General features: G+C 41.4%; 7 protein-coding genes, 3 long non-coding RNA genes and 5 other non-coding genes across 32 annotated transcripts; 9 read left to right on the plus strand and 6 right to left on the minus strand.

The window, feature by feature from the left end:
- Nucleotides 1–24,610: 24,610 nt before the first annotated feature.
- LOC139620084 (uncharacterized) lies at nt 24,611–31,667 on the minus strand. Its single transcript, XR_011690738.1, has 2 exons — nt 31,223–31,667; nt 24,611–30,407 (listed from the first exon to the last, which is right to left on the minus strand). It is a non-coding gene; the product is annotated as an uncharacterized lncRNA (long non-coding RNA).
- An 8,858-nt stretch (nt 31,668–40,525) lies between these two features.
- LOC139620085 (hyaluronidase-2) lies at nt 40,526–60,265 on the plus strand. 3 transcript variants are annotated; one of them, XM_071475254.1, is made up of 7 exons: nt 40,526–41,525; nt 52,108–52,806; nt 54,400–54,648; nt 55,903–56,049; nt 56,570–56,656; nt 56,951–57,145; nt 58,364–60,265. In XM_071475254.1, the coding sequence occupies exons 2-7, from the start codon at nt 52,165–52,167 to the stop codon at nt 58,736–58,738; spliced, it is 1,695 nt and encodes a 564-aa protein (XP_071331355.1). In that variant the 5' UTR covers nt 40,526–41,525; nt 52,108–52,164; the 3' UTR covers nt 58,739–60,265. The 3 variants fall into 3 exon arrangements, with proteins under 3 accessions (XP_071331355.1, XP_071331357.1, XP_071331356.1); XM_071475256.1 differs by lacking the exon at nt 40,526–41,525 and adding an exon at nt 41,560–46,125; XM_071475255.1 differs by lacking the exon at nt 40,526–41,525 and having other exon boundaries at nt 51,837–52,806.
- Nucleotides 60,202–69,959, minus strand: borcs6 (BLOC-1 related complex subunit 6). Its single transcript, XM_071475257.1, has 7 exons — nt 69,885–69,959; nt 67,762–68,387; nt 67,169–67,358; nt 66,795–66,977; nt 64,107–64,270; nt 63,819–63,902; nt 60,202–63,039 (listed from the first exon to the last, which is right to left on the minus strand). The coding sequence occupies exons 2-7, from the start codon at nt 68,374–68,376 to the stop codon at nt 62,914–62,916; spliced, it is 1,362 nt and encodes a 453-aa protein (XP_071331358.1). The 5' UTR covers nt 68,377–68,387; nt 69,885–69,959; the 3' UTR covers nt 60,202–62,913.
- Nucleotides 69,960–76,585: 6,626 nt separating this feature from the next.
- On the minus strand, nt 76,586–146,304 carry sema3h (sema domain, immunoglobulin domain (Ig), short basic domain, secreted, (semaphorin) 3H). 7 transcript variants are annotated; one of them, XM_071475264.1, is made up of 22 exons: nt 146,205–146,304; nt 145,344–145,502; nt 145,125–145,173; nt 144,505–144,542; nt 142,458–143,125; nt 115,466–115,620; nt 110,905–110,967; nt 110,012–110,131; nt 108,407–108,500; nt 107,750–107,869; nt 106,059–106,204; nt 105,047–105,161; nt 90,647–90,716; nt 87,453–87,597; nt 86,852–86,941; nt 86,541–86,670; nt 86,348–86,436; nt 85,110–85,151; nt 84,191–84,345; nt 83,603–83,664; nt 82,814–82,956; nt 76,586–82,049 (listed from the first exon to the last, which is right to left on the minus strand). In XM_071475264.1, exons 5-22 carry the CDS (start codon nt 142,555–142,557, stop codon nt 81,579–81,581), a joined length of 2,310 nt encoding a protein of 769 aa, XP_071331365.1. In that variant the 5' UTR covers nt 142,558–143,125; nt 144,505–144,542; nt 145,125–145,173; nt 145,344–145,502; nt 146,205–146,304; the 3' UTR covers nt 76,586–81,578. The 7 variants fall into 7 exon arrangements, with proteins under 7 accessions (XP_071331365.1, XP_071331361.1, XP_071331363.1 ...); XM_071475260.1 differs by having other exon boundaries at nt 84,191–84,348; XM_071475262.1 differs by having other exon boundaries at nt 84,191–84,348; nt 142,458–143,157.
- Nucleotides 103,285–103,357, plus strand: trnar-ccu (transfer RNA arginine (anticodon CCU)). The gene has a single exon. It is a non-coding gene; the product is annotated as a tRNA-Arg (tRNA).
- trnar-ccu (transfer RNA arginine (anticodon CCU)) lies at nt 106,674–106,746 on the plus strand. The gene has a single exon. It is a non-coding gene; the product is annotated as a tRNA-Arg (tRNA).
- On the plus strand, nt 136,606–136,677 carry trnam-cau (transfer RNA methionine (anticodon CAU)). Its single transcript has one exon. It is a non-coding gene; the product is annotated as a tRNA-Met (tRNA).
- Nucleotides 138,292–138,364, plus strand: trnar-ccu (transfer RNA arginine (anticodon CCU)). The gene has a single exon. It is a non-coding gene; the product is annotated as a tRNA-Arg (tRNA).
- On the plus strand, nt 138,371–138,442 carry trnam-cau (transfer RNA methionine (anticodon CAU)). The gene has a single exon. It is a non-coding gene; the product is annotated as a tRNA-Met (tRNA).
- Nucleotides 146,305–152,251: 5,947 nt separating the features above from the next.
- rhoab (ras homolog gene family, member Ab) lies at nt 152,252–166,322 on the minus strand. Its single transcript, XM_071475270.1, has 5 exons — nt 166,184–166,322; nt 158,896–159,053; nt 156,991–157,111; nt 155,727–155,857; nt 152,252–155,213 (listed from the first exon to the last, which is right to left on the minus strand). Exons 2-5 carry the CDS (start codon nt 159,049–159,051, stop codon nt 155,040–155,042), a joined length of 582 nt encoding a protein of 193 aa, XP_071331371.1. The 5' UTR covers nt 159,052–159,053; nt 166,184–166,322; the 3' UTR covers nt 152,252–155,039.
- A 4,930-nt stretch (nt 166,323–171,252) lies between these two features.
- On the minus strand, nt 171,253–178,837 carry tmem115 (transmembrane protein 115). 2 transcript variants are annotated; one of them, XM_071475268.1, is made up of 4 exons: nt 177,289–177,931; nt 174,764–175,128; nt 171,634–171,983; nt 171,253–171,363 (listed from the first exon to the last, which is right to left on the minus strand). In XM_071475268.1, exons 1-3 carry the CDS (start codon nt 177,778–177,780, stop codon nt 171,683–171,685), a joined length of 1,158 nt encoding a protein of 385 aa, XP_071331369.1. In that variant the 5' UTR covers nt 177,781–177,931; the 3' UTR covers nt 171,253–171,363; nt 171,634–171,682. The 2 variants fall into 2 exon arrangements, with proteins under 2 accessions (XP_071331369.1, XP_071331368.1); XM_071475267.1 differs by having other exon boundaries at nt 171,253–171,983; nt 177,289–178,837.
- Nucleotides 178,838–181,130: 2,293 nt separating this feature from the next.
- Nucleotides 181,131–262,107, minus strand: LOC139620090 (helicase ARIP4-like). Of its 5 annotated transcripts, XM_071475271.1 has the most exons (24): nt 261,996–262,107; nt 261,346–261,545; nt 236,457–236,619; nt 200,235–200,478; nt 198,769–198,902; nt 198,276–198,449; nt 194,314–194,534; nt 193,828–194,010; nt 193,377–193,510; nt 192,373–192,569; nt 192,065–192,268; nt 191,789–191,927; nt 191,507–191,684; nt 190,108–190,326; nt 189,836–189,954; nt 189,588–189,712; nt 188,840–188,939; nt 188,539–188,744; nt 187,685–187,860; nt 186,647–186,843; nt 186,119–186,318; nt 185,868–185,957; nt 185,563–185,658; nt 181,131–185,346 (listed from the first exon to the last, which is right to left on the minus strand). In XM_071475271.1, exons 3-24 carry the CDS (start codon nt 236,569–236,571, stop codon nt 184,259–184,261), a joined length of 4,539 nt encoding a protein of 1,512 aa, XP_071331372.1. In that variant the 5' UTR covers nt 236,572–236,619; nt 261,346–261,545; nt 261,996–262,107; the 3' UTR covers nt 181,131–184,258. The 5 variants fall into 5 exon arrangements, with proteins under 5 accessions (XP_071331372.1, XP_071331373.1, XP_071331375.1 ...); XM_071475272.1 differs by lacking the exons at nt 261,346–261,545; nt 261,996–262,107 and adding an exon at nt 240,505–240,621; XM_071475274.1 differs by lacking the exons at nt 236,457–236,619; nt 261,346–261,545; nt 261,996–262,107 and adding an exon at nt 221,208–221,478.
- On the plus strand, nt 215,215–218,422 carry LOC139620092 (uncharacterized). Its single transcript, XR_011690741.1, has 4 exons — nt 215,215–215,764; nt 215,887–215,991; nt 216,910–216,943; nt 218,186–218,422. It is a non-coding gene; the product is annotated as an uncharacterized lncRNA (long non-coding RNA).
- On the plus strand, nt 261,135–263,144 carry LOC139620091 (uncharacterized). 2 transcript variants are annotated; one of them, XR_011690739.1, is made up of 2 exons: nt 261,135–261,528; nt 262,873–263,144. It is a non-coding gene; the product is annotated as an uncharacterized lncRNA (long non-coding RNA). The 2 variants fall into 2 exon arrangements; XR_011690740.1 differs by having other exon boundaries at nt 261,425–261,565.
- Nucleotides 263,145–276,333: 13,189 nt separating this feature from the next.
- bsna (bassoon presynaptic cytomatrix protein a) lies at nt 276,334–435,565 on the plus strand. Of its 4 annotated transcripts, none has more exons than XM_071475277.1 (18): nt 276,334–276,813; nt 313,441–314,209; nt 349,156–350,430; nt 398,060–398,500; nt 402,981–408,326; nt 409,168–409,209; nt 409,789–409,959; nt 410,428–410,684; nt 411,236–412,172; nt 417,136–419,644; nt 420,564–421,061; nt 422,371–422,723; nt 425,452–425,545; nt 426,839–426,970; nt 427,551–427,606; nt 429,510–429,650; nt 430,499–430,592; nt 434,991–435,565. In XM_071475277.1, the coding sequence occupies exons 1-15, from the start codon at nt 276,626–276,628 to the stop codon at nt 427,589–427,591; spliced, it is 13,053 nt and encodes a 4,350-aa protein (XP_071331378.1). In that variant the 5' UTR covers nt 276,334–276,625; the 3' UTR covers nt 427,592–427,606; nt 429,510–429,650; nt 430,499–430,592; nt 434,991–435,565. The 4 variants fall into 4 exon arrangements, with proteins under 4 accessions (XP_071331378.1, XP_071331380.1, XP_071331381.1 ...); XM_071475279.1 differs by having other exon boundaries at nt 417,136–418,804; nt 420,501–421,061; XM_071475280.1 differs by having other exon boundaries at nt 417,136–418,804.
- The last annotated feature ends 871 nt before the right edge of the window (nt 435,566–436,436 follow it).

Below are 436,436 nucleotides of genomic sequence, written 5' to 3' on the forward strand. Positions count from 1 at the left end.
AGGCAGTTTAGTGCTACATTTTTACATTTTGCCTTGGTTAACAAGCGAGGCAGAAATAGCTCGCATTCATTTAGAACCAGGCTATTTTTGTTGAGTCAAAATCCATGCTTATCCTGTTATTACCTGCACAGCGCTGCTTCCCTCCGAAATCGTCAGGGTGGAAAAGCCTCTGAAACAGCATGTAGACCGTCAGACATCAGACAAGTCTCAGCTGAAACTAATAGTAATGAGGTTCTCTCAGGTGGGTTGGCAGTGACTCAAGGTGAAGTGACACATCGATTCTAGTGGTGCTGTACAAATATATTTCATGTGACACAATCAGATTTAAAACTGCTCCCAAGTTAGATGAAAGAAGTGATATTAAAGCATGCCTTTGTGCAGGAACCCTGGGGAAATAGCTTGTTGCCATTTTGAGCCTCCTGTAGTCATACAGCTTCTGAATCCACTTCTGCTGCAGCAACAAATGTAGGCTAACGTGTATATATATATATATATATATACATTTCTTCTTTGTTTCTTTCTTTTCTTGTGTTTTTGTTTATTTGTTCTTTAAAGATTAAATATAATAAAAAATATGCCATATGCAGTACTGATGCAGAAGAACACTGTGCTATGTGTAATAGAGGGTATTCAAGAGACAACAACAATCTCTGGTGGTCTTATTATACGTTTTCAGTTATAAGGAAACAGTGTGAAGAGCTGACTGTGCTTCTCAACAGACTTCAGTCGACATCTCTGTGCAGTTTGCGACTTGATAAATAATAAATGTGTTTTATGATGCTTGTTAGCTACTTTGGCTAACCACAAGCAGTTTTTAAAAAAGAATCAATGCACCAGAACCTGAAATAGTCTTTTGTTTTTTTTGTTTTTTTTTCTATTATTATTCCATAAATGCATTTTCCTTGTCAAACCCTGGTGCCTACTTTACCCAAAATGCAACTTCACTGTTGGTATTTCTGTCTGAGATTCTGGTTTGTGATGCTAGGAGCGGCTAATGCAGCTTTTAGCTCCAAGCCTCAAGCAGAGCTGAGGAGTGGGCTTCAGAGGTCTGGTTAGACTCTGCTCTCTAACTCCACAGCCTGAGAGTGACATCACTTGAGGCAGGTCTTCTCACAGCTTCCCCGGTGCCACAAAAGTTGTAGAAAAACTTTTATTCTCACATAAGTAGTGACGCTCCCCTTCACCTGTTTGTTGTTGGAGTTCCCCTTTCATGGGGTTACAGAGCCAGAAAGAGATTATTAAGGGAATAATCATCTATTTCATGATCTATTTATATTTTCTGACTGGCTACCGTTGTTCGATTGATGGCCTGTGGATCTAATCAAATTTATTGTTCAAAGTCTGAGTGAATTTCAATCTGTATTTTGTCTAGTTTCACTCCAAGAGGAGTAAACTCTAATTGCAACTGTATAAAGGCTGCAGACTTGTTAGCTAGGTAGACTACGTTTTTACATTGGATGCTTTGATAAATTAACCTGCCTAACCTGTTGGTGGCTGCTAACACCGCTAATATACAGCATGTTCAAACAATGTACTACGACACTGTAACACAAAGCTGGAGGTAAATGTTAAAGAAAAATATAGGAGATTACGAACTGCAAAGGCTCTGCAGCTAATAGGGTTTATCCACTGCAGATTTAAAGGTCAGAATATTTCCTGTGGTGAGATTCAAAGCATTTATAGCTTATTTAAAACTATATCCCAGCACGATGGACATGTGGGGAATAATCAGTTGTGAGTGAAGCAGAAAAGCATCTCTGGGGGCGACAAGTTAGAAAACAAATGGGGCTTCCTGGTGGTTTTGGTGTATCCGTGCAGATGTGTGTGTCAGTGGGTTTGGTTCCAGTCTCGTGCTGAGCTGTCGCGTCTCTCTGCCCCATTTCCTGTCTCTCTGCTCAGTGGGCTGTCGCAGGGCCTGCAGGAGGGGATGTGGATATGAAGGGAGGTGGGATGCCCGCTCTGCTTTAAAATGAAAGAGACGTAACATGAATCAGTGGTTCATGATGAGGGGAGGGAGGGGTTGAATCAGCTCAGTAATCGCAGAGACGACAGCCCAGCAGTGTACAGTTTTTCATCGGGGTTGTAACCCATTGACAAAATAAAATATATCCCTTAGCAGAATTAGTGCTGTATGGTAAGTCTTTTGATATTTTCAGAGAGTGATAATTAGGCAGTCATTATACTTTGGTGGCGAAAGTGAGGCCATCCTCTTAAGACCATCTCGAGGCTGCGATTCAGGCAGAAACTCCAAAAGTAAAAAAAAAAAAATACAGTAAAAACAGAATACATCAAATCGGGTCTGTCTTTGATGAAAAGGACCACTGAAAAGGAAAGAGGAGGAAAAGATAAAAGGAGAGAAAGGGGAGGGAAGGGAGGAAAGTTGGAGGGAGACTGTAGAAAGAATTCGGACAAATAAAATGTGCATACTGTGTCGATATGTCATGAAAAAAAAAAGAAGCGATGTCCCCCAATGTCACAAAAAAATCAAGTTCATATGCATCTGTGTTTTTATCAGCACCCAGGAACAACAAGGCCACAAGTAACAACAAATTTCCTGTGATTACATTTAATGGCAACATTAAGTGTCTTCACAGGAAACTGGGTGACATTGAAATGATGTAACAGAAAGTGAGGGTGCTAGTTTTTGTTTTCAACAATAGCAAATCAGGCAAGTTTGAAGGTGAAATTTTATTTGACCGTGATTGATGTGCAACATTATCCAAGTTTTAGTTTTTAGATTTATTTTTCACATACAATACGAACATCCTGTTTGATATAATCATATGTAATCTGCAAGTTATATATATAGTCAATTCCTATGTAATTGTTTATATGATTGTAATGTAGTTACATTTGGATTTAATTTGTAGAAAAAAGTGAACACAGTGCAAAATAAGGCATAAAAAAGTTGGATATTTATTGAAATAATCTCAGTAAACCAAGAAAAACTAAAACTGAATTTCTTCAAACGCAGCAGGAACGTCTCAAACAGGGAACCTCAGAACAAAGTGAGCAGAGTAAGAAGGAATTTAAGGAAAGAAACTGTGAACCAGCACGAGAAACGACTGCAGTGTAACAGCGAGATGAGCCTGCAGGAGAGGAGAGGGAGACAACAAGCAGCGAAACATTAAACGAAGGACTTTTAACTGGAAACCGAAGCAGAGGAATAGACAGGGCAATGTGAAGTAAAAAAAAAGAAAAGAATAAGGAACTGGAGGGATGAAAGACATGAAACAAGAGGAGGAGTAGCGTGCATGTATGTGTGTATGTATATGTGTGTGTGTGTGTGATCTCGTATGAGCCGTGTGGAGTGCGGGCTGCATGGCTGAGCAATTCCTGTCCAGTTGGCTGGTTGTGTGAGTGTGTACGGTAGGGGGTCCCAGGGAGCGCTTTGATCATTACCGAGTGTGACAGAAGAGTTCTGACAGAGAGGTAACCCCCCAACACACACACACACACAAACGTACCAGCAACAACATCACCATGACCACTAATGTTACTCCCATACATGGGTAGAGGCAGAGATGTAGCAGAGGGTGAAGCTGAAAGTCAGTTTATCAGCTTTTTAAATGGTTGGAAATCACGCTATTTGCTGTTTTTGCTTGATGTAGGTTTTTTAGATTAAATTAGGGCTGAAACGAACAAGAGTCATTGTCATTTAAAATAAGATGTGACTTCAATTAACTTATTTTGACTGATTTGTCTGGGTTGGGTTTTACCATAGACTGTATATAAAGATGGATGTAGCCTCTGTGTCGTCACCCACAGGTTTCTGAGGAGCGGTTCTGAAGCTCAGAGTGGGCTGCTCCGCTGTCGCCATCTTGGCAGTGCCTGACTCCGCCCAACTCCCGGCTAATCCAAAAATGGGCAAAGAGGTGGGTCAAGTGTGGAGCCGAGACTTCGGTGCATACCAGTTTGTGGCAAGCACATGTTCACCCACCTGTCACTCAAAGCGACTCGCTCTCAATTACGAAGAATTTTAAGCCTTGATGAAATTGAAATGGGTGACTCAAATAGCAAACTGAAACACCCTGGTTCCTGGTGCCACGGCCCAAGTCTGGCCCATATTCTCCTACATCAAGGTAGATTCTGGCTGTTTTCCCCCGGTGTTGGCTGACAGCCAGGAGAAGTTCTGTGTGTGAGCCAGAATTGGTCCATATGTGGAAGTAGCATCTGAAAATCATGCTGTATCTGGGCCAGGCTTGGGCCGTGGAACCAGGGTTTATACTGGGCCAGAGGAAACACAAGCATGTGACCCAAGTAAAGGCCTGATGAAGCTTGGTATCCAGGGAGTCATAGAAAAATTCCCCCCCTGTAGAGTTGTCATGAAGGAGGAAGTTAGCTATAGAGACCACGGCGAGCCTGTTTTTTCTATGTCTATGAGGATGGAATCGCTTTTGGAGCCAGATTCAAGAAGCCTTTCAAGGAACTGCACTTTTTAACACTTCCATGTTGGCTTCATCTTTCAGCCCTGGAGTTTGCCACATGAGTTTTACCCATCTTACTTCTCTCACACACACACACACACACACACACACACACACACACACACACACACACACACACACACATACACACACTGCATTGTTATCATCTGTACAACAAGAATAAGCCGTGTAAACAGACAAACTCACACTCTACAATACAGATGTCATAAACATGATTCTACACAGACACAGCTGCACCCTAATGTGCTATGTCTAATATAAGTGTAAACAAACCCTCACTAAGGAACACAAATGACGACCAGTGGGTCAGAAAATTAAAATAGGCCATCGCTCTTTAAAATGAATAAAATCCTAGACAAATTAAAAATGGGCATAAATTCACCTGCACAGCCTGAAGCAGCATCTTTTTTTCACTGCTGTTTACAATTTGGCATATAGAAATTTTAAACTGAGGAAATCTTAGACTCATGAGCTCAGTATTTATTTGCCAATATGCAGCGATTATTTTTCATGGCCCCTGCAAAGGACCAGAAGTGACCCTAAAGGCAATCAAATCATCAAACACTGTGAAAATACCAGCCCACACACACACTCTCTGTCCAATAATAGAACGTTAATTTCCCAATTTATTTTGTCTCTAGTTGCCAGCCTGCTAGTCCTTCAGGTGTTTTCATTGAGGTTCAGGTTTCTCAGACACTCCGTGAACTGGTAATTAGTTTCTCCTGGCTTTCTGTCTCACAGCTCCTGTGAGTGTGTGTGTGTGTGTGTATGTGGGCGTGTGAGTCCCATCCAGACAGAAATCAATTTCAGGCAGAGATCTATCAGCTTTTGTAGCCAGCGATCCAATCATCAAATAATGCATCTGATATCACGCTGTCGAGGTGGTCTGTTCAGGGAATGATTCACTCTCTCCCTTTCTCTTGTTCACTTTCTCATTCTCTCTCTGACCGTCCAATTCTTCCCTCCACCACCCACACACCTGCAGCATCTCACACACACACACACACACACAGCAAGGTGATGGATAGTATTTGGAAACACGACTTCACCTCAGTATCATCAGAGGAAAAACCCTCCTTCAGATTCTTTTACACCGTTAGATATCATCAGTCTGAGACGTTCACAGCACATTAGGAGATATTTTCAGATGAAGTGTGGTTTACTTTTTCTTTCTTCTAAAACTACTTCGTCTGTGTCTAATTCAGTGAGTGATTTTCTACATTTCCCAGCATGTAGGTTTAGTTTAAAGGTGAGAGCTGCACCTCCACTCATTTTAACAACTCCTGCTGCTGCTGTATAGATTTTTGGTTCGTTAAGACGACTGTTGATGCAGAAAATGTATATGCCTACCTCTCGTATGATGGATGTAGAGGCTCGTGTCCATGGTATGAAAATTATATTCTCCACAGTCCATTGTATGATTAAAAATACAGGACATTCAGCGATGTCAAGCGCTTAACAGTTTAGCAAGATACCAACCGAGGTTATGGTCAGTGCTGTCGCCTCACAGCAAGAAGCTTCTGGGTTCGAACCCCCGGGCCTGGGGCCTTTCTGTGTGGAGTTTGCATGTTTTGCACGTGTCAGCGTGGGTTCCCTCCAGGTACTCTGCCTTCCTCCCACAGTCCAAAGACAGGCACGTTAGGTTAATGGAGATTGTAATTTGCCCATAGGTGTGAGCGTGTCTATATGTCAGCCCTGTGATAGACTGGTGACCTGTCCAGGGTGTACCCCGCCCTCACCCAGTGTGAGCTGGGATTGGCTCCAGCCCCCCCACTGACCCAGTATGGATAAGCAGTATAGATAATGGGTGGAACCTCTGGAACCAAGGCTCCCCAGAACATGGTAAGAAACTGTGTGGCAGTGCTCAGTGTATCAGATAATTAAATCTGAAATGAATTCTATTCACTATTCTATTCAGTTAGCCCACATATTAGAAACAATTACCAAATTAACCAATAAAAACTGGCAGTTTAGCTTAGTGCTAATAAATATCTTTCCTCTTGCATCATGCAGGAAAACAGTCTTCACCACTGTCTTGTCCTGTTTCTTGGAGAGAACTGACTGGGTCTATCACGCTGATTGAGAGAGACTACTCTCATCTTGCACTGTGTGGATGACCTTGCCAATCACCTGTGAGTTTTGTGGGGCTTACTCATCTCCAATCAACATGATATCTCCCATAGCAGAAGTTGCAGGATGCTTTCCATCGGTTGCCTTGTCTTTAAGAACAAATTCGACAGTGTGTGTCTCAACACGAAGAGCACGCTGCAGCCTCTTTAAGGCTGATACTCTGTCTACTGTTGTTTTGTGTCTGTTTTCTCTTAAGCTGCAGGAGCATTGACCATAGCACATCCTTTCACCTCAGGGTCAGCTGCTGTACCATCCTCTTCCCTTCGGGATTCTTTAGCCATTTGTCAGCAGAGGAAGTCAGGTGCGAAGATCCACACTTGGTTTTGCATCAAGGTGCTGAACCCAAGATGCATTATCTGCAGGATTCATTTGGGAGTTTACGTGGTGCCACTGAGGGACTGTGGGTCTGCAGGATAGCTGACACCCTGTTACTTACAAATGTGTGAAACCCGGTTGTCTCATTGCCAATTTATTCAGGCACTGCTGTGCTATCTGTCCAGTATATGGTTTCCTCCAGAGGAAGCACCACATGTGCTGCCAAGCTAGCTGCAGTGAGCTCCAGGTGAGGGATGCTCATGGGCTTCAGTGGGGAAACTTTCCTAACACAAAGGCACAGTGAATTTGACCACAGCTGGATCAGGTGTGTTACTGTCCTATAGCCCATCTCTGTAGCATCTGCAAAATGATGCAGCCGAGCAGATGTATGTTGTCCAAAACTTTCTGGCTTGAAAACACTGGTTGACTCTAAAGTCAGTAAACTGGTGCAAATCTTGTACCTATCTGTACCACTGCTGGACAAGATGTTCTGGTAGAGCCTGATCCAATCCAATTCTCATCCTGCAGAGCTCTTGCAAAGTTTTTCCATGCAGGTAAAATCACAGGGACAGGGTTTCCCAGTGCATCATACCGCAATCTCAGCATGAACAGGATGTCTCTTCTAGCAGGGGGGCTGTTTTAGATGACAGCCCTGAACTTGAATTTAATCCATTGGTAGCAACAAACAAAATGTTGCTGCAGACCTTAAATCCTGCTTTTTTTCTTGGACATGCCTTTGCATACCTTTCCACTGTGTGCTAATCTATGTGCAAAGTCCATGTCAAGATGGTTTCTGACTGATGCAGAGGCAGATTCGTTCGTATTATACAGTCCACAGTCCGTCGTATGGTTAAAAACAACACAGTATTGAGGTCCTGTGCTTTACAGCACAACAGCTACACCATTCATTAACGGCCTGACCCCCCACCTCTGCTCACAGGTGTAGCCAAAGTCGCAGATCTCTCAAAGTGCTAGTATTCAGCAGGTGCAAATAGAATTAATTTTAACTTGTAAATTCAATAATAAATTAAATGTTAATATCTGGAGAGCACAAAAATAAATTATATATCTATAATCTATTAAACCTAAATGAATTCTATTAGTTCTAATGAATGTAAATGCTCATAATAAACATTTTGGTTTATGGACTAAATGCTGAATAAACTGAGTGTTGGTGCTGGAAACATGGATTTTATTCTGATAGTTTTGGCCATTATTTCTGTGTATTACTAAGATTGATCTTGCCAAGTCAATTTGTGAGATCTGAAAACACACTGACTTTGCTAAAAAGAAGTCAGATGGGAAAATAAACCGAATCAGCGAGACAATCAGACGGCCTGTAAACAACCACCACACAATTATGAGCATGCTAAAATGCTAAATCTTACACACCTACACTTTAATTGCTGCTAAATTAAGATTTAAACATTGTGAGTTGGGCAAATTTTTTGAAAATTGTTTTGCCATTTCTTCTTGGAGTACTTCCCTTGTTTGGGAAAAGCTGGGATGTATTCCATGTTTCTGATCACTGTGTGTGTGTGTGTGTGTGTGTGTGTGTGTGTGTGTGTGTGTGTGCGTGTGTGTGTGTGTGTGATACAGATCCATACACAGATTAAAGAAATTTTCCATAATTATGTAAAACAAATAATTTAGAGAATTGATGTACGTGCTCTCTAGTTAATGAAACATGATTCGCAAACATGTAAAAAATTACACACACACACACACACACACACTCCCTCAGAGCACTTGAGAGACTAGCACGCTTCCCTCAGAGAGTGTTAACAGGTTTTCTTCCCACTCCACAAGAGTGTGTGTGAGTGTGTCACGGTAAGAGCTGTGTGTGTTTCTCTGCTTCAGGCTGGAGTTCCACACACCTGCAGTTTGGCATCATGTGTATTTTAATGCAGCCTTGATGCAGGATTTGTGTGTGTAGCCAGAGGCAGCTGTGTGTGTTTACCTGTATTCTCTAACAGTGACAGAATGTTTGCTGTATATAATGTGTGTGTGTGTGTGTGTGTGTGTGTGTGTGTGTGTGTGTGTGTGTGTGTGTGTGTGTTCTGGGGGTTAAACATTGATGTCATAATGCATTGAGACAGACAGCCTCTCCTACTGTGATGTCGTCATGGTTACCACATGAAGACACAATGCTGTAAATATCTCTCTTTACCATCACCACACACACACAATGGTGGACATATGGTATGCGTACACACGTACGATCACACCACCTTTTCTCTCGTTCTCACACATTTTACCAAGCGTGATACACAACACACATGAATACATTAACACGCAATCATTTTCGCACATATGTTCAAAAACAGAAGCAGACACACACACACACTCATTCACTACACCACCTACCTCAACATACTCTTTATATAAGCACATCTCAGTGTAAGGACACACAAAGAATTCTTTTCCACTAAATTGTCATTCAGTCATTTACACATCCTTCCCTCTCTCGCTTCATTTTCTGCTGCCACCCCTCTCTCTCTCCCTCTCTCTCCCTCTCTCTCTCCCTCTCTCTCTCTCTCTCCTGCAGGAGAAAGGTCATCTCTCACCAGGAGACCCACCAGCCTGTCAGAGAGAAGGGGAGGAATGATGGAACACAGTCCACGCTCAGCTAAATTTAAAAAGTCATTTACGTGTAAAAATGATGCGATTTCATGTCATATTCATAAACATTTTCAAACAGACTAAACAACAGGAAAACGGCTTAAGACCTTCTTTATTTGCCTGATTTCATCTGGTAAACAACAAAGCTGCACATCACAGCCGCACGTGGTAAAGAGGAGGACAGTTGCTCTGGTAGATAAACCTCTGTCTCCTCCTGCTCTCTGTGGTGTTTGAGTATGGCTGACGTCACAGTTCACGTCTTCTCATTCACACGTTTGTCTGTTGCTGCTGTCAAACAGCTGAACAGTATGAAATATTTTATCACGGGTCATGAACACTGCCTGTTAGCCGGGCGAACAGTGGTAGTTCAATATAGATGCAGGCATTTAAAATGACTGATGACGGAGCTGGTTAGAGCCAACAGAATATTCTTCTCCTTACAGTCTGGACTGTGACTGAGAAGACTTAAATCATCACTTTCTAAAATGTGTTTCAACATATTTTTTGTTGTGCTCATGTGGGTAAACTGTATCCATGATTAGGCCTGTGATTAATTATTTTTGTGCTGGAGAAAAAGACGATCACCATGAGTTCAGATGTATCAGGCAGAAGTATGTATTATAAGGAGAAAATGATGAGCATTAATTAGTGATTTGTTCTAAAACGACATCAGGAAGTGATGACAAGTGCATGTCAGGCCAATGTAATGGAAGGATTCACATTACAGTTAAACAGTTAGTTGATTGTACTGTGATGGTTCTTTTCTGTTGATGAAATTTGGTGGGACTAATTCCTCTGTTTCTAACTCGTCACTGCTCAGAAAACTAAAACTGAGAACAAACTGCGAAATGCATCACTTCCAGCAGCCAGCCCCCCTGAAATCACTGCTCTTCAAACATCATCATCTTGAACAACTTTCAGAGAAAATGCTGCTGTGTAAATGAATTCTGTGAGCGTGAAATGAATTACAATCATTTTACCCAACAGAACTCCACCACACAGCTACTAATTACCAGTTGTAAAGGTCTGTGTGTTCATCTTCACCCGCTTTACTGGTGAGTCATAGCCTACGTGGCTCTTTGCCAACTGCTTTTAAATGTAGGGAGGGTCATCAAAAACAGATCAGGTTGTTTTTATTCTTTATGAACAGAGACTTTGTTGGCTGTACCCAAATTGTAATTGATATAAACCAAAGCAAACAGAGTGGAAAACTGCAGCGTGAACGGTGATGCACACACTGATTTTATGCAAGTGAAAGCGAGATGTGAGACTGCGGTTACTGCTTCACGACAAACGTGAAACTCCTCGCTGCTACAGAAAACAATAGTTGATCAGCCACAGTAACTAGACAATAAAACTGGATCGAGTGCAACGTGAGGAGGAGGAGGGCGTCGCTCGCAGTGACCCCACAGAGTTTCACATGAATGTGCAGCTCGTCTCTGCTCTCTGGAGCTCTGCAGTGAGTTACAGCTCATTGTCCGGCCTGCGACTTCACAGCTGTGGTTCGCTCTCGCTGCTGTCATGGTGTCGCTTTCTGCCACATCCGCAGATGTTTTCAGCAAAAAAGCTCTAAAATACGGTGGCTCTGAGAGCTCAATGCACTACGGCTTAAGGAAACACGTGTAAATAGACAAAACACGAGCAAATAAAAATCATCAATTTGACAACACGTGCTGCAAATATTCACAACACAACAGAAGTGTTTCCAGCAGACACTAAAAAAAGTGATGAATCTGGCTGGGACACAGTTGTTAATTGATTTGTGACTTTTGAAGTTAAAAACATTGAACAACAAGTGTGCACGGATGTATTATGATGCATCCATACATGTGCGTCATAGGCAGGTTCATGACTTTTTAGAAATTATTTAAGATGATGGAGACAGGGAAGAGAGAGAGAGAGAAGATGGCATACAGCAAAGAGCCACAGGTCGGACTTGAACCCAGAACAACTGCAGTTAGGACGTCTTCATGGTCCGCGCTGTTCCAAATGAGCCGCAGGGACAGCCCCCCCTCATCACTTATTTGTTGTCCGCTGGCTTTGTGAGTATTTGGTTGTGTTGTGAGTATATGCAGCGAAGATGTTTTCTGAATGTGCTTGTGTCTCCTCTATTTGCATGTGTTTTCTCAAGATGCAGTGCACTGAGCTCTCCGGGCCACCGTACTAAAAACCCACTGTTCACTACCTGCAGCAGCAGACAGACACAGTCAGCAACAAGCTGCTGAACATAGCAGAGCATTTAGCAGCTACGCAGCCAGATGTTTCCCTCAGGAGTCGGTACAGATAAAAAACAGAGCAACAGGAACAGTGAATGTTGGACCTAGATCCATCGGACAGAAACACGACACTAAATGAACACTAATGCTGTTCAGTCACTGGTGGATGTGAAGCACACAACTGTTTGCTGAGAGGTTCAACATTTCAACTGAAAAGGTGATTTGTTGGTGTTGTGTTAACAGCTCCCTCCAAGTGGAAAAAATTATCTATTGTAGGTTTAAGTACTGAAAAGCCAAATTTATTTCTAAATACGACGCCTTTGATTTTGTGAATTGAATTTTGATGGTAACACAAAGTCAAATGGAGACATTTCCATCATAGTGGCTGTACTGATTGATTTTTAAGCAAATTTAAAACTATATATGTGGCCAACAAAATATGGAGAAATTGGAAAGTTCATTCTTGATCTCAGGATAATAATCTAAGCTCAAAGGTCCACTTCCCGTTGGAGATTTCAGCTTCATATCACAGTCTTTATTCAGTGGACGGAGCCTGCTCTGGTTTCATTATGAGTGTGGAACTATTATTTAACTACTATCACCTGTTACCATGTGTCATTGAAAGCTCTGAAAGCTCATACGTGGGCAGTTTTTGTTGCATATCTCCACGGCCTTCTCAAAAAATGGTATCTCACTGGAAAACAAAAGTGCTCAAGGTAAAAAAACTTTCCCTGAGTGACCTCTCACTCTGCTCTGCCTCTTTGATGCCAACAGAAGTATGTAACAGTGCGTCTTAATAGAAAAGAAAAATAATGAAATAACACTGGTGATACCCTTTAAAGCTGCGAGGAACATTGACTGTCCTCTACAGAGAACAGTTTTTTCCTCTTTTTTCCATCCTGCTTTTTTTCTTACATTTCACCTTGTCCTTGCCTGTTACATGTTCTGCTTTTAGTCTTCAGGGGAAAGTAAGACACGTAATGCAATTTTGTGTCAGTGTGCAGATATCAAATGTATGTCTGCTGATTGTGCTTTGTGAACAGAATTTATATGAGTTTTCCTTTTTTTTTTTTTCATCTCTTTCCGTCGGTGTAAACAACAAAATCTGAAGTAAACACACACAGATCATTACACTCAGTCACCCAAAAACAAACGGCACAGAGAGAAGAAGAGCGGCGAGAAGAAGAGGACCTTGAGTCAGAGAGGGAATAAGAAGAATAAAAAGATGAATTTGAAGGTGGATTTGATTCCCTCAGACAACTCCAAGGAGACTGACACAGGTGGAATATGAATGAGGGAAATGTGTGTGAGTGTGTGTGTGTGTGTGTGTGTGTGTGTGTGTGTGTGTGTGAGATGGGGGCTGAGGAGAGCGAGTGGTGGCAGGGAGATCCAGAGAGTGAAAGAAGAAAGAGAAAGAGAGAAATGCCAGTGAGCGAGGGAGTGAGGAGAAAAGGAGCAGAAAAAGTGGAGTGAAAAGAGGGGAAGGAGGGTCAAGGAGCCCTGAAAGAAAAACTGATGAAAGGCGGGAGAGACGGACTGGTAAGCTAATGGCAGAAGACAATAAGCGAGAGACAAAAGGAAATGATAGATAAAAGGTTAAGAAATTGCGCGGGCATTAAAGAGAAGGGAGAGTGAAGGAGAGAATTACAAGACAAAAATGGTGAGAAGGTCATAGAGAGAAAAAGAGAAAAAGGGTGGAACTAGAACATCATACACACAACAGCACACATGAAGTTGAAAGGACATTTTTTTTACATTTGAAACTGTTTTTTTTAAGGCTTTACAAAAGTGGTTTAATGCTACAGTGCTGCAGGAAAAATTTAGCTTCTGGAAAATTGTGACATATGTCGTGATGAATTGTCGTGGCCTTTGTGCCTTTTTGCCAGCAACATTCAGAGGCCAGATTTCTGTCACGTCTGATAAGAGATGGAAAAGTTCAGCGCAGCGTAGTGGAGAAAGCAGAAGGGGTCGTAGACGGGAAGAAACCGAGGCCGGTGGTGTCACAGAGAGCAATGGGAAATAAAAGGAGAAATTGAGGAAGGTTAAATTAAAAAGGGGGAAAAAAAAGGGAAACGGGAATGGACAGAAAAGAGAAGGAGAAAAGGGGATGTAAGATGACAAGAGAACAGGAACAAAAGCAAAAGACAGAGAGAAGAAGGCAGACAGATTAGAATAAGAATGAGAGAGAGTGAAAAAAAAATGGCAGACAATCAGGAACAGAGTGAGACTGACAGATCAACGGGAGGGAAGGAGGAGGAAGTTGGTCTGGGGATCAAACCAGTCTCAGAGATCATTTGACAAGAGATGAAAAAAGGAGGAGATGAGGAGTGAAACAGTGCAGATGAACAGAGAGGGAAGAAGAATGCCGACGAGTGGTGGAGGTGATGAGATGAAAGAAATACTGCAGGAAAAAAAAAAAAAACAGTGGTGGAAGACTTAAGCACCTGTGGTGTCACCTTTGTTGATGCATGACGCCACCGCTCTGCAATATTGTGAATGGAGACGACGTGAGCGGCTTCGAATCCCAAAATTTCACCTGTACTATATATAGATGGATGTGGTTTTGTTTTTGTGTTTGTGCGTCATTAAAGGCTCAGTTTTAGTGCGGAGAAGGAGACAAAGAGACCGAAACAGGAAGAGGATGAAAGTGAACACTGTTCAAAAAGAAGCAGAGGCGCAATTTCACCTCGTGTCACCGACGAGTTTGATTATCTGACCTAATAATGCGCAACACAACTGGCGTGATGAAACTTTGATCACAGGTTTAATCTGACACCATCTTTGATTTTTCAGCCGCGCCATGTGCTGCATTTCATCATCAATAAATCATTACCTCATTCATTCTGAGACGTTTCAGTAATTACTCCACGAAACCACCAACGGCAACATCAGTGAGAGGATTACAAGCGTGTGAGGAGCTCGAAAATGCATTTTAAACAGTCGGATTTGGAACAAAATGTGATTCTTTTATGAAACAAAAGACAATTGAGGGTTCGGACAAGCAAAGTTTTTCATTTCCTGTGACAACAGATGGTGGAAATTGTTACAAGGAGATCAGAAAACAAATCACTTCAGCCTGTAAAATAGATGAAAAAGCAAAAAGGTACGTGCAAACTTGAGAGGAGCAGTGGCGGTGAGAGTCAGAGGGCTCCAAAGAGCAGCCATAGATTTGGAGCGGAGGTGGAAACGGTGAAGAAATCTGTTTCTGACAGGACGTTTTTCGCAGTCTGGAGTTTGGGTGTATTGTATCAAAGGTCAGGAGACAGGAAATCTATACTTTGGGTGGCGGAGCAGAGCTGACGCAGCAACCGCTAAGGCAGAGTGACATTAGCTGAGACGCTGAGTTTTTATGTTTTTATGGGAATTCTGATCTAATTCTCTCACGTCAAAGAAAACAACTGGAGTCTGATCAACCGCCAATCATTTGTGAAGGGAAATTACACTGGTGAAGAAATGGTAACTGTCTGGTTTGAATATCAAACAATGTAAATCATCACATTGGTGTTTCTGAGACATTTTTATTGGGAAATGTCTCTGGACTGACTCTTTCTCCTCACGCATGGTACGCAACACAAACTAATCAGCCAACATCATCAAAGCAGTTACATGACATGATCCCTCACATGCTTTCCCAGCACGAACGCTGCCAACCCAAACACGGCATGCAGTAGTTGTCGTTTCTCATGTCTTGCTTTGTTTGCAATCAAAAAAATAACGATTTCCTTGTCTCGACATAATGACTTTTCTTTGTTTTGACAGCTTGTTACATCAAGGTTGTGATGATTACTGAATGAGAAAGGAAAACACTCATTTTCAAAAATAATACCTCTCTGGCCTTGTGTTGTGTACTGTTGACTGCTTTATGCTGGTTTTCCATACAGTTTGTTTGTATGTAGGTGGAGGCAAAGAAAAAGACACATGGAAAGCAGCGACTTTGAGCAGAAAAATGAGCAGAGACACATTAAGTGGGCTGGAACCAAGTCATGACATGGTACTGGCCTTGAACCACTGACACACTCTGATACAAAGCTCGTTCGTTTTTTGACACAGTCAGTGTCATTTTGTAATCACACCATCGTCGAGGTGTGAAGGATGCGACAACGTCAGCAGACATCGACACAGCACGTGTCGGTAGGAGCCAAACAGGACGCTGCCAAAATGGATTTTCAACATATCTGCGTTTCGAATTGGGCACAATGACCTTCTCTGCCCTCGCCGCTGTTGACATAAGAGCAGCTACATTCAATGCTGAAACAAAATTAACACAACAAAAAAGGGAAACAACAGCCTTTCTTCAGTAGGTGACAAAAAAAACTGCTGCTGCCGAAGAGAAAACTTCACATTTCACATTCTTCAGATTTCTTCGATTTTCTCTTTTCTTCTGGAGTTCTTTTTATGTGATGTTTTATGGGTAGTGCAAGTTTTCTAACCCCGAGGCCTGCAAAATCCATTCAGTATCTTTAATACGATTTCAAAGATCCATAGTCATCAATCTTAAAATGAGCCTGCCTCTAAATTTCAGAAAAATTGACTCTTTGAAAGTGCAGCAAACAGCAGCAGAAGAGAGAAGGTGTTGACCTCTGCAGACACACAAAGGAGTAGCTCATCGCTCTTCCCACCAATTCAATTTAGGAGACAGCAGGAGAAAGACTCCTCTTACTTCCCATTCATTTAACATTTGCTAAGGATGAATTCTGCTGATAACTATATCATTATGAGCCTCCGTCGACGGAGTGGCCCGTCTGTGCTGTAACGGACTGAAGGTCAAACATTGTCACCCACAGAAACTCAGATCAGTCGGTGTAGAGGCCACAAAGTACTGATTCAAGAGGTAGTCAAACTGTGAAGGAGGCAAAGTTACAGCTCTTTGTCTGTCAGTTATCGGGACGTTTCACATACCTGTTTATGAATTATTGTGGCCACGCACCATAGAGCAAGCCATTAGTTCAGATCCAGAAATTTTGTAATGTTTTTTGGATACTGTAGCTATTTTCTCATGAAAAAAAAGACACAAACACAAAGTTACAAATTGAGGCGAGTAGCCAGCTTTGAAAGAGACAGATGTGTGGTCAGGAATTAAAGGAAGTGTTTAGCCAGAGAGGAGCTTTAAAGCACCTTGTTAGAGATTCATGTCTCTTGATCTCCACCGGAGAAATGAACATAACTCTTGCAGAAGATGTTTCTTCATGACCATAACTGGATTTACACAACTTTCATCCTCATCAAACTATTTACTGATGGTTTGATGCTTCACGCCTCAATGTTTGCATCTACATTTAATGTCTCGACTCATTTATTCTGATTGTCTATTGATGTGTTACCCATCTGCAGGTGGACCTGAGCTTTGGAGCTGAAACATCTGGTTGATTAGTCTGAATCCTCAGATCTTATCTCCAGATGTCAATACACAGGATTTATGGGTATTCAATGGCTGAAATGAATAAAATAGCTACTATAGCTGTGGTTTACAACAAGCTCAATATGTTAGCACAGTTGCTGTTGTGCTCTGTGCAACAAAGGGCTCCAGTGAAAGCGGACAACCCAGTAGAAAAATAAGATCCCCTATTTCATCTGCAGGTAACTCCTGTATTATCATTTATAATTTTCTGTCAAAAAATAAAATAACAAGCCATAGTAATGTCATAGACATGAAAAAATATAAATATATGACACTTTAGAGACATTTTCTGTAAAAAAATAAATCTGAATCAATTAAAAATGAAGAGAAATCCAACATTCAAGTATCCTGCAAACTCGATGTAAGCAGATAGAGCTGCAGTAGCAGCGAACACACGTGTTTTTCTGCAGCAGATCAGCAACGGCAGCTGCGACGCACACGCCACACATCCAGTGTTTTCTCAGTGTGAGGTTCTGCTAACTCCTGGATTTCTTCTGGTAAAACTATTCATGGATTTGTTTACGCGGGGAAGTAATTTCAGGTTCAGTTCAGCGATAAGTTAAACTCTAACTTTGACACATGAATTTGTGCAGTTTACTGACATACAGTCGTGTTAACAATGCTAACCTTTGAGGGAACAGAAAACCAGAGAGTCCAGAATACAGGAAGCTTGTTACCTGTGTCGCACCTTTCACTCTCATTTTACCTGCTTTGTTGGAATAAAAACTATTTTTATTGCTGAGAAATGTGTTTTTTCAATAAACTGAGTGAACTTATTGTTCCATTTGCAACTGAGCTAAGCTAATGCGCTAATAAGTTTACTAAATGAGCATTTACCAGCAGAGAGGTTTACTGTCCCTGTTCAATGACTGTTCATTGAATGAAATAGTTTGCAGTGTTGTGCAAAATGGAGAGCTAGCTACAGCAGCTACAACAAACAACCCTGTGAGTATAGACACAATGTTACAGATACTAAATTCATCCTATTCCACATGGATGTCACTTTGTGCTGTGACTAGGTTAACAAATGATTTACATACCTAAATCAAAACCTGCAGCTCCAATAGAGAACGGTTGCCTACTCTCACTGATGAGGAAGCTGCAGCTTCACACTAGATGTCGGCTATGATCATTGGTGGGAAAACTCACAGTCTTCTTAAAAAAGAAACCTGGGCTCACCAGTGTCAGATCTTTTTTCCCTTGAGTGAGTCCCTTTGGTTTTGTTTGGAATAACGAATCACAGAATAGTCACATTGATAAACATGAGGGTGCTGTTTGTGTCACCTCGGGTTGTTACCTGGTGCTTCCATTCAGGGCTGAACAAACTGTGCTCTGTTTTCATCCTCTCTCTAAATCCCAGTGTCGGTTTTGATAAAACTCTTGCTGAGAAACTTACGACAGGTAAAAGAAAAAAAGAGAAGAAAAGGGTTTGTGGACAAACAATAAAGAAATGTCTGACTAAGTTATTGGGAAGTCTTGTTAGTGTGAACTTGAACAACTTAAAGGTCCCACCACTTTTGCGGTGTTTTATGTAAAGCGTTGACGTCCATAAAAAGATATATTTGTGGTTTTAAGCTCCAAAATCCATCTTAATATAGTTTTACACCTCTTCTCTCAGACTTCTCTCTAACAACAACAGGTTGGTGAGCCAATCGGAAAAGAGGCTCAGAGCCTCTCATCTGATTGGTTGATGTTTTCTGGATGACGCGCAGCCAGGCCAACCACAGGTAACAGAGCCTACTGCTGTAGCTTGGTAAAAACTCTGATGGCGATGGTCAGTCAGCGCTGAAATGAGCCTGACAGATGATCAAATTTGGACTATAAGGTTTCGGCTGGATTTGGTGTGGACCTGAGCACCGGAGCCTCAGGCCTGATTCTGGTGCAAACCCCCAAACATCTGGCATCGAGGCCAGCGGAGTGTGAATGACCACAGAATCCAAGACCATCAGGGACTTTAGGGAGGGGATGACTGGGCTGCTGGGATGGAAAGAGTAGATTAAGAGAAGGAGAAGGAGCAGTCTACCCTTAAGTCAGCAGACCAGACGAGCTGAAGGTGAGCGAATGGCGTATAAGGGGAAATTATAGTGAAAATATTCTTTGCGACAAAGTCGTCAAGCAGCTTATACATATTTCAGAGCTCCGACTCCAGGCAGTGGATATTGTCCCTTAACTGTGAGTAGGCAAGTTTATGGTCCATACACACAGCTTCAATAATAGCTGGTTATCAGTCCAAGTGTAGAGCATAAAACAACACCAAAGGTCATTCAAGGAGCGGTAGTATAGTAAAAAAAATTAAAAGCTAAAAAAATAATTGGAGAGGCCGAACAAATATAGATATATAGATATTAAACAAAAATATAGCAAATTTCAGGTAAACAAACCAAAGAAACCAAATCCTGAAAGGTTGGGCTGTCCTGGGGGCGTGGCTGAGAGTGGTGACTGCTTTGTTATGACATCACAAATTTGTAAAAGTCCTGACGGCTGGTTTTGAGGCTCAGTTTCTTAGTACAAGCTGTGTGCATTTCTCTGTGGACTGAGCACTTTGATACTTTCACAGTATTAATATAGAACCAAAACCAACAATACGTCAGTCTGCTCGTAAAAACTTTCCAACCTCTGTACCCCCCCCCGCCATCAGCTGCAAGACCATTAACTAATACACACATCAATATTTAAAAACAAGTCACAAATATAAAGTTTTAGTTTTAAAAAAGGGCTCAACTAGTTTCCTACAACAGCTTTTCAAGAATAAATAGTGCACTTTGTTATTTCTATTATTGCTATTTTCAGTGGTGGATGAATATACATTTGGTGCTTCAGTGAATATTTACGGCAGCAGGATGTCGGGACAACAGAGTGATGGAGAGAGTCGCTGAGGGAGGAGAGCAGGGTGGGGTGGGGAGAGAAGGGAGCAAGAGGGGGAAGAGGAGGAGGAGTGGAGGGCGAGTAAAGGGAGTAACGGTCGTCTCCATGGTGAAGCAGTGGTCGTCATGGTTACCCACAGAGCCCGGGTCAGCGGCTCCAGGAATGTGCATGCTGTTTGCACACACACACACACACACACACACACACACACACACACTGGTCATTATTTTCTCCCCCTCTGTTGTGTGTGTGTGTGTGTGTGTGTGTGTGATGACAGATGAGCCCTGTTGTCACAGTCACCGAGGGGTGTGAATGTCTACACTTCAGGAGGTAAGAAAAGAGGTGTGTGTGTTTTTAGTGTGTGTCAGAATGAGTGTGTGTGATTTCATCCTTTTTAGGGACACAAATACACGTCCGCATGTGGTGTGCGTTACTGTTTGTGTGTTTTGTTTGTGTGTGTAGGTGTGTGTGGTCGGGTCAAATAGGTTCATAGCAAGGAGGGGTGACAAGACAACTGTCACTTAACTGAAGCCGCCACATACAGGCACCTGGCTGTGTGTGTGTGTGTGAGTGTAACACAGCAAGGAGTACGAGTTAACCAACGTGCACTGCTGTGCTGCCATTTCTGTATCACAAAACATCCAAATCTTCTTGAGAGTGGTGGTTTAGGACATGCAGACACACACACACACACACACACACACACACACACACACAGACACACAGACACACACACACACACGTCTCCACCTCCAGACACGCTCACCCGAGCACAAAATCAGAAGTTCAAGCAAGAAATTCACTCACTACTTTCCCAGTGTCTTTCCACTACATTTAGGTTTTAACCACGATTCACATGGTTACCATGACACGCAGGCACGCCGCAAACATGCCACACCGCACTGCCCTAACGTGCCCTAATGTGTTTGGATGCATGTGACTGTTTGTGTCTTATTGATGTGGCTCCCATTTGAACCAGCGTGCCCACCTGCTCTAAAACCCCTGCACCCACTGAACCGTGTGACCATCTATAAATACAGCCCAGACTGTGGACGGCCCAGGATTTAATGACCACAAACAGTTTAGTCTACAAAAAACTGTAATAAGCACAATTTTCACACTCGAGTAACAGCAGGATAATGGTATGATAAATGTGCTCACGCCTAATTGGCTAATTATAGGCACGTTAACTTGCTAATGTCAGGTCTAGCTTCCTAATAGTAACATGTCACCATGGCAGCATTAACATTAGCACGAGACACAGTTCCAACACATTTACAGTTTATCAGCGTGTTAACATAATAACAGCCTCCGAACAGCTGAGACTGGGTTTGACAGCACAGAGATAAGCCTGACGAGCTAAATCTGATATATGTCCTGAAACGTCCGTCGTACAGAGGATTAATTATTTTCTGATTCAGATAACGACATGGCCGCACATCTCGCACTCAGGCCAAACTTTTTTTTTATTTTTTAGGATCTAAGTGAAACAAGGTCATCTCTCCATTTCCCATCCATCCAGCTGTTTATTTTGTGATGTATAATGAGTATTACAGCTTCATGTGGCTACTAGCATAGACATTTATAGCAGAACTTTCTTTTTTTAAGTTATTTTTTGGGGCATTTGTAAGTCTTTATTTATAGGACAGTGGACAATGGGACAGACAGCAGGGGTATGGCACGCAGGAAAGAGTCTGCCCGGTCGGGAGTCGAACCTGGGACCTGCCTGCTCAATCGGGTCGTCCCAGCAGCATGTCTTCGTAGCAGACTGTGGATTTATTTTGCGAAATCCGTGCAAGGCGACAATGTGTGGTTAATGTATGTATAGTTAGCTTCAGGCAGCTACTGTAAAACAACTTAGTGAAGGTTGGCGATTAATTGGTGCCGGGGTTAAAGCCAACACTGACTGCTGGTACAAGATGTGATGAGAACCAGGGCCAAGAAAAAGCAGTCGACAATCATGCTGTTCACTTTACTATATTAACATCAGCACTTCCTTGATTGTACTGAATGTTAGCACTGGACGCAACATGTGCACTGCAGAACTCATTAATTAATACTCATTCCTGAGCTGAACCATCCAAAGGAAGGTACTGTGTACTGCTTGAATGTTGTTATGGCACCTTATAGCAAGCAGTGTAACAGTACCAGAGCGCTCTTGTTAAAATGCGCCGCCTCAAGGTAAAAAAGCTGCATATTGCTGCTCTGAGTGACACATGAACAGCTCAAGTGATGAGCAGCAGGACGCAGCGAGCCTGACAATCAAAGGAGGTGTGATTGAGCTTTGTTACACAGAAGTTCACCCTCGCTGACGAGCGCCTGATGAAGACCCTGATGTCGGACCCCTCAGTGGATGGAGAGTTGAAAAAGAAGGAGAATGTCCCTTTAATACATTATCTCGCTATGTTCTGTCTGTGCCCTGGAAAATCAGTTCATCTACGCTAACAGGTTTCATGACCCAGGGGCAAAGCAGACCTATTGAAAAGGCTTTCTGAAAGGTCATAAATTCACAGACATCAACAGAGGGACTGGAGCAGGTTCCCTGGTTCCTGGATAGTCTTATGCAGGTCTGAGGTGTTTTGAAGGTCACTGACAATACACAGCACGCCTGTTTGAGCCAGCCAGAGTACAACTAGTACTCAAGCTGCTGCCCTTTCCAGCTCTGACTGAACATTCAGGAGGGATTTCTACTCCAGTAAGTGTTTTAAGTGTTGCACTGTTCACTCACTTTCACCTTGTTTCACACATCAGACCTTGTGAGTTTCTTTGAGCACTGAAATTATTTCAAAACAGCCAAAGAAGAAGAAGACAGAAAAAAAATCAAGTGAAAAATTTAACTGTTGTCTGCTTTTGTAAGAAGTATGAAATTAGTTTTTTCTGTCCCATTCCCCTGATGAAGTGTAAAAATGATCAGAGCTTCAATTTGCAATTTTCTTGTTACTTACTGAAAGTCACAATTTTCAATGAAATAAAAACAATATAATGTTTCATGCAATTTTCATCAGAAAGTTTTAACATTTTCTTGTCTGTGACTTTGCCAGATTTACATTGGCGTAACGATAAAACTCATATTTAACATTGTTGAAAGGCAGTAACAATGAAAACTGCAGACAAATTGAGGATCCATATGTGCCCGTGTGATGAATCCAAATCCCTGAAGTCCACATCGCATTTTCCAGACGGGAAAGACTGACAATCAAATACTGCATTAAATTCTGATTACATCTGAACCACAGGGGTATGTGGTCGTTATTGTACAGATTTATAGTGAATGTGGCTTCACAGATGTGACATACAGAGACCAGTGCGCACCAAGAACCAGTTCACTGATGCTCACCAGACCTGCACTAACACTTCTGGACCCTCGACTGGAGAGCTCAGCTGAGAGCGCAATTTGTCAAATGATTCAATGAGATCAGAACTGCTTTCGATGGGTTTTGATGACAGTGAATGTTTCACGAATGTTTCATGTTGTCACCGTGAGAGTTTATGCATTAAGGACAGCGTCTTTTATTTATCCCTGTCCGGTTTTGACATCACTGTCAGATCATGTTCATATCGAATCTGATGAGCAACTGTGCAAGTTTGTGCTACGCTATAAACAATTTCAACACACATTCTTATTGGTGTTTTCATTTTCTAACCATCAAAGTCACAGTTAAACTTGAACTCTGGGGATCTTGACATTGACCCTGCTCTGACACGCGACTCTTTGGCCCTACAAATGACCTTTGACCCCTGTGACATCATTCATCATCAAACCCAACCGCTTGAGCGTGTTGTGAAAGGCCTTTGAAAGGACCTGAATGGACCTCCCACTTCACCTTTATTGTCAGTCTATTCAGTCTTGATCTGGTCTCTCAATGGTACGTCGGGCCCCATCTGTGAATGCGTTAGGCTACAGTGCATGATGGACACTGAAAGGAACTAAATACATCAACATAGACATCAAGAGTCTTCATAAAAAAACACTCTGGTTGCTCTATAATGCCACTTGAGGCTCCTTCAGTTAAATTTTGGACAAGGAACTCAAACCTAATGTTTCTCGTGGCGCCAAGATGGCCCCTCTGCCAGCTTTTTCACATTTACAAGGTCATGCCGCCTGTGTTCATTGACATTGTGAACTATCAAACATGTCAAGCTTGATGTCCACAGTCTTTGACATGAAAGAGAAAGTCAGGGATTTCAGTTAAATGTCACTTGTGGCGCCAAGATGACTCCACCTGGCCTTCGCCTGTCCTCAATGGAAGATAGAAAAACAAAAATGCATCAATGTCACAACTGCCCAAATGCAAATATATTGCATTTACATATCTTACCTTTTCATATATGAAATATATTTAAATATGAAATGAAAACATATATGTAAAAATTATATCGAAATTAGAAATTAGAACAATTTCATACATTGACATATATGTCAAGCCTATACAAATATGTATGTTTATGTATGTATGTTTATATAGTAGACATATGCAAATACTGTATATATCCACCCCAAAGCCTGTGAATATATGTAGATTTTATATACAGTGGGTTCCAAAAGTCTGAAACCACTTTCCCAGATGGGAAGGTATTCATAAGAAATGAATTAAAAACAAACAAACAAACATATATAAGTATAACAAACTTTTATTACCTTTTATATATATTGGTAACATAAATGTTAAACCATATAAAAAGTCATCATATAGATATGTTTATTATATGAACACATTCAAATTTTATTGTGGTTATCTTCATATCTGAGTATTTATGTATATATATGATAATAATATATATCTATATAATATAGGTGACATACATGGCAACATCACTCTTGATATAGGGACACGTGTCATATATTACATTTCAATTATTTACAGTCAATCCCAAATTAAACTGTCAGGCACAGTCTGGCTTAGTTTGTAGTAACTGGGCCACATTTTCAGCAGCACACACAGTACCAAAAAGGAGTAAATATACATCAATGTATAATAATACTGTTCACATTTTGTGCCGCCAAAATGACTCCACTGTTGGCTGTGTTCATTTAATGTGACTGATCTTCAGCTGAAGTCGGCTAAGTCACTGATGACTACACCAACGCCACGTTCCCAGAGTTAGATCTGAACCTATTCTGTTGCTGTCACACTTGGTTTACTTTTGTTCCGTCTGGTACAGAATCAAATAAATTATATTCTATCTCGAGGTATCAATGAGATTGTTTTACCTCAGCATGTCTCACCCTTGAAGAGAATTACCTGATTCTCAGACTGGAGCTTCAGTATTTTGATCTTTTTTTTTCTCTGTGGGGCAGCATGCTGCGTTTGAGGTAAACAACATTCCAGTCCATTTTCAGCCCTGGGAGGAGGGCAAGAACCATTAGCTTCCAGAAGCCAGTCCATTCCTCCACTGTCTGTCGGCCTGAGAGCAGAGAGCTGGCAGGCAGGCAGGCAGGATAGCTGCCTTCCTGGTTCATTGGCTGGATGGCTGGCTGTTACACTCTGCTGGACAGAGATGCCAAAAAGAAGGCATGGAAAAGCCTCAGGGGGCTAGAGAATAACAAATGACATAAAAAAAACGGACCTTGTAATTTAAATGCAATTGTGAGTTTTTCTGTTTTGTCTGAAATATGCTGCTGCACAGAAATAACAACACAAAGTGAGGTTTGTCTTCAGGGGGTAATGACTCGTGTGTTTTTGCATTTGAGAGCCACAAATCACTCATAGATGCAAAGATAGTCTGAAAGCTGTGCTATGCTTTGGAAACTGCGTTATCATTTGTTTCAGCACTTTACTGAAATAAAAGATTTCATTACATTGCGAGACATTTTGTTTGTTTTATTTCTGTCGCACACAACTTGTCCTTGGCTGCGTTAATACAGAATCAGATAAATTGGATTTTTTTTTTTAACCAACTGGTGGAGGAAGTGTAAGATTTCAAGGTAATGTGCTTGAGAGAGGCAGAGATGAGCAGGATTTAAACAGCCGGAGAAAATACACTTTCTAACCCTGAGCATCACAGATGTGAGCATTTCACTGCTGTGTAATTAGGGAAAAGTCAGACAGTGTGTGTCTGATGATGGAAGAAATGCAGGTTTTGCTAACCTCTTATTGCTCTGCAGTTAACCTTGCATTTATGAGCACATTTTATGAGTAGGCGATGTATTTTTTTCTCACTTTGTGCCATCATGCTGAAATACTTTACTATATATTTACTTGAAATGCAATATATTTCAAATACAGCTAGAACAGTTGTAGCTGTGATGTTTAAACTGAGAAATGTATCATAGAGGAAGTACAGAGACCAGTCTGCCCCTTTAACATACTCAACAACCAAACACTGCTGGACCGGTGCAACATCCTCTCTGGACCCGACAAAGTTTTGGCTGCACACACACAGTGTTTTCCTCCATAACATCTCCACGGTTGGATGTGTGGCCCTCCAGCCAGCCAGCTGGCACAGAGACACAAGTTACTGAGCAACATCCACAGAGCAGGACTTTATAGCTAAGATGGCTGCCACGTAATACTACAAAGGCCAAAATGTGGGCGCTTACACTGGTTGGCACGATGAGTGCCAGTCTGCATTCTGGCACCAGACTGGACTGTTTGTAATTAGAGGATTTTGGCCCAGACTGGACTCTGGCCACTCTGGACTGAGCACTAAAGAGCAACAAAGCATTTGACTGTTGCCAAAGTCCAAAGCAACATTTTCTGTCTCTACACCAGGATGGAAATGACTCTTCTTCATATCTGCAGCTTTTCTCTTTATTCACCAACAAGTGGATTCAAACAATTTGACATATTTCATCTTCACATCTTCATATCAGTCCCAGCTGCTCATAAAGGGCTCCATTACTCCAGCACTTCCTTTTTCTTAAACAGAGGCGTGATTGGTTAGCTGTAGCCTGTAATAATTCACTAAGAAACACAGATGATAACAGCTCAGTCCTGCACCTATTGCACAAACAGCATACAGATGAACTCAAGGTGAGGCTGAGTAGAACTTGGAAAAAAAGTATAACTATAATACTGTGTCTCTGGGTTCCTGTGAGGAGGAATTTGTAGTCCATAGTGCCTCCATGTTCCACAGGGAGAGAAGTGCTGCCGAGCCATGAATTCGATGACTTAGACAAGACTTGACAAGAAAAGGAAAACAGATTTGCAGTTCAACTTTGACGTCAACACCAATAACTAGTGATGATTTCACTTGGTCCTGAGTTGTTGGGCTTGGAAGACAGACCCACAGCAGACTGTGTTACAGTCACAGTGTCGATGCCTCAGGCGCTGATTTCTGTTCAGCTGAGAGTTTCACCTGTTGACTGCTGTAGCATCACTGCGCTGCAGGGAGGGGAAGTTTGCATTGGAAATGGTTTTGCTAGATCTCAAAATATAGCCACAGCTCACTATCATCACTGAACAAGAGAAGACTAGTGATACTAGTTTCAACTTATTTATGTTGTCTTTACTATCAACAGACATACAGTGTAAAACAGCTGCCTTCCATAAAAGACAGAACCAATCAGAGCACTGGGAATGAACCAAAACAGTTAAGTTTCAGACTGGAGAACCAAAACAAGAGATGCAGAGATGATGCACGGATGATTCTCCGTGGGTTCTTCGCTACGACTGATCCTTGTCACAAGTAATGGTTATTGATTTCAGGAAGAAGCCTCCGCCAGGTTCCCCTGTTTTTATCTATGGCCAGCAGTACAAATATCTAGGGACAATTATTGACAACAACCTGACATTTGATGCCAGTACAGATGCGATGTGTGCTAAGACCCACCAGTGTATGTATTTTTACCAGAAATTGAGAAGTTTTAATGCTGACAGGTCTTTTATGAAAATGTTTTATTCTTGTTTTATTGAGTCGGTTTTGAAATTCTCTTTTATTTGTTGGTTTGAGTCCCTCACTTTAAAAAATAAGCACAGACTAAGTAGCATCGTAAAGATGCGTGGCAAATTGCCCCTCGGGGATGATAAAGTTTGTTTTTTGACTCTTGACTCTAGACTCATACAAGTAATCATGTGGTCCATTGGTAAATAAAATTAATATTCATCGCCGTGTTGCTCTGATGCACGGAGCGTCCTACAGACTGAACGCAGGTCGATATTTGCTTGTTTGTCCACACATCACTGTACCTAGAACTGGACACAAAACATGACTAGGACAGACGAGCGATAGTGCACTCAGTGTGTGTGAGGAAGAAGGTCTCTTGGAATGAATAAATTTCCTTGCCAGCTGGCAGCTTAACAGATGCAGAACTGACCTGTGGAACCTCAATCAAGGTTCCCATGTGTGGCCTTTCGGGTGCTTCAAACACAATAAAAGACCACTGTATTGTTCACAGATAAGTGGTTTCTGTCTGACAACAGAGACGACCACTGTGGCCAAAGCTGCGAATAGCAGCAGAGGAAGGGAAACTGGCCAAACAAGCACTTTGGAGCTGAACGCTGCTCAGGCTTCATGCTACTTACTGTGAGTGAAGCTTAAGATTGTTTATTTCACTGTGGAGGAAACATTTTGTGCTAAATATTACTATCTATTAAAAATAATATGACATTGGTGCCACCTTTAATAAAAGCTCTTTCAACATATTTTTGTACGTCAATGTGAATTAGAAACACAGACACAGTTACAGAGCTCCCCGGTCTGCCTCTTTAATTTGTCTTCCTCTGAGCGTACATCAATATTAGAGCACTTCAACAAGTTAAATTAAAGTGCTGCTAGCAAACAGCGTGTGTCAGAAAGTTGTGCCGTGCCTGGTTTCAGTCTGCTGCTGCTGCTAAGCCCCTGACTGAAACACACAGATGGGTCATCATTCGTCTCCGTCTTCAAGTGTTTGTTTCTTAAAAGCCGCACTGCCTCTCAAAAATCTCTCGGATCAGCTGCTGTCGAAACCAGTGGCTCTCTCTTCAGCTCATCTCGTCCTCTCTCTCTCTCTGAAACTTTTTTTCTTTTGCTTTTTCTCTTTTTTACTGTGAGTAAATTTGACAAAGTGCATTTTAGACACCTCATCTCACAGATCTGTGGTGTTAAGACAGGAAAGGTCATGAAGCAGCTAATTACAGTTATAATATGCTACTTTTCCACATTTAAATGTCTAAAAATGACCAGACTATGTTAGAAATCTTTTTGAATTGTGTACTTATAATATCCCAAATGTTTCCAGCAACTCTAAAACCAGAGAAATCCATGATTTTAATCATTTAATCATTTAATTTGGTCGCCTGCCCATGACATTATATCCCGTATGCTCATGTGTTTTGTGGTTGCCTGCCTGAAGCTTGAAAAATGGCCTTTTACCCAGTTTTAAGTCACATTTTTAAGATACACCTGGGTTGTTTTTATCTATATTTTTTACTGGGATGAAGGATTTTAGTCATTGGATGTCTGGATCTTAAATTATCAGAGAAACAAGCTGAGCAAATGCTCTCCACTCTGAGACATCCTGTGTCCGCAGGAGAGCGATTTTTAAAGTGAAACTGCTTTATTCTGTGTTTCTACTGGTTTTAATCCACTGGTCCGTTAGTCATGGAGAGGAGGACTCCTCTGTGGATAATTTGGCTCCCACTAAAAACCTCCTGAACATCTGGTTCATAAGTTACCAGAGAAACAATCGAGACAAAGGTTAGCAGCAGTCTCACGCCTATTTCATTCAGTGCTTTTAACAGTTATAATCACCTGGGGCCAGATGCATAAATGATGCGTAAATTATGCGTACGCCATTTCCCACAGATGAATTTCGATTTATGGACACAGAAAACTGTGCACACCCCACCCAAAGCCATCTTCTGTTGTGGTTTTGACTGAGAGGAAGTTACATACTGTACGTTTAACAATTTCAGACAACTTCTTTTCATCTGATGCCTCATTGGTCTCGTCTGCAGTCACACCGGTAGACAGTTTGACTTCTTGGGTCACAGCCACAGTGGATCAGTTCACTTTACTGTGTTTGCGTTTTTAGTTTGTTCAGGCTCAGTCACACAATTACTAGCAAACCAGGGGTGTATTCAACAAGAAAATATTATTCCAGTTGAGTGTTTTCTCCCACTGGTAAACAACATTTCGAGGCAGCCTGTTTGCTCCCATTCAGTGGGAGTGTCAGGAGTGAAAAACCAATACATCTTCCTGTGGAAACCCGTCGGAGCAGTGATGTATGGAAACACCACAGTGTTCCCCATGGCAGCTACTGCATGAGGCACATTTTACACCATCAGGGAAAATATGTGAAGTACTGTCGCTGAAGTATTGAAGATGCTGCACATACAGCCCCATTAATCTGCAGGTATATCAACACTATGCAACTGCTCATCTGATCCACTGAAAGTTTACACAAGGCCTGCACACAAAACAGAAGAGACTGACATTTTATTTTATGGTACTGGATATTTCTGTTGGATATACTGATGAATATGTGCCAAGCTGAGGATGTCATTCAGTCATTCTGTGTTTCAACCACTTTAGTTCAGACTGAAATGTGTCAGCGACTATTGGAGGAAATGTTCCTCAGAGGATGAACCTTAAATATTTTGGTGATCCCTTGACTTTTCATTAGAGCGTCACCAACAGGTCAAAGTTTCCATTCATCCTTTGAAATATCCTCACATCCACCAATGGACCGGCAGAAAACTTTGTACAGACATTCATTGTTGACTCAGATCCAAGAACTTTGTTGAACTCATAAGCAACATTCACACTGAAATCATGTCTGTTGTTGTTTTTTGTACTGTGTATGTTGTGTTCATTTTTATTATTGTATTTATTGTTTGTGAGTCACAATGATGTGTTTTAACCAACCTGTGAAGCCAAAGGCAAATTTCCAATAAATATTATTATTATTATTATTATTATTATTATTATTAACCTCTGTTGACACTATAAGGTTCACATTTTGTGTTTTTGAGTGAAATATTGAATGAATTGCCATGAATCTACTCTCTAATCTAAGTACAGACGTCCATGCCTCCCCTGACTTTCCATCAACAGGTCAAATTTTACTTATTCTTTAGTTTATGATTAAATCCAAATTACAGCTCAAGTAATGGCCCCACTTTGTGTTCACTGCTAGCAAAACAAAGATTTCAACATTAAACCTGTGAAACATCAGCCTGTTAGCTTTGTCATTATGAGTGTGTTAGCATGTTAACTTCAGTATTCAGCTCAATCCACCGCTGTACCTCAGGGCAGCTCACAGAGCTGCCAGCATGGCTGTAGACTCCTAGTCCTGGTAATAACACCAGGCTACATAATCACGGTTGCTACCCAGCTGTAGTATTAAAGTTCAGAGTGGAAACGTGTCAGACAATCTTGTTATCCCGGACGAAGTGCAGCTAAAGTGTGACAGTGTCACTTTTCTTACTATTTCAAATAAACAAAACCAAAACTAAATTCCCCAGGTTCAAGCTACACGCTCCTCCTCTGATTTAATTCATTAAATTGATGTAAACAGTGTAAATGATGAACCTCTCCACATTCACTCCAAACATGTTCGGCCTATTCAGTGTTAATCCTTTTGCATTTTTTTTCTCTCCGTTTCTGTCTGCGTCTCTCTCCGTCTGTCACTTTCTCAATTTAATTCTCAGCTTGAATCGCTGCACTGGCACGACTGTTAACTAGACAAAACACTGCCAAAGTGGTTTATGAAATGTAAAATTTCTGCCAGTCTTTCTCTCTCTCAGTGTCTCGGTGTGTCTCCTCTCCCTCCTGTTTACCCCCTGCCAGCTTCGCCCTCCTCCCCCTCACCCCCTGCCGTCCCGTCTTGAAGACAGCGTTGCGTTGCGGCTCTGTGCTCCTAAAGAGTTGAAACTGTCGGCCGGGGAAGCGGTGAAATGGAAAAATTTAATCGCATTAAGAGAAAAACCTTCTCTTTTCATTTGTAAATTCCAGGGACACGCTTTTTTTTTCCCACCCTCTTTTTTTTCCCTTTTACACCTACCTCTCTCTCTCTGTGTCCTTACCCCGACACGGCTGCTGAGCTCAGAAAACATCCGCCTAGGCCTCAACACACACACACACACACACACACACACACATACAGTACATGTAAGAACACACACACACTCAAACAAAAGTCCTCACTTTACTTCAGCTGCGGATTTGACAAACCAGGATGGAGGTCTACTGGATGGGTTTACACACACACACGCTCACACTCACACACACACACATTGTAATTCCTTTCCTTTTCCCCCTTAAACGACACAGAGATCAAAGACTGTTTCACTGACTCCTCCTCTTCCCTCCCTCCATCTTGCTTTCCCTCCTCCAAATCGACCAGTGTACCTTAACGGTTTTTCCTTCCTCTGTTCTCACTCCTGTTTCGCCTCCTTTCCTCTTTTTTTCTCCCTCTTCTTTTCTCCTTTTGCTTCTCCTCTACTCCTTTTGTCCTTCCTCCCTCTTTCCCTAACCCTACATCTCTCCTTCTTCCACTGCTACTGTTCCCTCATTTTCTTTCTTCTCTTACAGAGTTATCTCTGTCAGAAAATGAAACTATTCAGGGATTAGGAGTTTAAGGTATTTGACTTACAACTATCCTCTTTCACAGTGCAATCAGCGCCGTTTTCTCCTTCTTCAAATTATGATTTGCAGCTTTTCTTCGCATTAAATTCAAAGAAAACCTTCCTGAGGGATTGTATTTGAAAGCACTGGGTTTTCACAGAGCAGAATATAAAGTAAAGTAAAACATGTTGCTGTTAATCTGTTCTTGGTACAGTTGTGATTTCTTTTGTAAATTAGTTTGAGGTAACAACGCACAAGCTGCAGTCCCCCCCCCCCCCTCCTTTCTGTCTTTTCTCGCTTTTTTTTTTTTTTTGTATGTCAGCTCTAAACTCTGCGGCTGGTGTCCCCGCTGAACTCGATCATATCTATTGTGTGTAAAAAAGACCAGTTAGCTTCACATTCCTGCTGGATACTGTCACACTAAAAAGCACAATAGAGGTGCTTTCACACTGCAAATCTTTTAGTTCAGAGCCGCAACGTCAGCCAAACTGTAATACCACTCACTCTGGTGTGTGTGTGTGTGTGTGTGTGTGTGTGTGTGTGTCCCTGCTCTTTCATTTGCTCTCTCTGCCCCTGTCTCGCTCTCTCGCCATCAGAGGGAGCTCTCTCTCTGCAACCAGACAAATCTGCCTCAACGTTATTTATATCTTGATGGAAACAGAAATCATCACAAAGACGCCGCCATGTGTGTCTTTACTGTCAGTTCTGCATAAAGTATGTATGTAATGTACTGTATGTGTGTGTTGGCTCTCTGCACAGTAACTGCTCTGTAATGGTTCTATCTAAACATGACAGGACCCTGATGGTCAGAGCTGCAATGCACAGACGATATTTGGTACCTGATGCATGAGAGAGAGAGAGTGCATCAGCGCAGGAGGAGAATCATCTGAAAGAAGAAGAGCGTTCGCTCCTCGTTTGCAGCCTGCATCAGTGACGGTTTCTTACATTTTGCAGTTTGTTGAGTGTTCATCTCCAAAGCTTAATTAACGACCATCGCCAGCGTCAGGGATGCTCGCCACAGCTTCTCACCTGTCTAATCAACGCTGATAAATTTTCCCATTTGTGTCATCACTTATTAGATAAACTATAATTCGGCTCCCTACTCGTCTTCAACCCATAGCTGCCCAAACATAGTTAAAAATAACAAGACGTCAGGTCTGAATGTGAAGAGTTTGGCTGGATATTTAAACTCGGAGCAGTTTGTAGCTGGCGTGACTGAAAGCTGGAAGGGAGACTGATGGTCTGATGATTCTTGTGGCTTTAGTTTCCCTCAAGTTTTATAAAACAGATCTGACATTGGAAAAGTCTCCTCTACGACTTAATTAAAAACTTAATTAAACTGAATTAAAAACATTTCTTTATACATAAAATGTGGTCGTTAAATGTCAACTTAAAACAAGACCTGATTATTGAATCTGGCATTGTTGTCTTTACATTCCTGTGACAGCATCTCACTCCTGAGCCGTGCTCAAAGTGTTACAGAAACGTTTTGTAACGCTCAATTAAGGTCACCAGCACGGCTTTGAAGCAAAAGGGACTCAGGGGCTTATTCAGGTTGTAATATCGCAACACGTTTATGAACAGAGCTACAGACTGAAATCTGGGCATATAAAGTGAAGTGAAAGTGAACAGTCTCACCCACTGCAGAGGTGAAGGCTCCTTTACTCTGTAGCGAGCAAAACTCCTCATGCACAGCCAGTATTAGTGATTATCTCAGTAGAATTTCAAGATACATAGACCCAACATAGACCTGTGTTTATGTATGTATCACACCTGTGAATTTATTTCAGGTGGCTCGGTTGAGTTTGAAGAATGAGACAAAGACTATTCCTATCTTCAGGATCTCTACAATTAAACACACAGGGTTTTTGTTAATGCAGACAGGTTTTAAGACTATGAAACATTTTCATTTTGTCTGATGTTCTGGAGGGAACATCTGCAAACATCTATAAAACCACCAGTCTTTGTCATATTTTACAAACTGTAGGTAGAAAAGTACTGAACCAACCAACAATAATGGCCGAGCCAAGGTTTGAGGTCTGACAGCTGGATTGAAGCACTGCAATCACCTCCCACAGTGACAGCGCTACAAGTGCCTGCAAATCACTGAACACACTCAGACTGAGGTCACACTGAGAAACCTGCTACAATGGAAGTGAATAATTGTAAAGATTGAGTGTTTCAGAAGGGAAACATTCACACTGACTGAGAATCACCATCTCATCAACAACTGGGCTGCCAGAAAGACTCTGACGAGAACATACGAGGAAGTTCATACATTTCATAAGAGGCTCATTAAGACAGTTTTACAGCACCAGGTTTCTTCTCAGGCTGCACTGGGTACACATCAGCAGTAAGAAGATTTTCTTAGCAGGTGAGTCACCGGTTGACTCCCGACCGGCCCGACTCTTTCCTGCGTGTCATTCCCCCTCTCTCTGCCCCTTTCCTGTCACTCTCTACTGTCCTATCCAATAAAGGCAAAATGCCCCAAAATATATATATAAATAATAAAAGATTTTCTTAGATTTTCTTTGTGTCTGAGTTGATATTTTCAACATGCTTTCCATATTCTACTAATACCAATGGAAGCAAGATGTTCAGGTTACCCCTCATAGGCATTGTCCAAAATGGTGACATAGTATGACAGCCCTGAATCAGAGCCAGAAAAGCTGGCAATCGATAGTGGAGGAGCTTGTTTAAAGAGGCCTTTTGTAAGTTTTGTTTTCTCTGCCGCTGAACATGGTTTCTTACCGGGAGCGAGTGATGGGTATTGTCACTTAACAAGAGCTTTGGCCAACACATGTCCACTGAGCAGCGCTACATCCTCAGGGCAGATTGGAGGCTACAGTCAGTCACTATTGGAAAGCGATGAGATGGGCCGGGGCTAGCTGGTTATTGTGCTAACTTCAGTAGAAGAAAAGACGTGATGGAAACAAGAGTTATTCCACCGCTGGAAACAGCCCCCCAGAAACAAAAGTTTGATGATCACCTCAAAACGTTTCTTCTAGCCTGATAGGTAATCAGCTCTTAATGCTAACACTGGTTATCTAGCAATAGCAAACATTACACAGAGCTCCTTTGAAGGTAAATGATGTGTACTCTATAATAATAATACAACTCTATATTCTCAGAGGTGAAGAGCTTTTTGTTTGGGTTTAGGTTGAGGTTCATTTCAGAGGTTACGTAACCACTGTTACACACATCAGTCAACTGTGATCACATGATCAAACGTTAGACTGACTTAATGAGCAGAAATGAAATAAAGAAACTGTCAGAGAGTGAATGATGGATGACAGGATGTTTTCGGCCTTTTCATCTTTACTCATTAACGATTGAATTCACTGTGCAGCTCAGAGGCCACCGGCAGCTAACAGCAACTTTTAAGGCGGAATGTTTTTTTTTGTGTTACCAATGCACGATTGATGTTTGATTGATGAAATCAATCAGTACACCTTAAACATCAATATGACAACTTTGACCTTGCCACTTTGTTTTAATTAGCTCTCTTGAATGACGTGTGTGGATATTTCGTTTCATCACTTGGAGAAATAAAGTGGTGGAGCGTCGTTCTGGTGCGCTCCAGCAGCACTACGCCTGTGTTTTCTCCTAATGACATCAGTGCTTCAGCAATGACATGCACAGGCTAAAACAGAAGTCTGAACTTCATGGGGAACTCAGCCTGATTCTGGCTTCCACAGGTGTTCAAATGCCACATAAAAAGACTCAGACGCCCTATCTGTGCAGCATACATGTTACTATTAAACAGACTCAAATATCAGAGTACGATCCCAAACGCTGATATGTCATCGTCCAGCAAGGTGTGAACTGATTTCACATTTTTTTGTACAAAAACCTTTTGCAAACCTTCCTCCTCGCTGTCCCATGCCTCCTAGTTCCTTATCTGTCTCCTTCCCTCATGTCTGTTTCCTGCCTCTTTATCTGCTTCCTGTCCCCTTATCTCCTCCCAGTGTGTCCTATTTCCATCCCAATACGGCGGCTTGCGAGATCACCATCATCATCATCATCCCCTCACTGATCTGTTTCCAGGGAAACATGGCCTCAGAGAAAAGAGGATGATCTGAGGGTATTGAATACATATAATCTGACTTGTGCACTGGTGTGTATGTGTGTCTATGATGGCACGTGTGTTTAACCTGAAGGTATTGTTGGCGACCTCCTTATAATCCGTGTACTCCGTCTGCTCCGTGTGAAGAGGGCAGAGGACCTCCTCACGCCACAGATACACACCACATCCTTTACAAGTAATAACACCTGTACCTGCAACAAACACACAACAAGACCAGCATCAAAACCTAAGTAACACACAGAGCACAAAGATGTCCATACAAACACACAGATGTGTTATGCACACGGCCAAAAGAACAGACTGTACTGGACAGCTTCCATGTGTGAATATGTAGCAAGTTGTATCTAGAAAAGAGCGTTTACACTTGATCATATGAGCTATGGAAACAGAATATAACTGCAAGTCAACCTGATGCACAAATGTAAGCAGAGTGATATGTGCAATATATCTGAAGAGCAATGCAACATATACAAAGACACGGATGGATGCAGAGGAGACGAAACAGAGGAGACGAAACAAAGACAACAACTAGAGACACGCAAACACACAGATACAACACAAAAGCTAACATAAAGATACCCTGTGTATCCATGTGTAGTCTGTCACTTAGCGTGGGGCGGATGCTTTTATCCTGAACCCCCTGTAGTGTGATGCATGTATTTTTAGTGCACGAGGCCTCAGTGGGAATAAAATAAGAGGCTGGAAAATGTAAGATCCATGAGCATTAGCTCCTGTGAGGAATCCACTGAACTCCACAAACCTACACACAGCCGATACACACAGTGACTCTGAGAATGACACTTACATGTTAGTATAAGGCTGCATATGCAACATTTTGTAATGTTAAGTGTAAAGTAAATCATGTGAAGTGTAATAAATCACTGCCACATTGGTGCCCTTAAGTTATTGTTTAAACCTACAACAACTGGGTGTGTTACTAAAAGGACTGGGATGTAATTTGTGTAAACTACATTTTAATAAATATATTACAATACCAGATTTTATGGAAAATTTTCAGAACTGCCCAACAGCAAAAAATAGGAACAGATCAGTGTGAAAGTTAAGGTTGCAGAATTTAATCCTGATAGTTTATTCCTGGGGGGTTTGGATGGAAGGATGCAGCAGATATTGTGCTTAGAATAATAGTTGTTTATTTTAAAAAATATAAAATGCTACATAGAGCACGAAGAGAAACAGAAACTGTTCAAGTTAAAATCTAAAGAAAAGACCAGCAGCGAGAGGAGGGAGAAAAAAGAGGGAATTTATAGAAAAAGCACGAGAACACAGGTGTGATTCTTTGACCAGGTTATTAGCTATTGTGTGCAGTGACAGCTCTAATGGAAAAAAAAAGACAAATAACTTAGAAGAGACAGGTGGAATGTGAAAGGTAAGGAGCCTAAATAAAGAACTGGGATAGAAATATGTGAGGAGAAATGAAAAAAGACAAAAACAATGAAGAAAAAGATGATGTAGGGAGGAAGCAAATATAGGCGGAAATGAGTGTGGTAAATGGAGAATATAAATATGTAATTTGTTGCAAAAAAGCCAAAAGAAAAAAAAAAAAAAAAAAACACGGTGAAGCTGCACTATTCTATATTTGATGCAAGTTTCATCACAAATATAAGTCTTATAATGTAAGACTGGCTCAGTCCTCCATCAACACTGCAGCATTATAAATGATAGTAAACTACATGCATGAGAGAAGATAACAGTTTGTAAAATAACACAGCAGAAAACCAGTTTTTGTCAGTGACAAAATACATTTGCTGAAATATTTTTGTCAATCTGAAACAAAAGTAACATCCTGTCTTTAATTAGCAAAGACTTTTCTCTGCATTGGTGAAGGAGAAAAGGAAGAACACACTGCTGCCAACCTCAAGTACTTTGTTTACATTCCCAAATCCATTACTTTCTCAAAAATTCCCACAATCAAAGTCATTTTCACATCTCTAATCTGAGGCACTGCATTGTGGGATTGTTGGCAGAAAGACAATGCAACGCCTGCAATTTGGTAATTACACTTGCGTCAGTGATGATGCAAAATGAAGGATGATCCTGAAGTGCTCACAGCGGAGTAAGTGGTCTTTATTAAACAGGGACCAGTGACTGAGTGAATGATGGACTGATTTCAGACACATCTCACTACAGCTTCGTATTGTACTGTATTCAATAAGCCACGCCCACTTTGAGCAGAGCGTAGTTCAGTGCACCTTAGAATGAATATTTTTATGTGCACTTTGTTTATTTGTCTGTATGAGTGCTCATACAGATTTTAATTCTGTTGAAAATAGACACATGAAATATACATGTGTAAACACTGCGTTTCTCTGACTACACTGACTAACTGATAGAAAATTTTTTTAAAATATCGAAAGCACCTCAACTGCCGCAAGTTATTAATTAGGTGAATGTTTCACACAGTTCGACAAACTACATTTTCTCTCTGAGCATCCAAGAGCGTCATGTGTGATGTTGTTCTCAGGACAGATCCAGAAAAACCATTTGTTGGGCATCTGGGCCATCGGAGACCTTTATTCCATACTTGAGAATTTAATCCAAGTATTATACAGGCTCACGAAATTAGCCATTAAAATATATTTTCAAAAACTAGAACTATCGAGCTCTCCTCAAGTGAAGTCATCCCCTCACTGTGTAATAGTTTTACTGAAGAAAAATGTTCCTTGTTAGAGAAAGGGTGAAAATTAAGAAAGACAGGGGTTGCCTTCGGCCCCTACATTATAATACAACTATAATAAAGGCATAAAAAGCCCCAAAAAGAAATTTAAAAAAAAAGAAAAAAAAGATTTTCTTTCATTAAACCCAGAAAAAAAGATCTGACTTGTGGTTAGTCAGCCATTACATTAATGTCTCACTGATACCTATGAAACTGTTAGCTGCCTCATTTGCAACTGCTATGGCTAAAAAGCAAGCTAGCCAAGTATTGCCCCGTCCCTGGTGCTTTGCCCGGGCTCCGGGGGCTGTGCTGACTCTGACTCTGCTGTTTTTATCTCTGCTCTAGTTGAGCTCACGCTGGTAGCGACAGCAGCACCAAAGGAAAGGTCAGTAATTTTGAGGCGCTTTGCTGCACCTGCCTGGAGCGACTTCTTTTTCTTCTCTCTTAACTTCTCAGCTCCACCTTTGCATTTTATAGCATGTTTCTTATCTATGTTTTTTATGCACTGATACACGAGCTAAAGGTTAGATTCAGGTTTCAACTGTTTCATCAGATTCTGAGTAAACCCACGTGGACCAAATTTAACTAGCTTCAAGGTATGTGAAACTATTTGGTAAACCATAGCCAATCATATTTAACCCCTGTCTGGCCCAGTAACCACACAACACAGTCACATCGATTTCCAACTGCAGTTTTTTCGTCTTTATTTTGATGATTATCGGCCCAGTTGTCCAGCGAATCACTGGGAAAACTCCTGATGGCCAGTTGGTTGACTGGACAGTCAGTCTGCTGTTTCATCGGTTCATCTCAACATGGACGGAGTGCCACGAAATCTGGTAGATTTGTGTGAGGCTGACAATTCATTGTTTATCCTCTGAGTTTTTATCTAGTGCCACCAACAGGTCACAACTGCCATTAATTTCATTCTTTAATTCATGAAAAAATATTGTAGACATCCTCTCAGGGGTGCGAGTGTGGCTCTAGACTTTCAAAACCCACTTTCATTAGAAACCACGGGGCTTTCTAAAGGCACATAAACACAGTATGCAAATGTGTTCGACAACAGTGTGAAAGATTCACTTCAGAGACAAAGATGGTGGCCGCTGTCTTCACTGAAAAGGAACCAAACTGTGCTTAATCCTTTTAAATCTGAGAAAGAAGTAAAAATGGCAGAATAAAGGGAAAGAAAATAACACAGGAGAAAAAACATATTAGTGATTAAACACCAAGGAGAGAAGGCAGAAGCAGAGAGAAGCAGAAGGAGAACGAGGGAGCAGTGGTTTATTGCTGTGTCATACCAACCCAGACGATGCTGGTGTTTTTTGTGGCTGCTGAATCCTTGAAAGAAAGGTCACCATAAAACAACAGAGAGTCAAGTGTGGAAGAAAAGAGATTAGGGAGCAAGGGATTTGAGAGGGAGGAACAGAGCTGGGGTGGGGGGAGGACGAAGAGGAGGAGGAGGAGGGAAGTTAAAGAAATTAAAAATGTACAGGTGATTGAAAAGGATCAGAGATGAGGGAGGGGAGCAAAGTGACTGAGAGGAAGAGGAAGATGAGAAGGGAGTGGGAGGAGGAAGAGGAAAAGGAGGACAGGTGTGATCCTCCACAGCTCGGGTGTTTGTTTAGCCAAGAGTGGCAGCAGTAGAGCAGAGGATTATGGGATTACGGTCAGTGTCGCTGGTCATGTGAGTCAGCGGGGTCAACACTGACCCTGCTTACCTTCTCTTAGTAAGGAAGCTTACCCTGGCTGTGAAGGTGAGGTCTCTCTCTCTCTCTCTCTCACACACACACACACACACACACACACACACACACACACACACACACACACACACACACACACACACACACACACACACACACCTGCCCACCCATCTTTCTATCTCCTGAACAGACGCTCAGCGCCTCCTCCACCTCTTTGGCTTTTTCTTTTTTTCTTTACCTTTTTTGTGTCTTTTGTGTCTCATTTCCCTCCCTCTCTTCCTCCCCTGGCACATTTTATCTCTCTTTTTAATTCTCTCGTCTATTTCTGTCTCTTCATCTCCCTCCCTCCCTGCCTTTCTCTATCTCTCCTTCCGGATGTCAGGCTCCTTTTTGCTGCATGTTATACATGCACAGCTTATCCATGCCCTCACAAATCCAGCAGGATTCCTTGTCTTTTCTATCTGGAAGAATAAAGAATAAAACCAAAGACAGAGGAATAAAATATCTTAATGTCAGGAGCAGAAACTTGGACGATGTCCACACTGTGAGGAGTAAACACAGGAACAACCCTGGCCTCGGTAAGTTTCAACTACCCTGACTTGGTTTGACAGTAGCCAGAGCAGCATTTATCCAGTTTTAGTGCTTTAGTATTTTTGGTTTGTTTTCATTTAATTCATTCAATTTAATGGAAAATGTGTAGGTAAAGTAATAAAGTCAATGACAAGTACTGTATATAAATACTCCTATTCAGTATAAGATATAAAATGTCAAATTAAAACCCATAAATATGTTTACAGTTGAATATGCTGGTGGAACAGGTAGTAGATGGCCACAAACAAGCACAAGTCTGTGATCGAATCGATGCAATGACACTGTGGTTCTGTTTTATTCAGGACATCTGGTCATGATAATTAGACTGATCTGACTCTGTTTGATGATGCAGTTTAATGTTCAGAGGTCTGTAACCAGGTCAGTCAGTGCCACGTAAAAAAATAATAATTTTATCTAAATAACATGGGCACAATGGTAAAGTTAATGTTTTTGTTTTATCAGTGGCCTCAGTAATGATTGTCTCCAACATGGACTCATTTTCTCAAGTCCAGAATAAAATCATCTCTAACTGGTGGCTTGATGAGTTGTCTTCAGAAAAAAAATGTAATGTTTGGTAGAAAGTAGTTTCAGGTAAAAAATGTTGAAGGTCAACTCACTGACTTCAGCATCAAAGATGAAATTCCATTTACCTCCATTGCTGTGGCTGCAACTGTAAAACCTCAGCTCACAAAACTGCTACAAACCCAGTGAAGGGTGAGAAGGATGGTAAACTGTTTCCTTCAAATACAAAGGCAGATAACTATTCTACATCATTGTACTGACTTACTGTGTAGGATTTTCTGCTTCTAAAGAGCAGCACTACTACAAATCATAATTTAAAAAATTGAATAAAATCTAAAAGTTAATGTCTTGAAAACCAAGTCATCATAAAAGTATAAAATAGAATAGTTTTAAGTTAGTTAAGTTTTATTAAAACACAAAAACGTGCACGTCTACATATCACACACATCTTATTCATATGCAGAAAACATTACAGCAGGTAAAAAGGTATAAGGCTTAAAGAAATGTAAAAACTGTTACAGCAAGAAACACCTGTGTGAAATTCGTAAATATCACGTTCAATTTTTATGCTAAATTTTGGTTGAGGATGGATCAGAGGGCTTCTGATTCAACTGTGGTTGTTTTTGAGGCTGTAGATTCAGGTGTTTTATTGAATCTGATAAATATATTGTTGAAACTATAGAATACTGTTTGTTGTTTGGTATCGTTCATACAATCACAGTGCAACATGTCACTGAAATCAGAACCAGAGTTTAAATTAGTGCCAGAAAAACACGTTCTGATAACTACTCGATTCAGTGCACAATGTGTTTTGTGAAACTGATTTTGTTCTGTGGACCGACGCATCCTCCTGGTGCTGACAGTACAGGAAAGGTCAGAGGGCCACAAAAACACAATCTGGACTCCATCACCGGGGGCCATGAAATGTCACAGCGAGTTTTATGACAGCAAGAAAAGACGAGAGGAAATTATGACCTGAGGGTGACGCAACAAGTGACTGACACTGTCAAACTTTTTGGTGCAAAAATTTTGTTTCAACGAGCGGAAAATTTGAATACTACAGTTCTGAGTCCTCCCGGCTGTTTTAATGTCATTTAATGCTATCTATGGGCTTTACTGGCGATGACAGCAGAGCTGAAGGTGAAGCTGAAGGTTTTAGGCTTTTATTATTTGATAGGCAAGTGTAGAAAGACGGGAAATGGGACAGAGAGAAGGGGAATGACATGCAGAGTCAGAGGGATTCAGACGGGGGCCCAGGCACCCTAACCACTCACCCCCCAAACATACGTTTTCTAAACAAACAGAAACACCTATCATCTCCTTAACTACACTCACCGGCCACTTTATTAGGTACACCTTGCTAGTACAGGGTTGGACCCCTTTTGCCTTCAGAACTGCTTTAATTCTTCGTGGCATAGATTCAACAAGGTGCTGGAAACATTCCTCAGAGATTTTGGTCCATATTGACATGATAGCATCAGACAGTCGCTGCAGATTTGTCGGCTGCACATCCATGATGTGAATCTCCTGTTCCACCACCCAAAGGTGCTTTATTGGATTGAGATCTGGTGACTGTGCAGGCCATGTGAGTACAGTGAACTCACTGTCATGTTCAAGAAACCAGTTTGAGAGTGATTGAGCTTTGTGACGTGGAACATTGCCCTGCTGGAAGCAGCTGTGGGTTCAGTGTGGTCATAAAGGGATGGACATGGATGGACAACTGGTACTACGGGGTCCAAAGTGTGCCAAGAAAATATCCCCCACATTATTACACCACCACCAGCCTGAACCGTTGATACAAGGCAGGATGGATCAATGCTTTCATGTTGTTGATGACAAATTCTGACCCTACCCTAACATCGCAGCAGAAACCGAGACTCATCAGACCAGGCAACGTTTTTCTAATCTTCTGTTGTCCAGTTTTGATGAGCCTTTGTGATTTGCAGCCTCAGTTTCCTGTTCTTAGCTGACAGGAGTGGCCCCCGGTGTGGTCTTCTGCTGCTGTAGCTCATCTGCTTCAAGGTTTCAGAGATGCTCTCCTGCAAACCTCGGTTGTAACAAGTGGTTATTTGAGTTACTGTTGCCTTCCCATGAACTCAAAGCAGTCTGGTCATTCTCCTCTGACCTCTGACATCAACAAGGCATTTTCTCCCAGAGAACTGATGTTCACTGGATATTTTCTCCTTTTCAGACCATTCTCTATAAACCCCAGAGATGGTTGTGAAGGAAAATCCCAGTAGACCAGCAGTTTCTGAAATACTCAGACCAGCAACCATGCTGTGTTCAAAGTCACTTAAATCTGCTTTCCTCCCCGTTCTGAAGCTCGGTTTGAACTTCAGCAGGTCGTCTTGACCATGTCTACATGCATTGAGCTGCTGCCATGTGATTGGCTGATTAGATATTTGCGTTAACGAGGAAGGGAAGTCTGCTGCGTCATACCAGTGCTGCAGAACAACAAAAACACAGCAATAAGTTTGTCAGATGCTTTAAAAACAATAATGGCTGCTGAACAACAGTTTGAGAAAAGTGTAATCTGGACTTTGAGGACTTGATTTCTTTGTAAATGTACAAAAACTCTGTCCTAAACACCAGTGGCCTGTCAGCTGAACAGTGACTTGCTGCTGCCCGGCTGCACCAGTTCTTTTCTGGGCATCAGATTGGAGTGACGCATGTGTTCGTCCTAATCTCAGCTGATTTCACATCCTGATTGGATCCTACCGCTGTTTCCTCTCGGTTCATTGAGCAGCAACACAAACGACAGGACGGCCAGAGAACACGAGAAGGTGAAATAACGGCTTAATTTACCCACAATAAGGAGAAATCAATCTGCTCTGCCACTTAAAGGGTTCACAATTTCTAAGAAACAGTGTTCCCTTAATTTTATTCCCAAAAAGTTTGGAGGAAAATACACAGCAGAGTTTTCTGAAGTCCAGGAAAAGAGTCACACTAAATATAAAAAGATAAGGAAAAACTGTTGCACTGCACTGTGGCCAATGTTTAGTTCTCAATGTCAAACATCTAAGGCAGCAGCATATGTGGCGCTAAGCTCACAGCGTCTGGTTGCCAGGTTTACAAACCAGATCTCAAGCTCTAAATTCAACATTGTAAGCAGGTGTGTGTGAGGTTTTTTTCCCCCTATAATTAATACTTTTCTCCTCAAGTGCAAAATTAGATTTTTTAACAGTTTGATGATGACAAGATCAAATAGTCCCAGCAGGTTAAAATAACAGATTCCCACAGCGTGGTGGCATTTATGGGAGACGAGCAGACAAATAAACTGTGAGATGAAAATGAACTAAAGAAACACATTAGAAAATGAAATAAAAAATTAGAAATGCTGGATTTACAAATCCATAAATTCCTCCTTGGCTGGCCATAATGAATAAATGAATTACTGACATGTTTAATAACTAGGAGTGTATTTTTGTACCTGTGTTAAACTCTAAACTGATAGGTAATATACAGGCTAACACATTAGAGGCTCCATAATATGTAACCATTCAGGCTGTGGTGTCTTTTTTTGCTTTGAGCTGTGGAGGCGTTGGGCTCAGGATCAGCCTGTGCTCAGACAGACGAGTAAACACAGACCAGAGGCTTAGTCTGACCAGATTAGCCAGTTATCACGTTTACCATTCACTACTACCAGTAGGTGCAGGATTACATGCAGTACGATGGGATTACAGCTATTGGAATTTAAAAAAAAGGTGTTGTCTATTAATAGCGATGATGTGAAGGTGATGAAAAAAACTCCGCTGACACCGTCTTGCTTGTATATAAAGAGGTTTATTACAAAGAAATCCAGCATCAAATGAAGCACCCTGGGTTGCCTGAGAGGGGATTCAAAGCCAATATGATTCTCCTCTGAATATCAGCTCTAACTACCTGCTTACATAGGTTGGTTGTTGTCATGAAGCTGAGACAAGATATATGGTCCATATCTAAATGGACCTCATTTCCTAAGACAAAGCAGCACTCATCTCCCATGTCCTTTTGACCTAGGGCCCCTAACTGAATGTACCAGACCCAGGAAGTCACATAACATATGGAACTTCGGACACTACAAAGGTAACAGTTAAAAAACACTTTTGAAAAAGCAGACAATGATTATAATAACTTGAAACAGCCTAATAATATGTGATGTCTGATGGTGGTTGTAGACGCCTACAGTAAAACATCAGGTTAATAGTGGAAAAGTCTAGAGTAGGACACTTGAAATCATACAGCACTTCACACATCAAGCTTTCAATTTTTTTTAACTTTAGGAAGATATTTTAAAAGCACTTTGTTTACACTTTAGATTACAGCCCCCAAATTGTTGTGCAATTATTTTGTACCAAGGAAAAACGTACTGGGGACCTACAGGACACAAGGGGGTACCAGCAGGTACAGACAGGAGAACAGCGGACTTCACCTAACATATGGCATGTAAACTTAAAAAAATGTTATATTATATATATAATACACTTTAATACATGCCATAACTACATACCACACTGTCATCACTGTAGCTGTAAAGTCACACCCTTCCTCACAGGCTAAACCTAATGTTTTGTTCCCCAGCATATGAACTCTACTTTATTGATACTCTGTATTTACTATATACAGTCTACGGTATTTACACAGTAACTTGTGGGCTGTAATCCAAAGCTTTACCAGTACAGTTTCATGTTGTTTTACTTTTTTTTAAACTTTTTATTCAACCTGTTTATTTATTATATGTATATCAAAAATGTTTTAGGCCTAAAAGGTAAATTTCCATTCAATATTCAGGGAAAAATAAAAGTGAATCATAAAATCTCTCTTGCTTCACCTTACTTCAGATTCTGCAGTTAAACAAGAAAAAAAAAGCATTCTCTCCCTCGTGCATTCTTTACGATAGGAGTAGAAACAGGGATATCTGCAGGACACTATGCATTCTGTGTGACCTTTGACCTGCATAGTATAAGTGGCTTATAATGGTGGAGATCTGGGAGCTTATTTAACTGTTCTTATCCAGTCACAGTGGATAAGAACATCAGTTCAATGCTTAGAACGTACTGAGGTTGGGCAACCTGATGGTCGAATGATGTGGGCGCAAACGCACTGAGCAGCGAGTCCCAGGTTCAATTCCTGGTCGGTTGGGAAAAAAAGTACTGAGCTGGCAACGTGATGGATCGGTGTAAATTTCAATTTTAGTCTGCAGTGAGGTGGAATATATTTTAGTGTAACCCTTTTTCCAAACGGATAAATATAAAGCTGTATAAAACTCTTCTCATTTTCCCGCTGAAAGCTTGTGTTTTATTTGCAGACAGGGAATTTAATGTTAGAGAAATCCCTCTGCATCCTGCCTCCACCAGACAACAGTCACACAGTGGAACATTTAATGGCTCATTAGAGAACATGCAGCTTTCTGTGCTGCTCAGAGAAGCTCACACAGCTGACAAACAATTGCCTTTTTCACCAAAAGGTGACAAGTTCCTGCTGAAGAAAAATAATCTGGAAAACATGAACTGCTGCAGACCTTTGTTACTCCAGAGGAGCAGGACACAACATGATACAAACATGACTGTAGCTAATACAGTCATGTTAAATAATTACAGACTGTAATGCACAGAAAAGGTACAACCTGGATAAATGAGGGGAGACACATAACAAGCACCGGCGCTTCTCAACAGGAAGATAAGGACTGAAGCATTGAATAGTTGATGTGTGTAAATTAAAATAATGTGAATCATAGGCCCTAGAGGCAGTTTAGGTATTTAAGCTGCTTCTTCATGGAGTCATAACTCAGTCAAATCGAACACTCGAGGACACCATCACCTCTGATGTCCATCGCGATTAAAGGTCCAAGAATCAGCTCAGAAATTACAGAAACTAGACCGAGAATCATCACATTTTAAAGTTTCCTTCAGTATCAAACTTGTCTGCTCATTGCTGGGTAAATGCTCATTCAACATACTTTTAATTGATACTTCCTTTTAATTGTTCCAATTTGCCAAAATGTAAACAAATACAGAAAATGAGCAACACTGTGGGCCACAATTAAAGCCCCAATGTTGCAAAGCTTAAAACTTTAAATTCCAAAACTTAAAACAAAACCATCCCCCAAAACAGATGTAAGACAAAGAATAATAATAGGATAGACAAAATCAACTTGAATAAACTTTTTTTTTTACGCTGCATTATCACTGTTTTTGTTGACATGACTCATATTTGTTCATATCAAACAAAACACAAAAACACAATCGTGCTTATCTGCAGGAATCAGCAGATCCATGTCTCTGCATGTATGAAATGGCTGCAGGAGTTTGTGTTTTACATGTTGCACAAAGTTACAAGACCTCACAGCTTCACAGTCAGTTTTTCTCCGTCAGATTTGTCTAGTCAGTCAATATTAATTCACACGGTTAATGAAGCTGGTTTCTTCTTGGAACTTTTTCTCTTTAGCAACCTCGTATTCTTCTCCTGCACAGTGATTTTTAGCTGCTCTGTCTCTCCCATCAACCCACGATATACAGCTACAGGCAACACAACAAAACTGCCAAACTCCCATCCTGAAAAAAGCAGTTTGTCTGTCAATCTTTTTTTCCTGTCTGTGGTTTCTTCAGATTTGGCAAGAAGCATTGCAAGATGATGTTTTCACCTTCTTTCCTCCAAAAACATTTTACATCAAAGAGACACCTAAACATTCAGAATCTTTTTTTATTATTCATCATGATTCTTCAGACAAATTGCGCCCCATCTGTCTCGATGCTTCTATCACTGCATTTGCATGTTTCCCATCATCTCTCATCTGCACAGACTCAAGCTTCGCGAAGACACACAGGCAGAGCTCAGCTTCAAAGTCAGTTTCCCTGCCTCCGCTGTTGTCTGAGTGATGAATTATTGATGCATTAAAAGTTGCAGGTGGTCTAAGTAACTAATTGTTGTTTTGTTTAAGCTCCAGAAGCACATCGTATTTTACAAACTGCATGTTGCGTGTTTTGCACGTAAAACTGTACTTTTAGCTTCATGTAGTGGAATAAGAATTGGAATATGTCACACTGAAACTGTAGTGTGGTTTCACACAGTATAGAAACTTCAGATTTTCAGTAGCAGTATTTTAAAGCTGTACATTAGTGCAGTACTTCAACAAATACATCTGTGACTTTCAACCTCAGTTTTCTCTCCAGCTCCAGGAACTGGCCTGATCCTGCTGCTGACATTTATTAGCACTGTATCCATTATTATCCTAATTAGCTGAGTGACGCACAACAGTGGTCATCTGTGTGTCAGACTCAGAGCACAGAGTGGAAACTCAAAGGTGACTCATCAAGTTAATTATTAGAAAATAAGTGTTATATGTGTGAGTCTCTGTTCACATTAGTGTTTCCCACTGAGAGAAACACATGTAGGAAAGTAACAATGCAGTAAAAACAGCTCAATAAGTGAGTTATTTAATTTGTATGAGGCTGATTTATGGAGTGAATTTAAGAGTGAAATAAAGGAATCAATATAAAATTACACTGCAGAAAAATCAGAATTCACTCCTTTAGGATAAAAAGCTAATTTTTAAAACTACAAACAACTAAAAGGAAATATCGTCAGTAGGTATGTTTCTAGTAGGGCGCTATTACTTTAACAGTGTGTATTTAATTATTCAGCCAGCCTTTACACTCTGCAGGTGTGGCTACTTAAGCCAGCAAGCTAACATGTGGAAACATATTTATTTAGGAAAACAAATCATCTTTGGATGTTGCTCAAAAGATGCTCTGGGTTTGGTGACAGATTCTTTTAATTATGAAAAAATAAACATCCATTTGTCAGGAGAAGCCACAGAGTAAACACAGGCTTCTGACATATGGTGTCGACAGACAGTGTTTACATTCAGGATGATAAAATAAGGACATGGAAAAGGAGAATTATGTTGTTTTGAATTTTAATGAGCAGAGTTGAGTTGAGGTATTTTACTACTTCATATTTAAACCTGATAGTTTGAAAGAGGGAAAGCGTGTTTGTTCTTTGTGTCATATTAATGATACAGAAAATTAGTTTGATGATCCTCAATTTATTTGAAATTTTGCACAAAAACATGAAAGTATACAGAAAAATATATAATATAATGATATAACCGCTGTTTTTCTTTTGGTTGTGTAATCCCATATGGGACAGGCCAGATGTTTGGCATCATTCTTTGATCATTCTCTGTTTTCTACTCTTACAATCTAAGCAGGCGTGTGTTGTTTTCTTCTTGTGTAACAGAAAAACTGCCAGTCACTGGTGTTGTGGCAGATTAGTGTGAAAAGCAGGGAGGAGAATACAGATGAGCTGCCGTCTTTGTCAACATATGAAACATTGTGTAATTGTCTTAGATGTCAGGGCAGTGAATGAGGATTTGTGTAAAACACGTGGAGTGGGAGTCACTGGTACTTCCCTCATATTTATTCTGCTTAAACAGTGTGTACAGTTTTATTACTGTGCACTGTGTAAGCACTGCATCTACTGAATCCTGCATCAGTCAGTGTATAAAATATTAACTACACCAGCTTTCTACATGACATTCATAACTAAGGTAACCCAGGAGAAATCTATGATCTGTCAGTGATTTTACTACAACCACTTAAAACAATAGAGATGAAGTCATGTGAAGAAAAAGACTTTAAAATAAGCAATGAAGATGCAAAAGAAACAAAAGGACTGAAGTAAATATCAGGAGATACTCATCAACTCTTGTAGAAGCCAACAGTCAGCGGCAACAAATGATGGGGCTTCAACAGTTGTGTCTGTGGCATCATGCACTGATCAATCTCAAATGGACAGCAGATATCAAATACAATATGAGGGAGCTGTGATTGATGGCAGCCTGAGCAGAAATAGTATCCACTTTGAAAGTTAAATGAGACAGTGAGAGAGTCAGAGATAGTGAGCATGTCCACAAGAATACAGTGGAAATTGTCATAAATGTGAGTAACAAAGCAAAACTGCAAAGGACAGTAAAGTCGGAGTGGAGTCCCAGGTGCAACCAAACAGATTTAGATGTATATTGTGTAAACTGTAATGAACCCAGAGGAGTGATACGGGCAAGTCATTCCTGCTCATTGCAGTAAGAATACTGCCGGAATGGGCTCTGCTGCCTCAGCTCTTATAAACTGTGTCTTGCACCCAGACACTTGTTTGAACTGATTTCTTGATAAGTGTCTCTGTCTTTTATAATCGTGTTGTTTGCTGATGCTGTTTCTTGACGTCAGTCTTGTCTGTCCACATCAGTTGTGTTGTGTGGTGAAGCCAAAGACAAGTTACACACTGTGGACAGTAAAGTAAACAAACGAGTTCATGAGTGACCGATACTGTATTGTAGATAGAGTACAGTTTATGTGAAGGACCAGTTTACTCAATTTTCTCAAAATTCCTTCCAACTTGTGGAAGGAATTTTGCTGGTGCTGGTAGTTTTACAAGCTGAGGTTTGAGATTGGGGCTGTAATTATATTATCAAAATATCAATAGAAAATATGAAAAAGAAATAATGCTATCAGTCAAATTAATCTAAAACTTTCTTTTTTGGCAAATGACTTGACTCAAATACAAGTGTAGGGAGGCAGAGAGAGAGTCTGTTACCATAACTGCGCAAAAAGAACAATTACACCTAATGGAGAGTGAAAAGGCAACAAGATGAACTAATAAACAAAAAACCACAAGGCCTAACCTCTGCCATCATGATATTATCATATGCATATTATCAACATGATATAATTATTTCATTTTTTAAATATCTTAATATAACTCCTTGCATTTATTAAATAGATTTAGTACTTAGTACTTATGCAAAGGTCTCCTACTGCTCTGAAGCTTTAGTGTCCTCATTTTTAAGTCGCTGTGGATAAAACCATCTGCCAAATGAGTAAATGTAAATATCAGGGTTATCGTCATTGCAACGTCCCTGGTCTGTCCTGACAAAACGTCCCAGTTACTCAGGACAATCCACAAATCTCCCTCTGAACAGTTCACACAGGGACTGTTCATCATAACGTTGTTTAGAGACCGTGTCACGTTACAGACTGATGAAGGTTCGACTTCTGCCGTGTTTTACAGGAACATGATTGGCTGTGAGGGCCTGAAGGGGTGAGAGCCTGACAGGTGGTCGCTCCAATGGCGTGGACCGAGCCATGGTCGCATCTAGACCCTGAGCCAGAACCAGAACCAGAACCAGAATCAGAATCAAAACTTACACCTTACAGTCCAAGGACTCAAACATCAGCCACAACTTTTTCATCAAACACTCCTCAAGTCCAGCCTCCGGTTTTACTGCCCGTCCTCGTCCTCCTGCTCACTGCCTTTGCTGACCTTTGTACGGCCGGACCACCCCAGCCAGCCCGCCCCCCTCTCCTGTCTGGACAGCCTTTTATTATCTTTTGGGGGATCCCTGACTCTTCCTGCTCCAGTCGGCCAGATATCAGATCTTTCGGGATGGAACGCGAGGGCCGCGTGGCTGTCTTCTACGAGGACACACTGGGGAACTACCCATATTTTGTAGACAAGGACACTCCGGTCAACGGGGGGGTTCCGCAGTACACGCGCCTAGACAACCACCTCCAGAAAACACAGCAGGACTTGGAGGCAGCTTTACCCGCCCCGAGGTATCTTGGGTTGGGGGTGCTGCGCTGGGCAGAGTGGGCCCCCCAGTGGTCTAGGAACCGAGAGAAGCAGGCGATGTATCTGGAGGCATCAAGGAACCTGCTGAAGGCTTTCTTCCCTAACTGGACCCCGGAGGAGGTGGAGAGGTGGTCAAAGGTAAGAAAAGTTCAGGTTAAGAGGGAATAAAAATGGTACGTGGTAGAAGGAGGCAACAGCTGTGGCAAGAGGAGATGAGGGGAAAACACAAGTCTGCAAGAGAAAAGAAGGCAGGCAGTGGACCAAAGATGAAAACATGAACTATAAGGGAAAGGTTGAGGCAGCAAGGGTGGAGATGGAGAAAAAAAACAGTCAAAGTTACTGGCAGATGGTGGAGCATACAAGATGCTCATACTTCCACAAGAAAATCTTTGAGGGAAAAATTAAGATATCCGCTGGACTTAGTCACATTCAAGTATCGTAATGATGTTGGCCGTGATATCTCAAAGTTATGACGTGGCCACCTTTAAAAGGCACCAGGAAATGGAAAAGCTATGTAACAGGGCTCCACCGCAGTGACGGAGGAAGACTTACAGTATACAATTACTTTCTGTGATGACTCACCATGACATCGTGGTGCTTGGCATGATTTATTTCAGTAGAAACATTACGGCATCAAAGTTACATCAAAGACTTAGGGTTAGGGTTGTACCTGGATTCCAACCAGTCAATTTAGTCAGTGTGGAAGTGTTTCATAAAATCATTATATAAGTGTATATATAAGTTGACCCACTTACTGTATAAGCTGCATAAATATGCAAAGAAAAAGCTCATAATCAATGTGAATTCAGATGAATTGTGATATAAAGTGTAGATTGAGGCTGTTGATCTGTGGTCTGACTGAACTAGTTTATGGTAGAGGAAGAAAACACAGATAAAATGTTCTATCAGAGAATATATATTACGTATATACAGTGTTAATATCATATCTAATGTATATGTTCTATACATATTATTTGCAAGAAATTCTGTTGACAAATTGTTTATGAATAAATTAACCAGATGGGAATTGTTTGCTCAGCTTGTTTTGGCTAATCCAGTAAATTAAAGGAAAAGTTCAACATTTTTGGAAAACATGTTATTTCACTTTCTTGCTGGGAGTTAGATGAAAAGAAAATTACATTTGTACAGTAAGTATGAAGCTAATGCCAGTAGCTGGTTATCTTAGCATAATGACTTGAAACAGGGGCAAACAGCTAGCCTAGCTCTGTGCAAAGGTAACAAAAGCTAATTAATTAGCATGCTGTATCTGTCTTGTTTAATGTGCACTGAAAAAGCAGTCATCACTGGGAGATTCTCAGGCAATCAGCGACTCCACAAACTGACTGTTACACATCAAAACATCAGCAATGAGATATAACATGTTAATCTGTAAGATTTAGAGATGCTGAGAGGCAGAGAGAATATACAGATATATAGAGTGGTATTGTTGTTCTCCTCTAACTATTCTTTTATATTTCTGACAAATTAAGCTACTTCAGCATATTGATTTAAAAATCCTATAAATCTAATTGTGCCTTAAGCAGTCATGCTCACTGATGTGTGACATCATCCACAATGATCTAATAAAACCCGAGCGATTAAAATGATGGCTACCTCACTAGAAACAGTTTGGCAACTTTCTATCGTCTTTCTATCTCTAAGTGTGTTGATTTGGTCATTTCAAATGTCTCGGAGGTTGGACTCAAAGGTGGAGTATTGATCTTGTCACAGGTGGACTTCGAGGCAGCAGCCCAGTCAGTAATGATGGAGACTCTTCGGGAGGTCAAAAGATTACGGCCCAAAGCATTATGGGGCGTCTCCCCTTACCCCAGCTGCAATAATGGCGACCCCGCCCAAACCATGTTAGCCAATTACACCGGCCAGTGCCCCGCTGCAGAGATGGCCCTGAACGACGAGCTTCTGTGGCTCTGGAAACGATGCTCTGCCCTCTACCCTCTCCTCACCCTGGAGAAGCTGCAGGTGGGTGAAGCTGCTGTTTGTTGTGTATCTCTCTTTTGGGTGGAAAAATGTATAAGAATCTTTCAGTTTGTCTTGCTTGTATGAACTCTTTACCCCCTCTCCTCTGGAAGATGATACAGGACAAATGCAGAACAGACTAAGACTACGTCCACACTGCTGCGATCTCTGTCCAGGACCATTTTACCCAAAACAATCTCCGTCCATACTAACACACCTGAAAACACACACATACATGACCATTCATGTAGACTGGGAATGTGCAGGCCGGTGTAAACAGGAAGCAGATTGTCTACTCTCAGTTGTGCTCAGCTGATTAGTTGCAGAAAATACTATGGACGAGGAAAGCAAAGGCAGTTGTAGCGTTTACCTGCAGAACTTCACTGCACAAAAGCTGCTAGCAAAGACAACAAGGTCAATAACACTTGTATTTTGTTACTGTTGCTTTAAGGCTGATAAGACCCAATCAGGGAGCAACCAGGTGTGACTACGTCATTGTTTCCAAAGGTTTCCGTTTTTGGCCCAAAGTTTTCAAAACTCTCTGTTTTCGGGGCTGAAAACTCCAGAGTGTGGACGGGAGGTGAAAACAAAGCAAAACAGATGCATCTTAAAACAAAAATGTAGTTGTGTGGACGAAGCCTAAAAACCAGCTTCTTCCCAAAGGCTGTCACCACTGTGTCCCCGCCCTTCCCCACCTCCACTGACTGAGAGGTGTAACCCACACACACTCACACACATGCACTTTGTCACTTTGTTGTGTGCCTTTAAATCTGTGGTTTTATTGTGCTGCTACTGTGTTTTTTATGCTGTTTCTCCTGCACATTGATGAAGAGCTGTTAATCTGACTTTCATTAACAATGACAATAAAGATCTATTTTAACAATCTAAACGTGTAGATGACTTGTCAGACTTGTCCCCTGAGCAGTTTTTACCAACATCTGAATGACAGCAGACAACTCCCAATATATAAACAAAAATCAAGTGAAATGAAAAATGCATTGTCTGGTTTACTGGTGAGGTTTTGTAAAAAGTTAGAAAACTTTTCCTTGTCAAGGCCAATGCATACCAGCATCTCGCCCCGAGACCCAAAGAAAAACCTCACTTTCTTCCATCCTGGCTCAGGAAAAGGTTGTGAGAGGAGCTTTAATGGACAAAATAAAAATCCTTTAGTTTACAGCTGTTTAAGCTCTTCATTGTGTAACGGTATTAACCTTGGTTTATAGTTAAAATGTGTGCAATATGTCCCCTTTTTTACAGGGTGGGACCACTGGAGCCAGTCTTTATTTATCCAGTCTAATAAGAGAAGCACTACGAGTATCGTCTCTGACTGGGATGGCCTTTGATCTTCCTGTGTTCCCGCTGGTCAAGAGCGTCTACGCCTCAACTAATACTTTCCTGTCACAGGTGAGATGTAACATCTGATGCGTCTGATATGTCGAGGATTTGATCCAGGTGCACCGCAAACGTATTTCAACTCAGAAATGTTGAAAAGGATCAATCATAAATCAGAACAAGAGGCGATGAGGGACAGAAGAAGATTCCTGTTGTATTATAGCACCAATTATTTCCTCACTCTAAAATTTTATTCAGAAAAGAGAATAATTAAAGTAAATGTGTTATTATTACTGTTGGTCTGCAACCTAATTAAAAAGTGTAGGACTTGTGAAGCAGAGACTTCGTATGATGAGTGTAATTGTGTATAGACTGTCTTTCTACAGTGCTGTGAAGCTCCACAGATTACAGCTGAGACTTGGCACTTTAACGTAGTATCCATCACTGGATTTCAAACTGAATGTATTAAAGCACACAGCCTGAAGAACAAAAGATGTGTAACCGTCCACAAACTTGGGCTGTGTAACAATCATAAAGTTGAAAATGAGCGTGCTGTGCTGTGAGTCTGTGGTTGTGTATCTTCTCTCTGCAGACAGACCTGGTCAGCACCATAGGAGAAAGTGCTGCCATGGGAACAGCTGGAGTTATCATCTGGGAGAGAAGTGAGACTAAGACCGAGGTACACACATACACTGTTCCATAAAGTGCACCCACCCACATATGTGTCTGCATGTTTATTGTTATTTATACATGTGATAATTGCAAAGATTTCAACAACAATTTATAAAAATCGCCCTGCTTCATTTAAAAGAAAAAGCTTTTTGTTTTCTTCTTCAACAAGTGCAACATGACATGTTTTAAGAAAAAACACATGAACTTTATAAAGGAAATAAACTGTCTTCTGTATGTGTCTAGCCATCCTGCTGTTCTTGCTTCCTGTTTAAATCGAGCTGTCTGCCTCTTCCTTTCCCAGAGAGAGTGTCAGGACCTGGCAGAGTTTGTCCGCAAGGTTCTGGGACCCTACTCCATCAACGTAACCACGGCAACCCGACTCTGCTCTGCATCTCTGTGCCAGGGAAAGGGCCGATGTGTCCGTCAAAATCCAGACAGCTCCGCCTATCTCCACCTCCCGCCCCCAGCTGAAGTAGTGGAGAAGGCGACAGAAAAGGTGATAAAATGTAAATTTAAGTAGATTTATTTGTGCTGGAGTTATAAAGCTCTACTCGTGCACTGAAGTCCAGCTGTCACTAAGTCTGTGCACAAGCATGAGCTTGATGCCTGCTATAGATGTTGACAAAGGCCTGTTAAAGCTTGTTCAGATGTAAACCAGACTCATTCCATCCTTGGTCTGGCACTGGCAGCATCATCAAAGCAGCTCTGACGCACTGCAGTACGTGTGGTGACAGATGAAACAGGTCCAACTTACTCTGAGTTTCTCGATAAGTTGCTACATAATGTTCGGTTTTGTTGAAAATTGTGTCGATTCAGGTGTGTGGTCATGTTGAGGGCTGCAGTTTGTGGTGCTTTTAATATTTAATCTGCTCTCATTGATATAAATTGAACAAAACTGAAGTTTTAGGATCATATATAAAGTAAAGAAGTAAAGAACCTTGTATATGTGACAGTGTGATTTAGTCTTCAAGTTCCTGCTTTAATTTCAGGACAAACTGTGCAGTAGCCACAGTGAAATCGTGCGCACAAAAAGGCTAACAAACACATATGAGACCAGGAAGATAAAGTGCAGTGCTCTTGAAAGAAAGCCCTGATTGCCTCTTTGACTTTCATACTTTTCTGACAATAAACAGTTGAATCATAAAAACCTTTGCACATGTAGTGAAGGGCACATGTAAAGACAAACTATTTCTTGACTTACATTGCATCTGTGCGCAAAGCTGGAAACAGAACAACTCAGTTTGAGTCACGACTGATAAAGACAACCAGGCGTGACTTTATATATATATATATATATATATATATATATATATATATATATATATATGTGTGTAAAGCTGCAGGGAGTCCAGCTGCCTGAGGATCTGTGGTGTTTAAAAAGTAAGAAAGCAGAGAGAAAAACAGCAGCTGAGACACAACAGAGGATGATTCGGGGGAGTTTGATCCTCCACCAGTGAAAACAGGAACACTCTGTTTCTCTGTGAACACTCATCACTTTTTGCAAATCTCTAGATGGGGTGTTAGTAATCTTCATAAAAAGTACAACAGAATATTAAGTATGAATATCACTGTAAATGCAGAACACTATAAATTTCTTCTTGAATTTCAGTTGTATTATTTCATCTTCAGTTTTCAAACTGTTTTATTGTTTTCTGTGAATATTAAGACAGCATTGTTTGCTAATGTTAACCATGTTTTCTATCATCCTTTTCAGTCAGAGGCAGCAAAAGCCACAGATCAGCCGGACACTGACACCAAACCACCTGAACCAGACCCAGCTGAGATATGGAAGAAAGATTTCCAGTGCCAGTGGTACAAGACTGCAGACGGGGACGTCGCAGACCAACAGTCCCCCAAAGATGGAGCGTCTGTTGGGGGAATAGTAGAAGAAAACGCTGGAGATGAAGTGGGAACTACAACCTCTTCCACAACAAAAGGTGCCTCTGTGACTGAGTTAAGAGGAAGCAGTTCACCAGGTACTAACAGTCTACTGGAAGGACCTACAGACGGTGGTACAAATCCACTGAGTGCCCCAAAGCTGGCTGTTCTGCTGTTGCTGGTGGCTGGGAGTCTTTGCCTGGATCCTTAAAATGTGAAATAAACCCGCCTTCACCCTGAAGGTCTGGGCTATAACGGCCCTCCTTAAGTGCCCTTGAGCAAGACACTGAAGCCTGTTGGCTGCAGGCGTGCTGCTTTGTAGCTGAACACGACCTGAATAGAGAATTAAAGGAGAACAAACTATTTTCCGAACCTCTCACTGGATGTGCCAAGAGACAGTGGTACAAGCCACTGTCACTGACTATTGTCAGCTTCTGCTGGCTGTCTTTCAACCTTCCCGATGAAAGGAGAAATTACTTACTAGATTAAAACTGACCTGTCAGTGTGCTGCTATCAGGGTCACTGTCATATCACATCAGCTTGACAGTCGTCCAACCACAGAAACACAAAAGTGTTCTGTAAAAGCTGCAATGAGGTTTTATTGTCTTTGCACATTTTGTTTCTCCATTTACTTGTCAGTGCTTTGTTATGTGGAAATGATTCCTTCATTTTAACACCTCATGTAGTGAGGAGTTTCTCTGTGCAATAAATAGAACAAACAAAGGAAAAAAGATGCAGTCAACATCTCAGGGACTATTTCTTCAGTCGTAAGTGGTTTCAAAGGAAACTACTAACACTGAGGTGTTGAGATTAACCAAAGTAACTGTGACAGTTTTTAATTTTGTTTTCAATTCTGTGTGCAACAAATATAATATCCCTTCCACTTTCATTTAATTGGCATGTCAGCAGAAATCTCTGAAACAATACATCAAAATCTGGAAAAATCAAACCAAAATCTATCTAAAATCTATTTTATGTTCTTTTGTCATCTGAATGAACCAACTGTTTAATCTACCAAAGAGCTGCTGCCCATAAAATCATTTAATATGTGCATCGAGTTTCAGTTAGTTTGAGATGTGTGTAAACTTTGGCCTACAAACGTCAAATGTTGCATATGGTCAAAAACATCCAGACTTTACATTGTTGGTTTCTATCACGTCAGTAACTGCATATGGCCTGTCTGCTGAGCTGCAGCAGGATGAACTGGAGCTCTCTGGCATCCTCTGCCTGAGCTCTGTGAAACTGCAACACTCAACACAGTCCTCTCTGCACTGTAAACAATAAAATTAATGACGGCTGAATTCCATTTAGCTTCTTCAGTTTCTGGGTCCTGGTGTTGTGCATGCTGCCTCACTATCATGGCGAAATGGGACACTTAAAAATAAAAAGGCTCATCATTAATGTTAGTGACATCTGAGCTTTTCCTACTTTGACAAGTCAAAATGTCTTAGTCTGTAATAAACTGTAATTAAGGTCCCTTTAAATGAATGTGGTTGTTGTTAATGCAGTATCTGTTCATTTGAAGGACATACCTCTGAAGAAATTTAGAAAACACATCAGTCCATATTAGACAACCTGTGCATATGTATATATTTTTATAAGTTTCCGTCCCAATCCACTTCCTTCAGTGCTCCCTGAGGCAGTATGATGTAAAAAAAAAAAAAGATTGAAACATTTGTTTTTGCAGCTCATGTAAATTTATTTGTTATTTTTCATTAAAATATACACTCAAGACGAAGGGTATCTAAATCATTTTTAGTTACAGAAAGAGATCATATGTACACAGGTGCATCTGATTGTACAACACAAAATTAATGAATCATACATTAATATATATTATGAACACGAAAACGACATTTCCTGTCTCATCTCCCACGTCGAGGATCCTCTCTCACCTCTCAGACTCCCAAATGTCCATTCTCTGGACATTTTCACCTTCATTTGCAAAAGATAATTGACTCTTTACAGCCTTGGACATGTTTCAGTATCATTGAGGGAACTTTTGAAGCTTTTTAATGACGCTTCCACTTCTCTTTGAATTTTCCCCCAGACAAACGCTGAGGAAAGTGACGAGGAGACAAAGAGCAGATGTTACATTGAATGCAATCCGAGCTTTCTGTGCTGCCAATAACATGATCTTTTCCCGCTGTAGCGCAGTCACATTATTAAAACAGGTGCAGAGCTGCATGTAGACACAGTTTAGACGACGCAGACTCACACTGCTGCTCCAAGTTCCACCTCTAAAAGGCGACACAAGATGCTCAAAGATGATGCGTTTTTATCGTAGATTTAAGCATCAATATTATGGTCAAGATTAAAACATGTACTTACTTTGCTTGCAGTATTGCTCTGATTATGTAAAGGTCTGAAGTGTCCCAGGTAAGAGAGCTTTGACAACACCACTGACACCACTCAAGCCAAATGACATATTGCCTGCCATCAGTAATAGGTACACGTACGAAAGTCTAGTACACGTACTATGATCTACTACCAGTGCAATGACAGAAGTACCACAGTCTCTTCATTAAATAAAGTACAAGTCTCCATGAGAGCACATGGCTTTAGGTTGGTAAAGACAGAGCCAGGCGACACCTGTCCTCAGTGACTTTTAAACTAATAAATACTCACTTTGCCATCAATTAAAAGTTATTCAGGTCCACGTCAGTTCACATCCAAAGGCTTTGTCTCGACTCCGTCCAGCGACAGCTCCCAGGTTTAACTCTCCTTTGTTCCATCTTTTCCATATTGATGAAAAACAAAAGCTAGGGCACGCTGCACAGCAACTTCACTGTTGTTTGTGTATTTTCTCCGTGACTCTTCAGTATAATCAGAGGCAAACTTTAAGCGATCTGAGTTTAATTTACAGAATTTTCCAACATTCAATTACACATATAGTCAATGCAGAATATTGAGTTTTGTTCCAAATTTAAAGGCATCAACCATTTCACAGGAGTAAAACCTCCAGTTACAGCCAAAACCCCAAACTAATTCATAAACGGTTGAAGATTAGCAGCTAATTTAAAGTCATTGGCTGGCAAAGTGCTGACAACCATTCTTCAAGAAGAATTTAATGGATTAAAAATGCGTTTTGAAATTGAGCTCTTCTAACACATGTATTATTCCTTTAAACTGGCTGAATTGAAACTGAACCAACACAATCCAATTTATGAGATTATTTTGTTAGTTAGAAAATGAAAAAAGCCGGGAGATGAAAAGATTTTCAGTGGCTTCAAATTCCATGAAAAACCTTCAGGTTGGCTGCAGCTACCAGCCTTGCATAAGGTGTTTCCACTTTTGATGACATCTAAAAGTCAGATCCTAAGTACCTGAAGCTCAAATCTTTAAAGCTGCTGTGAAGGCTACAAAAAAAAAAAAACATCTTGGATTGCACTGACACAGACAAGAAAAGTGACGCATGGTGCCAACTTTAAATTAGAGGCAGCCAAGTGATTTAAAAGTACAGATGCCAGTTTTTTAAAATTGACAGTCTGAGAGAATCTGAGTGGAGAAAACAACACTCATTACTCTTGACAACCAGCCTCAAGAAGCATTTGGGCTTAGACTCCAAATGCTCCAGTGTGGCTGGTCGATGGAAGAATCTGGCTGTACTGGTCAGCTCCCAGTGACACAGAGAAGCACTGTTTTGGAAAAAGTATGCATGCTGAGAAAACTGAATAAATAAACATAAAAAACAGACAAACAGACAAACAGATGTGATGCTCCACTCCCTTCATGTAGCCTACAGTGAAAGAATCTGTTCTTTGTTGCATAAGATTAAAAAATAGACTTTCTGTTCCTTTGCAAAAGTCACTGTCTTCTGTTGAGCAGTTTTCACCGGTCTCCCCAAATGCACAAAGAGACAGAGCGAGAAACAAGAAACATCGCCCCCATGTGGGGAGGAGAGGTTAGTGCAATCTGAACCGAGCAGGCTGGACGGAAAACGACACGCGATTCCTCCTGTGAAGTGAGGAGAGAGGGCGCCTGCCCTCGCATCTTCAAGGTTCTGTTTGTGTGTGTGTGTGTGTGTGTTCAGGGCACTTGGCCAAGCGTCTCCAAAAATAGTTAATTTGAGAGATTTTGTCAGAGGAAGTAAGGTTGCTTGAAAAGAAAAAAAAAAAGAGAGGAGAAAAAGCTCAGACCCGAGCGCGGCTCAAGCACAAGTCTGAGATCTCACAACACAAACATGGTCACCTTCAAACAACGAACAAGCGGAGGGACTATGAGCGCCAATCATCCAGCATGCCTAGTAGCAAATGTTTCCAGGACTCCAGAGGTGCACTTAATCTTCGCTGCAGTGTGTGTGTGGTACCTGCAGAGGGGTGGAGCTACTTGCAGACAGCCTGGATCTTTGCAGCTGGGATGTGTTTTTGTACCAGACATGCAGGATTACTTGCAGATCGCCTCCAGAGCGTCCAGGGTGCGTTTGATGTCACGGATCTGTGCAGCCAGGGTGTGTATGGGCTGCATGGAACGATCCAACTCCTCGCAGCGAGCCATCAGCGTGTACATGCCCTGGGGGAGCAAAAATACAAGGCAGGCAATGACGAAGCTGAAGCTTTAATACAGACCGCAGCCACATCAGTGGATTAAATTATGAAAACATGACGAGAACTCCAATTTTATAAGAGTTAGTTCACACTGAAGTCTCAGTGACTGTGATGTCAATTTTACTGCAACCGACCCAAATCTAAACATCTGTGTGCAAAGATGATATTGGACACCAAAATCTGCACTGTCACATGTTCTTAACTTATTCATATTACAGGAGTCTTGTCCTTTTCCCTGCTTAGCTGATCCTCGACTATAACTAGATTCGAACAATATCTCCTAAGTTTGTGCTTTCCATCTTATTTTGAATACCCCAGCTGTGGAGCTGTGGCTCCATTTAGACACAAACAGTCAAAATAGAAACTAAACAGTGAAACACTGCGCATCAACACAGCTCAGGTTTTAATGACCTAAACCAGAGGAGGAACAGTGGAAGTGAAGAAAATCTCCTTCACAGCAACATGTGTGTAGGATCAAAAACTCTTGAAATTGTGGGGCGGTCCGGTAGTAAGATGCTCTCAGCAGGCAGTCGCCGGTTCGACTCTCTCCTGCATGTCATTCCCCTCTCTCTACCCCCTTTCCTGTCAGTCTACACTATACTATAATAAAGGTACAAAAGCCCCCCCCCCCCCCCAAAAAAAACACTTTGAAATGGAAAGAAAACAAAGAGTTGTCCATCACTTGTCCTGGATTTACTGGAAACACCATTAATGAAGAGTGAAACAAGAACCACTATGTGTCACCTTTATACTCATGTCCACTGACTCTCCCAGGCTGTCAACAGAGTCTCTGTAGGTCTGGATGTAGCCCACACTCAGCGCTGTCATCTGGATGAACAGACAGAATCAATCAATTACAACAGACGGACACAAAATACATGTGACAACAAGATCTCTCTGAATGAGTCAGTCAGACTCAGCTGTGTGGAGAGTACATCTGCATCCACAGCATCAAAATACACACAGTGAAGTGATGGAGCTCAGTACAGTGTGTCCAGTCTGCACCATGAACCAGGTCATCTGAAGACTCACATTCTGGATGGTTCCATTGAGGCTCCGCATCATCATCTCCACACTGTGTGCCACTTCCTGCGTGTGTCTCTGCAGGTCCAAGAGGACAGCGGGATCAATAGGTGGGATATCGGCCGGTCTCCGAGACAACCCCCGACTTCGGTAGATGGGACCTGAACAGTCCGCTGGGAGGAAAGAATTATGAAATTCGAGGGATAATATACAATAACAAGGCTGCAACTAATACTTATCTTATATTCATTTTTCTTTTAGCTCAGCCATTAATTGTAAAATCTATCAAATGTTAAACAAAATGGTGAAAGATTCCCATCACAAGAGCTTAGTTTGTTTGAATAATAAAACCAACACTCAAAGATATTTCATGTGTAATGATTTAAAACAGATAAAAGCAGCAGATTCTCACATTTTTAAAGCTGGAACCATTTTCACTTGAATTAATGACAAATGGCTGATTGATATTCAATTTTCTGTTGATTAAATAATTGACAAATTATTTCAGTATAACACACAAATTCATACAGACCACACAGAGAGGCACAGAAACAGAGAAGCTGTGTTGAAACGCAGACAAAATGAAACACACGTTATACAGAAGAGCAACTGAAGAATTGTTCCTATTTGAGGAAACACCTGTTCCTACAAAAGACTGCCTGCACAAATTTAAATAAATTATGGCATTTAACCAACAGAACATTTGGGCCTTGAGTCGTTAAATCTTGGGATAAACAAAACACGGGCGGCCGGCGGAGCACAGACACAAGTCTCCGTCCCTGAAAAAGATTCCTTTCAGGGTGCAGCAGGACCTCAGTAATAAATCCCTCCAGTCTAAACAAAGTCTGTGAGTCATCCATCGTAATTGAATCAGCAGGTAGAGGGAATGAGCTGCCGCAGAGGGCGTACGGATCACAGGCCTGTGTTTAAATTGAGTGGCTAGTTTAGCTGACGCTCTAATCCAGAGGGATTTTTCTCTGAATGAAGGGCAGCGGTTCATTGTCTTTCTCCTGGAAAATTTGACAAGACGGATGGCTGCTAATGGACAGGCCGGACTCAGTCAACCTGCTGAACCTACAGAGATTATTTCATTTATGAAAGAGCTGTACATATGCGACCTTTTGAAAAAAGAAATATATATATCCATTTCAATTTCTGGGGTCGAGTCAATGCAGCCTCATTAAAACACAATCTGCAGCTAATTTAATTAGCCTGGAACGAGAAGGAAGATGGAGAGTGCAGGAGAAAAGTGTCATCTCATTTCATTATTTCACCCAGTGATGACTCTATAAATGAGTAAACTCTTTACTCGTTCCCAAACTGCACCGCACACAGGACAACCTGCTAACACTCACAATCATCAGGGACAGTAAAAGTTCAGAGAAAGACGGCACAAACAGTATAAGCCTGACATCAGATAACCCCTCACACAGCTGTCTGATGGTTATCAAACAGGTTGCTGAGCCACATTGTGATGCTTCTTTTGCTGCTGCCATCGTTTGTGTCCTTGCTGCTACGTCCCCTGTGTGGGACAGATGCCTGAGCAGATAGTGAGAAACCTGGAGAAGGTGTTTATGTGCCCTGCATGTTCTATATTCACTACTAGTATTATATCAGCAGCACATTTTACTGCCTACATCCCTTCACTATTATTTGCTGCAACAACCTCATTTCACAACTGTGTTTGTCAAAGTTTTCATCCGTTCTGACTTCTCTCTCTGAACTACTGAAGACTTGAATTTTGTAACTGTAGAGTCAAGACTTTTCTTCACTGTTTATATTGTATGTGAACTGTAGTCATGTTTTCAGGGCCTCCTCATTCTGCCATAAATCAAGAAGCTGCTGGTGCAAAGAGAGAGAGAGAATGAAAGAGTACACACAATTGTGAAACAGCGTTTGAAATGGATGAACACAAAATGATGCAAACCTGATGAAAAACGATTTTAAAATGAGGTACATCTCGCTCAGATCGGGGGAACTTGACGATGCCGCTGCTGCTGCACTGTGAAAACTGATTCATTCATGCAGGCCTCCATCAGTTCATTGTAAACCAATAAAACACAGCAATTCATTTGCTTAATACGGTGCATTGATTCTCCATTACTTCTTATGGTTTGAACATGACCAAAGCCATGCATAAATGATGAGTGATGGCTGACGGGGTGTGTTGGTCCCTGCAGGGGAAAACTGGCTGTGACTGTGACTGAGAGTCAGACGCCCTGCACTGCAGCTTCAGCACCACTGACTATAAATATGTCATTAAGGTGCTGGAAAGCCATTTCTGACACCTGCTTCAGCGAAGGAAAACACTAACACTTCCTCTGTTAGTAGTCAAATATAAAGTCATGAAAGCAGCCTTCATCCCTGCACTGTTTGCACATCCTCAACATCAGTACATACTCTATACCATATGCACACACTTCTTCTGCATGACAAATACAACACAAAACACACAACACACCAAGAGATAGTCACACATACTTCACATGAAATATACACGCAACTTCTCTGATGTAAACCCAGAAATACAAGCCCACTTCCCTGTAAATGTCTCTGTTTAAGGTTAGGTGTAAATTAAAGTTTAATTAACTTTAAACTGTCACATAAAACTTCTACTAACTGGGTTGTGAATTGCAGTAATAAAAGAAGTCACTTCGTTGGTTTAAATAAAATCTTGTGAAGTTTGCTTCTACTCACAGTCACTGCAGTCCAGGCTGGGCTTCGAGCTCATCTTTATCTTCTGCTCCAGGTTTTTGGTGATGAAGTTAGTCAGGTCTCCCTCATGGCTGACCGTCCCCTCTAGCTCCAGAGCCGAGGAGATTGTGGCGCGTCGGCCCTCTGACTGGCCACTTCTGCCCCCTCCCCTGGCACCTGGACCGCCTGTGGAGAAAATCCCAACATCAGCTAAACGGGGTTATAAACCACAGCCACTAATCACTGACTCATTTAAATATAAAAGCCCTTCATAATATAGTTAAAATTCCCACTACCCTTCTTTGACCTTATTACTTTACTGAGTGAAGTTTTACATGTTATCAGTTCAGGAAAATGAGGAGAAGACAGATATTTACCTCCACACGCTTGGCTGATTTCATCCAGGCTCTTGCTATCCTGCATCCCCCGGACGTTGCGAACCCAGACCTGGGCCATGACGTGGGGAGGGCAGGGGGCATCATCTGAGGGAAGGAGAGGAGGTGGGGGAGAGGAGGAGGAGGAGGAGGTGCTACGACCAGGGGCTGAGGATGAATAGTGTCGTGAAGACTGAAATGTAGGAACAAGAGGAAGTGAAAAAGAGAAGTTAAATTACTGCTTCATACATGACGCTGACAAGTCATTGTGAAACCAAGCCAAGAGCTGCACATTGCTCTTGCTGTTTATTACACCCCCACCCCCACCCCACCCTTCTCTTTGATGGACAGCTTCTTGCCCCACTTTCAACTTTGCCATCTGGAAAGCGTGACTGGCTGTCAGACATAGTCTATTCAAAAACAGTTAAACCCTGATTGCTCTGCAACATTTTCTTGCATTGACTTTAGTTCAGTTCATGTTCATTATATCTGTTGACTGTTATTCTCTCTTATTCCCATGATGCCCTCTGCTCTACCTGGTATTCACACTCTAATAAAGATGAAATGCCAGTAAAATAATCCCACAGCTCCCTCACCTCCATCTGTGTTCTCCCTCCTGCGTACTGATGCCTCCACTCGTTTTCAGTCTTCTCAGCGTCTTCCTCATCCTGTTTCTCCTTCTCTCCATCTTCCTCCTCCTCCTCCTCCTCCTCTCGGCTGTCAGCGCCTCCGTCTACAGTCTCTGCCTCTGCCTGCTGTCTGTCTGTGGTGACAGGGCCCGCTCGCTGAGATGAGTCTTTGGTGTGTGCCGAGTCCCGCTGCAGAGCTGCACCGGGAGGCTCGACAGCGTTAGAGGCCTCAGGAATGTCTCTGATGATGGATCCTGATTCTGAGTTTCCTGTGCATGTGGCACCGGGGAGGGAGGGGTCAGTTATCCAAGGGGTGTGCAATGATAAATTAGACGTTCTCTCATTAATGGACATCTCTGTGTCCATGCGGCCTTCGCTACTGTACACTTTGTTTTCCACATCTACATGGTTCTCTGTGTGTCTGAGAGAGCCGTCCTCGGATGCCTCCCCAGGACAGGGCGCTCTGCTCCCACCACATTTCACAGAGACTGAAACATGAGGGCCGTTCTCCGAAGCGACAGGTATCACAACCCCGTTGGCTGTTTCTGGCACTTCTGTGCCGATCACAGGGGAGAGACTCATCCCTCCACCTGCTGGTGAAGGAAGAGAACATGTTAGAGGATGAGGTTCTGCTTTTTAAAGGTAAATTTATTCTGTGACTCATGTAGAGTGATTGACCATATGCCAAAGGGATGCTGACATGTGCCACTGCTAACTAGGGCCAGACATCATTGGAAAAGTCTCAGTAGCAGACTAGTACCAACATGATACCTGGGTTTTGCTACCGATACCAAGACAAAGCTTTTTTATACCTCGGTTTGGGGAATATAAACAAATTTTAACCCCTTCTCCTTGCTCAAAGCATCAACGTTAAACAATGGACTTTACCTAAATAAAATATTGTCTGAAGCTAAAAAAAAAAAAGCTTTCAAATTTAAATCATGAAATATCTGACAGTTTTCATAAGTCAGTGCTCCAGACACATTTAGGTTGGTACTCATACGTTTGGAGGCTTGACACACAGTTATAGTGTGGCATGGATAAAACCGTTTTATTATGGTACATGTAATTTTATGTTGCACAATTTATACATTTTGTGGTGTAGTCAATTGGTCTGGAATTATTATTCAATTATGAAAACTATTAATGGGATACAAGCAATACAAGATGGGAATGTAGTGAAGTCAAGTGCATATTTCCAAAATCAAGGTACATAACCACAATGAAGTAAAAATCCTGTAGACTGCAGTTTGTCACAAAGCAGTTCTGTGCCCTGATTTGCCAACAATAGTCTGAAAACACCACCAAAGATAATAAAGGGAGCGCTGCAGTGGTGTAAGCTGTGGTTTCTCATCAAAGCCACAATAAATAAGAAGACTCTTGGGCTCTTGAAGGAAGTTTAAGAAGTCATCATGAAAATCAGAAACCTAATATTCTGAGGAGGGTACTGTGGTGACGACTGGGATTTTAACAGATGAGTAACAACATTTTCAAGCTGCAGGTCAAGATTTGTCATTCCACTGGTTTGTTTGCTGGACATTTACTCTTCAGACGCCTATGAATCCTTTTGTTTTCTTCTTGGTCAGCATTGTTGGATCATACCAGCTGTTGAGCCACTTATAAGCTACAGATATTTTCTCATAAATGTGAAATGACGTAATAATGGGCTGCTTAGCTTAGCACTAGCTTACTCTAAGCTAACTTGGTGTTAACACTAGCTTGCATTCTCCAGACTTTATGCGAACAACGCCTGTTAAGGGTGAACACAAGTCCGTGGACGTTGTGTAACAGACAACCCGCAACACACATGACATGAATAAGTGCCTGTCAGCGGTGAGGAAGCCGATGTGCAGCTGTCTTTAGCCGCCTTGCTAACTCACTGTCAACGGTGAATGTTGTTTAATGCTGTTAGAGCTGCGCGGCTAACGTTAGCTGCCCAGGCCTTTAAACCACAGCGTTTTCACGGACCGCTTTTTATTGCCTGACGGTGGGACATGACAAAATATATTTTGTGTTAAAATGTGTGTTTATCTATCGTTAAAGGCATAGAACAGCATAACAGAACTCAATATAATGAAGAAAACACTCACCGGAGCAGTTTCTATGCTGAAAGATGTAAGCAACAACCGAGTCCGATCTAAAAATCCTTCCCCCCCAGATCCCAACACAACAGTTCCGCCTTCCAATGCTGAAGGCGTTATAGACGATTTTATTAAAATGTTAATGATGTACGCTCTTTTCCAGCAATGTAGCATTATATAATGGAGTGAAGTGTTAACGGAAATAATAATAATAATAATAATAATAATAATAATAAAACCTCACACAGGTACTGGGGTACTTGCTTTTAAAAAATACTTAAGTATTCAAAAGTACATTTTTTTTGTCAGTTCATTGTTGCATTGTTCCTTAATGACTCTGAGACAATCTACTGAATGCACTGACTCACTGTAGAACCTGTAGAATAAAAAGCTTGAAGGTTATGCTTGTTACGCCTGTAGAAATGGCCATAAAAACATGATTGAATCAACAAAGGGGGCCACTGTCATTTTTTATATTTCTTATTTTTTAGGCAGCGAGGAAGTTTGGTCAAAGTAAACACAGCAAACATTTAAAGTGAAAGGAATCTTTCTTTATTTCTAAAACTTCAAACATGTACTAAAGATAAGGCCGTGACGCTCCGGTGAGGAATCTTCTTCATCTTTATCTAACGTAGCCATCATTAGGTCACTAAGTTCAAAGTGAGCTGCTCAAAAATGCAGCAGCACAAGATGACTGACAGTGTAGGAGTTTGCTGTGTCTGTTTTTTCACAGTGTATGGGTTATCAGATTTTCAAAATAAAAGAAAAAATCATTCCACTGTCTAAAAGCTCTGCTTCAAAGAAACAAGTACTTCAAAGAAATGTAGTGGAGTCAAGAGCACAATATCTGTCTTTTAAATGTGATGAAGCAAAAGTAATATGTTTCTTTAAAAAATAATACTCAAGTAAAGTACAGATACTCTAAAAATATACTTAAGTCCAGTATTCAAGTAAGTGTGTTTCATTACTGTCCACCCCTGCACATCGCCATGGTTACCCCTGCATGTATCCCTGTTCTCCTACAGATGGAGACAAACACCACAGCCTGTCAGGCTACCTCCTGGCAAAGTTCACTAGTGGCATCTTGATGCAAAATGTATAAAGGAGGAGGGTCCAGATGACTGAACACATGAAGACCAAGGTTCAGCATCCTGTGTCGTCAGGTTAGCCTGAAGATCTAGACACATCCAACCTCCTGGTGAGGACAATAATGAAGCAACAGAAGAATTTTTACAGAAACACCTGAAGCTGTTTCTTTTGTACAACTTCCAATCTTATGAGACCAAAGAGTCAGTGTGTCCTGGTTTGACTTTGTGCTTATATGATCTTTAGTTACCGACCTTCAACAGCCACTTTGCACTTCGTAGCAGGTAAAACATAAGTATTTCATCTGAACATATGAATATCAGAAAACCTGGAGGGAACTGATTTCATGCTGTCTGGTTGACTCTTAAGAGTATGTGAGGTATTAGGACCATTCAAAACTAAATGTCACTGATCAAAGATGAAGCAGAGTTGAAATGAAACAAAATTAGATTTAAGTTAATTAGGTTTAAGCACTGAAATACTGGATAAACAGACCAGTAAGTCATTTGCTGTGGCAATACGAGTCAAAACAAAAGCTTCAGTTTTGGAAATCATAATGATATCATTATCAATGATATAAACAAGAGATTCCTTCCTATGACACAGTGCTTGCAGAATTAGCTTTGAAATACACGTCTTATTATTCCCATCAACTGCAGTCCTCAGCAAAATAAGTTCCCTGTGTGAAAAAGGTCAATCCGTACAAATTTCGCATGGCTGTGCCTCTTTTAATTACCTGCAAAACTGCTGTGCTTCTTTTGCCTCATAAAGCATCGATTTATTTGAGAAATGTGTTTGAAATTGTTTAAACTGATGGTGAAACGACTGGAGAGGAGGCTTAAATAATGGCAAGGCCTTGGTTTAGCCCGTTTGCCTCCACAGTGGAAGCTGGGCCAGCGTCTGTGGCATTTCAAACCCCTGAATGTGGTCAGAAATGACAAACACTGCTGCAGAGGAGGAGAGAGGATTCAAAACCACACTGTCACCACATCTAAAGATCTTGTAAAATTTCTAATCTACCTCATGCATCCAGGCCAGCTGCTCCCGCGCTCTCGACGGGTGTACGGTTGTTTTATCCCATTTGCTGCCCCTCCTTTTATGCAAGCATCAAAGCCTGAAACATTTACCTAAAGACAATTAGACTTCTGAAATAACCCAATCGTTTCCAGAGGTTCCCAGTAGAACACCAATAACCACAATGACCCTTACCAGATTTTATTAGGGCTTTTGAGGAAGTTACTGTCAGAGAGAAGCTATTTTAACAGACATGCAGCAGCCACAATAGAGGCAACATTTAGGAAAACGAGGGATCCAAAGCAAATCTAAAGCACACGCCTTTACACAGATTTGTTTTTTTTCCATAATAAAAGCTGGAGACTGCATGTTGCACACTGGCAACCAAATTGACACAGATGGCCCATAAATCACAATTTATTAATTGCATTCCAGTTCAGGGGCAAGCGACCGTGTCCTTCAGAGGACTTGAACTGAACCCCCCCCCTCCTCCCCCTCCTCCTCCTCCTCACTGACAGAGACAGTTCATGCTCAGAGAAACCAAAACAAATGCTCCATTCTGGTGCTGCTCGTTCACTGACAACACCAGGGAATTTCCTTCAAATGAGGAAATACTGCAAAGGTGAAAAGGGAATGCAGCACAAACTCCCCTGTGTTCTTTTTATTTTAAATTCAGTGGATCAGCACATCCTGCCTTCTTCAGACAAAGCAATACACTCAAGTAGCATGATAACTGACAGTGTGACTGAATTTGCTCTCAGTTTAAAAAATGGCAAATAACGTAGTAAGTTAAAAAAAACTGACTTTTTCCATTGAAATACTCACATGCCATAAGTGTGTTGAAGGAGTTATTGTTGGCTGTGATCGCCCTGACTGTGAAGTAAACTCTTCCCAAAATGAGGCTTGAGTCTAACATATCTGCACACGTCTGCCAGGACAAAGAAACCTGTTTGGTTTGTCTAAAAGTCAGACTGCTCCAGCCTCGTAAAAGCTTCGCCTTGGCTCTGGTTCATGGGGATCAGGAATGAACGTAGCAACCAATAACTCTGTCATTGTAGGTACTGTATTAAGACTGACATGACAAAAATATAATCCTTTAATTTCCATTTCACCCTGCCATGAACATATCCAGGATGCTAAGAAATAGTCATTGCTTCAAAGTAAATTCTCACCAGACTGGGCAAAACTCGATGAGACCAAAATAGACTGGATTAGATTACACTAGACTTGATGTTTTATTCCTGATCCTCAAAGTCAATATTTAACTTTGAATTTATTTCCCTGTCTGTTTTATGAAAATGTACTTGGTGTTGGCACTAGGAAGGCTACAGCAGGTGCAAAACCAATCTTCAGCAGGAACATTTACAGATATTTGTGTTCTATAATGGTACTCTCTGGAAGGAAATCTCTGTGATTTTTTTTGGTAGGTTGTCATGGCACGTTAAGAAGAAAATTCATTGGTCAACCAGCAGATCTGGTGGTCAGAGGAAAGGATATCAACAATTAGAGGCGTCTGTGGAAATATGTGCATGCTCAACAACTGTGGTGTCCTTAAACGTCCACAGGAATTAGTCTGAGACTCACAAAAACCATCTGAGGCAGTTAGCTGTAAAATTCAATCTGAAGCATGAGCAGACATTTTTATCCAGCATGAGAACGTCACTGAGAGGGATACTGTGGTGAGGCGCACAAGCCTCTTATTACACCTAAAAGGCACTTTTATGAGCAAATGGTGAAAAAAAGTCTTTCTGCTTGACTGAGCAGCGGGGGAAAAGTAAAATGGGTAGATGAGTCATTCTGTGTGGCAAATGCCAAAAGTGTCTCCTCCTGAGTGCATATTTCCGATGCACAAGTGCTCTGTTGAATTGTTTGGTGCATTTTCCAACATTGCTGAAAGTTTTTATTGAATCCTTTGAAGGGGGGCAGACAATACAAATAAATCTAAAGCCATTTTGAGTCACCAGTTTAGTTATTCTGACGAGTTGTCATCGTGTTGGAACTAAATTTCCTTTATTTTGGTTGTCTGATACCTCCAGACGTGGTTGGGTAAAGCGAATCGGTCTTGTTGTAAGAGGGAATACACATCTGGTGACAAGTGTTGAAATGGTGGCTGTGGCCTGTACCAATGCCCAGGCCCCTCTGGGTTTTATTCAAGATCTGTTGCAGTTTGTGGTTTGAATCACCAGCTCATTTTTTCACAAGGTGCGAGGCTGGTGTGGAAAACAGCTGCCTGACCCTGCAAGATTTGTAGCGAGGAACAAACAGATTTTTTATGAAGCAATCTCAAAGATTGTTGTACAAATAATGAGATTTTTTTTTCTCCAGTTTTCATCAAAATCATTTATGGCCCCACATTTATTCACCCTGATGCTAATTTTGCATGTTCTCTGTGAAAGTATTTGAGAAGCTACGACTGCTTTCGCTGCTGCGTTAAACTGCACTGAGGCACAGTGGTGGTTTGGGCTAAATGCTAAAGTCAGCATGCTAACATGCCAACATTGACACTGTAAACATTCAGTTTAGCAAGTAATGTTTACAATGTCCACCAGCTAAGTTTAATGTGTTAGCAATGAGCTAATTTGCTGATCAGCACTAAACACAAAGTAGAGCTGTGGCTGCACAGAGTCAAATTCTGATTAAGCTGAAAAGCTTAAATGAACTATTCATTTTGTAGAAGGGAAGAGATTTCACTGGATAAGTGAAAACTTTAACCTGCTGGTGGCGCCACAGGAAAGGTCGCGGGATCACCAGAGTCTGCAAGATTAAACCTCTGGTTCCAATGAATGTCTGCACTAAACTTCACAGCAGTACGATCAGGATTTGCTCTGATACTTCTGTCTGAACCAGTGTGGTGTACTGACCAATCAAACACTTCCATCCCTTCGCTCAAGAAAACTTGAAGCATCCTTGAAGGTAACCAAACCGATAACATGCTGTTACAGTACGAGGTCAGGTTGGTGAGGTCAAACCAAAATTACCCGGTGCCCCTGCAGGGTTTTGGTATCAGAGTTCTCAGTGCTCAGTGCTCAGTCCACATGTACAAGAGCATCAAGATGTTTCTGTCCTTGATGGGCGTATGAAAAGATGAATCATACTCAGTGTTTATGAGTTTCCACTGCTCACACGCCAAAACTGAAATAACTTGTTTTTAATTTCCCCACCAGACAGTATGTAATATATTTTGTGCAGCCTCAGTGGGTAAACTGACACCAATCAGTGAAAAAGACTGTTTCTATTTACTGACGTGAGGTTCAGGTGGTTACAGGGCCTGATGATACCATTTGGATACATTACAGTATGATAGTAAAGTCTATACAATGTAATTATGGTATCACTTGACCTCTATACTTTGTTAGACAGTTGAGCCTGCAGGAAACACTGGAGAAGGAATGTCTCACTCTTAACAAAATATACCACAGCAATACACTAATTTACTTCAAATGCGTGGTTTTCTGTTTTGCTGTGATATCCTGTTTCTCAGACAGGAATACTATCAGTCCAATAATTACCTTGAGGATATTCTTGTCCTTGATTATGCTCACTAAGTGCATCTCAGCAGTAAAAAACATGAAGCCACAGTTGCTCTTGTTTGACCAGATCCTCTCAGGTTTGAAAACTAGCGTGGATACGAACATAACTATATACACAAACCACAGTAAACACTGAAGTTTTGCTGACCTTCTCGTTACCTCCAGGGTTTGGATCCAGTAAAGATGTAAACTGAAGACTGCTGGGTATCCAGCACGATTGGAACGCGTCTTTCAGCCATCAGATTGCTGAGCAGGCCGGACCAGTTGTTTAACATTTAATGAGAAAGTACTGCATGTGGTCACTTTGGCAGAGAGGAATGGTGGTTTGGTATTGAATGGTATGTTACTGTTTTGGAATGATGACAGTGATGGACGGTGTGCATGAAAAATTACGTGGCTGAAGTGGAATGAATCCCTGTAATAGAGCTCTGCAATGATTTGTGTCCGAAGCTGATTGCATGCATGTGCATCCTTAAAAAAATGCTGAGTATGTGAGCTGGTCCACTTCGCTGAAAGCCATCTTCAAAAGTCTCCCTTTTTATAAAGTACGAAAACCAGCTACGTGGCCTGAATATGGACTGAGGGTTTACATTATTTTGAATTACATTGCATTGAATCCTCACTCAGCCTTGACAAAATGTACAAAAAAGCACAAAGCCTCACAATTCTGCTCTCAGTGCAACAACTAGTTTTGTAAAACCGAACAGTAAAATTTAAAAAAGGTAAAAAGAAATATATTTATTTGTGCTTCTGTGAGTTTGGTTCAATTACAGACAAAAAAAAAGTTTGAGAACACAACAAAATGTGGGCGTCATTTTCTGGGTTGTTCACAAAAAAAGAGTCTGGTTTTTAAGCTTTGTGACGATGGGTTTTTTTAAAGAATCCAAAGTGGTTTTAAGGTTTCTAAGAGCTAAAAGGTTGGAGAATTGTCTTAAACCATGAAAAACCCTAAAATAGTTCAACTTAACTAACAACATTAATATTGTTTTCATTTGACGCTGTTGCCTACTGTGCTTGTGTATAGTTCAGCATCTGGAAATATTTCTTATAGGGATAATAAAACCACTAAATACAAACATAATATTTTGAAAGCAGACCTTTATACATATTTACAGAAAGAAAAACAAAGTCTCCGTACATTAAAGATCATCTGATGACAGTTTTGTTCCGTCTGCAAAGAAGTCGTTCTGGAAAAATCACGAGAGACGAATATTGGCACTGAGATGTAAATACAGCATAACAAAGTGAAACACATGAGGCCTTAGTAATGAGTGAGGAGCAGCTCTGCACTAAGTCTTTGAGGGAAACACTTAATGTTTAAAATGGTCCACGACAAAAATGACTCATAGGAGCTCTGCCTCCTACTCGTGTGGTGTTTGGATCTGCACAAATATACATGCTTTACACACTCATATACACACAATTACCACAAGCTGGAGTCTACTGATTATTTTTAGATTTTTGGATCTGATGCATACGTATGAGAGAGTAGAGACAAAATAGAAACGTTCAAACTGGCAACGTTCTCCAAATGAAATCAACATTGGTGTGTTTGCACAGGCAAAATAGAGGTTTGGGGCCTAACGCGTTACTTTTGGCTTCGTTTGGCTATATTTTCCATTTATCAAGACAAGGTCAACAACATGATACGATTGGTTTTAAGACAAACTTAGAAAAGCCAAAGTTGCGCCACCTCTTCTAGCTAGCCTCTACTGCTAGCTTCTGTGATGTTATGGAGCTTTCTTTATCTGTCTTCCTGCAAAGTGAAGTGTCCCTCTGGGCCCATTTTAAAGGAGTAGTTCAACATGCTAACTGCATCGTCCCTGTTTTCAAGCCAGGCTAACACGCTGGGTCGCAAAATCCTCCTGGCCACATATTTGTGTTTCATCTGGTTCCTCGGCCCAAGTCTGGCCCACATACAGGATGACTGTCGGGGCGTTTTCACACCCACAGTTCACCTCCTCACAGCGGCCTCAGTGTGATTGTTTTGGTCCACACCTGAGTGCCATTACTGTTTTCACACCTGCCCAAACGAATTGCATCGAGGGGGAAAATGAACCAGGGTCCGATTTAACCAGACTGAAAAGTGCAGGTGTGAAGTCACCCCCAGATGTTACTTCCACATCTGGACTAATTCTGGCGCACACACGGAAAATCTTCTGACTCTCTGTCAGCGCTCGAATGTAACAGCCCAGATTGTGGAAGTATAGTCTGAGGATTCAGAAATTTCATCTTGCTATCTGACCACACAGATATGAGAGTGATGGCAATCTACTCACGTGGAACTCAGCAAGAGCGCAAATGTATTTCTAAAAATGCTGAACTACTCCTTTAAGTTAGATTTTCTACTTACCTGCACTGGACAGTACAACAACACAATAACCATTTATCTTGAGTAAGGACAGAAATCCTCAGTTTCAAAGAACGCTACCATTAAAGACTAGTATGCAGCTAAGAGAGGAGACTGGATTTTGATTCTCTAAACCAGTTTATACTGTATAGTACTAAATGTGTGCACTTAGCATTTTGAGGAAGATATAACAGCAAAAATATCCGATGCTTATATCATTAGCATTTGAACATAAACAGAGGAACGAGTTTCAGTTTTAAGAGACTGTTTGAAGAACAAACTTGTTTCACATGCTCATACAGTGACTCACAGCCGTTATCTGAACACACACCTGTTGTGTGTTGTTTTCTTGTATTTGCCTTAAATCCTGTAATCGACAGCAGCATGAAAACACACCAAATCTTGATTTCATTCGGATTACACTGCCAGCTTCACACTCACCCACGCACGCCCTTTCGTTTTTGAGACTTTCAACATTCATCAGCTACTCAGAGTCACATACTCCCTTATAAACTTTCTCTTAACTCAAACACTCGCTTTCAGAGGTAACTCAGCACTGGTTAGGTCTTTCATGTGGCCAGAGCCAAGAAGCCAAGAAGCCAAGCCCATGTTAATGTTCTGCAGGCTGTGTCTGCTCTGAGTCGGTCTGGTTTATTTTTCTTACACCATCAAAAGTGTCTCTGATCCATTGCTGAATTTTCCTGTTTGGCAGATTTATTGGCTTGGCCTCAGAAACTCAGAAAAGATGCAGAATTACATACAGAAATACATAGAGCCAGAGGAGCAAAGGGACTGGGACCCTCCAGGGCCCATCATGGGATATATTTACTCCAACACAGGCAGGATTGCATGCTCAGCATCATCAGTGTGGGATGAAATGAAATATATAAAAACATGACAGGCTGCTATGATCAGCCTTAACCATGCATGTAAATGCATCCTCTTCCAGTAAACCATACAAAAAAGTTTGAAGTTTTAATTTAGCTAGTTTGTCTGTTAGTCTCCGTCTCCATTCTCTCACATGAATTTTTTATGCGTCAGTAACATTAGATGTTTTCATCCCAACATCAACAACACTCTCCCTGGGTTATTGTTCTGGGAAACAACATAAACTCTCAGACAAACAGAAAAACAAAGCATCAAATTTTAAATACACTTTCAGTTCCCGCAGCCTCCAGGCATATCAGTTTCTCCTTTACATACCTGGAGGATGGGAAACCTCACAAAAACAATGAAAAAAGAGATGTGTGCAGACTTCTATGTGTGGGCACACAAACACACAGTACATGCATACAAAGACAGACCAACAAACACATTTACATGTTAAATAAGCGTCTGGTTTGGGACCCGATGGAGAGCTTGAAGCATTTCCCAAAAAATCTGACCTCACAACATCTCAAAGAAGCATTTTCACTCCAGATTAAACAAATAAATACCACTAAGCAGAAAGTTAAATAGAGGTGGAACTAGTTGTGTTGGTTTTAACATTATTTTAACATTAAGAACAATTTACTGCTTTAATCACAATTTACTGCTTTGCAAAGCCACTGAAATCACTGAGATCCATTTGACGCCAGTCCTGTTTTTCTCGAGCTCCGACTCTGTATAATAAAAGCTTCTTTATTATACAGCCGGCCTGCTCCATAATTTACAGCTATATGTCTTTACCAACTGGAGCTGCAGGATTAGTGATGTATCATTCCATTCAAAGTCACCAACGGCCCATGTTGGGTCCTGCGACAGTTTAAGAAGCATGCATATTCTGTACAGAGTCTTTTGGCAGTTCAGTTTATAGGTTGGTCCTCTTTGAAACGTTCTTTGTCGTCCATGTTGTATCAAACATTACTGAGAATCTTTTTAATAGCCACAACAAAGTTACAGTAAAAGTTTTTTTGTCCAATAGATATGGAGCCACAAAATACTCAGGTTTATTTGCTAGAAATATGACTTTAAACACCAAGAATAATAAAAAAAAATCCATGGTTTGCCAAAATTGTCTGGTGCTGACCCTGATTATAACTCTTTAGACTCATTAAAACTAGTTAAAACACATTCAATCATGAATGTCAAGAGGAATTTTTTTTTCTTTTTACTTTTTACAATAAAGGCTTAATTGTGCCTCATATAATAGCAGCAACACCATTTCGTCTTCTTAACATGTTTCTCTAAATCTGTACACTGCACTCATGTGAGACTCGAGGCAAACCAAACCACACTCGAAATAGGACTGAGTATTTCTTCTGACGTTATAAGACAAACCAGATCCACCTTCGTTTTGTTCACTTTTCTTCCCACACCTACACTAAACAGCTCTCTGCTGCGTGGCATGGAGTCGGTGCCAGCTATGTCTGTAAAGCTCACCAGCTAACATTACTGAGCCAAACGCTGAGGAGAACATCTCCTGCAGTGTGTTTGTGCGGCTGCAACGCAGAGCACTAATGACCTGGGAAAGTAGATCTGCAACCTCATCAAAGCCGCCATCGTGCTTTTCTCTGCCTTTCATCTGTGCGGTCGCGGTCAGACCCCTCCTATCTGCAGAAACCAACAAAACTCACTTTAGGTGAACTGCTTGAAGGATTTCATCCCAACATGTTACACATCCATCAGGGGAAGAAAAAGAAATTAAACTCATCAGTGCTATTTACGGCTATTCACAACCTAAATAATTACTTTCTTAAATTTGCTGTTGTTAAACAATTACCTTGAGAGCTGATAACTTCATTTTGAAGGTTGTAGCCCTTTAATTATCAATCACTGCAAATAATTTCCCAAAACATCCTGTATGTTTTTAGCTCAATAGACACTCACAGGGAATATTTATATACCTTTCTTTTTTGTTTAGCTGTTGTTGCATTACAAACACTTTGACAGCTGATCATACAATAACCAAATCCTTAGTCATCTTATTGTTTACTTCCCAACACCATGTCTCGGCAACAAAATGCTTTTTAGCAGTTGACCCTCAGTTAGAGTCCTTTCCAAAGGAAAGTCTGAAAAAAGTTATTTGCAACTGCAAAAACATGACTACAAAAAAAAAAAAAAAAAAGGGGGCAACACTTCAAGAATTTTCCATGTTTCTGCGTGATGATTTTAACAACATTTAATGGAAACAGTGTCTGCCTGGAAGGTAGGGAATCAATCTAAAAACATCTGCTGTGTTTTGGAGAATAACTGGCAGTATGTGATTGTAATTAATGGGCGAAAACATGCAGGAGTATGGTTGTCCTTTAAGACAGCAATCAGTTCAGATGGGTTGGATGATTTTTTTTTAATGCTCAACTTTTGGAACTAGACATCTATTTTCTTTTTCTGTAGAGGCTCCAAATTCAAAACATCCCTTTAAAAGTCAGACGGAGTGATCCGGACATGCTGTTCATCCTTCATTCAGCATGCTCTCCAACCTAATGTGCTCTACTTTTCTATTTTATTCACAGAGTCTTTGTCCATGTGAAGCAGTCTTTGCTGTTCACATCCTCCTGTACATACTTCAGTTGTTCTTGTGTAGCTTAGTTTCAGAGTTTGTCGCGATAATGAAAGGATGCCTTTTTTTGTTTGATAAGTGCATGCGCATGTCGTAGTCTCTGTACATACAGTATGTGTGTGTCTCAGTGTATAAGTTAAGTGTGTGTGTGTGTGTGTAGATGTGTGCATTAGTGTGGATGTTTACATAAATGTGTGTGTGTTTAAGTCACTGAAAACCCGCCCTCCTGCCCTGCAACACATTCAAGCGCTCCTTGGTGCCCTCTGCTGGGGCTTGCTCCTGCTCTTCCTCCCTGCTGCTCTTCCTCCTCCTCCTCCTCCTCCCCCTCCTCCTGCTCTTCCTCCCCCGTGCTTGTGCCTCTCCCCTCTCTCTTTCTCCTTGCTCGGTGCCACCATGTTGTCACCGTGGCGACGGTGGTTGCGCGGTGGGCGGTATCCCAGGGCCTTGCAGTGCTGGCCGAGGTTGCCTGGGTGAATCAGAGCCATCACGTCCTCGTACCAGGGCTGGGTTCCTGTGCTTTGATAGGGCGAGCTGGACAAGGAGGCAAGGAGGCGATTGGCCGAGGGGCTCCAGACGGCCAGGCGGACGGTGACGGCTGTCCAGTGATAGCCGTGCTCCTCCACCTGGCAGTGATAGACGCCGCCGTGAGATAGCTCTGCTCGACGAATCAGGACACCCCGCTCAATAACCACCAGCTGGTCACCTGTTACCACCTGGAGAGGAAGAGAGATCAGATGAGTGTTGTTTATCTGTCTGGGTCATGGCCATAAATTAGCGATGAAGGGTTTGTGGTACTTGAATATTACTCGGCTCTGTCTCTGTAATTATTTGCAGTTGCTGTTTTGAAAAAAGCAGAGCTGCCTGCATCCTTTATCAAGGCATTAGAACAATCACATGTTGGACAAACTTAAAGCTACACCATACACGTTCTGGTGATCAAGCTACCGCTAACGTACAAGCACTTGGCTCCTCCTACCCCTCCCTCTCCCTGCTCCGTTCCACTCCACTCAACCCTTCACCTGCATCTTCGTTGTGTTCACTGACTCAGTTAATGTAGGAATCATGAGCTTCCTAGCCTGTGAATCAGCCATAGCGGCGTCCTCCAGCAGCTAATACTAGCTTGAAGTCTCGGTGTGAGAGGAGTAGTAGACCAGTAGTGCATTCACGTATAGATCAACAGCCTTGAGCTCCCACCCCTGACTTTGGCCTTCTCTGATTGGTTGAAAGGGTGAAGCTTGCTCAAAACCTGTAGAAGGGAATATCTCTACACTGCTGCCAGGCTGTTCAAAGAGTCCGGCTCACAGAATCCTTTGACAGCACCTTTCTCTGTTTTGGAGCTTTTAACTAAAAGATATTAGAATAAAGTTTCACACTGCAGCTTTATTATCCTCCTGTATTTATGTTCTGTAATATTTGAAAAGTTTAAAACCCAAAAAAAAAAGTATTACAGACAAATGTGGTGCGTGTGTGTGTTTACCTGGTTTAGTTCAGGGCTGTTCTCTCCAGCCTGTTTGTACCAGGTAACAGCAGCGTGTCTGGATCGAGGCAGACACTCCAGGTAGGTGCTGTTGCCCTCGGCAACCATCATCACCCTCTGCTCCGCCTCCACCTGCAGCGCAGCTGAAAGAGATCGAGACAAATGTGTGACAGGTTAGTGGATCGTGTAAACACCAGGGACAACGATGGAACTAAGTCCAGGAATTTACTGTTGTATCGTTGTCGTACTATTTCTGCAGATGTGCTGGCAAGTGATCAGTAAACCCAACCTGGTTTTCGTTAAACTTTAATTCTGTAGACTTTCTTTCATTTGCATGTCATCATCTCTGTTCTTATTCCTCACTCTCGTTTTTTTTGTTGTTTTTTTTACATCAATTTACGTAATACAGAATATTTGTTGTTTTTCTCTTTTCACATTCAGTCTATTTTACTAATTTGTGGAGTTTGAGGTTCTATGTATGCTGCATCATTGACATGGATGCCCATTACTTTTGCATATCTTGCATATATACTGTGATTCAGTATTTTCTACTGGGTGTGTACCTCATGTACTATTCATATACAAGACAGGAAAGACCTTAAACATAAAAAACTGTACATGTTAACAAAATATAGAAATATAATACATTTAAAACTTACTGCAGCTTAAGTAATTGTTAAAAGTCATCGTTGTCTGCCAAATGCAACATCATCTATCCTATAAACAACTGATACACTGTATGTAAAGAATTGATGAACATGCATGTAGTCCAGTGACCTTGCTCCTCACCTCCCTGTCTGACACACTGAGTTAGTGGATCCTCCTCCTCCCCTAAATGGCGAGCATTCCTCCTGTAGAGGGAAAGTCATACAAGGTTTGTTACATCCTGTAATGTGAAAGTGTTGCATACTTGAACAGAAGCGAGGATAACGATGTAAAGTTTGTCCTGACGGTGGTGGTTCAGAAAAGGTCATGTGGTAATGAAATTAAAAAGATTCACTTCACTTGGGAAAATCAATTTGTTCAATGAATTTCATGCCAATCTACGTTTTACATTATTAGATTTTGTGTGTAAAGTGGGTATTTTAGCTGATGGTGATGATGGTAGCAGTAGGGGAAAGGTCAGGACATCATGTTTTGTATTAGAACAAGTGGAAAACATACTTTAAATGTAATCAGAAAGATCTGAGTTAAAATGTAATTTGGGCCACATGTCAAAATATCAACAAATCTGCTTTTAAATCTGGATTCAGAAGATGGATTCCATGTGTGTCCTATACACACATGAAAATATCTCACTTGTAAGTGATATCTTGTTTACAATGATCAGATTAGTGTTCTCTGATAAACATAAGCAGATTTACAGTAATTCATTACCTGCGCACAGTGGGCATGTAGGGGCTGCAGGCATGTCCATCCCAGGTGCAGTAGGGATCTCTGGCCAGGCAGCACTCGGCACAGGCCTGACCGTACAGCTCACACTGGTACAGGGCCAGCTGGGACACACCCTCCCTGGAGCCCACAAACAACCACTGCTGAAGGAGGAGGAGGAGAGGGGGCATGAAAGATAGAAATAGAAGAAGCCAATGGTTGAAAACAGGGAGAGGGAGGAGGTAGAGGGAAGGATAGTTGACGAAGAGGGAGGGAGGAATGGAAGCAGGGTTAGGAAAAAGGAAGTAGCGGGGAGGAGGAGAGTAATAAATAAGGGAGAGAAAACGGGCATTCAGATTGCTCCCATAAAACAGAGACACACTGACAATAAACAGCTAAACCAGATTCAATCGCTGAGTCACACACCAACTCACAGTGCAACAATGTCACAAACAATGACATGTTTGGCCATGGAGAGAGTGTGTGTGTGTGTGTGTGTGTGTGTGTGTGTGTGTCTGTGTGTGTGTGTTTGTGTTACAGAGAGAGAGAGAGATGTGGTAATGCTTGCTTTTTATAATGTTGATGTGTGTGTCTGGTTGTGTGGGCGTTAAATATTTTTTTCATGAAATCCAGACTATTTTAATAATGCAAGGTGTATTTCTCTGTGTGTGTGTGTGTGTGTGTGGTATCTCTTCATTACTGCTCTGACTGAGGTGGGGTAACCATAGCAACTGGTGATGAAGCTGTCCTTGGGGATACAAGGTGGAGATTTGAGTGATAAGCGTGATGTAGTGCGTGTGTGTGCCTGTGTGTGTGTGTGTGTGTGTGTGTGTGTGTGTGTCTGTGTGTGTGTGTGTGTGTGTGTGTGTGTGGGAGAGTTTGGAAGTTTGAAAGTGAGTTTCTGTCTCTCTTTTTCATCTGTTACCTTTTTCTTTGAGAGTGTCATGGCTGTCACAGGTGATTTGTGCTGTGAGGAAGAGAAAAGAAAAATTGAGAAACACATCGAGTTTAAAATGAAACAGATGATAGATAGATTGATAGATTGATAGATCGATAGATCGATAGATCAATAGATCAATAGAACATATTGGATTAATTTTGAAGAAAATAATGAGATTGCTTGAAAATCTTTGGGAGTGGCTGCAAACCACAATACTCTTAGGCCATTTTAAATGATCTAGAGAACTGATCTCACAGTCTGGTGATCTGACATCTCTCCATATCACTTGAAAGGGGTTTCACAAAGCAGATACTTAACAATACAGTGCAGAGAAAACAAAGCCATGACCAGACCACATTCAGACAAAGAGAGCTCAACCACATCAGTCACAGTAAACATAGAGTTTTTCTTGTATTTTGAATCTGAGCCTTCAGTGGAATTCATAATAAGCTGAACTGTGAATATTGTGAACTGTAGTTGAAAGGTTTTTTTTACACTCTGACATGAGAACTGGGTCCAGCTGCTGTAGTTTTTGTGTTAAATGTATTTATAGTTGTGCTACAGTAATAATCTTTAGATAGAAGTGATATTTCATATGTAATGATTTACATTAGTGGACATGTGAAGCACCTGTGTTGTAAACCTTTGGTTCAACTTTAGGACACCACTAAGCATGATGCAGGATTTGCTTCCTTTACGTATTTAATAATCACCTTCATGACAAGTTGTGCATACTTTACATTCCTGCTGACAATTTACAAATGCATGTTGTAGTGTTTGATCTTTTTTCTTTCATTCCTTTCATTAATATCTGTGTGGAATGAAAAACAGACTCAGAAAAACAGATCTATTACACTGAACATAAAGCTGACATGAATTTCTGTCACATTTTGGGCAAGTTTCATTGTGGATGTGCAGCTATGTTTAGTGCAGACAGCTTTGAAGTCTGTGCTGCATTAGTACTTCACAATAATGTACCTGATAATAATAGATCTTAAATGAAGACTACATGCAGACTTCATCATCAGTGTGATGGATTACACAAGTCATGCCAGTTTTAAAGTCCATTAGTTGATGTTCAAACTGTACACAAATGACTAAACATCTGAATAGCAACATAAATTGCAAAAAGGTTGGCTGTTATAAATAGTAACGTGTACAGTAGTTTGTGGTAAAATCTATGACACAACATTGTGTTTTTGCACAGTAAGTGTTTTCTGTACCTGAAAGACCTGCAGCTGCTCCAGAGTGACCTCTTGACTCTGACCGTGTTCTCTGGGCAGATGGATGGCCTTCAGAACCAGACCAGAGTCTGTCAACACATTTAAAAGCTTTTATTGTGAAAACCTCAGGGTTAAAGCACAATCCTACACTTTTGTAAACGTACAGAGAAAGTCCACCACACACACACTCTACCTGTGCCGATGAACAGGACATCGTAGGTGCCGTCCACGGCCTCCACTCTGTCCACCAGCAGTTTACTGAACTTGTAGTGAGCACCCACTCTGACCAGGAGGGGGCGTTCTCCCAGTGGTAGCACATTTTCCTAAAGCAGTAAAAACATTTAGGGTTCTGAATTTTATAATCAATTAACGCTGGTGTGGTGGCCCTTTGAAGACTTTGGATAAATAGAGAAAATGTGCATCTCTCTGTGAAATCTCATCTCAAGGCCACAATCTCATTGAATTACACAAGTGTTGTTTATTAAAGTGAAATATGAGTTGAACCTGCAGCAGCGGGTGTGTCCTGCTGAAGAAGATGACGTCGTCAGGATACTCTCTGGTCGAACTGTAGCTTCCATATGTGCTGCTGGGACACTGAGAGAAACACAGAGGGAAAAACAGATATAAGAACGAATGGGAGACAGGGGCCAGTTGCACAAAACACCTTAAAGTTAAGATTTTCCTTTAAGTGTGAGTTAAGATTTCCTTAAAATAAAAATGGTTGCACAAAACACCCTTAATGTTTCTCCTTAAAGTTTCCTTAAAATGTTCACTTAAGTATAAACTTATTTACTTCAGGAAACCTTTGAAGAGATTCTGTGCAACACCCTCAAGTAACTGCATCAGCTAAGGGGAAATTAAACCTGAAGTATTTACTTATGTAGAAACCTTGAGGTTTTGCAGCTGCACCCAGATTTTTATTCATTACTCTATTGAAATTTTAATTCTTATACGAAAATAGGGCGATGTCAGTGTGTCTGTTTGTCTTTTTTGAAGCTGAAATCCTTTATTTACTTGACAGTCACCTCACGAGTTTATGAGGGTATTTACCAATTTAGAAAAAAAGAAACAATGCCCAAGGGAGAGATTTTGAATATGAACTTACAGTTCCTGGTCGTGGGTAGGGCACTTTGCCCGTAAACTCTGCCCACTTATACTGAGGACCCTCCTTATGCAGGAAATTTCCCTTGAAAGCCCGAACGACATCCTCCATTCGGTAAACGCACACTGCTGAACCATTCAGAATATCACTGAGGATTAATAAAACAGAAGGAAGGAGAGTTGTCATTCATCATAGTCAGACTCAAATCATCTTTCCAGCTGTTGTTACTAAAGCACGAGCTGAGCATGCCTTTGATGATTTCACTTAATGGGTTTGGTCTTTAAGCAGTGAGTTAAATAAGAAAGTGCTGTACTGTATGAAGAGCTGTGAGTCATTGTGGCTTTTCAGCTTGAACGCACCAATTCACTGAATCTGCTCTAACCCAACGTCCAGCTTAGATGAATGCTGCTTTTAGCACATCAGTCCCCACCACAACACATCCCATCCACAGCAGTTAAGATCATGGTTAAGATTTTTGGCAACGTGTGTCAGAGTTAAAGATTCCAGCAGTTTGATGGGCAGAGCTGCTAGAAACAGAGCACATAGAACCGCTGTGTTGTGAGCATGAATCACGGTGGTTATGTTCGGTCTAAATTTCCTCTGGTGGGAAGATCTCTTCTCTCTCTTTCACAGAAAGATCAGTGAGGAAGTTACATGTCATGTTCACAACAAATCACTTAGAACATCATAATTAGCAGCCAAGACGGAAAAAACATTCATGTCAGCCTCCGAGTTGTTGTCCGATATCAGGAATTTCTGACAGATTTCATCATAATAAACCACAAAAAGCAAATATTGCTGATAGTAGCATGCAAAATAAAATCCAATGCTACTGTAACACAAATACAATCCTTAGTTTATACAGAATTTGCTTGTATCTGGTTTCGCTTCTTAACAAACTGGTCTAAATAAAGCAAAAGTGGCTAATTCAGGTGATTTAAATGAAGCGACCACGAGGTGAGTGGTGGAGGTTACCATCTTGGAATAATGCATGATCACTCCCAAGTAAGAATACAAAAAGGTTTTCCTGTTCCCCCTGTTCTGCCGACATCGTATGAATGGTGCAAGAGTCCCTTTCACTGCTATGGATTTCAGTGTCTTCTTCAAAATCACTTCAGCAAAAGTTCCTCATTGTTCCTGCTAAAGTACTTTTTCCCACGTACTATGAAATCCTAGTGAATTTTAATGTAGCCTGTGGAACAATTTTCCAGTATGAAATATAGTGCCCACAGACAGTGTAGTTATAAACTCTTTAAAACAGTGTTTAGATGCTTCATTTCCCCAAGTTACTTCAGTAAAAATGATTAAATGAAAAGTAAAATAATAAAAGCAGAAATCATCACAGGACTTGATTTCATCACAGGAGACAAAAGCCTGTGTATGTGAAATCATGGCCGTACCAGAGAGAGAAGTTTCCATTCAGAGAGAACGACCTTTCTGCACTCTGCAGTTCTGTGGTTGGGACCCCACCCTGGGTGATGCTTTGGATTTCTGTCCGTTCCCCGCTGAGATTCCAGACACTTTCCAAAACCCAAAAAACAGACCAACTCCCTGCTCCTCCATGCCAAATGTTGTCATACTTTAGCTGCTACTGTAGAGCTCTGGCGTCCACCTCTGAAACTGGGTTATTCTCCGAGCATGTGGTGCCGTCAGTACATTTGGAGAAAATGACAAATTGCAGGCTTTTTAGTTTTTTACTCACTCGCTCATTTGTTCTCGCTGTTTCTCCACTTATTTTTTTATGTCTGTTTTATTCTTATCTGTGTTTGTACTGCATCTGTTCACCTGTTATCTGTCTTTCACAGCATCAGTCCAAATGAGAGTCTCTCTTTCTGAATATCAGCCTTTTTTCCACTCATCTGTCTGTCTGCCTTCTTTCGTGCAGTTTTATTCATTTGTGTCACTGCTCTGTCCCAGATGGAGAAGAAAAATGTTTCTCTCTTCCTCTCTGTGTTAGTAAGGAATGTCTCTTACTAACATGCGAGCAAATTCCCCTTTTGCAGATACAAACACAAAGCATATTGTCTATGGACTCTGATCAAGCCCATTTCAGTGCTGCTTCATATTTTTCGTGTTTTGTCATGGTTTTTAAGTTTGCAGTTCCACAGCATGTAAATGTTGTGTTTTGGCCTCTCTACATAAAGAGGTGGTATGGAGTGTGTCTCTAAATGAGAGGCCTGGAGTGTCTTTGATTGTGTGAGGAAAATATGATACGGGTCAAACTCTAAACTCTCCCATCACACACTGAAACACACACACACACACACTGAAACACACACACACACACACTGAAACACACACACACACACACACACACACAGGGTTGCAACACTGATGATGAAATGATGGCTGAATGTATTCCATTCACGGGTCACAGTGACAGAGGACCCTCCACCCTGGGTGTAAGTCACAGTATGTGATAGCGTCATCTGTGTGTCACACATCACGCTGTGACATGGAGCTTTCACATCACGTCACAGAACTTCCATTGTAATGATACAAAACACAGGACCAAGAGGCGGCTGATTTGTTCAGCATTTGGTGAAGGAAAATTCACTTTTTCCAACTTCATAATCAAAACATAAACCAGCTTCATGTGAAGTTCATAAAAAGCAATGTCTACATTTTATGTGTGATCCATCTTTTTTTCATCTTGAAAAGAAAAAATCTCATAATTACCTCCACTGTGATCTGCAGTTTAATTTATAGCTGTGTTGATTTATCTATAAGCATTTCATTTAAACCGCTACAGGACCTCCTGCTGCCTCTGTGGGCTGCAGGTTTCTGCTGTTTGGTTTTAATTGATCAAGTTCATTTACAGGATGATCATATCTATCACATTTACACCAATATTAACCCTCTAGTAGTCCAGCTGGAGCTGTTTGTTCTTAGGTCTGTTCTCTTCCACTCTTTTCTACTCTACATTTCTATTTGATACTCGGCTTCAGTAACACAGCTGAGTCTAAATATATCTGCAGGGGCTGATGGGGTTGTCAATCAATACCCATGATTCAGTGCTTTTTTCAGTATGAGCAATAGGAACAACATTTCTCCACCCAGTGGAAATTCAAGACTCTCCCAGTCACTCCCACCCACCACCCGACTGGCATTTTCAACATTTACACCGAGGTGCATAGATTTCAAACAAAAAATTAAAGTTACTCTACTCCCATGTTTTCTGTTGCAGAGGTACGTACCTTGAAGTGGTAAACAGGCCGTAGATGAGAGGGTTCTTCTTGTCTTTTCCCTGGAGGATGAAGATGTCCTCTGGATGGAAAGAATAAGGAAAGGAGGGAGAGATGAGGAGAATGAAAAGAGAGAAAGACATAAAGACATAAAGTTAAATTACAACGTTACTGGAGAAGCGTTAAATGTGTTGTTACACAGGTTTGCATAAACTTTGTATGTGTGCAGCGTTTGTGCATTGGTAGGGTGGTATTTTGTATTCATTATGTGAATGCCTGTGTGTGTGTGTGTCTATCTATCAGTCTGACTGTGTGACTAATAGAGTCGGGCATGCTGGCAGCATGGCTGACTGGCTGATTGTAATGAATCTGTAGCCATTAATAACCAGCCACAGTGGGAGAGCTGAGCGCCGAGTCCGCCACAGGAGAACAACACCTGCTGTCACGCACACTAACACCACGCCTCAGCCTTCGCTCTTTATTTCAAACACAGCGGATCACATTTGATACGTTTGGTGTGGCCCCGACTGTGGTCCCTCACACTGCGCAATCAGGTGGAGTGTGGATTTTCCCTCTTTCCATCTGTCTCTTTAAAACCTGACAACTAACAACCCACTGGTCCAACTATTTGACTAAACCGTGGATTTTTTAAATGTGTTCTTGCATTTGAACAAGATATCATCAGACATTAAGTTTCTGATGTTGACAAATTATAAAGAGATGATGCATCTCTGAATTGTGGCTTTGATAAATGACACTAATTAAAGCTTTATTTGCCAACTTGGCACAAGAGCAACACTCTGGACTGTAGGTCAGAACCAATCAACTGTAATACTGGTAAAAATGAATTTACTATAAACAAAAAATACATCACTCAGAGGTTTAATTAAAGGTATCCTGCAGAGTTTTGACCACTACTGACACTATGGAGTAATGCTTTGGTGAGCATGTCCCATCTTGTAATGTCTGAGCTTCAATGCAAGTCCATCAATTTCAAACTGACTCTAATTAATGTTGGTAGACTTGGATAAAAACAGCAAAAGTGGTGTCTGAGATAAAAACAGCTATTGTTACACATACAGTGGCTTCTCTCCTCAGGATAATCAATGTCATTTTTGATTGATAAAAATTATAGTGGCAACAAAGCATGTCACAAATAGATGAAAATATCAATGAGCAGACTGACAGGAAAACAGACAAACAAACAAACAGATGGCAACTCAAGAAACCAACAAATGTCCTCTAACTGTCTCTAAACTACTAACTAACTAAATTAATTAATAATAAAGCATATGCAACTGTGGTTGTTTACAATAAAACTCCATATTGTGTGGTTCAGTATTCCTGTCTTCCAAAATAGTGTTGGTCAGTTGGTAAAAACCCCAATGATAACAGCAAAATTCAGCATTTTAAAATCAGTCATGAGACATATATGATAGACTGTACGAGACACCTGTTGTGTGGGTGTGATGCATTTAGAGTTTAAAAACATGCACCAATACTCAAGGTTAAAATGTCAGATTTTTAGCTCACGGTCATGACAGTTAATCCCATTTCCAGCATTTTTGCCTCCATGTTTCTCGTCTTGCTCATGGTTGTGTAATTCAGTTGTCTGCTGTCACAGCTCGACCTCGGTTTATTTGAATCACAATATATTCAAGATTTTCTGTTTTGCACTTTTGTCTGAGATAAGAGTTGGGAATGTTTTTATCATCCAGTCACAACGGTAGAGAAGAGAGGCCTTTGTTTCCTGTGTGGTGCGCTGTGATAAACTATAAATACATGACTTGACTTGGCTCCCTGGGTACGGTTGACAAGTAACTTTAAAAGTCTTAGAAACTCTATAAAAAGGGTTTTAACTGAAAGTGCTCAGGTTGATACTGACATATAAAGAGTCTGGCAACCTTTGCAACAATAAACGTTAAAAAGGATGTTTAAAGCAAGGTCTGGATGTGTCTATACTTTTAATCTCCTCTATTTTCTTTTCTTCTCTTTCCTACTCTCATCTTCTCTGCTTTATTCCTCCTCCCCTCTCCCACGCTGAGACAGAGATGTTGCTGTGGTGACAGAGACGACGAAGCACATCACTATTCCCACATTCCTGTCGTTCCTGCTGCTTCAGGTGGCCTCCATGGAACTACAACCCCGCAGTGCAAGACTAATATCATCACACACACACACATGCACACACACACACACACAAGCACACACTTGCCACACACAGTGACAGACATCAAACTAAGAGAAAGAAAAGCAAGTGCGGCCACACACATGCACTCACACTCACCAACACACACCAAAATGTAAAATTGCATTGACCAAAGTGTACAGATGAACATACACTGTACTGTATATATATTCACACAAGCGCACACACACAATCAGCAAGCCCCTCACGGCAGAGAAAAGAGGACTATGGGTAGTCTGAAGCCTGCAGCGTACACATTGCTCACTCCTTCCATCCTTTATTTAATATATCACTCCCTCATTATTCAATTTTCTTTAGTGCTTCATTTTTTCCCCCCTCTTTCTGCTTTTAAATTACAATGGAGATGTCTTGTTTGTGCAGTTATCTCTGTCCTCTACCGCCCCATCCGTATATCATCCCTCCACCTTTTCTCACTCCTCCTCTTATTTCTCTTATCATTTCTAGTTTTCTTTCCAGCTAACATCTTCCAAAGAGTAACCCACTATTCCTCAACTTCGTTCATTAATCACAACTTTTATCATCTCTCCGTTTTCTTTTTTTCCTCTCCCTTTCTACTTGTCTTAAAGTGTTTTTTTTTTAATGGCAGGTCTCTGCTTTATTACTCTGGATGACATATATGCTGTTTGGTGAACGCTTTCATCCAAAGCACCTCAAAGTTTTTTCAAGGAAGAGATGAGCCAGAGTCAAAAGAAGGGCACTGGAAGATTTATATTTAAACCTGCAGAGCAGAGTTTTATAGCCATGCAGCCAGCCTGGTGGAAGCCATTTCAGCACAGATGAAAGAGAGACTCCCTTTAAACCTGGTGGGAACATGTTTACTGGGTGATCAGATTGCGATTAAATAAACAAAGAAACAGATAAAACCCATTTGTAAGTGCACCCAAATATGTGCCCGACCTCTAATCATCCAAAGAAGATCTGCAGAGGTGGTTCAGAACCATATTTGGCCATGTTAACGACAATAGTTGACAAGGTTGCTCTGCAGGAGATATGATTGAGCTGTGGAGAAGTACATAAACTTTTTATGTGCAGACAAGAAGAAGGAAACAGGCCAACAAGTGACAGACAGTATAGACAGACACTTATTACACTGCTTTTAAAATGACTGCAAAAGAACACAAATTTCACAGAAGTGCATTAGACCAAGTAAGTGGTGATTTTCAGGTCGAGGATGTCCAGCCATGTAAGTAAATTTGGTTGAAACTTTTGTTAAATGTGTTGTTTACATATAATGTTTGGCAGACGTCTTTACTCAGAGCTATTCACACCAAGACACAAACATCAAATGAAACTATTAGTGATTAGCTGAACTATCTTTTATAATAAAGCAGAACAGGACAGACCTCCATTTATAAGTACATAAAGGTTTGTCACAGTATACTGAAAAGACAGAGTCTGGCCTTATTCTAAAAAAAAAAAATCTTAGCCAAATGCTAGAAACAGTGAGTAAACCAGTTTATATACAATACATTCTAAGTTTAACACTTCACCATAGCATCTTCTATAGGAGATATAAAGGCATTAAAAGTACTGAATGAACAGAACTACTTTTTAGGGGCTTGTTTGCTTTTGTCTAATAGTTTATAGCAGGGGCAGCCGCTGAATGGAGAACGTGGGATGACATGGAACAGAAGAGTGCCTGAGACACCTGCACAGGTAATGAAGACCCTGATCAGAAACTGTAACAGGCCACAATATCTTTAAAAAAAACCCTGCGTAGTATATTTAGTTTTTTCAGGTTTCAGATGTTTATACGCAAAAACATATTAACAAGACTAAGAGTCTACAAACACAGTAGTGGGTCTGTAATGTTGTACTTTGGCAGTGCTTTGACCTAAATGCTAACACGGGTAGAACTAATATTCTCAAAATAACAAGACTAACAAGCTGATGTTTAACAGTTATAATGTTACATATAAAGTTAGTGGGATTTATCCTCTGGAGACAATCCATCAAGTGGTTGTTGAGATATTTCAGTGTGGACCAAAGTGCCACACTGCTAGCATGGCTAAAAAATACCCCGAAAACCAAGTAATTATCTGGTGCGTATGTCACAGTGCTCCACTCGCTGGCAAAGGAAAGAGATATCTCATTTTGCAGTGTTGGGTTTTAAAGTCAGGTAGAAAGGAGGCCACATATCGTGCAGAAGTAAACACACTCAGTTCAATATTGAAAAAGTCGTGTGTAAACTCAATACAAACTTTGGTAATCTCTGTAGGGAAAAACTCTGAGCCCCTGCCGTCTGTTTCAAAGTTAGTCAGGCTCTCTTTCTTCTCAACACCTCACAGTGGATTCAGCTCCTCATGAAAACATAGTTAGTCATAGATGCAGCCAAAACAACATTTTTCTTTTTACAGACTTTGAAGACGATGTTTCAGTTATTTACAGCTCAGGCTGGCAAAAATTCAGTCTTATCGCTCCGTGACAAGTTTAAATCATGACAGATTTAATGCCGTTCCACCTTGCTTCTATATCTCTGTTTGATTCATTGAACTGTAGTGTCTTTAATGTCATGATACTTTAACGGGAGGAAAAGCAAAAACACACACATTCATCCCAAACACTGAGTGCAGGAAATATGAGGTCAGCCTGCTTCTGTCTGCAAAATTATCTGAGCAGCCAAGTCAAGGTGAACGTTTGAGCAGGAGGGAGCTCTGATTTAGAGTTTTAAAATATGTAAATACTCATGTTGCAGTTAAAGGAAACATCACGTCTTCTTTCTTTTTATCTTTCTAACCACATCTTCTTTCTCTTTCACTGTCAGACAGCTGGCCACCATCTTAAACTAACAGTAATCCTTCATTCTGAGCAGCTTTTCTTTGTCTCTTTCTGAATCTTCTTCTCTCCTTTTCTTTCGCTCTTATCTTTTCTTCAGGTGCTCAGCCCCCGTCCCTTTCTGCTCCAATCTACCTGGACTTCCCAGGATCCCTCTAGGCATCTCTCCGTCTCTTTGTGTCTCAAATTTGCCATCCCTCCCAGTCTCTACCTCTCCTCCCCACTATCTATCCTTCCCTCCATCTCCCTGTCCATCTGTCTGTCTGGCCTATTTTCTCTGGAGGATTTTTCTTGTGTCTTCTTCTCTAAACAAAAAGAGGCTGTTTCCCCCTGAGGGAAGATAGTCTTGTCTCGCCCGCAGACCTGCAGCCGCAGCCCCTATCTCTCTCCTCCACTCCTCCTCCTCCTCCTCCTCCTCCTAATTGTCTGGCTATAGCCCCCAGGCGGACTCCCCTAACCTCCTCATTTCTCTGCTGTTCCCTCCTTCCCTGCCCAGCCACCCTGAATGCCAACATCTACCTCCTCTCCTCCTCCTCATTGTCACCTTTCTGACCACACTCCCCCTCTTAATTTTCTCCTTGCCATCCACAGTAATTTGCCAATAATAGCCCTGCCTCCATCCTGTCTGGTCCTTTAACCCCCTCGGCTATTGGCCTTATTGCTTTTGCTGCCCCATCTATTTTTCCCATGACACATATTTTCCTCTCTAGCTGCTGCTGTTATCTCCATATTGATGTCTCCCTCTCTCTTTGTGTTAATATTTATATCCACACCGAGATATCCATTTGGAAGATGCCTGCTCTTGCAAGGCAGCAATGAAGATGATTTGACTGTGTGGACACCTTTTCTTGAATTTTTCTTTTTTCTGAGACAAAATCATTTGTATAACATCTGTAGTAACAGGACACTTTCAGTTTTTATGATGTTCATTTGAAAATAAATGCTTTCCATCAATGTAGAAAAAACATTACATGTAATTCTGCTTTTAATAACTTTAAGACTGGGAATCAAGCCAGCACTAATATGGCCCTTGGCCAAACCAATAATTTACATTACGTAGACGATAGCTTTTAGAAAGTCTCAGTCAGCTTTACGATGTGAAACGTGTAAAGTCGTCTGCCCACTGTGGCTCCTCAGGGAACTCTACATTTTCTGCATGTCTCATCCTTGTTATTTTCCCCTCTCCTCTCCTCCCACTCTTCACCTTACAGTCTGCTCCATCCTTCCCCATTAACCCCATTCCCCTCCTTCCCTCCCTCCCCGTCTCCATCCCATCACCCTTCACACCCTTTTAGCTTCACTTCACCTCACTCATCCCCTCCATGTCGTATGATGGAAAAAGCCTTTCGTCTGGCCTGTGGCATTTTCTTGTTCATAAATATCACATCTCTTTTGTCCTCCTCCCCTTCTGTCTATCTATTATGACATTTAATTTTTTTTCTTCCCGACTCCTTGGTAGTACAAACAAATGTTTGACACCGTCGAGAGATGTATGGAAGACGCACTGCTGATGATCTTTGACGACCTTTCTTACTTTTAAAACTTACTTCTTCATGTCTTTTCTCTTGGATTTCCACACTAATTAGCCTTTTCCCCTCTATGTAGTGAAAATGTGTCTTCAGTTGTGTCACTTTCAGGGTACAGTAGCTCAAGGGGAATATAAAACTGGTGTTAGAGGGGAAGCTGTACCACACATTTGCATAACAGCAGGCAAATTCTGCCTATGCTAATGTAATTACCACTTCAGATGTCTTAAATAACCTTTAAAAGCCACATTTGAAATATTCTTTTCATATTTCCTTTTTCGTCTCTTCCTGAGGTACAGCATCTTTCTTTTGGCCAGAGCTCCTCTGCCTCCAATGTTTCTTCATCATCCACTTCATCCTCCATTTCTAACTTTACTTTAATTTACTTTTCCTACCCTGCAGCAAAATTTCTATCCAGTCCTCCCTTTAATCAGTCTTTCCCTCTCTTCTCCTCCTCCACCTTCTCTTTCACCATGTGAGAGTAACACTTTGATAACAGCATCTATTCTCCTCCTCACATTTTCTTTCCTTTCTCCACTAACCACTGGTCTCCATCTCCATCCCCTCCTCCGTCCTTCCCCTCTGGTCAACACTTTGTACCATAACCTCAGCCCTCTTCTTACTTGTCCTCCTTCATCATCATTCCCCCCCCCCCTCCCCTTTCTTTAAGACCTCCTCCTTCGGGCAGCAGCCCCTCTACTCCCTCCTCTCCCCCTCTATCTTTCTCCTCTGCTTCTCCTTCTGATAAACTGGGCTTCCATTCAAGTTTTTTTCACACAAGCGATGATGGATTAGAAAGGCTGAATGGAGGCGTCAAAACATGATTAATTTTCTTCAGTATCACAAAACATGTTTGCTTACCCACTTTAAATAGAATGTGTTTTTGTTGATGAGGTAATTAAGCAGTAAACAGTGGAAATGCATTTGTCAGACTAATCTGACAGGGTTGGGGCGTCCTGGTGGCTCAGTCACATATTTAACAGCTCTATCCTCAGCTCACACTGAAACATAATCTTACCCTTCACTCGCTTGTTTGAACTTTTTGGTCTCTCACAATAATTCACTGAAGCCAAACAGACCCAAAGACAATGCGAGAGAGGTTCAAGTTTGGAGTAAACGAGTTCAAAAGTGGCTTTGGATAAGAAATGTTACCCATAAAACATCAGCTTCCCTGAAATGTCACATCTGCTGTTCCTGAATTTAGCTCACATCTGTCATGGCTGTAGAGTCAATAACTGGAACATTACAGAGATACCACGAGCAAGAAAAACAGTAAATATGACATAATCAAATATTACTGAGACTGAATACAAGAATGTGCCCAATACTAATATAATCTGTTTTAAAAATTCAATTTCTCACATTGGTGGCCAATTGATTCCCAACAACCCAGATTAGTGTCATATTCAGCTGTTAAACCTTTCTTTTTTTCTTAAAACAAATCAAACAATGTACCATCCAGTTAGGGTTCCATGTGTTTTTCCTGCAATCAGAAATCCTCTGGTAATTAGTGCATATTAAAGCATCAGTAGAGAAAATGAGTGTCAGTTATACAGAAGCCTTACAGCAAAGTTACCACACCGACAGCAGGTGAAATTATCTCTGGCAGATTTCATTTCTACTTCTAATTCTTCTATAATTTTATGACTCAAGAATATACCAAATGATTAATATTATTACTTTATTTAAACACATTGGAACACATTTTTGTGGAATTTAAATGTATTTTCAGTTATTTGCATCCAAACAGTCTGAGGGTAAATACAACTGCTGTCCATCTCACGTGGTTCATGAGTTTGTCTTGTGGTATCTCCATTCCCTGTGTGACCCTCATCCATACTTCATCCCCTCTACTTCCACTTTTCTTGCTAAGTCTCTGATTTTTCTACCAAATTCTTTCTTTCAGACCATCCGACCATCATACAGAGGGGTAAAGAAGATGATAATCCTTTTCCTCATCTTCCCTCCATCCATTTTTCATATGAAGCTGTAAAACATACTCAGTATTATTCTTCTTTCTCTCCACATCATTTTTATTCAGATGAAACACTTATCCGTCAGTGACATCCTTCCAAACAGACTTTTTCTTTGTCACATATACTTTACTTCCCTTGTTTTCCAACATTAGTAGATACTGTAGTAGCATGGCTATGGCTGCTGCCTTATGTCTGGAACATTGAATCATACATATACAGACAAAAATAGATGACGAAAATGCCTGAAAATACCCTGTTGTCCCTAGTGTCATGATACTAAGTCCAGCCACAGAGGGCTGTCTGTCTCCAGCTCTAAAACCTCATTGCATGCCTGTCCTCCACAACCACAACAACCCCAACAGCAGTAAACAGCAGAGAATCCTTCCTGTGAATTGAACTTTTCACCAGAGAAGAATCAGAGGAGTTGTTCCAGCTTGTATGAGCAGCAGGAGGAATGTCTGTCCTCCTCTAGTTAGAAAACAGTGAACATAAACCACTTCCACACAACTATTTGTTTTTTTAATAATGATGGTTAAATGAGGCTTGAAGTACAATTTCACACAACAAGTGGCATTGACAGCAGGAGTCAGACACGTTAACAGTTAGCCTTATGAATGTAAACGCAGCCTTGCAGCCCTGGACAGCAGCCTCGAAGCAATCCTGTCTCATGAGTCAGTCCATCACGGACCAGATGCTCTGTTCAAAACAACTGTAAGTGCGTTCAAAAACTTCATCTAACACGTGATTAAACAACTACAAACAGACACTAAAGGAAACAGAAGTGCAGAAGCCACAGAAGCATTTTCTGATCTGATGCCTTTAACAGTGGGACAATACTATTTGATTGTTTTATTATGTGACAGTGCTATGGTTACAACTTGGTCATGTTTGGGCAGAAAAACCACAAGGCAAAAATCATGGTTTGGCTTAAAATATGTCCTAAGTTAAGGTTAGACACTGTGATCTGAGTTAAAATGACAACTTCGTTAAGGTTGGGAAGATTGGATGTCATGTTGACAATAATGACCAAGTTGTTAAGGTTATAGAATGATCATTGTACAGTCTGTCAGTGGGGAAAAAACTTGGTTTCCAGGGTTCAATTGACCTAACATAGACACTGTCATTTTGAGACACTCACTGAAATGATTGATGTTGTCTTTTTTTCTTGGCGGACAGTCTCATTATTTAATGAAATGCCTGGAACTGTGTGAGCCAGGGTTGGCTCCTCTCTCTAATTATTTACATTTAATAATTGGAGCATTTGCTATCTCTGAAAATCAGCAAGGATCATCAAACTACCCAACCACTTCCCTGTGTTAGGTTTACATAGTTTGCATTGACTGTAACAGAAAAGGTCTGAATAAAGCATGTTTTTTGTTGCTTTGTTTTATTCCCACGCATACACACAGGCTCAAATCTATAAATCAATTTATAAGTCATTGGAGCATCCTTAGAGCATAACATGTAAGCAACGCAGAAAGGTCCTGGCTCCCGGATGATTCGAATCCAGGACCAACTTGCTGTAGAAGGAGTCGGGTACACAGCTAGTGACATACGACCACTAGAAGGCACCATGATGAGAATTTTTGAAATCAGACAGATGGTGGCTATAACATATTCATTTAGCAATATGCTGTGATTACCCATAATAAATAGGCATTCAATGTTTATTTTTAAAGTGCTGTAATACATTAATCATACTTTATCTGAGGGTTGTTTACTTTTGTTCACTGTCAAGCTGTGACATCTACTGTTTTATTTGCACGGAATAAGATGGATTTGTCCCACATGGTATCAAATATAATTCATCTGTTATAACACCAACAGTGTCACAGCAGACAGAGAGTGAACCCAAATACTCCTGTGCTTTGTGTGTTTTTGTGTATTTTGTACATATACACACAAAGGACAAGTACTGTAAATGTGAGTGCAACAGGTACCAGCAAAGTCCCTGGTGTTTCATTTGAACGTCGGTGATTGATTTCCTTCATGTTTTTTGTAACTGAGCACCCTCAAAACTTTATCCCTGTTTTACACACACACACACACACACACACACACACACACACACACACACACACACACACACACACACACACACACACACACACACACACAGAGCCAGGTGGTATTCACAGCTTTGCTGCTATGGGGGCCCCGCAGACCGTCAAGGTTTTATGGGATTTGTAGTGTTTTGGTGTGGCAGAGCGTGGCATAAACACAACACTGACAGCATTCTTAACCTGATGGGTTAATCTCCTGTATATGGGTTTGTGGTTTTGAGTGTGTGAGCGTGTGTATGTGTGTGTTCTGCTGAAGAGAGTTCACAAACAAATTTGTATGCACCCTTATCAGATGTGTAAAATGTGGCCACAGGCATGTTGGCTAGAAATGTTTATGCTCCTGACAAGTCAGAACTGTCTTGTGTACACAGACAGGCTGAAGCTCGAATACGTGTGTTAACAACTGAGCTATGTGTATGCATGTGTGTGTGGGTGTGCATGTTCAAATTTTTCTTATTTTGCATGTGTGTCTGTGCAAGAGTTAGGGAGAAACTGTGCAAGATTTGATTTACTGTATATGTCAATGTATATATGTTCATAAAAAAGTAATTCTGTATTTTGCTGTGTGTGTGAGTGTGTGTGTTTATTCAGCAAACAGAGGAGTCATGTCGTTTATTCTGAGATTCATCTGTTTACAAAAACAAGAGCGATAAGAAACCAGTCCTGTCTCCACGAAGGCTTTCTCTCTGTCTCCCTCTGCTCTTTCTGCATGTGTCAAATGCTTTTTGTCAGTGAGAACAACCTGAAGCCACTGTGGCCATCTGGGGTGACTATTTGTTTTCCTGTTTGTCTGCTTGCACAATATCAAAAAGAAGACAAAAGGTCAGATACAAAATTATGACAAGTTAAAACACAGTACACACTGCACGCTTTTTGATTTAGGAATAGTCAAAAAGCTAAAAGCTTATCATATGGCTCCAGGTTTCAACATCACATCAACAATCAAGACTCATGCTTTCATCTGTGCAAACCAGAACATACAACATTATTCAGAACAGAAAGGTGCTAAAAGTTGAATGGAATAAATTGCCATAAAACTTTTATTTACATGTACTTACATATTACTTAGATTTTTGGTTTGAATGTTTGAATTATCATGAAATGAGAATTGTAATTGTAGATATCAGGAAAACAGTCTATACTGGTTCACTACTATCTTTATCGACAATTACGACTTCCTGCTGAATGTTACTGGTGCCCCAGTGGCCTAATGGATAAGGCACTGGCCTCCTAAGCCAGGGATTGTAGGTTTAAGTCCCATCCAGGGTGACTTACAGCAGAGTGGCGCAGCGGAAGCGTGCTGGGCCCATAACCCAGAGGTCGATGGATCGAAACCATCCTCTGCTAAGACAGTTTTATAGCATGGATGCTGCAAGTGCAATAACAACTGATTTGTGCAACCACCAGACAGTACTCAAGGCTACTTTGTCTGATTGTGCTTCTCATGCTGTGGTTTTGTATTGGAACTTATTGTATGTCCACAGAAGTGGTCATTATACCAACAGAGCCCCACTGGCCAAATGGATAAGACACTGGCCTTTGTGAGGCCAGCCAAAACATCTTATCCATGGCCTCCCCAAGTCCTTCCCACACCCAAGTTTCAGCATCAGCAGACATTGTAGCCGGAACTGTAAAAGTTGACCCATGCTGGTGGCTAAAGACAGGTTATGGAGGTTATGGACAGGTAACAACTTTTCGTCATTTGTTGTGTTATTGAAAACTAATGTTTGTCCCTCCACTTTGTATGTAGTGGGCCTCACTGTACCTTAACAGAAGTTGTGGATCGAAACCATTCTCTCCTAACAATGTCTTATCAACAAATGGTTGATAAGCTGGTCGTTCACCACAACAATATCTAATGTTGAGATTTGTGTATTCAGGGAGTACTATCTGCAGTGGAACAAAGTGCTACAAAAGTGAGCAGAATTGTGTTGAGAGCAGTCAGTACCATGTGGTGGAAAAACACTATTGAAGAGGTGCTTTTGACTCCTGTTCTCCCTGTTTTCATTGCTTTGCAATACAAGGTTTGCTACCTGCTGTTAGTGTGCCTATCTTTATCATAAATTTGTCTTTCTGTCAGTCACATATCAATCACACCAACGCCCCAGTGGCCTAATGGATAAGGCACTGGCCTCCTAAGCCAGGGATTGTGGGTTCAAGTCCCATCTGGGGTGATTTACAGCAGAGTGGCGCAGCGGAAGCGTGCTGGGCCCATAACCCAGAGGTCGATGGATCGAAACCATCCTCTGCTAACAACATTTTACCAACAGCTGGCAGTTCAGCAGCCCTTCGATCTCTACTGTTGAAGATGACATCACAAAAGCTTTGTGTATCATCACTGTAGCATTCAGGGAGTGCTGTCTGCAGTGGAAAAAGAAGAATCTGCTACAAAAAGTGACTAGAGTTTTGTTGAGGTGAGTCCATACCATGTGGTGGAAAAACACTACTGAAGAGGTACCCCAGCTCTTCGAACAGCGTCGACACTTATATTCTATACGATGCTGACTCTAGTATTGCTTCTATTTCTATCACTTCTTTTCTTCTACAGATGTTAACATGCTAACCACCTAGCCCCAATCCGGCCAGACCATTTCATCATTTTCCGATAGCGAGTCACTCTAGTGTCCAGTTGGCCTTGAAGAAGTAGCACTACAATTCACAGTTTAATAACGCTGGAAGAATGAGACATCCTGACTTTAATCAGCAGCATGGATCAATTCCATACACTGGATCTCACAATCACCATAAACCTTAAATTATACTGTACATTAATTGTTCTAGAGACACGTTAGGAAGGAATACCACATATCTAACTATTCCCCCTGCACCTGCATATTCCAGCCTGCTCTACTGGTTAAAATGTTTGCAAAGTAAGAGTTCATGCATGTTGTGGTGCCATCCCATGGAGCAGAGAGTTTCAGAGGATCAACATTTGTGATCAAAACTGATCTTCATAATCAGCAACACCAACATAAAGTAACACACTGAGGTAACCATCTGTGGTGCCATCTTAATACAAGAATCTTACAGCTCATGACTGCAGCCTGCAGTGTTGTTCCTCTTCATATTAAGTGCCATAAAGCAATACAGCAGATCTGAAGATTAATTCCCAGCACTCAGTAACACGCAAGTCACATGTTCATCACTACTGATGTGTGTGAGGATACTGACTGCCAAGACTGTAGCAACAGTTCACAACTGAATGCAGAAAAATTCATCTACATCTGTAGATATAGGTTCAGACTGACAAACACAAACAGCAAACAGACAGAGGCTGACATCCTTCTTCACTCAAAATACACTTCAAAGACTCACACCTACATAAACCTGCTCCTGAATGCACACACACACACACACACACACACACACACACACACACACACACACACACACACACACACACACACACACACACACACACACACACACAATCAGAGGATACTGGCGCAAATCCTCAATAATGAATAAACCCACAGCAACTTAATGTTGAGACCAGTTGCCGTGGTTACCAAGGCTGAGGCATGAAGACAACCCAAGGTGACCGTCAGGGCTGTTGATCACCGTGGTAACAGTGGAGCCATGCAGACACACTTCGTTACACTGAGGATGTGGTTGGCACTTATAAGTTTCTTCAGCCTGCGAACTATCCTTCATCACCTCAAAATATTTGAGCATTCGCACTCGTAAACACACACACACTGGCTGAGAATCTGGACTCTGTCCCTTCTGTCACTTCCTTTTATGAAGCATTCAGTGGCAGAGCTCCAGCTGTTGATGTGACCAGTGGGTGAGGTCTGTCGGATGTGATTAGTTTTGCTGTGCATGTAATGCATTTGTCATTTGATGTTTGTGTGTGTACTCACGCAGCTGGTCAAAATGTGTCTGTAGGCCGTCAGGTCCTGGGACTGAACACACCATACGAGCCTTCTGGAAGGTACTCCACTTATTAACTAAGCTCCTCTGGCCTCCAATGTCATTCTACACAAAAAATAAAAAGACAGAATAAAGATATCAATCACCTCTTCAAGGAAACTAAAAGAATGTGAAACCTTGTGAAACCTTGAAAACTAGCCACCACATGAAAGGCAATGAAAATCCAAACTAGAATGGCACTCAGTAGAGCACATACCTCCAGCAAGGCCAAACAATCCAATCTTACAGTCCTACAATTAATAAATTATTTCCTACATTTTTTTATCATTTCTCTTAACATTGCGAGATACAGCATTTTTCAACCTTTTCATGAATTTCTGAGGAAATAATGTATGGATCTTATGAATTACTGTTTTATGATAAATAAATAATTTATGTTATTAGACTACTTTCTTTTCCTTGAATTTTTCTCTTATAAGAGATAGACAGACATGACTAGTATTGTCCGGCCTTGGTGGAGGTATGCACTCTACTGAGTACCATTCTAGTTTATTGTACAAAATATTTAATGAAATTCTCCACCAAAAAGTTACGACTGATGTGTTTTCAACACATTTTCCCACAACACAGACAGGACAACAAATATTCATGCAAACACACAAACACACTCATGCATGTCTACACATATCCACATAAAGAGGCATGCAGTACAAACATGAACAGGTTATCACAGTGTAGCAGAAGATACAGCAAAGACACAGTGATAGTGACAAACAAATAAACAGTCCCTTAAAAAGCATATCTATACAAGCTGCTGGAACATCCAATCACACAGCTGGTTTTTATGTAAACACACACCTCAGACACACGCGCTGACCAGCACGTACAAATTCTACCTGTTCAGGCAAACATTTACGTAAACTACATGGAGACAGTTTCTGATATGAGCGCACAAACACATGAACCAGGATTCAATCTTTTTCTAACAAACATACTCCATACCTTGCACACACGTGCCACCCTGGAGTAAAGAACCTTCCCAGCAGCCCCTTCTGCCTCCTGAGCGCGCTCAGTGAAGAACACGTAGACCTTATCATCTTCTGGATTATCAGTTTCAGACAGCGGCGCTACCCGCACAAACTGGGCATCTGGAGAGGGAGAGATGCACATACACACAAACACAAAAAGATGGGTAATTGTAAGTCAACTGTAACATAACCCTACTCTGCTGAAAGGCACGTAACATGCATGTAAGAGTGCGCAAGAGATGGAGCAAAAGGACGACAGAGGCACAACTGAGTTTTTGAACAGCAGAGAAAATCAACATGTATCTTGTTGTTATCAGTAGCAGACGACAACACACCGGCCTGATAAAACACCAACAGGGTTTGTAGGAGATGGTTTTAGAAATGCTGTTTTGGAGCAATAGACATTCAATTTAAGTAAAGAGAAAGGTGGTTGTTCCTGGATAATTTATTTGATCATTACATCATTGCTTTTCTCTCATGTTCCCCATGTTTTCATTGCTTTGCAATACAAGGTTTGCTACCTGCTGTTAGTGTGCCTATCTTTATCATAAATTTGTCTTTCTTTCAGTCACATATCAATCACACCAACGCCCCAGTGGCCTAATGGATAAGGCACTGGCCTCCTAAGCCAGGGATTGTGGGTTCAAGTCCCATCTGGGGTGATTTACAGCAGAGTGGCGCAGCGGAAGCGTGCTGGGCCCATAACCCAGAGGTCGATGGATCGAAACCATCCTCTGCTAACAACATTTTACCAACAGCTGGCTGTTCTGTACCATGTGGTGGAAAAACACTATTAATGAGATACCCCAGCTCTGTGTTATCTCCATGAATCTGGGAAGTAGACCAGTACCGTTCAAACTGCAAAACCACTGGACTTTTCAATTCCAATATACTTTTCAGGAGCTATTTGTAAGCTTTGTTATTGCTATATGGCCAACGTTAGCATTAACTGATCAGTATAGAAGAAACATTACGAGTTCAGTATCACACTTCATTACTTCACAAGAGCTGTCTCCAGCAGTGGAGAGCAATGCCAGTGTTGTCTGTTGCTTTGCTTCCATTTCTATCATTTCTACCTAAGTTAGCATACTAGCCAGCTAACCCCAGTCCAGCCAGACAATCTCATCACCATCCAATAGCGAGTTGGTCAAGTGTCCAGTTTGCCCTGAAGAAGTAGCTCTACAGTTCACAGTTCAATAACTTTGGAATAATGAGATATCCTGACTTTAAACTCCAGCAATCACCAGAGATTTTTTTAGAAATGCTTTTTTGGAGCAAAAGATATTCAGTTTAGTTCGGGATATTCAGTTTAGAAAACAAGGAGTAAATAGAAAAATGGCTGTTACTGGATAATTGATTGGATTGAATTTTACTTCCAAAGTGCCACTGAATTGAGCTGTTAGCAGTGCAACACATGTTCTGGTTCTAACACACTCACAGTTTAGTTAAGATTGGTTAACATGCACATGTGATAAAGAAGGTAATCAAGGCAAATCCTGGGTATATTCAAGGTCTAAATGAAAAACTATTACCAAAAAATGAAATATCAATATTTACTGATTTCTAAAAGGACTAAAAGCACCAGCTATCTCAGAAATCCTGCAGTGGGAAAGCAGAGACTTCTGCTTTCTTTTTGTTCTCGTTGACATTTTTTTTTGTACTTACCCTGCAGCCAGGTAGAGTCGTACTGTTCAGTGCGGATGACATGGCGGCTGCCCAGACTACGAAAGAAGGCAGAGTCCCTGCTCATGAAGTCTGAGGTGATCCCCGCATACAGCTCTCCATCTTCACAGAATAACCACAGGTTGAAGTATTTTCAGTTAAAACAGAATGGACAATGTTTCTGACAATATGAATTTCACGCTTCTTTCAACATATTCTCACAGAGACGGAAAGAAAGTTAAGAAAAAGAGTTCATTTACAAATTCTCAAATGGAAAAATGAATAATGTAATAATAAATTCAGGTATCAAAATAAATATAGAAATAACGTTCAGTTGCCACACTATGATGGTGTTATGAGAAAAAAAACATCTAATTTTTCAAATTGATCATATTCTTAACAAAGCCAGTAATGTGCTGATTTTGCAGCAGAGGGTGTTGTACAGAGCTACAACAAACCCACATTTTGCTTAGTTGTTTGTCTGATTGCACGACTGATTACACACATTCAGATGATTCTTTTCTGCCCACAGGTTGTGTTTTTCTCAGGAGAAACTAGAGCATACGGTCATCCACACCTAGATAAAACCTCACAGACTTGTTGTAGCTGTTCTTGTTTTGTAATTCACAGGTGATATCAGGAAACAGACGGTCAACCTACCGACGACAGTGGAGGCTGTTTTCTGGAACGGATCGTAGGGACATTTCCCCTTCCCACACTCTGTCTGGCTGTAGGACAGAGTCTGATGCTCTGACTGGCAAAGAAAACAGAAACAGAGGTCATTCAGACAGACTGGACATCAGAAAGCAGACTGACAGGAATTGACTTTTTAATTATTTATTTAATTCACAAATTCTTTTATTCATCCACTGATTCTGTCAAATACGCAGAAAGACTTTTTTGAGCCAGCTGAACCTGTCTGCCACACACAGACACACACACAGTGAGCGACTAATTTAGGGTAATCAGGCTAAGTGGAGGGATTTTAAAATGTGTGAAGTCCAGTCTTAAACCAGTCAGCACCACCAGCTCCTCTAAGCACCACGTCTGAACCTTTGCTCTGATCTCACCCGCTCTTTCATGGGATTAACCATTAGCTGGCACACACACACACACACACACACACACACACACACACACACACACACACACACACACACACACAACTGAAAGGCACGCTTGCAACCTCCAAAACGACAAATGCAGGAATGCACATACCCACATATATAAAATCCCACACTCACACAACTGGAACAGGTTTAGGTTTAAACCTCACACTATTTCACAGACACATATGGAGACAGACGCAGACAGACAGACACACACACACACACACACAATTGGGGGAATTTGGAATCATTAACCTATTTCTGACAAAATGATAACCCACATGTGCCTAAATGATGAGACATTCCAATTAATCAGTGTTGTATAAGGCTGACACACTGGGGCTCTAGAATTACATTTACATTACATTTGACACAAAAATGTCAAATAAAAATATCGACAGTGTCCAGTTGCCCCCAGACTGCAGCCTCAATGACAAAAGGTACATTGTGTATATTATGGACAGATGGCACAGGGTAAACCCTGGTAGATATATGGGCATAGGGGCAGACACCACACATATGATATTTCAGCTGCTGATAGGCCTGTGTATGGGGGCTGTGGCTTCGAGTCAGAACACACATCCTCAGGACAGTGGGTGGTAGGAGCAGCAGTGTGATCTGCAATCAACTTTTTTGTATTTCATTGTTTTATTCATTTAAATTTGGTTTATATGCATTTATTCATTTATTATTTAAATGTCCCTGCTGGACCAATGTTATACTTGGAGGTGCAGTAGGGGAGATAAAAACAGTGTGCATCAAAAATATTCTTCAATCTTAAATTACAAGGTGAATCTATATTAGAAATATAATCTGACACAAAACCATATATGATGCACTTGCATAACTAATTTTGTTCAGGCTTTGATGGTGTGGTCCACTTTACCACCAAACCTACCTTTCCTCTTACTTTCGCTCTACTGCTTATTCGTTCTTCACTGACAGTGAGCTGAAATCATGTCGGCCACTATGAGTGTTATATGACTGTGCCTACATGTGTAAATATAAAGTGCTGCTAAACATTAAGAAACACAATGCTGTTACTTTGGTTCAGTGATTCCCCTTCCAGTCACTGTGACAGAAGGACAACTTTCTACCAAATGAAGTGCCTCAGGAAAATGATTATTTATGTGCTTATGTGTGTTTGCAGTAATACCCGTTGGAAGACGGCGGTAGCTATGAAAGTGCAGCGGGGGTTGAAGGCTCCAGTGCCACACACGTACAGGTGAGTCTGATTAAAAGGCTGCAGAACTCGCAGGAAGTTAGCACACTCCAACTGGACAAAGAGAGAGGGAGACACAAACACAGAGAGTAAGACAATGTGAGAAATAATGCAGGATGTTTAGTATATTGTATAATTGTTTTCTTATTTATATTAATTGGTTGAATTTATAATACCAGCAAATAATATTAGAAAAGTAATAACAAAAGGAGCCAGGTTGAATAAAATCATTAAAAACATGAACTGCATGTTTTTCAGTAGATTGTTGTGTAAGTGAAAGATAAACTTTCTGCTAAAGAGACAAAGGACATCTTCATATGTTTGCCCGATAAGCACATGTATCTCTTTTCTTCCCTGTCTGTCCATTTTGTACTGGACATGTCTTTTTGTTGTCTGCAACAATCTAGGTAACCTGAATCTTGATATTCTCACCAGCACCTCTGTTTGTTTATTGTTCCCAAACGAATCAGATTAATTCAACTTTAGTTCCGCTCTAGATTGTTATCTATCATGCGACTGTCTTGCTTTATTGTTTCAGAACTCCTACTGTGTGGCAGGAGCCACTGATCAATATCTGTGCAGGACTCTGTGTAAATATACTTCCTTCCCTATTTGACTTTTAAACTGATTACCTCCATTCATACGCACAGTACTTGCTGTGGTAGATGTTGCTTTGCTTATGCAACCTAGCGTGTTTGTCTGTGTATCTGTGTGTGTGTGTGTGTGTGTGTGTGTGTGTGTGTGTGTGTGTGTGTGTGTGTGTGTGTGTGTGTGTGTGTGTGTGTGTGTGTGTGTGTGTGTGTGTGTGTGTGTGTGTCTTGAATCACCTCTGGATCTTTCCCAGCCATGAGACATTCCTGGACACGGTCTGGACTGGCTGGCCAGTACAGCTGCAGAGAGAGTGTGAAAAGAGATAAAGAAAACAAAGAGGGAGAGAAAGAGATTATGGAACTGTTTTTATTCTTCACCCTGAATTTCCGATAAAAGGCTTTTGGCACTGGCAGGTGCTTTACGAGTAAGCGGGGCAGGGATAGATGGCGAAACATGACTAATCTGGAAGGAAGAGGCCAGGAGGAGAAGAGGGAGATTTTAATGCCTCATGTTTAGTTTCTGAACAGTGAGGCAGCAAGGAGAAAATAAAAAGCAAATGGTGATGACGAGCCAAGCTGTCAGAGCAGCAGTCCCAATATCCACATGACTAATCAATCCACCATTTGATTTGGTCTTCGTCATTACTTTGTATAAAGCAATCAGAGGATTTCTTTGTCAAATGAAATAGCAAATCCCTGGTTACATTTATTGTACATGTAAACCATAATCATAAGATACAATTGTTTGTGTGATTACACAAATTCCAGCTGTGCCAACAGTTTTGTTTTGCTATTTGACTGTGGTGATACTGAACGGTCCGTGGTTATGATGCTATTTAATCCTGGTCACGAAGAACATTAGAGGGAACCACATTTATGGATCCAACCATTGGTTCCTGCTCCAGTCATGCTTCTCTAACTCAGTACTGGGTCATTTCAGATTTTCTTTCTAATAAACACTAAGTTTTTATTGGACTTGACAGGACCTAAGAAGAATTATGTTTTGCCCCCATTATGCTAAAAGAGCAGCAAAGTAAAAATGTTGGATAATTTGTTTTGGTTCGACAGTTTACCCACACAGAAGCCTCCATACATGACTCATGTCCGTTTTCTGACATCAGCCAACCCACAGGCCCAGTTCATTATACTTTATATGTTCTTTCTTTTTCATTGTATATGGGTTCTTTGTCATCACTGCCAAAGAGTTAGATTAATGACACTGCTCCAAAATACAATTCTTCCATCCTCTGTAATGCGGAAATGAGAGAAGCAATAGGATCTGTCAAAAGTTATAAGCAGAGTGGAGGCTGTTCCAGCTATGGCTCAGGGGCAGCTATGAAGAAGTTAAGTCTTTCTTGAAGGCCTGAAACAGATTAGAGGCCAAACATTACTGATTGCCACGTGTTTGTCCACAACTGTCTGAATCACTGTGTCTGAATCAGATCCACAGGTTGTTTCAGAATCAGGTTGTTTTTGCTTTGGGTTGTTTGTTGAGGTTTGGTTACAGTGGGTTTTTCAAACAGATGAGTTCATCCTGGGTTCAGGTAAAATAATCATCATACTCTCCATCATGAAAATCTGAATCTAATCAGAAAATAGATGACTTCACTAGAGGACTAATTTCTCAAAACGTGACTAATAGCCTATTGGAACTAATGTAATTAAAACAACGCAATTCTCACATTTGTTGCTTTAATCACAACAAACTGCATTGATTGAGTGCATGTAAATTTAATCAGTGTATAATAAGAACACTACAAAAATGGGGCTTATTTCACTGCTTTCATGTGAAGCCAACAGACGAGGAAATAACAAAAGCACAGAAAACGAGGGAGAGACAGTCAGAGACAGTCAGAGGGAGAGAGGTGAGGCTGAGTGTGAGATGGCAGCTACATGACTAATCTAAATATTTCCCTGAGTCAGTCATTCCATCAGAGACCACAATGGTGAAGCAGAGATTGAATTGATATGTTAAGTGATTGTCCTCACTTATCTCTACATACCACAGAAACTGCAAAGTTTACTGAAGAAAATGCAGGAACTTTGCCTTTGTTTTAGTTCACGTGACTTTAAACTGAAAGGTGGAAAAATGTCATTCAAATAGAAACTCAAAGACCAATAATAAGAAATAAGACACATGATCTGTGCATTGGTGTTGGTCCTCAGAGAAAACTCTTTTTTTTTTTTTTTGCCCTACAAGTCTGACTGTGCTTTAATCTAGAAAATGTGACACCAGCTATTCGATTGTGATTAATAACAAACGATGGTGTGTTCAGGAAACAATTTCTGGATGGCCAGTAATTGCTCCCTGATGTAGTCATTCCTGCAGAGCCGAGACGATCAGATTAGATTAGAGACCACGTTCCTCCTTATCTCCAAATACCAACTGACAGGAACGTGGACCACCAATAAAGGATTCTCACCAGGTAAAGACTTTGGTTAATGGAAATCTACCCCTCTGTGAAAGGTATGCTGGTTGTTTATACAGTTTATACAACATATAAGGAGCATGTGGGTTTCTGCAAAAAGGGACTAATCTAAATCGAAGAAGGAAAGAAATATGTTAGAAATGTTAAATTTCTCTGCTTTGACAGTGAATACCAGTGAAGAAAATGGAAATGATGAATAAGGAACAAATACACAACAAATGCCTTAAACACACACTCAAACCCTCGGCGACCCTTTGTGTAATGTGGGTTGCCAGCTGTAGACTCACTCAGAAGGAATGTCTCAGGGGCTTTTGGCCTGATCAAAGAAAAATGTGACTGATGACAAAAGGGTCGCTTTCGGCTCTCTGCCCTGAACTGGAGTGGACTGCAGGAGCTGGCTATGTGTTCATCTCTATAAGTATGCGTTAAGTTTTAGGCTGTGTGACGATGAAATGAATAAAAGTAGGCATCACTTGGTCTCGAGCAGCGCTGATAAGAAGCTCTGGATGTCAGTATCAGAGAAAATAAACAGAAATGAAGGGAATATGGCAGCACGAGTGGTTTTAACACCACACAGGAAAAAACTGCATAAACAGACTATAAATACTGTATGTTCAAATATATAACTTTACAGCCCGCACAGAGCTGAGTTATGAGTCGACTATCTATCCTTTTGTTGGCTGACTGCCTGGCTGAGTGGGTGGCTGGCCAGCTTGACTGCTGCCTGTCTGTCTGTCTGTCTGTTTCACTGGCAGTTTGTCTGTTTCCTTACCTGTTTGGCTGTCTAATAGCTTGCGTGTACATCTGACTGATGAGAGTATTGATTTGATCCGGCAGGGCAGAGTTATGAAAAGGCAGCACTGTTGCTGTCCTTGCTCTGACCCTGAACTCAACCTGACTGGCTGACAAACCATCATCATGTCTGTCTGGCTGCCTGGATAGTGTGTTAAAGCTGCAGCATGAAAGCGAATACTGCAAAATAAAAACCTGTAACCTCTATGAAATAGCCACTGCTGAATTTTTTGAAAGAAGAAGCAGGTTTAAACTGATTTCCACCCAGATTTATATTCCCATGCATCTGAAGCTTGTTGTGTTTCCTGCTGCAAATCTCGGTTCAGGCTCCTGTGCGTATTTATTTTGTTTACACCAATGTTAGACATGTTTTGTTGCACCATTGTTGTGTACCATTGCAGACATTTGCTGCATAGCTCAGCCTCATTAGGATGAGTGACGTGCACTGAGTGGGAAAATGACCAGCTGAATCAAGACAGGGCAGAGCTGACAGTGCGCTTCCTGCCTCAGGGTTTTAAGCATCATATCATTAAACTTCTCATTACTGTTGCCATGTGAAATCCCTGGTTCTGAAAGTGTTGATATGAAAAGAATATGATTCATCCTCTAAATAAGAGAAAAAAATAAACAAGTTACATAGAACAAAATTTCGTATTTACAGGCTGCACACAGGTAGCTGTGTTTACTAATGATTCAAAAATGTGGAGGTCATTTGTCCCTGCCTTTATTCAAAACCCAATCCAGATTTCAGCTGTTCTTCTCTAACAGCTCTCCAGCACCAATAGTTCTTCTGTTTGGCAGTGAACCTGGATAGTGGTAGAAGTAGGAATGTGAATTATGTGCAGAAAATAATTTGTGGTCTGACTGGAAGCTAATATGTTTCTATCTGTTTGTCCATTTAAGAAAGTTTTTACGACACTCAGGTTGTTCAAATTGAGCTTTTTAGAGGACCCTAACCCTAGTTTTTATTAGTTAGTTAAACATATTAGTGAATTCAACAACTAACACTGGCTTGTTTAGCTTTTCAAATCTCTCCAAGTATCAGTGGATAAACTAAATATTAAATAATGATCAGACCAAAGTCAAGTTCCTTTTTCATAAAAGGTTGACATTTTGAAGATGTTTTGAACAATGAGAATACTCCAGCTTTATCTACAAGGCTGGCAGGAAAGACAGCCCAGTTGGAACAAGGTGAAAGATGAGACTGTGGAAGATGCTGTAATTCTACAGTTAAAACACCGTGATTCAGTCTATGTGGAAATGGGAGATTAAAAGAGAGTTCATGACGGTAGGAAGCAGAGATAGATATGTATTTCTGTAATGAGTGTAAGGAATTAGAGAAAGCTAGGTGATCAGAGGGGATATTAGTCAGAGGGGTGTGACTTTCCTCTTCCTCATATTACCAGTAATTAGTCCCATTAAAGCCCTGACACATCAGTTATCTGAATCTACTGTCATTTGTCTGTGTGTATTTCACAGTTATCTCCATGCATCCATCAACTTCCATGTGTATGTCTGTATCGTACCTTGCCTCAGATGGTATGTGAATGTGTGTGTTTGCATCCTCCATCTCTAACCTTGCGTGGGTTCTGTGTTATGTCATCGAGACTCGTAGACAGCAGGTTATCTTTCATGGCCACGTACAGACGCCTCCCGTCTTCGTCAGGCAGCAGGGAGTGCAGGTCTCCGGCCACAAGGGGCAGCGTGAGTAGGCGGCCGTTCTGGATCAGCTCTGACAAAGGAGGAGAAGAAAGACATGCAGTGAGTTTGATTTTTGTTTGATGTTAGCTCTTTTTTTTCCCAAAGGATTTTAACAAACTATAACATCAACAATACATTTCCTACAACAACCAATTTAATGGAGTTTTAAAGGCGATATTTGTATGTTTTCTTTCCCACCAAACGTGGTTTCTCGCCAAGAGTGGGTTATTGTGATTTTCGTTGACAAGAGTTTTCGCCATCGTTGTCTTTATAATACAAGAAATTTAAAGACATCCTCAGAGCAGCCCTACATTATAGAGCACACACTGGATTAGTGACAAGATGGGCCACAGCTAGCTGGTTAGCATGCTAACTTCCGTAGAAGAAAGAACATGATAGAGACAAGACTGGCGTCTACCTCTGGAGACAGCTGTCAGAGGGTAAAGGAATGAAGTCTGTTACTGAACTCACATCATTTCTTCTAGACTGGTTAGTAAACAGCTGTTAATGCTAACGTTGGCTATGTAGCAGTAGTAAAACTTACAAATAGCTCCTTTAAAAGAAAAGTTCGACATACTGGGAAAGACATTTATTTGCTTAGTTTTGTGGAGGGTGATATGAAAGTAAACCATGGTTGATATCGCTCTCATGTCTGCGTATTAACTATGGAGCTAAAGCCAGAAGCTAATCAGCTAAGCCTAGCAAAGACTGGAAACAGTTAACCTGGCTCCCTCCGGTGTTCAAAAATACACATTCCCAATGGTCTCATTGGGTTAATACATACATAATGTAAAATCTACAATGACAAAGTGTTGTTTGATTAAAAACCAGGCTAGCTGCTTCCCCCTGCTGTCTTTATGCTAAGTTAAGCTAATTGAGTCCTGGCTCTAGCTCCATAAGGGAGACTAGAGTTTTGCTGTTCCCATTGGGCTTTTTGTTTTAAGCACAGACATGGGTATGAGGATCAAGAATAAATACATATAAAACGCCATCTGTGAGCATCTGTTAATTTAATAAATGGTCAGAGTTTGAGGCCAGGAATGAAGCAAATTATTTTATTAAACAAAAAAACAAACACTCAGATAAACTGACATATTAAACAAAGACACAAACTTTCCCACACCTGTGGTATCTATTGCACGCACTTGTCAGTTGTTTGTCTTCACTTCTCTTATCACACTGGATACTCAGGTCAAACTAAATAATCTGCAATGTATCTTTTGTGGATAAACAAACACAGACACTCACACTTAAACACAGACACAGTGTTCCTGAACTACATCTCCAGACAGATTGTATGATAACGACTGATTCTGAAAGCACAGATAACGAACGACAGATTAAATGTTTCTTAAATGATTACACTCTTTCACCATGTAAACTATGAAAACTATGGTGCGGGAGATGGGCCGATAGCTGAGCGAGGACATGAATTGCACGTCCGTCTGTCTTGTGTTAACTTTCATATTTTAACTGCCAAGTGTTCTTTGGTGGATTGGACTTGGCATCGGCTCACAAAGCTAAAAGCATAAACATATATAGGCTTTAAAGCAGCAGCAGGCATAACTTCACACGTTGGCAGCTCCAAATAGCAGTGAGAGGCAGAAAGAGCTTATAAAAACGTTTGAACGTCAAAACCCACAAAATTTGGCACCATAATGTTAATAAAATGCACAAAGTATGTTGTTCATAAGCAACCTGTCCATTTTACAGGGCTTTATACTAAATGATACCAAAGGGACAAGAGGCAGAGGAGCAAACTTTCCTGGTATGTGAATAAACCAGGGTTTAATTTACGTACATTCTTGCCCAGTGAAGCTTTAACACACAATATTGGTTCACTCAGGGAAAGATTTAAAGTAGAAATTAATCATTTATCAGTTTTCACTGTAGCAGAAAACTCAGATTTTAATGGAAAGCACTTGTGTAGTTTCGGTCTGTACAAGTGGCAGCCGCTCGAGTGGATGATGTGATGGATAACACCTCTCAAACGCACATCGTGTGTCTTCATGCAGCTGAATCTGAACTGACACACAGATCTAACATGTATCAGACAGTAAATGATCTGACTAATATTCCTTTCAGTATCACGAGGGTGTGAATTTCTAGCTTGGGTGGTTTCTGTGCAAATCAAGCATTCAAACCTGGCAGTTCTACCTAACTAAAGTACACTGGAAGCAGTTCATTCTGAAGTAAATCCTTATAAGATATTTTCTGATCAAGTTCTACCAATGTAAACATAGATAGGAAGCCAACTGATTTGTCCTTTTGTTTGTGCAGACAGGCCTGCTGACGAATCTGTCTCCATCAGATTTCAATGCAATCTGATAACGGTGAAACCTGTTCAACCTCTTCTTGAAAGATTTATTCATCACTGACTGTATTTCTCAACTTTGATTCAGATCAAAATGACATAGAAATCTGTAATTAGTGAACTTTACGACATCACCACATTTACACTCCAAAACAACTCAAAAAGCACAAATCTACCCTTTGATTTGTTTGATGACACATCTCTGTGGCTGCTCATTATTCTTTACATTTTGCCTGGACAGCCTTCCCTGAAGAACACATAGCAATCATCTAAACTACAGCAGACTGGGGCGGACGCAGAACCTAAGAAAAAAAAGTGATGAATGACTGAAAACCCTCTGCACTCTGCTGTATCTGTTCTTTGTGTGCTATACATCATCTTAGTTGGCATGTGGGTTTAATAGAAGAAGAAAAAAGGGACATCATTCACAAAGAGTTAAGAAAAGATAGGAGATAGAAGATAGAAGAAACTTCTAGATGTATGAAATGTATTGAGGAGTGAAGACAAAGAGGAAGGGAGTGAAAACAAAAAAAATACTGACAGACATGAGGAGAAGTGGGACACTGCTGAGACGCCTAAGATCGAGCTGCACGACTGAAAAAGAAATGAGACGAGACCACTGAGAAAGAGGATGAAATGATGACAGACTGGATATAAAATGCAAGGATAGATGAAGAGATGAGAAGCGACAGAGTGGGGTGAGAGAAAGGCCATAATCACCCTGAGAATATTTGTAGCAGTTAGCTCAAATTAATATGTGTTTAATCAGGTCAGAACGAGACAATTATTGCTGTGGTGCAAAATAACCACACTGACCTGCTGCAAAAACAACTTCATGTGCTCTTCTGCGATAACTCTTTCTGCAGATTGTTGGTACAATCTGACCAAACACGGCAAGAAACACGGCTACAATACCAAGGTTTGCAGATGGATGTTGATGTCTTATGTTTGCCAGTCCAGCTGAAGGTTGCATTATGAACAGCATGATGTTAAAATATGTATGGAGTTAATGAAGTTGTAAAGGTCCTAAGTTGCCGGCTCCAAGAAAACTCTTTATTGTATTGAACTGACGGGGAAATCTCTTCTCTTTCACAGTTGAATCTGAACATGATGCCTCCCAGAATCCTCTCTGTGAAGTTATTCTGGGCATGTCCAACTAGGAGGAAACCAGAGGGCAGACCCACAGCATACTGGAGGGATGACATATTCTGCCTGATCTGGAAACCTCCACCTCAGCATCTCCCAAGAAAAGGTGGAAGACGCAGCTGGGTAGATGTCCCATCCACCACAACCACAACCCACTATTGAATTAAAAAGGCATTACACAGTCTCTAAAAGTCTGTGACATTTTTTGGTGCTCGGGTCTCTTGAGCTATTACACTCAGGCATGGCAGGTGCTGCTTGCTCACGCTATTTCAACTCCACATAGTTGCACAAATATGAATTTTCTTGCTCTAGTAACTTAAGATGCCGGTGAACAGTGAGCCCCAAGCTTCAGACGTCTCGGTTAACTAATTTACAGAGACCTGAACAACAAGTCTTGACATATCTAACACTGCAGAATGACAGGCTCCCACAACTCTGCCCAATTAACAAGCTCCATGCTGTGAGCCCATGTGACTTTTGCTTACAGTTCCTGGTTGGCATGTAATTATGTGATCCCAACGTAAGAAAATATTACAAAATGGGCAGGACTAAAATAAAACAAATAGGAGTTTGTTGAATTTGATTTCTTTCATTTTTGCGTCCCTGCAAGTTTGTAAACACTTAATATCTTTATTTCCCACTGTGCACATGAACCATAAACTCAATGAGAGAGGCTGGGTAAAACAGCAGACAGATAAAGTCAAAAAAAGAGGGAGGAGGGGAAGATGGGGGAAGCGGAGCGGCAGGGAGAGAAGATGAGAAAAATGACATGGCAAAGTGACAACAAGATGAAAACGGTCTGATGGGTGAAGACAGTTACGAGATGAAAATGGAAAAAAATGTCAAAACATGACACGATGATAGACAGGTGAAGAGGGGAGGGGGTGGGAGAGCAGAATGGAAGGAATCCTGATGGAGGAAATTAATAAACATTGATGGATGACGATGAGGATGAGCGGGAAGAAAAAGAATGGGACAAGACAGGTTGGGATTGGGCAGGAAAGGTCGATAAGGATAGAAGAGAGAGTACCTGTAAAAATCGCCTTCCAATGACAGGGTGGGGAGGGGGGTGGGGGGTGATAGGCATATGGGTGGATTGAGCAGGAAGTGGAACCAAGTGAGAAAGGAGGATGAGTAGCCGAGAGCCTGAGGTAAAATTGTAGTGTAATAACACAGTAAAAAAATGACGGATAGATAGGTAGACTGAAGAGGAGGAGGAGGGTGAGAAAGGCAGATGAAAAAAGGTGAGATGAGAGAGAGAGAAAGAGGAAAAATTATCTGATGACAGGGTGAAAAATGATGATTGGATGGATGACGAACAAGAGAAGACAGAGCAATTGTGGGAGAAGAGAGGAGTAAACAAAGTGACAGAGAGAGGGAGGGGAAATGAGAGGTAGAGACACATGGAAACAGAGAAAAAAAAAGCTTAGAAATCAGGTTGAAGAAGAGGAAGAGGAGGAGGAGGAGGAGGAGGAGAGAGAAGAACAACCGATGCTGGAGACAGAAATGAGAGGAACCACAACACGCTGACAGTCAGGCAAAAACACAAGAGATGGATGAGCAGAGGGGAAATGAGGGGAGAAAAGTGAGGGAGACGTGACTCAATGGAAATGGAGAGGTAATCTGAAACAGAGAAACACCTCACAGTAGGAGAGGGAAGTTCTGCACACTAAAGGCAGATAGCAGAATCTTGTATTCAGCTCAGTGGGAAATCTCTGCTTATCACCCACTGGGTACTTTGTTAATATTCAGCAAACGGTCAGAAAGGGAAATTGTTTTGCTTCACGCTGATCTTGGTTTCATTAATCTCAGCGGGTGCATCAGCAGCAGAATGAATTCAACAAAATAGTGACTTTTCTGTTTGTTTTGTTCAAGGTTTATGGTTTATTCGGCCTCAGTTACAAATAATTCATGCAGAGTTTTCTTCCAAACATGTCCTGTGCAGCAGCAGCAGCACAGATAAGAAAAACTGGACAGACTTCTCCTTTGTTTTCATCTCTGACTAAGCAGCTATGATCAAATCACCTGCCACATAAACGTCACAGTAAAGCTGTGTCAAGCAGAGTCACCATATCTACACATCTCAGAGAGGAATTATTACAGCAAAATGTTAATAACGCCTGTGCTCTTTTTGCATTGAGTTCCAGTTTTCTGTTTTCCATTTAAATTAATGTGATATTTATGGTGGCGCCAGGTTTAAGTGTCTACTCTTTACTCATTCCAAACCAAACCAAACCAAAAAAAACCAAAAACAAACACAAAATCATTTAACATTTTTGAGGGAGAACAAAACAATATCCATTAATGTTGTTTCCCAACAGTGTTTTGACAGCTTAAAGTACTTGAATCCCACATCATGTACTCAGCTTCTCGTGTTGAAACTAGAGCCTCACGACTTCCATTTGCAGGCAAGACGTTACTGAGAGCCACCCTCTTCACAGGGAATCTAACCCTGGTGGAGTTCATGCCTCGCCCTGCCTACTCAAGCATCCAGCACTTCATCTGAATTACACAGTGTCTGCCACAAGAGCGCTATGACCTTGCTTAATTCAATACAAAGTGAAAAGCTCAGCTTAATTGATTGTGAAACCACCTCTGCAGTGGAAACACCAGCGACAATCAGCATCTGTGACCGTCACAAGATCCCATTGGGTCAGACAGACTGAAATCCAGCTCACATCCTCACTTTAGACTCAGATCTGCTGGAGGGAACTGAAAGTAGCTTTGTCAACACATAAGCAGAGAGATACATCTCCAAAGATAGAAAGTGGGTGTGATCAGTGAGTCAGCAACAAACAAATAAAAAAAGATATGTTTGACATCCAAAAACATATCCACACACCAACAATCTCTGTGTTTGGTTACAACTCTGTTTTGCTGTCTTTATCCTTCACACACCTTCTCAAACACACACACACACACACACACACACACACTTTTTTGGAAAATTGTGCTAGTCAAACAGTTCCTATCTTGACCTCACAACGATGAATGGCTCTTATTCAGTAGGAAAAAAAACGCATTCTTTTCTCCACCACGCACCACACACGTGCACACACACACACACATCCCTGACTCAGTTGTGAAACACCAGCTGCACCCACCCCACCCTTACTCTTGGGACAGTTGCCTTGGCGACAGCAACCATGCCGACATAATTTGTGAGGGGGTGTGTGTGTGTGTGTGTGTGTGTGTGGTGTGTCGAGGGGTGTCTCTTGGCCTTGCCTCCTTAACCCCCCCAGCCCCCACGCTCACCATGTCTCACAACCACACACACACACACACATACTTGTACTTCTATCTTTGTGAGGACACTCACTGACATAATGCATTCCCTAGCCCCTTACCCTAACCTTAACCATCACAACTGAGTGCCTAACCCTAACCCTCACCCTAACCTTAACCTAAACCTAATTCTAACCATAACTCTAAAACCAAGTCTTAACCCTCAAAATGTGATTTTAAGGTGTCTAAAAAAGTGAGGACCGGCCAAAATGTCCTCACTCTGTTAGTAAAATACTTTTTTGGTCCTTACTATGTAGCAAGTACAAGTACACACACACACACACACACACACAGATGAATGATTTGGCCCACACCTCTCGTCAACATTTTGGCTAAAACGCAGAGGGCAGTTTGGAATAATGGAGTGTTTTTCCAAGACATCAAAGGCATTTAGTTAATGGAAAGGTACACACACACATACACACACGCACACATTCATGATACCATCAATCACATACATTTACAGATATTTCAGGATACAGAAAGCGTCATCTGTGGCCCGCAGCCTGTCTGTCTGTCCCTGCCAACATTCAACAGTATGTTCACACACTCACCTGCCAAGACAAAATTAAATCTTCAGTCATTATTAACCCAACACAGTCTAAAAAAGGTCAAACAATTCCCCTCACGCTCTACAATAACTTCTGAATAGATGCTTTGAGAAGTCTCAGTGAAATCGTTAGTGAAAGTTTCAGCACTCGTCTGTGGCGGTTTGTGATGCTTTTATCGACCCAGAGGCAATCTGCTTTCCAACCCTGCAGCCTTTTTAGAAACTCTGAATTAAAATTGATTTTTTTAAAAATAACTCTGAGCTCCCAAATGCCTTCAAACTGCACTGAAAGCTAGAAGAGCAATCTTACAACAAAACAGCGAGTTGTCATGCAGCACACAGAAGGAGACACAAAGCAAAGAATATCAGCAAAATATCAGCAGACATTTTATATTGTGGGGAGCTGGTTTAGGAGTGAAATTGGACTATAATTACATTCTGTGAAGAGGCTGGGCAATATATGGTGACTTCACTGTGCAATATTTCTTTAGAACTGATTGTTTCATCCTCAGACAGATCCTGCAGTTTGTAATTTTACTGGGTTTGACACAGACCATGTAATAACTTCTATAATATTCCCTGACTTTCATATTCCTGCCAGTTATCCATAACACAGATGTCACTGTTACAATATGCTGAATACTAGTTAGCATGGTGCTAAATTGTCACTTTGCAAAGAAAAGTTTCTACATTTCTACCATTTAACATGTTCTCTTCTGGAACCACTGTGATCTGAAAGCACCAGGTAACATACACCTGTTTGTCTAATGTCATCATAAAGTTCATCAGACCACGACTTCTGTCCAGGGTGTCACTATTGTGCCAGAATGGCCTCTGAAAAAAAAATGGAGCTCACATAAGCTCGACCTTTGTGTATGGCAGTGTGATGGGGAACATGGCTTTTAGTTATTATCTTCCATCAGATATTAAATATGCTGCATATAGAGTGTTATCATTGGCCTATGAGGTGAACACAGGTGTGGAAATGAAATGCGGCCTTTGTTACTGGCAGGACTCCGGGACGGATTTAATTTCATAAATTTTCATTGTTAATTTTCACTCATGTTAGGCAGTCAGGAAATTAAATGCATGGCAGGTATTAGATACAACTGTACAACTACATGTGTACTTTACTTTCATAAATGGTGAATTGTAACAACTTTTAGTTACCAGGAGGTTTAACCACACACCTATGACCTCGGTCGGTTTGCCATTATAAATGAATGCACCAGAATTGAACTGCAGGCAAAGGTAGCTGCAGCTGAGACTCAGATACAGAGCTTGGAGCTGGGGTTATATTAACAGCCACATACAACAACTGAAAAAAAAAAAAATTCTGGTTAATGGTTGGAGACAGAGGCAGCCTGTGTATGAGAGAGTGTTATGTATCATTATCTCCTCTCTACAGACAGTGTTAACGATACTGTTCAGCTATTTTCTGTCCTAGAGATCGACAGCAGTCAATGAAATCTCATCAGGATTATAAGACTCCTGGCCTTGCAAGCCCCTTCCTGTTCAGCTAGATGTTGCAGAGAAAAGCAAACGACAGAAATTCTGAGGCTCAATAACTACATTTTATGATGTTTAAAATCAGAAAGCTGGATTAAAATTAATCAGGTGTGTAAATTAATGTCTGATATTTTTAGTTCTCATGCCATTTTGTTGGCAAGTGGCCATGATATAAGCCCTTCAAGTTTGTACGTTCCAAGACTGGAGGGGGGTAAGGAACACCCGACACTGCGTCATCCTTTAAAATCATGGAACGTACGGTTTGTTGGGTTTTATCTGTTACTTGTCCCATAGAACTTCAATCATAAAAGCCAAAAGATATTAATTGATCTTATTCAGTCATTGAAGCCAAAGGATAAAAAGCTACAAGAGAAAAAGATACGATAGAGTACAGAAATGTGAAATTGGTAATTATAGCAGGAAAATAACTTGCTTGTTCTGAGCTATGAAAGCAGCATGATCTGATCTTTCTCTACACACTCACGCCTGCTAAGCACAGCCATTCTTATCAGCATCAAGTTGACAGCGGGGTCAACGAGGGTCACGACCTCTGATCCAAGCCAATTGGCCTTTGACTCCTGTCACTGGGAATCAAAGACAAAAAAGGTTAAGACGTAAAAGAACAGAAGACGCTAAGACATAATCCTAGCAGTACATGCACACACCCACACACACTGAACATGTCTGTGTGTGAAAGGTTTCTTTATAACCTGCCCACATTTGCCTATTGGAGTATCTGTTTTTGTGGATACACTGTTTGTGTATTTATATGTGTGTTGTGTTAGTGGGTAGGTATTTTTATCCATGCTGAACATTAGATTAAAGGCTGCTGGTCATGGGAGCTCTGATGGACCTCAATGTGATTAGAGCAAATGTGTGGCGTGTGATACAGCTAAGAACATTCCTGCATTGCAACACATACTCTCTTCTTGCTCTCTCTCTCTCTCTTTCTCTCTCCCTCCCTCACACACACACACACACACACACACACACTAATGCATCTGTTTCCTGGCATGTTCATGAACAAACACACCTGAACATAAGCAAAACAACCTCAAAAGACTTCATGCAACAGTGCATGTAAATACTACTTGACGTCAGTCTGATGCAGCTTCTGTTAGCTATTTTTCAAATGTTCTTCAGACATTAGTTTTTTTTTTATTTGTTTGTTTTCTTGGTACACCTGCTATGGAGTCATTGTCTTTTAGTCATAAGACAGTTAATCAAAATTTAAGCTAGAGCTGTTTGGTAAAAAACCAACCAGGCTGCTATATGCAACTTTTTCACATAAATACTGTAAATAAAGATGTAAAATGTTGAGCAAGTGTGTCATTCTCTCAGGTGAAGGCAAAACAAGGCTGATTTTAAATTAATGATGAGCTCCGGGTGCATTATCTCATTTACTACATGGCGTGCAGACGTTAATCATATGATACAAAACGGTGACTTTCAAATGGATTCATTACAGGCTAATGTAATATACATAAATAGCTCAGCAGCTACATGTGCTCCAGTCCTCAGAGGTGGTTCAGATGGAAAGTCACTGAAAGACAAAGAGCAGGTTCTTTTTGACACGTGTTTCAGATAAAGGTAACAAACACTGCTAATAAACTGTTTGTCAAGACGAATCAAATGAGGTTGCACAAAAAAGGTCAAGGCACAGAATCTCACAGAGTGTGCTTATTAGTACTCATTGAAAAACAATGTGCACTCTCACTCACTGGTTCAATTACCCACTTGCATGTAGCACTTCAAGAAGTTACAGCTCGTAAGTCTGGGTGTTTTTAAAAGTTGAATCAGGATTTAACAACTTTGGGACAAACTGTTGCTTTTTAATTGATAAAATCCATCCATTATCTATAGCGCTTATTCTTACAGGGTCGCAGGGGGGGCAGAGCCAATCCCACCTGACATTGGGTGAGAGCAGGATACACACTGGACAGGTCACCAGTCCCAGTAAGTGATAAAAAAAATGTTGACAAGTAATGAGAAGCAGCAGGTTTGTTACCCAGAAATAACTTCAGAATTAAGTATTCACCAATGGTTGGCAAAGTCTGGGTCCCAACTAGGTGCTTTTAAAGTCTCTTTTCAGTGACGTTTGAGCTGTCTTCTTACAGGCATGACCAGCTTTGAGCTCAGCTGTGACGTCGGCACTGCTTTTCTATGCTGGCATCACAAGAACACATCGGGGTGACATGACGACCTGACCCTTACACTGCTGGACAGGTAGGATGTTTTCACAGTTCATTAGCAAACAGGCAGCACTGGGTTATTCCACAGTTTATAAACAGAAGGGAAAAATTCCCAACTGAGTGCAAGAGCTCCTGTTAGCCTTGCAGGAATTGCAGTAGTACAGTGAAATCTGAGTGATGTACAAGATACGAATAAAAAAAAAGGATGATGAAAGAATCAAGTCTCTCTTTCAAACATTATCTCACTCAGTGGAGTCTAACGTTGTTATTTTCCTTGTGTTTTACAGTGAGTTCTCCTTGTTTCTACATCCAGACACACACAAGCTACACTTATCATTAATCTATCCAATTATTCTCTCACAGCCTGCAGAATTGTCCATTTGAGTGTGTTTGTCAGCTACCCATGTGTGTAGTTTTGTTTCTGTGTCTGTGTGTGTGTGTGTCTGTCTTCATCCATCTGTTAGTCTACTCGCTGAGCCCCAGGGAACTTTAGCTGTCTGGTGCAACGTTCCCAGGGGGAGGACTTTGTTAGCTGCGCCATCAGAAAGGGGTGGTGGCGGCGGAGGCGAGGAAACCGGGGCACATTTCCTGTGGAAATGGGGTTATCACTTCACCAATTACTGGTGCAATTACAGCGGCAGGCCTGCAGAAGTCTGGGAATAAAGCCTATAGGCACACAGATGGGCACTCATGTGAAGACATGCACAAGTATAGGCACATAGACAAAGTCATTCCTAACACACATGTCCACATACATACATGCAGGACACAGTCTCTTAGGCTGAAATCAGACTACATACATTAACTTTCAAATAGGGCTCAAGAAACTCGATTAACTCAATTCATAAAAGCCATCGAGGCAAATTCTTTGCAACGAAGCTTCATTTAATCCATATGACAGCTCAATAGTCACCATTACAGATGAAATGATTACTGGTTTCACGCTAAATCACAGTAAAAATGCCAGACGGTTAGTATGACCGTTTAAATTTGAATTATCACTATAACTGTGGCGGATTACTGCGGTTAATTTAACTCACAACAGGTTCTGTAGCATCAACCAGCAACAGCCGCACGCACGCCAAGCAACATGGGTTTGTAATGTGTCAGTCAAAACATGGTGGAAGACAGTGACAGCGATCCTCCGGAGATTTTCGGCCTTTTAAAACCTTTTTACACTGAGGTTAGTGTGTATAAGTGGGTTTTTTTGTCTTCTTTTACACTGCCAGACGTGTTTACCTTCCTGTTCGGCACAATGTCATCACATGCACACACCAGACGCAGGAGATAAACAGTGAGCTGGGTTTAGTTTAGCCATTGTTTTTTAATGTCTTATTCTTTAGTAAGACAAAAGTTGTTCTTATTCGATTACTCGATTAATCAATGGAATAATCGGTAGAATACTTGATTACCAAAATAACTGACAGCAGCAGCCCTACTTTGGGCTGTATGTGTATGATTGTTTTAGATCAGGGGTTCTTGGTTTGGTTAGATTCCTGCTGTGACACTTCAAAACACACATTGAACAATCACAGCGTTCGAAATCCTGACCTGCTTGTCATTTGATTTGGGCCTCATGAGGTGTCCCTGATGCAAAGTCAGGTATCTACTACTATAACACACTGAAGTACATGGTGTAAAACAACAGTCTGTCATGCCCAGTGCTCAGTTTTGTTCAGATCAGCTCATCAATGTGCAGATATCACACAGTCTCCCTGACACATTATCACTCAGTTGATCATTTAAAATCCAACTTGAAACTTTTTTTTTTAATAATGTCAATTACCTGTCAAATCTATCTGGTCCTGCTCCATGTTGGGAACCACTGTTCTATGGTTATGTATCTGTTCCTATAGTATAAAAAATAAATATGCACATAAATTCATTAACACATTATTCACATACACATCTCTTCTCATTGCATCTCACTATTCCACATGGACTCAAATCTTCTCACATATTCAAACATCAGCACCCACACGCACATACCACAGCAAAATTATAGCCAAACACACAGGCACACTACGTCTGGACTGTGTCACCGACAGACCAGACCCACGTGGACAGCTTGACCTTCGACCTCTGTGTGTATGATTATTCATCATAATCAGGCTGTTGACTGTGTCGCTGCTGGGCGCTGCTACATACACACATTATGGTCCAGTCTCTGTTTACTTTTTAATCTAAATCATCTTTTAATCTTTATTTATCCAAGAGAAGGTTCACTGTTTTCTCTGCTTCTCGTTCACACAGTTACATACAGTCTCCTGCGGGAGCTGCTCTGTGCAGAATAATGTTACTGGTTAAATCCTTGCTCACAGCTGTACAGCTTTTGATGAGCAGCTATAGCTAAGTCACTTTTCTCATGCTGAGCTTTCAAATTGATTTCACAATCCTAAAGAGAATGAAGACTCTGAAGAGAAAAACCACAGGTGGCTGCAGTTCACGTCTTGTTGCCTCCTACCAGCAGTCGGTTTGAGTTTCCTTAAACCATGGAGGTAAATTTTTTCCAGCATTAATCAAGAGGACCGCCAATGCCAACTATCATATACGACAAAAACCTCCCCAAACAATAATTACAGTAGCAACAAAAACACTGTATCATCTCACACCAGCATTTTCAGGGTTTGAAAAAAACATTCTGCTGCTCCTAAGCCCAAGGAAAATGTATCCATCAAACTTTATTTGTTCATAATGACCAAATGTAAAACATAAGCTCTTTCATAAAATGGCCCTAAATCAGACTGTTATTTGGTGATTTATTCTTTTTTTCCATCCAAATACACGAAAATAAATTTGACTTCATAGTTTTAGATTTAGTTGAGTCAGTACCACATCTGTCTGCTGTGCTGCTGAGGCTGAGACTTGAGGTTTATAACTCTGAACTGGACTCATCCCAAGAGGAAACAATAACCCTCAGTGGCCTGGGGTGGTGACAGATACTCAAGAAAATCACTACTGTTGTCCTTCACAGGCCAGTGACTAAAATCATCAGCATGAATTTAACCACACAAGAGTTAAGTCAACACTTCTCAAGAGATTCTGTACGTCCACACCCATCAGAGTGAAAAATCACTGCAGTCTTTAAATTGTCTGCAGCTTCCACTTTTTGGCTCAGCCTCAAAGTGTGTTAGACGTACGGTATGCTTCGTGGACATTTGCTCTGGCAAATGGGCAATAAGTGTATCTTTACATCATAAAAATTGGGCGAACATAAAAAAAAAAAAAAAGGAGCTGTCCTGTGAAGATTATGGATAGTCACGATGTCCGCAAAGAGTTCAGGTTTAAATTTACGATCAGCTGTGAGGCTCAAATTTATCACAAATCTCTGCCTTAAAGCCCAGCCAGACGATAAAAACCACTATCAGTCACCATACATCCTCTCTGTTTTCTGATAAGTCTCGGCTCTATTTAAACAGGAAAAGGAAGTCCGACTTCCAACCTTTTGTGGCACTTTGTCTCATCTTCCCATCACTGACAAAACAAGGAGAATCAAATTCTTGTGGTTTCTTCTTGTTTACACAGCCCTGGGAATGTCAGATCGGTAACACCGAGGGTTAAAGGTGAGATGTTTTGTGTAAGTGTATATGTAGCGCTAATCTGAGGCTTTGCTGGCGTCTACTACCTGCCACTTTGTATTTTTGTATTATTCAATCAATCAGGAAAGAACATTTTATTGCTTTTTAGTTAAACGCCTGCTGTTCAACCTGAGAACCAAGGTTCAAACCCGAGTGACAGCAAGAATAAACACATCTACGGTGCCTTTGAGTGAGATATTGGATTCCTGACGGATGCAAAGGGAGTGCTTCACTAACAGAGATCACAGCTTGGGAACTTGGGACTTCAAATGTTACCTCTCTTCTTTTTCTGTTTCTGCTGGTTCGCCCACACAGAAATGCCATGAAAATAACACTGAAAGTGCTTGTTGGTTGAAAAAGCACTCTACCTGCTTATTTTGGAATTTTTCAGTTTGTTCTCCAGAATATAAAAAACTGTTTCTCTTTCATATAAAGTACGGCTGCTAACTTTTCCATTTGAAAACCATAAAATCAACCCTAAAAATGGCTGGACCCTCTGACATACATCTATCTCGCAGACAAAGATCACTGTATGAGGAATAACCTTAGGTAAAACACAAATATACATTTTCTGCAGCATTCCTTGTGGGAGAGTAGATGACTAATACATCTATACGCCACTGTTGTGCATCTCCAGCCGGCCTTAATCTACAGCTAATAACGAGGTAAACTATTAGTTAGAGTTAGTCTTAGCGTTGCTGATCCTGTCTACTTCTGGCTCCATGTGGCCAACAAGTCAAGTGGGCCTTTGCGGATTAAATTGGAGCTGAAGTGAGAGGAATGCGGTGAGAAATAAAAAAACTTCTGAAACAACCTCAGACATCCAGATCTGAGGAATTAAAACTTTTTCCAGCCGAAATGATGTAAATATATGCTACATTTGTTTTTCTTTAGCTCATTATAAAAAACTTTAAGCCACTTGTTCTGGTCCCATTTCGGCATTTCTTTAGTTTCCGTTGTGTTTGACTTAGAGTCAACAGTACACTGAAGTCAAATCCCTTCATTGACTAAAAGGAGTAAAAATCTTCCTTGCAGTTCTTGAATGTTATAATATAGGAATGAAATGCTGACACACAGTGAGAGGCAGAGAGGTGAGAATGTCAGCTCAACTCAGCTCTAGATTATTGACAGCAGGGCAGATTGGAGCAAATTAATACTTAAGGGAAATGGAAGAAATATGAAGCTTGTGGTTTTTTTTGCTTAATTATAAGGCTTCAGGCTAAAGATAGCCACTGATATTAACACTAGAAACCTCTCAAGGGTAAATTTACAGCACAGCCACTGTTGTCAGGGGCTGTTGTTGCCAAAGCAAGGATGTAATTAGACTCCTTCCACCGTCTCTTTCCAGAGAGAGGGGAAAAACCCTTAAGCACAGATCCCCCTTATCAGGATTTTTTTATGTCTTAGTAAAGACCTAAAGTTTGGTTGCAAGAACATCTAATCAGGTCCTCCAAAATATTCTGGAAAAGTGAACAGTCTTTTCAAGATCCTTGGTCATAGCTTTTAAAATTTACATTTTGCCAAATTTAAACACCCTGCAAAGTCTCTTCCAGAGGAAACGACTGTCCTATTTGAGGTTTTATTCTAGTTTTTCTGAAGTGTGGGGTGAGTAAACATCTGCCGTTTGACTTCAGTAGTCATGCAATGGTAGTGCCACTGTTGGGGGCTGCTGCTGTTAAAATTAATAATAGAGAATATCCTGATTCTGTACCAGATAACCATCCCAGTGAAATCCACATCTCAGCAACATCCCCAGCCCAGAGCCTAGAAAGCACTGGCCTAGATAGAAACAGATCTGAAAGAATAAATGAATAATGAAATATCTCTTGATTTTTAATATCTCTCTGAAGGCTTTTGTGCTCTATTAGTACACAGTGGGAAGAGAAAGGTGAGGTTACAGAAGGAGGAGGAGGATACAGTACGACATACACCAAGAACCAGGTTTCATTTCTGAACTATATAAACAGACAATAGATAAAACCAGCTCTTTGAATCACTCAATCCAAAATACCGTATCATTACAGCTGCTAATGTACAACTACATAATGTTGTGATCCTGAGATGCTGAAGATAGATAAAAATTTCTAGTTTATGCTTTAAAAATGTGAAAAATCTACAAAATACATTTTATATAAATACACTTAGTAATGTATTGTTAAATGCATGTTTTTAACAGTAACATAACATTTGAATTTCATATGAAATATGAAATGCAAAATTGTTGCTAATTTGCCATTTTAAGTTGTTGAATTTAGAAATAATTACATGTGTTTCATGTTTCTCTGAGCAGGATGTTTAAAAATACACTAAGGCTGTGTCTGAAATCACCCCCTTGTTCACTTATTCACTACCCCCGTTTATATAACAGGCACAAAATAGTTTACTCAACAGTGAGGAGCAAAGATCTTGGACACTTACTAGTCATCATCATTGTGTTGTCACAAACATATGTAGAGATGCACAACAATAAAGTTTCCCTCAATAAAATGTGGAGCACTATAGAGCTGTTATAAGGAAGTCAGCATGTCAGCATGTTATGCACTATGGCACTACTTTCTTAAGCCATGGATAAATCTTTGAGTGGATACAGGATATACAGATTTAAAAAGCTGGGACAACAACAGCTGCCATTCATTGTGAATATTCATTGCTTAGCAGCCCTGTGCCCCCACTGAGTACGACAGATTCAAAAAGCACCAAGCTACATTACAGGGGAAAGTCATGAGAGGCAAAACGTTATGCAAAGATCCTCGGATGCAGTGTAAGCAAAACCTACGTAGAGAAATCTTATTGATTCCGGTGGAAACAGAAGCACAAAGGTGTTTATAACTACACTCCACTACCTGAAGGAACTTTAAACTTTTTTAACTTTAAACAAAATAGAGAGAAAGCTGATTGTTGCAGCCTCTGGCTTCAGAATTTTCTGCAAGAGAGATAAAGAAGAAAAACGACGTGTGGAAACAATTCAGAAAACAGCTATCCAGTTGGAGCAGAGTATATAAATTATGCACACAACACACCTCCAGAACTACAGGCCAGATACTGCCAGCACTTTGTATCTGTATGTGTGAACTCACTGAAAAAAATACCTTTAACAGGTAATTTACCAGGTTGATCTTTTCTTTTTACAATATAATTAATCCTGTTGACAGTGAAGGGGATTAAAGTTGTATCATTTGAGTCCAACAATGGCCAAATCAGCTGACAGCTGCTGGTTTGTGTGTCTGTAAGTGTGTTAGCTACTTTATTAAAACACAGTCAGCTCATCTGGATTTTGTACAGACGCAGCTGTTTATGGCTACTTAAATTTCTTCAACATTTTTGTTGCAACAGTTCACTGAGCAACATCTTTATCCTTTGTAAAATCACAACTCTCAGATAAGCCTGGAAGCATTTGAGGACTTTTACTGAAAAGCAGCTTCTATATGTGCAACATATTTTTTTTCTCTGACAAAACGTAAATTGAATTTTACAAACATGCACATGAGCAAACATCCATCTGAACATTGACAAACTCATCTGTGAAGTATAACCAAGTAATTTGCATGCCAATAGCATGAAATTGAAAAAGACTCATTTACATTTACATTATAATTTGGGCATTTGTCCAGAAGGATACAGCAGGATGCGTCTAAATGCCTGCAATTAATTCATCACAAGCAATCAGCAGTGTAAAGGTCAAAGGTCAAAGCCAGTGTGCCAACTCATATGATTCAATTCAAATATTCTCCAGTGACTGATTAACATTAAATGTCTATGTGCAAACCAATTCACTAAGTGAATGCTGTATGAATAAATCATGATTCAGCCTCCATGTGAAGAAGTAGATTCACACTGACTTAATAAACCATCCAAATCTCCTCTGAGGCGTTTATGGAGTTTTATACTGTGATTGTGACGATGCATCTCCATATTCTCAAGTGACTGTACTTGCTTGTCTCGGTGTGTCTGTGTGTGTGTGTGTGTGTTTGCGTTACAGCAGTCTTTTCAATGTTCTTACCTTTGTGTAATTGCGTCCAGGTGTACAATGCTTGTGTATTCTTCCACATGATGTATCTAGTTCTGTGTGCAGTGGACTATATATATTTCACCTAATACTTTGCAAGAAAATGTGTTGTCTGCATGTGTGTGTGTGTGTGTGTGTGTGTGTGTGTGTGTGGTATAGAGACAGTATCTCTAACTGCCATCTATCATCAAGTAAATCACACTACCATTCACTGAATGGCTGGGATAATGGACTCATTACATTTGTGTGTGTGTGTGTGTGTGTGTGTGTGTGTTGCATGTGGGTGACATGAAGTTTGAGTGAATAACTGGGATAATTTAGTAATTAAGAGAGAGATGGGGGGGGGGGCTGGAGGTAATCAGGCATGTATTTAAGTATTTAAAGCTGTCTGGTCGGTCAGTCTGATTACACTATACTAATCAGAAAAAATCTCTCAGATAGTGAAAGGAACTCTCTCTCTCTCTGTATCAGACGAACAGCTCTCAATGTTAAGTATGTTGGACATTTAACTGGTAGGTCAAGCTGGTTTTGATTTCAGATTCATATAGACTGTCAGAATGTGTCTAGAACTATCTACTAATCTGTGCTCACTGTTTTTGCAGTTAGTATACATAAAAAAATATCGTCCTTTACTTTTTTGTACTAACATGAATACAGTGAACTTTTAGTTAGTTTCAGATGGAACTCACTATATGTTAACAGAAATATGCCTTGTTCCCAATATCAATCAATCTTAGTGGTTAAGAGTGTTTTGTAAGTGTGTTTGTAAGTTTTTTAAAAGTGCCATTCATTACTTTCTGATTTAAACCTTATCACCTATTTTACACTGATCCAAAACCATCCTGTGTTATGTGAGGTTTGCAACAGAGCATCCTGCAGTACAACAGGGACACGTTAAATGCTTGATGACAGGTTGATCTGCATAAATTATATCAAGTACTCAAAGGGACCAAAATGTGACCAATTAAATTGGTAATAGAAAATAAAAATGGCCTCTCTCTGTAGAGAAACAAGTAGTTTGTTCATGAGCTAAAGCGAGCTCTATTGTCTTCTTGTCATTTTAGTAATTTGTCACAGGTTTTGTCTCGTGTCCTATGTTGTGTTGGGGCATTACTGAAACTCCATGTGTCTCCTCATCTTTATGTTCCTCTGTATCTCTTCATTGTTCTTGTTCTGGCACTATCACAATAGCCATATCAACAACGGCCAGTGTTGTGTCATTTGACATTTCAACGCAGATTGTGCTTCAAATGTTGTCGCTTTGGAACTTACTGTGTGTCTACAGAACTCAACTTTTATGAAAACTGAGCCAGGGCCTAATGGATAAGGCACTGGCCTCCTAAGCCAGGAATTGTGGGTTCGAGTCCCATCTGGGGTGATTTACAGCAGAGTGGCGCAGCGGAAGCGTGCTGGGCCCATAACCCAGAGGTCGATGGATCGAAACCATTCTCTGCTAACTGTGTTTTATCAACAGCTGGCTATTCGGTACCAAGTGGTGGAAAAACACTATGAAAGAGATACCCCAGCTCTGTGGTACAGCATCTCCATAAATCTGGAGAGTGGGCCAGTATGGTTCAAACTGCAAAAACATTGGACCTTTCAATTCCAATATACTTAACAGGAACTATTTGTAAGCTTTGCCATTGCTATATGGCCAACATTAGCATTAACTGTTGTTCAGTCTAGAAGATACATTGCGAGTTCATTATCAAACTTCATTCTTTCCCTTTCTAAGAGCTGTCTTCAGCAGTGGCGAGCAATGCCAATGTTGACTGTTGCTCTGCTTCCATTTATATCATTTCTTCTACTGAAGTTAGCATGCCAACCAGCTAGCCCCGGTCTGGAATGGATAAGGCACTGGCCTCCTAAACCAGCGATTGTGGGTTCAAGTCCCAGCTGGAGGGATTAACAGCAGAGTGGCGCAGCGGAAGCGTGCTGGGCCCATAACCCAGAGGTCGATGGATCGAAACCATTCTCTGCTAACTGTGTTTTATCAATAGCTGGCTATTCGGTACCAAGTGGTGGAAAAACACTATGAAAGAGATACCCCAGCTCTGTGGTACAGCATCTCCATAAATCTGGAGAGTGGGCCAGTATGGTTCAAACTGCAAAAACATTGGACCTTTCAATTCCAATATACTTAACAGGAACTATTTGTAAGCTTTGCCATTGCTATATGGCCAACATTAGCATTAACTGTTGTTCAGTCTAGAAGATACATTGCGAGTTCATTATCAAACTTCATTCTTTCCCTTTCTAAGAGCTGTCTTCAGCAGTGGCGAGCAATGCCAATGTTGACTGTTGCTCTGCTTCCATTTATATCATTTCTTCTACTGAAGTTAGCATGCCAACCAGCTAGCCCCGGTCTGGAATGGATAAGGCACTGGCCTCCTAAACCAGCGATTGTGGGTTCAAGTCCCAGCTGGAGGGATTAACAGCAGAGTGGCGCAGCGGAAGCGTGCTGGGCTCATAACCCAGAGGTCGATGGATCGAAACCATTCTCTGCTAACTGTGTTTTATCAACAGCTGGCTATTCGGTACCAAGTGGTGGAAAAACACTATGAAAGAGATACCCCAGCTCTGTGGTACAGCATCTCCATAAATCTGGAGAGTGGGCCAGTATGGTTCAAACTGCAAAAACATTGGACCTTTCAATTCCAATATACTTAACAGGAACTATTTGTAAGCTTTGCTATTGCTATATGGCCAATGTTAGCATTAACTGTTGTTCAGTCTAGAAGATACATTGCGAGTTCATTATCAAACTTCATTCTTTCCCTTTCTAAGAGCTGTCTTCAGCAGTGGCGAGCAATGCCAATGTTCAATTCAATTCAATTCAATTTTATTTGTATAGCGCCAAATCATAATATACATTATCTCAAGGCACTTTACAGGGTAAGGTCAAGACCTTACTTTGTTACAGAATAAACCCAACAGTTCCCACAAAGAGCAAGCGCTTGGCGACAGGGGGGAGGAAAAACTCCCTTTTAACAGGAAGAAACCTCCAACAGAACCGGGCTCGGGGTGGGCGGCCGTCTGCCTCGACCGGTTGGGTTTAGGAGAAGATAGAAACAGGGGGAGGGGGAGGAGAGGGGAGAAAAGAGAGAGAGAGAGAGAGACCAGGAACAGCTGTGTCGGTAATGGTGTTATCAATAATAATGACAGGTAACAGTGGTTAATAGTAAAGATGAGTAGTGGTGGATCTGGATCCTGTTGCTCCCAGGGCAGAGATACCTGCAGAATGTTGACTGTTGCTCTGCTTCCATTTATATCATTTCTTCTACTAAAGTTAGCATGCCAACCAGCTAGCCCCGGTCTGGAATGGATAAGGCACTGGCCTCCTAAACCAGCGATTGTGGGTTCAAGTCCCAGCTGGAGGGATTAACAGCAGAGTGGTGCAGCTGGGCCCATAACCCAGAGGGCGATGGATCAAAACCCTCCTCTGTTAAGAGAACTTTAATCCTTTAACACCGGAGCCTCAAAATGCCCGCCCGGTGAAATTACCGTAATGACACCTATATCCCTAAAGCGCAAGGTCTTAGCTTTCAGAAACCGTTGGAATTTTCCGATTGCTCAAACCGTGACAGAGTTACGGTAAGCCGAAGTGTGCCTGCGCGAATGTGTCGTCGACAACACACTTGTTTTTAAAGGGTTAACCTATTACATCCTTTAGATGTCCTCCATTCTTCATGTATGTGGCACATTAATGATGTCATCACAAAAAGCTGTGTCCATCATCACTATAGTAACAACACCAACAACACCATGTGGTACCACTTTCCGATAGCGAGTCACTCTAGTGTGCAGTCTGTCCTGAAGAAACAGCGCTACTCAAAGGGTGTTTTACAACCTCTTGTGTCTTAAGTGCAATGATGGCTGAAGCTGTTGGCAAGCCACCATCACCAACATCCACTCTGGGAATAAACCTTGTTTGGTCTGCACTGGCCTCGTAGCCAGGGATTGTGCGTTTAAGTCCCATCTGGGGACAAAGACTGCTGAGCACTAGCATTGTTGGTTCACTACATCATTGCATTTGTCTCATGTTCCCCGTGTTTTCATTGCATTCCATCACCATGTTTGCTCCCTTGCTGTCTTTATTGTCAATTTTGCTACATCATGAACACCCCAGTGGCCTAATGGATAAGGCACTGGCCTCCTAAGCCAGGGATTGTGGGTTCGAATCCCATCTGGGGTGATTTACAGCAGAGTGGCGCAGCGGAAGCGTGCTGGGCCCATAACCCAGAGGTCGATGGATCGAAACCATCCTCTGCTAACTGAACTTTAGACTCAAAGATACTCCAGCACTTTAGTCAGTCAGCCCCAGTTGAACTCTTCAAGAATAAGATGATATTCGTCAAGTTATGTCACTTAAATCAGACCTCTCGAGATAAAGAAGACATTGTACAAGTGTTTTCAAGGGCTGTGAAAGTACTCTGTGTGACTGTTCTCCACGATCCCTCCATTTTCTAAATAATCTTTCTCACCATGCTTCACAGTTTCTTTGAGATTTTTCCAGCTGTGAGCTGCTCCTCCATTTCTGTTGCACATTGCATTCTGGGGCAAACTGTTACAAATACAGGTTTTTATTCAGCTCACTGACATCTTACTAAATAAGCCTGAGACCAATTTCACTTTCATCTCAACTGGAAACAAAAGTTTATTTTGTCTAATAAACAGTGCCCATTCAAAATATGCCCGTCAGTAGAGGCCAATTGTTTGGCCTGTGGTAATGCAGCTTGCAGCCTTCCAGACACCATCATCCAAACAACTTTACACTGCACTTCCTTGGATCGTGAGCAATACACCCTGTAGTGTGTGTGCGGTCAGTCATTTTCAGTTGGCTGCTCCGCACTGCTCAGATAGCCTCCGGGTGACGGCGTAGAAAGTGCCGTCACAGTTGAGTTCTGCCTTTCTTAAAACCCTGGCATGTGCATGCTGTAAACTGCCCAGATGTTGCACTGCTCTTGTGGTGTAGTTCCACCTTATTCTTGACGTCAAGTAAGAAATGTTTCAAGCTTTCTTAAGAACCACTCATCCAAAAAACTTCACAGTTGTCACTGCACTTCCAGGGGTCTGTGGCAATACACCCGCCAAGTTTGAAGTTTGTTAGATGAGCCATTGTTGAGAAAATTGAAATACAGTCAGACAGAGATCCTGCATTAATAGTTAGACTTTGTATATTTTACAGCGTAATAACAGATTTATTGAATTACTGATCTCAAAAAGCACATATCCCATAAGTTGATTAGTAAATTGTCATATTGTCTTGTTTAATTTTTTCATCTTCTTTAGCTGTCCTCTCATTGTCGTCTGTTTTTCTTGCTTTAATTCATTTATATTTTACTGCTGTAAAACTCCAGTTAAATCAATTGGATGTCTTGGGTTTCTGCCTCACAGCCCTTTATATGAGGCAATTTTCTTCAATCACCGGGTGAAGTACTTCACTTAAATGTCAGACTCTACTGTTTTTTCAGTTATTTGTCAGCTATTAGCTCCACAGATGAAGAAAAATCTAAATGTATGGTGTCTCATAACTGCCAAACAATCAAAAAGTCAATGTGCTTCAGTGGAGCTGAAACCCTTTTCTAATTACAGCATTTCTACGACAAACATTTCTCCCAGCTATCTGAGGAAAAACCTCCATGGTGATGAGAAGAGAGATGACCACGGCATGAAGCTCCCACGGAGAGAGAAAAAAAGAGCTCACACAAACACACGCAAGCACATAATGATGGTGGACACAGAGCCCATCACAAACCTTCCATGCATCACACATTTTTTTGGTTCTTTTTCCAGAGACGAGCATACCGGCCACTGTAGATATGAAAGACACACAAGCCTGTGTAGTTCAAAGACATGAGGATGCTCCTCAGCAGAATACACAACAAGAGTGAGGTGGACAGAGATCCTGCAGCTGAAACAGCTCTATTTATGTATGCACACAAACACTCGCATCTTCAAGGCGACATGCATGCACATGCAACCACACACCAATACACACTCAATGACATACAAACATGTAGTTCACGTGTCCTCAAAAGGACACACAGCCACTTTAGCAGCTCTTCACATTTTTACATTTAGATTTCATTAGTGCTAAATTCCCACCTGGGACAATCCAACCAAGGGTTTTCTTATCCTTCTCTCTGTACTTTCTAGGTCACAATTGGGCGACTTCAGCCTTATCACATCTACTTCGCAGATCCTTTGTGTTTCGGCTTATGTAAGAATGTGTAATCAGTAGGTTTTTTACTCCAGAGTGTCTCTGGTCTCTGGTAAACATGATTAAAGGGAGTAGAGTTTATCTCGCCTTAACTAAAGACCTGGACGCCACAAAAAAAGCTTTTAATTTGGAAGGGATTCACCGTAAATAGAGCTGAGAGGGTGAAAGATTGAATCCCAAATCCTGTTTTAATTAGAAGATGCAGATCTTTGCTTTCTCATTATTTTTGACCGTCATGTTTGTTTCCCCCAAACAACACAACATCAAACATGGGTCACAGTGTTAATTCCTGCCCTATTTGGAGGACCAGACTGCCTCAGGACATAGAGTGTCCTCAGAGTGCATCACATACAGTGTCCGTCAAACAACCATTATGATTCAAATCTTCTCTCTGCATTCTACAGTGAGGCAAACCCCACCCCACTGCTGCTCCCACAAGGTTAAAACAAATGCCAACAACCATTAGAGGCATGTGCAGCGCCACTGCACCCTTTAAGAGGACCCGTCGACTCCAATTCAACCATGAATCAACCCACTCTCGACAGAGCCTGTGCTCCTCGTCAGCACTGGCATGTTGATTCAACAACATGTGTTTATGCAACGTGCTGCACAGAAGTGCATGAATAAAAAGGGAAAAAAGAGGGCAAAATACACCAGAATACCAATGCATGATCCAGTTTTCCACCACAGTTTGTGTGCTAAATAAATCATATTATACTTCAAAGGAGTTTTAACTTTCCTTTCCCCTTTTTAAGGAGGTCAAATGTTGTGTCCATCTGCAGCTTTTTCCAGCAACCTCTGCATGGATTTCACTGTGGTGGACAGATCGGCCCAGGGCCAAGAAATAATTAAGTTGGTGGTGATCTGGATCTGGGACTTCTGCCACCAGACAATAATTTCTTTGTTAGCCATAACTGAAACTAACAGACATAGACACTTAATTTCTAGTCCTAAGGGGGTGTTTGTGCTGTCAAGAAGTCAGATTATGCCAGGGAGGTTGTCTATGGGGTTAAGCTTAATTGGTAATTGAAAAATTTGCATCTGCTTCAGTCAAACATTGTTGTTGATAATGATAACACATTTCAGCCAATTAATTTCTGCCAAAGAAGCTGTGAGTACGAGTTTTAAAGGATCTTTTTTTTTTTTTTTAAGGGTCTTATCTTAATTTTTTGGTCTTATTTTCATTCTTATCACTGATCTGAGAACGTGGTAAAAAATAAGTCCAATGGGGCTAAAAACACAAACAGCCAGACAATAATACAGATTTTAAACACACCCCCAAGGATAGAAACATAGGTGAACACTAAAATAATTGCCCAACTGTCAGGAGTAAACATCCACCACCATATGTCATTTTAGGATGAGGGTTAGAGGGTGGTTCAACTGGTTCAACACTGACCTACTGTACTTTCTGTCATTGTGTTTGCACAGCTTCCCTGTGCAGTATGAGATTCTTAGTGGCACTTCAGGTGTTCTCACCTTTTTTATCTCTAAATTTTACATACTGTAATCTGGCTGAACTGTTGGCTTGTTTGCAACCTGTCTCAGCAACTTTCACAGCTGCCTTCAATGTGCTGCAACCAATTTTAAATGCTGAACACGTAATTTAGGAATAAAACTCACATTATAACAGCATTGGAGAGTCAAAATAAGAACTTAATTTAAGCGACTACTGCCAAGAACTCACGTTGAGACGGGAAAGTAAGGTGGGTGGGGGCTAAGACAAGGCTTTCACATTCAAACTGGACTACTGCAAGAAGAATTTAATGCAGGTGATTACAGGGATGGAGGAAATGTGAGAAAGAAGAAGGTGGAGAGACAGAGAGTCAAAGGTATACCTTGTGCTCCACATATTGCATAACAGTGTGTGGGCATTAACAGAAGAGAAAAGAAAGAAAAGTGAAAAACGAGAAGCGGTGTGATTCCCGTCACCTGCATGTGTGTGTGTGTGTGTGTGTGTGTGTGTGTGCATCTGAAGAATGACAGCACGACACGTATTAGACATTAAGAGCAAAAAGGACTTGAAGAACTGAAAACAAAAAGAGAAAGAAATGTTGCCTCTTACCAGAGTGTGTGAACTGTAGTCTTGGCTGAGATGCTCTCCATGCCCCCGTTAAGGTGGCCCCGAGGTGGGCTACCAGGACCACTGTCACTGGCCAACACATCTTTCTCCACACACACACACACGTGTGAGTCCAAGCTTATAAATTCAGGCAACTAACAAGTGTCAAAGCGGTTTCAGTTTCAGTCAAGATCTCAGAGTTGCATTTAGGTCAAGTGCTGAATCCCAACACACAGGGATACACACTCTTGTTCCAAGTGTTGAGCTGTTTAAAACGCAATTTGAATCTAATTTCAGTGTAAGTCCAAGTCACAAAGATGCACAAAGATGTTAGAGTCCAAGTGTGTCAGGCTTGAGTAAGTCCAGATCCTTCAAATAATTCACCACTCCTTATATGACGGTAACAGCAGCACTCACACACTTCACCATGAGTGTGTTTGCAAGTTTATATGTTTTTGTGTGTGTGCGTGGGCTTCAGAGATGGAGGGGAAAATGTCTTCCAAGAAAAAACTAAGTCGTCTCTCCGCTGCCTCCTCGCAGCTTGACAGCTCTCTTCTGCTCTGTCTCTCGTCCCAGCTCCTCTCCGCATGTGACTGCGCTCTCTCTCTCTCTCTCTCTCTCTCTCTTTCTAGGAGGCGGAGGGAGCAAGATCCCCGATCATTGTGGCTACTCTGTACACACACACACACAGAGGCACACACGTCTATTCACTGCTCCAGGAAAACCTTGTTAAAGTTAAGAAATAAGAGACAAATGAGCTTTCATCTTTTTCCCATCTCTCACACTCTCATTTTTCAGTCTCTCTTTTTGTACTTACCCTCTCACTCACTTTTTCTGCCCAATACTTCCTTTTTATCTTAACACACTCTACTTCCTTTTCTGAACACATAATACATAAAACTTATCTATCTTAGTGATTACCACAGGCTTTACAAAAGGCTCACAAGCAATGAAACAAAACAATGTTTTTTATTATTCTGTTAAAATAAAGATATAAAAAGCCTTAGAACGAGAGTGGGCTTTCAGATGCTGTTGAAAATAGTATATTGATTTTCTCAAAGCTGAGTTTGTCAGGCAGATCAGAGGTGAGGTGCCCAACGGCAGAAATGTTCAGCAACCGTTACTCTTAAGTCGTACTATGAGAAAAGCCAATAGGCTACAACATCAAGACCTCAGACTGTGAGCAGTAGATAAGTGGAGAGTAACTCTGGAGATATTATCTGGGGACAAGCCATGAAGTACATTAAAAGTAGGATTAAAAGTAACATCTTACAAACAAACTTTCACCTTCTCTTTCTTTCTGTACCAAATTCTCTTAAGTTTCTTTCCTCCTTCTCATTATTTCCTCCATCTCCACTCCTAACCCAAATGCAATCATTAGAGCCTGTGCCGTCTTCCTTGCTCTGTTATTTTCATTAGACAGCAGCTCACTGGGGTGCAGCAGCACAGGCTAAATTTTTCACCAGCTCAAGTTCAATCACAGGCTAGCAGGGACAATTTATTCATTCTCTGGGATAAATAATGAATTTAGGTTGCGTGCAAATGAACAAGTATATACTCCCTCCCAGGATTTCTGATTCGTAAATGATTTATTCTCCACACTTGTTTGTTGTTGTATAATTACTGCAGATTTTTTTAAATGTAACGCACAATTTTAATTATATAATTAGATATCCTCTAACCTGGTGTTTACACAACCTCATACAGCTTTTAATTTGATGAAGCCAAATCTGGTCAAACCCGCTTGATAATTAACTTATCTAACTATCTAACCGTCGCCTTGTGGTTATACAGGCTGACTAATCCTGCTGCTATGATGGCACGATGCCCTGCTGGACTGACCTTGAGCAAGATGCTACTGAAACTCGTGACTTAATAATTAGCATTAAATGATTCTGTTGATAGTACTGGAAAACCACCTTAATTGCTTAATTAGTGAAACTCAATCATCCCTTTAAGGTGGCATACTTTTGCACAATTTAATTAGCAACACGTCCATTATTTTTAGATACTACTAGCAGTGGCAGATGTTACCATCTTTACTGCTTACCTCTTACTGCTGCAGCGTCCCTGCCAAGCCAGGATCACCTGTCAATCAGACAGTACAGGTCGCACTGTGACTTTGTTCACTTGAATTTTCTGCTAAAGAAGTTCCTGCAGGGAGCGCTCTTTTCTTTGTTACTGTTATCACTGCCAATACTAAACATTCAGGCCAGTTCTTGTATGTATTTTAGCATTAGTATTTTAACAGAGGAATATACCAAGAATGACCTATTAATACATTTAAAACTCTAAATGTGAATGTTTCATGTGTATACAGGATGAATTATCAGTTGGTGATAAGGGAGTTCATTTAAGATATATTATTGTAGATTCCTCTGAGGTAAAGTCAAAGGTTTACAGAAGTTCTTTTAAAATGTTGACATCTGCAATTTAAGAAAAACTGACTGTGAAGCATAAAGGTTAAAATTGTAAAAGTTAGCGTTGATATTTTGCAACATCAGTACAGTCATTTGAACATGTGAGCTCAGCTGACGAATCACCATCGGCTGCCTCTTGATACATGGGTGCTCGAGTAAGAATCTCATTAAGTTTGCATTTGATCTGTTAGCAAGGACCTGTGCTATAAGAGCCAAACAAAAATGTTCTCCAGCCTTTTAAAGGTACTACCTCAGATGCAGGTTCTTTTAGGTGGGCTGGATCTGTGGCCATCACATCTCTGGGAAGAAAAGATGGGAAAAAAAACAGGCAGACAGACATCAAGCACCGTCTTGTCGGTTTAAAAACTCCAAATGTCACTTCCACCTTTATCGCTTTAAAGTCTCGCAATAAAATTGACTTACTTGGACCGTGTCAACTCATAATTACAAGCTCCTCAGCCAAACATACCTGATCAGTCAGCTTGTTAATTACAACTAATGACCTCCCAGCTAGCTTGAACAAAAAGCCTCTGATTTCTCTTTGGCAAGTGATGTCAATTAGTTAAATGGCCTGTGAACTCTAGCTGCTGAGATCATTACTGGTCTCTGATCCTCCCGCTGCTATTCTCTATAAAGCACACAGACACACAAACACAAACACACACATCCATTAACTCAGGCACATTCCCCGTGTTTCATGAGTTGAGTGAGAATGCATCAGTTAATGAGCTGTTTGTTTCGTTTCATAATGTTTATGCCCTCTTTTTAGGCTGATATGAAGCCTAAAGTCGCTAACTGTGTATGCTAGTGACGGTTATCACTTTGAATAAATCAATATGAAGACAAACTTGCATCAAATCAGCTGTTTCTTGACACATAAGTGAGGTTTTAAGAAAATAGAGGTGGCTTGGATTTAACTGGGATTCAAAACTGAAGCCTCAGTCTGGGTTGGGTGGAGGCAGAGGAGTTTTTCTTAAGTTTTAAATAAAAAACTGTTGTTTGTTGTTAGCTTAAACCCACTCCCACAACCTGGGCCACACTAAATTTTATATTAATGGCTTGAAAATACCCTCAACACCGCCATTTTTTACACAGTATGAATCCACAAAACCCAAATAACATATTCCTTTAAAAGATATATGTATATATATGAAATTACTGGGGGAGATAGGAGACCTCTGTGAAACTGTTAGCTAGTACAGGTGTAATTTTACTTCATATTTTTTAACGGTTGAGGTTTAACAGGTGCACAGTGACAGAAATTTACCCAAAAATAAAAACAGATGGGACAAACTAAATCTTAACAAAATGTGGCGTTGACCATTTGTACCTTCAACCGAAAACCAAACTTCCTGGGAGGCAGATTCCTTCTTCACAGGTAACACTGTGCTGCCATCTTACGTTTCTTCCCGCCGTTTACCTGATCCCTCAAAATCTCGTGAGACTACGGGAGAATACGTTTCTAACGAGACTTGGTCCGCGCACTTTATTAGCGACCAGCATCGACCAGGAAGAGCAGCAACCGGGTGTGTAACGACATGTTTACACCGCTGGAGGTCGGTGTTAGATTGGGTAAATTCAATGCCCTATAATTTACCGGCGAGAGGAGAGATTACTGTAGTTTAAATACAGAATAAATATTAACTTAAAGAAAATAACTCCAGCTGAATGTAGACCTATGACCCACTTTTTGCTCCCTGCCTGCTGTGAACCACACAGGCCAAAACAAAGATTTTTGCCAAATACATCGATGAGAATAAAGACACTGAGAGGTTAGATTTTTATTTTTTTATATCTAATAAAAGAGGAAGTGACAAATCACCTTAATCCACCCATTCAGCTAATGAGTTTATTATGAGATGTTTATATGTTTTTCCGTCTCCTGTGGTAATTATTACAATATTAACACAGAATCTCATGCAAAGTTTACTGTTGTACAGTGGTACCATCGTGAACAGTCAGATATAATTATGCGTTTGCTTTAATATCAGATCTGGTGGAATCATTTTTCTTTTTCTTTGCTTTACTCACAAATATGTGGATTATTGTCAGTGAATGTGACGGAGCCGCGTTCAGTCAGGTTTATTCCCACAGATGGTTTGAGTGAAATTGTTAGACAGCTGTGCTGGAGTTTATGACAGGGTGGAGCGAGCATTTTGGAGGGAGGGGGTTTGACCGTCCTGCGCGCTCCCGTCATGATGTGCTGGAACCTTTTGTGTGGGGGCGCGGCTGGCGGGAGCGCGCTCGGTGCTGAATGGTAGAATAAGAAAGAACATCACCGGGATGATTTAACAGGTTCAGTGATGAGCTGGTTCTGTGGGAAAAACAAGCCTTCAGGGGTTTTTTTTTGTTTTTTTTTTGGTGAAATGTGTCACAGAGATGAACTCTTGTCCCCCCAGAGCAACAGACACACATGGGACACTGGGCGTTGTGTGTCGGTGCAGCCTGGCTAAAAATAAAACTTTGGGAAACAACAGAATAGGTGGGTGTCCGGATGACTCACGATCTCGGGGCAGTCCTTGTCATAGCCATCTTCTAAAGTCATAACAAGAAAATACACCCAGACAGAGACAGAGACAGAGGAGCCAGTCCCAGTCACCACCAAAGATCGTCTAACGGAAAGATGAACAGCACAGTGGGTAAAAGGCGTCACCGCTGCTTCACTACATGCACCAGCAACAGCATCAAGCCCGGTGGACTTGTGGATTCACTCATTTTCAAAAATGAGGCCCCTATCTAAACACACCAGACCCATAAAGTCACACATCCTATAGAACTTCAGACACTATGTATAATTATTTATTATAATTACGTGGTCAACCGTGAAAAAAAAAGTGAGTGCATCTTGTGTCAGTCTTCAGTAAAATACGTGTCATAGTCAGAGATAGCCCACTCACCCACTCATCTTAACTTAGCCCACAGTTCATTTTGGGGAAGGAGGAGGCCACAAACGTTTGTAAGAGCCTTTAACGTTGGATGGACTTTTCTGTCGAAGGATGACTAAATATAATTTAACAAAGTGTTCTTCTGACTCTCTACAGTCAAAAGTTTGTGGTACCGCAAAAAACCGGCAGAGTGAGACGTCTCTTCTGCCTGTCCCCGCCCCCTCTCTCCTCTCCCGCCTTCCCATTGGACGGATCCGTTCCTCTCCCTGTCTTCCCATTGGACGGGGCGTGCGGGCGATGAGCTCATATTGGTTAAAAATAGTTGGACTCACTCGGGGCTAAAAATAGAGCGGTATATAAACCGGCTGAGAGCTGGAGAGCGGTACTGCTCTCCAGCTCTCAGCCGGAGGAGAGGGGGGGGGGGGGGGGAGAGAGAGAGAGAGGGGGGGGAGATAGAGGGAGGGAGAGAGAGGGAGAGATAGGGAGGGGAGAGAGAGAGGGAGAGAGGGGGGGTGGAGGCAGAGAGAGGGAGAGAGAGAGAGAGGGAGAGATAGGGAGGGGAGAGAGAGAGGGAGAGAGAGGGGGGGGAGATAGAGGGAGGGGAGAGAGAGGGGGGAGAGAGAGGGGGGGAGAGAGAGAGAAAGGGAGAGATAGGGAGGGGAGAGAGAGGGGGGGTAGGGAGGGGGGAGAGAGAGAGGGGGAGAGAGAGAGAAAGGGAGAGATAGGGAGGGAGAGAGATAGAGGGAGAGGAGAGAGAGAGAGGGAGGGAGGGAGAGAGAGAGGGAGGAGAGGGGGGGAGAGAGAGAGGGAGGGAGAGAGAGAGAGAAAGAGAGGGAGAGAGAGAGAGGGAGAGATAGGGAGGGAGAGAGAGAGAGAGAGAGAGGAAGAGAGGGAGAGAGAGAGGGAGAGGGGGGTGGAGGCAGAGAGAGGGAGAGAGAGAGAGGGAGAGAGAGAGAGAGAGAAAGGGAGAGATAGGGAGGGAGAGAGATAGAGGGAGAGGAGAGAGAGAGAGAGAGAGAGAGGGAGGGAGAGAGAGAGACAGAGAGAGAGAGGGAGAGAGAGAGGGAGAGAGGGAGGGAGAGAGAGAGACAGAGAGAGAGAGGGAGAGAGGGAGGGAGGGAGGGAGGGAGGGAGAGAGAGAGAGGGAGAGAGAGAGGGAGGGGGGGTGGAGGCAGAGAGAGGGAGAGAGAGACAGAGAGAGAAAGGGAGGGAGAGAGAGAGAGAGGGAGAGAGAGAGAGGGAGAGAGAGAGAGAGGGAGGAGAGAGAGAGAGGGAGAGAGGAGAGGGAGAGAGAGAGAGGGAGAGGGAGAGAGAGGGAGGAGAGAGAGAGAGGGAGAGAGAGAGGGAGAGAGGAGAGGGAGAGAGAGAGAGGGAGAGAGAGGGAGGAGAGAGAGAGGGAGAGGGAGAGAGAGAGAGGGAGAGAGGAGAGGGAGAGAGAGAGAGGGAGAGAGAGAGAGAGGGAGGAGAGAGAGAGAGGGAGAGAGGAGAGAGAGAGAGAGAGAGAGAGAGCTGCCTCCCTCCAACTCATTCCTCCACGAGTGCTGCACCAGAGGCAGGGTTGTGTCTTACATGACGCCGGCCACCAGTCTGGGTGGAGTAGCAATGACGAACTTCCTTCCTTCCTCCCTTCCTTCCTTCCTTTCTCACTCTTTGGTTTCGACCTGAATGCCTCTCCAGAGATCCCCGCTCTGAGGCAGGCCGTGAAATGTGCTCTGGGCTCAGCTGTTCTGATGAAGTGATGGATGATCGTGCTGTGAACTGGCCCCTGCGGTTCCAACGAGTTGCCCCCACTGTCAGAGTCTCCTCCTGAGAACCCAGTGAAGTGCTGCTGTGGCCGACCTGGCTGCGCTCGGTCATTTCTGTCCTGGTCTTTGTGCCATTAAGTGTAGAAGGAGCTGTAGTATCTGTTCCTGACGGGGGTTTGGGTGTTGACTTGTGTGCAGCAACACGGAGAGGAGCGCTTTCAGCCAGTATGCTGCTGCTCAAGCACTGAAATGCACCCACCACTTCCAAAAAAACAAGAACCTTTGGTGGCGACAAGCGATGTCCCTGTCTGACATGAACAGACAGTGAGACCTGAAGCTCTGCTACAACCATGGTTTTGTTTTTTGGTTCTATTTGTAATAAACTGGAACTTGGAAGTCGCAGTGTTTTTACTGTCCCTCTTCTATCATCATAAAAACAATAAGAAACACCACAGATTTCCTTTGAAATCCACTCGAGGCTTAACAACATACAGTGACTGGCTACCGGCCGGTGATCTGCAGTAAGGTTAAAAAAGTCCTAATCATTTGCAGGGATTCATTCTCAGTGAGAGAAACACAAGCTGACTTCTTGTTCCCTCTCTCATCCACCCACTCTGCCTCTTATGATCCATCACTGGAGGCCTCCTCCTACTATCCATCCTTCAATACCGATTCATCCCACCTCCTCTTCCTCTTCACAAAAATCTCCTATATAAGCTGCCAAAGGTCTCTCCAGGCATTTCTCTGATGCAATAAGGTTTGAACTCCAGTGCAACCTGTGACCTGAAGGCTGTGTAATGAGAGGAATGTACATCTTTTATTTAGACTGCAGCTGAATTACTTCCTCTAGCTGATGCTTGCAGTGGCAGTAAAGGAGGCATCTTGTTTGAAATACCCCTCTGTCAGTGGCAGCAAACTGATGACTGCTGCCTTTGGACATTTATTGCTCTGGATGCACAAACAAATGATGATTTCAGTATTCAGTTAAAGTGGCAGGTAGCTGAGAACAGACTCAGACATGGTGAGATTGTTTCCTCCATTTCAGTCCACATCACATTATACCACTCCTCAGAAAGCATTAGACGTGTGCTGCATGCCAGGCTAAATATTCCTATATGAACAGGTTAGTGTAAACACATTCATCCATTTTATTCCTGGACCTCCACTCCTCCATGCTGCCACCGTAGTTCTCCTCTCTGCACACACTCGCAGCTTCTCGACATTACTCCACAACATCCAGCATCATCCCACACAGGCCGAGGCTGCCTCACCTCAGCATCCCACACTCTGCTCTCTCTGCAGCGCTGAGGCCGCAGGCTCGTCTCCGAGCGCCGTGGCGTTCCCCTCTGCTCTTCAGCCAGAGGAAAGAATCTTGACATGGCTTTGTCTCTGGTGACTGGAGGAGAGTGAATGAGAGATTGTTTCTCCTCCTTTAAAGCGAAAATAGCCACGCTGCAGTCACAGGATGACACATTGGATTTCCATGTGTTTCTGACAAAGTACACTGTGTTTACTTAATAAAGTACAATAAAGGTAAATGAAATGTTTGTTTGTGGCAGATTAAAACAGAGTAACACAACTGAAGCTGAAGTTATTCAGTAATATCTAGCTATAGTTTGCTAACATTAGCCACCATTAGCTACTGTTTAAGTTGCTTTAAAAAAAATAGTGTGTTTTATTGCTTATAAAAGCAATTCAGAATATTTCTTCTTCTTCCAGAGAGTTAGATTTTCTGGCACATGCACAGCTGAGAAAACTGGTTTAATTGTTTAAAATGATAACATGCAGCATTATTCAATATTATATGAAATAATTTATCAAATTAAAAAAAAAGACTTTTTGAGAAGCAGCTAACAAGAAGAAAAACCATCTGGCAGCTCCACACTCAGTCGCGCCGTGGGGAAGCCTGCTGGTGTGCTGCTTTGATTTTTAGCTGGAACCTAGAAAAGCAGTTCTCATTCTCAGTGATATTAGTGGGTGTGGATGACATTCAGCGCGCCACTGTGCTCGCTGGCCCTGGTTTATGATCAGATGAGGCTCTGCATGGGATTCTCAGCCAATCAATAGGGTCTGCTCAGGGATTTTTTTATTGCTGCAATGAACTGAGGCCCTGCACCAGACAGATTTAAAACCCACCAGGCCACAGACAGTGCATCAGTAATAAAGTATATTTACTGCTATATAGTGATCAACAGAATCCACCATCCGCTGCCGAGTTGATGGATGTGGAGCTGGTTTTTGAAGGTTTGGATTTGGTGGTGAAGGTTTATTGTGCGATGACAACACTAATTAAAATGTAGTTGACTTAAAGTTGTAATATTCTGAGGGCAGATCTGTAGTTTATGCTACATCCTGAATTTCATTCATTCTCATGAACCACAGCTCGACAGACACCAAAAATAAATAAAACTTTTTTATAGAAACAATTACATTAAAGGAGGAAACTGTAAGAATGGTCAGACTTACAGTTTGTTGCATTAACAAAACATGCAAAATGTAGACGGGTCAAGAACAACTGCAACTTATGTTTTTGTTATTGATTCTTTCAGAAAAACTGTGCATTTCTTCAGATTTTCTTACATTTGGAAGTTTGTGTTACTTATGTCACCATCAGCTCATCATCAGAGGGAGGATTGTAACCCACCGGTTCATAAAACCATAACTCCATTCATATTACATATGTATTGATTGTACTTAAGAGCTCTTCCCCGTCCACCCTCCCGAGACCGTAATGAATAGAAGCTGGGTGTTATAGAAAGTAATTTATTACACAAACCAAAGCTAGTTTACAAATACAGTTTCCAGTCCTGTGCGTGTGTATGGTCTAGTATGAACAAACCCACATTTCATATTTACAGACTTTGCATACAGCTTGGTTTTCCTGTTCCTTTGTTTACATCACTGCTTCAGCATCCAAAATTAGGATTAAAAATACAATAAAAACGAGAAATAAAAATGATTTGTACATAATAAGGAGACTCAATTTGTTTTTCCTTTTGTCTTTTCAGCCATGTTTGTGTTCAAAACAAACAAACAGAAAAAGAGCCAGCACACATGGTCCTAGTGATGCTCTAGACAGGCAGCCGAGAGGCCAGCCTTTCTCCTGACTGCCTAACAACAGCATTTGGCAGGGATGATTGACGGGTCGTTACAACCAATTGTAAATCATCAGAAAAATTCAGGTAAAGCACAAAAGAAGAATAAACTAAAGCGACAACACATAAGCAGTGCCCTAGTCTTCCACCTCCTATTTTTAAATACTGATAGACAACATATTTATGACTTTTTTTTTTTTTAAAAGCAGGAAATAAAGTATAAAAACAACAACACAAAACTAGGTTTCTGGAACAGGCTCCTCCCTGTAGGCCAGGAAGAAGAACAGGAGGGTACAACACTGTCAAGAGAGCCTCAATCTGGCTTTAAAAACACACAGAAAAGTCAGGGAAGGTTGGTGGCTCATAAAATCCCAAACATGAATGGTTACCTTTACCATTTCTAAAAATAAGAGACCTTTAAAAAAGACCCCAAAAATGAAGGTTTTTAACACACAGCAGGTGGTTAATTGTCACTCTGCTTGTTAGTGAAGTAGATTACCTGCATGCTTTACTCTAAATCTATCCGACAGCCCAACCTGACAATTCTGGCATTTTCCATGCACAGTATTCTGGATAAAAAGGTCATGTTTGTCTTTTTAACTGTTGAAGCAGGTCGCAACAGTTAACCAGTAAAAGGCAGACATGTAAATGGTGGACAACATGGTACATCACAGGCACCTGTTTTTCCCCTCAAACATTAACTAGTTCTGGTTTTGGTACATTTGACTTTTATACATGCCTACACACACACAAAAAAAAAAAAATTAATAGTCGTTCATCCCAAATAAGGAGATCAGTGGTGTGCATGTAAACAATACTCTCCTCTCCTTGTTCTTTGTCCTGGTCTAAAACCAGGGGAAGATGAGCACCAGCGGTCAGCTATGGGGAACAGGAAGGGATGGGAGCCCAGCCACGGGCAGTTTTGCTCAAGTTGTACGATGCAGGGCAGGAAGCTACCTTTGTCAAACGGTGGGACCACAGTTCACCTGCCACTTCCACTGATTCAGTCTAAAGACTTTATTAAATGCTAAAGAACCTTCAGGCGAGAGCTGGTCACCTCCTGAAGTAGACAAATCAAATACAGTAAAGAGTCACCGACATGTTAACGTCTAGTCCTGACACTGGGGGAGTCACACTGCTGCTCCTCCAGAAGTGAGTAAACTTGACACTGCCCTGGACAGCACTGCGGTGGAAAGATGCCTTATATTAAAAGCAGGCTGTGATTAGAGCCACTCTGGATTACAAGATCACTAACTTTAATTTAATCAGCGCTGAGGGCAATTTCCTTTCAATTCAACCTGTCCACCAGCTGCAGTTTATCTGAAAATCACAGAGCATTCACTAGTGGGTGATTGAAACAGATAATCTCAGCAAGAGCAGGGCTCAATGTGTTTGTCACTGCGAGTCTGTAAGAACAGGATTAGCCACAGGGAGACTAAATGGCACTGAGCTGAACATGTGAGCCTATAACTCCACGCCTCTGATAATTCAACACACAAGACCTCAGCACCTGACAGCACATGACCACATGTGGACACAACAACCTTCTCATGACGAACTTTTCTAATTGTCTAATTTAACAAGAGGCATATCTTCCTTTTAGGTTCTTGTCTTGAACAGCAGGCTATTCACCCCCAGACCTGTTGAAAGCACCATTTTGAGGAGCATGTGATTAATAGAGTTCACTCACTGGTGATTTGTCTACTTTGTGAGCTGTTGAACTAACCTGTTCAGTAACTAAAGCATATAACAATTAAGCTGAATGTATGGATCTATGCCTTGGATTGGTGTTTACAGCCTCATGGTCACACCCACATACTGTGCTTCATTCCTCCCATCCCTTCATCTGTCGAGCTCAGCACCACTCCAGCCATAATTCCAGGTACCAACACCTGGGGATAAATAATCCCCTGATGGCTGTTCACATTTACTGCGCTCTCTGTCCTTCCATCTGACAAGTCACCTAAATCTTTTTTGTTGCTCACACTGAGCACAGTCACTGGAACGTCCCATAATTCTCCAGCACCTCTATCAGTTTTCCCAGTCAACTAGATTTTTAGAAAGGACCAGGATCTGCTAATGTTCTTCATCAGTGTAAGTGGCTTGTGACACTTGACAAGGCTGGTGCAAATTTCCCACCTCGATTGTTAAGCCCACGGGTAAAGAGCCCAGTGGTTTACAGCGGTAGTCATTCACTGCGCTTCCTCGTCCCCCATCCATCCATCCTTCCATCCATCCATCCACCCAAACCTGTCAAAGCTTCCCAAACCCAAGTCCCAGGGTAAATTCAGTCCAACAAACAGCCATTTTACAGCGGTAGTAGTTTACTGCTTTTCCTCCCCTCCCTCCCTCTCCCATCTAGTAATCCCTCAGTCCCTCCCGAGTCCTAGCCCCATGTACAGTAGCCCAGGATGAAAACAGTCCAAATATGTCGGCCATTTTACAGCAGTACACATTTATTGCTCTTCTTTCCGCGGCGGGCCTGCAGTGCTGCCCTGGTGGCCATCTCAAACACCTCCCGCACGCCGTCCTTGGTCTTAGCAGAGCACTCCATGTAACCGAATGCTGCAATTCGTCCGGCCATGTCCCGACCCTCCTCCGACTTCACTGGCTCCTATTGGATGAAGAGAAAAACAAGAATGTGGTTAAGGAGCACCCTCGCTGATCAACATTCCTAAGTCTATAAAATACAAATCTATAAAGCTAAGCATTGTTATAAATACCAGTGAAAGCAGTGACCTTTCCTCATTTTACCAACTGCTCTGTGCTTCATGACAGATGAAGAGGGGAAAGGTATTTCTGTTTTGATGCATGCATGAAATAATAGAAGGTAATACTGTAAGGTCATCTGTGTGCATTAGAGAGGGAGCTGTGCATTTGTCTAAGCCTAAGAACATTGAGTGTGAGATGTTTTTTTTATTCATATTCAACAATTAAAGATTTCCACTTCTGCTTACTGCAGTTGTCGTGGTCCTGTTTTAACCTCTCGTGAACCAGTCTAGAATATATTTTGAGGTCTCTAATTGACATTATTTGAAGTTCAACAAGTGAAAATGTAAACACTCCACTTCATTCAACATATCTAAATAGTAATTTGACCCCAGAAGAAGAAGAATAATTCAGGTACCTGCTTCATCTTGGCCAGCTCTCGGCGTGTGTGCTCGTCATTACGCAGGTCTTTCTTGTTTCCTACCAGGATGATGGGAACGTTAGGACAGAAGTGTTTGACTTCTGGGGTCCACTTCTCTGGAATGTTTTCTGTGGAGGAAAGAACAGATCAATAATCACTGGCCAGACACTGAAATTTTATTTTGTGTGTAAATGCAAATGTCATAGGTAACTTTGGTTGTCAGACTAAAATTCAGTGCCAGGTCCATTCCAAGAGAAGTGATGAATCTTCACTATATTTACATTTTTCCAGCTGTGGGATAAACTTTCTAATGGGAGACGAATGCAGCTGAATAAAGGAAAAATTGAAACAACTGTTAAGCCAGTATTTGCATATTTTCCGGTGCTATGTGGACTGCACTAGAATTGATTCTGCTCTGTGATAGACATCTTACTTAGAGAAAACAGAAAATGCTAATCACTAAGGAAATAATCGTAAAATGTAATCTGAAAAAAAAAAAAAACACTGAAAATTACAGTGGAACCTTTCCATAAAAGCCATTTGATGGCGCAGCAGTAATGCTTATCTTTAAATTAGTTAACAGTTAAATCAGAGGATGCCAGCAATTTGATTAATCTAACATTTACAAAGTAATTTAATCTAAAATGTGAGTCACTGCAGAGACAATTCTGCCTCTAAAGAATAGAACAAAAATCACAAATAAGAGCGAGGCTCCAAATCTCCACTGAGCATCAAGTGTTGATGCTGTCTTACTTGGTCAGCAAAAATGCTGCTTCAAACAGAAATGTAATGTTTGAAGACTTGTCATGTAAAACAACCATACAAAGCCAACTTTGGAACAATAAGCCTTTGTTTTATTATAACTGTAACATCCTCTCATTTAATTCTGCTTAATTAATGTGTGGCACTTCAATCATCTGCAGCTTTTATCGCCTTATTTTATGAAAAGCCATTTCCATATGATCAGGGAAGTGCAGTTCATAATCATTATGAGAGAACGTGTTCCAGTTTTATAGCATGGCTGCATGCCACTGCGTGACAAATGATTTGTTGGTGCGTGTTGATGTGTATAAGCAAATGTAAGCAGTTCCCCTACAAGTGGTCACAACAGGATGAAAACAACATCTATAGGCCCAGAAATAACCTCTTGTGAAAACAGAAAGACGGGTGAGTGCATAGGAAGGACGGAGATGTGGTATTTTATGTTGTGCATGAATGCATGAGGTGTACATCTGTGTGTGTGCGCGCGCTTTGTACTCACCCAAGCTGTCAGGGCTGTCTATGGAGAAACACATGAGGATGACGTCAGTGTCTGGATAGGAAAGAGGTCTCAGCCTGTCATAGTCCTCCTGACCCGCCGTGTCCCAGAGAGCCAACTCCACCTGACACACACACACACACACACACACAGAAAGTAAAGAGGGCGGGGAGACAGACAAAGGAGTGTGGAGAAAAGAGGAAGGAGAAAGAAGTGGAAGACAAAAGGGAGGGAGAGAAGTTAATAAACCTTGTCCAATCGTCAACATGACTTTCACGCTGAAGACGGCAAATAATCGAGATAAAGGTCCGCAGCAGACCTCATCCTGACCAGGAACTATAAAAAGAACAGATTTATTTTCTTATTCCACAGAATGAGATTAGTGCATCATAACAGCAAAAGAGTTGTGTCTACAAACTGGTAAGCAAAAAAATTAAACATAAATTTCAGGGTGAATAGAAAATGTTAAGTGTTTTGGCAACCTTAAAGTAGTCCTATTTTATGATTTTTAAATATAGGATTTTCTTTCATTATTCACATCTTAATACAACTGAATGAAAGTACTGTTCAAATCTAAGCTCTGAATGTAAAGCTGTATCTCTGCCGTCAGACTTTGGCAGTTTTTGACCTGGAAAATCTCACTTTAGTAGGTTGCAGAGCTGGCAACATCAGACAGTTTGGGCCAGGATCCTGCCTTGGGAAGACCTCCTTTTAAATTCACACAAATACTACTACATCACCAATTTGCTACACAAAAGCAATTTTTGAGTCTTTTGCACTTTTATAGTTTGAAAGTAATTTGTCTAACTAGCAACATGAAAAAAACCTACCATTGTATTTCCTTATATTTCAGCATTTTAAAGTTTTGTGCCTTCATTTAAATTAAGATTCTCACAAAAATGCATGAAAGTAAAATCTGATATGGTTGAGAAAATACAGATGTCTAAACTTTGTTCATTCCTAATAAATAATCTTAACTGCATAATTCTTTACTTTTATTACCAACAAACTATATTTATTGGGACTCAATTACCATGTGGGCTCTGTGATAGTGGATACATAAAGACCTCTCTGAGCAGACTGCATGGCTTAACAGGGAAAGGAAACCAGATCAAGACATTTAGAAAAGTGTGACACGTAATGAGAAGTAGCCCGAGACCTCCCCAGGAGCACAGAGGGTTAGAAATCAACGTGCCAATAAAGACTCAATGTCCCAGAATCCCATTAACCGAAAATGAGGTCGGGATGTGTGGGTTTGTGACTGATGAGTTGGGCTGGGTGCTGCAGTTATCCAGAGCGACACACATACAGTACATCACAAACCAGGGAGTCACAAGGAGTTAAACTTAATATCCTTCTAATTTCTGAGTTAAAGTAGATTTTTAAAAGTGTCAAACACAATTCCGACCCTGTAATGTGCCGTTTTATTTTTAATTAATTTGAAGTCCTATGACTAAGCTCAACCAAAGCAATATGTAAAAATAAAACAGATGACTGCTGCAATGTGAGGGAGGATGTGGAAAAGGAACAGTACAGTTTTATCAACACTTGCTCACTTGGCCCTGAAGGTAGAATTAAAGCGCTGAGCATGATTAAACAACCAGGGAACAAAATTAGTCCTGATACTGGCACAAAAACCATTTCTGAGACTAAACGAGGCAGGGTCATGTTGTGACAGGTAGGAAACCTAAGTAGATCTCTTAATAGTGTCAGAAAAAGGGTGTAAATTCTCTGTGGATTCTTGTATATCTATTTAAAGTATTCAGCTTAGAGTCATTAAAACGCGGCACTTAACAAGTAGAGCAGCTTTGAACGTGACTCAGGTTTGGATCAATCCATCTACCCCAAGGCACCACTCTGACATGACATTAGATGGTAAAGACTGATGAGTAGTGACAGTTGTCTCACCTGTTTGCCATCCACTTCTATGTCAGCAACGTAGTTCTCAAACACGGTGGGGACGTAGACCTCAGGGAACTGGTCCTTGCTGAAGACAATCAGAAGACAGGTCTTCCCACAAGCTCCATCCCCCACAATCACCAACTTCTTACGGATGGCTGCCATCCCTGGAGGAAGACACAGTGAAGGAGGGAAAAGTTATAAATCAAGGAGCTTAAGGGAAAGCACGAAATAAAGCAGAATCAGAACTACTACAGCGTTTGACTATCCAAGGCCACCCATATTTGTCATCATTTGGGGACAGACATAATAACCCAAATACATCAAATGTGCACAAAGAAAATGAATCTCACTTATTTGTATTTGTATGCCTCAACCATCCAGTCAAGTTGAGTTTACATCCATGTCTGTCCAGAATATAATATAATATATGTAATTAAGACCCGAGAAGAATTTAATAAAGGATATTAAGTGTATTTTGTCATAATTAGCATATAACTCGTGACTCACACTTTGTGAGGTCACAGTGACCTTGACCGTTGACCACCAAATCACAATCAGTATAGCACCAAATCTGAAGACATTGCCTTAAGGCGTCCCTGAGCTATCATGTTCATGAGGATGGCACGGACAGACAAGCCAACAACACAATGCGTCCGGCCACAGCTGTTACCAGAGAGGCATAACAAGAAAACATGAAAGTAACGGGTGCCATTTGTTGCATGAAAGCAAGAGTGTGTAGTGATGCGTCGTGCAGATGCACCATGCAACACTATGTTTCACACATTTAACCACGTAGCTGGAAAGCAGCTTTCTACCCAAGGTACAGAGCCCCTCAGGGGGTTTTGAGATGATTAATGGAACAAAAGTTTCCAGGGTCGAAATGAACTTCATATTTGTGCATTGTAGAAGTGACCTGACAATAGCAGGAAACACTTTGTACTTGGGGGCTTGTTAGTCAAAAAGCCTAACCTGAAATCACATAAAAATCCCACAGGTTAGTTGTATTTTATGTAAATGATAATACAAGTGTAAGAGATACTGCTGACTCAAGACAAAAACTGCACATCCAAACCAGTCTAAATACGAAATGTGTCAAAAACCAGTAGTGCAAAATTTTAAAGCTGCTAGCCTTGATTATCCCTCGTCTTGATTGCGTCCATGCGTGTGTGGGTGTTTGTGTACAACTATATTAACAACAGGATAAGATGTTGGTGCAATTGGGGAAGAGTGCAGTGTTAAGATTGCCCCTCAAATCTCTGTGCATGTCCCTGATGTAGGTTCCTGCCCTGTCCTTAGACAAGCCTGAACATATAGGAATCATAAATGGCACAGCACAAGATGTGAGCTACCAGGAAGTACAATTCTGCCATAGTTCCAGTAATTCATGACAGTAAAAGACCAACAGACAGTGTGGGTGTGAGAGAACAAGCTTGCCAAATTGAGTTAAGGGAAGTTGGGGTAAATGAGTGACATGTAGTCTTGTGTCACTGCCTGAGAACAGCTTGGATCTCACCATATTGGGGAATGACATTCACCAGAAAGTCACAAACACAGGAAATGTGAAAATGTTGTGGATTTTCTATTCAATAGGACGGATAACATTACATTACTACATTTTACAAACAACGGTGTGATCAAAACACAAAACAGGAAAATGGCAATTTCCCTTTATACATGAACAGGAACTGAGTCCTAAAAGCTGTAGTTGTTGGGTGTGGAAAAGCAGGCACAATCACTTTATTCACCAAATACACATCAAACACACCTCATCTGTCATGATGGCACCACTGCAGCGATAACTTTCACACTAACACAGTACATGTACTGTGAACATACCATCTGGACAAGGACAACAGGACCTCACATAGCGACAGTAATAAATCATAGCCTTGAATGGTTATTTCCTCCCTGATCCTAGAAGGTGCAGCAATGTGTACTGTCAATCACATTTCTCCACCCTACAATCTACATCACAGTGAGTCAGCCGGAGGTGTGGTGGAGAGCAAACTTCCTCACACCTCTCCTTTCTGAATCCATCAGCCGAGCTGCAGTTTTGAACTGCACCAGTTCTGAAGTTGTAGCCACAGCCAAGGTTAGAGGTTCAATTTTCTGTGTCACTTTTGCTTTGATCAGAGATCTGAGTTGCTAGAGTTGTTCTGGGGATCATTGAACTATGAAACAATTTGATTGATGGCATATTGCTGTAAAAAAAATATATATATATATTCTTGCACAGGCAAGAAGACTGTCTCTGGTCCAAACCAGACTTCCTTCCTCTTCAGTCTTTTTGTTTGATTTTTCATGTCCATACGGTAGTCTGTGGGTGGCTGGCCATTTCAGCTACTGTAAACCGTGTGCTGCCTATATTTTCTTCAGCTTCCAACTGCGAATGCTGCCCATTTCTGATCAAAAGCCAGCCTTTTTCTAAACCACCCCACATTTGGCCACACTTCCCTGAGTAATGTTCCCAAACGAGACACCTGCTGTCTCTCACTGGGCACACTAGTTGCATTCACATGTTAAAGTGTTACAACTCAAGGAGCTGACTGGAGCAGACAAAAGTACCTTAACAATTCTTGTCAGTTACTGCTTCCTTATAAAATTGTCTTTAATGTTCAGCCCTTTATTGCCATGGGTCCCATTAGTTTCTGACCCTGAAATGCACCACAGCGCTGAGAGGTGCTGCAAGCATCCTATAAATGTTAGATGAATACTCTAAGTAGGACAGCAGTGTCAAAAAAGATTAAACCACTGCCTCTATGACTCGGAAAAAAAGACAAAAATGGGGGCAGCTTTAGCCTGGAGGTGGGTGTATGGTCAATGTTTGACCACCAGCTATAATGGCAATAACAGTGTGCCCTCGTTTCAACAAATGCCACCAAGGTGCCTGTGAGCAAGTCATTAGAGTCACTAATTGTTCCTTTAAAGCTGCTTAACAGCCAATAAGACCGGTAAACAAAGCAGCTTCTAGGTATCAATGTCAGTAGCAGAAATTAAATTTCCATGTTGAAAAAGAGATATACAGGAAAACACTTACCAGGGGCATTATCAAGATATAACACAAGAGGGGCAAACTGTGCATAAAAGGGCAACAACAGGAAAATCACCATTAGCAGTGAAGAATGTTATGTCTGAATGCGTTTCAAAAAAGCAGGGGGGCACATCATGGTGAGATCACAGAACGTACTCTGATGCAAATATAATGGCAGTGTGGTAATAATTAGTGAAGTGATCAACAGGTAGTGGGTCCATAACTCTGAACTCAGCAAACTGAGCCAGGATAAACTCACACCAATTCATTGCTTGAGTAGACCGCTCGACTCTTGTGCCAAGGCGATGTCAACTAATGAGTGCAGGAAAATTCATAAAGAAGCCACTGTATCACAGCAAAACTACATAACACATCAATAAAGGAAACAACATGATCAGCAGTACTAGAGGCCATGTTCATGATTTTTTTTTTTTACTACTGGCAAAAGTAAATATAGTCAAAAAAAATTAATTAACATTGTCCATCACACCCAAGCTTGGAAAAAAACCCTGAGACTGTTTCTTTTTTGGCCATATCACAAAGCCTTCTACATGCCAACTCTGAGCCTAGTATGCAAATTACCCGCTCAACACTGAACACGCCCGCGAGCGTCAAGCTTCAGAGAGGCCAGAGAGAGTCAGCCACTTAAACAATGTGTGAACAGGAGGTAATACAAAAGTCTGGATGAAAATGGCTTGGATTCAAAATATATAATGAAATATGGGTGATAATCACAAACCATGAGCTGCATCTACATGGCAGCAACAAACCGAATGTAAAAATACCACCAACCACGCATCATCATCTTGGGTTGTTGCCGATACATTAGACATACCTGCCAGTCCCTTTGAGCTGGCTGCTTGCCAGCTCAGATTTCATAGTCATACTAAAATTGGACAGGTTTATAAAGCATTTCAGGTGGTGCATGTATGAAGTGACAAAAGCCGTGTAACAACAATTACAGCCTGCGGACAACCTAGTATTATGGCTGATTCCAAACTGTCTTGTTTTGGGGCATAGATTGAAACCGTTTACATACACCAAGGAAAGAAAAGACTGGTTATGCAGGCTATGTTGGTGGCTGCAGTAACAACTAAATTGAGTGCACGTGAGATCTGCTCCCCCAATCAATTATAATCCTGAAAGTTTATAAGGACCAGGCTGCATGTGCAAATCACTGCCCTCCCCTGCATGTTAGAAAACAAGAGACCATGAGATGAAATAAAAAAAAAAAAGACAGATAACGGAAAAAGTAACGAGGAGAACCCGAACAGGAAGACATTTAAAGGACAGAGACAGAGAGCAACAAACCACACTCCTTTGTTAAATGCCATCAGTGCAAATAAAAGGATGCTGACTGGCAGCAGGGGAAGACCTTCTTGTCTCACTGACTTTTCCAACAGGAATGTTTGATTTATGCCACACACACACTAGCTAAATAACTAAATGAGCTTTGTTTTTAAAACAAAAACCATGCTTGATGGGTCCTGTCTTTCAATTAAGTGTCCACCTTTGGGATGGGGTAGTAGAAAACATGATAAATCATGTAAACTGTCATCCTACCAAACAATATTTTTGACAGCAGACCTGCCCGTCAAACCCACTCACGTTCGCACACTTGTGATCACTCAAATATTGAATCAAACACCAGTCATTCTGCATCATCTCATTGTATGACACAGCTTTAACTGCATCATTAAAATGGTTACTGTGCACTTTATGATTCATCAGTCGGCACTTTAGAAAACCCCACACAGTTCCATCTAAAGCCTGTGTGTGTTTATGCTTAGAAATACCCCACGCAGTCTGCAGGGTGGAAAATTAGACCCTGCTTAATGATGGTTAACTGACTGCTGGCTGATGAATATTTCAGTTTCGGACAGAAACTTGGCAGGTGCTTTTCTTCTGCCACCTGACATGCATTTCTCTTGGCAGTGAAATTTTGAATGAACCCACTACTGTCAAGGGAACAGAAAAATAATTGTTATTTACCAGTGACTGCAGCACAAACAGCATGAAAAAAAATACACTGCGAAAATATCTCCCTTGTCAACACTGGATAGTGATCTATGCTCCCTACTGGCTGTTGGCTAAATGCAACAATCTGTCTCAAATACACATTGTGGATGGCAGCTACAGCATGCATGGCCTCAAGAACGCATCATGGAGCTTGAATTAATAGATCAGCCAGTTTATTATCATCATCTTTATCATTTTAGCTTAACTGCACTGAATCCTCTGACGTAAACACACATTTCCACCAAGAGATTTTCAAACCACAAATGTAATGATTAGCATCACATTTGAGGCCTCATTGAACAGATCCTTTTTAATAAACAATTATTTGATATTATTATGTGCTGAGACTGTAATCCTTATAATCAAAAAGAAAAAAGACTTGTGCTTAATTAGGCGAACCATTAAGACTATGGTGAGCACCTTATCGACTACAAAACGCTGCTAATACAAAAATATTTAAAATTACGACCCATCTGAAGAAAGCACACAAGTATCCATTTTTCAAGTGAGCTGAAAGATGCTGCCTTTTTCAATTAAAAACTGAACCACCTCTTTAGCACAACCCCCCCCCGGGAAAAAATAAACAGAACAACACAGAAAGATGAGGTCATTAATATCCGTATTAGATAATAACCACCAACCAGTCAAACTCTAGTCAGCCATAGGTTTGCCCTTCTCACGGTGACTGACATATACATGTATTGGGAATAAGCCTGTGATCATTGGGAGATGTGTGGCTAAATTTATCAATTGGGCATTAAATGAAATAGTATTATAATCAGCCAATTGTATATTTCTCCATTACAGTGAAGGATAAGATTTCATTTCTTTATTATTATTTTATTATAGTACCAAATGCTATTCCGGAGGATTTCCACATTGGCAAATATCACAAAATAAGTAAAGAATATAATTATAAAAAAAGATTTCACTGAGTCCCTATGCAAAAATATTAAATCTTAAATAATATGCATGTTTGCACAAGTTTGCTTGCTAAAATTCACCCATGTGTGAATGTTATATCTCGACAGGGGATACGGGAGAAGATACTATCTGGAATGTTACTTATCAATGTGTAGCTTATGAGCAGCCTTGCCCTGCATGACACAGTAAAATTTTCTTTATACCACTCAGAAAAATGGATTAACAATCATGTACATCACTGCTATTGGCCTAGAATTACTAATGTATGAAAACACAAACACTCCCTGGTATAATTATGTCATGTCATTAATAGCCATGGTCAATAAACATGTGATGATAGATCACCAAGTAAAGGCGGCCGAATATATTACACTTATGTGGCTGGCTAGAAAATTGACTGAAGCTTCGTGTAGTCTACTAGACGCCGGAGGCAACACACAGAAGAAGTTGTGTGTCTTGCCTGAGAGAGAGCTCCCAGTGTTCAGTCAAACATTGTTTTTAAACCAGCAGCCACTGGGTGGGTCACCAGAAAGATGGCGTCACCACGGAGGCAACAGATGGCTAGTGTGTCCGCAGTGGAAGAATGGGTGGGTGGCCCCGAGCCAAACTAAACAGCGAGACCGGCACATACATGCATATGACTTCTGAGTGCAAAAGACCGATAATGAAAAAACCTCACATAAGAAAAGCGTTAAACTTAAAATCCCTTGTGAAGTAGAGACTGTGTGCCTTACTGGCGCTGACCCGTTTAAAAACCTTCAAAACGACGGAAAATACGACTTTGGTGTTGAAATAAAGTATATTATTGGTTTATTTAATATGTGTAGTGTTTAGCATGTTACTGGGTCATTACCATTTAACAGCCACCACTGGCAGCCATTCATGAAGTAACGCTCAGCCGTTAGGAAGCTGCCTGGTCAGCCGAGGCAAGTCAGGAGAAGAGCCTCATTGTTTGGCTACGGCTGGCTCGCCAATTTAGGCTAGTCTGTACGGTCCGGTTTACAGGGCCTACTGAAGTTACCACAGTGTACCGACAGTCCTCGGTAAAGTCTGCTCAGTGTGTTCCTGCACTCGGGGCACAGCAGTTTCCTCCTCAGCACAACTGTGTGGCAAGTGCGGAAGCGGCGACGAGATTGAGGTCGGTTAGAGGAAAAGCTAACTTGGCTACCGTTGGCTAACCCCGCTAGCTTTTAGCTTTGCTAGCACGGCCTTTCAAAGCTCCGGGCAACTTTAAAAAAAACACCCATGTCGGCTTTTAAACTGAACAATACGGTAAGAGTATCGCTTTACAGTCGTCGGGTATTCAAGAAAGTAGTTTACCTGCAGTTTATGTGGCAAGCAGTCGGGTTTTTCAGTGTTTTCGGGCAGAGCTGGTGTGCCGACCAGTCGAGTGGCTCGCTGCTTCCTCTCGTCTCAGTCTGATACAATGAATTACTTCACGGGAGCGCGCAGCCCGGGCTTGTAGTTTGTAGCTGAGGGGGAGGGTTGACGGGGACGAGCGTAAGAGCCACACCTGCGCGGGCACGACGCGTATGAGCGCTCCTGTCTCATCAGCTGCAGGGAAACCTGCAGCAGCAGCGCAGACATGTCGAGCCAGAAACTGTCTGCCTCCAGATTCTGGTTTTTCACCTACTAAGACTGAGAGCTGCAGTGCTACAGGTTTATAATTACAAGTGCTCTAAATGATTATTTCTTAAACTAGTACCTGGGATCCGAAATGAGTCTCTGAGGAGTATTTACTTTTATCTAAAGCACCAGCTCATTTTAGCTTTTAGGCAAACAAATGCTAACTAACATTTAATGGGCACTATACTGGTCCAGTATAAAATAAATGCTAGGATTATGTCCCCAAGTAATAATATACTTGGCTTTGAGCCAAGTATATTATTCCCCCAATTAGAGTTAATTAAGCACATTACAGCTCAACGAAAACTGAGGCTGTAACTTTATTTCACTGCAGCTGCCTGTGACCCAGGGTTTAACTATTAGTCTGTACTTACTGCTCCACCTGGCGGCCAGCTTGGGTAACTAACCACATTAAGAGAGGGGGGGGGGACACATCATGTGAAAATGAAATAAAGCTAAAAAATAAAGTTTTATGTTTTTTATTTATGGAGTTTGCTTAGTTGTCACTGAACTGTAGATGTTTGCAATGAAGGCCGTGTTGAAAGTTGAAGCTTTATAAAACAACCTCACCACGGTCTGTGTAAGTGTGTAGCCTTTAAGTATTTTTGTGAGTGTATTCTGTGGTCACTGCGACAAATCTGTCATCAGTTGTTGACACTGTATTATACTGAATTATTTGTGGACATGTAAAGACAGAGCAGAATTGAAGAAGCCATTCGAGCAACCTACCTACAGGTTCTCTGTTAAGGAGGGATCAGGATGACTTTTCACTTCAGCTAGGTTCAATTTGACCTTATTTTCTCTTGCAGGAACAGGTCACCACTTGGACTATATCAGTCAACTGCAGAGGGGCTGGTTGGTAGCCAGTGTGTATTTATATTGATATTGTCACTGTAAACATATTATATTGGTATTTTATTGTCATTGTCCTCAAAATAGCTACTTTTATAGCTTTTCTGAAGATTGAGGTCAACTTTGACTTGGGTAGGATATTCTGTTCTTCTTTCCAACGCTCTCAATTACACATTATTTTGCATCATATCATAACACTGTGGCAGTCCCTGATGCAACATACTTTATGTTAGAAAAATGAAGAGAGCGAGTTAAAAGGTGACTCTCTAGATCCTCTGATTCATTGTGTAATGTCTGGTAATATCCCACCTGTAAATACCAAGAACATGTGTGTGAATCAGTTTACCTGGGTTAATCTAAAAACCACTTTAAATAACCACTTCATAAAAATGCCTTTTTTATAAATATGCAGGATGTAGTTATTTTCCTGTTATAAATAATTCAGCAGGGTATGTGGTTGTTGTAGAATCTGACAGGTGAGTCTCTCCGCCTCCTCCAGGCCCCGTCTTCATGGTAAACTCACATGTAGACCCACAGCAGGACAGAAAATATCAAAACAGTAACGCAGCAAAGACTGAAACACTTTAATTTCATACAATCGTCTTTTATTTCATATAGAGATAAAGAAATATATCTGAAAGCTAAAACAGAAAAGTCTGTGGAACAGCCACAGTACAGCGAAAGAAAGAGACTGTCATTAGTGTGAACAAGATCCATTGGTGCAAAAGTAGAGACGTGGGAAATGAAACTACTGAAAACTATTAAAAAAAGAAAACATTGTTGTGAATTTCCATCTTTGCCAACAGGATAATAACACAGAGCAGAACCATCTGTTATCTGTCCTTCATTTTAGGGCGGGAAAACACACTTCATCTACAAATCATGGACGCTGGTGTTACCCCACAGCCAGAATTTTACCAATTAGACTTGAAAAAACTTAAAAAACAAATGTACCTGCCTGTGGTAAATCTGCTTTAATAACGAGATACCAGTGTTCGGGAAAATAGACTCATGAACGGGATGTCACCAAATTGCAATGATAGCATTTTGGCGCTTGTATATTGGCCACTGTCGCTTGAGGCCGCTGCAATGTAATAACCACTGCTTGTGAACATCACTGACATCATTCATGAGCTTCTCATGTAGCTTTTCTTCTCTGTCTACACCAACTATACCTTGGCATAATTCATACAGACAGTATGTGATTGCACTCCTCTCTTTTCCTCGAGGATGTTTGGAACAAGAACAAATGGAAATAAAGAGAAAAAAAGACCAAACAGGAACGGAGAGTGGTGGATTGGCTCAAAATCAGATTAGCCGGGGTCAATCTAAAACCTCAGATTCCCAACTACAATGTTCCATTTCTCACAGATGAAATTACACAACTTGACCATTTCACACAACTTCACAGTTATCTGCAGGCGGCCATGTTAGAATGTGTTTTGCTGCATTGCTGATATTTATTTTATGATGCAAGCTGAGTTGTGCCATTTCCAGGGTAACTTACACTGAACTGTGATTGCACTGTTACTATCAGTAATCACCATTAGTTCTGATACCTTCCCTCCGTTTCTACTGTGAGTATGTTTGATGGTAGAAAGCAGTTTGGGATTTCAGATCTCTGACTGCAGCTCAGCCTTCTCCACACTGAAGCTGGATTTGAACCAGCTCTGGCGCCTCTCATCCCTGTGTCCATTCATCCATGTAAATACTATCATTCATTCACATACAATTAAAGAATGGCCCCCCACTCATCCAACGTAAACATCGACTTGTCAAAATAAGAGCACAGAGAAATGAGCAGAAGGAACAAGGAGAAACACAGGATAGAACCCACAGAATTTCATCACACTAATATGGCTTATCACTTCCCTTAAACACCACGTTTCCATCAGGTAAAAAGCACCTGTTGCTCATTGTTTGGACTTTATGAGTCAAAACTCAAACACAAGATATCTAATCTGAATTTGGAGTATTTGATCTGGAACATGCTCCCAGTTTAGAACAGAAGCATGGTGGAGTCTGGGGGGGACAAAGTTTCAATAACAGACTGGTGATGTGATCTTTTTAAAAATTAAAACGGGTAATACATTTTTCTCAGGAGCACGTTTTACTGAACCAGTGACATGATAGACACATGGACATCATTTCAGGGTCCCTATGTATGTTTTGGTTTTTCTTTTGTACTATTACATGTGAGTAAAGTTTAACTCCAGACACCGAGCCTCTTGGTTTCCACAGAACCTCATGGTGATCAGGACTCCATCTCACATAACCTTTTCAATGTAACCACAATTATTTTTGTGGCATTTTTTTCTTAGGTTGTCTCAGAAATGTTAAAGGCATTGGCTGCCCGCAAAGACGAAACAGCTGTCAGACCAGGAACAATCTACAGCCTGATTTACTGAGCTTGTTTTTTTTTTGTTTTTTTTTTTTTTTTAAATAGGAAACCATCAAAGATTTCATCGACATTTAAACAGTGAGGGATGGTGATGGTGTTACCTTTACCTTCAAAACCATGAAATATGTACAGCAGAGGTGGAAGCTTCACTTTCTTAAATACTTGGAAGTTCTCATTTAAATTAAAATAAGACATTTCTAAGCTTGTGATCACAGGCTCACAAGTTTAAAAATAATCGCTGTGATCACAACATTTGAAATAATTTATTGGCTGCAAATTACTTTAACCAACAGGGACAGGTGGAAAATTCAGAATTCACTGATTTAATTGTTACTATAGCAGAATGCGACATCTGCAGTGATGATGGTCTACGCGATGAATGAATCACTGACCTTTTGCTGTGCACAGAATTTATGACACAATTAAACAATTCAGCTGCTCATCAACCTGCCTAGTGTTATTCAGCATGGCCCTCAGCTTTGAGCTGTGATTTTAGAAATGACAGATGTTACACATGCAAAGGATGCGACTGGGAAACGTGTCAAACTGACGACTGATCAATGCAGGCACCCTCTGTCTATGAAATCATTTCTCCTGAGTCAGTGTCTGACACATCACAGACACAACCTCTAAATCTGCAACTCATAAATCATCGTGATTCGAATCCTAAGAGTCCCTGAACAGTCTGTGTATACGCAGCAAGGCTGTTCTCTGGCTCTGCCCTTCTCCTGCACTTAATCACTCCTCTGTGTTTGTAATGGAGCCAAGTGACTAATACAAACATGACAGACACTGACCACCTCTCTGTGTCATGCACTCATATACAAAACTGAATAGCTATTGCTGATTCTTGTATCATTTCAGATGCCTGACAGCGGGGGTGTAAAAGGGTGCAGGATGGTGCCCCAGGATCAGAACTGAAATCAACCTAAGAATATAATAAACTTATAAATGGTGAAACAAGAAGAACCACAGATCTCTGTGTGAGTGTAATTCTCTTAGCATGTCTTGTTAGTGCAGGGAAACAAAGTTTGGTTGTTTTTTTGATTTTGTTTAGTGATGATCAGACCAAGAAGAAAAAATAAAAATACCGAACTGTTCTCCACTGAGCGACAATCTGGGGAATAAAAAATAAAAAGGGTACACAGTCCATTTCTCTGCCTGCTGTTCCAGGCAGCAACTGATCCTGGACAGGAAAAATTCTTTCACCTGGCACTTCTTCAAATCTTAAAGTTTTGTATCATAGTTCATCAGCAGGTCAGACCTGCAGCAGCTTCTTTTGTCTGGTCCAGCAGTCGATGCTTCTCGTACTTCCTCTGTTACTCACACCAAAAGCCTACGTCACTTGCAGCCATTTTTTTTTTTTAGCACTTATCAAACCGGTGCACCTAGAGCGGGCCTTTTCATCAAGAATCAAGAATTCAGCGCGAGTCTCTGTCATCGACGGCTTTCTAGTGGCAGGCAATCAGAGAACAAGTATGGCTGCTCTGAAAATGATTTACAAAAAGAATATTGTACACCCATTTTGTTATTTATTTAGAAACCAAGAGAAAGAGAGACATATGAAGCAGTGGACAGAGCTCTGCGAGTTGGGATTAGCTCCACAGAAGACAGGATTTCTCTGTATGCAGAAAGAAAAAGAAGAGTTAAGTGTCCAATTTGCCCAACTACACTGCGCATTCACAACCAAAATGTCTGAACTGAAAGCACTGTACAGTTACCACCCTCTGGGCTTCACAATGACATTGACAGAGTGTTTGTGAGCGCACGGTTGTGTGTATGAACTGGTCAAAGATGTGTGTGTTGGTGTGTGTGGTACTGAGTGTATGCCTAATCACTGTCACTGAATATATTAGTATACTAGCCAGAGACGCTGAATGCTAGTACTCGCCAGTGACACCGAACGGAGCGTGCGCATCTGTACACGTGCGTTCTGTCTGTTACGATCTAGAAGGTGCATCCTCGAAGCTGATGATGCTGGACTCCGGGTGCTGCGCTCCGCTTGGGGACGGCACTCCGCCGCTCTGTGACATTGAGGATGAGGAGGTGAGGGAGGCGCCGACAAGCCCCCCTGCTGGTCTCAACGTGGAGGAGGAGGGGTCACGCCCACCTGGGAGGAGTGGCTGTGTGTCAGTTCTGACTTCGTCCTCGTCATCGTCTTCCTCGTCGTCCATGCTGGGCCAGGCGGACTGGTCCTCCACGCGCTTTAGACGCTCGTTCAGAGCTTTGAGGGCCAGTTGTCTGGAAGGAAGAGGGAATAACAGAGCTGTGAAACAGGCTGGGGGGAGGGGTGGCGGTGGGGGTGCTTTTTGACTGAGTAGCTCTGGGGGTTCAGTGCCTTGGCCAAGGATGCGTAGCTAACAGCCACAGTAGATTTAACTAGAAGAAATGTAGTATCAGTTGAAACATATCTGCGATTTCCCTGACTTAGATGTCAATGTTCAAATGTTCAGTCTGAACTTACAATAAAAAAAAAAAATAAATACATTTTTTTTAAAAAGTACAGCTGTGGCTTGCCGACAGTGACAGTGCTGGTCTGTGATTGTCTGATCTCCTGATGCTTTCGTAACTTAGGTGAGCTTTAAAATGGTCTGTGGATTTCTTGATGAAACAAGTTGGGGAGCACAGCCCTGTCAGCGACTGAAGGTGACGCCTCTTTATTTTAAATGACATAATCAAGTTCCTTTAAATACCAAACCTCGAATTCAATCATTTGTCATGTGCTGCAATAAAGTTTTGTGGAATAAATGCCGTCCTTATGCAGTGAACAGAGAATCAGATGGTGGGATCTTAGGTGGACTACTGCTGGAGAACAATGGAACAACACTTCACCAGTTTTTTTCTCCAAGTGATGAAATAAAATAACCACAGTTCACATAAGGTAGCTGAAATTTATATACATATGTAAAAGCTTGAAGATCCCATCATCACTAAAGTGTATGTCATGAAGAGAACTGATACAAACAAATGAAAAGGTCAAAGATGTCATGTTGACATTTAAGGTGTACTGATTGATTTCCAAATGTCAATCATGCATTGAGTAACATGCAAGAAAACATTCCGCCTTAAAAGCTGCTGCTAGCTGGTGGTAGCCTGACATTTCTTTATTTGTGAAGTGTTGTGAAGCAGAAACATGAGAAAGTCAGCCTGTTACACTGCTGTTACACAGCCATTGTGCTGCTGCAAACGAAGGCTAGCTTAGCCACGTTTTCATAGCCTAGCCTGTTAGCTTAGCTTGACCTCTGCCTGCACCGCAGCTTCTCCTTTGAATGGATGTTTCCAATGTGGCTTCATGTGCTTGACACAAGTAAATGTCACTGTAAGAACAGTGGTTACATGAGCTTAGGAACAAGCCGCAACTTAATGATGCACAAACAGCACTACACCTCTGGGTGGGACATATCATTATGCAGCTGGATTACCAGACCTGCTGCTGAAGGAATGGGAGTCATACTTGGATAATAATAATAATAATAATAATGAGGTGTATCCAGCCAGGTAGAGCTGACCCAGGGCTGCTTTGTTAAGTGTCTTAGTCCTACATCATTAAAACTGACTGGTAAATGTGTGAATTCACAATGAACGTTCACAGTTAGTTAGTTGGTAGTAAAAAAAAAAAAAAAAAAAAAAATCCTGTTTTTAATTATTGGAGTGAAACAGATGATTTGTTGATTAAATCTCCCACTTATCCTGGAGAAGGACCCATTATTTTTAAATTCATCAGCATGAGGTTAATTCCCTTTCAGCAAACTGCAGGCCTCTCAATCAGCAGCTAATCATCAATCAAGCTTTCAACTGTGGCCTGTAGCCGTGCTTGATGTGTGTCAGACTGGAAGAAGGAAACTCTTAACAGAAGATGAGTCGTGATGCAGACCGAAATATGATCATACTAGTTTACTGTTGTTGCTGTTTCTGTGGAACTGAGCAGCTGAACATGTGCAGCTGTGTGAGTATTCAAGAGACCTACCCTGGAAAACAAATGACCATGTTTCAATGTTCTTAATATGTTTCTAATTATAAAGTATAAAACATTTTTTTCACACACTGACCGTTTGACAATGACAAGATCACATGTCTGTGTGTGTGTGTGTGTGTGTGTGTGTGTGAGCAGCAGCATCTATCTGTAACTGAATCTGTGTGACAGCTGTGAGGTGTGACCATCAGACACTGGAACAGGAGGAAAAATTATCCCTGACAGCTTGAAAGTAGGAGTTAGTGAGTGTGACAAAGAGAGAGAGTGTGTGTGTGTGTGTGTGTGTGTGTGTGTGTGTGTGTGTGTGTGTTGTAGAGCGAAGACGTGTGAACTGTTTGAGGAGGATGGCTGAGAGAGCACAGAGGCTCAGCAAACTTTCCCTGAGTAAATAAAAACTAAAAAAATAACACAGCCCTGTTTTTGTGTTTCTCTGCTGCTTATTGACTGTAAGGGTGTGTGTGTGTGCATTTTATTTCAGCCTGCTGATTCACAGCTCTGATACTTTCATATGTTCTGAACTAGCCAATTTGGGCTTTTAATGACAGTGGTTTGATATTATTGGACAGTATTTTGCTGAAGCTCCAGATTAGTTACAACATTTACATTTAATATTTTAATTGACGACTCGTGATTTGCTGAAGTCTCAAATATGCAGCATTTCCTCTGGGATATTCATGTTTGGGTGAAAAAGCACATCACATGCAGTATTTAGACTTATTCTTTCAATGGAACCACAACAGTAAAATATTCTTCTGGATTTTTTCCTTGCACATTTTAAAGGCTGAGGGACCAACTCCACATATCTAAAGGTTCAGATGGTAGGTAAGCAATGAATTTACAAATTATACTGAACCGTTTAATGAAATATAAATGTAAAGACAAAATAGAAGTCTACCAGATGCTTCTGTGCAACAGGTCCAAGAGGAACCTGTGTCACATGATAAGACATTTAGTGACAAGGCACACTTATATCAGACCTCAGTATCAGTGTAAGCATGTGTGCATGCAGGTGTAAATGTTTAACTCCTCCTCCTTCGCTCTGACTCACCTCCTCCTCTCGGCGTCCTGTGGGTCTGTCCCTGGCAGGCTGATGGTGATGGAGGACGGCGCCCCCACGTCGTATCTCTTTACCATCTTCCTGCACACTTTCATCTTCACCAGAGCAGAGTGGACCAGTCCTGCCAGCAGCCCCACGGCTGGCTGCAGCGCCTCAGGGAAGAAACTCGCAAAGGCAAAGTGGTCTGACATGTCCCCGCGGCCCCGGCTGTGCCTCTGATAGAAGCGCAGGTAGACCCAGCCGGACAGGGCGCCGTAGCTGTACGCAGCCAGCGGGGCAGAGCTGTCGAGCAGCCCAGACAGGCGCAGTAAGGCCAGGAGGAGGAGGACCAAAGCTGGTGCTGCTTTGAGTCTCACCTGCGATGGGAGAGGGAGACAGAATTTTAGCTTGTGAAGAAGAATGATCAGCCAAAGAGGCAGCTACTAGTTTGCAGCTGCCAGTTCCCACAATTCACTCAAGTCAGCTAGATTCAGGAATGGGAACACCAAACAATAGCTGGTGACATGCCAGGGTGGCAGGCAGGAGTCACCATCAACATTCATTCGATGAACATTTCCTGATCTGCTCAGCTGAGATGAGCGAGATTGATTCAAGTTTTAGTATTTTTAAGTATTAGGTTTTTTAAGTTTTTTGGGGGGGATATTTTTGGCTTCATTATGACAGAGACAGTGAGAGTGACACAGGAAAGTTAGGGATGAGAGAGAGGGGATGACGACAGAGCATCAGAGAGCCTGGGTCAGATTCCAGGCTGCTGCATTAAGGACTGAGCCTAAATAATAGGCAGTCTACTGGGTGAGAGTAGCCTGGTAGTTAAAGAGACACATTAGGACACTGCATCTAATGTGTGCTTAAGCAAAAACAATAAACCCTTATCTGACAGTGTACACTGCTCTGCAGAAAGGCATCAGATCTAATCTTAGAATACAAATGAACAGATCACACTGTTGTCAATATTTAGAAGAGAATCACACGTCTGAACCAGAGGATGCAGGCCAAGAGCAAACATTCAGCAGCTCAAACACAGCCCTGTACACCCCTGGCTTATATGACTTCAATAAAATAACATGATCAGTCAGAACACAGTGACCCCCCTTTGTTGGAATCACAGCTTGTAAACACTTTTTGCAGCAGCTATAAGTCTTTCTTTTCTTAATTTAGGGAAATTTCATCCACTCTTCCTGCACATCACTTCAAATATCTGCAATATTTTTAGGTCGTCTTGCCCACACAGCATGTTTATGATCTACCCACAGATTTTAAATGATGTCCAGGTCAGGAGGGGACTGTGAGGGCCGCACCAAAAGCTTGAGCTTGTGTTTCTTGAAGTAGTTCATTGTGCATTTTGAGGTCTGCTTTGGATCACTGTCCTGCTGTAGAAGCCTCTTTTCAGTTTCACTTTCTAACTGACTGCAGGACATTTGATCCAGAATTTGCTGATATTTAGTAGAATCCACTCCTCACTCATCCAATGCTGCTCCTCCTTTCCTCAAAACACACCTTTGGTGATTGTCGCCAACTGCCTTGACTTCCAAAGTTCCCCTTAATGACATTTGAGATGGTGGAAGTTTTATACTGGAAGCACTTTGATGTCTTTTTATAGCCTGTCCTGCTTTGTTTGCATCAATTAGCTTCATTGCCAGATGCTCAGTCACTTGCTTAGAGGAGATAATGGTTGCTGAGTGTTACCACCAAGGCTCGAAGGGTCAGAGAATTTTGCAATATTGGAACTGTTGCAATAATTGCAACAACATCAACAGGGACAACACGTTTGTGGACATTTTCAGCCAACAGGCATTTCAATGTTAATGCTTTGCAAACTGCAACACAACATATGTTGTTTACAGGCTTGAATGTGAATGTTGCTGCTTTTACCTCACTGATTAAGACTCTTCTAGTCAAAACACATTGATTGTTTTCTGAATCATCCACGACTGAATAAAGGATTTTGAATTTTCTTCAAATATTAAGCTGAACAGTCTTTGTTTTATTATTTTCACTTGCTCTATTCTCAAAAAGCACCTGATTTTTTATTTCAATGTCGCCAGTGATACTGTTTTTGACCTAGTGCAGCATCCATCCTTTTTCTTTACATATACAAATACTTTCTTGGTTTAAGCAGAGCAACAAGTGGTGTGCACCTCAAGGCAAACTAGCACTTTGTCTTTACACTGGGAATTCCTGCCCTCAGTCTACGTCTATCCATTGTGAAAATCTATGTTTGTTTAAACTAACAAAGCCAAGTGCATTTCATTTTATTTTCCCAAAAGGACCGGGGACATCCTGGATGTGAGCTGGCCTTATTCTGAGACAGGCTTTTTTATGTACACATCTCAAGGCAAGTTTTTTAGGTTTCCAGTGCAGTTTACATTCTTGTTAGGGTACATTTCACTGTGGTGTCCCACCCCTCACTCGTATAGTGGTCTGGTATTATTTACAGACTTGAAAGAGGAGCATGACTCTTGCCAAACGGAATCAATTAAGAAACAGAAATGACTTCTGTTACTTGTTAGCCTCACCTGTGGCACTCTGAGCACTGTAGTATCCCCCATCGTCTGCTTCAGTGCTACCAGGACACCTCCAAGAAACCCAGCTGCTCCGTGGACCCGTACAGCAAACAGGAAGTCCAGGTCAAAGGTGGCCACATAGGTGAGGAGGTAGGAGAGGCCTGCCAGGAGGCCTGCAGACACATTAACCACTGCAAAAAAGATCAGGAGCTCCAGAGCACCCCATAGAGGCTCCAGCAGGCGCCCACACGCCATAACTGTCCCCACATTGGCCGCCACGCCCCAGACATGCTGCTCCACCATCCCGTGGGTCGCCAGTGTCCACACCCAGAAGTTGGGTGGAAAGAGGTAGCCCGGCGTCACCCCCAGTGTGTATGGAGTGTTGACGGCCCATGACAACAGATAGAGGAGGACCACCACAGCACTTATTGTTTTTACCACCACACTGGTGCTGGCGAGAGCAGCCAGGAAGTGCTGTCGTGCCACCGGCAGGTAACGATTCATTGTAGTCTGTTCTGAAGAGGATCCTTCTTGAGCAAATCAGCTCAAGAGAGCGCAACTGCAGATCGGTTGCTTGTGGTGCAGCAGATGTTGGATGCTGGTGTGAGCTTAACAATGCCAAGCAGAACAGGTGACACCTGTGAGTCCTGTCAGCATCAAAATCCACACTTCTCTGTGAGCCTTCATCCGGGACACCGTCTTTCAGCTGGGTAAGGATAGCTCTGGTAGTCAACGCAGTAAAGCTCTGTTCCTTCTGGTCAAGTCTGTTGGTCTTTGTATCAAAAATCAATAGGCAACTTTAAACCGTGACCATAGGTCTAACTTTCTGTGACATTCAAAGAGTTCAGGACAGTGGAGTGGAGACAAAGCATGTAGGCTAATCCTCACAAGGTAACAAACTTTGCGCTGCAGCAGATAAGCCTGGAGATGTGATAACCTTAGCTAAGAGACCTCCTGATCTCGCAGCCGAGCTCGGCGACCTTCAGTCGGCCTGGACAACTTTACAAATCGCCACCAGCTAGCAGGCAGGTGCCGGGGGCCAAATATGCAAACCCTAACTGAACCGAATACACCTAAGTGCCTCCTCCTCCAGAGGACCTCCGCTGGGTTAGCTTGTAAACACAGGAGAGCTAACGTTAGCTAGCTGTCAAACTGAAATCGTCTTGAGTTACACTGATTTATTTCCGCCACTGAGCAGCAGGAGGTGTTACGTCTTCGTGTGACGGTGAGACAGAGCAGCTAGCGGCAGCAAAACCTGATCGGCCACACCGCCCCACGGAGCTCCGGTCCCGGTCCTCCCTCGGCCCGGTGTCTACCGGGCTAGCCCGAGGATTTCCCGTAGTTAGCAACAGGCCTCCAAAACAGTGTTAGAGACGTTTCAGGACCAGCGTCAGTTGGAGAACAGCCCAGAGATTTTCCAAACTACCTCAGCTTCATTCGATGGTTTTATTGTTCTTCTGTATTTTCGGAGCAGGTCACCGGAGAGAATGATATTATCTTAGCGGGCACTCCTCCTCCCAGTAACAGCACTCAGCTCCTGACCTGCGCCGTCTGCCACCGTCATCAACCAGCAGGGGAAACGTCAAGTCACGTAACTTTCCGGCACCAGAGGACGCTGGGAAATCGAGTTCTCAGCAAAGGACGCGTGTAACTCATGGTGTAGCTGCTTCGTCCTCCACGCAGGCGACAAAATGTAGCTCAAGCCAGGTCAGAAATGAGTCTGTTCAGACTCGGGCTTTATAGTGGAGCCCTGTGCAGATAAGTACATTCACACAAGTACTGTACTTTCAGCTCCACCACAGCTCAGAGAGAAATATTTGACTCTATTTTATTCTGCATGAGTACTTATTTTCACACATCGAGTAGGGTTTACTAATAACTCTTGTGTACCTGTGTACAAAACCATGAATGCAGGACTGAATGAAGTGTTTCTCCACCACAGTACACTGTATATAGAATCTGAAGGAATGGGCTGGTAAAGGATCTAATTCTTCAATATTGCATATTGATCAGTTGATAGTTAATGACCCTGCTCTACACTGCAGTGGAAATACTTTTATTTCTAGGGGATATTAGGTCACATATTTCCCATAGTTTTGCTTTGCTGTTATCATTATTACATGGGATTGCTGGAAAGGCAACCTGTCAGGTAAAAAGAATTACTTATTAGGTGGGATTTCTTTCACAGCAATCCCACTTTATGTTCTTCTCTATGTGACACATGGAATAATGTCAATTTAAATAACATCTGGAAAAATTGAGATGTTCTAAAACTTTTGATGTGAAGTGCATATACAGCACCTTTGTACATACCATGTACAAACAACCTGCTCTCAAAATGAGTTTACATAACCAGCTCTGCTGTTCTGTTCACCAGTCAAACACTGATTTATTCCTGTGTGTCTAATAACTTAAAGTATTCTGGTTTATAATTTTAATTTGAAAGCGTGTTGTAGTTCTGAAATCCTAGTTCTGTGGTAATAGTGGATGTGAATCATTGTGGCTGGTAAATGACAGTAATTATGGCCTAAATGAGATCTAATGAAATTTGCAGGAGTACATTCAAAACAAAAACAGGTTCTGTGAGTTATTATCCATGTACTTAGCTTGTGAACTGGATTAGTTCATTCATTTGTCTTTGCAAAGCCAAGGCTGTGTGTTCACGACATGAATCAAATGAAACAATATAATCCTTGTTATCAATCAAACATTTTACGCCTCTCGCTGGAAATGGAGGTCAGTGCACCCATTATATCCTCTGTTGCTATATACGACACCACCAACAGGACAGAAACTCAAGTAAAATAAAGGCTGGTGAATTTTGGGATTGGTCAGGAGACAAATCTGTTGGTGTTTGCCCTATTTGGATTTAAAGGCTTTTAATTTGACAGGTACAAATTCTGTAAATAAACGCTTATCAGCAGAGGTCTCCTGCACCATGTCAACAACCATTCATTAAAGTAGGACATGGAAGGCAGCCAGTAGAAAACAAACCCAGATTTTACCCCCGATGCAATATCCCATCGATCTTCCCACCACATTACATGAACTGGATGATCATGATACTGCCCAAAGCAGTGACATTGATCATACGGACATCAACGAATAAATAAAATAGTTACTAAATTCAGCTCAACTTGAAATTTCTGCTTTAAATAGTGTATATGTTTTAAAAAAGAGAAAGCTCTTCCTAAAAAGTTGGTGATCATTTTGTAATTTTTTCAGGCATATGGCTTAGATCCATGTTTCTGTTCTTTTTTCCCCTACCCTGCTTTAAAGGAGCAGGTATTACATGTGTGTGATTCCTTTAGTGTCAATGGTCATCTCTTTTCCAACAGACAAACGTGTAAAATATTATTAAAACCATGTAATATTAGGTTTTTATGTAAAACCAAAAAAATGTTCTTATAAAGAAATGAACAGAATAAAGTTCTCAAGTTTAATTTCTGTCCAGAGTTGAACCAGATTCAGTTCTTTGTTATAAGTATTCAATAATTTATCTGAAAGACAGAGAAAAACTGAAGGCAAAAATGGACCGAGAGGTTTTAGGTACATCAGACATCCAGTACAGTTACTGTGCTGCACAGACTATGGGTGAATTTTGAGATTACACCTGTACCTGACAAATACAATATGCTGTCGAGTACAGTGCACAAATTTGAGATTGGTTATATTTCCTAGGTTTGTGGTTGAGAGCAAGTTATATTCTTGTCATGTAAAAGTCGTTCATTCTCTAGAAGCAGAACACATTTGTTCTTATCTTTACATCAGTTGCCTGTGCGTGTTTGTGTATATGAGGGACAGACAAAGGAACATCGGCTACTATTATTAATATAAAGAAATTAGGAAAAGTGTTATTTAGAACATGTTTCTTTTTATTTACAAACTTCCAAAAAAAGCAAAAAAAAAAAAAGGATCTATAAGTAATCCAAGATCATACACATTATCCATCAATAAACTACACAACAGGCTTCAACTAGAGCCAATCCTCAAAGACAGCAGCTTTAATCTTCTCCTCGGCTAAAATGGAATTCAGAGAGTCGGCTTGGCTCGTCCGACCGGATCGATTTGTATAAATAAATATGTAAATTCAAGTAGAAAGCTGTGAAAGAAAAGAGCAGTCAGTCAGAGCTGACAATCAAACAGTTCAACACTGAGGAAACTCGCTTGTTTGCCACCACAGTCATGACACAGATGAACATTTCGGATGATATGGTAATGAACGACAAAAGAAAAAAAAAAAAGGAAAGAAAAGCACTTGATATAATTCTTTCTTCTCTGCTAATGAGTGGTCGGACTGCCTTGGTTTCTGACTCATTACCTGTGAATGATCTTCACTTACATGCACACAAATGGCTCATATTATTCAAATTAAATACTTAGACTTAGATATCCCAAATGTGGCTTGTAAAACATGCAGATGTTCTGATGACGGATTCTGAGCTCCTCACGGTGAATATCAACACATCCCTGATGTCCTTTTTTTTCTTCTCATAATCAACAGTTGTTCATAGTTGTCGTAAACAGGATATGATATTTACTCAATCCTTCTTAAAGTTGCTGTCCTGGATATTAATGTGCACAGTGCTGCACCAATTGGTTTGAACATGCAAGTTCTGCACAAGTTCACATGTACTGGGTCAGACTGGCAGATCGTCACTACTTTAATAATAAAAAAAAAAAAAAAACACTAAACACAAAAGACCAAAGCGTTTTCCACCTGTAGTAACAACAATAGTAATATGACCATAAAAATTTTACAAACAAGATAAAGAAAAGCAACAAAAAGGAAATCAAAAAACATTGTACAAAAATAAAAATGAATAAATATGCACCGTCATAAATAAATTAATTTGGTAAATTCAAACATTGTAAAAAGAGGAGAACAAAAAATGAAACATGAGTAAACCAACAATTTCAGTATGAAGAACAAATACATGGAAGTGAAAGAACAGGAAATGCTTCGTCTTTGCTCGACGACGTTAAGAGTTTTGTTTTCGACCAAAGAGCCAGTGGGTTTTAAAGCTCCTGCTGCAGCCGTTTTTTGGAGGAAAGGATTTTCTACATGAGGACAGTGCCGAACGGATCTGATCGGTTTGTGTGATCAGAGGGGATCGATTGGAACAGCAGAACGATGGTTTGTGGTTTCTCTGAGGGGAACTTGGTCACACGATGAAGCTTTCCCAGCGTTCACCCGGTCTACAGACGTATACAGATTTGTGTCTCTTTTACAGTGCAGTGCAGTGTGCAGCGTTACCCGCAGGGTCGTACAGAGAGATGGAGATGTACGTCTCATCTGTGGCTGTGAGGATGCTGCAGAGAGAGAGCGCATTTTCATTTCTGCTCTAAACTGTTGACATTATTTGGTCTCTTAAGACACAATCCTCTTCAGTGGAGGTTGTTGATGTGCTTGTGCATTTCTTGTTTTTTGGCAAAGCTACACCATCTCTCACAAAAAAAAAAAAAAAAAATCAGTTTGGTTTCACAATGACCTCTGTTCACAAAATATGATGAGACAGAGAGAGAGAGAGAAAAAACACAAGAGCAGAGGTGGAATCTGTGTCAGAACGAGTTACCAAACCGAGTAACACAAGTTTCTATTTACTTATTTTCTTCAAACGATTCCTTTTGTAACCCTTAAGAACAACAACGCACAGACACGAACAAAGGAACGACACAAGCGAAACCAAAACTCGGGGGGGGTTGCGAGCTCAATTCCTCTGGGGGTTTGTACGAATACATATATAGGCTTGAGTGAGTGTTTTGCATCGTTTTTCTCTAGGCTACAGTAAGACTGTGGGTGAGATTCAGAGAGCCGCAGTGACCGTCTGTCTCTCTTTACCTCTCCTCTCTCACAGTTAACATTCAGAAAGATGGAGGCAAAAAGGCATTTTCTGTTGGTTTCTCCGCTACGAGGAGGACACCTCACTAGAACACAGTTTTTTTTCTCATTTTCACCTGGCTGTTTTTTAGGCAATCGTTTTTCTTTAAAAAGTAAAAGATTACATAAATAGAAAATACACACACACACACACACACACACACAAAGAAAAATCAGATCTTCCCACGTCTGATGCCTAAATAGGAGTCTTTTCAAAAAGGCCTGGTATAAAGGCATTTGATTAAGCATACATTCTTTCATTAGAGTTTTAAGGTTTCAGTAATTGACTTTAACCTTAACCTCAATAAGCCTCAAATGCTCCTGTGATGATTCAAGATGATCCCCTTTCTTTCTTTATCGTTCAAGAACAGAAACGTACAATACCCCTGTCCTGGCAGTGAATTATTAACTTCAATCGAAATGCTTCTGTTTGATCTTTTAACCTTTACCATTATAAGAAATATTCAGTAGCAATATTTGACAAGTGACAAACAATACCATTTCAGTTACTGATATTTAACAAACGTTTCTACCAGCTAACTTAATTATCAAACCTTTTTTTTTTTTTTTTTTTTTTTTTTTAAGCGATTCCATCCTAAAGTCATTGTTTGATTAGCTGAATAAAGCAAAGGAGTCTTGACATTTAGCAAAGCTGCAGAACTAGAATCTCTAAAGTCAACAGTACAACTAGTGGCCGTTTGTGATCACTGCAGGCCCACAATCAGCAGTACTAAGTCCAGTGATTAGTATCTCAATGCCAGTATTCAACAAAAAAAACTTGGAAGCCCAAAGTCCTCTGATTTTCATTTTCTTCGTCCCTCTGGTGCTTTTTTCTTCCTCAAGTTTCATCTTCTGATATTCAGCATCACACTGTGTCCAGACTGTGTCCAGACTCCACTCGGACTGGTTTTCCAAGCCAGAACAGACCAAACATTTTTAGCAGGGGCTCAGTTGTCATCACTTTAAATGTCTTTGTCCATTTCCCTCGCGGCCTCGACCACAGGCCCTGTGAAGCCTGCATCCTGGCAGACAGGACCTCATCTTATTCTGATGGTTATTAAATTGAATCAAGCTTTCTCAAGCGGCCACGTCGTTCATCTGTCACTGTCTCCTCACCTCAATTACATCATCGTCGTCATCCGAGCTGCTGGCGCTGCTCACATTCCCGCCATTCATCAGAACTGGACCCCGGTGGCTCTCAGACCGTGCTGAGGGGGAGAAGGAGGAAGGGGAGGACGAGGAGGAACTGCAGGCAGCAGTGGGAGGGTACTGGGAGAGGAAGCTGGCTCCAGCTGGGCCAGGAGTGGCAGCCGGCCCTGGCAGCCCGCCCGGGAGCATCGACCCTGTGTAGAGGCTAGCCAGAGACTGACTGTAAGAGAGGGGGAAGCCTGGGGGGAGCATCCCCGCCATGCTGGGGCTCAGCATGAATGGCGGCAGGGCCCCTGGAGCCAAACTGGCAGCTTTGACTGATGCGGAAGATGAGGATGGTGAGGAAGATGAGATGGCGGTGGTTGTCGTTGATGAGGTGGAGGAGGAGGAGGTGGGGACTGCGCTGGCTCCGCCCAAACCAAACAGATCTGCATACATGTAACTCGGATCACCCAGCTGAGCGTGGGGGGGCTGGAAGTAAGGCGAACCTGCCCCCGCAAATAGCGGGTGCCCAAGTGACCCGCTCATCATGGTGGGGTTGAGGCCCAGCGGAGGGAGGCCATATCCCCCGGTGAAGGGGAAGCCTTGTGAGGCCAGAGGGGCTGAGGAGTGTTTGCCAGCTGAGGGCTGCTTGCTGGGCCGCTCGCCCAAAGGCGGGCTGGAGGCTTTGCGCTTGGAGGCTGTTCTCAGGTCTTGGGCGGCAGTGGGCTCAGTGCTGGGCTGGATAGTCACAGAGGCATCAAGGTGGCTCATGTTTCCACTGGGAAAACTGCTCCTGCTGCTGCCATTGGTCAGCAGGAGTTTGGTGGACGGCAGATTGTCCACGCCGCTCCCTGCCGCCCTCTGCAGGTGAGCTCCGGAGCCTGTGGTGGCCCCGGCTCCTGTGGCAGCTGTGTAGCGCTGCAGCTCGTTGATGATCTCTGGGCTGTCAGGTGAGAGAGGGCGGGGCACACTCTTGGAGGGTACCTGCTGCTTCTTGTCAGGTGACAGACAAGCGTTACTGCCATTGGTCGAAACCTCCACTGGTGGAGCCTGCGAGTCTGAGAAGAAGAAACAAACAATTACATAATATACTTAGGAAAATAATGAAATCTTTACATTGGCTGGTTTTACTCAATAATACAGTGTCAATAAAATGTTCTTCACTTAATTTTTATCACAAGTTGTTATGAAAATGTGATAAAGAGCAAGATTTTGACATCTCTGTGAGTCTAACCAGAGCTCTACTCTTAGCTGTGGTGAGTGACTCATCATACCTTTGGGTGGCGCTGTAGTACTCTCCTCTGCAGTCTTGGCCTTATTAGCTGCTCTGATGGCAAAGATTCGACCATCAGACGTCCTGATGTAAGTCCCTAAAACAGATGAGGGAAAAAATCAGTTCACAAACTGGTTGACAAGTCCCAAACACATAGATCATCAGAAAAGCAGCAAATGCTCATGTTTGAGAAGCTGGAGACTGGAAATGCTTCAACAATTAACTGATGATTGTGCCCCTCAACCCCTCAACAGACTCCCAGAGCATAATAAAGACCTTTTGTGTTAGTGTGCAGTGGTTTGTTACCTTTGGTGCCCCTGATGACGTGGATGCTCTCTCCAGCTGTGATCCTGGCCTGAACATCTGTTGAGCTGTTGGTGCCTGGAATCACTATGTCTGAGAGACAAAGGAGGACAATTAAAAAAATTAAAAACAAACATTATCTGTTCTTTAACTAATATCACGATGGAAGAAGATTGTGGGCTGAGGGATAAGTAGGATGAGGGGGAGGTTAAAAAAAAGCAGAGCTAATTGGAGTGCATGTAAAGTTTACATACCAGTAGTGGTGACGATCTTCTGTACAAACACCCCAGCTTTTTGCAGGCAGTTAACTGGGAACCCTCCAAGGCTGGATCCGGATGAATTGTTGACTGGGGTAGAGCCTGCAGACGCCTGGCGGGGCATCATGGGAACCGGGGTGGACTGGACCGGCCGGACACTGGCCACCGGCTTCTCTTCAGTGCGAGGGGGAGGCCGCCTGAGCAGAGAGTTTAGTTTATGGCTAATGTTCATTTTTAAAGTAGGTTTACATATTACACACTCTTGTTAATCATCTGTGAAGACCTTTATAAAAAAATGAAAGATTTCTTTCTCCTGGATTGAGTCAGTCATTGTTTTAACTTTGCACAAGTTAAGTTGTTAAACTTCCTGAAACTTTTGTGACACACAAGTATAATCTAAATCTTTAAACACAAACGGAACTTATTATCCTTCTGTGTCACTTGTGTCCATTACTTAAGAGCTATTTGAAAGACATAACGACGAGATGAGCATTTTTCCATCCTTTTTTGCTGTGAATCACTGACCAGTTTCTCTGGCTGAAGGCCGGGATGTTGGTGAGGCTCTGGTCACTGGCGGGGTAGTAGTGAGCGTAGGAAGGGCGGGTGTACGGCACTGAGGCCCTCTTCTCCTCTTCATAACCCTTCTTAGCAGCTGTTTTCTCAGCTCTGCTCAGCTTCAGCTCCCTGCGGTCAATCAGCAGGGACTCATGGGGGAACGGTTGCTGAGTGGGAGGGAAAAAAAAAGATGTGAGATGAGCACAATTACATCTTCTTGCTCACACATGGCGTCCTTAACTTGTTTTAACTCATTTAAAATGACTCATTTTAATTGATCATGTGTATGTCTATTTCCTTACACCAGTGAATTTACTTAAGTAAAACACATGTAAGAGCCAAGCGGGAGATTCCGACTAAAGCACTAAAGCCCATTTCAAACAGAAATCTCTCTGTACAGCCACTAAGAGGAGCCTTCACTGTGCCATATAGAGAATGGCGACGTGGAATAAAGGCCCAACATTTCCACCATTTACTGTCATATGCACAGTAAAAACAGGTGTTTGCACCATATAATGAAATTCTTACTTTGCTCGTCTCTCACTGACACGATTGAAGAATATGTATAATATAATATAAGATGTAAAAAAAGTTGGTGTGCATTTTGTGCAAAGAACAGTCATAAAGTGAATTGTGCATTGTTTTACCAGGACGCACATTAAATTTTGTATTTGCAAATATTGCTAATATTCGGAGGAGTATATGTGTGTTAAATAGGCTTATGAGAGTTGAGTCTGGACACCATGCACCAAGAGTCCAGCAGGTTTATTATGAGGTGACTCACCACCTCTCAAACTCCAGAACCTCAGGCTCAGTGTAGTTCTCACCTCAGATTTATTCCAATTATGGATTTTAATAGGTAATTGAGAAGAAATTTGAAGAAGTCTGATACAGCCTGATTAAGATGACACCAGTCATTAGCAAATTTGTTGTTCGCCTACTACTTTTAACCTTCCCTCAGGGGCAAATAGAGGCTGTGTTTCTCCTCATCCTCCTCTGGTCATCTACCTTGGTAATTAGTTGAGGATAGAGGTGCAGCGCCTTTCTGAGGACGCTCTCCATGCTGTCCTGGGGCTGCAGCTGGACCTGGGAGGGGTCCGGCTCCTCCTCCACGAAGTGAAGAAGAGACTCCACCTCCCTCCTGGTGAAGGTCAGCACAGGGTTCAGGTCGTCCACCACGCGGTCTGATGGACAGAGAAGTGGAGGGGAGGGGTTGAGAGGACCGGGATGGTTGGAAACAAATTGTAAAAAACTGTAAGAGGCTGATTGCTCTTCAAATCATCAGCGGCCTCAATGTGTCTGTCTCACCAGTCAGAGCTTACAGAAAACACTTGAGACAGTTTACTCCGTCAGACAAGAGCCTCTTAGCAGAAGAGCTCAGGTTTTAACACAAAGCTGATTATTTAGTCTTGGGGGGTCTGTTCACACGGAGGAGCTGGACTGGGGTTTTCAGTAAGTCTGATTACTGACAGATGTTTGTTGTCAGCTGGAGGCAGTGAAATTTACATGGATTGAACACGGTGTGCTTTAATACATTTTAACTGCCTCCCTCTTTTATTGTTTCCATTTGTTTTTCTCTGTTTTTTTCCTCAAGGTCAATTCAAAATGTAGAAAATGAACCAAAGTGTAGCTGCTGTGCGTTAGGTACTGAACTGCTCATGGGCTGTTTTCTTTGTATGCAAAAAATGACAGAAATCAGATCGTGCTTTTGAGGATTTAAAATATTTTAATTTTTAGTACCTATAACCTTGTCATGCACACACTTTTTGCATGAGTTTAGAGATAGTTATTTGACTATAGGAGTGTCCACAGAGGTAATAATCAGCAGTGCTGCTCCAGGTACCCCCCACCTCCCAGCTCACCTGACATGCCCTGTTTGGAAATCTGGCGGTCGTAGATCTTCTTCTCCAGCGTGAAGTCACACACGAGTCGGTAGATGTGACACGGCTTCCTCTGACCGTAGCGGTAGACCCGGCACACGGCCTGGGCGTCATGGCACGGGTTCCAGGAGGCGTCAAACACCACCACCCGGTTCGCTCCGATCAGGTTCACGCCCAGACAACCCGCCCTGAGGACCACGGAGGTGTGTGATCAAGTAGCTGGTTTTAACTTTGAAATTCATTTTCTACCGTTAATATTTTTGCCGTTGAGTCAAAGTGTTACCTGGTTGACAGCAAGAAGACCCACGCCGAGGTGTTGGATGGATCGTTGAATTGGTTTATCAGTCTCTCTCTCTCCGAGGCTGTTGTGCTTCCATCCAGTCCTTCAACACATCACACAACCAGTGCAGATTTAAAACAAGCAGCTGTGGAAAATTCTGTTCATTTTATCTTATTCTGAAGTTTTCATCTCTTTTCTCTCTCAATTTATAGTTTTAATTGTGTCATTTATTTGCCTGCTCACTTATTTATAGCTACAAAATCAAGCACAGTGTTATGAAATCTTAAAATAGTCGTGACTAACTATATTGGCCTCACTATATTTGTACAACTTCACTGCTGTTGATTTGAATCAATGGGTCAAATACAACAAAAAGATGTACATAGGAATAAAAAATTAACATTTACGAAAAATAAGATAAGAACAGACATTTCTGACTAATGCAAAGATAATTCTTTATATCCCTGAAATACACAAACACTGTGTAGCCTGTGCAGAACCATAAACCAAAGTCTGGATGTTATAAAGAAAGACCAGCAGGTGGCAGCACTCATTGTAAGTCAATGAGAGAACCACTGACATACACTCACTGCCAGGTTCATTAGTATGTAACATCAGTTTAGCATAGTGGGAAGAAAAAGTGTTCGAATCACCTAATAAACAACTTCCACTAAACTGCACCACGTGTGTCACCAAAAAAACTGATCGAACTGTCTGGATCTCTAGACATGTTCAATAAAGAACCACTTACTGTAGTAGTTGAGGTTGCGGACCCAGTTCTGATTGGGTCTGTCTCTGTTGGACATGTTGGGCGAGGGAGGCACCGCTCTCTTGGCCAAGAAATCCTCAATCACAGTCAGCGTGGACAAACTCTGGCTGCAGGAGGGGGTCGCAGAGAGATTAGCTCACAAATCAGAAAATAAAGCAGAGGAAAACCTTTTCTCTTCCCAATTAGTTCCACAATTTCTTTTTTTCAGTCAGTTTTGTCTGATCTTTTACCTGAAGACGAGCAGTTTGTCTCCCTTCCTGACGCTCTCCTCTATCAGGTGGAACAGCATCACCATCTTTGCCGAGTTCTCCAGGATGCCGGGTTTGTAATCACACATGATGTCCTTCGCCTGAACATGTGCAAAGACAAGCGACGGTTAGAAGTCACTTCGTCATCAAACGTCACCTTTAAATTCATGGTTCAGCTGATTAGATGTTGGGTCACTGTAACACAGCTTTATGTTACAGGAAGCAAAAACAAAAATACTACAGTATTAACGTACCCATTCATAAGTGATGACCTGGTTGGCTTTCTCCTGCAGCTGGTTGAGACTCAGCCCACCAATGGGGTTAGGATTCTCCAGGGGCTTGGACTTTTGATTGGGTGTGGCTGAACATCGGGCAGGTCCTGTGGAGGTCATGTCATCGAGGTCCAAGTCCTGGTCACTGGCCATGTTTTCCTTTTGCAAGGCCTCGTACAGCACGTCTGGATGGTTCCAGATCTGAAGAATAACAGGAAATCAGTGATATGAAAACACTTCCTCAAGGTGACTTCGATGGATTTGCCAAGTAAAATAAATATAAGGGATTTATCTTCATGTTGACTTAGATGTTGACTTGTGTAACGGCACTACAAGGACAGAAGGAAACTCATGCAGAGCAATTGTAGAAGTTACTGAAAGGTTTATCCTCTAATTGCAGATACAGTGACCTTGATCAATTTGATCAATTGCACCAATCACCAGGAAAAATTCCTTGTATGTGAAAGCATACTTGGCAATAAAACTGATTCTGATTCTGATTCTGATTCTGATTCTGATTGTGGACATTTTTAAATAAAAAACATTGGTAAAAGTATCTATGACAGATAATTATTAGAGATAATGACACATGAAGTGACCAGGAAGTATCTGAGCGGCAGCCATGATCAGAGCTGTTTGGATTCTCTAAGTGATAAGGAAAGGAGCTTCAGTGCTTCCTATCTGATCTCCTTTAGCATAGGAAACACTGGCCCTTCCTTTACGAAAGGAATGGAGAACGTGCCATCCCACAATTCCTTGCTTGCAGCGACATTTAAAGCGACGCACCACAGGAGACCAAAGCCACATAAACATAGGAACAACAGAGCAGCTGTTTTATGCTTGTGACACGATCCAAAACCTATGAAAATCCTCGTCTGATCGACTGAGCTCCAAATCCATAAATACAGACTTTCAAATCTGTCCAGTGAGGAGTCATCTTCAAGAACAACACATCAACAATATCATCATCATAACAAAATACTACTGTACATACATAAATGTCATTTCACTAAATCTCCTCCCATTTTCTCTACTTAACAAATGTAGGCTATAAAAATGTCAAGAGCCCCCACGCCAGGGAACTCTGTAAAGTCTGAATATAATTTATTCTGATCCCCTGCTCACTTCCTTATTTTTATTTAACTATTATTTTAATGGCTCAACTTTCTCTACTTGTGTATTCCTTTCATATTATCTCATTTCAACATTTCAATCCTGTTTGTTTTGTTTTTGTGTTTAGGAAAGGACGAGTAAGTAAAATTATCTCCTAATTCCTCATGAGTTCTCCTTCACATCTTTCCTTGACCTTGTGATGTTTTCAGTTGAGGTCAAGGACAAGTGTTCAGGAAAGGAGACCGTTTTGACTTGCCCTCCTCCTCACCTTGCAGCAGACACAGAAAGCCTTGAGCGGGTTGAGGCTGAGCCAGCCGGTGTTTCCTGCCTCTCTGAAGCGGTTCATGAACTCTGTGTAGAGCGCCCTCTGCAGGGGAGACAGACGGACCAGGATCACGTGCTCCTCCTTCGAGGGCAGCTGGTCTCTTAGAACATCATGGCCTCGTCTGGAATAAAGACAAGTGACAGTAAATATGTGTAAACTGTGATGGGAGGTGGAGTTTTGTTTTCTGGACAGCGGCTGTGGGTTTTATAAAGGGAACTGTCTCACCTCTGTACGAAGCCCTCGAGCAGGCTGTGCAGGACGTGGCTCCTGTACCTCATCAGCTGGATGTCCTGAGGCGTGCTGTCCACACACTGCCCGTTCAGAATGGGACGCTCAAACATGTTGCTGAACTCCTGCCGCGTACCTGAAATACACACAAGACGTAAAAACTGTAGTTAGGCTTTTGATTGGGGGAAAAAAAAAGAAAGGAATAAAAGATTCAGCGGGTGTCTGATTTTGGAAAAACATCCCCTAGAAAAAAATGCACATCTTGCTCCTTACCTAGGAAGTCAGGTCGGACAAAATCGACCATGCACCAGTACTCAATCAAGTTGTTCTGGAGCGGGTAGCCGGTCAGGACCACGCGGCGTCGAGTTCGGATGTTCTTCAGAGCCTGGGACGTGCTGGCGTGGCAGTTCTTGATGCGATGGCCTTCGTCACAGATCACCACGTCTGGACCAGGTCGGGCTAAGGCCCTCTCGATACCTGGAGGAAGACGACAATCGCTATGATACTCACACTCTTAAGACCTCGTCTCCTCCCATCCTAACCTCTATCACCCTTGCTCTCTATTCTCTGTCCTCTCACACCTTTGAGGAGTTCCTGCTGCCTGTCCTCTTCGTCCAGGTCGATGACGACGGGTCCTGCTGTTTTCTTGCTCTTCTTCTTCCTCCCGGTCACGAAGCTCTTCTTCAGCGACAGGAGGCGGTACATCTCGTAGCCCATCAGCAGCACTCCTCCGTCCCGTGCCCAGTCCTCCACCACCTTGGCCCTGGTAGCTGTGTTCCTGGGCAGCATAAGAGAGGATACATTTTTGCTTGTGTTTCTCAAAACTGAGAAAATAATTTCCTGTCTCAGAGGAGATTTTGCTTTTTTTTCATGTTTCATTTGACTTTATTTTGAATCTCTGGAATCATTTGCTCCATTCGCTCAGACAGAACAACACCCTCTCCCTCTTTGAACCCCCTTTGTGCCCTAAAGAAATACAGGAGGTAGAACAAAAGCAGTGCAAAAAACTAACAATGCAATAAACCATCCCAGTGGCACATGATGTAAAAGGCAATGTTGGATCTGTTTGTTCTTTCAGCAGTGGATTAAAAAGTGATTTGCAGCACCTAAAAGCAGAACTAGAAACAGTATGAAAAGTCTGATTAAATGTGAAGAGGAAGTGGGAGGTGGAAGAGAAGAAAAAATAATAATAAAAAGCGTCATTTCACTGCACTGTTTTTCCATGATTAAACTGCCTAGTACTTACAAAATGAGTAACAATCATTTCAGAGTAGTGAACAAATGCTGGGTAATTTTGTAAATTTTCTACAGTCACACTACTAAGTTCTTTTTCCACTGAAACGAGAGACGGACAGAATGAGGTCACTGTGTCACTTCCAGACGAGGATGTAACATGGATTTGCACACTCATGTTTCAGCATGTCTTCCATCCTTACACCCTTAGGATGCATCCTTACACACACACCCACACACACTTGTCAAGGTGACTGTGTTAAAATTTACGAACTCTAATCAAAGCAGCTGGTTGGATGAAAGGATTCAGGCTTTAGACAGGAAGAGCTGAAAGCGCTCTTGTTCCTCTTACTTGTGTTCGTCGTTGAGGATGTGGACCTTGAAGGTGCGAGGTGTCACCAGTGCCGGGTCGGTATCTGGAGGTAACACCTCTGGGGGCGGGACCCACATGTTGAACTCTGACAGCCAGTTCTGCAGCGTGTTCACCTGACAGAGAGAAGAGAGAGAGAGAGAGGTGGAGGGATGTTAGGCCTTTGCTGAAATGATCAATTCACCAGTTTATCGTCTGAATATTTTACTATTCAAACCCATTTTCAACTTTTAAAGAGTAAAATCACCATTTATGGCTTCAAAATACTCAATTAGAACGTAAACTGCAGCTAATTTTAACACTTCCTTTATAAAAATTCACTGTTATTCACACATCCATCACGATTAAAAGATGTCCCTGCACTTGTTTCTTTTATTCATTCATTCATTCTGTCCTTCTGAGTTCCTCTTATCCCAACATTAAAGGTTCTTACAGGTACGATGGCGAGCACGGTGTGAGCCTGGGTGTGTCTGAAGAGGACGTCGATGAAGGAGATGACCTGCAGGGTTTTGCCCAGGCCCATGCTGTGAGCGAGGATGCAGCCGAACCCGCTGCTGCTGTGAAAGCGCTCCATCGACTCCACCAGGTTGTCGTACAGGAAACGGATTCCACCGATCTGAGGAGGAGGAGACGTTTAAAGAAGAGATGGAGAATGAAGTGATGGAATGAAGATGGGGAAAAAAAAGGGTAAAGGAGGGAAGAGAAGAGAGGGAAGATGGTGATCCACGAGAAAGAAAAGAGAGCAGAGTGGAAAAGAAAGGAGGAAGGAATAAAGTGAGGAGGATGAAGGAGGAGGAGGAGCGAGGGAAAGGTGAGAGAGATGAAAAGGGTGAGAAGAAGAGAAGATTTAGAAAAAAAATCATTTTCCTTGTTTTGATATTTTGATAAATTTCAGTAAATTTGAGTGACAGTGTCATACCTGGTGAGGTTTGACTGCTCGTGCCAGCTGAGGCGACAGGAAGACGTCCGTCTCCTCAGCGGGGTGGTTCAGGTTGACCAGCACCCGGCCCTGGGCGTCCGGTTGGTTGAGGGCGTCGTTGGCGTGGGCGCCGCTTGGCTCGCTCTCTTCTTCCTCGTTGGTGGACTCGCTGCTGATGTGGACGATGGCGTCGTCCTCGCCCGAGCTCAGATCGATCACGTCTGCACAGAGGAGACGAGGAGGGTGGAGGTGAAATATCAAGATGGAATCATTTTTCAATAATCACACTGCAGCTCTTCCAAACTGTTCAGACAACACTTCTTCATCTCAGACTGACAACTGCATACATTTTATTTTCTTGCATTAACGCTCAGGCCCACTGCAAGCCAGGAGTGGGAGTCTGCTGAAGTTAGCAAAAAACTAAACAAAACAGCTAGGACAAGAGGAGGAGTGTTTATGGTTCCCTCCCCCCAAGTTTCCCACAGAAATAATGAAGAAGTAGAACAGAAAAGACATACAGACTATTTCTTTGTAACGTGGTTTTAAGGATGAACAGTGAAAAAAAAAGGAATTGAATCAATCTTGTAAACTTATTAACACCAGATTAAGGAAATCAAACTTGACCACTGCACACTGTGATGACTTCACTGTGATTTTTACTGAGAGCGAACAACGTGTTGCACGTGTTGGCCTGTTTTTCCTGAGTGAAGGCCTGAAGCCTTTATATGCTCGGTGCTCTTTGTCTGGATGAATCTTGCCTGATGAAGACCCAGAACGTCGTCTTCATAATGTGAGCTCAGGTGACGGGCAGTCTCCCGGACTCTTTGGTTTTCTTTTCAAGTTGAGAGTTTTGGATCCTGTGCATCTGTCACTAAGACTTTACAGTGTTCAAGAATTTTTTTGAAATCAGAAAATGCAGATTAACAAAAAAATCAGATGCAGCTTTTCCCATGAAAACAATTCCTGTTATATTTGTACTGGTCTTGATACATTAAACTGACACGTGGCTCCATCACCAGCACAACTGGTGCGATGTTACTTCAGTCACGGACGTCACTGAGTGTGCGTCTGGAGCGGAAAGACCAAAATCCATATCTGATAAAAAAGGACGTCAGCGGTATCAAGTGGTGAAAGTTACACAAGCTGGCAAACTGCAAGGGCATGACGGGTAGAGTGTGTGTCAGTGTGTTAGTGTGTGTGAAAGAGAGAGAGAGAGAGAGAGAGTGATCTTATGTAACTGCAGTGAATGGCTGGTTATACAAGTAGGATTAGAGTGGAGGGGGAGACTGGTTATGCAACCCCAACTAGAAATGTCACTGTGCTACTGTGGTGTGAGCGTGTGTGTGTTCGTTATGTGTGTGCGTATAACTGTGTGTTCTGGCTCATAACCAGGATTAGCCAGCTTTATTGCTCCACAGACCTGCTCTGATCTGCCCCACAGACACTCGCTCCTTTCATCTCTCTTCCTCTCTCCATGTTTCTGTCTTTCCTTCGCTTTTGTCTTTCTCAGCTCCCAAATCTACAAATTCTCTCTTTGTTCACTGCTTCATCCCCTCAGCCTCTCTCTCTATTCCCATTCCTCCCACCCTCTCACTTCTGGGTGTGTTTGTGTTGCAGGTGTGTGTGTGTCTGCAGTTTGCCTCAGTGCTGAAATACTTGTGTTTATCCCTAACTGAGTGTGCGTTACAGTGTGCGTTTATCCTTGACTGTTTGAGTGGCTTTGGTTGTATGTGTCTGATGTCTCTGTGTGTGTGTGTGTGTGTGTGTGTGTGTGTGTGTGTGCGCACTCAGGCAATAAGGGAACGGTACATGATGTACCCTGTGAAGGTTTTAAATATTCTGATGCACATGGCAGCTAATCTGCAAACACACACACACACACACACACACACACACACACACACACACACACGGACTTTTAGCTTTTAGTAATTGGGTTTATATGTTTCCTGGAGTCAGTTCATCCTGAAAGAGTTTAAAGAAATCTGCATATACTGAACATTTTATGTGTGAACATAATTGCAACTTTTAGTTTGAAATAAAAACACAACACTTCCTTTACATTGTGTTTGCTGAGACAACAGGAAGGCTGGAGTGAGTGTCGAAGCAGCAGGACTCAGACAGATCCAGCGGTTGGCGTTTTTGTGACACTAAGCCGTATTTGAGGAGATAATGTTGAACATAATCACCAATATTCCTTTTAAACAAATCATCCTTGTATCCGCTGCTTGGAGAAGATTTAAGAGGAGTGCCCACACAGGCACATCTGCTGTGCTGTGGCTTCGGAGGAAAAAAAAAAACCTGGCCTCTAATTTAGTCTAGAAATCCAAGCTGATTTGGTCTTTTAATGTGCAGACTTCTCAGACCCCTGGGCTCAGATGGCAATTTGAAGAAGAGTGTGTAATTTAATAAACACATGGCTGTCATGAAGCTATTAAGGCTTAAGATTTCAACCAGACACTGGCAAACTCCTGGAATTGTTGAAGTGATATTTCCTTTTGATAGATCATCCCCTCAGTGACTGCCAAATGTGCTCTTGGGCAAGGTATCTGACCTCAAACTGCACCTGTGGTTTGGCTTTCTGGCCTGTGGTTGCACTGGGCTGCTGCAAGGTGTGAATGTATGCAGCTATGATGAATGTCAACTACGATGAGAAGCATTTATGACCTTTCCAGAGCAAAACATGTTTCAAAATGTTACCGGTAAAGACATGATATGAGGGTCAGTGCGCTGTAAAAGCAAAATGAGGGGGTGTACACTGCAGCTTCACTTTTCTAAACCTAGACTGTTATCAAATGTTTTTATAATTTAATAATTGTGCAACCCCCTCGATGACTTCAGTGCTGAGATTCACAACCCAATGCGATGATTGATAACACCGACAAAAACCCTGGACTTTCAAACATTTTACTTCACTCCATGAATGTGCTGAAAAGAGCGATCCTACAGCTTTGGTAACGTAAATGTGACAGTATAATTATCATTTATTATGGGCACAGAAAATAACGTTTAAAATCCTGTGAAAGGGCCCAAATATAAAACATCCAGGAGGTTCCTCTCACATGAAATGATGAAAATATTTTAATTGTGGATGTTTGTCACTCATCTCTCCAACCAAAGATTTTTTACTTTCATTCATACTGTTTATATATATCTGTTTATCAAAACTCTGAGGAAACCCTGTGAGCTTCATGCTCTTTGAGGGTCTCAATATTTGTACTGTTGGACCTGACAGAAAAACAGTCAACCAACATTTGATTTCTAAAACTCGAACTAAAACTTCTTCCAAATGCTCGACGTCTCCAATAAAGCTCGTCACACGTTGTACCAGAGCTCACACTGTGCTGATTAGGCATCTTAAGTATTAGCATCTAGCTTACTTAAGGCTTTGCCCTGCTATGCGCACAGCTCAGAATATACAACTGGATGACGGGTAATAAATAAACTTCACAGCTCCGTGTCCCTATCTGCTTTCATGACCTCCCGCAGCCGTCTGCCTTACTAGCCCAGTTACATAATCAAAAAAAAAAAAAGGTCAAAGGGCAATCTGGGCTGGAGACATGCTGAGACTGAGCGAAGGCCTTTTCTCTCAGCATCACCCCTCCCTGCCACGTTATCCTGAAGTTGATCTAGAAGTTTATCCAGACCCTGACTTCATGCATCATGTATTAAAGTGAATTTTTCTGCATGTACACCTTTCAGTTCAGTTTTGTTTTTCTCCTCCTTCGTCAAGTCATCCACACAAGATTAGCGAGGTAATCGGTTATTATCATATTTGAAATATTCTTATAAACACTGAAAGGGAAACAAGTTTGCTGACAAAAACACGCTCAAGGATTCACTTAAAACACAAAATAAAAGACTTCATGCATTTCAAGGTAATGACACTTGAGTTAAAACGAGAGAAGTTGCTCTGGTTGCCTCTTCGTATGGGTTGTGAGAACAAACTGAGTGTGTCTCACCTGTTTTGTGTCTGCGCTCTGCGGTCACAGAGGTGGCTACGTTGGTCTTGCTGCCGTCGTCGCTGATGCCAGTGCTGCTGGAGTCCAGGCAGATCACTTCCTGTCTGGCTGACTTCACTTCTTGCTGTGATGCTGTTGATGCCGATGATGAAGACACATGCTTTGTCACGTCGCCTGGAGAGAGGGAGAGCAGTGATACGGCAGATTAGGAGAGGGAAGAAAGAGGAAAGAAAGAAGATTGGGAAGATATTAGGGACAGAAAGGCAAAAAGGTCAAAGTGATGATGAAAGAAAAAGTCAAACCTAGTCTGACTGGATAAAATGTTTCTGTTAAGATGCTCTCAAGATGTTTGATGGGGGATTTTTGGCGTTTAGCTAATAGCTAGGATTAGGATCTTAGGCTGACATACAGGTTAGAGAGTTAGTGTCTGATGGACCAGTGGTTGCTGTTAGTATCTGGAGGCATTTTTGTGAATTTGAATACACACTCTCACCTGTTGTGTATTCAGGCAGCAGTGGTACGGGGAAATCCTGCTTTCTCTGCTGGTCCAGACGTCGCCTCCTCTCCAGCTCCTCCTGCTGGACGGCTTTGGTCACTGCCTCCAGCTGATGCTCCCTCAGTAGCTTCCTGCACAGACACAGAATAAAACACCATCAATCTGACGAACGACTGTCAGGATTTGTTAAAGACTGGGAGATGCATGTTTTCCCCTGAAGTCCATTATAACCAGTCATATTAAACAGTGCTTTCTCTACCGCCATGTTAATCATTAATTATTAAATATTAACAAGAAATCAAATTAGTCTGTGTATTGAGAAATGTGTGACTCGTAGCTATGAATCCACAGAGAGTAATCGGCTCACTCTGCAGCTCTGGGGAGCTTACTAGCCTCTTTCAGCTAATTGTTTAGGCACATTTACTTTTTGGCTCAGTCTTCACAAAAAAAAAAAAAAATCAGAAACCCATAAAACCCCTTATTCAGTACCTGGCCTGCACCAAACTGCTGACGGCTAAAGTTAGCAACTAGCTGGTGAATAAACAGCAAAAAATGCAGCTGCTTAAGAGAAACATATGTTTCTCAGGAGCTGGTGGAGACCAAACCAGAGCTAAAAAGAGAGTGAACGTTGGACTTCTGGACAGAAAACATGACTCCAAATGAAAGCTAATGTTGCTAAGGATGTGTAAATGTGTTTGCTAACCTATTAGTCATACACATGTAATGTCAGAGCTTTCTATTAGCTTGTATTTTTTTCTGCTGCTCCCTAGTGACTAAAAAAATAAATAAAATTTATAATTATACTTTATACTTATTAATTCAGTAAAAAGCTAGACAACGTCACATTTCTGTTTTTCATATGTAAACATTGGCATAAAAGAATTTGCATTATACATTCACCGCTTTAGAAGAAAGGTTATTGATCACTTCTTGTAATAGTGATGGGCAAGAACCACTTAACTCTTTTTTTACACTTAAATACAGCCAGAGCTCGCATCTCTGAGACACTGTTACGTAAAAGCAACAGCATACTTGAGGTCGAGCTATATGATGGTTATTGGCAGCCGGAGGAATGAAGCCGCAGACTGAACATATGTGTAAACACTGAAAGATTTTATCATAACTTGACTCATCCTTCAGTTCTTCATTCGAAATCCTATTATCCAGCCAACAATGGGTGTTATTAGAAATACAATATGTTTTCAATGAGCTGAGTGTGTGTTAGTCTACTCTGCACCTGAGCAGTAACACACTCAGGAGATTGCTTGATAAGCAGAAGTCAACCTTAAGAACAAGGGACACAAAGAGTCAGACTCATTTTTTAAAATGGAATGTTTCTTCTTACGTGTTGTGAGTTGAACTCTACATATAAAGTTTTAATCAGCAGAAGAACACAGAATAAACTAGTTGTTGTCCATTTGACCTCTTTGACTAAGAGCACTGGGGTGGGTGGAGTTCAGTACCTGATGTTGCGTCTCATGTGCGCCGGTTTGGAGCTCCTCTTCTTGGTTCCTGTAAGGGTGGAGGGAGGGGAGGGGCTTTGGCTGGCTGGCCTGGAGTGGGGTCTAGATGCAGGCTGGGAGGGGGGAGGGTGGGCCGGCGTCTCTCCCGAAGGTGAGGTAGATGGGGGAGGAGTGCACTGCCACACAGCGGGGTCACCTCCCTGAGCCTCATTCTCGGAGCTGAAGGGGGCGCTGTGGGACTGGTCTGTGAGAGGACGACAGGGGGAGAAGAAGTAATGGTTATTTCATGTGTAATAAAAAAAGGGAATTAGTTAACGGAACCTGAGATACACACAGAACCTGATATCTGTTAATAATTATTATTGTTATCCTCAAATCTGAGCTGTCAAAAGTCCAAAAATTCATACTTGTGCAATAAAATGTGGGTGTTGTCGATACATAACTAATTTAAACTAGTCCGGTCGTCATTGAAGGCAAATGTTTGGATTCATATTGTGTTTAATGATAACAGCTCTGAGCTAACACAGGAAGGATTTAATCATGTTTTACTGCAAGGTTACCGAACTGATCTTCATGACAGTTTAGTTATTTGAAGAAACTTATTATTGGCAGTCTTCTGCAAATAATCTGAATAATGCAGCCCTGAGACAAACTGTAAAAATGCAACATACCAAAGTTAAACCAACAATGAAAATTCCCAAACATTTCTACCTCACTGTCCTGACTTTGATGCACATTTAGTGATTATCCGATGTCTGAATTACTGAACACACGATGTGAACATTCTTCAGTACAAATCCACAATTTTATGATTCACCTCCCACTGCTTCTGAACCGATTTAGGTTTCAGGGTCTGAAAAGTACCTGTGGCTGAATGGCTTTCATAACCAGGTGTTTTATAATAGTTGGTCTTTAAACAGCTTTTCATTCAATCAAAAATCATTACAATAAGTAAGAGGCTCCTCTGCTCAGTGGCACCTCACCTCCTGTAAACTGCCCTGAGCACTGATTACACTTCAAGTCACAAACCTAAAAGACATAAATTATATAAAACAATCGTTAGGGGACGGGAACAATCCCAAGTCAAACATGCAGATCCTTTCAGCCAAGCATGCAGCCAGTTTTACCGGATCAGCACTGTGTAATTTTTCCATTATGATTTGCTCATTGTTCATTTCTGTGCTGGTAAAGACTATTGTCCACGTTCAGACGGCTGTGCCAGAGGTGTGGATGAGACACTCCTCTTTTAAACAATATATGTCTGGACCGCCCATGGTCAGATCCTGATTTTATAACTGCGAGGTTGTCTGTAAAAAAAAAAAGTCACCAAACACATACAATAAAAACAAAGAGACAGAATAGCTTTCTTATTTTCTCTCTCACAAAGAGCACATCCTACGTCTGAGATCCACAATAGTTTATCCTTTATTTACCTCAACTACAAAACATAACAGACTTTATTAGAGGCAGGTCTTTATTTCTAACTCCCTCTGTTTGATCTGTATAATTGGTCATAGCTGCATTTCAGTGCGAAACCTCGTTTTCAGTCGCTCCCGTTTAAAGTTACAGTATCACATGTTACTACAAACTCGACACTTCCAGTAATCATTTCAAATTTTAAGCCCTCAAGCGTTTCAGTGAGCAGAAACCTTTTATTTCTTTACAGGGCTTTTATTGCCGTGCTGCTGCTGTTTCGTTTCTGGTTGCTGGTGTTTCTGTTAATGACACACAACATGTTATCGATGGCCTCTCTCTCTCCCTCCCTCTCTCCTGCTCTCTCTGCTCAGTGTGTCTTATGTTTAGTTCTTCCTGTGTCTCCTTTAGTAATAATCATACATGTAATGAAAGTAGTTTATTTATATGTATGAAAGCGCCCCTCTGCTTCCCTGTAGCCCCCTCAGACATACACGGTCCAGCCATTTACCAGGTTTATCCCCAGACTGTTTGAAAAAAAAAAAAGTCTCTAAACGTCTAACACTTGGAAACGCTGCAGACTGTAAACGCCACAAACTCAGTGACAAGATACTTGGCTGAGCACTGGTGGAAATACAAGTATGATCACTCACTCAGTCAGTCAGTCAGTCAGTCAGTCAGTCAGTCAGTCAGTCAGTCGGCCCCCGGCTTTGCGGTCCAGCCAAAAACAACACAGGACAACTTGGCAAAACATGTGCACACAATAGACGGATCAACAGCAGCCAAGTACAACCAAATATTTAGATGTGAATTCTTCTTTTACTGAAAGTCAGCTGTGCAGTTTATGAATCTTGGGGACGAAGCACAATCCTTCTTTGTAAGTGGTAAAGAGACAAAATAAAGTGACCTCTTATTAAAAAAAAGTTCAGCCCAATAAAAAGGCAGAAACTCACAAACCTAAACTCACCAACACTGCCAGTTAGAAAATGTAAAGCAGGATATTCACTGACCAGTTTGTCTCAAGTCCAGCGTTTGATCAAAGATTTACTTAAAGAATTGAGATTATCTAAACTATAAAATGTTATTTTATCCACATTGTATTCCTTGTATTTATCGGCCTTGGTTTGAAGCTGTTGACATCTCTCTAACTGTGCCTGTTTACTGTGTTTGAAATGGAAACTTCCATTAAACTGCTGACTCATCTCAGCTGCTGTTTTCAGCCACAGCCTGTGAGGATTCAAGTTTTCAAATTTATACAAATTAACATTTAACTAAACGACATTTGCAAAACAGCACAGCCAAAGAATACTTCAATACAAAATCATGAAAGCTGCAGCGTGCAGCACCTTTAACTCTCTTCTGTTTGTCTTATTTTTATTCTTCAGTGTTTTTCTCAACTTGTCCTCATTTCTAGTTCCCTCTCTCTTTCTCCCTCAATCTGCCTGGATTTCACTTTCACCTTTCTTCTTCTTCTCCTCGTCTCCTCCTCCTCCTCCTCGCTCTCTCAGTTGTTCTGCCAGAGACACACTGAACCAGATCTGAGGCTTATGTAAGAGCTGGATCATAAATATGGACGACTTACGAAACACAAGACAGGACACAAACACCGACACACACGCACACACACACATTCCAGAGGACAAATGTTCACATCAGAATATAAATCATCACATAAATAACTAACACACACACACACACACACACACACACACACACACACAAACACACACATAAATATGTGGACTGCTCCAGCCAAGAATCTGCCTGGGATAACTGGACAAACAAGGACACACTGCCAACACAAACGATTTTCACACACAAACACACACACACACACACAGAAATGCATACAAGATATGTTCACTGCACGACTCCTGGCAAACCTGTGTTTCAGTTTCCACACTATGAGAATGTGCACATGTGTGCGCACACACACAGAGACACACATCTCTGACACACTGGAGCATGGAGGCTGGTGATGAGCTTACCGCCAGTTATAAAAACAAATTACATAAAAACGCCCCGTCAGTAGACTACTGTTTCAGAACAGTCCATTGGCGATGATTGTGATATCAGATTAATTAATGCCTAAGACAAGAAACGAGTGAACAAAGTCAATTAAATCACAGACATATCAGGAAATACTTCATCTCCTCACAAGATGCACTACCCTCTAATTCTGGCATGTTAGTGACAGAAAAAGCTTTGAAATGTTCAGTCAGCACCTGAGTTACCTTTAAAACATAATGTAGAAAAGAGGTTCATAAATCCTGACCCAGTCCAGATCAGGTCTTTCAGGCCTAATAGTCTTTTTTTGCTGATATGAATTTACACACCTTGGTATGGATCATTCACGGTTCATTTTGGATTATGTCCAAGATTTTTAGTCTTTTTCTCTAGTTGCGTGACTCTACGCCAGCAGGGTCAGTCAGCCCAGTCCACCACTTAGGTCCAGGCCGGAGTAACTACAGGACAGATTGCCTTGAAAGACATTGCTCCTCACAACTCGAAGCCTAACTAGACAATGCAATTTCTGGAGGAATTATATATATTTCTATCAAAATAAAAGTTCAAAGTTAAATAAAGTTTAGCAGCAGGTGTTGAGCAGGATCACGGGGAGGTGGTTTACAGTTGCAGATCCAGACTCTACAGCTCTGGAGGCAGGAAGACCTCCCACTTGTTTTCCTAGTGACTGTTGCCATAGCGCCACCAGCAGGTCAACATCTTCACCTTAAAATATCTCTCCTCGATAGATTGGCACAAAACTTTGCATTTTCCACAAGCAGAGCTTCAAGACTAACATCACTTCCTTTACCTTGATTGTGAAGCCTCTTCAGACAAATTGTGATTTATGATATTAGGGTATATAAATAAACATCTCCCTCATGATGAACTGTAACTCTGGTGACCATCTAGTGTCATCGATGGGTTAAAACTTTACTTTTTCCAATACTTTGACTGATGACTTGAATTTAAATCTCTAAGGACAGATGGAAGAATATTCCCACTGTGTTTCTTCACAGTTTCAGATTTCTCTTTAATGTGAAGTTGCTGCTTTAAAAGCTCAAGATGTGAAACAAGTTTCTGATGATAAGTAAACAAAGAGAAAAACAGGCCATGAGATCTTATCACTTGTTCAGTACAGTGACGTCTTTAGCTTTTGCTCTCATGCTGACCACCTAGTTCTTCTAAAACAGGAAACATAAAAACACAATATCCTGTGCACCACGTTTGCTTTTTTCCAGGAGTGAGCCGCCGGACTTTGTGCATCTGGAACAGCAAAAAAGGAAAAAGCTTTCATCAATCTGAATGAGTCTCACAGTCAGAGATATCAGTGAGAGATAAGAGCGGCAAAGACGAGATGTTCTCTCATAAGAAGATGTCACAGCTTTGAATTAAACATTCACTCAATCACTGCATCTCCCCCCAACTTTGTTTGTCCCTCACCTCCCTCCAACTCTACCTTACAGAACAGTTATATAACGATTCCTGAAATTCACAGAGCCTCAGCATCACTACACAAACACACACACACGCACGCACGCACACACACACACACACACACACACACACACACACAGTTACGACTCAGAAGAGACACTGAGGGCGCGCAGACAGGAAGGGAAAGAGGAGAGGGGGAGACATGAAAGCAAGGTCATCATTCAAAGAGAGAGAGAGAGAGAGAGATGCACTTCAGAGTGAGAGGGGGTGGACACACACACACACACACACACACACACACACACACACACACACACACACACACAGACGTAGATTCTGGGAAAGAGAGAGAGAGAGAGAGAGAGAGAGAGAAATGAATCTATGTTACCAAATATGATTTTATAAGTTATCAAATAAACCTTGTGACCACATCCCCGCACACATATGATCTGTTTATTTGCAAATAAAGTCCCCGTATGTCTTTATCATTTTTGGTAATAACAATACATAAATAATAAAAACAGAATTAACTATGAGAGGTAATAATATTTGTGCTATTTTCTCTGTACAGTGTTTCCAGCGAAGATTAAATGAGAAAATGAGAGTGGGATGTGGAGGGAGAGGCCATTAGCAGACTGGCCACAGAGTCCGAGTGTTTAACAGCCTCTTTAATGGTTTTACCAGAGAAATGTATGAGCTTTAGAGAAGATAAGGACGTCCCTCTGGCTGTGAGAGAGGAGCTGGAGGAGGAGACGAACTGAGCGTCAGGCTGACCATGTTGTTTGTGTCCATGTATCTTTCTATGAGCTGGATCACATTCACTTTATGGATATTGGTGCTAAAACGATTAGCTATATATCATTGGTGTTGATTATATTCAAAATTCTTTCCCATATTCTGCAGCTTATGGTGTAAATCAATGTCAAAGTGACTTTTTATAACATATATTACACCTATTTACTTTTACCAGACATATTACATGAGCAGCACAATCCCAGATTCACTTATTATATATAAAGGATGAAGTGAAAATGAAAAACACATAAAGAACATGTAACTGGAGGACATCACCTTGGGGAATTGTAGAGGCAGCTTTTCACTTTTCTATTGATAACAAAATAACACGAGATAATTTAAAAAATAACTGATAATGAAAATTCTTGTTATGTATTAAGTAAAGAAATGTCTTGGGTTTTTATATAAATGTGTTCGACAAACTGGCGTCAGTTCCACAGGCTTATGTAACATTTGTCACTTTGAATACAAGCTGGCTTCCAGCCAATCACTTGTTTCTGTTCCAGGGTATGAAACACTACTGTTTAAGGACCCGGAGAGGAATCACACAGAAAAACAACTTTCATAACCTCCCAGATACACATGTACCATGTACCCATCTATCCATTTATCCATGTTATACCCCTGCATCTGCTCATCCTGCCACTGTTAAATAAAAGTGTCGTCTTTCCAGGTGCTCAGAGGATTTAACTCCAATTAGAGGAGATGTCAAGATGAAGGCGGAGCTGGGATTCGAGCGTGAACAGACATCAGTGCATTCACAACAGAACAGCTGTGACTTTGTGTTTCACAGAGCAGTAAAGAAGCTGTCAAGATGAAGTGCCTCACACACACACACACACACACACACACACACACACACACACACACACACACACACACACACACACACACACACACACACGTATGAATCAGTATAACACACACCTTGAGGAGAATCCCACTGCATTATGACCAGACAGTGGGGACGGGTTATACAACACACACATTGAAATGAACAAAGTATGTTATATAACTAATCAAGTGTTCAACACTCCTCACTGAGGACCCAGGAAACTGAAAATCTCTCGAGTCAGGCTAAACACACACACACACACACACACACACACACACACACACACACACACACACACACACACGTACTTCTATCTTTGTGAGGACACTCATTGACATAATACATTCCCTAGCCCCTTACCCTAACCTTAACCATCACAGCTGAGTGCCTAACCCTAACCCTGACCCTAACCTTAACCTAAACCTAATTCTAACCATAACTCTAAAACCAAGTCTTAACCCTCAAAATGTGATTTGAAGGCGTCTCAAAAAGTGAGGACCGGCCAAAATGTCCTCACTTTCCCAAAATGTCCTCACTCTGTTAGTAAAATACTTTTTTTGGTCCTTACTATGAAGCAAGTACAAGTACACACACACACACACACACACACACACACACACACACACACACACACCAGGTGCTGTGCAAATGATACTGAGGCGCAACAAAAGCAGCGCTCCAATGAAAATAGCTGATATAGCAGATAAAAGGGAGTCACTGGCTGTATGATGTTAAACACAGACGCATCACATCATGTCATGTGGATCAAAACCGAATCAAATCCTCCACAGACACAAAAGTCATCAGGATCATTTGACAGATTCTACAATTACATAAAAATGATAAACGTGACTTGGTCTTAAAAGGCTGCTTGTGAATCTGTGTTATCGCCCGGCTCTGAGACAAAAGCAACTAAAGGAAGACGCACGCAGATGTAACTAAAACAAAGGGATTTTATTCAACAAGAATAAAGTTTGGTTTAATTAGGATAACTAAAGATAACAGAAGTAAATGAACCAAAAATCTGAACTCCAACAAAGGGAAAAGAAAGGAGGAGAAGGGAGCCTCCTTAGTGCCAGAATGTGAGGGCTTGAATGATCTAGGTGGAGGACAGTGGCCGGTTGCCTCCACTTCCCTGATGGCCTCCAGCTCCACCCAACCAGGAACCTGCATGAAAACACACAACACAGCACAAACCCTGGTGGAGGCCATGGAGCTGGTGTCAACTCGCTCTGAAGTGAACACACTGCAGACGTTTCTACTGATGTCGTGACACTTGGCTCCCGCCGAGGAAACTGCTCAGATTGTGGATGATGATACGAAACCAAAGCTGCTCTCTCTGAGAGAGGAGCAGAAAACAAACTGAGTTAGCTTATCTTAGCTCAGCTTCCTCCACCAGCCCAGAAGAACAAGACAAAACCACAAGCTGCTCGTCGTTCAGGTCAGGTGAGGTGACTTTGTGTGATCTCTGCGAAATACAGATTTAAACCAGAACGTTTTGTTTTTCAGTGTCATCAAAAGAGCACTTTACCGCCGCAGTTCTAACTTCAGTGGAAACAAAGGGGCCGGCAGAACAATTCCTTGGATTGAATTCAAAACGTATGAGTTCATGATGTCCTGTTGCTGAACAGCGAACTGCCTGTTGATTTAAAGTCAGGCCAGGGTCTAAATTCAGCTTCTGACGCCCCCCCACCCAATCGAGAAACACCCCCTTGTGTACGACTCCAGCGGAGGCATCCTCTTAAGGTGAAAATTAGAGCTGGAGTGGTGATTGTTGCTAAGCGACCAAATCAAACTCAAACAATGTGCTGCGAGTGATGATGATGAGGAAGCAGGAAGCCCAACGATCGTGATCCGGGACAAAGTGTGAACGCGGGTGAAACTTCGACCTCTGTCAGGGAAACTGAGAATGCCACCGAGCGTCTTGACGAAATGCTGACTCATCAGCAGTGAGTGAGTGACGCGGGGTAAACAGCCCCCACAGCTCATCTGTTCTGTTACACACTCCCAGTGGATTACAGACTCACTGCTCCTCACAGGAGCAACACAACGCCAAAGAATGTGAAAACATCAGGACCAAAATCATTGTTAGTGTCTAATTGTGTGTGTGTGTGTGTGTCTCTCTGAGGGGGGGCGGGGGCCGGGGGGTTGCAGGGGGGAAATGTCTTCTGCAACCACAGGGTTATGTAACCATAACTACGTATATGCTGAGTGTTTACATAACTCCTCAGACTGTGCTGACAAACACAACACCGCAACCATGCAACAGCACTGTGTGTGTGTGTGTGTGTGTGTGTGTGTGTGTGTGTGTGTGTGTGTGTGTGTGTGTGTATGTGTGTTTCAAATAGATGGCATTCCCTCCAGTGCGTCAAGAGATAGAGGAGAAGAACGACTAAGTGAGACCACAGGAAAGATTTAAAACACAAAAGTTTTGGCAGCTGTAGAACTATTTAACATGAAAACATCGACTCCTGTGTTTTACACACTGGATACAATCAAACCTGCGCAGGCTGTTTTTCTTGGCTCTGAAAAACCTCACAAGTTCGGTGATACAAGTTTTCACCTGACGACGCTGAAAGCAGCTTCAGGCTGCACAGAATATGTTTTTCTTGTGAGCTGTGGTGGTTGCTCTTCATGGATCTTCTGTGGAACAGATGGGTAAATGTCTGCCCTCCAGTTCAAAGCACGACTAAAAACTATAATCTGTCGAGTCGTCCAATAACATTTCTCTGAGCTGCTCCATGAATAATTACTACAGACTGTGACAGAACTGACTGTGACCTCTGATCTGAAAATTTGTGGGTTTTTTTATTTTTATAAACCTAAAATGCTGCAGCTTTGGTCGGTTTAGCTGCGTGATGAATGATTTACAAAGTGATTTCTGAACTTTTACTGGGTGTTTAACTGCTGTGGGTAACTTGTAACCAAAAAAAAAAGTTTTTCCAAGTTTTTCTTTACATTTTGGACACTCGTCTTATATTTCATCTAAAATCTACCTTTTGTTAACTGAACATCCCACATGTCGAGGTTTATTACAAGTTTACATAAATGAAATGGTGCAGAAATTTTTCTTGAGGTGTGGAGTGTGGTGTGGCTGGGAGTCAATCAGGCCACGATAATTGGAGCAATGAGAGCGTTTGGAATATACTGATTGCTTCAAGTGTTTGGACGTGAAGTTTTTCCTGCTGTGAAGCAAACTCAAACTTTACGCAGCCACTCTCCGTCTACAGATTTTTGGTGCAGTATCACTTTAAGACTTGTTTGTGTCTTTTTCTGAAACCAAAGACAAACTCGGTCGGATTTTGTTTCATGATAAAACACAAAATAGTGGCTGTAAAGTGAAATCCCAACATGAATCTATCAGAAACCCGTCTGCAGCTCGACTGAGGCCATTTACTTATTCATTTTGAAAAAAAAACACTAGAGATGTGATTTATTTGCATCCATTAATCATGAACTCAGACAGCTGAGGCCAAGCTGGGGACACACTCGGGCAGGAAATATGAGATGCAGCTCTTGACCTACATACAGGTTCTGTTTGGTCACTTATACCACACTGACGAGCACAGACACACAAACAGCCAGTGGTGGTGAGACACACCAAACTACTGAACCAAGGATCCACTGTTTTCAGTGGCTAGTGTGTGTGTTTTTCTTCACAAACCAACTCTTAATGTCGAAACTTTCTGTCCTTACAGCCGCTGCTCCTCTTCCCTGTGAATCACTGACCTACAAACTCTAAAAAAAATAAATCCAAATATATAAATAAAACGACGGCAGTGGGCAGTCTGTGTCCCTCCCTCCTGTCCTCTGCCTGCTGTCTACGTAAGCAGATTACAGATGACGCAGATATTTACTACTACGCAACGGAGAATCCACGCACATGCACACACACACACACACACACACACACACACACACACACACACACACACACACACACACACACACACACACACACACACACAGGTTATTCAACACAGATGGGGATTCCAGGAAGTAGACAGGAAACAGAGGGATACAGAATTCACTGAAACGCAGCGTGGAAATTTTTATCATTTCATCCGAGAACCACCCTGAGACTCTCGGCTGGAGAAAAATGGATCAATTTTGTGCCCTTTCTGCCCGACCCATAAATAGATCCATTCTCTCATAGTTATTCAACATGTTTTGGAAAAGTTAAATGTGAATTGTGTAACGTCTGACGTTTGAAAAGCCAATCAGAGGGCACCTTTGTTGCAAAACGAGAGTGAAGCAGAGATCCTGATGGAGTAAATGGTCGATGGAAAGCAGTTCTCTAGTCGTATCGACCCCTCACACACACATTTATACAGCGCTTTTCTATCACACACACGCTGGAGGCAATTTGAGGTTCGGTATTTTGAAGGAGGAGCCAGGGATCGAACCACCAACCCTCCGATTAGTAGACGACCTTCTCTACTGCTGCAAATAATCAGTGATCAATAACCCTATAGACCCCCTCTTATGTCAAGAGCATGAGTTTTTTTTTTATTATTATGTCTCTGGTGTTTTCTGTTCGGATTTTTCAAAATAAAAACTGTTAAAAAATTGAAATTATTCTTTAAAGTCATATTTCTTGAATAAAAAATAAATAAAAATGGGTTAAAATGATGTAAACAGTAAATAACAAAAGATTTACAGTCCCTGACAATCCAATCTGACCCTGTCCTCCTCTGTCTTCTCACCTGTCCTCCTCATCCTCCCTCCTCTTCGTCTCAGTCATCTCCCACTTGCTCCGTTCCCTCCTCCGCTTCCTGTCTTTCCTCACCTGTCCCCGACTCTCCCAGTTTCATCTTCCTCCTGCTCAATTATCTTCACTGCGCCTCTCTGAATTTCAACTCCCTCCTCCTCCTCTTTGATTTTTCCTTTCCACCTCTCCTCTCCGTTCATCTGCCAATTACCTAACTCCTGCCCGTCTTCTCACTCCTCTCCTCTCACCATTTTATGTGTTATTTCCCTCATTTTCTTCCTCTCCCATGTCGCACCTTGCCTCTCTTTCCCTTCCGTCGTTGTACAGGTACGTGTTTGAGCACGCTCACTGGGCCGTCGTGTCCTCCTTGTTACATAATCCCCTCCCGCTAGTGTTCGGTTATAAAACACAAAATCACACCTCCCAGAGCAGGAAGTTTTCCTCCAGACATCCGACTCCCTGCCGTCATTAAACGATGTATATCTAACGTACAGTATGTTCTTTGGCAAATGTCAGCTGTGGTAATTACCTGAATCATACTACAGAGAATATGTTTAAGCATAACTTCATCCTGGGGGGAGATATTCTGTTTTCTGTGGATGCAGTTCATCTCTTAAGAACAATATTTAATAAGTATGCCTATTTTTATGTGGATCAAAATGCACATAATTACAGACGATCACAGGATCCTGTCATTCAGATAAGTAGTTACTGAAAAAATAGTGAGATTTTATCTCGTAACTAAATAATTCACCAGCCTATGCCAAAAAACAAACTCTCTCATTTCCTGGTCTGTGACTTTATTTTCCACCAAATTTCACTGAAAATGTATACAATTTTTTAACATTACTTGCTAATTACTAGCCTGGAATCCAGACCAATCAGCGAGCTCCAACAGATGGGTCCAACCCCCGTCCAGAAACGGGTCAGACCATTTATCTAAAATGGTTGTGATTGGTGGGTTTGATATGATGACTGACACATTAACAACAGGCTGATGTGAAGAGGTTTGTTGAATCCTCGATCGCCACAGCATTTCCACTGTAGCCTTTATATCTTTCTGTCAGTCTGTGCTACATCACGTTTCATTGCTCTGGTTGGTTGGTGTGCAGCCGCTGATGACGCCGCTCGGGAATCGGAAATTAACCGAGAGGTTCCAGACACATTCACACCTGACATTGGACTAGCTAACAGGATGAAAACCAAATAGGAGGTAATGAGCAGTCTTGTACTTATAACTGACGCTTCTATAGATGAAGGTGCATCATACTGTTAAATATGAGTAAAACTGAACCTTTAAAACACATAATAAACTGAAAGATTAATGGGAAAAATGAGATTTCATGACAGAATTGTGATGAAAATCTGATTAGGTTTTCAACCGCAGACAACCAGAACTACAAAAAAACCCAAACACATCACTCCCTTTCATCATGAGCTGAACTGATTCCTCTTATCTCCCTGCAAAAATAAACTAAGGCTCGAAAAGAAAGTCTGGATTTCAGCATTTATGTAAATTAATCATTAAATGGGATTTAACCCTGGTTTATGGCCAAACTGTCCTGATTACCTGGAAATTCACTTTTAATTTGATGACAAATGACAAACAATCTTTGTTGAGCTTTAACTGGACTAAAATGTGACAGAAAAACACAGAGGTCAGATGTTTTTTTGAGAAATCAGCAGTGTCTGATTCAACAAAAGTGTTTGTGTGAAGATATAAGAAGGAGGGAGGGGAGGGGTCAAAATGTCACCGTGACAGAAACGGAGACGTGTCATGGATCAGTGTGAACAAGGTCAGTGGGTTGTGTTAAGAGTCGAGGTCAACATGCAACACACAACTTCTTCGATTCTCTCTTTTATTTGCTGCTGTGCACAATACAACGTCCTGCTTTAATAAGAGCTCACACACACACACACACACACAGTCTCAGTCTCACTCAAGACAGAAAGTTGCTCTCGAACAGACAGACAGGCCACCGACGCTGAGGCTGGTCGGACGAGAGGGGACGCTTATGTAACCGCTGCCTCTGGCTGTTATACAACCACCACGCTCACAAGAACCTCACGTCCTGTACGCACACACACGCACACGCGCGCACACACACTCACACGTACCAGCTCACAGTCACACAGTCACACTGGCAGGAGCAGGCAGACCCAGACCAACACACTGACGTTCAAAAGAAGATCTAGACTTTGAGACACACACACTCTCAAACAGACACACACTGGCACCTACTGCACGCCATGATGAGTGCGTCTGCCCCGTGTGAGCGCAGGCATGTGTATGTGTGAGTGTGCGACAGTGCGTGCGTGTGTGTGGTCAACGTCTGGATTTTCTGCCACTCTCACACTGTTCCTCTTATTTTTACAACTGTTTTCCAAACTGCAGCGGCTGTAAAAATGACGGGGTGATTTCAGGTGGAGGGAGCAGACAGACGAGAGTGATGGAGGTGGACACGCTGTGGCGCTGATCAGGAGATAAACTGAAACACAACACATCCATACATCAGATCAATACATCAGTCAGTGAACTCCGGCCACACAACTTCAGCAGAAATGTCACTTTTTCATTTTTCAACACACAATCAATCTTTGATTTCCTGGATGTCTGATGTCACAAGCCTTCTGTTTCTCTTGCACACCTAATGCCAAACAAATTGGAAACATTACTGATTACTGATCTGTGATTTGTGTAGACTTTATAGGGTCAGCCAAGTTTCCTAGAACTCAAGGTGATTTCCTGAAACAGCCTTTTCTGTCTAACATCTGGTCCACATGCCCTCTGCACTAACATATCACAACGATCAGGCAGGGACAAAAAAACAAAAAAAAAAACCCAAAACCATAAAAAAAAAAAAAAAAAAAAACCAAAGAAGAAATATTTGTGGAAAATCAGTCGTGGTTTCCTTCCAAACACAGACAAAGATTTAACCGAGCTACAGAACTTATATAACAGAGAGAGGCCAAAAAAATGATCTTAAGAATGCTGCTGCTCTCAACATGACAAAAAAAGCACGCGCACACACACACACACACACAAAGTGACACACACACCTCTCTTATATAACAGACTGCCCTAAATGAGATATTAAGGCTGCTTTATTAGAGTGAGGCAGGTGAGTTATGAAACCCTCCTGCTGGCTGTGTGTGTGTGTGTGTGTGTGTGTGTGTGTGTGTGTGTGTGTGTGTGTGTGTGTGTGTGTGCAGGACAAACATGAAGAGAAAGACTTGAGTGTGATAGAGAGAGAGAGAGAGAGAGCAGCGGAGGGGTGATGGGTGATAGAACAAGTTGTTTGTAGGCCAGTGTGTCACTGCTGCTGGGGAGGAAGAGGAGGAGGAGGAGGAGGAGGAGGAGGAGGAGGAGAGGACACACACACACACACACACGTCTAGATGCTGCATCACATCATAACTGTGCCGCTCATACTACAGCCTGTTACATAAACCGTCGTTGGCAGCGCTCAGAACGCAGTGTCACTGTCAGACTCACCGACTCAGAGCCGCCGCCGGTCCCCGGTGCTCACACTGGTCTGCGTCAGTGCCGTTGCCCCACCTGTGCTCTGACCCCAGGTGAGTGTACTGTAAAACTGACGTGTTTAACCCCTTTGACCTCAGTGATGAGTTTGACAGTGGCCCACGTGGGCGGGGTCAGAAAAAGCGACTATGACTCTATAAACCTGAGGAACTGATTCAAATTAACCAAGTAATTTCACCTCTACCTGCAAATTAAGTTTGTTCAAACCAAAACTAACGCACAGATTTTCTTGTGTTCTCAACCACACAGGTCGGTCTTTTCAACCCCCACAGTGGCAGGCGCACTGTACCTTGGTTGTCATGGTTACAATAATAAACATGCCAACTGGTTCGGTTTAGGAAAAGATGGTAAATTAAGGTTAAAGTACTCCCTCAACATTAGACGATCTTTGTTGTCATGGTTACAATAATAACAACACGGTTAACCCATCCATCCATCTGGACTTTGTCGCTCTATAAACTACGTCACTGCACTTTTCCCTTTGCTCCTGTCATCATTACCACGACCTCCAGATGTCGCCTAGCAACAAAACCTAACTATGGGTCATGGTCATAATAACCTGCTGACAGACAACCTGTAAGATCGTTTCCTTACAGGAGGACAGACTATGTGTAATGGATGATACACACTAGTTGCTGGCATGTGATTCAACTTTAGTGATTCAAATAACAGTAAAGAGCTTTTCCTCTGCGTCTCTGAGGGCTCTCTCTCCAACACCAGGGGAAATATTGGTTCACAAGCCTTTAAATGACTGGAAGCGACTACAGAGTGTGGAGTCAAACATGTGGCAGAGGGTGAAGCACTTTAACTAATGTGACTGTTCATTTAAACAACCCTGTCATTACTGTGAGTTTATACACATATCCAACATGTGCACATAATGTGAGTACTGAGCGTAAAGTTCAAGTCTTTTTAGGTCGTCGTTGTGCAGCTGCCTCCTGACAGGAGTCGGGTCCGCGTCGGCTCCTCTGCAACCTGTGATGACCCACGATGCCCTTCTCTGACGTCAGCGTGTTAGGAAGTAAGTTAGCGGTTGCTCAGGAATGTCATTCAGCTGTTAATACACGTCAGTAAGATGCGCCGCCGCGTCCATGGTTTTGGACGTGTTTCAACATCATTTCAGAAACTTCACGTTCACAGTGAACACGTGGTGAGTCACACCTTTAAACTTCAGCTACACTAATAAAAGATAATCAGGTGATCACAGGAACATTAACTCAATCATTATTCAGGCTCTTGAGGTCTGGCTGTAATCCTGAAGTATTTGGTTCCAGTGTGAAATAATGTGACCTTTTCTGGCTTGACGCGGTCACTGTCCACATGATGTTCACTCTCTGGTCACAAGACTGTTGTAACAGGAGACAGCCATTCAGAGAGAGAGAGAGAGAGAGAGAGAGAGAGAGAGAGAGAGATAAGGCGAGACAAGGACAGCGGGAGTTTATTGATGTGAGAAAAAAAAACAGCATTAAGAGTGAAGCCTGTATAATCTATAAGACTGAGTGTGTGGAGCGAGGGACAAACAGAAAGAGCAGAAAAAGAGGCAGGGAGGGGAAGGTGGAGGTTGGGTGAATGGGTCTGTGCAGCGGCGAGGTGAAAATAAAAAAAACAGAAAGAGAAGTTAAAAGGAGGAAATTTACATTGATGGAGAACAAAGATCTGGGAGCAGGAAGCAGGGCGATAAAAAAAAAAAAAAAGACGACATCAGGGGAGTGGGAATGAGAGCCGTGTGGCCGGCCCAGCCGAGCCTACATCCTCCATGCTGTGGCATTATGAAAGCAGCCAGACTGCACGTGCTCCCGGCGTTTGGCCCGGACCCTGGCTCCGGTCTGAACAGGACAGGTTGTCCCTGCCTGGCGCGAGGGTGAAAGAGGATCAGTCAAACCAGCTCCTTCCTGCTGTATTGTACCACAGCTGCTTTTATTTTTCTTTTCACAGTAAGCAGCTCGTCACTGATGGGCAGATTGTACTCACAGGTATGTATGTCTGCAGAAACACACACACACACACACACACATACATACATACATACACGCAGCCTCCACAAAGGATATGAGATAGAACAGTGTGTTCTTTCAGCCTTTATCGCCCCTCCACATGCCACATTCGCAGCGATGACAAGGCATCTAGTGTCTCTTCTCACAGAGGGCCAAACACCCAGAGCCACACTAAATTACAAGCAGTAGACATTAGTTATTGCTCCACGAAGGATCCTTGTGAACACGTTTCTAAATAAACGCCAGCGCAGAGAGAGGCAGATGCAGCGGAGCATGGCGACCCCCGAGCAAAACCAAAACAAAAGTTGTGAGGTTTAAATGGGATTTAAAGTCTTAATCCTCAGCTGGTCAGTTCAGAGATCCTGAATAATGACCCAACGATCAGACACATTTCTGTTTGAACTAATCTCAGTTCAAATATTCAGCAGCAGCTCAGCTCTTTTCATGTGTAGTTTAGGGATAAATGAACTTTCAGAGCGTTTCAACCTCTGGGTTGATAAAACCCTTCACACGAACACGGTCTCTCGCTTTCTAATGTCAGAGACGAGCAGATGAACAGTGAGGACAGTAACACGTTTCTCATTGTTTGGTGTTTGTACCTCACAGCATTGGATTTAAATTAAAACACTGGTGGTGAAGTTTGAGTGATTCACAGAGAGACCCCCACTGCCACTGACCCCCCCACCCCCCCTCACATTTTGCACAGTGCGCATATTTGTATTGTGTATATTTAAATTTTCTTTTCATATCTTTATTGCACAATAGTTTTAGTGCTAAATTTTTCTGTTTATATCTCAGTGATCTGACCTGCAGAACTTTTATCTTTGTTTCCATCTTTGTTTATCTTTGTTTACATTTTATTGTATTGTTTACTGTTTCGCACCAAGACAAATTCCTCGTACGTGAAAACCTCCTTGGCAAAAAACTAATTTTGATTCTGATTCCGATTCATTTTCACACGAGGCAGCCCTACCTGACCTCAGTCCAGCTGATCCAGCTCCTCCTCTGAAAGCCGGTGTCTGTGAGCTGGAGACTTCGGTTAAGTTTATATGAACTTGTACTTTAGTGTCACTAAAATTGGGCTGATTAAACTCCACACGCTGTTCATCAGATATGGATGGAAACACCTGAATAAAGCTCATTATTAACCTCACGCTCACTGTTGCATTTCAAATCCAATGTGCAGCGACAACACAAGAAACTTCTCTGTCCTGTTTTCAGACTGCTCCCGCAGAGTCGCACACTGCGTTTGAAGATGATTCAAGTGGAATCTTAGAAAATGAACTTTTTGCACATAAGCCTGTTAATCAGGCCTGAAAAGGCTCATTTTAATAAATAAACACTTTGAGTCTTATTAGAGTTTCAGTTGAAGTTTGGCAAAATGACAGATTTAAACTGTGTGAATTTGCATGAGTTCCTGAGCCTCCTGCCTTTGCTGAGTAAATACAGAAGGAAATTACACCCTGTGTGAGAAAAAGACTCCTGCCAGATTTTACCTCTCTCCACCCAGACAAGCTGCAGACTGCGGCGGCGCTCTGTCCCCGCCTGCTGCCTCATGCGTTTACCCCCCTAACCCACTGGTCTGATGAACCATATGTTTTCCTGCCTCCACATGCTCACACTTCCAGCATGGCCCAATCCTACTCGGATCCGCCTATCACGAAGCGGCATTGGTTTAGGTAACCGTAGAAACAACCAATGAGAGGACGGGCCTGAAACGACAACACGAGAGAACGGCGGCCGGCACGCGTGTAGAGAGACCGGCTGAGAGATGGAGGGAGGACTGACCGAGGAGAGGAAAGGGGAGGAATTGAACAGAGGGAGCGAGAAAGGAGGAAAGTGACTGAAAAGATCTGAAACATGAAGAGATAAAAGAGTAGAGAGAGAAAACAGAGAGAAAAGAGGAGAGAGAGCCGGTGCATGCATAAGTAGGTATGGATCCAGTGTTACACAACAACGTTAAGTAACTTAACAAGCGTCAATCAACTACTGCCACACACTCTCCTCACTTCTGAGACAGCTGTAACTAATGTCTGCTCGTCAGATCTGTGCGGGTTCTCGTTTTCCCTCCCTTTCATCTCCTTTCTGGCTTCATTCATGCTGCTTTTCTTCAAACAGGATGCAGCTGGGAGGCACCTCCGCAGCCGAGGAGCTCAATATCTCATCAGCTGAACCACTGAGCATCTGTGCAGCATTTCTTCCTGTTCTCAAAAGCATCGCCCCGTCTCCAACCTTTCTGCACCCCCACCCCCTCCTTCGATTTCCTCTCTTTGCTGCTGCTTTCCTCGAGGTCCGGGATTCAACCCTTTGCTAACCCTGCCTCGGGGGTCAGGGTGATGATGTCACCTACCTGTGAATGACTCTGTTTCGTCCAGGAGCAACATGGTTATCGAGCGGAGAGAAGAGCTGGTCTCCTCTGCTTTCCTTCGTCCTCTCCTCTCTGATCTCTTGGTCTCTAACTCCCTGTCAAACTCCCTCAACCACCTCCTCTTGTGGGAAGAAAAACTTTGACAAGAAGTGAACAGGAGGTGTGTTTCTCCTCCTCTGAGCCTTGTTTACACTCGACTGGTCTTTAATCTACTGCCTCAGTGACTGACTGACTCACTGACTACTGGGCAACCGGTCTGTGTGCTCCTCTGGAGTCAATAACAATGTGAATGTGAGGCAAAGGCAGGCAGGAGGGCTGGCAGCTGAAAAACTTACATAACCCTCATGCTGGAGCTGGGGCCCCCCTGAGGGGGGACTCATACGGCTGATTGTCGCTCATTACCCAACCCCCTTCAAAAAAAAAACCACTCCTCCATAACACACGCAGGAATACAGAGCATGTACGGAAGCAGCCGCCCACATGCTCATGCTGTCCGTTTATGTGTTTGTTGGTCAGTAAAAAAAAATAACAATGTTTGTCATTTGTTGGTTAAATGAAACTGAAAACTGACAGAAAAAAAGAGAAGACACAGAAATACAAACAAAGTAAACACTCATGTTTCCTCTTCATAGACAACTTCTCACCTGGAAATTCATTTGAGATTGTTTCAAGAGCTTTGTTAAAAAATAAAAACTTTCTTACTTTCACACATGAGCCAGAGCCCTATTGACCCAGACAGCTTGTCTGTGTGTGTCTGTGGGTGTGTGTGTGTGTGTGTGTGTGTGTGTGTGTCAGAATAAAAGGGCACAGAGGAGGAATTTAGCAAATCTGTGTTGAGCTCTGGGACACACCAACAAACCAACACCAAAAAACTCTCAGAAGTCACATGATTCATGATCCACAAGAAAAATCCTCATGTATGTAGGAACGTAAACAGTAATCCACACACATACACTCAGTCAAAGACTTTCATGTCATTATGAAAAGTATTTTAAAAGATCATTTACACTGAATGTTAATATTAATATTTCAGCTCAAAACTCTTGATAAAAACCTCTCACACCACTGTTTCATCAGGAGTGACTTTCGCACCAGACTACACCCACAGAATGGGTAAAACTACTTCTACACCTCCCTGTGTCCAGTTAATAAAAGTCCCATGTAACAGTGCTGTGTTTTACGTGCAGTTGTTAAAACGAATGCCGTAGAACAAGCAGTTACATTCTGCTAAGTGGCAATCCATCCATTTATAGAAAGCACAATGTGTCCAGAAGCAAATTTGTCCAACTTCTGAGGCTAATCATTCCAATTTGTTACAGTTTTTTTTCCACAGACCTGAAGGAACACCGTTACAAAAACTTACAGGACACACTTCACCCTGATTAAATGGCTCATTACCCTGAGACTGGAGGCAACTATTATTTGCAAAAACTGATTTTGAGCGAGAGATTAAACTAAATTCAGACTTCTTCTACGAACAGCAAATCTAATTTCTGCTTCAGAAAGTGGCCAATTTAACCACAGAGAAAAAAGAGTCATAGCCAAACAAATCAACACTGAAGTCCATGGAAATTAAAAATAGGATCCTGTTTTTGGTAACAAGGACGACTCCTGCATCTATTTCATAATGCGCCTTATGAAACCTCTGAGCTCTGATCTGCTTGAGTGGCCCGGTCAAAGACTTGGCACTGCGGCACATATAGGTCAGTGTGATAGAAACCCCCCCACCTCCCTTTGTGCCTGCATGTATACACTGATAAAAAGACATACAGCAGACAAACAGGACGGGCAGAGAGATTAGAAGAAACAGACTGATTGATGTGTGAAAAAGAAACAACTACAGCTCGTCAGTCAAAAGAAATTCCTGCTACTCACCCATGTCATGTGGTTCAAAGTTTTTTGGTTTTTTTTGTCTCCTACTCTGGTGAGAGATCCATGTCGCCTCCTTTAGCACTTTCACTCTTAGAAACTTACTCCAGCTGCTGTGTGTTCGTCCTTCATACTGCTGACACACTTCCACACTGTCCTGTCTGGACCCAGCGATGTCAAAGTGTGTGTGTGTGCGTGAGTGTGTGAGAATGTGTGTGTGTGTGTGTGTGAGAGGCTCTTAACATCTAGCTGTAGCCTCGTCTCGCAGCTTTACCGGCGCTCCAGTGAGGACAGAAGGCCATTGGGACAATTACAAAACAATGAGTCGCTGAAAGCTGCCCTGGCCTGTCGTGTGTAGGAAACCGCCCCACCACCACCACTTGTGCTGCTTTTCCTGTCTACATCCTCCTCCTCCCTTACTCTCCTTCCCCCCTCCCCCTCCAGCCAACTGACACAGGAGCAAGTGTGATGTCAGCAAGCCCCGCCCACTCCAGAGAGGCTGCCTTAGGTAACAGGGGTAATGGGGTTCAACTGGGGGAAGAGGGCGAGAGAATAAAGAAGAGAAAAGAGGAGGAGAGATTAGTTGTCATTTATCTGAAATCTTGTGAAAATCACGATGTTTGAACAATGACTAGAGTTCAGAATGAAACTTAATCTGTCACGAATGACGACATGAAATGTAAGATGATGAAGATAAAACGAAGGGAATGAGGATGAAAAAGATTTGTCAGTATATATATATATTTTGTAATTTTTGTTACCAAAAATCTGAATCTCAACATTAATCACTATCATTAGTTTGGACGGACTGAGTCATATGTAAACTTCTGTTAAGGCTGTTTTATATACTGCAAGATGTTCCTGTTATTTTGTCCACATCTGGATATTTTGCAAACTTGGTTCACTGTCAGACTGCAGTGAATGTACATTTTGCCAAAAACCAATAAATTAAAATCAACTTTATCACATTTTGGGGGTCTTAAATTGCAATGAACTGATATGTCCTGATTGCTAATATGCAACAATAACTTTTGCCAGTTACGACAAACCACAGTGTGATTACAAGCTGTGCAATTAGGCCTCGCTGTGATTGTTCATAGGGGGAATGAAGTAATCAAAATAGGCAGAGAAAGAGGTGGAGAACAAGGAAAGAAATCAAGAACATAATTTAAAAAAAAACAAGGAGGAGAATTAAAAAAAGAGGAAAAAGAAGGTGGAGATGAATAAAGTCATGTGCTATCTATTTCTGGTCAACGTTGGAAAATTCTCCTCTGGCCTCACAGGACGGTATCGCACGTCGTAAAGACCAATAAACACGTTGTTAACGCTCTTATTGCCACAGACAGTAAATTTCAGCAACACGTAAACACAAAAACCATCAATGGAGAGAATGACAAGACAAACTGTGGAGTCTTATGGAGTGTATTTCCAACAGAAATGAAAACACTGGGGTTAATAGAGACGAGAAACAGTAGACGATGAAGGAAAAGAGAAGTGTTGTGACGGAGGTCTGGAAAGAGAAAAACATGAAAGCTGCAGAGAAAAAAAAAGAGAAGTGATGAACATGTAAGAACGAGAAATGAAGGCAGGAAAAGAAAATAGTTTGTGAAAGAAAAAGTAATCTGAGGACAGAAAGCGTGGAACAGATGGAAGTGATGAAGTCAATGAGAGAGAAAAGAGGGAAGGGGCTGTTTCAAAACAATCCTCTGAACCCAAGGACCCTTTCAAAGCCATGTTGGTGGTGTGAGATCTCACACACACACACACACACACACACACACACACACAGAGTGGAGGAAGGTGAGAGCACAGTCTAAAACGGCTACATACACTAACCCACATAGCTACTGAGCCTGGGGGAGGGGTGGTGGAGCGAGGAACAGTGAGGTGGGGGAGGAGAGACGAGGAGGAGGAGAAGTGGAGGACTGCCTGCCTAGCAACATATAAACGTGCTCACACACACACATTCACCTTTGCCACACTACCACAGTTCTGGTATCCAGCCACGCCTCCTGTGAGGAAGGAAAGCTGGCATTTCACTGTTTACATAACCTAGATTGACCAATGGGGGAGATGGGGGGGGGGGGGGGGGGGGGTTTACAGCTTTTTGAGTCCCAGTGTTTTTTTTTATTTCAGTGCACCACTTTGCCGAGGCCTGGAGGGAGAATTCAGACCCTCTATTCAGTTAGAGTAACAAACCTCAGCTTAAAGGTGAAAGTCCTGCACTCAAACACGTTTGCACTAAAATATACTTAATATCAAAAGCAAAAGCACTCAAAATGGCCCATTTTGTCAATTTGCCAGAGCTGGACTCCAAAGCCTCTTTCCCCACTGGTCAAAAAACAGACCTGTCACCTGCACGGTGCTGTTGAACCAGAAACACTCCGGCTACGCTGTGAAAGGGGAAGAAAGAGTGAGCACAGCTTCAAAATACTTTTAAAAACACGCAGTCACCGATCAAAGCATCTCACACTTTCACAGCAGCACCAACCTCAGGATGAGATGAGACAGGCCTGTTTTACCAGTTTCCAAGGCAGCTGCTTCTGTGTTTGGGTCTGTCCGAACAGAGAGGCAGTGGAAACGGGGTCAATCGGCTTTCATTAGCAGGTTTATCCACGTTTAAAAATCCTAATCACTAATTTTGGAGAAAAAAGGGAAGTTCTTGTCAGTTAAAGCAAACAGGATGCACTTGACCACAGTTTGAGCTGCTACAGCTTATGGCAATAGCAACAAAACCTAACTATGGGTCATTATAACCTGCCGACAGACGACCTGTGGGCTCGTCGGTTACAGGACAGTGTTTCTGTTACAGAGGGAAACGTAATATTAAACCTGTTATTGATGTTACACAGTTTGAGTTGTGATTATCCATCCAAACTACAAACTTTCACATGACTGAGGCAGCAAGAATAAGGAGGCTGAAAGTGTGAAGCTCAGAACGACAAGGGGGGTGTTTCTTATTCATAATGAGTTTAACCATGACTAAAAGCCGGACCCGACCTCAGTCACAGCCGTTTGTGTTGTGTTCGTTTTAGTGCTGGGTTCACATTCACCAACGATGAAGATAATTCACTTTGAGTCATCCACTTGAGAAACTTTAAGAGCTGTGCTGGAGCTGCTGTTTTTGTTTCTCAGGGACTTCTCATGCATGTAAGCTTCAAAAAACTCTGAGGGTCAGAGTTCATCTGCTGATAAAGATGATCAAAAGCTCCGGAACATCTACTAAATGGACCTTGTGCCGAGACCGTTTCCTCAACTGCTGTTGTCAAGGGTCAAGACTGAAATAAATCTTGAAGGTCAGCACGTGTTACACAGCGTGGCTGCCGGGTCATGTTCGTACCTGGAGCAGGGGTCTCCAACAGGTGGCTCACCCACGGTTCAGAGAATATAATCTGTACACACCATGGACGCGTAGTACAGACTTTAAGCAACACAACCTTGAGCAACACAACTTCACTTCAGCTTCAGTAAACCTACTCCAAATACAACTAAATAAAAACACACAGACAGACCCCCCCCTCCCCAGACCCCCCCTTCAACACCAGATCATTATTTGTCAGTTGTCAGTCAAATGAGTTACACTGTCAGGTTTGTTTACATCAGCTGTGCTGAAGGCGACATGCAGTGATAACACAACAGATATAAACTAAACTTTCCCAACAAACAGGAAACCTGTTGCAGTGGATTAAGTGAGTTAAGCCCACGTCTGTTTACATTTTAGAAAATGAAGTTTACCTGTTTTATCTTCCTGTTTGTTCTGTACCATCGGATGCACTGACAACCATCACTGAATAAAGCAGCTCCTCAGTCCACTGACTGAGGAGCTGCTTTATTCTCTGATTTTAAGCAGATTTATGGACATTTATTTGCAGTGGTGTTAATCATGTCTGTGTTCAGGTTTGACTGAATCATGACTCAGATTTCTGACACAAAAACTGACACTGATGTGAGTTTTTGGCAAAAAACGTGGGTTTTGGATATTGATAATAGAGGACTTGTTAAATTATCTTATTCATCTGATTTGGTTTGGAGATCAGTTTGAGTGTTTTGATGCAATATGTGAATAAATGTAATAATGATACAAGACGTGAGGAGCTCTAAGCCTCTTCTATTTTATCCCTGACCTTGAACATACAGAAACAATTGGTGCCTGGTCTTTAAAAAGCGAGGAATCTAGTGTGACTGGTGTCATTTACGAGACATACTACAATTTCAACAGCTGACCTCCCTGTGTTTACTTTTTTTTTTTTTTTTTTTACTTCTTATTGTGTTTATTCACTGTTGTACTTTTCTTTCTTCTCTTGAAGTTTTGAAAAAAATAACCTGAACTAGTTTATACTACTTCCCACAGATCCAGAAAATCCTGTCGAGGATGTGAATTTAGGAAAAAATTCAGCAAGGCCTTTTTTTTATTTTTATTTTTTTAAATTATGGCTTTTAAACAGCTTGATTATTAAATATTTCAACATGGCACCTAAATTGATTTTGTATCTTTGCCTGAAGATCGACTCTTCTCATCCTGAGGAAACCAACTGATGGAGCAACGCGCTGACACAGCTATAGATTTAAAAGGATTTCATGTGGATTGTGTTGCATAAAAACATGATCGTGAACAGAAAACACAAGTTCACAAAGCAAGACAACAAAGAGACAGGCTTCAGGGACTTCATCTAATCAAATAGCTAATATTAGTGAAATTATTGGATGTCGTGTGATTATAATTGTATGACCTCATCTAACCTCTATGTAAACTGGATCCAGGATTGATCTGATGAGTCTGTGGGTTAACGGGGATCCTCTGTTCCTGACCGCTGCTAAAAAGGGCCGGTCACCATCCGAGTATAAATAAACCCATGTTAGTGACATGAGTGTGACTCCACAGTGGGAGAGCTGAAACTGTGAAAGCGATGAGTCCAGATGATAACAGCTCTGAGTCCACGGCTCACACACGATTCAGAACGAGATGGCAGGTGGTTTTACTGATGAGTTATTCTGACTCATAATCACTTTGACAACGAGCCAGAGTGTTACCTGATCTGAAGGCTGCTCGCACACAAAACCTCATCTGTTTCTCCGTCTCTCTCTCTCTCACACACACACACACACACACACACACAAACACACACACACACAGCGGGATCTGGCAGTCCAGTGTATCAGTATGTAGACCAGCTGGTGTTACTGTATCACCTCCTACACTTCACTTTGTGCAACCCCTAATCAGGTCACACACACACACACACACACACACACACACACACACACACGCGCACGTTATGAAATGTGTTTTGACTTTGCTTCTGTTGTTCTACCAAACTTAACTGAATCTGATTCTCCAGGTTATTTTTTATCTAAAAACATGATTAATCATAGTTAAACATCATTAAAAATGTAAATTGACACTGTTGTTTAGTTTATTCTGACACTATGCTCATAAACTACTAAACCAAAACAGTTGTTGGTGTCAACATAATTGCTGTCTGGTTTATATTCAGAGGAAACTTCAGTGTTACACTGGTTAAAGTAGAGATGAAGCACAGAACAAGGTGTGTTGTTCAAGTTATGGTCCTGCAATCAAACCTGAAATTCAACTGGTTCTGCTGGAAAATGAAACAGTTATTCTTTTTTTTTTTTTTTTTTTTTACCACAGCCAGAGTGTGACGTCACCGGGAGCGGTTCTGCGTTTGTCTCTGGGGTTGCTGTCAGGTCGTTTGGCACTAGGTGTGGTCGTTAAATATCACATTAGACTCACATGAGTACTACCTCAGAAAAGAGAGTATCCGGTTCCATTCATTCATTTGAATGTGCACGACCGGCATTCATACAGAAATCGACACTTTCTGGGTTACAGGCTCATAATGTTGGGTCTTACCTCTGTTTTCGCTCTCATTGGCTCAAAACCAAACACATTTGTGTCTCTGACTCAGTTTGTGGGTCTTTCCAGTTCATCACAACTTTAAACTTCCATTGTAACAACACATAACTAGCCTGTAGTTCAGTGTTGTACTCAGCTTCCTACTAAACAACCATTCTTGTGACGTGACCCCCGACAAAAGCAAAAACGGCAACATGCTACAAATACAACATACAACATACAAGTGTTTTTTCTTACTTTTATAGTGTTATTTATATTGTGGTACATCTTAATAATTCACTGACGCTATAAATGGGTGTTTATGTCCCTTTAACGCCAGGCAGCAAACCCTCCAACGCAAACCACTTCAGGTGGCTCGTCCTGACCGTCGGGTACGGCACGAATCGGCAGGCGTTCCAGACCGGTTAACGTTGTCAGGTGGTCGCAGGTTGGTTAGGTTTAGGAAAAATTGTGTTTTGAGGAACAGTCATGGATAAATATAAAACACTGATGTTTCACAGCAAAAACAAACAACAGTCCTGCGAAAGTCCTGTGTCCTAACTACTACAGTCACCGAACAATTAAACATAACTGGGGGTCGTAATTGGGTTCGAGTGGCGCCTGCAGACACTGTGAACTTCTAAACATAAGAATTTAAACCACAAAAAGCGTAATAATGCTTACTTCACGTTATTTCTAGGAGACATGGTTACAAAACCCACTGCCTTTCAATTACTGCTCCATCACAGCTCAGAACAGGCCTTAATGCCTCAGCAGAGGAACACAAACTGGACATGCACTTCATTCACAAACCAACCCAATGATTAGTGCCTTGGAAAAGTTGTTGGAAAAGTTGTGCATAATCTGTTAGAAAAAAACCTAATTACACATCCAGCTGATACAAAGAAACATTAGTATTCATCTGGAGTTGTTCCTCTATTCCTCCTCTGTTCAGCTGTAGCTCTCATCTCCACTAACTCCTGAGGAAAATATCTGGCTCTTTAGCTGCCAAGAGCTGCGCTACGTTCCCCAGCTAGTCACTAACGTTCTCTGGTTTACCTGAGCTCGTTCTCCTGAAATAGCCGCTGCTGCTGCTGGAAACACGGCGGGTGAGAAAGCTGATGGGAGGCTAAAAAGCTCTGCAGAGCTGCAGCGATGGGTGACATTTCCACCAGCAACCTCTTTTCACTTCACATGCTCAACTCAAGGTTTTAATCAAAGCTGTCACCCTTAAATAAAACATTGTGGACATCCTTGAATAAAAACATTATGTGCTGAGAACATAATGGCACCACTGTTGTTAATTTCTGTCTGGAAGTGAAAAGCATAACATTAATAATCTCCCTTGCAAAAGTAACAACCTGGTGTTGCACCGGTCTGATTTTGACTGAAGTTGGCAAGGTGATGCATCTTGATTACACCACCAGGTGTCTTAACATTCGTGGGAGGAAACATGTTTACTTGTTTTTCTTCAGAGTGTACTGTGCTTACCCACGCCTCCACACAGGCAGGGGAGCAACAGGCTAATTAACAGACTATTACTCTCCTGCTCTCTGGAGTCAGTGTGTGTCTATGTACATATGTATGTATGTGTGTGTGTGTGTGTGTGTATATGTGTGTGTGTGTGTGTGTGTATGTATATGTGTGTGTGTGTGTGTGTTATGAAAGATGTGATTAAACCTTATGACAGCATCATCTGAGCTGCAGAGCGCCAATAACATGCAGCACACACCCCTCAATCTGTTCACATACAGACTCGCACACACCCACGCATGCACTAAGAACCCTGAGGTACACAGTGAGAAAGTGGACACACACACACACACACACACACAAACACACACCTGACCCAGAACAGGCATCCCAACAGCACTGTGAAGCTGAAGAGGATGATTTTATTTTAGGAGACTGGTCCCACCTCCCCAAGTCCATTTCTCAATGTCACTCTTTGAAGAATGGCCTCGCTTCTTCTCACACACACACACACACACACACACACACACATTGTTTCTTCTGGGCTGAGTCTGAGTGTGTGTGTGTGTGTGTGTGTGTTCCCTGTATTTTTCTGGGTCAGTTGGTGTTTTCCATTGTGGCCCTTCCCACCTGCTTAAGACTCAGAATGTGTTTCTGCTTTTTTAACAGATGTTTGTTAAATAAAAGTGATTTTGACACAGATTCTGTGGCTCCTGCATCCAAGATCTTAATGTTGAATTCTGTTAAAACAAATTTAAAAAAACACTGACCGGTCTTTTATCATAATATACTTAATGTTATATCATGAAATCAATAACTACGTATTCAGGAGGGGGCAGGTATATCTGATGCAGCCCTGCTGTGGTTTTCAATAGACAGTATTTGTTTCTGGGCTCTTTAGCCCTGCTAACATGTCGAGTGCCCCAAGGTTCAACTCTAGATCCAGTCTTATTTTCCTTGTATGTTTCCATAGGCAGACATGATTGTTCCCTGTAGTCAACAACTGTGCATTGTTTGATCCTGGCCTCAATGTAATAATCATATCAGCTCTTCTCATCTTGTTTTACTGTCTGATTTTGAGTTTTAAAGATGCAGATTAAGTTGTTACACTTTGTTTCCTCACGACTGGACGACTACAATGATGTGAAAGTAGTAAAACCAGGGAAAGTGAACATATCACTCCACTTTTAGCATCAATATACTGCTTACATATTTCTTTTAAGATTGGTTTTAAGGCTTTTTAGATTTCTTTAGTGGCCATTATTTTCACTAAAACTAATTTATATCAGTTAGCCTAGATTATTTAAAATCTGTTTTACTGATTTCTGCCATGTTAATTTATTCCTGTGTCTTTTTATCACTTGCTTGAATGTTCTGAGAAGTGCTATACAAATCGCACATCATAATCATAATATTAATTGATGCAATTGATTCAAAAATCCTTTAAATCTAAGTCCAGTTCATTGATTTGCAGTTATAATTAGTCAAACCTATAAAGGTTATTTTAACATATATATTTCTTCCATGTAACTGTGAATATACATAGAAGACAAGACAGAAATGTCTCTCTGTACCTGTCTGTTTACCTGCTCTCTCTATCTCCAGTTTATTATGGAAAAGGAAAGTCTCCAACGTTTCCATTGCATCAGCTTTTTTGTGCAATTTTCCCCCCTAAATTACTCCGGAAAAAAAAAAGAAAACAGGTGGGAAAGCAGTAACATTAAAACACACACATACACACCAGGCTCCCATCACCGTCACATACAGTAAACTGCCTTCATGAGGCACCAGCTTATGTGACGACTTTTCCAAACACGTTTTCTAAAAACACCTGCACTTAGCAACAGAACGTGTCACTTCCCACGTGTGTGTGTGTGTGTGTGTGTGTGTGTGTGTGTGTGTGTGTGTGTGTGTGTGTTTGTGTGTGTGTGTGTGATGTATGTATGAGTGTTGAATGGGGTGCCAGTGGTCACCATGACAACCCCAAACCTTTCCAGTGCAAAAACTGTGATGATGAGAAACTACTAATTATCAAACTTTCAGAAACCTGACCTTTTACAACTGGAAAAAAAAGCAAAGCAAAAATATATAAAAAAGTCTCCTTTTCTGAGAATTTATAATTGGAATGAGGCACCAGACAGAAAACAGATGTAGAATAATTGGTTATAATGTTATTACAATTTGTTTGTTTTTTACATGTTTCACAAAACTATGGTTTTCTTGGTGGAAATAAACTTTTTTTGTCAATCCTGATAAATATTTAATCCATACGTCACACATTTTTGTTTAGGATGATTGTGTCACATGAATATTAAACTCCCACTCACTATCATGATTTTCTTTGTTCTCCTATTGTACTTTTCGACTCTAAATGGTATTTGGTGCTGAAACATACTCGCTAATGTTGACAGAGGAGGTGACGAACAGAAATTAAACTGAAAGAACTCAAAGCAGATATGAAAGTAATTTACAGGAACATTTAAATCAAGTAAATTGACAGATGTTTGGACATAAACATTACAGTACAGAGTTAAAATGAGATATATAAATAAAAAATGTAGGGACTGAAAGGACACAATGAATGGAGAGGAATGAAGGTAAGTCAATGAAGAAGAGGACAGAGAGAAGTATAAAGAGAAGAAGAGAAAAAATAAAAAGAAGTGGGAAAGAATGGGAGATGTGGATGAGAAGAACAAATGGGAGAAAACAGTAGAAAAGGGGGGATGTTTAACCTGGAGGAGGAAACTGTCACAACTCTGAGGGGGCTGGCGTCCTGGTGACTGTTGTTATGGCAACGGTGGGATAGACGCAGGAGACGGCAGGGGGTGATGATGTCACGAGAGCAAAATAGACCGGCAGAGCGAGGACGATAAACATGTAAATGTGTTTTTTCTTTTTAATGCTTCCATCACTGGCCAAGATGACTGACTTTCAGCTCTGCGTGCTCTGAAAGAACAGAGTCTTCCTCCTGAACTGGGCTGGGAATCAGTACAGAAGTACTGAAGTACAGAGTTTTTTTTTTCTTTTGCATGTATTCAGGGGCCCAACATGAAGCATGCAGTGAAGCTAAGTGGATAAATATTCCAGCAACAACTTTGCTCAGCAATTTTTAAAGTGTTGTTCAGAGCAACACAATTTGAAATTCCATTTAAATCATGTAAAGCAAAGAAATAAATTCAGTTTTAAAGGTACAGTTATCAAAAAGCAAAAAACAAGGGAAAGTTTACTAAGAAAATAGTGAGATTCTATCTATTCTATATTCTACATTACTGCAAAGCTGCAAATTCAAAAGCATGAGTTGTATTTCCAACTAGTTTCTGTTAATTCAGTAATGCATGAAAATGAAAATGTTTTTTTTTTTTTTTTTAATTTCCTCTATTTAAATGCATTTAAGATTGCAAGATTTAAAATTCAGCAGCCAAACATCAGCTTTAAGAAACTGTCAAACTGGTGTATTTTTTGTTAGTTTGCTTGTTAATTGTACCATGTAATCTAACTCTGACCACGGATGTACTCAGCTTTGTTTAATAAACGTGTTTTCTATGTCACTAGAATGTTAAGCAATTACAAATCCTATCTATTTAATACAATTTTATTTCCTTTTAGCCAAGGCCAAAGAAGAAATAAGCCAATTAATTTGAAAAATATAATAATATAATAATAAAATAATAATAATAATATAATATAATGAAAGGACTGTATTTAGGAACCAACTGCACAAAAGTCAGTGCACCCTTCATTGTAACCTTTTTACACTAAAATTGGTGAGTATAAGCACATTTAAAACCCGCTAATAAAAGCGGATTGACCCCTTTTCCACTGTCAGGCGAGTTTGCCTTTCTGTCCGAACTGAGGACACGACTGCAAGGAGCGATGTCATCACATGCACTAACAGAGCAAACAGACAGAAACAGTGTTAGCCAGCGTGAAAACTGTTAAAATCCTGTAAAACTGTCAGAGCGTCTGTGATTGTTTGTTTTTAAAACTTATTTCGGGGCTGCGCTCACTCTTTCGTCTTCGAGCGAAGTGCAGCTGCAGTGTTTCTGGTTTAACAGCACCGTGTTGGGCAGGTGACAGGTCTCTACAGAGTCTGTGCTCTGAACGATGTTACAGCAGGAAAAGGGGGGAAAATGAGTGTGATCAGAGTCAGAGCTGATAAACACCTGCGTCTACTGCAGAGTCATTCGACCCAGGTGTGAATGCTGATTGTACCTTTTTCCATTGCAGATAAAAGCCAGGTTTAGTGGGTTTTTTGACCAATGGAAAAGGGTCTTGAGTGACGTTCCATTCTTTTATTTTAACATATTGTATGTATACCTTTACTTTTGATGACACATTCGATTGTCCAGGGCATGTTTGGAGCCAGTCTAACACAAATCTGCTGTTTTCTGGAGGGTTTTTGTTGCGCCAACTTCTGCTTTAAAACAGAAGTGTTCTACTGGATTCAACTATGGTGACATACTTGGCCAGGTCATGGTGTGCCTGTGTGAGTTTAGCAGTGTGTTTGGGATCACTGCCATGTTGGAAAATTCCTCTCCTGCCAAGCTTCTTGAGACTGGGAGTCATCTTTTGATTCAGTATTTGTACATAAACGTGTATTCCCGGTGCCATCTATAAATCTTATCTCCTCCACACCTTTTGGACTCTTGCAGCCCCATATCAGCACATTCCCACAGTCGTCACAGTGCAGCCCGTGTGGTAGTCCTGGCCAGGTCCACACCGAACATGCTGAACCCCATCTGATCCAAACACATTTATTTTGGTTTCATCTGGCCAAATAATGAGCTGCCAACATTCATCAAGCCTCTTTTCGTGTTTGGAAAAGTTTGATCTTTTTGTGTGTGTTGTTTTGCGAGCACGGATTGATTGTCCTACAGACTGACTCCATGCATTATCCTTCACACGGTCCTGATCAGTCGAGGAAATTTCCACAGATAAATCTTGTGCCAAGTCAGAAGTGCTCTGTGTAAATAGCAAATTTTATGACCCTTCATTTTTTACAGATGGACAATGTGCCTTCTGTTAATGGCAGTGTGGCTCTTCCTATACATGCCCTCTCATCACTGCTGCAGGTTAGATTATCCTCTAGCAATGTGGTTTCTAACTTGTTTGATTTTAATGATATACAAGATAAAAAACTCTACATTTCACCTTAAAAATAATACAATTATTCTACGATGACACACTTTTTAATCTGCTATGACCCAGCTGCTGTGCTGGGTCAGTTATACAAAGGGTTGCACAACTGTTGTGGCAAACATGTTTTATAAGCCTGACGAGTAAGCAGGAAGGCACGCGGACCTGAACCCAGTTTTGTTGAATGATTAATGACTCATCATCATGTCTCTCTCTCCCTCTCTCTCTCTCTCTCACACACACACACACACACACACACACACTCTCTCTCACACACACTGTATATGTTGTCCTAAATACAGCAGTAGCACCCTGTTTGATGCCATGTAACTGTAATGGTGGCTATGCAGGCTCTCAAAGTGTGTATGTGTGTGTACATGTGAGGGAGGGACTGTGTGAGATGAGAGTGAGGAGGTTTGCTTGGCCACTCCCCTTTCTGTGATGTCACAGGAAGCACTGGCTAATTGATGGATTTATTTATGAGTTTATCAAGAGCAGTTGTGTAGCCGAGAAGCATTTTCTTTATAGACCGCCAGTACAAAGGAGACAGAACATCTCAAACTGCAAATGAGGTCAGTGACAAAATCATCACCACATTAAAAAACAGACATGGGGCACTCCGAGTTTAGCCCAGCTTTAGTTTCCTGTGTCTGTTATTACTGTGACTTTGACTGCCTGGATCCACTGCTGTTGATAGTCATGTGTGGCTGAACAACACAGAAGTGATTGATCAGCAGTTGCATATTGTCTTGGTGCTCCTTGCCTTTAAAGAAACAGTTCAACATTCTGGGCGATGGTCTTCATTTGCTTTCTTCCACAGAACAAGCTGCGAAGAACGATGCCACTCTCAGTTAAATCTGTCTGTTAAGCATCTTATTTTATTTCGTTCATACAAAAACAGAAATGTAATTAGCACCTTGCAGTTGTGTGCCTCTGCCAACCAGTCAAGTTGCAGGAAATATGGTCACGAACTAACTCACTGACTAAAGGCCAGGAGTTTGTGACGGTCACAGTGACCTTGACCTTTGACCTCTCACCACCAAATTCTAATCAGTTCATCCTTGAGTTTAAGTGTATGTTGAATCCTATCCCTAACCCAAAATGTCAACATCTAAAACTCAAGTTAGCTCTCACAAGCTCTGCTGAAGAAAAGGCAAGAAGCAGATTTAAGGACATTTCTCGTTCCTGTGGTTAAATCTCTCGTTCTTTGTCTCTCTTATTAATTGACGCTTGAATATTTCAGAAGCTGGGACTTTTATTCCTCTGCAAATCCACTGAAAAATCATTCCAAGCATGAGGAAAAAGTTAATACAGTATGTTTAGTTTATGAAATACAAGACAAGGAGTTAACAAGGTGCTTTCCAGTCATGTCGCCCCTCCTACCCCCATCTCTCATTTCAAATCCTAAAAACAATAAATACTAAAAACCACAGGATTTTTTTCTTTCTCCAAAATGAGATCAAAGGACTGGTGTCATTTAAGTTCTCCAACTGAAGTTTAAGTCTTACCTCCTCCACACAAAAACACACTGACACAGACACATCTCCCCACACACACAAACACAAACGACGCAGCATCTAATAGAACTAATGGGTGATTCACTGGGTTATGTAACACATACTGGCAACAGAAGAAATGAGGAGAGGAGGAGACGAGAGAGTTTAGAGAAGTTTTGTTTCCCCGAGGGAGGACACGAGGCCATAGGAAAGTCAGTCTGGTCACACATGAGGACGGCACAGCTCCCGGATCAGTTTGTTCTGCAACATCTTTAAAACCTTGTCCGCAAATTCAATTTCAAATAGTAAGTACCTTTCAGAACATAGGTGACAGAGTGCTTCACAAAAGAGTAAAAGGTTAAAAGAACAGAAAAAAGCAACATTAAATGAGAAAAACACCAAAACGTGTGCATAATAACTCAAGCGCAATAACAAAGATGGGTCTTCAGCTTCGACCTAAAACACCCACAAGAGTTTGCCGACCTGACTCTTGGCAGAAGAAGAAATAGAGAAAATTAGAAACTGTAGCTTGTTCTGGAAGTAGAAGCAAACAATGAAAAAAGAAAACTGTAAACCAAACTATGTGGGAGTGAGTCCTCGCTTCATTTTTATCATGCTCGCCAGATGTCAACATCTGCCTCAAACCTTTGTATTTCAGTTGTTTGCTTATTCGGATTCGGTTCCCTCTGTTGACACTTAGCGATTGTAATCTAATACTTTTTTAAAATCAAATTCAGTTAACATCTCCTTGTGGTCTGGTAGCAGTCTCTTCTGTGTGGGGGGGGCAGGGGGCAGTGGGAGCGAGAGGCTGTAAATCTGGCAGACGCTAACGGATAGCGCCGATTTAATGATTACCACAGGAAGGAGAGGGAGCAGTCTACCCTTCCATCACTGTGTGGTCCAGTGGTCAAAAAATGTGGCAGTGTATTTGGATGAGCCAAAGTTATGTTAGGTTTTTAAACATGATAAATCATTTCCTATAATATAGTATAATAGTATAATTATGTATTATATAAAAATATACTGTTTTCCAAAATTACAGTATTTCAGAAATGACACAAAATGCAATAAATGAATTGAATACACTGCAACACACATGCAGATTTGAACTTGTACTGGAGGTTTCATGTTACGACTGATTTACACAGTATTTTATTTGGATGTAATTAGTAGGTTTTTGTGCATATTGTTCATATCTGTGCTCTGCAGTGTCTCACTTGGCTGCAGTACACCTTTCAGATGTAGTGCCTCTGGTTCTGGCTTCTAGGATAAATGTTAAAGGTAAAGCTGACTCACCAGGCACCCCCTCATCTTCATCATCTCCATCATTGTCTTCGTCTTCAACACTGACGTAGCAGATCGCCTTCTCCCTCCTCCCCCTGTTCAGCCGTTTCTCTTCTTCATCCGACATCCTGACCTGCAGGCTGCTGCTACCTCAGCATGGCCGCTCTGCACACACCTGACGCACAGAGCACAGATCAGAGCGAATCAATGAATCAACAAGTGCAGACAAAATCAATTCAATGACTCCTCCCTGTCAGGAGCCTCACAGTCCTTAATCCCCAACATTTATCTGACCTTAACCTAGAGGAGCATCATTAATACAACACACACACACACACACACACACACACACACTAAAATATTATCAACATGTCATAATCAACTTCCATGATGCTGAATATAAATTGATTTTCATTTTTAATTACATTATTTAGCTTTGTGATGAGATGATAACCAGCTCAAACACAAATTTACTACAACTGTAAGCAAGTAATTTGATTGGACTAGAGGTGTTTCATGAGTGCTGATACAGAGTAAAGCAGCGCTGGGCCTTTTAACTACATGTATCACTCAGGTTTACAGGTGTTATATTAACTGTTAATGAGCGTTACATTAACAATCGTTATCTTAGATTGTAACAAACTCTGCACCACAAAGATGAAAATATTTCCAGAATTAACATTTGAATTAAATTATGTATGTTCTTCAGAAGACCACCTCCAGGGGCGACATCAGCCGACCTCGACCTCAGCGTGAGGTAACGTGTCGACAGCGTAGCAAGAAGGTTAGGAAAATGTTTATGTGTTGCTTAGCAACAGCCCAGCACCAGTCCAGTTGCAGAACTATTTGTGTTTAATGATGAAATAAACAAACAAATGATGATCAGCAGTTATTTATGACTGTTGGTATGGTGCTCGTAGAGCTGCTGTATAGAAGTAACATCAGACTCAAGGTCGTGACGTTGTCTTGAATATCAGCGCAGATGTGAGTCAGTCGTATTTTCATTGCACAGTGTAAATATTCATACAGTATATATTTATATATTTTTCTATATTTTTTGCACTACATTCCCCACATCTTTATTATTATTGTAAATATTCCACATCTTTGTTGTAAATATTTCATTTAAATTTTTAACTTTTGATATTACCTTTAATTTTACTCGAAGTTTATTTATGTTACTGTTTTGCACCAAACACCAGCACAAATTCCATGTATGTGAAAACATACATATGAGAACATTTCTACAGGACAACTACAGTGAAATAAGAATTCCTTCTAAGTTGATGCCTGAATCCATCGTTTCTTTTTTTTTTCAATGCAGGGTAAAAACTATCAAAGGACCGGGGAGGGGGGGGGGGGTTCCCAAAATACAGGAGGTAGTCTGGTCAATTTTTAATCTTTGATCAGGTGAAGATAATCATCAACAATCAGACACACAAAGGGACGGATGAAAAGGCCACAGGACATCACTCTGCTGTGAATATTAACCACGTAGTGAACAAACAAACTCTCATATTCATATAGATTGTGTATTCTCTCCCTGAGGGAGGGAAATGCATCAGATTCTTTTGTTCCTGCTGCGCTGTAGGTAAAGTTCACCTCCAGGGTTTTGCTTTTACTTTACAGGAGTATTTCAAAAGCCATCTGTGAGAAAGTAAGAGACATAACCAACACTGTGACCTGAAGATGAAAGGCAGAGCTGCAGAATAGATGGACAGAGGGAAATGTACCAGAGAGAGACACAATGAGAGAGGTGAAGAGCTCTCAGAAGTTTCTAAGATGCTTTTAAAGCTGCGTCTCTCAGCAGCGGCAAAATAACACTCACATCACTCACAGGCTTTTCTCTGCACCAGAGTGAAACAATCAGGAACTGAAACCACACGCTAGCACTGTGTCCTTCATTACCAGCTGTGGTTGGATAAAAGCAAAGTTTTGTTCCTTTTTTTGTTTTACAGCGCCATAAATCTGTGATGTATACAAGAGTCGTGATCATTATTTAAGTTTCAGACAGTTACAAAGGCAGAAAGATTCTCTATGAAAAAATTGTATGAATCACATTAATTCACTGACGTCAGCGAAATGTTTCCTTGGCCGACATCTACCTACATGAACTAGAATTATGGCTAAAATAAAAAGCTTTTAATAATGTGCACTGAGGCTGAACACACAGAAGTATCACACCTTGCATAACATTACACAGCGGATTACACAACAGGTAGCTCCGGCCAAGTTGACTTATTGGTCCGACATGGTGGTTTTACAAGCCTCATAAATCCAACCAAGCTAAACTTCATGGACCGGCTGCTTGGCTGAAAACCAGCAACCAAGGACCTGGTGAACTCTGATGTTCTGCTTTCCCAAAACACAGATGTGTGTGTAACCACAGGACCTGTTTAAATGGATTTCTGATTTTTTTTCTATGTTAATAATCTCATAGGAGAAATATTTGTCAGATATGGCTCAGTACAGAACTGTAAACCTGCAGAATACTACAGTGTAGTTGGGATGATGGCAGCAAGGTGGCAAGCAGAACAATCATCAGGCTCTCATTGCATCTCATTTTGCTACACTCATGTTCAAGCGAGTGAAATAAAAGCTACTTCAAATCAGCTCTAGGATGATGAAAAGGGCCCCAGACCATATGCTGGCAATCGCTGCTACAGCGCTGATCCTCGTCAAGACCATATACTGTTTATAAAAACAGACACAGACTCCGGGTCTGAGAAGTGAAGCCAATGTTGAAGAGCTTCAAACCTGCATTCTATCTAATGACCATCAGGGGGCGACTCCACTGGTTGTAAAAAGAAGTCTGATTGTACTGAAGTCTATGTGAAAGTATCTCTACTTCTCACTGATTTATTCCCTCAGTAAAGGTTTTCCTGATGAGTTTATGTCTCAGTCTCTAGTTTCAAGTCTTCTTCAATACAACATGATGTTCATTTTTTAAATTATGGTCCATTTAGAGGAAAATAGACCATAAAGCAGGGGATGCATTTTACTGTGTGATTGACAGACTGTACCACACACAGTGACCTAGAGGACAGAGCAGGTCAGCTCTACCCCTCTCCTCCTCAGCTCCACCTTCTCCTCCAAATATGGTTTCTTCAAGATGGCGACGGACAAATTATAAACTCGAGGCTTCAAAACAGCAGCTCACAAACCGATGGGTGACGTCACATTGACACTCGGTCCAGACAAAACTGTTGTAGTCTACCAAAGGTTAGGGAAGGTTCAGCAAGATGGTTAAAAAAGTTACTATGGACTTTCTGTGGTGATACAACCATGTCACATTATTTCTGCTACTAAACATAAAAACACCGTTTGCTTGTTCAACAAATGGTGTTTTTCTGTCTTCACAAACGACAACAACAATCAGAGAACCTCACTGTAAAAAAATCCATTTTGTTTTCAAAAACAGAAATAGAAAATATTAAATGTTTTCCTTTTTAGACTCTATCATAGTGTAAGTTCTCTTATACAAAATACCTTATGTGATCTAATACTGTATGTGAGCATAAAATTAAATCAAGCTAATTATGTAAAGAGGACCAAGAGTCTACAGCCACAGCAGCTCTATAAATGCTAACATCACAACGTTACAGTGACAATGTTAACACACTGATGTATAGCAGGTAATATTCATTTTAATTACCATTATAGTTCAGCATGTTAACATGCTGCCATTTGCTAATTAGCACAAAAACAAAGTTTGGCAATAAACTGAAGTACAGGACTAAATAAAAAAAAACATGGTGACACAAAGCAGAAAGTTAAGAGGAACGAGGTGAATGTGACAATAAAACTTCATGGGGAGCAATCCGATCGTTGTCGAGATATTTCTCTCTGAGCCACAAAAGTCAAAGTTGTGGAGGCGCAAGAAGAAGAAAGTCACTGGGATTCATCCTCTGGGGCCATGAACATCCTGACAAATCTAATGTGAATTTCCAGAAAATAATTGTTGAGATATTAATCTCTAGAAAACTGCCATCCCCTGCTGCTGGCACTGCTAAAAAAAACAAAAAAAACAAAGCGGGATGGGGAGGGGCTTGAAACAAACCTGCTGCTGGGACAGAAATCCTGTGTCTTGCTCAAGGACACTTCAGTAGGATGGCTGTTTAATCCCACACTGCTGATTTAAAAACTCTGTAACACTCCGTTGCCCCCAACAATCAGGAACCGTGACACAGTTACCGACCACAGACGAACCACGGCTAGGAAACTGCACTACTGCAAACTGGGAACAGGCACATACAGTACTTGGATCAGTGACCTCCTTATGTAACATTACATGCCAGGGAAGTGGTGAGTGCAGATTTTGGCTGGGAGGTCTTTGGACTTTCTGCGCGTGTGAACACACTGTGCACTGATGTCCAAGTTCTGCCATTCAAAGCCAAACATAATAACCACGCGAGAAAGGACATGGAAAAACCTGTCGTCGAGAGGTCACACTGTTTTACCGGTAGCTGCAAGAGTGGACAGGACTGGCAGGAATTAGGAAATCTGTAACTCTGAAGTTCTGAGCATTTTAAAAAGGAAAATCTGGTGTAAATGGAGCTCATGAAGTTATGAGATGAAAAATAGGTTCTACGTTTTCTACGTGATGAAGCATCTGTCTAAAAAAAAAAAACACATAACCTGGCTCCACTTACACTACACATGTTGAAAAGTAGGTCGCATGAATCTTCCACAGACAGCCTGTACAGCCTGTTATTATCCTACATAACTTGGAAGTCACATCCTCCCAAAAACAACTTGGATTCATTGCAATCAAGCTGCGTGTAACTTTATCTGCCGGAGGACAGCAGGCCTGTTCTGGTCACGTCAGGCCTTCTGTGAGATGACTGTTATATAACGTACAGTGCATGTGTGCTGCTCCGAGCAGCTGCAGGTGAACATGGCGCGTGAACACCTGTGCAAAATAATGCACTCAGATGCAATAATTGTGTGAAAGTAACAACTTTTCTCAAGACTGTTTACTGATTGATTGTTATGAAGGACGTCCACCGGGTGTTCAACATTATACAAACACATTAAAATGTAATGAAACCATTCACCACAAATTACAGCCTGTACCTAATCCAGCATAAATCCTTGACAGTTTTTACAAGAGCTTTGCAGAGGTTAGATTTATTGCAGGGCTGTTGCTCTGGATTGCATTATACTGTGCAGGTGTTAGCGTTGTTGAATCCACTCTTTGCGAAAGCTTTTTCTGAGCTCCTTTACAAATGTCACCATGTGTTGCCTTCAGCTCGGCACTGATCTGACACTGTACCTGCTCCACGGGGAGTGGCACAGGTGAATCTTATTGTTTTGACTTTGAACAAGACAGTTAACATGTGGAGTCAGTGAAAACTAAAATGAGACAAGAGGAACGTTCATGTTGTTTTTGAAAGAAATAAAAAAGACATTCAGATAATAAGAAACAACTGAAAGCTGAGAAGAATTGAAGCTGAGCCCTTTTTTAAATCTAAATGAAGCTTTTGTTCACAACACAACACTAACACCACAGGCAGCGCAGCAGCTCGCACAGGTTTTTTAACCAAGCATCCATTCAACCTTGGACTGACGGCAGATATTCATCTTGGAGAAAAGACGTTTGGTTGAGAGATACTGTCATTAAACCCATTTTCATGTCTAACCAGACCAGTGCTAAAGGGATAATTTGGGTGATTTGAGGCGGAGATGTGTGAGGTAGTCACACATAGTCAGCGTGTTACCTGCAGTAGATTCAGATCAGCACCAGTTAGGAGAGGCAGCAGGGAACATGGCGCATTAGCAGAGTGATGTGCTGCTGTGAACGGGGTCATTTAAATGTTCACTTCATTTACAATATTTTCAGCACTTTACCTTCCCTTCCGCACTACATTTTCCTCAACTGCTGAACTACTGTATTCCTACGCACAAGCACACCTACGGCGCTCACTGTATTACGCCGCAGTCACAGGTCAGTGAACCAGAAAGAGCTAAACTTCACTTTGTTTTGTTGTTTTTTTTTAACATGTTTTTATTTGAAGAAATGAACATTCATCACAGATTTCAACATCCATCATTTTTCTTATATATATATATATATATATATATATATATATATATATATATATATATATATATATATATATATATATATATATATATATATATATAAATAAAAGAAAGAAAAAAATAATAATAAAAAATAATAATAAAATAAAATAAAAATAAATAAAATAAAATAACAGAAGAAGTGGATATGGAATTATGCCTGCTTAATTTTCAGTCTTGTGGGAGGACTTCAAGTTTCTCAAAATAAGATAGTAGAGGGGCCCATGTTTCAAAGAATTTTTGGGTTGACCCTCTAATGCAATATTTTATCTTTTCCAACTTTAGGAATAAAATCAGGTCTTTCATCCAGGAGGAGGATTTGGGTGGATGTGCTGATTTCCACTCCAACAGGATTCTCCTCTGAGAGTTGAAAAAGCAAGCACATTTTTAATTTTATTTGTCATAGATGAACCTTCCCCTGGGACTCCAAATATAGCCATTTCAGCACTAGGTTGGATATCTCTGCCAAAAGCTTCAGATAAAGTTTGAAATATCGAGGTCCAGAAATTATACAGTTTATTACAGGACCAGAACATATGGGCCAAATCAGCTTTAGCTATATGACAACATTCACATGTTTAACTTCACTTTGTTTTGACAGGAAGATGAAGCGCTGAAAATATTCTAAATGAAGCAAACATTTTAACGGGTAATAGATTGTTTCGGTGGGCGTCTTTTAAAAGTGTTTTTTTCTGCTGACCCCGTCCACAGCAGCACACCGCTCAGCTTCTGTCCTGGTGCTCCTGACCACTTCTCTAAACTGGAAGTTTGTGAGGTCACAGTGACCTTGACCTTTGACCTCTGACCACCAAAATCTAATCAGTTCAACCTTGAGTCCTTATGAATGTTTGTGCCAAATTTGAAGAAAGTCCCTCAAGGCGTTACTGAGACATTGCGCTCACATGGCCAAAACAGTGTTTTTTGAGGTCACTGTGACCTTGACGTTTGACCTCTGACCAACAAAATCTAATCACATCATCCTTGAGTCCTAGTGAATGTCAACGTCAAATTTGAATTAGATTCATCACGGTGTTACTGAGATATCACTTTCACAAGAACGAACAAGAACCTGATAAATCCTCCGTCTCTTTCTGTCGCCGTCGTGTCGACGTAAAAACACAGACGACCGGAGAACCTGAAAAACCTTTTCAGCTTGTGGGCTCGGTGAGCTCCCTCTCATCAGCAGTATCCACTTCTCTTAAGACATCATGAACAAGGACATGGGACCTGTATTATTAAACACACTTGCTGTTACCACAGTAACCACAAAATCTCAAGAATATCAACGACAACGGCACTTTATAAACACAAGACAAGCATCATTTCATCATTTCAATCATTCAGCTGCTTTTTGCTGGTATTTCGTTTCATTTCATAATGAGAAACACAAGAGACTCCAGCAGTGGGAGACGAATGAATCAGACCCTCAAATTCAATATGCACAGAAAAGAGCTTTTACTTGTGCTGAAGCACCAACCAGAAACTTAAAAAACATTCAAACTATCATGAAAAAAGTCTCACACAGGGAGTTGAACTCTTAATATAAAAATGAAAAAGAAGAAGAAACCATTCCTGCTTTTCCCCCCACATCACCTTACCTTACGTAACCTCACACAGGAGGCCAGGGAGGCACTCCACAGACGTCTGATTCAGCCAACATTACTTCTGACTGGGCCAGACAGAACGAGAGGCTCTTTAAATTTAGGGAATATGGAAACAGGATGCTGATGAGGGCAAAATATAAAAAGCACAGATGAGGGGGAGGGGGTTAAAATAAAAAAAGGGGGGGGGGGTGTGTATGAAGGATGATGGGGGAGATGGACAAAGACAGGAGGTGTAGGAGGGGGGAGGTGTATGGGGAGGTGGGGGAGGGGAGCAGTCTGGTCTGTTTGGTGTCCTAAAACCAGCCCCCTGACCACGGCGGGAGGGGGGCGGATAACCTAAATTTCTCTAGTAAAAAATAGGACACTGTATCTGGAGCCAGCAGGAGATGAGTGCACACATGTGGTATCTCCTCCCAGAGGAGCTGGAGATGGACGCAGCAGCTAAAGCTGTTTGCATTTCTGCAAATTACATTGATGTGTCTCAGTTGTTTAAAATCCACTGTGGCTTTATTCTGATTGTGTGTATCTGAATTAGTGCCGCAGAAAGTGTCGCAGCTCCAGGTTTTCCTGGCGTTTCCCTGTTCTCTCCCTCGAGTCTCCGCCTCTGTGGTGTGGGCGTGGCTCCCCTGCACCTGGCTCCTGGTTCACTTCCACGCCTTTCACCAATAAAACCATCAACCTCGTGGTGTGAGAACCCAGACTCTTCAGTGGGTTCCCAGAGCCCAGCTTCCCATCACTTCCCATCAGCCACTTCACCCAACCAGCCGGTGACAAAAAAAAAATAAAATAAAATAAAATCTACAGTCAGTTCCTGTTGCCTGAATGTTCTCCAGTGATGGTGTAACTGCAGCTGTTTTACAACATGCTGTGCTCTTGACTCAAACACAACATTTAGATTAAGTGGGGTGAACATCCAGACTCTACACTTTCCCCTGTGTCACAGCCCGGCTGGTGATTCAGGTAAATAATACAGGTGCACGCTTACAGATATGTTCCAAACTGAGGGCTTAATGGACAAAATACAGAAGACTTTCTGCTTCACATATGCACCCACAGACACCATGTAATTACCTCTTAAAAGCTCCAGAGAATGAGAGAGGGGGAGAGAGAGAGAGAGAGAGAAATAAAAACGAATGATAAAGGAGGAGGGCAGTGAGAAGACAGCTGCTTGCATAAGCTGTGTTATGTAAGATCTGCCTAATATGCCACTGTTCTGCTTACTACAAAAAATAAAGTTATACAAAATATATGCCAAGATGCAATGACAATGTACACACACACACAGTTCACCACTCCTCCCTCCCTCTCTTTCATGAAGCTCAGCTTAAAAATCACCACACATTTCATGTTCATCTCTCTCTCTCTCTCTCTCTCTCTCTCTCTCTCTCTCTCTCTCTCTCTCTCTCTCTCTCTCTCTCTCTCTCTCTCTCTCTCTCTCTCTCTCTCTCTCTCTCTCTCTCTCTCTCTCTCTCTCTCTCTCTCTCTCTCTCTCTCTCTCTCTCTCTCTCTCTCTCTCTCTCTCTCTCTCTCTCTCTCTCTCACACACACACACACTTGCACCTCCACATCTGGATCAACACATCCCCTTGTTCTTTACGTTAACCTAAACATGATCCCAAGTTTAACCCTCAAACAGCTTTCTGAGACACATCCTCACTCTCCAGTCGCAGCCCCGGTTCACACGTCAGCATTCGAACAGTGTGTACCAGGGCCTCATTATAAACCCTGCAGGAGCTCCAGGCAGATTTAAATGAGGGAGGAGACACATACAAAGGGAAGGAAGGGGGGAGGGGAAGGGGGTAATTAACATGAGCTGCATCAGGTTGAACTTTCCTAAAAAGTCTGATTTGGCACAGTTTCGCAAAAATGTGAGCCAAATCTCTTCTTCAAATCTGAGCAATTTAGGAATTCAGGCAATTTTTTCCAATGAGCTCTGAATGAATGACACAGAGAGAGAGAGAGCTGAACAGTGTGTGCAGTTCACACTTTGAAATAAAGAGGGTTGATCCCAGCTGTTGTGTTTTTACAAAATCCTTCCCCTTATACCTCATCTTCACATCGCAGGAGTCACTTCTGAAAAACGGGATTGGGAGAAAAAACAAAGACATAAAATAATGACCGGAAAGTTGAATGAAAAACAAGCTCAGATTCAGTTTGCTTTTTAAGTTACAACCACTAACAGCAGGTCACTAACAGCGTGGCAGACTGATGACGCACTGCACGGACAATACACCACCGGTTTCCCAAATGCAGGTCATTTGCAAGAATAATAAAATAAACAATAAAAGCACCGACACTCCAATTTGTGGCGCTGAAAATGGATATTGTGTAACACCTTCCTTTTATATTGGACTGGCTTACAGACTTAGAAGATCTGCATCACATTCCCCTGCTTGTGTAACAGAATTACACAATAGTGAAGCCTGGTGGTGGTGGTGGTGGTGGGGAGCGGGCGGAGGGGAGGGAGGGGGTTAACCAATCAAATCGTCAGAGGAAATGTGTCTGCAAATGCTTGGTACTTCAAAAAAATTGTGTTGTTGTTTTGTGTTGTTGTTCATTAATTGGTGGAGTTGACTTTTTACATTGTGTTTCCCTTGGCAGGAGAGAGACCTGATGACCACAATTAATGATTAATTTCACTGTCAACTAATATTTCGTTAAGCAGCCTGACTATATTGGTTATTCATTGGCTGATGCTACATGTATTTAAATTCTATAGGAACAAGAAATGGATTCATATATTGATTCATATACAGTGCAGCCGGAAAGTATTCACAGCGCTTCACTTTTTCCACATTCTGTTATGTTACGGCCTTATTCCAAAATGGATTAAATTCATTTTTCTACACACAATACCCCTTAATGACAAAGTGAAAAAAGTTTGCTTTAAATTTTTGCAAATATATTAAAAATAAAAAACTAAAAAATAAGTATATAAGTATATATGTATTCACAGCCTTTGCCATGACACTCAACATTGAGCTCAGGTGCTTCCTGTTTCCACTGATCATCCTTCAGATGTTTCTACAACTTGATTGGAGTCCACCTGTGGTAAATTCACTTGATTGGACATGATTTGGAAAGGCACACACCTGTCTATATAAGGTCCCATAGTTGACAGTGCAGGTCAGAGCACAAACCAAGCCATGAAGTCCAAGGAACTGTCTGTAGACCTCCGAGACAGGATTGTATGGAGGCACAGATCTGGGGAAGGGTACAGAAAAATTCCTGCAGCACTGAAGGTCCCAATGAGCACAGTGGCCTCCATCATCCGTAAATGGAAGTAGTTTGGAGCCACCAGGACTCTTCCTAGAGCTGGCCGCCCGGCCAATCTGAGCGATCGGGGCAGAAGGGCCTTAGTCAGGGAGGTGGCCAAGAACCTGATGGTCACTCTGACAGTGCTCCAGCGTTGCTCTGTGGAGAGAGGAGAACCTTCCAGGAGGACAACCATGTCTGCAGCACTCCACCAATCAGGCCTGTACGGAGTGGCCAGATGGAAGCCACTCCTCAGTAAAAGGCACATGACAGCCCGCCTGGAGTTTGCTAAAAGGCACCTGAAGGACTCTCAGACCATGAGAAACAAAATTCTCTGGTCTGATGAAACAAAGATTGAACTCTGGAGGAAACCAGGCACCGCTCATCACCTGATCAATACCATCCCTACAGTGAAGCATGGTGGTGGCAGCATCATGCTGTGGGGATGTTTTTAAGCAGCAGGAACTGGGAGACTAGTCAGGGTCGAGGGAAAGATGAATGCAGCAATGTACAGAGACATCCTTGATGATAACCTGCTCCAGAGTGCTCTGGACCTCGGACTGGGGTGAAGGTTCATCTTCCAACAGGACAACGACCCTAAGCACACAGCCAAGATAACAAAAGAGTGGCTTCGGGACAACTCTGTGAATGTCCTTGAGTGGCCCAGCCAGAGCCCAGACTTGAACCCGATTGAACTTCTCTGGACAGATCTGAAAATGGCTGTGCACCGACACTCCCCATCCAACCTGATGGAGCTGGAGAGGTTCTGCAAAGAAGAATGAGAGAAACTGCCCAAAAATAGATGTGCCAAGCTTGTAGCATCATACTCAAAAAGACTTGAGGCTGTAATTGCTGCCAAAGGTGCTTCAACAAAGTATTGAGCAAAGGCTGTGAATACATATGTACATGTTATATTTTTGTTTTTTATTTTTAATATATTTGCAAAAGTTTCAAGCAAACTTTTTTCACTTTGTCATTAAGGGGTATTGTGTGTAGAAAAATTAATTTAATCCATTTTGGAATAAGGCTGTAACATAACAAAATGTGGAAAAAGTGAAGCACTGTGAATACTTTCAGGATGCACTGTATTTATTATACAGACATTTGTCCACAGAGGATGAACCAAACTAAATTTATTGATCACTGGTGACTCCTCTCGTCCCGAGGTACTGTGTGGACCCCCGGTCTTCTCCTCTAGCGCCACCATCAGGTCCAATGTCCAATTTGTTTAATACTTTAGTTGAAGGTTAATTAGCTGCAAAACTAACAACATGCAGTTGTACTTTGTGTTTAGGGCTGAATTAGCAAATGTTAACATGCTAACTTGCTACACTAAGTTAAAACTAATTTAACATTTTATGAAATGTGATGTCAAACAACTTTAGAAAGCTGCTGCTACTTAACCTTCACAGAGAGGCATCAAAACGTTTATATGATTAAATACTTATTCTTTATTTTCACAGATTTTTGTTTTTCCATTGCCCACAATTTATTCGAATTTTTCCAGGTGTGAGCAGCTCCTGTTTCCTGGAAAACAGCATGAAACAACAGCACACACCAAAAAATCTGCAGTATTTCGTATGCATATTGTCCGGTTTGAGTTTATTTCGAGTACTTAGATTTGAGTATATTTCACTTTTAGTCTTGTTCGTTGATAAAAGACTAATTAAAGTTAATTTTGATTAACTGATTGTGATAGTTGTACTGCTGAGATTAGACAGATAAAATGAGATAGATTAACTGTTTCAGCACTAACCCTTTCAGCTCCAAAAATAGATTTCAAATATCTGAATCTGCCGCACTGTGTTACTTTATTGTCAATATGCTTCAGGCCAGGACCAGAAAGACATATTTCTTGTGCTTGTTTGTTAAACAACACATTGAAATAATCGTGTCTCAGAGTTGATCTAAATTTGGCCACAGTCAGGCTAAAAGTATCTGACCTGTATTATTCCTCCAGGACCTAAATCCTGCTGATTCTAATTTGGACCTGAGGCCGCTCAGACATACAACCTGTTTCTCTATTTCTATCTTGGAACCTTTAAATACGAGCAACGCGTACAAGTTTATTGGCGATTAGCCTGCATTTAATACTCGGAGGTCACACACACACACTAGTGACCTGGATAAGTGAGGTGGGTTCGAGAAGCAGCGGGGGAGGGCTCAGAAATCAGTGATCTCTGATTGGACACTGCTGGCTGGTCCTTAGCCAATCAGTGAGGGTTTAGCAGGTTCACTGGGGTTGTTGAGGGTTCACATGGGGACACTGGAGGGGAAGGGTCTCCACTGCTCAACCTATATATGCTCCATCAATCCTCGGCCACAATAGGAGGCGGCTCCCTCTGTCAGCTGATAAAACACAACTGCAGAAAAAAGCAGTTTGACAGCTTCAGTATGAAGAGAAGTTCGCCTCATTTTTCTCTACAGGAATCAATTTTCTTCCATTATCACCATCTAAAGAGAGATTCTTTGACCCACATTGGCAAGCCAACAACTGTTTATTCAAAGGCTTCCAATTTAAGTTTTACCCACCTGCTTCTGCCAACATTTATCTCCTCTGTCAGGTTCATCAGACACATGAAACATCGAAAAAGAGAAGCACGATCTTACAGGGGAAACCCAGCACGACGCAGACGACTGACTGTTCATCACAAATATGGGTTGGATTGTGTCTACAGTATCGATTGCTGAACCAAAATACATCAAATTGATTGATGTTAAGTTACAGGTATTTATTTACACCTGAGCATCAGGAGTTAATGTTCCCTGGCTGCAGCCTCTATATTAGTTTTTACATTTTTTAACATAGTTCTTAGATTGAGGACTGGCAGAAGATTTTACTGGCAACAGTTTTTTGGCAAAGATATATCATTCACCACTTCCTGCATGCTTCAAGTTTTCACTGCTTTTTTTCTTGTTTTATATCACTTTAAAGCGAATAACAGATTCATTAATAATGAATATAATCCCCAGTTATACATATAAGTGATTATTTCATTATATATTAAAATTTTATACATTCAGTTCATACATTCACATTCAAGTTAGATTTTATACTATTTACCACTTTGCACTAACTATTAACTAGCTCACACTGACCCTTTCTGACGCCTGAGCTTAATCATCAATGGAACAAAACCAGAGTCTTCAGAGTTAAATAACCCAGACTCATCAGTCTAATGTTAAGAGGACGCAAAAAGCTTTGGGGTCACTGCTCGGTTAACACCGTTTACATGGCAACACTTGGAGAAACCACAGATGTTTCTTCTGTATTGTGTTATTTAAAATACTGGCGGTCGCTCCAATTGTCGTTTCCACAGGAAAATAGTCAATTCTGGGATTAGATGCAATTTCTATTCCTAATTGTTCCTCTTTTACCCTTTTGTTTTGGACAGAGTTTACGTTTATGTTGATTATGTGTCAGTTTCCACATGAAGCAGTGACCATACATACAGCTTGATTACTTGAATGGGTTCTAACATACATCAAATATCATGAGTTTGGTTTTTTTCCATGATGGACCTACAGTAAAACTACTGGCTGTGAGTTTCACTTGTTAAGTGAAGCCAGGAATACACTGGACACGTGATCAAGGTGTTTGGTATCTCACCTACTTTTCACACGCCACACGCGTCTTGCAGCAAAAACATAAAGAGAAAAAACCTGTTGAGTCATTTTGACATCACACTGTGAATATTACACAAAACTGACACCTTCCACTATCGTCTCTATGTCCGGGCTGAATCTGAACTTGTCACAGAAATGAAAAAAATATAATATATAGTTTTAACATTTATATATTTAATATATTTTAGCAGCTGCATGTGGAGACAGCTACATTTTAGAGATGTTTATGGCAAAAATAAATCAGAATTAATTTAAAATGAAGAGAAAAATCATTCTGAGTAGACAGAGCTGCAGCAGCAGCGACGCAGCAGGTACACAGCCGGCGTGAATACACACGTTTCTCCGTACCACAGCAGCAACTGCAGCAACTGCAACAACGCACACGCCAAGCACCCAGTGTGTCTGGTGTGAGAGGTTTGTCTGCTGAGGCTCCAGAGAGAATCCAAATCCTCACACACTGTTGATAAAGTTGCTGGAAGTTACTAAACTATGACCCCATCATTTTCCCTTTTCAATTCAACTCTAATGTAATTTCTCATGCTCATCACATCTGTTTGCTGTGTTAGCTGCTACAGCAGCACAGTTTGTCAGTAGAGTCAGTAACGTCGCAGATTCAAAGGGAAGCTTTAGAGCATCTCTTCACATTCATTAATTCAGCAGACGACGGTGCAGCGGTGGATCTGCGGGTTGATTTTACACTACGTCGTTACCTAGCTGGTGAGATTCAATTCAACCTCGTCCAGGTCTTTTACTCTCCCGTTAACGAGCTAGCTGACCATGTAGCTACTTTCACAGCTCGTCAGTTGAGTGGAGGCTTATGTGTGAGCATCGTAGCTCGTTCTGCCTCGACGTTATAGCATTAATAGAAGTGTAACTAATGGTAACATCACATGCATTCACACCAAACTCACAGGTTGGTTACATTCACTTGGATGGGAAAGTGGCCTAATACAGTGTATCATCGGCTGCAAAAATCCAGTATATTCCCACACACACACACACACACACACACACACACACACACACCCCCCCCATGTGAGTTTGGTTTATCAACTACTGCTATAATCTAGACACAGACACACACAGACACACACAGGCCAGTTATGCAACCCTCAGACAGAGTTGCTCCATAGTAACATGCTCCAAAAGACCAAAGAGCCATTAGGTTAAGTGCAGGACGCACACACACAGACACACAGATGTATTGACACAAACACAACTGTCCTTCTATATTTGAGAGGACCCTCACTGAGAGAATCTAGTACCACTGATACTAAAAACAAACACATCTAACCCTGATCCATAAAATATGTCTAAACTACAGCTGAAACAATAAGTCCCTAATCAATTAGGCAATTGATAGAAAATTAGTCAACAGTTTTCAGTCATTCACTGCTTCTCTCTGTCATATATGAGAGGAAAATTAATCTCTGGGTTTGGGACTGTTTGTTTGACAAAAGAAGATGTTAGACTTGGGATCTAAGAAGTAGTGATGGAGATCTGGAGCAATCATAATGAGAATCATTTTAATGAGGAGCAGCAACTAAAACAAAGCCTGACCTCGCCAGAGTAAGAGGAGGAGGTAATGTTGAGGTGAATATTTAAAATGCCTGCGCTCAGATGATAATCGTCTCTTATAAAATGGATAGGTTCTGACCGATGCCATATTGTCACAGCACATCTAAATATCATAGAAACTATCACAGAAAAAAAGATGCATTCATTTTCTCATTTAAAAAGGGGTATTTGTACGTTTTCTCTGCCGCTGAACAAGATTTCTCGCGGGGAGTGGGTGGTGGTGATTGTTGCTTGACAAGAGCTTCGGGCATCAGGTTATAATTGTTCCTCTGAGCAGCGCTACATCTTCAGGGCAGATCGGAGGCTGCAGTGAGTCACTATCGGGAGGGGACAAGACGGGCCGGGGCTCGCTGGTTAGCATGCTAACTTCAGGAGAAGAAAAGACGTGATAGAGACGAGAGGTAACAGTGGTGTTTCTTTCCACTGCTGGAGAGTGAACTCACAACTTTCTACTAGACTGACAATTTCACAGCTGTCAATGCTAACGTTGGCTATGTAGCTATAGCAAAGCTCACAAATAGCTCCTTTAATCCATACAGTTGAATCCATATGGCTCAGTTTTGTTCAGTGTATAAATCCAGCAGCTTTGTGATGTGATGGACATTTTTTCATTATTTTTTGACACGAAGGCCGAGAGAAACACTCACGCTCCCTCTTCTCAGAGAGACTGAGCACTAAAAATCTGACAAATCCAAACAGGTCTGCCTCGTCAATAAAAGCCTCGACTCCGGGAGGAAAAACTCAGGAGCAAGCACTTTCTGAGAACGACAATGTTTAATCATTAAAAGTTGAGACATTCCTGGCAGGATGAGGCCCTGAAGGGAGCGTATCAGCAAGTAAGAGGGATTTTCCACAACAACACCCACCGAGTCTTTCCATTTACAGCCAAGAGGCAAAACAAAAAAGACAACCATACTCTGTCATTTACCTTCCTACAGCAAACAGCCCACACACATCCTTGAGGTGCGGCGCTCATCTGTCTACATATGTGCCCCCAGAACTTAGAAATGCCCTTCTTTACCCTACTGCTAAATGAACAGTGCACACACAAGTACACAAGTATACAACACTTGAAAACGGCCTCTAAAAAAGGCTGACTGATGACACAACATCCACCATGACTTCATCATCTGTTAAAGCAGAAAACTATTCCTACATCAATTAAACTGTCAACATAACAATGAATAAAAAATAGCTTTGATTTTAACATGAAAAACTAATATAATAATGTTCCTCATATTGTGAAAAGGTCCTTACTGAGTTTAACTCAGCAGACATTTTACCTCAGAATCTGGTGGAAATCCAAACCAAGAGCTACAAAGACAGAATGAATGTTGAATACTGGGGCTGAACAATATGAAAAAACAGTCACGATTTTAGTTGAAATGGTAATTTTACATTTCATTTTTACTGACAAAAATGCTAATTTAAAAAAAATGTTGACGTGGCTTTTGTTGGGGTCTGTACCAAACAAGCATGTTCCCTTACATCTGGAGAATATGACTTGCAGGCTGAGGCGTCTCTGTAGCATCAAAGTGCTTAATTTATGGTATGTTGTGACACATTTGATCAAAAAATTGCAGCTCCTGCGATTTTGGATATTGCATTTGGCCATATTGTGATTTTTATAATATTTTGATTAACTGTTCAGCCATATTGAATTTCTAGAATATTGTGCTTACATGTTTCAGGCAGAAAGACACAAGACTCCAGGGAGTGAAACTACAGTGAAATGAACCCACTGAGAGTACGGTCCTGTTTTTTCAAAGTTTCTCTGAAGTAAACATGAAGCTGTATGGTTATACTGTTTTTGTTTTTCTCTTTGTCTTACTGTCCCTCCACTACAGCTCAGCAACAAACACTGCCCCCCCCCCCCAAATTTGATTAACTCAGACTAGTGAGGCTTCATATCTAAGATAAAGCTTAAGACAACAGTATTGATAACAAAAATTATCAATTGATCCAGCAAAACTTAATCAGAAAATTCCCAGACAATGAAAAATATATTAACTTGAAGCCCTGTTGTCAACCTTGGCAGTAACTGTGATTATAAAAGCAAACAGAACGCAGAGTTACCACCATGATGCAATACGAAACAGCAGCCCTGTAACAAACTCATTGTCACTCCAGCAGATTTCTCTCTACTGTAAATTTTTAATCCAACAAACCAAATGTCACAGTTTAAGACAGTTTGTCAGGAACATGAACTGAGCCTGCGACCTTTCAGCTGTGACACTGTTCCTCTGACAACTGAGCCTCCCCGCTGCTGTGATCGCCTACATGCCCTTATCCAACCTCCCCCTCATTGCTTACTGTGTTATGATCAGCAAACATGAACAGGAAGGAAGAGAGCAGACAGATCTTTCCTTCCAACTCCAGCTGTTACAATGATAATTCCATGTGTAAAATGCAGTGATGTACAGCAGGTTCAATGCTCATCTATCCACTTATCATTTATAGTTTCATAACCATGAGAAGAATCAGAGACAGAATTTTATCTTTGCACAAATTTCTTGCCTCTATTGATGAGAGGAAAACTTAAGGTTCCACTCCCTAAAGATTTAAAAATTAAACTAGTTATACACTAGTTGGTAAAGTAGCAAAGTTTAGTGAGTCAAACACACTGCGGTCCAGGGCTGAGGCGCATGAATGATGCCTACACACAAAAACCATGCATTCACCTTTTCCCACTCATGAACGGGTATTTATGAACACAGAGTGTGGTGAGACCCTCTTGACCATGTGTACTCATGTTTTTTTAGAGCGAGACAAGTTAGATACAAAATGCAAAATAAAGAGGAGACACAGCATTTAACATGAAACACGGTCGCCACCTTCACACAGCCTCATTCATTATCATTATAAGTTCCATCGAAACAATTTGACGATTCATAAACAGAAATAATTGTGTTTGTGCTCAGTGTTTCCTTCAGCACTGTTTAATATCATATCCTCATTATTTAAAGTGAGTTGCTCTGTAAACTGTTTCCAGACTGTTTTAACATTCACTAATCACAGTTTGACACCTGACTGGAGCCTGATGAAGACTCTGGCCCTGACAGATGGAGTTCAGAGTAAAACAGGACTTCACAGTTGGAGTTATTGAACTGAAGTTTACTGATCAGCTCCTGTTTGTGATCCGACCAACAATCAGTGAAGTTGTGTTTCTTTTTTTGTCGTTCTTTTCTCTGCTGTGTCTGACAACTTGTGGCACAGACGGTGTTTTTGTTTGCAAACTGATGGATTGAGGGAGCGTCTGCATTTATTTATGGCTATTTGTTGGAGTGGAAATGAGGCTTGTGCACCCAGTGACATTTATAAAACTGAATCATGTGTACGCACGCCTTTATAGTTCTGACCACAAGAATGTGTATGCATTTTTCTGGTTTTGTGTGTACACATAGTTTTAGTCATGAGTCTACACAGAGAGTTTTATGCATCTGGCCCCAGGCGTTTCCTTCATATACGGCTATTTTAAAAAAAAAATTTATTACCAAAACGTACAAAGGGCTCAGAGTCTCAGTCGGCCTACGTTCCTCCTCTTATCCCTTCCTCTGCTTCTGCTTTGGTGGTTTAAACTCTCTGGCCATAAGGAGAGGGGGTGAAACTGTTGCTAAATCTGCACTTAAATCTAAACTCCCTGCTGTGATGTCTCATTCGTCTCTGTTTCTGAATATGAGCACTGGAGGTCAGTCAGACCTCTCGGCTCAGCTCTGCTCAGCATCCATCACTCCCTCTTCCCACTTGGTGTTTTACAAAAAGTGTGGCTGCTTCCATCCCTCACCTGCAGTTTTAGGATTCTGCAAGCTGGAGGAGCAGCGATGGCCTCTGGTCTAACCTCCATTTCTGTCCTCATCTCCAGCTCAGGGAGACATTTATCCCTCTCCTCTTTCCTTACTCTCTCATGTTATACTCCCAGTTCATAGAAAAAAGTTCCCATTTAAATGTTCTACTTAATGTTATGATCTTTAATATGGATCACATTCATCTGCTTTGCCTGTGAGAGACTCTGTGTGTGCACATTTTTATGTTCATCTTTCCAGTTTGATATTTTCAGTGGAACTTCTTGTTCTACACTTCTACACCTCACTATGTTTGTATGATCGTAATCCTTGTGCAGTTTAATCATTTATACTACTTAAATAATTTCTAAGACACAGCCACAAGCCCAAAGCAGAGTTTTCACACAATACACTAGTTTGCTGCCTGGTTTCAATTCATCTTCAAAAAAAAACTTTTTTTGCTCAAGTTTTTCATAATCAGACCTTTTCTCTCCAAGACTTGGCTGATCTGTTATTTCCCACTGTGCTTAAGTTTTTCCAAATGCTTTCTGTAAGGTTTTAATTTTTATTTTATTTCCATGTTGCCAACTGAAAATCGAGCTATTTCAGATGTGCCTTAGTAGCTGAACAGTTACAGCATGTACCATGTTAACTGTAAGGTCCACACTATCAAATGCCCCTTTTCTCTCCCCTCATTTACCGTCTGTCTCTTCAGCATCAACTGTCTGATAAAGAGCAAAAACAATCTTTAACAGAAGAGAACAATTTTTCAAAAACCATCAATTAAAAACATTTGAAAAAGGCATTAACACCGGTTCAGGAATCCTGAAGGTTACGCAGAACAAAGAACAGTATGTGCACATGAAGGACGATCACTTCACTTGTGATCACTTTGCACCAACATAATTTAAGTCAAACAAGTTTATCTCAATTCTTTCTGACTAAATAGGATCATAATATAATATTTTTACAAATGTCTGAAAAGTTGAATTTATGTTTTATTCTTACAGGACGCATACGAACAATTAAATGGCTACAGCTCTTTAGAAGTGATGGGATGTGTAGGCGACCAGAGGCCTGTACCACGGAGCAGAGATCACTTCAGGTTTAACCCTGGGTTTTCAGGATTATGACTGTGGTTCACTTCTTACCAGGGTCAATCACCATGGTAACTTATGCTGAAGTCGTAACTTGCTCCGGGGCAGGTTAACTTCAGAGGATCAGATCAAAACCTATCAACAGCCCAACTTCTGCCCATCCGATCACTTGAAAAACAGAGTCATATCATTCCTACAAGCTCCCGACGGGAACAAAAGAGTTTACAATTAAGTGACAAATAAAATGACGAGCAGCAGATATTTTTATAATTTATCAGTCAAATCGATTTGCTGTTTGAATCTTTCCACGCTCGCAGCCAGATAAGTAAACCCAGAGTTAACTGAGCCAGTCGATCGCAGCACAGGTAATCCAGGACGGCCAGTGTTAGGTTAGTTAAGCCAGATAATGAAAAGATAACCTGGGTGTGTTGAACCTGCTTCCTAGCACAGGCCTCAGGGTAACTGTTGCCACATTGTGTTTACACTGACATAAGCTAGATTTTGCAGCATTATCCTGCATTGTTTTATCTGTTTGCTGAGATGATTGATGACATCCAGCCACAGCTGCTCTGATTCTCTCCAGTTTCCATTGAAATTCAAACAAGAAATAAATAATTTAACAACCAAACCTGTTAAGGAACAACTGAAATGTGAAAATCTAATATTGTCTTCATTAGCATGGTTCTTACTGATAGTTTAAACTTGTGCACATCACGCAGGATGTCTGACTGACATCGCCACCTGTGCTCTCATGCTGCGCACACACAGTTCCTCCACTCTCATAGACAGGCAGATGAACTCTCAGCAGATGTTCAACCGCCAATAATGTGCATAAATGTCAAGTGTGCCAGCAGTAGCCACACTCCTCCCTCCCCCCCTCCGTCCTTCCATCACTACTGTGCTGTTCTGTTCCTGTACTCAGCCGCCCGCTGAGCTCGTTAGCAGGAACAGACTGAAGGAGTGATGTGAGGATGAAGGGAGGGTTGAAAAGGAGGGTGCCACAGAAGTGCCCCCCTGGTTCATCCTTTCGAAATTAAACGGAGAATCTGGGTTTAACAGAAGTAAAAATCAAACAAACCAACCCTGATCAGCGTCTGAGGCCAGAGACGAAGCCGAGCAAGGCTGCGTCTCTTCAACATTCATGAAATGGATAGAGCACAGATAACCAAACGAGAAATCGCTTTACAGTGGGGTCCAAAAGTCTGAGACCACTTTCCCATTCACATCAGCATAACTAGAAATGACAGCTTTCTCCTGGATTTGGTTTGCCTCCAAATCACTATTAAAATGTGCCAGCCTGATGTAAATCTTTGAACTAGACACATATATATTTTTTTTTGTTTTCAATAGCTCCAACATGCACAAGTTTAAAGCATCTATTGCAGACAATCCCCTGTAAACAAACATGTAACTGCAAACTGTGACTTTCACCACACCAACGCATATCTCCGCCACGACAGGTCTCGGTCCTTTAAAATAAATAAATAAATAAATACTTTGTTACTGCAGATTTAAGATTTTCAAAGACAGACTGACCTCGACTAAAGAAGACAAAAACTCAAACAAGCGAAAACTTTCAATGAATGCAACATTGCTTTTTGAGAGAACAAACAACAAGAACAAAAAAAAAAGAAAAAGAAAAAGAGAAAAGCATGAGGGTTTCATCAGCTCAGGTTGCGTCTGGCTGAGGTGGTTCACTGGTTACCTGATCCAAGGTCAGATTAAAAGGAACAAAGTCTCTGAATCAACACTGACAGCAGAAGCAGACAGAGAAGCCTGAGAATCAGACTATTAAAACATAATCCTCCAGCCACGGGTCGTTCAACCTGAAACAGTATGTGACTTGTGAACTAAAAAAGAAAAAAAGTCTGGCTGCAACAATATCTAATGCAGCTTTACCAAACAACAGCTAAAGGAAATATGCCGGAGGTCTTTCAGGAGAAAACCCCATGTAGTGTGGGTTCTATCAGCAGTAGTTCCCGTCTAAAGTTGCCATTTTACACACATCAGTCACACGAATTAACTGTCATACAGACAGAAATCCATAGTACAAGATGAATCACCTACTGTTACTTCAACTGACCAGCATGCACTGCAGCTGTGAGGCACATTGGCTATTGATTAAAGGGCAGGACTCTCTGCTGGAATATCTTGGGCTCCTGCTCTGTATTTCTCTCCTATTGTAGCTACACATCGCGCTCACGCAACTTCTCTGGAGCTTGTAAAAAGGCGTTCTGTGGAAAGGAGGAAACCACCGAGGAACACAGTGTGACAGTGGACACGGCAGAGACGGAAAAGCACCAAGTGTGAGATCAAAATGCAGAGGCCAGATTTCGTGATTTGAAACCACATTGTTGCCCTTCAACTTCTGATTACCCAGAAAAATTCAATTAAACAGCCTTCAAGCTGGAGTTTGCAGGCACAATTAAATATTTCCAAAGCTTAGCAGCAGCTAAACACACACTCTTTCTTTTGGTGGTCTGCGTGCATGTATTTGCTCACTTTCAACTTTCTTTGTTGCACCACAAAGGAAAACTGCATCACTGAGACATTCCACAGCCAGGCTGAAAACACGCAGAACCCCCCTTTAATTAAACCACATGCTGCAGGCTGTGTTTTTAAAAGGTAACTCTGTTGATGGCACAATAAAAGTCTGTTTACAGGTTCTGGGGAGTAACAATGCAAATATGAAAAATGTATTTTTTGTGGCTCTAGAGGGAGCTGCATGAAATCTGATAAACTTCCTCAAGTGATGTCACGTAGCTCGAAGCCACGTTAGCTGCTACTTGCCCAACACTCGGACCTCTGACAGAACTGTTGCACTGAGGGGGCTGTGGGCATCAGGCAACGATCTGCTGCATCAGTTTTGATCCTTTTTGTTTAGACCTCCCAGTGTGAGTGCAATGCCAAATCGGGGGGGAAACCCTTTTAAGCCGTTTCAAGTTAAATCCAGGTCTGAGTCAGGTCTCAGGTCTACAGCTCTTGTAACTTGCTGTTAAGCATTTCAGTCTCATCCGAGGGGTCACTCATCCAAACAGTTGCACAGCAGCACCTGCCACCTCTCTGCTAGGTGTTGATGTCAACTGTCTAAAGTTGCAACAGTGGCAGTTTTCCTCTGTGAGTGACTGGACAGGGGAATATAGGCCTGTCATCCACTACCAGGGTGTTTAAGGTCTTGACCACTTCACTTCCTGCTGTCAGGCTACCTGCCCCACACCTCTGTGACTCCAGCCTGAGACTCACTGTCTGCTCCCTAACCCCCGAACTCCTCTGCTCCGGCTTCATTTCACTGGACCTCACTCAGTTGTTCTCCAGACTGAAACCAACTTTAAGGATTCAGCTGCAAACCGCAGATTACAGACCACGACTGCTTCAAGTGTTTATGGAGATGTACAGCACCTAACCTGACATTTCAGCCTCCATTTACATAACTCTTTATATAAGCCACTTCCTTTTTAGTTTACCCTCACAGCCTAACTGGCTGTTAGGTAACACTGCTATGAATGAGTTGTTTTTCATTCACTTCAGGGCTGTTGAACCCCGCAGATGAAGGGTGTCCCGCTCGCCTCTGTCGTGGTCGCGGCTTGTTCCGAGCTTGGTATAAATAAATAAATAAATAAATAAATAAATAAATAAATAAAATTAAAAAAAAGAAAACAACGTGTTCGCTCGTTTCATAACACGGAAGGAGGCTGCATCAGCACCGCAGACCGGGGGAGGCACGGGGAGCAGCACGCTCCTCTATTGTCTGCAGCCTCACTGACGCTCCGCGCACTCGCACACAAAAAGATGCAAACAGAAAAAAAAAAAAAGAGAAAAAAAGGTTTTGGCAGAAAGAAAACATGAGTGAGCAGCCGCTGCGAGTCTCTCTCACCTTCCGTCCCCGTTTCTGCAGCAAGTCCCTCCAAGTGAGCAGCTCCTTCCCGCAGCGGCGGAAGGCGCAGGGGCAGGCTCGGCCGCCGTCACTCATTCATCAGTTTCTGGCTGAGAGAGGGTCGGTCCCGCGGCTGCCTGCACGAGCTCTGCACGGAGAAGAGCCTTCACGAGAGTCCCGGAAGTGAGCCAACATCCAAACTGTTGTGGACACACACAAAGTTAGCATTAGATTTATCACCACTAACCTAGACTGTGTCATTATTATTATTATTATTATTATTATTATTATTATGTAATGTTCACAAACCACTGACTTATTTTTTCTTGGGTCTTCACAGGACAGTTCAGTCCTTTTCTTTGTTTTATCAACAGGAAACTTAAATGCTAATGATTTGACAATCAATTAATAAATAGAAGCATTAAATAAATAAAACATTGCATCACTTTTGTAGCTAGTATGTGTAAATGCTGTTTACATGAAAACACGCGGTTCATTCAGTAAATTTTAACATACTGAAAGTTTGTGGTTTTTGAGACATTTTCAGTTATTCTGTTATATCTATTAGATATCTACTCATTTAAATCTGGTGGAGCTATGCTGGAAAGTACATAGTGCCACCAAAAAGTGTCATTTGTCTTTTGTCCCACCTTAACAGACGAGTGAATCAGGTGCCAGTCAAGCACCAGCTGAACAAATGATCTAATTTGGGTTGTGACATTCCCATGTTAGTCCTGCTGGACTTGTCATCTAACTGCTATGGAGGACAAGTTGACTTGTCCAACACAGGTGTTACTAATAAGAGATTATGGCCATATTCCACTCTTGTGCACTGGGTCCAGGGCGGTGGTATCGTGCATCCTGGCTCACTTACTGGCCACAGCTTTATCGTCCTGTGCTTTTTTTTTTTCTTTTTTTTTTTTTACTGCCATGACACACCGAATAGGTTCAGAGTTGTTGTGTTTTCACAGGTCAAAGTTCAGTCAGGGTGAAAATTCAACGAGGTGAACAAATTGGGATCAACAGTGGACAAAAAGCCACGGCCTTACTGAAACCCACTCATGACAAAGCTGGAGTTGACCATTTTAATCCATTATCATCATTCAAACTGCTTCTTGCACTAAGAAAATGTTCAGTGACTCTTCTCCACAGAAGGGAGAAAGCATGTTTGATATTGTCAGATGTGTGTTTTTTCTAGAATGAGTGTAGTTGTTGTAGTTGCAGATCAGCAGCGTGGACCCAGATCAGCCGAGGTTCGGTTCAGTCGAGCATGTATGGCCACTAAACCTTTACTCAAGGGTTTGGAATCAACAGATCCCGCTTGTGTGAAATATTTTAAGGATTTAATCTTGAGCTTTACATTGAATAAAATGAGTGAATACATTCCTCTTCTAGCCTCTCATCCAGCTATACAATCTTTTTTAGACTAACCATTTGGTCTCAGGCAAGAGATGCCATCTATCACCCAGCTGATGCTTCTGCTGTAGCCTAAAGTGCCAGTGATTTGTGTTTGTGTCTGATTTTCAGATTGCTGGGGGCTGAGGGAGATGGCTTCCTGCTGACGATATCTCTGATCACCTCTGTGAGACTGAAAGAGAAGCTGGGATTCACATGAACACAATCACAGGCTGCCATCTGTACACAGTGCTGCAAACTGACTGTAATACCAGCTCAACTCTGCATGTGCACATCTATTTCAATGTGCTGTAGTTTTTGAAATGTCATAATGACTCACGGGTTTTGGTGTTTTCTGAATATGTTATGCATTAAACAGACCTAATGCTGGTTTATGACTCTGATCAGATGCACACATTTCTAGCCTGACTAAACATGCAGTAGCATTCCTTAGCTAACCTCCTTGAACTGCATTGTTCAAGCTTCTCTTTTCTCATTCATGTAGTGCCCTCTACTGGCCAGTTGCGCACAGTGCTTTGCATAACAGCAGGTTATGCAATTTTAACAGTGGGCCGAGACTGAGGAGGCTGAGATGGCCACCTGTTTGGGACTGCTCATCAAATGTATTATTTGATTATTATTTGATTGATGTCAGGAGAATGTAACACAAACACACACAGATGTGTTGACGACACCCACATACAAAATCTCTCTGTGGATGTCAAATAGTGTAGGAAAACGGTTTGTATACAAAATCCAATCACTTCGTAAATAAATTGCACATTTAAGCAGACATTAAAAAGTGATATGTTCAAATGCATTTTGAACAGATAGTACACAAATTCATAATTTTCTTTTGATTTGAGTTTGAGTTAGAAAATTAGGACAATCCTGTCAAATCTCGATTTCGCATGAATCAGAATCAAAATCAAAATCAGTTTTATTGCCAAGTATGTTTTCACACAGGAATTTGTTAAAATTAAAATAAAATATTTACAAGAAAGATGTAGAATATTTACAATAATAATAAAGATGTGAGGAATGTAGTGCAAAATATAGAAAATGTCAAAAATATATAAACATATACTGTATGACTACTTACACTGTGCAATGTAACAGGAATGTGCAGTAGTTCTATTGGGGGGCAGGGGTGATCGGGGGGATCAGTGACAGTGGGAGGATATGATACACACCCGCAGTACCTTTTTAATTTGAAACATGTCTGTAACCAGCGGCTGTATGTTTCCCAACAGATCAGAGGTAACAAAAACACCAAGGTCACTTGATGAAGTGGAAACGGTCTTAGTGATGTTGGTTCATATCGGCAGCTCTTCTTCCCAGACACATTGATCAGCAGCACTCTCACTCTGAAGGGCAGAGCATAGTCTGGGGAGCGCAGCACAACACTGCTGTGGAAATTTCCACAAAGCAACAAAGGATTAACTGTAGCTTTTTCACTCTGATTGTTTTTTCACTTTCATTTATTTACAGCTTTTCTCCATTTTCTCCTCTGATCTGTTTACTTCAATCTTTTATAAATTAACAGGTCTATTGAGTAGTAAACTACATGTAATTACACTAGTAGTTTAACCACATTCTGCAGTAGCCTGCCAGTCATTCAGCTACATCTGTACTGTATGTGTACAGTGATTCAATGAGTCCAATAACTTTTTTTTTTTTTTAGAATCTTTTGTGTAGTTAACTACTGACACTACAAATTCGGGGCATTTAATTTGTATTTTACCATCCCTCCTTTCTGTCCACATCCATGTCCATGCCCAGACAGTGCATTTGTCAAGCAGTCCACACAACACACGTAACCTTTGTGTGTTGCATGTGTAAAAGCTAAGGGCGTTGCTCAAACAGCAACAAAATCATTGTGGAGGAACCTCCTGAATCTCAACCTGAGGAAGAATTACCATGTTACTGTATACAAAACCAAAGCTGACCTCTCCTGTGAATAGAGGGGTATTTTAGTTTTTTGGTTACCTGTGAACAAGTAGACACTTTTTTTGTTGTTTTTTTTAACAAAGAGAACTAGATTGAACTAGATTTCTCCCTAAGGAAGCTTCACTGTAGTTCAACTTCTTCCAGTGGGAAGTAATTGGTAGCTTGCAAAGCTTCCCCCAAAGTAGCTTCACCAACACTTTTAATTAAATACCATTCCCTCTTCCTCATTTTCTCTGTCTCTATGGCTCTGAGCAAGTTGCTCTCTTCTCTCCTCTTCTCTTCTCTTCTCTTCTCTTCTCTTCTCTTCTCTTCTCTTCTCTTCTCTTCTCTTCTCTTCTCTTCTCTTCTCTTCTCTTCTCTTCAGTAACCTCTTGGCTGGTTCTACTGCCAGGTTTTCAGAAACTGAAGAGCAGGAAATAGAATAAATGTGTGGTGTTTGTGAATCTATGTGTGTGTGTGTGTGTGTGTGTGTGTGTGTGTGTGATTGATGATAGGTCCCAGTGGAACGGCAGGAGAGACAGACACCATTGGCTGCTCAGGAAAGTGTAACGGGCTCGGAGGTCGGGCCTCCTCACTTTTTCTTTCAGTCTCTCATCACTTCCTCCCTCTGGTCAGTTTGAGATGATCTCTCCTCAAACCATGATAGTTTTGAGGTCTTAATTCATATGAAAGAGCCAATACATATTTATTTCTGCAAAATCAATGATGTACACCTTTATTTATTTTAGACTGATTATGATAAACGTCATACTATATTACAGTTGAAAGTCAAAAACTGTTATCAGCAGATTTCATACATTTATATTCATTCACTAAAGTCATTTTTCATGCCGCTTGAATTAACTTAATGAATAATGGGACTTTAGTTTGTACAAATTAATCAAGCGCTTAATTTAATTTACATTTGTTTCATCAATTAATCAGTTTAGTAGAGATTACTCATCAATTGTACATGCAGAAATGTAAAGTTTTTAATTTATAAACTCAGATTATCTGAAAAAAACAAAATCTCAATAGTGGAAAAAACAAAACAAAAATCAAGCTGTGCACGTATATGATCTGTTTTGGTGCACTGCTTTACCCCTGTGTATTAAACAGCACACGTGTCACCAAATGATGGACACACACTGGAGAACAAAAGGCATCTGAGGGGGAGAATCCTGTTGTAACAAAGCTGAAGATGACAGAAACAAGTATTTAAAGCATAACTGCTACAAGCCTCAAGGACCCAGCAGCCCTTTAAATATGCAAATGGACACAGTGTAATGGCTGCCAGGCTGCATTCACATCATGTGGGATGAACAGAAGAGACAGGAAGGATCCTGTGGTTATGACTTGTTAATATCATCAGACAGCTCAAGATGGTGACTGCAACCAAATGCAATCAGAGAGACAGAGACAGTTTGAGCCTTCACCTTGTGTTTACCTCTTATGTGCACTAGAGGGAGCCACTCTCTGCGTAATACCACACAGCCGAGATCACGCTCATTCCAAAGAAGGTATGTAACAAGTTCACGCTAAAAAGTGACAAGTGCTCACACTCACACACAGAGTCTGCCTGATTATTCACTGTTCTGTTGACAGACACTGTCTCCCACAATGCAATTCATGAAAACAGAAGAAGAACTACTCCCACCTAAGTGTGCAAGAGCTCAGGGCCTTCTCACCGTGCTGATCTTTTATACACACTTTTTTCTTAAAACTGCACTGGCAATGACTTTGGAATTAACTCATTTAATGTAAAAAAATATAATAAAAAAAGAAACATGAATCATTTCATAACCGGTTTTATTACTTATGTGTACCTGTTTATGTTACAATAGCATGCTGTGAGGCGACAGTGCTAACTAGTACCGCCCCTTTTCCTGCTATGTCAAGTCAAAATGTGTGTTCCTTATGCAGCATCTTTGGCCCTCACACCCTCCTGCACTTGGGGACATGTTTGATAACACAAGTAACATCCGTTTAAGTGTGGGAGGGTTCAGTGGTGGACACAGTTTGATTGACATCTGCTGGTTCATGCCTGCTACCGTGCAAACAGTAAAGTATATCCATCTCTTGAATGCTGAAAGCCTGAAGAATATGACATTTAGTATTCAGAGAGCATATGGATAGTGTGGATAGTGATTTATGACCTTGTTTCTCACAGCCACCTCCAGGTCCATCGTCACCACTAAATGTTATTCATGTCACGGAATCAGCGTTAGACTGTACAGACCATTTTCACAGTGGACAGACTAACACAGGGATAAGTGATAACATTAAATGAGGCTGCATTACATTCAAGTGTTCAGCCTCAGGGTTGCTAACTGTAACATCCGTTAATGTTAGCACCTGTGTATTTCCTGCTATAACAACTCAAAATGTCCACTGTGAGAAAAGCTTATTAACTCCACTTTGTACTTGAATTGTGTGTTTATTATCTGATCATCAGTATCATCCATTGTTTCAAGGTCTGTGTGTGTGTGTGTGTGTGTGCGCGCGAGTGTGCGTGCGTGTAGTGTGTGTATAGTGCAGCAAAGAGGAAATCACGTGTTATCTCGGGTGCTTACTTATCAGCTCTGCCATATGCTGCTTTATGCAAAAACAGAGTCTTGTTGAGAGGCCTTCTGTCAAACCGAATAGAAGCAATAAACAGATAAAACTATGGTGGATCTATTTTTTCTGCTACGTTTAACACAATATGCACGCATAGATTGTACTGTTAGTGCAAGATATCCTCTTTTCACTTTCTTTAATGTTTAATGTTCTTTAATGTGCAGCAACATGTTAATACAGTGAGGTACCAGTGTTCTCCTGGTGTGCTGCTGTTCTCTCTCGTCTCTCTGGATTAGTGCACTCCTGTGTGGTTTCCCCTCAGTTCTGCTCTTATCATTTCTTCTGCTACTGCTTCTGCTTCTCCATTACTGTCTGAAGGCTTCATTCTTTCATTGCCAGCCATCTGTTTTCTCTTAGTCTCTCTCTCTCTTTCGCTCTCTCAGTTAGGTTGGCTTATGATGGGATAGGATTTTGTTATGGTCTGAAAACAGCTTGGCAGACACCTGTCTACCTTTGTACACAAATGCAGGCTGCAGATTTGAAATGAAACACATGACATTCTGCACAGAGGAGAGTTTGCTAAAATGTTATCCATTGCAACTTTATATGAAAATAATGTGTCAACTTGTTCTGAAGTTCTTCTGCCCCCCATAGTGGCTTAAAACATGAATGAAGCTGTAAGAGTGTTTGATTAGTAGTTATCATTTCATTCCCCACTGTTTTATCTCACCTCTTTAGAGGTGATTGCCTGACACACATACTGTGTTTAAATAAACTCTTCAGATGGTCGGACGGTTTCTTTGGGGAGCTGTACAAGGCAAAAGAGCTGGTCACAAATTTGTTCACTTCTACCAACTTGATGTAAAAATAAATATATGAAAAACTCTTTACCTACAGTTATCAACTATCCATTCCCTTCATTTTCTTCCAGAGTGCACACAAATATCTTGCATTCAGGGCCATAAAGCTCTACCATAAGTTAAGAAAGTATAAAAGAAAGCAGAGCAGAATTTCTGGCACTCCTATGATTGCACAACTTGCTATGGTGCAGTGTCAAACTGATATTCATGAGGTTACAGGTTACAACAAAAACAACCCCAATAATCCCAGATTCTCTTCTTTGTCGTCATCACAGATTTCGCTCAGTCCGCACTGCTGCAGGATACGCTGGAACACAGCCCAAACAAAATGCTGACAAGGACCGAAGCTTTCCCATCATGCACATTACAGTAATTAACTCTGCATTCAGAGGATGAAAAAGGTGCTGTGACTCTTGTGAGGCGTATATAGTTTGAGAAAAGTGAAGGCAAAACTTAATGGACCACTCTTTCATGTTGCACTCAGCTTTTTTTTTTAAGGTATCAGGCTGCATATTCTATCGGGATCAGAAATATCAGCTCATCTTTATAAAAGTCTAAGTTTAATAAATTATTCATTTCATGTTCAAGTGTACATTCAGATGAGTTGAAAGAGCTGCTTGTTTCTTTCTGTCATGACTTCCACAGGGCAAAAAAGCAACAGAGAAGAAAGAGAATTAATGAAAGGAGCAAGATAAACGAGAGCAGCTTCTCTTTTCCCTTCCTGCGGTGTATTATTATTCATCATTGCAGTAAATAATTGCTCTGGCATTTATAAAGCAGTGACATTAAAGTGGAGAAATCACTTGTGGTGTTGGAGATATTTAATGCTGCACATATTTCTTTTTCACCCTAAATGAATATGGTTTGCAATAAAAGCTAGGGCCAGTTTCTCCATAGATGAGTAAACAACCTCTGAATCCACTTGTCCAGTTGGTGGCAGTTGAAATTTAGCAATCCTGCAGCTGCTTCAGCAGGGTCATAAGGTGGTTCTGGAGATTTAACTGCATAGCGGGTGTCTCCAATGTTGGAGTGACATATTTTTCAAATATATGACACATTGGCTTTTCATTTTGCACAGCCCATTTGGAATAAAAAAAAAAGATCTCAGCTCCTGGTTACTGATCTACTGCTGTTTATAATATATAGGGTACTCTAGTGTGTGTTCAGTAAAGTTATTTCACATATGGAAGAAAGAAAGTATGGTCTGACTGTGGTGGCAAAACAGATCCGTGACTGCTTCCATCTGCTATTTCAGTTAAATGAACTCTACACAAAAACAATTATCTTCGTCTCTGATGCTCTTGTTTCCAGGCTAACTTTGGTTGTTGTGATGCTGACATTAAAAGTTCTGTAAATTAGATTTCAAACAATAATGTAGCAGCAGTGTTCTGGTGTCTGGCCTGGCTGCTCATGCATGTTAGTGCATGTGAGTCCGTCCTGTTGGTCCTCCCCCAAGTGGCAACCCACTGTGATGTCGACCATTGGTTTGTAATTTGGCTGTCGTCATCTCGGGCTTTTGAGACCAGACAAAATCATATTTGGACGAGAAGGTGGAGCTGAGGAGGAGTGAGGGGTGGATCTGACCTGCTGTACAGTCTGTCAATCACACAGTAGTCCCGCCCTAATGCATCATGTTGTATTGAAGAAGACTTGAAACTAGTGATTGAGACCACAAACTCATCAGGAAAACGTTTACTGAGGTAATACATCAGTGAGAAGTAGAGACGTTTTCCCATCGACTTCAATACAATCAGACTTCTGTTTACAACCAGTGGAGTCGCCCCCTGATGGTCATTAGGTAGACTGCAGGTTTAAGCCCCCCCCATGTTTGTAAACACACAGGGAGCACCCACAGGTGAGACACAGTGCGGTGTTCAGGTGAAAACAACCCTCCAGAATTTCCTCCACTGAAGAAACCACGTTTTTGTCTAAAAGAGGACTGGCAATGGGCACTACTTCTCAAACTGCAGCCGGCTGGTGGCCCGTCAAAAACAACCAAAAAGGATTTAAAAGTTTTTCTGGCTCCTTCAGTGTCTTTACTGACTCCGTGAGTGTCATTCCTGCGGCCAGGTCCAAGTCCAAGGCTGAATTTGTCTCCCACTCCGGCGGGACCAGTCTGGCTCTCTGAGATGGAGACCCCTACGACCTGCTGAAGGGCTCCAGCTTTACTCTGAACTGGGTTTCCTCCTCCTCGATGTGTAAGTTTCTTGATGCTACATAATGCTACGTGTCTGTTTTCATTAGTAACGGCTACATTAGCATGATAACTTAGCTAACTCGCTGTTATATCACGAATGTGTTTGGCAAAGGTTGCTATCGCTAGCTAGCTTACTGCCGGCATTGCTGTGGAGCATATTACTAATGTTAATGTGGCTGATGTTTGTGGCTGGGTTGTTTTTGTTGGCTCTCGTTTACATGGTGACTTTATTCAGTTCTTCTTCTTGTTGTGAGGTTAGTGCCGGTGTCACGGTCATTTACAGAGGTCGTAGTTACTTTAGCTGCTAACTTTGTCAACAAGTTGCTAACGTTAGCTTAATTTTGCTAACTTTAACTTGACTATCCTACAGTGTCAGTAACATGATAGCTGACTTCGGCTATCACAGGCTAATGTTCTTCTAAAACTGTTATTTCCATCAGCTGGTAACTTATTGTTGGCTATTTTAAGGCTAACAATAAGATGAACTGATAAAAAGCTGCTCTCTTCTCTGCCATTTTCCAGACCTACCATGCAGTCACAACAGGAAAACCGACCAAATACTTATCATGCTGACAGTTTAATTTGAATTCATTTCAGTATGAAAAATTAAAATGACAATTTCTGTCTCGGCTTTAACTTTCCACCGGGAGAGAGGTCTCCTTCATCTGACCCCCTTATGAGGGAAAGAGAGAAATCGATTAAAGGATGAATATGATGAACTTTAATTTAACCCTCCCCTGATCTCATCCTCAAGTTGTATTAAATTTTGCCTTTGAAACAAATAAGTGGTATGTGAATCAGCTGAGATGTGCAAAATGAGAACAGACATGAGTCATACTACTGTCCTGATGCCTTTGTCAGTACAACAGAGATCATCGTCCACACATTTGTGTGCTAACAGGCTGCAGATTATGAAGTGAGCTGTTTAGAAAAGTCTGTGGATGCTTGTTGACAGAGTGAATTCTAAAAACAAAGCTCCTTTTTTTTTATTGGTACGAATGTGAAGTCAAATGAAGGACAGACACCTTGGAAGGGGATAAATGACGTGGAGAATCTCCTCTCTTGCTACCTATGGACTTGGGCAGTGAAAGTGCTGATTGAGGTCTACCCCACCTTTCACTCATTCAATCAGCCATTCAGAGCTGACCAATAGGGTTTCCCTCCTTTGGCTTGTTGCTCAAGAGTGAAGTGGAGCGCTGGCACGTTGCTCATTTTAATCTCCTTAAGTATTCGCCCCCACAGTAGCGTCAATGAGTCAGTCTGTCAAAGTGATTGATTCCGGTGTTGCGGGTTTCCTGAGCGGCCGTGACTCTTTGCTGGAGCAGGAAACTGGAGGTTGGATTCCACAATTCATCAGCCACTTCATGATAGCAGATTGAAAAGAGACCGCTTGGGCTCCTGCCATTATGGTCTGTTACTGTAGAAATGACAAATGTAGGTGGTTGTTTTAAAGCCTCCCAAAGCCAATTCCTAGGTTTGTTTTGCTTGCTGTGGTCAGCATTGTTTAAAGCCAGTGGACCAAAATAATTTTGTAGGTGATCAGAGTCTTTGACCAATCAGAGCCAGACCAAACAACAAATAAGGTGCTATATTCACAGGATCTCCATTACTTCTGCACAGTGGTGAGATTTTTACACCTTTTTTTCTTAAAGCGTCACTTCTGCTAAATTAAATGCACATAAAAAAATGTACTTACCCCTGCAAGTATATATTAAAGGCTGGTTTTAAGATGTTACATGTCAAGATTTATATTCAAAGTGATAAAACTTATGTCTATTTACAACATTTATTTACAGAAACAATGTCCAAGTGAAGAGAATATGAGCACAAAAAAACAAGGAGGGTTTAAAGCTGCTATGATCCCTTTGTTTATATAAACAATGGATCTCATAACTTCTCTCTATGTGCAAAGTAGTGATGAATCCATCCAAATTATCACCTGTTTCAGTAGAATCACTCACCGTTACATTGCTTTAGCTTCTTTCAGCCAATTGTTTTGGTTTTATGGCCCACAACTTAACTTAGTTAGTCCACTCTCCCCACTCTCATCGGTGCCATTTTTGGCCTCAGGTAAATGTTTTCAGGAGAAAAAAGCTTTAAAAATGTGATTTGACCAACACAATCAGCTGACAGACAATGATAGCGACTTGTGAACATTCTGTAGCCAAAGGAGACCAAAGCTGAGTTGATATGAGTGAATATCGGGCTTAAATTCATCAGGTGGTCAGAAACACACATGAAATGTTAATGTTCCTCTGTGTTTGCTTGTTGTGTTAACTTTAAAAGGTGATGATATTATGTTCATGGCATTGTTTCTACTTCCTCCATGTGACCAAAAAAAAAAAAAAAATCAGTTACTGCATTTTGCATGGGGAATCTCTGAAGCTACTGAGCTGGCCTTAGACTCTTTTCTTCTGTCCTGTTCCCAAAGGACAAGAACGAATACCCAGGCTCACATGTCCAGCTCACTTGCCATAATGCACAAAGCTCTCTGTCAAACAGCAACAGACTGAGAATGAAAAATGGCACTGGACCTCTGACTCAGACCTGCCCTCTCCCAAAGACTATCTGCACGACTGCTTTTCTGATATATGTAGTTTTTTAAGCAGAAATCTGTGACACTTTACAGATATATTGCACAGCAAAGATGACAAAGCACTTATTGTCACATTTGTGTAGATTTACCGTCTGGTTTGTAGGCCCATGCTGTAAAAACATTGTATAGTCTGTCAGTACCTGATTAATGTGACGACAAACAATATGCATTTACTGAAGTGCTTATATTAGATATCACTGGTATTGTCAACTGAAACACTTCAGCTCTTCATACCCTGGTAATTCAGAGAATTGACATTCCTTGGTAAATACATGTCATTTTTTATTTATGTCTATGTATGGTACAAAGCCAAAATATGACAGTTTGGCACTAAGCTGGGTTGTCCTTGACTGGTTCTTGCTTTTTGTATGCAATGCTTTGAAAGAATTCAGCACTGTTACATTTAAGTGCCTCAGTTTTGGTGCTTAACTCTGTAATTTCTCAAGTAGAGCTTTAGTCTTTCTCTTCAAGGTCTTCACAATAATGCTTTTGTCCATTTTCTGCTCTTTTCAAGCTTCTCAGTGTTTTACAAGGATGCGTCACATGTCAACACAGAGGATGTCCCTTTTTTTTTTGCCTCTGCTTGACTTTGGGCTGCTGTTTATATGAGGAATCCCTGATGGCTCCAGAAACCCACAATGATATTAATTGGCTTTGTTGGTGGAAACTTTCTGGAAGCTCAGAGATCACGAGTTGTGACGTATGCTGGTGGCTTAAAAAACACTGTTTTCATGGGAGTTATTTTTCAATGTTTTAAACTTGCTTTTGTTTTGTACTCTTCTGTTGTTCTGGGTACAACCCTGTTAATAGTTGTTAATGTTGAAAACACAATCAGTTGGCATTTTTGAAAAGTAACAAGGCACATTTGTTTTTATCCATGTTTACGATGGACTAATACAAAGTGAAAGAGAAAAGTTTGTCTAAAACTAAGAGCATTAATTGTGAAATGTGAGAGCTGAAAGAAGCTTAGAGGAGAACAGTTCTTCTCTCTATCTTTTGTAGCTGCTGCACCAGTTTGTCTCTCTCTTCTATGCTGAGAGAGATACTGCACAGTATACATGCAGCATTGAAGTTAGCTGGCAGGGCTTATTCATCTCTATAAAGTCAGGCCTCAGAGGGAGACACTCGGCATTAGAACAAAGAGTGGACCTTTTCCCAGTGGCTGAAACCGTGAGACACCACTCGGAGACTGACTGTATTGTTATTGTTGTATAGAACGGATTTCATACCCTTTTCTCAAACTCTCTCTTTCTGTTAAATATGTTAAATATTTACTGGTGTTAGTGTGTATGTGGGTTTGTCCTTGTTGCTGCTGTGGTTGTTGCTGCTGCTCTAACTGGTACTGATGCTGAGCAGTTTTATGCCTGTCTCATTTTATGCCGAATAAAATATGACTAAGGTAAAAAGTCTTTCAAATCAGAGCATTTCAGCTGCTCTGGTCAGCACAAAATGAAGTAGGCTCAGCTATTTAAGTAACATTATTTCTGCATAATGATGGTGGCTGTTGACGTCTGCCTTTCCATCTACTTGTTTTGCTTCTGCTCAGCTCTAACTGCTTTAACAACCCACTGGAGTATAGTGGCAGGTCCAAACCAACAGGGAGCCTCAGGGCAAAAATGAACTGTAGGCTCTGGCTTAGTTAAAAACAAATTTATTTTAGAATAAGGGGCCATGTAAATTTTGACACAGCCATGGAAGTAATTACCACTGTGAGCACAGAGAAATTTGGAGGTTTTGACATCATGAAATTTGATTGTGTTTATTCAGAAACCAAAATAAATTGAGTTACAAAGAAAAGGAATTGAGTCGCCCCGGTGGCTCACCTGGTAGAGCGCATACTGTATAGGCTTTGTCCTAACCACAGTGGCCCGGGTTTGAGTCCAACCTGTGGTTTTTTGTTGCACGTCATCCTCTCTTTCCATTCATTATTCTCCATCAGAATTACATATGTCAGCAGCAGGATGTAATGTAGAGATATAATATTTACAGAAAATATAGTTGAACTGTGAAATGAATAAATGATATGCAGATTTTTTGTGATTTATTTTAAACACAGAGTTTTAATAAGACACTAATGAGAGTCAAAAATATCTACCTGGACACAGATAGACGTAGGTCAGAGTCTGACTTATGGCCTTAAAATCAGTTGATTTAGTGCTTTAGTTATGTTATTGCCAAAGTATTTTGTAATTAATGAAATGACCACAAACAGAAAATGAATCTGGGGCCTCTGGGGTCCCTGATGGTTTAGAGCCCAGGGGCAGTTGCCCAGTTTGCCCAATCATAAAACTTTCATATGCCATTTTTTCCATTCGAGTAAGCGCAGTGGTTTGTAAGACAATTGAAAGAAATGATTTAGAAACGATTCCTAAATCTGCAGCTGGATTGAAACCTGCAGGCTTCAGTAAAGGATAATCACTTGTTTATTATCTTATGGTCTAACTTTCTACCAAACCTCTTTGAAATGCTGCAGTACATTTCTCAGATATCCTGCTTAATAACAGACAAACAAATGGTTTCAAACCCTCGGCTTTCTCAGCGGAAACAATTATGTTTCCTTTTGGATATTTGGCCACTGTAGAGTTCACCAGCTTGCCCTAAAAGAAATAAACAATAGAATATTATTTCTCACTAATTTGATATCTGCCCTTAACTTTTTTTTTTAAACTTGATATTTAAAAATGTCCAAATATCTGTGTAATTATAAGAACTCCTGTGTCTTTGAGCTTCTTTCGCTCAGAGCCTGCAGCAGCCTGTCCAGGTGTGGTTCACCACCTTCAACAAACAAACCCCTTCCTGCTGTGATAAGTCATTTAGATTAACTACGAATCCATTCTGAATAAACACCGAGCACCCAGCAGGTGTGTAACACCGGGGAGTGTTTCTGGACACGTGATGCTCCGGTGCAGTCGGTCCTGACGCCTCTGCGCGTTCACGTTACTCCTCGTGGACGCGCACGCTTGCTGTAGCTTTCTGAACTCTCCACTTCTCCTCTTCCCAGCACCAGCAGCGTGACAGGCAGGGAGCGCGGCCCCGACGTTGTGCACTTTTTTTTTTTTTTTTTTAGCTTTTTCAAAATTTATGATCATGGGAATATCCTGTTTCATGCTGTGCTGCGAATCCACATTTTTTTCTTTGCATTTGTTTGTCTGGTAAGGGGAAATAAAAGCGGTTGATTGGTCATTGTTGAGCCTGAGAATCATAAAAATGTATAATGAATCTGAATGTGCAGCAGTCAAAAACCGTACGCATAGGTCTCCAAGTTATATGAACAGAGTAGAGATTAAACAACCTCAGTAAGTCCCACTCACATGTAAGTAAGTTTTCCCTCTGACGCTCCTCACCTGGAGGTCACAGTTCATCACCGCCTTGCTCGTTGATTCCTAATTTTGCTGCTGCAGCCCAGTTTTCCCCGGGAGGCTCATTTAACTTTGATCTGATCTAATCTCGCTTTCTCTCGCCTCACGCTTTTATTTCCCCTCACCGTGCCTGTGTCTGCGCGGCGCGCTCCCGTCATCACGTCAGGGAGAGAGGCAGCCTACTGGTGCTGAAGCTGACGAGGATGATGATGATGATGATGATGGCGGTGATAGAGGAGCAGCGCTGAGTTCGCTCTCCCAGTTTTCGCTCCCTTTTTTCCATTCATTCTTTTTGATTAACAACATAGCGACATAAGAGCAACACCGCCGATTTGACCTGACTGCCTTTTCCCACCTCCCTCCCGTCTCCTGAGCCGAGACCGAGATGGGGAACGAAGCGAGCATGGAGGGCGGCGGGCAGCCCGGTGAGCCGGGAGCCGCCGGGATGATGGGGTCGGCGATGCCCGGAGGACCCACAACAGGACCGGGGGCGGGACAGCACATGAAGCCGCTCAACGGAGCCGCTGCCGGGGGAGGAATGGGAGTCGGAGGCCCCGGGATGGGGATGACGAGGTAGGAGCAGCGGTGGTGGAGGGGTTTTCGGTTAAAGGGGGCAGGGAGAAGTACTCCACTACATCCCAATGTGTGTTTTAACACGGAAACGGATGATGGAAAGCGGGGGAGCAGATCACGCTTGGGTCAGATTTTACGGGGACGGGATTATCAGGGTGTTCCAAAGTGTTTCCCGCTCTCCCGCATGATTCTCAAGCGGACATATGCTGGTGTTTTATTAAGAGAAAAAGCGGCGACGTCCCGCCACAGCCTGTGGACGCTGAAACGAAACCCGGAGCGCTGTCCGCGGTGCTGAGGCGCTGCGAGCTGCACCGCTGAGCCCGGCTCCTTCTGAACATGCATTGGTTTCACAGAATAGGTTTGACATTGCATGTTAGGGGTGGTTTACCACCACTATGCCCCTGTGCTCCGTGTTATCACAGAGCCTCCACGGCTGTTATTCTGCTCTCAGGTGTGATTTTATTCCGCGCTGTCATGTGCTGTAATAGTATTTCCTCCTTCCTTCAGCTCGGTTGTGCTTTGGCGTCGTGTGTTGAATAGAACACGTCTCTTGACAGCCTTCGTTTTTCTCGACCATCGTTTGAAAGCTGCAGCCTTTCAACCTGTCGTTTGTGAAACGTGACGCTGGGACGTTTTTGTGGTTCATGTTGGTGGTGAGATGCATTTGGACGCCTGAAGCACCTTCATACTCTCTCTGCTTTCCGCATGGGCGAGGGGAGGATACTCAGTGTGTGTGTGCATGCCTGTGTGTGTGTGTGTGTGTGTGTGCGTGTTCGTACGTTAAGGGGCTTGCCTGGCTATGTAGGCGTGTGTTTGATGATGTGTGTGTAGTACTGGTACTATCAGCAACAGCACCGTTTTCCATTAATGACGTAGGAACGTCTGACAGACAGATGGTTCCAGCCTTATCATGTCAAACCAAACTCAAGCAAATCAAAGCTTCCTACCATTCCCTGTACATGATGTCCCTTTGCATACCACGGTATGGCAAATCTATTTAGAACTGAGTAATAAGATAAATAAGAATTATTACGCTATATTTTGGGTGTGACATTTGCTGCTTTCACACCATAAAAAAAAAAAAAAAACAGTGTCAGTGATATGATGCATAGAACACAAAGCGTTCATTGTTCATTTCATTCAGCTAGAATGAATTAATATAGAAAGCCATATCAACAAACTGGAGTGCAGCTAAATGACATTTAAACTGCAGTATATCACAATTATAACACGCAAAATCCCATTTCTAATCCCATTTCATAATACTTATATATATTGTACTACATGTGTTCCAGCTCAACTAAACAGACTATAAAATAATCATACCACGCCATAACATCAGCAGTGCTTTGACACGTGACATGTCCTGTCATAACTTAACATGACCTGATGTAACATTTGTAAAGTATCTGAACAGTAGACACATGTCTTACCGTATACCCTACATAGCAAAGGCCTACACAGTAAAGTAGCGGCTGGACATTGTGGCTCACTTTCTCCAATGTAGCACCTCATTTGCAGCTCCAATCTCTCCTTTAGCTTGGCTCAGATAATGTAGATGCTCCACTCTATTGTCAGTTTAATGTACAAACCCTTCTGCAGACATGGTTACTGTACAGAGACTGGAATGGAAAAAAAAATTACAAGTAGGGCTACAGCTGCCTTACACACACTAGGGTCTGTGTGTGTGTGTGTGTGTGTGTGGGTTATATTTAGGACACATCCTGGGTTTGATTCATGTCTCTGTAGGAGAGAAGAGCAGAGCAGCGCAGGCCCATCCATCATTACATAACACAGGAACTCAGAAAGCAGATGACAGCTTCATCTCGCTTCCGATGAACGACAACACAGCCGACCATGCTCTGATGCATTATTTATGCATTACTCTGTTGAGGGGATCCACGGTGATTTAGTCTTCTTCTTTGTTATTTTTATAAAATACCTGGTGTTTTTTGCACACCTGCTTTCAAACCTCTGAAGCATCGTCTGTGTGAATAAAAGCCGAGGGTTTGTGCAGCACGCAGCGCCTCATGTTAAGTATTTATAAAGGCGTAATACAAGGCCATGTGAACAGATTGAATCACGTGCAGAGCGTGTTTGCTCGCCCCCCGCCTCTCTCACTCTCTCACACTCCCTCCCTCTTCTGCACTGCTCTGCCTGACTGCCTGCTCCCATCACTCTCTCTCTCTCTCGCTCGCTCGCTCTCCGTCTCCTCTGTATGCTTTGCTACTCTTCTCCCTCTTTCTCTCTCTTTTCCTCTATCTCTACATCCTATCCACACTTGCATCCTTCATATAGAAGAGGGGATGTCTCTCATCATCTTCCCCTCAGACTCCCTTTCTTCCTATCCTTCTCACTCCATCGCTTCCCTCTCTCTTTCTCTTTCATCTCTGCACATTTCCATACCTACATATTTTTCCCTCTGACTTTTTTTCCTTGCTCTCTCTTTCCATTTGCCTCTAGATTGATATACCATTCAGTTATTATTTTATGCCCTTCACACTGATAATATAAAGCTGTATGACAACAATATATTTATTTTTCTTTATTTCATTATTCCATATGATTCTTATTGTCAGCAAATCCCATGAAAAGACTGTGTTAGTTCTGTCTGAAGCTCTCAGCCCCAGTTTCTTAAAGCTGCTGGACACATACTGTGGAAAAATACAGATTTAATACTCTTAGTCTATTTGTGCCTCATTAATGTCTTTATTTTATTTATATAATTTATATCATCACAGACAGTTCTTGTTTGTAGGATCAATTTATTGCTCTAAAAATGTTTTATCCTCTCACATGCAACACACGTCAGCTATTTTCTGTGCTCTTTACCGAGATAATATGTAATATACAGTGGGGAACCTGTGTTTACTTTTCTCTAAATGCAGTTATGTCATCTTGCACCTGTAAATATACTGCACATTTGCTCTTTTGATCTCTGTCTCTCCCTCCCCGCCCCCTTCTCAACCAATAACCAGCAGCCTATAATTGGCTCTGCCGTTACAATGAGATACAGCCCTGGTGCTATATAGGGTATGGAAGTACAGATAAGGAGAGAAAGATGCTTAAAGTGAGGGGAAAAGGGGAAGATAGAAAGTGAGAGAGGGAATCTGAAGGAGGTGAAAGGGCAGAGAACAGTGAGAGAAAAGAAGGAAGGAATAGAAGCCAGTGGAAATAGATCTGGTGTAGTCGGCTATATTACGGTATAAAACCCAGAGGGATACTGGGGGGGGGGGGAGAAGAGGGTGATGGGGGAGTGATAAATCAGAGGCTGTATAAAACTCTTACCTCCAGTCAGGGATCATCTGAGAACAACCAGCGATGTCAACAAAAATCCACTATATCATCAAGAGAAGAGTTAAATCACATTTATAAAATCCTGTTTAAATATAATTTATATCAGCTTCAACCTCCTGACTGTGAAATGACAAAACAAAGATTTGCATCAATGGTGAACTGACTTCTGTACCTGCTTATAATGAATTAGTGCACTGAGTTTAAGCACCTTTATCGTGGTCCCCGGTGCAGCCCAGTATTCCCAGGGATTACTTTCACGTTGAACGACTCTTTCTGCCCACATTCGGAGCAAAGTAGTATTTATGCAACGATGCAGAAAGTAATGGTGTGGAGGCCGGGGTGGTGGAGGGGTGTGTAGTCTGACCTTCACGCAGGAGACCAGAGTTTGCCTTCTGACACAGACTTGGAGTTAACGTTTGTGTTTTCATCAGCCATAACCATGATTTTCTCTCCTTATGTTGTTTCAACGGGCTGAGTTTATTTGCCATAATCACAGTCTTTCCCCAACCACAGTAAAGAAACAAGGAAAAATAAGAACAGAACAAATAGAAAACAAAAACTCCTCCCACCTAAATGACAGAGCAGGTGCTTTATCATTGTTGTCTGTAATGTGAGTGTTTTCAAAAGATCTAACACTTGTAAAAGTCACATGCTGTGTTGACACATCCACCCACTCTGGCCTCTGCCCTCAGTGAGCATTAGAAAGGATAAAACAGTGCAGGGGGCTGCTGGGTGACGCCACCTCAACTATTTTGTTGTCTGTTATAAAATATGACGTTCATGTTGGTGATACTACAATGTCTAACCACTTCTATCTTTGTCATTCACGCATCCACAGCGTCAATAAAACGTAACCATGCATTGTTTTTAAGTGCTTGAATGACCAGTGCTGTTGTTTTACTGTTGAGGACAAATGGTTTCACATAGTATCAAACACCACTGTACAATTAACAAACCAATTAACTTCACTCAGACCAGCTTTTGGTGTGACTGCTCTTTGGCTTTAAACAGCACCAAATCTCCTTGGCAGAGAGTTTTTCAGTGGCAGGTAGGTTGAGAACCAGCCACAGTTCTTCAGTGGATTCAGTCTGTTTCTGTGTCCTCTGTCTCTTCATGTTATTCCAGACTGACTCAGTTATGTTGCGATCAGGGCTCTGTGGGGTCCAGACCATCTGTTCGATGACTCTTTGTTCCTCTTGTGGCTGAAGATGGTCCTTTATGACTCTGGTTGTATGTTTGGACTTGTTGTCACGCGTCAGAGTGAATTTGGGACCAGATTAGATTCCTCCCTGATGGTAGTGCGTGATGGATAAGAATCTGCCTCTATTTCCCATCAATGAGGACACCACTAATTCTGATCAACCCCCCCCACTCCATTTGCAGAAATGCAGCCACAAACCTGCAAAAAGATCCTCCACCACGCTTCACTGTTCTCCTGCAGACACTCATCCTTGGAGCACTCCAGCTGTTGAGAGAACAAACCGCCTTTTGTTTAAGCCAAATATGTCACATTTTGACTACAAGCGGACATTTTTCTGCACTTGAGTGCTTGTGTTTTTGTGCACAGTTGAGTTGCTTGGCTTTGTTTCCATATCAGAGGAATGGCTTTTTGGCTGCAAGTTCTCTCCAGACTATAGATCAGTATATCAGGGTCCCTCTGGTTTCTGCCAGTTCTGAGCTGGCGGTGCTGCTGGATATTTTTTGATTTCAAACATAAGTCAGCTTGATGTGTCTATTGTCTGGTGCAGTTAGTGTCTCTGGCCACTCTCCTGCTCTTTGTGCTTCTGCAGAGGAGCTTAGACAGCACATCTGGAGACACCTGACACCTTACTGATGCAGGATGACCAGATTTTGTCTTGTTGCTATGCTCACTCTTGCTATGGTTTGAGATGAAACTGTTCACCTTTTCAGTTTGACTTTCCCCTCACCTACTTTTATTCCCTCGACACAGCTGTTTCTGTTCCAGTTAATGATTTTGGTTCAGTCTGCCTGTTATGTTGTTTTTTTCATCAGCATCTGTTTGTCATAATTGTCTAATCATGCACTTGTTTATGTGCCTACAAATACATTTTTAAAATATGATATTCCTCATTTACACTATACTTTACACAAATATTTTTGTCAAGCATCCAAAGTGTCAGAAACTTTTGCATAGGAGCGTAATTTTTTTTCTTTTTTGCATTTTTAATCATTTGTTTTGAATACATATATTTTTTAATCATTAAAATTGTATTGTGCTTACGTTGTAGACTTTGTGCAACACGCTATGGTACTAATCCATGTAAATATGGCCATGCAAACAAAGAGGAATAGAAAATAAAGAGGAAAGTGGAAGTCAGAGGAGAGTTCACAGAGGACATAGAGCAGAAGAGAGCGTGCACAGATACAGTATGTAAGGGATATAAAGCAAGAGGAAGAGGAAGAGTTAGATGAAGGAACATGCTAAAGGTGTGAGGTAAAAATGGGGGCAGAAGGAAAGAGAAGAGGGGATGAAGAGGATCTATATCCAGATGGCTAAGGACAAAGGCGTAGAAAAGAGAGAGAGAGAGAGAGCATAACACAGACAGAAAGAGAGAGAGAGAACCTGAGCTCTACAGCATATGTGGAGCAAACCTTTCCCTTTGCTGTGGCATCACGTGTTCACATTACATCTGATGCAACTCCCACTCATGTTTGCAGGCCTGTTTCTCACATATAGGCTGGGACGTGTTTACATTTGTGTGTGTGTTTGTATAAATGAGTGTATATGAAAACGTGTGTGTGTGTGTGTGTGTGTGTGTGTGTGTGTGTGTGTGTGTGTGTGTGTGTGTGTGTGTGTGTGTGTGTGTTATGCATGATTTTGTACATACTGAGATCAGTAACTGTGAAGAGCTGCTTGTTGACTTGAGACCATCATCAGCAGTCATTCCAATTTATTCCTTATACTTACAGAGAGAGAGAGAGAGAGAGAGAGAGAACTTGTGTAGGAGAGTGTAAATATGTGTGTATGTTGGAGAGAGAAAAAACAGTGTGAATACTGAGTTTGTCGTTTTTTTCCCTTTCTCTGACATGCTGTACACTTGAGACCAATTTTCACTTTCATGTGGAGAATATGTGTGTGTGTGTGTGTGTGTGTGTGTGTGTACATGTATAAGTGTGACTTTGTTTTTTCACCCCTTGCAGAGAAGCAGCAGCCGCTTGTCTTTGCCATGTTCAGTGTGAATGTACAGTACAACCGAGTCTGTTACTGAGGCTTTTTGCTGACAGTACTGCTCAGAGTCATGTGATTTTTTTTATTTATTTTATTGTTTTTTTCTCACATCAGCAGAGGAACAAATGCTGATACAATTCAGTTTCCGATCTGCTGAGTGGGCTGATTACAGGCCGTCCTTCAGGCCTTTGTTGTTGAAATCGACGGTTAAGATTGAAAATTATTGGGTTCGATGCTGAGTAGATGTACACCAACATTTCAGTTTGAATCCCAGCTCACAGATACACTGCTGGTGACGTACAGCATGTAGTGCAGCTGTGGATGTACAGTGCCACCAAATACCACCAAACTACGACAATTACAACAGGACTGTGGACTGATAAACAGGTCTTTCAAAACAGATTAAAAAAGGTTAAAGAACCTCACAACAAGCTCTTCTGGCCGCAGCTCTGACATACTTATTACCTTATTAAGTTGCTATGGCTAATGTGTTAGCAAACTGGTGCCTATTTCCACATCTGGCAGACATCGATGTTCAATATTCACTCTCATTTGAACTCTTTTGGTTTTGGCCTCCTCCTGGAAAAATACCCAACTCTGTCGCTGCGAGCTGTTTGGCCACGTTCATCAGCTGTGTTAAGTGTTTGGTGCTGGGCAGGCAGCGTACAGCGGGTTTATCTGCTCTCTGAAACCTGCTGCTGGAACAGAGGTTAGTGAGACTCTGAGACTAAAATATGCTATACAGTAAATATTACATTAAATCAAAAAGATGAGCTAAAAGAAGCTAAAAGGCTCTGTAGAGCTGCAGAGTTGAGTAATATTTCTATGTGGTATTACCTCAAAAAGCAAAACCGTTTCATATTACACATAGATTTGCTTCATTGTTAATAGAAAAAAATTGAGCTTTTATAATTTATCATTCTGTTAAATATTAGTTTACATGAGTATTATTTTAAACCAACAGGCCAATATGTTCAATTGTGATCACTCAACACTTAAGATACTTAAATAATTATTTAACACAAAAACAAGATTATTTTAAGATTAAGAGATTAAGATTAAGATCCTTTATTGGTCTCACACTGGGGAAATTTACAGTGTCACAGCAGCAAAGTGGTCAGTACAAGAAAGAAAAATTGATAGATAGACAGTAACAATGCTTAAAAGATAAATAATAGATAATAATATAATATTTACAATTGAATATTTACAAAGATTTACACAATAGCAGCATTCAGTCAACTTTATATGGTCAACATATGGTGGATTGGGCCTTTCTGTCAACCCACAGAGGACCAAGATTACATGAAAGGCATCAAGCTCAATAAAAGTAAAGTTACAGTTTGTTATCACATGATAACAGTCACAATAAAATGCAAATTAGATCTGAATATATGTATATTTTAATATACATCTCTTTGAATATTCTGTTCACTTCCTCTTGGGAAGGATCTGTGACTATCAGTGAACAGTTGAATTCCTCTGGCGGCTTCATTTTGTGCCTAAAAGAGCTTCTTATTTCACCCTTTAGCTCTCACTTACACTCACAAGTCCCTGGTTATGAAAAGATCTTTGCTTTTTATCTCAACATAGTTACTGATCAGGCTCGGCTTGAGGCAAGTTAGCCATCCCACTGATCACCTTGTCACCTCTTTTCTTTGGTTGGTTAATTTCGTAACTAAGTTGTCCTATTGATGTGGACAGGGACTATTTTGAAAACTCTTTAATGGTGCATTCAGGAACATCTAACATTTTCAGTCATCAGTTTCAGCTGATTTAATACATCACTAATCTGAACTTTGTTGTTGGTTAATCAAACCCAGAAAACCAGAAAAATGCAAACATGATTTTCTTTTTTTTAAAGGTTGATGTTTGGAAGCCGGGGAAAGGTTTCAAAACAGCGCCCTGAGTTCAACTCAACTTTATTTATGTAGGACTTTAAACACAACAAAGGTGATCTTTACTGTGCAGAGAGAAACAAAAGAAATGAGATGATAAGGAGATTTAAATCTGAAAAATACGATGTTCACGACACAGAGACAACAAACGTTTTGCCTCACTACACTAAAATAACAAGACAGCTCATTTAGTCTCAAGCTCTCTCTCTAACATGACCTTGTCACTGTAAATTCTTTTTCAAGCCTCTGGTGGTGGATTTCAGACATACAGTTAGAAAGCACTGTGCTCAGTCGGGATTGTTGGTCGGCTTTCTGGCTCTTACCCAGAAAAAGCAGTGAGCAGGTTCTTAGTCATCATCTTAAATCACCCGCAGGTTCACGAACGGCAGCCTGACCTCACCTTAAGTCATCCTCAGAGCGACCTCCAGAGTCAACACACCGACGGGCTAGAGAGCGAGTGCGTCTCTGTGTGCGGGCGTGTTAGCGTGCAGGCTTGAAAAATGAGATTTTTACAAATTGTGTGTGAGTGTGTGAGAGAGAGAGTGGGCGAGAGACAGACAGACAGAGGCTGTCTATATATTTACACGCCCTGTTATCAGAAGGCTGTGTTTGCAGGAGCCTCCGAATGCTAAATGTGTTTGGGTGGCTGCATCTGGAGATAAGATGGCAATAAGCACAATATCACAGCCACAGTATTAGTTTTCAGCAAATAGATGCTGTCGCTGGAGCTTATGAGTGAGACCCAGAAATAGATTGAACAGAGATGATGCAGCTATCTGTGCAGGACGAGGGATGGAGTCTGTGGAATCACAGGGAGGATGCTGGTGAATAATGGATCATCTGTTGGATTCTTTAACCAGGAGACTGAAAACAAAACAACTGCAGTGGCAAAGTGAATGTGTAGGAATTGTATCCTGGTATAGATAAACAGGGAAGGAAGTCAGTGCAACACATACTAGAGCACAGGCAAAATACACAATATACAGTATTTACACACTCAAATATTATCATCACAATAGCCACAACTTAACTATTATATACTTAGAAAAGAATGAAGTCAGACATAGAGTGATGACGATTCTTTTTCTAACCTAGATAATAGTGAATATTACAGTAAAGTAAGTAAAACTTTATTTATGGTGCACCTTCTAAAACCTGGGTAACAAGGTGTTGTACAGTAAAAAAAACATTTGAGAAACATAAAAATGTGACATAAAATAAAAACAGTAAAAGATAATTACATTACAAAAAGTGCATGTGAAACAGGTGAGTTTTTAGCAGCTTCTTAAAACAGTAAACTGAGATGACATTTCTTACTGCTAGAGGAAGACGATTTCAGTGGGTGGGGGCCACGACTGCAGAGGCAAGGTCCCCTTTGGTTTTTAGCCTCGACCTCGGGACAACAAGGAGGTGCTGGTCAGTAGACCTCAGTGATGTCCCTCTAATCAGTGGACACAGTAACTGATATGTAAGATGGGGTCAGCCCCTTGTAATGCTTTATAGGTGACTGAAAGAATTTTACAGTCAACATGGTGCTGTGTTGGAAACCACTGTAGATTTGCCCACACTGGCATAATGCGTGACCTAGGCTGTGCATTAGTTAGTAGTCTGGCAGCCGCATTTTGAACCAACTGGAGCTGAGACACAGATGAGGGATTAAGGGTAGTGAACAGTGAAATGCAGTAGTTAAGACGAGAGGAAACAAAAACATGGATGATTCTTTTCCTAGATGTTGAAATGAGAGTAAAGATTTAATTTTAGCAATTTTCCTCAACAGGAAGAAACAGGAAGAAACAGGGTTGGACCAATTCATTTATGTGATGTTCAAGATTCATATGTTGAGGTTTGTTTGACATTTACTGCTAGAGGAGAGATACAACTGCGAAGACTGAAGTGCTATGTGTCGCTAGCCTGGTTCTAGACCTCTGAGTCGTCGCCTGAATCTCTGATTCTCTCAGCCGTCCTTGTAGATCGTGCGATGAGCGTCCTCCCATGTTTCTCTGGTTGGAAAAATAATAAACCAGTCAAAGCTTTGTAGGAAGGCTTCGAAATGTCTCTGTTATCTTCCTGTACAGCTTGCTAGCTACCTACCTGCAAAATGGCTGTGTTGTAAGTTGTAAATGTTGTAAGTCAACTTTTTTTAATAACTGCTTTTAAATATGTGATTAATGATTATTGTTGTGTCATATGTTTTATTGTATCCTCTTTCTTATTCATTTTAAGGCATCTGTGAGTACCATGAAAAGCGCACTATAAATAAAACATATTATTATTATTATTATTGTTATTATAACTTTCACAAGTAACATTTTTAAATCTCTTTAATTCAAACTTTTCTTCAAATCTTAGTGAAGAACATTAATTCTTAGCAGCCGCCACTGCATCTTCTTTATTGGCTAAAAATTACACCTGGAGGACAGGTTGCTATCGAGTGGTTAGAGCAAAACAAAACAAAATACCACAAACCTCCCAACAAGTAATAAATTAATAAATTATACATTTTTTGCCATGAAATTAGAATTTCATTGTAAGTGCTCTGAGTCCAGTCTAACCACAGCGTCTGCTCTCAGTAAAAACGCAGACTACAAACTTTTTGCTTCTCTTTGGGACTGGATACTCAAAGGTTTTGCAGCTGAATATCAAAGTGCATAAGATCCACAATATTTTAGCCATGAGTTTTTTACAGGGTTGCAGCATAACAAGATGCAAAATGAAAAGTTGATAAAAAAAAGTTTTTTAGCTTACTGTGTATCACAGACGGACCCTTTAAATCTCTGGGAATGAAGGATCAAAAGTCCTGATTATGGAGGCTCCCTGGTTTTGGCTGTGATTCCTAGAGTGCTGCGTCCCCTTCCAGGGCTCAGCAGGGATTTGTAAAAGACACCAATACAGGCAGTCCTGACCTCATGTAGTGAGGAGAGTGCAGCGCTGCCTGAACCATCTCAGCCAGCACTGCAGGTTTCCACAATGATGCCAGGGTGGGGTTTTCAGTCCAGCGTCTACCACAGGGTCAGACAGGGCTTTCAAGGACTGAAACATGGTTCATCTGCTAATCTTCATGGTGGGAGGTACTGTGCAGTAATTTACCCAAGGGGGTGATATAGTACTTATCTATCTGGCCTCCATTGCAGGACCAAACAGAGCTAAAAAGCTCTAGTTTTATTTAATAGTTTGATTAGTTTCTGTTTTTCAGGTGGTACATGAGCCTTTTCCACACAGCAGAGAAAATCACTGCTGTCCAGTTTTTCCTGATGAGCCCTTCAAGGCCAAAATGTGGCTACTCACAACATTACAGCGTTTTCTTAGCTGAGGAAATTAGTTTTTTCTCTCATTTCATCGGTCAGATGATTCAAGGGATGAAACAGTAGCTACACGTTTTAGAGATATCTGAAATATTTTTCACTAGATGCTAATGTGGTTCCTCTGGGACTTGAATGAAGAGTTCTCCCACTCTGAAGTGAAAATACAGGATAAATGCACCAAGGGACACAGTTACTGTAAAACTGGAGTTGAGAAAGGCAATGAAATGTATTTTCATCCTCCTTGTATGTGACCATATTTCCCTTGTGAGTGACAGGCAGGATGGTGTGTTGCAGTATGTAGGAGCTTTATATTAGTATGGCGGTTTAAGTATTGTTTTACATTGAGTGAACTATTGCTCACACAGAGCATTTCAGTGTCATGTGATCTATAACTTCGGGTTGAGAGGTTCTCTCACCCTCCCAAGAAATCCTTTGTGGGTGAAGCTCTGGTGTTAACAAATTGATCAGCTCCATGGCGAGCTGTGACCCAGCGCCCTGTGAACATCTGCAGGGTCAACAACCGAACTCCACAGCTCCTCCGTCTCTGCCAGAAACCAACACGACGGGAGACGATTAATAAGCCGGCTCTGGTCAGGATGAACTCCCCAGACACTGAGACAGAGGCTGACATACAGCAGCCTGCCCTGACATTTACCTGGATACAGGTGCTCAGTCTCCCTTTAGCTTGTATTTACCATGGAGCATTTTTCAGTTTGGCATTGCTGGCATGGATTCAGGCTTAATCCATGTAAACCTGGCATAAAAAAACAACCCATGAATAGACCAGTTGTGGTAATAAGCACTGACACTGTTCAGCCCATTTTACAGAAACAATAGCTGTGCACTGAGCAGAAATGAATGATAGCACATATTCACTGACACACACAAGAGATTATCTGTCCTCACTATATGTGGTGGTGTGTGTGTGTAGCGGAGGTCAGCTAATATGTATTGGACTACTGCCAAAGTGACACTGTCTGAGTCTGAACCAGGACCTCGGCCTCCCTTATAAAGACCACACATAATGTTGCTCACATACAAAATTCCCTTATGCATATAAATATGTAAATGTAAAGATCAGAAACATAAACAACCTGCATAGTTCAGCATAGCTTACCAGTTATTAAGTCCTCACAGTGGACCAATCATTTCATCAGTCTCCACTTCCTATATAAGCCACTAAATAGAGAGTTTGGCATTTTGTAGTGCTGTTGGAATGTATGGTGAGAATTATTATACCCTATATATAGTGGACTCCTAGTATGCCACAATGCATCATGAAATGTAGGGTATAACTGATGGTCACTAACCAAGCCAATATACCATAATGCATTGCGCTCGCACTGAAAAAAAAGAAAAACAAGCGCAGAGAAAATTACCTGAGTAGAGTCTGAAAGTGTTTTTTTTCATTTCATCGATGAGCTCATGAGATAGTCCTCTACACAGCACTCCTGGACAGTGAGGAGTGAATCAATCAGACACAGCCATGGTTTCAGTTCAGGGTTTTAGTCTTAATGCTGGATCAACCACATTTTAGCTCTTGCAGAAATAAAAATCCAGGGCAAGATAGAGTTCAACTTTATTATGAATATACATCATCTCTACAGGGTCCAGTGCAAAGCAACATAGATCAGACAGCATGGGAGACTGTTGGCAGGACAAATTGTAAAATGTAATGATGATAAATACTAGCATCAAACATCAGCTGAGATATTGGACTTAAAACCGCACTTATATTGATCCATGGGGCAATTAATTCATTTAGAGACTCCAGTACAGAATGGTAAAGGGTAGTTTAACTGATACAGCTTCAGTCAGTAAATTTGTCATTAGCCAGACTCCCCCTAGTGGCCATTAACAAGCCTCTAGCCGGCTGAAAATATGTCAGTCCTAGATCAAAATGATTAGTTATGAGTTAACTGATCAGTTAAACAGCCAATTCAATGCTTAAATGCTGAGTTCAGTTAAAAACTAGCAAATTTTATTCTGCACACTGACTGTTGTGCTTGTGTCACGAATGTTAAGACTGAGCCCACAGGTCGTCTGTGCAGCCGGTTATTATGACCCATAATTATGTTTTGTTGCTAGGCAACATCTAGCGGTTGTAGTAATTATGACAGGAGCAAAGGGAAAAGTGCTGTGACGTAGTTTATAAGGTGACAAAGTCCACATCAGGAGGAGGTTGTGTTGGATGGATGGGTCACAGGAGAGCGGTGTTCGATTCGATTGTGAAAGTAGCAGCTTATGTTGTGTGTATTATCCATGACCGTTTGTTGTTAAAAAAAAACAAACAAAAAAACAACCCATATGGTTGTTCAGGTTGGAGGACTGGTTGGAATACAGATGTGGGTCCTGTTAAATTTTACTGATCTTATATTCTTTACAGTAACACATGGAGTTAATTCTTATGTCTATTCAAGTGAATATTTCTGCTCTTGTGTTCATACTGTGATGATGTTCGTGGGTAAATGGCGCCCTGCACTCACTGCTTTGGTTCGTTCAGCCGGGGATACATTTCTTTTGACTTTCATTTGTTTGTCAGAGAATATTATGCTGTGCGCTGCCATTTTTCCCCACTGCACTACCAAGGACGGTCACGTTGTGTTTTCTCATTATGTTGTTGCCATCTGACAGTAAATGTTACCTGTATTGATGTTGTGGCTGAACATGGCGTGTGTAAGTGTGTGTGTGTGTGTGTGTGTGCTTGTTAAAGCCGAGACGCACACCACCTCGGACCAAACTACAGTAGCATGTTGTTTTTTGTGTATCAGCTCACATTAGCCTTTTCCTGCTGTACCGTGAAGCCTTTTGATGAATGTGTGTTTTTTCATAGTCAATAAGTTTCAACCTTTTGTATTTGTATTAAGCTGATTTACTGCTCTGTCCTTTATCCTTCACAGAGGTTTATTCGGAGATGGAAATAAAAGAAATAAAAGGTTGTTTTTCTTGCTGAAGCCCAAAAAGAAACAAAAAAAATCAACAAATACATACATACAAAATCACTGATTTAATGTGAGTGAAAGATAATGTCAGAAGATTAAGGAAGATCTCCACATTTAAAAACAGCAGTTATTAAACCCGAGTTGAGTGACAGCTTTGACTGGATGGCACCGTTTAATTCTCAGCCCAGTTCTGCTCCTGCAGTCATTTGGACTCAGTGGGGGGTTGGCATGATGGTGGGGGTTGGTGGGTGGTGGATGGGGTTGGCACAGCGAGAGACACTCAAATGGGATGTTTTTGTTATCAGCATGAAATTAGAAAAAAAATGGGATTTTTGAATTTAGGTCACTTTGGTTGATGCGTTCAAAGGTTTGCGAGCAGTTTTTCATCAGCTTCAAAAGGAGCCGCGGCTTCTCTTCCTGTTATCGTGCCGAAGCGTCTGATTTAGTACATGAATCCAGTAGTGAGCCAATCCTGTTCCACCGTGGGCAAACAAACACAGTCACACTCGCAAAGTCTCCCATTTTAGAAATATTTAAAATATGTCCTCAAAAGATAAAGATACAGTGAACGTTTAAAAGTTGATGTAGACATTTTTTAAACTTGTTTGGCGATGTGCATTTTGATCCGCAATAGAGTAAATAACTTGAACTGAAAATATAGAGAGAGTGGAAAAAGAGAGAGAATAGAGAAAAATGGTGGGACGATGAAAAAGGAGGATGTAAGAGACAGATCCTAAATCAGCTTGGAGCCGGTACAATCTAAAAAAAAAAAAAAAGACATTTCTGTGTCTGATCTAAAGCAGTGCCCTACGTCCATATTTCACCCCCTGAAAGCAGCTTGTGCCTGTCACTAATATTTTACAGCTTCCAGAAGGTGTGAAATAACTCATTAAATGGTCTTTTCCTAAAACCACTGTCAACTCCTGAGTTACTCACTCAAACACACACTGGGACTCAAATGTCCTCAAACCAAGCGCCGTACTCTTAGAATATTACATAACGAAGTCGGCCGTGCCAGAGCGTGGAGCAGATTACCGTAATCAGAAGTCAACAGTGTTATGGCATTATCAACAGAGCAGTGAATGGTGAGCAACCTGATATAACAGCAGCACTGTTATTTGGTTCACTCTGAGGTTCTGGCTCAGTGAATGGCGTTTTGCTTCCCATTGCAAAGACAAAATGGTCTGATTCAGGCTAGTGTCTTCACCATAGCAACAATCGCTACGGGCTGATTGGTACCATAGTATTTCAAGAGATTGTGATTCATGCTAAAATGTGATTTCTCAGAAACAAAGCTGGAATATTTATAAGTGCTGCTATGTTAAAGAAGACTTCTGATACCATTAAAGCTGCTGTATTCAGTATTTTCAAATAAGCAATGGGCCTAATGATGCGTGTCGCTTGTAGTAATGAAGCCACAGACACGTCACCTGACTCTGTCGTCCCCCGTTGATCTGTGGAGCTGTGTTAGTGTCTTTCTGCTCACAGTTTTGGTTTTCTGGCTGCAACTGTTGCCATCCTGTCTTCCACACACAGACTCAGACCGTCTGCTCTCGGCCTATGCAACTCTGTTCAATCTGTTTTTGTCTTTTTAATATGTTGCTCTGTGTTTTTGAAGCTATCATGCAACCTGCTCCACATCCATAGGTGGCAGCATTTCACCTCTTCGACCCCCTTGTTCATACCTTGTGCAAGAAATGTGTTATTTACTAATTGCAGCAATGACATTGTTCAGGTGTACAGTAGACATGTGTTATAAACCCTGAAATCTCCCCAAAAATGTATAAATCCTGCCTAATCTCGTAACAGTAAGGTAAAGTGGTTACAGCATGGTGAACCCATCGACGTGTATTCACTCAGTCTACTGGAGCCCTACAATCTCAAAGTACAGTCATCAGTTTTATAATAAGCCTGCTGGGCAGGAACAGGCAAAATTCTGCTAAAACAGAGACCTGTTTTATCATAAATTTATGCCACCTGAAATGTTTGTCTGTACAGTTTGTTATTAGTTGTACTAAAGATACTTTTTGCTAAAGAGAGGTGTTACTAACTTGTCTTAGAGAAAAGTTGCGAGATCAGCATCAAACCACATCTCTTTACTTGCCAAGAGCTAACTCCACTGGTGGAAACAACACCAAAATTTACTCGTGTTCTGCTTCTTTTTACATCGCTTCTTTTCTATCCCGTTGAACGTAGTTTCTTGTTGGGAAAGATCGCTTTGTTGGAGCTTCGGCCGTCTGTGCGTTTCTGTGATGCAGACAAGACGCCACACTGACTCACACAGCATCTAGTGTCATGAAGTGGTATTACAAGACAGGACGGGATAGAGCTAGCTGGTTAGCATGCTAATTTCAGTAGATATTTCTGAAATACAACAGATGGAGGTCTTGGTCATGACATCATCACTGTGGCTCCCACACCCACTGTTGATGGTGTTATTTCATTTTTTGAACATTTTAAATCAAAGTTCTGGCCAAATTTTACACATTTCACCTTTAACCTTTAACCTTGCTCCCGTGTATGCAAAGTGTATATTATGGAGGTGATAAATAATTAATCTGATTCTGATTCTGATTAAACAGTAGACAGACAAAGTTAGTGACTGGTGTGAACATAGTGCAGCTAAAGAACCACGTTTTCCTCTCAGTAGTTGGTCGAAACTACAGGACAGCTAAAAGGAGAGTGAATACTTTACATTGATTTCATCAAGTGGCCACAAACATGACTAAAAACAAACAAAAAAAAGGTATGTTGTGTATCTGCTGGACGTGTAAATGAACACATATTTGGTCAAATCTGTTCATGCCTTTTTTCTGCTGCCCCCTAGTGGCTAAAAAAATCTGTTATTACAGGTTTTAACAAAACTTAGACAAAGGCCAGTTTATAGTGGGGAAAATACTTTTGGAAGCAGCTCTTCAGTGTCATTCTGTCTGACAGTAATTTAACAATGACAACAATGAAACTCAAGCCATGCAAATTTACAGAGTGATATTTTACCATAGCCCTCTGTCTCCATTACAGACCTAAAACATGTGAAAAATGCAAAAACCAAACCTGATTAAGGCCGGTTGTCACAGTAGTTTTAAAAAATCTCAGAGCAGTCCAAGTATAACGTAGACTACAAACAATCATAGATGGCTTTAACTGTAGGAAAATATGTTGTTCAAAATGCTGTTACCTAAGTAAAGGCCATAAAAAAAAAAAAGGTGACAAATGAGAGCGTGTTTCTGCTGTGAAGTGAGCAGCTGCCTGCGAGCCCTGAAGCTTTACTTCACTTTTGGTACAACACCTCCATGTTTCTGAAGGCCTCTTGGAGCAGTCTGCCTCCTTGTCTCTGATTTTGTTTGACAGACCAGTATGACAGTTAATGAGCAGGAAAAAGGGAGAACAGAGAGAGAGAGAGAGAGAGGGAGGGAAATCCAACAGGACATATTGTGGCACAGCAGTTGTATTGTGTTGTGGCTCGGCCAAGGACAGGCTGCGTATCCTCGCTGTCACACAGTAACCTCATAACTCCAGTCTACCCGCCCTTATTGATTTTATTCTCCTTGTATTGAGAAGTGACTGAGTCCTCTGTTTCATGACCTTCAGGCCTTCCGCTTGGCAGACCTTCACAGCCCAATTCAGACCCAGGATCTTGTTTCAGACATGGTCACCGGGCATTCTGGGATTTGATGCATTAAACACAACACATGATCAGTGTTACACCACAGACTTTAACCAACGAGAGTGATTACAAGTGAAATGATGTTAATGCTAATTTGCGCTCGCCAGGTGGGAGCCTCTCGGCCAATAATGTGATAAAATCAAATCAGGAGTAAATACTTCAGGACTGCAACCGAAAGCCCAATGCCACCACTTTCAGCTGGTGTCAGTTTTCACCATCTGTTTCTGTAGAGCAACTTTCTTTCTTTTTTTTAATTCTGTTAAGTTTTAATTAATTAAACCCACCAGTTACGACTGCACTGCAGACATCTACAGACATCTAACTAACTCCGTTTTCATCAGAATCATTCAGAGGGAAAATGACAGAAAAACGTGCCCCGGGTGAAAATGACTTGTGTTACTACTGTTACTGCTAACATTACTCTTCTCCATAAAGTTGCATCACTCTCAGGAGAGATTATTTCTTTGCATTATTAGCGCACAAGGATGCTTGCCCCTCCTGCAGGCGAGAAAGGTGCCCAGTGGAAAACAAACAAAAGCTGTGTTTTCATTCAGTGTTTTCTAAGTGAACTTGTGTGTTTCCCTGAGGCCCCAGCAACATGTCAGACACATTTTCTTCTTCGTGAACATTGCAAAAACAAATATAGATATGAATATCTCAGATTGTGTATTGTTTACATCAGTGTTTGTTAGCTTGCAGGCTTCGTCATTACTCCCTGCATTGTCACCTAAATCCTGACCTTTCTTGCTTTCTTTGATGCAAATGCCAAAATAAAGTAATGAGAATGGAAAGAGAATCTCTCTCTCTCTCTCTCATATATACAAATACCTTAAAGAACCAAACTGCACAAATTCTTCATCCGACAAGAGAAACTAATTATTACACTACTGCACGCTTCAAACAAGACACACACATTTTAAATAGTCATCTAAAATCTGACCTTTCTTGCAAAGTCATAATTGCATCACCATATGAAATCTGCCCAGCAATCACATGGTTAATACTGATACTGTACAGAGGTAGAAGTGTGTTATTTGATAGATTTCCTCTGAGAGTGAGAGAGAGGAGACCTTCTCGGCAGCAGAAGCCTGCACAACCTGCGTCCATTCTGGTGCACACGATGACATGATATCATTGACGTGATGAGCGAATGAGCAATAGAAAATGTAACCCTCCCCCACCCCCCACCCCACAACAAGATGTCACCCATATCTAAATACGCCAGTGGGTGTATGCCATGTGGGCGCAAGTGCTCTGGCCGGACTCTTTGCTTGCATGTCATTCCCCTACTCTCTGTCCCGTTTCCTGTCACACTCACTGTCTTATAGACAAAGACAAATAATAATAATAATTATTATTATAATTTAAAAAATAATGATTTTTTCAGAGCTTTCAACTACATCTTACCTGAGGGTCAAGTCACATGATGACGACTGAGCAAACATTATTTGCTGGTGGGGATGAAGAAGTGCAGCTGAAAGCTCCTCGTTAAAAGCTAGAAAATGGAAGAGTAGCTGTATTTTACGTTTAAGTGATAAAGAAGAAACAGAGAAAATCTCTTTACATATTTAACAGTCTGCCCGTGTTTATACACTGTTCTTTCACCAAAGTTAAGTTAACGCTTTCAAATGTAGCTTTGCAGCTCAGAGCCATTTCAGCTCCATGAAAAAAATAAACAACACTTTGGTCATCGACGTCCGTTTTCAACATGTGATCGCACTGCGTTCAGATTTAAAAACTCAGACAGCAACTGTGAGCAAGAACCTTAGAAAAATCACAGTAAAGATGCATGATTAGGAAGAGCACAGTGGTGATGATGGGGAAGATCAGGATGATTGTGGGGAAATGTTTTTGCTAACCTGTTTTGCCTGTTTTGCAGCAATCTGTGTGAGGAAATAGAAAGTGTTGAGTGAGGTAGTCTCTATTTATATCCCTCTGTCCCATTACTGCCCATTCTGAGTCTGAGCAGCACAAATTAATCCCTTTATTACACATGCAGCATGAAATAGCCTGCTGCTGCTGTTAGTGGAGCAAAAAGATGGCTGATTGGGGGAAATAATATTTGAAAATGAGGAGGGAAGAGAGAATTAAAATTAGAATGTGCTTTTGTCAGATGTGAAGAAAAACTAAATGCATCTCTGAAAAGTGTAACGATAAACACTGAATGTCTGTAAGGGCAGTGAAAGTGTGATGGAGGGTTGGGTTGCCATAGAAACACAACAGCTTGCTAAGCACCCAAGTTATAACATTAAAAACCAATTCAAACATTACTTTAAATTAGATGACATTAGTGATAATTGATTTATTGCATGATTAATCAGTTGAAATGACAGTAAAAAAAGAATTTATTCTGACTAGCACCTGTTGGAGTTGATTTATAATGAGGAACAGTTTTTGAATATTTTCCTCCCAGCCTCTCTCAAAGGTGCAGTTATATCAGGCTTCAGTGCAGAGGGAGGTTCTCAATGTTTTAAGCCTAAGATGTGCCTTGTGTGTAGTAGGGGACAAATGAATATAGTTTAATATAGCTGAATGTTACTTTCCAGTTGCTGTTCTAAGGTCAAACTGGTTAAACTAATTTCCTTTATTAGCTATGTTAGCTATTGTTAACTATTGGATTCAGTGCCATGAAATATGGATTTCCCCTCAGAATGAACTGTAATACCTTTAGTGATTCTGTATCCTTTAATCATCAGGTCAAAATTTTAGTTTCTTCAAGTCAAAACTTCTGATTGTCCAACATCAAATCAAACTAACATGATTTCATACAGACGCAGCTTCACATAAAATACTGTAGTTTATGACCAAATATCTGCAAAACTAAAGGCATACAGCTGAAGCTGTAAATGCTAATTAGCAATTCAAATTTAGCATTCTAGCATTATACATACATTAAAGTAAGATGGTGAACATTACATCATTGAGAGCATGTTAGCATGTTGATGTTAGCATTTAGCTCTGTGCCAGAGTTCTGCTAGCATGCCTGTAGCCTTGTTGACACAAGAAACAGATGTTTGGATGGTCAACACAAAGGGCGATGAGCCCACAAATGAAAACAAGATGTAAAATGTCATTTTTATAACACAGGATTTATGGGCATTTGGGCACCTGTTATATTTAGTTATACTGCAAACACACACACACACACACACACACACACACACACACACACACACACACACACAGAGTCAGTGATCAGTGGTCAGCCCTCGCCTGGGGGGAAGATTGTTCTCTCAGAGGTCAAGTGGAGGATTTACCTTCCACTACCTCACTCAACTATCCAAGAATACACACTCTCTATGTGTGTGTATGTGTGTATGTCACTACACACAAGTTGACCCTTGTCATCTCACATAATCTGATCCTTTGAAATTTGTCCTTGTAAAGACAGAAATTTCATGTGAGTTGCTGTGGTTGAATTCAGGTTTTTAAGCTGAAAACTGGACGGAGCCTCGATTATCACTGTGTTTTATCTCAGCATGAGGCTGAAATGTCACAGTGTGACTCGAGTCTTTCTAAATAGTTTGATGAATCATGCTTTTATTTTTTTGTGTTCCTTATTGTTATTGTAGTTTTTGAGAACAATACTTGCACCAATTATGAGGAAACATTCTTTGACTTTCTTGAACTTAGCCTTCACCTGAGTCACTTGTAAATTGCAAAGTTTAAAAAAAAAAAAAAATCCTATAATATTCATTGTGACCTTCAGTGATTTCAAATAGCTGCAGAGAGCACAAATGACATCAAGCTGAAATGATCATCTTAAATTACCCAGACGTTTTAGTCTAATGAAGCACTCAGAAAAACTAATTTTAGCCACATTTATGTATAATCTGTTTGTCTTTAGATTTATTTTTCTCTTCTGGTTCTGAACTTTTCTGTCTTTATCCAGTTTTAAAGTAGCTTTTGATGTTTGTCTCAATGTTTTGTGTTAATAAGTCTAAAATTAGGATTAGTGATGCCAGGCTTAATTTAAATAAGGCTTAAGTCCTATTTAATGTTTTGTTTCTGCCTCTTTGTGTTTACAAGATGACACAACTCTGAACTGCCAGTCTGAGCACATCAATTTATCTCATTGATTTTTGATCAAACCTTCATTGTTCCTCCTCTCAGGTGTCTGTCCGACTGTTGGAGGGAGAAATGTATTCTTCCTGCTTTTTGCTCACTTAACAGCAGCACAATCCTGTCTTTGTTTTTTTTTGTTTGTTTTTTTTGTTCATCCCCTTGTGGACCTGCTGTTTGAATTAATGAGAGTTTGTCTGAAGTGACTCTTATTAAACAAGACAAAGAACATAGAGGTAGAGAGAGGTGAGGAGAGACTGGGTAAAAGAGAGCGAGGGAGGAGAAAGAGTTGGAGTGATAGAGATGGTGTGTTCAATGTGGGGAGAAGAGAGGGAAAGAGACAGAGATTTTGTAGCCAGGATGTTAGCATCACCCTGGTTCCCTCGACAAAAAGCCAACAGGATTTTTACATTGACTTTTGGAATTATTAGAAGTTTATGATACTAACTTGTTTTGTTCAGCAGGATAATCTTCACAAATAAAAATAAACAGTTTTAGGATTTTTGAAGCCTAAGTACAATCAGCAGAAGTAAAAAGCTGATACTAGGCTATAAACCAACTACAACACCATCACATGACTTCAACATCACCACCACTAAACTTCCAACTTGTAGTTTTATTTTAGCTCCGAGCTCTTCAACAAAAACCTTTCCTCTTAGAAAGTTAGGGATGGTTTGCAAAAGCGTGAGTATAAGCAACGAGGCTGTAAAGGTGGACTGGTGAGGAGGTCGGTTCTCGTGTTCAGTGAGTTGACGTTTAACGTCCTCGACAACCACTGTAGACTCATTTAGCCACTTGTTAACAACCAGCCTTTTTAGCAGATGTAAAAGCTTAAAGAAATGGTATATTTAACCAGAAATGCTAAGATGCTAACTAATACCCGGGTTTTGGGACTCATTCCTGCTGCACTCTATTGGCAGAGAAAAAATAGTGTATTGAATATTCATATACACTCATGCATCAGAGAGATTTCATGTGCAAATATTGATCTTGTACCTCGCTGTTGAGTGGTTTTGTCATCAGACTGAACAGAAAGTGTTCAGTTCACTGTGAGTGTGTGTGAGAGAGAGAGATTTCACCAGTCAGTGTGAAGTCATTACAGTTGATGCTGAGCACAGATGGAAACAGACTGACTCACAGCCTTGGCACAAACAGACATGCACACAGACAGCTCTATACTCAAGAGGACAACTTGAAATAGATGGTTACATATCTAGAAAAAATGCCTTCTTTTGATTGGATCATTTACCTGTTGAGATGCTTCATATACCATCATGTTTCTGAGTTGGACCCTCATTCACCAAAACATCTCCTATCCTAACTGAGCCATAACTGCCACAACTACAGTACATGACTAGCCTAAACCAATAATCATGGTTAATAAATAAATAAATAAATAAATAAATAAATAAAAGCATTTTCTACTCTGGTGTCTCTATTTTAACTGTTTACTTGATATACACCATATATATGTCAAAACAACAGTCTACAGTCATGCTGGCAGCTCTGAACTCAGACACAGCTGAATGCTAACACCAGCATCCTAACATGCTCACAGTGACATACAACATACTTGTGTTAGCAATAAACAGGTGCAGTGTTTACCTTGTGCATTAGCATGCTAACATTACACGTGTTTATTGCTAATTAGCAATAACAAAAAGCTCATTTGACTTCTATTTCATTTTGATTTCTCTTCTTTGTTTTCAGAAGCCTCAAAGTTACTTGTGTCAAATTATATCAGTGTGTAAGAGATGAACATTTGTCCTTAGATTTTGAGATTTGAAGTAGAGTTTTCACAGCTGGTCTTTAATCTGTGGTTCTTCGTGTTTATCTTTTCAATGTGTGATGTTTTATGGACTGATTCACCCTGTAAACATTACACCAGATTGGTGGATATTGATTGTGTTGTAGAGTCAGATTGAATTCAGTCAGCCGGTTCAGCAGGAAGGGAAACACCTTGAAATGGATTTCCATTTGTGTGTGTGGGTTTGTGTATATGTGTGTGTGAGTGTGTGTGTGTGCACATAAATATGCATAAATGTGAGGATGCATGGAGAGAGAAAGAGAGGAGGAAAGATAGGTCTCCGAGTGTGGGGCAGCATGCTAAGCAGGTTAATTCTTCCCTGAGACCCTTCCTCTCTCCTCCTCTTCCTCACTGCTTCTCCGTTTGATAATTTTCACACCAGCCTCCATTTGTCAGAATTTGGCTGCTTGAGCTGACCAAGGCAGCACCTGTAGTCAGTCAGGCAGATAGTTATTCAGAAAGCCAGTCAGTCATCAAGAAAGCAAAGTAATCATTCAGTCTGCCCTGTAACAGACAGGTTTATGATAATCGGTTAATCTAGTTAATGAGTAGTTAGGAGTGTAGTCAGTTGGTAAAATAACAGATGAGCTGTCAGTTAGAGGAACAGTTGGACATGTCCAGAAATACATTTGTCTGCCATCTTACCCATCTGGTCCATCTGTGTGAGCCCAGTACTGAGATAGGTCTGGGACAGGTTTTTCTTAGCTTAGCACAAAAACACAAGGTACCAGAAAACATGGTGTAACATTGGTCTTCCTGAAGTGAAACCACATCTCCCAAGCTGTAAGATGTTGACATGTCACTGGCCTGTCTCAGCCTGCGTCCTACACTTTACCTTTATATAATATGCATTTGTTTTCCCAGTTATTATTTGCAAAGAAACAAGTTATGTTTTTTTGGTCACGGTTGTCTGGTATTGGAGGCGTTACATTTATTTACTGCATGCGACTGCTAGAGAGGTCGTTGTTACATGCAAAGTGTATTTGCTGCTGCAAAGTATTTGTAAAGTAATGTGATTTTTAGAGCCTTTTTTTCAGCATCCCTGGCTATTTCCTCTTTCTGTGGTTCATCTGGTGTGTGCTATGTGTGCGAAATGATGAGCTAGTTTCCCTTGTTTCGGCTAATCTGATCCCAGACTTATCTCTGAATAGATCCACTGTTCTCATCTGTCCCTTTTTAATGTGGCAAAATGTCGGATAGTTTGTCAACTTTTTCACTCAGTCAGTCATTTAGCAAGGCAGACACAACCAGCCACGCAAGGTGGTCACTCAGTCAGTCAGTAAGTGAGCCAGTCCTCCCAGTTAGTGAGCAATTCATTCAGACAGTTGAAACTAGTCAAAAACTAGTTAGATAGTTTAGCGTGTCATTTAACCAGTTTATCCTAACAACACTAGTGAGTCACTTTGTTTGTCAATAAGCTAGAAATATAATCAGTCATTAGTCATTCTGCTAGCCAATCAATCAATCAATCAATAAGATGGCAAATCACACAGCAGTCAAGTACTTAGCCTTTCAACCAGCAGGTTTGTGAGTCACATAGATAGCCAATCAGCCTGTCAGAGAGACAGTAAGCTGGACAGTTTTTCAGCTGGACAGACAGCCAGGCTGCAAGTCAGCAAGACAGATATAATTTTCAAAATCCAATTTCTGTTCAGGCCTTCTCTTTCCCTGAGACTTGATTTGACTGGAGAAGAGTTCTCAATCAGTGTCTGCTGCTGCAGCCGCTGTATGTGTGTGTGTATGGTTCACAATGAACAGTCTGTTATGTACTGAGTTGATGGCATCTCCAACTGCTGAAAACACAGTGAGCCTCTTCTCATGCAGAGAGCTAAATGGCAGGTGTGTGTATGTGGTTTACTGTCATTTTATCACTCAGTTCACGTGGAAGAGCACATCTGCTGGAGACAGATTTAGCACACAGTGCCTACATGACAGTAGCCAGGACATAAATGCATTTCAAACTCATAAATGCGCACATTCACACACACAACATTTAAATGGCAGAACAGTAGCTGTCATTTATAGCAGCCTTCTCTCCTGAGAATGCTTTAGAAGGTTATAAAGATATGTTCTATAGGTATAAATAGATGGGGAGGTACAATAGAAATCTGGCTGACAGAGTATCACTGCTGCAAAATACAGTAAGTGCATGTGTGTGTTTATAGACGCACACTTGGGTATTGTAGAATACAGTTAGCCCTCTAACTCTTGGTCTCCAGCCTCTTTGGCTGTAAATCAAGAAGCAACCATCAGACACCAGCTGTGATGGGCTTGTACTGCACTGAGTGTGATTTAAATGAAACATTTTATTGTAGCTGAGGTGACGCTGAGGAGATTTTCTCACTTTGCATAATCGCTATTCTATTCTATTTTATTCTATTCTATTCTATTCTATTCTAAACACATACTGCTCTACATCTTCGACTGGAAAACACACAAGGTTTAGATTAGTCAGTTGCATGCTTCAGTTAGTCAGTATCGTCTATCGTTACCCTCCTTTTTTTGTGCTAGAAGCCATTTAGACAGAGCAGGCGTTGTTTTTTTGATGGAATGTGTGCGCATTACTTTCACATTTGGGAGCAAAATTCATTATTTTGCCTTGTAGGATGTGCCTCTATTTAAATCCAGGTCAGTGTTTGTGGCCTTTCCTCAGCACCGCATGGGATCATTACAAAGTCATTTGCAGCAAAGCTTCTTACTGTGCACTGTTTTACAGTAACTGCTGTCACAGTATGTGTGCACATCTGTGTAGATGTTTTTGTATGTTCTGAGGTGCATGTGAATGGCAAGTGTCATTATCACTCAGTGATTACATAACAAAGCTTTTTCTTTACCAAGAGCTTACATTTTACAGTGTTGCATTGTAGAATACTGCAGCAGGTTGGTTTTACAGCAGGTTGGAGCCACTGACCTCCTCATTTGATGTTCAGCTATTCCATAGTTCTGCTGATGTTAAGTTGATAATTTGATGGATACTATCATTTATCCATGATATCAATGCTTTAATTACGTTTCAGAATTTGAGTCTTAAGCATGTTGCAAAAATCAGTGCTACACCTCGTGTGTTATTAGCAAGAATACATATGGTTAAATATGTACTGGTGGGTCAGACTTGAACGTACTCATGCCGTCATGTTTTGAAATAGTCTACTCTCTGACAAAACATGATTTTTCTTCTTCTTCTTCTTTTTTAATTCCTTCCTTGCCACAGCATTTATCACCATCATCTGAAAAGAAGAGATTATGTGTTTTTCATCATGAAAGTATGGAACCGACACAGCTGTTACATACTTAAGTGTGATCACAGTATCACAGTATTAAGATTTATTATGTTTTTTCTGTATCAACACTTGTATTAAACAAAACATCCTACTGGAAGTTAAGAGGGTGTTATCACCCTCTACTAGATTAGATATGTCAAATTGTGACACACAGAGCTAAGACAATGTCGATTTCCACCGCAGCGAGAGCCTGATTTCATTTATTATTTCCCCTGAACCAGTGAAATCACCTGGTATAGTCTTTGGTTTGATTGAAAAGGAAGATTCAAGCCCTGCATCTGCACAATAACATCCTCTGAATGACAGGCTCCTGACTTGTCTCTTCCTCCTATTTTTCATATTTATGGCAAAACACCAGAAAATACACAGTGTGGTGTAATACAGTGTGTACTTACTCTGTGCTATCACAAAGAAAAATAGCTTGCTGAGCTGCCCACTCTTGCCTTAAAACAGTGACAGGCACTAGTGAGAATATGTGTGCGTGGGCCAGTGTGCATATTTTTTGTCAAGTTGTTCTGCTCCTGTTTCCTATTAGTTTTCCTGTTTTAATTTTCTTGCAAGTGCTGAGTTTCCCCATAGGAATCAATAAAGCTTTATTTTTCATTCAAAATATATGCAAAATACTCTGTGTGAATGTTTGTGCTTAAATTTATGTGCATTCATTGACTCAGCTTGTGCATGCACTCAGTGGATGTTTGCGTGTACCGGACAGACCCAGTACCCATAGTAACATCCAATAGTAGTGTGAGCCTGTGTTGTGTTGAATCATCTGTTTAAAGGAGTGAGGAAGAGAAAAAAGCATCAGTTCTCTCACTCAGGTGAAACCAGTACAACAGTGTGAATGATGGACTGGCTTCATGTGTTTTAATTTAGATACAGTATCAACCAGGGAGGCCTGCAATTACTTAAACTAGCTGCACTGCTATAATATCCAGTGTATCAACATCACCAACACTGCAAACAGTTAAAGGACACACAAGAGCCTGGAAATATTCCTGTGACCTCAGAGTGAAGAGCAAAGGGAAGAGGTAAGAGTCGGCAGAGATATGATTCAGAAATAGACCTCTTGAGGAACCAGTTCAGAGGAGGGGGGGTAACGGAAACTTAACTCTACAAACAGTCATCAGCTGAGCTACTGTGGAAGAAGGACCGATCTTATTTGTGGTGAAATCAAAGAACCACAATTCTAGAGTCTAAAATGTTGAAACCAGAGAGAAGTTAAGGTGGCTAATTTTACAAAGACTGGTACATGCCAATTAACTAACTGACAGCATGCTAGCCAAACTGTTACTGTATGTTTTAGGTCATCAATGCTGACCTTTATGTAAAATGGACGTAGACTCTGGGTCTGAAAAGTGAAGCCAGTGCTGAAGAGCCTTAAACCTTCATTCTATCTAATGACCATCAGGGGGCGACTCCACTGGTTGTAAAAAGAAGTCTGATTGTATTGAAGTCTATGGGAAAATGTCTCTACTTCTCACTGATTTATTACCTCAGTAAAAGTTTTCCTAATGAGCGAATAGTCTTAATTGCTAGTTTCAGGTCTTCTTCAAATGTTAATTTTTTAAATTATGATCAATTTAGAGGAAAATAGACCATAAAACAGGGGATGCATTAGGGCGGTGCTACTGTGTGATTGACAGATTGTACCACACACAGCGACCTGCCTGACAATCATAGAGTTACAGAGCACGTCAGCTCCACCCCTCACTCCTCCTCAGCTCCACCTTCTCCTTCAAATATAATTTCTTCTGGTTTCAAAAACCCAAGATGGCGACGGCCAAATTACAAACTAGAGGCTTCAAAACAGCAGCTCACAAACCAATGGGTGACGTCACGGTGGGTTGACACTTGGCCCAACTTAACCAAGTGAAGTAAGCTCGTCTTTTGACCTCCCAAGATCATCACTCTGTCTTATTTTACATGAATTTCGACACAGGTAGTGTGGTGTCAAATTGAACATTGACTGGAAATTATTTGACTGACACTGCAACACATAACATCAATGCCTGATTAACATGTGCAGCTGTTTGCTAGCTATCTAGTATTTGTGTTATCCTTATCTACAGTACAAAATCATTACAGAGCACTGAAATTAACCTAATAAACATTTAATTTTGAGAGAGACACCAGGAGAGAAAAATTTAAAAAGGACAATAATGGGAGACAAGGAAGAAAGAAAGGAGGGAGAGAAGAGAAGGATATATATTTGTGTAATTAAATCTACTATTGGTGATAACAACATGCCAACAAAACTGTTACAATATCTGTTAATTATTTATCTGTTAATTTGTTAATTTGTCAAAGCTAAGCAATTTCAAACTAGACAAGTTAAGTCTTGTTGTTGTTGTAATCTACCTAGTCTGCTGACATTGAACCTCACAAATGTCATTAGCAGGAATGAATTAAAAAAAAAAATCCATTCAGGTTAATTAGCCAGTTTTGCTCCAAAAACAAAAAAATACATAAAAACTGAGAGACAGGGGATGAAAGAAAAGGAAATTAAAAAGAGAAAACAGAAGAAGCAGAGGACATGAATTAATGGGAGGTGAAGTGAAGAGAAAGAAGGCAGATGAAAATAAATGAGCTGTACAAAAACAATTCTGTCAACAGTCCTGAGTGGGAAGACACAGAGGAACTGGAGGAACAGAGGAGGAAGAGGAAATAGATGTTTAGTTTAGGTCCACTAGTAATAGACTTGTTTTGCTGTGGGTCTAGAGGTGAGATAAAGGATGCACCCACAGGGGGGACAAGATCAGGTAAATCCTACCAAAACCTCTGTGTGTCAGCTGGAGGAGAAGGATATTAAGGCTGAGACTAATAAAAAGTGAACTCACCTCTTCTACAAATGAAGAAGAGTCTAGTCCAGTCTTCCTTCTCAGCTCAAGATCTAATCAAACCCAAACCATGATCATTTCCTAAACCTAACCAAGTAATTTTGTACCTAAACATAACCAAACTATTTCAGGAGATGCTCCTAGGGGGTCATATGAGAGGGTGGGACCTACTGCATGTGGTCATTTAGGTTGGAGGACCTGTTGAATCTACCATCTCTTTCAATTAAAAATGAAATTGAGATCCGATTGATCAATTCCATAGAAATCAAACTATCGGTGATGGATGTGGAACTATAAGTCTGACTAGACCTTCATCAATCTTTCATCTAGATTAATGAAAGTTGAGTCTGACTGTAGAGCTGAGCCTGAGCTGAGTCTGAGAAGTCTGAGAAGTCCATCATAGCGCAGCCTCTTTTAGACATCTGACAAAACTCGAAAAAAATCATCTAACACTCACTAACATCTGACTTTTGTTGGCAGTGGAAAAGAGTCTATCAGCATTCACACCCGGGTCAAATGATCCTGCAGAAGATGCTGATATTTATCGGCTGTGGCTCTGATCAGCATTGATGTAAACACAACACCCGAGTGAAGAAAGAGTGAGCACAGCCTCAGAATAAGTTTAAAAAACACACAATCCCTGATGGAAACGTCTCACACGAAGGCCCCGACACTTTTACAGGAGCACCAGCCCCGGGACGAGATGAGAGAGACCTCTTTTAGCAGCTCACTCTCTCTCCACTGCTCCTGTGTGTGTGCTCTGTAAGTGCCTGTGATGACTCCTTCACTCCTTGCAGTTGTGTGTGTCCTTAGTCCAAACTCAACCGGCACTGGAAAGGGGGTCAGTCGGCTTTTATTAGCAGGTTTATTACCCACATTTAAAAACCCGCTTATACCTGCTAATTTTGGTGTAGCTTACTGTGACATCCTCACCTCTTTCTGGCTCCTCTCCTCTCTCTTTGTCTGACTTCGTCTGTCAATGTCACTTACATGTGACTGGCAAACAAGCTTCATCCCTCTCTTCCGCCATCAGACAGTAAATTGAGGGTTATAAAGGGAGCGGGTGAAATCACTTTGACTGAACAGGCATGTGTATTGGGTCATTGAAGGCTGGGTGTGACAGTGATAAATGTCCCCAGTGAAACGCTGAGGTGAAGTGTGTAAACACACACGGAGAGAGAAGGACTGTTCCTATTATTGGGGTTGTCACCTACATCAGCCTCACATTTTCACAACAATTAGTGATGGTGTCTTCCTGAAAATGAAAATGAGGATCCGCAGCTCTCTCTCATTGTTGTGTTTCTTCTCATCTCTCATTCCTTTTCTATCTTTTACTTGGTTTTGTTTCCATTTCTTTTCACATTCTTCTCTGTCTTGTCTTGTGTTGGGCTGACCCTGAGTTTGATGAAGTGATTGATAATGTTTTTTTTCTTTTTTCAGTTATGACCAGGATTCGGATCAATATTAGATTTTGAAAGCCAAGATAAATATCATTCCTGTAAGTTGAACTGCAACTATGTGCCAGAATATTATTGAAATTGAGGCTGGACCCGATCAGATCACATCTGGAAACATTTTAAGTACCTTCAAATGGTTGTAGTCAGAAAGGATATACAAAGCAGTATTTATGCATATCTAGATTATGTCAACATCAGTGTCAGACAGATAACTTAAAATATAAAACCAATCTTGCTGCACTGTTGCTCTGTGTTTCTGTCTCCCTGTCAGCTTTAAGTCTCTTATCCTGTCTTCTTCTTTGTCCCTGATGTTCTCAGCTCCTCAGAGAAGCTTTGAGATTTTTGTTGAGTCACCCCTTTCCCCTTCTAAAGCCCTCACACACACACACACACACACATACACACAGCTATGGATGCTCACACAACTTGTGTGCTGCTGTGTTGATCTGAAAATGTGAACTGTACATTTGTGACTAAAAGATGTGTAGTCTTTCACTTGTGAGTCAAACTCTGTAGTGCACAGTCAGTGAAATCACTGTTTCTCTTGTTTAATTTTTATCACTCTGCTGTATGAAGCTGAATGTTGGTCTTCATTTCCTCTCTTCAAATAGCTGCAGCAAATGTGCTTTTTCAACCAAAGTGACTGTCAACACTTCTGAAAACTGAAGAAATTTCATTCAACATTCAGAATGACCTTGAAAACAGTCTCTGATTTTGACCTACAAAGCTTGAAAAGTCATGTTGCAAATATAAATTATGTGTCGCTTCAGTACTCACAAAGACTTTTCTTTGACTGTTAGATTTGGTGTAAGAAAGATAAACAGGGGTGATTAAGGTGCACTTGCCTTCTGAGAGCAGAAATAAAAATGTTGAAAAAGAAGAGACTCAACAAAGAAAAAAAACATCAGGGGAGGGAGAAAGGCCGTGGTCACGCCGGCTGAAAAGATAATAGAGAAGGAGGCAGAGAGGCAATGAAGAGAGGGGACATTGAAAAAAAAGAAGCTGAAGTGATGGAGGAAAAGAAAAGTTTATAGAGAGAAAGATTGGAAAGAAGGAAGGTTAAATAAATAGAAAGAAAAAAGAAGTCGATGACAGAGAAAGAGAGAGATTTTGTCACAGCCAGACTGCCCACAAAAAAGAAAACCTCTCAGTGAAAGGGGAGGCAGACTGGAACATTTTTCAGTCTCCATTGTGACATTGGAGCTCAGTAAATCAACATTTCCAATTTCTGTGCGCACTAACCATTTCAAGTTGTTAATACACCGAGCCCAGATTCATTCAATCAGTGACAACACAGGCAAGACAATACAATAGAATAGAATAGAAAAATCTTCCTTGCCCAGACATTCTGTCCCATTTTAGGACGCATAAGTGTCCCTGCTGTAGGACACTACTACAGTTAATTAATTTCGGGGACTTAATTAAGACTTAATTAATAGATGAACATGGACTCTAAAAGTGTAGCAGACACCCCTTTGCATGATTTGAAGAAAACATTTTGACACGTACAGAAACAAAGCCTTCCCTCTTCTTTTACTGTTAAAAGATAAAACCAGAGGAGAGAGGAGGGTTGGCTCTGTCATCTGATTTCAGTCCAACTTTGAAATATTCACTACAGGATCACGGTATGAGTTTACATGGACATTTCTCGTAACAACAGCACTGAAGCCCTTAAAACAAGACTGTCTCTGGCTCAGTGATTCATCGGCAGAGTGTTGGCGTTTCCCCATTGGTCTTTCAAAATGAACTGGTGTAAACAGTATTTATTACATCATCAGGGGGTGTTTACAGACAGTGATGCCAACTTAGCATCTTGTTAGATTTACTGACTTTTCAGACCCTTTAGCATCTTTTTTTTTTCAAATGCACCTACTTGACCAAACCATAGCTACCATAGAGAGTCACCAGTGGCCAGGCTTGCCCTCCACAGACACACCTCTCTATAGCCCCTGTTATACAGATGTTGCAGTGAAGAAGACCCTTCATTGTAATGCCTTTGCATGTTTACACTGAACCGAACAAAGCTGGTTTAATGCCTTGATGTTTTACATAGATGTCGATTCAGCTCTGTGACTTCTTCGGCTCCTGCCCCCCCATTTCCATGTTCGTACCTTTTATACAGAACAATGAGACAGAATAAAGGTGCAACATTCCCACCTTGAACAAGGTTGTGTAACACAGGCTTATGATGTAAATGAGCTTCTAACTGTCTGTCTGAGTGATTATTTTAGTGTAAAAATAGCTGAAATCACAGCACAGCTGTTATCTTTAATGTATGTGTTTGGTAAATTTTGTCAGTTGATGGTTGGTTATATATTTGGTTGTGACTGTTGGTTAACATGTAGTCTTTATGAGCTGTGGTTCCATAACTACTTCGTTTTTGTTCTGTTGTCCGACAACAGAAACAGAAAATAAATGGAAATGGAAACAGCTTTTTGGGGAATTCGGCTGTATTTAAAAAAAAACTCTATATGTGAACATACAGAGTAGGAGAGATGCAATTAGAGAAAGGGCTGAAACAGGCTGCAAATACAACACAATGATGTTATGAACATGCTAAACAGTTTATTATGTCATTTGACAACTTTTAGCAGCAGGCTTTTGTTACTTTCCGTTGAAAGTAGTTGTTTCCAGCCACATACAGTTGTAGCTTTTTATCTTGTCTTGTCTCTTAGTCTGCACTGAAATTTCAAGAACAGAAACACTTCTTAAAGTACACACTTATGTCCACACAGTCTGTGTTTGTTGCATATTTAATCAATGAAGAAGAGTCACTTGTAGACTTTCTGTCAACATGTAGGAAAAAAGGCAAAACTAGTTTTGAAGAACATTTCATTGTTAACACCAGCTTCTTTAAATTATTCAGAAGTGTCTTCAGGCAGAGATTTGTACCGATTTGCTTCTCCTCAGGTGTGTGTGTTATTTTCTGCCTGAGGTGTATGCGTGTGTCGCCTTTGACACATAGCAGAAATGGGTGTGTGTTGTGTGTGTGTGTGTGTGTGTGTGTGTCTTGCCACAGCCTGTTTTGTTCCACTTTCATTTGTTGATGCCGGTGGATGTTCGGAGGTCCCTCCACAGCTTTCTGCAGCTAACAGTGAATGAATCAGTTATTATTTTTGCTGTTTTTTAATGTTGTTTCTACTTCTGCTGCATCTCTGGCAGTGAGGAGGTGAATTTGTGAGAATACAGTGACAATTACCAGACTGAGTTCTCCCATAATGCTCCTTCATTTACTAATACATTAAATAAAACAAGATATTTTTGCTGTTGAATACTGGGTTGACATCAACAAACACTGCTCATTATGTTTTCTCTGCCCCAACAGCAACGAGAAAATTAACACTTTTAAAATTGCATTCAGTGAAGAATTTGTTATGTGAATTTGAGTGAACACTGACGCAATCTGTTTTTAATGCAGTTTACGGGTCAGATGGGATTCATTACAGTTTGATTACTTGCCAGATTCGCCATCAGTCAATCTGAGTTGTGAGTAGTTTTTTCTCCGGGTCCTCCTGTGTTTGCAAAGTAAACAAGCACAGGCTCACTTCAAGCTGGTGATCATCAATTTTTTTAGCTGATATCACAACTGTTGCTAGCGTTGGTTGACCCTTAATCTTTTTATTTTTCTTATTTATTTATTTTTTTTATTTTAGTCTTAGATATCCACATCATGGCAAATGAAAATTTGTAATATTGTGTGTTAGGACAAATGCTAAAACTACATGCTACATGTCTCAGGCAAAAAGTCAGCATCCTCACCAGAGTAAAGAAACAGTGGTTTGTCTTTTTTAGTGTAAAGTTCTAGTGTTGCAAGACACAGTTAGTAATGTTAGCATACTCATACTCTAAAGAAGTAGCATTCAGGAAACACTATACAGTGGATGTGCTTGTTGTGAACAGGGCTTTTTTTTTTTTTTTAAAGGTCCCATATTTGACACTTTTCTGGTGTTTTATTTGCAGTTTTGATATCTATAAGATAATATATTTGTGGTTTTAAGTTCCAAAAACCATCTCAATGTAGTTTTACAGCCTTTTACAGCCTCTCTTAGGCTCCTCTCTGAGTCTCTCTTCTGATTGGCTGACTGTTTTCTGAGTGTTTGAATAAAAATATAGCAGGTAAACACTCAGACAAAACAAATCCTGCAAGGCTGAACAGTGGGTCCAGGTGGGCGGGGCTTAGGGCATAGCTGAGAGCAGTGACCGCTTTGGTGTGACATCACAAAGTTACAGAAGTCCTGACGGCTCATTTTAAGGCTCAGTTTCTGAATACAGGCTGTGTGCATTTCTCTGTGGACTGAGGTGTTGATACTTTCACAGTATTAACATGGAAATCTCACCTTATAGAATATGGGACCTTTAAATGTAATTACTCCATAAAATAATGTAGCACGAATTTTCCCCTGGCCTTGGAACGCCACGCTGACTTACCACTGCAGGTAACTTAGTAAACTGTTAACCTGACGTGCTTTGCTCCAACATGCTTTGCAGCTTATTTTACAACAGCTAAATACAGTATTCATTATACTTTTGCTCTTGTAGTTTTGGTTTTGAAGAAATACACAAGTTTGACAGACCTGCTGTGAGTTACAGTTGCTAAGCTATTGACATCATCTCATTTTAAACCAGTGTCCTGGGTACTGTTGATGATTTAAGATCTTGCTGTGAATAATGTTTATCTGAGCTACTTTCTACAACAGAAAAAGTCCATAGTCAAACAGTTTTAATGCTATTTTCAGTATTGTTGGGAATAAATTAAATGAAATTCATTTGAGTTGTACTGAGGTGATGGTGACCTGACCCTTAAATGTAATTATGTCAAATTTAACAGCAACTGGAAAATTTCATTTGATGTTAATGTCATTATGTTTTTTTGTCCCTCTCTTTCAGGGGTCCGATGGGTAGCCCCAAGCCTGGCATGCAACAAGGAGGCCATGGAGGAGGAATGGGAGGAATGGGTGGAGGAGGAATGGGAGGAATGGGAGGAGGAGGGATAGGAGGAATGGGAGGAGGAGGAATAGGAGGAATGGGAGGAGGAGGAATGGGAGGAATGGGAGGAGGAGGAATGGGAGGTATGGGAGGAGGAGGGATGGGAGGAATGGGAGGAGGAGGGATGGGAGGAATGGGAGGAGGAGGAATGGGAGGTATGGGAGGAGGGATGGGTGGAGGAGGAATAGGAGCAGGTATGGGTACTGGTGGAGGAATAGGGTCTAGAGCTGGTGAGCCCTACCGCCTGGCAACTCACGAAAGTCCAACTTCCCCCCGACATATGCAGTCCAGCCAGGGGCCAGGCATGGGGCAGGGCCTGGGGTCTGGTCACGGCATGGGTCACGGTCCTGCTGGGTCCGGCATGGGAGGCCATGGAGGTCAGAGTCCCGGTCAGCACGCGTCCCGTCGAAACCTCCAAGTCGACTTCAGCGGATCAGGTGGCTCCAGGACAGGCCGGTCGCCATCAGTGTCTCCTGACCGCGGCGTGACTCCCACCTCGCCCTACTCGGTGCCCCAGATCGCGCCCATGCCAAGCAGCAAGCTGTGCCCAGTGTGCACCACCACAGAGCTGTCCAACCCACCGGCTGTACCCAACTACAACACCTGCACCCAGTGTAAGGCCACCGTCTGCAACCAGTGTGGATTCAACCCCAACCCACACCTCACTGAGGTAGGTCAGGTTTGACAAAGAGCTGTGTGTGTGTGTGTGTGTGTGCACAGAGAGGTTTAACTTTCCTGTTTTTTTCTCATGTCTGTCCTTCCTCTTCCACTGCCTGAAAGGAATCAAAAATCTGATAATGCTGATTTATAGCTGGAGACTAAGCATTTGGATATGAATATAATTTAATGCTGTGGGCGGACAGAAGTCATTGTTGATTAAAGTTTCAGGTTTAGATGATAAACAACAGGAACAAAGTGAGTGTACACAACTAAAGTTGGAGTCTGGAAACAGATCTTGGAGAGACAAATAGGATAAAGATTTTGTCTGGCCTGCTGTGAGAGTTGGCGAGCGAGAGAGAGAGAGAGCGAGAGAGAGAGAGAGAGAGAGAGAGAGAGAGATGTTTTGCTTTGGCACTAGGTATTTTTATTTTTACGCCAATAATACACATTTGACTTGAATGAGATCTAATTAAAGTGAGTGAATGAAGTGAATGAGTTGCGGTGAGGAAAGAAGTGAGAGATGGTTTGAGGCGATGGAGATAAATGAGGTCATAAAGGGAGAGAGAGAGAGAGAGTATAAAACTCTGGTGGAAATCAGTGAAAATTAAAAAAATAATAATAAGAAGAAGAATGGCAAGGTTTCACCACGTGTGTATTTATGCATATTATTCAATTTAAAGAGTAAATCATGAAAGAAAGAGAAAATACATGAATGAGCACAATAATGAAAGGAAGAAAGTAGCGGCTGTGTGTGTGTGTTGTGTATGTATGACTTTGTACTGTAGGTCTTTGTGTGTATTTGTGATAGACAGCAAGTGTAAAGGCTCAGGAAGTGGCAGTAATTCCTTCCAGAGGCACTGACAGAATCTCCATTAATGTGCCGAGGCAACGACACATGGGCCGTGACAGAGTGTGTGTGTGTGTGTGTGTGTGTGTGTGAGAGAGAGAGAAAGAGAGAGTGTTCATTGTGCTCAGGTGTTTTGTGAAGACAGGAAGCCAAACACTACAGTACTTGGCGTCCAAAGATAGATGGAGGAGACTGAGAAGCAAAGAAAGAAAGCACAGATTAGTGCAGCTGTACTGTTATTCAGAGGTGGATGGAGGGATGAGGAGGACGGAGGAGGTTAGGAGGCTGTCTTTGATCAAGAGGAGGTCGATGTCCACTTTTGTTGATGAGTTCAAACTATCAGCTGAGTGTCAGGGTCTGGTGACAAATATCAAATCTCAGACTTCCAGACAGCCGCAACAACACGCAGACGCACAAGGCTGCATGTGATGTATGAGCCACGCTGGCACCCGCTGGTTCTCACTGATGTCAGGTCCAGGGGCTTTTCATTGGCAGACAGCACGATAAACACTCTGCTGGACTAAACCAACAACTGTGGTTGTGTTGTTGTGTCTCATTTTCATTTGCTTTTGTGGGGGAGAACATTGGAAACGAAGTCGACCATGTGTACTTAGTACACACACTCTGGCCATTCACCCTGGTGCTCCATGCTAACAAATTAGCATCCACTGCTGAGTGATAGTAAATGACTGATACTGTTCAAGGTAAGGACACTGATACTGATAAAAAAAAACATATTAGTGTTACTTTTCAGATACTTTTCATTTTTATTTTAAAAAGATTTCAAATAAATCAATATAGGTGAGTAAAGATGTGATCAAGTTCACTATCAGTTATTACAAGCTGTTAGTTATTACCTCACTTCCAGTGTAAACAAAGAATTGACCTGCAGCACATACAATAGTGGATAAAATAATCAACTGCTGGCTCCATAATAACAGTTATAACACCAGCTCTCTGACAGAGTCAAGAAACAGAACATTATCAAGCAAACTTAGCTTGATTTATATATTATAAATCAAACTGTGGGTTTTTTTTATTTAATAAACTTAAAAACAGCAGGAAATGCAGTGAAAATGTGTTTGATAGCTGAAGGTACCTGAGCTCTTGCTTCCAGGGCAAATATGTATGAGGCAAGTGATTGGTGTCAGTTTTCCAACAACATTAAATAGTCAGCCGTCCATTTTAAAACACACACTCTTTGTCAGTCTTAGTGCGACATGAAGGTTTCACAGCTTGTGATTTTAAATTTTGTCCGTACTGTATTTACAATACAGCAGCTTCTGTCTGGCTCATGAGGGATCATCTTATAGACTCAGCTTTGATCTCTGCTCACGTACACATGTGGTCTTTTGTGTGTGTGTGTGTGTGTGTGTGTGTGTGTGTGTGTGTGTGTGTGTGTGTGTGTGTGTGTGAGAGAGAGAGAGAGAGAGAGCACTACAGGTTAATAATGGTGGATAATGCTAATGTAGTGGAGGGAGGGAGGAGTTGATAAGCCTCTGACTTAGGGATTTGGATTGCACTTGTGATACATTAACGCACACAGAGTTACACACACACACACACACACACAAACACACACACACACACACACACACTGAGACGCGATCACAAGTGCAGATATGTAGACGCCCACACAAACACATACAGTCAACCCCTGTTGGCTCAACATAATTCATGCAAGAAGCTTGTACAATAAATTGTGATGTTAATTAATTGAAGGCTCCCATGGGTGATTCCTATAGGGCAGAATGGAAAACATAATGAGAAACGCAACACACCAGCATAAAATCCAACCATCACCTTAGTTCCTGTCGTACACGTGTGTGTGGAAGGAGTGGGTGTAGGGTACATCAACTGTTTCCACACTCAAATGTGCACTGCACACAAAGCTTTGTTGCCTCAGTCTTGAACAGATTCATGCACTGGTCCTGCTCTATGAATTATGGATATCCTCCTATTAACACTCACCATCTTCTCCATTTTTGTCCTTGCTAATCAATGTTCCCACAGTCCTGATAATCTAATGACAGTGGCACCCCGTAAACCTTGTTTGTCTGATGCAGTTTAAAACATTCAGATGACAGCTGTACAGGATTAATGCACTTTATTTACTCAAGTGACTTTGCAGTTATATGAAAATAAACATAAAAGCATGGACTCACTTTTTTTTTTTTTAGGATTTTCTTCAGATTATAGCTAATGAGACAATTAGATGAAGGCATAGCTCATGTTTACAGTGATATCTAATGAATTGAAATATAATGGGAATAAGCAATAAGCAGTGAGGTTTTACCCTTTTTAAGATTAAAAAATACACATGCACATAAATATTCAAACTTCCTTGAAAACTTCACAAACTGTCCTTAAAAACATTTGATGCAATTTTTGTAAGCAAAAAAATAAAAAAGTAGGAAAAAAAAAAATCCCTCAGCAAAATCCCTTAGCTGTGTGTGGCAGAGCTTCAGCCTTGTTGTGTCTGCTGCTATGGATTAATACTTAAACTGAACATTATCCTTTATTATCGCAGCTAATCAATGTGCTGTGTGTCCTGCTAATCTAATAAGTGGTGCCAGGCTCCATATCCGTCGTACACACAACATTTAGCAGACTTAGTCAGGCAAGCTAAAGCGATTATTTTATATTAACAGGTGAGATATGTTTCATTATGACTGTTGAAGGAGCACAAAGCCAAAGGTACAGTTCTAGTATGCTTCATATTTAAATGATGAGGGAACAATAACTTGTGAGAGAAGAGGGAAAAAAAATCTAAATGTGATAAATAAGCAGAAGCATTAACCACTTACAGTTTTGTCTCTAACAGACATACTGATAACATTTCTCCAGTTCCTTTACGGCTGCGTGTAGAGCGCCGACCACCCTGTTCTTTGTAGAATCACAGATTAATACTTCAACTCAGCCTCCTCTATCATTATCGTAGTTAATCAATGAACCCTCTGTCCTGGTAATCTAATAAGCACTGCCAGCATCCATATCTTGTTACGTTTTGATGCCTTTTTCATCAGATAACATTTAGCAGGCTAAATCAGGAGAGTGACACCAATTATCAGGCCAAAGAGGAGGATCAGAGAGAGATTACAGTCGCTGTATTTGATTTGGGAAGGGTGGCATTTAGGAAACATGGCTTTCATGGTGCTAATGGAGGTTTGAGTCCTATAATGAGTGATTTGACTGATGGAAGATGTCTTGCACTGAAATATACATACTGTTTGGTTAGTTTTGGAAATAACAGAATAATAGTTTACAGTATAAAATTCATTCACGTTCTCATGAACAGAATATGAAAATAGGCTATTGTCAAACGATTCCTGGGGTCATGAGAGGCTTGGCAGCTAACGGAGGGATCATTCATTGGGGAAGCTGAGAAACTTTGCTTTAAAACAAATTAACATATATCACAACAAATTACAAATTAAGAATTTGTGGCAAAGCCTCTAAACGTTAGTGAGAGAGCATTAATACACAAATCACACATAAAGTGGCATTCAAAAGTCTCCCATTTCCGACTTTAAGAAAGTAGTTTTTATTGGTAGAATAGTCTTTAAAGGAGCTATTTTGTTATTGCTACATAGCCAACGTTAGCATTAACAGCTGTTTACTTATCAGTCTACAAGAGACATTGTGAGTTCAGCTAGCCCCAGTCCATCTTGTCACTTTCTGGTAGCGATAAGATTTAGACAACCAATCTCCATGTATTCACTTAAAAAGGTTTTTTTTCCTCTGTCCTAGCAGCACAGCTCTAGGAAAGGAAATGTTGGTCTTAACAACTGTTGGATAGGTTGCCCTGAAATTGTGTACAGTCTCTGGTAGTCTAGTTCAAACATTAGGACAAAAATTAATGTTGCTAACATGCTAAACTTACATGGCAGTCATTATGCCTGCTAAACAGCAGCATGTTAGCATTGTCTGTTAGTCTGTCAGAAAGCTTTTCTCTAAAAAAAAAATGTTGTCACTGTCTTTAAGAGATTATTTCCACCGTCATTATAAAGTTATGAGTCATCTCGTCTTTCCTACTTTTGAGACTAGATTCAAGCCCGTTTCAGAAATGTCTTCTTCACAATCACAGGTAGCATTTTCCTGTCTGAAATGGATAAGTTGCATCTTAGAGTGGAACAGATGAACCCCTTTCCGTTTGTTGTTTTTGTGGGTGATATGTGCTGTGTGCTGGCGTTGTCATTTTAGCACCTTAAAAGGATCAAGCGTGAGTGTTGCAGCTTTTATAAATATGGATGAGGGGTGCTCAAACTCCCACACACACCATGTATTTGCAACTCAATTATACAAGTTATCCAATACTTGAAAAAATACACCTGGGAAAGATGTTAAAAACCCTCACTGTGGTGGCTCATACCTGAATGCTGGGTATAAACATTATGCCTGCACGGGTTGCACGTTGTCACCGTTTCCAGATGTTCTGGGATTGAGAAAAACATTTTTTTCCAATTAACCATGGCCTTTAAATGTTTTTTGTACCACAGCTGTTCAATAATACCACCCACTCTACAGTCACACACTCACAGCTGGAGTTTGAATCAGCATCCATTTGAGTTTTTGTTTCTAAGAAGCTCTGGAGACAGAAGTAATCTGATAGGTTGATGTCAGGCTCAGTGGGTGGAACCCTAGACAACATTATTTTGATGACCAAGATGGATTCTTGGTTAAAATATGAAGAAATCCGGGGCGGCCCGATGGCGGAGTGGTTAGGGCGCGTACCACATGAGCGGATGCTCTCAGTGGGCGAGCGCCGGTTTGGCTCCCGACCGGCCCGACTCTTTCCTGCGTGTCATTCCCCCTCTCTCTCTGCCCCTTTCCTGTCACTCTCTACTGTCCTGTCAATAAAGGCAAAAAATGCCCGAAAAATATCTTTAAAAAAAATATATATATGAAGAAATCTAAAGACTTGATATCTACCTTTGAAATTAGAAGGACGACAGGCTTCCTTATAACTGGATTAAAGTGTTTCAGTTAATATCAGAGCACTAAGGTTCCCATAATTAGTTTCTTCCTCTCTTATGTCTTACTTTGCTTTAGCCCAATGTTGCATCACTGCAACATTAAAGCATAACTAAAATGTAAATGTGAATGTAACAACTATATAACTAATATTACAGATAAACTCTTTGGTTCCTCCTCCTGAGATTAAATTGAATTTCTGCCACCACTCAAGGGCCGCTCTGAGAAGAAGAAGAAGAAGAAGAAATTATTGCAGGAGTAAAACCACTGAACTGAATTTTGTTAGTCTTCATACAGTATATATACATACTGTATATGTCAATATCAAAGCAATACCCTTTACAATACCTTACTTTGAGAAATATAAAGTTTTTATATTTTTTTAAATGCTAATGCCTTTGCCTTAATAAAATACGACCTAAAAACAGCGACGTCGATTTAAATCAGGAACTATCTGATCAAAGTAAGTAAGCAAGATAACAAAAATCTTTTGGCACTGGACACTTTTCAATATTCAGTGGTACGAATACATTTCGGTCAGTATAAAAAAAAAAACACAATGAGGTTTGATACTCAAGTATTCACTGTGATATTTATCAGTTGCAGAAGACAAAATGAAACTTTGGACAAACGTCCCAGTATGTACTGTCACTATCTGTGAGCACTAACATCCTAAAATCCTTTTTAGCCAAGATGCAGTGGAACAAGGGAAGCTAATGTCATCTGCACACAATTTATTGACTTTTCTTTAATTGTATTTCAACATTTGATTAATACTTGATGCATATACAATATGTTGATACACATGACTTCATAGGCCATTAGTGAAGGGTATGTAATGCCTGCTGTTTTATGGAGGCTTTTATCCAAAGTGCCTTGAGTGGGCAGCCCAGTGGAAATGTCAATACAACTGTTACACAACAAGTGTTGTTACAACAACCAGTTGTAAATGATCAGAATTCAAAGGTCTGACATCCCGACCATCTTTCTGTTTATGTCTACTGAAATGTATTTACTCATGACTTTCTCATTAATAACACATAAGATAATAAAAACAAACCCCAACCTAATGACACTCTGGATTTCATCCATCCATTATCCATACCGCTTATCCTAATATGATTGCAGCGGGGTGGGGTGGGGGTGGGTGGGTACAGCTTTCTATCACAGTGACTTTTGATTCCTTAAAGGCTTTATTCTCTGTCACCACAAACATTAAGCGCATCACTTTCTGTGCGTCAGACAATGTTTAAACTGTACCTGTAAAACCTTCCAGAAGATCAGTGTTGAAGCAGTTAGTTGGACATTCAATAAAACGTAATCAAAGTAGTCAAATAGACATTTGCTCTTATGGAAATGCAGTGATTCTGTATATGAGGTCATGATATTGATATAAACAAATATAAACAAAGTCATGTTGCCTTTGTTGTTGTGGTTTTAAGCCAACTGTAGGTGTGATTGTAACAACACTGTAGTAGAAGTTTATGAATGAATGGATGAATCAGAATGTGTAAGTGAGCGTAGCTGCTGAGTGTTACAGTGAAAAGATTTGGTGATGTTTCCTTTTGCCGTTCACACCAACTTGGTCTTGGCCGACTTGTCTCTCAGCCATTTGTCATCTAAGCCCTTTGGCAGCACATCTTCCTCCCTGTAGCCTGTTTGTTGTTCAACAGACTGTGTGCTAATTTTAGACTCAGCGTGCACGTAGTGCTGCTAATGGAAATGTGTGTGTGTGTGTGTGTGTGTGTGTGTATGAGGTGGATTAATTAGTTTCCAGAGAAATCTGCAGATCGTTCTTCTCTGTTCCCTCCTCTCAAATCTTAGCACCTGCCTGTCTCGCACTCTATCTATGTGAGTGTGTGTGACTTCATTGTGTTCAGTAATCAGTCGCACACATGCACACAGTCAGTTTTGTTGATTGAGTTTTCCCCCAACTGCAGATTAACAATTGTTTATGTGTCACTGCTAAACTACTGAGCATTTTTAGGTTTCATTGGAACAAATAACCATTAAAGTCTCATTACAGCTGAGACAAAGAGCAGGATTAACAGCAGGTTCTGCTGCCCAGAGCAGGTTTTGGACAGTTACACACTTTGTTCTTCAGGCACTTTGCGTAAACACATTCAGCTTGAGTAGATTCATGTCAACATATATCCTTTTTAACACATAGTTCCCACAGTACAAGGATTCAAAAGTAATTGGACACTTGGCTGTTAAAGGTCTCTTCGGCAGCTGTTTGTCATTCCAACATTAGTTCATGCACAAAAGATCCTACACTTTTAGCTGCTTTAATTACAATATAAAGAGCAAGTGCACAGGAAAACTAGAAAATAGCTAATTATCTTTTAGACCAAGGAGCCTTGTGGACAACAGGAAATCATTTGCATGGTGAAGAAAAACTCAACAAGTCAACAATGCTCTCCAGGATGTAGGCAGACATGTTTTTTTTTTGTTTTTTGTCAACAATCAAGAGAAGACTTCATGATCAGAATCTCAGGGGATTCAACACAAGAATCAAAGCCCTGGTGAGCCTCAAAGTCAGGAAGTCCAGGCTACAGTTCACAAAAACATACAAAAAGAAAAGAGTTGTGGCACAGAAGAGACAAAAATCTACCTAAATAATGTAATCAGGAAACTGTGGATAAAAGAGGAACAGCTCGTGACCCAGATTCACCAGCTCATCTGTCAAACATGGTGGTGGTTCTGTTATGATGTGGACATGTATGGCTGCCAATGGAACTGGCATTTATTGGTAATTTCACTGATGATAGATTGTGAGGCACATAAACATGACACAATCATCACTGTTGAGCAGGCGCATTTCCAACAAAGTGAGATGGTGAGAGGTCGTTCTCTCCTCTGTATCGTAAAATCATATTGTGATTGTTTTGGCTGATATTGCAGTTGCGATATGAGTTATAATTTCAGTTGTGAGGGTAATTTTTGGATTTCATTTTCAGTAAAAAAAAAAAAAAAAAAAATATATATATATATATATATATATATATATATATATATATATATATATATATATATATATATAATGATGATGATATGATTTTTCAGAGCATGTTCCTTTACGCCTGGAGAGTATGATTTTTATGACATGTTTTACTTTTATCAAAAAAAAGAAAATTGTAGCTCCTATGATTCAGATATTGCACTTAGCCATATTGCAATTTTGATAATATTTCCATTAATTGTTCAGCCCTAACTATTCTTTAAGCATTCCCCTAACGTCAGCCATCTCCTGACAGGTTCGGACACCTCTGGAGCTCTGCTAAATTATGACAGAGATAGGGGTGATGTTGGAAAGATGAAAAAATTATTTTACCTTTGGTCCTAAATGACCAAAAATGCCAGTTAGGAGTGATTTCCTATTAAGAGATACCTGATAAATTCAGCTCCAAACTTCCCTCACATGAGAAGTTGCAGTTGTTACAACATCTCACCTCGTCCACATTTGCTTCTGAGAGACGACAGTCAATATTCACACTGTTAAAAAGAGGTGGCATTTGTCAGGAAACGTGGATATACTTTATTCATCCTCAAAGGGAAATTAAAGAATAAGAACATAGGAAATAAGAACATGGTGGTTTCAGGTGTTTCATGCTGTCATTTGTCTAGAGAGGACAGGACTTGCATGTGCCATCCCATAAGGAATTGTAATATATGACATATATGTCCCCATGCCAAGAGTGATGTTGCCATATATGTCACTTACAGGGGGATATATTATCATCACATATAAACATATATGAAGATAAAAGTTTAGAACATTTATGAAATACTCATAGTAACATTTGGAAATGTATATAAAGATATAAATATGATGATTTTTTTTAATCATATATGACTTTTATACCATAAATGTTAACAACATCTAATTTGCATAAGTTTATTAAAACATACATATAAAAATTCAGGTTTCATATATTATTTTTATATATGTGCTTTTATTTTATATGCACATATATTTCATATATGGACATTCAGTATATGCACATATATTACCTTTACATATGGGACTGGAGAAGGATCATACTTGTACTTAATTTTATTTTTTCCAGATTGACAATGCTACAAAAAATGAATTTCAACCTGTTCTAGAAATCTACCATACTGTATTTCTTGTGTTTGTCAGTTCTGTCAAATCAATCCAGAGGTTTGATTGAGGACTGACTTTTCAAATGAGGTGTGAATGAGTAAGAAGGAGGGAAAAAAGAGAGAGAGAGTCGAGGCGACAGTCGCATCAGGAGAGAGGAAGTCAGAGAATAGATGAAGAGAAAGTGGTCGAGGCGGTAGACAGGTACATGGAGATGGACAGATTCACACGGATATGACCACGGACGTCAGCAAATGTTATCGCCACCGCTGATCTGATCTGAGAACATTCCAGCCCATTTCACTTCGGAGCTATTTCACCACTTTATCATGGCTAATTAAACCTCACAGTTGTTGCTCCTGCACCCACAGAGCAACTGCAAAAGTCAACATCATCGTCATTACCTGAGGTTGATGCCACATGTACACACTCACAGACTTGCACATGTGAGAATTTAAAGATACGGTTGTGGGGAATTTGGATTGTTTCAGTGGAAAATACTGACAAAATACTTAAAAATATACCTAATTGAAGATATTGTATATAAACACATGCATTCTCTTAAAGGCAAATAGCGTAACATTGTATATCATGTGACCAACACTCCACAGTAATGGCATGTTATAAGATCTGAGCCAGTTCTATTCCCTCCACTGATCTGTCTCTGCTGTTTTTCATTTTTTCCATTTTTTATGCAGGAAAACAATGTCAAACAAAAAAATATCTATCATATCAGAGTATTTTAACATAGTTTAAAACATGTCTGGAGAGGAACTTTAACTCATCACTGGTTTCAGTGGATAAAGTTTCAGGGACACACACTTTAAAACATTTCTTTACTTCTTACCAAGGTGAATGTTGGGACAAGAATAATAATCTTTCATTGCTTATGAAAGCAAATCTCTGTAATTCAACCATGATTTACTGTCTATGTCTAATACAATAGTACAGTGCAAATGGAAGCCAAACTCAAAGCCACAACATGAGGAGCACTTGAACCTGTCTCAGAGTGTGTGTGCGGCTCCAGTGGTGGCTGTCTTATTCCTGATAGCAGTGCCGCTGCCTGCTGCTGCTGCTGATAATAATAATAATAATAATAATACTAGTGATAGGGGTTACAGGAATGACACTTTGGTAATTACCTCTTACATTTCTTGCTAATGACATAATATATTTATCACCCTAATGGCAGGTTCTCTTCAAAGGAATGGAACCAGTCGCTCATAAGGACTGAAAACAATGACCGTTTTCTCCGTAATGACGGACATGACCGCGGTGACCTAAATGAGAGGATATATTTTCATCACCGCAGACGGAGCTTAATGATTATAATTCAAATGACACCTAGAGCTGACATAAATATAGTGGCTGGTGTGAGCTCATCACTGCTCCATTGTCTCCTGCTCTTCTTCTGTTGTTTGAGTTGCCCTCATCTTTAAATAATGTTTCAGAACAAACTTATCTTTACATAAAAGCCTCTACATTTATATGAGAACAAGACAAGATGTGTTCACTTTCTTTAAAGTTAAAGTCTTTCTCAAAACCTAACATAAACCTAACCTCAGGCAGATAAACATGCTCAAGGTTTCAACTTGTTGCCTGCAAGTGTCCATAAAAATTGTCTCCCCGTGTGCAACAACCGAAGCTTTACTCATTTTATTTTAACTGCATTTTACACAAAAATCATATCGTAACTCGCTAACTAAATGGCTCCTGAGGAAGTGGAATAGCTCCGCCAGCTGAAACCAAGCCAAATGTATTACAGTTCAAAAGCGGGGTTGGTTTGTACCACAGTAAATTGTTATTGGCAAACTCTCTCACACAGTTTGAACTGTGTGAGAGCTTCCTACCAGTGACAGTAATCCTAATTGAGTTGCAGAAAACACTGGCTTAGGTGAAATCATATGGCAGACCAAAGAGCAGTCACAAATAATTTATATTAGTCATTACTGAGCTGCCAGTGAGAATTTAAAGTGATTGCCTGAATCCTGACATGCAATTAAGTTTCATATTAAGTGTTGAAAATAATCATGTCTCAAACTCCACTTTTCAAGCTCACTGAAAAGTGGGTGAAGCGTTTTGCAAGAAGTGTTGCAAATATAATTCCCCCCCCATTTTTCCAAACTAACTAAAGCAGAGACTTTTTCTTTCAGTCCATCTCTAAGTCTCCGTCCTCTCATCACCTCATTCTTGGCATTTCTTTATTCCTTCTTCTTCGCTATCCACTGTTCTACTCCACCTTTATCAATCTCTCTCGTTACTGGCCAGCCTCTCACTTTCTCCCTCTGCACATCTTCAGCATCTCCCCTCTCTTCCCATCTCTCCTTCTCTGCGATAGAGGAAGCAGTCTGTCATGCATGGCTGTCTGAGAGCGAGCGGCGAAGCAAAAGCTCCGGCGTCTGCAGAAAACCTCCGCCGAGCAGCAGAAATCCTATTTGAAAGCCTCCAGTTGCACTGACAGCTCAGTGGAGATGCACAAATACACACACTCACACACATACATATGGAAGCCCACACACAGAACATATATGAACAAATCTAGTTGAGTGCATGTGTATGTAAATTCCCATATGTGTGCACTGACACAGATTACAGCACAGCACATGACAGAACGCATATATCATATACAGTTAGTATGGACCCACATTTGCTTCAGTTTTCCCTGAGGGTTCTTCCTCGCCGCAGCCACAACCTGTACGTCATTGTTCTGCACTGACAGAGGACGACTCGGTGGAAAGATCAACTTGGTACTGATTCATTCGGTTAATTAGTATTCCAGCAAAAAACAAGCAACTTTGGCATCACCCCAAAAGCAATCCATCCTCTCTGTTTTCCATCTTGAAAAAGGCACAACAATGTTCAGCTTCTTCAACATTTTTTTCTTCAACAGACCTGTTCAAACTCTATATTATGTACTGCTACTGTACTGTACACAAGCTCTGGTTTAGTTTTGGCTTGTTTTGGAAAATCAGCCAAGCCAGTCATTATTTATTGGTGGGACTTGACAATGTTATCAAGCTACAGTTGCCATTATACGCCTGCTAGCTATGTGGTTAAATGCTCTTATCTACTGTTGCTGTTCTGTTCCTGTCTAACCCACCTATTGTCCTCAATTTAAAGCTTTTTCACTCGGTTAATTTGCTGTAAAATACCTTGTGAGTAATCACTAAAACCATGAGAATGCTGACTCAGCTGGTAACATCAGAAGATCAGTTAGCTAACTTAGCTTCCTACCTCACAAACATAAGCCTACAAGGCAGTTTCTGTCATATAAAAAGATTACCCCCTTTCCTAGACAATGTCAAGTAAAGTTTCTGGTAATTTTTACTTCCACCAATGAAGTTATGGTTTTACTCTCTTCCAAAAAGTACAGATCAGATTTCCACCTAACTTGGTGGAAGGATCGGGCACTGGCCAGGGAAGAACCCATTAAAAGTTTGGTGCCAAAACAAGAGCACACACTCGGATCAGCCAAAACAAGGGGCTGATCCAGTTGTGCGCTCTGCTGAGCACCATTAAGCATCTGCGCAACAAAAAGTTTTTGCTGCTTTGCTAATTTCACCCTGCAAGCTGTTTTTCACATGCTCCATGAATCAATTCAATAACAAAGGAGCATCACATCCAAGGTTAAAAACATATTATGGTGAAAATAATAGACTAAGTTAATAAATTAATAAAATAGAAATTAGATTGCGAACAGTTTGTAGATCATTTTGTCCATCACATTTATATTTGTCTAATGTGTACACCAATTATCTTTTGTCTCATCAGAAACATAAACTCATCACTTCCTGCGCACCACCGGCCTGACTTTAAAACGGACCTACTGCACACCTGAATTAAGAGGCTGTTCTGCTGTATCAGTAACTGACAGAATCACAAACGAATGCTGCACAGGATGATCGAACTTTATTCTTTACACGGTTTTTCAGGTCATGTTCATTTTCATTCGGCTCTTTCTGACTATGAGTGGCCCCGGTGGGAATAACACCTCTAACCCTGTCTGTGTTACTGCCCTGTTTCTGTTACTGCCCTTTCCAATTAGTCACACAGAAGGACACTTCCTTTTTCAAAGTCTCCACCCCACTTGTCATTCTTTTATTTCCCCTTTGTCCCTCTCAGCCTCACTCTCAGCTCGCACCTCCTTTTTCTGGCTTTTCCTGTTTCCTCTTATTTTTCTTTCTGTCATTTTCCTCCTGACACCTGCTCGTCTCAGTCTAGGCCCTTAATAGTTTTCACACCTTGACAGCCAAACACAGCTGTCGCCATGGAAACCAGGTCACCCATGGTGAAAGTCAGCATATCTGTGCGTGCGCTGAGATGCCAGGTAATGCTGCATGTTTCCATATGTGCAGCTCTGTGGGCATGTTGGAACATCGAGGCGGAGAAATCTGCTGGGAGAGACTGTGATGGCAACAGCATCATCGGGGCCGCCAGGGGACACGCACTGCACACGCAAACACAGAAACAAACAGGCGTGTGCAGCAACACTAAATCAGGAGCGAAGAAACACTCAAAACGCAATTAGCACGTAAACTAAACAACAAGAGCTTTTCCCTGCTGTCTCTTTTATCTCTCTGCACAGAGCTCACCTGTAGCTTGCATGCAGCACTGTTTACTTCTGCCTAGTCATTCAGTTTGTTGTTTCATCGTATTATGAATTTGAATGACAATTCCTAGAAACCTAGATTATTTTCTGTTCTTATTTCCAGAGGTACTGCAAAAGCTGCAGACACAACAAAATGTAAATCCAAACAAAAAAAAAAAAACAGCAGGCTGTGTTTGCTCCCTTTACTCCTTACTTTTACTTTTCTTTTTGTTAAATTCAAATTTTATGTACACATAAGTAATTGTAGGTTTCTGCAATAACAATATTGGTTTAATGGAAAGTGAAAGTGCCACAACATCAAATATACCAGATGCACTTCATCAGCATTTTGCCCACAGGTTTATATTCAGTGGTGGCATCACCAAACACAGTACATCAGCTAATCAACATCATCAACAAGTAAACCTACCTGTGGTTTCCACCAACAGACCAAAGGGTTCCATTTATCATGTGAAGAAAATCTGTGGTAGGCTAAGAGCCAGAATGGCACCAGGCCCTTCACATAACTTTTTATGTGGTCAGCTAATAGCTAACAGCTGGTAAAAAGTGAATTAATGCGTATAGTTATGGTAAGCTGCTGAGGAAACTGTTACCCAGCAGGTGTGGCTTTTAATGCACTTGGATGTGTGAAGCAAAAAAAAAAAGAAGAAAAGATCAACAACTTAAAATGCACTCAGCTGTGGTGACATTTGCAGTTTTTAATTTTTTTCATTTGTACATATTATTGAGTCCTGATATCAGAGGGTTGTAACATTTCTATAAATATACTAAGCATATGTCTCTTTCTCATACATGTTTCTTTTGCTCTGAGTTAGCAAACATTTTCTATTCAATCATTTCATTGCCAAAAGTACATTCAAATGATCTTTTATTTTTACTGTGCCTGTCAGTGTTAAAGACCCCCTCTGATCCATGTGATGTTTTTTATGCAATACAAGACATCATGAAATTATCAGTCAACACCATGACTGAGTATTTCCACTTTGGAACTGCAGTGAACCAATGACAGTCTCATAAAAGCAGATTGAGACACTCAGAATTTCATATGTCATATAACTAAGGAACCAATCCTTTCAACTTGCATGGACAAGGGGAGGGCAAAATAAACCAGAAACCTTAGTACATACAGCGAGAGTTTGCATTAGCACAGCCGCTAACACTGTGTCAGTGTGTCAGTTTCAAGCAAACAATCAGCATATACAAATAAAAGATGCTAACTATGCTAACTGTTCTGATACATCTGCTTGACTGAAGCTCAGACATCAGAGTTTCTCCGATGTTTCCTCTAACATTAACCATTTTGAGTCGTGCTGCTCCCTTGTCAGTACAGAGAGTGAGAATTTGCAACCACTAACACTGTGTCAGCCACTGCTAGTTACAAGCTCACAACAGCACAACCAATTAATTAGGAATAGCATTCTACTATGTCTTCTAGTTGCAGATTTTGGTCACAATAAACTCCTGAAAAACCCCTGACTCTGGGTCTGAGTGAGACGTTTCCTCCACTAATCATATTGATACTCTGTTTCAATGAGGAAGTGCAGATGTGTGTCCAGCCTCTGTTTTTTTCTCTCTTCAATAAACCAATTATCACCACAAATATGCATCAATCTGCATCCAAACCCTGCAGCCATTTAACCGCCTGAGCGTTTTTACATTCGGTCCTCTGGTGTCAGAACTCAGCCAAAACCTGCACTGAAATCAGCTCCCTGGCTGCATTTAGAGCAATGAAATGTATATGACTGATTTGAGACCTGCACTCCCACCATTCTGTTCTATTCTCTGCAAATTTATGTTGTTTATTTATTTATTTTACCAAAAAAATGACTCAAACACATTTGGTTTATTGTCTACAGGGGCCTGTTGTGTTGAAACTGATGCTTGCAGTAGAGCGAGGAGCTTTTGAGAGAATGTCTGACAAATGGCATTTTCCTGTGTTTCTGGATATTTAGTGCCAACGAGGGAAAATGTAACAGAAAACGTTGCTGCACCTGTCTGAAGTCCTCTCTCTGTCGTAGGGGAATACGTTGCTCACCAAATACCGGATGTAGGTTATGGGAAAGGTGTGTGTGTGTGTGTGTGTGTGTGTGTGTGGTTTAAGCTGAGCCTTTTTAAGCAGAGGATGCCCCTGGAGACAAAAATAGAGCTGGTTGTATTTTATTATTCTTTATTATTGACTTATTGTGGTTCAGAATGATTAGGTCTTAAATCCAAATTAGCGTTAACAAGGTAAATCTGACTAAAACTTTTTAAATACTTGAAAATGTGTGCATTGAAAGGCATCTTTAAATAAAATGTTATTATTATTTATTATTAATATATATATATTTCAAGAATAAATGATTTTTGGTTTAAATAACAGTTTAATGTTTCTTCTAAATTAAACAACAAAATACATCCTTGTTCCTCCAGAATGATGCGTTGAAGTGTTTTCTGATCTGATGCCTTGATCAGCAGGATGATATCATGTGTCTCTGCCTTTCGCTGAAAATTAAATTCATTTTATCATGTGACAGTTCTGTGGTTTTTAAAGCTTGGTTACGTTTAGGCTAAAAACTGACTCAGTTAAGTTTAGGGAAAGAACATGGTTTGGGTTAAAATGATTATTTATTAAGATTAAAGGCCTTTTATCATCATGGTTACAGTAATAAATACATGTTTAAGGTGTGTTAAATTATATCATGTGATTTTGACTATTACAGAACGCACATCTTAACATGCTGGTCAAAAATAATACTTGTCCACGTAAACAATGGTGCTGCCTCTTATTTCAGCAGAAGTTTTAGACTATCCCTCCTGACTCCACCCCCCCACAGTGACAAGGCTCCAACCAACCAATAGGAGCTACTGAGGTAGCAACAAGTGAGTAGCCCTCACTGGCTTCCCACTGCAAACATTACCAGTTGTGTTTGTTGGAAAGCACCAGTAACAGAATCAAACTCTGGGCTTTGTTTCCAGTTTTCACCAGTGGCTTCTTCACATCGTGAGTCTGTGGGAGGTATTTGTGATTTCAGCGTTTGCTGTTGTAATAGCTGATGAGATGTCTTTTCATCACACATGCTGTTCTGGTCAGATACAGGGACGGATGAGGGACCCTCCCTGCTGTCTTTTGTGTTATGCGACCTTTGACCCCCACTACTCACCTCACCTTTAATATACAGCAGGGTCCAGAAGTCTGAGAACATTCGGGAAAGTGGTCTCAGACTATTGGCCCCCGTGTCTCCTCACCCTCCCACCTCTCCCTCCCTCTTTTTCCTACCTCTTATCTTCCTGCCCTCTCTGTCTCACCTTATCTCTCCCCCTCCCTCTAAGCATTTCTCACTCGTTCTCCGAAGTGTGCAGCAGAAATGGGGGAGGAATGGGAGTTATCTTTCTTCATGTATGGTGAAGATCAGGTCTATCCCAGCGAAGCAGGGTGGGAGGGGGGGGGAGGGAGGAAGGGGAGAAACCTGGAGGAGGACGAGGGGGTTCTCTCCACATGCATAAACCATGAGAGCAGAGGCTCCAGCCAGGCGAGAGGGAGACGAGAGAGAGGAGCCCCAGGCAAGCAGCACACACCTGGACACACATACTCTACACATCTGCATTACCAGACACATACACACACACACTTAGAAAAACAAACATGCCAGCATCCAGACACATGCAAAGTTTAGTCAGCTCACATACTGTGCACATGTCCCCAATACATTCATGCACACACATGCACATCATTAGTGTTGTAGCAAGCCAAGGAGTTCAAGCGCAGGAATTTCTAATGATTAGCTTTAAATGATTAATGCCTGTAGCTGGCACTCACAGATACCTGCACATCGACCGGCAGACGGAGAGAGACTAACTGAACAAAGAGGAATGTAGAGATGAGACAGTAGCTGGAGTCTTCTGATTCAGTCTTAACACAACAACTAATATTACACAATGGGCCTTTATTAATCCTTTATACAGTTATAAACAGATTAGACAACGGCTGAGACATAAAGCAAGTTTCTCTTTGCTCCTTAACTTCACTTCATGAGGTGCTCTTTAAAGGTTAGGTACAGTGGCCCTGAGAGGTCAACACACTGCAACTTAATAAAACACATGCAAATGTGTTGTGATTATTTGCAGCACATGTGTTGTCAAACTGATGAAGATGTTTTCTGAATGCTTGTGTTTTCTTAACTTGTTGAGCCCTCAGGGCCACCGTAGTTAAGGAGCTGTCTTTGTCATGGTATCAATATTAACTATGTGTTGCATTTACATGGCATTTACAAAACATATGTCATGTTGGGGTGTTTGCTGAAACAGGTGATTGGGAGGAGAGTCTCATCATGTCAGCTGAGAGTTGTTGTTCAAAGACACAGCTGCAGCTTTCAGAAAAACTTTCTCTCTGTTGTGCGTCACTGATCTTGTGCACATGTTTGCACATGTCCACGCGCTTTTGATCGTCCTCCCCTCATGAAACGGACTCAAACACATCCAGACGCCACTGATGCCCACTCTTATCACACATGCACACAACGGGGGGGAGGAATACGTGGGAGATAAAAAGACAAGAGAGGGAGAGGGAGGGAGGGCGGTGGTTGATGAGAAGGGAGCGACTGGCTGTGGGAGGTTTTTAAAAGGCTGACTGGGTGCTGTCCCTGTGTGATAAGACCGTTTGAAGTGGAGGTGATGCAACTCATCCACGCTCTCATTTCTCTGCAAACAGGTCTGCGCTGCCTGGCTGTCCGGCCGGCTCCCTAGGAGGACAGATGTCTTATCACTTCCCCTCTCTTGAAGACTACACAGACACCCTTTGGTGCAGTGTCCTCAATATCATGTCTGCCTCACGGGGTTGTGCAAGTCATCAAAGAAATCTAATCAGAGCAGAAAATTAAAATGTTAAATTAATTAAACAAACTCTGTTAGCTGGTTACTCTTTGCCTCTGAGGAAAGTCTGAAAAAAATAAAGTATGTCTTTTCATGTCTTTACCTCTGACTAACCCAAAAACAGCTGTGTCTGTCTCGTGTCAGACTTCAGTGCTACTTGCAGGGTTTTGGTGGGCTGGACTGTTCTGTCACAGACGATAAGATGCAGGAAGGTTGAAGGTAGTTGAGGCTCTTCAGGAGATGCACTGCAGCTCATCTGTCAAACTGCACAGAGCCACCAAGTGTCAGTCACAGGTACAGTTGTGGGTGTTTCAGTGGTTTTACCATCTGCCAGAATAAAAGAGTCCTCTTCCTGGTGTGGCTGAGGCAACATCTCTTTGACATTTGATCCATCTCATGTTTTTAACATCTTTTCTATGTTAGGAAATACACTGAAGAATAATATGACAGTGTGGTGGAGGTCAAAGTCCTATAGCAGCTTTGAATTAGTCTTCCAGTGAAGAGCTTCCTCTACCATTAAATAATTCTTAACCTTTCCCTGACAACATAAATGAGAGAGAATAGAATACCCTTTTATTGACAATATTAAATAATCATAGTCAAATGATGATCAAATCAAATGATCAAAAAACAATAGTTTGACATTAAACTCCATTCACTGAGGATGAAATGTGGTTGAAAGCTCCAGAAAGAGAGTAAATGGACCTTATTGGTTCAAAAACATCTGTGATGTAACATCTGTCTGTCTTACATTAATATCTGTGAGACCACAATTCAAAAACCACTTATTGCATCTCAGCAGTTTCTTGTTGATGTTGATAATAATAATAATAATAATAATAATAATAATAAAGATGTCCAGCAGAATAAAACAGGACATGTGTGTTTGACAGACAAGTAGATTTATATACTGTACACACACATTCACAGGAAGTGATGTTTTCATTCATGTGCTGTGTGGACTGTGAACAAACTGGAATTATAAACCCTGCTTCCTCCTCTGTCTCACTTCCTTGCTCCTTTTTTTTCCCGTTTTCTTTCCACTCTAATCATCCTCCCTTCTCCTCCTCCGATTCAATGTCTTCCTTTGCTCTTTCTGTTTTCAAAGTGCTTTATGAGTTCTTACTTTCTTCCATCCATCCTCTGCAATACCCCGTGGTGTTGTTTTTCAGTCCGACTCAAATCTACTATTGATCTAACAGCATAGGCTCACACACACACACACACACACACACACACACACGGTCTATCTATCTATCTATCTATCTATCTATCTATCTATCTATCTATCTATCTATCTATCTATCTATCTATCTATCTATCTATCTATCTATCCAGAGTTCACATAGAGGAGGATGTGTTCATACTGGATCAGACTCAAAGTGCTGAGGCAGATTTTAATTAAGAAACGTGCATTATAGCGTGATAGTGTTCAATACAATCGACCGGTCAGGGTTATTCACTGAGGGGAGGCAATGAATGAATAGCACAGGTGGTGTGTGTGTGTGTGTGTGAGAGAGTGTGTGTGTGTGTGTGGATGACAGGGGGGTGTGCATTTATGTGTGAGACTGTGGCAACAGAGCATGGGCTGAGATGGTGAGATAAGAACAGGATTTATGAAACTGGAATGCACGTTGTGGTGTGTGTGTGTGTGTGTGTGTGTGCAGCATCAAAAGTGAGAGGTGAGTGTACTTTATGACTTTCTCCCAGCCAGGAGCTTGCTGATGGTAATCATGCTGAGATAGACCGTGTGTGTGTGTGTGTGTGTGTGTGTGTGTGTGTGTGTGTCTGTCTGTCTGTCTGTCTGTCTGTGTGTGTGTGTCTGTCTGTGTGTGTGTGTGGTCCATTCATCAGGACAAAGCAGAGAATGAACTGTCAGCTGCAGTGCTATTACTTGGAGTCTTTCTCTGTCTTCAGATGTTAAATTTCAAGGTTCGTCTCTTTTTGTACCAGTGGACAGATCTCCAGACGTTTTAGTGGCAAATGAAAGACTCATTTAGTTTTTTTCCTTTTTTGTCAATTAGCTCAAAAGGCTCAGCAACTGATGCCTGAAAATATGAATATTGGTCCTTGCAAAGAAATAGATGAAAGGTTATGTTTAAAAGATGAAGTGTAGACAAAGGAACAGGTCTGATTCAACATCCCATGCTGTCTCTTCTCTAACATACAAATGAAGATAATTCTTAAAGAGTAAATGTTTGTGAAATGTAGCAGAATAATACAAAACACTGGTAACCATGAGCTTGGTTTGCAACACCCTCATGAATAAAAGTATATTGAGAGTGACATTTTCTTTTTAAAGACCCCCCTCCAATGAAAATCAAGCATTTAACTTTATTAACATGTCCATATGATGTTTTCATATAAAACAAGACATATCATGAGTGAAATAATCAGTGAACACCATCACTGTTTATTTCAGCCTTGAACTGCAGTGAACCAATGACTTAAAAATGTCTTACAAAAACAGATTCAGACAGCCAGGGATTCATATGTCATAGAACTAAGGAACCAATCCCATCAACTTTTGGGGATGGGGGGCGGGGCTAAATAAACCCAACACCTTGATAAAGGAAAAGAGATAAAGTTCGCATTAGCAAACCCACTAACACTTTGTCGTCCACTGCCTGTTATAAGCTAACAAACAGCATAAACAAATAAATGATGCTAACTATGCTAACTGTTCTGATACTTCTGCTGCTCACTAACCATCTTCATATGTGCTGCTCCATTCTCACTACAGAGAGTCAGAGTTAGCATTAGCACAGCCACTAACACTGTGTCAGCCATAAATACACTACTCCTACCGTTTTGATTCATCTTCTAGGCGTCGATTTTGGTCACAATGAACTCTTTCAAAAGTCTGGGTCTGACTGAGGCTCAAACATGTGGCTGGGTCTCCACGATGTTTCCTCAACTGATGCCTTCTGCTGTTTCACCTGTCAACCGAGTGCAAGCAGCGGTGGTGGGCGGGGCATAAGGCCTGATCCAGATTTTCAATGAGGAAGTGTTGATGTTTTTTTTGTTTTTTTTTCCACTCTCATGTTGGAAAACAATGTTAAACAAAACATTTATCATAGCAGAGTATTTTAACATAGTTTAAAACATGTCTGCAGAGCAACTTAAAGTAAATGAATCGTGTGTGAAGTGTGATGACCCTTTTTTCTATGCTTTCATTTATCAATTTCCTTTTTTCTGATTCAGTATTATTAAAATCCTCAGCATCTAATCTGTCAAAGTGTTCTAATTCTGTCAATGACTTACACAACTGTGTTTTCACCGTGATGCCATCGGCCTTTTTGCCGGTGCAGACAGGCCCTGTTAAAAGTCATATGAGAAGAAGTTGTGTTTTTTTTAAGTGATTATTTTGTTTTGGCACCAAAAATACATACATATATGTAACAACTGATTTTACTTGTTATATTAGGAAAAGCACAGGTGTTACAAATGACATTCATTGCTAATGGCTCCGTTCTAGTCCTGTGTCCCAGTGAGCCGTGACAGTGTGAGGGTGAATATGGACAATACCAGCACCCTGAAACTGCTAAAAGGAATTCAGCCATTTTTCATTTTATTATTTAGATTTGTGCTATTATGTGCTATTATATGATATATATACAACATATATGTAAACAGTTTTATATGAACCCCATTAGAAATTGGGACAATTTCATATATTGACATTTATGTCTAGCCCATACAAATTAAACTATGTTTATGTATATATGCTTATGTTGTTGACATATGTTACATAAATATACAGTATATCCATCCCAAGATTAATAAATGTTGATAAGATATATATTAGGGTCCAAAAGTCTGAGACCACTTTCTCAGCATGGGAAGGTAGACATGTATGATAATAATATATCCCCATATAGTTAACATATATGGCAACATCACTCTTGATATATTGACATATATGTTATATATCACATTTCTGTATGGGAGATATTATCTTGTCTTGCTTTTCTTGTATTATTTTCTTTTAGGTTTTTAGCTTTTATTTTGATATTGTTTTTGCTTTTCAGCTGTTCGTCATGTAAAGTATGAGGTTTTTGAAATAGACCAGCAGCAGTTTTGTCCAGCTGAGACTTTGGTTTGTCCTCTGGTGAAGTTCTTGTTTGTCATGGCACTTCAGAGACAGTCTTGTGTGGCCACTCCTTTTCCAGTTTCCCTCTTAGTTGTGTTGTTTCTGATGTTCAGTAAGCCTGTGTAATTGGGTTAAGTTTGTGTAAAATTCATTTGATGCTTGAGTGAACACTGCTAGATGTGTGTGCTCTGGTGCTGTGGACCAGTTTTAGACCTTGAGAGTGAGGTCATACTGGAAAGGACAGGACATGTTGGACCAGTTTACATCTTCAGAGTGTTTTTTGATTTAAGATCAGATGACAGTTTCAGTAGTCATGTAGCTGTGGTGGTCAAGGTTATGGTTCGGGACCAGAGAGTGCATTACATCAGTGGCTGTCCTCACAAGATATGTAGAAGAGGCGTGTGTTTGCATAATTAGCCGCAGAATCTCGGGGCTTCATCATGGGAATACTTCCTGGAACATCCTCTCTCTGTGTGGAATATTGATCAGTACATTAGTAAGCTGCCATGACTGCGAGCAGCCAGACAAACTGTTCACTCACTGGAGTCACTCACTGCCTAAGTGAGTGAAAAGTCAAGATAACATACAGCCAACATGTGTGTGTGCCCCCTGCAGATCTGATAATGTTACATTTCACGTGTTGTCCCTCCTCTCATACAGGACTGTGTAGTGTTCTGAGACTGTGGCTGTAGTAATTATGAGAGGAACACAGGGGAAAGTGTGGTTGGGATGGATGCAGCTGCGCCGGCTGGATTATATTTCATAGTAGGCACAAGAACCACCTGTACGCTTGCAGGCTACCTTTAGCTTTCCCACTAGGGGTGCCACCCTAGTTGAAGATAAAATGCTGCGTCCTGTATTTAATCAATATGGGACACTTGTTGTCCCGTATCCTGTGCTGTGAATAATATAATGTCAGTGGTTTGGTTTCTTTTATGCATAGAAGTAACCATGCAGTGTGGTGCACCCATGGCCCAACTGGAAGAGCACAGTCTTAAAGGCTGATATATAACCGCAGCAGTCTGGGCTCGAGTCCAGCTTAAGGCCCTTTGCTGCATGTAATCTGCCTTCCTCTCTAATTCTAATTGTAAAGCTGTAGTACACTGTACTTTTTTTTACCCTTGATACTTTTGGGTTTTAAGCACATGAAAGAGTGAGTATCAGCATCTTGAAATCTCTGCAAATGTTTGCAAAAGTCTGCATTAACCAAAGCAGTTTCTCATTTAGCTAAATAAACAGACAAAATCGTTAAGAAAAAACAAATGTATGCACAGTGCGCATCATGTACGGATGTATGGGTCAATAAAACACTGGACTTTGATACAGGGGACCATGTTGTTATTATTGTAACTATGACAACAAATGTCGAGGACGTAATTATTATTAACCCAAATCACCATCTTTTCCTAAACCTAACCAAGCCATGACTGTTATTATGGTAACCATGGAGATGAAGGTAGGTATTGTAACCATGACAACCAAGGTCTGGTATGCCAGCTGCCACAGGGGCACTAATTCAGGACACACTCCGATGGGTCGTATCAGAGGGTTGAAAAAAAAAAAACGATCAGGTTGGACGACTGGCTGAGTGTTCGATGTCACTGTAGATCTGATATTTATGGTGATATTTGGTCATTTTTAAACACATGTCCCATACAGTCAGGATGTCCCCAGTAAATTCTGTTTGTACTGACAGTGCCTATTAATTCCTTTGTGCATTCATTCATTCATTTCCACTTTATCCTGAGTTACCTGTCAGCTGATCCTGCGTCTACAGCTTCCACGTCGACTGAAAATGGCCTCAGGACAAATATGTCTCGCTAATGATTGGTTATGCTGAAACAACGTATAATACTCCTACCTCCCAAGAAGAAATCTGGCTGACATGAACACAGTGTCAGGCTGAATGAAGGAAGTGAAACGAAATAGAAATGTAATCTCTTTATGAAATTATTTGAAGACAGATCGCATACACAGCCTATTGCAGATTCAAAGTATTACGTTTCTTTTAGCTGAAAAAGAATTTAAAAACAGACGTAAATGTCAATCAAGGTCTAATCAGCCAAAATATGGATGGAGTCTGGGTGTTTAGGGGCTTTTAATACAGGCTACAATATTTAAAATATTAACACACAAATTCATAGTTTCTCTCATTTTAAAGCATCTATTCTCATCTTTCCATTAACTTTTTACATAAAATTGCTCCCTAAATAAATGTGACTCAGCCTAAGCAGTACATGTTCTCTCTTTTCTCGTTCTCTGTCTCCATGACTCCACATCTTACCTTCGTCCTCACCCTGCATTGCTGTAAACACTCCTACTGTTGTGTGTTTGCCCTCTCTCCCTCCCTCCCTGCCTCCCTCCTCCACCTCTGCCCTGAAACGCTGCACACCATGTTGATAGACGGGTCTATTAAAAGCTGTGTACATGTCACTACGTGGAGGTGCATATGGATTCTATGTGGGGTTGTGTAATGAACCACATGTCTGTATTCGTGTGTGTATAGGTAAAGAGTCTATGTGTTCATGTAGTGTGTTTCCATGACAGGAAAAAATGAGCAGCTAAATGAAAAAGAAGCTGTTTGTGGCCTGACCACAACAGCAACTTACAGAAACAACAGCCTCTGATGCTCACAGTGGGCTTCATTTACTCTACATGTGACATTTCCAGCCACTCTCAGCCAATTACAGCCAGTGGCTAACTGTCATGTAATGAGGGCGCCTATAACACACTGCACTTGTTTTTCTATTATAGACCTACCCCTGTTTCTCCATATTGAGTGAAATTATGCAATTAAAAAAAAAACAACACTTAGCCACTGTAATTCTTATAGAAGCAGCTGCTGTACATCACTGGTGCCTCTGCTTTGCTGCTTCACCCCACACTGTTCTCTAGAGCCGGTGTAGATAGACTCAGGTTTGCTGATGCTTTACCAACACAACAGCTTTAACTTTGCATGCTTTAGAAATAGTAATATTAATAGTTAATAGTAATAGTTAATATTTTGTAATTCTTGTTATAAGAGATGCTGCAGTCTCATAAAATGTTTTGATGATTGAGGGCCAACTTTGAGAACTGCACAAGAAAAGAAACGATCACGATCATGAAGTTTTCAGTTAAAAGCCAGCATGTTTTTAAAAAAAAATAAAGATTGAATTAGTTGAATCACCAGTTCTTACCAGACAAGGACGTTACTGAATAATTCAGCAACACTCTGGATTAGATTACATTTTTAATATTCAACATTATCAACTTTTTTGTTTCTATTTGGGAAGTGGATATTCAAATTTAGAAAATAATAGGAATCGGAGAAAAAAAAAAACTTCCCACGAGTGTTTGTGATATAGCCTGCACACTCAGCCTGCAAAAATACTGCCAAGATCTTTGATTAACACTGACAAGAGCTCAGCGCTTCATTAGGCTCATGAAAACAGGCAGTGACACCAGCAGTGACTAGCGTTAGCATACAGTGTGCAAAACAGGCCTGACCACGTCACCTGATCAATACACATACACAGGATATTCATGTCATAAAAAAAAAAAAATACACTGGAAATGATGCAGAATAGGTAATGAAAAAAGGGAAGTGAAATACGTAATAAATAAATAATAAAAATTTGTGAATAACAAATAATAAAATAAATAGAAATAAATACAAAATATAAAGAAACTGAAATAAAATAAAAATTAAAAAATTAAAGAAAGGAAGACGATGTGGAAACAAACAAAAATAATAAAAGTAAATAAATAAAAGTGCTGTTGTGTGAGTCCTCAGTAAAAGACACAGAGCCACATCAAATACCCTGGTGATCAGCACAAACACAAGAACATCAATAACAGATCAACAGTCTTAATCACTTGGAGACACCACAGCTCTTTGTCATGGTCTTCCTCACCTCCACCGCTCTGTTGTTTTGCTGTATTAGGACCCCTGACTGTGTGTTTACATCCCCATGTGAAATAAAACAGATACTTATTGTATCTGTATGTATAATTAAAGCCAGAAAATATAGATTTTCTCAAGGAGCTGGGTCACTGGTATTTATTTCAGCCTTGTTTCACAATATAATATATGCTGCAATTTAAATTATATAACATGTAATATATACTAGGTGCAGTAATCTCACCTGCAGCTTGACATATGCCATAGAATATGATTTTGTGCTACTGGTAGACTCAAGCCTGAAATGAAAGGAGAAAGCAGAGTGTGCTGGTGTGCATGTGTGAGGCTCCTTTAAATCTGCTGAGGTGCCCTTGAATGAGGCATTTATCATCCAAACGCTCCAGTGGAGCCACCAGCAGGACACAAGTGTGCCTGGGTGCACTGGACACTGTGGAGGTTATATGTGATGGTGAAGGAACACTGTGCATGCCTGTGTTCACCGCAGCTGTTTCCCACATAAACAGCTCAGTACAAATACAGCTACGAGAGTCACTGAGATGTAGTTTGCAGTGGTTTTTCTGTGTGGAGTGAGATGCAAAGGTGAAATGTCTGCTGATGCTGCTGCAGACGTTGTTGTGAGTCACACCTCGGGCTTTCTCCATGAAACGCCGCTAACACCTGTTCGGTGCTCGCAGTGTTTGGAGATCTGTGATGTGAATATTTCATGTTGACAGCTGGATGCCGTGAGAGCGCGCTTTCGCGTGTGACTGGGTTTCAGATCCATGTCACACTTTGCGTGTGACAGCCACAGGAAATAGCTTGTTCTGTCATCGAGGCCTAAAGTGTCAAACTTTCTCTTTTTCTTCCCCTGACAACAGATCAAGGTTTAGTGTGTGTGTGTGTGTGTGTGTGTGTTTGTGTGTGTGTGTTTGTCTGGGGTTTATCCACCTGTACAATCACATTGGACGACAACAGAGAATGAGTTGACATCTTTTTTTTTTCTTAATATAAATACTCAGCTCCACACTGTGTCGTTTGTGTAAATTGTGTTCACCAGATGCTGTTGTCATCAGCTTGTTACTGTAACTTGACGTTCTAATAACTATTTTCTTCATCAGTGGTGATTAGGAGAAAAAACGGCAGCGACAGAGATGATCACAAGACAGACAGGGGAAGAACAGCTCTAGATTTCCTCCTCCGTGCTGTTTTAGCTCTTTGACTGGATCTTGGTCCTCCTGCCTCTTTCTGTGTCTCCAGGCTAATTAATGACAAATTAGATTAGAGTGATTGTAAACTCTGCTCCATGGAACTTCCACTCGCCTCTTCCACTCAAAAGTAGAGCTGCATGATATGAGCTAATTATCATATTACAGCTATTTTGACACATATTACAGTTGGCGAGCAGTTTTATCCCTGTGAATGTTTCACTCTGCACTCTGCTAATCTGTGAAGCCAGCTGATACAAACAATGCACTTATAGTTATTCAAGCAAAGGGCAGTTTATTGAATCTTTGTAATTTGCCTCCTATGCCTGGTTGCACTTGTTCAGCTGCCTCTAGGACACACCAAGTGTCTTATGCTTCCAGTTTCAGCTCACTGCAAACAGAAAAAACAAGTGGGTGCTCATCGTGTTTCTAAAAAAAACAAAAAAAAAAAAAATCAAACTTCTTCAGCACAAAGTCAGAAAGATTAAAGAGTCCTGCCCACAGTGGTGCGGCAAAGACAGCAGAACAGGATGTTGTAGATTATAACTTGATGTTTTAAATCTCTAAATCCTTTTGTGCAACTGCACACAAATTACTCACAATATGTATTGTGGTTACACACGCTCACTTGTCTTGCTAGAGGACTTTTCAATAATGTCCAGTCTCTCTATTATTCCAACAGTGATTAAAATAGAGGTTGCAGTAATTTTTCTGGAATAATGAAGCTTGAAAAAGGCACGTTTGAATCATTATGCTCCACGTCAAGACTTTATTTTCACAGTCAGATACTTTTGTGGTGTAAAGTGATACCAGCTGCAGTATCTGTTAGAATTTGATCACTATCAAATGCATTCCTCTCTCCGTGTTTCACCATCTGCTCAGCTGTTTAACACCTGTAGACCTGCTGAAATTAATCCAATTGACAGTTCTCCTTGGTGCGTGTTTGTGTGTGTGTTAGAGACACAGTACTGACAGAGTTCAGCCTCTTGAATAGATAGACCTGACCCCAGGTTAATAATTGTTGCAAGAGGAGCTCAGATCTGTGTGTGTGTGTGTGTGTGTGTGTGTGTGTGTGTGTGTGTGTGTGTGTGTGTGTGTGTGTGTGTGTGTGTGTGTGTGTGTGTGTGTGTGTGTGTGTGTTGGATTGGGAGATTGACTCTGTCTGTGTGAGTGTGTGTGGAGCGGTGAATGTCTCTGTGGGTGGACAGGTAAATGGAGAGACAGAGATATAAGAGAGTGACAGCAACAGAGACAGAAAAACAGGGAAGTGATGGAGGAAGTGAGAGTAATCCAGAGCTTTTCAGAGTAATGGCGTCCACAGTTCTTTACATGTATAGCTCATTAAACAAAAGTGCTAATTACTGCATCAGACAAATGTGGGACGGTGACGCTCTGTCTAATAAGTCAAGATTTCCTTCCTCAACTATTTCTTTTTCACAGCATGCATTTAACTGCTCAACATAAAATAATATATAATAACAGTAATAATAATGTAATAATGTAATAATAGCATATTGTGTTTTGTCAAAACTCTGGACACAAAATACGATTTTAATACAGTAAAACAAATATTTATAACATATTTCAACATCTACTCTGAACTACAGTGTGTCTGATTGTGATGGTAATGGTAAAAAAAAAGAAACTAAAAATACACTAGAGCTAATTGGAGCTAATCTGGAGCTGCAAGGATTAGTCTATTAATTGATTAGTTAGCAAGGATTTGTCTATTTATTAGTTTGGACATTTGTTAAAGCAATTTTCTGGATGTACTCGGTGTTTTGTGTGCAAACCTGACTCCAGGTGTTCAGGATAAGTTGCTATTCACAAAATAAAATACAATGTCTATACTGCGTTAAGTGCCTCTTACAAGCGGAGTGCTTTTAAATGTAAACCTCAAATATATTAAATCTGTGGGCTTTAAATTTGGAAAGATGAAAATTTAAATTTCAAAGATTTTCAATTAAGAGTTCTACAAAACTGCTACAATGCTACAAAACAATCTCAAGAAATGACTTATTCACTGCAGTTTGTTTTCATGAATATTATTAAATTTAATGACTCCAGTCGTGCTATGTTATTTCACAAGTGTCTTCTTCCGTTTATGCTATTAATCACACTTCTGTGTTGTATGCATAAGAGGTTTTGAAACCTTAAATGCAATTACACAAAAGCAGGCAGAAATAGACTCATATTTGCTTCTACACAGATGAGTTAAAGAAAAATACTGACTTTTTTTCTGCTCGGTAAAGCTGCTGTGCTGGTTTCCCTCTCTGTAGTGTGCAGAGTCAGCATCACTGGAGATTGTCAGGGCTCATTTTCCTCCTTTCAGAAAAGACATTTGCAGCCATTTATGTTTGTAATAACTTTCACAGGCCTGGAAATTGCCTGAGCTGGCCGACACACCACCTGCAAACTGACCGGGAGAAATGTGAACCGTACGCAGGCGGTAGCAAATGGGCTATAACACAAGGTGATGTCTGTACTCTCGTGCTTTGAGGTGCATAAGACACCTGTCGAAGCTGTCCTGTGACAGGCTTATCAGTCTGTGTCCGAGCTCTGGTTTCAACATTCGGGTCAGGACTCCTCAGTGGGCCTGAAGGCAGTTTTGAAGGGTCAGATGATGGCGACTGATCATAAACAGTGTTGGATGTTGTCTGTCTGTGTTTTGTCTCAGGCTGCAGGCTGGTCTATTATTAGACAAGACTGGGACATCGTGTGAGCTTCACTGACCCTCATCTGCAAACACACGTACTCTTTATGTAGTACTCAGTTATTCTATACACTGTTTATTAATTCAGCACTAAGAATTTATTGTTAGTACAGGAGAAATGAAGGGTACTGTTATTTTAAAGTGATAGTTTGGGTTATTTAACGTGGGGTTGTGTGAGGTGGTCATGCATAGTCATTGTGTGCTACCTGCAGTAGATTGGGATCAGCGCGCTGCCGGTTAGGAGACCAGCAAGTAACTAGCAGAGCGGCGTGCTCCTGTGCACGGGGTCGCCCACAGAAACAATCCAGTATCTGTTTAAATGGACACTTCATTTAGAATATTTTCAGCACTTTATCTTCTCGCCAAAACAAAGTGAAGTTTAGCTCTTTGTGGTTCACTCAGCTGACCTGTGGCTGCAGCGTAATACGGTGCACACTGTAGTAGGAGTACAGTAGTTAAGCCACTGACAATATGTCGTAGCAAAGGACAGTGATGTTTTGACGAGAAGATAAAGCAGCTCATTGCTCTGCTAGCACGCCGTGTTCCCTGCTGCCTCTCTGAACTGGCGGCGTATTGATCTGAATCTACTGCAGGTAACACACACACACAACTATGCCTCACACAACCCCACATGAAATAACCTCAACTATCACTTTAACTAATAGTTTGATATTTTATCCTGTTCTTTGTCTGTGCAGCTGAGGAGTTTTTCGTCTCCACTCACCTGTGGCACTGTCCAACTGGTTAGTCACTGCGTTAACCGTCAACCAGTCGTCCAACCTGAACAACCACACAGCTCGTTTTTTTTCAACCCTCTGATACGAACCTTAGGAGCGTCTCCTGAAATAGTGCCCCCTACACAGGCAGGCATACCAGACCTTGGTTGTCATGGTTACAATAATAAACACGCTGTATTGAAAGTGGTTTACAGTCTGTTATATTTTCAGTAGCGACATGCTGCTTGTTGACCAACTATTTTTCACCTTTAATTGGTTAAAGATTAAATGAGAAAAAACTGAGGCTGTTAATTAGCCGAGGCTGTTTTCTGTTCAATTCACTGAGGAATCACACTTTAAATCAGAGGTGTGTGCTCTTTAAAAAACAATGTCCGAGGGCACTTAAAGTTTAGTACAAGTACCAACAACCTTGGTTTCTAAATCAACAAGGTCAACAAGGATTTAAAAACTAGAAATAAATAAAACCATTGGATTTAAGAGTAAGACCTGGTGCTACAGTTCTCTGTAGCTAATGCTTCATCACTGCAAACTGCTTATGTTGAGTTAAAAGAAAATGGTGTGATCCAAAAAACATCAAGTGCAGAGCTGCAGACACAGGTTTGGAGATCTGTGTCTACTCGTAGCTGCACTAAAGAAACCTAACTATCTAGTCATACAGGAGGCTTTGGTTTTATTAATTTAGGTTTTATGTGTCTGTGATCTGAATACAGTGGATCTGACTGTGAACACTTTTCATTGGAACTATACTAAAGACGTATTCCTTATGAAAACTGTGCATAGATAAGAAATGGGGAAAGCCAATGGAAAAGCAAGTCACTATTGAATTTTTCAAACGCTGCGTGACTATAATATATCAAAACCCAAACTAGCTGCATGACTATACAGCGCTGATGAACTGACCCTTTGCTGCCCTCAAGCCCTCCTCACCTGTTAGTACCCAAGCTCAGGTGAAAGGACTCGATGGTTAAACCACAGTGAAGCAGAAGTGGATATTCTGTGCTGCTGTGCTGATGATTAAGCTTGACATGATGAGAGCTGAAGAGCTGTCTGGATTAAAAAACTGCTGACTCCTTTCCTTCTGCGATTCGCTCCCTCTCCATCCTCTCCTCTCCCCGCTCTTTCCCATCCCTCCATCCCTCACTTTCTTCCCTCATTTCTTCAAGTTTCTCTTGTGATGCTGGTTATAAAAAGCAATATAATGGGATAGACAGGGACTTGTTAAAATCAGATCTCTCCTCTTCTCTGTCTCCCTATCTACCTCTCCTCATCTCCCTCTCGCCATCTTCATCAGATGTAATTATGGCAGCACAACGTGGGAGGAGGAGCCTGCACAGCAAAATTATACTTTCAAATCTCCTTCCACTTCAGCCATTCAGGGAAACGAGACCTACATTTTCAACCTGATCAGAGAAAGTACAGAAAAAAACGTGAAAGATAGAGGGAAAAAATTAGAAAGAATGTGAGGAAGAGGAAAAAAAGGGGGGAGGAGAAGCAGGGAGGAGAGGAAAGACAGCTACAAAGAGAATATGTTAAGGAGGAAAGGAGGATGTCAGGCTGTAGCCGCTGAGTTAACAGAACATGGGATCAGTAATGCTGTCAAGCTAGAAATTGCCAGACAGCAAAGCAGGCTGGGACAGCACAGTGGGAGGAACTGCTTAGTTAGGGTCCGTGACTGATGCACGCTTTTATTCCCTGTGCCTTCCACATCTTCCCATACCAACTTGTCCCATAGCATCTTGCAAAAAAAAAAAAAAAATTAGGAGGGAAGGGAGGGGGGGTTTAGTGCCTAGCAGGCAGGGTGATACAGTACATTTGCGCATTGCATTGTGGGAAGGAAAGGGGATGGGAGAAACGCTTGAAACGTGCAGAGATTTACTAGCTTAGCTGTGGCTGCCAAGGAGCTAAAATAGCACTATTTATGGCAGCTGGGTCGCAGCGGAGGATGCAAAGCTACAGAAGGACAGACAGGACGAGAGCAGGTTGACACAGCTCACGGAGAAGCTGTGTGTGTGCTTTGCAGTCGGGAGAAATTAGAGAGCCAAGCGAGGTCCGGACACAAGGGAGTATCAGCTCTCATCTGGAGGAAGAAGAGGAGGAAAGAGGAAGACAAGAGAGGAGGAGGAGGGTGATGGGTGATGTTTTAGTTTTATTTTTAGATGCTGAAGGGTGTTGTGCAATTCATTTCATTTGACTGTGTGCGTCTCTCATCATGCCTGTTTCTGTCTTTGCTTGTGTCCGCACTTGCCCGTGTGGATTTATGAGTATGTGTGTGTATGTGTGTGTGTGTGTGTCTGTGAGAGATGTAATGCTTTTCACTCAGGTTGTGGTTTCATCTCGGCAATCACTCAGTGCTGCAGTCAATTTGTGGTTGATTTACTTCTCTCTCCCTCTATTTCTGGTTGATTGCAACTATTCTCTCTGCACTTGTGTTTTCCACGACAAGAGAGATGGACCATATTCTATGTGCAGTCCAAATGCACTGTCTCTATAATCTGCAGCTTTGAACTTGGATGACTGAATGCAGAGTCTGTGTCGTTTGGATGATAAGAGACACTGGTGCATCCTGTCTGAGTCAACAGTGACATTTAAAGTAATCAATAGCAATCAGCTTTCAAAAGGGAAATGAATGACTTATAGCAATGTTTTATGTCAAAGACTGTCCTCTGTCCTCTGTCAGTCTTTGCTTCTGATGCTCTTTCTTTTTCCTGCTGTCACTGCTAAGACTTTTCTTACATCACGAGACAAACTTAGAACAATCTAACTCCTTCAGCCTCACTCACACATGTTGTGCTGTCCTGCATGGTTCACACCTGCAGAACCTTATTTTAATACTAGTCGAGATCCCTAAATGTCTGGCTGAGGTTTTGGGAATTTTAAGTAGGAAAAGTGGATTGTCAGACGTTAAAATTACATTGAACTTGTCTGTTTTCCGTCTGCAGGTCCAGGAGTGGTTGTGTCTGAATTGTCAGATGCAGAGAGCTCTTGGCATTGATATGACCACGCCTCGCTCGAAGAGCCAACAGCAGATTCACTCTCCGTCCCACCAAGCCAAACCCATCGTCCAGCCTCAGCAGCCCGCACCTCAGCCAACACAGCCGGCAGCAGCAGCACAGCCCAAACCTTTGGCACAGACTCAGCCCACCCAGCGACAGCAGCAGCAGCAGCAGCAGCCACAGTCTCAGCCCTATGGCCAGACGCAGCCCTACTCCCAGCCCCAGCAGTATCCCCAGTCTCAGTCCCAGACCTACCCTTCGCCCCAGCCAGGGCCGCAGACTCAACCTCACACCTCCCCAGGCTTACAGAGACACCCAGGCCCTAGTGGCCCCCAGACTCAGACAGGGCCCTCTCAGCAGGGCATGAGGTCCGACCCGTACTCCCAGAGAGGTCCCGGGGCTCCAGGAGCTGTCGGAGGTCCCACAGGAGGCCCCAACCAGCCTGGTGGGCCACGGATTCCCCACCCCGGCGCCGTGCCCCTCCCTGGATTGACCAAGGCGCCCTCGCAGCCCGATTTGGGTCGTGGTTCTCCAATGCACCAGCCAACGGCGCGACACCATGACCAGACCAGAAGCGCTGGCTCCTCACCGGCCCACAGACCTCAGAGTCAGGCCCCTCCTCCTGCCCAGGACGGCCTGACCAAACTGTTTGGCTTCGGAGCGTCGCTGCTCAATCAGGCTAGTACCCTGATCAATGTTGACCCTCTGCCCACTGCCTCCACCCAACCAAGCCCTGCACGAGGGAAGGTGGTGTTCAGCAATGCAACACCTGACAACAGGCAGCAGCAACAAGGGGCCGCTGGCACCAAACCATTCGGGATGGGAGGCCCTCATGCTCCAACTCAAATGGGGGGCCCTCATGCGCCGAGTCAAATGGGAGGTCCCCAAATGAGTGGGCCGCATGCGCCGACCCAGAAGCAGCAGCAGCAAACCACGCCCCATCAACAAGGAATGCCGCAACAGCAGTCGCCCGCACATCATCACAAAGGGCAGCCAGGACAACAACAAGCACCTGCTCATCTGCTGAAGGCGCCGCAGAAGCAGGAGCCCTTGGCCCCTGCGCCCGCTCCAGAGCCTGTGAAGCCTAAAGTGAACTGTCCTCTCTGCAAAACGGAGCTCAACATCGGCAGCTCTGACCCGCCCAACTACAACAGCTGCACGCAGTGTCACAGCCAAGTGTGTAACCTGTGTGGCTTCAACCCCACACCACATCTGGTGGAGGTAAGAGACACACACACACACACACACACACACACACACACAGATAAGTGTGTCAGCAAGCAAACTTGTTTCACAATATGTTGTATTCATATATTTAAGAACAAAACACACACACACAGACACACACAGACACTCTGAGTCATCTCCTCCCAGACAACTGATACCATTCAGCACAAATCAGAAATACTATTCATTCCACTGTGGGACCTTCTTCCTCTTCACTGTGTGGATGCAGTTAGGCCTGAAGCTCTCTTTTCTCCATCCTTACTCTTTTACCATCATCATCAGTGTTTATAGGCCTGTGTTTCATTTCAGATTTTTTTTTCTCTTTTTCCTTTCTATGGTAGTTGTACTTCCTTTTGTGCTCTCTCTCTACATTTCCATCCCCTCTCTTTTTCTTTCCTTTGTACCTTTAGCTCCGTCTGTCCTTCTGTTAAATGCAGCTTTTACTCACAACTCCCACCAGCCGTTCTATCTCGCTCTTTACTGCATAACTCCACACTTTCTTGTTATTTACTGTCTGTGGCTGAACGCTGTATCAATACACACCTTGCACCTCTGTACTTGGACGTAACTGAAGTTTATTTAGTCTCCTTCCATTCATTTCCCCTTTAATCAATAATTTAATTCAAATTATTCTTAAGTGCTTTCATGAGTTGAATTAATCATTTAACTAATTAAATATTACCAATCATGCTTGCAGATTTCCTGATCACAATATTCCTTTATTCTGCTAATTTCCTTATATTTTGTTCTAATTCAGCCACTGATTTTTACAGGGGGACAAACACTGCTTACAAAATAGGCAAGGTGAATTTATTTGTATAACACAGAGGTTATTCAGTGTGCGTAACAGAAATAAAAGAAGCATGAGAAATAAAACAGTGTGAGAAAACTGATAATATCTTATTAGAGTTCATATTCAGTTACATGAAGATAGTGGAGAACAGAGCAGCTTTTAGCTTCTTCAGATTTGAAGTCCATTGGGAGCTGGTTCCAGCAGTGGGCAGCACAGTGGCTGAAAATCATTTCACCCTGTTTAGTTTAAAGAGGAAATAAAAAAAAAAAAGTAAATTAAAATAGTAGATTTGAGTCATACCATTTGTGGACATTTTAAACACAAACACACAAACAGGTGCATGAACATATTATGTCATGTATATAGTATCTTATCTCATTTTCTGTCAGTGACTAGTAGGAAACTGAGGCTACTATATTGATTCCCCTTTCGTCTGCCGTCCCCTCGAGCCATTCTGGTCTGTGTTTGACACACATTCCCACAGAGGAGATTAATAATCCCACTGACTGGTGCACGGATTCAAAATAAATATCTAGTAAGAACTGTAAGAACATGCAGGAGGCGATGTTGCACTTATTTGTGGCAGAATCCACAGGAACCGTTCATTAACACTGTCCTAACCCTAGACTGGATATGAAGATGGACGTAGCTTCAGTGACATGATCACTGAAGCAATAGGTTTCTGGAGAGTGGTTTTGCTGCTCCGCCATGGTGGTGCCTGACTCTGCCCAACTCATGGCTAAGCCACAAATGAGCAAAGATGTAGATGGCATCTGGAACCATGACTTCAGTGTCACTCACCTGTCACTCAAAGCAGCACGGCCTCAATTATGCAGACTGTTAAGCCTGAATAAAATTTAAATTTTAAATTAATTAGATTTAAAAAAATAAAATAAAAAAATTCACCCCCACACAGTTGTCATGAAGGGGGAAATTAGCTCTAGAGACCAAAAACTGTTTTTTGTACCAGGCTGCAAACATGTTTATTTCTGCTGTAAAGTTGAGCATTTTAACATGGGAGTCTATGGGGACTGGCTTGCTGTTGGAGCCAGACTCTAGTGGTCGTTAGAGGAACTGCAGTCTTCAGCTCTTCCATGTTGGCCTCACTCTTCAGCCCTGGAGGCTGCTGCTTGGTACTAACCCATGTGAGGTATCTATGAGGGTTGTTGAGCTGTTAAATGCTGATAAATCTGCACAGTGACAGTGACAAAGACAGCAGCAACAAAGCAGAACAACACTTCTAACAACTTGTCTTACTGCAACTGAGGTATTGATCAAAAGTCAAATGATGCTTCCTCAGATATGTTTTGAAAAACAGTCAAATGCAAAGATTCAGATCATCTTTTCTTAATGTGCATAATAATATTTATAACTTTCATGTCTGTGTTTCAGTTTACATCATGCAAAGTGAAGATATGCAAACCGTCAATTTAATCAGAGCTCCGGTGTCCACAAGGCGTTTACTCCAGACATAAGACAGACTAGCAAAACCCCTGTGTCACATCATGGCCTCCAACTGGCTGTTAGATGGGTGAAACCTCGAATCACAAAACACAGACATCCTTTTCAGTTCTGCTTTCTTTCTTCCCTCCAAAGTGATTCGGCTCATTCTCTCACCTCCCCTTTATCGATCCAGACGCAGGATTAGAGCTGAAGAATGAAGAGAGAGATGGAAGGAAAGATGGAATGGAAGCTTGTAAGGGAGGAAGTAAGGAAGTTTGAGGAGTTAAAGAGGGAAGGATGTCAGGGAGGGAAAATGATCTACTGCATAAGGATGCAGTAAAGGACTACACAAGGAAAGGAGGCAGTCATTAAGGAAATTAAAAAGGAAGGAAGGAAGGAAGGAGGGCAAGGACGAAAAATAGCAAGAAAAAGAGCAGAAGGAAGAAAAATGGAGGAAAGAAAGTGATGAAAGAAGAGACTGAAAGAAGCCAGGGATGCATGTAAGTCAGTCAGTCAGGCAGATTGAGATTGACTCGTGGTGTATTTACTTTCTGGCAGCATGATGCCTTCAGGGTCTCTGGGGAGTGCGGTTGTTCATAGTACTGTACTGCACTGTAGTGTACTGTCACTGCCACAAGACAGACCCAGAGATAATACACAGGGTTATATATAACTCCTGCCACTGTGCACAGGACAGTGATGAAAACACTCACTCTCACAGCAAAGAGAGGGAACGGGTCAAAATGTTATTTAGACCGTGACAAATCGACAACATGAAAACTATCACACACACACACGTGCGGATCAAAAGACATACATATGTGTGTGTGTCTGTGTGTGTGTGTGTGTGTAATGTGGGTTAAGGCCTGTGGCTCTGCAGGGGAAGTGAATGAAACAGAAAGAGAAGATGGACAAAAAGTGGAAGGTGGTGTTAAAGAAAGACGATGGAGGAGAATGGATTAGTAGAGGCATCCAGAAAAAGGAGCGGGGATAGAGATGCAAAGAGGGGAGATGGAAAAGTGATGAAGAGGAGCTCAGTGAAATTAAGATGGACGACAAGACGTCGAGGGAAACACAGAGATAAATAAAACGAGAAAGTTGCAGCGAGATGACGTAGCTAAGGAGCGGTGGTAACAGATGGAGAGGAAGCTGGAGAGAGGCTGAGGGGAAACCAGACATGTAGAGCTGAATCACGTGCAACCTCCAGTCCAGAGGGAAGACAGGCTCTAACACACACACACACACACACACACACACACACACACACACACACACACACACACACACACACACACACAAAAAAAAGACGTAAGTGGAGCAGTAGGGAAAAGAAAAAAAAAATGAAGTAAGTGAAGCAAAGAGGGGGAGGAAAAGATGACGACGAAGGAGCGATGAGATCACTGAGGCAGTTTCTGCTGAGTTGTTTTGACTGATACTTAAGATAAATGTGTTTATCTGAATTCTACAGGCTTCGATTTTTAAGAGACTGACAGGGATTAAAAAATGTCCCAATGAAAATATTTGTACACACAAAACTTTTTTTTTTTAAATACTTTATAGCTGTTTTCATTCAGTGGTAGGAAGAACTGTGAATATCAGAGTTTCATTAAGATGCAGTAAGTTTTACTGGTGAAGAAAAGAGCATAATGTATGTTCAGAGTCTCTTTTTCATGTGTTTTTTATTATTATTACACAAAGGTCAAAGCGATAGGTATAAAATCAGTGCAAAAAAGATATCTGAGATTAGGAGAAAAAAAAATAAGACAAACAAATAAATAAAAGAAAAATGATCTTAAGCGTGTTATTGCATCAGAGAGTACATATCCAGACACATTTCAACTTGCAAACATATACACAGATACTTATGTCTTGCACAGACAAATACACTCATGCACATTCGTATCCATCTACGTGCACACTCCCAAACTTGTTTATTCAATGTGCAAACAAAAATAAACAAACAGATAGAAAAACAGTACAGTTTACATCCCCTTCTTCTCATGTTAATTAGAGATGATGAGAACATTTTACTAGAACATATATTACCAGGTTAAGTTATATTATCTGGTGCAATAGAATTTATTACACAGCAGCACGTGAATCAACTGTCATTACACAGATAATACATCCACATACTAATCACATGTTAAGACAGTATGGATCTAAATGGGGCCCAGACACACTGCCCTTGTCACTGCCGGCTGATGGACACTCTGACACTCCAGCCATGTGTCTGACGAGGCGGTGCAGATGAGGTTTAGTGTTGGAGAGAGACAAGAACGGCGTGTGATGGAGAGGCGAGGAGGGCAGGGCTTGGTTGCTCCATGTATCAATAATTCAGCAAAGTTTTTTTTTTTTATAGAAATAGCGAAAGAGATGAAATATGTAAAGGGGGAGGCAGAGAACAGAGAAGTAAAAAGTCACAGTTTATCCTGCCCTCTCTCTCCTCTCTTCCTCTCCCCTGAAGTTCTTTCCTTCTTCTTTTCCTAATAACTTGTTTCTTTACTTTTTAGTCGACTCATTCTACTTTTTATCCATCTTGTCTTTCCTCCTTTCCTTTCCTTCCTTCCTCCCTTCCTTCTACCAGAGAAACAGAGAAGAATGAGGCGGTGTGTGAGGAGCTCAGGTGTGTGTGCGGTGTGTGTTTTCAAACGTGAGTCCATATATATGTGTATGTATATTTCATGCGACGGTCTGAGCTCAGAATTCAACATGAAAACATTAAAGAGAATAGCTCAGTGTGGTGATGAAAACAACCTCCACATGAAGGTTTGAATGATGACACACCATGACACGCACACACACACACACACACACACACACACACACACACACTTAAACAAACACACACACTTAAACAAACACACACACTGTATAAGCAGGTGTTAGTGAATGAGTGAATGAGGCCATTTCTCTGTCCAGTCTGTCAGTCAGGCTTTCACAGCCGTCATCACTGCTGTCGCAACAATTATTAGGATTACTGCGCCCAGTCCACCTGGATGTGTGTGTTTGTGTGTGTGTTTGTGTTTGCAACTGATTTTGGACTGTGACATTTCATCCGTGTACTACGGTGGCCCTGAGAGCTCAACCCACATGTAAATAGACAAAACACAAACAAGTCTAGAAAACATCGTCATCAGTTTGACAACACATGGTGCAAATATTCCAACACACAACAAAAATGTTTCCAGCTGACACAACAAAGGGACATCAGCAGAAATGTTATATATAAAATATATGTCCCTGTATCAAGAGTAATGTTGCTATATATGTTAACTATAAGGGGACATGTTATTATCACATATATTCATATATGAAGATAGAATTTGTATGTGAGCATATGTTGAAAACAGCTATATGATGATTATTTTTGATATGGTATAAGACCATGGTATGAGCAATATATATTTAATTTATATGTTCAAGTTTATTGAAACAACAGGTCTCAGACTTTTGGACTCTAATATATATATACATACATACATATATTAACAGGCTTTGGGATGAATATATATTTATGTAACATGTCTACAATATAAGCACATATAAATAAACATAGATATTTATATGGGATATACATATATGTCAATATATGAATTTCTAATAGGGTTCATATATGACTTTTTAGGTATATGTACATGTATTTCATATATGGAAATTCAATATTCGTACACATATTACATTTGCGTTCTCACTCTCTGACTTTCCTGTCGCTACTGGATTAAATAACTTTTAAAAAAGTGATGAACCCACCTAGGACACACTTGCATAGATGCATCATAATACATGCACTTGTTGTTCAATGTTGTCAGTCATTGAACAACGACTGTGTCTCAGCCAGGTTCATCAGGTTTTAGTGTCCCCTGGAAATACTTCTGTTGTGTTTGCAGTGCATGTGTTGGAGACTGATGAAGGTGTTTTCTGGATTTGCTTGAGCTTTGTCTGTTTGCATGTGTTTTCTTCAGTTGCAGTGTGTTGAGCCCTCAGGGCCACCGTAGTGTACACTTGTTTTTGCACAGGTTTGTTTGTGTAGACAGGGAAATGAACAAAATTGAGATATCTGGTCTGCTCAGGTTTGTTTGTGTGTCTGAGTGTGTGTGTGTGTGTGTTCACAGCACATGAGTGACACACATACGTAAAGATGTGATCCAGTTGGGAGGGTGGAGCCTGTGAAGGACACACCTTCATGAGTTGTGTCCTGCTTGAATTGTTAAGATTATCACTATTGTTGTTGTTATTATATAAAGTTATTTGAGACTTACAGATTGTTGCTATAGTAACCAGGCTCACACAGTCAGACACACAACTCTGCCTCAGGCAAATGGCACAACAGCCAAACGGTTAACACAGATAATTTAATGAGCTTCTCTGTATGACTTTAATTATGAGTGCACATGAGTGAGGGGTTCCCACAGAGCTGACTGGTCATTATAAAGGTTGCTGTCAGCACTGTGCGGGTCATCAGGGTTAATGGGGGGGGGAGCAGTTTTTGTTTATTTCATGTATCACTGTTTCATCAGTGTTGTCTTTTCTTATTCTGCCGCCTTTAACTTTTCTCATCCTCTAAATTTCTCCCCGTTAACATCTCTCCTCATTCGTCCTGCTTTCTGTTCCACTGGGAAACATAAATCAGACAATAACAATCTATGAATTGATGAGCAGAGAGCAGACGCCCGGAGAGGCGCGGGGTAATGGAGCGAGGAGGCAGCCAGAAGACAACTTTAACAAAAGACAGAAGCTGCATAATGTTCCATAAAGTATGTGACATTTAGTCAACGCCGGACAAACCGACGTCTGCAGCTGTGATGACCAAGTCTGATTTAGATTCACACACACACACAGTGTGAAAATACGCCGCGGCTCACACACGAACACACACATGTCAGCCGGATTACATACATTATGTTCAAACATGCACATTACTCCGCTCACTATAAGATGTTAGTCACCTAATAATTACACACAACCTACAACACAACATGTGCATGATAGATTGACTGGATTATTGTGTGTGTGTGTGTGTGTGTGTGTGTGTGTGTGTGTGTGTGTGTGTGTGTGTGTGTGTGTGTGTGTGTGTGCAATAGCTCCTCTATTCTACATCTTTCCTTGTCTTCTTATTGTGTTCACTGCTTTTCTCTGACTGTGGATTAAACGTGTGTTAAATCTGGTTTGCAGGTTAAATTTAGTCGATTTTCCCAGAGATATGAAGACGGGTGTGATTGGTCTAATCTACAGAAACGATCAAACCGCCAATCAATCTGAAATGACTCCCTCTCACTTCATGTTTGCTGGTGAAAATAGTCCAAGAATCTCAGAATAAAGATACAGAATACCCGGCCTTCAAGAGCCTGCATTAGCCCCCAACTGACAACAAGCATTAAAAGACTTTAAGATGTGTGTTAGGGCCGGAGACAAGGAGAGATGAGAAGGAGAGAGGAGTTAAGGGAAGGTAATAAGGATGTGGTGAGTCATGCTTCTGTATTTAGAAAGAAGTCAGAACAGAAATAGAGGATGAGAGCAGCAGCAGGAACGACAGGGCTCCTAATGGACGGACGGTTCGCTTCTGCACTTCGGGACATCTCACTACAATTAATAATACAAAGGCTCGCCCCCCTCCCCTCCTTCTCCTTCTCCTCCCTCTCTCCTCTCCTTCTCCTTCTCCTCCCTCTCTCCTTTCCTTCTCCTTCTCCTCCCGCTCTCCCCTTCCTCCCCTCCTCACCGCTTGTCCACCTGCAACTTCTTCATCTGTTCCTCTCATCTCGTCCTCTCTGCCTCCTCTTTCTTCATCCTCTCCCTCCCACCCAGGTTTTCCTTGGGTGGGATTCAAACTGGCAGCTTTCTGATCACGGTCCTGCTTTGAGTGCAAATATAGCCTTCCTCCTTCCTCTTCCTCGTCTTTATTACATTTCTCCTTTTGTTTTGTATTTCTCTGTATTCTCTTTCTCACAAATCGTCTTCCTTTGTCCTCTTTTGTTCTCACATCCAGAACCTAAACCTTGTCCATCGTCAGCCTCTCCTCCGTTTACTCTTTCTCTCTCCGAGCTTTTGACTTATTCAACAACTCCGCTCACTTTTTTCAGATTTCATACAATATGCATTGAGAAACCTGCAAGGCAAGGAACTTCTTCTGCTTATGTTGTTGGCTTTTTTTTTTGCTTATCACGTTAGTCACTGAAATAACGGTGCAGCCATGAAAAAACAGTCTGAACTCTTGTAAAGGTGATTTAATGTATTCATAAAGGGACGTTTCCTCTCTACTTTATTTGTTTAGACTATAGAATAAATTTTCACAAACAGAGACAGAATCTTTTTGTCTCAGGAAACACAGAAATCTGTTTTAGCTTAGTGACACCTTGATGACACAACATCACTGTCTACTGTTTATAAAGTGTGTAATCACAACCTCTGCAGTCATTGGAAAAACAGGCTGATACAGAATATGCTGTATATATATTTTATCATGTTGTGGGGGGGAAAAAAAGATAATATAATTCAAAATATGTAAATAGTTTTTGCTGTTAAAGTAGTTTTTTATTGAGGTTTGCTGCAGGTCCTCTCACTCCAACACTCACAGCGTAGCTCAGTGTGGGTGAAAGCATCATCTTGTATTCCTGAAATGTAAAATGCCAACGTTAAAGGGCAAATAAATAAGACTTTTACTTCCCTGAAGCACAAAAGCCTTTTGGCGAAGGTTAACTGTTGCATTCCTGAATTTTAAAACACACTTCTGTGCTTATTTATTCTGCTGAGGAGCACAGTCTCGCAGCCCGGTGGTCCCTCAGGAAAAACCCTTATAACTGGATCACTTTGGATTTTTTTTCCAGATGTTTTGAAATGAAGACAGATGTCATCGTTCCTTTTGTGTAAAGCTTTGGTTAGTATTTGAACAGCATGTCTCTGCAGTGATTTAGACTTATATATAAAATACCTCCGACAGAAACCCTGACGTTACACTGATCTACTGGGCTTCATGAGAGAGATTCAACGTGACGCCCGGATTAGGAACCACTTTAATATTTGAATGTATCTTGAACATTTTGGTCGAGTGTATCATGTTAGTTTAATGACCTAAAGCCTGTGTGCTGATGCATCTCTGTCCTGAATCTATCAAGTCCATTAAATATCTCAAATTCACTCTTTCACCTCAAGTTGACTCAATTCTCTCAAACAGCACAACAATCAGCCAGTTACTGGTTTTATTATGGAGCCCTGTATGTGTTTGGCCTTTTTTTTTCCTTCTACAGTGACGTCTGTACCCAGCATCGCGTGCTAACATGACCTCCCAGTCGGTTCTTTAAATACCTGCAGATGACGTATACTGAGGCAGTGCGCTTGGTTTGTCTCACTTGGTTTCGTCAGGCGGGAGGGGCAAGTTTAATTTTAAGAAGTTTCTGTTAATGTGATGAAGACTGGTGAAAACCTGCCACAGTCTCAATTTAGCTTTATTAGTTATTGAAATAGGGTATGTGCAAAAAAAAAAAAAAAATCATCAGCCTCAGTTGTGATATAAATCAGGCGCTCCCAGTCTTCTCTCTCTTACAGACACACACACACTCACTCCAGTCTTTATTTATGATGTTGTTTTCTGATGTTTTTCACCTCGCCTCACTTCGCGTTGCCTCAACCTCCTTCGATCACTCCGCCTCCTCCCCTGTCGTCTATCTTCACCTCCATTCTTACCACTCATCTCTTCAGAGAATCGCTCAGTGTTTCCTCCTCTTCACCTTGTCTACTTCACTGTTTCATCGTCCTCTTTCCTGCCCTAATCTTCGTCTCCTCTTCCGCAGTCCTCCTCCTACCGCCTCCTCCATCCCTTCCTCTCTCACTTGTCTCCCTCCTGCATCCTTCCCTTTCTTCTTCTACCCTTGTCCACCCTTCTGTCCTCCCTCTTCTGTCCACCTCCACCCCTCCGTCTGTCTCCCCTTCCTCTCCTCTTTCATTCTCTCGTCTCTTGTCATTTTTTTTCCTTGTATTTGCCTCCTCCTCTTCCTCATTATCTTCTTGTTGTGTGGACGAGTTACACCTCCACCTCTCTCTCTCCTCTTCTTTCTCTCTGTCACTTTCTTCTCACAGAGTCATCCCTCTCTGTCTCATCAAAGACCTCTCTATACAGCACACATACACAAAAACACACACAAACACACACACCAATACACACAAACAGAGCTCTTATCAATACTTTTATCCCCATAAACAGTCACAGCAGAGTCCAGAGCAGAGACAGTGGAGAGAGAGGATTTTACTAAACGAGAGAACAGAGAGGAAAGTTAAGGACACGTCACACTGCAGTACGTGTTGAAGCAGGTTAAATAGGTTTTTACCCGTGATGTTTTGAAAGCAGCAACAGATTCCCTCATTTAGCTAAATAAGCAAACAAAATCATAAAAAAACGTACTCACAGTGCGTACAGAATTACGGCTGCCGGCGCCACTGTAGAACTTAACGCTAAATTGGTTTTTCCTTTCATTTGTCACCAGTGTGTATATTGCAGTATATTGCTACTGCTACAACCTTTACTAAAAGCCTGGTTTGTAAATTAAGATGAAGGTTCCACTCTTTTCATCAGACTGCTTCTCCTGCAGATTGCAGCAAATTGTGCTGTTAAATACAAGGATCAAACACTCTCATAGAGATCAATGAGCTGAATGATTTTGCAGACATGGAGTTTAGCCTAAACAGACACAGAACTCTTTGTGTAAATGTGGTTTACTAAATTTACCAACAGCTGTATGTAAAAGCGTGATTTAAAGGTACTGAGTGTGGCAGAAGTATCTGAGACACTCAGAGTTACATCTACAGGCTCCTGTATGTCTCTTATAGAAAGACAACTGTGCAGCCAATGAGGATGAGAAGAGGGGCAGTGAGTTTGTTCCCTCTTTGAAACCACAGCGGAGCAGCTGGGGATGTTTGCAGCTGAAACATCCTGTTCCAAAATGTGTCTTGCTGAATTTTTCAGGAGTGCAGGTGAGGACGTCCTCTATAAATAGTGTTAGGTAGGTACAGTGGGGTCCAAAAGTCTGAGACCAGTTTCTCATGCACTTGAATGCCAGAGTGGCCTCGGACTTTTCACCGTATTTTACCGTCAAAATAACCCTTCATCGCCTGCAGTGGTTTTGTCGTCTGATTTTTGAACTAAATTTTCGACTAAACTGAGTTGCAGCTCTGCCACTCAGCAGCTTCTCATGCTCACCATAAAAAAACTCTTTGTGAGTCTTTGTCTGTGTATTTTCCCCATGCATGTGTGTGTGACTGCACTTTTCTCTGAGCAGGTGTATTACTGCCCCCCCCCCCGTGTTATTTTGAAGTAGAAGCTGTAAGAGCAGCAGAGTGCCCCCCCCCCCGGGGGACCATCAAGTGGCGTCTCCCTCGGAGAGCCTCAATCACATATACAGGGGCTACAACTACGCCGCTCACAACGGTGGCATTTGGGAACAAGAACACCTCTGCACAAGAGGAATACAAGTAGCTGATGATCTCTTAAGGGCAGTAATGCACTTATGTGGCGACATGTCTGACGTAAAGGCACAACGTGCAGGGGACGAGACAGAACCAGCCGATCTCCAGGGAGGCGAGAGGATAGGTGTGTGTTAGCTGTGAGTTTTTGTGTGCAGTAGCTTTTTAGTTTTGTATTATCCCTGTCCTACTTTCACTACTCTCTCCACCATGCTGCCTTTAAATGGGTCAGTGAGGAGAGCTGTTCGCTCCCCTGGGCTGCACACTGATTAACAGCACCCCTACACATAAGAGACTCCCACAGAACCACAACGTGTGATTTTGAACAAGTTAAAACCCAAAGGACGATGCAGCTGAAGAGAAACGGGAATTCCCTCACCAGGTCCAAAACCAGTGACAGAACATGAGGCTGAAGCTGCTGCCTCTAGGTGTGGAGCTGTGATTTGAACTGAAACTGGGGTTTCTGCAAATCCGAAGTGCAGGGTTCGCTTTGTGCCCATGAGCTTGGTCATGTTGAAACAGGAAACAGCCTTACCTTAACTCTTGCCACAAAGTTGGAAGCTGTCAATTAAATATATTATTATAAGCTGTTGCACTGAGATTTCCCTGAACTGATCAATAAAATTCAGAATCAGAAAAGTTATTGATCCTCAGGGGGAAATTAGGTTACATTTCAATTGCTCCATCAAGAACGGAAACATAACAACAAAGAATACTAATCATGAGTCATGATTACTAATGAATAGCTAAAGACTTTTGGCCATGTAACTGTAGAACAGCTGGTGCGATGATCAGGCCAGTGATTTGACATGTTTCAGCTCATTTTCTACAAATCATTCATACTTTACATTTTTAATGTGTCTCAGTCTTCTGAGTTGTGCAACTGAAATCTAAGGTTTGCATTAATTTGTCTTTATAGGTTACAGCAGTGGTTCCCAACCTGTGGGCAACAAAGATATTACAAATCATTTGCAAACGATGCAATTTTGGTGAAAAGATGTAATTATATTAAAAAATGAAAATATGAATAATGTTTTTAAATATTCTAAAAATGAAATGACGTTTAAAAATACTTCTTTCATTGTTTTGTTTTTTTTATCGTATTAAGGTCTATGATAAGCCAATGATAAGAACTTTTATGTTGTCGCTGATTATTTTGACCTCTGTGTTATTACGGGGTCAGATGTGGGCCACCAACATTGTAGAGGATTTGAAGTGGGCCATGAGTTGGAAAAGGCTGAGAACCACAGAGTTATGTTATTGTAGGTTTATCTAACAACTTGCTGTTACAACTGAAGTAATGAGACAAAAACATTTTGGCAAAAAGCTTTGCAGACTTCGGTTAAATATCTATGGATGAGTTGACAAATAGATTTTTAGAGAGAGCATGAAAATGTATTGAAACCAATAAGAAGGTAGAAAAAAATACATTAAAAACATGTATGTTCACAGTACAGGAAAAATTTGGCCATTTGGCGTTTAAAAAAAAAAAACATTGCTGTGGTCCTTAAACATCACCCCTGAGTCATAGATGATGTTCAAACATACACTCTGTATAAGTCTGTGCATCCTGAACCATAGTGGCAGAAGAAGAAGACACATTCCCCTCCAGAGGTGACACACCTGCAGAACATCACTACCGACTTGGCAAAAAAACAAAACAAAATGGAGGACTCACAGGTCCGGAGCGTGATGGTAGTAGATTTAAGACAACATGAAGCATGATGTCTGCTGGGATCAGAGCTGCTGCAGAGACACAGGCAGCCAGTGAACCACAGTGAGGCTCGGCACACATCAAAACCACTGAAGAGGTGTAATGGAGAAGCAGAGTAGTGTCACGATTCTGAATCGCTGTAACAGCTTTGCCAATTGCCAGCGATGGAAAACAAGATGAGCTCTGTTTTACCAAGACGAAGCCTGAGGGTACGGATGAGAGGAAGAAAAAAAATACTATTACTGGAACTAAATCCACTGCTGAGCCTTAATGAAGGATTCTCTTTGAGCAATATGCCGAGCAGAGGCTTGATCTTCTGAGTCATTATGGCTGACTGGAGTAATAGTGTCTTAAAGTGACATGGAGCTTGTTATCCCAGAGAGGTTGCAGGTTTTGGTTTGAGAGTCGTGTCGACTTTAAACTGGATTTTGAGCTGGAATGGCTTCGTAGAGGAGATGCAGATCGTTGTTGCTCACAGCTGCCAGGTGGTCGGTACAACCTGAGGACTGTAGCGTAGAAAGACAGCCTGCGCTCGGTGATTCTTGCTGAAGTTTTCTACTTTGAGATCTAATGTGAGGGGCTGTTGCTTGATTCCTAATGACTGACTCCATCCGTGTATGTTCAGTGATTTCATGATTTACCTCTTTCTCAGCCGTTGCAGGACTGTAAGCCTTTGAATGATTCATAAAAGATAAGATAAGAAAAACTTTTTATCCCTAGAGGCATATTCACAACTATCCAGTAGCTTATTCACGTATTTAGTCAAATTAAGATTGAGTCTGTGTCACTATCCACTGCCTTTGTCTGAGCTGTTTAACAGTCTGATGACAGTGGGAACAAAGGGTTTCCTGAACCTCTCAGTCCTGCAGTAGAGAGATGCTGTTGCAGCTGTTTCTCTGACCTGCAGGGATGTTGTGGAGAGGACGGTTGGTGTTGTCCAAGATGGTCAACATCTTACAGTGCACGTGTCCCACCACAACAGTCTCCAGTGAGTCCAGACTCAGACTTTTTAACTAGACTGTCCACTCTCTCTTTTATGTGACATGCTGCTGCCCCAGCAGACTGCAGCATGAAAAAGAGACCTTGCCATTACTAATGATAATGATAAAACACATGCAGCATTTTACTGCAAACATCAAAGCAATAGATCCATTGTCAGTAATAAGACAGAAAGAAAGCTGACAAGCATCAGGCAGTCCTCATTTTAACTTTATCAGTTTGGTTAGTTAGTTTTTTTTTTACTTTGTATTTATGCATTAACACATTTTTGAGAACAGCCAAAAGAACATGAGGTCTCACATTATGTGAACTAAACAATCATCCTCACATAAACATTTCATCAATAATGCACAATGTAAAAGGGAAAGAAAATGGCTTAAAGGAGAATAAATTAAAAAAGGGCTAAAGAGGGACAGATAAATCCCTAAACCTCACCTTGGACTCCAAAGTAACAGACCTATCTACTCCAATATTTTTCTTGTTTATCTTTATCTAGGCAAAGGATATAGGTCATTTTTTCCATGGAATGTATATAACTGACAATTCCTATGAAAAGATCCAGAGTAGGGAGACCTCCTTCTTTCTTGCATGCCACCAAAAAGATTTTAAAGAGGTAGATGTCTCCTTTACACAAGAAAAAAAGACATGTTTTTTGTTCTGTATCTCGTCTAAAAGCAAATCATCTGTTATCACTACCTTCCTTAAGCATTTTATTGGCCTTATTTTGGCTTTAGCATGTGTTTCCACGTCAGGGTTTGTCCACACTAATACATTTTCATCTCGTTTTGAAATGAAAACTATCTCTGTTTTACCTCTGTATCAGAAATGATCTCTGTCCACACCAATACACCTGAAAACACACACATACATGAAAAGAGATGTGGACGTAGCTGTATGGACGTAGCCTCAGAGTAGCAACATGAGCTGGAGGGGTTTGTGACAGGGTGCATGGGTGGCTCCGGTGCAAAGGACCCTGGTAGGTTGAGGGACGTGGATGGTGGGGGGTGGTAGGTGGGAACTGGTGGGTTATAACCTGAACTTCCTGTGTTGTGCCAGGAAATCAGACAAAAAAGCTAAAAATGACATAAAAAAAGGAAAAAATAATTAAAAGCGTATGGGTTTCACTTTTTTCTTTTTAGGGTAAAAAACTTTATTCGGTCTTTATCTGTGTATCCTGTTGACACAAAAGCAGAGTTTCTGATTTACTGGGGTCTCTGAACACAACAGATATTTTTACTGAAGCAACATATAAGCTGTGACAGCAGGAAACTTGGCAGCTGCTATAACTTCAAGAGACTTAGCTGACTGCGTGGGTTTATGGGCTGAAGTAAAAAGCAGCGACTCTTTCTCGTCACTCTGCCCCCACGGGTCTTTCTGTTTCTCTCCGGCATTCAGATTTCTCATATCAAAGACAAACACGTCGATCTGCCTTTGTTTCGCATGTTATCTCGCTCTCACACACCGTTCTAAACACGATGCAAAACCAGTGACTCATGAGCCGAGTTCTGCGTGTGTGTCTGTTTGTGTGTCAAAGTGATCAAACAATAAGACACGTTATACTTTACATCATAAGAAGGGAATCTGCTCTTTACAGGAAACCCAGCACACACACACACACACACACTGAGACGGAATCATGACTCACGTCGATTATTGAGTGGAAAGGGTGAATGACTCAGACACACTCATCTCATCTGTCTTTCTTTGTCTTTCTCTCTCATTTGTTCACTCAATACACCTTTTATACTCCTACAATCAGTGTGTGTGTGTGTGTGTGTGTGTGTGTGTGTGTGTGTGTGTGAGAGAGAGAGAGAGAATGGTGGGGTGGAGGTGTGTTTTGGGGTCGTGACAGACAGGAAGACCATTGATTCGCGCCTCTTTTCATTCACCTGCTCCATGTCTGTATCTCAGGAGGGAAGCAGAGCAGGTGAATGCCGCCTCTCTTTGCTCTCTGCCAGATTCCATTCACAATTTTGGGTTTTTTTATATATATATTTTTTACCTTTTCATTTTAAATGTTAAAAGTGTGAAGCTAAACTGCCACGAGTAGAATCCAAAGGTTCATTGTAGGATCTGCTGGAGGTGACATATGAGGACAAAGAGATCCACATTAACTTGCAAAAGCACACATAGACTTTACAGGAGGCTGTTCTGTAAAACCCATTTTACAAAATACACAAAGCACATATTAGTGTGTACAGTGTGAAGCCTCTGATTCATGCCTGAACTGGAGGAGCTGCAGATTTAGGCCAGTCGATGCCGAGTCAAAGGGTTCAATTGATGTTTGATGATTTAGCTTTATATGAAAACAAATATAAATCCAGGTGAGCACTGCACACACACACACACACACACACACACACACACACACACGCGCACACACGCGCACACACGCACACACACACACACACACACACACACACACACACACACACACACACACACACACACACTGTAACACTGACCTTTCGCAGCCTGCAGCAGAAAGATGAACACTTGTCCTGCAGGGATCCTGCAGCCTCTACAGCTGGACTTTGCTGCCAACTGCTAACATCATAAACACACTTTTAGATATGTATGTAACTGGCACTGACCTCGATTACAAAGATTTTCCAGTTGGACTCAGGTTGCATCGCACAAATAAGGAGAAATTTCAGACTGTGAAAGTAGGTAATCAAAGTCACAGTATCAGATGCACAAAATGAGACCAGATTCATGTCACCACTGTGCAGGATCCATTCATTCACTTCTACAGAAGTCCTGTTTCCTGTTTAGGGAGTATTCCTAAATCATTCTTTCCTTTCTTCCTCCTCCTTTATTATACATTTCTTACGATGCAGGAGTCAAACAATCCTTTCACAACTTTAGATTCATATTATGAGATAATATGCAGTTCTAGTGAAGATGTGAAAGCAGTTTCAAGGCTGCGACTGAGGAATAAGTACTTGTTGAACGAGTATTAAACGACCTTTAAACGCTATCAAAGCCTGTAACCACCAGCTATGGCCCCATTTGTCATAGAATGGGTTGAGATCCAAAAGCTGGAGGTGCTAAATGAGTAAATGGATCCTCCGTAGGCGACTGTGATCGTGGAAATCATTGTTTCCACTGTGCTGTGGTACTGCAGCATTATAGATACTCAAAGAATAAGTGGATGTTTTACAGGGCTCAGGGTCAGTAGCTGGGAGGGATTCACTGTCTTGCTCAAAGGCACTTCAGCAAGGCAGATGCTTGATGCCACAGACACTGCAGTCAGGGTGCAAAATAAAATGCATTTGTCCCCATATTACTGCAGCCATGTTTTTCTGGATATTATGACTCCTTTTAAATACTGCCTGATGAATTTTAATTTCTCCTCAAATGACTATATAGTGGTAAACAGCATGGACATTCATTCTTTTTTTTTTTTTTGGGGGGGGGGGACATACACACAGTTGAGACCTAAAAACTTTAATATTAAAGTAAAGCTGGATGTAGCTTATACGTATAAAATGCTAATACTTTGTCAGTCGGCTGTAGTCCATATAATAATAATAATAATAATAATAATAATGATAATAATAATTTTTAAAAAGTTCAATATTCTGTATAAAGTCCCTCTGACAGCCTGGCAGTGTCCTCTGTGGTTGCCATGGCGAATGTTGGTGGTCCCTCAGTCAATCAGCTGTCAGATGCTGTATGTGTGGCTGCCCGTCGCTGACACTGACAGATACTAAGATGCAGCGGCATGTGGAGATTTTTTATATAACATTTTGAGCTGACAGTAAAAATAATGTGCAGTATAAAGGAATAATATCTAAAAAAAAATTACTTCCATGGTAATCTTCAAACTGTTGACCATTAACTGACCACGACCATGATAAATAAAAAGCAAAACAGAATTAAAAGACCAGAGAATTATGTCAAATGGTTCACTGTAAATATGTAACCTGAATAAAAACAGCTGCTCCACAATACACCAAGACTCCAGGTGATTAGAATGAATCACAGCATAATTTGTTTGTTTGCTTGCTACTGCTGCCTCTTAAAGTGGTAGTTGGGGTTGTTCAACATGGGGTTGTATCCGGTACTGGTCAGTGTGTTACCTGCAGTAGATTCAGGTCAGTGCGCTGCCAGTTTAGAGAAGCACCTGGATTTTAGCCACTTACAAACATACCCACAGAAAAAAAAACAAACTATCAGTGTAATTGTCCACTTTATTGTGAATATTTTCACTGCTTTATCTTGCCATTGGTCAGCCCTTTCCTTTTGAAATACATTTTTTCAGCCACACTGACTCAAACAGCCGATCTGAGGAGTAATATAGGGCGCTTGTGCGTAGGAATACGGTGGTTCAGTGGTTCACAAACTGTAGTTCCTATGCTGTCCCCGCGTCAAATAACCCAAACTGTCACTTTGAGGCCGAGGAAGCAAAGACCATTGAAGTAACCGTGTCACGCGTACAGTTTCCACACACATCTGCCCGTGTGTATAATAATATAAACATTTCATAACTGATCTCAGAACAGTGGAAGCTGAATCGATAGCGTCTTGACAACCACACTTGTCTGTCACCCGTCAAAGATCCCATGATTATCCACAAGCCCCAGCCTTTGTCAGCGGGACACGCCCACAAAAATGACAGAAGTGACAGATGCAATGGCTGCAAGTCACACTAGTGTCCAGAGCCAGAGCTGTTCAGAGATCAGACATCGCTTTCACTTCATTATCGCTCTGTTGTTGTCTGTTTGTAACTTTAACTGATCAGGCACTGCTTGTCGTAGACACATTTGCAAGCAAACACACATATTTACATCCAATATAAAGATGTAACAACTTATAACAACTTAAATATAGACATACACAAAAACAATTTGTGACGTTATTTTGCTTTAATAAGTACATTTGACTTCAGGGTGAAAGACGTGCAGGAACGACTGACAGGAAAGAGAAGATCAGAGGCTGAAGATGGAAAAGAAAGGATTAAGAGACAAGAGGAAAAACACCAGGCAGCCATGAAGGAAGGAGAGAAAGAGAGAGTGAAAGTGAAGGACTGAGAGAAGAGAGAGATCAAGGGAATGACTGAGATGATGACTCAGCCATGAAACAGAGAGCGAATCTGACAAATGGTCAGAGGTCGCGATCCTGACTGAGCGAGGGAGAGAGAGAGAGAGAGAGAGAGAGAGAGAGAGAGAGAGAGAGAGAGAGAACTAAACTAAAGCAGTGACGTCACATTCGCGAACATCTGATTCTTTTCAACGTTTCTCTGGCAGAAACGAAGGGAAACTTGGCGAGAGTCCTTCTTTTTATCATGGCTCCAAAATTTCACTGCCCCTGGTGATTATTTCACACATGAACCTCGTGATCCCCGCAGCCTTAAAAAAAAAAACAGAATTTGGCTGCAGCGCGTCAGGATGTGTCAAACTGTGGTCAGTGTGCTACAGGGGTATTTTGTTCAGCGATGAATTTGGAAAGAGCTGCACTGTTTGCGCCGATTCATTTTGAAAGAGCAAAGGCCAGTGGGGAAACCAGCAGAGGTGGAACTTCATCAGTGGTGTTTATCGAGCTGACCCTGCTGTTGTGGAACAGAGCCATAAGATCCGGCTCCCTTCAAAGTGCTGTAATCCCCGTGCCTACACTAAAGGGTATACCCAGCCAGATCCATTTACTGTGTTTTCCTACAACTCCCCCGTGCTCTTTACTGAATGGGTGATTCCCATGTGGGCTGTTCCATTCTGTTGATGTTTGTGGGGGTGTTTTTATTTTTTCCTCTGCTGGCTGTCCTGCCCCTGAGACTGAAGCTTGATGTGTTTCTGCTCCATTACCTCCTCCGTTCGTCCCTCCCTCCTTCCTTTTCCTTCCAGCTGTTCTCCTCTGCCCACTCAAACTTTCTCTCCTTCTGCCTCCTCTTTTCCTCCCTCTCTGCCTCTCCTCTGTTGCTCTATTGACATCAGGGTTCATAGGTTGATGCGTTCTGATCTGGATACGTTTGGAGTGAAAATGTAGCTTCAATGTCACAGATACCAAAGAGTTCATGTACTGGTTAAAACTTTAATTCAGTTACATGTCTGTGAGTGAGAGTGACGAGCAAACTAGTTAGAAAAACACTTATTTTTCTTGCTGAGAGTTAGAGGAGGAGATCGATAGCAGTCTAAACATCAAGCTGCTCACACCAGCCCGCTAACTTAGCTTAGCACAGTGACTGAAAACAGAGGGAAACTGCTAGCCTGTCCAAGAAAGTGTATTTTCAAAATGTTAAACTTCTCCCTTAAAATGTCAAAATTTTACAGAAGAACGTGATCAGCAAAAACAACGCAAGACAATTTATCAGCTCAACTCATGCTGCTTATGTTTCACATTAAAACCTAATTAGTGCTCAGATTATATCAACAGCATCAACAGTAAATTAAAACAGAAGTGAATGAGAAATCAGGGAGATTCACAAATGATTCAATTTATTATTTTACTTCCTTTATGTAAAACGAAACAACCTTAGTTTGACTCATCTCTCCATCAAATTTCAAAGGAGTCAGTAAAAAAAAAAAAAAAAAAAAAGAACTGAGCATTTCATGGGACCCTAAAATGCTCCACTGACATCCAGACTGATGAAACTCTCTCAGGAAGGTTAGCAGGTTTTTTTAAGGCGGTGTGAGCCAGATTTCATCCGAGGCTTTACAGACTGGCACCCCTGAAGCTGTTGTGAGTAAAACCCTCCCACGCAACACTGTGAGGGTTTGTCCGGTCAGATATTTAATATACAAATAACAATGAAAATGCATTCAGCAGCTTCGGTCAGGGAACCTCCAGCATATCAAAGATGCATTTACTGCCCCAGTATCTGATTTTTTTAAAAATCACACTGTTTCTGTTTAACCCTCCAACACTGTTGGTACATGATATCGTTTATTCTGTTTGGTGCCAGTGATGGATTTAAGGCCAGTGTAACAACTGGTCAGAATGGATACGGACATAAAATTCTCTTATTGTATTTCTACCAAACTTCTACTATTTATTATTGAAGTCACTGAAGTTCCCGGTTTGGTTTTCGTGCTGAAAACCCAGACCTGCTGCATGCCTCCTGAAATTTGAAACACTGTGGTCCACAGTTGCTGCGGCTCTTTTTTGATGAATGGTGTAATAAATATCAAGATGTATATTGGTTGAATGGTGGTAAAAGAGTCTCAATGTTCCCTCCCGCGGGAAACACTTGAGCAGCGCACATCTCAAGTCAAGACACTGTAGTGAAGTCTGAACACCACCAAGACAAATTTCCCCTAAGTTTCATTTTATGTTGAGTTTGACACAACAAATGGTAAAAGAATCTGTGGTTACACGCATTATTACAGTACATCCACATTTTTCCCAGGGTGCTTTTTGAGGGAAACATCAGTGTTGTGTGGAAATGATACTTGTAGCACAGAGTACAGCAGCGTACACACATAAATGAAATAAATTTTATTAATTTTTTTATTCTCTTTTCTTTTTTATATTTTTATCTTTTCATCTTTTTATTATCTCTGTAGTGTCCTTCACTGTTTTTACTGTTTAAACCCTGTTTTTAAAGGTGCTGTACAAATAAAGTTGTTATGAATAGTTGTGGTTAGTTCACATGAGATGAAGCTTACTACAAACAGCTTGTCGTAAGTAGCCATCAGAGCCATAATTCATCCCAATATCTTCTGCTATAGAAAATAATGGACTCACCTCCATTTGGTCCATTATTTATTTATATTAGGACACAGTGAAAATAGCTTGTAGTACAATTATCTTTGCAAACAATAAATCACTGCATTTGGTCTGGAAACAATAAATGATTATGACTGCAGTGCTAATTAACAAAGGGTTGTGTTTAGTTATGGAAGTAATTTAAAGTCTGTGTAACTAGAATGGCTCTGAGTAAAGTGCATTTATTCCTCCACCAATGTAAAACTACACCTGTCTGTCAGATCCAGATTATTATCTCAATCTGCACCAAACTCTACAAAGTCATAGATCAACACCATAAATGTGTCTGATTTTTCACATCAACATTATTCCCTGAGAAATTGATAAAAAATGCCTGTGTGTCCCGTCCCTCCACCAAGTCTGGTGCAAAGCAGTTCAGTAGTTTTTTATGTAATCCTGCTGACAAACCAACAAACAAACAAACACACAAACACAGGTGCAAACATAACCTCCTTGGCAGAGGTAATAATATACCAGTATATGTCTCAACAGCAGAGGCAGGACGCAAAACGAAGCAAATGGAGAGTGATTTCAGACTTATTAAGCTGCCGCCTCAGTCCTACATCATATTTCAAGCACCACTCGGAAAAAAACACACACATGCTCAGATAAATTCTGTCCCTGTGTAATTCAGGCGTGGGCTGTTGAATTAGCTCTGTCACTAGCATGTTGTTCATCTGCTCAGCTCAGCGGGAGACAAGATGAGTAATGGTGGACCTGCGCGTGTGTATGTGTGTGTGCGGGTGGGTGTGTGTGTGTGTGTGTGTGTACCTATATATGCATGCAGCATCTCATGATGGCTTGGAGCTACCAATCAGCACACAGTAAACACACACACACACACACACACACACACACCGTACTCCCTCTGTCTCTTTTCGTACGCAGTGACAAATCTCAGCAATAATGGCTGGGCGTGCGAGGTAGAAAGACAAAATGAGAGAGAGAAGCCACTTAGCACACATGCAAAGTACATACACGTCGGCACAAACACACATGTGAACACTGTTATTGCTTCATGGTGTCTGAGCAATAATGGTCCCCACAAATGCCATGAGAGGACGAGCTGGAAACACGTCGAGAGGGAGAAGGGGGAAAGTGATGGATGGCTAAAGGAGAGTGAGATGGGAAATAAAAAGGTGAGGAATGGACTGTACCATGATGCAGAGGGGGGGAGAAAGGGGGAATACACAGCGGAAGGAAGTGAATCATGTTTTTGTGTCAGCATCTTATCATGAGGAACTGTATGAATGAACAAATGTTTGTGTGCAGTTGCCGAATAAATCAGTGTTAGTTTGTGTTATTATTATATATTATAGTCCAGGCCTGCCAATATTAAAATGAGACATTAAAATAATTCTTTTAAATTGTATTTTAATTTCAAACGCATTCGTTTAAATGAAAACTCTACTGCTAAATAAGTCCATCTTATTTCCAATGACGATGAAATGAAAGGATGTCAGTTTGTGAAGTACAACACAGGGTGGGATATAACATCCAGTCGACTGAGATACACCACCACAGAAACCAGAAACCAGAACAGTGGAATCGTTTCCTCTGATTGGTGCTTTTCAGCCTTGGACCTCCATAGTGTGTGTGTGTGTGTGTGTGTGTGTGTGTGTGTGTGTGTGTGTGTGTGTGTGTGTGTGTGTGTGTGTGTGTGTGTGTGAGAAACTAGAAAAATCCAGCTGCAACCAGTAGCTCAGTGGTTTGTATTCTACGGCTGCCCTCTCCCTCTCTACAGTATCTATCTCTCCCTCTCTGCCTCCTCTTATCCATCACTTTCACTCTCTCCCTCTCCTTCCCTTCCTCTGTCTCTCCCTGAACCACTTTCATTGTGATTCTGAAATGCTAATACACTCCCCCTCTCCCTCTCTTACAGAGTAACTAGCACCACATTACTCTGTGTAGTTATGGTTCCAGACTCCAGTAAATGAGGAGCACATCTGCAGCAGCTGTCCGTCCCCCTGCTGCTCAGCTGTGGTTACTGCACCTGGATGTTGCCTCTGTCCGTGGTGCTGATCTCAGCTGTTTTCATGCTGCCGCCAGAATGGAAATCTGGTGTCATGCTCTTAATAAGGTGCCTTGATTTTGAGTGGTAGAGCAATTTATCCATTAATAATACATTACTAAAATTAATTTTGACACATTTTTTAAATTATCACAAACAGTGCTGTCATAGAGCATCTTCACTACAAACAAGAGTTTATGCTGTGTTAAAATTATCAGTAAAAGTTGTCGTATATTTGAATGACATCATTTTGACAGTGTTGACAGACAACGCAGCAGCAAATCTGACATCTTTTCCACAGAATTTGGACCCAGAGCTGAGGCATCTCTTAACTGAAGCAAGTACGGAGCCTCAATCTGTTCAGTGATTTCAGTATTCATGCAACCGTTCAGCAAATCTATGTTCTGACAATCTAATTTAAATAGTCGCATTGGTGATGGTGAGGAAAGGTGGTAGACAGCTGTGACAGGCAGTCAGGTGGTACACAGTGACAGATCAGTCCATGTTTGAAAGCATAACAAAGAAGACATAGTTAGTCATCATCCATATTCATTAAATTCATTAAATTGCACCATCTGGCTTGGGTCAAGGTGGTTTCTTCCTCACTTATGTGTGACAGATCTGTACAGCAGATTCAAGGCCTGGATCTGAGTGAGACTTCAGTCACAAAAATGTGGACTCAAGGTGTTTAGTTGTTGTAAATGTAGTTTTGGACCTGGTGAAAACCCCAGTGAGGAGAGGCCTTGAACAGCCGTACAGCTTGGTCTCATCTATGTAAGAAACACAGCTCAGACAGGAAGTGTTTGACGTTTAGACCTGACAGACTTACGTCTAAACTCAGAAACTGCTTTTAAGGACCTTAAACTTAACTTGGACTTTCTCCAACACATCTGAGAACAGGTCTGGTTTTCAGGTTTTTAAACCACTGACACCTTTTGTCAAATTCCAGCAAACTGCCGCAGCCTTGTGCATTTAGTCTGCAGACTGCTGGCCAAATAAATTTTTCCTGCTGTAGAGATTCACAGTTATTTTACACAACAGTTAGTTCTGACCAAGCCATTCGATTGGACGAGAGGCGTTACATGAGGGCTGATATAGATAATAACAGCACTGGGACTGTTAACTGCATGTATCACTCCTTACAGCTGTTCTATTAACTGTTAATTAACATTACTTTAATGGTTGTTTTTATTTATCTTAGATTGTAACAAAGATGAAAACAGAAATAACATTTAAATTAGATGGCGTACGGTCGTCAGAAGAGGATGATGGGGAGTCAGTCCGACAGTCCAGCACCAGTTCAGCTGCAGAACTGTTTCTGTTTAATGATGAAATAAACAAACAAATGATGATCTGTTGTTGTTTATTACTGTTAAAACTAACTACTTATAAACTAATATAGCGTCCGTAGAACTGTTGTACAAAAGCAGTTTGGTACTGTGGCCTTGTACTTATACAACCGGATCACAGCCGTGCTGATATTCGGTACAACATCGCTCCCTCTCATGTGATATTGCTTAAATGAATCACTGCAGTGACACATCTCCTCAGCAGACCATCAGCTGCACTTCTCTCCTTGTCCACAGCTCAAATTACCATCTTCACAAATAGATTCAACACTTTCCTCCACTTTGTTATGTTAATATTGTAAGTAGCCAGGGGATGGCTGTTTTTATGATGTATAATGGATGTTGAATAATTGTCCTGACTAGATTTTTTTTGGTAGAAAAAACCTGCAGTTTCCATTAGACCACTGTACACAAAATAGGCAGAATGAGACCCATTACATCTGAATGTAACATTATGACCAGGAACGTACAGAGATGTGTAATGTTACCTGTCGTTTAATGCTAATTTAACTCTCTGTCAATTGACTCTTTTACTGTCTATCATTATTACCAATCCACTTCACTTATACACATCATTTTATCATTTTAAGGAGATATGCATAGAATATATGTACAGAATATATATATATATATATATGTATGCTGTATAAATATGTTGTCTTGGGCATTTTTCTATTTTGGTTTTCACACATCACCTAGTGAAATAATAACAAATAGTTGTGTGCACCAGTGCAATTAAACTCAAATGGGGTTAGACTTGTGATAAAAGAAGCCGAATGGCAGAGAGAGTTTTATGGCAAACAGAAAACGAGGGAAAGAGAAGAGCAGGTGCACTATCTCTGCAACTCCCCTGAGAGGGGAGGGTAAATTGATCTTGCCTCCCGAGCAAACACACACACACACACACACACACACACACACACAAACACACACACACGCCTGTGCACACAAGCATAAAACAATTAGAAACACCCCTTGGAGCACTTTGGTGAATCAAATTACAGTCCAGGCTCCTCTCGGTCCAATTGGAGTAGATTCTGCCCTGTAACTGACCAATCAACTCTCTCGGATACTAATCAATACAATTTCTTGTACTGAAGTGTGTGTGTGTGTGTGTGTGTGTGTGTGTGCGCGTGTGTGCATGTGTGCATGTGTGCTGAAGCATTGAAAGGCTGTAAATTTCCTGTAGGGTTGAAGGTAGCTTTAACACTAAGTTGTCCCAAGGGACGTAGATAAATAACAGTGTAGCGTAATGCTGTGTGTGTGTGTGTGTGTGTGTGTGTGTGTGTGTGTGTGTGTGTGTGTGTGTGTGTGTGTGTGTGGTGGCATGTGACTGTATGTTCTCAATAACAGTAAAGCACAGGGTTTTATTCTATTCTAGTCCCTTTTGGCCAGAAACACCACATGGTCAGCGCAGCTCTGCCACAGAACAGACACTGTCCCGCTGATCTACTCAGGACAGTGCAGCTGAATCCACTGCCAACATCTGATTTGTGTGTATGTGTGTGTCCTCGTGTGTGTAAGTGTAAGATTTTATTTCTATCTCTGTGAGGACCAGTTACAGACCATTTTAAGGTGTGTGTTTTAGTTTTGGGTTTTTAGGTTTAGTCACCTGTGGGTTGAGTTTAAACTGTGCCCATTCAGTCACACAGTGTTTCTCTGTGTGTCCATGAAATCACACAATCTCAGCAGCGTTTTAAACATATACACCACAGACTCTACAGTAGGAGTTCAGGTTGTGTTTGTGTTTTATTTTTTTGACATGAATGTACATGATTACGTAAGAGCTGCTGTTAAGCTGTCACCTTCTTGTTCCTTCACTTTACCTCCATCCACTTTTCTTTTTCCTCAATTTTCCCTCAATTCAAAACATGAAAGTGCTCCTCCGCTTGAAAACCGATTTCACTTATTGTTATGTCACTTGGATGGTTTGACCTTTACTGTGCAGAATCGCGCGCGTGTGTGTGTGTGTGTGTGTGTGTGTGTGTGTGTGTGTGTGTGTGTGTGTGTGTGTGTGTGTGTGTGTGTGTGTGTGTGTGTAGAGTTTGACACTCTACAGCTGCATTTGCTTTTCTCTGTAAATCTCAGTTTCCCCACATGTAACAAAAGCATCATTTTATGACATCACAAATGGAAATCAATCACTGTCACGCAAGTGTAATGTTAAACGTCTCAGGTGCACAAACACTGTGAATTAGACCTCTTGTGCCCGAGAGTTAAACCTTTGAACTGAAAAATATTTATATATTCATTCATTTAGATTTTTTCTACGATGTATTTATGGGAGTAAATGTAACTTTAAGAATCTTCAGCTGGGTAATTTCACTTTAATGTCTGGAGGGTTGTGGTAACAGATGTTGAACTGGAGCTGAGACCCAAACACTTTTCTCTTACTCCAGTTTTCTAATTTCATCCACCCATCCCAACTCCCTCATTCCTCTATCTATCCTCCCTTCCCCCCCTCCCCTTCTGCTACCCTCCACCCTACTTTGCTTCATCTCACCTTTGACTCCTCACCTTGTTTTACAGCTGCGCTGTCACTCATGAATTATTATGTTCTCCATGAAAACATACTGCAGGGATGACTCAGCTAAATCTTGTGACCAGCTCTGTAGGTCTGTGTCCACAGACGATTCTCCCTCTTTTTTTAGCCAGTTAACAGAGTGAACATGCAAAGAAAGGTTACAGTGACATAGAACCAAACAATCTCTTGTGAATGTGCAAATAATGACTTGTCGTAGTAGCATGAGATTGTTACAGCCCACTGTGACGTCACCCATTGGTTTGTCAGCTGCTGTTTTAAAGCCTCGAGTTTGTAATTTGTCTGTTGCCAACTTGGTTTTTTGAAACCAGAAGAAACCATATTTGGAGGAGAAGGTGGAGCTGAGGAGGAGTGAGGGGTGGATCTGACCTGCTCTGTCCTCTATCCTGATTGTCAGGCAGGTCTCTGTGTGTGGTACATTCTGTCAATCACACAGTGGCCCCGCCCTAAAGCATACCCTGCTTTATGGTCTATTTTCCACTAAATGGACCATAATTAAAAAAATGAACATCATGTTGTGTTGAAGACTTGAAACTAGAGACTGAGACATAAACTCATCAGGAAAACTTTTACTGAGGTAATAAATCAGTGAGAAGTAGAGATGTTTTCCCATAGACTTCAATACAATCAGACTCTGTTTACAACCAGTGGAGTCACTCCCTGATGGTCATTAGATAGACTGAAGGTTTAAGGCTCTTAAGCACTGGCTTTCCTGGAGTCTGTGTCTGTTTTTATAAACAGTCTGTAGCTACATCACTGCAAAACAATCTTCAGATGAGGTTTGGGTTGGGTGCACAAATAAAAACCAGATAAAATACACAAATTGTGACAGATGTTGTGGAAATAAACTCTTCACATATGTAGCATGATATGTGTAACTATCTGTAGGAAACCAGGAAAAATCATAGTCAGTCTCTTCAATGTGTAATATCAGATCAGTCGAAGCTGCTCTCCTTTTATTCTCCCATGTGTCGCTTCCCATTTTCTCTCTATTGATTACCCTGTCAGGGGTCTTCCTAGCCATGTGTGAGTTAATGGTTATTGGTTATTGATCTGTGAACAACCACTTCCCCTGCACGTGAGGTCTGAAAACACAAATGGGCTAAATATAAGAGAAAACACACCTTCACACACTCTGAGGAGTTAATCAATAAAATCCTTATGCAAACCTTCATTTACTGAGTTTAGATAATCTGAACTGATTACAATCTGTCTGATGATCTGTCAGACTTTTCTGTGGCTGTGTCACAGTGTGATCAACAGAAACTACAAAAAGACTCTCTCTCTCTCTCTCTCTCTCACTCACTCTCTATCTCCCCTTCTTCTTCCATACTTGGCTGCCCTCGCAGCAGTGGGACAACAGTTTCTGGTTAGGCCTGTGTGTGAAATGAACAAATGATGGGGGGGTGGAGCATTGACACTGACACCTAATCAATGCCAATCTGAGCTGCAGCGACAGGCGTCATGTCAGCACTGCCTGCAGATGACAAATAATCATCATGTAGTGATTGTGTTGTCCCTGCAGCTACTGCAGATCCTCTTCACACACACTCACATACAAACCAATACACAGGGGGGAACGGGATGGCACTCTTTGCAGATAGTCTTGAATATTCCTCTTAAGAAATCCCATAACAGTGAATTAAACTGCGGGGAAAAATAGATAAACAGCATTAAATATCATTATCATTAGCATTCCCCTCTCCGCTCCTCTATTATTCCTTAAATCTTTTTTACAGCCTACGTTACATCGCCTTTGAATTCACTCTCACACATTCACAAGTGTAAAATTTGCATGCATTCATACAATAAAAACTCATTATGTCCATTTTTCTCAACAGTAAAGCTGAAACAACATTAACATTTTTCACAATATAGTCGTAGAGTTCAACTTTTCTAATGTCAGGGTCACCACTTTATTCATTTTCCCCAAAAATGATGGAACTCACACTTAAATATGGATAAAACACTGTTCACTGACACACTGTTGGAGAAAAAGACGGGATGAGCTGAGATAAATAGAAGAGAGACAGAAATACAAGAAACAATTCAAGAGACACTGAATGTAAAAGGAAAATAAAAGGCAGGGGTAAAAATAGACAAACAGCTGCAGCAGTGTGATTTGTCTGGAGCCCACGTCTTTCAGAGCAGGTGGATAATTCCTCTGCACAGTGTGAGCACGTTTCTACAGAGAAATCTGATGGGAGGGTAAAGGTCTCTGCTTTGTGAGTGTCTACGCTCGATGGGCAAGACAGTGTGTTTACTGATGTCTGAACACATGATTGTGTATCTGTGCATGTATCTTTTTAAGTTTAGGCATCTGTATATGTTGGCTGGTGATGGAGGTGTGTGTGTTACATGTGGTGTATTACTGGCAGTGTCGGGGGAGTCACGTCAAATGCTGCACCCTGCAGCTACAGTGTGTACACACACACACAGATACACACAGATGCACACAATGGATGCCTGCTGTGCAACAGGGACGACGCCGTCAGACTTAGATTGTGGTCTTTTACAAGGATTCCTGGGCTTTAGAGCAACATGACACTCGACTGGGGTCAGAAAAGTCCTGCAGCTCAGCCTCCAAAGAACATGAACATCGTTATGATCTTGTACTGAACGCAGATCGGTGCTTTAGTGAGGCAGAAATAATATAACTGCTTGGTTTTAAAGTATGTGCACGTTTGCTGTGTGTTTTTAAAACATATTTCTATTTATTTATTTATGCAGTTTTTCCTCCTTTTTTGCCAGTTCCTCTTCCGTGTGTTTCTTGTCAGTGCTTGTAGTGTATGTGCCTCATCTTACAACAGATTGTCAGAACCAGCCAAAAGGAAACAACTTCTCAGGAGTCTTTGCAGAGAGTGAAACATGCTCTGTGAGGAGTTAATAAATGGAAAAACAAGGAAAGAAAAGCAAGTTTTGATAAATAACCTGAAGCTCGATTCTCTTCTTTTACCTGTATTTAGTTTTGACAACGTTTCAATCAAATGAAGATGGAGCAGCCAGAACACACTGCTATTATACTGACATTGTCTTATGCATTTTATACCAAAATGTAAACATGAAAAAAATATCTTCATGAAAACTGAAGCAAACAAATCCACAGTGAATGATCTGTAAAATAAGATTGTACTAATACACAGTTCAAATAGTGAATAGACAGTATATACTACCTGTATACAGGGAGTCAAGGCAGCACTAAACACTAAAATAAAAGCTTGTTAGCATTTATGTTAGCATGTGGCTAACTCCAAATGTGGAGTGGAGGGTCTCACCGTCCTGTACCCTTCCTTACAGGCACCTCAACAAGAGTTGCTGCAGAACAGATGAGGCCTCACCTGTTGAAGTGCCCTTGAGCAAAACACTGAATCCACATAAAAGTGCAGACTGACCCAGATATTGTTTGGTTGCACAGTATGCAAAAAAAGTGTGTGATTTTACAGAGGCTGACTCAGCGCGCTGTACGTCAGGGTCAAAACAAACAAACACACACACATACGCAGAGAGAGAGGAGGTGAGTCAGACATTGGAGGACAGACGACACTGACCTTTACACAGTGTGCCTGTGTGTGTGTGTGTGTGTGTGTGTGTGTGTGTGTGTGTTCATACTGTATTACAGCTGTGAACCACATGGACCTCTACAGAAGTGTCAACCTTCTGGTCATGTGAGGACATTTTTAGCTCATTTTTAAAGTATTTAAAGTACATTTTTATTTTTATTCTCAAATGTTATAATGAATCTATTCTTCTCTACTTATTTTTATCCTGAGTATTTTGCTGCCCAGTCATTATCACAATTAACAGAGATGACAATGTTTACCAAAACTACTGTAGCGACACAATAATACAAGCCAGTATATTCCATAACAATATAATATATGCAAAAACACATTGATTGCACACAGTATGTGTATGTACGCTGGATTTTGGTTTTGTGAATATGCTCCTCATCAGACTGAAACTGCATCTGAAGAAACATCGAAACACTGTCTGAGCACTGTTGCCCATCTAAGTGCAGTGTTGTTTTACTCGAGGACTCGGACTTGAGTCTGAACCTGTAACTGAGCGCTGACGACTCAGACCTGGACTCAAGCATTGACTGGATGCAGACTCAGAAGTGGGACGTGAGGATTCTGACTTTGGTTGTTAGTTTCAGTGTTTGCGAGTGCACTCGTTTGTTTTATTTATTGTGTCGCACACAGTGAATAAACCCCCTTTAAAATTATGACAGATGTGTCATTTATATTTAAAGTAGACGTTTTTTTATTTGTGTGTCAGCTCTTTGTGTCAGAGCGGAGCACTGGATCCCATCAGATTCCACCTCAATGATTCAGACTCAGACTCAGACTCAGGTAAGAGTAACTTGACTCAGAATTAACTCAGACTTTTCTTTGGCGACTTGGACTTGGACTCAAACACTGAGGACTCGAGGTTCAGTGACTGTAGCAGCTTTTTGGTAGTAAGCTTTTAAAAGCTTGAATTACTCAGATGTCAGGTACAATTGCATCAGTAAACCGAGCATTTCTCTCTTTCTCTTCTTTTTCTCACTGCTTCATGTGAATGATGAAGAAGAGCTGTTGGTGTTAACTCACTGTCTGGGAGAACCATCCTTTTATTCTGTTTCAGGTCATCACTTAAGGTTAAGTTTGTGAGTTATAGTCCACACCAGAAATTAGCCCCCATTTCTGTTTTGAGGCCACTAATAAGTCTGTGTAGCTGTGCCTGAGTAGCTCTAAGAGCTGAGTTGAAGATGAAATGAGGTGACAGGTACAGTTAATGTTTCTTTTTCTGTTTAATGCTCAGCAGCAGCAGCAGGAACAGTCACGTCCGACCCTGTCACCTCTCTGCGAGACTCACTCTCAGAGCTGCTCTTTTAAAAGACAGAGCTTGTGTTTTTGTCTAAATGTCAACACGGCATCGGCTCTGTTCTGGGGAGGCAGTGATGCTCTTGTCGCACAAACACACACGCAGACACACACAGAAATATACACACAAAGAAAGGCAGGGAAGAGTGTGAGCAAACATCCTTACATTCAACATACACACAATAGCTGGATAAATGTTCATGCGTATACACAAACATGGAGCAGGACTGCACAAACACACACACACACACACACACACACACACACACACACACACACACACACACACACTCACTCACACACACAGAAATCCTAGCCGCAAAGCATTTGTCAGCCAGAACTGCCAGTTTCATGAGGCAGAACTAATTCACTGTACATTTTTGGAATCCGCCTCCCTTTTCTCTCCTCCTCCTCTTCTCTCCTCTTCCCTTCCTCTCTCCCCTCATCCTCCTCTCATCTCTCTTTCTAATTCGCTAATATCCTTATCCTCTCCCTCTGCCTCTCTCTTTCACTCTGACATTTCGCCTGCGTCTCTGCTTGCTCTCCGATTTCTTCCTTTCCCCTCATTCTCCTCTCCCTCCTCCTCCTCTCCTTTCTGTCTTCTATCCTCCTCCATTTTTCCTTCCTCCTCATGCCTCTTCATCCTCATGCTTTCCTCACCTTTCCTTTCAATCCTGTTTTGTGCATTAAATCCTCTGCCCTCCTTCTGCTACCCCAATTTCTTCTCTCCTCTTGTGCAAGCATTTGATGAACAGTCCCATGTGGGAGGTGGTGGTCTTCAGCAGGAACCAAACCTGCACAAACCCTCATATTACTGCATGAGTAAAAAGATAAATACATAAAATGAAACAGCCTTGGAAACCTTTTAACTTGCATTTTAGAAAAAAAATGGTTTTAGGTTGCAGTTAAAAAAAAAAAAGGACAGGGAAGGTGACAGCTACATCTTGGAGGATGTCAGCCTGTCTATTCAAACTTTTGTTTTCCATTCTTTCAGCATCTCTCTCACTTCCTTTTTTCTGCGGTCAAGTGACCAGCTCTGTGTACCCAGATCAAATAAACAGAGCAAGAGTCAACATGATGTCGTTCATATGTCTGTGTTTTGTCTCATATCCTTTTGAAAAATCATGCAGCTTCCTCCTCTCCTCTCCTCTCCTCTCCTCTCCTCTCCTCTCCTCTCCTCTCCCATTGGCTAAACTTTCCTCGACATTTTTTCCTCTAACTTCCTCCCTTGCATCTGTCTGATCGTGTCTTTTTCTTCGCCCTGCGGGATGAGCCAGCAATCTTCCCTTCCCATAATGCTCCTGTCCAAGTGAGGACTGCCTCCTGCACTTCAAAGTACACACTTCAGCACTTCAAAGGCTGCAGCCTTCGCTCATACTAAAACCAAGGCCAGATCAATTAAATCCTAATAATACCCAGCAGCCCCCCACCACTGAGGATGAGGTTCAAATCTGGGTACACACAGCGAGGCGAGAACTTCAACTTGGTAAACTTTTGTGTCCCCAAAGAGGTAATTTGTGTTGCAGCTCTGCAAAAAAAAACAAGAAAAGGAGTTGTATCTTTAAGATGCCTAAGAATAGAAAGAGCAGCTTTAGAAATATTGGTAAAGACACATTATGAGGCCAGAACACAGAAACCAGGTTGCTAAACTTAGCATAAGCACAGTTTCCAAATAGCACAGCATTTATTTTTAGGTTGTTCAACAGGAAAGAATGAAGGCACTCTGATAGTGTTTGGGTGTAGCAACCAAAAGATTATAGTTCAACCTAATAAATGAAACAGATCGCAGACCTCTCAAACTTTACGTTGTAATATAGCCACAGACATTATTATTTCTGCAACAAGCTTCTCTGGAAGTTGTGCATATTTTTTTCATTAAATGTTGTATGAAGTTGTTAATGTGTCTCATATGTTAGCATCCATCAGACACGGAGTATTTACTTTATTGTCTTTATTGTGTTCGGGCATAACAGGTTAAAAAATGTAACAAAAATCCCCAGAAAAGGAAAGAGCGCCAACCAGTTTTAACCATGATAGGGTTTTCCTAAGGGCGTGGTTGAAAAGGGAAGTAACCAGAGCGGAGTGTTGTGATTCCTTATGTAGACCAATCTCACCATCATACCTTACGATATCTTGGTTGTAGGCTGTATTGATAAGAAGATATGTTATCACCATTAGTCTAATCAATAAAACATTAAAAAATGAGAAATATACCAACCATTTTGAACACAGAAACAGAAAGAAATGGGAAAAATGGGGGGTAAGCCTTTTTACAAAAAGGGTCTGAAATCGATTTCCTCTTTAAGGCCTGGATACACCAAAGCGTCAAGTTTTTCTTTCTCTGGGGTAGTTTATTGAGACGATCACCTCCTCTTATGAACTGCTCCACAAGCTCAATCCCTTCCACTTTTAAAAGGCTGTCGCTGCTATTGTGACAAATATGAAAGTGGCATTTCAACTACATCCTTTGCTCTGTGCGAGTGTGCCTGGAGAAAGCCCTGCAGTTTCCCTTTGTTCTTCTATTTACCATTTAACTTCAAGTGCACCTCGCATTCACCTGGAGATCTACAACAGCACTACCGTGAGCACTTGGTGTCCTGTTTTTGTCATTTTTAAAAAACCTTTGGCTCTTTAGCAGCTGAATGTGCCAGCCGGTGACTGACTTTCCCACTGGGCTGGGCAGATAGCAGTAAGGTGGATTTAGCAGCTGCTTGTTGCTATCAGAATAACAGCTGATGATGCTGTGTGTGAAGTGAATGTGCTTTAAAACCAAAACAATGAGCTGAAAGAGGATAAAAAGCTCCATAGATCTGCATGTTCACTGATGATTCTCAGTAATCCCACCGACGTTACACATAGTTGTTTGATTTACTATGAAATTAAAGAGCAAATTGATCAGTATTTAAGTTTAGTTGTTTCCAGGACACAAACATGTGTGTGATAAGAAGTTAGCTGGAGTTAGCTGACTTCATGTTCCCTGTTGACCCGGCACTGAGATAGCCAGGCCCACTGTCGCTCTGCTGTGTTGTTGCTTCTGGCGAGCTTCCATCCTATTACTGCAGGAGTCAAAATCCTCTGATCTCTGCAGCCCATACACACACACAAACATTACACACACAAATGCATGCACAAGCTCTTGCAGGGAAACACACACACACTTGCACAAAGAGAACGCTGTTGCCCCCTGTGCTTGATTGGTGTTTATCTGAGTGTGTGTGTTTGTGTGTGTAAATCAGTCCCAATGAGACAGAAAGCCTGTTAAAAGATTTGTGGGTCGCACTCTGAACAAACGCTGGCTCTTCTTTGGGTCGTTTGCTGTCTCCCATCAACAAAAGCTTCCGCCTCTAAGCCGTCTTGTCACAGTCAGGTCGGCGGTTCAAATCCCTGGTCTGTCTGGGTAAACTGTGTCAGGAAAACTTGTTTTCATGTCTTTCATGAAAATACTGTTGAGGATGGAACTTAAACTTTATCTACTGCAGTGCTGCTCAGAGGCCAAAAGCAGAAGAGAATATTAAGTGAATAAATGGTTGAAACTAAATTAAAAAGACTATGCACTTTGTCACTTCCTTCCAAAGACACCCACATGAGCATTTTCTGATCTGACACCTCTGTTAGCATAAAGACGTAGCTTCAGTGGCAGCAGTCTCCTGTGTCTAAGTCATACGTTCCTATGTTTCTGGCAGACAGCAGTCATAATTCATGTGGCGGCCAGAGGTCATTGTCAGAGAAATGTCAACTCAGGTTGTTTCAGGCCTTTGAACAAATGACAAATGATGTCGTTTTTTCTTGTGAGGACAGTCTCCTCAAACTTGTAATCCTGTTTTAATGTGAAGCTCTTCAGCCACGATTTAAAGAACCAATATGTAGTGGTCCATCCAGGAATCATCTGGGCTGTTTGAAACTCTTTCACAGCAGAAATGTTGATTTAGACAATTAATCATAGCTGTTTGTTTCTAGCTGCTGACGGTAGCGTTAGCAACATGGCTACTGCTATCATCCTGGCTACTGTTCAAAGTAAGAAACAACTGTATGAATCTAAGTTTGAACTAGAAACCCAGATCTCAGTGCCATAATAAAGGCAGAATAAAACACATTACCTACTGAGGGATCCAGTAGAAATAAGGCCAACTGAATGTTTTGGCGCTCTCTCCACAGTGATACTGACCTACCACGGAATAATCCCAGTGGGCCGGTGGACAGTAAAAAAATCAATAAAGCTGGTCCCAGCAGATAAGTCCAGGGCTGAATTTCTGTCCCCGTCAGGCCATGGAGTATTTCTCTTCATTTTAAATTGATTCTGATTTATCTTTGACAGAAAACATCTCTAAAATGTCACTGTCTCCACATGCAGCTGCTAAAAGAGTTAAAAAATATATTTATATAACTCACAAAATGTAGTTCTGGCCTTGTGAAGGCAATATCTCTGTAACGCCTTGAGGGAATTCCTTTAAATTTGGTACAAACGTCCACCTGGACTCAAGGATGACCTGAGTAGATTTTGGTGGTCAAAGGTCAAAGGTCAGTGTGACCTCACAAAACACTTTTAGCCATTACTCAAGACTTGCAATTATGACAAAGTTTCACATAAATGGTTAATATTTTGAATAAACAGGGATGTAACCTGAAACTAGTCTGGGTGGTGGAGGCGGTAATTCTGGTTTATATTTCTACACATTTAGTACACAAGTTACAATAATAGATCTGAAAACTTTAGAGTTGTTTGGTGAAGCTACTTCAGGTTAACTTCGAGGGTTTCTGCTATATGAGAGGCTAAACGAGTCTTAAAGGAGTTTTTTGTCAGTTTAGCTATTGCTTTGTAGCAATAGCATTAGCAGCTGTTTAGCCAGTCTAGGATAAACATTGTGAGTTCAGCATCAAACTTGATTCCTTTACTCATAAAGGAGCTGTCTCCAGAGGCGGGAAGCAACGGCAATGTTAACTCTTGGCTCTATTATGTCTAGTATGTTAGCATGCTAACCGGCTAGCCCCAGCCCGTCTCGCCACTTTAGTGGCTCGCTGCAGCCTCCAGTCTACCCTCAAGATGTTGCGCTGCTCTTGTATTACAAAGACAATGATAGCTGAAGCTCAGTGACCAGCACCTGCTCGCATCACGAAACCACGTTCAGTGGCAAAGAAAAGTCTTAACCTGAATGCACACACAGATACTGAGCTTCTCATCTTACTCTGTCATTTCATAGATCTGGTAAATTTATTTAAGGCACATGATGGGACTTGAAAACCTCAGTGGTTAAAACTCTGATATAGACTATACCTGCCGCTTTGTCTTCAGGGTTAATCAGATTACAGCGGTCACAGTCATAGTTTTAGCTAACGTCAGACTTCGTCATCCCGGCAGCTATGACTTGACGACATATGCTAATGAGTTCCTCCTACGCGTAGCATCAGCAGAGGAAAGAGGTGGGCAGTTAAGCCTTGTCTGGGTTTTATATCAGCTCTGTGAAGAATGGCCGGTCGGCTGGCCAGGGACACAAAATAGGTAGGAAGTGAAAGAGGTGACAGTGTAATGTGGGCAATAAAACATAATGTGTACACATTAGCACAAACACACATATACAGCCCCCTCCTCTGCCTCTCACAACAAGGTTACATCATTAAAGAGGCTCCATTGTGATGAAAAATGAGGAGAAGAGATTTTTCACATATCTTTGAAATTAAAATAAAACCTGTTCTTGTTACATAACCAGGAAAAAAAAAGAAATAGATTCTTTACTTCCTCTTCCCTCTTCTCCTTTTTCTATGACTTGTTTCTCTCTCTCTCCTTTCTTCCTCTCCTCTAATTTATCTCTTGTTTATTCTCTCCTTCACTGGTTTTCCACACCTATAATTTATTCCCTCCTATCTCTCCTCCTCTAGCATCTCTCTTCCTCTTCTATCCTTCCTCCCTCTTTAATTTATTCCTCCATTTCCTTCCCCTCCTTTTTTCTCCTCTTCCACCTTTAATTCATCCTCTCCTTTCTCTCCTCCTGAAGCGACAAATCTCTTTATCCTCTCCTCCACTCTCTTCTGCTTCCTCTTCTAAACACTTCTCCCCTTTTCTCTTATGCTTTTATTGTTACTTCTTCTTCTTCTCTTGTTCTCTCTATCCCTTCTTTTCTTCCTTCTAACAGTGTGAAAGCAGTGTTGGATGAAATCCTCCACTGTTAATCCAGGTGCAGCGAGTTTGTGTGTGAGGATGTGTGTGTCTGTCGACCAAAACGTGGATGTATGTCTTCATGTTTGCATTTGCAGGCCAAAATTTCTTCCACTAGCTATATACAGTTGAGACTCTAAAATTATTCCCTCTTCCTCACTTTCTCAATAAAATTAAATCACTTTTATTAGCGTAGATGTTCAGGGTCTGTAATTTACAAAACCAAATAACATAGTTGAATCCAATGAACATGTATAACTTTTGTTTATCCGTACAGAGTTGTTCAGAGATTTTAAGATTCAGAGTAAATGAGTGTCCTCTCAACTCAGCCCCACGCTTGATTTATCTCATAATATATTACATTACATTTTATTTATAGAGACGCTTTACATGGTGCTCAAAGACACTTTAGATGAGTTCAAAATGAACAAAGAAAACAATACAATAAAACATATGACACACAACATGAATCATTAGTCAAACATAAAAAAAAAACACATTAAAATCATATCGTGTCAGTTTGGTTCATTTTAAATCAGTTTACTGTAACTTATTGCCATGACAACAGAGAGACATCTTAATACTCTAACATCTTCATGGTTGCAATTAAACAACAACCAGTAACTTACTTTGCTGTTGCTATAATTTCAGCTTTACACAGTAAAACATTGATTAATAAGTTTTATATACAGTTTGTACTATACTACAATCATACTACATCAAACATAAAGAGGTGTTCACATGGTGTGGAGGAAGTAACCACAACCTTTACTTCAGTATATTTACTGATACAACAATGTAAAAATACTCCATTACAAGTAAGAGGACATAAGTATTATCAGCAAGATTTACTTTAATCAAAAGTACTTGTTCTGCAGAAAAATGGCAGCTGAGACTGATATAATATCATAAATCACATCATTAGACAGCTGATACTGACACATAGTGCTGATGTGTAAGCAGCATTTTACTCGTGTAGGCATGATAATTACAGTCATATTATTATTAAGCAGAGAAGTTTTATTCAGTTTAAACTTTTAATACATGGTTTCACGCTCACGCCCTCTGAACCTCTGTGGTTGGAAAGTGACGTCTGCAGCAGTGAAACCAGAACTGACGGAGAGAAGAGATCTGTGCTGGAGACAGAGACAGGTCTCAAATAAAGTTCATTTTCTCCTGATCTGTCGTCTGGAAAATGACATTGTAGTGTCAGAATGTCCAGAAGATCTGTGGCTTGTGAAAAATGGATCCAATATTTATTTCAGTGACACGTACACTTCCACTCCCAGTAGAACGAACAGACTCAGACCTGCCGCTGGTCTCCTAAAGGGACGGGGAGGTGGAGAAACCCATGTGACACAGTTACAGGAAATATTCAACGTGAACGTCTCCTTTCTCAACTGTCGCTGGATCGGCCGCTCCAAAGGGTCCATGATATCTCTGAGGGGTTGTCAGATGATAACTAAGGGAGGAAAGAAGAAAAACAAAGTTGCATTCTTTTTTTGGGCTTTTTAATATATTTTTTTGTAAAATACTGAATATTTTGACCTCACTGGACCTCACACAATTACAGTATGTAAAAGAAACCAGCTTGAACTTAAACTGTTCACAACTCAAAGGCTTAAATCTTAATCTAATGACTGTTATTGTCAAATAAATGTGTAAAAGTACAACTTTTCCCTCCAAAATATAGAGGAATAGGATATAAAGCAGTAGGTAATAATCTGTTTTTTTTTCACACCTTCCAGCTATTTGATGATTTCTCAGACTTTCCTTCTCACCCTTTTTCTCTCTTTTCTTACATCTTACGTCTTGTGTGCAGAATTTGCAATATCCAAAGCTCCAAAGCATTACTGATGGACAGCAGACAGGGAGAGGAGGAGGAGGAGGAGGAGAGAGAGGAAGGAGAAAGTAGCCAAAAAATTCAAACCTATTCTCAGTGGACAAAAGTAGAGAGAGGAAATAAAACTGTAATGAGGAGACAGCGCTGAAGAGTCAGGGTTTCAGATGGAGACAAAGAACGAGAGTAAGTAGCTCTGAAAATAGCAGGAGGAGAGAGATTTGATGTGGGAGGGCTGCACTGAAATATGGTCTTTGTTGTCATATAAATGTGAGACTCTTCAGCACAGTGACAGAACTGACGCAAGCTGTGCAGCGAGAGGTGAAACCTGCCCCGAAACTCACAGACAGTTGTTTGGGTTCTAGACTGTTGATGCAAAATAATTAGCAAGGATTGAAGACAGTCACAAGTTATGACATGTTCAAAGGAGTTATAAGATATAGAAAAAAGAATTATTGCATTTTATTTTTTTGTTTTAATTTCACCTCTACAATGCAAGAAGTGATGACAAAAAGGTGTAAAGTTTTTGAATGTTTTCATTTGTGTATTTGATGGTTTGTGTACTTAGAGGAGACAGTGCAGCTGCAGTGGGGACACACAGCTTCACATCCTTTCATGTGTGTGTTCTCCTGTATTTTGACACTCTGCTATATTTCAGAGAAAGTGCACAGCTCAGCAGATCCTGTAGCTACATTTCAAGTGAACTGATAGGCCCAGTGAGCCATCACTCAAAACATGTCTGCGCCCTGATTGGCTCATCCAAGTGTTTTGCCCGGGGGGGGGGCTGTCATGATGATGATGGTGATGGTGATGGTGATGATGCATGGCTTCGTGTTATTTGATGAAGGACTGAACTGTGAAGCTGAGGCTTGTTGTTAGCAAACACAATTCCCATATAGTGGTGAGTTGTAGAATATTAGCTCTACAACAATAAATCCAAACCACATTAGCTTTGATAGTTAAGTTTCTTTTCTTTGGTAGAAAGGACGATTTTTCAGCACAAGCAAAACTCTGCTTCAGTCGACTCACATCTCAAAACCTCAGCAAATAAAACCAAAATATCTGTCCTGGATATTTTGTGTATTTGCGTGAATGGACTCAAAAACATGATCAGAGTACCTGAAGAAATGTATCTGTTTATAACTGTTAGCAGCCACACTGATAACAGAGAAATCAAGAGTTGCTGATTGATTTTGTCAAGTGCTGAAATGCTTTGTTTGGAGCCTTTTTACAATATCCCTATTGAGTACCTGAACACGTTCCAGCCCTGTCCCTGCTCATTTACAACTACTGCCTACTTACAACACTCGGAGAAAGAAACATCATTGTATCCACATGATTTGTATCTACATAAAGATTTTAATAAACATATCTACAGAGTTGCAAATGTTCATATTATGTCTGCAAAACATTCACTGACACTATTTTTTATTTTTTTCTGACAATATCGTCTCATGAAAAGCAGGATTGACCTTTTTATAGTCAGGCCGCTCAGAGCACCTAAAGAAAGGTTGTCTTGGTTAAATATATGACGTAAAACTTTTTGAATACACAATCTTTCTCTAATATAAATGTTGTAGTAGCCCAACTCCAAATCCCCAGTATTCCCACCACCATCATCATCATCATCATCATCATCATCATCAGCACCTCTCTGTTGTCTCCTTCAGCTGGCTGCTGCCACTTCCCACGGTTCTTCCTCTATTTCTGTTCGCCTTCTCTCTCACATACATTACTAGAGGCTGATCTGAATTACTGTGTGCGTGCACGCTCTCGTGCACGTGTGGTGTCGCTCACTTCCCCATTTCTCCTCCGCCCCATAGGCTTCTCTTCTCCCCTTCCCTCCTCCTCCTCCTCTTCCTCCTTCTGCTTGTCATCTCTCTCCTTCTGGTTAGCCTTCAGCTACACAGGCCTTCTCCATTTTGCATTGATGTGAACCGTGTGTCTACGTGTGTGTGTGTGTGTGTGTCTGAATGTGTCCGTGTGTGTGTGTGTGTGTGCAAGTATGAGTTTATGTGCGCCGCAGTAGAGTGCAGCCTAAAGCGGGAGCCAGTGCTAGGGAAGGGTGCGCTCGAGCAGAACAATGGCACTCTGGGTAAAAATAGCCCTCGCTCTGTTGGAGGGAGAGAAAAGGAGACGGAGGGTGACAGGGGGAGAGGAGAGAGCTGAGAGGAAGAGGAAGACGTTTAGCGATCATGTAGGGAAGAGGAAAAAAAGAGAGAGGAACTGCAGGAGCTAATGTGTGAACAGTAAAGAAAAAACATGAGAGTGACTCACACTAGAAGTGAACTGCAAATGAGAAAAGTAGAGAGGCTCAGAGAAGCACGTTTTATCAGAGTGTCTCCGAAGCTGAATGAAGGTTTAAATGTCTTTCTGAAGATGATGTTTATGATCCAGACACATATACATATACATATAGTGGTAGTGGGAGAAGAAGTAGCAGTATATAAAAGACAAACGATGAGAAACAGAAGAAAAGAGGGTGATACCAAAACTTCTCTACAGATGATGCAAATCTCCTCAGGGCCAGATTGTGACAAATACAAACACAGTCATTCATGACTAATTGTAAGGCCCCAAGCACTGTGGCCTCAGTTTGTCATAAATCCAATCCACTGGTGGAAGAGATATAGTTTGCAGGAGATCCATATAAATAAAAGACGGATCCATTGCTTTTCATTTTATGAAATGCAAAGAGAAATGAGGTAGTTAGAGAGAGAAAAGCAGAAAGCAGTAAAAGACCAGTAAGGAAAACGGGAGGAAAAGAAATGTGACAGAAACACAAAGAGAGCTAGAAGGTACAGGAAAAATAAAATCCCACATCAGATGACAAATTTCAAAAGGATAGACATTTAGAAAGAAAAAGAGAGAGAATCTGAATGCATAATACGCTTCAAAATGAAAGCAGCAGATGAAAAGAAAACAGCAGTGCTCTTCAAAGAGAATTAGGACTGATGGAGCATTTTACTGAGCGTTATTGGCAGGAGGAAAACGGGCCAGATTGTTGTTGCTATGTAGGTTAAGTGGTGCAGCGATGGGGAGCTCTGCAGCACTGCACACACACACACACACACACACACACACACACACACACACACACACAGTCATGACTACATGACTCCAGAGGATGTATTCACCTCCTGGAGACTTAGTCCAACCTTAACCATAACTAGTACCCTTAACCTGAAAACATGTCTTTATTAATTTAATTAACTTTTGTCCCTATAAGGACAACAAGTCCCTGTAATGTGACTGTACAGATGTAGGTCCCCACAACATCAGTAATACCTGGACCACACACACACACACACACACACACACACACACACACACATACTTGTACTTTTATCTTTGTGAGGACACTCCTTGACATAATGCATTCCCTAGCCCCTTACCCTAACCTTAACCATCACAACTGAGTGCCTAACCCTAACTCTCACCTTAACCTAAACCTAAACCTAATTCTAACCATAACTCTAAAACCAAGTCTTAACCCTCAAAATGTGATTTGAAGGTGTCTCAAAAAGTGAGGACCGGCCAAAATGTCCTCACTTTCCCAAAATGTCCTCACTCTGTTAGTAAAATACTTTTTTTGGTCCTTACTATGTAGCAAGTACAAGTACACACACACACACACAATGTGATCTGTAGGACTGAATGTACTTGCTCTGGGAAAAATGATTCAAGTCTCAGACTCTACTGTACAGTTTCATGCTTCAGGAGATCAACACACACACACACACACGCACACACACTCACACACACACACACACACACGTATATATACACTCAATATTGTGCTCCTTTTTTGGAGTGTGCACAGATACACACAGGGTCATCATTGTCCAGTACAACCTGTCCTATAGATGAGCCTCAAACACCCCCAGTAGTAAAAAATCTCCTCTGTATTGAATTTGTAAGTATTTTCTTTGAGCTGTAAGATTTAAAGGTTTTCATTATATTAAGTGATATAGCTACTATATGTGAAGAAATATGATATAGACATTAGAATTATACAGTTGATTAATTGATTGGTTAGAAAAGTAATTGTCAGTAATTTCTCAAGTAAACATGTCAAACATTTGCTGCTTTCAGCTTCTCAAATGTTACTTTTCCCTATGATGCCTTGATCCTTCATGCTCAGAGAGCTTATCACAGTCTAATGAATTCTGGTCGGGTGTTCACATGTTTTGACGTTTTCACAAGCCATTTGTTCCACTTTTAAAAATGGTGCTCTCCATTTTGCATGCTGAAATCATTTTGGTGGGTCGAACATGCGTGTGGTTTGAACAGTTTTTTTTTAGTTTTACATCAATGTCTCCTTTGATCACAGTCAAAATAACAAAAAAAAATATCAATTGGCACCATTTGTGTTCTTTTATTTTAGATTTCTTTTCCTCTTTTTTTAAATGGCAGCTTCAACATTGACAACAATGACACCAAAATTTGTAGAAAAAAGAGGAGCACATCATATTTTAGGGTTACATATATCATATAGGCCTACCATTCACTTGAATGGGAGAGTGAATGTAGATATTTTGCTGTTGAAAAGATTTTCACATTTACACTTTGAATGACTAAGCTGTATCCCAGAGGGAGAGTTGGGCTGCAGCCAGATAGATCCATTGTCTCTGTTCTGCTTCTTTTGGCTCTGTGTTTTTATTTTTTCCCACCAGATTTGTGTTTCAACAGGGGAGAAAAGCTCAGAGAAGCTGAACTTTTTGGAACTGTTGGATACATGTTGAACAGCAACAGTTTCTGTCCAGTAAAATTTAAAAAAAAAAAGGCATCTGTGGGTCCTCAGTTTTTGTCGGCCTGTAAATAATAAGCACTATTGTCCACTTCTTGACCCTAAAAAGCATTAGTCACTGCAGACCCTGGCAGAGGGAGATGGAGTCTTTTGTGTGCCACCTAATCACAGATAAAAGCTCAAAAGGGATTCAGATAAAGCGAGAGCAGGAGCGAGATAAAGGGGACTTGTGAGGGAGGAGAGAGAGAAAAGACAGAATGAGGAGGAGAGGGGGGAGAGGAAGAGGTTTGTTGGAAAGAGCAAAAGAGAGAGGATTGGATGAGTGGGTGGAAAAGAGCAGAGATGGAAGATAAGTGTCGGGGAGGGAGGGCTACATCTGTCAATTATTCATTACATGAGTAATACAGCTGCTCATCAGCCCAAAAACATCATCAGCCACCGTCCTGGATAAAGAGAAAGAGAGAGAGAGAGAAATAATAAACACGGTGTATGAACAGAGATGCCGGAGGGAGATAAAGAATATTTAACATTATGTAAATAAGAGAAACTAGTCTACTACTATTTAAAAGTAAACTAATAACACTTTTTTACACAATGTGCTCAGCTTCCAACAGCAGACAGACACACTTAGCAACCAGCTGGTGAATGTAGCTAAAGAACCCAAACTGTTTGCTAAGAAATGTTGCCATAAAAAAAAGCTTAAAAAGTAATGAGTCAGTATTGTGTTCACAGCTTGTTTCCACTGCCGCCAAGTGGCCACAAATTCTGTTATCGCAGGTTTAATTAAAGTTGGGTTTGTATATATATGAAGCTCTTTTCTGTCTGTTCAGCCATGGTGCTAATGCTAAGTCACTTCTCTTCTGCTTATTTTGTTTTCAAACTTGAAACACTTTTTTTTTTTTAGAAAGACCCAGAAGACACTGTGCCCACATCAGCAGATCTCTCATGAGTGAGAAGAAGGTTAAATGCTGTAAATCTTTACAGGACATTTTATATGTTGCTGCTAAACTTTTAAAGGATCGACAAGTAGCTTTTCTTGTATTTTGTATCTTTCTCAGCTTTTGTCAGTCAGCCTCACAGTGTGTGTGAAATGGTGCGAGTGGAGCTGATGTGATGACAATCGGGTGCAGCTATCAGAGTGACTGGGCCCATTAGAAGTGTGCATAAGCTCAGCTTAAACTGCTGAAGCTCTGTCTGCAAATAAGATCTACAGAGTGAATGCAGCATGTGAATGTGTGTGTGTGTGTGTGTGTGTGTGTGTGTGTATGTGTGTGTGTGTGTGTCTGCAGTCTGCTCTTCAGCCCGAATCGACATATTGAATGTTAAGAATATTAATCAGTGTTTTAAACCATCAATCTTATTTAGTTAAAGAGGAATACAGTGACTCCTGGAGGATAAGTTGTAGAGGGAAGGAGGAATAAATGTGATTTCATTTACTGACACACATGCAGACACACTAAATATTTATTGTTTATTTGTTTTCAACTGTGCGATATATTGTGTAGATGCTCTATTGTGTGCAGTTTGTTCTTTTTAACTTACCTGCACCAGTCAGGAGTAGCACTCCTAATTTCCATGTATTTTCAATACAGTGACATTAAAGGCTTTCTACAATCATGCACTTACCTGGGAGCTGCTGCTGAGCAGTAATACCCTATTTGTTGACTTTCTGAAAAGGGTCTGATATTCAAGCTGGCAACATTTCATTCAAAAGCTGATTTTAATAGGTCTTTAAACTGTGATTTTATGAGACATACACTTCCATGTTTTCTTATAATGCCTTTCCACCCAGTTTAGTGTTGATGCTTTGAAACAGCCTTTAAAAAGCATCAAAAATGAGCTGGAAGAAAGAATTTGGAATTTAAATGGACTCAAGTTTTTATAAAATCGAGACATGTGATTTCAAATACCTTTTCTTGACCAAATTATAGCAATAATTAAATAATAAAACATTTCCGTACTTAGGCTTGTTGTCATTAACTGTTGTTGGTTTTTGTCGTCTCTTTCAGAAAAAGGAGTGGTTGTGTCTCAACTGCCAGACCCAGCGGCTGATGTCCGGAGGTGGTCTTGACGATCCTCCGCTTCCCGTTCCTCATCCGTCTCCCAAGCACCAGCCAATGGGCTCGCCCCGTCACCAGGCGCCGACCAGCCAGCAAAGCCCTCTCCACAAAGCCACCAATCAGCAGGGGCCCAGGCCAGCCCAGTCCCAGAAACCGCAGGCGGGAACTGGCGGTAGTGGACCGTTTGCACCCACTGCTGCCAAACAACCAACTGACACCAAGACCACAGGACCAGTACCAACCACGGACACCCAGAAACAGCCAAAACCCACAGAGGAGAAGTCTAAGATCGAGTCTGAGAACCAAACTGCCAAAGAGACCAAACCTTCCCAGAAGAAAGGGGAGCAGATTACACCAATCAAGGACATTAAGAAGTCCAGGCACTATGATGTAAGTCAGATATTTAACATTGTTCCCTGTATGTTAAACTATGGAAAAAAAACAAAAGTGAAATGGTAGTAGGAAAAATATTTTTTTACCAAAGTTACTTGAAAAGTGAACCAAATAAATCCTGCACTAAGAGACATGCAATGAAAATAGCCTACAATGAAATTAGGCTGATTGTTGGTGCTACCAAATTTCCACTGTTTACCATGGAAACCATAGTCTAACGTACAGACCTGTGGACCAGCAAAATTGACATTGTTGTGTGAATTCTTGTAATTTTTCAAGTATGTGTCCAGGTTAAGGTTTGTGAGTATGCATGGCTGTTTCAGCGTGGCCCTGCTTCACATTCATACAGTTTTTCCATCTGTTTAATGAGCTTAATCCAGAGCTGTAATCCACATGATACTTCTGTAAACTACACATCAGGGAGAAAGGACAGAGCGAAACAAGCAAATTCTTTCACAAACAGTTGTTATAGTGAGAACAACATCTGGCTCTTTTGGGCTGACCTGCATTTCTGCACCTATAGTTAAAGGTATTCTTGTTTTGTATGAACAGTCCTAAGATTTTTAACACAACTCGCTGTAAAACTTCAAACAAAAATCTGACCAGACATTGTGCCTTCTGCTGGTCAGAGTCAGGATCTAAATATAATGGCTTCCTGAAAAGTTCAGAGGTCCTGCTCCCCTTTCAAGTTAGCCTCTTTTCCACTAGCTCCTCTAACTCAGCAGGTCTTCTCATAGATGATTTCTTCCAACATTGTCTCTGATTAGCAAAAACATGCTCCCATAATGCTCAGCTACAGCCGTATCAGTCTCATCCATGCTTGCTGCCATATTTCTCCTGCTGTTTATCATTAATGTAGCTAAGCAGCTTGATACCTACTGTATGTATGAAGATGGAGTTCCCATTCTCAATCTGGCTCTCATTCAACCAGCGCAAATATCCATCGATGAGCACAACACCAGACCTATCTGACTCACTGAAACTGGAGATATGGTCAGCAATTCAGAGGTCTGGAACCAGGCTAAGGCTAGGTACAAGAGGAGGAGGAACTGCAGGTCTCTGAGGGGAGCGGGGCAAAGAGGGGCAGAGTGAATCATCACACTGCACACAGCTCTGCAATGAAATAAGGTTTTAGCCATTTAAAATAGTAAGATGTTTTCGGTTCATGATGAAACTGTGGCGAGACTTTTAAGACTGTGGCAGAGGACGTCAGTTGAGTAGGTGGTCCTTCGATGTGGCCCAGACCACCTCAGAATGTGGTCTAAGTGACTGGATCTCAAATGGGTCCTCAATGTATCTTGGGTGCATTCACACCTGTGCTGTCCACTGTTCACTTGAGATGGATGTTGTCTGAACAGACCATGGACTCAAAGCGACACTAGATTTAACACTTTGTTGACTTCAGTTTTGCATGGCTGGGAACATGGCTATTCCCAGCACTATCAGACGATGAATTTAGAGAAATTTGATGTAGGTGGTACATGGACCATGTGACCACGTGACCTGGGGGGTTTGTGTTGTCTGACAATTTTATATCACAGCAGATCCTGTCATTGGCCAAACGCCAAAATGCCAAGATTTTGAATGTTGTGTTTAGAGGTCATTTTGCTTCTGTGAATATGGCTTATGTTACATATTTGTGATGATTTTTGCTCACAGATAACCACTTGTAATATTTTGTTAAAGTCGCTTTGTACAGATCAGTAAGATTCCAGTAGTTTGGCAGTAGGTTGACCAACTATCACTGTTTCTCACAAGACACACAAAACAAACAAAAACAAAAAACACCAAACCAAACTTCCATTTTTATCACAATGACACAAAGGTTTCTGCTGAACTCCCTTTTTATTCTGGTGAAGTAAAAAAGTAATTTCTTTAAGTGTATGTTTTGGATGCAGACTTCCCATTATTTTCTTATGAATTTTTTAGATCTTTTCCAGCCTGTTTCTTGCTTTTATAGATTGGAAAGTAAGCTCATGTCATAACTTGCTCACTGATCCGTGAAATTCTTTAAAGTTGTTTTCATCTTCAGTCAAAATTTAAGTCAAAATGCAGATTGCAATACAGTGCGCTCTTGCCCATATGCCTTTGTTCATTTGTTAATTACATTTAAATTTGTTTTTTTAAATGAAAGATCAAATTCCTAATTACACTGACAAGGGATTGGGATGATTTGGGTTTGATAACATACATTAAGGAAACTATTTTCAGAAGTATTGCGTTTACCCTGTCTCATATTTGCTTTTTATCTGAGTTGTTCCCATTATTTTGTTTGTCTCTTCTTCTGTCGGGTTATTAAATTGCGTCTTAAGTCCTGTACTCCTCACGTCCTTATAAAGCATATTTCTTTCTTATACATCTAGTACAAAATGTCTGTCTATATTATAATTCCCCAAATGTCTTGTGAACTATATTTCTATTTAGTTTGGTGATTACAACCCAAATTTGACCCTGTTTGCAAAACACCACATCACACACTCACTGCCACAGAGAGTTGTGAGATGATCCCCGCTTATTTAGAATTGTAAGTTGCACCAATTATTTTCTCCTTTAGTGTTGGACATCCATGGCTGTTTGGAAAGCATGTCATTGATTCCCTCCTCACAGAGTGCTGATACTGCAAGTGGCAGCAAAGCATTCATGGATTACCTTGGGGAGGGAGAGAGAGTGAGCGACAAACACAGAGGGAGAATGGGTGAAATAGTGCCTCTTCTTAGTCAGCGGCAGCCATCGCTCCCGCTGAAATATGTATAAAGATTGGCATGCAATGAATATGCTAAACCACCAAGGCCCTTAGCTCAAGTAATGCTGCCTAGGGCCTTTTCAAAGGCAGTGCAGACCTCCCTCATTTGGGGAGCCGCCAGGAATTTTAAGTACAGAGAGCTCAAAGTAAAGTCTCTGAAGTATTGTAACTATCGTAAGAGGTTTTCTATAAAAGATTTGCATAATTTCTATATATTTTGTGTTCTTTCCTCCATCCCCCTTTCCTTTACCAGGTTAGTCCCTTTGAGATTATGATTTGGCATGTTATTAACAGACATCTGAGACAGAGCCACTGATGAATGAGTTTTAGTAGTTTTTATGTTCCAGTCATGTTTAACCCCGCAGTCTTACTTTGAGCTCATCTTAAGAAAAAAAAAAAGAAAAAGAAATGAATTTGTTTCACTCCTAAGATACACAGTTTGACTAACCTCTTTCCATCAATGGCTCAAAAACTGCTAAAAACCTAAAAACTGTAAGTCACTATTTGATAACTTTATAATAATGTAATTTTTCTTAATGTTGTCATTTATTTTAACATTTGAGATTTACTTCTTGATAAAGAAGACCATACTCTGAATGTTTTATTGTTGCATAGTACTTTATTTTAATTACATAATTTTGTATAATTACATTGTAATGAAATACCATTATTTTTATTATTATTTATTTAGGGTTTTGGTCAAAGGGCAGACTGTTAGTCAATCTGATATATAATGCAGTATAGTCAGATTTGGAAATAGGGAGGGCAAATCTCTGCAGTTTATATGTTAACTACATGTAAATGTTCAGTGTTTTTCTATGTAGTTCTACATCCATGGTGTACTCTGTGAATTCAATCTTGTCACTTTTTCTTTTAACAACTCTTTTACAAGACAGATTGTAAGCATTCAATTTTGGCCCACATACCACATACTGTATCAGATTTACATAATAGAAAAAAAAAACTACCACTACTACTACTACTACTAATAATATTAATAATTACACTTCTGTAATGGCATTTTAGGGTTCATATCAACCAAACCAGATTTTGTAACTGAATACTGTTTTTGCGCTACTTGTTCAATATTTTCAAGTTAAGACTTTGTTAAACTAAATTTGCAATTCACTAAAGATAATTTTATAACAATATGGCAAGAAATGTTTTTTACCTCCAAACTTTCAGACCTAATGAAGGCAGCCCTACTTTGATGTGTTCTCGTTCAAAATATATGTAGCACTTCATTATTTGGTGGCTAAAGTTCCAAAATGAATGTATAATTTACATTGATCATATGCCATTAAAACCCTATTATATCACCAAATGTACGCAAACCTCTTGAAAGGCTCTTTGAATGAGACAAATCATAGATGTAGAGTTCAAGAGCGCCTCCTGTGTCACTGCTATATCTGCTCAATATCAGAATATAGTGCACTGATATATTTTGTAACTGCTATCTTTATTGAAAGCGAAGGACTGCAGTTTTAGCATGCCTGTTCAGGCAGAATGATGAAATATTAAAAAAAATTGTTTTCCGCCTGCACAGGCAAGGAAGAGATATATCACTTCAGCCATATCTGAAAATCATAATCTAAATTTATGTGGGCTTAAATTGTATGCATACTGATGTGTTTATTCAACATCAACAGATTCTTATACTTTGCATAAACTGACTGCATTTAAAAACCCTAGCAAATCTAATGCATTTTTCTTTCTTTCTTTTTCTCTCTTTAGGATACAAAAAGCAACAGCACCCATGACTTGTCACGCAGCCCTCAGAGCCTCAGTGACACCGGCTACTCCTCTGATGGCATCTCCAGCTCCCACAGTGAAATTACAGGTCTAATCCAAGAAGAAGAGATGAAGCTAAGTGAGAGGGGAATCAGTGGGCGGGGCTCCCCACCAAGCCCTTCTGAAATCACCAAGCTAGAAAGCTCCATGAGGCCTTTGCTGGAGAAGAGCCTCTCTGAAGAGAAGGCAGACAGAAGGGGAAGGAAGCACAGAGACAGAGATTTGGATGACAGAGGGAAGCAGCGTCCACGCTCCCTGTCAATCCCACCAGATGCATACGACTCTGACGAAGAACTAGAAGATATAATGGAGGAAGAAGAGGATGTAGGAGACTGGGAGGGTAAACGAAAGGAGGGAAAGGAGGAGAAGAGGGAGAAGAAAAAGAAGGAAAAAGAGGCCGAGCCCACAGAGATGACTGATGAGGAGTTCATGAGGAGACAAATAATGGAGATGAGCGCTGATGAAGAAAATGAGGAGGAGGAGGAGGAAGAGATGGAGGAAGAAGAAGATGAGGAAGACGAAGGATATGGCTACCAGAAACCTAAGAAAAGCCACCACAAGCACATCTCTGACTCAGGGAAAGAGAAAAGACGCCTTCAGCACCACTCCAGCAGTTTTGAGGAGGAAACTAAGAGCTCTACTGATGTTTATAAAGGCTCAGTGGAAGAGGGTGAGGAAGATGTGATGGCATCACAAGGAGGCCTGAGGCGCTTCAAAACCATTGAACTCAATAACACCAATAGCTACAGCCGAGACATGGAGCTGAGCAATGAAAATGATCTAAGCCTTGATCGGGAACCAGAGCTAGAGATGGAGAGCCTGACAGGATCTCCTGAGGAGCGTTCTCGGGGTGACTATTCCTCCACTCTGCCACCCACTTCATCCTCATATGGCTCTGGCCAGTCTCCTACTTCAATCTCATCAATGGAGGAGGACAGTGATAGTAGCCCCAGCAGGAGGCAAAGACTAGAAGAGGCCAAGCAGCAAAGGAAAGCACGCCACCGCTCACATGGGCCTCTCCTTCCCACCATTGAAGACTCTTCAGAAGAGGACGAACTGAGAGAGGAAGAAGAACTTCTGAGAGAGCAGGAGAAGATGAGGGAGGTAGAACAACAGAGAATAAGGAGCACAGCACGAAAGACCAAAAGGGATAAGGAAGAGCTGAGGGCTCAGAGGCGCAGAGAGAGGTCCAAGACACCACCTAGCAATCTGTCACCTATTGAAGATGCTTCTCCAACAGAAGAGCTGAGACAGGCTGCAGAAATGGAAGAGCTCCATCGTTCTTCTGCTTCTGAATATTCCCCTCAGAGTCTGGACTCAGAGGCTGAGGGATATGAGTCCAAACTTTACAAGTCGGGCAGTGAGTACAATCTGCCTACGTTTATGTCTCTCTACTCACCAATAGAGAAATCATCAACTACAACAACCACCACAGCACCATCTTCAACCTCAAAACCCCTAAAGAGTGCTGAGGAAGTTTATGAGGAGATGATGAGGAAGGCAGAGATGCTTCAAAAACAACAGAAACAGCAACAGCAGCAGCAGCAACAACATGGAAGGCATGGACAGTACTACGAAGAGGACATCAATGGAGAAGGTTATGATGATGAGTATGAATATGAACAAGATCAAACAGGATATGACAATGAGGCAGCAGAGACAGAAACAGATATTTATGAGGAGATCCGACAGACATCTCAGAACATCACCAAAATGCAGCAGGCCACTGATGAACAAGTAGAGATTGAGATTGAGAGCACCTACTCGGACAAGCAGCTCCTAGACACAGGCTCAGCCTTTGCTAAGCTTCTGGAGCAGAGCAATGCTCTCTTGACTCCAGGTACGAGCCCCACCCAGATCTCAGCTCCTGTGTCCTTTGCTGAGACTGGAGGACGGATCCCAGATGTGCGAGTAACACAGCACTTCTCTGCAAAGGATGCACACAAAGACAGAATCAAAAGCCAAGCAGGAAAGAATGGAATAACTCCAACAGTGGCTGCCACCACCATTGCAGCTTATGGAGTTTATGCCAGAGATGCTGTAACTATTTCTCAGACTAGTTCAAGCCACACTATGACATCCACTCAGTCTGGAATATATGGCCGACACACGGGAAGTCCTGCCACATCCTCAGCTACAGTGTCAAGTGTATGCAGCAAGATTGCAGAGATTACCCAAGCCTACAGTCAAAGAGAAGTGATCACCAGAAGGGTAGGGGAGACCAGGGGAGTCCAAGTGCGAGACAGCTCAACATCTTCTACTGAGAGAATTATTGAGCCACGTTCTCCCAAGTATACTACTTATTACAGGAGCACCAGTCCTCCTCTTTCTCCATCACCACCACCACAGAGTCCCACCCGATCACCTTCCAGAAGGGCTACAGCTGAGTTCTCCACACAGACGTTCAGTTCAGCATTGAGAATGGAGTCAGGTGGCTCTGGGCCCACATCTCCAGTGATGGCTCAGGGTACCCAAACATCACATCGATCAGTTTCCCCACGGCTGTATCGACAGCAGTCTTCCCAGGATGCCCCATATTCCCCACCTCCAAGCCCAGCTAGGCCAATGACAGTCAACACTGCTACTTCTCCTTTGTCTTCGCCTACCCGATTTAGCCGCCAATCAACATTTGATACTTACTCCCCATGTGGCAGCCCTCCAGACACACCACCTTACCAACAGTCTCCTACGCGCAGCTTCTACAGAACACAAAGAGTGGAGAAGGTGAATGTGGGAACAAGTATGGTCACCACAGCCAGCACTTACACCAGAGGGTCTATGTCAATGGATAACATCTCCCTCTGTCGAATATCTACAGTCCCAGGAACTTCTAGGGTAGAGCAGGGCCATATGATCCAAGGTGGAAGTGTTGTGGACCTCAGAACAGCCACGAAACCGGCACCTATTATCATGACTGACCAAGGAATGGACCTCACCTCGTTGGCCACTGAAAGCAGGAAATACCATGGTGGATCAGAGGGCAGCAGACATTCAACAATTGTACAGCCACTGATTATGAACCTGAATACCCAGGAGACCATCACACCAACCACTGTGAGTGTCACTGTGGCTGCTTCAATGTTCATGACCCAGCCTAAACACCCGACAGTCTATGGTGACCCACATCAAAACCGAGTGGATCTGGGCCAGGGCGTGGGTTCGGCTGTATGTCTTTCACAGAACAAACCACAAATGTCACCTCCAACTGACCCATCAATACCAAAAATTGATGCCAAACTGGAAGACCTCAGTGTCCAGCAGAGAGAGCTACAAAAACAACAAGAGAAGCTGCAGAAGCAACAAGAGCTCCTTGAACAGCAGTTGCAGCAGCACCATCAGATGCAACAGCACCAACAACAAGCATCTGCTTTGGCCAGGTACAACCTTACTGGCCAGATCTCACCTTTACTCAAAAAAGACTTGCTAGTCAGCCAGACTAGCAGTGCCTCGGCTGTGGTCAGTGCTGTATCACCAGTCATTAACCCTGAGCTGTATGGCACTGGTCCCATTGAGCTGAAAGGGAAGCCCAGTCCTCCTGGGTTGATGCCAGGAGGTAAATCACCACATAGCATGGTAGTACAGATGGACGGAGGACCAGAGCAGACCAGGGCGGTGACTCAGCTTGTAAAGGTAGAAGAAGGACAGGATGCTGTGGCTCAGGCAGGTGGCCAAATTAAACCTGACAACCAACCAGCTTGCTGTGATGTTGTTTACCGACTTCCATTTGGTGGAAGCTGTGTTGGTGCTTCTGAGAAAGAGGGCATAAGGCCTCCATCTGCCCCACCTCTCTCCTATGAGTCTGACCAAGAAAGACAACCTGAAAGGTACCATGAGTACCCAATGGATGCACGTAAGGCCTACACATTGCCTTTCCCTGGTAGGCTGCAGCCATCAATGTCTGATACAAACCTAGCTGAAGCTGGGCTACAGTCCTACCAGTCTAAACTAGAACCACACCTCCAACCCTCAGGAGATCTTGCCATGGATCTAACTGCTATGAAACAGGGTTATGGAGGGTATATGGGGATGCAGTATGGCTCCTATACAGATCTACGGCATGGTGGAGACATTACAGCCCAAACACTGCCTATAAGGAGATATAATTCCTTGTCTAACATCAGTTCAGACTATGGCTATTCTGCTCGTGACATTGCTAGCTTCCAAGAAGCTAACCTAGCTCAGTACAGTGCTACAACTGCTAGGGAGATCAGCCGGATGTGTGCAGCACTCAATTCCATTGATCGGTATGGAAGCAATCCAGACTTAATGCAGTTTGCCACTTTGGGCAGAGGAACTGGGCCTGGGACCTCCAGACTTGTAGCAGGTCTCGGTATGAGACAAAACCTTCTCTTTGGATTAGATGGGAAGCCAATCTCCCACAGCCAAGCACTAACCAACCTTATCAATGCCCGGCAGGCCAGTCTCAGAGCCATGTATCCTGCCGCTATTAGGTCGTCTGATGGGATGATCTACTCCACCATTCAGACCCCCATCGCTTCTACTCTTCCCATCACAACCCAGCCTGCCTCTGTTCTTCGCCCATTACTGAGGGGTGTCTACCGGCCATACCCCTCAGTCAACATGACACCTGTACCCCTATCCAGTCTTAGCCGACTGCCAATGAGCCCCAGAACACCCTTAACCGGACAAGCTCCAGTCCGTTACCCAGCACCAGGTCTTCTCCAAACAACATCAACCACTGCCACTACTGTTGCTGTTGCAACAACTTCAGCAACAGTAGGTGCCCCAGTGTCTGTCTCCATGACAACTACAAGCTCTACAGTCCAGGATGAACCAGTTTACCTTGGTAAAGGTGCCACATTGACCTCATCAGCAGAAGTCACCTCAGTTGGAGGAATAGTTGTCATACCAACAGAGCCACAGCAGCAGCCAATAAACCTGTCCCAGGCACACCTGAACAGTCAACAACAAGTGACAACTGCTCAGCAGCCACAACAGCCGCCTCCAGCAGCCCATGCCATGCCCTACACTCAACCTCCAGTAGGCCCCTCTGCCCCTTCCAGTGGCTTACCCATGCCAGGGGGTCTTCCTCCATTTCCTCCACCAGGAGCCATACACAAGGAGGGCGAAACTGAGGCAGAGAGGTTGCATCGGCAGCAGGAGCAGCTCCTGCAGATGGAGAGGGAGCGTGTGGAGCTGGAGAAACTCCGCCAACTGCGCCTACAGGAGGAGCTGGAACGGGAAAGGATAGAGCTGAAGCTGCACAGGGAGAAGGAGCAGATACTGGTGCAGCGAGAGTTACAGGAGCTACAGAACATCAAGGAACAGGTAGAGGGAGAAACAGGAGGCCAAATGAGAGAGTTTGATAGCTGATGTCTTGCGTGATGTTTTGTGGTTGTTTTATTTTGCATTGGATATTGGTCTGTGTTTAGCTCTTTTACTGTTTTTGTGCTGGTGCTACTTGTGTTGTATCTTTCAAGGTTGTTATTCTTTTATGTTATTTAAATTGCTTTTGTTCAGTCTAGTGTGTGGATTTGCTCTGCAAGATGCATTATTCCCAAAAATAATCCAAAAATAACAAATTTTATATACAATATAGAGTATATGCATGTCTTTCAATGCATGGCTACTGTCAGTTCCTCAGAAAGTACCTGTAACAAACTGTGAAAGTTTGTTTGACAGTTTTTACCCAGTGAAACCATTAAATATCCCTGTAGAAGACTGTGTTAAAATTATGTTATAAGAGAAAATGCTAATGCTATTATAGTAACTGACGATGCATCCAGCCTGAGTTACAAAAGTATAATCATACAATCTGCATGCTATGTTGTGTATTTTATTGGATGTTTCCTGTATATGAAGTGTGCATGAACATGCCTGTGGTAAATATGTGTGATAGAAACTCAACAATTTAGTTTGTAAAGTGGTTTCATGTTCCATTTGTTGGTCTGTTTTATATTCAGAAAAAAATGGAAAGTGGTGTCATGTTCCATTTGTTGGTTTGATTTATATGTAAAAGAAAAATGGATTACATTATGATGTAAACATTTAATAATCTATAACAAGTAAACATTTGAATTTATTGCTTTTCTCAGCTTGAATAGCCTTGTGAAGATGTTTTACCAGTTAACAGAGAGGCTAACGTGATAATTTTCTTCTTTCTTGATAGAACAAGCAGTTGAAAATCTTTCAAGTTAACTCTGTTAAACAGGTGTGGAAGCCTTCCTTAATGGGAATGAACTAGAGATGGAATGCTTAATATGCATCTCATAACCTACAGTATAGGCAAAACCCCTAACTCCTTATTTGCACCGCCCTGTCATTTATGCAACACAGAAAATACATTCAATATTTTCTAATGAGCATTATATGACTGGCAACCACAATTACCAGCACATGCTGCACTTCATTTATTTTGCGCTTCCATTCTTGTTTTTTGCCATATATATACAAGTTTGACTAACTTGGAACCATTTTCAAAAGTAATCCATCAGCATAAGAATAACTTCATGTCACATTCAGTTTCAGGAGTCTGGGTTTGCATTTTTGAGATTTGCTCATCTTGTATACAACCCGATGTCCAAATGTCAACTTGTCCTCTTGTGTCTTTACTGTCTCTCTTTATGTCTCTCATTTTTTTCTCATCTTGTCTTTTTTCCATCCTTTATTTTTTGTCGTTTAATCATTCCTTCTCCACTGCTTCTTCATGCTCTTCTGTCTCGTCCTTTCTCTCTCTGTTTTTGCCCATGTGTGCTTCTTCCTATTCCCCTGTTCCACCCACACTTTTTAGGTTCTACAGCAGCAGCAACATGAACGCGAGAAGCAGCTTGTTCTCCAGAGGGAGCAGCTGGCCCAGCAGAAGTCCCAGCTAGACCAGATCCAGTCTTTACAGCATCAGCTCCAGCAGCAGCTTGAAGAGCAAAAGAGACAGAAAGCTGCTGCTGCAGCTCAGGGCATACAGGTGAGGGGGGTAAAGGGCTGGATGGATTATAAGATCTAGCCTTGATGTTGGAGCCTTCAGCTCTCAGCAATCAGAGACAGAAAATGTTAGGGTACAGACAGCGTGAAAATACAGATGAAGCATGCCTCAATAAAGCTCTCACTAGTATATTTTTGGCCTGCCTGACATCAGCCTACACAGAAGGTAGGCCCCAGCTTGGACTTACCATCGAAAGGAGTGTTGGCCTGCAAGACACATGTCTACCTATCCTCTAAAATAATACAAAATTCAATGCACAAAATTTTTATTACATTATATTTGTATATGTCTGTGCTCATCTTGTTCTTTGGTGGACATATATGATTTTACAAAAACGTGGTTATGAGGTGCAATTGCACAGCTTTTGCTCAACTGAATCGATGATAGGTTAGTGAGGAAAAACTTTCAACACCTAATAACCTTAAAAAAAAAAACTTTTTTTTTCAACAGCTGGATGTGAATGGACAGCCCCTGCACCCCTATGTCGACTCCCAGATGGGCTCCCGTTCCCTCCCCAACTCCTCGTCAGAGATGTGCCTGAGGAGCCAGGAGGAGCATATGGAGACCAGGAGTAACATGAGGAAGCACAGCTCCATGACCAGGCTGAGCAGGGACAGCTTGGATGGTGATGGCGTGGTGTTCTATGGCTCCCCCCGCCGGATCGTGGACAGCTGTGTGCAGACGGACGACGAAGACGGGGAGGAGAGGTAAAGATGTGTGTGTGTTTGTGTGTGTTTAGAGCATGCAGGTGGATGGGGTGTAAATGTAGATGAGTGTGTGTTTATTTTATTAGGCAAGAATTAGCTTCATAGTGTTTTTATTTACTTCACATTTTTCTACAAATAAAAATCAAGACACGAGCTGAGATGTATGTGCAGTATTTATGAATTATGTATAAATAATTTCACACAGAATAAAGATCACATTTCAGAGAGTTTCAGAAGAAAACAGCACTGTTCAACACAATAATATGACATTGCATCCAGTGTTGGTAACTCAGACCTGTTGTCTGAGGATACATTTCTGTGTTTCCACATTAACACTTAAAATGACTGAAAATTACATTGTAATTGTCTTGTTCATATGAGCCAGTTTTCCTAAACAGACCCACCAGTTTCACCAAATTATACCATAACTACAGAAATATGCTTATTTTACAGTCTCACTGTTGTGTTTTGTTACAGATTAACATTATTATTATTATTACTCACTGATTTAACACAAACAAATTGTTTCGTTCTCCTCTCTCCATCTCCAGGTACATGATGCGCCACCGCACCAGGAGGCGTGGTCGCAGCGTTGACTGCTCTGTCCAGACAGATGACGATGAGGACAAGGCTGAGACGGAACACCCTGTCCGCCGAAGACGTTCCCGTTTCTCCCGGCACACTGAGTCCAGTGCCACTGGCAGCAGCGCTGCCACCACAGCCACTGCAGCTTCTGACACAAAAACCGACACGCCCAAGATGGTATCCTCCAGTATCGCCGTCCAGACCATCAGGGAAATGTCTTGCCAGACAGAAGTGGAGCACCTTGGGAGAGTCTCCCCAGCAATCCATGTGACAGTACCAGACCCAAATAAAGTAGAGATTGTGCACTACATCTCCGGACCTGAGCGAACCCAAAAAGGACAGTCTCTAGCATGTCAGACTGACCCAGAAGCCCAGTCACAGGGTGTTGTAGCTCCACAGCTCAGTGTGCCAACCACAGTCAGTCCATATTCTTCCTCTTCCAGCACCGGAACACAACAATCCAGTACTGCTGACCTTTTGACCCAGCAGCGCCAACAGCAGCACATTGCTGCAAATGCAGCCAAGTTTGAGCGACGTCGCCCTGACCCACTCGACATCAACTACCAGCCTCACAACCACCTGCACAACGAGTCCATCTCCAGCATCATCCGGCAGCAGCAGACAGCCCCCAAATCCCCGCAAGTCCTCTACTCTCCCGTTTCCCCGGTGTCCCCTCACCGCCTGCTGGAGACTTCTCTGTCCAGTGAACGGCTGAACAAGGCCCATGTCACACCTCAGCAGAAGTCCTACACAGCTGAGTCCCCTCAGCGACACCCGTCCGTGCCCCGACCCATCAAGAGCACCCAAAGGTCAATGTCAGACCCTAAGCCGCTCAGCCCCACCACAGACGAGCACACCAAGGCCAGGCTGTCGCTGTATCAACAACAAGCACTCCAGAGCCAGGTAAAGTCGCTCAAACCACGCTGGTGTTAGCACACATTGAAAGACCAAATTAGAAATATAGACAAGCAATCAAGCAAATGAAATGGATTAAGTACCAAATCTAGATAAGATAACTGAGCAGTGGAGATAAGGATTGCAGGAAGCATGATGCAGGTCATGTGCTAGATAGAGCAAAGGTCTGTGTATTTGTTACATTGCTGTTTACTGCGTATAAACACAAACCACATAAAAGCATAGTTTGTAATGCACAGTATACTCTAATGATACCGACTTTGGGCTGATGTATCATCTACAGTATAAGACATCGTCAGTGTAAAACCACAACAATGAATAGATGGTAGCTTAAGTAGCTGCTAATTGAGTTACAGCTACAGCTGCTGTGGTGAACTGCAGCTTAGGCAGCGTCCAGGTACTCCAGTGGTAGTTCCAGATTACATCTCATATCTGACTCATTTTACCGTGGTTATGATTTAAACCCACACCATTATTGACTAAAACTAAAAGGAAGTGTTCAGGCTAACAGTAAACAAAGTCATCACAACTGTCATCGCCACAATGTGCTTTGGAGTTTTGTTGGAACTGAGGCATCTCCCCCAAAATACTGGTCAGGTTGGATGTTTTTCTTTCTCTTCACATCTTCTATCCTGAGTGGTAATTCGTCTTCAGGGCTCAAAATCAACACTTTAAACACAACAGAATAACAAACTGTTTATTGGACAAGGCCCCAGCACAAATTTACACACTCATTATCTTTGCTCTACACAATAATTTCGTATCACTTTTATTGTTGTTCAGTGGAACCAAAACTTGCCAAAGGCATAAATACTGAATGGCTTCGATGTAACTTTGATTGAAACAAGTCCTTTCACTCCACGTTGGCCCCGTTTTTATTTTGTGAGAGCTATTAATGTTTTATGTGAGTGCTATGAAGACTGATTCCCTTTGTTATGGATTTTCAGATGTTATGATTGTTTTGTTTCCTACCTCGTTCAAGGCGTACACACTTTACAAAGTCTACCCCAAACCCCCAATTTGCAACAAGTGACATCTACTCTTATGAAATAGTAGCTCCCATGAAAGTGAAATACAAAGTGGAATCTACTGTTGAGCTTTCCTGGGCCTTTATTGTAGAAACCTGTGGTGAAGAAAGGTGTTCAACAGCTCACCCACAAACTACCTCAATTTAAAGACTAAACCAGGTAGATAGTGAATGTTTCTGCCTGTTAATTTTACTTCCTGTAGATTTATGATGGTCTGACCTTCTCTCTGGTACGTGTGTGTGATGTGTGCATCTATGTAATACTTACATTGGATTATGGCACATGAGACAAAACCGAAGTAATTCTGTGCATTAATAACTACTTCAGTGTCATTACTGGGTCCTTTAGGCATGTTTTACCGTTATTACAAGGTACATGGTGCGGGGCAAACTGCTCTCACAGTGAAAGTGATTTGGAGTAAAATAATAATAAGAATTGCAACAATGTGGTCGGGAGTCAAACCAGCGACTCGCCTGCTAAGAGCATCTGTGCTCATGTGGTATGTGCCCTAACCAATCGGCAGTCATGTTGCCCCCGAATGGATTTATTCTTAAAAACTGACTCTGCAGTCAGATCTGCCAAAAAGGCCTACTTTAATTAATCAGATTTTTCAAAGACGCTGTTTTACCAGTGCTGATACTGTAAGATGCATTGCAGATGCTGTGGATTAGAGTCAACTGTCGATTGATAAGTCTCCTCCAATAATTTAGGAGTAAAACATATTATTAGCTCTCGCATTATCTAATCGTGTCTGAGCTTATGGCAAGATAAATGAAACAATGCAGAGCGCTTTGAAACATGCCTGTGAAATGACCAAAGGGATTTTTTAAAAATGTATTTTCTTCAGAATAGCCCACCTTTCCTCATCAATATTGAGTTTATGTGAATGCTGTGATGGTTAGTATAGATTTTTCACACTGTACAGTATTTTCTCTTCTAATGTGTAAAAGTGTCAGCAGTATGTTTTCACTGCCCACATGCTAGGATTATATGATTAATAAGTTCCTATGATGATTTTTTTTCCCGCCACCCCCACACTCCGACTGACACAATAAACAAAACATGACACACTGTGCTATTACAAGCTCCAAATGCTTTTATAACATGTTTGGTAAGGTAATGGAAGATACAGTGTTTACACATATTTAAAAAAGCAAAGATGAACTCATTGATGTCATTGATGATATTGATTAGACCCAGAAAAACATTGACTCATCTGATGAATAAGACACAAGTGCTTGGCTGGTTTTGACAGCAGAAGATTCAGCCCACACATATTCAGTGTTTCACTAGATCCATCCAGTCAAAAGGTACAGCTACAATAATAGTCAGATTTGTGAAATTCTTGTCTTTTGGGTTAACGGACACATGGTAAAGTAGGTTTGGTCTAAAGGTTTAAAGTTTAAAATCTCACAATAACCCTAGCTGGAACTAGCTGGAGACTATCAGGAGTAATCCGTAGGTCATTTGCAAAGACAAGAAACCTAATTCAACATAACAAAAATGCACAAAACAACCTTCGTGGGTGCTTTATTGTGTACACTTGCATGAGTTGTTGTCTCCAGGACAGCATAAAATCAACAAGACCTGAATTCAGCAGGTCTTCATATTCCTTTCCATTCCCTAAGGGTTTAGGTCCATGCTGATTCAGCAGCATCTCCTGTATATTGGCCATAACTAAACCATTACTGAAAATAGATCTCTTCCTTTCCCCAGTGTATTTCCAGAAACTGTTTGGATGAGTCATTCTATTCATACAAATGTCACAAATGTCACTATGTTGTGGAATCTTTGGCTGCTACTATTTTGACACTTTGATAATCTCTTTGACCCAAAGATTTTACATGGCGAAGCAAGATTCAATTTAATTCAATTCAATTTTATTTGTATAGCGCCAAATCATAATATACATTATCTCAAGGCACTTTACAGGGTAAGGTCAAGACCTTACTTTGTTACAGAGAAAAAACCCAACAGTTCCCACAACAAGCAAGCGCTTGGCGACAGGGGGGAGGAAAAACTCCCTTTTAACAGGAAGAAACCTCCAACAGAACCGGGCTCAGGGTGGGCGGCCGTCTGCCTCGACCGGTTGGGTTTAGGAGAAGATAAAAAGAGGGGGTGGGGGGAGGAGAGAGGAGAGAAGAGAGAGAGAGAGAGACCAGGAACAGCTGTGTAGGTAATGGTGTTATCAATAATAATGACAGGTAACAGTGGTTAATAGTAAAGATGAGTAGTGGTGGATCTGGATCCTGCTGCTTCAGAGGCAGAGATACCTGCAGAATGAGGACAGAGAGAGGGAGAGAGAGGAGAAGCACAAACTACGGGAGAGAAAAAAAATACAATACATACAATACAATACAAAGATACTTCATGGCAAGTCATGTCTACAGGAGCAAAAGGGGGACAGTTCCGATCTGCATAAAGGGGCGTGTCGGGAGACCTAAAGTATTTAAATCCAATGCCTGAATCGTTGTTGGTGAAGATCAAATGAAAATAAAGATATAACTTACCCGGAGCTCGTCTCCAGATAAATAAAGACATCAGACACCATCTGACATTACATGTGAGACAAACAAAAGCAGAACAAACAGACAAAACAGTTCTGAAATGCAAAGTAATAGAATTTTAATCATGTGATAAAACATGCGATTAATCGTGAATAAAAAATGAATCGTTTCACAGCCCTACTCAAAATCTAAAATTGTATTGCATTGTATGAAGTTGTATGTGTGTAAAAAATATACTCGCTATTTCATTTGATGGGGCTGAGAGTTGCGTTTAAAATTAGAACTGATACCAATACTAGTATCAGAAATGCCTCCGATACTGCCTTAAATATGGTGTCAGGTATCGGCATAGAGGTGGCACTCGTGTTAGGACTGCTAATGTAGGAAGTGTTATTTGTTTAAATTTTTTTTTTTGATTGACAGTCAAATTAGATAATAAAAGAAAGATTCCAATGCATTCATTTATCTGTTTATGTTTTACAAAACATTTTTAGTAGAGCTGCTAAATTGTTTGGTTTTTTTTAACGTAATGTTACTGGAGTAGTACTCGGTATCGGCTGATACACAAGTTCAGGTATTAGAATCGGTATTGGTAAGGAAAAAATGCTATCGGAACATCTCGATTCCAAATGTTAACCACTGAATCACAAAATCCTTAAAGCAGCAACTCAGCAAAAACATTTTTAAATGATTTAAGTTGTTTAGATTAGATTTATTCGATTGATGAACGAAATCTGCACCACAACTGTCACTAATTTTAATGTTTCTGTATGTCTGCTAACACAAATTCCACCCTTGTTTCCTGTCGTCCTTGTCTCTTTGTCTATATGTGTCTCCTTTGTCACCCTTGTATATCCCTGTCGTTGCGTCCTCTCCTTGTTTCTTCTGTCCCTTGACCTTTTTCTCTTTTTGAGTTTTCCTCTCTCCTCTTTCTCCTGTTCTATTCATTTCATCCTCCCGCTGTTATCCCTCTCCATTAATATCCCACTACCACATTTCCTTTTCTTCTACAATTTCTCTTTTACTCATTCTATTTCCTCTTTCACCTGACCTGTTCCCTACATCCCTCTTTACCCCTGCTCAATCCTGTCTGCTCTACTTTCCTCCCTCCCCTCACTATCTTCCCCATTCTTTGTCCACATTTACTCTCTTCATCCTTCTGTCTTCCCTATTCAACCGTATCTTTTGTCTCTTGCCCTCTCATGATCCCCGCCGATCTCTCATTTTCATTTGGTTTTATCTCTCTGCGCCTCTCCTCACCCTACCCTCTTGCCTTTTCCCATCTCCCATCCCTATCCCTTTAATTTGATCACTCTCTACTCTCCTCTGTTCTTCTGTTTTACCTTTCCAATCCCTTTCTATCCATGCTTCTTTGTCTTCTCTCCCATCCCTTCCTCCCTGTCTCTCTCTCTTCAGCTGGCAGCCCTACAGCAGAGCTCACTGCTCCGTAAGGTCAAGCGAACCCTGCCCAGCCCTCCTCCAGAGGAGACTGCTACATCAGCTCATCTGCCCATGATGACGCCCGCCCTTCAACAGGTCTACCTGCCCTCCGTGCCCAGCCTCAAGCCCAGCTCCCGGTCTGGCCTGGCCGCTAAAGCCAGCCTCCTCAAAGACCTCACCCACGAGCTGAAGGCCGTGGAGCAAGAATCAACCAAGCTGAGAAAACAGCAAGCTGAACTGGAGGAGGAAGAGAAAGAGATTGATGCTAAACTGAGATACCTAGAGCTGGGGATCCACCAAAGGAAAGAGACACTGGTCAAGGAGAGGGAAAGGAGGGATATTGCCTACCTGAGGTGTATGGGGGACACAAGGGACTATATGTCTGATAGTGAGTTGAATAACCTACGTTTAGCAGCTGCGGCAGCATCACATGAGACCAATGGGCTGCTGACAACGAGGCCGAGCACTGCCCCTCTCAGCCAGTTCACCAGTGACCTCAACACAGCAGCCCAGTACCCACCCACCTCGTCTTTCCTCTCCTGTCAGTACCCCCAGAGCCAACCGGCAGCACCAACTCAACAATCAAGTGTGCCATACCAGTCATCAACATTCAACCAGCCTCCCTATCCAACAGTGTCTCAGTCCCAGGCACTGCCACAGCCCACGCCCCTCCAGAGCCACATCCCCCCTCCAGGACCTTCTTATCCATCTCAATCCTCCTATCCTTCCCACACCTACCCCCAAACTCAGCCCCCATACCCCCAGACAGACATGGGGTTACCAGCTGCACCTCAGCCTCAGCCCCAGCCAGGGCATACAGGTTTCGGGCCTGCACCACCTGGTCAGCCCCCATACCCCACCCACAGCTCACCTTATCCCAGCGCTGTGTCGTCCTACCCCAGCCAGACCACCCCATACCCTGGGCAGCCCCAAGCCGATATCCTGACTGTCCACCCTGGAAGACCCAGGCAGACTTCGCTAGCCGATCTGGAGCACAAGATGCCCACCAACTACGAGACGATCAGCAACCCCACGGTCGTGGTCACCACCACGGCCCAGGACGCTACCTATTCCAGCGGAGCCCCCTCTTATGGTCAGTACACAGGAACAACGACCATGGCCAGCTCGTATGGGCCCTATGGCTCAGCACCAGTGTCCAGCAGCTACGGTGGGTACTCTACCATGCCACCCAGCACCTATGGGCAGTATACTTCAACATCAGCTAGTTCATATGGTCAGTATACCACAACCACCGCCAATACTTATGGCTACACCACCACCACGGCCAGCTCTTACGGACAGTACACTTCTACAGTTTCCAATGCTTATGGGCACTCTGTAGACAGTCCCTCGACCTACAGCACAGCGGACGGGATGTACGGGGCTCCTGGCTTAGAACAAAACATCCCCAGGAACTACATGATGATTGACGACGTAAGCGAGCTGACGGCAAAAGACGGGCTGGGCACGACGACAGTGGACATGATGCATCATGGCGGCAGTGGGCGTTACCCGGGCGACATCCACGGCCACAGCAGCACCATTGGCAGCACGACGCGGGGGGGAACTGGCAGCTCCTCGTACGGCAGGGCACCTGAGGAGGAAGCAGCGATGCAGGAAGAGCTGTACGACCACCACGGCAGGGGTAAGAGCAGCTACAGGCACGGACCTCTAGGGGGCAGCAGCAGCAGCGTGAGCGCTAGCATGGGTGGGGGATCCTCCTGTTACTATGACTACGACTACAAACATGGCAGCATCCGCTCCGGGGTACAGAAACCTTCGCCGTCCTCCAGAAGCCTTCTGGCTCCTGCTGTCATGTCCTCCAAGCGCAGCAAGCACAGGAAACTGGGGAGTATGGAGCAAAAAATTTCCAAGTTTTCCCCCATCGAGGAGGCTCGGGATGTGGAGGCAGACCTGGCCTCCTATTCCTCTGCGACAGGTGGGGCTTACCCCTCCTCTCACATCCGAGGGCGGCAGTTGATTGAGGATTACGGCTTTAAAAGGAGTGCTTACGATGTCGCCGGCGGCACCAGTCATGGTACTCGGCACTACGGTTCGATGGTGGAGGAGGACGACCGGATTTACTACACCTCCACTGGCCGCTCCCGTTCCACCGGCTACGGCATGGACAAGATCTCAGCCAGGGACTACTCTGGGTACCGCAGCCGATCCTATGAGAGGGACGACCGCTCCTACCGGTCTGCCTACAGCCAGGGGCGCCACCCAACTCGGCAGTACTCTGAAGAGGAGAGTCCACTCAGTCCCCTGGGAAGGTTCATGGGTTCTGGCCGATCATCAAGCTTAGGCCCCGACCCGTATGACAGTCGCAGCAGTAGATATCATTACTATTATGGCCAATATGGTTCCAGCCACTCGCTGCCAGACGTACAAGACCACATACGGGACCTTCCCCGGACACATGTCTACAAATCGGATGATACTTACATTATAGACGATTATCATTGCGCTGTGTCAGACAGCGAAGGTAATTGTGGGAGCTGAATGCCCACACAGTCTCACTACCTCCTACTGCCCCCACCGTTTATCTAAACGTCCCCCACCCACCCAGAGGCTAGACTTAGCAAAGAGAAAGAGAAAGAAAAAGAGAGACAGAGATAGCCGTTGCATGCTGATGTTTTCTACCTCCTGAGTCACTCGGAGCTCTCTTATCAGTGGACTGCTGTCTATCTGTCTGCCTGCCTGTCCGTCCTTCCGCCTGTCCGTCCAGTCGTCTGTTTGTCCAATATTCGCATGGTTCTCCGGCGTGGTCGTTTTCTTCGTTCGCTACACTCTGATTCACTTGAAAGGTCTTCTTTGCACGACACAGATGCTTTGTGTTTTCTTTACAGGGTTTCATCTTTAATTATGTCTTTGGCATTGATGTTTAGTTTAAATGTGTTCAGATTTTGTTTGTTTGTTTGTTTGTTTTTTGTCTACACTGCAAAACAGTCCCTCAAAATCAATTCTACATTTAAGCTTTATTTTTCAAAAAGCAACAATATTATTATTTCAATGCAATAATTAAACCATACTCATAGCATCAAGAATATAAAAGGAAGAAAATTGCTCTTTGCAGCGGAGTTGTTTAAAGTGTGTTTGTGTAGCACAGATTTTCTTCCTTGTCATTTGAAGCTGAAAATTTTGAGCACAAAAACAGCTGCCAAAATGGGCAGTTTTGCAGTGTTTGTTTTATGCTGTTTATAGTCTCTTGTAATGTGTGAAGGTGACGTGAAGTGTACTGCATGGGTGTAAAACTTTTATTTTTATTTTCTGCCTTTCTTTCTGTGTCTTCTCCCTCCTTTTCTTTTGCATGCGGTCGGTCTTCTTCTTCCTTCTCTCAGCCTGCATGCCGCTGTCTCCAAACGACATGGAGATTGACTGTGATCTGCTCTCGGTTTCCAAAGCCTACCATCTGGGCCAAGAAGAAACTGACTGGTTTGAGAAGCCACGCTCCAGTTCTCGACACTACGGCAGCCACTCGTCTGGGAGAAGCCGGCACGGCGTCAAGCACACCTACCATGATTATGATGAGCCTCCTGAGGAGGACCTATGGCCCCAGGATGAGTATGGCCACGGAGGGCGACACTCTTCATCCCGTGACCACCGACACCATGGCAGTTCTAGTCGACACTCGTCATCGTCACGTCATTCAGATGAGCAGAGGTCTTCAAGGTCATCCAAGGGGCACCCCAAAGACCCGTCAATGAGACACGACCCTTCAGGACGATCTTCATCAACAGGAAGGCGTGGCGAGTCAAGGTCCGGAGGTTACCACTCTTCAGACTATTCGCGGGATCCGTCTGGGCACCACCATGGCCAACGTTCCTCCAGACAGGGGGACCCACACCGGTCCTCACGGAGCAAGTCCCAACAGCAGGTGGACATGCAGGGCCAACCCCCAGGTACAGCATTGTGTCAGGTTTCATCTGCCCTTTCAGTGTAGACATTAACCTATTGTCATTTATCTCAAGTAAATCAATTGACCGATTGATTTTTTTTTTTTAATTGACTTTGCATCTTTTTAACAACTTAGAGATCAAGGTTTAATAGTATATATTATTATACATTACAGTGTTATTTGGGCATTTTGAAAACATTCAATAAGAAGTAAAAGGTAAAACATCCATAAATGATTTGCTCCTTCAATTTTATGACTGCAACAGTATTAAACCTCTTTCAGATTCGGCCCAGTGTAGGCGGTCTGGCACCTCTCCAGAATGAGGAGTGGTGCCAAAATGTCTTCATTGAAAACAAATTATATGTCTGTGACCTGACAAGTAACAGTCATATTTCTAATTTACATTTTTGTCCCTGTAATTCAGAACTTTCTCCTCCAATGTTGATGGCTTATTTAAGTGTTTGTATCCCAAAGCAAAATAAAGACCATGAACCAATTTCCCCACTGTAGGACTAATAAAGGCTATCTTATCTTATATTGAATTAATGAAGTGAGAATTATATAAATGTATCCCAAAGATGTTAGCTAAGTTTCCTAAACTAAACTACGGTAGGCCCAAAGATTATAACAGGAGCAATAATAAGTTGTGATCCTGGGATAAGATCACTGTGCATTTTTTTTCGTCTGAGGCAGAAATATTTAATATCCCTTGTTGTTCAAACTGAGTTTGATGCTCTTTTACTACCAACTGTCCCCTCGGGGATCAGCAGTTTTTAATTAACTATATCAAGAGTAATTTTTAGAAGGAAATGTTTTCCTCCAGGGCAACACTGTGGCTGTGTTCCTAGCAGTGAACTCATTAAATCACTGGTTTGATCTTTGCTCACAACATTTGTTCTGTGTTATTCTCTCTCTATTCATTCTTGCTTTTCCTGGAAATTTCTATTGTATAGAATCTTATAAAAAACAGAAATTATATTAATATATTATATTGAGAGGAAAATCTTACACTAAAATAAATATGACAGTTCCTTGATCATTGGATTTCACAAAAGCAGGATCTTCTCAGAAGCGGATGTACTCTGGCGGCGGAAATTTGATTGGATAAATTAGACCTCATTGACTGCATCTTATCAGTCAGGGTTCTGCTGATATTCTATTTTGTTTTATAGTATCTGTGCTAAAATGTGACTGCTGAATTTCCTTTCTTTTATCTTTTTCTAGTTCTTTTGATAAGATGAGGCAGCTTTGGAATAATTTGTACAAATGTTTCATGAAATAAAAAAAGTTCTACCATTCCTTCCTCCGTTCAGGCTCCTCCAGGTCTGGCAGCAGCTCTGCCCGGGCCCAGGGCCCCGCTGGTGGGCCTGCAGGATCGGGGCGACAGGGAGGTCCAGGTTCCCAGACGGATGGGGGTCCAGGACAACGGACCCAGCTCCAACAACAAGCCCAGACATCAGCGGCCAGGCCAGGGCAGCCTGGTGCTGCAGCGACCACTGGCCCTCAGCAGCAGACTCCAACCCAGGGTCAAGGCATGGGCATGGGCATGGGCATGGGCATGGGCATGGGGCAGGGCCAGGCCAAGCCAGGGCAGATGGGACCAGCAGGTGGGCCCATGGGCCAGGCCAGGCAGACGGGTCCAGCAGGAACCACACCAGTAACCATGGTGAGTACAGAGAGGGAAGATGGGTTGTGGAAAGAAATAGAAAATTAGGATGTTGACAGCATTTGCAGCTGTTGTTTCTGTTGATGTGATGAAGAGATGATATGATAATGATACAAAGGATGAGTTTTTTTTTTTTTTTTAGTTTGAATGACAATAAAAACACAAAGCTGTCAGCACCATTAGGTCGTTCAGTGGCATTTCGTATCCATATCCTCCTCCACAGTTGTGTTGTCTGAAGATCTAATGTGCAACAGATGATGTAGTTATAGTTTCCTCTCCATGGAGGCAGCTGCGACGCACACGCCACACATCCAGTATGTTCCTGGCATGAGGTTACAAAAGAAGCATTTCATGATCACGACAGAACTGCCTCTTAATATTTCACCATATCGATGTAACAAACCTAGTTTTCAGCACTGGCTTTCCTTCATCCTACTGTGCCCCTCCATGCTCATAGACATAAGAGTTGGCCCAGTTCATTTGGTTTGTTGAAATTCTGCTGTGCCTCTGTTGGCAGGTCTTATCTAACGCTGTGATTAGCACAGAGGCAGCTGATAACTCAATGGAGCTGATTCACTGTCTGCTAGACACGCAAGAAATTGGCACTCAAAATGTCTCCCTGTGAAAATCTATCCCCCCCCTCTTCACTTACTCCATAATCATAAATCCATGTAAAACTGTTTGCTATTGAAGTCTAAAAACCTGGTTATAAAATTTAACCTGAAAATTCATAGAGCTGAATGATTCCCTTCCTGAATTCATTTTGTGTCGAGTAAATATATGAACGTGTTGCCAATAAAGTTCATAAAGCCGCTGTCACCACGTCACTAATGATTATCCCAAAATGATTCACAATAACATGCTTTCACTGCTGAAGGGCATTCATGATTTTCATATTGCTGCATTGTTGTGCTATCAGTGGGAAAAGCAAATTGAAATAATTCATATGGTCCGATATCAAATTATGCAGGAATTTGACTTGGAAATTATTCTAAAAGCTCTGCTGTGGAATAGCTCTGACAGGAAGCTATAAACAGTTGATGGAATTTGTCATATGACTTATTATTCAGTCTGCAAACTCATTCACTTACACTGTTATGTTAGGTCCATTGTGTAATTAAAAGCATTGATTAAGTTGCTGTAAATAATGAAATGCTGTGTGCTGTGCATAATAATGCATCACCCCTGTTTTCTGCAGCTGAACTAGAGTCAGTGGGAAACAAATACAGAACATTTTATATGTTCTTTATATGAAATTTTATATTTTCACTTATATATTTTATCATCTACTGCCTTTGTATTGTCTAATTTGATGGTCCTTCTATTATCCCTCATTTTATTGCACTACTCCTTTGTTTTATTGTAAAGCACTTGGAGCTACATCTCTTGCATTAAAAGTGCTCTATAAATAAAGTTTATTATTATTATTATTATGTGGCATCAGTCCAGTGTCTATCAAGTCAAGTTTATTTAAAACAGGAGGTGACACAGAGAGCTCTCCAGAAGACAGAAGAGAAATGGGCCATATTTCCTGTGTTCAGACGATGCCGACTGTCAGACAGGCTGCATCGTTCTCGGAGCTGCTCTCTGTTGGTGCAGCAGCAGCAGCAGCCGCTGTAGTTAAGTCTTTAGATGTTGAGGGCAGTGCTGGAAAGAAACAGAGCAACACAAGAGCTTTCAAACAGCTCACAGTGACTCAGCAGACAACAAAATTTCCAGACCAGTCAACCACTCAGACGAAGAGATGAGCTGAGGCATGGATGTGGGAAAATGTGGGACATCTATATCATTTGTAAACTTTTATTAAAATGAAAAACAAAATCAGTGGCATAATCACAGTTTAGAAGGTTTAAGTGCAAATTTAACCGACAACAACACATTTCAGAACAAAAATAATAATAATAAATAATAGAAGCATTTGTGCTTTAAAATTCATTCTAATAGTTAAAATCAACTTAACTGATTAAATAATCAGTCGAAAAGTTGTCATATGTGTTTTGAGTTCACATTAAACAGATTCTTAGCTCTCCTTGTGTCTTCTGAGTTTGAATCATGGTTTTATTTCGCAAATCAGTTCATTATGAATGTCACTGTGTCTCCAGTGTTTCTGTATGATTAGTAACAGCATTCACATCGAGTGTCTGCTGAACCCTTGAGTGGCCCGTTTTGACTCACCGGCTGACGGCTGTTTAGACGATGTGATTGCACTGATGAAATATCGAGCCCCTGCTCTGTGATGTTTCCCTAAAATTAAAAAGTTAAACAACTATTCTTTGCATACAGAAAAAAAAAGAAAATTTGATTAACCGTTTTTTAAATTGTAAAATGCTGCTGTGACCTCCAGCAGCTGCTCTCTGTGGCTGATCTTTTCTCAGCAGGAGTCCTCAGATTGACAGTTGACGATGCTGAAACTCGTCATTCAGTCAGTCGTCATTCATATCATTCAGTACGCTGTCACAACGCAACACAAAAGGCGAGCGGCTTTCTGTCATCCTCCGTCTGTCGCTCCATCTCTTGTCTCTGTTTTCTTTCTCTTCCTCTCTCTTTATCTTTCATAAAGCTATAGCACTCTCATTCCCATCCGTCACCAGCATTTCTCCTCCGGCGACCTCAGTTGCCAATGTTTTACTGTGAAAACAGGGTAAATACTGAGATGTTTGTGTTTTGAAATAATGAGCTTTACACGACTTTTTACACTCCTGCTGTTTCATTCTCTCTTCCTCTGCAGGCCAAGATCGACACGCCTCCGGCGACAGCTATTGGAGCGAAGGCAGCGCCTGTCATGGCTTCAAAAGCCGCCCAGCCCCCACTCACAGGCATAGGTGCAGTATGCTCATCACACACCCACACACACACAGACTCCCACTCCCACGTTGTCTTGGCAGCTGCAGCACTCTGTGTCTGTATTATGTAACCAGTGTGTGCTTTCTCATCTAATCTGAGATTAATCTGCAGATAATCCCACAGTGGAAAACACACAAGGGGAGGTTTCACTTAATGGCACCCAATCAGCCCGACTGTGCCAAGCCACAATGTAGAGAGTTGGTCAGTTAGTTAATCTGGTTTTTGGTAATTTAGTTAATTTGTTTTTTCAGTCACATGTAGATGAAGCATGAAGGTGCTTATTCATTTTAACTGGTCCCAGATCTTCAGATATGTATTTGTTGGACAAAGCAAGCACATAGAATATGTCAATGTTTGTGAAATTGTGTTTAGCAACATTTTGTCAACTGAACAATTAATCAAGAGAGTAATTTATAGATTATCTGATAATGAAAAGAAAAATTAATTGCAGCCCAACATCTCTCCATGACCTGAAGCAAAGTGGGTTTTTTTCTGGTTGCGTAGTTGTACTGTAGTTGCCAGTTATGGAGTGTGTTATGTCACATCATGTCACAAGCTAAATGAAATGCCTAATGAATTTTTCTGCACTAAAACTAATCTCCAATAATAAGTCTTACGTGCCGACAGTGTGCTGAATTTGAGTGATTCTGGGCATTGAATTGCAGAACTGTGCAATATCACTTTTCTTTTTGGCAAGTGGGTGGGTTGCACAGGGAGGAGCATCAGAAGGTAAACAGGCCTTTAGTGAAATTGGTCCATCTGTCCTGCAGTCAGTTGTTAAGGGCAGGTGTGTGTGTTGTAGGTGGTTGCTCTGCCACTGAGCACTTTAAGATTGTTTGTTGCTTGGGCAGCAAATCAGGTGGAGCCCATATGACCCTTATGACTGAAGGTTACAGCAGCACATCTGTGCAGACAATCTGGCAGCGAAACACAGGAGGCCTCTGTGGACCAAAACGGAGGAGACGTAGTGAGTAAACAGGGGAACAGGCCAAAGGGAAGTGAGTGAGAGCTGTAGATGCACAGGGCTGGAAAAATTCAACAGGGCAACTATTGCAACTGAAGGATGAGACATTTTTCCACGGCCCTCGCTGTTTCGTTAGAGATGCAGAACCTGCAATGAAAACACACAACAGTACTTGAAACCAATGATGTCATCATAGAAAAAGAAAAAATATGTACACTGGCAGATTTCATTTACTGACTCCTCATCTCCTCTGGATCCTTCTGTCTTTCCCTCCCTCTCCTCCTCCTCTCTCTGTTTTTCTGTCCAGGCTCCAAGGCTGCTCCTAGGCCAGGAGGTATTGGCAGTGCAGCAGCAGGTCAGCCTGGCATGGAGGGCGACAGCGTGTTGTCCAAGATCCTGCCTGGAGGAGCCGCTGAGCAGGCCGGAAAACTTGGAGAAGGTACAGCAAACAAATCACAAACAGTAAGCTTCAATCAAGTGGTTTGGCCGTGACGAAAAGAAAGACGTCAGTTTCTTTGAAACCGTGGCAACTGTTACTTTTAATCTTCATCATGTCACTGGTATAATAATTGTTGGAGAGAGGTTTTTCTCTACCTAGACATTTACCTTATTTCATTACTTGCCCTAAATAATGACCTATTGATAGGCTCCCTGCCCCAAAGGCCCAAGGGCTCAGGGGGACAGTTAACCCTTCCTGTCGGAAAGTCACCAAACGTAAAATGACAAAATAACTACAAAGAGACACAAAATGGCTACAAAGACATGAAACAGGTACAGTGAGATGCAAAGAAAATACAAAGAGACACAAAAACATTTAATAATGTAATAACATGAACATTACAAAGTCACAATGTGAAAGTAATTCATCAGAATTTATTTTAAGTTACACATCAACCAAACTGTGAAAACCACACACCAATTAAACAACCTTATTTTAGAAATGCAAACAAATTGTGTTACCTGGATGACGTCCCTCACTCCACACTCCTTCACGTCTTATTTTGTTTACTCTCCTACAGCTATCTCCGGTTTTGGCAAGAAGTTCACCTCCTTCTTCTGAGGTGCTAAGATTAAGGTATGTGTTCTCCTTTGTTTCTTTTCTCCAGTGTCTCTGAAGACATTCTGTATCAAGACAGACCTGCAGAAGACAGGTCATCCATGAAAGAGCTCATAGCTCATAGAATGAGCATTCATGATTTACGGCCTTGCTTTTACATGAGTTGAAGACTGTGTTCATTGTTTACAAACTCCACATAGGTCTTTAATGTGGAGTTGATCTCACGATTAAAAGTCATAATGAGGTTTAAAGCAGCATGACTGTGGATCTGAAAAGACACAAAGGCAAAGACCACTTCTCTGCACCTCAGAGGATACAAGAGCAGGAACAAACAGCAGGATTTTTGCTCAACGACAAAGAGAAACTGGAAACATTTGGTCTTTACTTCAGTGAACAAGAGCATCTCAAACATTAAGTATAAAAATAAATCTGAGATTCTGCTAGTTCAAAGTCTGCTGGGATATTGACAGATAGCTGCAGCGTGCTGTGTGTTGACTCTTGTCGGCAGCAGAGTGGGCGCTTGGAGTGGTTTACTCAGAGCGGGCAGTGTGTTCCTGTGTCTGTGTGTGTGTCTGTGTGTGAGTGCTTTGTGTGTGTTTCCTTCTCTGTCTCTTTCTTTTTGTTTCTCTGGCTGCTTCACATGTGCAGGGTAAAAATTCAACACTGACCAGAGCAGCGTACTCCTACAGTACCACAGTCTGCCTCAGACAGGATGTGTGTTTACACAGCAAGTTATCACAGCTCAATACACATTACAGCGATGTAGGGGCGTCACGCTGAGGGCACCTGGAGTGTAATGTACACACCACCACGGCCCTGGACTGTGGACTGCTGCTGTGAGATTTGACTTAGACTTGCATTCAAGTTTTGGAGGTTTTAAGTTTGACCTAAATGCTGTTAAGTGTTTGGAAAATTACAACTTTGACCTGATGCTGCAGCTGGAGTAGAAGTGAAGGGATCACCAACATGATCACAAGTCAAACTTTATGGCAATTCATCCAATAGTTTTTGAGACATTTCGTTTAAAACCACAAATATGAACCTGATGAGGAGGAATAGTCAGGAGATCATCACGTAGACAGCACAACTTTGGTGAAAAGATGTAATATACGTAAAAAAAAAAATCTAAAAATATAAATAATGTTTTTTTATGTTTTAAAACAAAATGGTTGAACGAAAAGAATTAGAAGGAAAGAGAATCAAGAGACAGATGTTGAATTGACAAGTGATAGTTCAGTGCTGAATGTTGCATCGTTATCATTAAACTTTTATTTGGCCTCCGTTTTGTTATGGGGACGTCAACATTTTTGAGATTTTCAAGTGGGCCATGAGTTGGAAAAGGTTGGGAACCACTGCTCTTGGCACTGTGAATATCTGGAACAGTGCTTCCAATAGCTGTCAAGTTATTTCACCAAAAGCCGACGTGCTGGTGGCGCCAGAGGAAAGGCCTCAGTTGTTAAGATTCTCCTCTTCTCTTGGGATCATGAATGTCTGCACAAAAATTTCATGGCAGTTCATTTAAAAGTTGATGAGATATTTTGGTCAGGACCAAAGCAGTGGACCGTCCGACAGAGAGACATTGCCCATCCCTGGAGCGACGCCGCTAGCGTGGCTAAAAATAAAGAAAGACAGAGACAGACAGGGTTTGCATTGCCACACACCTTAAATATTTCATTACTGGGCCTGTGCATTGAAAGAACTTACTCTCCAATATGTAAAAATATAAATGAACACAGCTGTTATTATGCTATTATAATGGCCTATAATGTGTTTATAAGTGATAAATGTGTCAAATGATGATGCTCGGTTGTGTTTTACTAGCCTATAAATGAATGTACTGCAGTCTGTAGTAATAGTCTGTCATCTCTAATATGAAATGCAAAAATATATTAACCAGCTGAATGTGTCACTACTTTTTCAGGATTATGTAAATGTCAACCAATGAAGTCATGAGGCCTCGTACCAGAAAAACCTGTGAAGTTCCCCCAGCTTTTGTTTTACTAACAGAGGGAGAGGAAGGAGAGAGGGGAGGGGGGAACTGAGAGGAGAGCTGAGCATACTGGTGAGTTTTTAAATTGTCATTTAACCTGCAAACTGTCACCTATAATTATTCTAATTTATTCAGATTTTTATTCTAATTTATTTTGTATTTCATGCCTTATTGGATTACTGTCTTTTGCTATTTTACTTCTTTTATTGCACGTTGTAAGGTGTCCTCGAGTGCCTTGAGAGGCACCTAGAAATAAAATGTATTATAATTATTATTATCATTATCATTAATCTTAGTAGATAATATCATCTTTTCCTGCAGTTTCAGTGCAGTATCTGTGGGGGCCAACAGTCTGTAGGTTTTCATTCTGCAGCTTTATTTTCATCATTAAAATCAGCTGCTGCAGTGATTAATCTGCAAGTTTGGTTGCAACAGCAACATTTGACTCTTTGCCCTCAATTACACTTAGTTTAATAACATTCACTGAAATTACTGTGCATTGATAATATAATACTATATCCATTAAATCTGGGTCTAATTACCTTGATCGACGGACCTCAGCTGACATTAGGCCTCCATGTTTGTTTAGTTTTCATGTGTAACTGAATCATTAAGCTTCAAGTCAGATGTAACAGAACTTTCAGAAAAATCCATTTCTCCAGATTCCCAGTTGTGATTACTTGGAAACTTGGATCTTGACATGAGCACAGCATGACCTCACAGAGACCAGACTAATGGTGTGGTGTAGTGACCCCCATTAACCTTTAAATCAAAGCAGTTTGCAAATTGCCTACCAAAATAATGTTATGGATATCCATATTACTTCATGCAGCGCTCTGTAACCGAAAACAAAACCAGCGGGCCGTGTATCAGAGGGTGGATGTTTTCGTTGTCTAAAATGCTGTTCCTTCATTTTGCAGCCGACAAGGACTGGGATCCTCCAGATACTTCATGTCTCAGGCCTGAGCACACACTGACAGAGAGAACACGCTGCTCTCTCTGGCAGGCCAGACAGTGAGTTACCTTTGAATCTGTCTAATTGATCCCATCGAGATCTCTTTCAGCTTGTTAGGAAAACCAGATTATATTTTACAAATCTGGTTTGTGGATTGTGCTCGTCTGCCATGATAATAGTGATTTTATTTGGCATGTGTGTCTGCGTATCAGTGTTTTTGAGACTACCATCAGGAGGCAACGATGACTGTGCAAATTCATCACATATGAACTTTAGAAGAATTGAGCTTTGCAGCAATAGGGCAGCGAGATAATGCACATGATTTTTATTCAATTTGAGTTTTTCCATGTTGGATAATGTACAATATTAGCTACTGGTGAATAAATTATTAGCTCTCCACTGAAACCCACAGTCTTGGGCATCGTCCAGATCATGTGATATTTAGCAGCAGCTGGACTTTACAGGATGACTCAGCACACCTGAAAACTCAGTATGTTGTATTTTTAAATAAATAATTCAACTCTATAAACCTTAAAAAAAACTTCATAACTGACAGAAAAAGATCAACCACATGATCAAACGCCGAAACCGACTTGATATTTTGGAGAACTAATCTTACCTTTAAGAAAAAAATCTCACCCTCTGAGCACAAGAGCACGATTTTAATTAACTCATCACTTGGGGACATTAGTACATCTGTAATTCTCTATCTCCTCATTTTTGTCATGTGGAGACAAGCTGTCTGTGCTGTCTGCTCCTCCAGCGCTGCCTAAAGCCAGATTTGTCGCTGTCTGTGTTTTTGCAGCTGTTGTATTGTGGCCTGATCCTGAAAATCACCGGCATCTGGGTTGTGTGAGTTTTAAAGCCCGCAGTCACCTCGTCCAGAAACTAATCAGCAAAAGTCTGTTTGGTTCCAAGAGCACAGCAGCGATTTATAAACCGCTGCCTCGTTTTAACTTGTTAGAGTAAATTGACAATGAAACATTGAACTCCAAATAGGATCAGAATCAGGCTTGCAGCTCCTTTTGTCTCTACAAAATAAAAGCTGAAACTAAAGGGGCATCAGTGTTTCAGTTTGAGACGATGAGCCTGACAAACTGAGCTGTCTTCCTGATTTGTTTCCTTTTTTCTGCACATGACATGATGACATTTAAGATCTAAAAATGCTCACAGTGTAATTTTTGTTCCATCTCTCATCACGTTGATAACAACTTCACAGAAAGTCAGGGAATTATTTCTGAGATGTGAAAAACACCTAAAGACCTCAGAACTTAAATATAAACCAGTGAGAGAAACAAATCAAAGTGTAAATGTACAAAAAGCTGTTTTGTGATTATATAATACAAAACTGAAAACGGAGACACAGGAGAAGTGTATTTGTTTGAAACTATTAATAAAAACTCCTAAATAACTTTGCATAATGGCAACTGTGTATAGAGCATAGAGCACTTACTGTAGATAGCATCACATCTTTATCTTTAGCATATCACTGAAAACGCAGTTGTGATGTTCACAGCCAATTCTGCTTTATTATACTGAAGATTTTTAACACATCAGGGGGGGGTTCTTCCTGAAGTGACTCTCATTTTCATCATCTACAGTCAGATCATGTCATTGGAGACCAGAGTTCACATCCTGTGTCCCACACGTTGTCGGGTTCAAGCACAAAAAGACAAAAAAAGTCAAATGAAGACCATAAACACTCCCCTACCTTAACCAAGGGTTTTGAGTTGTGTAAACAGAACCATAAAATGTTAAGAGTGTTTGAAGGGAAGTGAATCAAATATGTTGACATTGGATGTTTTGCAGATAAATTCAATATAAACCTACATTAGCTAATTAAAAAAACATTTTTGCCAATGCAAGTTAGCGATGTATGATTGTAATTTTTAGGATTGAGCTCTGAAACAGGATGTAGATGTGTGTCATATGAGCTGGGGCAGTAAAAATAGAAACAGCAACACAAGGAAAATCTATTACATGCTTTTCTTTTTCTTTTTTTTTCCCCTCATTTGAAGTACAGTCTTTAGCCTTGGTGCAGTGGCTTTTGAAGCTTTTGAGGCACCATGTGAGGGGATGAGCAGGCAGAGATGCTGCAGCTGTATTTTAGAGTGTGCACAGTGTTGCATATGTGCCATAAAAGATAATGTACTGAGCCTGAACCGTGTGTGTGTCTGTGTGCTGTGCAGCCATGCGCTGACAAACTGCCTCATGTGACTGCTGCAGAGAGAACGCTCTCTCTCTCTCTCTCCTCCCACACTCTACTCCTGCTGTCAGACATCACTGATTTTTCTCTTCTTATGCTCTCGCTTTCTCACGTTCATGCTGTCTTTCCTCGCGTCGAAATCCCACTATCTCATTGTCACATGTGTTTTCTTTTTTCTGCCATAACTGTACTGTCTCTTCCATTTCTACTTTCCTTCCCCTACAAATTTCTGTCTCTCTCAACTTCAAACAGCACACACCCCTATGTGATAGCTGAACATCTCATTCCAAATATGAATATGTTGTTAGAGCAGCCTCCACTCCACTCCCCTTGTCCCCATTCAGCCGTCAGTGAGGTCGACCATCAGCTGATGTTGGCGTGGCTCGCAGTCAGCCTTCCAGTTCAGCCCAAAGGTGTTGGATGCAGTTCAGGTCAGGGCTCTATGCAAATCAGTTAAATTCTTTCACACCAACTGGGACCTCACTTTTTTGCACGGGGGCATTCTCATATTAAAGCAGGAAAGGGCTTCCCTCAAATGTTTCCCCAAACTGCATTAAAACTGGAACTGCAGACCACGAGAAACGTCCCCAGACCAAAAGTACACAAAAATATCCTTATACTTTTCACCATATATTGTTTTTTCCACTCCCTCCCTCCCCATCTCTCCTCTCTCTGCCCAGTGAGTCAGCTGGTGTGTGTGCATGTGTCTGTGCTTATATTCATGCATCTCATCTCTGTGTGCCTGTGTTTGTGTATGTGTGTACCAGCCCCTTTTTGGAGGCCTGTGTTCACTGGAACAGATTAAGTCTGGTGCTGGGTGACATATGAATATGCAGTTTAGAGCAGATAATCTGGGTCAGGCACAATGGGGAAAGAAAACCAGAAGGCAGTGATTCTAAAAAGATGCATACATCCATTTGGGGTAGGTGTTGTTATTGGACCTATCAGGAATGTATGGAGGGTAAAAAAATAAAACATGTAATTATGATTATTGACTCCCAAAGCTTCACAGCTGGATACCTTGTTTGGCAAAGTGTGTTTGAGGTAATGCTTACAAAGATCTCCTAGGCAACAATTCATCATTGAAAATGACCAAATAGGTCATTTATGTTTGTAGCAGCAGGTTTCACAGGTTCCTTAAGCTCAGTCTCACGACTACAACTTCAGGTGGCACTGAACACTGCAACTTAATGGACAAAGCAGAATATTTGCATTTATATGTAATTTGAGTAACACAGGGTTGAAATACATAAACACAAACCATAAACACAAACCACTAACACTGAAGTTTTTATTTAAAAACAGAAAACATTTAGACTCAACAAGGATCTTTGACAGGTCTACGTGCTGCATTCTGAGGACAAGATGCTTGGCTTTGATCATTTCAGGCAATAGTGAAGAAAAATGGTAACACTATTCAGTTATGTCATTCTTTTAAAACAAATATTACAAATACTGGTACAATCAAAATAATTAAAACTGATTTTTGCAGATACACGATACTGTCATCCTCATTATTAACTCATCTCCATTTTTATTTGAGGGAAAAATCAAAGGAAATCATTGTTTTCTTTTGCCAATACTTGATTTAAATTTGTTCCACCTTTATTGCAGGGAGCAGAAGTCCAATGCCTTTGACTTACTAACAGCAAATATGTGCTGCTTGATTGAGAGCTTTGCATTTTTTAGGTTCATCCACCATCTAGTGGCCAGATCTATATAGCAATCACCTTCATGTGAGTAGAGAGGCTCCCTGTGTGCTTCTGTCATTCAACAACAAAACAGGTTTACAAACTAAATTTATTTATAATGTATAACCTATAAGTGGCTTGGGAACATTAGACAACTCTGTTCTACTTTATCATCTTCTGTTTATGTCGAAATTAATCAAACAGGTTTAGACTCAATCTAAACCTATTTGATCAGCTTTGAGGTGTTGGTGCACAGAAACTGTGAAGTTCAAACTGATGAGCTCCTGTGTTACAATAGAGACCTTCTAGTCTATAAATTGTTGTCTTTCCATGTTGGTTGGTGTGTGCTAAGCAATGTTTGCTATGGGGTTGATATATGAGAAATTCTCAAGTTTTATATTACAAACCAGATGGACAATTGTTGCAGGTGGCAGGACAACTCAATACTTTTTTTTTTTACACGCAAAACCTTTATTGTTGTTGCTGTAACATACAGAGATCATTTCAAATGTGATGTGTTCAATATTTTGACTGAATTACCATCTTTGTGTTTTTCACAGATCATTCGCAGCCAACATCCGTCTTCAGAAGGACTATCCTTGTTCATCCATCATTGCCAGCCAAAGACTCCACACCAAACCACTGCGGAGCCCCTGGACCAGCCTGTAGTAGTTAGACACATCTCCACCGCTTAATTATGAAAGAGCAACTGGTGGCCAAAAGTGGCTGCAAAAGTCCTAGAAGCTGGTTTTTATTTTTGCTGCTCTTTCTTCATGCAAGCAAAGGGATCTGTACTCGTGTCACCGGAGACCTACACAGATGCTGAAGACAAGTAGAACCAATGGAGTCCATGTACCAATTTAGACTTCCATGTGGATTAAACACTGCTGCTTCAATGATGGGAAATAGAGGTGTGATGCGATTCTACTCCCATATGCTGACGACTCCACCGTTTGTTTGAGAGCTGCTTTTTCCTGCTAACAGCGTACAGAAAATGGTAGCTTTACCACAGGCGTGGTGGCATGCTAGGATCCTTGGTTTTACAGTCCTGTGCTCAAACTAGGAATAACAGCAACAAACCAGCCCCTCTCCTCTTTTCTATCTCTTCTCAAAATAAATTAAAAAATAAAATAAAGAGCGGGGAAAATGGAATAAAACTTACTGAAGTCCTGCAGGTTTTTCTGGTACTAAAGACCTCTTGTTACATCAACTGTCAAGAAGGAAACGGAGCAATGGAAATGTCACAATGGATAAATAGGACCATGATAATGATGTAGCCGACACAGAGAACGGGTGTGTCGGCGTGCGATTCTCTCCACGGTTTGCTCTGTTTCTATCTACATTCCAGATTGGAACTGTTAAAACCTTTTGCTCCCCCACTTCCTCACCACTCTGCGTTTCTTGAATGCTGATTCTTCTTTCTTTCTTATCCCCTCCCAACAATCCTCAACTTGCCATGTCTTCAAAGAAGTGTATAGTGGATTAAAAAAAAAAAAAAATGTAGGAATTTGGAATGCATGGAACTTTATATCCAAGACCTTACACTGTTCATCATTACTTAACAGAGGCCATAAAGACACTGGGAAACAAATCTAAGCTAGACGACGTGAATAATAACAGAGAAGAGAGAGATTACTGAAGCAACACACAGGAGTATGGCCATGGTAATAAGAGGAGCCTTTTGTTTTTGTTTGTTTGTTTTCTTTTTTTTTCTTTTTTTTCAGGGAAAAAAAATTCGATTGATATTGGAGTGAAGCCGTAAGTGGTCGGGTTGTTTTTCAGCCCTTACAAAGCCATTAAAACAACATTTACCTTCAGTGCTTGTGGCGATGGGGTTTCTCCAATTGCATTTGGCCCTCAGATATTTCTCATGTTGTTGATCATTTGTTTTGTTTTCTTTATTCTTTCTAATTCAGTTTTGTTATTTGCCTGTTGTTTATGTTGCGGGTTACCAATATCGCCTTAATCATTCTTAAATGTTTTATTTTGAAGTAAAAGTGGCATAT

The sequence above is a fragment of the Trachinotus anak genome, unplaced genomic scaffold, assembly GCF_046630095.1.
Source record: "Trachinotus anak isolate AG129_WGS33_773 ecotype Australia unplaced genomic scaffold, CSIRO_AGI_Tana_v1 ptg000004l, whole genome shotgun sequence".
Lineage (NCBI taxonomy): Eukaryota > Metazoa > Chordata > Actinopteri > Carangiformes > Carangidae > Trachinotus > Trachinotus anak.

Bases quoted from the DNA above. Each gene is read 5' to 3' on its own strand.
- LOC139620085 (XM_071475254.1), top strand. From the start codon at position 52,165: ATGGCGTGGACCGAGCCATGGTCGCATCTAGACCCTGAGCCAGAACCA. The intron at 52,807-54,399 runs GTAAGAAAAGTT...ATCTTGTCACAG, and splicing joins AGGTGGAGAGGTGGTCAAAG to GTGGACTTCGAGGCAGCAGC. The intron at 57,146-58,363 runs GTGATAAAATGT...CATCCTTTTCAG, and splicing joins TGGAGAAGGCGACAGAAAAG to TCAGAGGCAGCAAAAGCCAC.
- borcs6 (XM_071475257.1), bottom strand. From the start codon at position 68,376: ATGAGTCTCTCCCCTGTGATCGGCACAGAAGTGCCAGAAACAGCCAAC. The intron at 67,359-67,761 runs GTGAGGGAGCTG...CCTACATTTCAG, and splicing joins GAGGGAGAACACAGATGGAG to TCTTCACGACACTATTCATC. The intron at 66,978-67,168 runs GTAAATATCTGT...TTTTCTCCACAG, and splicing joins AATCAGCCAAGCGTGTGGAG to GCGGTCCAGGTGCCAGGGGA.
- sema3h (XM_071475260.1), bottom strand. From the start codon at position 142,557: ATGTGTTGGCCAGTGACAGTGGTCCTGGTAGCCCACCTCGGGGCCACC. The intron at 108,501-110,011 runs GTATTACTGCAA...TTTCTTTGCCAG, and splicing joins CTACCGCCGTCTTCCAACGG to TCAGAGCATCAGACTCTGTC. The intron at 84,349-85,109 runs GTAACAGATGAA...CTCCTCCTTCAG, and splicing joins TGACACTCTCAAAGAAAAAG to CAGTGGTTGTTTGTGGGCTC.
- rhoab (XM_071475270.1), bottom strand. From the start codon at position 159,051: ATGGCAGCCATCCGTAAGAAGTTGGTGATTGTGGGGGATGGAGCTTGT. The intron at 157,112-158,895 runs GTGAGACAACTG...TGTGTGTGTCAG, and splicing joins TAGAAGTGGATGGCAAACAG to GTGGAGTTGGCTCTCTGGGA. The intron at 155,214-155,726 runs GTACCTGAATTA...TTCATCCAATAG, and splicing joins AGCTGGCCAAGATGAAGCAG to GAGCCAGTGAAGTCGGAGGA.
- tmem115 (XM_071475267.1), bottom strand. From the start codon at position 177,780: ATGAATCGTTACCTGCCGGTGGCACGACAGCACTTCCTGGCTGCTCTC. The intron at 175,129-177,288 runs GTGAGGCTAACA...CTCCCATCGCAG, and splicing joins CAGTGCTCAGAGTGCCACAG to GTGAGACTCAAAGCAGCACC. The intron at 171,984-174,763 runs GTGAGTCAGAGC...TCTTCCTTCCAG, and splicing joins CAGGACGCCGAGAGGAGGAG to ACAACTGGCCCTCAAAGCTC.
- LOC139620090 (XM_071475271.1), bottom strand. From the start codon at position 236,571: ATGTCGGATGAAGAAGAGAAACGGCTGAACAGGGGGAGGAGGGAGAAG. The intron at 192,570-193,376 runs GTAAGAGGAACA...TATGCTGCCCAG, and splicing joins ATCCTCAACGACGAACACAA to GAACACAGCTACCAGGGCCA. The intron at 191,928-192,064 runs GTAAGGAGCAAG...TGTGTATTTCAG, and splicing joins TGTCCGACCTGACTTCCTAG to GTACGCGGCAGGAGTTCAGC.
- bsna (XM_071475277.1), top strand. From the start codon at position 276,626: ATGGGGAACGAAGCGAGCATGGAGGGCGGCGGGCAGCCCGGTGAGCCG. The intron at 419,645-420,563 runs GTAATTGTGGGA...CGGTTTCCAAAG, and splicing joins CGCTGTGTCAGACAGCGAAG to CCTACCATCTGGGCCAAGAA. The intron at 425,546-426,838 runs GTGCAGTATGCT...TTTTCTGTCCAG, and splicing joins GCCCCCACTCACAGGCATAG to GCTCCAAGGCTGCTCCTAGG.